The sequence below is a fragment of the Chaetodon auriga genome, chromosome 10, assembly GCF_051107435.1.
Source record: "Chaetodon auriga isolate fChaAug3 chromosome 10, fChaAug3.hap1, whole genome shotgun sequence".
Classification (NCBI taxonomy): domain Eukaryota; kingdom Metazoa; phylum Chordata; class Actinopteri; order Chaetodontiformes; family Chaetodontidae; genus Chaetodon; species Chaetodon auriga.
Genome location: NC_135083.1, coordinates 21808303 through 22385018, shown reverse-complemented (window position 1 = coordinate 22385018; position 576716 = coordinate 21808303). Strand labels below are relative to the sequence as shown.

At 41.9% G+C, this 576716-nt stretch overlaps 6 protein-coding genes and 1 non-coding gene across 15 annotated transcripts; 2 read left to right on the top strand and 5 right to left on the bottom strand.

The window, feature by feature from the left end:
* Positions 1–104428: 104428 nt before the first annotated feature.
* LOC143326616 (plexin-A1-like) lies at positions 104429–354126 on the bottom strand. 2 transcript variants are annotated; one of them, XM_076740331.1, is made up of 33 exons: positions 353949–354126; positions 316744–318154; positions 294464–294646; positions 234285–234416; positions 221488–221588; positions 219619–219742; positions 219163–219316; positions 217461–217560; positions 209179–209293; positions 194030–194230; positions 182764–182860; positions 178129–178352; positions 167825–167976; positions 166512–166632; positions 165760–165896; positions 162636–162803; positions 155299–155392; positions 153451–153687; positions 149279–149422; positions 142566–142800; positions 136057–136199; positions 128817–128914; positions 127931–128089; positions 127379–127445; positions 122471–122617; positions 121686–121845; positions 121259–121362; positions 121071–121167; positions 118630–118820; positions 116094–116263; positions 114844–115056; positions 112097–112247; positions 104429–110168 (listed from the first exon to the last, which is right to left on the bottom strand). In XM_076740331.1, exons 2-33 carry the CDS (start codon positions 317917–317919, stop codon positions 110073–110075), a joined length of 5691 nt encoding a protein of 1896 aa, XP_076596446.1. In that variant the 5' UTR covers positions 317920–318154; positions 353949–354126; the 3' UTR covers positions 104429–110072. The 2 variants fall into 2 exon arrangements, with proteins under 2 accessions (XP_076596446.1, XP_076596447.1); XM_076740332.1 differs by having other exon boundaries at positions 121686–121764.
* Positions 354127–386953: 32827 nt separating this feature from the next.
* LOC143327707 (U1 spliceosomal RNA) lies at positions 386954–387112 on the bottom strand. The gene has a single exon (XR_013077751.1). It is a non-coding gene; the product is annotated as a U1 spliceosomal RNA (small nuclear RNA).
* Positions 387113–409635: 22523 nt separating this feature from the next.
* Positions 409636–486470, bottom strand: LOC143326520 (MICOS complex subunit mic25a-like). 2 transcript variants are annotated; one of them, XM_076740098.1, is made up of 9 exons: positions 486224–486470; positions 483877–483967; positions 481162–481252; positions 480258–480402; positions 464122–464145; positions 460306–460389; positions 445993–446063; positions 432310–432445; positions 409636–410266 (listed from the first exon to the last, which is right to left on the bottom strand). In XM_076740098.1, the coding sequence occupies exons 1-9, from the start codon at positions 486305–486307 to the stop codon at positions 410243–410245; spliced, it is 750 nt and encodes a 249-aa protein (XP_076596213.1). In that variant the 5' UTR covers positions 486308–486470; the 3' UTR covers positions 409636–410242. The 2 variants fall into 2 exon arrangements, with proteins under 2 accessions (XP_076596213.1, XP_076596215.1); XM_076740100.1 differs by lacking the exon at positions 464122–464145 and having other exon boundaries at positions 486224–486438.
* A 459-nt stretch (positions 486471–486929) lies between these two features.
* On the bottom strand, positions 486930–491173 carry LOC143327398 (E3 ubiquitin/ISG15 ligase TRIM25). Its single transcript, XM_076741698.1, has 4 exons — positions 490379–491173; positions 489476–489615; positions 488153–488320; positions 486930–487866 (listed from the first exon to the last, which is right to left on the bottom strand). The coding sequence occupies exons 1-4, from the start codon at positions 491003–491005 to the stop codon at positions 487158–487160; spliced, it is 1644 nt and encodes a 547-aa protein (XP_076597813.1). The 5' UTR covers positions 491006–491173; the 3' UTR covers positions 486930–487157.
* An 8092-nt stretch (positions 491174–499265) lies between these two features.
* LOC143327471 (uncharacterized) lies at positions 499266–506701 on the top strand. Its single transcript, XM_076741824.1, has 5 exons — positions 499266–499461; positions 499933–499993; positions 500198–500229; positions 500777–500930; positions 506573–506701. The coding sequence occupies exons 1-5, from the start codon at positions 499443–499445 to the stop codon at positions 506616–506618; spliced, it is 312 nt and encodes a 103-aa protein (XP_076597939.1). The 5' UTR covers positions 499266–499442; the 3' UTR covers positions 506619–506701.
* A 3183-nt stretch (positions 506702–509884) lies between these two features.
* Positions 509885–514871, top strand: LOC143327667 (twist-related protein 2-like). 4 transcript variants are annotated; one of them, XR_013077746.1, is made up of 2 exons: positions 509885–511612; positions 513321–514867. XR_013077746.1 is itself a non-coding variant. In XM_076742137.1 (2 exons), exon 1 carries the CDS (start codon positions 510255–510257, stop codon positions 510954–510956), a length of 702 nt encoding a protein of 233 aa, XP_076598252.1. In that variant the 5' UTR covers positions 510114–510254; the 3' UTR covers positions 510957–510973; positions 513321–513882. The 4 variants fall into 4 exon arrangements, 1 of the variants encoding a protein (XP_076598252.1); XR_013077747.1 differs by having other exon boundaries at positions 510109–511376; positions 513321–514871; XR_013077745.1 differs by having other exon boundaries at positions 510114–512182; positions 513321–513878.
* Positions 514872–516253: 1382 nt separating this feature from the next.
* Positions 516254–575745, bottom strand: hdac7a (histone deacetylase 7a). Of its 4 annotated transcripts, none has more exons than XM_076741720.1 (26): positions 575593–575745; positions 559471–559539; positions 538380–538570; positions 538130–538220; positions 537389–537509; positions 537053–537153; positions 536447–536569; positions 536187–536296; positions 535318–535419; positions 534557–534728; positions 533783–533988; positions 531847–532050; positions 530513–530738; positions 529170–529303; positions 528787–528907; positions 528274–528323; positions 527507–527614; positions 526128–526183; positions 525469–525556; positions 525170–525289; positions 524944–525041; positions 519591–519709; positions 519029–519162; positions 518712–518793; positions 518472–518610; positions 516254–518335 (listed from the first exon to the last, which is right to left on the bottom strand). In XM_076741720.1, the coding sequence occupies exons 1-26, from the start codon at positions 575609–575611 to the stop codon at positions 518293–518295; spliced, it is 3027 nt and encodes a 1008-aa protein (XP_076597835.1). In that variant the 5' UTR covers positions 575612–575745; the 3' UTR covers positions 516254–518292. The 4 variants fall into 4 exon arrangements, with proteins under 4 accessions (XP_076597835.1, XP_076597836.1, XP_076597838.1 ...); XM_076741721.1 differs by lacking the exon at positions 575593–575745 and adding an exon at positions 560670–560796; XM_076741723.1 differs by lacking the exon at positions 575593–575745 and adding an exon at positions 560616–560658.
* Between the last annotated feature and the right edge of the window lie 971 nt (positions 575746–576716).

The following is a 576716-nucleotide window of genomic DNA, read 5'->3' as shown; positions in this document are numbered from 1 at the left end:
TCAAGGCTGGGTATTAAACCTCAGCATTTTTTTGGTATGGCTTTGACAAATACCGAAAGTACAGAGACTGGGAAGGGTTTTCATACAGCTGCTTGTGTTCATGCAAAACTCTTGCATGGATTATGTGAATTGTTCAAATTAATTCAAACACAACCAACGCAGATTAATCCTCAAACACTGTAAAAGTGACGTGTTGCTGTTCATTTCGCCTCCGTGGCCTCACAGAGTGACAAGCTAACAGGTGACTTTGGATTTGTTGTCATGGTAATGTTGCTGCAAGGCTGTTGCATTATTAAAAGGCAAAAAACAGCCTTAACTTTATCATAGCGTTTTCCATCCATGCTGCTGAACCTGAAATATTTCTCTAATGGTTTGGTGTCATGATTATTCTTTCAGCAAGGTTTGCTATTTTCCTCCATTTTGAGGGAACAAAGGGAATAACAATGGCCTATTTACTGGTGGGGTGACAGGGCACGCAGCAGAGATCAGAGTTGCGGTGCATGTTATCAAAGGCCTGACTGGAGTACAAGGCTTTGACCCTTTATGCTTTTAAATTTGTTCACATTTTTTCTCCAGTTAAAATTTTGAATGAAAGGCACCCAGCCTTTATCGTGCCATAAATTAATGACACTGCTGCATTCCTCTGACAAATTTCCTTAGCAAGATGCATCATTGGAAAAAAATCCATACCATTAACAAACACTTCGCAGTCACACATGAAGCTGCAGTGAGACATGCTGTAGGATACACTCTGGTATGCTTTATGGCTCAAATAAAAACTGTCCAGTGTTCAACTATCCTGTCCAAAATGATCTGAGCAGCTGACAAAAAGCACTGGATATTTCATTAGATAATTAAGATTTTGAAGCATAATTTGGTCATAGCTCATCGTAGCTACTCGCTGCAGAGGGTTCACCACGTCACTGCTAACTCATTTTTATACTGCTGTAAAACTTCTCCTCAGAGGTGTGACTGAAGAGAGGCTCCGACTTCTAAATCACACCCACTTGATGAGGTGGGGATTATGCATCATCTGAACACTAGCTAATGGTATAACACTCTCTCTGTCCTTATAAAGCCATCACAACAGCAAGTATATCTATCTTGGAAATGCATATTTATAGCTATTATCAGTAATGCAGCAGGAGGATTTCTTGTAAATGGATAATATTAGAAGTAAAGCCAAGCTTTTATTCACAGTACTTATTATGTCATTTTGCTTTAATTCTATGACAAATAACTGTGTGTGATGATCAGTCATCACTCTGATTCAACAGTGAGAGAAAATAACTGGCTGGCAGAAGATTTATATACTTTTTTGCATCGCTGCGCTGTGGAGTTACTCTCACATGGCAGACCTCAAATGTTTGATGCTCTGAATATTTGATAGTGAAATAAATCCCTTGGTGCTGCCCGTGATCGGTGGTTTTTGTCTGCTGAGCAATTGTGTGTGTGTGTGTGTGTGTGTGTGTGTGTGTGTGTGTAGTGAAAGCACACACTGGTACAGCAGTAGGTGTCTTTTTTTGGTCTCGATGTGAAGCGGCTCTGATCACACACAGAGACACACACAGTTGGCAGTAGACAGCTTGCTAGTGCGACAGCTGTAGCATGAGGCTCCAGATCCATCTAAAGCCAACAGGATCAGAGCAGCAGGCCCGCGTTCTCTCTCGTGACAAGGCACACACACTCAGAGGGACTGTGAGCAATACCTTTAGCTGCTGCACTGTTGGGTCGCCGCAGGTTCATGCATGAGATATCGACACAGGCCACGGGGGGAAGAAGACACACAGAGTCAAGCAGGCACCGAGTTAAGAGCGGGGTCCGTGATTGCAACATGGTGCTCCCGTTTTAAGCTCCCACCCACTGCAGTTTCTAGTGGGGTCAAAAGTGGTGATGGATCCATGAACCCACAGGTGGAGGGGGCCCTCAAATCTTCCAGTGGGAGGTAATGAGGAAGTTAACCTCAGAACAGACTTTCAGATTATTGAAACTGCAAAATCTAGACACCTGAACCATGTTTGTCTCGTCACAACACGTCACAACACAAAGGGGTATTCATCAAAAACAGTTGATCTTGCCAATTTATGTGGTAACTTGCACTGAAAGAAACAGGAAAAATGTGGTTTTAGTGGGGCTCTGCACTAAAACTTGAATATAAAATAATACCCGCTCACGCAACAATTTACTCGTGACTGACAGATTTTTTAAAGTTATCAACTTTCAATTCAGATAGCCAGAGGCAGATACATGGTACTGATCCAATACTATTGCTTTTGTTTTTCTTCTTTTTTTTAAATCAAATCTATTAACCTCTTTGTACTTGAGACACGCATGTTAATGTATGTATGTTAAAAAGACACAACGTGTAAATAAACCAGCACTGAACTTACTGGGAGTCACTTTCCTTCGTTTTGGGTAGAAGCTAACCATTTCCACACATCTCCTTACTAAGCACACATGTTCAGGTCCAGCATCAGTCTCTCCACTGAATGCAGAGACAAAACTGATCAAAAATCAAGCAAGTCAATCCCGCAAAGCACCGAAGTAGGCTAAAGGATTAGTAACTGTAACATAATTACAAAATTTCAACATTGTAATCCCTTACACTGCTCGTTATTGGCAAAAGTAGTCACATTACTGTGATATATTACTAAGTTATATGTTACTGCCCACTGAAATATCATTGGTAGCTTTATGCAAGGTAGCTTACTGCTGCGAATTAACAGAATGGAACAAGAGACCGTATTTAATGTGGATGGGTGACGATTGACCAACACTCGTACTGCTTCAGGTTAGTAGCCCATACTGGCACAACAGATCTGAATGAAGCTGATTCCAGTGAGGAAAATGACACATTTAAAAAAACCTTAATGGAGATGAATGATGATCAGACGCTAAATGGAGAGAATCATTCCGTTACCTGGAACCCACCCAAGTCAGTAGAAACACACACAACTAAACCTTTTGAAAGCATACATAAACAGGCCTGGATTGTGTCTTGAGTTTGCTTTTAAAACAGAAAATGTGTATTCTTTAATCTTCTTGCCTGAGTAGAACATTAAATTGCATTTCTTTTCATGTTCAGCCACCATACCTCACACATAATGATAGCACATGTGATCGCAAAGTATGATTAGACAAGAGGGATAGCACACATATTGATGTGCAAGGCACTGAATTGCCTGGAGGCTAATAGAACCTTGTACTAAACAGTTACCATTGATTAAGTCTTAGCCTCTAAATGAGTTGTTGTAATAAGATCAATCTTAATTTTATCTGGAGACACTGGCCCCCTGCACCTTGATCGGCGTGAGCTTGGTGTGGTAATTTTCTGTTAGAACAAATTTGAGACATTGAGAATTGAACGTTTTACGTCCAACTGAACAGAACAAATGAAATGCTTTAAATTTACATAATTTAACCTCTCTAAGTCTAAAAAAAAAAGGAACCCCTCACGTTCTCACTCTGTGTGATTTTTTTAGTCTCTAAATTTACTGTTTTTACCTTTACGTTTGTTAAATGATATTCAAACTAACATAAATCAGATGCTCAGATAAATAAATTAAATGAGAGTGTCACAGGAAGACTAGATTATTGGATTTCTAATACTTGTTGAATTGTGTTACTGAATTACATATGACTGAATGATATCTAACAAAGAAACCCAATACCTAAGTCAAGGAGATCATCGGTGTGCTGCACTGCAATGATGGTCCTAAAGATAATGTATGTATGGAAAAAACTAAATAACCATAAGAGACAAACACATACATACTTAGTTTCAACTTTTTCACTATTTCTTTTAAAAGTTAAGGGTGAAACTGCAGTCTGGCCTTGGCTGTGGACTGAATAGCCTGCTTGTTGAAAGCTGAGATGTTGAGTGTTTTTTTCGCAGTAAATATGGCATGTCACAGGGGTTAAATACCACCTTAAGGAACAATGGAATTGAAAGTGAAGGCAATTAGCAAATCAATAGCTGTTTAGAGCTGGCAGTTTCTAGGGAGGTTAAACATCATCATTCTAGAAGTCGACTTGGCAACGCTGCTTTTTTCCCCTCTCTTCATTCTGAAACTTTTTTCTTTTTCTTTGCTACTGCTAATTAGCAATAAAATGCAACCCTCCAAAAGCACTTCAGTGGAAAATGGAACATTGATTTTATTTATGTTTGTATCAAGGCACTTTATAAAATATTGAGGTGTGGAAAAAAAATGCTGTGAATTGATTTAGGCAAACAGGGAGGAAGCGGTTTGACAATCTAAATTATAAAGAAAAGGTTGCTCCTCCTAAAACTTTTACATAAATGCCATTAATCCCTTTAAATGCATCAAAGCTGAGAATTCTCACGGAGAGCATTGATTTTCTGTGTAGTTACTCATCTTTCAATTCGTGGAAAAGTAAGCTTGTGCAGAGAGCACTCAAAACATTTTGGCGGTGACAAATGTTGACATTAAGAGGTGTGCAACATATTGGGGAGTTTTATATACAGCGTACTTCATCAGCCGATACACTCGCAGTGTTAAATAGACTTTATCAGATTAAAGCAGCAACAGACAACCTAATAGCTGTGCCACTGCAGCCGTTTAACTTCAATTCAATGTCAAAACTCACATCGCAAGTGCAAGGTTGTTTATACCACTGTGGCTCGGTTGTGATATTCAGCCTGTGCAATTCTCTTCAGACGACCGGAGCAGTGTTGTGTACTTTTAAGCAAAGGGACTACGGTGTATAGCTGTCACCAGACTTGGTCGGACATGACAAGCCGGTGGGATGCTGGCCGTTGGTGCTGCTCTGTGAGGACGCCATTGGGTCGATGTTGGGCCGACACCTCATCCATCTCAGCCTCCAAGAGCCACCTGAGTCTGCCCCTAACAAGCAGCTGGGGGAATCAGGAGATGGGAGGCGGTGTAGGGAATGTGTGGAGGGGAAAGGGGTGAAGGGGAGAGCAGGAGAGGACATAAGGAGAATGGAGGTCAAGAGTAAGTGAGAAAGCCCAGAGGAGGAGAAGACAAGTGTTCCTCAAAATAAAAAATAAAAAAAAAAAATAAAAAAAATATGGGGGGGTGGGGGGTAGAAATGTGAAGGGGGCGGGGGATAAAAAATGGAGAGGGAGAACAATTCCCTGGTCAGCATACCTGCTTGAGGGCTTGTCATTATATCATAGCTCCCCAAGGCAGTTTACCTTCAGACATGGCAAGGTGACTGATTGTGCTCAGGCAATGGAACAAACCAACTGTCAATTAGTGTTATCACCCACTAGTGGCCTTAGCAAGTTGAGCTGATGGGGCCACCATGGTCACCTTTTTCTTTGAACATGATGTCAGATGTCTCCTCTGTTGTCACTCCATGAAATCCGGAGATGAGCCTAGGTTTACACGTAGGATCCAAAGGTCTCTGATCACATCTTTTATGATGGGAAAAAATAGTTTAATCTCAAAACAATCCACTTCCATTTTCGGGCATATTGGAACATAGATGGTTTATCTGAATTAAATCAAATGCAAACAGCTGCATTTAAAAGCATAGATGGAGAGCGATTAAGGGTTTTCTCTGTCCAGTTGTCCTTGATGATAATATGTATCATGGTCCCGGGATGGCTGTCGCTGTGGCTTGAACACTTCAGGGACTTACAAAATTGAATACGGAAAGAATACTAAGACTTCAGTGGATGGGTTCGCCTGTGAGAAAGCACCAGGTCCTGTTGGCTTTGCATTTGAATCTACCACTGCAGAATTGCTCCAGTGCTACTGGAAATGTTCAGATAACAAGAGGTGGTCTTCCTTACTTCTGTCAATGTGGGGTAAAGTTAATATTATCAAGATAAATGTTCTTCTGAAGTTTAATTATATTTGACAGTCCCTCCCAATGGTCATTACCTCCAGAAAGCACCACCTTGGTTTCATACGAGGAATATCTATATTAAACGGTACCTCTGGGTAATAGCTTTACTGTATCACTTCCTATTTCTCTTATAACTCATCCCATCTTCTCCCACTTTAAATGTGTGAGGAAAACAGTTGGCCACATACTCCAGTTTAAACCTTCTCTGAATTCAAATTCCTGTATTTGGTGGAACCCAGAACTACGCATACAACACGTGAGATTACTGACCTGACTTATTATACATTTATTTCCCTTTTTAAATATCATTTCCCAAGGTCCGTTTTTCCCTTACTGCAAGGTTTCCTGGTATACATGCACATGTCTACTTGAAAAGACATGTTGGAAAACACTACGCAATGTACTATGCTCTACTATACATTAAGACACTGTGGACCTATGCTTTACACAGGGCCTTTCTGTTGTGCATGCCTGCATACAAAAAGGGCTACTTCTATTTTGAGTAGGCTTTGTCCTCTAAGAGCTGTTGCAATTTGGTTTATCCCAATCTGCCACTGCCACTGTGCATAGTTCTTCTCTCAGGTCATCATTTACAGTATATAACATCGTTGGGACATGATCTCTGCTCCCAAATTTTCTTCAGCATCAAGCTGTCAATGGTATATTATGAAGAAGTCTTTCCACATGCTGACAATCAGACATGTGTTGGAATGCGTGTGTCCCAGCAACTGGTTCACTTCCATTGACCTTAGAGATGGGTATTTCCACATTCTCAGACTCCTAAAATTACTGCATTTCTCCTTCAAAGGAGTACAATACCAGTGCAGTCAACTACCATTCGGCTATTATTTGGTTCTTCACACTTTGTATGGAAATGCTGCTGGAGCCATTATGCAGGAAAGGGATCAGGGTTTTGTACTACTTTGACAACCTGATCCTTATGCCCCCCTCTCAGGAGAAGCTGCACTCTACACTGGAAACACCGGAAATGCATAGAGCATCTGCAAACACTGAGTTTTGCTATAAACTGGCAAAAGAGTTCCCCACTTCCCATCCAGTCCTTAATTCACTCTGCTGTTACACATCACGCCCCACAGAGTGGTGATGGTGCTGTCAGCAATGCATGTTAATGTGAGCAAGCCATGGAGAACCCTTAGGGTTGCTACACATGAGAAAAATCCAGAGGTCATTTGGCATCTGTGTCCAAAGTTGAAAGTTGGCGATCCCTCCCTCACTGTAGTTAGACCTGTACATCCAGGGGGTACAGGACTGTGGTGTCTCTCCCACAAGAAGTAGAAACTGAGCACCATTCTGGGTCAGATGTTGTGGGATGGGTTCAGGCAGGCGAAGGGGGATCTGTTCACCTTACAAGAGAAAGCACAGTGTGCGCTGTGGTTCTCCATGAATACACAAGACCGTCCTCAACTGGGACTGGATGCCCTCTCTCACCTTGATGCATTTCACCCAGGTCCTCTGATTCTTCACTTCTTATGTAGGCATTCAGCAGGAGAATCTAAAGGTAATTCTGGTGGCACCAGAATGCACAAATGCATCTTGGTTCCTGGCCATGGTGTAGCTGCTGGCTGGGAAACCAAAGCAGCTTCCTTGGAGCAATGATCCACTGTTACAAGTGGATGGCACAATTCTCCACCTTCCGGTGATAAAACCAACAGCTGTGGACCTGGTCACTGAACAGGAAAGGTTAAAACTGGCCTGTGCAGTGGTGTGCACTGTGCAGGGCATGAGAGCCCCCTCTACTATACTGCAGTGTATTGGGTAGATGGTCTGCTTTCCAGTGCTGGTGTACTGAGAGAGACTCAGATCTATGTCCTCTGCCTCATGTGTTAACCTACCTTCCAGAGTTGGTTGATAACAGTTTCCAGCTATTTCATCCTGCAACAAAAAAATATCGGATTTCATGCACCCTTTGGTGGTTTAAGGGGAGTCAGATGACAGAAACCTGCTGCATGCTCTCCAGCGCAAGAGCAGGATTTACCTGTGCTGCTGCACACTCTGGGTGGCTCCCCCTTTGAACTGATAGTCCAAATCTCTCTCAAGATGCTATCCATTCAAACAGAGCTCCTCCTAGCTCTGACATCAACTAAGAGAGAGAGAGAGAGAGTGACCTGTGCTGTCAGTTTCACCATCCTGCCTCTCTATTAGAGAGGATGAAAGTGCAGCAACTTTACAGCCAAATCCCTCATTTACATCTCAAGCCCTAACAAACTCCTTTCAGACCAGAATTATTTCCCTTGAGGGGTTCTTGCCCCACCTAACAGAAATGAGACAGAGAAGAGTCTCATCAATTTTGCCCAGTGTGCCCTTTGTCTCAGTATGTTTTACGCACAGCAAAGATCAGACAGACACAGCAGCTGTTCGTTCATTACAGAGGGCACTCACAGGGCATGACTTTATCTAAACAGCATCTGTCTCACTGGCTGTGTGATGCCATCACCCAAGCCTAGAGTGCAGTGGGGGTGGAGCCTCTACATGGGTCTGGGCACCCTCCATGAGAGTCTTATCCTTACCCACGGCCCTCCGAAGAGCGAAGACAGTGTTAGATACCGTCCAATGTTGCCGTGGATGGATTTACATTGGAGTTAGTAGAAAGCCTGGTGTGTCTCAAAGAGATGCTAAATGGTACCTTGTGTGTCTGTATGAGATGCTGAGGGGCATGACAAAGCAGCAGTATTTGATGCTCTGGGAATGAGACCTGGTTGTCTGTAGAGACGGGGAGACACACACATTTATTGTTATCATTGTTGTTTTTTTTCTCTTTTCTTCCAGGTCCTTCCGTTGGGGTGGTGGGTAAGCGGGAGGATTTTGGACATTGTGTTGGGGAATGGGTAAGGGAAACATTCTGCAGTATGGTCAAGGCCATGATGTAATACAGTGCTTCAACATGTTTAAGTGTTATATTTAGTAAACCACCATGCATCATGTGTGGATGGACTCATGTGTAAAGTCAATTAAGAAATAAATTTAACTACACCAGATTCAAGGTTTTATGGGATAGAAAATTCATTGTATAAATGCAATGACTTCACTTTCATGCGTTAGTTCACTTGTACCCGGAACTGTTAACTTTTAAGAACCTGTGAAGTGTTGGTGCAATGTTCTGCCTGATATATGTACATAGAACTTGCATTTAGTATCACCTCCTCTGCTGAAATTTTGTTCCAGAAACACATGACAATGGCTACACGTTAAGATTCTGTGGTTGAAAAGATAGATAGAAAATTTATTTCATACCAAAGAAATTCAATTATTATGACTTTGTGTTATACCATTTTACCCAACACAATGATGTAGGTCAAAACCATGTTGGTACTTTATTTGAATGGATCATTACGTGTCATCCAACCCTCCATCATAATCCTCCTCTCTGTGATGACTTCAGAATCCTTTTTCATGGTATGAGAAAGAGATGTGCATTGTTTTTCCATCTAAAACACCTTCACACTTGGCTTTTTTTTTATCTTCTCTCCTGTACATGTATCAACATCCCCACACCACCACAGACACGTTGTACAACTACATATCTACAAAGTGAGCCTGTAAAAGTAAACCAAAGCACATCATGATAAATCATTAAGCATCCTCTCCAGCTCCAGGGCCAAACTGATTCCACTCCAGCACTGCCTCTGTGTGATTTTACTCCAGAGAGTCCACTATTCTCAAGAATCTTGTCTCTGCTCTCCTTTAAAACACTCTCCCCAAAACCAGAGTCACTAAAAAGCCCTTCCACTATCATTAATTAATGCAGAGTTGATTAGTTTTCCTCACTTGCTGCTTCAGAGCCCGGTTGACTTTTTCTACATGCTTATTAAATAGAGAGAAGTAGCGATGCGGTGTTGAAATGTGGTCGATCACTGCTGGAAATTAAAGTCCAATGACAAGCGGACTGAGTGGGGTTCAGTGGTGCGTGGAGTAGAGAGGCCTGAAAGATGTGTATGTGTGTGTTGTAGGAGAAATAAAAGAAAAACAAGACGAGATGTGTATTAACACAGAAAGTATCTACATAGAGAGGAGGGATGCAATAAAAGCAACATCTGTACAGTGTAATACAGTGAAATAGCTGAGCGAGGAGATTATAATGCTGTGTTTTTGTTGTGACTATCAGACAGGTGTGGAATCCACTCTGCTCTCACTTTTTCAAAGGATAGTCTTTGGTATTGGTCTGGATAAAAAATGATTGGAAAGCATCACAAAGGTTTGGATAACATTATATTGCATAGGTGTTGCCCTTATTATGTTTAAAACCTGCAGATATCTCTTGTCTGTGAATTGTGCTTTTGCATTCATGTGTCTCTCTGAACACCGTGCACACGCATGTGCGAGACTTTGAGGGAAAGACCAAGCAGGTGAGAAATGAGGGAGAGAACGGGAGATGGAGGGAGAGAGATCTCATAGTAAACACACAGCCTGGAGCTCATTAAAAGTGTCTCTCGGAGGGCTTCAGAGGCGGCAGCAGAGTTGGACTCAGAGTCTAGCCCTTGTCCTCCCGGCTCCATACTAAACAGCCTAATTAGACTTAGATTCTCCTGAGCTCCCTAATGATAGCGCTTCACAAAGACAACATAAGGAAATACAGCACATTGGGAGCCTTAATCTGATGCTCATGCTCTGGTTATGCTCGCTCTCTCTCCCTCACTCACATCAATAATGTCAGTTTATTCACTTGTTTCTTTTGCCGCGGTGGAATTGAGATTGCGTTCAGGGGATTGAGCAGTTCAACTGTTAACGCTTGTTGTTTTATGCTGTTTTAATACTCGGCAAATTGCCTACACAGCTACTGAAAAAGCAGCCTTTTTTTCTTTTGGAACATGATGACATTACAAATAACTTGGAGCTCAATGATAATTTGAAACATTTTCAAACTAATAAAGGCTCTGCACACTCCATCCTGATAGTGCTCGGCTGTTTGTGCTTGATGTTCATCCTCTTTTATTTATAAGCTTATGGCATATTAGCTGCACGTCTTAGACATGTATTCCAAATGTTATTTTTTCAGGATAATTTAGGCTATTCAGAAATGCCTTCAGATATCATGTGAGTGGCATTGTACATGTTCTGTGACACAGATGAAAAAAACTAAGCCATCTGCACTTACTTGAATTTTGTCCATGGATGTTTGCACACATATGTGTCGTTATGTGAATAGCAGCGTGTCAGTGTTTCAGTGTTGACTTTCTCAACCTTGTTATTGTAAAAAAATAATGTATTGGTATTGTGCAATGAAAAATAGCAGCTCATTTCCATGGATGTCACTCTTGTGATTTTACTTTTATCCTTTCCTTTTGGGATGTAAATGATTTCAGTTTTGGACTACTCCTCGCATTATGCTGTGGGTGATGCAAAAATGAAGCATAATGCTGTCATGCTGTGTGCAAAATCCTCCCTTTTTTACTATAAAGTGCACTATAATGTTCATCTGAGTGTCCAAATGTTCAGTGAGAAACATTTGAATTGTGTAGCACCTCCAACAAATCCAACAATATGAAGACCGATGTTACATTTTATGACTACAGTTGTCACTGATGACACAAAATGACGATAAGAGAGTGTCTGAAATCTCAATGTAATGCTCACTATATAACTAACTATAAACATAGAATGGCTGTTACAGGGTTATTTTATATAGGAAGTAGTAAGTGAATGTGGGAATGCTTTTGGACGTGGAGTGAGTTAAGGCCCAAGTATGCTTTAAACAAAGAGCTTGTTGTATCATCTAATAGTGAGTGAAACCCTGTTCCAGAGGCCAGTTGGGACGACTGCCTTGGACATCTTGTATGTCTTTTCAAAACAACAATCATAACTACTTAACGCAGCAACTGGCCTGGTGAGCGGAGGTGAGAAAGAAGGCAGGGTTTGAACTCTCTTAAGCTCTTTCTTTGCATTCCCCACACATTTGTGCCTTTTTGTCTGAGTACGACAGTGTGCAACACCACGCATGCCTTTGAGGAGAGACCATCCAAAATCCTGTTCTGCTATCCCCATTTGCATGAGCCACTGGGTGTCACCCCCCTGCATGACAGCAGGCTTTTTTGCCAAAGAGCTATAAACACTTTTATACGATACGTTACTTCCTTTTTAAGATTTTGGTGAATTGAAACATTGGAAAGTAAGGGGTTTGGACTGTGGCAGACAATCAACTGCATTAGTTTTGATTTTCAGGAAACTAAAACTGAAGTCATAAGGAGCCTGTTTCTACGAGAATTTTAATCTGAATGACCATCAGTGGAAATTGCAATTACAATTAGTCATTTGGCAGACGCTGTTACATATGAATTCACACATCGATGGCACAGCATCAGGGGCAGTTCTGGGGTTCAGTATCTTGCCCAAGGATAGGCATGTGGATTACCGAGGCCAGGGATCGAACCACCGACCTCCCGATCAGGAGGTCATAGCTGCCCAATTAGCACTGATTCCAGCAGTGTGATAATATATCTGTGTACTCCAGACTGAGTTTTGACTTGGGTTGCAAGTAACGTCATTATTTCCTTGATTAAACGAGGTATTGTTTATTCTATAATTAAATTATTCTATATCACAACATCTGAACTTCTCACAAGGTTTCAGCTTTAAATGTCTTGGTTTGCTCAACTATAAGTTCTAATCCCAAAGATATAGAAGTATGAAAAAGTAATGCAGCAAGCCTTCTTATTAGAAAAGCTTTCTAATTATTTCTAATTCTAATTATTTATTATTATTATCTATTTTCTCACTGCTTTGGCTTGAACAATGACTGAAACAATTTGTGTCTTATCTACTTTTTTCAATCGACCTATTGATCCACTAATCAAATGAGAAGGCAAGAGATTTGTGACATAAAAGGTGTAAATCCGGTGTTAAGGATTAGTTTGCCTGCAGTCTTACATCTGACTGTTCATATACATAAATTATGTCAGCAGGGGCTTAACATGATCTGCATTTTTTAATCTCAGGTGAGTGCCATTGTGTATCGACACTGCACCTGACAAAAATCACTTGCAAATGATTCTGTCCATAAATACGACTTTTATCTTTGAATAGAGGGTCATCACCCCTCCTGCAGGGTCATCCCTATGTTCCCACATACACAGGACCCTGGGAACATACAGTACACACTCTCCCTCCTCTGCTAACTATCTAGTGCATTTATTTTTGTCCATAAGCATTCATATGAAAATGTCAAATGTGCCTCTCTATGTTCTAATTACTGTTCCTGAGATGAACCACTCATACTACCCATGCCATGGAGACAGAGCACGAGTGCAGTATGGAAAAAAAAGGAACAAATAATGCAGGCGGAGGGAGTGAATTATTTACAATAAGCCAACTAGAAGAAGGCAGCAAAAACATTTTCAATATTTGTCCTTTATGCTTATCAGACTAGCAGTTACGCTCTTTCATTCGTCTCTTTATGCTCCGCAGCAGTGAGGAAGAGCTGAAACACGAGCTGAGATAGACAGGGAGAGGAGATGAGGAGGAGAGCTGGGCAGGGCGGGTGAGGAGGAGAGCAGAAAACTGAACGATCAGCTAACAGGCTATGTTGAAACAAAAATGCTGGGGGCCATCAAAGGCAATGGGCAAGGGGGGGGCGCTGATCATGGGGGGGCACAAACAGACAATAAACACTGTATCCCCAGAGGGAAAAACTAGAAAATCAGGATGTGACAAGAGTTCTGATACCTTGGCCTTACTTTCCAGTTATCATGTAGTTTCAGTGAAGCCGCAGCATGCTCTCATATCTGCCACACAAACACACACACACACACAGTTTACATTTATGTAACATAATGTACATGGAAACACACGTGTATTGGTATCAGCCCAGACACACTATCATACAGGGGCCCGTGCGGCACTGCTCCTCTGCAGGCTCTCTCTGACATGCAGGATTACAGTGATTTGCTGTGATTAAGCAGCCGCCAGTTAAGTTCAAGCAGGTTTTTGTAATAGTTTAATTCATGGGCAAGGAGACGGGCTTAAATGAGATTGTAGAGTGTGGTCGATTAAGCTCATTAGGCGTTTTGAAGAGGGCAGCCTTTCTTGCATCCCTCTTTTCCTGCAATCAGATCCGGGATGAAAATGGGAATTAATTAGGAAGAGAGGCTTCTGCTGTCCTGTCCCAATGCGTTAGACTGTGTGTGTGTGTGTGTGTGTGTGTGTGTGTGTGTGTGTGTGTGTGTGTGTGTGTGTGTGTGTGTGTGGGTGGTCTTAAGGCTCACTGCTTTATCAGTCTCAGGCCAATCTAAAAAACTAAATCCTCATTTATTCCTTGGGTCTGCAAAACACTATGTTATAGCAAAACTATGTAACTTTTAAATGTTAAAAAAGTAGATTATTTCCCCTAAAAACTAAACTTGGATTCCTAAGCAACAAAAATAATGTACCACAGCCAACCTAACTTCTCTTTAGCCCATTACAGTGCATTTTTCTAAAGTACTACAACAAGGAAATGCAACAGCCATCATAACATAGCTTCTCTCATTGGCTTCTGCTGCATTAGTTATGATGGTGAAGTGGAGATGCATGTGGGAATTACATCTTTCTTTTATTACTGTAGCGTGAGTCAGTGTTCTAACTTTAGGAGGGTGACTGTTACAAAGTAAACTAATGTTAGAGGTAGGTCTTAGTCTAGCATTATCAGGCAGACACGCAAGCATTTGCTTTTATTAATATGCCAACCCTCTGGACTTTAATTATCAGGCAATAAGGTCATGACAGCACATTACAGTCCATTAATAAATAAGGAACATCCAATGACCTTGCAGATCAAACTTGCATTAAAGAAAGTGAAATCAGAATTTCATCACTGCAGAAATTGACCTGAAACTTTGCGGCTGCGTGTTGGCACACTTGGCTGGGCTCTGGCTCCACGAGGCCAAAGGTGAACCGGTTCAGGCCCACATGTGGATTGCTAGATTTGGCCAGGTCTTCAAGGTGCAAGACCTGGGCTGAATTGGGATGTGAATCAGCTGCAGTTAGTTGACCTCCAGCCACCTTTCAGCCACTGGACCAGTGTGCCTGGGCCTGTTCTGCAGCATAATTCATCAGGAGTCAGCTACGATTCTGGCTACCAGCTGTGCCAGATTTAGGCTGCTGTTGGGAGACGCCATTTTTAGCTACCTGGGAAATAGCCTAGCACTTTGCAGCTGTGGCACTGGTATTGTGGCCTCTTAAAAGCCTGTCGGAAAACTGCGCTGCCCCAACCTCTCACTTGCATTCAAGTCCAGGAGAATGTGGGATGCCTCTATATGTATAATAATATTCACAGTTTTGGATTTTCCTTTTTGCTTGAATAATTCAAAGCAAAGTTAAACATTCAACAAGAGATAGAAGAATTGGGGGGAGACATTCCCCTTTATTTGTCACACACGCGAACACTGCACACGAGGTGAAATTTGACTTCCGCCTTTAACCCATCCTGGTCGTCCCTCCTCCGCGGCAGACCAGGAGCGGTGGGCAGCCAGACCGGCGCCCGGGGACCCATCTTCGCCTGTCACCATTGGTCAGGTGGTGATCTTCTTGCATGTTTTTAGTGGGGGTATATTTTTACGGAGGATACCCCAGGTGAACACGGACATGCAAACTCCACACAGAAAGGCCCTCCTCGAGCAGCAGGCACCGAAGGCATGGTGGAGGACACACCCGGTTCCCGCAGCGAGAATCGAACCTGGGACCTTCTTGCTGGCACGGCACTGTTGCCACCGTGCCACCGTGCCACCCAGATGAGAGGATCAACAACACATACATATCTGTCCATCAAATAGTTGCTGTTAGGTGACAGCCAGCATAAACAGTTAGCTTACCTGGGCACAAAGACTGGAAAAAGAGGGGAAACAGTTAGAATGGCTAAGTCAAATGGTATCAAATCTACCTACCAGCACCTCAAAAGCTCACTAACACATTATGTCTTGTTTGTTAATATGAAAACTGAAGTGTAAAAATGACATTATTTATGTGCTAGACTTCTCTGCGGGGGAAAGCCGCATATTTCACAAAATGTCAAATTATTCCTAAAGCAGCCATGCAGTCAAAGAAGCTGTTTTATGTACAGTGTTTAGTGTTTTAAACACACAAACATGAAAATTTCCCTCCTACACATACAGTCCACTATACCAGGAATTACACTAATACCGGCTAATTCCTGACCTCAAGATTTGGCAATGTTTAGTGGCATTTTCTGGGGGGGCAATAGCATGTTCACAATGATGACATCATTTTGTTACTTTCTTCCAGTTACCTGTCAAAAATAAGCATTTCTTGATCAGTATTAGTGATGATCAGTAATCATATCAGGATTATTGTACATACACATTCTTTTGCCTGCTGCTTATTATATGCAGTGTGTTATGTCAAATTCTCTACTGCATGAATAAAACCGGAAAACTGCCAAATTCTAGACTTAGACAGCTTTTATTGTTGTGCAGTAGACAGCAAGTGTACACCAAACAAAATCTCGTTTGCAACAAGCTCAGCATCTTTTTAAAAAGTATATATATATATATATATATATATATATATATATATATATGTGTGTGTGTGTCTGTGTGTGTGTGTGTGAGTGTGTGTGTGTACAATAACAATGGTGCATACTCATTTAGAGTTCAGCAGTCTGATGGCCTGGGGGAAAAAGCTGTTGCAGAACCTGGAGGTCCTGCACCGAATGCTGCAGAACCTCTTTCCAGAGGCCAGCAGGGAGAGCAGACCATGGTGGGGGTGTGAGGGGTCCCTGATGATGTTCCTGACACGGGACATGCAGCATTTGGGTGCAATGTCCTGAATGGAGGGGAGAGAAGTCCCAATGATTTTCTCCACTCTCCTCACATTCTTCCAGTCAGCAGCACTGCAGCCTCCACACCACACAGAGATGCAGCTGGTCAAGATGCTCTCTATGGTGCTTCTGTAGAATGAAGGTTGTCCGTGAAGTGCACCCCCCAGGAACTTGGTGCTGCTGACCACCTCCACCGCCGTGTTGTTGCCGTGTTGTTGCCATGTTGTTGAGGAGAAGTGGAGCGTGGCTGGGCTGGTGCTTCCTGAAATCGACAATGAGCTCTTTTGTTTTATCCACGTTCAGGATCAGGTTATTGTCTTTGCACCAGCCCACCAGCTGCTCCACCTCTTCTCTGTAGGCCAGGTCGTTGTCGTCCTTGATGAGGCCCACCACTGTTGTGTCATCGGCAAACTTCACAAAGTGGTTGGTGGCAGCCTTGGGGATGCAGTCACGTGTCATCAGGGTGAACAGCAGAGGGCTCAGGACACAGCCCCGAGGGGAGCCTGTGCTGAGGGTGATGACACGGGGGGTGTTCTGTCTGACCCGCACCGACTGAGGTCTTTGAGTAAGGAAGTCAAGCAGCCAGTTACACAGGGGGGTACTGAACCCCAGGGGTCCCAGTTTGTCTACCAGATGCTGTGGAATGATGGTGTTGAATGCTGAACTGAAGTCCAGAAACAGCATCCACACGAGTGTTTTTTGGCTCCAGGTGAGCGAGGCTCAGGTGGAGAGCGGAGGAGATGGCGTCCTCGGTGGAGCGGTTAGGCCGGTAGGCAAACTGGAAGGGGTCAGTTATTCTACATAGTGAATCAAGTATTTCTCTGTGTACATGTGTTTCATTTCAGCAAAGACTGGTTGCCTTCAAAAGGGAGTGTTTTATTTGGTGCTGTCAATCGCTTTAGAAAAAGCAAATATCGGTCTTTCAGGAATTAGTCATCGTGGAAAGAAACTCAGGAAGGGTTATTTTTTTTAGTGTTATTTGAAACTGTCATTGCAACTAATCTCACAGCAGTAGTTTAAAAACTGTGCATGTAGCATCACTTCGTTAAACATTAAGAGATTTGGTATTCCCTTTGTCTTTGACTGGCCTGCCACGGGCACTTTTATGTGGTTTAATGTTTACATTTATAACCCTCTGAGAGTTTCCCAGATGAAGACAAATGATATTCATCCCTGTTAATTATTCAATGTGAATTCATAAAGGATAGTTTAGTGTGATAAATAAATAATTTAAGGACAGGCAATCTCTTTGAGAAGCCTCTTTTCAGAGGATTGTAGCAAGCATTTTTACGTCAGTGCATGGTCCCTGCAGATTGACAGGAGCAATGACAACATCGCAAGCACTTGGTATTCCTCTCTGTCCATTGAACCACAGTGGACAGACTTTCTATTTGAATCCTCCGGAGGCTTTTTTCTGTCTGATTTTTTTCTCTCTCTCTCTCTCTCTTTTTTTTTTTTTTGAAGTTAGCTTTTTGAAGCTCAGTTAGTTAGTTTTAACCCCAGCAGAGCTCCTTGTAGTCAACAGAGGAGCTTTTATGGAGAATCAGTTCCATATGACGGCAACTGTTACTGTTCTGGGACAGTGATGTTACATTCGCGAATGATCCGATTCTTTTTAATGGCTCTTTGCTATGACTGAAGCAAACTGAGTCGTACTTGCTTGCCCTGAATCTAGTCGCTTTACTTAACCATGACTAGCTCCACTTGGACACACACCTCGTGTTACCCCTGAAGTCTGAAGTGTTACGATGTAGTCCGTCATGCACGGATTCCACCACTGGATGACGTGTTTGTAAAAAGCTTACTTTTACTCACTACTTACTACCAAACTTGAAAGTGCTTGCAGCATTTGGATGCACTTCACCAATAAAAGCAATGATAAAGCGGACTGCTATATTTACAAATCCAAAACATCATCTAAAGCAGGGTCAACAAATCTTTACAGCCACTTAAAAACACAGCATCCAACAGGGCAGGTGACTAAGGCCAGACCACAACATGATAATGATGACCAAGATAACGACGGTCCCAGTGTTAGTGCTGAAAGCACCACCACATCATATACAAGTCAGCCGTCCACTGTCACTCACACTCATGCATCTACCGCTGAAACCAACACCAGGGCTTCATCATTGCCTGTCCAGGCATCTAGCTCTCACAGAAGCACTGGCACAAGACCTAAAACAAGACAGACATCTTTCCATGATTATGCAGCACCTGCCATAGCCCCATTGAGAGGGGGGAAGACGGATGAAGAGCATGCAAAAATGATTGTAACTGACTTCCTGCCATGCAAATTGTGGAAGGCAAGGGACTCAAGTGATACGGCGATGCTCTCAACCCTTCCAAGATTCTCCCATCAAGGAAGACATTATCTCAGACAGGATCAAACATTTATTAGAGTGAAGCAGCATGGCTGAAGGAAAGGGTGTCTGAGCTTGTTTAACCACAGACCTTTGGACATCAAGAGCTCCAACCTCATTTTTGGCAGTTACATGCCACCGCATTGAAGATTTATCATGTCCTCCTGCCTATTGCACTGTTTTGAATTTAGGAAAGAGGAAAATGAAGTGGTTTGCTGAATAACTGACAATGCTGTGCACATGAGGAAGACTATACAAATCTCAAAAAAGCATCCGATTTGGGAACTCTGTATGTGCAGACATGGCAGGTAGATGGATGTTGAATAACAAAATACCTTGTATCTCTTCCAAAGATCTACGCCGAAGAAAGTTCAACATAGCCAGGCTTTTATGCTGGCTCGAAAAAAATCGAAAACCCCAGACATTATAATGATCATGATGCTGGTTATCAGCTTTCTTTGTTAACACAGATTTTTCACCCATAAAAAAGGACTGTACATCATTTGGATCAATGTCCGCTCTAAATGGACCAATCCCATGCTTCAGTAGGGAGAAACAGGTCGAGATATGAAGAATATAAAGAGTGATTACAGCCAAAAGCAACATTGTTGCTGGAAATAAGGCAAGAGACAGACAGGAAATTGCTCCATCATGTCAACTTCATAAACAGTATGTATTTCACCATCAGTGCACACTCGGTGCCTCAGGTTCATTTCTAACATGACGACTGCACATTGTAGAGCTCTTCATTAAACTTGAAGCAGCTTATTTAAACATTGTGCTCAGGAACTGCGTTCACGTCTGACATAATGGAGGAGACGAGGAATCACTTGAGTTTCTTTGATTGAATATCATCTGTGATAAATACCAATAGACTAATCAATGTTCTGATCGGTGCTTTCGAAGCTGCAGTACCAGCAGTGTAAAACAGACCAGGCAGCAAATCAGGACCAAACATAAAAGCATCATCTAAGGTGGTCTGCAGTGTCTCTGCCTTCTGTCTTTGACTGTTTGGATGATCTGCTGTGTGAAACTCAAAGAGTTAATATTACCTGAAGCAGACAGAGAAAAAAATGATTTCCTGCATCTCCAGCTGAATGTGTGTAGGTTCCAGTGGCAAAAAGCCACAATGTAAAGCAAACAGTTTGCTCTGCTGTAATTACACGCTTTCGTTCAGTGAAATTACCAACGGACGGATCAGCGAGTTTAACGTGTTCCCTCAGCTGACAATCTGTATTGCTTGAAGGGACGGTGTTTTTTGTTCTGTTTTTTTTTTTTTTTTTTTTTAATACAGCCAATTAACATCTGAAACTCTGAATTTAACCTCAGAGCAGGTTAGCCGTGCAGCATAAGTTACCATGGTAACCTAGCCAGGCTAAAAGAGCCACTTTCATGACACTGTAAATACTGAAAGCATTAATCTCACTTGGCAGAACACCTCCTTCAGGTGCTAGATAAACAGTAACATGGGATGTCTGCTTTAAAATGTTAACCTAGTAAAACCCTTCAGGTGACTTATGGTTGAAAGGTAAATAAACAGCTGGTACTTTATAAGTGACACATTTTAACGTGAGTGAAAATAGATTGCTTTTCTCTGCCTCACATTTCAGGGCTGTTGTTGGAGTCTTGTGCACACATTATGTTTTTCTTAATAAGAAAGTGTGCTTTGTTTGAGCCTTTTGTCAAAGCCGCTCGGCTGAGGAGGATAGTTCGTTTGTCTGGGTTTTATAATACAACACACAAAATTGTATTATTTTGATAAGTTACTTTATTATCTGTTCTAAAAAGAAATTCAGGTGAAATGTTTTTTTCAGATAATCGTTTATCTATCTGATTTTCACTGAAACCTGTTTTGCATAAAAATTCATTACACTGGGTTTTTAATTGTCCAATTAAAGGTTATTTAATATTAAGTGTTGCATGAAGGCAGTCAAGGCAAGGAAACATCATTTATATAACACATTTCATACAGAGGCTGAATTCAAAGTAGTAAATTCACTGACAACGTGGAGGGATATGGCGTCACCTTGTGTAAAGTTTACGATGAAGGTCATTGACATTAGGTCTGGCAATAGGAATAATTTAGTGCTGCTAAACCTCCTCCACACATGCAAACTGAGATTAAATTGGGGGGAAGTTTGAATCTTATCAAATCTTAACTTCTCATTATCCTAATAATTCTTTCATAGACAAACCTGGTAACCCCCAGCCCCGAAAAACAAAAGAAAACAGAACACTGAGCCTTAATTCCCATCACTATTATGGGATATTCTTCAATAGTGAAGTTTGAATGAATAGTGTGGTCATTTCAACTAAAGCATTAGTAATGGTTTATTTATATTTTTGAGGTTTTATGGTTTACCGCTTCAGAAGCAGGTTCCCGCTGGTGGGTCAGTCATGACTTAGTCATGCTGTGCAGCCAAAACTATTAAATCCCAAAGTTTCCAAAGATACCAAATGCTTCAGACTGGATTTAAGAAAACCATGTACAAAACAAGTATGCCTGAGACATCTGGACCACTTGATGAATTGGTGGTGCAATAAAAATGTGTTAACATCGTATAGCTTCAGCTGGGAAAAGCCCATACAGAATATATTAGATACTGACAGGCAGTGGGGACATTGATTATAACAACATTAAAGCTAGGTAAGGGGAGACAAAAAAAGGAAAACTGGACATAAAGGGGGGTTGGAAAAGGTGATAGTAAATAGTAATGGTGAAGTAATAATGGTCAGAGCCATAATACACATAAACGCCTCCAGCAGTTTGTACTGCTGTTGAACATTTGCTCATTGTTCATTCATTCATTAAATGTGAGGCAATGTTAGTTTGCTTCCAGTCAAATTACCTTTTCCCTACAGAAAATGGAACAGAATAAAGTACTCAAAATACAATAATATAAGCTAAAAACAGCAAAATAATACCCAATTCGGCAAGATGATAATGATATACATCCTTGTAAATCTGTGCAGACACAGAGCCAGTGAAATCAGTGACGCAGAAGTAACATTTGCCATGTGTAATTTCAGCCTAAGACTACAAAGATCCATTAGATAATTGTAGTCCTGATGTCAGACAAATCATCAAAGCCGCAAAATAACTTCTACTACGTACAATATTAGCACACCTGCAACCACCCATTCGACTAAAATATGAAAGCACTATCCAAAAATCAACCACTTTCCAAACCAGTTGTTTGCCACAAGATATCCACCTAATAGAACTCATGAGCTTGATCTACTGTTGCACCTTTTTACAGTACTGATCCAAAGAGATATTTATTTAACACTTGATTAAAGTCAATTCCCTCAGCTCTGCCTGTCACCTTGCCTAGCAACAACTGTGCCTAACGACGCTGCAGCCTCAGATGGCTTATTACTAAATTTACACTCATCATCAAAAGTAATGCCTCCACATTCCTAAGATAAACCTTTGTATAAGCACTTTGTGTCAGCACGTCTTCGGGAACATCTTGTGTTTACTGCGCTGCTTCCGTTCCACAGCTGTGCAACACAGAGCCCGCTTTAATGTTACATTACCTCGATGCTGTGAATTTATTAGAACATTTATCACTGGTAATGAACGAAAATAATCAAGGTAACTGACAGTCTTGATCGTTCTATCGTTCAGTTGTCATCAAACAGGAATTATTGGCCTAAATAGCTCTGCTGATCCGGAGAGATGTTTCACAAGTGTTTAAAGTGCATCAATCATAGACAAGCCTCTCCTTTTCATCCTGCTTTTGAAGTCAATCCCCCTGTTTTTCCTTCTTAGTCCTCTTTCTGGTGACTCCACCCTCTGTGCTGCTGAGCCAGATGTTAGGAGGAGTCACGGAGCAGCAAGGGGTAAATGTATACACACATACACACACATTTAATCAGGTTTAGTCGTTTCCATGACCAAATCCACAAAATAATATGACAAATTAGGTCATTTTTCAGTGCCAGCCAACAGTAGGATTTTTCATCTTCACTGCCTCCAGATGATTGTTGTTCTGTATACACTATTAATTTATTGTAATACCTGTTTTAACATGTTTCATCAGGCCAGGAACTTGCTCTGACAAATAAATGAGCAATTTAAATGAGCAGATAAATGTTTAAGTTGCGTCTTTGTCTGTGCTCTGTGCCCTCTCGGCCGTTCAGATGTGCATCAGAGAAAACTAGGTACCAACATAACACAGTGCTCTCAGTCTTTCTGATTCACCATCAATGGATGAGATAAATCATTCAGTGTTAGATTTGGGTTAGAAGGAAAATTTAAGACAGTCGCTCTTCAAAGGAGAGTTGTTAGAAACTTCAGCAGTTCATTACTTATGAATGCTGATGTTTGTAATATATTATTTATTCAGCAAACCCATTTCAAATGCAGCGCTGTTTACAGTATTTCTTTACAAGTGGTTCAGAAGTATAAAGACGTGCTTCAGGCTAGTAAAAGCATTTCATCATGGCATGCATGTTTTCTCTCAACAGTAAGAAGCAATTCAGACATAAGAGCTTCAGTGAGCTGGTGCTGTGGTTACCTGGCATTCTTTGATTCGAGAATGAGGAAACCAATTCTGGCTTTAGACCAGACACGAGTCTTTGAACGAGGTTTGCCCTCAATCCTCCATCACTTCATAGGATGCTCCATCACTTCCGTTGCTTTTTTTGGTAGTTGACACATCCTTTCCGCTATAATTGGACTTTTTGTCTAAGGTAATAGTGAGAAAAATGTTGCCATTTCTTTTCATCCTCTCTGCACCTTGTATGTAGAAAATGTAAATGCAGAAGAGAGTTAATAATAAAAACAATACATTTTATTTGTATTGCACCTATCATACGGGAATTCGCACCTCCAAGTGCTTTAAGAGAAAGAAATCACATGTACCAAGTGAATGCTTTACATAAAAAGACAGAATGCAGGCCAGCTTTAAATTCTTCGTAGCCAAGCAGCCCAGGTGAACACCGCAGCGCCTGTGTCAGCTAGCAACCAGCCTGCTAGCCCCCAGCTAGTTCCTGTTCCTGACTGGGTTAGTTTCCAACCTGATTCCACCTCCCAGGATTTCCAGGGGTCTCCTTTCTGGAGGACCTGGCTTGCTATTAAGACGGCCCCCTCAAGAAAGCAAGGCTCCTGATGACGTTGTAGCTGGCTGTCATGCAGCTCCCTTTCATCCAGCTCCCTGGTCTCTTTTTTTGCTGTACCTTGCTCTAGAGCCTCTACAGACTCTGGATTCCTGGCCACCAGCCAGTTGACTAGCGTTAAACCAGCCCTTTTTTTGCCTGATCCTGTCCTGGAGCCACCTTGTGGGAAACCCTCAAGAAGGAAGTGCAGTTCCCACCAATGATGCGTCCACTCATCCTCACCGCCACCCAGCACCTTGGAGGTCCCGGTGCTCAGTGCCCCCGCTGATGTCTCCCCAGTTCCTGAGTCTGACATCTCTTCAATCCTTGGGTAGGCAGTTCCTTCACCATCTGTATTTTTTATGTTTTATGCGAATAAAATCACTGAACTGCACTAGTTCTTCCTCTGGTGCATACATGATACCCATTCCGCATGTTCCTTGTTTCCCTGCTTTCACTAACGTGACAGCTACAGTCTTGTCTGTGTTTACCACATAAATAAAATGAGCTAGTAACAGATAAAAATAACAAATTAAGGTTTGAAATTAAGTTTTAATTTGTCGGTTTATTGGTATGAAGTATTAAGTTGTTCCTTTTTATACTCTATATCGATACAGCTTTGCCGTATTTTTATTGGTGTGTTCAGTTACATAACTTTGATAGGTCTGATAACCTTTCATTGCCCTTTGATGGCTTCTGGCTTCATAAATCTAAACTTAACCTAAAAGACAAATTCTGCACGAAAAAGGCTTCTGAAAGAACTACTTTACTACTTTACATTCAGTGTTCCTACCAAAGCACATTGTGTGTATCCTTGAGGCTTAATCATGTTCAATGCATTTCCTTCCTCATTATAAAACAGTTTCGAAGTTGCGACATTTTGACATATTTTGAGACCTCTGCTGTTTACGTCCATGTTTGCTAACTTTCGGTCTTCTTGCCTTTGTTGGCTCCTTGGTGCCTCACCACCACCACCTGCTGATCTGTGGAATAGCTTGAAACTGTGTTTAAAGAATGTCTCATTGCCTGCATGTTTGTTTGTGTGCGCCCTTGTGCATTCTTTCACAGTAAATACCAGCCTCTGTTTGTGGTAAGATCTGTGGGACATGACCTTGAAATTGCACATTCACCAACAGACTCAGTCCTCATGTCCATGTGAGGTCCTCCCTGTCCAATTTAAGTTGCTGATCTTCCTTACAGAGCTATCCTGCTTTACCACAATGCAAAGATAATTGGTTCAAAGACCTGAAATGAACATGCTGGAATATTTTAATCACACCATAGTGTGCCAAAATTACTAAAATAAGTATTGGAAATAAGAATGGGCCCAAGTCATAGTGAATGATGATGGACAGACACACTGTAGTCCCACTAAATGAAGAGTTTCCTTTTATCTGTCTCCCTCTTTCTCTCCCACTCCTCCCCTAACTCTCCTTCTTTTTCCTTCTTCCTTTGCTCTCGATTGCCCAGCAGCAATCTGACTCTCTCTGGCATCCTTGGCGCACTCAAGGGTCAGCATGATGTGGGTTGTTGTACCATGAAGAGATACCTTATAAAAGATGCAAAAAAGCAGAACATCATCTCTTGCCTCTCAAGCTACAGCTGCTGCAACGGAGCGAGGCAGAGCTGGCGGTGGATACGGTCGCGTTGTAATTACCTCTAATTACCTCGTCTAAAACAGGCACACATCACACATCCACACGAGCAGATTCATATTCTACCGCATGTAATCACACTGCAAACATCATGGGTTTTTGGTGTAAGCCCCTCCCCCCCAACACACACACACACACAAAACTTAGATCTACTGCAAGACTTGTGAGACTTGTTATGTGTTTTGAACAGCACAATTCCATATTGAGGTGGTGGGGTATGATGTAAAATGACTGTCTCACTCCTTGTGTGTGCTTGTGTGGAGGGGAAGGCAGGCATCAAGTGCAACTCTCTTTTTCTCTCTGTCTCTCTTCTTATTCCTGTTCCTTTCACTCACATAAACACACTTAGGCAGACACTGCTAGAAAACGCACACTGATGAAAACTCCAGTACACACATTGGTGCACATGTCCACACGCTTGAGCATACTCTGCCAATGGCATTGTTAAACCACCCTATTTGCACATGCTAATACTGTTCTGCCTTTTGCCACATTAGAACTTCCTCCAGGCTGTAGATTTTACTACTGGCACTATTGACTTTATTTACCATAAAGGCTGCTAGCAGTGAGGCTATAATTCTATACTGCCACTGCCTGAACCAAAAAAAATCATAATAAATTACAAAAAAAAAAAGTATGTGCCCATCCTGTACAGATGAATGTAGCTATGGGAGTAAACACATGACAAGTGAAGAATATACCCAAGCATGCATTAACGAAGAGTAGAAACACGCACGCACGCACGCACGCACCTTGCAAGTGGAATCAAAACAAGGAAATCAAACCGGAGTTTTGAAGTCATCTTAACCTGGGGCTGTTGCCCTGGCAACCTTGTCTTTGAGGAAGAAAATTCCTGCCAAGGATCCAGAAACAGGATGGGAAATCACTCGGAGCAAAATCAATGGAACATCTATGGTGCTGCATTAAAACAATACTATGATACAGGAAAACATTTCCGGAATGTTTCTCTGGCTGTGTGAAATTAGTGCTGTGAAGTGGGGAAATAACTGACATCCTGATGGCTCAGCAGTCTGGAGAGAGTGTCTTCATGGTGAGTTTTCACATTTTAACTTGAAAATTAAAAAATATCAATGATATTGGTCGATAAACTCAACACTGCAGTGGCTGTCAAGGGCAAATAAAGATGGTTTTATGGGTTCTTTACGGTGGCCCTGAAGTGCAAAACGCTAACGCAAAAGAGAAAACACGAACGCAAAAAAGAAAACACAAACGCAAAAGAGAAAACACGAACACAAATGAGAAAACACGAACGCAAAAGAGGAAACACGAACGCAAAAAAGAAAACACAAACGCAAAAGAGAAAACACAAACACAAATGAGAAAACACGAACGCAAAAGAGGAAACACGAACGCAAAAGAGAAAACACAAACGCAAAAGAGGAAACACAAACGCAAATGAGAAAACACGAACACAAAAGAGAAAACACGAACGCAAAAGAGAAAACACGAACGCAAATGAGAAAACACAACAACATTAACTCTAACGGAAGAGGTAGGTACCTTCGGGTGGCATGACTTGACGCTGATTGGACGACGTCTCCTGAACAATCCAGCTTCCTTTAAACGACTCTTCAGTGTACGCAAACTTATTTTAATGTTGTGAAAAGTTGACAGCATATCTAGTATGACGTCATATGTATGCCCGGCATCAAAGTACTCTTTGATAATACCAACTAAGTCTGAATCACCAATCGCGCTCATGTTTTGAAACCGATGCGTTGAGGTAGGTTTACTTCCTGGTAAAGAGACGGGCAGTGACGTCGTCCAATCAGCGTCAAGTCATGCCACCCGAAGGTACCTACCTCTTCCGTTAGAGTTAATGTTGTTGTGTTTTCTCATTTGCGTTCGTGTTTTCTCTTTTGCGTTCGTGTTTCCTCTTTTGCGTTCGTGTTTTCTCATTTGTGTTTGTGTTTTCTCTTTTGCGTTCGTGTTTCCTCTTTTGCGTTCGTGTTTTCTCAGTTGTGTTCGTGTTTTTTCTTTTGCGTTTGTGTTTTCTTTTTTGCGTTCGTGTTTCCTCTTTTGCGTTCGTGTTTTCTCATTTGTGTTCGTGTTTTCTCTTTTGCGTTTGTGTTTTCTTTTTTGCGTTCGTGTTTTCTCTTTTGCGTTAGCGTTTTGCACTTCAGGGCCACCGTAGTTCTTGACTAGCTGACAGTAAAAAACAAATGGTTTTACCCAAAAGAGTTTTGGTGCTAGAACGCTCATAACTTGATGGCTCTGCTCTAAATTTCCCAGAGATCACAGTCTGTGTGTGTCTGTGTCTGTCTGTGTGTGTGTGTGTGTGTGTGTGTGTGTGTGTGTGTGTGTGTGTGTGTGTGTGTGTGCATGCGTGCACATCAACTTTCTGGTGAGTCATGTCAGGGAGGTATGACATCACAAATTAGGATGGGACCAAAGCAAGCAGCAGGCTCAAAATTGAAATACTAAACTGCAGCACAACAAAGCTGTTTTTACTTTTTGTCATGACACACTGTTTCAGTAACGCTGACATTATATCACACAGAACACAGATGAATAAAGCTTAAAAAAAAAAAAAAAAAAAAAAAAATCCACAGTTTAATCCCTCATTAAAGCAAGCAGCAGGAGTTATTTGTCAGCATTTCAGAGTTAAAAACAGAATTAAACATCATCATAATTCAGGTGCACAGCTGTTCTAAAAAAAAGTTCAAAACAAAATACAGAGCAAAAAGGAATAATTCAAAATGAATGAAAATAAATAACTAAATTGAATGAATACATGCTGTTTGATACAACGGAAGCATCAAATGTATAATGAACGTTATTCCACTGCCTGCAGTCTTCTGATGCAAAATGAATACTGGCGCATACAGTACATGGGCTGACACTGAGGATATTTAAGTCACTTTAAGACTTCTGCTGATAATGATGTCCTGTGTATAAGGAGACACTTTATTTGGGGTTTCAAATATAAATCTACATTTCTGGAAATATTTAGTTCATTGAGGCTTTTGTTATTTTATTCTAACGGTTGCACTGGCTTGACCTAAAACCTCTGTGTCAACAACTGGCTGGTGACATTTGGACCACCACTGTCACCACTATGACATGAAATAAACTATGCGTTCAATCTTTCATAGATTTTTCTAACAAGCTAGAAATACCAATTTGACATCACCTTTATGGGAAATATATGCAATATAAATATTGACGAGTTACTATCACAAGATGCAGGCGTGACAGAGACCACAAACTGGAATGATTGCAAGCTTCAGGGGAGTTGTTTTTATGCTATAAAATGCACAAAACACAGAAGTAATGGCTGGAAAATATTCAATATGCCAAGAAGGAAAGCTGCCCTTTAGCTCAGGGTGCAGAATCTGCTATTTGCATGCAGTGATCTGGTTGGAGCCATGTTTATCTAATGAGGTTGTGAATAGCTTGCTCAGACATACATTACACTTGTTTCAAGGTAAGACGGCATTAACTGTTAATGTGTTCATGCTTGTTAAAATAATAATGTGGTTTGCATATGGGGACAACGGCCACATTTTCAGACAGTCTCCCCTGGAAGACATTCATTGTAGCTGACTTTGTGTCGTCTTAGGCTGAGCTTGCATCCCACCATAACCTAAAATTTACACTAATTATGATGTCAAATTGAGTATGTAGTGTGTTTCATATTTACAGCTTTCTCAAAATTGATGGCGAATTGAAAATGTGCTCCGACATTGTCATTGTTGGGAAGCTCCATAAGCAACATTCACAAATTCCATGTTAGCTTGCTAGAGCTGACAGATGCATCTATATCAATCATTCATCTATGTCTATATTCACTCCCCTTACAGCTCTGTGTTGGTCTCCACCAGCTCCTGGGGGAAATATCTGGCTCCTTAGCTGCTAAATGTTCCACGACAATCACCAGCTAGTTGCCAACTTTAAGAGAATTTGGGGTACGGGGACTGGAACAATTAGCTAAAAGATGCTTAAAGGCTCCATAGCACTCAAGGGAAGTGCAGAACTGTTAATTCTCATTACCTGACCATTTATTCTTTCATGTTCCCCTCATCACTCATCTCTGATAAGTCAAATCCACATACTTTAGTGGTGAGTTCCATAGTGAGTGTGTATAATAGTGTATAATAACAGTGTTATGAGAGATGAGAGAAAACTAGAGTACGAGGAAATAGAGTGTTGTGGGAGTTACCTGCCTGTGCCTTGTTCTGATGGATGGCCTTGCCTGCAGCCCTACCACTTTTAACACTCTACTTTAAAGAGCTGGTGTCTTGCATGAACACACACACATGCACACACCCACACCCACAGTCAGCTTGTCTTCTATATTGTTCCTGCACTCTCCTTTGATATTGTGGCATTCAGAGGTAATATGACAGCCTGAGTGCCTGTTCCTCAATATTCATCACACCGGGGGCTCCACACACAGCAGCACAAGGCAGAAGGCCTCTCACCGTAAAAGCTGTATTTTTGCATCAGTATTAAGCCCTGAATTATTGTCAGCACTCCTTTTGCGTGACTGCATTTCCCTTTTCATATCATTGTGCTGGGAGCTTGTACTAAAGCTGCCACTGAGTCCCGACTCAGTACTGGAAATGCAGGCATTTTTAATACAGGTGGTCCCATTGGGAATGTAAGTCTTAACACTGGCACACTACTCACCCTAATAGAAAAAAAGAAAAGGGAGGGTGAACAAAAAGGAGTTTTTTTTTTTCCTGTCTCCTGCTCTCCCTCCTGGAAATTTCGGCTGTGCTTCAGCAGGGAAATCCTTATGCCGACACAACAGATGGCAGCGAATGCCTTTTCTTATTTCCCACCCAAACCATGAGCTCGGTGTGTTTGTCTGTGTGTAAGTCTGTTTACACGTGGGTGAAACATGGGGATGGAGGGCAGGAAAAAGGTGGCATCACATCCCATGAGGGACTGTGGCAAGGCACCGTGGACCGCAACACGGGGCCCTCCCTCCAGTCTGTCCGTCTAGCACCCCACCTGCCTTGTCCGAGCGTCCATCTGCCCATCGCACATAAGCCCACTCCATCCAGCACAACAGCTTTAACAATAGATTACACTGTTTTAGCTCACTGATTAGCACTTTGGAGCCACAATATTCCATTTTACACAAGGAAAGGCTGGTTTGGAGGCCAGACAATTACAACTGAAATTGAAATTCACCCCAAATGAAGAGGTGTTATTGGCTCCCACCTGTCAAGGTATTGTACAACGCCAAATGACATCAACTTAAACAGGCAAGTGACAAGTTTTTTGCTTCAAAATATCATTATGAAGTAAATGTTGATTGCACAATGTAATGACTACAGACTACAGACTAATGACAGCATTAGACAGATAAGCCTCACAGTCACATCGCAGTTCTGTTTGCCACCGGGTATGATCTCCAGGGAAAATGACAAAGTCAGGCTGATTGGATGGATCTACTGTGCTTGTTCATATGAAAATCAACATACAGAAAATATGCGAACATGGTCTCCATTGTGCTGTTTCTTTCATTTTGCACAAACATAAAATAAGATGATATTAACCCAGTTCACGTTTTTCTCCACACATACTAAAGAATTTCTGTGTGTTCATGGATCCATTACGGATCAAATGAATGAATGAACTCAGGCTTTTTCTCTGAATGTTTTCTTCGACTCTTTCCTCCACCCAGACATCAACTGCTGCTGCTGCTACTTGTTTGCATAAAGCAATACTCAAACTATGTTATTACTCCATAGAAAATTTGGAAAATTTCACTTCTCTCTTCGGTGAATGCTTCTGTCTTCTCTCCCTGCTACGTGCTTGAGAGCTCCCTCAAAGAAAATCTTACTGTTTAAGCATTTGCTGTAAATGGTCAACCACTGACACAACACTGAAATATGTATTTTTGAGTTAATATTTGTGCATATGCCCACATTAAGATATGACTTAAACTCGCCTCTTGGCTTAAAAATGTACAGAAATACAGTTGCTGTATCTATATAGCGCTCTTCTAGTCTGACGACCACTCAAAGCACTTTTACAACACAAGTCTGGATCACCCTTTCACACACTTTCGTACGACGGTAGCTTGGCCGCCTCCTCATTACGTGCTTTTAACCACACACACACATACTCACACACCGATGGCACATTATTGGGAGCAATCTGGTGTTCAGCATCTTGCCCAAGGATACTTCGACATGTAGACTACTGAGGCCAGGGATCAAACCACCGACCTTCTGACAAGTGGATGACCGCTCTACCGACCGAGCGGAGATCATTTTGAAAAAATCTCTCCATTAAATCACATAACATCACATTACCAGAGAGCACCGACAACTTCCAGTCTGCTGTGTTCACACTAACTAACCAGAAGCTGAACATGATGTTATATGAACTTACACGTTAGGTTGGATAGTTTTTGTGATGTCATTGTCATCACTACTTTTTTAGTCAAGACTGCAACTGGACCTTCTTTATTTCACAGTGACGAACGGGTAGAACTGGAGAAAAAAATAAGTGTTCTGCACTGTGTTATTACAGGAGGAGCATCACAAAGCAGAGCAAAAAAAAAAAAAAAAAAAAAAAAAAAACAATAAAATGTGCTAAAAACCAGAGTTCACTTGATCTGACCCAAACAGGTTAGTGGTGAAAACACCCTAATCAGAAAACAAGATATGAAAACTGGCAAAAAAAAATAAATAAATAAATAAAAAATAAAAAATGTATTCTCTTCAAATCTCTGAAATTATAAATAACAATATCATTCTTATTTATTTGAACATATGTTGGCTCAGTGAATGGTGGCCATGGACCATGTTGCAGTATTTCGAGTTTTTTAAGTGATGATGTCTTTTTAAAGTAAACTCTGCTTTTTCAGCAGCAGATGGAAAACGTTGGCACCGGGTTTAAAAGAAGTTCTGCAGCGAACAAAGACTCATTATATGAACACATTTTGTTCAAAATGATAATCTCACGCACTTCACACATGAACAGACTTACTGTATTGTACCACACAGAATAAATAATATATTTTTTCAAAAATTGTGCTGCTTTAAAATTCATGGAGGGATATTAATTTACATTGCACTACGAGACCGAACTGTAGAGTTTAGTTTCGGACAAACTGGCACTGAAAATCTGGCTCAGATACTTAAATATCTTTTCAGAATTGTTCAGGGTAAAACTTTCACTCTGTACAGCGGTTAGGCAGTACACACTTGCAGTACTGTACACACTTTGAAATTCATGTTGTAATAATGTGAAATACCAATACTGATTAGGCTGTAAGGGCCTTCGGGTCCAAGAGGTTAGACAGACACTTTTCTGAGTAATCTATGCATACTCCACATCAGCCCGATGCACTAACCTTGTCAACTGATGATAGCGGTGGGCGGATGCCTCGGGAGTCTTGCTTGCACCAGGAAAGTGCCTCATGTTGTCTCCAATCAGATACAGTAAAGAACACAGAAAGTCTCCAGGCGATCGAAGCTGTCACACTTCATAAATGAGATGTTGAGTAAAAACAACAGACGAGGAAAAAAAAGTTTTTTGTCAAGTGGAAGAGTAGCCTCTACACTGACTTCAACCGTCGCAGTATTGAACGGTGTATAAATATCCTCCAAACTTTCCCCACTAACTAAACTAATACATACACTAAACTGCAGTCTGTGTCGCTCAGGTTCACGTTCTCACTGTGGCTGAAAAAAAAAAAACTTTTACAAAGTGTTATAATATGTGGGCGGAACAACAATTTGTGTTTTTGACCCGTTTTAACATTTCAACAGAAACTTTGTAGACTTCATAGTTAACAAGAAACTCACATAATTGCAAAAACAGATCCATAAACTACTTGACTGTCGTGAAAACAATACAGGGTTTCCTGAATCAATTACGCATCTGATCGCCACACAAATAAATGGGTGCTCCTTTTGGACAGTATTTTGAATATTACAGTTCACAAGTACAACAATTAGCATGTATCTATTCTCAAAGAGCAGCTAATTGTGCCAGTGCAGCTGCAGCCTCGTTCTGGCTGGATTTATTTCTCTCGGGGAGCCGGGGTGATTCTAACATTACCTGAGCTGGTCAGTGATTTTAATCCCATCCGGAGCACTTATGTGAGTAATTTTTCACTCCCACTCCAGTAATGATTACAGCAGCAATTACCGACTGTTTTTCTGTGAACTGGTTGGTCCTCCTGTAATTTAACTCCCCTCCAGACCCATGTTCTTGTTTTTTAAAGTTTTTTTTCCATGCGAAGAGCTGCTTATCTTTTTTTTTCTTTTTTTTTTTCTTAATCATTTAGTGAGAAATTTGACTTTTGTGTGGAAATGGAGGACATTAAAATGTTTTGGCTAGTCTGATGGAAACAAGCTAACACCAACATATGGGCTTATTTGGGATCCAATATGAAGGGAGGAAAAATTGAAGCCATCAGGAGAGCAGGACCAAGAAAATACCATAAAATGTGCTGTTGTAATGTCAGCCACAGGAAAAGTACTAATATTATTCTTTAGCCCAATTTTGGGGGTCTATATTTGTTGGTGCCACAAAACTATGGCAAATTAGCTATTAGCGGTTCCTGCTTGCAACAGGAAACTAGCACTGGATTACTTTGCTTGTGAAGAAAAATGTGAAAATACTCAGGCGAAGTCTGAAGTTTGACTTTGTCTTTTGGCTTTGTTCTGCTGAATATCCATGCCTACTACACACCACATCCTATAATTTCCTGACAGTTAAAATGCTGTCCAGAGCCATGAGTGAAATTACAGAGGAGCACAGTGAATATTTCAGTCCCCACCCCCAGCTGGAATGTTAATCCCATCCAAATCGGGCTATAGCCAAAAGTTTATGATATTCCATTTGTACCAGATATCGAGTTACATTTTTCAAAGCTCAAACTTTATTTCCAAGTTGACTTAGTCACTCTTTACTTTATTCCATAATCTTTTCACTCCTGAAAATACAACAGTTCCAGAAATACATGAATGTTACCTCCAAAATCTCTCAAAAACTTTTTCTTTTAAGAATTTTGCCTTTTCTCTTCTTTTCTTTGAGCCAGTGAAGCTCTCCTCGGAGGAGATCGAGATAGTTAATGCTCCAGGATGTGAATCAGATGGGCAGGGATACGTGTCAAACCACCGTAATCTTTCTATATTTACATTCGCTGCTCCCATTTCTCTCACTGTGTGATTACCTTGGCAGCGGCTGTTCTCGGATCAGCTCTGTGTTGCCTTGGCCTCTGCCCTTTCCCTCTACTCTGCCCACTCAGGTTGCATTCCTGCCTGCTGCCAGCCAAACAGGCCTGTACCAGTGGCAGAGAGGAAGGGAGAGAGACAGAAAGAGGGATGCATGGAGAGGGAGGGCAAAGACAGCAGAAGGCAAGGAACATCGGGGAAGGAAAGTTTCCTCGTCGGTTTGAGGAAAGCTTTGGATATGAGCTGAAGTTATTGGCCGACTGCACAGAAGAAGCACGGTTTACCCAACTGGAGTTACTGTCATGCCAAGTTTAGACAAACTTTTACAGACACACAAAAATTAAAATGGAATTGTACTGTATCTATCAATGACCACACAATGACAAAGGGCTGACAATAAAGGTCCCTCAGTGGACTCTGAGCTGGGCCACTGCAGTGAGGTGGAGAGAAATTTTGTCCTAATGGGACACCATACAGTACATCTCCTTGGACACTGTTGTTTCAGCTAGTAATGTTTGGCAAACCTGCCTGCAACCCATTCTGCACATCTCATAATGAATGATATTTATCAGGTTTACTGTATCTAGGTGGCAGCTTGCAGATGAACTGTGTCAGTTCCAATTTTATGTATGAAATCTAATTATATTAAGTTACATTGTAGAATGAAGCATTCATCGGTGAAAAACATCTATAAATACAGTATTTCTTTAAAGACTAAAGAGATTAAAACTCAACTGAAATGAAAGGGACAATGATTTGAGTTACAAATATTCAGTGTTCGGCAGGACTGCAAGGGTTCGTCAACACTGGACACTAAGGCTCGTGTCCTGTCCTGAGATTTTTAGCATTTGGAGCAGGGTCCAACAGGAAAATAATTCGCCAAGGATCTATGCCATTGCTGGCTTTCAAGCAGCTGTTTCTGATGATTATCTATCCACATGTATCTGTAAGTATTGAGTCATTGTTCTTGACCCAGTCAGACGTTTGTCTCCAAGACGCACTGAATGTCTTTTTGCATATCAACTTGTTTGTTGTTTTGGGCCATTTCATCTATGAGCTAAACAAGCGTGCCAGTGTTTGCCTCATTGTGCGAGGACAGGCACAGGTGGAGCAGAGCGAGTCTCAGACAGTAGAGGAGATGAAGTAACATTGCTCGGGAAGACTCGTCTGGAAAAAAATCATTTAAACTTAATAATCTTTTTTGCCTGATTGGCCAATTGGCTGATTGTATTTACTGGCCTGACATTACTTTTTACTCGTTCTGGGTCATATTGTTGAACCCTGTTTGAGGGCAGTATGTTGAAAATTTTTGATTCTGACATGGCGCGGTGGTAGCATCCAAAAAGACAGAGGGATAATGCACTGACAAAACAATGGCAATTATCTTTCATGGTTTGTCATTAGGATTATTGATTTTGCCCAAATATTTTGGCCCAAACCCAAAAGAACGAGAAATATATGACCCGCAACCAAACTGAACCAATCTATCATTTGAAAGCTGAGACCTGGACCCATGCAAAACCAAAAAATGTCAGACCCAAACCCGATGGCCACTGATGCCACAGCTGATAGCAATTAGTTGTTTGAAACTTGGCAAACTCCCTCATTATTTCATCTTCAACTACTTGCTGTCACGGTGATGGATGACGAATGCAACTCGATTCAAATCAGCTTTGTACTTTTGTTGCACCTAGCATCATAAAGATAACCTCTAGAAAGAACTACAGTTCTTTTGAACTATAATAACGATGGATGTTAAAATTAGCACTGCTAATTTGCGATCGTCTAAGCTCTCCGAGATGATTCTGTTGAAGCCACATTTTCTCATCCTAATGTTAAAATGTTGCAAATTACAACACAAACATAAACACACAAGTTTTTCCAGTAAATAAAAGTAGCCTTGTGTCCTTGATTCCGACTGACACTAAGGTTAAGCTAATGATAGCTAGTTAGCTCGCTGGAGAACTGAAAGCAACATCAGTTAATGGAGCAGTTTTCCTGGATGGATCATGCAGAGCTTCAGTATCTGAGTCTAATGACAACTCTGTGATTGAAAGAAAGTCAGGAAGTGTTTAAGGATTGCACTCAAGTGAAAAAACTTGGCCAAGCCAGCCCCCACTTGGATTTTGGGGCCTGTCTAAGAAATTATGGTACAGTGTGAAAACAGGCTCTTAGTAACACTTACGTGAAGGAAACTTGAGTAAATCACAGGCAAAGCTATTATGAGGGTATGGGAGGGCGAGTCTGGTCATGAAAATATACTGAAGCTTTTTGTGGACTTCTTTGTGCTAATTGTTACTTGTATGCAGTAGCTAACATGTTTTTTTTTGGTGAGAGAGCCAGCAAGCAAGAAAGATGGCCAAGAGTTCAAACAGGAGGGACAGCTATACTGATTAGAAATATTGAAAAATTTAATTAAATATGGGAAAATAAAAACAAACAATCAGAAACAACTATATCTCACTTATTTTTTAATTTCAAGCCCAGGTCTCATAGAGTTCAGTAACTTTACAGTGAGCTTACATTAAAATCACGGTAATATTTAACATTTAACTTTTTTTTTGATAATAACTTTAATCTCTGTCATTCGTGACTTCATTGAGCTCTGTTTTAATCTATCATAGTAACCTACACAGGCCTGTTTCATAGTGAACTCATGATTTTCTCTGTATAACACAATGTGTCAGTCTGTCGTGTCATCGAGGCTCTGCTCAAGAGATTTGTTTGTCAGTTTTCTTTCACAGTGTACTGTTAAAGCTCAACAGTACAAAAGAAAAAAACAGGAAATAAAAATCTAATGTCCTTTAAGTTCTACATTTTTTTAATCTATGCCCAGTCGTGTGGATTTGGTTCACTGTGCAGTGTTGTTAGCTGTCATGCTGCTGGCCTATGTAACTTTTTCTTCTGTATTAGGCCAATATATTGTACTAAGGAATTTTGGTTTGTGTATTCAGTTTAAAATATACATGCAAAGCTTAATTTGACAGGTGACCTTTAACCAGCGTGGTGAAAGGCCTGCAGTGCGCAGGAGTAGCTGCCCTTGAACAAAGGTAAAGCAGAATGTAATCAACAAAAACATTGAGATACAAGTCTGTTTTTATATAATTCTTGAGCATTTTCAATACACTTGGACATACGAAGATGAACAGGATGTACTGTACATGTATGTCCTCAGATATGTTATGCATTCAATGCACATTAATGTCCTTGAAATATTTGGCCCCTCTCATTGTCTGATATTGTCTGTTTTTGTGTATCTTTATGTGCTACACTGAATGGCAAATATATATATACAGATTAGTGAGGTTCTTTTTTTTCTTTTCTTTTTTAAACTTGGGCAGAGACAGGCCTGTATTTCTACTACGCTCTGTTTTATAAGTATTTGGTTCATATTTTAGTATGAAGCCTCAGGAGGTAGAGCAGTCGTCCACTAATCAAAAAGGTCAGTGGTCCGATTCCTGCCCGCTGCAGTCCTCATGTCGAAGTATCCTTAGGAAATATTCTAAAGCCAAAATTGTTCCCAATAGCTGTGAGTGCGAATGGTTATCACTCCTGATGAGCAGGGGGCACCTTGCATGGAAGCCTCTGCCACCATTGTGTGAATGTGTGTGTGTGAATGTTGGCTTGTGTTGTAAAGCGCTTTGAGTGGTTGGTCAGACCAGACAAGTATGCACTGGTATGTAAATGCAAATGCAGTCCATTTACCATTCTTTTGCTAATCTGTTCCTCTTTCTGATATATTTCCCCTGAGCACGACGCAACATGTTTTTGTGGATCACAGGACATGAAAAAGTCTCAAAACTGCAAACACAAACAAAAGCCAATCCTCAGGAGTCGGTGTCCGTGCACATAGATTCAACATTCTGAACTGAACTGAACTGCATCAATAATATACAAAGTTAAATTAGCATCTGACAGTGTGAACAAAAACGGAACATTCTAAACTTCATGAAGATATCATTTATGAGAGAGCCATTGTATTGGATTGCATTGGAATGTCTCTACCTAATTAAGTGGCCACTGATTGTACAGGCCTGTGTTTCAACCTGTAGAGTCATGATAGCAGCGTTGATCATCTATTCCAATTGAAGAAGGAAATAAAGTCAGTGGCCAGATTACAGGGTCCACATTGCTAAAACAAGTGCAATCTAATGCAACAGCCCTGCAATAAATCTGAGCTTCACCTTTTATTGAACCTGTTTTACAGAGCATGTAGTGCGTGGCACTTTTGAATTTGATCGCATTACACCGACAGGAATTTCTATTATTGTATCCACTCTGTTGTATCAGTGAGGATAGTCTAAATAACAGCAACACCTCTCTGTATCATGATCGTAGTTACCATCAAAGGTGACTTGATGTCTATGTATTAAATAGCTGAACTGGCCCACAAGGTGGCTGAATCAGTTCATTTTGGTTGTGTTGCTCCTATCAGCCTGTTCCTGGTCATTTTTCTGGTTGTTTTCTCGATATGCAAATGTGGGCTTCATGTAGACTATGATACATCAGCAGGAAGTTGGCACCAGTTATTGAAAATCTTCAAGATAATCCATGTCCAATCTTCAGATTGATGATGGGATTATTAGAGAGCTTGCCGCTGCTGTTGAGTGTGTCTCAAATCCAATGGGTGAAGCTTTAGGAAAGAAATGTTGAAGAAATGCTACAGCCTTTAAGGGAAAACTATAAAATAAACAACATTGCTGTGATGTTGCTGTATCTTTGGACTGTTTCAAGCAGCTTCTGAAAAACCATTTTTAAAGCCTTTTTACAGATCTGCATTCAGGGCTTTGTCTTTCATTGTTTTTCTTGTCTGGTCTGTCTCTTTGTGCTGTGTGTTACATTCTATTGTATTATTACCTTATTTGTTTATTCATGTCTTTTTCTGTGAAGCACTTTTTAATTATGTGTTTTAAAAGTGCAATATAAATACAGCTCTAGTTACTTTCTTTCCCCTATTACAAAGCACATGTCAACTCTGCAGAGAAGAGCAACAGTAGCTGCTGTGGAGAAATAAAGAGGTGTATTCTGTGTGGAGGCCTTGCCCACAGAGCGTGTGTCTCCACTGATGAATTAACTCAACGAAATCAAGAATCAAGATGGGAAATACTCTGCCGCGAGCAGAGCTCAGGTTGTTTTGTATTATATTATTGTTATAAATCTAAAACATACATAAAGGAAGCTAAATTATTCGAAATACTCCAAAGATCTTCAAGTCAGCAGGGCCATCAACTGACAGCAGGACTATCAACTACTCTAAATGATGCAGGCTTATTTTAGCATTTCTTTCATTTACTCCTGTACTTTAAAGGACCAGTGCAATGAGCTCCTCTGTTTCTCTTCCTATGCTGTTTGGAGGACCAGACGTTTTAACCTTGACTCAGCACTTCCTGTATTTGTCAATGAATAGAGTGATAGATTGAAGAAACACTTTCACTTCACAGAGGAGTTCAGGCTTCAGTATTTGAGTTCAACAAATGAGATCTGAGACAAAAGCACTTTGAGAGTGATTCTCTTTCAAAGTGAGGCCTTGATCGCTCTTTTTCCCAATCGATCGAGATATGGAGGACACACTGACAGTCTCCCTCAGGCCTTCAACCCAATGCTGAGATAATGCATCATTGGCCACATGTGGCTGATTGACTAGTTAATTGATTGATTTTATTGATGGATTATCAGACCCAGAAAAAACTAAAATGTTAAAGTGAAAACACTTATTTCATGTTTGTTTGTTATTTGTGTGTGTGTTCAGCTTTAAAAACTGTTAAAAAAAAAAACAAAAAAACAAATGGATTCACAAATTATCTTTAATTTGCTCATATTATCCGACCGGCACTCCTGAACCCAAAGATACTCAGTTCATTTTCATAAAACTGAAAACTGAAAAATAAATGAAACAACGAATCAGCTAATCAAATAACTATTGAATCATCGCCGCTAATAAACATGGTTAAACATGCCAAACACTCTCTGAGTATTGCAGGAATAGAACAATGAAAAGTGCTGACAGTGCAGAGCGTTGCAGCATTAAAAGACACACTTGGCAGTGTTCATTATTGTTGCTATTGTCATTAAATGTCACGTTCAGATCCAAACCAAGAACGTGTCAATCCATCTCAGCTCCAAGCCCATTGGTTCCTAATGAAGACAAGACTCTTTCTACTTCACAAATCTCACAAATCTCACAAAAGTTTATTCATAGTTTAAAACAGATGGTCACCATAGTTTTTTATCAAACCAGTTGGAGGAAACAGTACATTTGCTGGGGACTATTTTCAGTGAGGGATTAATCCACATTTGGTCCTCTAGTGAGTATTTCTGGCAGCAGGGTGACTGTGGCGTGGGATTGAGTCAAAATAAACTACAGTGTGTGTGATCATGGTAAAGAAAGAACATGTCACGTAGTACAACAGTGTGGCTCATTGATGTGTTTCTAAAAGGTTTTGGACAAAAATGGAGCTCTGCGGCACAGAGAAAGAAGATATTTCAGGCTTTGATACACACACTATAGTAAATGTCTAAATGTCATCTGGGTGGCATTGCATTGCTCTACAGTGTTATGGGAAATAGTTGTATACAAAAACTGCTGGATTGTATCAGAAGAATTGAGAAGGTTACACCTGCAGGTACTTGTCTGGCTGGTGGTTCATCTTCAGAGAAATACTTCAAATAATCAGTGTGTGTCCTTTGGCAGCAGTAATCTTAAAAGTATACCTGCCTCCTTGGAGGTTTAAAAGGCCCTGAAAACCTAATTTCCCAATTAGCTTTTACTATGAGCGATGTAGTCTTACATGAATAAATTTTCTGCTTATTTCACTTGAGAGATTCCTCTTTGCTCTTTTAGTCTGAGCTCTTCTCGCTGGTTTAAAGTGTGCACTGCTCAGTTGGAAAAAAAAAAAAAAAAGGTAATGTCACATGCGTACATACTTCTGAGCCTCAATCAGGACTTTGCAATACTTGAATGAGAATCTGGTGAGAGTTGGTGGGTAATCTGTGGGCCACTGTCAGTCAAATCTGATGAAATCACATCCACACAGTCCTGGTTAAACACATCAGATAAGCTCTGACTGCTCAGCTCTTAGTCATTAACCGAAGATGTTTTTTGTCCAGACTTTGACTTTGCTTTTTTCTGTGTATTCGGTCTTTTTTGCTGTGTTTTTTGTGCTTTGTGAGCTCAAGGACTGTGACCAGGTCAAGGATTGGTATGGTCCACACGGAGGATCACAAAAGAAGAGGTAATAATAACTGAAGGAGTAGAGGTACTCTGGAACAGTCAGACTTTGGCTGGTTATGGGCATAATCTATCTCTGGATTTGAGCTACCCATCCAGCCTGCAGCATACCTTCCAGGTCTTTCAAAACTCTCTCTGAGTCTGGAGGGGCAGAGGCTGTCAAGAGTCCACAGATGTTTGACTAGTGTAGATCTGGTTAAGGCTCTGGTAACTGGTAACTAAAATGACATCTTTTCAACATTTGTTGTCACTGGCTGACATATACACTGATACTGGTGTGTCTGCATTAAGGTTGTGGCAGTCGATTCATTGTTGCAGTTGCTCAGTAACAGATAGGTGATATAAAGCTGAAATGGAATATGATTCACACACTGCGGCATTCACTTGAACAATGTAATTTCAGTATATTTTACATTAGATTAATGTGTCAGTTATGTTTGAGCTACCAGAAGATTATATTGGGCCTATGTAATATAAATATGTTAAGGTTTTACAAGATCTCCTTCTATCAACTTAACATAGTTAAATTTTGCTTTGGGAAAATCACATCGGTTCAGAGCAAAGTTTGACTTGGAGGGATAACAAGCTGGTTTATTATTGGATAGCTAAGTTTGATTTTAGGGAATCATATTGGTTCAATATCACTGTGATAACTCCAATAGAAACAATGTGATGTGATTATAAGACAGCTATATTCCTGTGATCATTTTACACAGAAATTTGCCACATGATTAAAATACATCCAGCTGATGTGTCCTAAAAAAACTGCATCCATGGATGTGAATGTTTTGTACAGAATTGTTACGTCGGCAGCAAAAACGACCAGTTTTACAACCCTTTTAAATGACATTTTTTGATGTCTTAGTCTGTCTCTGTATTGCTGTCCATGATGGCTGCCTCTAAATGGATGCTACCTCTCTCTCTCTCTCTCTCTCTCTCTCACACACACACACACACACACACACACAGAGCACATCAGCAGTGATGGCACCAGGATATGCAGCATTCTCATATTCATAAGAATGAAATATGAATGAGTGCTGCACACATGAAGACTATGGCACAGTTACACACTCATATAAATTAAACATTCATATTTACATTTACAACAAAGTGGCTACTGCGGTTCTGCTAATGCTGAATATTGTATAAAGGGCTTTTTTGTTCAGGCACACACCGATTCTGTTTGAGGATGCAGTGTTTCGAACAAAGGCTGTGACATCTCGGACACTTCAAAATGCTGAGAATGTGAGAATGGATAGGAAGTTGCAACCCCGGTGTGAAGCAAATGACCCGCACCTCCACCAACACATGCCAACCGTGTGTGTCCAACCACATGCTGCACACCATCTTTCTTTGCTGAAATCTGCCCCTCATCATTTTCAGGATAGATGCTGCCTGCAGCACACGTCCAACATATTCCTCACCTCGTGGTAACTTGGTAACTTCCAGTTATTCTTTTCACTGAACCAGGGTCTGTGAAAGTTATTGGCATACTACAGTTTTGTTTTTTTTGTCCCCCCCCCCCCCCTTTTCTTAGAGACTTTGGGGAAAAAATGATGTGGAACACAGCCTGTCTCACATCTTCCTTCTACTATTCCGAGATGGCAGGATGACCTGACAGTAGCATAACCTACAGTCACACACAGCCTCCAGTGACTTCAAGTTCCGAGTGCACCAGACCAAGAACAAGACGCCACTCCTCTGTGTCCTTTGACCAGAAAAAGTCAAGATAACATTGCAGCACATGGTTAGCAATCAAATTACAGAGGAGGTGGTTCAGGCAGCTGAGGTGCTCTATATCTGATTATAAGTAAGAAAATTGTTTAGTGAGTTAGTTTGTGTTCGTTTCAAATCTAAGAATCTGAAAGGATGTTGTTTAAAACTTCAAAATTGTACAGCCATGGAGTAAACAAAGTCCTCCAGGTTCTGCTTGTTGTTTTTACACAAACTGAAGGACAATCTGAAACACCAATTTCTGGGTACAAGTGCTCTGTGTCCCCAGACCACTGCTGAAGCACATCAGCCCATCTCTGTACCTGTTGACATTTGTTCAAAAGCAACGACACCTTTCATTTATTACCACTTCCCCAACATCTTTGCATACTACTTTTTTTCTGCACATTTTGCTCTTTTATCTTTTTGTGGCAAAACTTTTTGTGCCCTCCTCCCAGACTTGTGGCATGGAGTGAACTGCACAGGCTTTAAAAGTCTCTGTCTGTGCACTGACGCAAGTTGATCTGTTACTCCTGGTTTGTGGATCATTTTTCACAAAGTATATTTGCTCATTCAATTATTGATATGGGGAGCCACGGAAAGGAAAGCTTGTATGCTACTGGTGAATACAAAATTAATGCGATATTAAGAGTTTCATACGAAACGAAGTTGTGCCGGATAAGTTAAACCAATGTGAAATATCACGGTAATTACTGAAGTCAGCATTTATCTTCAGAGGATAGGATGTAAACATGAAAACAGATTTTAATGTTGCTGAAGTTAGATAAACATGTGTGGACAGAATTTTCAATGGTGTTTACAACACATATACACATATTTGGGCTGATGTCTATTCATTATTCAGGGTATTATTGTGTTGTGGAGTCCAACCCGCAGAGGTGAACTTTTCTCCCCTAAAACACACTGCTGCTCTGTCCTCCTGCACTATTCAAAGGATTAAAGGGTCATTTCACCTAAAATACTTCTAAAATTTTCTGAATAATTTCTCTCAGCATTTGTTAGTTTAAAGTTGACACCCCTGACATTATTTACTGTAAAAAAAGCTACCACCAGAAAAACTGCTGTGGGTGGCTGACATTAATGGGACATTTTACAGGGTTTTACTCACTTCCAGTGACCATTAATAGGCTGTGAATTGCTAATATTAATTGCTAATGCTAGTCACAACTGCTAAGGCTGCTTGCATAGTACTAGTACTAGTAGTAATTCATAGTACTTTATGCAACCCAAACAAATGCCTTTAGTGTTTAACAGAGTATATAACACCGTACTTTGTCATTGCAACTGTTGACAGTAGTCAGGAGCAGCGTTCATATCAACATTTGGTGTCAACTCAACATGCATCAGCCACGCTACACCTTGGAAAATGAAGGGTAAGGAACTCCTGAAAAGTTTCAGTTGTTACATGAAGTTGAAATATTGCTGAAAAGGTGTACATATCCCGTGGACAAAAATGCAACAATTATCAGGCTCAAGACATGAGCAGGAGCTGTCAGACTACAACTTTCAGAGTGAGTCCAAAGATTAACACCTGTCTTTGAAACAGAGGCAGTTAATATCAGCTGGGGCCAAGGACTGACATTGATTGAATCAAAATTACACATCCATCGCAGATTGGCAGTGCATTAGATTGCAAATGAGGCTTTCAAAATTTCTTTTTCGTTGCGGTGAGTGGCAGCAATTCTGCCTTGACATCATCTCAATATTTTTCCTCCTCTAGTGGCTTCTAATGGTTCTACTTAAATAAGACCTTGTGCTGCTTTATCATACTGAGTTTTGCAGTGCTGGCTGACAAGAAAGGGCATTTCTATTGTCGCTGTCAGCCATCACTGCTGATAGCATCCTGTCATGTGGAGAAGTACAGTATATGTGCACAACGCATGCAAACCAGGCTTTTCGCCAGCATTGGATTTTTTTTGACTTAGTGGCCAAGTATCATCGGAATGTGGCCGTTATTCTTATTCCTGAGCCCACTTGAGTGCTCCATTTGAATTATGAAGCAAGAGCTGTCCGCTGTATCCAGTGTGAACGTATGCGAGCGGTCTGAATCACAGACAGGATGTCATCACTTTGTTTGGAGGAAACAACATTCTGACACCTCGGAGAAGAGTGGCGGCATGCTGTTGGTCTCTGGAGAGACATTTTCTTGGCAAACGAGGATACTGTCAAAATGCATGCACGTGCACACGCAGATAAACAAGATGGCAGACAATTTGTGCAAGCAGACAGGCTGGGAGACAAAACTTATCCCCACACACACACACACAGATACACACACGATTTAACAGTAAGGCAAGATTGCAGGGACCAGGCAGCATTTTCACACCTCTCTGTCTTCCTCATTCCTTTCGTGATGACAGGGCCAAATGGGAGAGTTGTGTGAAGGACAGGAGAGAGGGATGCTGTTAATGTATGAGTCCATGAGTCTGGGAAGTGCATGTGTGTAGAAACAGGGGCAATTTGAGAATTCAGTTATATTTTATGATGATTAAGTCTTATTTATTGTTATCCAAAGTAAACAATCTTGTCAAGCACCACTTATATTAGATTACTAAGATATTAAAGTTGTTTCAAGGTAACTGATCTGTTTCAGAAGTGCAGCTGACGAGAAACAAGTCTTAAAAGTTGACTGCATGGTCGTCATATTCATGTCTCAAGTATTCATTGAGAGAAAAGGTTCAAGATTATCTCCTGGCTCTGAAGAATTGCCAGACAACCAGCAGAGACTATCCCTGGTCCCAGCCATGAAATAGTCTCACACTGTAAAATGACACATTGTTTCTGAACTTTTTCTTAGTTTTTTTTTAATGGTACAAGCAATCAAGATATATCATGTTGGTTGGCAAGCTTCATTGGTGCTGGTAAGTGCACTAGCCATGCTAGCTGTCTCCAGTCTTTGAGCTAAGGTAAGCCCACTAGCTACTGGCTGTAGCTACAGTATATTTAAGGGATAGACATTTTAGATATGTCAATCTAACTCTCTGCCAGAAAACACATAAACATATTTTCCAAAATGTTGAACCACTGCATTTGTCACGGCCATGCCATGTCCCACTTTCTTCTGTTGTGTTTCCAACTTCATTAAGTCTCAGGTGCTTCTCGGTCTCTCTGTCGTGGACATGGCAAGCCCTCTCTCACTCTCCAAACACACCTGCTGAACCTGCCTGCATCATTCATCATTTTTCCAACCCACATGGTCTAAAGACCATACATAGTTGTGCTGCTCCAGGTGATTATCGAGTAGTGTGTTCTAACCTGTTTTTCTCCGTGTGCCTCAGGATCACTTCTAGTCTGCCTGCACCTCTCCAGCCAGCCACGGTGCACTGCACCCACATTTCTTGGTACTGGAAAATGATCGGTTGTACTTCGCCATACCTCTGTGTCTGTGTCATGCGTTTGGGTCAAACTCTGCAACCATGACTCGCCTAGAAATGGACCCAGTGGACATCAGCTTCCCACCAGAGGATCTGGAGGAGGTGAGATCTGCCACCTTTGAAATAGCAATCAACACAAAGCCCAGGTTTTAGGAAACTCCAGGGATGGCTGAATTGCTATTTGGGACTGATAATCTTAGAAAGACCACGCTGACCTGAGTCAGCTAGCCTCAGTCTGCTGGCTTTTAGCCTGTTAGCCTCCAGTCTGCATACTCAGTCTGCTAGCCTTCAGCCTGTTAGCCTCCAGTCTGCATACTCAGTCTGCTAGCCCTCAGCAAAGTAGCTCCCATCTGGCTCCAGCCAGCCTGTTAGCATCCTGCCAGTTCCAGCTCTAGTCTCTCTGCCACCACCAAGTTTGCTCCTGGTTCCCAGCTAGTGGTCCAGCTGACACCAGCTCCTCGTTCCTCGTTGGTGGTCCAGTCAACTTCTACTCCTGGTGGCCCATTGGTGGCCTGGCTGACACCTCCACCTGGTCCAAGTCAGTAGTCAAGGTGACATCACCTTTCCTCCTGAGGGGTTCCGCCTTCACTACTAGTCTCCTGTTAAACCTCCACAGGCAGTTTTGCCTTCACCACTCGCCTCCAGCCCAACCTCCTGGAGGGTCTTTGTCTTTGCCAGTATTCCAATTTCACATGTCAAAGTTCACCAAAGTTAAATTTGATGCCGAGGATTTGGGAATATTTACCTGCCCCTGCAAGTGAATCTGTTGAGTGCAGCAATTCCATTGAAACTATGTGAGCAGACTCTGATGAATTCTGATGTGTCTAGGCCTTTACAGGACAGTAGTTTTGGCAAAGTGCGCCTTACAAACTGGCAACTGAGTTTACACCTTGGGAAGCAAGACAATGTTATATCAGTGAAAAGAAAAATGACAGAGTACTGTTGAAATATGTGTAAGTGAGACTTATTTGAGACAGCACAGCTTGAATACAATTCATTTATTATTTCAAGGTATTAACTTGTGGAGACGATCTAGCTTCAAACACCTTTATCTTGAATTTCTGAAGTCAAATTGGTTATATCAGGTCTTCTTATTAGCTCGATACGTTCCCTTCAAGTCACACAGTGTTTCACACTGACTTGATTTTAAAGGAGTTTCATTTTAAGTCGTTTTTGCTCACACCATTGGAAGATTTTGCTTGTGTGTGTGTGTATAGTTTGTGGATGTGGTCACAAATTCAAGTGCACTCACACATTTGTACTGTGTTTGCAACTACATGGTTGTTTGGCAGGTACCGGCAGTTTAGCATTTAACACCTGTATGCCAGCGTCACCTCGGAGCCTCTCTGCTGCTCTCTGCCTCCACAAGACGCCACTTTCTTCAACAGGCTGAAAATGGAGTTGACTCCAGCTGAGTCCCCACGAGAGTATACACCACAGGTCTGCGGGGAGTATATTTCCACACTCCACATGAATAATAGCAGCACTTTGTACTGAGGGAAATATTTTTTCTACTCGCCCCCCTCTTTGGCTCTCCAGAGACCTTGGCAGCTCACCGCACGAGGACATTTCTTTAAAGTAAAGATGTTGACCTTTACAAATAGAGGTGGACCACGGCCAAGAGTGCTGCTCACTATCTGTGTATCACCATATGGGAAAGTTGCATTTATGCCACAGAAAGCTCGGGAGGCAGACTACGTGGGTTCACATCCTTCTTGTGTTTTGTCATCATCTTCTGTTTTCCAGCTGTTTTCTGAAAAGCGGTGGAAATTGCAGAAGAACATTTGATGACACAGGCTCAAACTTTTCATAACGTAAACACTCAATGATGAAAAACACTTGAGTTGTGCTTGAATTTATAAAACGCCTGCTACAGAGTGTGAAACTGAATAGCTTTGGTAAATATCTGCCTGAGACCAAAGCTGCTGCTCAACATCAATACAACATTGCCAAGGTTTTCAAAGTGGGAAATTTCAAAGACAGCTCACAATTACGCATACAGTTTGGCTGGTTATTATATTTGATTGATATTAACTATTAAGTTATTGAAAGTGTATTAACAACCACCAATAACCCATTTTTATTCCTGTTTCTGTGTGTGGGACTGAAAGCAATGAAGTTGCTGAGGTCAGGCATTAACTATACTGTCTTTGTTTTCAATTGAGTGGAGTCAAAAAATGATTAACTAATAATACTTAGTGTTTGTCTGTATAAATATAGAAATAGTAATGGAAATATATTATATAAAGATGTATAGTACAATAATTTTACTATATTCCAAAGACCAGAATAACAAATATAATATAGCAAAGTGTGTTATACTAAAATATAATAAATAAGAATATATAAATTTGAAGTCTTAACCACAGAAATACGCTTAAAGGCATTATCGATTGTAAGTAGAGTTCAAAATAGGCCTTTCTCAATACAGTATGCAAAGTTTGAGCTTCCGTCCCCATGAGTATCAACTTGGTAAACTCGTAAATCTGAACTCCTGAGAACAGGAGGACCCAGTGTGTCCTCAATTTAGTATTGGGAGAGCAGCATGCTTAGTGACATAACCAACTTATCCTCTATGGACCATAAACATCCATAACAAATTTCATGAAAATCCTGCCATTGGTTTTTATGATAGCTTTTCAAGGAGCAAAGAGTCGGTGAAGGGGAAACTGTGACCTGACAGTGGTGTGAAACGAAAGGTCAGCTGATGACCACAAACATTAGGAGTCATTCTTTCGGGATCATAAATATGCTGCTCCGGAGCACTCATCTGTTGGACGAACCCTGACTGAACAAGCAACTGAGCCCAGAGACCAGTGGAGCAACATTAAACTACTGAAGTATATGGAATACATGAAAGAAATGCAAATTTAGTTTCATTGTCACCGTGGTTATCTGAGTGAAGAGACCATCTATCCAGCATTTCAGCCATTCACACACAAGTTCCACATCATCAGTAATGCCACAGCACTGTAGGTGCTCTCCAGTCAAACCATAAGGTGTGGCCTTATGGGAGAACTTCACACACTGTAAGAATCTGGATTCTTATCTTCAATAATTCTCAGATGATTCACATCAGTTGTTGTATGTTGTTAATACCATTATATACATGGAACATAAAAGGTGGAACTCAGTCATAAGTGCAGCACGTGAACAAGGTGCAGCATTTGAGTTATTTTGTAATCCTCTTCAAAGAAAGGCAACCAACACACACTACAGCACACACACTACTTCCTTTCATAAAACCTGTGTTGTAAAGCGGAAAAGCTGACGGACGTTGCAGCAGAGACAGTATCCTCCATTTCTGCAGACAGAATGTAAGAACATGACATTGACCCTTTACTACCGAACATAACAGCCTGTTATACAACAGATATTTAGGTATGTTGGACAGTAAATGACACTTTGAGGTAATTATTCATACAGACAGGAGACTGCACGTTTTCAAACACTTTTCTCTGGTTTTCATATTGCAATTTAGTGGACCCAGGACACGAATGAATGGTTTGGCACACAGTGCACTGGGTTAAGCACCTAAAAGTATTATTAGCACTAACCCTGTTTTATGTAATTCTTATGAATCAAGAATTAGTGAAGTGCAGACAGACTTGATACACTTCCTGATGTGATCTTTGACATTTGTCAGCTAAATGTGTGACTTTCAGAGCAGCAATGCTTGCACACTGCATCTTCTGTTGATGTCACATTCCGATCGGTTTGACTATTTCTCATAATTCAAGGCTCCAAACCCACAGGGCACAGCGGAGCTGCAAAGTAAATATTTACAAACCTGCACTTGAAAATACAGTAGAGGTATCATTTTAGAAGCACTGAATATTTAATAAAACTGTTTTCTCAAGTAACAGGTGCAGTGATCTGTCAACCGTCAACACTCTCACCTGAAATAATCTGCACTGAATTGAAAAGAATGACACTGCATGTCACTTCTTCATATTCTTTTACATGTAAACAACAAAAGGGGATTTAATGTGATACTAAATGGCTTTTGAAAACAGGATAACGCAGTGCAAAGTGTGTGAGAGAAAGTTTTTCTCTATTTATTTTCTTTTTCTAACCCCTCCCCCACGCACAAGCAGAAACTGGTGCTGGTTCTTTGCCAACCAGCCTGCAGTCGGTGCCGTTTTTAGGTATGGTAATATCCAGACAATAAGCAGAGGAGAAGAGGAGCGAGGAGACAAACAGCTCACATCAGCCTACTTCACTTCCTTTGACCTCTCTTTTATCTGCATGTGTGCAATTTTTTTCTTTTCTGCTTCAACGTCACACTTTTCCTTCATATCAGACACTCAACATTCGCTTATTCACCCCTTTTGATCCCTGTGCATACACTTCACACTATTCTCAACCTAATGCAAGGGTTTAATTCTAAATCAATATTTTCCTTCCCCCTCTCCTCTTCACTGTATCCTTATGAGGAAAGTGAGTTGCCAGAAACCAAAGAACGCACATACACACTCAGTGATCCGCTCTTTCTCTCAGGAGAAGGACGGATGGAAGATAGCGGGCGCCTCTCCAGGGTGTCCTCTGGATTTGGTTGAACCACCTGGGCTTGTAGCACTTCACAGGTGACAGACACACGCATGCAGACCTACACAAAGTAGGAGGAATAGGCCAGCTGGTGTGTGTCTGTTTATGTGTGTGAGTTATGAGATATGCAGAGCTACTCATGCCATTCCCTGTTGGTTTCCTATCACAATACATTACACACTTTCTACCTCTCACCTCCTCCTAAATCCATCTCTCTTAGACTCTTTCTCACACGCACAGATACACTCCTAAATGTACACACACTTCACTGCAGAGGAGACCGAGACCGAACACACACACACACACACACACACACACACACACACACAGTCTGTGCTGTCCAGCTGTATTCTGCTATACAGCTGAGTAACAGAGACAGAGTGCAGTGGGAGGTTTGGATGCTGTCCCAGTGTTTATTGGGAAGGAGGCCAGTGGTGGAGTGATGCTGAGAGCCTGAGTGGACCCACTCTACCTCCCACATGACATCCTCTTAATGTTGTACACACAGAGTGGGAAAGCTCTGTGGTTATACCTTAATGCAGTCAATGGCTACTTAAGAGTGTTGCTCTGAATACATATTAATTTGAAAAAAACAAAAGCATTGACCTGAAGTTCACGGGCGGGAGAATAATTCAGTATTAGCCTTATGACTCATTCACAATGACAAGATGATGTTTTATAGAATTTGCTCGTGCAAATGATTGATTGCGAACTGAAAATCAAAACTGAACAAAATGATTTTCTGAAGTGTATGTTTTACACATGACGAGTTCATTGCATTGAACTAGAGTTAAACCAACACTGTGGCTGGCTGATACATTGACCAATATTTTGGTATTTTCTATATATATTTGATGGCCCTTTGTTTTAAGCAGACCGGTCCAATGAAGAGACACCAATGTGCTGTCAGCATCATTTCAAGTAAGGGAGGACCGCGTCTGCAGTACCGTGATGGGGAATTTAATAATACTGGCAAATGCTAAAAGGCACTGCCAAACAAGCAAGAAAAAAAAAAAAAAAACTATTCAACATGTGTTTATATGTGAGACCTGTCAAACATGACAGACAGTTCCAAAACTAACCAGAAATGTCTCCTTTCCATCACCATGTGGGTGTTTCACAATCACATCTATCACACCCTCTGTGGGTTGTGTGAGCCCTGCTAGCCACCATAGCTGTCATCCTAATATAATGGATTTTGATGAAATGCCTCCCACAAGATTAGGAAGAGGTACTGGAGCTGTCAAGGGTCATACACTGTGGACGTCCATCTGAATTATGTGATGCCTTCACTCTACTTCGCTCCAACTGGCATTAAAACTGTTTTAAAAATTCAAATTTATGTTGATGAATCTTGCAGGCACCCTCTGAAGTAGCCAAATGGTGGCACGCACGAACCACTCGTCACCCCATCACCCTGCCTCTATTCCAGCAGCTCACTCCAGGCTTGCCCCATACAGAGCGGGACAGCAGGGGCTTTGGTTGGTGCTGAGGAGAGTCACCTCGCTTGAGGGCAGATCTTAGGGTTAACATGAGGATCCCAACTCTGACAGGGTGTCAATACAAAGCAATTTACGGGACCCCATGAAGAATCGACCCCCTAGATAACAGGCAATTTCTCTGCTCTGCTGGTCACCACTGCCCGCAGAAGACCAAATCAGAGCCGAGAGAACGAAGCAGACACACAGAGAGAGGGAGAGATTGGAAGAAAGAAGTGAGGGGATGTGATTAGGACCATATACTATAGACCATCAACACATGCCCACAGTGATGGCCTGTGTACATTTACACGTACACTCATACACTCAAACACAGTACATGCACACAGAAACCACACACACTTGCAGGCACACATGCACACATTAGGTTTTCATCACTTTTGGGGACATTACGTAGACTTACATTTCCTGGAGACTTACCCATTACTTACTTACCCACACGAACCATAACCACTACTTGCCAAACCTTACCTTAAACCTAAACCTAACCTTACCCTAAACTTAAACTTACCCTAACCTTAACCCTAAAATTTCAAGATTTATATTATAGGGACCTGTATTTTGTCCCCACAAGTACGGCAAGTCCCAACAAAGTGACTGTGTAAATAGATTTAAGTCCTCGCAATGTGAGTAATACATGGGCACACACACACACACACACACACACATACACACACACACAGCTGATATGGATGCAGCTCAGCAGAGGGACGATGTGAAAGCAGTGTTTGGCTGTGGATAAGAGGCAGAACCAAACAGAGAAGAAGAGAAAATTAAACAGAGACTCCTAGCAGTAAGAGAATCACGCTGAAATGAAATGGATTCTGAAAATGAGTGAAAAAGTTATTCAAAGCAAAGCCCAATATTTTAAACACATTCAATATGATTCATTCAGCTGTGATCAGGTCTGGATATTTTTACTTTTCAATAATAATAGTGTGATCAAATATTTATACAGGTTCCCTGTTCATTTATTTCAAATACTGAATCAGATATGCACTCACAATGATATCACAATCAGCAGAAAATATGCAGGTTGCAGAACTTTAACTAGTCCCTAAAGCGGATGGATTTTTCTCTATAATTCTGCAGGCTGGTTAACTGGTGAACTGCTGGGTCAGTGTTATCCTTTTGAATTTGAATTTATAATGATGCTGTATGGCACACGTCCCTGTATATAATACAGCACGTCTTCAGTAACAGGAGGAGTTGGGCCCAGTTAAAAGCAGCATTAGCTGCTAAAGCTGCCATTACTTGCCTTGGGTCGACTTCTCCTGACGATAGCTAAGATACAGGGCTGGGTATTGGGAACCGGCGGGCTACAAATTGGTGCTGGTTGCTGACTGGTCATGAATGAGGCATGAATAAGATTATGAACAAACGGTGCTGCTATTGGTTTTTATGTAACATTAATACATTCTAACATAGCTGGCATTGTCATATTTCTAACTGTCCCCCAAAGATGATGAAGCTGATGGCCTCAGCATCACATCATGTTACCTTTGACGTTGCGTAACTGCGTGTTTCCATTCGATGCTCTCCAGTCACAGAGCTGGAGCTCCTCTGTGCAGCCTATCGGTTCTGATGCTGATGGGACTTGCTAAATTAAAATGCGAGTGTCTTGACTCTGTCAAGTCAATGTTTCTCGTTATCATTATAAAAATACATCCAATCCCAGAGACAACGTTGGTCAAGCAGCAGCTATAGCTATATACCTATAAGTCCAAGCAAATTCCTGGAGCCGGGTTCAAAATCTGGTGAAAACTCTTCTCCAAAGAACTGAGGCTTTTATAGCAGCATAAAAATATTCATAGTTTGGGAATGAGAACAATCACATGAGAAGTAATGTTCAATGTCCACATACTTTTGGCCATATGATGTATATATACTGATATAGTGGAGAAACAATCTTTTTATTTTTTTGAGGACTGCAGAGCATGAAAGAAAAGTCAAGACTGACACTGAGATGACACAGTGAGGGAGAGAGAGTCAAAAAATATGGGATAGACTAGAAGAAGACGATGACGGGTGATGGAGAGAGAGAGAGAGAGAGAGAGAGAGAGAGAGAGAGAGAGAGAGAGAGAGAGAGAGGGAGAGAGAGAGAGAGAGAGACTTAAGCAGAGAGCGAGTCAGAGGGAGAAAAAAGATTTAAAGAACACAGCCCTTGAAGCAATGTCTCTTCTGACATCATCAAATGCTGCCTGAAACGGTGCCAGGAATATGAAATGAAGTGCAAAGAATTCTGGGTAAAATCATAAGTTCGGCTGCTGCCAAGGGTGAATCTCTGAACTCAGCCTGTGAGGTGAAGGAAAGCCAGCAAAGCTCCTCCAATCAAGAACCGGTCTGTCAAGTCGTGAGTAATGGTGAACGACATCGCTAACCTCCCCCAGTCATTTCTAACGTTTTATTATTTCTTCCTCAGAAAGGCACACATGCCCTGTGTTTGTCATTTTCCCACTTAAAGAAATGTGATTCTGAATTTCTGCGCTCTTATATGTCCAACACAGCATTCATCTTACCGGGGAAGGGGATTTTTTTTTTCTTATTTACAGCCATGCTAGCAGCTCTGTGAAGCTGCACTTGAGTACAGTAGTGCTAAATGCTAACATTGTTTGGATAGATCCTAACCTCAGAGGTCAGTCCTGGGACGGGACAATAATCTGTGGTGTTTTGGATCTTCTGAGCAAAACTGCTGCTGTGCTGACTTCAGGGCGGCCTGTCCACTCCCCCCCAGCTCAAACATTGAAAAAAGGCTCAGACGCCAAGAACAATGTGACAAGGGGACCTCAAGTCAACGTAACACCCGTTTTCGGATAGAACAACCGCATAGTTTTGGGTTTGAGAGAGCAACACTGCCGTCATCAGTGTAAACACTAATGTTAATGTTTATGAGCAGCAGCTTGCTGATGGTTCCCCTGCAGCATCACGGTCTGTCTCCCTGTCCCTCCTCCTCAGCCAGTTTTCCCAGACTGCTCCACGGTGCCTTTTTTCCTTCTGTCCACCAGATGCCCTCAGACTTTCCCTTCTTTCCTCATCACCTGATTTCCCCACCCATTCACACACCTGTTCCCACCTCTCATTAGCCGTGCAGTTACCTGACCTACTCGAATTAGCCTTCACTACACATACCAGTTCCCTCTATTTGTTCCTGTCAGTTCATACTGGTTCCTTTTTGGTTTTTGTATTGTGACCCATGTTTACCGACCTGCCTGCCTAAGTGCTACCTGTCAACCTACCTTCGAGTCTGCCTACCAGTGCCTTTTCATCCTCATCAAACCACAGAAATCAAGCTGCTGTCTCGACCGTCTGGAGTGTGACATGCAGTCAAATCAAATTGAAGCTACTCCCTGCTCTTAAGTACATGCTGAGCATTTTCAGACGCTTCCATAAGACTGATGCGTGACCTGTTTTTGAATCAGCTACATTTGCACATACATCGAGGTCACTGCTCTTAACATGTGAACCGCCGTCTGGAGGAAAAGGCAATGGAGAAAACTAGTCACATGTCTAGAAACACACACACACACACACACACACACACACACACACACACACACACACACACACACACACACACACACACACACACACACACCTTCCTCCTCCAGGTGAACTGCACTTAAGATGCAATGGTCACAACTTCAAATGTATGGATATAATCATATATAATTTTATGGATATTATCTCAAGAAAACCATTCATCGGGTTTGGCGTGTGCGGTCCATATCAACAACACTATTTCCATCAGAAACTTTAAGCCTTGGTTCTCCATTTGTCTTTGACTGTGTTGTTTCAGCCTTTCCCTCCCTTCTGCTTCTTGTCCCGCCAACGCAGCCCATTTTGGATCAGGCAGGCAAGGTGATTCAGAGGCTGGATGTCTTTAGTGTTGACAGGTAAGCAGGCAGAGAGGCTGAATGACAGAGGAAGACAGACAAATGTGTATATTCCCCAGGCACACACATAACTACTTTACTATACAAGGGATGACCTTCAATTGGCTGCATTTATTCACCTTCCGCTTTACCTCAGGAGCGGCAATCATTAAATTCCTTGCAATTTTTTATTTTCTCTCCATCCTTTTAGAGTTTCTACACTACGAGTCCCAGTATAATTCTTCTCATGTATCTTCAGTCTTCACCCTCGACCCAGATCGTCCCATAAACACCTTTCAATGATGAGGACACATTAAACATCCATCGAAAGCTGTGAAAAGTTTATAGGCATGTAAGCTCACACACACACACACACACACACACACACACACACACACACACACACACACAGACGGGAGGAGGTAGAGCTCACTGTCACTATGCACGAGCTATTACTGAAAACGTGACTGACTGCTGTTCATTGTTCTATCACTATGTGTCTGACCTTTAGCCTACTGAACTTGTGAATGTTTTACAAAGGAGCTCCAAAAACGCATCTGAGCCTTGATTTCTGAGGCATCTCAAAGAAGGAAATCGGTCCTGACTGGCTAAACATTCAGCGCTGCATTCTTTTGTTATTGTTTTTGTTTTCCCTACTTTTAGGACTCAAAGTAAAAGCATTCATCAACTGTACTAACTTTAGAAATGACTTATCTATGCTTATATTTAAGAGCGCTCCAGAGGTATTGTGATGTGCGAGGAGGTGGCATTCGAGTATGAACTATGCAGCACATTCCCATGGGAGGCGTTTGATGTCACTGAACTCGGTAAAAAAAGAATCATTCATTCATCCATCATTTGTTACTGACCCGGTGCGGGAGTCAAGGCGGCAGCACTGATCTGACTGTGGCTGTCATCCTGCATCATCAGTCCTACATGGACCGACATGGTGTTACATTATTTTACTGGTAGTAGCATTATTATAGGTGGACTGCAAATCGACCACGTTATGAATAATGGCCGACCAGTAGAGGCGGGATGAAAAAGTAATGTCTTGTGCAGGGATGTTGTCAATGTGAGGTCTCATACATTTGTTGATTAACTGCCGCAGTCCATGAAAGAGGATAGAGGCACAATACAACACACAAACTGCTTTTACATGTCTGATTGCTGAGAGAAAATAGCTGGATGTCCTGATGCCTATATGTGTCACCACATGTTGGTTGTATTGAAACCTCTGGCTTCTTCTAATATTTCTCCTGAACAGTTCACAATCAGCTGATGGATTAGTGGTTCGGCTATTGACATCGTACTAAAATCATGAGTCTATCTTTACAAAATGCTGTGTTTGGCCTGTTTTCTTTCAGTCTACTCCAAGGCTCAGTTCAGTTGTTTGTGTGCTCCACAGTGTGACTGACCACATTCACACCAGCCCCAACAAAACACACTAAACAGGCGAATGCACCAGAGTTCGATCGAACCAAAGAGGTTTGGTGAGAAAACAGCTCCTTAGAGGCAACTTTGTAATGCAAAAGTGATGATTTGTGACTATCACAAGCAAACAGTTTGGCAGCAATGAGTCAATCTTTGATCGCTCAAACAAACAGATTTATTAATTGTCACTAACTGTTTTCATGCAAATCCTGCTTTAATCAATGTATGGACTGACTTCAATGTACTGATGGCAGGACTATACAGCGTATCTCCCAACACATGGTGACATTATAGACATACAATATATACAAAGTACATCAGGGCACAGAAGCTGGACATTTCTGACATGAAGTGCTCTTCTTAAACTCTTATGTTGGGGGTTTTGACTGCTTGGTGTCAGGACAGCATTCAGTTCTGCCTGTAGCAAAGAAAGCTTCCCGTGCTGCGCTCGACATTGTTCCTTGTTGTTGTGTGTAAGCGTGCGTTACTGCTGAAATATATCTATCCATATCAATACAGAAAACACTCTTGTTCTTCTTCCTGCGCATAATTGCCTATAATGATGTGGTGACCTACCATCTACACTGTAAGAAGTATTACAGTGAGCTATTATCTCTCAACTAAATTACAGAGATTATACAGCTTTAAAAAGGATGCAGACTGGAGGGAAAGTGATAATCAAATACTTAATTTAGTCTGCTATTTTCATCACTTCACGGTGATTTAACGCATTCTGATTACAGCACTGTGCTTTAATTGTTGCCATCAAAAACCCATATCATGTCAAAGAAAATTATTTTCACGCATATGAATGTGATTATATACATTTCTTGTAAACTTGTATTCAACTGTGCAACACATGAGGCCTAAAGCAGCAGTGTGTTTCGAACAAACGGAAGAAAAACACATTTTAATTAATGTCCCTGTGGTGAAAATGGCTGTTTTATCAGACATTAGGGATTCATTCTCATTTATACAAGTGAGGTGGACAAAGTAATAGAAACACCTGCAGTATGATGTAATACAGTTAAAAATCACCTCCAAAATGAGCATGAAGATGAATCATAACCGCTTTCATCATTGCAGGACTGTTGTGTGAGCTTGGTGTTGCTTTTTTGGGCTAGGTGTACATAATAACCTGACAACTGAGCGTTTAGCCTGTACAGTACATAGAAGTACACATAAAAAGCGGTGCTACATCCTGCTAGCTGTCCCTTCTGTGTGTGGCATGGACCGAGCCACATAACACTCTTCCAACCAATCAGCAACAGGTGGCGTTTGAGTGCGTGCAATGGAAGAGGGGAAGGGAAGGGGGAAGGAGACGGGGGGAGAGGGGCAGTGTAAGTGAGAGGGACGGTAAATCTGGCCCATGCTAATGTGTAATCAGATTACACATTAGCATGGGCCAGATTTTTCTTGACAATGCGATTACAGTAATCGCATTGTCAAGAAGGAGAGATGACTGAGAAATAACCAAAGAGGAGAAGGTCAGAAGAGCAAAGGTTTAAAAAGCAGTTTTATGATCAGGCAAAGAGCCGGCAAGGCTTTAAAACGGCGGAGAGTTGAGAGGCATGAAGACTGATGTGGAGGCTGCTCTGTTTCTGCTTGACAGGTGGACAATGAGCACTGAAATGTTTCACAGAACCAATAGGTCATTGCTGTTTTGTCCAGTTTGCTTATGTTTGTCATTTGTGTATCAAGTCATGTTTAATTAACTGCCCACAGCTATTCAGATGACTCTCTACTACCAAATTATGGTTATTACTAACCACGATTGTCGGAAAACAGCAATACATCATGATAATTTAGAATCTGTGGTTGGAAGTGTCTTAAAGCAGTGATATGTCACTCTCTCCAAGGAGCAGTCCTTCTCGTTGCTCAGAGTGTAGGAAGTTTCATAAATAACCCTCAAAAGTCCGACTCTGATGTAGGAGTGTTTTTAATCCTAAATTAACTTTCAGCACAATTCCTAGGAGTGATTCTGAAATGCTTGATAAAATGGGCCCAGAGCTGTATGCTGCTGTCTCCTAACATGACTCATACTCTCAAAATATGACTTTGTCAAAATACGATGACAATTCTGGAAGTCCTACATCCAAATCTGGCGAGTATCTCTCCATCGCTCTTCCTCCTCTGTGGCTCTCCCATTTGTTTTCTCCTGCTTCTCCTCCCCTTCCCGCCATCCATCTCTTTGCCTCCTGTTTCCTAAAATCTCTCGCAGTTGGTATTTGCAGTCTAATCCAGTCTTGACATATGGCTCATTAATAAGGTGAGGTAAAGATATTGGATTAAGAGCAGATTAAAGATGATTAATGCTGCATAATGAGGACTAATCTGGCGCTCCTCTGTTCCACTCTGTGTTTTAATGTGTGTTTTGCTCTGCCCCTCCTCGCTTGCTGAGTCATCTGCCTCTAGGTACAGCTGCTGAAATATACATAAGATGTTGGTTTACCGAAATAAAGAAGATCTGTTAGAAAAGAGGAGCAGGAGCTGTTTAAACAAGGTTTGTGTCTCCTAAATCCAGCGGGGGGTAAATTATTAGCACTTCACACATGCACAAATACACACATTACACACACAAAAACACAATGCACAGATTCAGTTTAACGCTGCCGTACCACACTGTAATGTTGAAGTGCTTTAAAGGCACACACATTCAGGCACACACACACACACTCAGTCTATGCCCTTGAACAGTGCAAGGAGAGGGGGAAGGTCACAGACAATCATCCCATGGTCCTCTGAGGCCTCCCAGCATCCAGGACGCCACCTTAGGGAGTCCTACTTTTTCTCCACTGCTCCTTTCTCCCCCTCTTTTCAGCCATGTGGTAAAATGCATGGGGCTGCCTCGGATGGGGGGTGTTTGAGGGACTGGTGAAATGATACAATCGACCAAGTCCAGTTGGTAAGTAACAGATCGATGAGTTTGAGGACTTATCAGGTGCTGAAACACTGCACAAAGGTTAATAATATATTACTGACGGATTTTTAATTTCTGGAGAATGATCACAGCAGCAGTCATTTCATCCCGCGTCAGACGACCCTGCGTATTATTGCTGGAGCTCCCTGCGTTAGCTGCATTAACAGGATGGTGCCAATCAAATGAACAAGGAGGCTGTAGTTTTCACGCAGTGGTGTTGTTTTTCAGAACATTGCATTAGACTGTTCACTTTTACCCAGAAGACCGTGGGTTGTACCACATCTCCTGGAAATGATGGCTGCCATTAACAACAAAGGGGATTTGAGTACTTTTAGTAACCAAACCTTGACACTCAGTGGCAAAACAAAAAAAACGTTTTTGGAATCATCATGCGGCCTGTTTTGAAATAAACTGAAAAATGTCTTACTGATTTGTTTTCGGTATAAAGAATTGCTGCAGTTTGTTTGTGATGGTATTATGCATACATTTTCTATTAACCTTGTTAAATATGGATGTAGATGGACGTATAGATGTAGTAAATGGTGACACAGTAAAGGTGTCAGTTTGAACAAAGTGCTTGTCTCATAGCCTCTGAAACCAGAATTGCCAGAATTGTTGTGCCAGTGCAGCAATTAGCCAGTTATGCCAAGGCATGAAATTATAACTTCTCTCCTGAGCCCTCTCTCTCCATTCTTTGCACATTTTTGTGAATTGTGTCTCACCCCTATCAACGATGGGAAGCTTTTTGCGCCTTGCTTCTTCTGATCGAGTTTGTTTGATGCACACTGACACCTTTAACTGTATTGACTCTTGTGTGTGCAAATACCCAGTTAGTTAGCTAACAAGCCAACAAGAAACAGAAAATCAATCAGACATATCAGTCATGTCCAATCAATTCTGTCAAAAACACAATCAGCTGCTCCCAAACAACTGTTGTTCAGCAGCTGAAGCCTTTTGACCCAGCGTCTTGAGGGTCTGATGTGCCACCAAAACATCTTGTGGTGGTTGTTAAATGTGAATCGTCCTTGAAGCCATGTGTGTCATTATGTAGTTTGGAAGTTGGCAGCAATGAATGTGTTGCTGCTGAAAGACAGAAAAAGCATCCCTCCAGCAATGAAACCCATTGACTGTGCTGTGTTGAAGCCTGTTATTAGAAGAAATGTGTCATGGCATGTTGTGACCAGGTTCTCTTTCCTTAAAAAGAAGTGAAAGTACAGGTTTAGTGTGATGATTTCAAATAATGGTTCTGGTCAACAGAGAGAGACACTTTTTGCTTCTTTCAAGGACTGTTCTGCTATTTGCTGGAGGCAGAGCTCCCTGCCAAGAACTTTGAAAAATGTACTTGTCTTTCCTCACAGCGTATAATTGTGAGTTTTTGCTGCACCCGAGCATTAATTTGCCCTTTTCATTCGTCCTCTTCTACCTTTTCTGCCCTACCATCCTCCAGCTTGTCGTTTTCTCCCTCCTCCACCTCCACTTCATACTCTCTGAGTCCCAATTCCCCATTTCCCTTCCAATCACAGACTCCCCTGAGGATTTGAGGCCCTCGCTAGTCACCCCCCTCCCCATGAGACGGACACATAAGATCCTCACACACACACACACACACACACACACACACACGTAGGCACAGACAGCTCTATACATTCACACAAAAACACCAATCTCTCTGCCTCATCCCTTTATCCTCTATCAGCATCCCTTTCCCAGATGTGCCCTATCCCAAGAGAGAATCGGCCCTGTGCCCCAAAATAATAAAATAAAATCTCGCCACGGATCTCTCCAGCCCCTTTCTGAGGAGGGGAGGACGAGCTGATGAATGTGGTGGGGCAGATGTGGATGAGAGGAGAGCAATTAAAATCTTCTCTGCTCTCCTTTTCTCTTCAGATCCAGAGGGAAAACGGGGAGACAGAGATTGTGTCTGGCATGAAAAAAGAAAACACCAAAATCTATCTCATCTCAATCATAGAAATCTATTTTGAAGGCTGAATAAAGACAAAGGAACCAGTAGCTTTATGGGACCTCTCACATGCAGAATCAAGGACAGTCAGGCCTTTTGAGGACAAAACGCTGGCGCAGAGAAAATGGAGCACATGCTGAAAATCTGATCTGAAATTCAGGGGGCAGCTATGGTGCCATCGTCATGTGGAAAGATTCTATCTCTGTCACTTTTAAACATAGTTCAGACATCTAATAAAAATATTAAAAGCCATTTAAATTCCACTAAAAATAGGATGAATTTGCCATCTGATAATCAATATCCCCATGTGGAGAGCAGACTCATACTGTGCTTTGTTCTGTGCAATGCAATGCATGAGGCTCTTTAGCAGAAGGCACGCACTGACGTAACTTTTTCACATGAAACCACTGCTCCCACTCCTGCTGAGCAGCAAATAAATTCACGATGCCTGCACTGAATGGGTGAGGCTGGAACATAGAGAAGAAAACAAAGGAATAAAGCAAACTAACTAACAAAGGAAAAGGCCACGGAATCGACAATGATCCATAAAACACACTGGACTGGTCAGTGGTGTTTATGTGGTATATGTAGCTGGTGAACTTACCAAAGCCTGGTCAAATATCATGAGGAAGTTTGTAAAGATATTTTTCAGAAATGTGTGCTTGATTCATGCTTTAGAGAGCATTGCTTCCCTTGTCATAAACTCATACCGTGGACAGCTCCTGGTGCTGAAAATGAAATGAACTAGACGTACTAAATGAATAACTGACGAAAAATAAAACGACAAAACACGACTCCTTAATACAAACACGAATTTAAAAAGTGAGCAGGATTCAACCAAAAGAGATTTACATCTCATAAACAAAGAACAGAATGACAGTATGATTAAACAGCGGCATGGTAAACACCATTCTTTCACATTTCTGAGAGACAGCTATAGAATTGCTGGATTTACATGCAGCCGAGCAGACCAGACTTACCAAATGATTTAAGAGCCAGTGAAATGCATTTTCAAAGTTCTCTCCCTGTGTCCTTGCTTCAGTTATCCCGTTATCTATTGGCACATGTGAAATATGCATCCATAAATACATTTTTCAGTGTTTACGCTAGCGTTCAAAAGTCTGGAATCACCTGCCATAAAAGCTTGGTTCAGTACAGTCAGATGGCTGAGTGGACTACTCTATATCTATATTCTGTAGAAATAGATGTACTTTATATGAAGTTTTTGCAAAATAATAATAATAATAATAATAATAATAATAATAATAATAATAACAATAATAATAATAATAATAATAATAATAATGTTTTGTAGATGGAGAACAAATTGCTGTTGAGTGGTTCAACCAGACTGACAAATGAAATGGCAAAAAGGAAAAAGATACCTCTGAGCAGCAGTTTAATAAGAATAGAAGAAATCAAATCAAATTGAATTTGACCTGCCAAGCTAACCACTCCATCATAATTCACTGTTCGTGGGTGGGTCATACTGTTGCGGCTGGTGGAGCAGTATCATGGGTTGGAGATGCATATTTGAATATCAGATGGCAGAAATGTTTCCATTTACAAAGCAGCCCGGCTGAGCTTTCGTCTATTCATTTCTCCCTCTGTCCCCTCCTCCAGATCTACCATCATTAAACAACTGGCAGCGATTTGTTCTGCATCGCCTGTGTGCAGAACAGTGCACACGATACAAACAGAGCAGGGACCTGCCTATGAACCCACTGCTCCTTAGCACCACTAACGGTCAACAACTCCACAGGGTACCTTTTGTTTGGTATTCCACAGAGTCTACAAGAACTTAAACGTCAACCAAAGCAGTTTTTGAAATCCTGACCACTGCAGGAAAGGGTTAACAGCGGGGGCAGGAGTTAAGATGCCGACCGATCAAGCCCAACTTTGGTTGCATCTCTCTCTCTGTCTCCTTCCCTGTCCAACCTCCACCACTGTCTGTAATACAGGCATCCAAATGCCCTGAATAATACTTAAAAACACCTCACACCCCTAACAGTTCGTAAAGCACGAGACATCAGGGAATAGGAAACCACATATCTCAACTGTACAGAGGAGAGCAGCACTCCATCACTAGGCCCTTAGTTGAGATGAGGCTTATTGAGGAGACAAAATTCACACATCCAAACTGTGACATCCATGTGTGTGTCGGAGAAAATGAGCTACTATTTTAAGGGAGATGCCTTGATTCGGTATCCTTGCATCATAACAAGGTGTTTTGTGAAAGTTTCCTGGGAGATCACAGACTGGAAGGTGAAACAGGCAGATTTTCTCACGCAGTAAATAAGAGAAAGTCAGAAGTGGATGAAGTAACTTTGTCATTTGCCTTTTTCTATTCAAAAAAACCCATCAAGGTTTGCTCTGAACAATCACTTGGTGTATCGTTTTGTAAGTGGAATAGCTACTATACAAATGCTGAAAGCATATGAGATAAACAAACTACTTGTTCTGGGATTTCCATGAAAAGCTGTTTTTTTTTTTCATAGCAGTAAGTTCAGCCCTTTCTCTGAGAATGCTTATCTGGCCCCCATCCCATCATCCCTTCATCTTCAAACTCTCCAATCAGTGCAATCAGTCAAGACCAGTGCAATCACCATGCCCAACAAATTGAGCTAAAATGATTGGTTTAGATTGTCAGTGTCCTACAGAGATGCTATATCTCCAGGAAAAAAAAAACGAAAAAAAAAACCAGCCCCTGAGTACCGCTTGATTTTTATCCAACTGACAAAGGCAAGTTTCAAGGAAATTAATGGTATGTCGGAGATGGACAGTGCATTCTGTTTCAGAGTTTCTAAGTTTTGGTTCTTTCGGGGATTCTGGTTGTTTGTTCTTGTCCTTTTACGTTAAAACTCCCCAACCAGTGCAGTCACGCCAGGCTGGGATCACAGTTTTTCTTTTTTCTTTGGATAGTTTTTATGGTGGCTGAGTGGACAAACAACTTTCACACTGTGACCAATTAGTCTCCCAAGCCTTGATATATAAGCACATGTGTCAGGTCCAAACCATTAAGAAAATGGTAAGAAGTTAAAATTTGAACTTTTTCTACACTATCTAGACCTAAACTTCATTGCTGAGTCCACTGGGGCTTCAGTGGCTTCAGCTGTGAAGTTGTTCCAGATGAACAGCTTTGGGTGATAATGAATAAACCCAAGACACCAAGAATAAGAAAATAACTTCTGTATGATCAGCGCAAACATTTGAAGGAATCCTTTCAAAATCAACCAGTTATGAAACCACCACATCTATAAAATGAGCAAAACGTGTTGAAAATATGAAATATCAAAATAACATGGAAGTTATAATACAAGCTATAAAACCAATATTTTTTCCCTATCAACATAAAACAAACACTTCTGTACCAGAAGTGAAAAAAAAAAAACTTGCTCAAAACAAGTTTGATATTTGTAATAATGCTAATTACTAAAAATCCAGCCCAACAGAATGACCCCGCTCAATGCTATGTCATGCTGTTCACTCCTTTCATCTGGATGAGGATGGTAATTTCAAAAAAAAAAAAAAAAAAAGGAAAAAAAACAACTGTGTAATATCATTGTTTATTAATTCAGTTTTTAGTTGTCTTTGAGGATCAACACAGCTCTTTTGTACAAACATTGAATATTGAGGAGCCTAGCTTAGCATAAAGACTGGAAGCAGCCACCCTGGCTCTGTCTAAAGGTCTGAGATGTGTCTGCTTATCCTTCTTATTCTCAATAATTAACGCATAATACCTTGTTTGTTTAATCCATAGACAAACAAAAATGTAACATTCCTAAGAGCCTACACCCATGTTTGCAGTTCTGTGAGGGTATAATTAGACACACCGGTGTCTTGGTGTAATGTTTACCATGTTCACCATCCTAATTTAGTACGCTGATGTTTGCTAATTAGCAATAAACACAAAGCATAGCAAAGGCTGATGGAAGTGTCATTAGTTTTGCAGATATTCAATCATAAACCAAACTATTGGACACATTCAGATTTTGACCTGATGATGGAGCTGCTGGACAAGTCAGGGGACCACAAAGTTATTACAATTCATGCTGAGGGAGACATCATGTGACATTAACTCACTTGGCAGCGCCTCTGGCCATACTAAATTATTGAACACATATATCACACTAAACTCTGCGATGGCTGCTCCTCTTTGGTGAGGCGTCAGATGGTAGTGATGATGATGCTACCCGCAGTTGCTTTTCCAGGTTCGGGTCAGTCAGTCTTGAGTAGAACCGAATCTTTACTAGAATCAGCTCTGACAGTTTCTACTATTGCATGTTATTTTCTTTATCGCTGAAAAAGAAGAAACGGTTTAGCGGGCTGCATACAGCCCGGCGGTTCCCCAACCCTGTGGTAGACTGACAGATTGAGCGATCCATTGTGGGTTTACATGAAGTAACGTGTTGTAACTTGGTTTATCTTGGTAAACAGCAGTTCAGTGTCTTCCGGTTGTCTTTCTGTAACTGTGAGGTTGCTAGGGAACAGCAGATATTTATCTTAAAACATGGACAGTAAACCCTCGGAACATGTTTCAATTTTTCAGAGTACTGATGAAATAAACTCTCAATGAGCGATTGCACTGAGTTACAGAAGCGAGTGAAACATTGGCTACCCTATGTATGAAGTTTCGGACTTTGCCTCACTCTGTAATCCCTGAAATTGGCTTCTGCATCTTTTTGTCCATGTAAATCACTCGTGACTAAGTTTGCCCCTCTTTCTCTTGTTGTCCAGACATAGTTGTACTTAGCAGCACTCATGCTGAAGGTCCCATTGTTCTGGAGGTGTAAAGGACGCCCTGTCCTACACTGTGTAGCATACCACGCTCTTTCTCCCCTCTGTCTCCCCTTCTCCCCCCCCCCCCCCCCCCAAAACAACCCCACCTCCCTCCCAGCGGGGGACTGGTGCCATGTGGTGATGAATAGTCAGATCTGAGGCAGGAGGACGCACAATGTAGGTCGAGCTCCAGGGGTTGTCGTCTACTGGTGTGCGTATGTGTATTTATATGTGTGTGTGTGTGTGTGTGTGTGTGTGTGCACGTCCAGGAGCTTGGGGGCTGAGGGGGAGGCTGCTGGGTACCTACATGATGCTCTCCAGTGAGTGGTGGTGCTGTTGGGGGGGGAGGGGGGTGAGATGGGAGTGTTGGAGAGTGCATATACCTGCTGCAGTATGATATATGGCGTGTCCGTACCCCTTTATACACCTGTTCCCGTTGCCTATTCTGTCTCTGCCTTCCACACAATACTAAACACACACTCACACACACACACTCAAGCACACACACCACCCCTGCACCCCCACCCAGAGACAAGGTGTGGATAATCAGCTCATTTGTTATGGTGCCGTTAGATTAGTGTTTGAACATATGCATGATGATGAACTGCACTGCACCAGAGCGACAACCTTGTTCTGCGGGACCACAAAGTCGCACACGTAGAGAAGGATGGGCTAATAAACGAAAGCGAACTGAACTTCAATGACTTTGGGGTCAGAGGAAGCTGGGGTGCAGTGGTGAGTGGGAGGCTGGGATATGAAGAAGGTCATGCAAGCTTTCTTTTTTTCCTCAGGCTTAAGGACTGTAGGTTGCTTGTGCTTGATGTCACAGCTCCCAATCCTGGAACCTGTGGTGACTTTTTTTTCTGCATCTCTGCAGGTGCATTTATTTTGAATAGCCTAAATTTGGGCAAAAGGGAGCACTGGTACCAGATGGGTACTTGTAGGCAGATATCCTGGAGTTAAGGGACAGAGAACATCAGACCAGTGCATGTCTTCTTATAAGTTAAATGTGATGCACAATGTAATGGCAACACTATTTTTAAATGACACCAAAATAAAATTCACTATCATGACTACGGTGGTTTTCACCCTGAGTATATGCAAATAAAATGCTGTTGAAACAAGACAACCACAGGCAGGAAGTGCTGTGCCCTCTGCCTTGCTCTAAAGAGGGAAAACTGAACAATCTTCAAGTGCAGGTCTCGTCGCTGTGTGTTTAATCCCAGATCATCTCTGCTTCACAGAGTGGCATGACCTGCACAAAGCCTGAGGACCGTAGAATGAATTTCAGCCACGGCAGGCACATGTTGTAAATAACTGTAAATAGCTGCAAAGTCACAAAAGGACAATACTGCTTTATATCGTGGTTTGGAGAGGTCTGGATATACTTTGGATATGTTTGTAGATGCATACAGTACCTGCATATCTACCCTTCCAGGTATGTCAAAGTGGAATTCAAAACTGAAAAACTGACTCAACAACACAAAGTAAATCGACATACTGTACATACTGTACGGCACACTTGATAAAAATGTAAGGCTTGGAGAAATGTGCCACAGGATTCGCACTTCTCTATTACTTCTATTCTTTTCGTAACAAGATGATGCGCGAACAAACATGCTCGCAATTGGTATCGCAGGCCTGTTAGCAAAATGCTTGCAGAAACTGCCCGAAGCACAAGAAGCATCAACCCCATGAGACTTTTGTCCCTTTAGCAGCCACAAGCACCTGTCAGTGGTTGAGTGGAGTTGATTGTCTGAGGACATGTTCCGGTGGAGCACAGCGTCACCCTGATGTACTAAATCCACGCTCAAACAAAGCCAGATCGTCTTGTAGACCTGGATGTTCTCTTGGCATACAATTCCAGACTTTTTTTTTTATTATTGTTCCTTTTCTCAGATTTCACTCAGATCAACAAAATTACCTCCTACACATTCACTTTGCTTTTTCTCATTCTTTCACTTTTTCATGTTTAGCTCTATACAAACCACTACTTTTGGTCTGAAAATTTTAGAGTGTTTTTTCTCACTTTTTCTGCTCTTCCCCTTCCCTTCTATCTCCTCTCTCTTCTTCCTATCTCCTTCTTCTTAGTCCAACACTGTATTGAAGCAGCAGGGAGGCATCCCCTCCATGCCTTTTCATCTCTTCTCAGTTTCTCTCTCTCATCTGCCTCTCTAGTGTAACGACCTCAATCTGTCTGTCTCTGTTAGCTAGCGTCTGCGACAATAATTCTGTAATACGCTCAAGTGGGAAAACCTTCAAGTGGCGTCTTTCCTCTGCTCTCTCATTCAATCCACTAACTTTATTAGCAGGACTGTTTATCAGAAACAATATTACCAAAGCCGAATCCAAAATAAGCAGCAGAAGCAAGTGTGTAACAGAGTACAAACACATCATACATTGTATGCTCTAGCATCCATGTATATATATATATATATATATGTGTGTGTGTGTGTGTGTGTGTGTGAGCAAATGTGTGTGTGTCTGCATGCTGCCTCTGCAGAACCATTCTGGCGACTCTCAGCAACTCTGTGTGTGTGTGTGTGTGTGTGTGTGTGTGTGTGTGTGTGGTCACCACAGTATCTGTGCCTGTGCCGGCCTGGTAGCAGAACAAAACGAAACAAAACAGAGCAGAGCAGATCTGCACTATCATCCCCAGGCAGGCCGCCGCTCTCTGTCTCCGTGCTCCGTTACCTGTTGGTCCTCATATAATTACAGCGGCCACACTCATCCATCACAGTATTGTTGTGGCGTATGCCGGGCCCATTCTTTCTCTGGCTCAGCAGTGTTACATAAAGAAACAATAACAGAGTCTAAACAAGGACCATCCACCGGGGGTTGCAACAGAGAGAAGGACAAAGTGCAACACAAACGCAAAGGATTATTGCAGTATAGTACGAAGTTTGTAATGACAACTGATACCGATACTGCGAGCTAGAGAATGAAATATTAGGCACACCTGCTCTTTCTCTGCAATAGGTTTGATCCCTGACAGAATTCACTTTTAAATCAGTTTAACCTGTGAAGGGCAGATCTGCTGTGGTTGAAAGAAGAGGGATTTTTACTGCTGCCGACAGCTGAAGGAAGATCTGTGCAACAGACATTTCACAAATCATGCAAAGAACAAAATGAAATGGAATCAATTAATTTGATATATGGTCAGCCCCAGAAGAATGTAATAATCAATGTGGATGGCTTTTTGCTTATGGCTCCATGATTTAAATAGAAACATATCTAAATCTGTGACATAATCTATTAAGTATGTATTTACAGTTGTTTCTTCATATAACACAAATGGTGTAAGCATTGTTCAATAAGCAAAATATTTCTTTCATTGATGCAAAGAGAAATAATTATTTTCTAGAGTGCATTAACTACTCTCAAAATGTCATCAGGACTAAAATAACATCACAGTCAACAAACCAATACCAAAAAATAATGGACCAAGTTTGGCCCATTTAGACAAGGCTGAACAGCCCAGCACTGACCTACTGCTCTATGGATGACATGCTGGATTAATGTTTAGCAGTTTATCCAACAGTATGTGCAAAACCTTAAGAGTAAAGGTCCTTTCAAACACAATGCAACAATGAAACTGCTCTAAAACCCATTATTTCCAATGGCTATAGTCATTTGGCCAATGACTGTAGCTTTTCACTACATCGAGCAAAGCGGCGTGCTGCTGTGCAAACTGCTGAACCATCAGCTCCTACTATTACATACATCTAGATGCTAACATCTTCAGTCACTTGCTTATGACTGCAGCTTTCAGCCAGGATAAGGTGTCATCAGGTGGCGTCCAACTTTTCTCAGACGTTTCGAACCTCAAACCACAACGTTCTCCAGTTGGCAGGTCAGCAGTGATGGGCAGTCACTGCCCATCTTTTCCTGGATTCCAGCTTAAGTCCTCCCACCTGTTCCAGAGCCAACAGGAGGGTCTTTCCACTGCATCCCCAACTTGCAAGCAAATGCTTTCCCCTCTCCTTTTATTATTCCCAGAGCCATGAGCATCTTCCACACAGACTGCACCAGAAAACCCCTGCAGCCAACCTCAACAGGAAATAGCCAGGTCCTGGTACTTTTCTCTTCTTGTGTTTGCTCTTCTCTCCAAAGTCTCGTCCCAAAAGACCGTCGGTGCACTCATCTCAAATGATTGTGTCACCTATGGGGAGGCTTTCTTGATCTCCCAATACCCAGAGAAGCCTGGGATGCCATCCTTCTGGACTGATGTATCAACATACTTGATCCTCACCATGTAGGCAGTCATCCTTTTGGCCAAGAAAGAGAAGAAGTGGTCTGGATCTGGCTAAGCTCAGAGGAGTCTGTCTCCTTCGGTACCAAACGGCCTTCTGCACTGTTGCAAGATGATGGGAAGATGCCTTTTGTCCACACTCTCAAAGTTTCCATAGCCTGAAAAAGTAGCATGGCAAATCTCTTGTATACATTATAAGGTACAGCATTTGGTCCTGGAGCAGATGCTGACTGGGCTTGGGATAACATAAAATATACAGAGCTCTGAGGAGACTCCAGTTTGTACATGACTGTGTCATTTTGTGATCTCACACTGAGTGATTCCTTGGCTTCTACTGTACATTAATTAAAAAAAAGGGAAAAAAAAAAAAACATGAGAAATGTTTGTGCCCTGGGATCTACCCCACTTTAGACTAGACATTAATAACATCCTTTTTTTTTTCCTTGTCAACATAGATGGTGTAATTAAAAGCAGCTGATGTACTCTGACTGAGCTGAGGGTGGCCATAACAATGCAGGCGAAAAATGGGACTGACGAGTGGGAGAAAGAGGGAAAGAGACAAAGAGAGAAAGCATTAATTGAGAAAATGCTCCTTTTGACTTGTCATACTGATACTTGGTGATGATGATTAAATGTTTGAGTATCTTAATCCCACTTCAAGCTAATCCACTCTTTAAATTACCATCCTTAGTTAATGTTTTTTAAAGTGTAATATGCATTATTGTTATTGAAAGAAACGGCATGCACCAGATGGGTTTTTCCACGTCCAGAGCAGAAATACTGTACAAGCTACCCACAGCGGGACAACAGCATCCTGTATGGGCACCCCAGAGGGCCTAAAACCACACTGCCTGCAAAACTTTTGAGATTCAAAGTTTCTTTCCCTCTCCTGACTAAATTGTCCATCACATGAAAAGCCAGGATTGACTCAATCTTGCGCACTCACGTTTGAAAAGAAAAGTAATTATCATAAAGGCAACGGGAAAACTTCTAGCCCTTTTCTTTTCAGACAGTTATTTTGCAGTAGAACAAAAGCATCGAGAACATTCAGAATTCGCCTTGGTCAGGTCGTCTTATCATTAGCACAGTGAATGACGGCGTGTTCCCACTGTGTGCATGTATTCAAAATGTCAGCAGAACAAATGCCTCACACTATAAAATCTTCACTCAGCTGCTGGCTAATGGACTGGCTTTGAGTTAAGAAGTAACTGAGTGACAGTGAATAATAATATATAAAGATGGAGAGAGACACAGAGACCCCAGTCTGCATGCATGAGTTTATGTGAGTTCAAATAGATGTTATATGAATTGTGGGAGTCGAACAAATGTGCAAAAGAAGCAAATAAAAGTGAATTGGATGGCAGCAGAAAGACCTATGTCAATTGTCACTCCTCTTTATGTGATATTTTCTCATGTCTCACAGACGTGAGTCTGTGTTTTACAGGTGTTCAGGAGAGATTTTCACTTTGAGTGAACAAGAAACTGATTTCAGATACAGCCATAAAGTATAGTGGAGGCTGTTGGGAACATCATTCATTTTACAGGCAGGGTTTTTAGCAGGAGACACCCCACGTTATCTAAAATTAAGAGCGCTGACACTTATATTCACAAACGTAAGGCTACTTAAGCTCAACCAACGGCTGTGGTCAGATGGGTGGGGGGAGACTGGCAGCACTTACCACCTCCACAGACAAAATCCCTGGGGGACATCTTGGCAAGTATTTTGTTATAAATCAAATTATTTGAGAAATTATAACTTTGACCCAATTGTCACTGTCGGTTAGTGACTCTACAAAAAGTCTGGGCATCAAACAATCTTGACAGACCTTGAATGGGCCACATTTCAACTTCCAACTGCACTTAAAATCACAAGTGTCAACCTGCTAGTGGCACTAGATGAAAAGTCAGAGACCAAATGTAATGGCAATTCATTCAACCGTCGCTGTGATATTTCACTCCAAACCAAAAATGTCAACCATGTGGTGGCATTATGGTAAAGACTTGGTGTTAAAACAGCCTCCCATGGAGAAGGAACATGCTTTGATGAACCAACCGTCACACTGCTTCCACGTCTGCCTCAGCTGCACTGCAGGCCAAGCAGTAATTATTCACAAAGCCATTTGACATGTTCCAATCTTGTACTGCATGTGTTTTAACCTTTCTGTGGCCATTTTTATGTACAAAGAGTCTGCCATCACACACCAGGCTGCACGCTTTCTATCCAATTAACTCTGTAACCTATTTACCATGCTGTGTGCGACATGAACCTCTACAACGTGTGCTACGTCTCCAATATAACAAGAAGCTAATCAACAACTCGTTGGACGTGGAGAGTTCGCTGCAGTCGATGTAAGCAAACAGCTCGCTCTTTCTTTTTCAAAACCCATCATTCATTCCCCTGGAGAGAAAACAGGTATGTACATGTTGGTTACTGATAGTACACCGGTATGCTTAGGCTACGCTAATGTGCATCCTGAACATCAAATGTAATGACAGAAGTGTCCCGGCCAGTGCACGTCCGAGATGGGAGTGTTGACAGCTTGATTGCAGAAGTTTCTCTAGCCTTGGCCTTTACAATTGCTGCACACCATCATTTCAGTCTGCCTGGAAAGAAAGCTGCTCTGAAGAGGTGAATACAGATCAGCCTTGACTTGATGTGATTATGGAAATGCCAAACAGAGCAGAAAAAATTATATAGTGATAAACGATAAGCGATAAACATCTTTGTAATTGCTCAACGCCTCGTGTCGGGGAGTGAAAATAGGTACTTGGCGATGTCCTGGATGTCTTCACAACGCATCTAATTTCTCCTTTTTATGTGCTACAAGGGAAATAAAAATTGTGTCATTATAGCTGTAAGAATGTATTTGCTTAATTTACAATTTGACCTATACAAGTTCCACATTACCTGGAGCTGTGTAAGAGCCACTGTTGAATCCTAACAGGACACGGTCATAATTTTATAAACCACAATAGGGTGTATTCATTTTCAGACGAATCTCTTTGATGTCGAGATCAGGCTGCTAAAGTGCAGCGCGCTCTCATATATTCGCACCCTAATATCACTGCATGCTCAATTGAATTTCTGAGCTTGTGATGTTTGTGCGATCATTCTTCATCTTCTCTGTCTCAGTTCTCTTCAGTCAAACAACGCTTCATAATTGGGCTCACACAGATTCATCTTCTTGTTTGTTGTATTAGTCAGTGAATCTCAGTGGTTTTTATTCACCCCATTTCGACTGAAATACCTATGATAATTGGCTGATTATAGCTATTTAAAGACTTGCAACTGCAGTTATTCTGTTGAATTAACTGGATTTCGGATTCAGCTGTTGTATTGCTCCTGTGGGTGTATAATAAAGATTCACAGGTAAGTGGTGAAATGTAGAACAAAATGAACTATGATAGAAAAAACTATTATCAGTTGAAGAGGTAAAAAGGATGCTATTAGGTTGCCCCTTAGGTTTTATCTCATAAGAGATTATTCATCATACTTAGTCAACTACTGTGAGCTCTTAGTGATTTTCTGTATGAGTATCTGCACATGGTGCTCTTTGTACAGCCACATTAGATATTCCTGGTCATGCCAACAACCCAGTTCTTCTATTCATTCATAAAACATGTACTTTTTGGGGGGAAAACCTTATCTAATTGAGGCTGTTTTTCATGGTCTGGGCTAGACCCCTGAGTTCCAATTAACGGAAATCTTCAGGGGTTGGTATGCTTCAGACGGAGTGCTTTTTAGGATTGCCAGACGGCATCTTCAGCCTTTTCTCTCAAGCCTTCTGTTTTTGTTCTTCACATATCTACTTGCTCTTATGTGCAAAAAGCAAGGTCCATGAAGAAAAGTTTTTTCCCATTTTGAACCCTGACCTCAACATCCTAAACAATCTAACCAATCTTCACAAACTTCTTTGGGGGATGCAGACCTTTGGCGCAGCAGGCTGACATGGTGTCATATCCAACACAAGTGTAACTCCAAACTTACATCATGTCTACATTCCCTGCAGGTGCCTGTTGATCATGCACGCTGGCTTTCTGGCTACTGACAAACTTAAACTGAATGAGGCCATCACTAATCTCATTAGTTTTACCAAGATTATCAAAACAGATTATATTTCTGTTAACACAGAATAAGAGTTAGGGGATATACGTATGTCAGCTTCCAAAATTAGAGGACCTGTTTACTTCATTAATGCCTTGTTTGATCCAAGAGCAGTGAACTAAAACTAAAACACTAGGTGTGATTTTCATTCATGTAAATAAGTGTAAAACCTAAATAAACTGAAACGATATCAAGTAATCATCTACAATAAAATAAGAATGTATGAATGAGTCCTTAGTTTTAGTCTGTCAGTCAATTTGTTTAAATTTGCCAACACAAGCTTTAGGAGGAATTGCTGCATATGTTTATTGACATGTTTGTCTGCATGAGTCAACTGTCTTCACATAGTCTTGTGTTTGTATTGTAATACCTGTAACTTCTCAAATCTTGCCCTTGATAAATACACCCCATATTATAACAAGGGTTAAAATAAAGTTAGAGCTGTTCCAGTGTGATTTAACCATCTCAGCAGTTGTTTGGTGTCCAGCCCAGCAAACTTTTGTTGATAACTATGTGTGAGATGTCAGCCTGCGAGGGACAGCTTTTTACCAGAGGTTATTTTTACTGGGCATTACACAGGAAGAGAAAGAGGCCGGGAGTTGTACTGGCACATCCAAACAGTGTAAAGAAGTCTGACAGATTTGGACATGACTACAAGGTCCAGCATGTTCTGGTTATTATTACATTCCCCCCATTCCCCCTGTAAAAACCAATCCCATCCCAGTTTTCTCTTCCTCTGTCTTTTTTCTTTCTCTGTGCAATGTGAACCTATCCAGAGACTAATTACTGAGAGGAGCTGTTGAGTATCGTTGATGACATACTGCTCTGAAAAAAATAGTGTTCTTCTTGGTGTGTGTGTGTGTGTGTGTGTGTGTGTGTGTGTGTGTGTGTGTGTGTGTGTGGTGCATGGTTTGGGAGTAATGCTTAATAACCCACTTTCTGCTCTCAGACAAAAACACAGCATACATCCTGACTGACTGACACACAAGCATTGCTCATACAGTACATTCGCAGAAGTGACCACACACACACACACAGACACAGATACACACGTCTACCATATCACATCTATAATAGCAGCCACCTTTGTTCCATAATACATAGACAGTATTTTCTATTTTCCCTCCACATGCACTATACATTACAGCGGAGGATAGCTGATGAGGGAATAGTTACAGGATTATTCCAAGGTTGCAGTCTCACATTGGTTGTCTCTGCCTGGCTTGTACTGATCTACACAGCAGGGAGCCCCTCTGTATCTACACTACTGTACAGTCTGTACAGTGCGGAGGGGCAGCAGACGCCCGCTGAATGAAGAAAGAGAAAAATAAAGTTGAAACGGGAACAGAGAGAGAACATGATAGCAGGCTGATGTCGGTGGTCAATACCACAGGCTTAATTATAACAGATGGACAAAATATCACTGAAATTGAATTTCATAAATCATGGAAGAAGTGCTTACACTCTCATTAATTTAAAGTGATACAGGTAAATATCCTTTTGTATTTGAAACAGGGCCCTGTGTATTGATTCCCTGTCACTGTGCGGCCTATGGCTTATGCCGTGCCATCATTTATAGAGCAGGTGCTCAGCTTATCACGCCCTGAAGCCACTATTACATTCAAGATTAGACTATGAATGATTAAAATGAACCAAGGTTGGGCTATTGATTGAAATCAGGAAACTCCAAATACTCTGCGTTCGCTTCAGATGCGTTTATAGATTTTGCTTTGTTTTGCCCCATAGGCTGTACACTTGGTGAGCACTTGAGCAGGTTCACACAAAACCCAGGCAGGATTGAAAGGCAGAAGGCGGGATAAAAAATTACAGAATGCAAAGCATGATAAAATGGCAGCGGCGCTCATTAACCAGTCGCCAAAAAACACCTTGACTGTGCTGAAATTGCTAGCAGCAGCAGTGGTTGATAAAAGATTATTATAATTAAGGCAAAGCAAACCAGCCACGTAGACGACAAATCATTTAAGAAAGACAAGAAGTGTGATGAGGAAACATTATATTGCATCAAAAATCCCCAGAATGGCATGTCACAGGGAGGAAGATTTGATAGAACAGTCTTTCAAATTGCCAATCAAGGGGAGCAATTTAGCTGGGTGTCATTTGAGCGGAAATTGGGGTATGTGTTGACATGTCGAGTAACGGGTGCAGGATCGACACGATGTAAATGTTTAGAATGACAGCCGTGATGGTTGCAATGAAAGAAAATACATTTCACTGCCTGACAGAATGTGGCGTGGATGAAGATGTGAGCTCATTTGCTCCAGTCTGCAGCTAAACCAGAGTCAGACTATTCCAACTTTGTGTTTTCCTCTGATAGGTCAGCCAGTTCAGGGCCACGGGGGAAAGCAAGAGAGATGGATGGAGGAGAGGAGAGAGTCAGGGAAGGCAGGAAAACATCAGTTCACACATACAAACCAGACAGACACCGGAACACCCAGCAGCCACACACAGGGGAGTATTGAGCTGTGTACATTAAGTTTAGCCACCAGCTACCCAGGCTGGCTTGGTGGACGTCCGGCTGAGAGGGTCAGGCTGAGTGAAACTTAACTGATGTGAAATAACCTCATTTTTAGTTAGCATTTATGTGGCTGGTACACAGTCTACACCCACAGCTTATTAATACTGATTAGCTTTACCTTCTCATTCAGTTACTGCCAACTAGACCACCTATGAGTTACCGACCTGTGCGCTGCACAGTTGGTGGAATTACTTCTCAGTCAAACATGCTGTGTGTGCAACTGCCCTTGAATTGTTGCTACATTAATGGATCACTTTAAATATTAGGCAGGTTTCATATATTAATGTGCTAATTTAAAGTTTCGCGTTAGAAAAGGTTGATGGTAGTTGGATGGTTGAAGTTCAAAAAAGCTTGCTGAATGTCACAGAAGTTTTTCTAGAAGAAGAAGAGGAAGAAGCTGTTTCCACAGAGATCTGATGTAACCTCCCTCACATCAAAACATAAAACAAACAGGGAGATCATATTTCCAGCAAGTTTTCTACACTTTTTTCCCCAACAGCTTGAAGATCGACTGACGTTCCTTTAATTGCGTCATCTTGTTGCACCCCCCTCTTCTGCAGTGGTATAATAATTTTTCAACTGGAGAATTGGCGCCACCTACTGCTTATCCCAATGAACCAGCTCCATGTAATAGGACAACGGTAGTGGATGCAAACAAGCATTCATTCTGTTAAAATTTGTGCTAAAAACCAGGATACGACTTTTTTCATTTCACTCTGCTGGCATCAATTTGAGTCCACCTGACTTGAAAGGAGACGTGCGTTTCTTTCCATGCATGTTATGTGCACCTGTGTGTGTGTGTGTGTGTGTGTGTACATTGTTAGTACACCTGTGTGCTGGTAGTGCATGTGCTGGAGGAGAGAGGCTGAGAGGACCACCGCCAGCGACTGTCTGACTTAACAGAGATAAGAGGTAGGGTCAGCCAGAACACCCGCGCTCCAGTAGGGAGGGGAAATGGCTGCTGGGCAGTCCCTGACCCTGGATCAGAGTTGGGGAGCTGGGAAGAAATGAGACGTGACTAATGGAGACACTGCAGGCTGACCCATGATCAGTGCAGGGAGAGACAGGGGTCAGGGAGGACGGGGTGGAGAGGGAGGGGGGTCGGGAGGAGGAAAGGCTGTGCGCTGAAAGAGGTGAGGCACGTTGGTTTGTGTGTGTTTGCACATGTGAAACACGTCACATGCGACTATTGAAGAGATAAGGACCTGAGACAATGTTTGTTCACAAGTGTGTTTCCAGAGAGTTAAGTGCGTCCCAGGTGTGTCTGAGTCCTTGCAGTGAGTTTACATTCACCGACACAGAAGATGAAGACAAAAAGATAATGGCAGCACAGCACAAAGGAGGGTTAACATGCCAGCAAGGTACACAATAACGCCCTGCAAATCACACCTCACTGGGGCACATTATTGGGGCCTGCAAGGTCCCAAAGTAAAAACAACATTTAATCAGTCATATCTGCACACCACAATTCCATTTTTCACAAGAAAGTCAGAAACTACACGCTCCAAAGTTTGCTGATTAGTCTGGCTCCCAGCTGCTGAGGCTCAATTGATACATGGATGCTTTCCACACAAAAAACCTGAAATTGAAAATTAAGCACACAGGATACGTGGATAACAGAGTGCACCTTCTTCTAAATTTCCAGTTTGACACTTTTGGAAAAGAAATCTTTCACTGGTCAAGCATATGAAACAGGCACATAAAGGTGAGAAAAGTGTACATTCTGGTCATAGTTGTCATAAAAGAAATCCGAAGTGCTGACAGCGCTGTCACAGTGGCGCTAACACTGGAAAGCAGTAGAGGAAGCAGTGCCGGTGTCTGGTCCACCGGTAGTTTGATAACTTTAGTAGCATTCAGCACCAGAGCTGAGATTACTGGAGCAGCAGGCAGAAATTAGGGAGAAACAGGGTACACATCGCACTACTCTCTGTTAGGTTTGGTATATCCTGCCATGTTGTCATGCTGTGTTCCTCAGTGTGCAATGATGCAGCTAAAATGAAAAAAAAAAAAAAAAAAAGTCCAATAATTCGACTGACAAAATGAGATTCGACTCTGGGGGCTTCTGGACAGATGATCCGGTTCATCATCGCTTAGGGGGAGCCCTGCTGTTTACTAACCTCTCCTGTCAAATCATACATGTCATCCTGCTCCTGGCTTGTGCTCCTCAGTGTGTTCCTGCCTCAGCCCATCACCTGACTCATTACCCCGTAGTGTACAGCACTGTACCAGTCAGCTAGCTTTCATTTCTTACCGGATCGTCTTGTTGCTCAGTTGTTTGAGCGTTCCAGCCCTCGCTGTGTTCTGCCTGCCCTTGTACTGTTGACCTACTGCCTACTATTCAACACCTGCTTGTCTGCCTTTGGAGACATCTGAACCGGTCTCCTACACAACTACAGAATGTTTTAGCCTTTCTTTTTGTCTGCTGGGTCTGCTTTGGTTTTCAGACGTTCTGTTAAATTGTTACGGAGAAGACGAAAGATGCTAAACTAAACTATTTAAGAGTGGTACAATATAACGCAGCATGTTGCGCAACAAAGCTCATCAAAACACAACATAATATAATGCTATGCAACAATGAGAAAAAAAACTATCCAAGAAGCTAGCCAAGAAATATTTAAAGGAACATTTAGTAAAAACAACACAATGCAAGCTTCAGATTCAATCAGAACCAGCACAACGCTCACTTTTGGTGGAAAGTTTTCAATTCAGTACGAAAAGTTATAATTCGCTAAAGAGGGATTTGAAAGAGTACCTTGGTTTACTTACAGTATGTGCAAGTTATTTCTGTATTTTCTGTTCTTCATGACCAAACCCTTTTTGCCTGTCCAGCTCACACAAAAGTACCATCTGACACGTTCAACAGTGACCAACTGAGGTTTCAAAATAACCAAAAGTTGGTTCCCCTGAACTTTGAGTTGACAGTTACACAGCTGGGACACACTGTTTCTACTCTGTATGACACACAGCTTCACTGAAGCTGCTTTTTCCCCTCTACTTTTCAATCTACTTTCCACAGATTCTACTCAGCAGCACATCTCCCCCTCACTGCCAGAGCCTGACGGTTCTGACTGACCCCATACCAGTCCTGCGGCTGGACAAAGTTTCACGGCACAGAACTGACTTCCATCAAACGTTTAGACCTATGATGCAAGCTGGGTGATCGAGCTGATCTCACACCACCGTCATGTGATGAATAGGTTGTCTGTAATCATTACATAATGGATTGCAGGATTCAGCACAATTTGGTACAGTACATTCGTGCAACAAAGGGGCAGCCGTCTCTCTGAGCTGTTTCAAATGAATTTTTGAAAAACAATTGCATCCTTGGAGAACATGGCAAACCTCCAGGAGCACAGCAGGAGCTTCCGAGTTTGCCAAATATCAGTGTGTTTCAGACTTTTCATTGGCAATCATCAAAAGCTATAATAACATCGGAGACATTAACCTTGATATCCCCACAGATACTTGCAGCACTATTACAGACTGAGTGGAGGTAGTGCTCACTTTGCAGCACGTCTCAAGTTCAGTTTGATGGTGTGTGGGACACATCTAGCTTCAAGGCATTTTATCTTGTTCTTTGGTTTGTAAGCACTGATGTCTTTTATACTGCCAATTTCTCAACTGTAATAGCACTGCAATACTTGAATGCTGTAAGATAGTGAGAACCTGGTCTTTATCAGCAACCAGAAGCACAAAGTTTGACAATGAAACGATAAAAAGTGCAGACTGCAGTTTACATTCAGTGTGTCTTTGTTTGCTAAGAAATCAGTATGTCTTTCTTGTGTAAATATTTAGTCAACAAAAATATAGTTCTTAATATCAGATGGCCACACAGACCCACAGGAGGGGTGCTGTCAGGGATTTTAGGACTCCACGACTGTATGCTTCCCATCAGCACATCTGGACCCATCAAAGAGACACAGTGAACAATAACTAGTCCCCCTCCTTTCTGTAATGTTGGATGGACAAAGAGGACACCAATGAGTCAGCAGGTGTTGAAAACAAGAAGAAGAATTATTGCTAGTGTCATCAAGCTAGGCTAACCATGTTCTGACTGCAAAATAAACTTAATGTAGCAGAGTTTAACAGTCCGCTGGTCATTTCTTATCATTACTGCTACTTAAAATTCTTATTAGTCACTGCTATATTTTACAATTGTGCTTTTCATGACTTTATTTAACCAATGAGAGAGAGAGTACACAGCTGCAACATTAACAGCACAATCGTTCTTCCCAAATCACTGTAATAAAGAGACAGATCTCTGCCTCTGAAATGTGTGAGATGATACATAACCAACACCATGTCAGCTTGTTGAAAAGGGGGTGTGGGGGGCATCTCATATCATTGTTTGTAGACTATAGAGGGCTGTAGTGTGCTCCAGTCAGGAGTGCACCACAGAAGCTGACTGCACATCTCCTGCCAAGTGTCTGTCAACCACCGCTGTGGGAAACACAATCCACGGGCTTACAGCTTAGAGGCCATTTCCACAAATGTCTAAAAATGTTCAATTGGAAAATATGCACAATAGATGCATTATCATCATATTTTGTGGTGAAAATAGTCTCTGACGTTGGCTTTAAACAACACTAAAGTAGTGTCTTTCTTTTCAATTACAGGCCCACAATAAGTTTGAAGACATGTGTCCTTGTTGAAAACAACCCACCTTGTTCTCAAACCCTCTTTAAGAGACAATCGCCATTATTTCCACTAATGCCATTAAACACATTTTCCTAATGATTATGACAATCATTAAGAAAATATGTTTCTTGAATGAAAACCCTGAACTTCCCACAACTCCTCACTAGATCTTTTCCTGAGCATGGTGCCACTCCTATTGTACACTCGCTGTACTTGTCTGAGAGCTACAACCAAAAGAGAAGGAGCAGACTTCAACATGGTTACATTTTTAGTTTGGAAACTCAGCCTTGACAGTTAAATGAAGTCACTGTCAAAAGGAACAGGATCACAAGCCAGCAGGGACACACTTTAACCTGCAATAATACTTCAGTGTCAATGAAGCTCTATGTATGAGGATGACAGGTCATCTGTATGCAGCGGTGCAAAGACAGAACACGTCGTTTATCCTTTAGAGGGTCGCGGGGCTGAAGCCAATCCCGGCTGACATTGGGCGAGAGGCGGGGCACACCACGGACAGGTCGCCAGTCAATCACAGGGCTGACAGAGACGGACAACCATTCAAGCTCAGATTCACACCTACAGGCAATTTAGAGTCACCAATTAACCTGCGTGTCTTCAGACTGTGGGAGGAATCCAGAGAAAACCCACCACCAAAAGCATCTCTCAAACAAATATTTGAAAAAGCACCACACTGACTTTATTGCTACTTTTTCATTTCGTTAGTTAAGTTTTGCTGTTCTTTCAAAGACACTCGTGCAAGAATTCATGGTCTCTTATTGACTTCAATCTGAGCGTGTTCTATAGCGCTGTTACCTGGATACAGTGGTCCCCAGTGTGGGCTGAGTTACAAAGTGGAGATGTGGTCAAGGCTGAATATGAGAGCTGAGTTTGGTGTTGCACTGCTAGAAAAGGATGGAGATTGTTAAGCAAACAACTAACCAGCCCTGACTGCTCCAAAAAGCATAAATACAGGGACAAAATATGAAGGCTCGAGGCACACTCGGCTCTCTTTTGCTGCTTTGATTAATAACTACAAAGCTAACATACAGTGGGATCAATCAAACAATCACTGCGTTGAGGTAGTGAGGGTACCGACTGGGGACAATAACAGTATTTTAGATCTCTGGTTTTTGTAGTGTACAGAACTACAATGTGAATGCCACTGCAAAAATGTTGACACTATAACTGCAATACATTTCAGCTGATGTGGACAGACATACAGTCAGACGCCGCACAGAGACAGAGCTGTAGCTCTGTGTTCTGGTTTCAAATAATTATCAGATCACAGTCAGTGATGTAAACAGACCTGCTTTACTGATGCTAGTAAGCTGTTCAGCAACCAATGTTAAAGTAACTTCAAATCAGGCCGATATATATATATATACATGTAGACAGTACATGTTCTAAAGGTTCACAACAACAAATATATGTGACTGACTGCACAGTTAGCCTCGACTCCCCCTTGCTGCTGTGCAGTCATAATGCAAATGTGTCACCAATACTTGAAAATACTGTGATATGACAAGTTTTAATCTCAGTAAGATTTATTCTGGTGTAACGCCCGTCACATGTCGCTAGATACGCCAAAATAAACCATTGCAGGCCCATGCTCAGGAGCATGGTGACCAAAAACAGGTGGCTGCTTCACTTCGGAGTCAAGCTACAAATGAAATAGCACGTGCACTGGTTAATTGTTACTCACAGACCATGAACAGCCTCCTAGTGCCGACACAAAGGTCGTGCAGAAAAAAGTTGACCGAAGCTCAACTTTTGCTGAAACAGAATGCATCGTCATCCAGCTTGGCACTGTGTCAGCCAATCTAATACATTCAAGATTTCTTGTAGAATACTTTGTCACATTACCAACATTATTTGATGTTTACCAGGTAATCATCACATCAGTTGTAAAATCTTGTCTATGCAGTGTTTTGGTGTCTGATCAGCCTTCAGACTCATGGAACCACCAAGAAAGCCAATTTTGAATGCCCAGTAATGCATAAAAAATATTTTAATTGAATAAAACAATCATGATTTCCTCTGTTGATAGTAGTATCATCTTCTTAAGACATCTTTACAATTTTGCAAAACTAGGAAACCCTAACCCTCACCCAGAAATCAAGGAAATAATTGTTATGTTAAGGTTCTTTCCAAAATAACTTCCTCCCAAATGAATAGTTACATCTGTACTCCCATCCAGGAAGTTATTCAGTAAATCGTTGACCTGGAAAACAAAGTGGCAGCACCAACATCCAGCGGACAAGACAACAAAATAATCGCACTGTGCAATAAATCAAACCAGGCTCAACAAGCAACTGATGCTAAAAGTAAACAATAATGTCCTGGTAATGTGGGTGCAGCAGTGCATTGAGAGGCAAACAATAAACACTGTCCTCATAACGAACTAATTATCCTGGGACTGAATTAGGCCTTAATATGCTGTTGGACATTTGTTAACAGATTTATTGAACGGACTGAGTTTGTCCTCAGCATGTCGCCATGACCAACGCTGTGGATGACAATAACAAGCCAGCTTCAGGCTTACGGGGAGGGCTTTAAAATGAAGGCTAATCCATTTGATATGACTGATTACCTGCATGCTGCTGCAGTCAGTAATTCAGTGTACCACCACTCAGTAATGGAGTCCTATCTCTTTTTTTGTTTCACAATTACTTTGCCACAGAAATCAACGTTGAAGAGATAATGAATTTCAATATGATTGTGTGAGTTGAGTGAGTTGTAATCGATATCTGTATCAGTATCTGTAATCTGATTCTTTTGGAATCAGATAACTGTAAAACATTGCATGAACAGTCCCATGTTACACTTAGACAAAGCAGGAACAAAGTAGCTAGGCTTTGATAACTTGACAGCCATTAACCAAGAACTAACTGGATCATTTTACAGTGAGGAGGACAATGAACTGCATCTCCCAGTCAGCCGTGTCCTGGAAGATTTCAATGTCCTTGACAAATGGCGGAAACTCCAGTCTAATATTATCTGTGTTTATGGCTCTAATTTCTCATGTGTTTGTGTCTAATTGACTAATGGAGACAACAATTTTTGAAACTGGTCCAGTATTGAGCAACAACGCTGCAGTCAGCAGCTGCAAAATGGAGTGCAACGTAATCCCTCCAGGCGTTTGTGCACCTTCAACATACGCCCATTAAAAAGGTTTGTTTTTGTCACCGACACAATCAGATTGTTATTTTAAGTCTCTGAAAACATTTTGGAAAAGATAAACCTTTTTTGTTAAAGAGTTAGATCCTTTTCCTTTAACTGGAAACAGCTGCTATGTTGCTCTCACCAAAGCCACCAGACTCTAGTCTCCAAATCAGTAATTTTATCATCGTACAACACACTTCTTTCAAACTCAACAGAAACAAAGTGAAACTCACCAAAACCGTCCTGGTTTGTCTTTCCATCGTTCCAACAATGACCAGTCAGCACTGATGAAGTAACAGGTACATGGCTAGCTTGACTTTGAGCTCATTCTTCTTCTCAATGTGTTTTTCAGTGCAGTTAATCACAGTAGCTCTTTGAATCCCTCACCATCTACCACACTGATTGGCAGCATGTGGGTCTCAACCATTGGGCACACCAACTGTGTGATGGCCTCACACCGGAGTGTATCACACTGTGTGTGTGTGTGTGTGTGTGTGTGTGTGTGTGTGTGTGTGTGTGTGTGTGTGTATGCAAATTACCCTACAGACCAACATGCTTAACCAGTCAAAGATATTCTCCCTATGGGATGTCAACCGAGACATCCCCAGATAATAGCTGCAACTAGCAGCTATAATCGATAAGATAAAGGCAGAATGACATGCTTTCAGGAGCTTCTTTCTAGATTCATTCACCTTCATTTTCCACTTTCTTTTATCCACCTCAGTGTCTTTCTGCTCTCACCGTCTTCTCAGAATGAAATGCCATTCTGAATTAGGGAGTGAATTGGTGAGACTGATGGTTTTTGAGGGTTTCGGGAGATAGCTTAGTTGAGAGTGAAAGAATGTGTGATGGTGCGTACTCCATTCTGTTTATGTGTGTGTGCGTGTGTGTGTGTGTGTGTAAGAGGGAGAGAGAGAGAGAACCTGCAAAGGTGAGAGGCGATGAGGAGAGAAAGTGAGAGAGAGAGAGCTTGTCAGCCAACACGGGTCATGAAAAATGCATGGAGGTTGTGGTGTCAGTTTGCTGGAGCGAAAGCTGCAGAGAAAGAGCACAGACAGGGTTTTCTGAACTCTGCAGCTCTCGCTGTCTGCACTCTCACTCACCCGGCCAGCCCGTGCCTTTCATACGCTACAGCTCACTTCATTAGTCCTGCTCGCACCACAGCCTGCTGTACTTAACATGCTGTGGGCTATTGGTGCTGATTGTAAATATACTTTTCTCTCCCACCAGCAGATTTTTATGGTGGGGTCCCCCTACATGCTCTGTGACACACTGATAAAACAAGGCTATTTGGTAGGTGTGGGGACAAAGCTACCCAGTGTCCATATTGGTATGGATGCAAGTTTAAACTCTTGGCCAACACAGACACAAAACGTCCAGTTTGAAGGATTAGTGGCTACTGGTGAGGCTGCAGATCGCAACAAACTGAACACTCTTTGCAAGTTGCTTTCTAGAGTCAGTGTTTGTTTTGTACTTTCTGGGCTACTGTAGAAACACGGCGGTACAACATGGTGGGATCCAACCTGTTTCCTCTTTCCTCTGCAACAAATGGCCCATCTGATGATGATGTGCACTGCAAAGATGAGCACATCTTCAGCAGTTTAGTCACATTTTCATCTAAATCCTAATTGAACAAAAAGCATATAATATGTTTGCCTGTTCAGAGTTGTATGCAGCCTTCTTGGGGTTGGGGATGTCAGTGTAAGACAGGGTAAGTCAAGTCACTGGACAGCAGTGCAGCAGCTCCGGAGCAGGGAGCACATTAGGCCCAGATTCACGAAAAGTTTGTGCTTAGAAGAGCAACAGCCGACCACCCGGCAGGCCGTGGCAGAATATACTGTTGTTTACTTTTTTTAACACAAGACTTACAGTTATGTTCACATTCATCTGACCACAAACTGTTTCAAGATACAATCACAACTAGAGGCACAATTAACGCCAACATCAGACAAACAACCATTTTCAAAACTGACGCAACATTGAGGCCACTCACCGATTATGTCTCTCAGTGGTCCACAGATCGATAAGACTCCCACAAAAACAGTCTGGTGACACTGACAAAGGTGAAGATGATCCACTGCAGTCAAAACATTTAGTCCAAAACATGACAATAATCCACAGAAAGATGTTTTTTCTCTTTCAGATTAGCAGGTGCTTGGCTACCACTTGCCTTCACAGTTACAGCTCCACTTCCTGTGTGGAGTCAAATGACACATCACTGACCAATCACAATCTGCCAAGTGAAGCTTACAAACAAGAGTGGCCAATAACAGTCTGAGTTGAACAGAAGGGCCTCCTTCTCTTCTTCTGTTTGAATATTGAGCTAATCGCAACTGATTTTGCAGATGACTGACACTTTGAATGGCCAATGAAATTCTGAACACACCAATATAGCACTTAAATCAGTCATTAAAGAAAACTTGTAAACATTCAGTTTCTGTGGTATTGTTATCAGTTTTTATTGAAGTTGGGTGAGGCTTCATGCTGTCATAAAGAAGTCCCAGATATAATCATCTGCAAGCATCTATTTGGAAAAAATGAAATAAAAATAAAATAAAATAATATACTCAGCAGGAAATAAAAACTCTTCTACTTCAGTGTGTTGAACGCCAGGAGCACTTACAGTGCTGGTGATAAAAGTCCAGAGTGTTACCGTTCAAAAGAGACCAAATGCATGCATGTACTCCAAATGGTTCAAGAACAGCTTTCAGTTTTCTTTGGGTATGTCTGTGATAGGTGTTTCAGGCTACTAGAATGGTATGAGGTTCAAACACTTTGAAACACCAGTGGCCCACATACACACCCTGCAGACATGGAGCACCATTAGCATTCATTTGGAGTCATGTAAGTCCAATATTCAATCTTCTGTGCTTATCGCTCTGTTTTGGTATCCACCTATTTCAGGAGAAAGTCTGGCTCTTAAGCTGCTGTGTTCACATGCTTGACAGGTACACTGGCTTTATCTGAGCTTTTTCAAAACAGCTGCCTGCTGCTGGAAAGGAGGCTGACCAGAGCAGTGAGACTGAATCAGGGCCACAGCAGCCAAAGAGGACACTCAGCTGTGTCCTCTCTAGTTTAACATTGTGTTGGAAGAGATTGCTTTCTCCATCATGAAGATTTAGAAGGTGGATTCTGGTATTTTTAGAGCAAATATCTATCAATCTCACCAATTTTAGGGCAATCTTACAACAATAAAACATATTAAAGATTATATACTGACTGTGTGGAGAGGCTTTGAAAAAACATTACCAGTCAAAATTAGATTTGATCATTGTATCTCAGGTAGGGGGGTTAATGCAACAAAATTCTAATTGCAGTAAAATACAAATGAGAAAAAAAAAATCTAACTTCACTTTTTCGCTTTCAAAAATCCTGGTTATGACGATAAGTCTGTGGGTTCATCACGATGGCGACACCTTTCACATTACACATTAGAGCCACTGTTAATATAAAAATATAGATTGATCATGAACAAATGCTTGGATCTTATCTAGAACTGGTTCCAATTAAAACTGGACTTCCCTGCTGATAACAATAAGAAAAAAATAATCAAAATGCTTTCTCTTTTCTCTTTTAGCCATGTCACTGCAGTCAATCAGACATCTGACCTTGTTTTGCTGCAAATTACACTCTTAAGAAGTTTTCCTTTAAACACTGCAACATACAGTCAACTAAGGTTGCAGTCACCTCCTGCTCCTGGCCATAAAGAAGGAGATGAGAAAGAAAAACAACACGCTGTTTCTGTATTTGTCGACTCAGTATACATTAAGATGGCTTTTACACGCTTGTTGAGACAGCCTTGCTTAATGGACTTTGTGTGTAAAACATCATCAATGAACGGTGCTGCGCAATGAATAATTAACCGCAGTGCTGTTGAATACACAGTGTGCTTTCATTTATTCAACCCTTTTCACATACAATAAGCCCGTACTTCCTGAAAGCCAAAGCTAAAATCTCAGTCTCTCCATGGAGATCTGGCAAGAGGAATTACTCGAAGTATGCTTTGCATCATTAGAGAACCATTAGCCGTAAAAGCTAGCCTCAGCATCCCACCACCGGTTGAATCTTTACTGGCTGCCAGTCTCATCTGTCCGACCTTTGGCAGCAGAGCAGTACGATAGAGAAGCAACATATCATGACATACAGCAGCAGTAGATGTGTTTGATTCCCACTCCGCTCTGTTTTTGTAATGAATGCTGCTAGCATAAAATATTTGGCTGCAAGCAAGAGAGGAGCCCAACAATGACTCAGCGCCTCTCCATATGCACTGCGTGTGTCACAGGGAAGGCTTTGTGCTTTATACATATGCATATCCTGTGTGCTCGCTGCTCAAACACCTTTATTTTTAGATATTACTTCAAACTGTGGTGTGGGTTGTTCCTTTGCTATGTATACGCTCAACTGACTGATGAATTCATAAGAAAGTCGAGTTGACTGTGTGGTTCCTGCCCTACTTCAATAAAATGTTTTACATATTCTGTCACTTTGGAGTCAGTGATGAACCCTCCCAAAAAGATTTTTAAAAAGATTCAAGCTTTATTTTTCTTTTGTGGTTGTTTTAACGTTAATCCATTATTCATGTATTGATGTGAAGCAGGTCATACCAAGGGCAAAAAGAAGGAACAAAGAAAGAAATCATGGTGTGGTTATTTTGACAGATATGGTGATTGTGACATGGGTCATGATTTGAGTGAGGATGGCAGTGTCTGCTCTTCATTTTGTTGATGATATGCTTTTTACTGGGGTCTGTACCAAACAAATATGTTTGATTTGTAGGCCGAGGCCTCTCTGTGGCACCACAGTGCTTCATTTATAATGGTATGTTGTGACACATTTTACTTTTATCAAAAAATTGCAGCTTTGGCGATTTGGATGTTGCACTTGGCCATAATGCAATTTCTCTGATATTTTGATTAATTTTTCAGCTCTGGTCATAACTACACACTGAATTCTACTCATTTAAACGCTTTTGTTTAGCTGACCTTGAACATAACAAAAACTCAGCTGTTTGTGACGAGCGTTAAGACAGCCCACACCCCTGACACACAATCTTCAGAGAGCGGCGTGCTCAGCCTGCAGGTCATCAGTGAGATCGTTTGGAATCAGCGCTCAAGCTGAATCACTATCAGGTGCAGAGGTGCTGCTCTTTGTGCTTGACCTATGACCTCCCTGCTGAGGAGAGCAGTGGAAAGGAGACTGGGATCGACAAATGTATTATCCTTTGTCTCAATATGTTTTCTTTAAAGTAAATAAACTGCTAAATATATTTCATGTACAGTGACACTGATATCTTCTACGTTGCGAACATGCTGCAGTCCACAAAAGTAGTGGATTTATGTAGTCCAGTGAGTTAAAAGCAGTGTCTCTGCTCATGCAACACTTCTCTTCTCCCGTCCAGACTCTTCTAACACTTCCCTCTTTCTTCACACACCACAGTCTAAACGCTCTCTCTTAATGCCTGGCTAACCCATCTTATTATCTCCAGCCCTCCAAGGCAATTTCCAAACAATGTGTCGTTTATTCCTTTTCTATATGTCAGTACTGTGCAGTCTGCCATCTACCTACCTGTCAGCCTGACTGTCGGCAGGTTTTTATCCTCTCTCTCTGTCTGCCTGCCTACCTCCTTGTCTGCACTTTCCTCATTGTGAGAAAGAATTGTCTGCTTGTCCTATGTTTAGTTTGCCTGGCTTGCATTGTGCCTGTCAGACTCACTGTCTTTACCCATAGTATTTGACAGCCACACCTGTCTGCTAAGTACTAAGCAGTGTTTCTGCTGTCTGTCTCTATTTGTGTGGTTTGTAGTCTACGACTCTGTTAGGCTGGCTGACTGTGCCATTGCACCGCGTGTCTGATAATCAATGCGACACATACAGACCCTTGGTGCCTTGACCTTGTCTGGTGCAGTGAAATCATCTCCAACAACAGTCTCCTTTGCCCTGCCTCCGCCTGCACGGCTCTGCTGGGCGTATTTGTGAATGCGTATGCTCTTCTTTGAAGAAAAGGGAGCTGAGACAGAAATTCAAGGTTTCCAAAGCATTTACGGACTGCTTTATTTCAGCTGTGAAGCCTTAAAATGCAGGTCCTAATGTCCTTCAAGAGAACAGGAGGAGAACCAAATTCAAAGAGAGTGGAATAATTTGTTTTCATCTCGACATGTTGCCAAAATCCTCGCTGGCTACAACAGAAGACCAAACTCTGTCCAGTACATTCCTACTTGTGAAGTCTGTTAGAGAATGATTAAACTGGCAAAGACAAGTTTTTTGCTTTAACTTATTATCAATGAAATGTAAAATCATGAAACCATCTGTGTTTAGATTGGTTCCCTATAAGCCTTGCTTTAACTACGCAGTTCTGTCTGCCACAAGGTGCCATCTCCCGAAGCAGTGAAGGCTCGATTCATAGCACAAAGAAAGTGTGTCCACCATAGTCGAGCAATCCAAACATATAACAATCAACAGACAGAAAATGTTATCACAGTCTCCGTTAAGCAGTTTCTTTCAATTTGTAAAAACATACATTAACCCAGGAAACATTTCAATGTTGGAAAAAGCTGTAAGGGTGTACAGCTAAGTCGTTTCGACTGCAGTCTGCAACATCTCCACAACATCAGGTCACAACGTCGCCTCAGTGTGCAGTCTTCAACTTTTAAAAATGATTTCATTTTTATATATCCTGACATGTTTTGTGAATAAATGTCTGGCAAGAATTTCACCACTGCTTATGGTGACATCAGGGCGAAGCACAACCACTTAATATTCAAGAATTCCTGTTCAGATTCACTGTTAAATGTAAACTAATCATTGACAATAGAGTAATTATGATACATTAATACATATTAATTGCATATATACACACGTACACACACACACACATATACATGAAATATATGTAACTACATATAAATCATGTGCTCTTTGTGCTGTCTGAGTCACCATGCAACAAAGATGCAACATGACTGAAATTCGGAACAATAATTGTATGTAACTATATCACTTATTTTGCAAACAAAACTTTCAGGCTGCATGGAAAGGTTCTCTTTAACATTGTTAGGGTATGCATTTTCACTCACCAAGTTTTACATTTTGTGTAAGTCTGGTTGTTCTGTGGTGTAGGTTCAACCTGCACATCATTTCAAATCATTTCACATGAGAGGTCATGCCATGGACTTGCTCTCAGCCCTCAGGTTGATGAAATGTTTGCAGGGATGATGCCAACACAGTTCACTTTTCTCAACACATACTAAAGAATTTCTACCTGCTTTCATGTCTCCATTATAGATTAGATGAATAGATGAATGAAAGAGCTCACACTGTTTCTCCTAATGTTTTCTTCTGCTACACCAACTGCTGGTGTGCTTACTTGTTTGCCTCCTCAGTGAACATGCATGTGAATTTGGAAACAAATGCAGTGTGTCCTGTGCTGTTTGTAGTTGCTGGGCTCTGAGGAAAATGAAAGTGATCAGCAATTTAAATTAACTTGGGTTTTATACAGGTCACAGCACAGAAATGACCTGCAGCAATGCTAGTCATTTCCCCACGTTTCCTGTGTGTATGCTAAGCTAAGCTAAGCTAAATGGCTGCTGGCTATAGCTTCATACTGACTGGATAGCTGAAATCTTTGAGTCTTACTCTCAGGAAGAAAATGAATGAGCATATTTCCCAAAATGTCAAACCATTCTTTTAAGACAAAATGTCCCTTTTCAATAATGTATCAGCTCTTAAGCTGCCATTTTGTGCTTGCGAGTGAGGGGAAATAAAATAGTTTCCACACAAGTCCCACAAATAATGTATTATTTTTATTCTACCGCTGAGTGGATTTCTGTGGAAAATGTGTTCTCACTTATCTTTTCAGATGTCAGAAGCTGTAAGTAATGCAGCAAGGCAATGGCAGCAAGTTGTAGGAAAGACAATATGATTCATTTCTGGCCTACCAGCTTCAAGAAAGAAAAAGCTGTGACAGCTTAGTGTGGCACTCTTCATGCAGCCTCTTCAACACGGCTGATGCCTGTACTGCAGAGGTTTCATCACCCTTTCTTTCAGCCAAGATTTTTAAAATACTAAAAAGGACGCTCCCCAAGGATCCCTGTCTGCCATTGGGCTCAGGGGGAACTAAGAGCTCACAGATGTAATTTGGTGCTAGTCTATCACAAGCCTCAGAACTAATCTGCAAAATCATTTCTAAAATCACCCAGTGCAGACAGGCTAAAATAGAGCAAACAAGGACACGTTTCCTAGAATTAGTTCACAACCAGATTTGATTGAATATCGCCCAGATTTACACTTGCAACTACAAACATAAGGTTGAAGATGAGTGATGAAATTATTCAGTTCTGCCTTTAATCATAGATTTACTGTAAGTTTATTGCTGTAAGTCAAACAGATCTTTCAGCAGAGTGAATAACCTATTTTACATGGAAACATACAGTTGCCTAGCGCTGAGTCGCCTGAATATGAGACATTATATCAAGGATGGAAATGTTTCCTAAAGTCAAAGCAAGGAGATAGAGATAAATGAGGAACCTAGAGTCGAACTTAGAGTGACATTACAATGCAGCATATTGTAAATATTAAGGAAGGTCCCATATTACCACTAAAAAGAGCAGTTGTTATTTAGCATTTGTTTAAAGTGGCTTAGAAAAAGATATATTATGACAGAGCCTCCGTTAGCAGCGTATGTCATACGAGACTTAAAAGAAGAGCAGCCTCAGTGTTTTGGGTTGCAATAACAGAAATTTCCCAGAAATGCTGTTATTATTGAAAAAGTGGCTGCTAGCTCTACAATGAAGGCTGGAAAGGACAAGATGAGATACTTGTCCCTCCACATGACCATGGTAGCAGCACCATGATTTTTTAACAGCTTTGGCTATGAAGTACTTGAGAGTGGTGGTAAAACAGAGAGAGGCTTGCACGAGATCAACAGCACAATTTAACTAGAGAGCACAACAGAGATAACATCTACAGTGTTCATGGAGTCACTGGGCGATCTGGCTAAAAATCCATGGATAGCTAACATTTGGCACACGAGATGACTGGCCTACACTCACTGCTAAAATCACAATGATCCCAATGATAAATTAACCCACATGGTTTCAGAGAGCACACTGCTGGTCACAGCACTTTTTATGACTGATCACGTAATATTTGATAATCAGTGATTACCTTATCTAGATTACATTAATACTACATCTCACAATAAGATGTAGGGCTACTCAGTCACAAAGACTGTCCACACACTTTGACATAACATAGTGAAACACTGACAAACTCAACATGCCCTTAGTACAACTTACTAATGAGTGTAAAGCCACCATTCAGAGAGGTGAAGTTGTGCTGCATCATATTTTATCAGTAAATATCCTAATTCAGGTATGAGAATCTGATCAAATCTGACAAAAAGTGGATGGTCCATCTCTACCTGCAAGTCAAACACTGTCTGTCGAGGAGAACAGACTGATTTGGCCAAAATGTAGCAAGTAGTATGCAGAAAAATCTGCAGTACACCAAAACTGTCCAAATGTCTCACTGATATGGCAAACATCTCTAGTATGCATTGCTGGAGCCAGGTCAACAACAGTGGATCTGGAATGCTGACGTGTACGATCACCAAACCACCTTTAAAGCTCCAATTAACAGTCATTTACGTCAGTCTGTTGAGTACTTTTTATTTAATCATTTAATGTATAACTAACTAAGAAAAGCAGCTACACATCTGAGATGCTGGAAACAACAAATGTTTTGCTTTGCTGGCTGATTAATTAATTTTGAATAAATCTATACATTTTCAAAAGTGTTGCTGATCCATTTTCTGCTGATGAACTCATTCCTGAACAATATATACATCGTTTCAGTACTAAACTAGAGTAGGCTATATACACCTCTAAACAGATGAACAGATTCGTTGAACTTTACTTTTTTGTCTTCCATACTCTTTTTTTCATCAATTAAGCATTCCCATTCAAATGACTTCAGCCTCTTAGCATTCATACTCTATAGTGCCACTTTAATTAGAGTGGATGGAAGTTTGGCATGACCTACAGCACAGCAAGCCGTCACTTGGTGCAGGCTGTTGAAAGCTACCACCTGACAGTAGTTGAGTTAGCCAATGCACTTAAGGAAAGATTGTTCAATTCCACATAATTATTATGTGCAGGGTTGATAATTGAGCATCTAGGATGTGACCTTGTCACCCTTTACAATGACAACCCAAGTTCCAGGAAGAAAAGGAAAGATTGGGGAGTGACAATAAGAACTTTGTCTTACTGCCTGTGGATGCCGGGGTGGAAGTGGGCCTTATGAAATGCAATACAAGTAACAGCAGTAAGTAATTGCAGCAGTGGGCATGGTGGAGCAAAACAGTGAGTGGGGCATGACAGCTTAGATACACCACCCTTCTGGAATGGGTGCGTTGGATATACGCTGCAGGGGGTGGACTATGTTATGTGGGTGTAACACCACTTGTGTTGTGTGCTATAACTACAGCTTCCAGGCTTCATTGTTGGCGAGCTTTTGGAGTGTCACAAGAGATAAAATGTGAATTCTGTCAGTGGATTTGGAAGAAATAAAAGCCCTCTGAGAAGAACAAACCAATGCAAAAAAAAAACACAGATTATGCACCAATAAAGCAGATAATATTGATATTTGATAGCAAACAATGGAACACTGCTGTACAAAACTGTCACATCTAAATATAAATCATAAAATAATATTTGATTAAATTTATAAAGCAAAAATATAATTATGTTGATGTATTTTCACTATTTAGCCAGCATCTTGCCTGTCTGAGTCTATTTATATGGGGTGTTGAAGTGTTTGCATTGTAATCACACTGACATAAACAGTCTGAGTGGCTTGACCTTATCTGAAGCAACTAAATCAGCTCTTTATGCAGAGAAAGTTGCTCTCACCAGCCGTCTGCTGCCCTCAGCTCCATATGGCTCCTAAAACTGTATTACCTGTGAAAATGTCCCACAGACTCCTTCTTAATAGCAGAGAACAACAGTTAAAGTAGTCTTGATGATGCTGGATCTTTTCAGGGGCCCGAACGTAAAAATCTAATTATGCTAATTACAGTGACACATAATGCTCTGCAGTTTCCTGACCTTGACTCTCAGCAGCCTGTGCTGTGGGCAGAGATGAGGCAAACCTCAGCACACATTACACTTTCTTGGTGAAATGTCTGTAAAGTGAAAGAAGATGCTGGTGTGACCTTATGTATCAGAGGAGACACCATCCTCAGGCAACAGGAGGTTGGCAGAACATTTTGAAAGTTCCAGCCACTGTTTCATATTAATGTGAGTGTTTGGGACTGCAGTCCAAGAGCTACAACAATACAGGAGAGAGGACCATACTTCCACTTTCTGCTAGTTTGCTTTCCACACTTCTCTCTCAACTAAGGTAAAAGTTCATTTGATAAAGAGCTTAATGGCGAGCATGTACAGTAGATAGATCGAACTTCTCAGCAGTCAAACCCAGAACAGGATAACACAATGAGCACTCAGTTCATTTGGTCCACCTCGCTAAAACTAGTGCAGCCAAAGACAATGGCTCTGCAGTGAATTTCATATTTTATATCAAAATAATAGAAACATCTTTTAGTATGATGCATTGCAATTCAACAGCATCATAAACTGCAGCCTCCAATATTACCATAAAGTGGAATCAACACAAAATAGTTCAGTAAACACTGAACATTAAAACCATCATGAAAGTGGGATTTTTTGCAGGGCTGTTGTATTTAGCCCTCTTTAGTTTAAGCTAGGTGTACCTAATAAACTGGCAACTGACTGGATTGCACAGACAAAGAAACACAAGAGGGCAAAAAGAGCAATAATAGCAATAAGTGGCTCAGACGTAACAGGCCTGCATATGTTGTCACATTTAGTCTAAGCTACCTGGCAACACCAAAACATAGACCATCAGAACAACTAAAGACCCACAACAGAGAGCACAGGAAGACTTCCATTTAACAGCTTACATTCTCTGGGCTTAAAAGCATCTTTTCAGCTCAAAAAGTAAACAGTTAACTTTGGCACCATATCCATTAGTAAGAGGAACAATTTCAAAAGAACAAGTCCTTCAAATTTAACAACAAAATATGTCTAGAATGACACACAGAAGCGTTTTCTGATCAACAAGATGACATCATTTGCCTGTGCCTTCCAAACCGTTTACAAATCACTGTTGAGGAGTACATCAGTTTCATGATGTGACAGATCTAAAAAGAGTGATGTTGAGGCTTTAGCAAGGGGCTTCGGGAGACTCTCCAGGGACCACTGTGGTTCTAACAGCTCAGTGTTACCAGCTTTGGATTCAAAAGCATGACTCAGACAGGCAGGTAAGGTTAAAAGTTCATTTTTACTTGTGCTCAAAAACAGGCAAATGCCAATACCACACAAGCGTGGAAAGTAAGGCATCTTTATCCAGTTAGGGATCAGGCAAAGGTCCAGAGGTGCAAAAAGCAGGCAGGTGTTCATGCAGGCACATACTGGCAGGTAGAGATGATGCTGGGTTCAGACTGCATGATATTTTTGTATGTTAAGATGGTTACATAAATTCTTCTTGTGACTTGAATGGCAGACATGACAGACTACAAGCTGGTCCCAGCCTCATTATAGCTTGCTTTCTTTAATGTGTGTCAGTGGGAAGGAAGTGCTCGGGACCAATTTTCAGAAGGAAGAATGTAAACAAATAATGGCATCCACCGACATGTATGACACAACAATGGTTTGTCGTGAGGTGTCCTGGATGCGCTGGCAGTTGTCATACACTATATGGAATAAAACAATCAATTGTCATGCCCAAAGCCGATTTTTGTTCCCAATGCTCTACGCCTGTCGGGTCGGGCTGTTATCAGGCTGATAGCAGGTCGCGTCAGCCCAGCAGATGATGAAAACACATTGGACAATCCGGCGAAGAATGGATGGACTTGTATGTACACTGTGAGGCTGATGGGGAAGTGGGAACAGGTGTGCAGGTGGGTGGAGGAGGTCAGGTGATGGGGACTGGCGGGAAGGAGAGTCAGTATGTGGCTAAATCAGGATAATGTGACAGTGTTAATGCTTTAAAAAAAACAGTTTAGAGGTCTGTTTAGAGTCTCTTGCAAGGCCCATGAGAATTCCAAATGTCAAATCTTCACAATAATAACAATAATCCTTAAATTTTCTTAGATCACATTTTAGTCAGCTCAGTCGTCTGAACCCCGCTGACTCGAGGTGTCCGAGGTCAAGTTCTCAGCTTTACTGCTCTATCATCTCATACTCTTTGTGAACCTTTCTAGCCCAAAGTGCTAAGATGCTTTTCGGAAGCTGGGCTTAGCTCTGCTTAGTACCAGATGACTCCTCAAGGCCCATGCTGTTTCTAATGCCACAGCACTGCCTGCAGCCAAACCATCAGTGATACAGAGAGAGAAAGCAGGAGGATGGGGAGAGGGTGGACGACAAGAGAGGAAGGGGGTAGATGAGAGGTCAGAAGAGATAAAAGGATGACAGGAAAGTGGAAGAATGGCAGAGGAGGATGGAGGGGCGAGAGAGTGAGGAGGGGTTGTGGTGGTCTACGATGACTAGTTTGTCTAGTCAGGTTTGTTCTCCTCTGTCAGCTCTCCCAAGCATCCGTCCATCCTGCTGAGGCAGAGAGATGAAAGTGTGAGGATAGCTCGACGGCTGGTGAGAGGAAAGGTGAAGTGAGCCCCTGCAGGGCTGCTGAGAAGCAAGGCAGGCGGGGGGTCAGGGTTGGTGAAAATAGCCCGAGCTGAACTACAAGCTGAATTCCTAATGCCACATTTGCTTTTCATTGGCTCCAGTGGTCTGTCATTCGCCGCTTGCCAGAGAAGCACTTACAATCAGACCTCAAGTATTATAGGAACTCCCTTATGGGTGCTATTCTGGAATTCATTGATCTTGCCTGGTGCAATGAAAGTCAATTTTAACAGGGCTCAGTCTCAGAAAAGAGCTCCCCTCCCCAATTCTGCTCAGACAGTCACTAGAAGAGTCCTTTGGTAAAACTGCATTTGCGTCAGTCTGCAAGAGGTCCCATTAAGAAAAAGAAATACACAATTAAACTACTTAATGAGGAGAGTATATGAGGCTACGGGTGTAACAGTAACCACAAACAATAAACTCCAAGACTATGTTTAGTCCCATGGTCAGCCAACAGTAGCTCTGTGGATGACCAGGCAAACATTTACCACCTAGAACCCCAAAGTCAGTAGTGACAGTGAAATCCAGTCAAACAGGAACAAGACTAAGGGCGTGCAGCATGCCAGCAGCTCTGTGAAAATGGACTTAGGCACATTGGTACTTTAAGCTAAATGCCAACATCTGCATCCTAACATGCTCATGACAATGTCACTGTGTTGATGTTTAGCAGGTCTAATGTTTACCATGTTCACCACCTTAGTTTTGCATGTCATTATGCTTACAAGTGCTAATTAGTACTCAACAGAGTACAGCTGAGGTAGATGGGATCACACAGATATTTGGACATAAACCAAAGTATTGGATAAGGCTTTTTGAAGCCAGCTCAGGCTTTCCCTTTATGCCTTTTGGAAATCAGTGCATCTTCTAATTACTCAGCAAGTCACAGCAACAAAAATTTTGTAAGGGTTGTAAATGTTTGCATTGAAAGTTTGCATTTGGACATTCAGAGGAGTTTTCCACTGAATTCAATAAAATCAGAAGTGCAGCATCAAAAGGTACCTTCACACTGGCTTCCACACTCACATCTTGATCTGAGATGTCAGGCCTCGCTCAAAGCCTTTCCTCCATCAGTTCCAAACACACCAGGACTGTATAATCCCATTGCTTCCCTTTCACCTGGCAGACCTGTGGGACATCAAGGGACACAGCAAACATAGGTTGAATAACTATTACATCATCTGGATCACTTTGAATTATGCAAATTCACTTCTATTTTGCTTGTTCTCAAGTGCATCCAGACGTGCACCCACACAGTCACAATTTAGCACTGCGTGTAATTCGGCTGTGACAGAGAGGAGGCAGCCCTGATTCTGCACTATCATCTTATTTCCCCTGCTGCTTGTCATTTATTGGGGCTTCATAAAAACAAAACGGGCGAGATCTCAGCCGGGCAGTATGAACCGCCCGCCTCCTCTGAGACAGCCACAGTCAACTCTCTCTCTCTCTCTCTCTCCTGCTTTCCCTGTCTACACTTCTCCCCTCTCCGTCTCTGCTCTTCTTACCTGTTGTGGCTTTTTTCTCTTACTCTTTTTTCCTCTCTCTCCTCTGATATTCTCCTCTCCTCTCTGGAGAAACACAGGAGTCTTATCGCAGTTTAATCTCCAGCTGAGAGTCGACCGTGTGGGTCCAAGCCGATGCGACTGTCGTTTATTCTGTGTCGGGGCATCATAGAGGACGGCTGAGTATTTGTGTTGAGAGTGGTCGGGTGATTGAGTTGCCAGAAAAGCCTCCAGGCACAAAAAAAAAAAAAGAGAAGAGGAAAATAAAAGAGGGAGAGTGATTTTTCACAACAAGCACAATTCAAACATGGTAATCTGATGCCCTGAGATATTTGAACACATTGCCAGACGGAGGGGCTGCAGGCGATGGGAGGTGGAGTCTGCTGTCAGTGAGAGTGTGTGCAACCCATAGTTTTATCTAAGCACTGCTGTGCTCTATCTTCTGTGACAAGTGCTACAGCAGGGAATCCAAATAATATGCAAGAGGAAAATTAAAGGATGGGATGGAGAGGAGAAGGGGAGCGGGAAAGAAACTCCTGAGGAAACTCACTTCAGGCTGCCTCTCTGAAGGACCACGGTCGGCAGAGGAAGGGAGAGAGATCTTCAGAGATATTAAAGAGAAGGAAAAAGAAGCAGGGTGGAACACAAATAATTACAAACGCTGCAATCTGCCGTCCATCCATCCCCAGCTTGAAGCCTCACCATGCAGAGAAAGAAATAAGAGCTGGCGTCTGAAATGGCCCCACAGGTGGAGGGAAGAATGAAAAAAGCACTTAGGATAATAAAGAGAGGTCAATCCCATTCAGAACAAAGACGAGGTGTCTGTGATATCCAGGTCAGACTCCCTCTGGAGGTCTGAATCTCTCCTCTTTATGTTTTCGTAATGGGCTTTTTAATTTGATTGATGGGTTGTCTGTCAAATCCTCTTGTTCCTGAGGCAGGGGCCCGACACATTTTAAAAGTTAGGTTTTCCAGCTCGTAATGGACAGTCGGTGAGACGTGAGGAGAGAGTGACGACATCAATGACAAGACCGAAGGACTGTCTGAAACCGTAATATACAGCCATTTACTCTGCAGTAAGCAGGATGCAGACACTTTGGACACTTAGGAATTGTCGTTGTGCGTCAGCACTCGTTTTCGCATTTGTTCGCCTTTTCGCTGTTGAAGCAGAAAAAAGTGTACATGCAAGTTTTCATTGTGTTGTTGGAGTTTTTGAGGGCACTGTATAGCGCCTGAAGTTCACACTCAAAGTCTGGACCCTTACCCTAACCCTAGATAAAGCCAAGGTTAAATGTCATACACTACATAGTGAATGTGTTGTGATTTTGGACACAGCCTTATGGCGCATTCACATTATATGGGATAGATCGTAGAGATGGGAAAGACTCATGTTATCAACTTGCTAAAGTTCATGTCATCTGACAACTCATAATTACGATAACTCTGATGTGACGTGGCATAAGAATCTCCAAACAAACTAGCGGCTGTGTGAGGCTGTGCACAGCAGTGCTTTGAGCTACATGCTAGCTGCTAACTTCTGCATGTTGATATTTACTGTTCACCACTTTAGGCTAGCATGCAAACATTTGTTAATTTGCACTAAATGAATCAGGAAGCACAGATAAACTTCTTTCACGACCCATCTATGCTATACCTTACTGTTTGTTTTGTGGACATTTTCTCCACTCAGTGACATCTTGTATATTTCAGATCTATGATGATCTCTCTAGTTTTGAAAGATTTACAGTGTAAGCCAAATCGGATGGACTGATCTCCAAAAAAGCTGCAACACAGGGATGTTGAAGCACATTTTCTATCACATCATTACGGTGATGTAGCACTCGTATCTGAAGGATTCACTGGTCTGGCACTCCCTGGGACAGTTTCACTCTTTTCACATGGTTGGAGAAGTGAGTGGATGTGGATGATGATTGCGCTCTTGAAACTGAGCTCTGCATCTTCCTGGCTCGCTTCAGGAAGGGATTTCTGACAGCAGAGACTGTAAAGTGAAGGCTTTTTATCATTTTCTTTCTCATCCTTGTCAATGTCCTCATCAATAGAGCTGTGAAAAAACAGAGGGGAAATCAAACAGAAGCAGCAGTATTTGCTTGAACAGACTGCATAGAGTACAATAACATTTAAGTCTCATATGTGCTGCTTTGATCTTTCAAGTTCTCTCGTGGTGACGTGAACTTGAGATAAACCTAAAACTTGTTACAACTTTCAAATCCACAACTTTGAGGGTATATAGGGACGGGGACGGGGAATGAAAACATCAGACAAGCCCGATTTAGCGAAAAACATGTTTAATCTCTCCTTGATGCGTGTCTATTTACACGTAATAAATCTGCAAAATAGGAAAGAGCAGGATATTTACACGGGCGTGAAACAGCCAAAACCTGTCACAGCAGCTTCAAGTCTGAAACTCTTAAAAAGGTATCAGAATTCATAAAGTATTAAAACTCTTTAAGGTATTTTTTTTTCTTTCTACCTCTCTCCTCTTTAATCTGTGTGTGAAGGTATTTTACGTCCCATGCTCCTTCTCTGAAATGTTCTTTAATCAAAGTGAACACAGCAGGTGAGGAAGCTGGAGAGAACCGGAGGGATGAGAAACTTCTGAGTGTTGCTGTTCGGAGGGATCAAAAATGGCAGATGAGGGAAATATTAAGGTTGTGCGGTGGTGAGGAGGTGTCATGTTGGAGGGTGCTGCCCATACTGAAAAATAAGTACATTTGACATACACTTCAGAATAGATTTACAGATGGCTTTCAGGAAATATGAAAAACATAGTGTGGGTTTTTGAAAGCATTTCTCAGGAAATGACCTTATTCACTTTATGGCTGAGAGCAAGTAAAGGCGAAAGGATCACCACTCACACGTCTGTAAGCTAAAGCTAGAGCCAGGGCAGTTAGCTTAGCTTGGTTTAGCAGAAAGACAAGATGTTCATTGGTTTCTTTCTGTACTCTTTATGATAACCTCAGCTGACCAGCTCCTGGTCCGGCTTCACAAACAAGAAGTGAGCTTTTTCACTTTATTTTCAAGGCTGAGATGATAATATTATTCATGTGCCAGTACATTAGGTACACAGCTGGAGTCAGGAGGGGGTTAGCTTAGCTCAGGTTAGCAAGACTGAAAGCAGGGGCGAAGCAAAGGGAAAAGATCAACATGCCAACAACCTGAAATGTACAACCGTGTTTGTGTTGTTTAATCCGTTGCATGAACAATAAAGAGGATGGAAAAATGGTTATTTATGAGTTTTTTCTTTCTTCACTGTGTACTGCAGACTGTAGTTCAAGCATGTTACTCTCCAAGAAATCACCACATTTCTCTCAATGTAAGGTCAAATAATTGGCATACAATTTTTTACTGAGCCACCTTTAGAGGTGTCAGCAGGCGCTTTACCATGGCTTTCTCATGCTAAGCTAGGCTAAATGTGTCCTGACTCCAGCCCTGTGTTCAACACACAGACATGGGATTGGTACCAGTCTTCTCATCTCACTCTCACAAAGAAAGCAAATGAGCACTTTTCCTCAAATATTGCACTGTTCTTCAAGTACATGATAGTTGTCAAAATGCATATTTACATTAATTTCTTTGTCCATTTTTTTGAGTGTATGCAAATAAACGTGATTTTCAGTATGGGAAGAGGCTGACAAGGCACAGTGAACAGCTCTGCGTCAGTCAATCGCCGAGAGAATCTCTCCCTCCACCTCTTCCCTTCTCTCGCTCCACCCTCCTCCTCCCTCCTTCATCACTGTCTTTTTCTGTGTGGAAGTCGAACGCCACAGATACAACGGAATGGAAAATGAAGCGATACCATGGTCTTCAAAGCGCTTCCTCTGCCTTGCCCAAGTCTTTTCATCTTTCACCCCAACAAGTGGTGAAGCAGAAAACAAGAAGCAAAACCAAGAAACAAAAGCACCAGAGACAAAGTGGGCCTTATCTTGCCATCTTGCTGAACTTTTTTTTTTTTTCTTTTTTACTCCTTACAAAGTGATCCTTGGGGTTACTGACTAAGCCTCATTACTCTTTCCACATCACTAAAATCAACTTTACACGTCTTCATCAAAAGAACAATTGAGCAAGTGAATAGCAGTCAAACATCAATGCAGTGGTCCACATCCGCAGACTGTTTCAGTTATTAATTCAAATTGAATGGTGTTAATGAGTGCCTCTTCATGGAAGGATCATCGCCTCAATTTCACCATTCATCAAGCATAAAGACAAACACAACACCTTCAATGAGGGGGTGTTTAAATAGCTATAATGAGCACTAAAATCATTTTGTGGAGGAACTGAAGAGCAGATGGATCAAAGATAATTTCTTGTCACGGAGTTGTTCTCCTGATGTGGATGAATATAGCTTTGGTCAGCTGCCCTGTATGTTGTTTTACCCTGTGTAGATCAGCGGTTCAAGTATTGAAGCACATACAGTACATTTCATTCAGTCCACACACATATTTCTGCTGTCAGAGAAAAACACGGCCTCTCAGTGGGAACAGTAGGCCAACATCTGAAGATCAGTACATACTTTTTTAAAGGGTTTCATTAAACATCAAGGGCAATGTATTTTTGTTGGGCTCGAGAGTTTTCACTTGACAGCAGCAACCTGCGATGGTTTGGTGGCATAAGAGTTGGTACAGGTATATTTGAAAAACTAGTTTTAACACCTGGACAAAGTAAAAGGATATGGACAAAGGAGAGGGCTGAACAATGGACTGAGTCAAAGTTACAAAGTCTAAGTTCGCCATATATTCATTTTCCCTAGAAAGTGAAGCTTGGGCAACAACAGAATGCTAATTTTGCCAACAGTAAGGAATACATGGAGTTCACTTCAATGTGAATTTAGCCGAGAAATATCCTTCGATTAACTAAACATTCTGACTGATTTTTAGACGAGCATGTTCTCTAGTTCATCACCTCATGTGCAGCAGCTAACATCAGCAAAGAGCTATTATTTTATTATTTGCCTTTTTTTTTTTAAATCATATGTCTTAACATTGGGATTGCTGCTCATAGGCACAATCCAAAGGGGCAGAGGCACAAATTCACCACAACGTCACCAATCGCACCAAATGCAATAGTGACACTTTGATTTCTTACAGGAAAACAGCCAAGACTGAACAAATCTGACTGGATATGTCAGTTAGCGGTCCGTCTGGTTGCTCACACTTTCAGTCTCCCAGCTGACGTCTGTGTTTGCCCTTTTGGAACAAACACAAGAATTTGATTGTGTGAATGACAAAATGGGATGTGGAAAGGTCTAATAGTTTTACCGGGCTTGAAAGTATTTTAGGGATTTCCCTTTGGCCCACTGGATTGTACTGAAGAGCAGCTCTCCCTGCAATCACAACGATCCATCACGGAGATAGAAAAACCCAGAAAGTAAGACTTACTTAGAAATTCTGCAATCTTTTAGTTTCCTCTCTGAAACTGCAGCTCACGCTGTCTTAGCACAGACTCTCAAACAACCAAGAAGATAACTCAGAGGATTTGAAGGACACCTACTGGACCTTTCATGGCAGCCCAGGACTGTAAGGTTCCTGATGCACCTGCAAAGCTCCACGCCATCTGCGCTGGACTGAAACAGAGCACTCCAGTATGAGCTGGTTAGACTCTTTCACACGGAAAACAAATCTGAGGGAAGCGCTGCTGAAGAGGAAGAAACAGAAAATGATTTTGAGGCATCGGTAACTGTTGTCCTGTGGTACTGTTCTGAAAAGTGCATTGGATGCTTTTTAAGCCTGCTTTTCTTCTATTTACTGTCAAAACAAACAGGGATGAGAGGAGTGTTTTCCTCGACCTCTGATCCATCTGATCTGGTTGTTAATATGTCTGGTCTGATGCTCTACATTTCATAACAAGCTCTTTCAGGATGGACCACCACATATAGTATATAGTACCCTGGTTTGTTGAACTTTTTTTCTGTATATTCTAGCCTTTGTTATTAGCCTTGTACCTTTTTTACACTCAGGAAAAAGGAATGTCTTGTTCATGAATGCATGTTTTTTGAAGCACTGCGAGTAAATGTGGAGCAGCACGAACTGGAAGGAAAACATTTTAACTTTTTTCTTCTTTTTTTTTTTACCCCTATAAAACCACAAAACGCTAAAAGAGAAAGGCCTTCAACTGGTACGAAAAACACTTACATAAATCAAGCTACATTTCATTATCTTTTTCAGAAACCACATTCACATTTCAAAAATCGAACCTTTAGCTGTGCCACCCTCACTGCAGACTAGAAAACAAGCCAAAAATTAAACAATACTGTTTCACCTTCTTCTGCACACCAAACTGGCCTTGATTTTTGGATGGCACACCTTAATTACTTTTTTTCAGACAAAGAGGAGAAGTCTAGAAAACAAGACCAGGGACCAAGACCAGGGTTCAACTTAAACAACTGCCTAGTGTCTCTACAGCTGTCTGCTACCACAGCGTGAGGCTGGCCTCCACAGAAATGACTTTTGTCTCATCCAAATCAGCTGACCAGGCCTCCATGTATTTGGTTTCTCTAAAACAAACACAAAAGCACTGTAGGTCAGGCGGCTTGCAGGCGACTTCCAAACATCATTTGTCTTTTGACTGCCTTTAGAGCCAAACATGTAGCACATATCGGCCCCAAGACCTCATGACATACAGAAAGTGTCTGTAATATATATATATGTATATATATATATATATATATATATTTGCCATTTACCTATTTTTAAACTCTCACTTTCGGTCACTAAGCATGACAACATTTTCATCATAGCACATTTCATCTAACAAAAAGAAGTCTCTTTGCACTAAACAACATTCAAAGTAAAACATGGCACAGGACGACTTTTTCCTTGTGTTTTCAGAATTTTCTCCATCTTGGAAATATCAAATCAAACTTCTATCTTTTATACATTACAATGAAAAAACATTTTTTTCAATTTTCCACTTGTTTTAAAAACAAAAGGGTTGTATTTATATATCTATATATATATATATATATTCATATATCTTCTTCTCTCTTTTGATTTAGCTTTGTTGTGCAAATTCAGCAGTAACACAAGTGGCACAGCACTGGGGAGAGTAGGCAGTTTGGAGGGAAAATGAAATCAAATGCAATATTAAATCAAATGCAGAGTTATGAAACTGAAAACATCCTTTGTTAGACTACAACGGAGTTCCTGTTGATAAGGAGTGGGAGAGTCAGTACTGGAGGACGAGTTTCCCTGCAAAGTCCTTCCTCCTGGTTGCCCTGCAGTGGCAGCAGCCTCTGTGTTGTCAAGCATCCACCCTGATGAAGTGTCTTTGAGCAACACACTGAATCTCTTCCAGCTTCATGGCTGCTGCTCTGTAGCTGTCCCTGACCTCTGACCTCCCTTTGGAGGAGGGCATCAAAGCAGGGATCAAGTATCACATTAATATATCCTGGATTTTTATTGGCTCACAGTCTGAACCGTAGCCTTGGCTGTGGAAAGCTACTCATTGGCAGCTTGTACTTTTCCCGAAGCATTTCAGCTCTGTGTTCAGCTAGATGACTTTATGGTCACTGTGCATGTACTGGTCCTGATTGTGGCCAAAGTACCCAACTGCTTCTCCTGTACTACTCTAGCTGTGATGAGGGCCTTGATGAAAATAAATGCTCTCCTGAGCTGAGGTCCATATCATCTGAGGGTGCGCTTGATTTGGTTGTTTGGGGCTGGGTTGGTGGCTCAGAGAGAGAGAGAGAAAAAAGAAGCCAACCCGGCCGGCGGGGCCTTAGTTCCAAACGCCGCTGTCTCTCCAGTGTCCTGCTGCTGCTGGGTGCTTGTGTCCTTGCAGTCTTTTCCGCTGCTGCTCTTTGCTGTTCGTGAGGGTGATAATGACAGACTTCAAACGTCGAGGGTCAAAATGTCACAAAGGTTGTCAGGGAAGGCGTGTTGGTTGGCCAGTTCTCCGCTAGCCAAGGCGCGTGACTGGCCGGTCCTCAGCTAGCAAGGGCCATGGTGTCGATGACCTGCTCCAGCTTGCCGCGGAGCCGCTGTCTGCGCGACTGTTCATCCTTCTGTAACGCCGACAGGATCTGCGCGCAAACATGGAGGAAAGATTACAGCACTTCATCAGATCCTAATCAATTATTTCAATGCTGTAGCATGAGGCAAATCACTGAGTGACTATGTTACTTCACGTGTTGGTGCTCAGATACAGCAGCTCTTCAGCAGAGAGCGTTCTGGGGCTAATTTCAGTTCCTTGTTAGTGATTACATTTTAAACTGATGCTGACAACATGGACATGGTTAGTGGGGCAGATGTGAGGGTCAGTGGGATGTCTATAATGGCATGTTAATGGCCACTGGGAGTGTGTACAGGAGTGTGTGTGTGTGTGTGTGTGTGTGGGTGTGTGTTGGTGTCTTATTAAGTGTACCATAAACAAGGGAGGGAGGAGGTGCTGCAGCACAGCGCAGAAAGATGCTGTATTTATGTGTGCATTTGTCCTTGTGGTGCCGTGTTGTGGTGAATGTGCCGATGTGCATTAGCACGTGTATGTGAGTGTGTTAAGGACATCTGTGTACATTGATGCCTCTGTGTGTTTTTGTGTGTGAACGTGCGTGTAAGGTCAAGGCATGTGTTAGAGGCGATGGGACGGTGCAGCTGCCTACATCTGGATAATAGGCTGTAATGAAGGGGAGCAGTTGGTTTGAATGGAGCCAGCTGCAGGCAGCCAGCCTAACTACAGTAATACTGGTGCGATGGAGGGATGGAGAGGAGGAAGGAGGAAAGGGGAAGAGGCTGAGGCGACTTATCTTCTACCACTTATTTATGGCAGCAGAAAATAAAGGGATGGAAGGGTAATAACCAGCACCTCCAAAGCTCATGAACTAACGTGATATCTTGTGTAAAAAAAAAAAGTGTAAAAACAACATTATATGTACATGTATGTGGTCACCTGCCTTTCTTGGCTCCCAGCTCAAGTCAGTGATCCCGGCCAAGAAAATTAAAACCACAAATTGCTGTTTTTACAGGCTGGTTTTATCAGGACAGATATGAAAGTGATATCGATCTCCTCACCTAACTCTCAATAAGAAAGCCAACCAAAAATTCAAACTATTGATTGTTCCTGTGGATGAAGCTGGCTAACTGCCCGCATGTGTGTTTCTGAATCACAATCAGCTTTAATGGTGAAGTATGTGTACGCATACAAGGGATTTCTCTCCTACTCTCAATATACTTACACAGAAAGATGAAGAGCTAACAACCAGGACAACAAAAGTGAACAAATAAAGGTAAAGAATAGACAGGACAATTATGTAAACAAGTATGTGGAAAAATAGGTGTATATATGATAAAAGAACCAATCACCAATACCATAAATAAAGAGTTCTTGTAAGTTTTGAACAATACAATAAATGCAAAGAACGTATATGGGACGTGGTAGTTCTGAATGTGTGTGACACAGAAAATGTCCTGGATAGTTCGACACAGTTTATTTTGTCATGCTCATATGTACTTCCTGGAGTCTCTGCTGGTTGCCTGGCAACCTTGCGGCGATGGCAAGACTCTGCTGGCTGTAGCATCATATTCAGTGTGTATAGAGCAGAGTGGTATTGATCTTCTCATCTTACTCTCAGCAAGAAAGCAAATGAGCCCAAAATATCGAACTATTCCTTTAACATATGCAACACACGTGCATACACATACACACACACACTCCTGGCTTGTACAGAATACTGTACATGTAGGTCTTTGGGGGAGAAAAAATCACGTAAATTTAATGAAGCTCCATTAGCTTCATAATGTGTTAAGCTAACGCCTTAATGTGCATCCTAATGGTGATAGTGCCTTCTAGCCTGTACCGATGTGGACTGGTTATCAGTGTAATTGAATTAAAATGACCTCATGGTATTAGTCAACACAAGTAATGGGACAATGTCACAGCACACACTGCTACCCAGTAATTACAACACTCTTGCCCATTCTATTTGATTCTACTGCACATCCAGTGGGAGCTCACCTCGTCTTTGTATTTGGTGATGTAGGAGTAGATCTCGTGCAGAGCAGACATGCTGTTGAACTGGCTGAGGTGCAGGCGGGACTGCTCTGCCAGGTAGGCACTCATGTCCTGATCGCTGATGGCCGGCATACGGGAGATATCGGAGTAATACCTGGAGGAAAGGTCGGGAAAAAGAGTTTGGCACATATTTGTATTCCATCCCAAACTTGACTTACAGGCTGGATTTGGCGGTTGTTAAATATTCTGAATGCAAGCAGTGGCAGCTGGTGACCAGTCTTCTCACTGGAGGATTGATCCAGTTCCATGTTAATTCTTTAGCGGATGTGTCACTTCTGTGCTCAAGGACACTTTAACAGGACAAATGGATATGTGAGGGGCGGACAGGATATCATTCAATAGCACGTACAGGTTTAAGATTTTCTGCTTGAAAACTTAGGGACTGAAGGAAAATTATTAGGCAGGAAGAGAGGAGTGGGGGGCTGTTATGTATTTGTTCTCGTGGGGAGGTTTCTTTTGACTTTGTATCATCACAGATTTAGATGTGATTTCCCTGATAAGCTTTATTATTCAGCCGTCACTGCCTTAGTCATCCCTTAGTCATCGTGTAATATAATTCAGGGTGGGGTGAAGACACTGGGCTCAAGTCCATCAGCAGTGTCAGAGCTGCTACATGTGTCCACTCCAATCATCCACTGGCTTTACAAATTGTGCATTTAGCAGATCTTAACTCAAAATTAGATGTATTCGTTGTGGTCGTGGCTGCGCCTTTCACTCATTCCTAGTGTTTTTCTCTCCTTCGTTTCCTTCCAGCTGCCAATCTACCTGCACTCAACAAGCCCAAGCGGCACATATAACCCCGATCTTCACTCCAGCCTTCGCCAGATTGTTCAGTTTATATGTGGTACTAACGCTAAGGCCAAGCTCTCGCCCTCGTCAATATCTTCCTCTTGTTTACCTGAACCCAGATTTACTTTGTTTCCTTGTGCCTCAGGTTCATTATGCTCGAGTGACCTCTCCCCGCCTGCCTCGCTCAGCGCATCACCAGTCCGCCTTCCAGCCGACAGTGAAGCCCTCGCTGGCTGCCCCGCTCCACCGTCAACCCTGGCCCAGCTCTGCAAACCCCATTTCACCAACTTCCTGATAAAATTGCCTTTGAACTGTTTCAAGCCTCTTGTCTGAGGTTTGCCTTTGGGTCCTAAATCAACACAACCTCACAATATCATTTTGAGATTTTGGGCAAACAGATTTGTAGTTACTTTTGCTGTCAAGGGGAGGATAAAAAAAGATCAACATTAATGCTGAAGAGAGCCTTTTAAATAAATGAATACATATAAATGATAATGAGATGTATCTTAAAATTCAGCCTCCTTCCCCATCCCGATCATTTTCATTCAGTCCCTAATGAGGTCCATCCTGTCAGAGCAACCAACAACCTTCACATTATCGACTCAGTGTTGTTGGCTGCATCCAAGGAGCAAGCAGCCCATTGAAAGTGAGAAAGGCAGAAAACACACTGAGCGAACAATGCAGCGTATTAAGAATATATCCCACAATTGAGCTGCACCGAGACCTGTTTGCAGAATCCATATCTCAACTATCTCCAGGTTTACTGCAGCAGGGCAGGCCGGGGTGGGAGTGCAGGTTTGGAGGCATAATAGAAACAAGGTTTAACTGTGCCCAATTAACCATCACCTATAAATCCTTATCTCATACTGCCTCCAAATACTCTCTGCAAGCCTTAGGACGTACTGTAGCACATTCAAGTATGTTGCTCGAAATGAAGGAATGGACCATCTACCAGGGCAACTTTCTGCTCTTCTGTTTTTAGCTCCTGAGTGCTGCAGCAGCCGAAGAGAGAGAAGAATGCATCTAATTTACTTTTTAACACAGTCTAATCAAATGATTTATTTTTATTTTTTGGTCTAAGGATGAATTAATTACCATCATCAGTTGTTACTCTCTGTTCTGTAAACATGATATCTTGGCAATCTGGATAAAAATCCCAACTCTTCCATCATCAATGCATACTGTGGGAGGAGCTGTTGTGCACGCTGCCAAACAAAGCTACTTAAAGAATACTGGACTCTTCCCCAAAAGTGGAAACGACTGTGGCAAGCGTCGCTGGAGCATAACTTATCTCGAGTTTAGTTAAACATTCTGCAGCTGAATAAAAGATGAAGGGTGAACCAGAGGACATTTTTCAGGCAGCCTGCATTTGCAGAGCGATGGCAAACAGTTGCTACAAACCTGTCTCTCACCTGCGTGTTTTCTTACATCATTTGCTTCTTTACAGTTGAAGTGGATTTGAAAATAAAAGGGAATTTTTGTCTTGGACCTGAATTCACATGGCGAGTTTAAAATGTTCCAGACAGAGCTGGTATTACCCAACTGTGTTTCCTACTTATAGGCCAAGAACCAGGTTGCTGTAATTGCATTACATGATTTCTTTGCACTAATTTAATCCAGTTATGTGCTCTGACTCAGTTGAAGGCTTTAAATGCTAGTACCAGATAAAGCTCAACCTGTTATGTTCTTATAATTGTACAGTTGTTTTAGCTTAGTACTTAACTTTGATCTCACCACCTCATTTTTGAAGACACATTTGCTGTTTAGTCAGCCCTTCCAGCTTCCAACAACTCATATCGAACTTTTTCACTTAGCATTTCCAGCTGTGAATATATTGATTTACTTCTGATTTAATGTAGTTGATTTGAATGTCAGTTTGCCTGAGTTCAACTTGGACTTACCTCTCCACCCAGTTCTTGTAGTTGGGTATGTCTTTAGCGTAGAGAAGCTTATTTGAAGGTGAGTCTTTTCCTAGTTTGTGTTCTGACGTAGAACAGGAGTCCATGAAGGTCTGGGCCACCACAGACAGACAGGCATCCGTGATGCTGTTCTTATGGATGTCAAATACAAACTGGGGGTTCTTGATGACGTTCACCCAGAACCGCAGAGGAAGACTGGAGAGAAGGAAACATGTAACCATACATAATTAAATGTGACATGGCAATGTCCTGTATGACCATGCACCCTGTCTTATACACCACCATTCCATGAGACTGAGTGCTTTCCTTCAGGTTGATTATGTTACTATTATTAATATTACACTGCATGATTTCCAGCTCTGATTGGTGCATCGTATGCATTAAAACTTGTTTTTCTCATGGTTTACATTCTCAGTAGGTTTCACCATGTTCAGGCAATGCAGCAGCTGACTGATAGAAAAAACGGGTCAGAACTTCATTAAAAGTTCAACTAAATGCTGTGCAAATAAAGTAAAATCCGTTAATGAAATAGATGTGAATAAATAATTTCTAGAACATATATTTCAATGCTAATCTGAAAATGTAATTCATTCATCTTTGACTTTGACTTTGGTATGCAGTGTTGGTCACCAAGATATTTACTTTCCAACCATTTGCATATGGTCATATAACATTACCATTAACACAATGTCCCAGTACGTATTTGGTCCAATATAGGGGTGCAAATGAGTATGTTTAGGTAGGTTTAACTCTTGAGTATTTTCTGGAACAATCAATTGCTTGTTTGGTCATTAAAATGTTAAAAAAGTGGCCATTAAATTTTCCTAAAGTCCAGAGTGATGTCATCAAATTGCTTGTTTTGGGTGACCAACACTCCAAAACCCAAAGACATTCAGTTTACAAGACAAAGCAAGGCAACCAATCCTCTCATCTGAGAGACTGGAACCTGGCAATGTTTGGTTAAAAAATAACTGTAACTACTTAAATTTATATTTAAATCAACATATTATTCTAGTATCACTATTACGGTGGGCAGTCAGCTCAGCTCAGCCAGCAAGAGACTCTACTGCAAATGTCACAAGCGCTTGAAGTGAAGATGCCTGAAGATCTCTGTGTGCTGGAAGAGAAATTCTAAATGGGGTGCCGTCTTGGAACACTGTATTCAGTTCCCATGACACTGTGATCCATTTTTCAGTAGGCATGTTTGAAAAGAGAGCAGCTCCCTCACTTACCAGTTGCTCTTCCAGGTATGTCGAACGTCGTAGTCTGTGATGGAGTGTTTGTCAGCCTGCTCGTCCAGGAAGTCGAACATGTACTTGATGGCCAGCGGCAGCGCGCTTCCTCTGTGGGCTGTGCTGAAGATGGTCTCAAACAAGTCGTCCACAAATTTCTGTAACGTACCCTAAAGGACGAGGACAAAGAGTAAGGATTCTGCTTTTATGCTGCTGTTAGGATGATTGTTTCAACCGTAACCTGTAATGGTTTTAAAATGGAATTGAGTTTAGTGGACACATTAGTGGTTTAAAGTGGCTTAGACATTAGACGTTAAGGTTTCAAATTATTATATAGAACTGTGAGCTGTGAATCCCTGTCTTTTCGGGGTAGTCTGTCACTGATTTATTTTGACATTTTAAAACAGGTGATATTGCCTTCGTTTTTAGAGAGTTTTTGTTTGTTTTTTATTACTTGTATTGATTTTGGTCATTCACAAGGAGCATTTCTGTGCTACTACTCATGATCAATCCACTCACCCGGAGGAGATGAACATCTTCTGAACATTCAGAGAGAAGGTAGAGGATGACAATAAATATAGTTTCAGTGTGTTGTGAAAGAGAACACAGTGTATAACCTCCTCTCACTTGTATCCACAGCACCGGAATGGACCATAAGTGTGTACATTTTTAGTATGAATGGCACCACTGGGAATCACAGTGATAACTCTGGCTCTGTGACTGTGGCAGAATCACAAACAGGAACCTCAGCTCTTAGATTGGGATGGCTCTTTCCTCCAATGACAATGCTTCAATATTACATCAAATGTAGCTAAATGAATTTCCCTAACAACACATTTGTTTCCCAGACTTCTCCATCTGGCAGAATCTATTACGGCGGAAATGTTTGGGGATTGTATTTAGTCAGCCGTTGCGAAATGGAACAGGAATGAATTTTGTCCCAGTCGCGGATCAAAGGACTGAGATCTGCATAGACAAGACGCCCAGGCAGACAGACACAGAAAGACAGCCATGGAGAGACAAGGACAAGATGAGCTTCTCAATTGCATTTGCCTGTTTTTTTCATCATGCATGGCCAAATCTTCCATTCCTCAACAAATTACCCCTCTCCCCATACCTCCTGTATCTGCGTCCCTGTACTCTGCACCACATGAGTCCACCTGTTATTAATCTGTTTTTTTCTTATTACCAGTGGAAATTGAAATGCTGGTTCTCTTGTAACTGCTGCCCACTGCAATATCCCCCTCCCCCTTTTACACTAAGAAGGCTCAGGTTACTCCACTGCTGAAAAAGCCCACGCTGAACCCATTTCAAGAAAACAGAACTACAGGCTGGTCTACTACCTTTCCTATGCAAGGCTGTCTCTGATTTCCTCTCTCAAACCAAACCAGTATGATTTCAAGTCTGTCAAGCTCATCGCACTCAAACTGCACTGCTGTCTGTCACAGAGCAACCATTCAGCATGAGAAGGACAAGAAGCCAAGGTGCTCGGTGCTCCTCCTCTCTCAACCTCTACCACCACCCTTGGTCTGGCTATCTGCTCAGTTTGTCTTACCATAGCTATGCTACAGATACCCAGTTCTATCTGTCCTTGCTGTCATATGACCCCACTCTTGTACCATGTTGGCGTGGATCTCAAATCTGGGCATAATGATTGATGAACTTTAACTAAGCATATATTGTCTGCCACTGAATCATAGTGCTTCACATAAATAACATCAGAAAGACGAGGTCTTATCTGACTGAATTTGCTGCTCAGCTCCTTGTACAAGCACTGGTTATCTCTCACCATGTGGCTGGAAGTCTGGTCTTCAGTTCGGTTCACTGTTCATTGGCCTCCACTGCCTCCCTCCTGCTGCTCGCTTTAAGTTCAAGTGCTTATCTACAGACTGGCCACTTGCATGTCACCTGACTACCTGAACTCCATTCAGGTTTGTGAGACTTCTCATTCACCATGATCTGCAAGTGAACCACAACTAGTTCTACCATCACTGTGAGGCAAGATATCTCAACCCAAACTCTTCTCCTATGTTAGAATGACTTAGCAAACTCAATTTGAGAGCACTCTTCTGAGAGCAACTACTCACCTAATGAAACCTCTCTATCTCTCTGTCAAGAAAAAAAACCTTTCTATTTATTTGCTGTATACTTATGTGTTACTTCATGCTACTTGGCCTCTCCTTGAGTTACTGTGGCTTGAAATGTGCCTCTTCTGGACGGCACTTGGGACACAAGCATCAAATGAAGGACTGTAAATGTAAAATGTGTATACATTTGCCTGATTTAGGAATGCTTTGAATTTTGATGATGTGATTTAATACATCGACGACCTGCATATTTCCACTACCATTAAATAGGTGAGGTGGATCACTCAGCTTTAAATAGCTGATAATGTTGAAAAGATTCCATTAGTCTGAGTTTCATTGGTGAGTTTTACTGTCCCCCAATGGTCCTGAGTGCTGTTCGAGAGTTTTTACATCCTGATTTGAATCAACTTTTAAAACACTGGTGTGTAGTTTACTCCTCTTTGCCTTACTTTTGTAGCTAGCAGCCTGGTCAGGTATATCTCAGAGACCATCTTGCTGCCTCGGTCACCCTCCCTCTGGTCCGAGTGGTCGTGGTTCTTCACCAGATGCCACAGTTTGGTTCCACTCTCCAGGTCAGGGGTGATCATGGGTGTTCGGGATCGTAGACTGTCTGGACTACTGGCTGTCCTCAGCATACTTTCTATAACCAGAAACACAAGACAGAATTATTGGAAGGAATAAGTCTGATTGCTCTGTGATTCAGTGAACAAGAAAAAAGAGTGATTTCCCTTTTCTTTTTTTTTGTTTGTTTTTAGAAACCAGCAATTATTGCAGCCCATTACTCTCCTCCTGGATCCATGCAGATTCACAGGAACGTCAACGAATAAACCAATAATCACCAAAAAATCAGAGTATTTCTTTAATTTTTCTCTCTCAGACTGTGACTCACACTCCCCCTCCCCCCCCCCATTCTCTGTCATCTATGTCTGTTTCATTATTCATGGCGTGAGTGTCAAAGTTGATTAGAGCGAAGCAAGGAGATGCATATCTACGACTGTTCCATTTAGGATGGAGAGGGGGAGAGCAACCAGGGAGGTGAGGTGCACAGGAGGGAGAGGACTATCTGCAGAGGAGCTGTTCCTCCTGGGGGAAGAAGGATGGATAGAAGAGGTGGAGAGATAAAAGAGAGAGCTGCTGATGCATGTTGCAATTCCTTTATGTTTGGTGAAAGGGTGGAGTGGGGAGAAGAGAGGAGAGATGACAGGAAAAGGGGGTGGGTGGGCGAAATGGAGAGAGAGACAAAAAGGTCAGGAGAGAGGGGTGAAATGGAGAGTAATGGGAGAGCACGGGATAGAGGAGTGAAAGAGGCTGAGTGGGGTTGTTGTTGCTTTTGCCGGCAGGGTGCTGAGTGGCTTTGATTCCAAACTCATCATGGCCACTGGTGGTCAACATTTACCCATGTTCAAAAAACACGCCCTTCGACACACATACGCACGCACACACACACACACACATCCATGCACAAGCACACACCCACATGTTCACAATCAAGCTATAAAGCAAGCATGAACACGCAAACACGCACTGTTTTTGATGTATTTCTTGTTAAGTAAGTCGCTGCAGCTGTGACTTTTAGCATGGTGAGATGACTCATGAAAACGAACCCTTTGATTTCAGAAATGTAATTTCCTCAATTACATTTCCACTTCACTAATTCAATACAGTGTATGTGTTGTGTGATGCACTGATTCAAAAGTTTCCACTCTTATGCAATTAGAGATGCCTCCACATAGATCAACTTCGGAATCAAAGCTATTTGCTGTGAGATAGGACTTAGAATGGCTATAATCAATCAATCATATGACTGCTCGTGGCTGCTTGAATCCACGGAGAATTATCACTCGACTGCAGTTCTCCTCATGTCCACAAAGGTTTTTAGTGTCTTTCAGTTGATTGTTTTGGTATCTGGCTGACACCAAACAGCAGACAGACAAGAAACGTCTTTTCTCATCAGTTGGTGGAGAGCAAAACAGAGCTAAAAAGAGAGATAATATTTATTATCAGGTGGCAAGACACCCAAGTCAACGTCCATGCCTTATGGGGAGTGGTGAAAATAGTCACACACTGTCATTGTCCTGACCTCTCTGGTGAGTCGAATAGTGATGAAAATAGAATATTACCCATTTTGCTGAAGACCACCACTTCGCTATTTGATGACTGTGTTAGAGCAAAAAGCAGAGGTCTCACTCTCCTACTATTTTCAGGTACCACTATGGTCTTCAGAATCTGCCCTCGCTGGATAAAAGCGCACAACATACAACTGAAACATGATTCCAAACGTGCACAATGGAGTGATGTTATGTTAAAGTGTTATATTACATATATTCCACGTGCACTCCAACCTAAAATTGCTGTGTGTAGTTTCAGAAAAGCTCCAGGTTGCTGTGAATCTACAGCAGATCAGTCGCAGCGGTAACAGCTGTGCATACCTGAGGCTCACCGCCCACTTTGTGTCAGAGGGTCCAGTTTTTCACTACAGAGTAATTTATCCTCTACATAGTTTAATTTACCACTGAAGTAAACCATATTGATGCCAGGCCTCCATCTATTGCTGACTGCCAGGTGTCCTCTCTCTTTCTCTCTCTCACTCTGTCAGCTGGGGATCAAGGTGTCTGCTTTAATGCCTGTCATTTATAGACTGCTTGGAAATAGCCGTGGAATGGCCTTGGCCTGGGCTGATAGCAATGGATAAAAAGGATTGCTACTCACAAGGAGTGAGGTGAACCACCCCCCCACCCCCAAACCAATGGAGCCCAATCATGGCCACAATAAACAAAGAGAAAGAGAGAATGAAAGAGTTCGAGGTTGTGGGGGGAGGTAGGCAGTTGGAGAGATTGAACCATCGACAGAAGGCTTTAAATAGCATCCAAGAGGAGAATGGGAATCGTACCGTATCTGCTGAGGCTCTTGGTGAAGGTGGAGGAGTTGGAGATGTTATACGCAGAGTTCTGCTTTGGCACCAGGGCGATCACTGAGCCATCTGTTACCTGCACATCAAAACACACATCAAAACACTCAGCGTATGAATCCGCCTTTGCTGTCGACTCTCGCTTGCACCTGTTTCCTGCCCTCCTGTACCTGATAGTGAGCCAGCGTGTTGAGTCTTTTCCAGTCGTTGTCGATCTTCGTTGTCACATCTTCATCCTGCAGAATGATTCTGGCCATGCGACCTTGACGCCATTCTTCAGAAAGAGGGGAGGGGAAGAGGGGACAAGTGTGTTTGATTTAGTCTTTTGGAACATCTTGCAGGGAGGTCAGATATAATTTTATTTGTTTCTGAATGCTAAGGTTTGTCTTTCACTTTTCAGTGTTCAAGTGCTATCGTGATCCCTGGAAAAACCCACCTTTGCTCAGGTTACTGTACAAGAAAATAGCAAAAACTTGAACTGTACACAAGTCGCAGTGTTTCTGTAGAGATGTGGTTGGCTGAGCTCTCTTGACAACTGTGCATGTCTGATCCAGTTATCAAACAGAATATGCAAGCACGTACAGTACTGTGTCTTACCCAGGTCCATATCAGACGCTTTGGGCCTCTGTGAATAGGGGCTGCCCTTGTAAACAGCATCGAGCAGCTTCTCTTTGACCTGAGTGATGGTGTCACAGTTCAGACACTTGACCGTCACCTCGGGGGCATTCTCATTCTCTGGGTTTACACAGTGCAAAGTCTGGCAGAAAAACAGGTGGACACAAAGGGAAATGGAAACAGACAACAGAAATCAGGCTTAAGCAGGGACACTGCAAGAACACCGCCAACTAGATTAGAGATGTTTGGACGATTGTCTGGATCATTGTTTAGGTGCATTTGACTGTACCCGACAGCATTTTCACATCTAGTTTGTTTGCAGCAGCTATTTTAAAACTTGGACATTTTCCTAGCCCTTTCAGTTTGGGGCTGTAATAACTCAGCACTTGCACTTAGGTGCAAAACAACTGAAGTAGATCCTGTGGACATGTAGGTCTGTCTGTATGTTTCCAATCCAACCCTGAAGTGCTTTGTTTGGAGAGAGAATGTGATTAACACTGGGCAGTAGTTGGGCCGGTTCACGGCCAGATCACGTTCTCCCTCCAAACACGAGTGATGCTGAAGCTCCGTGCTCACCCTGGAAGAAATCCTTCCCCACAGCAGACTCCTGACCAATTAAGCAAACGGCGGCTGCCACATTTCAGCTAATGATTAGTTAGAGCTTGCTTTAAAATTTGCATCATTGTCAAATGTGACTAAAGCTTAACGACCCACCAAGAGATTGAGAGCAAAGCAGACAAGCCTCAAGACACGATAAATTTACTGACCAGTGTTTTGTAGTCAATCTGCTGCCTGATGAGCTTGTCCTCGCTGAGGGAGTAGCGGGCTTCTCCTGTGATGGCGTCTATGGGTCCCTTCTCCATCTGCTGCTTGATGGCACAGTAAAGCATGAACAGCGGCTCCCCAGCACACTCCTGATGAGGAAGAACACAGGAAGAGAGGAGTTGCCAGCAGTTCAACCAAAACCTGATTCTCCTTTTTCACAGTCTTTCATTTAAATAATTGTTAGAGGGAAAATCGCCCCATAATTCACAACAAAAAGAAAAAATTTAAGAAAATCCAGCAAAAATGTAGAATGTTTTTTTTTCCCTTTGAATCCCATGAATCGTCTCATACCATTCAATCTTGCGGTTTTAGCTTTCTGGTTGGGGAAAATACAGTAAAAATGTGCTTAATAGCAGTACACCGCAATATATCCACATGATAACTCAGTGATTTGACTTAAAGCCAGTTCATGAAAACATCTATATCTGCTCGACTGACAACTCTTTAAGGCTGTTGCAAATCAAAATGAACGTCTCCACAATTGTTTGAGCCTGGAAGTTACTTCGACTACCAGCATAAATAAGCCCATCCACAGTTTATCTGATCTGCACGTAGTGTCCTTAAATAAGGTCAAATTACGAGCGGGTTTGGCATGTCCAGAAAACCATGAAGAGCAGAGAACTTAAGTGTTTCTGCTGCTGAATGTTATGATCTTGCAGACTTGTCTGTTCTGTGTAGATTTTGTCTGTCTGTCTAGTTGGGTGTGTCGCTACACCTGGCCAGCTCTGCCTTCTCAGGAGCGCAAATTAGGCACAGGTTGAAAGGGGAGAGCTCTCTCCTACCTGTTGCTGGATTGTTCCTGAATCTTTTCTCCTGAGTCCTGATTCCTGACTCCTGGCGTGATCGTGTGTTCCATTATTTTGCCTGCCTGCCGTGTCAGCGTGTGCCTTGCCTCAGACCCGTCGCAACGGAGCTCCCTTAGTTTTTTTTCCACTCCTTTTAAGTGCGCCTTTTGTTCTACATTATTTATTGTTAAAAAATTGTGTTCTTTTTCTAACCTTCTCTCTGGTCTGCATCTTTGGGTCCAACCAAAAACATATGGTGAAAACAGTAACACTGAACTTGGGATATTGGTGGAAGAGAAAACATTTTTGGAACTGCAAGTGTGCATTTATCCCACAAGAGGAACGCTGCACCAAACAGCCTGACGTTTTCAGCTCAACATCAATGACTGAATTACTTTGACTAGATTATTGCTTACTTAAAGTATTACTGCTGCTTCAATCATATCGCACTGAGCTGTAGTGAAGCATTAAAAGTCAGTAAAATAAGCAGGAGGCCACTGCGGTAAAAATCATGTGGAACATGACATGTAGAAAGCTCAGCACAACACATGCGACATATTTTTCTCTCACTCACTGTAGTCTCTCACCCTCCTTATGTGTCAGTATAACACAGATTTTACACCTCTTTTTCCCAGACATGACGTTTCAGATCAAACTTTCTCCGCAGCAGTCGTCAGTTTCCGGGTGTTGCAGCTTTCTGTATTAATTCCCTTGCCCTCCTCCCACATTTTGCGGCTCTAAAAACGCCTTTAAATACACGTTGCATGAGACCAGACTGTGCCGCTTTTCCTCCGTTTTACTGGCATAAAAACTCAGTGTGGTCTTTTAGTAAATAAGGATAAATGCAATTTGACTGTTAAGCGCCTGAAAAAGGGCCACAAACCCTGAGCAAATATCCCCATCTGTGTCTAGTGGCAGAAATTTTCCACTTTAGTTAAACTATTCAGGACATTCTTTAACAAATGCAGGCTGTTTCTGAGGCCATATGTGAAATGTGTGTAAAATGTAGGTTGACATGCCAAGATTCTCCTCTCTCTCTCTCTCTCGGCATGCAAAAAAACCAAACCCCAGAGCAGTAGATCTCTAATGTGGATTTTAGGTCCATAAGTAAGCAGGTTTCCTTTCCAATCAAACACAGCACCATCCGCATATGCAGGCACGTGAGTGACGTGAATTGAGTTAAGTCGTGGCAGTCTGAAACCAGCCTGGATGATGCAGATGCTTCGATACAGCTACTGAATTTTTAGAAATCAGATGTAAAAATCACGACTGGCGCATGAACCCTAAGTGATCTCTTTCTTTCTCTTTCTGTCTCGAGGACAGACTCAAAGCAATGTTACATAAACCTCTGAAGTTGTCTCCCATCGTTTACACGTCAGAGGTTATGCGACCGGACACAGATGTTATAAATATGTTTCCCACTCACCCCTCTATCAAAGGCACTTGTCAATCAATAGTGTCATTAGTCATCACTCGGGCCCAAAGAAAACACTCCTGACTGAAGCAGCAGCAGCAGTTTAGAGGGGAGAGAGAGGACACATCACGGCCAATACTCATCCTGACGAGAGCTTAATGATCGGTCGTGCGGTGCTCAGGGAGATACTTCAGACAGTGTGTCTGTGTGTGTGTGTGTGTGTTTGCTGGAGATTCATGAGGTCCTGATGAGAACAGGGGAAGTACTAATTCATCTGTCTCACCTTCATGCACACTTCTCAACTCGCCTTTTCTTTCTAACACACTTTTTTCCCCTTCTGTCTGCCTGTAATACCATTCCTCGACCTCTTACTGTTATTTCATCGTCCTCTCTCTCAAATTCACACAGTAAGTGTGTTTTTCTTGTAGCAACTTTTGATTCTGTATATGATGCTAATCTATTGAGGTTAATGAGCTTTACCAGGTTAAGGCCGTGAATTATACGTCACATCAGATGTTGGGATAGTAGCTACCAGTTGTGGTCATCATTCTCAACCCAACTGTATTTCTCCTCGACATTATGAAAATTCTTTTTTGGGACAAGTCTGCCTGTGTTTGTCTTCATGCCGCATGCTCAACTCATATTCACGCGAGGACAGACACAGGCAGGGCAAAGTGAAGTGAGCCTTAGCGACAAGCAAGGAAATATCTGCAAAATTATTTAGAAGACATGCTTTTTTGTTTTGTTTTGTTTGCTTTTCCGAGCACTTGCCTAATTGGGCAGCGTGGTGATTGTTTTTACTGGCTCCAGGCCATTGGACAGTTCTTCTCGTTGGACCTTACTCTATTCCCTCCTTCACCTCTTCCACTCATCTCACCATTTGAGCAGAGCTGAGCGACCACATGTGTGCTACTTACAAGCTAATGTTCCCAATGTTCTGGACAGAATGACAAAAACAACATCTGATGAATTTGTGCTAGAAAACGTGGATGAATGACGATTTGTCCTTTTTAGGTTGTCCCTCACTGTCCCTTTCTACCTTCCTGCTAACAATATATGTCCTTGTCTTAATTTATTTCACCCTTTCTTTATTACATGAATTCCCTCCGCTCCTCCTCCTTTTTCTCTCCTCTTTTTACATCGCTTACACTACGATGCCTTTTGTCCTTTATCTCCTACCTCCTTCCTGCCTCTCCTCCCCTTTCCCTCTTCATCCTTTTCCTTTACTCTTCTGAACTCATAATTGTCATGTCCCCCTAATCTTCTCCCCTCTCCCCAACACCTCTGATACCCACCTCTAACCCCTTTCTCCTCCTCCTTCCCACCTCTTCTGCCAACCATTCCCCTCTCTCTTGCTTTCCTCGTTCCGCCACCACACGCTTTAAGAACCTCGTTAGCATCTGGGCCAATTAGGTGGGCAGCTGCTAACGAGACGGAGTGAGCATACATCACACCGTTGTGCTTTCGCTTCAGCCTTCGCCTTCCTCGCTCAGCCGCTGCATGCTTGTCTACAGAATTTGCCTTTACTCCATATAGTGGCTTCATTAAGGCTCCCTAATTGTAATGTGACATTTACATTTTAGAAATATAATGATGGCTCTTGCTGTACAGAGAAAATAGGCTTAGATTCCTAAATCACTAACAATCAGAAACTATAAATCAGCAATGCACAAGTCAGGGATGTTTTACATTCATTATTTTCTCTGTAAATAAATAGAAAAGCAGAAAGGATCCAAGTCTCAGTTTTGGTGTACTTCGATACATTGTGAGCACATTATAAATGAATGCATTATAATTATGCTATGTATACAATTACAACCAATTTAATGCCATCTTCTGTGCAGATTCTCCTAAAAGTACTCAACTCCCGACATTTTTTTGCTTACCATGTGACTTTAATAATTACCACATTGCACTCATGTGATTAGGGCTATAATGGCATATGATGACAACTTCAGGTCTTACAGTTTGCAATTAGAGCGTGAGGAGGGGAAGAGAAGCTCGAAGAAGAGCCAGAGAAACATCAGAAAACATTTTCTGACTGGACTCACTCTCTTTACACAGGCTCTGTGAAAGTGAGAGACGGGAAGAGGGGACGAGGGACCGCGAGCATGAAGGAAAAGGGAGGGGGGCGCGTGAGGACATCGCACCCCCTGGTGAGGCAAATGACCTTAAGGCAAAGAGCAGACTGACAGCGGAATAATGACAACAGAAACCACACCACATGATGAAAGAGAGATCAGAGGAAGAGAAGATGTGAGCTAAGAGAACGACATAAGGATCAGTGAAGAGGACGCGTCGGCTACAACAATGAAATTATCAGAGTGGAGAGGATCTGTGGACTAAAAAAAGGACATTCAAACAGTCGAGACGTGCTGCTGGGAGGCTTTGATGATTTACTGTACATATACTGCACTGGCAAGGCAAGAAAATATGTGGCTGAAACAGGAAAACCCTTTTAATAACCACAGTGAGATAAATGCAATGGGGAAATAATACAAGCCAGAGGCATTTCATAAAACTCTAACACACAGCCAGTATAAAGCATTTAAAACAGCGCACAGGATAAATCCACTTCAGATGATTGCTATTAATCAGTGTTTAAAAGATATAAGGATACTATATCATCATGCCTTGTTGTTGGGGCTTACCTTGAGGAACTTATACAAGAGGAATGTAAACCAGTTGGTCAGCATCTTCTCAGCGACAGACTCCGTTCTGACACACAGAGGAAAAACAACACAACGTTCAAAAAGGGACATTACAAAAGCTCAAAGCAGTTTATGGAGCAACACCTTTATGAAAACAATTCGCTTGGACATTTCAGGGAACATCGTTTCTGAGTAAGTTCCTTGGATGATCTCCACCATTTTGTATTGATTATAGGTAGTTTTAGCTGGTGGGACCACCAACTTATTTATGTGATATCTTTGTGTTTGGCTGGTTTATTTCATCCTAATGGCATCTCTCATGTCTTTTTCGCCTCTGCGCTCATCTATTAGTCCTTCTTCACTGTAAAACACTTTAAGAAAAACCAGAGTTCCCCTGCTGCCTTAAACGTACGAGTTTAGAGAACTTGAGAAACAAACTAAGAGATCCAATTCAATCAACGACCGTTTCTAAGTTCTGAAATATGACGATAAAAGCTGATTCCTGCATGATGTTGTCTCTGGCTGTGCAACATCTCTCCACATCTTCCTCACCTCCTGAGCAGCAGCTTGGGATGATTTTTGCTCTCCAGGTTTCTGTCTATCAGGTCTGACAGCAGCTGTTTCAGGACTCCGGTGGCGTACTCCATCTCCCCCTGCAGGGCCGTCATGATCAGAGACGCTACGTTGCCTCGGTCGCGCATTGAAAATGACCTGGAAATACACATAAACTCGACAATAAGGCTCAACATAAATATTTCACAAACGATATCCCCAGTTTTTGTTGAGTCACTGTTCCTCAAAATGCATGTGCACCATTAACCTCCTAACTGTTCATCTAAAATATTAATGCAATCTTAATCAAACTCTGTTTTGCCATAAACCATTTGGCTAAGTGCTTTACGGCAATTTTGGAGCTGCTAAAAACTTATTCTGTTTATCAGTTTGCCTTTCCTATTGTAATCCAGCACAGCCTTTGGTGTCACATTTGTCAAATTAAATAGGTAATAAAAGCACGCTTTCATGAAGACAAATAATTCCCCAAGAGAACTTTCTGTTGTCTGAAACCTATTATCCAAAAATGTAATTACAATATTTATTCCTAACAAAAGGCAGCATTACGCCCACAGCATAGCGCAATGAGTGCACCATAGATTCCACAGGGGAACTTTGATAGCTTTAAGTAGTTGTCAACCTGAAATAAACGAGCAGTCTCTCATCTCTCGTCTCATCTCTGCTATCGTGAAGACCTTCCTGCTTTTACTGGAACCCGTTCCCATTGATGGCAGGCTCTTGAATGATATTACATAATTTCATTTTGCTCTTTAGTTATTTCAAAAATGGTCGACACTGTTTTTATAGTGGAAATCCCTTTTGTACTCATATACTACAAAACAAAAACATACGCTCGAGCAGTAAGTGACTAAAGAAAGACAGACACCTCTGAGCCTCCAGGGTGCGTATGAACGTCAGGAGGAAGTGCTTCTTCGTCAGCAGCTGGCCAAACAGCGTCAGTGCCTTCTCAACATTCGCCTGAACCTGAAGGAAGACACAGCGACAGAAAAAAGATTAACGGCACTCAAAAGCAATTTTCTACATATAAGGACAAGAAACTCCATGTTGTTCAAATGAGCAGTGACTCGTCTGTGTTTTGCTTATTATCATTTATATGTTTGGCCTTCACTATGCAGAATGATGAGCAAACAGTTTGACAATTGAAGGCTGTTTTCACATTCATCTTCTAAAGGAGGAACGTTTCTCTGAGCTGATGTTAAATCTCAATCATTGCTGTAAAATTAGCCTAAAACGGCGATCTAAGGCATACCTGCACTAAACTGAAAACTGTTCTTGAACCATTTGGAGTACATGCATGATTTTGGTCTCTTTGCACAATAGCAGTCAGAATCACTGTAAGTGCTCCTGGCATCGAGTAATAGAGGTTTGAACACACTGAAGTAGAAGGTCTTCATTTCAGCCTGAATATTTTTTTGCAAATAGATGCCTGCAGATGACTGTATGTGTGACTTTATCTATTTATCTATTATCTGGAAAACACAACAGGACACAGCATGAAGTCTTACACTCATCTCAGTTCATTAAAATCTAATAACAATACAGAAAAACAGATAAATATCTGTATTTATACTCACGCCATGTTCACATTTTGCCTATTGATACTTATATTTATGCTATAAATGGCTATTCTTGGCTGTGGATAGGACATGGAAGATATTATTTAATGGACAATTGGTCAAGTGAGGTGTCAATCAAAAGGTAAGACATCAGCTATGCATATATGCTTACTGGAGTTATAACAGAGAAAATGTGGAGGATTAGCGTGTCGTGATTAAAAAAAATCACAATCCTTCAGTTTGAAGGATCAAATAAAAATTGCAATTAACATACAGGCTATATATATATATATATATATATATATATATATATATATATATATATAAAAAAGTAGATTCTGATTCTGCAGTCATGGCACTCATTCTGTACTCAGACATTTTTTTTTCCACTCTCTATGATGAGCTGAGATTGGCTTGTAAACAGCAAGGTAAGACTGATTGGCTACTCTCTCTCTCTCTCTCTCCCGCTGCACCGCTGTGTGCTGCTGTCTAAGTGATTCTCAGCTGTTGCTCTACAGATGATTTTAGCAGACAATTTGACATAATTGCCTTCTTGACATCAGGGGGTGGATGGGTCAAAGCATCCTCCAGTTGAATATCGATGAGACGAGAATGTTAATCACCGTTCCTGACCCACTCATGTACTCATGAACAAGTTGTCTTTGTCTGGGGATTTAAGTTTTAATCTTATTGTTTATTAGACTGACTACTAGACTAGACTTCTGTAATACACTAATGTATGTACATTTATTTTGATCGCTCAGACCTTTTCCAGTAACATTCACCACTCACTATCAGTTCTATTAATTGAAAGCCCTTAACTGAATCTTTTAATAACACTTCAACAACTCTGGCTTTATATCTGCTGAAGGAACTTTCTAAAAAATGTCTAAAGCCTAATCGGACGGGCATGAAACAGCCAAACATGAGAGAGATTCTCCTGTCACACAGAAAAGGAGAGGAAGGAAGAAGCGTCGGGTCATAGCAGGATTGTATGTGTGTGTCAGGGTTGGTGACAGAGGTGCACCCTGCTTGTTCCACTGGCTGGCACCTGTCACTACTCATCAACAACACACTAAACCCCCTGAAGACACCTCTCTGTCGCTCACTTGCTCCGTCTTCCTCGCCGCTCTAATTCTCTCCCTCGCACTTATTGTTTACTGTTTCACATCATTGGTTTTTTCCCCCCCATTTTAATTTCTCCTGCTCTTAGTGTTTGTGTGTCTCTCACAACGACACATACATCATTTCCACCTCTCTCCTTCTCTCTCATCATGCTTTTGGACCACTGTTACATCTATTCTTTCTCTCCTCCAATGTGCTATAATAAAGTGTCTGGGCCTCTCGCTAAAGTGCTAAATGAGATTCTCGGGCCTCCAGGGTGGATACTGAGTGTCGTCCATGTGTTTGAAAAGAAAGAGCGAGAGCAAAAGAGCACGAGAAAGAGAGACAGATGGAGATGCATGTAGATACTGCACACGCTGAAATCTTTACTGTATTTCAAGGAGATAGAAAAGGTATATTAAGTTATCTGCAAGACTGTTCATGTGTACTGCATGTCGTGTGTGTGTGTGTGTGTGTGTGTGTGTGTGTGTGTGTAAGCGTCAGTAGTGTGTAGTGTGGCTGTCTAGCTTAGGGCTGAGAGCAGTCACACAGAGCAATAAAGCTAGGAGCATTGGTTTACACAGGCCATTGGATTACAACGGCAACCCCTGGGGGAAATACAGAGGGAAGGGGAAGGAAGTCTAGACATAACTATAAAAAACGTAAGATCCCTTTCCCTCTCTGCCTCCCTGATGCCTCAAATTAAAGGTGGACTCCACTTTTGGGAATTTCCATCAGGGGACATTTTACCCACCTTGTCGTGTCTCTAGTCCTTATTTCGATTAGGTAAAAAAAAAAAAAAGCCAAAAACTTTTGATGTTTGTTGATATTGATGTTTTATGACCTTGTAGTCTGACTGGTTGATAACTGACATAATAAAACTTGAAAAACGCCAATGACTCAAAACCAAGCAAGTTTCCAATACTAGTCCTTGTACCTTGTGCATGACAAAGATGTAAGGCTTTAGAATAACAGTCCAGGGCAGGCCTGGGTTCTGATAGGCAGCTTATGTCCGGTTCCCAGATATCAGAACTGCCTATCTTTAAGGAGCAGTGTGCAGGATTTAAGGGCATCCAGTGGTAAAGTTGCAGACTGCAACCAACTGAATAACCCTCGCCTCACCCTCTCCTTCCATGTGTGTAGGAGAACCTGTGGTTGGAAAAACAGTGTTTGGTTTGTCCATTCTCAGCTACTGTTGAAACACAGAGGTGCAACATGGCGGCCTCTGTGGAGGGGGACCTGCTGCCTCTGTCGATATAAAAAGCTCATTTGAAACCACGTTTCTTATTTCCAGGTGATCATTCACTAATGAAAACATACCTTTAATCATGGTTTTAAACTGACCTAATTGTGGTTGTTTTAGTTAATCTTGGTAAAAATTTGAATGCCTGTTGTGTTTTAAAGTGTGCACAGTACAAAAACTAAAACAGTTTTTCTCAAAGTCAGTGTTTGGATGCAGGACTTCAAGCATTAGTTAACCACTTGAATGGGTCAAATAATGACTGTGGGACCAGTTTAATGAAGAAGTTTTGGGTGATGGTGTGTTTCCATTAAGAATTTTATGAATAAATGAAAACTAATGCCTGTCATGTCTTACTGTTGGAGATGCACACCCAACCCTTTCATAAAGGTGCCACGATGAGCAGAGTAACTGTCACCAGTAATGAAAGTTAGGGCGGATGATGAACTGAATCTAGTGGTTTAAGAGGCGAGTCTATACATTACATCACCATATCGCGACAGACAAGAAGATGGCCTCAATTATCTGCTTCTTACCAAGCAGAAGAAAATTAGCTCTATCCCCACAAATATCCAGTTTCTTGCCCGACAAGTTTGCTGACAAGTGTGTCAATGTGAAATTTTAAAGTGACTTCTTAACTTTGTGGTTCAAGGTTCAATATTGTGCCTTGAACATGGTGCTTCAATATTGACAGTCATAAAAATAGAGAAGGATGATTTCCCAAAATCATCCTCTGCTGTATGAAGCAGGTAGTCCTGAAACCATTTACAAGACTTAGAGTCAAAAGCAATATCACATAGCCTCTGGGGCATAGTCTGATCAATAGTATCAAATGCTCTTCTTGTTAAATCTAGAGAGAGGGCAGATTTCCCTTTTTTCAACAGCACATACAGCATCATTTGTAAAGTAACAGCAGTTACAGTACCATGTAGCTTGTTGTGGATTTAACACTGATTTCATGAGAGGAATCATTTGAGCTGATTATTAATTAATCACTCCGGGACTGAACAAGACAGTTTGGAAATTGGCCGACAGTCGTTAAAATCATTTCTTCTGTCACCACCATTATGCAGTGGGTCAAGATGTGCAGGTTTCCAGACCTGAGGGATCACTCCGGTAGAATGGAGAGATTAAACAGATATGTGATTTGTTCAGCAATGAATGGAGCACAGGGCTTTAAAAGTAAGGGTCTAGTTTATCCTCCCCAGTTGCTTTCCTGCAATCGATAGCTTGAAGCGCCTCCCGAACAGCAGAGGAAGTGAATGCCTGTAGGGTGAACTGAGAGGTACGCTTTAAGGAGGGCACACAGGCCAACGGCTGACTGTTAAGAGCAGATCCAGGAGACATCGTATCAAACTGATTCCCAGCAGCAACAAAATATGTGCTGACAGAATTGCAAATCTCTGATTACTTATGTATTAAGCAGTCATTAACTATGACATGAGAAGGAATATATATAGAGCACTTGTTTATATTTAATTTAATGCTTTCCAAAATGTTGACAGGTTCGTTAGAGAGCTAAAGATGAATTCTATGTGATAATTGGCCTTTGCTTTGCTCAAGGAGGACGCACATTTATTTCGGAGTTGTCTTAAGGTCAGCCAGCGGGCTGCTTCGCCAGAGCGCCTCGCCGGAGCCCAGGCTTTGTCCCCGCCTTGAGCATCACTGACAAATCTGTGGAGAACCAGGGGCTTGATCTATCTTTAACCCTGAGCTATTTAATAAGTGCATATCTATCAATGATAGCAAGTAATACATTTGGGGAATATTCCAATGTTAATTCTACATCTGGTATTTCAGAAGTGTGATGTATATTACTGTCAGCAAGGTTACTGAGAAAACCTGTTCATTAAAATTTGTTTGGAGTTTCTTTTGATAGCACTTCTAGAGCTTGATCTTTCCTGTCTGCTACTTCTAAGGCAGGCTAGAGGGCAGTGGTCACCAAGGCCAAGCACAAAACTTAAGAGGCAGTGATTCTGCCCCTTCTATAAAACAGAATCCAATCTATCAGTGTTGGTTTTGAAGGATCCCTAAAATTAGCTCTGGTTGGCTCATCAATCAGCTGTGACAGATTGAGATTGTCATACATCTGTGTTAGATTATTTGAATCATTTGTCAACCATTTTATCTTAAAGTCACCTCATCACAAAAACACCAAAGTGTCCTTGATAATTCAATAATATGATAGGTTAATGTGTTGGCCCTCAGTTTTAATTATTCCTCCTGGATACCAGAAGGCTACATTGCCCATGATCCTTAGCCACCATTACTATGAAAAAAAAAAAAAGCATGCGCGCACACACACACACACACACACACACACACACACACACACACACACACATATGCACAATGATGATTTCATATTAAATATCCTCAGCCACATTTTTGGAAATAAAAAATAAATGAGCAACTTCCCATTTTACAATTGCAGGCGCCTTTTGTTAACAGAGACAGTGGTGTCTGGATTCAGATTGCGGCCAATCGGTAAAACAGAATGAAGCCCGCCCACGGCTGTCAGTATTCAGAACAAGTAGCTCATGAAAAGTAAGATACAGTATGAAAAGTAGGCTGTTGCTAATGCCCCTCATCTCATTTTCAGGCTGTATCTACAGGTTGTGAACATTCATTTGGCAACAAGTGAAGGCTGTCGTGTTTCTGGTGTCTCATACAATAAAATGTGATTTAAGAACTGAATTAAATGTTTGAACTTGAGTTATTCATAACTTTATAAATACTGAAAGCTAAACCGAACTCTTCAAGCAGTTAGATATGATAAGCGGATTCTCGGCTAGATTTGTATTCCATGAAATGCCTCTGCTCTCCAGGCCCAGAATGAATTATGTCACAAAGCTTGAAGTGAGTCAGCAAAAGCAGAAACACAAAAAAGAAGGAAGGGCAGTACGGAGTTTAAGTGGATGTACGTCTGACTACATTCCTGCTGGTCAAAACTCTTTAATTACTTCGTATTCTTTCAAATTTTGCGTTACCAGTAATCTTAAGGTATATCTTAATAGTCTCTGCTGGACAACAAAATAGGCCTTTTTCTATATCCAAAGATAATTCTGCCACATTTATGTAATCACCACCGTTCCTTCTTGCCAAAAATAATTAAGGCTGTATCACCAAGAAAGAATCAAAAAAAAGGCAGAAATGGCAGCTATGAGACCACCTACAGGGTTTTTTCTTCTGTAGGAATATAAATCCACTTTCTGGATTGGAACGATTAAATGAAGCTGTAAAAGGTCAAACAAATTATTCCTCGACTCCAAAAAGTCAGTGCTCCAATCAAAGCCAATGGAGCAGCACCAGATTCTACATCTTAATGATAGTGCTGATTACAAACTTGGCTCTCTGGGTTCTAGCTTTGGGGGAGAGTAGTTTATGTTGACATACTATTAATTCTACTTCCCTTGGTCTCAGGGGTAAAATGTCTTTATAAATCGAGTGCACTATCTCCATTCGGCAGTGCTGGCAAGGTGGTTGCATATACTAGCTTAATTAATAACTTAACAGTGATGTATAATGCAAGTAACAATCCTAATAACCCTGAATCTTATTTCTCCCTCTAATCCTCTTTACCTTCATCTCCTGCTTCATCTGTGCTATGCACTCTTTTTCACGTCTCTTTATCTTCTGGTATCTCTTGCATAACCTTTCTTTTTAGTCAATTTCCAGCAATCCTCACTTTAAAACTCCACTTCCCGACATCAAGAGAATACGGTGAGCATCTGTCCCCCATGAGATCAAACTAATGACGATGCTCAGGCTCTTGAAAAGTCATTTGCATTCATTGAGACAAGCTGACTACATTAACTCAAAGTAGGTAAAATATAGGTTATGTGATTGCTTTAAGGTGAAACATGACTGGAGTTCCTCTTGGCTCACATCTCAGACTTTTGGAGAGGCCTGTCTTTGAAAACCTGTCATGGGATAATGACTACAAAGGCATTTAGCAGCAAAAGCCAGAAGGACATTTTCATGCCATTAAATCCAACTTTCAGAATACATCTGAGAAACACTTCTCTGAACATCTTGCAGAGATGTGAACTACTTGTAAAACTAGTTAGCATAAGCAGCTACTGTTTCTACCTCTAATGTGAGTTTATTAGTGCGAAAGCTTAGTTCTTGATTCTTCAAAAAGCGATTACTTATGGTTAGTCTGTTTCAGTTTCAAGCTTCGATGGTGGTGTACTGACCAGTACCTCCATCTCCTTGAGCACAGGGTGGTCCTCAATGCCTGGGAACAGGACCCTCATTGCATAAGTGCGGTAGTCCAGGAAGGGGATCCCAGCTCCGTCCAGCTCCTGGGTCAGCTCATGGATGTCTGTCTGAAGCTCGGCAAAAGCTATGAAAAAAGATGCAAATGAACAAAAAGAGATGGGATGGTGAATAATCATGTTGAATGGCACAGTTTTTTTTTTTAAAACAGTAGGAACAAAATATGCAAATGTAACTGCAATGTGCAAGTGACAATCATTTGTGAGTCACGACCATTTGCAATCTGTGAGTAAGCAGCTCTTACAAATCTCTTTTGTGAATCCGGCCCCGGTATTGCAAACCAGGATATGGCCTAGGCCTTAGAAAGCAGTGCCCAGAGCCTACATTAGAGAGTGACAAGTTCTTCCAATTTGATGCTATCAGCCTGCAAAAGGTCAGGTAGTAAATCAGTTATTGTATGATGCCCAGACATTATGCTAAACCCATGGCAACAATTACAAAGACTGACAGTGTATATAACAATCACACCACAAGATTTTGGATGACACTGAGACCACAGCACTGGACACACAATATATGGGTCAGATGAGGAGCCTGCCGGAGACAAAGAGGGGAGGGAAATGCAGACAGACAGAAAGACAGTGCAAACAGTGCATAATTTCAGGTAGAGCGTCTGGGTCTTATAAAAAGGGCTGGAGAGAGAAGACGCTGAGAGGTAAAGGTCAGGTGAGATAAGGAAAGAGGCCCACAAAGGCAATAAATAAATAAATAAACATAGAAAAGACAGAAGCATGCAAGACCATTTGATCTGGTCTGAAAGGCAAGACTAGAAACGAAGAATAAAAAATCTTGGAACAGCAATTACTTTTTTCTACAATAAAATAAAATAGCAGACAAACACATTCTTCTGAGTGGTCCCCGAATGCAACAAGTGCGTGTTGGTTATGCTCCATGGTGACTGTCAAGAATAGTAGGTGGGGAATGTCGTGCTTTCCAAGAGAAATGAACAAATATTGCTTCTTTTTGTTGAAGGCAAGCCAGTGTGCCTAGTCTGTGGGGATGAGCTTGCAGTGATGAAAAAGGCCAATCACGAGCATCATTACAGCTCTAAAACATGCTAAACTGGATGAGCTGTGAGGACAATGTGCTTTGATAAAGTTCACACTCTTCTGCTCTTCAGTTTGGGATCCCAACAAGCAGCTTTCAGACCACATTCTGACAGAGACAGTGTTATGAGGGCAAGTTCTGTGGTGAGCTGAAACCTCATTCAGAAGGAGAATTAGTGAAGGAGAGCCTTGTTGCTGCTGTGGAGCTGCTAGAGCCAGACAGAGTAAAATTGTTCCAAAATGATGCTTTGTCTCAAAGAATTCATGCAGCTGAAAGTAAAACTGGACGTGGAAACTCAGTGATAGCAAGTGTGTGATTTGGCCTTCATGGTGGACATCACCAATAAGCTCTCAGAGCTGAACCTCAAGCTCCAGCAGCTTCTCAGCTCTCTGCTTTCAAATGAGAAATCATTTGAAGTGAAAGTTCAGCTGGAAAGAGGAAACACTGCATGTTTCTACTCTGCAAGAACAAAAAGCTGCTGTGACATCTGAACATGCTGGTGAGAGTGAAAACTCCTTCAGGCGTTTGGTGAGAGGTTTCAGGACATGAACGATAAACAGAAGCGACTGAACGTATTAGCTGTTTAATGTGGAGGCAGCTGATGAGCCTGACAACCTGCAGCATGAAGTCATTGAACTGCAAAGCAGCGATGAGCTCAAAGCTGCAGGTACAACAACCTCCCTCTGCTGGAGGTCTATGAACTGTGTGCGCCTCCTGTGGATGTCCCCATTCTGAGGAGACGTGCAGTGAAGTCTGCATTTGTGTTTGAGACAATTCTTCTCAAAACTGACTCTCAAAAAGACTCAGTTCAACTTCAGACTGACTGACCCAAACCTGTTAACCAGCATCATCATCATCATCATCATCATCATCATCATCATCATCACTACCATGTGACATCAGACGCCTCACAGCAGAGTTCCAGCCATCACAGCAGAGGTTAGTGTGATATGTGTGTCCAATAATTTAGTATGGCCCTCAAAGGATGTTATAAAAATTTAAACACTGGCCCTTGATAGGAAAAGGCTCCCCACCCCTGCATTAAAGCATGATAACAGATCCAGAATCAGTAATTCAGTTACTTTCAGTAACAGTTGTTATTATGTACTGCTGAAAGAGCATGCAATTTCCCTACAATTTATTGTCTAGATTAGAAACATTCTAGGTGCACATTAATCCTGATATCAGAATCCAAATAAATAACTAAATGAAAAAATAAAGATAAAAATTGAAAAAAATCCACATTTCATTGAAAGACAGAGCTGAGAAAAAAAAAATGTAGTTAACTTCCTTGGTGTCTTAGTCCTGACAAACTCAACCTTTCCTTGTCAAAAAAAGACTCAAATGCAATTAAATAAAAAGGAAAGCTAGCTCAGGGTGAGAAAAGCAGAAGCAGGAGACAGAAAACAAAGTTCCTGGAAAGGAAAGTCAATTAATTGCATGAGTGGATAATTATTAAGAGAGCGACGGATGAGTTTTCATGCATAATTTCTCCCAGCTGTTATTGGACTGTTTGGTCCACAAGAGAGATGGAGAGGAGAGGGAGCAAGGAAGATAAAGGATAGAAAGAAAGAAGACAGGAGAGAGGGAGAAGAATGGAAGATGAGACGGTAAAGAAATGAGGATGGTGAGAGGAAAGAAAAGTCAGAGGACAAACAGTAAGTGACGAGGACCAAGGAAAGTTCAGCAGGTCGGAGCTGAGAGGAGGTGGAAAGTAGAGGGGGAGATGTAGACAAAGGACAGAGTGAGGAAGGAAGGAAGGAAGGAAGAAGAGAGGGGAGAGAAAGGAAAATGACTCAAATACAGACACTGTCAACTAAACTCTCGTCTCCTCTTCGACACATTAATCAAGCTCTTATTTATCACTCAAATGGTAATCTGTTCTGCTTAAAAAGGAACCCAGCCACTTCCTCCCAACAACCAAAAAATGATGTCTGCAGACAATATTCTTCTGACCGGCAGGCAAGTCTGTGAAAATAATACATCAAGATATGTCTAACATAGTTTCGCTGAACTCCAGCCACTGTGGCCACAAGCAGTTCAAAGATACTGAATGGAGCTACTTTGGTTTCTGAACATTCTTCTGAGCAAGCTGCAAAGACATCATCATCACATGATATGAGCAACAAGAAAAAAGAAACATTCCTCCTGGTCAGGGTTTTTACTTGTGAGAGGAAAACACTGAAGTTTATTCATCACATGCTAAACGTAGTGTAACAGTAGCACACGAGTCAGACAGTGACTCAATTAAACACGCTGTCTGTAGCGTGTCACCAGCTGTCTTTCACTGGTTAAACTTCAGAAAAAGGCACAATGCAGCCTTTGATATAGCTTTTTGAGTGATTACCTATTTTCAGATCATGAAAATGCACTATGCAAGCATGTTTTCACTAAAAATACCCTCATGATTGTTTTCAAAAATCCCCTTTCCAGCTTCACAAAGACACTGTGCCCCACAGTTTGAAGACAGACATAGCTTCGTAGCTTCGGTCCTCTTGCCAACTGGAGAGCTCAGGATGTTTCACTTGAAAAACGGGGAGAATATTTTTTCTTAAATAACATCACACTAATACCGTGATATATTATGATCCCTGTCTACAGCAATCAGAAATACCTACAGTGTACAGAGCCAACAACCCAGGGAAGACAGAGAAGCACACAGCCATCTAATGCGTCTGATGAAATGATGTGCTCCAGCCGAGACTTCCCCAAATATTTGAAATACACTGACTGATGATACAGGTTTTTTTTTTTTTTTTCACATACTTTAATGTCTCCCTATCACCTGCTGCTGTAGTATGACTTTGGCTGCATTAAACAGTGTCTGGCAGGTCTTTGCTGGGAAAATCCTCACGCGTTTCTGATTTGAGTACACAAAGAAAAGACCTCAATCAACACAATCTGGGCAGTGAAGCCACAGTGATGAGGGTGCTTACATTAGCATGTAAACACTGCTTCGTCCAGGAATTTGTTTGAAAGGCCATTTGCATTTTGTTTGCTTTCACGCAGTCATATAGCATTTGAGAAACATCCACATTACCTCTCCTGAACTAAAAAGTGACATTTGCCAGTCAGCACTTGTCACTTCTAATGTGTTGCTAATTACCCGTGGCTGCTAATACGCTAGTTTGGATGATAGTGTACACTGCGATGACTGCTTCTCACGGATGACTGAAACAAGCGTCCCCTGTCTCTTCCCCTCAAGACTCTCAGCAAAGCCGACCTCAAGCACATACGCTTCCATTTGCTATCTCACACACACACACACACACACACACACACACACAGCAGGCCGCCCACTTCATCTGTTCCTCCGCCCACACACACTGCCTCGTCCCTATAGGCCAGCTGGGAGTACAGCAGGCGTGGCGGGCTGCTTTACTTTGAAGACGGGGTGGGAATAAGGCCGTGCTTCACTTCCTGGAAAACTGAGCGCTTTTATTTCTATTGAGTCGATTACCATCTGATCTGGAAGAACATGGCCTTTCTAGTCGTGACATCTTAAAATGAGGCACTATAACAAGCTGAGAACACATTTAATGAGAATGTCGGAAAAGATGCCCTGACACTGTCGCACTTTAAATCAAAAGCTGCTGCTCTTTTATTGTTTGACAAGCGATCCTGGCTAAGCTCTGTGTCCTGTCATCATATCATGACCAGTCAGCGATTTGTTCATTCTAACAGTGGGGATGACCCAATGGACGCCCGTCCCTGTACACCTCCCAAGCTTGGTCTGGGGGTGTATTTTCTGAATACAGTATACAAGCCACAATATAGAAGTGAGTATTTATAGTATGTGCATACAGCAGTTTAGAAAATTTCGTAGATCCAATATGAAACTGACAGAAGGTCGGGCCTGGGCCAAAAAGGCACAATTACAAATCCGTCTGCTACTTCAGCCTCACGGAGAGCGCCATGGATTTATCACAGCATGGTTAGACTGCTGATATTTCAGAGCCATGCTCGGGGCCATGGATTCTAACTTGCACAGACCTCGGCCAGATAAAGGATCAATAAGTCAGGCAGACTAGACTAAACATATTCAATTAAACAACCCCTCTGCCCCTGGACTCTCTCAGCTACTGGGGGGGCGGAGAGCCGGGATGGCAGGTTAACAGGGGGGATGCGTTCTGAGCATTTTGCTAACAAGAGGCCCGTGAGTGAAAACACATAGAGGTGGACACGTCACACTGTACCATTTGGCTTGCCTCCTGACTGTATTCCTGTGACGTGATGATGGTGATAAAACTGTAACAACTGGCCGTGCCTTCCTCCTGTTATGTATTATTTTACATCAGCCCTGTATTTTCTTGAATAAAACTGCTTTTTATTTGCTGTGACTCAGCTCTGACAGTTATGCATTTACCTCAGTAAACATACCCTGCAGTAACCCTTTTGTCAGTGATGACGGCAGCATCCAACTGCAATTGACTGCATCTCTGTCTGCAGTTTCATTCACAGTTCTAACCACTTATCTCTCTCTCTGTCTCTCGACATGATTTCTTTGGCTATAACAGGCCCCTCCGGCAGTCAAGTCTATAGAAATGTCCCCTAGCATTTTTTATTCTGCACATTCATACCATGAAACCTCGACTGACTTCCTCATCTTGTATAGTTGTGTACTCAGTCTACATAGCAGACTCACGCAGCCCAATCAATGTCATTGCCAGCGGCTGATCTCGTTTCCTCAGGCAGTACTGTATCTAGGTACTATTAGATGTGTAATTTATTACATCTGGGACTTCTGTGTTATCTGGATGAGAAACTAACGTACACTATCTAAAATCTAAAATCTTAATGTTTAAGAAACAGCCAAAAGCACGTTAGCTTAGCTTGAAAAAAGACTGGAAACAGGAGGCTGTTAGCCTCGCTCCTCTAAAGAGACGCAGGGAAGTCACTGTGCCTGGCCAAGAAATTGTTTAGAAACATCTACTGTATATTCAGTGAAAATAAAATGCTTATGTAAATCCCACTGAATATGACCTTGTCACATAAATGAAACAGTCCGCTGCTGAGTGTGTAAGGATAACTTATTAATTACATCTCTAGTCTTGCTGTAAGTTCTGCTCTCTGACACAATCCTAAAACAAACAGCTTTGTAATTCAGTTTTATTTATAAATGAATTACAAGAAATGAACAATCAAAACGCAGGCATTAGCTGCCCAGATGCTGGCTCTACCTTCATATTAACAGAACTAAGTGAGTGGCATCAATCTTCTCATCCAGCCCGAACTCTGAAGGTTTCTTTAACACTTCAATTCGTCTACAACTGTTAATTACAAACATGGATGTTTTATTAAGTTCGTTTGTCTTTTTTTTTTAAATGATGAATACATCATTTTGAACAAAGCTGTGGATAAAAGTTCAACATCTTCATCTTCTTACCTTCTTTACATTCCAGGGCCACTCTGGACTCCAGGTTGTCCATCTGGAGCTGCAGACGTTTCAAGGTGCGGTCGGCGTCCCTGGACTTTCTCTTATAGGCAATCAGCACAGCGATGATGACCAACAGAAGCAGGCCACCACCCCCTCCGATGCCGATAATGGCAGGGAGCGTCAGCAGGCTGTCCGAGTAGATGTGAAGAGTCCCGGGGGAGTACTCGAACCCGCCAGCACGGATCTAAAACCACACACACACACACAGAAACACACACAGACACAACAGATTTTTAATGATCAAGGGAGAAAATAAGCACATTTGTTACCCGGGAAAAGTTATTTCTTTGTAAGCAACTCTGCTTTATTCATCGCAATCGATATCTCCTCTCTCTTCTACCAGTCGCCAATGAGCAGCTGCATTATCTGAGCTGAGGGTTCAGTTCATCGCTCAAAGGCAGCTAGACCGCGCCCGTTAAGGGAGAGGAAATTTCTACTTATTTACTTTCCCCTGCCAGATTCTGTTCTGCTAGTCTGGAGATCTGCACTATCGCCTTCCAGAGAGACATAAAAATCCAGGAGGCGGTCACTGCTCTCGCAGCAGATGGTTTGAGGATAGATGAGGTGGTCTGAAGAGATCGAAAGTTGGTGGTCTGATGAAAGAGAAGTTGGTTGACCCAATTTCTACCACAAGGATCATTAAATTTTGATCTGTTCTGTACTCACACTAAACAGGCCTCTCTGTTACAGCCTTACATCACCTTGACTGCTGTGAACACTTCTTGTAGGAGCAGTTTTCAATTCTTGCCTGCAGGCGTGCAGCTTCAGAGGGTTTCCCTGATGAAGATCTCACGAGCGAACTTGCTCAGCCCTTTGAATGACTCACCATCAGCACCGTGTGCACATATTTCGGCTCTTATTTGGGTTTTAAGGTAGATATTTTGTCGTTAATGTCCTCGTTCATCACTGTCAACTTTAACAAACTGATTCAGCTCGGAAAGTGAACACTGCAGACGCAGAAAGTGCTGAAGCCACGTACACACAGAGACACACACAAAACACTAAAGACACCCAGAACACGCATATATCCACATACTCACACACACTATAAGCAATCAAACAAAGTAATCACCAGCATTTGAATCTCTCCCCAAGGAGTCTTGGTAATTATGGGAAGTCAAACACATGTAATGTTATTTTTTGTGACTAAATACATTAACATAAGCGCAGTGTGTCTCAGAAAAAAAAAAAAAAAAAAAAACCTCACTGCAGTGGAATGCATCAAATCAAGCTATCCACCAGGGGGGTTGATAACCGATTAAAATGAGGTGTGATTATGCACTTCGAAGCTCTTGTAAGTGCACTTTCATGTTGACATGATCAAAGTCTGATTAAAAGAAATAAAATAGAGAAGTTGTTATATCAATATCAATGTAGTCAATAGCGACAAATGAAATTTGCAATAGTAGAGACAATTAGACTGGCTTGCATAAGATTAAGTGGCCAATTAGCTGTGCGGACATGATGAGGTTGCAGAGAAGTTGCCTCACAAAAGAGATTGAACCAAATGAACTGAGTTTGGTTGAGTGCGGTTGCATTCAAGCTGATGACTTAAAAGAGTGAGTCTGAAGATATCAGTGAAGTTTGATGCAGCTTCATGTCACAGATACAAGAGGTTTCTTGTACTTAACAGTACATGATAGTACATGATGTCCGATAGTGGATTTTTAAAGGCAGATAAAATAACAATAGCTTGGAGTAGGAAAAAGCCTTTAGCCGATTAACTGGCTGCGCAGCTATCGACCACTATGGGAGGCAAGTTCCACAGATAACAACAGTTTGTAAAGCGTCCTATCAGCTGTCGATAAAGCAGCCAAACAAATTAATCAGTTTATCTACATTCACTTTGTAATGGGAGAGTGTCCAGAGGCTCCAAGTGATGATGGTAAGTCTTCACACATTTGAACCTATGTCTTCTAGCTGCTTTCATATTTTTTTTATATTCACAAGGCTTTGTGTAGTGCTCATAGTGACACGGAGAATTATTACTCAATGCTATCGTTGCCCTGTACTCATTTTGGTTTGACAACCCACAACTTTAATGTTTGGGTTGGACAGACAAAGTAAGCAACTCGCTGGTGAACACAGAGGAGCATTTAGCAGTTCAAGAGGCAGATATTTCTGATATATTTCCATAAAGAGAGCGAGTATTGGACTTCTGTGAAGTCAAAGGTGGTTTTTTGTTTTGTTTTTTTTTTTTGCTTGTGCAAGTTTTTGCAAGAGCCAAAAGTCAATTACTGCAGGTTTCTTGATTATCTTTAATGTGCAATTAATGGCTCTTACACATGAGTTCATGTTTGACAGATAATCAACTCAGACTCAAATAAAATGTACAACAAGCAAAAGTAGAGCATATGATTATAGGTTGTCTGTGCTGCCATGAGATGGGATTTGGTGGCAATGAAGGCACCAAAAGTCTCCTGACGTTTTGAAAAATGAGTTCACAGTGGAAACTGGAGGCCAGATAGACCTTTTTTTTCACTGAAGACATTTCCCAGAAGGAAGAGCATAGCTGTAAATAATGAAATGAATGATGGCTGAATTCCATTTAGTTGCTTCAGTTTCAGGACATATTGTATATGGCTTATTGGGACACTTGAATAAAACTCAGCTATCATTCATGTTATTAGTAACACAGCTGTGTTTTTCCCACAAGGAAAAGTCAAACAGTCTGCTGTGAAAAAACAGTCAAGCAAAGTCAGGAAACATACATTTTCAAGAGCGGTTTGACTTGTTTCCACATGAACCAAAGTACTGGGAAGGCCCAACTGAATATTCATGGAACAAATTTGTAGTCCAGCTTTCTGTATGTTGTCACTCAAACTAAGGAGTTAGTTCAGGACTTTTGGCATCGGACAGTTTGGTTGGACCACCCCAAACTCAATGCTCACATGTTGGATATACAGCAGAACTTGAATGCAAAACAAATCTTCAAAAGAAAGGTTGCTAGAATTGTGAAATTTCCAGATATTGGGTTGCTTTGTTACCCCACATGTCGCCAGTTGGTAATTATAATCTCATCTGAGGTCACTGGTGTAACTGATACAATTACCCAGGGGAAAACATATCCTCAGATGACATGAGTGCAGCATAAGTATAAGCACTATTAAGTTGGAAACACATTTTCGAGGCATTTGTCTATTTTTATTCTCCTGACAGACTGAAGGACTGATGGAGGAACTTAAAAAGCTGAAGGCCAAAACAAAAAACAAGTTTCTTCGAAAACTCAAGGGAGGCACACAGCTGCCAACACACAGCTGAGCATCTGAAGGGACACACAAAGACACAGTGACACACGCATACAGCAGTTCTTTCTGTACACCCACGCATGCACACAAAAACACACACAAGCCAAGTATGTCTGGACACCCATTGGGGTCCCTTGTATGTAGGTCATTCTACATGGGGAATATTACTGCGCTACAGCTGTGTCCTTCTCTGCAGCACCGTGCGCAACACGCGCAAAGACACGCACGTGCACATGAATAAAATCGTATGCGCACTCACGCGTGCGCGGGAGACGAGCCACAAACATGGTACATGTGCTAACACACACGCACGCAGCAGAAGAGATAGGAGCAGACAGCTCTATTTTTTCTTCAGCTATTGTCAGACGAAGGACTAACTCCACCATCCCCCCAACACACTGCATCGCTCCCATATTCAACATGACATTTCCTTCAAAAAAAAAAAAAAGACGGGAAAAAAAGAAAAAGAAACGAGAGTTCCACCTTGGAACTAGCTGGTTCTGTTGAGTGCTATCATATTGAATTACACGGATGCGCTGTCAGTGGCTTTCTAGGTATATTGGCTTTAGCTAGCGGGGAGTAAATGTCATAATGATATAGTGAAATGACTGTGAAAGGACATTGGTGACAAGTTTAACAGGGGCAAGAGGTGGGGGAGAGTTGAGTGGGTGTACTGGCGGGATATTCAGACAAACATCCAAATATATTTAGAGCGAGTGCTGCGTCGCCTGGCTGATGTTTGACCTTCCTCAATGCAGATGATCCAGGAGCTGCGCGCTGATTTTGAAAGTCTGCTCCAGTCAGAGCGAATCAGGGATGTCAGTGTGCAGTCTGCTGACAGCTCAACGCTCTAGACAAGTAAAGCCGAACGCTTGCCGTGGGACGCACGTTGTGACTTTTTTCTGCACTATTTCCTGCCGTATCATAATTGCAGAACATATGAAACAGTATAAATGAAAGTGACATCAACAGCATTGATACGGTGGGTGGTGATAAAAAAAAAAAAAGGTGCAGCTCGTGACACACAGGAAACAGGAAGCCTAACTCGCCAACGATATGGCAATGACTTTCAAAAATGCAACTTTAGCTTGGATTTGGTAAGCGTTGGACAAAATTTGCACATCAGAAAGGTTTATACAGTGAACGAGGTTCCTGGATTAGAGCTTAGAGACGAGCTTAGCGTCTGCATATCAGTGGCATCCTGGAGAAACAATTCTATTCTTAATACCACCTTTTATGTTTTTGCATCACTCGAGGACAGAGCCCCACTGTTGACAGTGCCTTGTCATGGACATAAACTGGAGCAAAAACGAACGCTCGCATGCTTTTCTTATCTCTTACTACGTGTCATACATAATTCAGCTCTCTGTCTGCCCACATTTAGCACTAGTTTATTTTCTAGTCTTATGAATAAAGTTTTTTCGTGGATCAGGTATCCCTTTATTAGCCTGTTAATTTGTTTTATATATGCTGTATCACCTTGTGCTAATAGAAAAAAATCAACTTGCCATCTAAGCACAGGCAAAATGGAAGTTTTACTACCAAAAAGGAGCTCTACGTTTCCCTTTAATTGACAGAGTGTGCAGCTATCAGCACTCAGGAATCAGGCCGGCAAACTCGAGTGAGATGAAAAAGGTGATGGAAACCGAGCCCCTGTAGGAGAGGGGGCATGCCGGGGGGCAATTTCAACATATAAAAGAAGAATTCCGGTGCACTCTGAGGTGAAAATATGGGAAAATAAACAGGTTTTCTGCTGTGGGTAGCTTGCAAAGGCCTCAAAAACATCTTGACTGTAGCACAATCCCTGCTAACCTGCTCCTTATTGCACAGACAGAGACCATGAAATTCACTTCAACAGCAGAATGTTTAGTGCTGAAATCATGAATCAAACAGCCAGTCGACAGAAAATTAATCGACAGCAATTCTGGTCATCAATTATTGACGTGACATATCTTTAACTTTGGGACTGTTGGTACAACAAAACATTTGAAGATGTCAGCTTTAACAATGGGAAATGAACTGACATTTTAGAGACTGACAGGTTAATTGAGACTAAAAGTGTTAATTGAAGCCTCAAACTTCAGTCAATCTTTCTTCCTCGCCCACATCTGTCCTTCACTAGAATGGCTCAAGTGATGCTGGCAGTGAGAAACACCTGTGATTGCTGTGTGATGCAGTATAAATGTTCGGTTTACCTCCACAGGATTTCTTTTTCCAAACAAGTTTATTTTCTTGTTTCGTGGAACCTTGCAAACTGCTTCATCTGGCACGGACGATATTAATCAGATATGCCAGAAGAAGAGTATTCTCGTCTTTGTTTGCCGTGGCAAGCTTAACATCAGTCTCAGAACAACACTAAATGTAGGGAGAGGTGTGCAGAGCAGTGGTGATGAGCATAGCTTCCATTAGAGTGGAGGGTGTGTGGCGGATTTTCTGAGGTTGGGCACGTTATATTTTGTGTATTATTAAAAGTCTACATCATCAAAGCAGAAGCTAATAAAAATACATGAAAAATGGAGATGGCACTGAGGGACTTAAAAACTTCTCAAATCTAAAACCAGCAGCACCTGCAGCAAAGAATTGCTGACGCCTGCACAGCTGTTGATGTGGATACGCTTCAGCGGATAGAAAGAAACACGGTCTTCAATCTGCAGACACGTCTGGAGGTTCACTGTGGTCATGTTGAGCGTATTATAGGAACAAGTGAATGATTTCCCAGTGACTTGCGGCATTTTCAAACACTGAATGGATCTAGCTGAACATTAACGGCACTGAAATGGTGCAAAATGTGCAGATCTGTGCTTTGTTTTTTGAAGGTACATGTCATATATATTTATCAGGGTTCTGGTTCATGTGACTAAGCTAAACTTCCACTGCAGGCTCGCTGAAGGCCAATGAAGATCATCATGTTAATTAAGCATTACATATTTAACAGCAGCCTTGGTGTGCACCCTCAATGGAGCGTATCCTGTATCTGTCAGAGGAAATTGTTTGGAAAAGATATGAGGGGTTATTCATATAACTCAACAACAAGGTTAGAGTGGCATTATGGGCTGAGATTGTTCGGCTGAAATGCTTTCATATTCATAAAAACAAATGACTGGGTCAGTGTGGATATACCAAGTAGTGGTACTTTTATAAATTGTTTTTGGAATAAATTCTGAAAACTGACCCAGTTCTTTAATGAATAAGGAAGATAAGAAATACAAAAATTACATTAAGCAGTAAGTCTACCATGAAGGTCTCAGCCCATAATATCGAGCCAGTTCTATTTCAGATAATCTATGCCGTGCATGCTGGTACAAAATGGGTCACAAAAGTGCAACATTTTAGAAAGTCAAAGTCACGTTAGACCAAAGTGCCGCTGATGGAGACAGAGATGAAGAGACAGAGGAGGCAGAGTCGTGATCTGACCGTGACTTTGTGTTGTCCGGTGAGGTTGGGCCATTCACACAGCAGCTGGCTCTCAGACAGGGTGAGGACGCAGGGAGTTTCTCCAATCAGCACCGTGTAGTTGAGGCGACTGTTACCCGGAGCCGCTGGGATCAGGTTGCGACCCTGAACACACACACACACAGAGACATGTGGTGAGGAGAGGCATTCGGCTCATTTATTTTCACACCGGCCTGATCAAATTGTAGGAAACACTTGTTAAATATTTCACTTAAAGCCAGTGAAATACCATCCTTTCCTTGATTTTCAACTTAACAAAGAGCTATGTTCACAATGACTCTGGTGGCATGCTTCTTTGATGACAGTCGCACTTGTTTCTCTAAATGAATGCAGAGAAATGAGTCAGTGACAATACCATTGCTCATTTAGAAACCCTCTTGTTAGCAAATCCCACTAAACACAGGTCACATGTATAACTACACAGCTGTTTTTTTTTTTTAGGCTCAGTTACTTCCTCAAACAGCTGGGACTGTAGTTTTTAGCAACAGGAGTAAATAGTACCTTTGTTTTCAGCACACTTTTTCAGAGTATAGGAACAACAATGGAGCTCTGTGGCGCAGAGGAAGAAAATATATCAGGCTTTGGATACACAGATAATACCTGTCATTAAGATCAATTCATAGTTGGTTTTGGTATTTTCATTGGATTTTTTGTTGACAATAAAATATATAGACATAAAACAAGATTTATCACTTCAGCTTAAACAGCTTGTTTACTCATTTTCAAGCATCAATTGTTTGCTAACAACTCTAGAATTGCTGATGTGCATTTCTTATTCATCTGCTTGTTGTTTTACGCTATGAAATGTGCTTTTCTGCGATGGAATATTCACATTTTGTATTCAGTATTGAAATATTTCAGTAAATTAAGCCAAAAACCGGAGAAAATAAATAAGACAAGAAGATTAAGGTGAGGAAGAGAGCAAAGAGCACTGCTGCGTACTGTATATACTGTGTAGAGGCAGATGGGAGGCCAACACACTCTCACCCACAGACCGTTTTGTCCACTAAATCGGATTCCACACATAAAGCGTGTGTAAATTCTAACATTTGTCAGTTTCAGCTCCAGTTTTTCATTTCTATATCAAGTGCACTGGTTCCAATTTGACACACACTTTGCCTGTGATGGAAGGGGGGCAGTTAGCGGTGTGAAAAGAAAGACCCTGCATAACATCAGGAAAACAAAAAGCAACAGGGGGAAAGATGAATACAAAGAAAACAAGACAGATAGGAAACGTGGCAGGAAAGCATCAGGAGAGCAGGCACGAGGAGCGGAGAGAGCAGAGACAAGTTTATGAGAGGGGTAGAAAAAGATGAAAGGGATATACTCTAAAGTGAGAGAGAAGAAGGGATTGAGCTGAAAACAGAGCCGGCGAGCGAGCGAGATAGACAGAGTGAGGGAGAGAGAGAGGAGATAGCTGCCGTGTCTCCCGCTGGCTTAGCAGTGGGTCGCAGAGACAGACTCCGTTTTCCAATCCCATCGTCTCTGCAGGCCGCCACCCGGCCCCGCTCTGCAACCCTGTAAACATGCATCCCATTCCACCTCGCAAACATACACACACACACACACACACACACACACAGCCTGCTCGCCACACACACACACGCAGAGATCAAGCCACACATGCACTCAAGTCGAAGCCACACATGGAGCTGTTGCCACACACGCACACTACAGGCAAGAAGCATCGTGCAGGGATACGATCTCGGAAAACACAAACACACACACAGGAAAGCACTCACGAAACACCGAGACCAGATAAATGTTTTTTTTCTTGCTGACACACCTCAGTAAAAACACACCCGACACTTCAGATGAGAAATTAATTGCGTGGCGAGCGCAGTGCACGCATCTCTGAGAAATGCAGCCCCCACATCCCACCCCGCCAAATTGCATTTTTGTCCATCTCATCAGTGCTTCCAATGGGTAGGCAGTTCCTCCAACAAGCCAAGCAGGAGATTTGGCAATTACTGAGAGGCTCTTTGCTAATAAATTATCATTTAAGAAATAAATTACGACGGTTACGCTGCTTTCAATCTCTTCATGGAAATGAACAGCGTAACACCCTCTCTGTGATAACATAAGAGATAGTCGAGGCAAAGTCTGGCAGAAGATAAAAGCACTGAAGACTGGATTCAATGCAGATATAACACTCCGATGTGACACTGATCTGAAAGAAATGATTATATTGTCCCTTTATTGTGCCAAGTGTAGACTCTCATGACAGATGAAGTAAAACCATTTTACGCTACTTGGAGTCAGTAGTTAAGAAATTGCATTTTCACCTCTTTCCAGTCACTGATCTGCTGGCTATTTCTCTTATTTTGGCATTAGTAATAGCACTTTTACCTGTATATTCCCTCCCACTCTAATTCCTCTCTAGCCACTCTTTGACTAAATATTTCAGGTGAGCTCCATGAGATAACACTCTGACACATACACACAACTCAGAAATTGGCAATTAATTTCATATACTTATGTCCAATCACTGTTAATGAAAATGAAAACCAATATAATCCAAATCCCCTGGACTGCGGGCCTGTGTGCTTCCACGCTGCCCTTCCAGCACTCGAAATTAATTACACAAATTGAAAGGACTGTTATTTCAGAGGGCTCGAGGCTGCAGAGGAGGATGGCAGTCAAAGAAGTTGCTCTTAGTTACTGAAGGACAGAAATTGGCCTTGGAAGGTGTGGATGTTTGCTTTCAGCTTTCAATTATGAATTTGTGAGATTTTTTTTCTTTCCCCTCTGAGAGACCTTGTAAACACATTTGTGAGCTTTTCTCTTGCTTGTGTGGAAAAAAGATGTCAGTGAATGTGTGTTGGTGTGTGTGGGCTTTGCCATTATTAATACAAGATAGGTTCAATATGTTTGAGACTCTTGCAGTCAACCTGAAAGTAGAAAAAACCTTGGGAGAAAAACATCTACTGCTACTTGAGACCTAGGCTCAAATAAAATATTTAGAATGTGTGTACAAGTCTACATATACGTTCTGCATGTGAACACTCTTTTTTGTGGGGCTGCTCAGCATCAATACTCTGTTAAAAATCAATAATAGTTAAAAAAAAAAAAAAAACCCTGAAAACTTAGTATCTTGTATACAGTATCCATATTATTGTTGGCTAAATCTACCTTTACCTCCGTTTGCACTTAAAAAACAGCATCCAGTGTTTTGCACTGCAAGGCGATACAGGCACTGACCATCTGCTAAACCCCTTCCCCAAACTGTGGTTGTCGAATCATAGCAACTGTCACAAAGTGCGGCAGATCTGTCAAGCTTGGGATTTCTCCACATGGTGAAGCAGTGTGCATGTGAGTTGCAGTCAGGATGATAATGGTGCCTGCCGAGGTTGAGCAGAGAGCGCAAACTAAATACAGAGGTAATCTATCTTAACGTTACTTCCAAGGCCAAAGAGCACATCATTGGTTTGCGGGAATATGGGCTGTTAGAGCACATTTACTGTGTAGTATCTGGTGCTGTGTGGACACCAATCCTGGATGCTGTTAGAATTTAAGGAACTTTTAGCTGCTCTGTCCTGATTTTTATTTGTGCAATATCATTCCGGTAGCCATCATGTGAATATACCAACTATAACATACATCATAACAAAATGCTCACCTAAAACGACGAGCTGTAAACTTTTAAGATTCACTCAGAAACAGGGTTTTGAACAAACTCAAAGGTTAACGTTGGTGTAATTGACGAGCTAGCTACAGCTGACAAAATCTGCCACTGACAGTTGTCATTAGCAAACAGAATCTATTGTGGCTGAAAAGAAATCAAAAGCTTTTGTCCACCTTTGTCTGAAATCAAGGACCAATTGTTTCAAAAATGACTAAGACTTTGGGGTGGCATCTGCTGTTATCATTGTGAACTGCCTATGTGTCATGCAAGAACAGAAAGTTTGACAGGAACAGTAACTGAGGGGAAGCTTGGTGAAAGGTCTGTTCATACGATTCCCAATCGAATCTGACCTGATGGTTCAATATAAGGTGCAGGGATGCTCTGCAGATTCATCCATCATTAAAGTACACATCAGCCAACATATGGTAAAACTCGGATCACAAATAAACTGAAATGCACAGGCAGGCCGAGAAAAGTCTCTCAAATATAACACTTCTGCCCCTCTGACCTTGAGTATGAGCGGTGATGTGGGTTTGAGCTCCAGTATTCCCGTGGGACTCAGCGGTTCAAATACAGGGTCGGGGTAATAGCTGAACGTCTCGTTGACCACCACCAGAGCATTCACGTTGTCCATGTAGAACCCGATCTCATCCGGCCCGGTGCCGGTCTCAGAAAAACCCAGCTCTGAATCTGCCACCGATGGAGCCAGGCACATCATGACTGAGTTGTTATACACTGTGCAGTTCTGAAAACAAGACAAGAACAAGAGAATTTATGGCTTACGTCTTAGTCAGTGGGTGAATCTGCTATAAATGAGTCAGGAAAACTCCTTATGTCTGTTTGTATGAAGCTATAAACAAAGCAATCTGATTGCTTCTGATAATAATCTAGTTAGTATTTTGTTTAAAAGAGAATATCAGGTATAAAAGCTTCCTTTTCAAATACTGAATATAATCTGCTGGCTATAATTGTCTTTTAAAGGAGACCTGTGGGGTGTAACATTGTTTTGTAAGCCAATGCGCTGTAAAACTACAATGCTGTTTACCCTTTGGAAATGTAAATTGGTTGCAAATTTATCAATTGTTAACAATGGGCAATGTGCTGGGCCTTTGCTCATACCTTCTCATTATCCACATATTCAATATCATTGCCTTGGAGAATACATGAAGACATGATGACATGGCCATGTTTGGTTCAATTTATAGAACTGCTTGGAGGGCCAAACTATAGTTTTCAAACCATTTACTACACATGTATTTTACATTGATAGTAAGAAGAAGAAAATGTAAGAATCAAATAAACAAAACAAGATGCTTCTTGTTTGCCTCCATGTTTTTTTTTATCTTTCTGACAACATACTTTGCGGCTGCATTGCTATTCTGTCAAGGCAAGTCTTGCTTGGAAGACATGATGATTTTCATTGTGATGAAATACTTATCTCAAGCAAGTCAAGGCAAGCTGGCTGTCATTGAATAAGAAAGGCTGTCAGGATGAAAAACCTATTGAAAAATGTAAAACTCTATAGTGTGTTTTGGAAAATGGCTGTCAGTTAAGTATTCATGATTTGTAATAAATGGGCGACAACATTAAAAAACATCAGCATGGTCCTTTAAGTGTGAAGTAGCACTTTGATGAAGGATTGTGTGGGATGCATCGTGTAGGCCGTTCGCCTCAATAAACGACGGCTTTATCAGCAGGTTGAAGTGCCTTAGTATTGTTTGAAGTTCAGTTCTTAACCCCGACAACTAAAGAGCTTGAACTCACACTGACAATCACCAAAGTGCTTTGTGAGCCTCTTCTATAGAATTGATAAAACGCCTCAACTCTTCAAATGGAACTTCAGGTTTTGCATGGACTTTTTTCTTCCGTCTTCATCCCCCCAAAAAACAATCTCTGTCTCTCTTTCTTTCACTCACACACACAGTCTCTCATTTTGTCTCTTTCTTTTTGTGACACAAACACTCATGCGGTGCGGTGACGTTTGAAAAGCTATGTGGCCTGAGGTAGCGTCAGATGTCTGAAGCTGTAGCTCTAGAGAGAGGAGACGTGAGCAACACACAGAGACAGACTGTCTGCCACCTTCAGTGGCTCTATAAAAGTTGTCTGCAGATGTGTGGAGGGGTATATCTGAATAAATCAGTTAATGTATGTACTGCATGTGTGTGTAAATCTGAATAACGTAGACCGCATATACTTTATATTCACATATATACACACATAAATATGCATATGAGCTTGTGTATGCCACTGTGTGTCTGCACTGGCTGCAGTGTTTGTCCGTGTGCTTGTGCTGTGTGTGTTTATATGTGTGTGTCTGTGTTTATGTGGTGTGTGTGTCATTCACATCAATACTCACATGAAAGGACTCTGCCTGCCCGTACTTGGCCCTGATTTTTGGTTCTTTGATGGTTGCGAGGTTGGTCCCGCTCACTGTCAGCAGGGTCCCACCACTGCAGGGACACAGAGGAAGAGAGTAAGAGAAGAAGACGAAGAAATGTCCAGTGGGCTAACAAATCTCAGCCAGATTCAGAGGTATTTCTGATTGGTCGTGGCAAAATTTACATGCAAAATGTACATTACTGCAGCTTGCATCTGCAGGAAGCAGTGTGACAAACATCCTCAAAGAAAGTCTGTTCATATAACGCTCATAATAAGAGTTTATTGCAAATAACATTGTGAGACAGTCACAACTTGCAGCCAGCATAACATTTGCTATTTTGCCAAAAAACAGATGAAATACATCAGCAACAGTTTACTGACTTCTCCAGTATCAATACAGTTTTTGCAAATTGTCTGTACATTAATAATTTCCAAATTATGTTAAGAAAAGAAAAAGCTGAATAACATGAAATAGAATAAATAATAGAAGACAGGATGTGTGAAACTGTGTAGTTCAGCTCTCCATTAGTGCACCTGTTCAGAAAAGTATAGGCTGACCACTTTGCAGGAAAGAAAGGAAAGAAAGTTTGGCTCCAAGTGTATAGTGGAGTGCCCTGGGCATCAGGTAGGACTTAGACACGAACCCTTTGTAATGGAGTTTACAGAGAGAAAGTAGAGAATGAGAACACAAGGGAGCATCTGTGTGAGTCAAAGTCAAAGAGAAAGAGAGAGTAAGAGGCAGAGTGAGAAATCTGAGAGAGTGGGAACGGTCCACAGAGATACTCTACATACTCTAATCACAACTCTATACACAGTAAATATGTGTTTGCCTTGAGTTGGTGAAGGTCACTGGACTGAATCCAGTAAATAATGATGCCAGAACTTGGTTCAAGCCCCAAGTTTAATTTCGTTGGTGACTAGGGTGTGAAGGCAGACTCACACCCACTTGGTGTAGAAATGTCTATTTGGTTGGATCAATTCTTCAAAGATTTCACTCTTTTCTCAATGACTGCAAATGCATGTAGATTTGAAACAACAGCTGACTGGTTTGCAAATCCCACCAGTCAAATTGGAGTTTGTGATGCAAGTCTTGGGAAAATCCTAAGTATGCTTCAGTGGTTTTCCATGTTGGTCTAAACGGAAATGATTGGTGGACTTGTTTCCTTTGATGACCTCCCACAATGCAGGATTACAAGTGCTGGGATCATGAAGTGCACAGAAAAATCTTTGTCATAGGGGGACTCACTTTAAAAGACAATGGAGTTATTTTGTCCTTTTCACTGCTACCCTTAAATGAAAAATGAAAGATGTCACACTTTTTCGATACCTACCTTGTTTTACAGTGGCAGCACCCACCTCTGAGTACTCTACTCTGCTTCCTGCTAGGACATCATTGCTGTCTACACTATCTGTGCTTCTGAAAAATATACTGTGTAAGATTCCATATTGTGTGTCTTTCTGCAGGTTTCTCGCTGCCTGGGGGAGATGTACTGTAGTCTTTCACAACAGCTGTCTGAAATAAAAGGCTTCACATCAAACCTTGTGTCACAGACAGTGTGTACCTCCCTTACGGCACACTGGACACCAAAGCATTTTTGAAACATTCAGTGGGCATTCAATGGGTATTTTGGGCGCTGGTAAAGATTTTAGTTCAAACACCCACTGCCAACATCCACAGTTATGATATTTCACTTAAAAAGGAATCTCGTCTCTCCACAGACATCTTACATGCTGGATGTGGAGACTAATGCACCTCATTGTGGAGCATAACCCCAAAGTGTTATTTCAAACATCTGAAAACCAGACATCTTGGTATACCTTAACCAATCATCTCTGCTGACCTGTACACTCTGGAGTCCCCCATATATCGACGGGAGCCGGCCCTATAAAATGGCAGTATACTGTCCATGTTCTTAATCTCTTTGTCTCTATTCCTTATCAAGCATTTTCTAAGGATTCATAATAACTTGGGTGGCTTTGAGTAATCCATAAAGTCTGTATTGCCTCTATGTGAGAGTGATGGACCTGTCGCATAAAGTATCCCTCGGACTTTCTGCCATTTGACACAAACATCAGGAGTACGTATTTTCACCACTTTTACCTTTTGCAGATGCAAGTGGAAAAATGGTGACTGCATCAATTACCCATTACTTCTGAATTGTAGGGATCACGATGTGATGGCAAGAGCTGACAACCTTTTCTATCTTTACACCAGTCAAACTCAAGATAGGGCAAGGTATGTCGAGTTCTACTTCCCTGACAAGGGAGGCATTACTTCCCTGTGGTAGTCTCAGTTGTAGCTAAATCAGCAGAAGTTCTAGCACTCCCTGCAAGATCAGATAATTGATCTCAGCAAACATGTCTGAAGGCTATTACAGGGATCATACAGGCAGGATTTAAGACAATGAATGAGCATCATGCCACTCACTGAGGCATTGGGCACACCTTTGTCCCTGGCTTGGCTTGCAGTTCAGTAAATATCCTCTCCAACTCTCCACCACAAAAAGATAACAAGGTACATTCCTTCTGGTGGGTTTCCATGTATTACCACTGATTTTTGTAATATGCAGGTGTCTTTTCATTATAGACATTCATTTGACACATCCACAATGACTTAGTGTACAAGCACCAGCAACAGTGATATGAAGACATGAAGCAGAAAGCAAAGCCTCAAATATCTTGGGTAGCCTGGCTGGCTAACGCTAGACTCACTCTGATCTGAGAAGACTTAAAAGTTCAGTAAACTGTAAAGATAGGGAGGGAAGGGGAGTAAGCGATAAAGGTAGATGTACCATCTCTGGTGTTTTGGCAGACAAAAGTATGCGAGTCTGGCTATTCTATTCAGTTAGAGATTTTTTTTTCTTCTTCTTTTGGCAGGTTGCATCTTACTGGCTAAGGAGAAACAGTGCCATTCATCCTCTTTGGATAACAGCACAATGTGTAAAATGTGATTGCAAATGTTTTGACAGCTGACGTAGGTGTACAGTATTTCTCTTGTTTGCTTCACTTTTTCTGATACTGTATTCTTGTCATTTCTACTACAGCACTGTAATCTCTTCAAGAGCCTCAGCTTAAGCAACTGGTAGTGAGACACTTCAATTCACTGTGGCTGAGTGCCACCCTGAAACTCTGCCATGATGTGGTGAAATGAATTTTGTACAAATCAAGTCTGTTCTGTTGAGCAGAGTCTAATTAATGTTAAGAAGTTTAGGTTGTAATAAGATGTATTGTAACTTTCATCTAAACTGCTCTAATGATTTTTTAATCTCATCCCACTTTGAATACCAATTAGCTTTCTGACTGTCACAGTAAGATAATGTACTCTTGGATTAGATTGGACTGTTGCCATGATTTATTTATATTTCAATAGTCAATATATTACATGTTTATCTTAAGTTCTCATGATTGTGAGACAAAGCACCATCTTAATTCACGTCTTGACCACAAATTGTTGCATGGGCAGTACTCCCATTCCAATACCTGTTACATCCTGTAAACTGTGTTTGCACATGTACTTCATGAGATGACAACAAAGGAAAAAAATGACCTAGCATTTTATTACTGTGCTCTTTATAAGGCAGCTGATTAACACTGAAGCAATGGAGCAGGGGCCACATTCAATTGAACAGATTTTTAAGAAGATATTGACACCATTGCCACAAATGCATCATGGGACAAGACACACTCCAGTTACAACACTGCTCCTCCTCCCCTTCCTTTCCCCCTCCTCCTCAGCTTGATGTATATTTGTGCTGAGTCCCTCTGTCCCCGTTGCTCCTCTCTTTGTCTAAGTGAGTCTCTTTAGCTCAGGTACATGCTTCAGGGAACAGACAACAAGACAATCAGAATAAACTCGCAGGGATAGCTGGGGAAATCCAACCACTGCTGTTAGTATTTTTCTCTGTCTGCTCTCCTTCTCTTACCATCCCTGTCCAGTCTTTCTGTTTTACTGCCCCCTCTGTTTTCCTATTTCCCATCCTCTCTTCGTTCTAGTCCTCCTCTCACTGACTGTCAAATATTTCTCATACATTTTTTCTACAGCTGATGCTTAAAAGCTTCCCTGAAAGTCACACTGCCTCGAGTGAAAACACAGATTTTGATTAAATCAAAAGGGAGAAGATTAGCTCGACATTATAAATTCAAACAGAAATAATAAGACTTGGTCACATCAGCATTACAAAGGGCAACATTTAGTAGTTAAATCAGTTCATTGAAATGGAATTCACTGAATTCACTTGTGGGGGTGAAATTTGCATGAATCTTTTACTTCAAGTCAATTTTTGATGAACTTTGCCACTTAAGTTTGTGGCATTCACAAATAGGCAGTCCAAAATGGAGGAAGCTATCACAGCTATCATAATGTAGCTGTGTTGAACTGTTAGATTCAAGTAAACCTAATTTGGGGTATACAATGTCCTAGAAAACAGGCATGATTTGTTGAAAGTTATGTAACAAATGGTGAATGTATGAATATAAAGAATCTTTTCAATGAACTATGAACTGAATGTCCTTTAGCAATAAAGCTAATGAGCTCACAAACTGATGCCAGTTAACTGACTGACTTTTTCCCTCTTCAGCAAGTCTTTATGGAATGAAATGATGGACAATCCTGGGAACAAAGTCCGTAAAAAACACAGTATAGAGATTATAGAAAATAAATTTGGAGGCCTACTACTGACTGACTAATGCTAGCATGTTCTCAGCTTGCTGTAATGTCAGTCATTAGCTCAACAACATGATTTCACCAGCTCTCCCTGCCTCCATGCCACCAAGTATGTGCCTAGTTTGTGAACACATGTGGATAAACTTTGTTGTGAAACTTTCCAGTGTGTCAACAGTACACCCACTTTTGTTATGGTTACCATTAAGCACCTGCACTGGAGTAGTAGGGGTATTCAGTGCCTTGCTTAGGGGCACCTGGGCAGTACTTGCTAAAAGAGTGGCAGGTCCCATACCCATCTACTTTATACACCCAGCTAGTTTGGGAGAAGATTTGAATATTTAGAAATTGGTTTTCTAACCTCTGTTACTGCCCAAATAACTTTCCTCAGTATCCCAGATGAGCACTCCTCATTGATTTGTTTTTGAAGTGCTCTGTCTTCCTCCTAAATGGAATATCATCAGCCAAGCACAATGATAATGCCTCCTCCCCTTCTCTCTTCTCACCATCTTTTATCTCTCTTGCTCTCATCACCCAAGCACGATGATAATGCTCTGCAGGCGTGCATGTATTCGCACAAAGTGTCTGCCTTTGTGAGTCAGACATGAACCAATATGATATCACATCTGACTGGTTCGCTACACTTTCTACCTGAGCCAACATGTGATACCGTGAGAGAGGGCACTGGCTGAAACACATCAGCTAAATGAAAGCTTCCTCTAGCTGGAAGCAACACACACGCTTTGTCTAGAACAGTTTTCTCGCTGTTTGTGAGGTGTGTGTGTTGTTTGGTGGTTTTTCTCAGCCAGATGGAGGACGAATCTGGGGCCAAGCACTGCAGACTCTGGGAATCAGTGGGGTGTGCGTCTCTGTGTGTGTGTGTGTGTGTGTGTGTGTGTGTGTGTGTGTGTGTGTGTGTGTGTGTGCGTGCGTGCGTGCGTGCGTGCGTGCGTGTGTGTGTGTGTGTCTCTCTCTCTCTGTGTGTGTCTTCTTTTGTGCAGGACCGTTACCCCTGGGTGAGCTTCCTGAAGTAGAGCCCCAGTTTAGAACTCCACACACACATACAAAAACAACCTCATAGTGGGTGTGCAGGGCAGCGATTGGGCCTCAGCTGTTGCTTGGCCAGTCCTACTGGGCAAAAGGAACAGGGCAGGATTCATCAACACTCTTTTCTAACAAGCGCCGCATCTATCTGCTACCATCTACTGATGAGTCACCACAGGGAAGAAAACAACACAGAGAAGGACAGAAAGGAGCAAGGGGGAGGAGGTAAAATGAAGGGAAGTAGGACAAGATAGCTGCATGTGTCAATATCTTGAAATAAATTAAGAGGACAAGGAATTAAAGAAAATGCAGAATAACAGAGAGAATATAGAGAGGAAATGTATACAAACAGGTGAGACAGAGTCTTAGTCACTGCAACATCACAGGAGTTTGTAATAGACAAAAATATTTTACAGGAAAATCTTGACCTTCATCAACAGCTGGCATCCAGCTCTTAGAGATACACTTGAACATCCAGAGGACCGACAGATGCCAATGATCAGAGGGTGTTTGCGATTGCAATTAATACCAGGGTAGTGGGAGGGAAATCAAACACATATGCTCCTCAGTAGGATTAAAATGACTGATTAGTCCAAGCAATATTAAACTCATCAAACTTCCCAAAGTATATACATACATATATAAACAGAATCCAGGCTGAATGGGGCTTCAGAAAAGCCAAGGAGGTAATGGCTAGGTTCTTCACAACTGAACTAAGTCTCCATCATGAACACATAGCGTGTGTGTGTGTGTGTGTGTGTGTGTGTGTGTGTGTGTGTGTGTGGCCTCCCTGCCTGTAAATTGACTTTAATTTGAAAGTCTTTGCTTGTGTGTGTGATCTCTGGTGGCACTCCTGTCATGTTTAATGGTCAGCAGTGGAGGGTCTTTATTCATTTAGCTGAGGATATATAGTACTGCACGACAGGCTGTGGAAAGCTGAGTATCAAACTTGGTGAGTTGCATTAGTTCAGGCAGAGAACTTCAGTCTCACACAACATCGGCTGATCAGTATTAGCTTAACATTCAAAAAAGTAATGGGCTGTATAATATGACAAGCTCATGCTCTCCATTTTCCGATCACCCACACTGCTGCTATAATGATTTCCTCCACTAAAAAATGTCTTGCTTGAGCCAGATGAAAAATCTGAAGGCACCGTCAATTTACCTCTATCCAAACCTGCTGTTAGAGCTCTCGCATAGCATTGCAGTATGCTGAACTGTTTTAAGAACACTTTCTCTAATTTGTCCTGCTCATGCTGCTATAGTGGTTTAAACACCAAGGTCCAAACCTGGCACTCAAGCCACTAGCCTTTCAAAATATCCACAATGCATTCATTTTTGGGTCGGCGCATTTATTGAGCTCCCCGCAGGAACTCTCCAATGCTGTTTGGACCCATTTTAGGAACAACAGCCATTTGTTGCTGTAAGTAGTCAGATTTCCTCTCTCAACCAAACGCTGTTATTTGGTCAGATGGTAAGTTGCCCGAACACAAGATATTGCGTCATGCCAGTCTGTCTAAAAGCTCTGGTGGGGATACAAATGGGCGCTGTGAACATAATGGATTAAATACAGGAAATGAATTAAACTAAAGTAAACCAGAGGGGCTTACCTGGCAATGCTCCAGTCAGGTTCAATCCTCAGGACTGTGGGGTCGTCAGTGTAGTTAAACTTGACCTCTGGGTTTCTGAGCTCAGCGTCGTCGATGTCCACCAACACTGACGCGCTGCCCGGTGCTATTCCAGCTGGTGTAACGCACACTATCTCACGGGCATTCCTCCTGGATGAACAGATGACAGAAAAGTTTGACAAAGGTGATTCTACACCCATGCACAGACAGATGACTGGAGGGTGGACAAAATTAACTAACAGAGTGTAAAGCTAAAATCCAAACAATGACTTGTCACAAGAAGCTGTTGTGACCTGGTGTTTGAAAGATATTGAGGCTCTTCCTTCTCATGGAAAATTCTAGTAAACAGATCTAAGACAGAAAACACAGAACACAGAATGCAGAGAAAAAAACCAGTGAAGGGAAATTATTTTGGAGAAAAAGACAATTGATACTTCAACAGAGAGACCAACAGAGGGAGGCCCTCGACGATATCCCGAAAAGAAGCTGTCTGGTGGAGCGAGATCACTCGAAAGACAGAATTATAATAATAGAGAGGCAATGATTACTTTTTCGTGCCAGGGCATTCCTTAAATACTGAGGGTCCAAGCTGAAGCATTGACATATTTAATGACTTGCTCATTGTGCTTGTAATTACCAGTGTCCAGCCTGGGAAGCCAATTAGTCTCATTCTCTTAAAACCATATTGTAACTCGCTAATTTGATTAGATAATTCCACTTGTGGCCAAAGTACTTGAGTCAGTGAGTCAGTCAAACCCTGCAAAATGAACACTCTCCTGGTCTGCTGGATCACTGCTTGTGACTACAGCGGTGTGAGCCATTAGCAACAATGTATACTGTGTGTGCGTTGTACTGGCTGTGGCCACATTTATAGCTGACATGTATGGTAACATGTGATCTATATTGGCTCTGCTGCATGGGCATACGCATTCACACCCAGTATCAATAACTGTTCCCTTTATCTCATATCTGCCTGCAATATGATTGGTTAAGCTGGCCTGGAAGAAATGCCATGTTCCAGGTGAATGGAAGCGATGTCATGGATGGGTATCACTCATTTTTAAATCCCTTTTATTGCAAGAGAAAACTTGCTAGCCGCTCTACAATGTGTTTGACTTAGTGGCAGCTAGTGGTGAGGTTGTAGACTGCGACAAAGTGTGTAGTAGAACCCATGGAGGCCACAAAAAGCATGAAAAACACGCAAGGTCTTCTCTGCAGTCACTGGTTTGTCCGTTCTGGGCCACTGTGGAAATATGGTGGTGCAACATGACAGACTCTGTGGAAGAGGACCTGCCCCATCTGAAGATATAATAAGCTCATTCTAAGATAATGAAAACACAATGATTCTTATTTTCAGGCGATTATACACTAATTATGAATATTATATTCCATTTCTGCCAATATATCTCTCTAAATCCTACCCACTGGACCTTAAAGTGACCTTTCGACTTGTTGGGTAGATTTTTTTCTTAAAAACGTGGTCACGCTCTAAGGATTGCATTTACACCTGGCTGAGATCCAATCATAATGTGAGCCAAACCACTGAAGGTGGTGTGAATCAGATCACATGGTGTAAATGAGGTCTGTATGTAAGGTTGTGTTGGATATATATCCAGCGAAAAATCTTGTTTCATTTAAAATCCAATTTATAAAAGCACAAAGAAAATACAGAAAAATCAACAAAGTGAAAAGTAAAATTGGAAAGTGGAATTATTTCACCTCAAAAAATGTCAAAACTTAAGTTGTTAAGATGACATTTTTGTAGTATTTGTCCACATTTGCAAAGGATGCGATATAATAACACTGTATATCATGACAGTATTTCTTTTATCTGAAAATTGATGTGTTTATTTTAGGGAGGATGAGAAAAATAGAGAAGTGAAGTCATGTTTAACAAAGTTTATACTGTACCTGCTATGATATGACAGGGCACACTGCTCACAAATACTGGGAGAGGGACGGAAAAACTTTGTATGTGCATGTATGTGCGTGTAATTTTGTCTGTGTGTGTGTGTGTGTGTGTGTGTGTGTGTGTGTGTGTGTGTGAGTGTGTGTGTCCATGCTTGCATTTCCCATAGGCAAAATAATATTTTCAATTGCAGTCTTCAGTGCAGTCCCCAGTAGCTACATTATCTAATATGTATTTAGCACAGTTGAGTGGTGGCTGCTTTTCTGGGCCATGACTTCACAGGAGCAATGTGTGTGTGTGTGTGTGTGTGTGTGTGTATATGCACTTTAATGTAGTGTTGCACATTCTATTGCCGCTATATACCATGGAAGTCAGAGAGACAGAAAGAGAGAGAGAAACGGAGAATCTACAATATCCCCACTCCCAAGTCCCTTGGCCTGTAACCATAGCAACCCCATTCACAAAGAACACATTGCCCTAGCAACCTTCACAAGATGCCACAAACACAGTCGCACAGTTAGGGTGTGACAGATAAAGACAGTCGAGGTGAGCGAACAGTTGTGGTGAAGAGGAATCTGTTGGATTACTGTGAGGAGGCTGCAGCAAAGCAGTGACTGCTGTGACATCAAAGCTAGCACACTGTTGCTTCAATAGAGATTAGCTATGAGAGGCTAATCCATGCATTTGACATGTGAGCAACTGTGGTGATAGTTTGGATTTCTTCATGCACCAGATTAGGGAGCGCCTGTGTGAGCGTGGACAAATAGATGCTGCGTGTCTGCAAGCGACAAGCGTAATATGCACGTACACGCATGTACCCACATGCACACACACATGCATGTATATTCATTCATGATCCCACACACACAAACAAACATCCTAACCTTACACATTGATTACATGCTTACATGTGCATGTAATATCTTTATGATAATGACATATTTTGTCATGCACACAAACACATCTTTAAACAGAGCATGTTTACTTATGCACATATTTTCTTTATCTTTATTCGTTCATTCCCTGTATTATCTACACAACCTTAAGTCATAATTATGAATTTGCTTTACTATCTTAAGTACTCATTTTTTGTCTTATTCTTATCTAAATCCTATTCTCCTCTGCTGCAATCAGTCCAATTACGCCACAAGGATAATTACCCTTTCATTTTGATTGAAAAACAAAATTGTTCCTTACTTTTTGAAGTAGCAGGGCTGCGGTCCAATGCTGACAGACACATAGCTTCCTGCATTGAGGTAGCTGCCCTCGATGGTGACCCGGGTGCCACCAGAAATGGGCCCCTGAGATGGCTGGATACGTGTGAAGTACGGAGTCTGGAGAAGAGAGAGCAAAAAAACAAGTTATTTCAGCCAATACACACAGCGTTTGAGAGGCATCATTCTCTTCAACGTAATGAGAAAAATCAAAGATATCGAGGAACAGCATTTAAATAAAAAACTAACCATCACTTACAAATTTAATCAAGATTCAAGCAATTACAGACCATAACCTACGTGACCTTGTTACGGTCTGTAATTGCAATATACCCATTGGACCACTGGAATTTTGAAAACAACAAAGCAGTGATGAGACGCCTCATGCAAAAACTATACAATTTGCAACACAATGAAGATTTATGCATAAATGAGATGAGGTTAAAAAAAAGTTATTTTAAGAGGTAATACTGGCAAAGTCACTGGGGCAATGCAAACATGTCAAAGTCTTGAAAACTAAATTCTGAGTGAAAACTGAAGAAATGTGAGGAAACCAAATTCATGAAATAAATAGTTACAAAACACTGGAAATTAGCTCTTTAGAGACAAAGTTTGACCATTCTTCATTAATAGCGTTCACAGATTGAACTCTTTCCTCAGTCATGTTTCATTCATCATCATTCATATAGAACAACCTGTCTACCCAATGACCCCTTGTTCAACTTTGGTCCTTACCACAAAGGTGAATGGCCTCGGCGACAGGGCTCTGTAGTCGTTGATGCAGTCTCTCACACACACCTCAACCTGAGCTTCTTGGACTCTGTAGCTGGTAGCGTCGTTCAGCAGACACACGATTCTGTAGATGGAAAGTTGATGGGATTAACGGAGAAAGAGGACAGACTGAGAGGGAAGGGCTATGTTGCTGTTGTTGTCCTGATCTCTGATTTACTTTTAATTTAACTTTTATCTTCAGTAACAGTCAGAGGGATACGCTAATGCAAACCAAAGTTTTAACATGCACAAAATAACTGACATCTTTTAAAATGTGGCTTCCAATTGATTCAGTGTACCTCAAATTCACAGTACAAGTTTATTAATAGGCTTGTAAAATTACAAAACAATACAATAAATTCAACAGCAACAGCAAACACACACAAAGCACCATCGCATCCACATGTCAGCATTTGTGTTCCTGATGAAGTCAACTGTAGGGTAACACAGTTTTCACCTGCAGACCATTTGCATTGTACGCTGCACCAGAATAAGTGACACAATAGATCTGAATGTATGCTTCAGGAGGGGTGACATAAAGAGTAAAGAAAACAGGAAGACTAGGAAGGAGGGGAGGAAATATTAAAAAAAACAACAACAACAACAACAACAACAAAAAACCATCCTAGACATGTTTGAAGTGGCGCAGGCCTGTCAGGAATAATGTGGAAAATAACTCGTGTGTGTAATATTTGAATAGAGATGCCCTCTATCTCAACATGCATCATTTCCCAACTAACTGCACTACAGAGAGATTGTTTGATCTGCGTGAACTCAATTCCTCAGCCGTGTAGGACCCTGCAGAGGAGTAAATGTCAGGATGGAGGGATGAGAAAAATAAAGGAAAGAGCATATGTAGGGAGTAATGGAGGGGAACAACAGATGGAATTTACAGACACGTACACAAAAAAACCCTGATGTCACTATCTTTTCAGCTGCTGGATGCGGCTGCATGGGCAACTACACACACACACACACACACACACCAAAGTGTTCTGGTTGACATTTTTTTCTGTCCTTTGATTGGTCGGGATGAGAGAGGCGCTGGTTGCTGCAGTCTTTGGTGTGTGTGTCCTCAGATCTGTGAGTGTGTGTGTGAGAGAGAGAGTGTGTGTGTCTGCAAATGCATTCATCTGTGTTTCTGTGCTGTGTGAGCAAACATAGCTCTGCACCATTTTCACAGTTTGTGAATGGCTTTTTGTGCATGTGGGTGTGTGTTAGAGCGTTGGTGTGTGTGCTTGCATGTGTATGGGTGAGTCCTCCAGTCCTTAACTTACCTCTCTGCACTCACATACTCCTCTTCAACAGGCACACAGGGCACCTTGCCCAGCCTGACGCCCATCTGGATGTCTCTGAACTGCAGACCAAGGTTCTCCCCCAGGATGGTCACCCTGGTTCCCCCTTGACGAGGCCCCGTCTCAGGGAACAACTGGTCCAACAAGAGGATGGAGGATGGAGGTCAGAATGGATGGAGGAGGAGAGGAAGAGACAGAAGAAGGGGGGGAGAGTGTACAGAAATGAAAGAAAAGAACAGGAAGATGAAGGAAAAAGACAATAAAGAATCAATATTTTGTACCTCTTTGACAAGACATATATTCACACATGCATAAAAACACACACTAAGGACACACAGTGTAACCATGTATGCATCAACATTTCATACTTTCGATTTAACTAGTTTAAGGTCCAAAAATAGTTCCCAAACATGACATAGCATGGACACACACACACCCATACACACATAGACAGGCATACACATGCATTAAAACACACACTCAGCCACTGACAGACACAAACATGCACACTCACATCATACAGAGTTACCCAGATCAGGTGATTCAAGTTTTAATGAAGAAAAATCACCCTCTTGGCATAAAAAAACAATAAAAATTAGAAAAAGAGAGAGTGAAAAAACAACTCGCGCTGACATACAGGACCGAGCCGGCATCATTTCGGCTGTTTAATTGAAACTTATTACGCTGGCTTGGCTTCGTCGGCGGGGCTGTGGCAGTGTAACGCTCAGTCGCGCCGCCAAACCATAATGTGATTTATCTAGCCAGATTATGGCGCATAACGGGGACAGGTGTGGTGTGACAAAACAAATATGGTGACTGATGGACGGTGGCTGTCACAAACACGCACACATATGCACACGACAGCACAGACATGCACACACAAACCTAATCCCTACCAAGCATCACAAGGTAATTATGTGTAATCTGTCCATTGCCCTGTTCGCCTGCAGTGCTTGGCTGAGCAGATAGCGCAGTGTGGAAATGCAAACTCAGGCGGGCGACGGTATGGAGGCATAGCACAATTATTACACCACAGACAGTACCAAACAACAGACCTTGACAAATGGTGATTTCAACAGGGTGGACTAGTTTGGGGAATGAACAATTAGTCTTGTCAGACACGTGAGATTTCAAATTTTATGCAGAGAAAGTCAGCTGAGATGCAAACCCTTTTCTGCAGCCTGCCTCAGAGCTGAAGGCGATACTGTTGAGCAGTTGGAGGTTAAATGCCTTGCTCAAGGGTACCTCATCTATAATCACTGACAAAGGGAAGAGCAATACTCCACTAAAAGATAACCAGATGGCCCAGGGTCTTACACTGAACCTTAGTGGAATGTACTGCCCAAACATATGGAGTATAATTTCACCCAGAAATACAATTAAAAGGGAAAGTGGACTAAAACAGAAAATTGGAATGGAAAAGTGGAAAATAGAAAAGTCTAAATGAAACAATCAAATTGAAAGCCTAGAGATTAAATTGAAAGTGGCAATGGAAAGAGATAAAGGAAAACATATGCAATAAAAATAAATGGAAAATGATGAAAACCGAAAAGCTTAAATATAAATATACAATTAAAAACTCTGGCTAAAAGCCAGCAGTGTCATATCAAAGATTAAAAAGCTGAAGCCTCTATGAGCAGAATTTGAATGTGTCTGACTGCCGGCTGAGATTTTAACCAGGATCATCTCATATTTCCACAAATAACAACATATGCCATCAGAAGACTTTGATAAAATATTGTACATCAAAATATTTGATAAATAAAAATAATCATAACCACAGAAAAAATATTTTAAAAGATTCTTTTAAATTAGCTAAAAATTTATCTTATCAGCAGGCTACCAAATAGTAGTATGACAGACTGCCAGACAAACCATATTTTGGAAGCATTCTAGGAGTAAAAACACAGTACCTTTGGCAGCATGACGCTACTACAGATATTACGTAAACAGAGACAGACCTTCACTAACAGCCATACAGCTCTAAGCAGGCACATCAGCTGCTGTATGTGTTCAAGAGAAAGAGTTTGAACCGTAATGTACAGATCACAATGCATGAAGCGTTATGTGTTCGGGTTTGAAAACTTATACCTGACATGTCGCTATAGAAAACAATCTGCAAAACAAAACAGAAACTGGAGTGAACTGAATTAAGAGAGGGAGACAGAGCGAGACAAGTCTGGCCGGGGATAATGCTGCCTAGTATTTGGAAGCAGACTCACATTGGAACCTCAGGCGCCAGTGGAGCCTCAGCATTTTTGGTTCCACAAACACAATAGCTGGTAAACACTGACCAGAGCGAGTAGCCATCAAGCTCTAGGGTACGATATGGACAACAGATGTCAGGGTGTGGAAATGGGACTTCAGATGGTTTTGGAAGAATGGAGCTATGATACCACAAAACACAATATCAGCTAGCCACCAAGCCCTGGGATATAAACACTGGCAGAGCCACAGACAGACAGGCAACAGAGAAAGAGAGAGAAGAGTGCTGTTAAAGGGGATTACCACCATCAGCTGAGGGGGGCACTGAAAAAGGGGCCAATGAAGACTATGGGAACATACACTATCACACCATAAACACACACAACAGTCACCAGGCTGTGGAAAAAAATTCTCAGGGCATGTTAAGCTTATCCTACACATACTTTACATTGGCACAGTTTTGATGCTGAATTATTTTGACTACTAATGTGGAGTACATTTCGGAGAGAATGGTAGATTCCCTTGTATGCATGGGGAGCTTAAAATACATATTATCATGCTGGCCAGCATACAATCCTGTATGCAACTGGACTTTTAACTGGGAATGTTTTTCCAGTATTTGCTTGGTTTGAATTGACATGTTTAAGGTTGCATTTACCTACACCTTTCACTACTGAAGTATGGACTAATAACCTTTTGGGGCTAGAGATAAAGCCAATTGCAGCAACGGCCCATTTAGCTTGTGTCCCAATTCTAAACAACAAAAAACAGCACATCTGTGGTTCATAGAGGGCGGGTAATGACACAGACAAAGAGACAGACCACACCAGTGTACAAATGTTGTTCTGTGCTTTCACATACAGTTCTGTAACTTCATTAGTTGGCCAGGGCATTGACAGGGTTTGACGATACAATACCACATATAAAAAAAATATGGTTTCCTGTTCCTGTGTAATATTTTAAACAAAACCTTTACTAGTTGTTGACATTAAATTCTTTGAGTAGTGATACCACAACCTAAACTAGCCTTGGTGCTTGCGGTGGCTCTGACCATCTGTCAGTCCTCATCCATATTGGTGAGGAGACAGGTGAGGCTGTGATAGGGTATATCCTCCTGTCACCTCATGCATTCAGCAGTACTATCATGATGGACCCCAAAGTGGAACAGGAAATATCAACGTGCCTCAAAAACCTTTGAGGGGGGAAGCACTGATGAGAAAATAAAAGTGCTGGTTGCAACTTGGCTCACTCAACGCAGATGCCTTACATTCTTCATGGAACAAGGAGACTTAAGTAAGCAATAACATCGCCTCTAATAAACCCCATGATGATCTCCAGCTATGCATTAGAAATATGATCATTGTGGTATAGATGATGGAGCCAGACCACAACACCTCCTAGCTAAAGGAATGTAATGGTTGAGTATCATCATATTATTTCTGTGAAATCTGAGAGTGGATTTCCATTGGAACCTCAAAAACTCTTGAAGTATAAAAGTATGGCACCACATAACAAGATAACCAGTGCTCACTGAGCCTGTGGGCATGCAGGCAGACGCCACAGTGTGGAAATGGGACCTCAAGCAGCTTTGGACTCATGTTGCAGTGATTTGACACAACACTACTACATTGGAGCACATAACCACTGCTCTCTGGGGAATGTAAAGTACAGACGCCCTGAAGCTGGAAACAGTCCTCGGGCAGTTTTGGGAGGATAGTGGTCCGATACAATACGACCCAACACATTCTCACTCCCAACTCGTCACATATAGATTCTTAGTGAAGACCCCTTGGCATCACTTTATAAGGCACTGGGCAACTCTTTAATGTTTTTTTTTTTTTTTTTTTTTTTTTTTCTCCAATGTGCAGGGCTCCACGATGTTTGCAAAAAAAAATAAAAAAAAAATAAACAATTTTAAATTTCAAAATAAAATTTGATGAGAACAATAATAAACATATGGTCAATGTTGTGATACAGTTGCACTTAGGTTAGGTTTAAGCACCAAAACTACTTAGCTAGGTTTAGGAATAGATCACGGTTTGACTTACAATAAGTACATTAGCTACGTATGTTACGTTACATTACCTCACTTACAATAATCAACCTTCACTTTTGGTTTTACATGGGACAGGAACACTGGTCTCCTGGGTGAATGTCTTTTAAAAGATCTATATACCTATACGTTACAAAATAGACAAATCAAATAATGCCCTGTACCATGTTGTTGAATTATTCCCTTGTTTTCAATCAATGAAAGAGTTTCCAGTTTGTGCCAGTTCACGTGCCCTGGAAGATTTTAATGTCCAACAAATGGGAGGAATTCCGGTTGCTTATTATCTGATTATGGACACTGTTTCCCCATGTTTTTGTGTACAAGTGACTAACGGGGTTGAAGTTTTTCCAGTAGTCAGAGCATATACAGCTGGCATCCACAAAAAGAAGAAGACAGGATCTCTACAAAGGCAGACCTTAAGTTATAGAGTAAGACCCTTTTTGTTTAAACACAAACAGTTGTTATATCGTTCTCACCAAAGCCACCAGACTCCATTCACAGACACAGTAACTGCATCATCGTAAAACACGCTTCATTGAAGCTCGACAAAAACAAAATAAAACTCACCAAAACCTTCTGTGTTCATCTTTTCACTGTTCCAATAGTCTTCACTAATTCTGGATTGGGTGAAATAATCTCAGATTTTCCCAGCTACTGGCCACAAACCACCAAACCCTGGAGCTAATCAGCTAAAAGCCTGATATTCAGACTGAATGGCAATTTTTGTGAATACTTCTTTATTCAGTCTGACACTGTGTTCCTTGTTAGCTTTTTTTTTTTTTTTTTTTGCTCTAACCAATCATTAATGACATACTATGTGTATCTGGCTGCAAGGCCATTTCCTATAAACACTGAGGCTAAATTAGCCAGCACAGTTTCTCTTGCAGAGAACCGCAGTTGAAATTGTGATGAAAAAGAGGTGCTCCTTTCACTAATTTCATTATTCTCCAATTTTAAGACACCTCAAAGCTGGAGAAGAGTCTGGCTATATATTAATCTATTCTACTGGAGCTCCCAGCTTTGGAAGCAGCAATAATTAATGTTTTCATCCTTGATATAATTTTTTCTTCCTGTGTTTGGTCAGTTCTTCTGAATACCACTGACCAGGAATCTACTGGAGGTAAAGTACTGTGGCGTCGCTCTGTGGTGGTGTGGCCGTCATATTACAGTCCAAACCACGTAGTAGCCACATCAAATCATCAATATTATAGCAGTGGTTTCCTAGTAGTCTGTGATCGAGCCTGTACACACATTGCATGTGTGCGTATGTGTGTTCTGTAACACAGTCATCTTAGTGTGGTGTGAATGGTAACCAATGGCGCGCGAGCCATGGAAGACCAGCAGCTGTTAAAAACTGGGAAAGTTGTTTATGTGGTCAGAAAATAGTTTGGGAATTCTGCTAACGCTTTCTAAGAGTTCTGGAAATTCAATTTGCAAATGGCTCTTTTTCTTTCTCTGGAATACTGCCTCAAACAAATGATCTCACTGTAGTTACTGTGTTAAATTATTTGATAAACCTGGGAATACTGAATTGGGAATATCTTATTCTCAACAGTGGATTGGAGACTGTAATGTTAATAAAGGATTCTTGGTTTCAATAGGATCAGCTTGGCTCACTCTGAGACCCAGCTGCTGGTATTATCTTGCTTTCCATTTGGGGTTATTGCCAGTAGTGGTGAAATGTGAAACGAAGTACATTTACTCCAGTATTGCACTTCAGTGGAAATTCGAGGTGCCTGTACCTTATTTTATGTAACTTTATACTTCTATTTAACTACATATTAGAGGCAAATACTGTAATTTCTACTCCACTAATTTTGTGTGACATCTTTAGCAACTAGTTACTTTTCAGATTACAATTTTTCATACCCTTCTTTCCCTGTGAAAACCTCCAATTTTGATGACTCTGAATTTGAATGTTCGTGATGAACTAAAGAGTTAAGTGTTCCTTCATGTGCTGAGAAAAATCTCTTCTTAAGTTGAATAAACTATTTAAAAACCCTTTTGGATTAGCTGGATTAAATGAATTCTCACAAAGCTGGAATCAGGGCTGTATTTCTGACCTCATGAAAATTTGTGTGGGGATGCAGTACCTGGTTTTCACAGGACAGCGATGCTGCAAATACATGATGATCTTATAGAATATGATGCCTGAAACCACACATACACATTAATGCAGCAGGGAGATCAATCTAAAAACATTACATATGAAGTAAAACACTAATGGACAATATTAGTACTTTTATACTTGAAGTACATTTTGCGTGTTAATACTTAAGACGATTTACTTAACTAAGGTTTACTTACAGGACTTTTACTTGTAGTGGATCTGAACACTTCTTCCACCACTGCCAGTAATATCATGATGTGATTAACAAGAACATCTATGGCATACTGGGCACAGTACGTATCGGGTGAGTGAACAGTAAAATGTCACAGTCAGTGTTACTAGAGAGACTAATAAACCTGGTTCATCCCACATAACAACCCTAACCCTCCTCTTAATGAAGTAACTTAACCTTTCATGGTGTAACATGCAATTGTTGCTCGATGTCCAATCTGTGGTTTGTTCACATAGTCACAATTTTACATGATCAGAATTGGATGGTTACCTACTGAAATAAGTGATGTACTTAATTGTACAATAATTGTTTGAATTTGCCTTTTTATAGTTTGTGTATTGGCACTGAATCCAAAATGGGTGGTAAGTGAATACATGATATCCATAATACTTGCATTTGTAACTCTTTCAACAGTTATTGCTACACTCTGTCAACTTGTACTATTATCATAATATAAAAAAACACAGAACTCTTACTTTCCGTTCTCCTTCTCATGCCCTTGTGTTCGCACAGAAACACACACCCAGACACATGCTCAAACAAAGATAAAGAGGTAAGCACTCCTTTCTTTTCAGCTTGTGAACACATATTTACATGGATGGTCACAGCACTATGTATCAGCCACAGGGGGGGGGGGAAACAGATGCATATTTTAGCAGGTTTTTGGGGTGTCGGGAAACATCAGAGACTGTTACTATCAAAAAATAAAAAGAAATGTGGTGAGGGAATCAAACCAGAAGAACTGAAGAAAAACCTTTTTGTGTCTGCCGTCTCTATTATCACATTACCATTTCTATCATTCTCTCATCCTCCCACACATTAGCCATTGAGATAACTCTTTTATCCAGACCAACATGTAATAAAGGCTTTTACATTACATCATGTCAGAGGCATTACCAGTTCTGAAAGGTCAAGAGTGTAATTACACGACCATGATCCAGCAGTATTGTCTGAACCAATTGTGTGATTTAAAATGATGATTTGATGATGATCAAGAGAAAAAATACTGAGATATGGTCAAAAAAAAAAAAAGTCTACTTTCTCATGACATTTAGCTAGTAAGTGTAAATTAGTCAACTGAAAGACAAAAAATTGTGCATCTTGAGTAATCTGATCAAGAACCGAAGCTTTAATGAGACTTAATGGTCTTAAAAAATGAGAATAGATAAGACCAAGTGGGAATATCCTGAAGTGACACAGATTACTCCATTAATATCAAGATAATCATCTGATTCATTAAATGTTCATTTGCGGTGGAATCAAGCAGCTTTTGTACCTGCTGAGGAAGAAATTTGATTCCACTGCCTTACTGTTGGAAAATAATTTTTTTCTGTTTCAGACTTTACAACTGTGCACAGAAAAAGGCTTTTTTCTTCCTTCTTCGACCATAACCCACTGACAGTCAAGACAGCAAGGCAGGAAGGAAAAAGATCCACAAATAAAGCATAAAGAAAGGAAACAAACATGAAAGAGTCTGAAAATCTATCTAACCAATGCTGGATTTTGACCCTTACAGCTTCCCAAATACATCAACACACAGAGCCAGACAGAAATGAACACACCTAAAAGACAGTTAAAAAAAAAAAAAAAGAAATCAAAACCAAACAAACCTCTCCATGCCTCTGTCGCTACGTGCCTCTGTACCAGTTTGATGTAACAGTGAGTAATAATACCATTTCTGTGCCAAGGGCAGGCACAAGGTCCCAACATGGGAACACATTAAAATAGAGCAGCTTTCATTCTCGGTTCAGGACACGTAGGGTTTTCGTGACCACAGGGGCTTCAAGAAAGAGAGCTGACGCAATGGCCTATCAAGGTTTACCAGCCTTGGATCTCCGCAGGTGACTTTACACTCTTCACGAGTTGACAAGATTATGATGTGGTGCTCAAAGAAGCCGCGCTGCTTTTCTTTGCAGGTGATTTTAGGACTGTAACATTGGGGGGAGTTTTTATTTGAAGAGTTTCTTTTGGTTGTTGCTGACTGTGGATGTTTTGTTTTTTTTTTCTCACCAGTGGTGACGCTTCTCTTGAGTAAAACTTAAGAATTAGGTTGGCTTCACTTCATATCTAGTAATCATAATACACACACACATATATACATATATATATGGATTCAGTTCCAACACACACACACACACACACACACACACACACACACACACACTATAATTTCAATGGTGAACTATATTTTAAAAAATCTCACACATTTCATTTAGCTGAAATCATTAAAATTCTAAACTTAGCTTCTGCTTTTTCATAAATAGATCTTCATTAAGAACAGAGAATGGAAAAGCATGGACATATGCATTAATAATTGAATAATTTGGCATCATCTTTTTGGTTTTCAACACCATGATAAGTCAAAAATTGGTAAAAAATCTATTTTGTTGTCAAGATTTGCATGTGAAATCTGTAGAAATATGAAAGCTGTTTTCAGGAGACTTTAGACAGTAGCAGTATTTTTCCCAGAGAAGGTTTTGATTTCGAGTTGTTTGTCAGCAGTTCATGCAGAAGATATTTCCTTGTTGTGCCTTCAGTGTTTTAGTTGGAACCACACTCACTTACAGGTTTAAGTTCCAGGTATGTTAATGCAGGCAAAGCTGAAAGTCCATGTGGCTGAGGTTTGCGTTGCTGTTTTTCACTTGAGCATGACAAAGAGGTCAGAGCCCACGCTGGGTTTTGTGGCATCAGACTCCAATGCTTCGAACGCTGGCTCAAGACAAATGCTGCCTGCATCATGTGATTCCCTGTACAAACTTTTCTGTGATTTGGAACACACTCTTTCTGTCTGTAATGAAGCCAGTATCTTTCTGTCTAACTGGCAACTGTTCCCCATTAACCAGTGGAACAGGCGGTGAGTAAGTGTGTGTGTAAGCTATTTGTCTGGTTATGTGTATTTGTGTGGGAGAGACTTAAAAAAGGACCTTTAGAGGACCAGTGTGTAAGATGTAGGGAGACCTATTGGAAGAAAAAGAATATAATATTTCTAATTATGTTTGTTTTCATTAGTGAAAAATCACCAGAAAATAAGAATCGCTGTGTTTTTGTCACTGAGAATTAATCCCTTTATATCTACAGAGTGAGTGGGTCCTCATGCTGTACCACCATGTTTCTGCAGTAGCCCAAAACAGACAAACCAAACATTGACTCTAGAGAACACCTTTCGCATTTTTAGCAGTTACCATAGTTAAGGGTAAGGCCAAGAGTATTCAGTTAGTTGCAATCTGCAACCTCACGGCTAGATGCCACAAAATCCCTCCACGGTGGACTGTTAAATGTTCGTGTGCATACAGTCCAATGCAAATGATTTGTCTGTGAAAACCTACTTAAACCTGATACAGATTCTATGAAAGCACAGACTAGCTCAGAAAAGCATATCAGAGTAATGAATAACGTAATGTCATGATATGACATTCATGCTTGTATGCATTCACATATAACATATATACGATATGACTCAAGTGACAACCTCTGAGGCTGAAAAATGAAAGGAACACCCATGTACCCCCAATGTTCCTCAAAAGGCCACTTGAGGCTTTGGAGCGAGTCAATCTACTACTTCACAATGGCTCTTCAGAAATCACACAAAGACTCCACGTCCATGTTTTATAAGGTCTGTGGTACGACTCCATAAGCACAGCCATGACACAATACTACTAATAACACATACACACACACTCACTTACCTTAGTGATCTTGGGGTGGGTGCAGCGGCTGTTTCCAGAGGTAGCATGCATCCACCCTCCGCCTTCAGTAAGCTGCAGCGGGAGGTGGGAATTTCCTCCACTGGTACACTCCTGTCTGAGGGAGCACTTCTTATCCTGGACGCACCAGCCACATTCGAACCTGGGGTCAGCCTTCAGGCACATCCCACAGCTGTCTCGCAACGCTCTGCACTTGTACAGGTGGGCTGGCCGCGAGACAGAGAGAGAGTGGGACAGAGACAGATTTGATATGACTTGAGTCCTGGGGGAACAGCAGCTTTTCACAGCGCACGTTATCTAACTTTCAAACTTAAATGTCGAGGGTTCACGTTGAGTCTGGTCAGTACATGAGTGAGCACAGATGGCAGAGAAAGTGCGGCCGTGGCATTTATGATGTTAGAAGATTAGCATGGAAGCTAACAAGCTTACCAAAACAGGAAACTTGGGAGCCAGGCTAGAAAACTAGCTAACTAACATGGCTAATTTAGCATGACTGGTTTTTCAACCCATGTAAACACCATACTTCCATTATGGTAATGCAATTAAACTCATAATTAGTTTAAGCTTAATCACATTAAGATACCTGGAGTACTGCGATTTCACTCGCATTATGAAGGCATGTTTACATCTTAATTGCATTTCTTTCCCTCTGATCACATTGCGCATGTACAGGAAGTGACATGCATTATAAACATCATGTGAAAGATGGCGGCCAGGGACATGGACATAATGTGTTTCCTTGATGGGCGAAACCATCGCAATGGAGATATTTTGAAAGCCGTTTGCAGCAAAGTTGAGAGAGGGTGGCTACTGGTCTTCTTCGCTAACTAATCGTACCCACGATTCCATACAAATGACATATAACTACAAGTAGCATGTAAGCAGGATTTCAAAGAATGGCCAATCACATTATTGACCATAATTGCATTATTAGTGTCCATGTAAACATAGCCAGTGTTAGGGTTTTCTGGCCACAGTCAAAGGTAAATTCAAATATAGGCAAATGTGACTGCTCTACTGTACTACCTTCATTTGTTGGCAGCTTGTTTGAAACAATGGGGAACCTGTTTTTCTCTGTTTTTCCAGTCTTTATGCTGAGCTAATCTAAGCTAAGATATCTAGCTGCTGGCTGTTTCAGACATGACATAGATCTCATTTAGGCTAACTCTCAGGAGGCTTACAAGGCTATAAGCATGTTTACCAAAATGTTGAAGAATTGTAAGTGCAGTTGCACATTAGTCACATTACTGCACGGAAAATCTGGATCAAGTTTCAACTTTTGAGAAAAACTGGATTAGGCCTAGCGTACGTGTTTAACTTGCAATGAACTTCACATAATTTAAATGCACAAACCATGCTTGCTTTAAATTTGGAACCCCTTTTTGTACTGTTTGAGACATATTTCTGATAAACAGAAAGTTCTGTAAGTTGTTAATTTGAATGAAAGCAACAGTGGCAAGAAAAAAGTAATCAGGAGTATATGTGCCTGTTAGCCTGAGAGAGAGAGCAGGAACAGCATAAATGAATGTTAATCACCCGCGTAACACCGAAAACCTTTGGTAGGTGATTATTACCACTCGGAGACTGTGACGATGAGAAAATAACTGTTTCCACAGATAAATAGAGGGAAAAAAACGAACAAGCGACCTACAGGGATATTACAGAAATTAATTCGACAGGTAATGTCTGCCTACGCCAATAGGGAGTTGATAATTTGTTGTGTAAAAAAACCATTCCCCAAACTCTGCAGACTGGAAAAAGTCATTAAAAGTAAAAAATGAATAAATAAATAGATAAATAAATAATTAAAACCTCAAACACCTGAGAAGAGAGAGGAGAGGGAGATGAAAGGAAGCGGGGAGGAGGGGGAGGATAAATTTGAGCTGCACTTGTTAACAAAACAGCAACAAGAATTGTTATGAATTTAAAGATGAGGAGGCCCCTCGAGAACGACAGAATCGGAGAAACGAATAGAGCCAGAGAGAGAGAGAGAGAGAGAGAGAGAGAATAAGAGAGCGAGCAAAGACAAACAGAGGAGAGAAAGTCATGCAAACAAGAGAGAAATAAGCACCTCTGAGTGGATAGGTTTTTTGATTTTTGTTTTGTTACCATTTGTCACCTGTTAATCTCCCTCCTAATTATCTATCACTGATACTACAGTGACACAACCTGCTGGCACGTTTGTTTGCTGTCACACCAGTTAAACAGATTTGAAATGAACTTGAGTGGAAAAAAGAGCGGGGGAAAAAAAAAGCAACAGAGCATGGAGGAATCTCCTCCCTCCTCCAACTCCTCGGCAGACAGACGGCGGCCGGACTTCAAAGCGAGCTTCTCTCCTATCCATCTGCCCGCCTCGGCCCTCCGCTCGGCCTAATCTGATTAGCCACGGCTCAGCTTAAAAGTAGCGCGACGCTAATTAATCTGAACCAAATGAATGATTTAATTAACATTAACATCTCCACTTTACACCGGGGCAAAGCTGGGCCAGGGCCGAGCGGCTGTGCTACAGACGGATAATACAGCTTCAATTCAAAAAGAAAAAGACGGGGATGGAGCAAGGAGGGATTAATGGAGGATGGAGAGAAAAAAGGAGGAGAAAAGGAGGAGAAGGTCTTTATGAGATTTGTATGAGTGAGGACGGTTTTATAATGCCTGTTTTTAAAGAGTTTTAGACCTTTAACACTAAGCATTGCATTGAACCCATAATCCTAATAGGTTTTCTGTGAGGCTTTAGCTCAATAAGCATAATATATCTTCGGTGGGTTGATAGGGTTGTTGATTCATTACTCATCCATAACGTAGCCACATGTTTCACAAGTCTGTCTTGTCGTGATGAATACACCACTGGCCTTGGATGCTGCCTGCATAAATTCTCTGCCACCTAGAAAGTCAAGTAGCAGGCACTGCTTACTCATAGTCATAACAACAGGAACATACTTGTCAAGTTCGTCGGCGCACACACACACACACACACACACACACACACACACACTGCCTCTAAGATCATTGAATTTCACACTCCCAAACTCTTAGAGCTCAACGCCACTGCTGTCACATGGAAAGCAGTCACTGTGGCGCACACCACTCGTGCCTGTTTCAAGAGTTAGCTGGATAGCTCTGCTGTCTAAATTGATACAATTTCCAGTAGTAGTGGTGCTTTTGAATGAAAGTCAGTCATAACAGGGCTTTTAACATCAGTCCACGCTCCAGATATGAGCTTTCATACAGCAGAGTATCCTAGCTAACTCTTGAAACAGGCCCTGTGGATCAGGATGCTTGCCACAGTGAGCGCTCTGCATGTGACAGCGATGGTGCAGAGCTCATTTTACCAAGAGCTGTTGTATTAAAGGGACTAAATAGTATATTTGCTCGTGTTTCACAAATGTAAGCTAAGCTAAAATGCTCCACTAAACACAGAAATATTAGATTGCAATGTGCAGTATTACTTGACTCCCTAAATCAATGCTGATACTAGTACTGAGTGGATTATTCGTCAAATATAGTATTGCTCAGTTGAGTACTTATCTGATTAGGAAAAGTCATCAAATCCTTAGTTTGAAATTGCAGAATAGGTTCCATCTACTTGATTGCACAGAAATGTGATTATTAATCTTGTCTATACTTCTCAGCACATGCTAAACTCAGGATGTTTAATCCCCAGAAAGGATCTTTCAGCACAGACAGACTGAAACCCTAAAGGAGCATATTTTAAACAAAATAACACAGGCAGAAAAATTAGGTCATGACCGATAAGCAACTAATTTCCAAGCAATCTGCAAAATGAACTACATGTCTGACATTTATCAAAATGAGGTCAGATGGAACACAAAGGAAGTGAGATTAAAACGTGCATGTGTGTCATCTAAAGACTGAAGTGAATAGTGAATAGGAGAGAACAGAGTAGGAAAGGTTAGTTAATCTGACTCAAGACATGAACATTTTTTTTTTGCAAAACACTGTATGACATACTTGAGAGCAAGACTTACATTATCTTGTGTAATGGGACGTCTAAAATCATTAGCCTCCCCAACCCAATATATTACACTTGATAAAGAATTTAGAATTGGTAATAGTTTTCTACTTCATGCACAAATAGCGATTAAAAATAATAAATGCCATCCCTCCATGTCGCTTTCTGTTTTTCTTTATCAATCCCCTTTACTCTCATCTAGCCCTGCCATTACATGGTGCATTTATCAACCTGTCATCCCCCCATCCTTCTTCCCCTACATCCTTTCTTCTGCCTGTTGGTTTGGCCATTTGTTTATCTTCCTCTCGAACATCCATCCCTATTAATTTCTGTGTTGGATGTTTGTTTGTTATCATCGCCATCCATCAATCACTCCCTCTGCCCCTCTTTTTATCCCTGAGACAAGAATAGTGTTTTTCCAAGCGGATACACTTTCACCTTTCTCCCTGATGGCTGTCAAAAAATGAAATTACAGATTTCTTATGTTGGGGAAAAGAGTGCACACGGCATTGTTGCCTCACAGAAAATCATTACCAACAGATAAACAACCAGGACTGATTCAAATTTTTGGAAAGCCACAATGCCCTGCCAAAATGAGAGTGGAGAATAGGGAGGGTTACACGGAGAAAAAAAAAAAAAAGTTGTACCTTGGATGTTGAACGGGTTGTCAATGACAAAGATTCCATTCCACACCACGGAGAGGTCGACCGGTAGGTCACTGATGTCACTGCCCTCGTAGTCATACTGAGACAGACAGAGAAACAGAAAGACAAGGAGCGTGTGAGAAATTGTTGATTTATAATGGAGTCAATGCAAATTGGGAATTGTATGAGATATTGTTTAATTTGCATTGTGATTCGGCCTGGCTTGTTCATCGCAGACAGCGATACAGCCCGAGCATGCACACATGCATAAATTCATATTTACCAAAACAGACATATTTCATAAATACACACAGAGAAATAACAGATGGGGTTACAGTTGAATGGGCATGGAAGAATGGAGACGGAGGGGAAGGGAGGAGAGGAGATGAGGTAGGACAAACGGAAAGGGACAAGACGGGTGATGAGAGGAAAATGGAGGTGAAGGATGAAGAGAAGAAGACGGGGAGGAGGAGGAGAAGTGGTCAGAGAGGTGAAAGCAGCCTGACGTCGGACACTGGTAGATGTGCAACAGGACCATATTCATTTACGCATGAGCTAAATGGTGGGATGAGGGTAAGGGAGAGATAAGATGCGGAGCAGTGTAAAGTGAAATTGGCATTTCCAATTTGCTCCCTGACACACTGGATTTGATAGACGGGATTCGACCATCCCAATGGGCAATGGGGCCTGAGACACACACACATGCATGCATGCACACACACACACACACACACACACACACACACACACACACACACACACACACGCACTAATGATACAGTGAAAACTTTTCCTCACTCTTCTCTTATTCACCAGCATGGCTCAAATACCACACATATCCCTGGAGTGAATAAAGACGCTCATGCTTGATGGGGCTGTCCTGTGTGTACATACATTCAAAATCTGAAGTTGAAGTTGTTATTTTCCCACTAACAGTCAAAGTTAACAAGCCTAGTATGTTTACAGAAATGCACTCCTTTGCTTTGACGTAAATGACATTGTTTCCTGGATTTTATTTTGTAAATCTAATGCATGTGTATTCTCGGAGACAACGGTCATTATTTGCATGGCCACAAGGGGTCACAGCAGTGTTGTGACTGCAATTCCATTACTTTTAGTGGCAGCTATACTAATAGCAACTAAACACTTTTTCAAATTAAATCACTGAATATTGAAAACTGAAATCTCCAGCATCATGTGGGTCTCCCATCAAATCCTACTGCTTAACCAAGACAATGAAAGTGTAGCTTACAGGTAGGAACGCTAGTCGCCCTCTAAAGGTTAGAGGTATTAATGACGACTATTGTTACAGTGACAATGGGTACAATGATAGCTGCCTTGATCCACAGTGTGTTACAGCAGCTCTGAAATAATACATCCATTTCTGCAGCAATACCAGAAACGAAGCAGACTGGTTGGAGAAATATTGTGGTTTTGATCAACTATCAAATTTTTAGTTTTTACAAATAATAATTCATAATGGCCAAGATTCGTAGATACTTTACATTATCTGGTTTACTTTTAGTCATTCAAGGCCATCCTGAAGGGCTGACAGAAAACAGGCAGGAGACAAGAGGAAAGAGAGGAGCATGATGCGCATCAAAGGTCCACAGCTGGAATCAAAGTGATCAGCCACCTGGCACACACCTCAACCAACCATGAGGACACCCTGGTAACATTAATCTTTAGCAGTTCTTTTGAGAAGCTGTAACACAGATTTGTAGACATGGAATCTGTAGAGCTGGTGCTAACAGACTAAAAGGGTGGGGCTACTTAAATATAATGAGCTGCATGGGTTGTCTGTACAGCAGCAAAGAAGATATTAAGCTTCTGATATACGTGTAAAACCTTTTTCAAAACAAAACACGGTGTTACAGTAGTGATTTTGGTTCAGCCTACAGCCTGCACAAGACGGAGATGTGAAGAAGAGGAAAAGAAGAACCTAAACAAGAGGAAAACAAAAGGAGACATTGCAAGCATGCAGCCACATTGCACCTCAAGCACACAAATGCCTCTATTGAGACAGTTCAGAAGCTGAGAGGAACACAGGCCAACGAAACCACAGGATTCCGGGAGGTCAGCAGCTCCAGAGCAGAGGGATTCAACCCAAACACTCTTTTGCCACAAAGTAAATGCTGATTGGTCTTTCTCCCGTCCCACTAGTTCAGTGTGACCCTGATCCATCACAGGCTGCTGACTTTATTAGCATCACCATTATGTCCCACTGTTTAAAGGCCTGTGTATGGCAGCCTCCAGCCTCCGTGAAACCACAGGACGCACACACACACACACACGCCCACATGCTACCCCACTCTCTGTGGCGTGGCCCCCATTAAACTTTAAGGGTTTCAACTTGTCTGCCGTCACCAAAACACTGGGTGAGCTTGTTCTCTTGTCAGTCCCTGCCCACCCTGCTGCCCGCCACATCATGCTTTATTCATACTGTCACATGGTTTAAAACGCCGACACAAACCACACTGTGACACCACCCAGTCACACTGAGCATCACCCACTGTCGAACTCTCTTCCCGGGGGACACTTTGGTGTAAAAGATAAGATTTAAGCTGATTTAAAAACTGAACAGCAGCAGGAGGAGAAATATGAAGCAGAAGAGAGATTTAAGTTAAGCTAAAAACCACTTCAGAACTAAACTACCACTTAAACCACAGGTGTCACAGGGAATTTGCAAGGAAGATACGAATTTCATCTTGTAGCTTTTGTCATTATTAAAGAAACATAAGTGAACAAGACTAAGTGTCTCCAGCCATGCTAACGGCTATGTGAACCTTTTCTGTGAGCACACTGGTGCTATTAGCTAAATGCTAACATCAGTATGCTAGCATGCTTACAATGACAATGTTTACCTTCACAGTGTTGTGCGTTAGCATGCTAAAATTCGCTAAATGAGCATTAAACTCAAAACATAGCTGAGACTGTATTTGTTCATAAAGTATATCACAAACTGACATTTTAGGCTGATGATGGAGCTTGAAGAGGATCACCACAGTTACTACAATCCATCATAAGGGAGCATGAATTTATGTACCAAATGTTCTGGCAGTAAGTCCGACAGTAGTCAAGACATTTCACTCAAAAGCACAAATGTCAACGTCATGGCGGCGCTAAAGAAAAAGGGGATCACCAAAGTCAAGAGACTTTATCTTCTGGGGACCATGAATGTCTATATCAAAACTGCATGGCAATGCATCCAGTCATTGTTGAGATATTTTAATGTGGACCAAACTGGTGGACAAACCAAACCTGTCATCCATAGAGCCATGCCACCAGCACGGCTAAAATTTAGCAGAAAAAATAATAGAGGCACATCAGGGGAGCATTCAGTTTGGGTGACACTTTAATAATTTATCACACTGGTCTTGTCAGTCATCAGTTATTACTCCACGCCGACCTCTGAAATTTAAAATTCTCCTCTAATGAGATTTAGAAGCATGGGTGGCACCTGATATTTAAGGCAGGCAATTTTCCACAACTTATATTTCACTTTAGGAAAATCTATCTACTTCTCCACAAAACGTCCTGGAGGTTCTTCTCAACAATGCAGTGGCATTTAGTCAAAAATCACTGTCACAGTCTCTTATTTTCTCTTCTCAATGGAAGCTCGCTTTTTTTTCCTTTTTTTTTTTTTGGATGGACAGAAGTCAAACTGAGACAGAGATGCAGAGCTTTATTCCAAAATTAGACAGTCACCTTTTGAAAATCACCAATACCCTGACATCATGATTATAACTGTGGCATGAAAGTACATGTAATTATGGAACACCGCTGAAGCCATTACCTCTACTTGAACCTTTCTTCACAAAATGGCAATTTAACATTTTAAAGGATCTGTGTTTCAATATCGAGTGATGGCTATCGAGTTGTGGATATGCTGAAGCCAAAGTGTTTTAATACGTTTAATACAGAAAACCGATGGCTAAAATAAGACCACTACTAAAAATCCTACCTTGTTTCAAGACTTAAAGTGCTACAGAGAGGACAGGGTGATCTCCCCACGGTAAGGCTTCACTTGTTTGACTGTTTGCAGCTTGTTTCAAATTCCTTGTCACCATGCAACCTTTTCCAGTATGCATAATACTGTGAATGATGTGGTGATGAGGTACAATACGAGTTCGAGTAAATGCCACAATTTTTCAACGCTAAAGTCTTCACCGTACGTCTCACACAGCAGATCATGTTTACTGTTCCTTCTCAGCCTTTTACTCTGAGAAGCTCTCTGGCTCTGTGTGAATGTAATGTAATTACATGTACTGTACATCCTGTATTGCTGGAGCTCCAGAAGGAAACAGAGTTCAACCAATATGCAGACATGCAATGGACTGCAGTCTGACTGGAGCTAATGAGCTTGTATTTCAAATGTCTGACCAATCTGAACCGCTTTAACTCACAGGATGAAAGCAACTTTACCTTAAATGATCTGTATTTTAAAAGCTTTTGGCTTACTGAAAAACCGTTGCTGTCTTTTATGTTTGTGATTTATTATCCATGCTCATGGTTTCCACATTTCCTGCATTTAATTATGTTTTTCTCTCTCAGCCATCCCGCTCTGGGATACCTCTTTGGCTTCCATGTCGGATTTCTTCCATACTAGGCATTCCCGTGGTCTACTGGTGATTGGATGTTTGTCCTGCTGGGCTACAGCTTGTTTGAATAATTGATGACAGCTATGAATATATACAGTATATGGTCAGGTTTGGCTTTGTCCTCCAGAAAACTGACGCCTTCTAGTTGAAATATTGGGTACTTACTGAACTTTACTTATTGAATTGAACAGCTATTGACCATAGGCATGTCACTGACTCTTGGTACAGCTTTGATCTAGAAGTGGCACCAGCGCAGTTAAAAGCTCTGTATTGGTGGAACCCTGTAGCTAAAAGTTGCTCTCCCCATACTGAGCGGCCTCTCTGCTGGCCTGCCATCCTGACTTCCCTCCCCTAAGTGCCCGGAGCTGCTGGAGATGAGTAATCAGACTCATTACTGAAGCCTCTGGCCAGCTTCTCCATGTCATTGCATGTAATTAATCTACCTGAGCCAACTCATAGTGTATTCCCCCTGGGGAAGAGAGAAGGGAGGATGGGAGGGGAGAGGAGAACAGGAAGTTAGGTGTAGGGAATGGTAGGAGAAAGAGAAATGGTAGAGAAAAGTTGGATGGATGCAAGTGGAGGACAGCTGAAGAGCAGATAAGGGCAAAGTGAGAGGAGTGGAATTAAGGGAAGGAGGAGAGCAGATTAGAAGCAATGGATGGCAAAGAGGGAAAAGAGGAGAGGCAGTGGGAGCTGGTAAGGGATGACAACAAGAGGAGAGGAGGAACATGAGAAAGAGGGAGAGGAGAGCAAATGAGACATAAAAGAGTGGAGGACAGAAGAAGGAAAGTGAGTTTACACAAGGAGGAGATAAAAAAGAGGAGAGGTACAGAGACGAGGAGGGGCAATGAGAGGGGACAAGGGAGAGAGGGAGGAGAGGTGACAAGAGGAGAAAAAAGGGAGAGGGAGGGGAGGAGGTGTAAAAACTACAAGGTGAGCACAAAGCCGTCCCTGGCCTCATTACAGTAACACACCAGCCTGGCGCGGGTTCATTCGTTATCTGCTCCTGCACTCGTTTATTCTCTCGCTACATGAATCGTCTCCATGGATTGCATGTCTCCACGGATTGTATGAATAGATACGGCTGGTGTCTGCGTGTGTGTGTGTGCGCACGTACATGCTTGAGCGTATGAAGGACTGAAAACTGCCGATGTTAACAAAACAGAGCAGCTGGCTGGTGAGGGAGAGAAGGTAGGAAAACGGAGAGGTGTGTGTATATGTGTGCGCGTCCATGTGCAGGTCACCCTCATGTAATTAGTCATGTTGAAGGATACCTGAGCGAGTGTTAAAAATACACCGCAAGCGCACACATACACACACAAGTCCCCCACTTCAGTTCAGTTCAAGTCATCGGCTTCATTAAACAAACAATTTTGCATGTGTCTGTTCAATTCTATGTTTTTATTTTTGCACTCAAACCCAACTGTAAATAATAAGGTCTCACACTTCACCCAACATTTTCCTCCAACAGTATCTGTGCATGGCAACTAAAGCATGATTGATGATGAAGGATTTTAATGGTTTATGTTAAGGCAACTCAGAGTGCTTGGTTTAGGTACGAGAAAGCATTATGTAAGTGTTGACAAAGTCTACGCTACCTGGAAGCATGCAGTGCACGTCGATCTTTTCAATATTTAACCAAAATAATCCATTTTTCACCGACCACAACTCAGTGCTGTGTATTAGCCAACGCCTAACAACAGACCACAGGCCCTGCTCTGTGGTGTCGAAGTCCAACATCCCCCCTACTTCTGTGCAGTATAAAGGTGCATTTAAATAGAAAGCAAAGCAAATTATCACCTCTAGTCATTCCTGTGAATTTGACCAGAGGGAACATTTATGCAGGCTGTGCTGATTTTCCCCAAACAGCCAATGTACTAAAACTTATATGTTAGCTCTTAGCTAGCTTGCTCGTGAGAAATAGTTGCTGCACCAGGTGATTTGTCAGATAATTGTGCCCAGTGTGCGCATCTTTAAATCTAACTTCACGTGCAATCGTACAGCCTCTAAAATCCCTCTTCTATTAGATTGTCAATCCTCATGGACATTTTTAAAAAAATGTGGTCTCTGAACCCACAGTAGGCTTGGAACTAATTACCTTTGTGTCAAAATGTATTAGGCATAGCACATTAGTGGTATATGAATGCATTTTGTAAGAGGCAGGAGGTTGTGTAGTAGAAGTGTGGAGGTACTGTGTGTGTTAAACGGTGTGTGTACTTTATGTAGCATGTTAGCGAAAGGTAGGAAAAGTCTAGACTTCAGCAATGTCTAGACCAATTTGTGGGCTGTGAAAACACAAACACAAACAGTCTGTCATCCTGCTAAAATTGACTATGCTGCTCACAACAGTGCCAGATGCATGGACTTACAGTGGGAAGTTCATACACACAGACACACACACACAGTGTTTGATAGCCTATGTGCCTCAGTGTAATAAATCATGTAAAGCAGGTTGCTGGTTGTTGCTGATGCTACAGTCTCCGTCTGCTCCACATGATTAGGAAGAGGATCATGTGGAGAATCTCCATATGTCTGCTTCACATTGGGTTTCCAAACCCCTGGGGAGGATGCTTGTGTGTGTGTCCACGTATACGTGTGTGTGTTTGCGTGTGTTATCCATGAACCAGTAGATATCCACGCAGCTTGCATGCATCCTATCTGTGTGTGCCCCCGAGTGTGTGTGCTCACCAGTGTGTGTTTTCCTGTGAACAGCCCAGAGTGCATCCATGCATACTTTGGATCCCTGGTGTATTTGAGTATGCAAGTTCAATGTTTCCATGTTTGGCGCGGGGCTAAATAATGCACAAAGAGACAGTAAGATTGAATGGATGAGTGTACATCTACTGCTGGCTAATTTTCTCTGTGATTTATTACTCTACTGTACCAGTCATAGCCAGCTGCGATACATATACACACACACCTCCCTTCTGAGACTACTGAATACAATGGTGGCAAGTACACAGGTTCTCAATCACAGATGGATCTTCTGTGTGTACTGATCCCCTGTATTAACTCTTTCATTCTCATTTTTCCTATTAACACATAGAACATAGTTACTTGCACAACAACATTACACCTGGGCTAGAGGACCATATACCAGTGCATTTTAAAATTTGTATCTTCTTAAAGCTGCACTAATCAATATTTCAGTATTAAAAATGTCTCAGATGACTATGTGTAATATACAAGGAGGCATTAGCAGTGACGAACCCACAGAAAATTATGTTATTATGACCCAACTGTGGAGCTCTAATCACGAAGGAACGTTTTAGCTTCTTACAGCTCATTGTTTTGGTTTTAAGACTCGTAACTTTACTGTTTTTGGCCCACTTCTATTGTGCTCATCAGTGTCTTCTCCAGATGTAGGCAGCTTTTTTCAGGAAAAATCCATTATACACTACATACCCCTACAGGAATTAGGAGAAGAAAAAAAACTGAATTAAGTAGCTTTAAAAGCATACTTTTAAAGAGTGATTTAGTGTTGCGCATCCATAAAGCTGGGAGACTCATGAGACGCTTTAAGATTAAAAAAAAAAAAAAAAAAAATTGGAATCCAAGACGCCCTGACTTTTAGTCCCTTATATATTCAAGCTCCAAAAACACTACATCCTACAATTCCCACAATGCAGCTTGATACAGTGTTAAATCAGATGCTGTGTGTTTCTTCCTCCACACTTCTACTTTCGTACTGTAGGCTTTCCGTTAAAAACTTTCCAGCTCTGAGCCCAAGCCCTGATGATGTAATCAGGGTTATTTTTCAGACTTTAGACAGTTCCCTCGAGCACCAGAGAAGACATTATACAACCGTTTCACATGCTAAGTAGTTCTCATCATAGTGAATTACAGTAACTGAACTTTGCAGAATGCCTCTTTTCTGCATGGTATGAAATTCATACAGCAGACTTGAAACTTGCTTGATTTGTGTCATCCATCACAGTGAACATCAAGTCTGCATTCGTTTCTATCAAAGTTGCGCAGGTAATGCAATGTAGATGTTTCAAATTAATCTGCACTCAAACTGCATTACCATACAACAATAAGAACACTGACAGACTGTGAATTTGGTTTGTTCCATGTGATTAATACCACAACTCAAGCTTGCACAGTGTGCCAACAGTTCGTCCTGTATGAGAAAACACAACGCAACATTAACGCTGGTCTGCTTTTCTAAGTGCCTTGCTCAAAGGCACGTTGAACAGGAATTGTTGGGTGGAAAAGCAGGTGCCTTGTTTGCTTTGTCCAAACATATTTCCCCAACATGTCCTACAATGTGACACATAATTCCATTACTGACTTGCCTGACTCCTGTGCTGTACAGGTGAACGCTGCACGGCTGAACGGCTCTGTAACCAGTCCACGCTGCCCCAACTGTCCTTCCACCCTCTGCCGTTCTCGTTAATCTCAGCAGTTCCACTTTTGCACGGCTCATGATTTTCTTTTCTTTCGGCATCACTTTCTCAAACATGCACATCTTTTATATTCCACATACATTTCTCTCCATCTGTTTCTCCCTCATTTGTTTGTTTCCTCCAGTCTGCTTACTGAGCTTAGTCTTTCCTCCCCTCTGTCTTTCTTCATTCTTCTCATTCTCGTTACCTCTTTCTACCTCCTCTATCACACTCTCTGTTGCGTCGTCATTGTCCTAATTCCCCCACCCCCTCTTTGGCTCGCTCTTCTTTGTCTTTTTGCTTCTTCCCTCTTTTCTGTTTTAGCGGTTTGCCACGCTGGTGTGTGTGTGTGTGTGTGTGTCTGTGCCTGTGCTTGCGCTTGTGTGTGTTTGTGTCCATCAGTCTACCACGCTGCTGCAATTCATCATCATTTTATCTACAGCTCCCTTAATTGGATCCTATCACAGTCCCACCTGACGAGCAAAGAGGCGGGGTGTGGGGAGAAGGAGGCCCATCACCACATGGGTTTGCACACACACATACAGTGGTACACACACACAGAGACCCACACACACACACACACTTCAGTCCCCTCTGTCTAGCCTTATAAACAGTCGTGTTTATGCTGGTATAGTTACTATTTTTCCTGCCTCCTACAGAAAGAACATCAGGATTTAACAAAACATTAAAGTGCACTGAGGAATGAAGAAGTGAACGTGTATCTGCGTGTGTGTGTGTGTGTGTGTGCATCCATTCAGTTTGTCAGTGCGTCACAGATTTGCTGAGGAAGGTCTCTGTCCTCCAGCATCAGCAACTATGTGCAGTCGTACTGGTGTAGTAATGAATGTGAGTCTCTCTAACACTGGGGATGCAAACTGCACGCCATTTTTTGGAGTGAGTGCTGGTGTTTGGTGGCATGGGAGGCTTTCAGAAGACCCAAAATGAGAGAGAGAGAACAAAACATAACCAACATACAGCTGTGGGGTTCAAGCTATACGTTTTTTTTAAACGCACCGGTTATAATGGCAATGATGAAGTTAGGAGTGAACTTCTAAGAAAGAGTCTCAGTGTGCCGAAGGTATATGGAGTAATTCGATAATAAAAGCCAGAATACCTTTGGGAAAAGAACTGTGCATCAGACTTTGACCAATTTACTCAAATATTCAACTTGATGCACAGCAATTACTGTATTTGAAGCTAAGTTTTACACTGTGCAATAGGCTTTAAAGTAGTCAGGTCACTCAGGACAACAACCTTAAGAGTCAAATCTCAAAGAACACTCACACTTGCATGAAGCAATTACAGAAACACGCAGAACCAAATATGCACAAATTACCTTTCCAAAACATAAAAGAAGTGTAGGAGCAATCATCACAATCTGGAAATCTACTTCAATAATGTGCCCTTGAACTATTTTATGTGTCACCATCCAACATCAGCGACAGACTGACTTCCAGGATCACAACGCTGGAGCCCATTCGTTTCCCTTTGTAGGGAGAAAGTGGGCGAACGGGTAGAGTTCAAAAACAGCAAGTGGCCTCAAATCAGTGATGTGTTCTGAGCCCCCGAGCCCAGTGGTAATGCGGCAGCCGGCTTAATGACCCGGAGGCCCTGACAAGCGTATGACAGGCTGAAGAAAAGGTGTTCGGTGAAGCTGCCAAAGCCACACACTGGCTCCTGTTGCCTTTTAACTGCGAGGACTCGCTGCTGGACCAATCACTGTGAACGAGTGCCGTGGTGTGCTGCTCGCATGTTAATCATATGTCTTGTTAAGTAAGTCATAATTGGTGTCGTTAAAATGTCTCCCCTCTGCCTCATGCCCTGATTGGAGCTGAGGAAATTAACATTGCTGAAATGGTCGCTCCCTATTAGCACTGACAGTTTGACTGAGGGCTAAGAGGCAGGAATGAGGAGTGGGAATGAAGAGAGAGTGGCTTTGCGACAGTCAGTCCCTCTGGCCATACACTTCAGTTTCAAGTCTTTGCCACACTGGTCTATTACTGCTGTCTCACACCGCGGCTAACCAGCTGTGAAGCCTCCAAATGGTTAAACCAGTATGGCTGTCCTGAATGGAGCTCCAGCTGACAGATCAAACAGCTACGGTTGGTCAGAGCAGTGAGACTGTTGATCAGGATTGTCTGAGATGGTAATCAGTCAATAACAATCACCTTGGCCAATACGTAAACTCACATCTATCGGGTGGGCAGATCTTACAGGAGATTTCACATCTGTAAACTGCTGTAATTCCGCTGCAAAGCTTTGTAATATCTTGTTCCTTACCGTGGTCTTCTGACACTGTATGCTGGTGCTGTTGAACCTCAGAGCCGGCACACTGTGCGTGTTGCCTTGGATGTGGAAGATACACTCGTAGTTCTTCTGTCCAGACTGCGGCTGAGGCAGATTCTGGGCCAGCAGGGTGATCGGCCTCATAACTCCTGCAGGGATATAGATCTGGGTGGAGGGCAGGATCTGAGGACACTCCTGGAGATGAGAAAAATAAGAATAAAGAAACTGAGACGTGACTGGAAAAGAAAACAGACAATCTCAGCGGGATGCAGATTTGGGTGGACAGAATGTTGCGGACGTGCTGCTGGACAGACGAGGTAACGAAAACTGACATAAAAAATACAGATCAGGCTTTATAGCCTAATTGACAAGTAATGATTGCACATTGAATGGCACTGTGGCATTACAGAACTCCCTTATGTCCACAATTAAATTGAAATCTTTTCTTTTTCCTCATAACAGCATCCAGGCACATCATTCCAGATGCATTCCAGCATCCTTTGTTCTCATGGTGGAGGATGTTTGAACAATCAGGCAGCCTAAAACCTCCACTTACAAATTATCAACACTCTTGAGGATCAACCCTTGTCCTATTTATGAACCATTGAACATTGAATGTGGCAGTTACTTGTCAAAATGAGTATTTGCCACTTTGGAATCAAACCCTTCCCAGTATTAATGAGGCTGTTATGGATATTAGCTGTGTTTTTCCCTAAATGAATGCACCAAAAGGATATTTTAATTCTTTCTGCATGGACAAAAATGAGAGCCCGAGGCAGTGTCTCTTAGGAACGCGGACAGTGTTAATTCTACCACGCTGCACTGTAAAACAGCTACAGTCTAACGGATTACAGAGGGAGATGACTGAGGGGTCAGTGCTTCCATTCAGCGGTTTCTTGCTGCTCTTCAGTCAATAAAAAATTGGCCAGAACAGTAGCTTTGCACCACATTAATTGAAGAAAAATAACTGAAATCTCTAAGCGCCCCAAGTAAATCAAAAGACTACATTCAGCTGTCAGCAAGAATCCATGCCACATCACTGCTCATGCTCTGGAGTTAATTTTGTATTTCAAACAGTGATTTTAACTGGTTCAACAAAAGAGATTTCATTCAGCATGTTCATGTGTTGCATTGATACTACAGTATTTAAGAGATTTAATGGCAGTGTCTTATTATTGATAATATAGGAGTCATTTGCCTTGTTAATCTATGTTCCAGCATGCTTAAGTTATTGTTTGTGGGGAGGTTATATTAAGCCTAACCAACAGGCTCTGACTTGTTAAGGCATGTTATGCAGTGTTAAGTGGATAAAAAGCGCCATTGCAATATCACGCAGGCTGTAATTACCTCTGAACAAGTTTTATCCACTAATGTGTCTTTGGTATTCATCTGGAGATGCGGTAAACAATCATAAAGACCATACAAATAGCAAACTGGAATTAATAAATTAAGCCATATTCTGCTTTAAGTGCCATTAGGCAAACTATCATTTTCCTATTAGGATGGCAAACGTTTATATCTGCGATGATAAATCAGTGGGAAGTGTATTCGGTTTAATCAGGAAAAAATACCTAAAGTCAAACCACACCTGCAGCAGCCTCATACTCTCAGTATGAGTTTGCTGTGTGCAAAGTTACTGTCTAATGGAGCATTGTTAATGACTTGCAGATTGGCCTGGGAATGTCAGAGAGGGTGGGGAAGGGAGAGAGAGGTTTGGACATAATGGCGCCAAGAGACTCCTCTGCTCTCTTCACTTCCACAGCCAGACAGCACTGACACCATATGGGAAGGTGAGGGGTGGAAAAGATTTGGAGATCATCTCACACAGGAAGCTTTCAGATCATCTACAATTAAATATCTTTGCAGATCAAAAAGGATACAAAGGAAACACGGAGAGAGTGGATAAAACAGAGAAGAACAAGAACAAACAGACACTTTATGATACAGAAAATAAGATAAAGGGGAAAGCCATTTCATCATGAGACGCTGAAATGCTTCCATCCAAGAAAATTCAAAAATCATCGTATTTGTTATGAATAAATTCCTTCACAGCTGCACTAATGGATACTTGGTGGACTGACAATGGTGCAAATGACTATGTGTCATGTGAAACTTGGAGGGACAAACCGACACAAAACAGTCATCCAACAGGCTGCGCAGAGCTTTTAGCTTCTTTGAGCTAATCGTGTTCGTTTTTGGGCCTGCAAGCTCCACTCTGGTCAATCTCGTCTGAAGCTGCAGATAAAACATCTGTGCACTCACCGAACCCCAAATGAGAGAAGGCGATAATTAGGAGATAATATGTAAATGTTTTTGTTTCAGTTTGTTCTGCTGCCCCCAAGTGACCAAAACAAGAGAAACAGAAAAGAGAAATTATTAATGCAGTTAAAACTATCCATACATTACATCTATCTTTTTTTTTTTTTTCTAGGAAGAGACTATGAGCGTCATTATGACTGTTAATTTTTTTGACACCAACTTTACAGGTAGGTTTGCCAACTGTCCTGGTCCACGTTATGACACAGTTGGACAATGTGACCGCTCCTACTCTTTATTTAATTATCAGCAGGAGGCTGAGGTGAACAGGTTTTTTCCCATATCGACAGAGAATCTAGCATGGTATGAACGTAGGCATGCGGTGGTAAGAGAGAAGGAGGAGGAAGAGAAATAAGGAAAGAGAGACAGAGAAGAGATCAAATCAATGCCAGTGAGCCCAGTGAAGCAGATTGTCAATTAGTGAGGCTGACAGTCAAAGTTTAAAGTATTCACAGATGGCGACAGGCCGCTAATGAACTGCTTCTTGCCTCTAATAAAATGGAAAACACGACTAAAGAAGCCTAGATGGGAAAAAGGAAAATGTCTATGTGAGTCTGTGTGTGTGTGTGTGTGTGTGTGTGTGTGTGTGTGTGTGTGACACGATACTCTGACTAGATAGAAGAGCATCTAGTCTGAAGTAGCAGTCATTGTTAATGTTGATGTTACTAGGCTTAAGCATCTGCTCCAATTGTGGCATGGAAATCCTGTCCGGATGCCACACACCTACACACACCTACACACCTACACACACACACACACGCACACACACGCACACACACTGAGACCAGACCACTTCACATCTGTGCCTTTCTGTTGCATGTTCTGGGTCGCTGTTGCTTCAACCACACACACAAACACACACACACACACACACACACACACACTCTCTCTCTCTCTCTCTCTCTCTCTCTCTCTCTCTCTCTCTCTCTCTCTCTCTCTCTCTCTCTCTCTCAGTCAGGGTAAAAAGCACAGCATCACATTCATCTGAGCAACATGATAACGCATATGCATAAACACACACACACACAAAGGCATTACCCACATAGAACCCACACATACAGTACAAAGACTCACAACTGTGTGAACACATAAAGGGAAAGGAGAGGGTCACACACAAAGGCGGGAGGGAGTGAACAAAAGATTTGGGAGCAGAGGATTGTGGGAGATGTTTCATTAGGAGTGGTGACAGGTGTCAGAGCTGAGTCTGCATCAGATAGCAGAGCAGTTCTACACAATGAGACACAACAATCTCTTTACCTGGGGGATTCCTTTAATCCCTCGCTTTCACTCCACTCTTTCTCTTTCTTCCTCTCACTCACACTTGATCTTTTCTCAGTATCTTCCCTCTCTTTTTCCCTCTCACTGTCGCCTTGTTTTCCAACCTTGATTCTAACCAGGGATAAGAGTTAATGAAGCGGCATCCTCTCTTCCAGAAACAACTTTCCTCTGATTCATTCGGCTCCATACTCTCCCAGTTATGGCCACTGGAACCTTCCCAGCACAACTGCCAGCGCACGCCTCAGAAATGCCTTGTTGGGATTCAAAATTTACTGCAGTGTAAGTCAGGGATGAACAGTGATGCAGAGGATGAGCAGAGACACAGCAAACCTTGGGATGAGAAAGGGTGAGGAGAGGTGAAGCGAGAAGAGAAAGAAGGGAGGAGACGAGGAGGTGAGGTGAGGTCTTGGGAGCCATACACTCGTTTATTAAAGTGGGGGATGAGAGTCTAGGAGGTCAAGTTCCCAGCAGAGCGAGGCAGGGGTGGAGCGCAGCAACATGGGAGTCATACACACCGCTTATATAGATCCAAACTATTTCCCCGATGGGCAATATGTGCACGCACGCGCGCGCGCGCACACACACACACACACACACACACACACACACACACACACACAGTGTTACATTTAGATATACCCAAAATGCACATATTGCAAAGGAACTAAACACATACACATTTATCCTCTCACACTACTAACACTAACTACTAAACACACACCGATCAAAGGCTAAATCTTGCCCCCTGGCTCTGTGCAGTAAGCCAGCACAGTCTGAGGCCTGTGGAGTGTTTTACAGTAGCCTTGGGGCCAAATACACAGACACTGTGATCAAAGGCAGGAAGGTAAGCCTTCAGAAAAAAAAAAAATGTCTTCCACACTTCCAATGAAAAATCTCTATTAAGACTCTGTCATCTGCCTCTAGCATCTGTAACCCTTTACACTGTGCAGAAGCCCCAGGCTACATTATTGGGAACTGACTGATATATTCCCGGAGTGTTTATTTATATGGTGGCCATTTTGATCTGAAAAACTGGAAAAATGTGCACTATGTGAGCATTAACCAACAGTATAATGATTCTTGACCATGCAGTTTGATCACACTGGAGGAATAGCAATCCTAGACTTGCTATATGCACACTGAGATGCCAAGTGTGGCATTGATGGGCATTTCTGTGCCATGTAAGGCCCTTTTCACAGAAGACATTTTCACATGTCATACAAGGAGAAGCACAGCTGTAATTAATAACAATAATGATGTATCAGTGCAACCTGGTCTCAGCATCAAATACCACTGCCTTGTCATGCCCCTCTGGGTCTCATCCAGATGCACAAGCTACCCCTAAGTGTCCGTATGAGATGCACAGAGCTTTCAACTAACTCCACTGTAAACCCATCTGTGGCAATAATAGATGTGCATAACAACTACACCAGCCAGCCGAGGTGTTCTCATCCCAGCGACGCACAAAGCCTTCCCACCAGGAAGTCTGTCTAACTCTTGGTTAATGTGAAACAGTCCAAGTTTAGTCAGATCTAGGCAGCAAAACATCTTGGTAAGGTATTTTAGCTTTGCTCTTTTTAGCAGGTTGGTTTGTTAGAGGACTTTGAGCAGGCTGTCAGAACAAACAGAGGTCAGTGAGACAGAGTGAAAGAATGAAAAACACACATTCTTTACATGTGGAGGCAGCAGTGTGTCTACAGATAACAAACATGACATTTACTGAATGTATATCTAGCTCTGACACACCTTAAGTCATCATATCATCTAGTTTCTTCCTTTCTCACACTTCTAATTAATTTCTACCAAGATGGAGACATCACATTTATCGTAGTGTCAGAGATGAGGCTAGAGCTCCGATTGGCTGCAGGCTGTCACCCATGAGGCCACCTCCATGAGGCGCTGACAACCCCCGAGTATGATGGATGAGGGAGTCTGTGTGTGTGTTTGTCTCTGTGTGTGAGTGTCAGGGGGGTCAGCACAGTGTAGAGCGTCCCCATGGATTAGCGTTACAGTCCAATGAACCATTTCAGAAAGGAGGGGGCGAGACCCCATCGACCAGTACTGTTACACACACACACACACACACACACACACACAGACACACACACACCAGAAAGAAAGAAAAAGGGCCTGATATGATGACCACATCTCCCAGGAGAGAAAGAGTAAGAGTCATCTGTTGAGCAATGTCTCAGTTTTAGACACTAATATTGTTATACCCTTAGAGGATAATTCTAAGAGAAAGAAGCACACATACACACACGCACGCACACCTGAGAATACCACAATAACGTGCAATGGGTCACACCAGTAATCCCTATAAATGTCTCAATTCAAACCACCCACAGACAGGTCATGAGGCTGTATCTATATACTGTAGATCTCCTCAAACTGTTTTTCCTATTTGGACACATCTTCCCTTCTCGGTCTATTTCTACCACTCTACATTAATAACTTTTTCTTCATCTCCCAGCGTCTGTCTCTTATAACCCCATAGGAAACAGTGCAAGACAGGTCAAAATGGAGAGGGCTTTATCAACCCACTGTATACATCGTGACATTCTGCTATATTCAGAGCACATACTATACAATAAGACACCCTCCCCTGTGGCTGCCTCTGCACTAAATGCTATGGATCTTTTCATGTAAAGAGGTCAAACAAAGGCCAGATATAAACTGGTATCCATCAGCACAGCAGCCACATTGAGCTATGATACTCTTGTGTGTGCAGAATAATAACATTTGATATGTGGATTGTGTACAGCTCACAGACTGGTTTACGATGTACACGAGTATGTCCTGCACTGTTTCTACTTTGTCAGCAATGTCGGACCTGTTGGCCTTTTTCAGCTCTATGACCAAGGCTAACTGAATAAAACTCTCTTGTCCAGACGTTGATTAAATAGTAAGGCTCTTAGAGGATCTACAGCGTGGGTGAGATTTTTTTGATGTATCTTTGACTGTAAATAGTCACTGCTATGGTGAAGAAATTCTCCACTGTTTTTCAAGAACTGTATTGACTTGAAAACAAGTTGTCCAAGTCATCAAGCTGTCCAAGTCATCGTTGTCCAAGTCCTAGTACACTACTTAGCAAACAGTTGCTTATTTACACTTCCAGTAGTTATGTTCATTTGGAGCCATGTTTTGGGCAAATATAGGTCCAATATTCACCTCCGTTTTTTCAGCCCTGTTTTTGGTCTCCACCATCTCCTGAGGGAAAGATCTGGTTCTTTAGCTGCTTAATGCTTCACTATGTTCACCAGACTATTGCTAATTGTGTCAGTTTGGTGTTGAGAAGCTGGCATAGCATCAGTTTTTAAGGATTTTTTGGCTGAAAACAGCTGTCTGATGAGCTGTCCTATGAGAGCAGTAAGAGTGAACCTAAACAGTGAAGCTGTGGACTGGACTGATCAGGGCTTGACAAAATCCAACCATCTGTCAGCTTCAAAAAGGCAAATTAATAAATATATATATATATATATATATAAAAATAGACATAGACATATGCCAAAGCTATTTAAGACAGTTCAACTTTGTAGTAAGCTATCAAGCTACAGGAACGATACTGTGCCAGGGAGGGAATAGACCCCCGATCCACTGACTCTCCGGAGCTCTTCATCACACATGTCTCCATTAGAATAGCATTGCCCTGTGTGCTATCTCCAATGACCAAACCTGATTGTGTGTCTATCTGGATGCTATCAGGTCTGGATGGTCAAAGTGGAGGATGTAGCTGATAAGCATCAGCTGGTGGATCGATAGGATCCTCTAAAAATACACAATCTGTTTGAGAGTGTGTGTGTGTGTATTTCTGAGGGTGACATAGTAGATACATGACAGATAATGACAAACTATTCAGGATGGCCTCACTAAATACAGCCCTGTGTTCTCCTTTTTTTCCGCCGGCAGGATCAAAATTTGATGAATTTTGTTTCTTCTCGTGAGAGGAAAACGACACACTGCTCCTTGTCATGTGGGAACCAACCAAAAACAGACTCGCAACCCATTTTAGACCATGACCCAGTGAATAATAGAGATTTCTGTGACCCACCTAAGTACCAGCCAACCTTTCAAGGTCAGTCTAAAAGCCCATGAGAATTGTACTTCATCATCTTCCTTCATGTATATTGGTTTACTTCCTGGGTAAGTGAATGAGTTTGTTGGTCCCAAGGGTCGAAAAATATGAGCAAATCACAACACATCCAACTTCATAACAAAAGATATTGCAGTATCTAGTACGCAAATTCACTGGGGCCAAGAACTTTTGAAAGCGATCGCTTCTCTTTGCGAGACCTGTTTCATCTCTTATTCTGCATTTGTGACTCATCCCCTGTGCTTCATTTCAACGAAAAAACATTTCATCTATTTTGCTCAAATGACCCGACTTCCTCAGTCGTAGTCTCAGGTGGAGGGAGTGCTGGCACCCCGTCGCACCAAACTAGGAGCTCTTCTGTTCAATAAAAGTCTCTTTGAACTGTGTTAGAAGCCTTTTGGAGTGTCCACCCACTCTTCGCAGCCCTTTACTGTAGGGGAAATGGAGCGAAGCGGGTGATGCGGTACAGATAAAACACAGAAAGAGTTCCCACTGTTATGAACTGAGAATAAACAATGACTTGACTTTATTACGGCTTTATAATAGCAATTTGACCTAATGTACCTTGGAAAACTTGACCACTTGGATTGTACCACCCTGGTCATTTTTATCATCGCAACTTCTCTTGTGTCACCAACTCAAAGGAATTTACACTGCTTGGCAACATAATAGCCTAGGCAGCTAGGCAGCTTTAATAGAAAAAAGAAGGGAAAACACACCTGTACATGCCATATTGTCAACCCTCACAACCCTTTCCCTACACATTTGGTCCTTAATGAAGGCATTTAAAGAATTATAAAAAGAAACAAAACAAATTGAGTCCTTTGCTTTGCATGTGGTTGATACAGCCTGTTAGGAAAGAACAATGGACTGAAGAGCATTGATACACCCGTTAATTCCCCTGTCCCTCCTCCTCAGTGCTCCATTCAACAGTTTGATGGCCATTAAATTTATCCACTGAGACAGTAAGCACCATCAAAACTCTTTCAAAACTAATTTCCCTCATATGATTACTCGTGTGCCTTCAGAGCAACAGTGGAGTGACGTTTATTAAGCCTTTACTGGCAAAGACAATTGGGCTCGGACGAGAAACAACGCAGGACAGTGTCATTTGGACAGAAAATCACCCCAAGTGATACAAGTTGTCATAGACTGTTCACACTTAATATTTCAATATATTCCTCAGAAACAGTTTATTACACAAAAAAAATACAAACTCTGCCTCGCTGTGTATGTATATAAGAGAAGTCATGAATGGAAGCCAGAAACAAGGCAATGAACAACTGTGTAAAAGAGACTTTGAATCCTCTGTGCCTTAATCATCAGTGACATTTCAATATTTCCGATTTGTGCTCCACAGACAAACGAAAGTTGTGTAATCTTAAAGACAAACATACGATGCAATTAAATGATTTTCAGCAGCTGTGCTTCCAGGAGGGGAAAAAAAAAACTAGGGCAGATAGCATTAACTAAATGACATGGAATTATTAAGTAGATGCTAAGGAGATATGAAGCACGGGTGGTGTCACGATCCTCAACTACCCTTTCATCTCCTGAATGGTTAAACATCTGTCAAATCCTCCTCCCACGCCTCCATCCTTCTCCTCCTTTCATCAACTTCCTCGCTCCATCCTTTCCTTCAGTCTCCTGTTGATGTTGCTCCGTCTGACTCTGATGTCTCTCTCTTATCCTGAATTCTTCTTACCTTAGCAGCCTCGCTCTTCCTCGCCTTCCTCCTGCCTTTGTGTATCCCATTCCTCCCATATCATATCTTTTTCTCCCTTATCTTATCATTTCTCTAATATCCCAATTTTCAAAATCTTTTTCCAAAGCCTCCTCAAAGAACACCGACCAGAAACACGTTTGATCGATCGTTGACAAATTGGCCTTAAGCAATTTGGACAAATGCAAAGTCCAATCTGCTATTTTACTGTGACTTCTTCCTCTAGAGAGAGCTAACATTTATAACACATCAAACCATTTCTATTCTACTTATTAAACCAAAGCTTCTGGGATATTTTAAGACAAAATCAAGAGGCTTTATCAGAGGTAGTATCAGTGTATTTAATTTAAACGGATTTAATTAGCCGTGTGTTGTTAATTGTGGAACTGAAGGAGCCAGATGTGAGACAAATTTGTTAAAAGGAAAACCTGCATGTTGCATAGTGTACTCATACATTTATGAGTCGTTATTTTTTGCAGACAGCACTTTTTCTAATTATTTATGTGAAGCGTGCACATGGTTTCATAAATGAAGCCCCTGGTTGTTTCAGCAAGCTTGCTTGTTCTCTAACAACTAGGCCACTGCAACACTCCTCCCTTACTTTTTATTGTGGATGCTCCACCTTTCGCTTCTCATCTCATCTGTCTCTCTCCATTAAACACGGCAACGATCAGAGAGGCATCTGGAGATGCATCTTTAAGCTTTAATACAGTTTGAATAATTAACACATGGGCGTGTGCGCACACACACACACACACACACACACACACACACACACACACAGCTGAGTCTATCAGTGGCAGGCAGCTTCCCCAGCCAGAGAGACCCAGAGGGAGATGGGAAGCTTACTCTGTGCCAGCCCCACAGCCTCCGAGCTGGGCAACTCAGAGCTGTGAACCAGCCTGAGCTCCAGCAACCAGCGACAATGGAAAGACAGCTGCAACTCTGACACCCTCAGCTGAGGGACAAAAAAGAGGGTGTCTGGCTCCTGCTAATTGACATGTTTAAGGAATAAGGGAGTGACTGAACAAGAGGGAAGAGCTCACAGGGCTGGAGATCAAAAAGGGAAACCCGTATGGAGATGGCTGGTGAGGTGCATGGCATGCTTTGAGTAGTGATACTATGGTAGTGTGTAGAAAGGTTGGCTTGTGGCTCACAATGCAAACATGCATTCCTGTTCGCCTGCGTTTCTGTTTCCTGCAGCAGCGAGGTGACTTGACAGACACATATGAGCATCTAACCAAGTCACTCGTCATGGTGATTCATCCCCTAATTAGCAGCACGAAGGCTAACGCTGATCCACATATCTATATTCACCTTCTGTTCATCTGGAGCCTAACACAGCCTGCTAATGATTATCAATGAGGCTAGGCTACAAAGCCATCGGTTCAATCCCCTGTGCAGCAGCAATGCATCATGGACCTGCTGTATTTCACAGAGTGTAAGGAGGTCAGGCCTGTAGGAAAGGGGGGAGCGTGGAACGAAGGAGGAGGGGAAGAAACACCAGATAATGGATGAACGGGGCACAATGGAAGATAGGGGGAGGACTTAGAAGAGGAAGAAGTCAAGGGAAGAAAGAAAGATGGATATATGAAGAAAGGAGGTAAAAAAATCTAAAAGAAGAAGGGGAAGAAGGAAAGCAGGGGAAAAAGGAGGGGAAATATGAAGAAAGAAACACAGAAATAAAGATCACACTGAGAACAGTCAGAGCTGGCGAGTTGCAGATCCACATACTGAAAAGGTCAGTGCCTCGATAGTTAAATAAACTGTTTCAGAACGGCTGATGCAGAACAAGTACGGGCTCATAATGAGCACTTCTTTCGACAGCTTCAGATGACTTCACTCAGGCACTATCTTCATGAGCACGGTGCATCATCCTGAAACAAAAACCCACTAGAAGCTACACTTTCTGAAACTTTCTGTATCAGGGTGTGGAGGTCGGGATGGAGGATGGGTTTGGAGCATGCGCTGCTTTCATGCAGGTGACTGAAGTTTGTGTCATGTCATAGACCTGCAAGCAAGCCAAATGTAACAACAAAGTTTCCATAACCTTAAGCTGTCTAACCCTACCCATGTACTAATAGTTTGTTTTCCATAATTGCTATCTTTCCCATGGTTGCCATGTGCATATGCATTGTAGAAAGCAGGAATTTTAAAAATGTTGGCATCAGATTTAAAAAACATCTCCACTGAAGGAAATCTGGAGAATAGAGTTGGGGAAACAGTAAAACTGTGACCTTCATGTTAAAAATGATGTATCAGGGATCTGTGCTTCTGTGAGTCTGACCAGTGGGTGGCTTACTGGATGAAACTGTATTGTGCCACACATTGTGTTGTGTTTGCCAGAGCCCTCTGTCCCCTTTCATGCTGCAACTCAGTACTCTGTGGAATGAATGGGAGGGTGTGTTTTTTCATGCAGCCTTATGTATTGACTACACTACCCTAATACACACATTTATATCTCATTTAGGCCTGGTATTAAGATGGGATCTGTATCCAGATACATTATCTGGATAATAAATCATCTCATCGTGCCTTTGTGTTTAGACCTGCTAATTTGAATGCCTTCTCATTATCCTCATTGAGATCAGATCTCTGTCCTCCGGAGCAAAACCTCAGTGTGAGTAATTTGTGGTGGCGGCAACTCAGCCCCAGACTCCCTGAAAAAAATCAGAGGTTTGTGACTTGTGGAGGGGAAACTTTAGAAACTTTGTGAAACACTGTCTACAACAAATTCTTGATTATTCGTTCTCTCTTGTAAATTTGGCAAATGTAACCAATAAATAGTCTGATTCTGATTGCTTTCTTTGCATAAAAAAATGCTGTCAGTGTGTCCTGGTGTGTTGCAGCACTGACATGAAGGCAATACAAGGACATGATCAGGAGCCAGAGCTCAGGTCAAGACCGAACTGTTCAAAAAAACCAATAAGTTACTTCCTGTCAAAGCTCCCATCTGGCGCTATTACTTGGCAGCCATTTTGTTTCTGCTGTCAATCATGAACTGCATTAATTCATTTGTGGGACATGAAATATCCCGAGCAAAAAGCAACCCCATGCAAAATGAATGAACGGCTTAATTAAGGAGCGAGCGAACTGCAGTCAATAAATGAGTAAGCAGGCGGGCTTGAGGACAGAAAGTAAATCCAAACAAACCGGTTTTTCTTTCACTTTTTCTGTTGGTTTTTATTATTGTCTTATTTTTTCCCATTTGAAGTCATTTGGTGCAACCCCTGGGCCCAGCGTCGGCCCGGTCGGCTCCACCAGCCCAATGCTGGGATTCATTGGAGCAGAGCAAATTTGTTTGTCTCTGTGTTTGTTTGTCCTGGTGTTTGTTTTTCTCATTGTTTGTGTTTATGCACATTTCTGTTCATGGCCTTCTCAAGTGTTTCTCCAGCTCTGGCAATTTTCTGCCTGGTCGCCCCTAATATGCCTCTCTGTTTATATGCTGTCACAACACAGCTGATTTATATATATTTACATATCCTGGAAGTGACAACGGAGAATTATATTTACTTTAAGAGGGCAAAAATTATACATTAGTGGTTATCTGTTTACAGAGGGAAAAGTCTGTTTTTGTGATGCACCTGTGGAACACATTCACAGATGCGTTGAATTTTATCAGATATGAAGTGAAGTCAACCTCAAGAAATATGACAAATGCCTTTGGGAAGATAAGCAGTGTAGTGTGAATTCAATCACTTTGGCAACCTACTGCTAATGACACAGGGGGAAACTTTTTCAGGCAGTGGAGATGGGCAATATTGCTTTCAGCAGGAGCTACGAACTGGCAAATTGGAACAAAATCAAGGCTAGAGGAGATAAATGTGTGACGACAAACATACTGCTGTTGGCCCAAGTGCGCATATGCATAGCTTCAAAACGTTACCTATCAGTGACGCGGAGTGTGAGCACGGACACGTCCGAACGCATGCACCCGTCACAGAGGCCCAAAGCTGCCACTTCATTGTCTGCTGTGTTAATAACAATAAAACATGTAAGGAGGTGGTGATGGCCCTGATGTGTCTGAGTGTGATCAAAATTCAGCAAAACCCCCCTGACATTCAAAGTGTCTTGGTAACCATGGCAACGCCTGCACCAAAAAGACAGAGTGCATCAGAAGAAGAAGAAAAAAAAAAAAAAAAAGAAGGGAAGGAACACAAAATAAAAGGCTGAATTGGTGCGGCTCTCCAAACAAGATGAGGATGGATGTCGGCCTGGTGTGTTTACAGGACGGGTAACGTGATGACAGGGTGCGTGGAGTCAAGTGTTATTCCCACTCCCTCTCTTTTTTTTCCCTCTCGACCCACACACACACACACACACACACACACACACACACACACACACACTCACTCACACTCTCTCTCATAGTCATGTTTCCATCACTTCAGAGGATATTACATTGACTTACATTCACTTCCTGGAGACTTACCCTAACCATAACCACTACTTGCCTAACCCAAACTCTTAGCCTATCCTTACACCAAGTCTTCACCCTAAAATTTAATGATTTATGTTATGAGGACTTGCTGTTTGTTGCCAAAAGGAAGGAAGGCGCGTCCCCACACTGTAACTGAGTGTGTAAACAGATTTATGTCCCCACAACGCGAGAAATACATGTCTACAAGATGCCTTGAAATTGCAGTCCCATTTGTATACACATATGCACATATACCTCACTCCCTTCACATATTTAATAGCACCCACGCACGCGCGCGCACACGCATGCATGCACGCACCAAAGTCTGGGTGCCTCTGGTCAAAATTCCTGTTATGGGGGAATAGCTAAGCATGTATACATACATACTTGCATCTACACCACCTTCATGCCCACCCACATTGAGCACTCTGAGCTATATGTTTCTGTTTCAGCATTGCAGGTTTTCTGCAAACAGAAATGGAGTGACAGACTGAGAAAGTGAAAGGAAAGTGCAGGCAACAAAAGGGTGGGTGAGAGAAGAAAAAGAGGGACAGCTTGCATTTCTGTGCAACACGTAACATATTAATCTGATAGGATGAAATCAGGTTTTTCCCCAATGTGCAGTCAGAAGACAGAGAAGGAATGAAAAATAAGGAGAAGAAAAATGGAGAATGTCTGAAACAGTCTCCTACCACCTTGCACACACGACAAAGTGATATTAAATTTCTGCCTCGGATACAGACAGAGCTCAAGTGGAAGTGGCTGGGTATTAAGTGCAACTTCCTGAAAGCAAAAGCTAATTTGTGTTTGTCAGTGTGAATTTCTGTTTGTGCGAGAGACAGCGAGAATTAGAAACTTACACGGGGACAGGGGGACTGTGGAAGCGAGTCGGCTCGTGGATAGAGGAGGGTTTACATGCAAATATAACATTTGGGATGGTAGCGTGTGCTGCCATTTGCATACTCATTCACCCCGACTTGTTTATAAGTGAATAAATCCAGCGCTGCTTGGAGTATAACAGCTGCTGCTGGGCCGCTCAGAGCACCATTCATTCATACACGTACGTACACACACTCAAATGGTGTACAGGTCCCAGCTGCACTCTTGGCATTACTACGCCGCTATCAATACTTGTGTGTGAGCGTGTGCACGTGCTTTAATACTCATAAATGTATTCCTGCGTTGCTTTGTGCTTCTGAATCTGAGTGTGTTTGTGTGCGAGTGTTTGTGAGAGCATGTTTGACTACATGTGCTACATGGAGGTTTGTGTGTGCTCCTGCATGTGTTGTGTACGTGCACACTCCAACCCTCACCTCCGAGGTATTGACTCGTCCCTCCTGGAAGGAGCAGTCGCTGGCATCCTGCGTGCACATGTGGCGATATTTGCACCAGTGACAGGGGAAGTTTCCATTGACACAGGATAGGCACCTGGAGCAGGACGGAGGAGAGGAAGCAAGAGGAGTTAATGTTTTTGAAGCAATGATCATCAAATTTAATCTCCATTTATTAGACCTATAAATTGACCAGGCCAATATCATGTTATTGCAGATACGTATCTGAATCTGTTTATATGCCAAGCAGTAAATAGCAAGAAACTGTTGTACAATACCAAATTAAAGGCTGGAGGTAATTTAGAAACAGTGTCATCCAGTTTGTCCCATCCCTTGACACAATGTGGTCACGTTTAAAAACTAAAAGTGAAAAAGGATATTATCAACCAATCGTTGCATCGTTGTCAGATTTCTTTAAACTTCTAACTACTTGTATCAGTATTGGCCTCAAAAAGTATTTAAAAATCCCATTTTAGCTGTAATTTTGGTCGGTTTACTCCAAAGCAAATAATTTAACACGTTCCCTCATCACAGCATGAGGCGGCATCAGAAAACACCCACGACAAAGACATTATCAGGAAGACTTTTGTTTAACAAAAGCTTTTAATCAAACGTTGATGTAAAGTTTAGCACATTCTATGGAAAATTGATATTTCATTCACAACTACTAAACTGCTCATTACAATCAGCATGAAAATACACTGACAGAAACTCAGCTACTATGACCTGAATTCATCATAGATTAGGTACAATACGCTCCGGCAGGACTGTTGCCAAGTGAAATACAGGAAGAGTGGAAACACAGATCAAAAGGAAAGCTTCAACAGGGGATGCGTATCACACACTGACAGGCTGAGCGTGGACACGCATCAACGCAGTCGCGCAACATTAAATGTTTATGGCTAAATCTCCCCAAATCACGTTGGAATAATAAGTGTAACTGTGGCCTTGTGCATTAAGACTTTATTCCAGCTGTCAGCGAGGCCAAGGCAGACGCTGAAGACAGCTGAGAGAGCAGGAGAGAATCCTTGGCGATCCACTCCTCCCTTCTTATTCTCCATGCTTGGAGGCTTACAGTGAACTAAGCTGGCAGACCAAGATAAGCCTGTTTTTATATAACACTTGTTTTTTTTTTCTTCTTCTTCCTCTTCTTCAGAGTTGAGGAAGCAAAATGAATATATGCACATTCAAACATGGATTACCATACAAAAACAAGGCTATCATGGCTCCCAGAAAACAATGGAGGGGAAGGTTGCACAAAAAAAAAGGTTAGTTCAGGTATTTACTTTAACGTTTAACTGAAGAAGCTAAATGAAAAGTTGCTCAATAATTCAGCAAAGCTTTGTTTTCACGATGAAAAAGGAGAAAGAAATCTCAGCAATGGCATCAGCGATTCCTCAACATCTTCAGCAGGAAAGTAACCCAACTTGTTTTATTCAAAGTCTTTACTTGATCAGAAGTGTTTTGATATCTATGCTGCATTCAATTACACTCTGTCAATCTCACACCCACAGGAACAAAGAGGAGGGCTCCACTTCCTGGTCTTTATTTTCATGGTCTTGTCTTTTGCTGGCTGAGAAACCACATCATTTTGAGATGTAAAGTTTGCTGCAAAATTGATGAAAAAATGTTTAACGTAGACAAAAAAAGGACAGAATCAAACAGAGGTTGATCTTCAGTGGGTGTAAAAAGTGCTGATTTCCTCTTTCAACTCCACAAGTCCTAGTTTTCTAGTCTTTACTCCTGAACTAAATTTCACTTAACTGGCTTAAGAAAAGTGAGCTCTAATTACAGGTTACACCCGTCTTCTCTCCCAAACGCTGTCTCCGACAACCTCACGGACAATTCGGGGAGTTTTTAAGCTTTTTTTTTTTTTTTTTTTTATTAGCTTGTTTTTGGTTTTATGGCACGTTACACCGTGGCTTTCCAGCAAAAAGACAAAGTCAGTTTATTAACCTTCTTTCGTGAGTTGGTGGAGAACAAACAGCTAAAAAGAAAGTGAATTTTAGACGTGAATTCATCAGGTGGTAAATGAATGCTAATGTTGTTCCATTTCTGCTGGTTGTGTAATTAGGCAGTTGTTAGCTAGCATTAACCATAACCAATTTAAGACAACATGGCTGTGTGTTTCAATTTTACTGTCCCCTAAATGATCTTTATCAAGTTTATCTCAAAATTAGCATTCTATAAAAATCCAGCTATGCCGACCACGTCATAATACAGCCCAGTGTCACAGCAAAGCGTGCAACAGACCTGTTGATCCACTAGAGGACAGCATGTGGTGGACCACGCACATGACCGGAGACCTGGGTTTGCTTCCCATGTGAAACCAACGTTGATTGCTTTTAGGAAGTAGTTATTTTAAGCCAAAGCATGATCTCGTCCTGAACCTAAGTAAGTAGCGTTGCTGTCAAAACCTAAACAAAGTGGAACCATCGGCTGAACTGTTTCTCAGTAAGCTTTATTTTGAAACAGGACGTTTTGTACAATACAACACAATCATGAAGCTACTTTTCTTTGTCTGTCCCACTGTTCTATTCAGCTGCTATCTGGCCTTTGCTTGGGTAAGGAAAGAGTGGTTTTGTCTCAGAAGATTTCTAACGAAATAAATGCAAATGTTTTTTTCGCAGCCGAGTCAAAAGAAAAATAAATCACAATACTACCTTCACCGTTTGACTGACAAGTGATCTCTGACAAGCCTAGTGCAAAAACACCACAGTAATGAGCCACCGAGGGGGTTTAAAACTGGGTCCTCCAAACTGAAGGACAATTGTTCAGCTCACAATGCCACCCTGCTGTCAGAAAGACTGACTTTAAATTGGATTTCAGTTTAATCCTTGTTCTGTTTTTGTCCATCTGTCCTTGGTTTATTCAGAATTTCGAGGGTTAACTCCTAAATCGCCTGTACTGGAGGGACAGAGTGAGAGGGGTTTCATATAGCCGGCGATAAGCTAGTGAGACTAGACTGAACTGCAGTGTGAGGTTTATAATCAATGCCAGTGGATTTCCATGGGGAAAGGGGTGGACTAAGGTTATGCTAACAGTCTGATGTTTGTTAGTAGAGCTGGTGAGCCAGTTCCTCCTCACTATTAACCCCAGGGTTCATCGATTTCTTGTTGCAGGGAATTGGGCGCACTCATTCACACATTTGTGTGTGTGTGTGTGTGTATGCACGCCAACGATTGCAATAACACACACTCAGAGACTGACACACACTTATACACACAAAGCTGTCGCCCATGTTGACATCATAGCATTCCTCTGTGTCACCTGGGCAGTGGAGACTTGTCCTACAGTAGAGCTGTCAATGCCTGGACAACTGGCTCGGGTAAGTGGCTGCGCTGCTGCAATGTAGTCAATAAAATCCCCTGCTATTTAACAAGGCCCAGCAACAGAGCCGGGTCAAACGCCTTTTCATCTTCTCCGAGCTTTTGTTCTAGCGAGGCTGGATCGATGGAACAAAGCTGTTGATATTCGAGCAATGGCCCTGCACAAACATGTATGAAGGGAGCGAACAATCATATGCTCATTTAATTCTGGTCAATGTGGAGAAAGTCGCACATAACGTTGCGATTCTTTCCAAATTAGAAGGTTAGTCTGTTACTGAAAGCTCACCAAAACATGTCAACATGCTCCGAACCTGATGAAGCAGGCCAGTGGCCCATTTTGATGGAATAAAAGCTTTAATAATCAGTACTTGGAGCAACTACATGCCGATTTGTTGTACATCTTATTTCGCAGATATCTTTCATGTGGATAGTGTTTAGAGGACAGATAACAGGCTGTGCGATGTGATCTATAAATAGGCCTCTTTGTGTTTTATCCAATAAAGCTCCAAAGTGAGCGGCAATAAAACGATGCATACATCATTAAGTTACAAAGCACAGGAACCAAATGAGAAGTTTAGATTCTCAACAGGGGACTCAGACTCATTATAAGATATTATTGCATCTTGTCACGGTGATGTCCAAAAGCAGTAAGTCTGAGAGTCTCAACCCTCAGTTTAATTAAATCGGGTCACACTTATTGGACACTGGACCGACTATGGCCACAAAAAGCAACATCAACTAATGGTGGAAAGTTTCACTCTAAATTATTTCCAACAAGACGACTCTGAAAGTTGCCAGTGGATACTGCAGCTGCGATATGCGGCTGGTCTCTGGGCAGGAGGCGAAAGCGAACGGCCCGCCTGCATGAGAGCCCTTCCTAGGGGCCAAAGCGTGGGCTGGTCCCCTCCCTTGAGTGCTTCTTTTCACTGCATAGATTTTCAGCCCTTTCATATTGTAATGGTCATGGTGGCCTGAGGCTGAGGCGCTAACCTTTTAGCTGTGTGGGACGCATTATTCCTGACACAATGGGCACAATCTCTGTCTCGTTTGCTAACACTCTGCTTTATATCTCTCTTTCCCTCTTCATGCCTCCTTCTCAGTTGTCTTTTCCCTCACCAGCTCTCAGGGAGTGTGAGTTTTCTCCCTTGTCCCACTCTTGCCTCCAGCGCACCCCCTCCCATTTGTTTCTCTTCCTCTCTTTAAAGATGCATTATTCCTCCTCCCGCATGCTCAATTAAACTATTCCAAACCTCTTTTTTAATGCAAATTTCTAATATTGTAACAGAGTATGTAAATAGCTTGCAGCGTAATTTGCTGTTCCAAGTCTGCGCCGTCTGTGTCTGCGTGCTCCTCCCGACTGTGCGTGCACCTGTTTATGTGTGTCCGTATGAGAATGTGTAAGGCTGGCGCATCCACCTTTGAGCATGTTGAGCGAGGCTGTGTGAAGTTGAACATGAGCCCGTCTGGGTGCTTGCCTGCAGGCTACTCTGCTTGTGCATCTGTGCTGATACTGTACATCTGTGCGCTTGCTGCTGTGAGTATCTGCTATACTTTCACCTGCCCGCCGCCCACAAGGAGGAACTCCATTATCTGCCGCTGAACGCCGCAGCTCCAGCACCGTCTGACAGGCGGGGTCAAAGGTTCAGAGGCGAAAGGTGACAGTGGAGGGGGAGTGGTGTATAATATGTGGGTTTATGTTACAGCTGCTGTGGTAATAACTGCACTGTAGTTTTACAGTCCTGCAGAGTCCTGAGGGGGGCCAGCGAAGCCAACATCAAAGGCTTAAACAGCAGCACGCCTGTTTATGCAGCAACGAGAGGAGGGCTAGGTGGGCTGGTTAATCAGAGGTACGAAGCATGAGCACACACACACGCGCGCACACGCAGACGCACGCTTACACACACAAATGAGAAAACTCTTCCTGTCTGTACACAAATATGCATGAATAAACACGACAGTGCAGTTACTTTGACACATCCTGCTCGCTGTTTAACTCATAAAGAACAAACAGAAAAGTCCACACACACACACACACACACACACACGCACACACACGAACGCACACACACACACACATTCACAAAATGAATCAAAGCCATTGAACTAGGCCTGGAGGCCCTGAGAAGTGGCCCAGGTGAGCTCTGTCTCCAAGCCCACTCCATTATGACAATCTCCACACAGGCAACCCGACTCAAGCTAATTAACGGCCTATTACTATGCAGATATATGCGGGGCCAAGAGCAGAGCACAGGCAATAAATGGGCTTGATGAACGAGAGAGGGGCAAGAAAAGGGAGGCTGGGGGTGGGGTAAAGGAGAGGGATGGGAGAAGAGAAAGTAATAGGCAGACAAGAGGAAGGTGGGAAGCCAGGAAAGTAAAAGAGAGCCTGGGGGAGAGGGAGAGAGTCAGGGAAGGATGGTGGCATAAAGGAGAATGAAAGCAGGACAAGTGCACTTTACACTCCTCATTACTAGTTGCTTGTACGGCCTGTGATTCAGGAATTAAAGGTTATTGACATAATTTGTACTTCTGAGTTTTTAACTCTTTTCAGTGTTTTGGCCCAGGAACTAAATTTAGCTCCTTGGGCACAGCATTCTTTGTTCTTCTTTATGACCTGATATAGCCATTTCCCGTCTTTTATTTCACAATAACAAAAAAATAATGTAAAAAAAAAAAAAGAAAAACGAAAAACGGAAAAGGATGGAGCAAATATTTTAAATGATGTAAACATTAGCGGTGGAAGTAATGCTGTCATCAATCTCCGCTTGGCAAGAGAAAGAGAAATCCACTTTGAGTATGCCACAGATGCATTTTCATTTCAGGTGTATTGACACAAAGTGCAGGTAGCTAAATGTGGGATGTGAGTCTGTGCCAGACGGAGGAGACAGAGAGAGTGAGAGTGTGTGCAACTCTGAGCAGTGAATCCCACTCAGCGACTTCAGAGGAGCAGCCAAGAGTCATTTAGGGAATGACATTTTATTTATTTTCATTTAACCTTTATTTAACAAGGCAGGTCAATTAAGAACACATTCCTCATTCATTATCAGGCCGATCTCACTGCTGCTCTGCCCCTCCTCGTCTCTCCCTCTCCTCTCTTTGAAGTTCAACTCAAAATCTTCACTGGAAATTTCAATTTTACTGTAAGAAAACGACTAATTGATTTTGATATTTTTTCAGAGTGTAATTCCCATTTAAACTCCAGGTCTGTATCTTATCATGGTCTACATGGCATGAAACCAGATACATTTTAATCCAGCAGAATCACAAATGTATGTTGTTTCTATATGAAAAGATGATAAAATGATGTTTTTTTTGTTGTTGAGGTCCTGCAGGGTTTTTTACTTCAAACCAGTGCGAGAAGCTGACTTCTAAGTAATGTAATCTTCTAATTATACTCATTTATTCAATATAAATGTACCAAGGAGCTACATAGTTACATAAATGTTAACAAGGTGAACCGTGCACTTCAGAAGTGACTTTTAATAATCAACCTACCTTTTCAAGTTTTGATACCTGACAGAGACACTCTTGGTGGCTCTGCCCATTTGCTGCTTGAACAAATATTAGCAATGTTGTCAAGTTATGTTGTCACAAGATTTGTCAACTTTTAAGACCCCTTTTGTTTTAGAGACAAGCAACAAATTCGTGACTTTTTGGGCAATACATGAGTCTCTTTAAAACTGTGACCAATATTTCAAAATGTCTGTTGCTTCAAAGAAAAGACTGTTTTGTAGTTCTGAATCCAAGAGGTCCCACATCAGCATTGTCAGATTATAAGCTAAAACAATGATATGACATGCTAAACAAAGCAGCATCTGTGTGCTACCCGCCAGCTGTTGGTACTTAAAAACTACCCTGCTAGCTGCTAACGTTCCTCACCACAGTTCACTCCAACTTTTCCAAAATCAAAACAACACAGAGTGACGTTACAAAAATGAAAAAACAAAAACATCTTTGGCAGATGAAAAATAAATGGAACAGCACCAGCATGCAGAGAACAGATAACAGCAGTTTCAGTCGGTAGTTTGGCCACCTCACGTCATTAAGCATAATTAGCCACAGCTGAAAGTTGTCCGTACAGCCAACAACACTGAAGGTCAACAACTGAAACAACTTTCCCCTCTACAGCTCCTTAAGTTATCAAGTTTTATTAAAATTGTGGCTCTTGGAGTTTGAAAATTGCAGTCTCACGTAGTGCAGTTTCAATAGAAAACGATCTATTGTTCAGCTCTACAAACTGTAGTACAAATAATCTTTCATCAACTGGAGTAACACTGTAGATGTTACAAAAAGCTATAGACTATGATTAAGTACCATTCATAACAATTTCAATGAACAGCCCTCGTCATCAAATCACAGTAGCGAAAATAAAGACTGTGAAGTCTCCTCAGTCCCTCTTTCTTTCAACATATTGAAACACAAAAACTGCTCTACGACGAGTGCTGAAGAGCCAATCAGTATTCCTATACTTAGATTCGGTATAATTCATTTCAAAGAAACACAACTGACGTGTTTTAGCCTCCTAAGCTTGGCTGCCCTTCTGGGTCTTGCATGGTTAGGAATCGATTTATTATTTCACTCACCAGTAGTCGCTTCATTGCTTGAGATTTAATTAACTAATTGATTTGTAAAAAAGTTGAATACATTGAATAATGAATTAGCAGAGGTCGCATGCTGTTCCCTCCATTCTCCATTTTAGCAGTTATTTGCAGGCCAATATTTTAGCATTATTGCTTTTGCAAAGGAACCACAGTCACCTTTGTATTGATCAGTACTTTCCACCAGTCTGCATCTTTCTGGATGTGTGATATCATTGTATACTGGAAATAGCATTCAGGTTATTTAAAAAAGGTTTTCTCGCTCCTTTCTTCTACTTCTAATTCCACTCTATTCACACATCAACAAACTCGATTTTGAATGTTGATAAACACTTACGATTGGTGGACGCTGCAGTTGTAGAAGACCAAGTCCACGCTGGCAAACTTCTTCCCCGTCTCCTTCGACTTCAGATACAACTTTATTACACGCTGGTCACCTACAAGGAGTCACAAAACACCAGATTACTGGAGTAGTGCTCTTTCCTTTCAGCAGTATTAGTATATTTCTGTAGTGTACTTTCGGTGTTGCTTGGCTTTTTGGAGCCACAGTGTTTGTGCTGGAAGGTGAGCAGAGCCTGGAGCAGAATCAATACAAGCAGTAAAGACATTCCTCAGTGTGGGAAACAGTTCAGCTGTTCTTATACATTTCTGGGTTTTGTGCACTAAGTTTGTGAATCAGCAGTTTTGTCTTCTTTCCTTTGATAAATGCAAAGAAATGGGTGCAGTTAAAGAGCAGAGTAATTCATATTTCCCACAGTTGAATGAACAGGCTGAATGAAGCAAAAAATTAAAAATAAATAAATGTTTGTGCAACGTCAAACAAAACAGCTCGACCAGCCGTGATGAAGACATTTCTCTAAAAACAAAAAAAAAAACAACAAAAAAAAAAAACAAAGGTTTAAGAGCACAAGATGTCAGCAAACTTCTTTTATTATTTTTCCTTTTTTTCAGAAAGAGTAAACATAAAATACATAAATAAATTAAATAGTCTCATAAATAAATCATTTTGACAGTGGTGCTGTCACCGCCCGCTCACCTTTCAGCTAATCACATGCTGCCTGCCTGAAGCAAACTAAGCTGCTACCAGATTTAGCCAAATAGCTCCTGTTAGCTTGAAAACAACAACAAAGTAATTGTGAATAAATTATAAGCTGCTACTGTGACTGAACACTGAAATGGAATTAACATCTTATCACTGGTTTGTTTATCTAGCTTAACAACGCTGCCTATGCTACCTACCTAGCCGGCTAGCTAGCTGGTTTAGATACGAGGCGTTCTTCTCTGTACTTGTGTTCTTGTGTACTTGAGAAACGTCATCAGTCTCAGTCCAAGTACTGTTAAGAAGAATAAGAATTGTTGTGTTTTCGTTGCCTTAGAATGAGCTCTTTACATCTACAGAGTGAGCAGGTCCACCATGTTGCATCACCATTTTTCTACAGTAGCCCAGAATGGACATACCAGACACTGACACTAGAGGGGGCATTTTGTGTTTTTCACCTTTTTAATGGTCACCATAGACTACATGCTTGGTAAGGGAGAGGTGAGGGGAGGGGGTACTCAGTTGCAATCTGCAACCTCACCACCAGATGCCACTCAACTTTACACACTGGACCTTGGGGAGACACAGGGGGCATGTGATTGGCTGAAGGGTGAGTGGGCAGTGACCACTGACACCTGACCACTGACATGGAATTAAAGTGTCACTGGAAAAACAAAATGGCAATATAAAATAAAAACTTCTGGAAAAAGAGCATTTTGAAATGCAAATATTATGATGAAATGAAAATTGGATTCGATATAATTCTGTTATTATGAAATTGAAAAATGGTGAGTAATGAGCTCACCATAGTAACTGTTAGCTCACGTGATTTTCCAAAATGTGTTCCTACATTCTTTATCTTTATAGAATGAACATTTTCATTCGGGTAGCCCCCAGGAAGCAAAATTGAAAGAAGAATTCAAGTCTTTCTGGAAACATCCATGATTCCAAACCTTTCATACACCCTGTATTTTTGAAATGCTAGGATATTTATTTTTACCTTGGTCTCTCGTGATGGGGGCAACCTCTTTCGTAGATGGGGAAAGGCAGAAGATCCGTCCCCCGTAGATGCGTCCTTCTGTCTCTACATAGTCATCAAACGAACAATTCACTCCAGCAGAGAGACTTGGCACATTCTGCGCCTGAAGAACCAACTAGGAGAAGGAAGGAAAGCCAAAAGGTGAGGGACAACACACATTTAAAATCTACCTTTAGTTTTGCAATCGGCAACGTTTCTACTGTCCCACAGTAGAAACTGCTCCTCAGATATGTGTCTCAAAACTCCTTTTTCAGCTCATACTCAGAATCATGGACACATGAAGACACAAGAACAAGCTTTATCTGTCTTGCTAATATTTGATTTACTTTTTTCCATGTCTTCTGATCACATAAATATGCACACAAACAATACACACACATCTAAGCATGCATACACTGACACACCAACACACTGTACCTGCACTTCTGACATGGTGACAGAGACGGTGTCAGGTTGGACGGAGAGTCGGACGCACTGCTCCACTCTGGTGGTGAAACGCTGAGGCTCCTCTGCTCGATCGCACCGATCTTTCCTCGAACATCTAAAGCAGGAAGATACACTTCAGTTGCATCTCCAGTCAAAAACCTTGACAAGATTGTATACAGATTTATTTTGCGTTGAATGCATGCAGCTGTTTGCAGTTTATCTTGTTGAGGTAAAGCACATTTTGTCTGCTGGGTTTCAGGCAGAGTGTCTGTTTATTAGTGGCTGCATATGAACAAATTGTACAGTTACATGGCTAACACAGTGGTGACTGGAGTATCTGGAATATAGTGTTGACATGAATTCAGCACGAGGTCATTGGCACTGTGAAAGACTGAGAGGGCTGAAGAGAGACAGAATCATCGTCTGGTTCATAGGATCTCAGAAAATTTGGTATCCTGACAACAATATGTATGAGGATTTGTAAAGTACATAACTAAGGGCTGCGTTCATCAAAGTGAATATATGGTTTACCTTGGTTTAAGAGCAGTTATAACCATTATAAGACTGTCTATCATTATGAGACAAAAACAAACATTGAGCCCAATACACAATCAGAGTGAAAAAGAAATGGGGCGTAGCGTTCGTTCCGGCAGAGCTCTGAAGCCGCACTTGCATTAGCTGATTGGCACCAGCTGCTCATTCATGCTTCACCATCAGTGACTCATTCATCAGCTGCTTTGGCTATCAGCACAGATGTACATGCTGGCCTTTAAAGGCTGACACTCCTTCCTATTACTCTGATGACATGTGCATCTCTGATTCTTTGAGAGCTCGCTCACAGAGCAGGACCTTTTCCACCATATCTAACTGCATGATTTGCTACAAATGGTCAAATCCTTAACACAGGTGTCTCTGACTGAATCAGCAGAGCAGGTTTATGGAACGCAGTTGACTGAGCAGAAAAAACAAACAAACAAACAAACAAAAAAATTCCTGAGCATGGATTACATCATGAGGAAATCTGAAATGGCCAACGTCATGCTGATTGGACTGTAAAGTGTCAGATTGGGAAACATCTGAAGCCCCCTGCGCCCACATTTTTCCACCGTGAAATTCAGCAGGCAAGATGACTTCACACAGTGATTAGCCACATGCAGTGGAGGTTTGAAGCTCTCTCCAGCTTTTCTGTCCTTCACAGAACTTATATTCCATCACTTTCCACATGCACAAACGAGTGCAACACCATCAACTGTCCAAACAGGCTGTCCAAATGTCTGCGGCGTTCTCACATCGAACTCCTCTCTATGACTGTTAGCCCTGCTAGAAATACAGCTAGAAATACTTTTTCCTTTAGTTATGGCTGGACGACAAGTTGTTCATTTTGAGCATACACGGGCCAGAAGTCTAAGCAACAAGTCACGGGCCAGTCGTACAAGTGGACAAAGCAAAGTGACACAGTGATGCACCTGCAGTAAAACTTCACCTCCCATAGATGTATGATGAAAAAAAAACATTTATCAGTGACCATATTTGTAAAAGTATGATCACAGAGGAGCTTCAGAGCTTAACAGCTTTTATGTAGCCATTCAAAAATCTCACTATTGACACAAATAATACACGAGAGGAAATATATACATTGGCAACATGCATTTTCATCTTTGTGCAATGCAATGCCACACATGTCTATATGATACTGGTTACAATGAACAAATTTGTGACTAACAAAAATGGCATTTATACAATTTCCACGATTCTGTCCATCAAAGTCAAATATTATAATTAACTGCGGGACACCCACTGCAATGCAACCACTCAGCATTACTGCATGAATACGATGTAGTGAGCAGGATATGCACTTACACATTATGTAGCACACACCAGCCACAGTGAGGGTCTCCTGATCCCAGACAGGCTCCACAGGAGGTGTACTGCTCACAGCTCTCCACTGGTACACGGGTGACCTGAAAATAAAACACACACACGCAGGAACACACACCTGGTTAATATTGCACACAAACACTGTGTACAACACCTTCAAACAGCTTAGACCATATAGGCTGGATGTATACAGGATCTACCGGAGGTGTCCTGTGCCTGGAACATGAGATTAAAGGAACAAGCCCACTGTGACTATCAGAGATAAACAGCTCTGGAGGTTCTGCTTACAACTCCACACTGCTGCATACAAGGCTAGCTAGAGGGGGAGAAGTAGAGGTTTAAACACATGTAAACACACAGATGGGTTAAGATTACACCCTCTTGACAAACAGCTCTCTGTAATATATTGTGTGCCGCCCACAGTTCTCCTGTGGATCAGAAAGTACTGATGCAAGCACGCAGTTTACTTCAAGAGACACTAAACAGAACCTAGAAAAAGTAAACTGCTCACAACTGTCCACTGGAGCTGGAAACTAAAATGTCTGACAATGTCCTTTCAAATTAAAACATACTGGGCCTTCTGGTCACTTATTTACGTTCCATCATCTACAAATTGTTATATGACGGGATTCCAGATTACCAGGTGCACATACTTCTGCTGTATTATCTTGTTTTTCCAGGATGTGCATTGATAATTTTCCCATTGCATGTTGAAGAATTTTTAATCACCTCTTTCACACGTAGTATGAAAACTGGATTACATTCATGGTGCCCAGAGGATACAGCTGGATGAATTCAGTGATCACAGTGATCCTCTAACACCACCATGAGGTTGACATATGTGGTTTGGAGTGAAATGTTTTGACTATTGGATGGATTGCCATTACATTTAGAACAGACGTTATTGTTCCCCAAAGGATGACTAACAGAACTCATGACATTCCCATCAGCCTCAGCTGTACTTTGTGTTTAGTGCTAACGAGCAAAGGTAAAGTAAACATTATATCTGTTGAGCACTGTCATTGTGAGCAGATTATCATGCTGATGTCAGCATTTAGCTCAAAGTCACACTACAGCCTCACAGAGCCGCTATCATGAAGACTTCTGTGAATTGAAAGTCTTACAAATGAAGGAGGAGTTTGAAACCATTTACCAGGCAGGTAAATGAGGATGTAACACAAAAAAAGAGAACACTGAGGTGCATTATGGGAGCTGTAGGATCCAGCATTTTTGGAGCTTAACCCATGTGGATTAAAAGTTAGGATATCTCTGCCTCTTCTGCAGATGTGTGATTAAAAAATTGCCAGAGTATCCCTTTAAGGCCCTTTATGCTGCAATGAACCTTTTCGTGGCGCTGTTTTGCCTTGACTTCACAAGGACACATTCTGACACATGACATCATCAAACCACAGTTTTATTTGTTTAACTGTTTTTTTGTTTGTTTGTTTGTTTGTTTATTTTAAAACACATAACATTTATAGAACCTTCTGGCTGTCATGAACTACAATGCTTCAAAATCTATCAGAATGGGAGCATTATCTCATTCAAATGAAATCTGAGCATAAGGGAAACACTTGACCTTCATTCAATTGTTTTTTTAGTGTGAATCTTACACATGGCAGACAGATTTCTGCATGAGCCCTCATCAGAACATAAGACCAAATTTGCTCAATGCCTGTGAATTCCTTCCAAAGAATATGCTATTGTACTTAACGCCATTGAGATAAACATCGAGGATTACTCCTTTTGTCCGCTAAATCTCTACCGGCTGCCATCTGTGTGTCTGCATGACAAAGATAAAATGGAACTTTAATGATCTCTTTGGGGAAATTGGAGAACTTGGGTATTAACAAGGACATCAAACAATGCTATCCACATTTACCTGCCTCTTAAACTGCAACCAAAGACGTACCCGAACATCAGAGGAGAGAGTGAGACGGGGAGGAATCATTTAAGAAGTCCATTTCCACAGATAGTTGTCTTTGCAGTTATCATTAAACAGACATGTTTTCTGCTGCTGCCTGCATTTTCACCATCCACCATCTGTCTGCACGATTATCAGGAGGAGTTACCTTGAATCTCACCGAGGTTGTATACTCTAAAGTCAAGGAATTATCCTTTAAGAAGGTATTTTGAAATGCTTTAATCATACCTGTGCACACTCAGGTCTACTCTGTTCTCTCTTAAATCTCCAAAATCACCAGTATATCTGCATCCATGTGTTGTATCTGAAATTGCTGGATGCAGTTTGCCAGTGACAGGCGGACTGGCAGACAGGAAGCCGCCTCAGGCAAACACACACACAGATGCACACACACACACACACACACACACACACTGCTGAGAAAGTTAGCATTTGGACCAAACTGAGAGTCTGAGACAAGTTTTCTGGGGCAGTTGTTAAATACTTAAATACATCGCTGACCACCCAAGACACGCTCGCAAGCATGGGCACATGCACGCACACACACCTCCAGCTGCCTCAGTCAGGTGCAGGACGACAGCACTAACACTGCAAAGGCAGGGGGCACACCAGGTGAGCTGGAAGGTGGTGAGGGTGAATTCTAATGGCAGCTGCAGGCACAGCAGCGGAGAAACCTTCAAAGAGGAAACTCTACCTTTATGTACGTTTTTTCTATCCCTCTTCCTTCAAACAGTAAATCAGGCTCTTTTCATGTCTTTTACATGAACAACTGCGGCATGATTAAACAGACACAAACGTATATTTTAGTTTTCATGTCACTGTACTTTCAAAATGTCCATTCTGCATGCTGTCCCATTTCTCATTTCTCATCCAATCAGTGCATTAGTTTTGAACTGAACATCACAGCCTTTTTTAATTTGAAAATTCATCTCCCTTATTCTCTCTGTCGCTCCACTAGGACCTGCTCCAGTCGTGACTCGTGTAGGCAAAGTAGTCTCTGAATCTGCATCAAAACTTAACATTCATGACAGCACTCTGCACTCAATATGTGGGGCGGTGAGACAGGTTGGTTAGTTTGTTGGGGTGCCGGTCCAGTTTCTCTCCTGACATGTATGATACAGTAGTTTTAGGATTGAAAGGAGTGGAGTGAAAATTCAGTATCAGTTCCTGTGTGCGACACCAGATCACAAATTCTAAGAAATACAGAGCACACAATATTTGCAAACCAATAAACTGTATCAATGTATAATTAACTGGTGTATGAATGTAAGAGTATAATATGAAAATCAGTTGTTTTACTCGATTCTTCAACCTCTAAGTGAAGTATCTCAACAGACTGCCATGAAATTTGGTACATTCATGGCCCCCAGAGGGTGACTTCAGTGATCACCTGACTTTTGCTCTAATCCTCCCAGTGATGTTGAAATGTGTCAGCAACTATAGGATGGACGGCCATATACGTGTACTCTACCCAGATGTGGCCCCAGACTTATCATCTCATGCCACCGGCAGCTCAAATCTCCCTTATCCAGTGAAATCTCATGAGTTTCAGCTGTTGTCCTAATTAGCAAATGTTAGCATGCTATCATGAAAAAGCTAAAACAGTGAACGTGGTAGATATTATACCCTCTAAACATCCTTGCCTTGTCATTGCTTTAGCATTTAGCTCATAGCATCACTGTGTGGAAATACAGCCTTACAGACCCCCAAGGCAAACACTTTCACTGGCTGTAAGCTCTGCCATATTTGTAAAGTCATTCCAAAACAAATAAATGTAAAAAAAATCCCTTTTTCTTCTGCCCTTTGTCATCGGGATATACATATTTCTAATATGATGTTATTTACAAAGTTGCATCCCTGCACAGCTCTCATAACTACACATCCCTAATCTAGAAGCCAGCAATCCCTCCATTTCATCCTCAGACTGTACATTTCCTCCTTTTGTGTCACTCTGATATACAGTTGGACACAATAGCTTATGGCAGATTCATTGCATGATAATAGTAACCTGTGTCTGATAACTATTATAATGCTGCCATTACCAGGCACAGGCCTCTTACAGGACACCAAATAGCAGCAAATTGCAGTCATTACTTGTGCCTGGACAAATACCACGCTAGTAATACAGCCTGTCTGATAGAGGGAGGAGGAAAAAAAACATGTCGCGCTCAAGCACAACAGCCAGAGAGAGAAGTTTATTCAATGGGGCTTTGTGGTAGTGGGGCGGATGATGTATTCGAATGGAACAGTTCAATTATTGAGTTTTAGAAAACAGATAATGGGGTGGGAAACGGGAGATGCTCGGCCAAAGACTCTTTGTCTTACTGAGGTGGCTAGGGAGCGTGTGTGTGTGTGTGTGTGTGTTTGTGTGTGTGTGTGTGTGTGTGTGTGTGTGTGTGTGTTTTTGTGTGTGTGTGACAGTAAGTAAGTGAGAGCCACCTATTTATATTAAATATGGCATTTTCATCCCTGGCCTATTTGCTGCTGCTGAGGGAAACACATTCATCTGTGGACAGTGGAGGGAGGCGGGGGGGGAGGACAGGAGAATTAGGAGACGAGGTAGAGGACGGCAGAAAGAATGAGATCACAATGGAAAAATGTCCATTTTAACCATTCATTTCAGTCTTCCAACTGATAATGGACAGTGCTTGTGACAAAAAAAAAGAAAACATCCAATGGGGTCACATGCTTTTTTTTTGGTCATGTTTCCAGAGTGAAGGAAAGAAGAAGAGCAGAGGAGGTGGGGGAGGGGTTGAGGGGTATTACAAATAAATAACGGCGTCGGGGTCATGATAGAGAGGCTCTTAATTTGCTAATTTGCCTAGTGGCAGATGAGAAGAGGGGGGTAGAAAATGGAAGGAGGGGTCGGGGATGAGGGATGCAGGGAAGGATGGATGAGAAACACATACAAATGTAATTGCAACTGATGTTTCATTCCACATAAGGAGCCCGTGCGGTCCCAGGCTGCCGCAGCTATAGGCCCGGCGGTAATTGTCCCATCTGTATAATATTGGCTGAGAATATAAGGCGCTATCACGACACAATAGGCTGATGGATGGCTTATTCTGTCCAGCCAGACAGACTTTACGACTGCCGTATGAACACACATGTAACCAGCGACACAGTGCACGCAGATATGCAATCTGTGGCATGCACATTCTGACGTTTTGCACATAAAGGTCGTCTTCATGTGTGAGTTAATAAACTTCGCCTCCAACATGTGAACGTGAATTACAAGTCAATTAAAACAAGGGAGTTTCAAAACACACAGAGTGCAGATACACACACTCTAGATAGAAGACCTGCAGTATGAATATCAATACAAACAGGTGTATAACAAGTGTAGGCAGAATGTAAAATAAACACTTTTTTTTCTTTCCTGTTACTTTTCTCATGTATTTATTTATTTATTTACTTCTCTGTCCAATTTCCTTGCTTTTTCTTTCTCTCTCCGTCCCTTTGTCTCCCTGTTATGCTCTCATCTGTCATGAATTTGGCTGGACACACCGAAAAACACAGCTAATGAGGCCATAGATCACAAGTAGACACCGACAAACACAACCTTGGAGGAAACAGACACAGAGAAGACAAAAAGAGGAAGACTACAGAGCCCGGTAAGGAGTGGATCTCTCTATCATCCTTTAAAAATATATTCTTGTTTTCTTAAGCTGTCTAATCACTAGCAGGTATCAGCCATTTCTCAACAATAAGCAGTTTCATGCCCAGAGGCTGTGGAGACCCTACATGCCTTTGACAGCGCATATGAAAAGAAAAACCTATCCAACCTGCTTCGCAACCTCATGGTGACAATAAGACCAGTTTTTTGACGGATTAAACAAAAAAGATTCAGCGGGATAATTAGTGCATTTTACAGGTGCTAGCATGCGGTCTCTGTTCACTTTGGACAAAGCCAGGCTCGCTGTTTCTCCCCGTCCACTCATTTGTGCTAAGCTAACCATGAGTGGCATGAATCTAAGTATCATCTAAGTCTTGGCAGGGAAGTGAATAAGCACATTTCCCCAAATTATATCCCAAAACTGTTCCATTCCAGTGACATATAAAATTGTCCTTGTTCATGGTGCTCGGCTCCAAAAATCCAAATCAAATTCGAACGTGCAAATTTATGTACATGAAAGCCTTGAAGATCTGATCCAAACCAAGCCCTCTACTCTCTTTATCACACACACATGCTCTCAGACACTCAGTTTAGTTCCTTCACAAATGAGCATCAGCCAATTTCCTTGTTCAGACCCAAGTCACGCCGTCCCTCTCAACCACATTAAGACATCTCTCTCTCTCTCTCTCTCTCTCTCGCTGTCTGTCTTTTTGACCGTCTCACAAATCACATTCTGATCAGCCGATCACTCATCTCTCTGCCTTGACAGACTGCTGACAGCTGGGGTGCGTGTGTGTGGGGGTAGTTGTGTGTAAGTAAGGAATGATTTTAGCAGATATCATGCCATCCAAAAATATGCTAGTGCAATGCTAAATTTCCTCAGGAACATCACACCATTGTTAGAAGACAGCACCCTGCAAATATGAGATTAATGCAATAAAAATGGAAGGCAATTAAACATGACATTTAAAAAGCCATTAAGATTTAGCTTAAGTTATTAGCCGTCTTAATTTTGCAATGTTAGGGTATATAATAAAATGTGTTATATATCTTTGACATAACAATAAAATATATATATTAATGGTTTGGATATTCCGCACTGATTGTCTGAACTGCACTTTAAATTGCCGAGTACCACCGCGAGGAAACAAGACCTACGTCCAACTAGTGAACAATCACAAGAAAACCCCACAACACATCCAAAGGGCCCCACACAGAATTTTAATGAGCACAGAGGGAACTGCCATTAACACTTCCAGCAGCACTTCTTCAACTGTTGTCAACTTAAACATGCTTTTCCGTACCACACGAAAAGCCGGGCACAGCGCTTTCCTTCCCAGAGTGACTGTTTGCATCTGCTTAGGAGCCCCCATGCATTTTTGATTCTGCAAAAAAAATACTATATATATTTTTATTAATGCCATTTGTACTCCTTGTGGATTGAACTACACTGTGTTCACTGGTCAGTGAAACTGAGGTGTTAAACTTGAGCTTTAGACAGCAGCAGCCCTGAAGAACTTCAGTGTCTTGCTCGGAGACTTCAGAAGTGATATTCACAGTTGTCTTCTGCTTGAAATGACTACGTCTTTAAGCAATGGTCTTAACCACCCTGTCACCAATTTCGACTTGCCCACGCAAAACTACTGCTAAGACATGCCGTTCCAAAACTCAACTCCCCAATTAGCTGACAGGGCCAAGGGCACTTCCAGTGGATTCCTGTATCCTCTCCTCATTATTCTCCCTGTCCCTGTCTTCACTAATATTTTTTAGCAACTTAAAAGTTGGACAAACACCAAAGAAACTGCTTTAAAACGGAGTGCACAGCAGTCTTTTCTCCCTGACCTCCAAGTGCAGTAAATGCTGAGTGAATTGAATATGAACCCTGTCTGATGTGGTGCCAGGGGTAGGGTTTCTCCACTGCACAGTACAGTACAGCTAAGTACATTTCTGTACTGTAGCTAAATCGATACAGGGAGGTACATCGTCAGACCATTATGCCACTGTCTGAGCAGTCTCGCGGAGGCAGGAGCGAAGGCATTTTCTGCCAACAGGTCACCTTACGAAGCTGTTTTACAAGCGGAGAGGCTGGACCTTGCCCTGCGAGTTCAGTCGTGGAAATGTGATGATGATGTTACGGCAAAGGAGAGATTGGGCTTGGCCTCATAGGTGTACTTAAATACAATAAGTAGATTACAAATTTCAAAAATAAATGAAAATAAATACGGGTCCTCAGGCTCTATTAGTCTGAAATATTTCAGAATATTTCTTTATAATGGAAAAAAAAAGGTGAATAGAAAGCTTCACCTCTTAGCTGCATAGTAGAAGAGAGACTGGTAATTATATGATAAGTGATTTGGTTCAAAGGTACAGTAGAAATCAATAGATGAGCTATAATCCACTTAGTCATTTACTTTAAAGCAATTATGTGATGTCATCCATAGGGACAGACAGGACACAAGAAATATTTCTGTCTCAGTGACATCCACAACAGAGGCTGATGACAGGATGAAAAATCTCTCTTACCCTGCTGTTTTTATTAGCTCAGGACAATTTGACCATGTAACGAGGAAACAACGGCAATGATAAAATTGATTTAGTGCCATTGTTCATTTTTATGAGCACCAAAATGATGTGATACGACCGAACAGAAAGAGAGACAGACCAAAAGCCAGAGGCACGCAAAAACACACAGTGAAAGGACATAGAGAGCCTCTCTCTGTGGGTGTGTGAAGAAGAGACACAAAGAGAGCCATGTATAAATCCATCGCTCGCTAATCGAAAAACTCTCCTCTCACCGCGAATCGGACAGTTTTATGTTTTCACACTCCGTGTGTGTGTACATGCTTATATGCGAGTCAGTGCTGCTATACAGATACGCAGTCTATACGCTGCAGTCCAATCCACCACTTTTAATTATGTGTGTGAGTGAATATGGGAAAAGGTAAATTGCTCTGTCAACCTGGGAAATGGGCTTTTTGATGTTTGAGGTCTCATCACTTGGCATTTCTATTATTCAACAAGGAGAGAGGAATGGAGGGATAAAGAGGAGGAGGAGAGGAGAAGAAGAGGACAAACAGGCTGAAGGTATACCTCTCTCCAGAAAGTGAACAGCAAAGAGTGTCTGTGTATAACAGGCTTTTAAGCTACATGGTGAGAAGAGTGCTAATACAGAGCTCACCGAGGACCCCGGGTCCATGCATCACTTACCTCTGCAGACGCTGTTTTGGTTTTATGGCTTGGAACTTTGCTGTTTTGGTTCAAACAAGAAAAAATGTCCTACTAAACCCACTGCACACTGTGTAGGTACCCAGCAAGAAACAGCAGTCTGACACTGTTAGCAACCAGCTGAACACAGTGGAGCATTTCACAGCTAAAGGTGAGGTGTGTGCCATTTTCCGTGTATACTGGAATAAATATCCCACAGTGCAATGCAGCACTGACAACAATGGTCAAACACATGATCACATTAAAGCAACCTTTACCATTAAATTTTACACAAGCTAGGTGTTACATATTAAAAACCGTTGAGGTAACCTTAGTTGCTTACCCCACAACGAGTTCATCTGTGGCTCGCATTTCTTCTTAGATACCTTCTTAATGCATGCATATCAAGGATGTATTATATGCTCATCGTTAGTATGATTATATAAAGGTTTAGGGGTAGGGGATTATTGCAAATGCTGGGAGAGGTGAGGTTGGTTAGCATGGGTTACCACGGTAATGAGGCTCCAAGGAGGCTCTCCGAAAGTGGCGTGTGCGTCACTTCTGCAATGTCGAGTATGTTTGAGATGACACATACCACTGTTGGTTTACACAAAGTGTGCTGAACGATAATGAGCAAAAGAGAGCTGGGTTCACAGTTGGAGCCTCTTGGACGGGGCACACCTTCTGTCTCAACACAGCTCATCAAATGCGGTCAAACTCTATTTCTGATCATTGCTTGTGTGTCTTTATTAGATTGGGGCTGTAAATGTAACTAAACAAGTCCAGTGAAAGCAGCTACAGTTTTTCTTCTGGATTCTTTTTTTTTTTGGCTAGAAAACAGCAGAAGTTTATACACCTCTGGGCTTGGCCAGCGACCTTAAACTACAATACATTATCTCTAGTCCAGACAGCCTCTGGCTAGGAAGACGTGCCTCATCAGTAGGCCACGGAGGCTGTCTGGACACACTCTGGTCCTGTACTGCCTGGTACACAAGTTCACATTCTGCAGCAGAGGGAAGCTCCTTATTCTATTCTATGCTGTCTGAAGCCGCTACTGGGAGAGCAGTTACTCCACAAACCCACTCCATCTGAGAGAGACAGAAGTGAGGACCCCTAAGAATATTGAAAAGATGAGGCAGGAAGAGTCGCAGAAAGGAATGGACCATATCCTGCAAACCAATTATATTTTCCCACCTCCTCAGCTCTCACCAGCTCTCTCTCCTTTTCCATTTCACTCTCTGACTGGACTGTGAATTCGGTCAGTGTTGAAGCTCTGTAAGTAAAAGAGCATTACTGCTTTAAAATAAGAGGTCGTCATCCCATCCCCTCTACTCTGTACATTGGTACCATTCATTCCGATATGACAGAAGCAAAATTACACAAATTAATGAGACAAAACGTGCCAACGCTGCACAGATCTGAGGCAATAATAATAAAATCACTATTACAAGAGTAGCCATCATATAAATCTACCAACTCACTTGCTTTTTTGCATGAGAGGCAATTAGCTTAGCTTAGCATAAAGACTGGAAGCATAGGGAAAGAGCTAGCCTGGCTCTGTCCAAAGCAGAAATTAAAAAATCTGCCCGAAAGCACTTCAACAGCTGGAAACATGTTCTGGAGTCTTGCAGTCACCCTGAGGCTGCTGGGTAACCCCTGAAACTCCAGGAAGTCGCTGCATCCGGCCAGAGAAAATAGTTACAGCACACAAATCTACAACAACCTACAGCAAGGTAGCTGCTTCCTCCTACTTCAGCTAATCCTGCTGGCTGCAGCTTCTTATTCAGCTGACAGACATGAGAGAGGTTATTGATCTTTTCATCAAACACTGCAAAAAGTGAATAAGCTTGTTTCTCAGAATGCTGAATTATCCAACCGTTGACCCGGATCTACTCTCCGGCTTTTAGAATTCCAGAAAACCATACATGTACAGTATGTCTGCACTTCTGTACTGCCTAGACTTTTTAAATCTAACAATATCACCTTGAATCATCTGAAAGAGGAAGCTTTGGGGTTCCTACAAGGTTCCTGTCACTGCATCTCCCTGAAGTTGCTGCACTACCATGCACATACATATAATGGACGTATCCGTGCTCATCAAAAATAAACCACTGGCTTTAATAATTGAGAAAGACTTTCTGGTGGCAACAGCAGGAATCTTTAATGCTGATGATGTGAAAATCTCCCAGCATGGACCTTTAGTTGTAAACATACATTATTCTCAAGCTTTCTCTCATTTCTCTTATCTGCAAAGAGTTTTGTTGAGTCATTTGGCTGAGACTTTTCACCTTGTTGCCACTGTTTTTTGTAATGCTGATAGCCTTATTATCTGCTGTGAATCTAGGATCTCACACATGTTCTACTACTTCTAATCTTGTTAATGTTGCAGTTTAACCACAATGTAAAGAATGAAATCCCGTTCCATTTATGTGTATATGATTCTGTGTTTCAATTGGTGTGTTTCCAAAATCAGTGTGCACATGTTTATGTAGGTGGATTCCCTCTGCTTGAATGTCGCCCCTTGTCCTTACAAAGGAGCCTACAGTATTTATGCATCTGGCCGTGTGGTACATTTCAGCTTCCTGGGCTGCTGTGATCAAATGGCCTTATTTCCCCTGTCACATCAACACAGACGTCGTCCACTGGTATCAATTACACTCCACTTTCACTCTACAGTCATTCAGACACATGGAAGTCAATTATGTCTAATTGCTGGTAAATTACACAGCACTCAGATGGTGGTTACTGTCTATGTACCTGGGAAGTCTTGTTGAAGGTTATCACATCGCAGTCATTAACTGTTATGAGATAAGAGTTGTGCTGGTAAACGGCGGAGAACAGGCCATGCAGATGAACTACGTGAACTGTAATATCAAACTCTTCTGAATGACATCATTTCAAGATAACGCCTATATGCCAGACTGCTGGATTATATTGTACATATGTGCAGGCGAGGTCACTGGGAAATGAGAAGTCAATCAAACAAAGCAATTAAAAATGAAAAACAGGCTAAATAATAATAATACTGAGCATCAGTTGCTACTGCTACTAAAAAAATTGAATAGCAATGCAATGGTTTTCTTGAAATGACTCTAGAAGCTTGGTGATGTATGTATGAGCCTACTCATAAGGCTAGGTGGTGAACAGCTGTAGCTGGCAAACTAACCACTAACACTATGGCCAGCTGGGCCAAGCTTTTTTATATTTATCCTGTACTATGCTGGGTTATAGAATACAAAGTCTCCATGCTAACTGGCAGTACAATTAGCACTAGGATCTTCCAAACTTATTTTGTTGTTCTTGTGTATATTTAGAAATACACCTTTCTCACATCAATTAATATGCAAAGGTTGCATGTATACCGTATCCCTGATGAAATGCTGGTATAAGGCTTCATCCTATATATGACACATTTTAATATTCCTGATTTAAATTAGCACTTATAACTCTGTGTGTGTGCATGCATGTCTGATATTCCTTGAATGTGTCCGTGCGCTGTATCTGGTACTGTATGTGTGTTTGTAACTGCTCACCAGTGTATGATTTGAAAACGTACTTCCTCATAATGTCTTGATGGCGCTCTTCCACTGTCTATATTTTTGAACCTAAACTCTATTGTCAGTAGTGAGGAGATGTGTGTTTATGTGAGTGCATGTGTGTAAGTGTGTTTTTGCACACACACACACACACACACACACACACACACACACATTACTTGGATCTAGTAATGTATATTTATGGAAGTGTGCGTGACAGTGTCTGAACGCCTGTGTGGAAGCAGTGTGTGTATCATTGCAAACACACACACTTAAAAACACTCACACTGAGCTAGGTGCATGTATCTGTATGCCATAGGCTGTCACGTATCACTAGATCCATCCCTGAAATCACCAGACAGATAAATGACTATTGATATTTAGCCATCATTTCCTCAGGGTTGTCAACGACAACTGCAGGCTGCATTATGGGCTGTACTGCTAACCTTGCCTGGCTGTGGATCATTGTATTCTGAGTGTTCATCTGTGCTTCTCATACCTGTTTATCGGTGAGGGCATATAAGTACTGATGATCCGGGCTGAAGAGCATGTCTCTCAGGATGGGGCTCCCATTGCTCACCACCACATTCTCATACAGCAAGGCCGGCTGGACCACGGAGTTCACCAGGATCTGGAAGAGGACAGAGGACAACGGCAAAACCCTGATTACAATCCAACATTTCTTTAATTATTGTTGAACAGATTAGTCGAATAACATTTCTTTGTTATTATCCTCAGACATCAAGTATTGGACGCCGAGAACAATGACAAATTCTTGCTGAAAAGTGAGCAAGACTCATTCCGTCTTCACTGTGAAAAGTCTCTTCTAACGTCCAGCAGTTCTGCTCAGGAAAATTATGTGTCCACCTCTTGTAAAAGCAGCCAATTCCCCTTTCATCTAGTGTAGCACTTAAAAATGTACTTTAAACGTTGCCGTCAGCTGAAAACAGCTGCTGAAGTGACAGATGACAATGTCAGCACTTTCATCTGGTTCTCAATTTATTCTGTAACTCAGAATCACAGGAGTTGGTTATGGTGCTGCAATGTGGAGGGTGTAACTACTGTACGCAGGCAAATGATATTCTTTTGTTGGAGTTTACAGTGTTAAGTCTACTGACAAAATTACAGACTTATGAGGATCACTCCCTGTGTACCAGCAAGTCAATTGTTTTCTCCTTCCCTCTGTACTTTTTGTCTGGATCTTTCTCTTTCTAATTTCCCGACCTCCATCTGCTCATCCATCACCTGACAGCAGTTTAGTCTGCTACAACTTCTGTGTTTTTCTGTCGCCTAAACTCACTCTGTCATCTCTCCTTTTCCTCCCCTTCGTCTCAACAGTCTCTGCGGTTATTATCTGCCAAATCACGACCAAAGATTCCTTCGTCTTTCTCTCCGAACAGAAAGTTCATTAGCAGAGAGGCTGTCGTCACTCTGTGCTCTTTTGTTGCTTAAGAGGAGGAAGCCCGTTTTGGTTAAAAGTCAAGTGCTCCGACAAATCAGCTTTGAGTGGTTTCTTACTGAGATAGAGAGTCTAAAACCTCTGAATTTTCCACGAAAAGGTCACATGTGAGGTATGTTTACAGCAGAAAGAGCAAAACCTGATATAATGCAGAGACTACTTGTATCTAATTTTATATAAACTTGAACAGTTTATCACATCCAGACATTTCTGTTTGTGTCAGAAAAGTTGCAAATTACTGAACTTTCAAAGTCTGTGCATGTGTGTGTGCTCGCTCGTGCATGTATGTGTGTGTGAGTGTGGGTGAGGAAGGTGTATCCCGGTTGTTACTGTCCAAAGGTCATTTGTTTTAGCAGTCCCTTATGTTGTTCCCACATGAACACAAACACACACGCTGAAACTTTTATTGATGCGAGTCTGACCTTTTGTCCCACTGAGCTTCCACTCACACACTGACTCACACACATAAACTAAAAGGAAAGAAAAAACACTTTATTCTAAAACTGCTACATGCCCTGGGTCGCCGTATCACTTGTGATGAGTGAAGGATTGTGGCAGAGTGAGGGGGGATAGGAGCAGGGGGTGCGCACTGCCCTACAGCTCGGGGCAGAGGGCAGTTGGAGTGGGATTCAGGTCAGCTGGCACAGAGGGGACGGCAGACTGGAGCAGGTGACTGTAGATTCTCATCGAGTCTACTAGCCTGCAGGTTTCTGCTCTCCTTCTGCGACCTCTGCACTCTGGAACTTAGTGTGTCCAAACAGACTTCTCACTGAGGAAGTGGCAGCACTTAAGAGTGAGAAACTTTGATTAACCCTCAAATAATCCATTTTTTCCTTTGGCTTTTCTTAGAATCTATACATTTATTCAATGTGTAATACCTAAACAAACCAACGCAGCAACCGACAGCATCATATTGTCAGACTTTCAGATAAATATCGTGTGCTTAGCGAGCTGAAATTCCTGCAGGAACCAGCTTCATGAATTCCACATCTCTCTGTGTCGTCTCTGCTCACTAAATTTAAAGCTGTAAAAGTGAAAAATGCCAACAGCGGGGCATCTGGAACTTTTTTATGTTTCCATTTGTCCAGTTTCTCAGTCTCTGGAACTTATTAACAGAGAGCCGAGGCTATAAGATGAAAGGGACTCAGCTACAAAAGCAGCGTCTACCTGTTCTAAAAGGCGCTTATTAACTATGCTTTTATAGCTGCTCCCAGGATGATTAGACCAAAAAAATAATAACATGACGGTCCCCTCTTTGATGTTACTGACAGCTGATAAGTCATTAAATTATTCTGTTCTTTTTTTTTTTTTTTTTTTTTTTTTTACTGATTAGCTTACCTCTTTGGAACGAGACAATCATACGTACATTTATCTTGCTCAGCAGTGCTACTCTCCGATGAGTGCACTGAACATTAATTGCAGCCATTTGCATTCAAATGATCCAACAATCAATTAGTTTCAAAACACAATGTTTATTTGTAATATAAGCAGGCTAAAATGACATATCAATTCCACAGAAGATGAAGTGTCGTGCAGAGCGGAGATGCTGAGCTGTGTGTGATTACTGGATTCTCCATTTATATTCCAGGCGTTTAAGCTAACGCTCTTTTCAGGGGCGATGTACACCGAGGAGGCATGAATAGGTTGCATGTCTTGCTTAAGGACAGGGCAATAAGACATGCATCGTGTCTTTGACCTTTCAGTTGAAGTGCAGTCTCTCTAGGCCTTGAGTCAAGCAGTTCTATGGTGACAACGCAGTAGAGAAAGTTGGGATCAGGAAGAAAGTTAAAGGTGACTTCTCCTAATGAGTTTGCAGCCCATGCTCTGACTTTGGAGTTACATCCCCTCTTTTTTCCCCTTCTTTACCATCCTGTGTGTCCCTCCCTCAGACCTCTCTGTCTCCTCTGTCCTCCTGGGATTAGGCTCATTACCAAACCAACGCTGATATTACCAAGGACACTACAACCCTTACACACACACACTCACACACACACTGAACTCCAAGTGTAGACAAAAATGCATTGCTAAGAACACAAACTCTGACAGTTATACATGTGCACACAAATGTGCCAACAAGTCCTCTAAACTAAACAAAAAACGCTTTGTGAAGTAACATTGTTAGGTTTTTGGCAGTTTTTAGTCAAATATAAACTAGCGAGCTTTCATGCAGGATTGGTTTGCAACAGATGCGATGAAGTTGGGTCGGGATGAAGGCAAAAGTTGATAGTGATGGTGGAGACAGATGAAGTGGGGTGAAGGTGGGAGGTGTGGTGGAGGAGAGAGAGGGACGCTAAGTGTCTGTGCACAGAAGTGTGTCGGGAGGGTGTAGAGGAGGACAAGGTAATAAAAGTGAACAAAGGGGAGTAATGAGCTTTGGCTGGAGTGCTGCAGTGATTAATGCCACGCTGGGTTCAACCGCCGGTCACACCTTTGGGTCAGGTAAACTGGGAGGACACGACCACGTTCTCTGAACATTTTCATCTTTTTCTCTGAACCATCTTTCATTTTTTTTTTAAAAACTGTCCTTCATTCTTTTTTTTTTCCAGTGGCTTTTGTTTGCAGCCATATTTCATCACTTTTCTCTCGTTTCTCTCCCTGTTCTCACCTGCCCTTTCCTTCATTTACGTCTTTCCTCTTTCTAGTCATTTCCTCCTTAATGTCGTCACTTCATTTTGTCCCCATATCTCCTCTTCACCCCGTTTCCCCTTCTTTCCCTTCCCTTCCCTCTTGAGATTTCTCCCTTCCGTCCTCCTTTCCTCCTCTGTCCGCTTCAAGACTCCCCCTTGTCCTTTTTCTTCCCTCTCAGACACAGACCTCTTTCTCCCACTGAGTGTGTGTGTCTGCATGTGCGTGTGTGTCCAGACACAGCAGTGCCCTGTCCAACCTCAGCTGTTAAACATCTAGTTAATTACACGGCTGGACAAAGGGAGGGAAAGAGAAGAGAAGGAGGGAAGGACGCAGAGGGAAAAAAGAGAGGAAGATCCAAGCAGGTTGTTAACCTTGTTAGCATTTTTCACTGAAACCAATGTTATAAATGTGCAGTGAGGACGAGTAATGAACCAGGGTGCTAAATGTTCAAGTAGCTCTTTGATGACGGAGGGAACAGAGGGAGGGAAAAAGGCATTTCCTTAATGAAATCTATGGTGGTGTGTGTGTGTGTGTGTGTGTGTGTGTGAGAGAGAGAGAGTGTGTGAGTGTGTGTGTGTGTGTGGATGTGTGTGTGTGTGTTAACAGCTCCTCATTGTATTCATGATCCCTAATGAAATTGATTTCGCTCTCATCTGCTGAGAGGCAGTGCACGCACACACATGCACGCACACACATGCACGCATGCACGCACGCACACACACACACACACACACACACACACACACACACACACACACACACACACCTTCAATCAAGTTGTCACCATAGAATTTAATGATTTATGTTGTGAGGACTTGTGTTTTGTCCCCAAAAGAAAAGTGAGTCCCCACAACATGAGTAATACATGGAAGACAAAAACACACACACACACACAGTGCTAATAACTTTGACAGCAGGATTCTGTTTGCAAAAGGAATTTCAATTTAATACCAACAGTTAGTAAAAAAAATGAACTATTAAACATGCAAGTAGTCATATGATCCAAAACAGGGAGAGAGAGAAGGGGGGGGGGGGGGGGAGAGACAGAGAGAGAGAGTTCAATGGGAGTTGTTCGGGTGGGATTTATAAGGGATCTCATCCTCTCAATGAATGTGTATGTGAGTGTGTGCGTCTGACCCTGACTGGAGGGCATCCAGGGTATCATAGCACACCTGCTGACTGCACAGTCTACAGCTCTCTCTCTCTCACACAAACACACACACTGTTTGGTAGAGCCACATCAGCGAGACAGGTTACTCGGAGTGAAATTAATCATCGTTCTTTTGTCGCACCGCTGCTCTCACAACAGGAGGCCGGCCCCAGGTGACACACACACACATATGCACACATACACACACAAAAGAGTGACAGGCAGACAGCTGGCCGGTGACAGCATGCCACTACGAAGCTGTTTCTTAACAGCTAACAATAGATGGCTTTGGTTAAAAGAGAGTGGCAGTGCCAAGGTGTGGTCAGGTGTATGTACAGTACACACCAGCACTGTTCAGGTCAGATGGACTTTTTGGATATATCTTTAGGACCTGATCAAATTGATCAATTGTGGTTAGATAAGAATGCTTTGACATGAGGACCGAAACATTTATTGCTGCTGCATTAGCATTAGCAACACATAGATGATCCTGTTGTTGCTTCTAGACTTAAGATCAGCTCCCTGCAAAGTGTCAAAGAAGCCAAATCGGTACACACCAAGTTCACTTGTTTCTTTGGCTTTTTCATGATCTTACAACTTTATGTTTTGTGGTTTGTCCACTTAATGTCCAAGTTTTGCCATTGTCTCTGATTTTTCCTCCTTCATTTCTCCCATCCGCTTTACTATTTTGAAATGTGGTATAAAAGTCAAGTTTAAAAAATGAAAAACATTGTACTCAAAGTCATTGCTGAGACCTGGGAATGGAATGACGAAGATTAATAAATTAGTGTGCACAGCATTTTTTTTAAATGAAATTTGTTTTTAACTTAAAGTGCTTCTGCTGATATCACTGATGGGCTAAAGTGTGGCCTTGATGTGACTGGACTTTGGGTCCAGCGTGTTTCTTAACCACTGAAAACCATCGTTGTCAGTTTCCCTTTTTGCTACTGTCAGTTCCTGAAACGGGAAAACCAAAATGCCACACATCAGCTCTAAAAGTCAATGGAGCATGTTGTAAATTCTAAGTTGTAAAAAGTTGTAAAAAAAAAAAAAAAAAAAAAAAAAAAAGCGAGCACAATGCAACCACTTGGAAAATTAGTGCTGTGTTTGGAGCGGCTGACATGTTAGCCTTCCAGTAGCCGCTGTTTTGAGCAGCTATGTAGCATTTTCACATGCAATTGCCTCTGTGACAAGGGTGGCTGAAGGAGCAACAGCAGTTTGTTACTCTCACATTAAAACTTCTCAAAGGTATAAACTTGACAGCAGCTTGAATTATTCTGTTATTTTAATTCCCCAGACCCCTGGCCTGCTTTATTAGCACTATTAGCACTGTTAGGAGATCTCACTGAAACAGCAGGGCACTGGGAGCGTCAAAATGTCACTGCATCCCTTTCACTTGCATCCCTGCTGGGGAGTATGTGCTATAAAATGACACTTTATAACCAGAAGACACTCAAAGAAGACGTCTCTTTCTATTCAAGTCAGGAGCACAAAGATAAGCACACGCGCTCACACAACTCTGCTCACCAGAGCTGCATCTGTACACCCTTCTTGTCAGATAGGAAGACATGGCACAGTGCTTTTTCTGCTGTCAGCCAGGCTGGGCTGGCATGGCCGTGTGTGTGTGTGTGTTTGCGGGTGTAAGGCCTCTTTAATCTTTCACAAGCGTGATGGACTTGAGTTTCCCCTCAGCGGCGCTCTCACAAGCCTTCTTCAAGTAGACACACACACACAGACACACACGCAGACACACAGCTCGGCTCCCCTGCCTGCTGCTATCATAACCGCAAGCTGTAAGCAGTCCCTGGAACGATCGCTTCTTCGTTCTTCATTCTCTTTACTTCTTCGCTCTCCATCTCTTTCATCCCTCTCTCACTCCTCTCATCTTCTTTTCTGCCCCTCTTGTTAACTTCATCTCTATATCTCTCTCATATTTTTCTTGCCATCTTCTTCGTTCCCATCCTCCCTCCCTCCTTCCCTCTTTCATCCCTCACATCCATCTTTCTGCCCTCTGTCCCTGCACTGGAAAAAGATGTCTCATTCTTAGTCATTTAGGCCGAGCCTTATTTCCTTTAAAATAAGTGAATAACTGCCACTGGGGGTCCATAAATGAGCCCTTAATTCAATGGTGTCCCATTGTCATGAAACAAGGTGGAATAATGCGGATCACTCAGCTGGTATCAAAAAATGACAACTTGAGTTGATTTGCATTGAACTCGAGTGGAATCATCTCTGCCCATTGGCAGTTTAAGATTAGATGAAATGTTAGGCAGGTTTTGCGAGGTTCCTCTCCCCTCCTCTCCTCCGCTCCCACTGTGCCAGGCCACACCTGAGAACAGTTCTGACATAACTAGGTCTGTCTGCGTGCTAAAACAGCAGCCCCACATTCTTCCCTGAGGCAGCCCCTGCAGGCTGAGGCCAAACTGAAGCTAATAGCATCCACACGCTAATGCGGAATGCCTTGTAATGGTGTGGTTGTTGGTTTGAAACCCAGGACCAGCTGGAGAATGTGAGTAGACTGTAATTAATAGCAGGCAAGTCTAAGTGTGTGTATGTCTATAATTTTAAAATCAAATAATGCTTGGAAAGAAATGCGTGTTCTCTGTTATCTAGTAAAATTGGCTCAAATCCATCAATAAAAAAAGAAATAATCAAACCACTTTTCTACATCATCATCAGTTGGTAGCAGTTATTCCTGCTGAAGTGACCATGAGCAAGAAAGGTGGTATCTTTACACATCAGAGCACATGTGACCTCCCCGTGGAACACGATGAGGAAAATGAAAGAATTTCTCTACAGGGAGTGGTGTCGGGCAGTGAACTTGTTACTCAGGCACACGTGTGGAGGGTGTGTGAAGTCAGCATCGTTCAGTGTGAGGACGGGACTTCTGGAGCTAATGGCTGAGATGTTGAGAGCAGTGAAAGCTGCAGAGGATGGGTTGGTTGAGCTTTAAGTCTGGCATTTTCTTGCTTTCTTTGTCATGTGTGTCCGGTCATGACTGTCTGGGGCTACCTGATAGAAACAAACACTCTGCCAGCAGCATCTCTGGAGGAGAAGTCTAGGTCCACTTAAAAGCTAGTAAGCCACTACTCTCAAATGATAATTCAACAAATAACTTTCATGCTTGACTTATGAGCCAACATGTTATGCAACATACAAAAGTGCTGTAGTTAAATCAAAATAGCGACTGAGCTTTAATGTCAAGAGATCCCTTTCTATGATGTGGTTGAAAGCTCAAGAAAAAGCTAGTTTTAAGAACTGTTTTATCAAGTGTTCAGTTAATGTAGTATATACTCCACCTGATGCCGCTTCTACTGCAGTAGTACCACTGTACTGTTGAGCCACACAATGTAGTAGCAATAATACTGTAGCAGTAATGTTACTGATGTGCTGGTGCAAGTGCTCTTGTAGCTCAGAAGTATTTTAATAATAATTCTGTGTCATTTATTATTATACAGTAGTAGAATACCAATTTGACAACAACCGTCAAAGTGGAACAGCTCTGTCAGATCCAAACAGTCAATAGTAATGAGGTGGGAGTGTCAAACTATCTTTACGGCCTTTGTCAGATAGAAGGAATCAGCGTCCTGGTGTGTGGAATGGTGCAGTGGTCCTGATGAACAGATTTTCTGCAAAATGCAGTGACTTCCCCGTGTTTGGGGATGCCCTGTGTAGCATGAGAGGCAGAGGATTTCAAGGTGAAACACGGAGCCTTGGTCAATGAGAGAGCGATCAGGACGGAGGATGCATTTCTGCACCCAAATATAACTGCTGGCCCTGAGCTATTGTTTTCACACTCCCACGATAATATTTTTATCTTGACAGCTCTGAGATGACGACAAGTGAGGACAAATCTTCATCTCCCTAGCTCTATCAGTGATACGCGAGTGTGTGTGTGTGTGTGTGTCTGTGTATTTGCATCTGCACAGCGTTTCACTTCCCTCGCAGTATCTGATCTGGCGCCACCACCCCTCGCTCGCTCCTCTGAGCTTTGGAAACAATTGCATTTCTCTTTTGTTTTCCTCTCCCTCTTTCTATCCATCTGTCCCTCTCTCATCCCGCTCTCTCTTCAGCTTGTCACACTCCCTCTCTTTTGCATTTTTTTCCCTTGATGTACCAGCTCAGCTGACACACATGAGCAGCCAAGCAGAACACACTTGTATACAGCGCAGCCTAGCAGGGTGTGTAGGTGTGAGTGTACGTGTGTGTGTGTGTGTTTTTTTGCCCTGCAGTGAGTAGTGAAACTACTGCTAAACTAGCTCAATTTGTCAAGAGCAGAGAGGTGTGGACCTTGAGGGCCGCTGTACCGCTGTCTTCAAGGTAAACAGAGAAGTATGGATTTAAAAGAAAAGGAATTTCAAGGATAAAATTCCAATAGATGCTACGCACAAACTTTGTATGTTCACACACACACACACACAGACACACACACACACAGACACACACACACACACACACACACACACACACACACACAGTTATATTCCGTCGGATCAGCCTGAGTGCAGCAAACACCAGGAGGAAACAATACTTCATCACTGCCACTCCTTCAGTGTGTACGTGTGTGTGTGTGCGTGCTGACTTTGACAAAGAGCGGTCAAGACCTCAATGTTGACTGAGCATTTTATATGTGTGTGGGTGTGTGGGTGTGCGTGTGTGCGCGCCTGGCCCACCTCGAGAAGGCGACGACTCATTATTGAAAGGGTAGTGCGTATAAATTATCAGCTGCTGCCCTGAATGAACTAAATAAAGAAAACAATGTCACGGTGCGGTCACAGGGTGAGCGTCTACTGAAACGAATGATAAATGTCTCTCTCTTTCTTTCTCTTTGCTCTCCTCCTCTGGCCTGTTGCCACGGCGATTAATTCTGGGATGCAGAGAGAGAGACAGGAGGGAGAGAGAGAGCAATGAGAGTGACACATTTTGGACAGCCTTGTTTCAAAGGCCACAAGCTTATCACAGTTACACACACACTCACACACACTCTCTCTCACACACACACACACACACACACACACACACACACACACACACACACACACACACGCAGTCTGGTTTCCATCACTTCAGAGGGAATTACATTGACTTACATTCATTTCCTGGAGACGTACCCTAAGCACAGCCATAGCCATGACTTGCCTAACCCTAATCTTAACCCAAGTCTTCTCCCGAAAATTCAATGATTTCAGTTACGGGAACTTGTGTCCTTAAAGGAGTATCACACACACACAAACACACACACACACACACACACACACACACACACATATATATATGAATCCATATACAGCCACATGCAAAATTCTAAGTGAGTAAAGAGCCTCAGGAATTGCTTCTTTGTGTGTGTGTGTGTGTGTGTGTGTGTGTGTGTGTGTGTGTGTGTGTGTGCGTGTGTGTGTTTGTATTAGCAGTTTATCATTTAGTTTAATACTTGTTTTACGCTGGCTTGTTTGTGAGGTGATTGTACATTATAAAAAGCAATTAAAGAGACAGAAGAGGAGTAAATTACTAATTTGAGCTGGTAAGATAATAAGAATTGCAGAAGTACGAACAAAAAGCAAATCTCTATCTAACACGGTGGCTTTCACACCCGAGCTTTCATTCCGGTCTCCCTTCCAACCCCTCCTCTTCTTCATCCTCCTCCTCCCTCCTTGTTCAGAGTTACTGAGGACACAGACTCATCAAAGTTACTTAAGCTGGCCTTGCATAACATTAAAAGATATTGAAAAGCAGCAGTGACACACAGATCATCAGTGATCGCTTGTGTGGCCATTGGGAGAACTGACTTAATGAGACTTCAATGACCGACAGACAGAAACGTTCAACATAGTTTCACTGACATTCTGCAGGTTTTTGCCCCCCCCCCCCTTTTTCTTCCCTTTGTTCCTTAATGCATCATAGGCATCTTTTTTTTATTCAGGCTTTAAATGCAACAAAGGATTCATATTGAATAGTTCAATATGCAGGTTTACATGTTAAAAGACTACCGTGAAAGCATGTGCTTATTTAATGTAGATTTTAATTTTACAATTCGGTTCTGTCAATATGAATTAATTGCGAGCCCACAGCCTATTGTTTATAAGAATGGTGCACAATACTAAAGTCCTGTAGTTTCACCCAACTATTAAACTCACAAATCACACACAAACAGTCTGAGCCTATAATCAGTTATGAGTGCAAAACAAAGGCTCTAAAACAGCAACACTGTGACCTTTGCATCAGCACCATGGACAGCACTGTACAAGATCAGGGCAGCTTGCAGCTCAGGGGACATTTTATTCTATTCTCGTGTATCTATTACTCGATATTGGCAAACATGCACTGGAAAAAAAGCCAATATTTTTAACCACTTTAAAGCTGGAAGACAATTCAGCAAAACAACTTGCATAAATGATAAATATAGTATGATTGTAGTCTACTTAGACCTCACTGGCTCAGGTTGGGTCTCATAAAGCTGCTGCCAGCACTGCCCAGATGAACAGAATCTCCTCAGTAAACTGTCTGTCTGGCATTTCTTGGTCAGGTCCTTCACTAAAGGAAGATGAATTAAATGAGTTTTCCAGAGGTGTGACATGTTTCTTCGGTGCAAACATGTTTTTCAAAGTCAAAGAAGACTTCTCACAGTCTTTAAGTTTAAATGCTAATTCAGCTGATGCATGAGCCCTAAACTGTCTACAAGGGAAACGGTACGCCTCTCACAGAGTACTCAAGGGATCTGTTTTGGTAACATTCACTGGGAAAGTGCATTTCCCTTTTGAGTAGCCAGAGTGGAAAACTATCCAGGTGTACCCGTTTGAGTTTATCCACCCCAAGGTCATCTGAAATTAAACTGTTTAATACTCCAAGATGAGGTTAGGAGAAGGTACCTGCCACCTGGTTCTGAGAGTGACCCAGACCCTGGAAGTGGTGGAGAGGAGAGGAGAAGGCACGATAGGAGGCATGGTGGTGGCAGCACTTGGTGCTAACGTCAGCGCTAGTTCCTCTTTCATTACAGGAATCTACAAAACTGCTCGCAGTAGCTGAATGAATGGATGGACCTGGGTATTATGCACGGTCTGAATATCCAGCTACTATTAAGTAGAAAAAAATCTTTATCTACACTAATAAACTGCCAGCTAATAGTATAATACTATGGCTATAAAAATAGCACAAAGAATTAACAACTAAAAAATACAATGAATAAAACAAGTATAACAAGACTGGAGTTTGGACTGGATTAGCAATGATCAGATCGATCGGAATTTAAAGCGTTCACATGCTATGTTCGAGGTAGCTCCTCTCGGGGGGACAGCTGCAACATGATTTCATTGTTGTCTTTCTCTTGTGCTCTGCATTTTCTCCCTCCTCGTCATCGCTACTTTCTTGTCTTGGCAACAGAAAGAGCAGAGGACAGTCAGATTAATGACCTCGGCCTCTAACGCGCTCTGTCTTCCTCTTTACGTCTATCTGCTGCTGTATAAGAGCCTCATGACTGCACTGGGATGAGACACGGGGGGAGAGCTCTGGCAAAGAAAAGCAGCACTTATATTTTCGGACTGTCTGTTCTCTTGCTGTGCTGTCATTCATCTTCATTTTTGCATATTTGTCACAGCTGTTGACACAAAAAATAAAAGTCACTTCCTTTAGCAAACAGGCAGGAAGTCAGGCTGGCAGAGACGCTTTAACGTTGGTATGAGCACAGGTGATAAACACCAATAAATGTGCATGTAGATGCTGATAAATGCACGCCTCTCCTATGTCTGTGCATCTGGCTGCACTCGTGTCTGCTTATATGTGTGTCTGTCGCCCTACTCGGATGTGTAATTACAAAGGAGAGATGATAAGCCAGTTTTTTTCCTCTCCTGAGGGAGCTCACGGCTAATTATAGAGCCAGCGGAGCTTCAAATTGCCATTTAAAACAGCCATACGGTGGGAGACAATAACACACTCCCCTGGTGGTGTCACCACCGTGCAGTAAGTGTGTCTGCATGGAGGTATCACAGCAGAAGGGAAAACAAGAGAAGCAGCAACAGTGGGGAGAAAAAAGTACCCTGCAGCCCTGTTAGCCAAAATGACTGATTCCCCGAACAGGAAGCCATATTTTAGCAGCTAAAACGTCTGTGAATTTTACAGTGTGTAGACAGCTGTCGGGGCAGGGCCGATTAGGAAGAGGGGACTCGTGCTGATGTGAGAGGTTAACGGCTGGAGTAAGTCTTTAGGTCTACATCATTTCACAGGTTTCTTGAAAGCGTGTGGGTTCTTTTATTAATTTAATGTCGTCAAATAATTCTAACTCCTCTATAACCAAACACAGACTGATTTAAGCTCTTTACTGAACTGTCCTCTGCCAAGAGAAACTCTCAGTCACTCTGCTGTGTTTGAATCCACGGGGACGAATTTCCACCTTTTAGACAGATCACAGAATGTGAGAGGAACAAAAAAAAAAAAAAAAAAAAAAGAGAGGACACTGAAGGGAAAGAAGAAAGATGTGGAGGGTTGGAGGAAGGATGAGAAAGAAAGATGGAGGGAGAGATAAGAGAGAATAAACAGAAAGAAAGAGTGAGGAAGGCTAGAGAGAGGACACAGAGGGATTTTGTGGTCTGTGGTGGAATGTGCTTTGAGGGAACGATCACTGCCAACACACACACACACACACACACACACACACACACACACACATGCACACACACACGCACGTACACACACACAAATGAAACAATCTTTCTCTGCCTCTGGCCGTCCTTTACTCACACAGGAATCCCACCGTACTCTTGTTCTCTTTCTCTCAGTCTCTCTCTCTCTCTCTCACACACACACACACACACACATACAGACACGCTCCAACCACACATAAATAAAGAGATCTTGAAATAATACACACATTCCTTATTATCCATAGCGTTACATGGTATAGCTTGCGTGCATAATATCTAAATTCTCCAGAAGTGACACACACTCATGGATACACTTAACTTTGCTCCCACGTACAGCACATGAACACACACACACACACACACACACACACACACACACACACACACACACACATGCATGCACAGATGGATAAAATAGCTTCAGGAAGTACTGTAGCAGGATAAGATGAAAAACCAACAGCAGTGACTCATCACTCAATTTATGTTCATTATGAACACTCTTACAAGTTTGTGTGTGTGTAATTGGAGAGGAGATGTAGAAGCTCTGTGCGTATGTACATGTGATCAGGGCTCATTTCAGACACGTTTGTGTACTGTACGTGTGTGCGTGCACTCTTTATTGGTGTGTTTCCAGATAACACTCCCTTGGGTTTACATGGGCCGTAACTCATGTGTCGATTAATTACCAGCGTGGGGATGTGTGTGTGTGTGTGTGTGTGTGTGTGTATGTGTGTGTGCGCGTGTGTGAGATAGAGTTACAGTCCATCAGTGTAATGAGTGTAAGAGGAGCTGTAACCAGACACTGGTCCTATCTGTAACTAACACCAGGTTTGATATAGTCAGGTATCAGTATATCAGTGGCAGCGTCATGTTAGGTCTACAATCCCTCTCCATGTACGCAGTCACTGGCACACTGTCAAAGCATCATGGGAGTTGAAGTTCACATTAAAGACAAACAAATTTTACTCTTACAATATAGAAATCTGTCTTTATTAGAATATAGGCTGACAAAAAGCCACTGAATTATATTTCCTCCCAATTGTTGCACAAGTTTTCAGCGAACTACCAGTGAACGTGATCTACTTCTCTGCCAGTATTCTCTGGAGAACTGGACGAGATTTTTGGCATTTTCACACAGCTTTTTTATGCCCAAATTTAAAATACAAATAAAACTGGTGGGTGAAAACTGCTCATCTACTTTGTATTTTATTCTTGAATTCATGAGCTGGTACAGTGATGCTTCCAGTTTGTTTGGGACACATGACATGGTGAGCAGAGATTTCCACCGTGATTGAACAGACAATAACAGCACCGGCTACACAAAATAAAACTTCAGCCCACAAAACCAACCAAATAAAACAACAAAAGTAAGAATTCATTGTGATGACTGAGGGAGGACGAACCCTGTTACAGAGCTAAATGCTAATGTCAGCATGCTAATGTTCTCACACTGACAATCCTACTACGTTCATGCCAATTAGCACTAAACTACAGCTAAGGCTCATGGCACCGTCATTAGTTTTGCAGGTATTTGGGGTACATTTTTGGCATTGGACCAATCAATCTTTTGACCTGATGGTGGTGCAAAAGGAAAAGTCAAAGCATCATCAAATAGGTGCTGAGATTTCACTCAAATCGACCTGGGAGAGGAAAAGTCGGGGGTCGACAAAGTCAGTAGTGGCCATGTGAATGTCTGCAAAATTTCATAGCAATTCATCTGACAGTTGTTAAGGTGTGCAAGTTGGACTAAGTGATGGACCTACCACCTGACACACTGACACTACAATCCACAGTCTGTGCTAGCGTGGTTGGAACAAGCCCTCAGAACCAAAGAGTGAACCAACCATTATTTTTGCTGTGTAAGCTGCTACCACAGGTTCAACAGGCTTCACATGCAAATTCTACACACAGAGCACTGCTCGTTTCATGCGAACACACACCACCATCACCATACACCTGCAGAGCTTTTCCCGTGACCGGTAATCTCGTTACAGTGCCAGGCAGAGACATGTACTCACACATGCACATACAAAAGCCACTGACCTTTTTTACATCCCACCCACAAGTGTTTCAGGGGTTCTTATGCTATCAACTTCACCAACAACCCGACAGTCTCCAACTCTATCTGATACAACGTTCAAAGGTTTTATGGTGTCAAACAACAAATGGGACTCCAGCCACATCGCGGGATCTGGAGTGTAAACTCAACCCTAAACTCAAACAACCCTTTTTTTATGAGTGCAGAATGGTGTTTACCAATCTTTAACAACTTTTCCAAGAGGATAAAAATCTTTATGATGTGAATTCATAGTGTACATTACAGTGAATAGCATCAAACTGGACCAAGTTATTGGAGGATGGATTTGTTTAAGGTCCAATATAAATCAGTGCTATTGCGCAAATGTAATTGATTTCTGTGTATACTGCTGCCTCATGTCTGGGGGTCATACATTACTTTACTCACCTTTTTCATTTACCACAGCATCACTGCAGATAAAGCCTGGCTGCAAACTGCAGCTCCGGTAGACAGAGACCTGCATGACTCGAGGCCATGAGAGGCTTCACCCCTCCCATTATTGCTGCAAATGTATTTATGGATACAGGGTTTTTCTTCTATACCCGGCTAAATTCACAGTAAAGCTAAGCCTTGCATTCCACAAACAGCCACCCACCCAGCCAGCGCACACCAGTTACAAAACCAAACACACCCCCAGGCACAGATTTGAATAGGATTCCAAACATAAGCAAGTGCAGGGTTGTTTTTTTTTTTCTTTTTAAATTCAGCTATCTTTTCCAGCAAATTTCTCTTTCCTGCCATAACTTCCTCATTTTTTCCCAGATGGCAACCTGTCATTCTGCTCATTTTCTTTCACCAACCATTCTCATTGGTTATAGCCTTGCCTGTCTCTCTTTACTTGTGTGTTTATTCAAATGGAAAAGAAGCACAATTGCCAAGAAAAGCAGGGATGAGGTTATGACAGACAGAAGGAGGCAATGAGGAGAGAACAGGTAGTGTGAGGTGTGTGTGTGTGTGTGTGTGTGTCCAAGAGGCTGCGTGGTATCCTCTGCCAATCAGTCGGTGGAATACATTTCTATCCACCAATTACAGAGGTGGTGACAGCATCAATTTAATCTTCCATTATGTACTAATGAGATTTGGATGAATACATGCATGACAGATGCAACAAAGGAAGGGGGTGGGGGGTGGGAGGGCATTCCCAACAAATAACTAAACAACTGTGTAAATTACTCAATAGAACTGTTTTCTCACATGATGCTCACGCTCTAATCCCAAACACAGCATGACCGACTGACCACCAGAAGCACTGAGGAACTTACTGAAATGTATTCTTCAGCACAACATGACTCATATTGTCAGCTTGTATTATATACAGTCCAGTCTACATATCGTATACAGCTCGACAGTATGTCATGGTCACCTGCTTCAGCGCAGTTAAACTTGTCCATAATGACATTTATGGGCCACATTCCCATTAAAGGCGCAATAAATTGCAACAGTCAAACTGTTAACTAGCTACAAAGTCATGTTTTCATAGAAATAGGAATTATGGCTGAACCCTATGAAGATATTTTACAGCAACATCTGCACAGAAAACAGTACACTTTTTACAACACCACTGGAATAAGGCGATTTGGTTTGTATTTGTTTTTCTCATTTAACTTATAGATGCATTGTCCTTGATTGATCCTTAAAATCTATGTAATAACAATAGTAGTAATATAACAAGGTAGAGCTTCCAACAGTAATACTATCAGTAGTAAAGCTGTAGCAGTTGCAGAAAGTAGCAGCATCTTAATTTAAAAGACAGACAGAGAGACGGATGAGAGAAAGCATGAGTGGTGAGTGAAGATGAGCAGAAAAGAGGGGAATAAATTCGGACAGGAAAGTTGTGTCACCGAATTTGATATTCTCCTCAGGCTGCGCTCTGCCACTCCAAAACCTTCCACCACCTCCACCATGACAGAGCCAGGGTGCTGTCTGAGTCCCGCCTGCTGACGGAGCACTATCCCGGGGCTGATCTTCTGTCACTTGCCCAAAAAACCTCCAACTCCTCGCAGCTCATGGTTTGTGAATAAAATGGCATCAGCTCGAATGCTGGCTGCTGCAGAAGTGACAGTGTCGTCATTTGAATGTGACCTAAGGGGCCCAAAAGGCTGTACGAGTGAGCTGGAATGTGTGTGAGAGAGACAAAACTGTCATCTTAAAATGTGGTCTTTTGTCAATATTCATTTGTGTGTTTGTGGGAGTATGTGTGTATGTTGCCTTATCTCTGTGTAAAGTAGCCAGCCATGAATATGCTGCCTTTCCACTGACTTTGACAGGTTTAACCTTACTTTGAACCAACATGTCCAATCCATTTATCAATCTCCTAATTCCTAAGCCTGGTACAATAGTGGGAGTGCTGTGGTCAAAACAGACAAACTGTATCTGCAGAGGACAGTTTTGTTAATACATCTACAATGAAGCAAAGCCTATTCGCACACTCCTTTCACTGCAACATATATCCAATGCATCCTCAGTTAATCACAGTGGTGTATCAGTGCTCTGCTCACTCTTTCACTGTCATGCTTGCTGCCACAGTGCACACCTGAAAAAGCTCCACCTCCAGCCCATCATCCACCTGTGGGCTCTGCGCCTATGTTCCCTGGTGGGGGAAGTTGGATGTGGACACAGGATGATGAAGTCTGTTTAGATGAGATTGGGAGCCTGCATAGGTGTCCATGTGGACCCTCACAACCAAACAGAAAGTATAAATTAAGCTTTTCATGGTAAAATCCTCCAGTGAGTCGACCATGAAACATTGTACCGTTCATAAGGATGTTTAGTAATGATTTCAAGGACTCCCTATCCAATTGAGCTATCTATAGCTATATAATTTTATATAATCTATATGTTTTTTTAACCAACATGATGGCCCATATGCCACCCTTTACATTTTTAGAATAGCAAAAATTGTCTTTGTTTTTATCCATTCCGATATTTTTGCATTACTGGAGTGATGAAGGGATGATTATACTTTTAGCTTGAGCTTGCCTTTACCTCTTCCATGGGTTACTATTAGAGAAATATTAGAAAAATGTTTCATACTCTGTTTAATATTCAGAAATTTGTCAGTGAGTGACTGGTTTTAAAAAGCCATTACATATGCTTGACAGCATCTTTACACAGGGTGATGCAGGGAAAATAACACGTTCGTATGTGTGCATGCACAAGAGTAAGTGTGATTCCTGCGTATGCCAGTCTCAGTTGTGTGTGTGTGGTAAGCTTGGGAGGAATGTGGGCATGTGTTGATTCCCTTTTTGCTGTGGGTGGGCCTCGGCGAGTGCTGTGCCAGGCAGTAAAAGACACCAGCCCAGCTCTGAGTGCCCTAATCCCACCATCCCTCCGTCATTTCTTTTTCAGCAGGCCTTTCATTTTTCTGTCTCTCATTTCGTCTGTTCACTTGAAAGATATTCCCTTTTGCCTTGGCAGACCACACGGTTCCAGAGAAAAGGACATAGCGAGAAGGTAGAAACAGAAAAAGGAAGAAATACAGAAAATTTAAAGTGTGCAGATGCAGGACGCTTTGCCCTACTGAGACAGGAAGTTCAGCGTCAGTAGAGATGAATGCGGAGACAGAGGGAGGGCAGAAGACAGAGCGAGGAGAGATGGAAACAGCCCAGTGGAAACCATGATGTCATGATTAGCGAGGTGCGACCATCCTGCAGTCGCATTGGCACCACATGGACGCCATGGAAAGCACACACACACACACACACACACACCCACATACACAAAATCTGTCTGTGTCTGCCTCTAACCGATCACAGCTGCTGCAAGAAACAATGTGGCCATTGTCACTCTTAACCTCCATCATGTGCATGATAAAAACACACATGCGCACACACACCCACACCCACCCACACACACACACACACACACACACACATATACAAACACTCACCACACACACAGATTAGTGTTAAAACATTCTAATGCTTTGAGTCCTGTTGAAGTTTGAGGCTGGTTGACAAAATCATTTAAAGCTGCAGTGAAGAAAAGTGCAGACAGGTTATTTTATCCAGATCATTGCATTTCCACCAGTAATCCTTCACGTTCATGTTAATATCAGCTCTTCCTAATCACATCATGCATCGACCTCACAGCGACAGAACAACTGACTAAATGTTGAATTGTGGGTATCAGGAAAGAAGTTTCTGAGTAAAAATGTTGCATGTGAGAGAAATAATAAATAGTTTCTTTCTCAGCATGAATACATCTTCCTGCATCTGACTCTCTGCCTGTAACAGATTAAATAAAAGCCTGAGTAAAGTTTCTGTTTCTTTCCTTTCTATTAATAGAAAACACACACACACACACACACACACACGCAGTGATTAAAACCAAAACTGGCAGCTCTGAATGAGGTTGTTTCTCAGCCTCATGGGACTCCTGAGAAAAGAGAAAACAAGCTAACTGGGTGGGAAGACTAAAACTCAAGCTAACAGACTGATGTTTGTAACTGTAGAAAGACAAGTTAGCTTATTAAAGATCAATTAAGGAGTGACAGAGCTGACAGAGCAATATATAGACCAAGACGCACACCGTTCCCATGGCATATGAGGGTGTGTGTGTATGTGTGTTTGAGTGTGAGGCCAGACTACCAAACAGCACCACGTCCTACAGAAATGTATCTCACTCACAATGAGTCTGCAAACATTCTGCAAAGGAAACAGACCAAGGGAAATCAGCAGGAGGGAAAACCCCGGAAAAAGGAAATGGGGGATGGACATAAAGGGGGGGAGAGAGGAGGAGGAGGAGGAGGAGGAGGAAGGACAGAGGGATAAAAAGAAAAAAGAAACTGATGGAAAGCATTCTACAAGCAAACGCTAAAGACACTGACTTCTCAATGCAGCTTCTATCAGTTTATACATTCAGTGAACACAAATAGAACACATTACACAATACACAGCGGTCCCTCGTCATTCATAATCACTATGAGGGTCAACACTGCGTAAATTTCACTGCTGCTCATGTTTTGCGAGCGCCCTCTCAAAATGTATGACTGCAGACTGAACACACGCACAAGTGCAGCATCTGCACAGGAGCCAGAAAATCAAAATGGACATGAATGGATTCCTGCTCATGTTGTCATGGTCACCATTTTGCAAGTCCCCAGAATTAAAATTCAACAAAGTACACTGTTAGAGAAGGAGAAGACGCATTTTCTGATCTGACACCCCTATCACCATGATGACAGTATACCGTCCATATTAAAAAACTGAGCCCAATTCCTATTGGCTTTTCTGAGTTACATGCAAATGAGCCTCCAGTCCAGAGGGTGCTGGTAAAGGACCAAAAGCTGTTCAATACCTCCCAGAATGGCCAGAATAAGAACAACTTGTGCACTTCAGTAGCTAACAAAAACATCTAGCTATCCAAGAGCTGTCCATAACCTAACACAGCCACACAGATGAATCTCAGGTATGGACTTCTAACAAGGCTAAAGATTTACTGTCTTCACAGGCTCTTACTTACCCCACTCTCTCATCCATACAGATCAATGCTCTCTCACCCCACAGTTACACTGTGTCAGGAGTAAAGATTATGGAGATGTCTTGGTGAGATAGATTCCTTTGCAACTTTCCAACATCTGGCTACAACATCTTGAATGTGTCTTGGATGCATTTACATTAAGTGACTGAGTAAATAGAGTCAAAAACGGATTGTTTTTGGGCATATGCTGAATAATATAATTACTTTTAGGCGGACAGTTTCCTATCTAAATTCCGAAACACGTTTGGAAAATGTCTGTTTATGAAGATACCCAGTGAAATGTAGTAAGGAAAGCCACTGCTGTCCAGTCTAAAAGTATATTGGGGCCCGGGGCAAAACAATTCTTGAACTTTAATACATTTTGTTAAAAGCATTCACCCTCAAACAATTAAATAAAAGCAACAAAGGGAACTGCAGCACATTTGCATCACATTTGCTTTTTTCGTGAAAAAACCTTCTCATTTTCTAACGTGCAATGTCAGTGAGTAGTTTTTCAAATGATTGTACAAATGCACATTTTTTAGCAGCTAATGATTCCTTTGTCTTTTTGAAAGTAGATAACTCATGCAACTGCTTTTTATCTTGGTTCTAAAGGTGAAAAAAAAAACATCAATGAATTTGCATTGCATTTGCCTTTCATTAAAACAATTAATGTTTCCATTTCATCCCTTTAAAACAAGCTTTTCTTAATAAAACAGAGCACTGCATCCATTAGATGCTACTTAGCTTGACATGTACTGTGAAGCTGCATTATGAAGATTGATGTCAGCCTCAAAAGTTGGGTAAACTGAATAGCAGAGCAAAAGGTGTGTAAACAGGTCGTGGATCACTGGTGCTCCTCACAACAGCACGCTCATTAAGACGGAAAACAGAGACAGAAACAGCAGAGCGGAAAACTGGACTGACCTTCCATCCAGAGAAACACACCAAATCAGGCACAACAGGTAACCTGAGGAAAACAAGCTGCTTTGCAATTACTGCTGATTAAATCAAAATACAAAACAAGAGCCCAGTCCTAAAAAGCTCCTGCGATAAGAATAACCAGCGCGCAGTTCTTGTGTGAACTGAAGGGAAATGGAGGCGTAAGGGACGTAGTAATCTTTATGGTTTTGATGTGTTGCTCTCTAATGACTGCAATTTCTTTTTTGTCACAGTCTGTGTCAGCACTGTATGGAGTCGCAGCGTCACGCCAATAAAGCACCCAGTGAATTAATGTGAACTCAGAGGGATGAGGTAGAGACGGTCTTTGTATTTTTTCATTATTCTGAAGATGAAAAAGCTGCAGCAGAGAGCGAGCGAGCTGTCCGGCACTGCTGGCACTCCTCACAGGAACACGCTCATTAATACAGGAAGCTTGGAAGAGCTGAAACCTCCTGCTACTTCCTGCTAACAAACAGGAGAATCAACAGAACACCTGCTTCATATTCTCCTCTGAATAATGAGAAACACTGGCACGCACACACATCCAACTCTGAACACGCTCTCCGTATCTCTCTCTGGTCATTCGATTCAATCAGCGTGCTGAGAGAGACAGATGAGATCAGAGCTTTGACCTCTACTCATGAGCGGTCGTCTCGCAAAACACACATACGCACACTCCAAGACAAGGTGCCTATTTGAGGAAATGACATCATCATCAGCCGCGGTGTCGCCAGGGTCAAGGCTGGCTGGAAAGCTGTCCCATCACAGCGAAGATTACCCCGGCGAATGGTTATTACACACCTTATGAGGGATTGCTACGATGAGGACGACTACAGATACACCCCTCAGACAGCTCCCCTCCACTCCTCCTCCCACACCTGCTGGATTGATAGTGCAGCCCATTACTGATAGATTGATGGAGCAGATTATGGGACGCTCCATTAGTGTCACTTCATATAGGTGGGCGAGTTGTGTGTGTCTGCAGCGGAGATAGTTGCACAGGAGAAGGGGAAAGGTGTCTGGAACAGCCTGGCACTCGTCGCTGATTGTAGTGGTGGCAGTACGGGACTTAAAGGTTACCTACCGTCTGTGGAACGAGAGCAATCAAAATGGGGATGTAGTCTGATTGTTAATGTGTACTGACAATTTCAACATATTGACATGCATATTTCGTGCAATCTGGAGACTATAGCCCAAATTGCACACCTCCTGTAGTACCTTGTCATATGGCTGCACATCTTGTTATAGAAATTCTTGCAGGGAAAATATTGACTATCATATGAACTATGCATAGAAATGTGTATTTTAGTAGACTGGGACAAAGAATAGTTTTATTCTAAGATCAGATAAGATGTTGTTAAAAGGTGACACTGGTGAGAAGTGCAGAAATACCACAGCAATACCACACGTAGAACAAATACAGTCTTCAAGTGTTAAATTCAGTGTGAAATGAGCTAAAGTTACGTGCACACACAGGTGTCTGAAACACACCACAATCAGCAGAAGCGAATCGCTGTCAGAGACTTCTGCTTTAACTTAAAAAAACATTTCCTGCTTTGTTTCAGGGTGAGCAGTGATTGGCTAGTCACATCCCTGCAATGCAACATAGAAAATAACCAAGAGCCTACAGTCAAGCTGGCGGCTCTGTGAGGATGCAGGCTTCTACTGACAAGGCACAGTCGTGCCTTGAGCTAATTGCTAATGTCATCATGCTTGACATTGTTGTCCCTAGAGCCTGATCACAATGTAACTGAAAACTGACCAGCATGCATGGACACCGTATGCTTGATTGTTTGTCCTATTTATTCATTTATCAATTAAATGTCTCATGTTTTTCCTTTGATATGTTCTATTTTTGTGCCACTTTCATTTGTTGGTGAGCTTTCCCCTTGGAGACAATGAGACTGATTATTATAAAGATGCTTTTGGGGAGCTAACTATATAGATAAAACTGATTTGACTTGTATGGTGTCCCCACAGCGGAATGGACATCCAGTGGGTGGACTTCATTTACTGCCTGGCTGCTCCCCAGTGTCACTCCCACCGACGAGACAACACGCGTGAACACATACGCAGAGCACATACCACATGTGTGCAGTGAAATGATGCATGCACAGGCGCTTAATATACTCCAGAGAGAGGGACCATGACTCCTGCGTGTCTGCCTGCTTCATTACAAGCTGCCACCACACCCATTTACCTTGACCTGAAGCCCATACTGGTACAGCACAGAAGGTCCCTCTCTTTTCCCCCTTCCCTCCCTCTCTACCTCATTCCCTAGATGAGAGTGTTATTAACCCCTATGGAGCCAGTGGGAAGGTGATCCACCTCAGTTAAGATAATGTCGCCCGTCCTCACCTCATCTCTTGGCTAATGGAGCCTGGAGGGCTCCTGAGGTAGAGTACAGGGGATATTTAATCTTGGGACAAAGATTACTCTGCATCATTAGATGTAATAGAATAGAAGCTGGATATCTCCAGGTTCAAGAGAGACTTTCCATGCCCAGTTTAATAAAGCAAAGGATGCATGTTGTCCTGCTGATGCGTCACTGGATTAATGCAATAGAATATATGCATAAAGACAAAATCCCATTCCAGTGTGAATTCACACTTCTAGTTCATAAATGTACTTTATATGCTACCTGTATTTGAATATTCAGTATAATTAAGTTCATTTTATGACTCGAGGTTGGCCCTGTTGTTCGGTGAGGCCCTAAATGGATTGTGGGAGTTGGAGTTTGCTGGCAGGGTGAGCACTGGGTCCTTTTAGCCTGCGGTGACCTGTGATCGATGGAGACCTGGCAGAGTTTTAGCCGCTAACGCTGCTGTTATAAAGCTGCTAGCATCGACCACCACTCTGCTCTCTTCTCCGCTGCACTTGTATTAACTAAAGGTCTCCTCTCCCTCTCATGACTCTACTTCCTTTCTATGCTTCCCTCTTCCTTTCTTCCTTCCTCTTTACTTTTCTCCTTTCCGTCTCCCTCTGTCAAATTTCTCATCTGCTCCTAGCTCCAGCATCCACCACCTCTTTTCCTCTCCTCACTCCCCCTGGCCTTGCTTCCTGTCTCTGTCTCATCCATCTCTCTGCTTTTAATCTCTCCCTTTCTCCTTGTCTCCCTCTCTCTCTCTCCTCCATTTTCACTTTCATCCCTCTCTCTTGCTTGGCGCTGCTGAGTGACAGTACAGTTAAACTGTTATTGGCTTCTGCAGGGGAAGGAAAGCGGCAGTACTGTGGCTTGGCAGCACAAAAGGCGGAGAGTGTGTTTGTGTGTGTATTGTGGCAGAGTCAAATATAAAAGTATATGATTCAAATGAATTGTTCCAACTGTTGAAAAAGTTACATGACTGTAGTAGGAAGGGTGGTGGGGGTGGGAGAATGTAGGAAAAATATGAGGGTGGAACAATATCATAATATTTCAAGGCAGTCCAAAGAAAACAGTGCACACCCCCATTTGGTGCAATCTCTTATAACCTCTCATAACATCACTGACTTGCACACCAGAGAACACACATATATGTGCACTCTCTCAGTACAAAGTCCCGCACTGCGGCTTCGGAAACACTCTGTAGGTTACTGAATCTAGGTCATGAAATGTGAGTAAAGGAATCATTCATAGATTTTAATTTCAGCATTTAGTTTCACTCATAATGAAATGGAAATCAGTGGGTTTGGTGCCAAGAAGTGATGTGTACAGTGGCTTGTGTAGGCTCCTTCACTGCAAAGTAATGAAACCTTTATACAAGCAGTATATAAGTATTGTTTTATAGTATAGAAAGTAGTATCTAATTATCAGTAAGTATAAATTTCACACAGATTACATTATTAATGAAGTGTACTGTGTTCACATGCCCTCCAGACATTCCTTTACACCTTCCAAAACAGTTTCATTGTTACTTCAATGCAACGACAAAGTAACTGATTTATGGAAATGAGACTCTTGACTGAAGTTCACTCTCTTTCGACTTGTCAAATTGTGTCTCTGTCCTCTTTGGCTGTAACAATGATCACAAAGCAGCTTGCAAGATTAGATGATTTCACAGCTGTTAAAATTGCTAAGAAGAAGACGGCATCACAGTTGCGACTATTTGGCCAGACTGTAGCTGTTGCATCTCGAGTCCAATGACGTTTTTGAGTCACTAAGCCACAAGAGATCCAGCAAGAGCAGCTGCTCAGACCCTGATTCTACCAACACTGATTTATTATGTGAGCATGCAAACCTTTGATGCATCTTTAGAATAATCCTCCGAAACTGTTGGTTCCATTAGCTTCTAGCATGCTAACACTGGCCCTTATCTCCAGTGAACTGTCATCTGTTTTCATTTCAGTATTTAGTCTAGCTGCTTCTTCTTGCAGTTTTTTGTTCTTTTGCATCAGTGACTGACGCAGAAGCTGAAGAAACAGTCGCCAGGAACAGCTCATTTGAGAGTTGTTATTTCTGCAATTTAACTTGACAACTTGTCGAGCTGTGTCTAGCTCACGCAGGCTTGTTGTCACTTAGGCTAGGTCACACAAGCACTTAAAACGGCAAAATGAATGAATTCCAATTGAATCACAGCTATTAATGGATTTGCTTACAGGGGTGAAGTAAATCTGCACAGATTTTCACATCAAGTTCAAAAGCAGCATGTTTGTGCTGTTGACCAGTAGCAAGCCGTCTTGACAGTGCTGAGCTTCAAGGGTACAGAGAAACGGACAGTTCAAAATGAAGCTGCCTATAGTTTATTAGCTTATCCTTCCACTGATTTAACCTTCTCTGCTCGAGTACAAACAGCTGTACAGACAGCTGATGGTACGAATATGTTTACATATGTGATCTTACGGCGCCATTCGTGATCGAGCTAACGAACATACTGAGAGCCAATCAGAAGCAGTTAGAAAGCTTGTTAGCTTGTTTTTTCTCCTCTCCTTAATAAAATGTTTTATTGGATGAATTGATGAAAAGGCAAAAAACTGAGAAAGTAGAAAAAGGGTTGGGGAGCTATTGTGAGCAATTATCTCACCAGCAACTCGCCCTGTGAGTAGGAGTCGTGGAGACGGCGGAATGATCTCGCTGTGCCACTTTCTGGCGCCACTAGTCCATTTTTATGGCTCTCAGTTATTTTTCAAGAGAAACACCAGAGTTATTCGAATTGCTGACATAAAATTACAGATGCGGAGCCGCACCGGGCTAGGTCCCGGTCCCTCTGAGGGATGTCCAGTCCTACTGAGGTCGACAGCGCCATCTGGCTGTGAGCTGACCTCACACGCATGAGAGGTCGAGTCTGGGCAGCTATGACAGATGAAGCAGTAAAATAATGGTCATTTCTCTGATCATCAACTTTAAAGACCTAATCCCATCTGTGCTTCATTAAAAGGAGCATCCCAAACAGACACATTAAAGGCTGTTTGCATGCATTCATGGCTTCAAGAGTCTCCAATGATGTCTGTCCAAATGACAATGAAGGCCTGAATCTGGTGTCAATATTTGTGGACCTTGATGACTGGGTTTCAGCCACTACATGGATTCAATCGTGAGGAAGTTTATCACACAGCTTTACTTCGCTCTTGACCGAAACAACATGGACCACACATTCAAACAAGCGCTCTATCCAATCCACTTAGATTAAAACTGCCTGAATGTTCTCTCTCTTTCACCCCTATTACAAGTATTCGTACAATGTGACAGATTTACTTTCCATGTGTGTGTCTGCCCTCATGTAGATATGTGTGTGAGTGTGTATACCCTTGCACACGGCAGGACACTTCCACCATCTCGCTTCGTCACAAATTACCTCATTAAATTTCATTGCATTAAAGCCACTTTTATGAATTTAGCGTAGTCCCAGGCCCATTGTTCGCCTGCAAATGAGATTAAAGCAACATTTGCCTTTCTCCCCACTTTCAATTATATTTCTGGAAGGACAGCTCGGGCACAGCGCCTTAATGAGGAGAGAGGAAAAATAAGAGAAAAATGGGGCATTCGAAGCACTTTGGACAGCTTTCTGAATTAAGACAACTTAGTAACACATTTGGGAAATTCAGACTTTCAGTCCACAAAGTACTGTCGTTGCTTTTAAGGTTTATTATTGCATATTTCTTGAGTCAAAGCTGCAAGATCATCACTGATTTCTTCGTGAAGTTTTTCTAAAATCTTGGGTTTGTTTTTGTCATTACTGGTGGTTTTACACTCCCATTCTAATTAATAATTTATGTTTTCTATGTGAGTGTTTTCTGTAATCATCAGTGTCTGTCATCATGTGCCCCTATAGGGACAAAGTGCAACAAAACAGAGTGAACAAAGCTCAAGGTTGCCTTCACACAATGCTGATAATAACAACTGACAACATAAGCACGCGTGCGCGCACACACACACACACACACACACACACACACACACACACACACACACACACGAGATGAGCTAATGGTAACTGAGATGATGTTGCTAGGCTACAGATACAACTCCTGCCAATAAGATGCAAGCTTTTGGTGCTGCTGAAGAACCTTTGCTCCAGGAAGTAAAACATAAAATGCTGGAGGTTTGAACGCAATATAAAAGTCTAAAGTCGCTAAAGTCTCGACTCCCTCGGCTACCAGGATATTTTCCATTCAGACAGAACAAATTAAGTATTAGATTTGTAATGATCTGTCACTGCGTACAAAGTTGTGTCTTGTATTCCAGCAGGGACTTTTTGTAAGATGCACTGTCACTCTTATCTAACGCCCTGCTGCCCTCACAAATTTGGTTATTGTTGTTATTTTCATTGAAACAAAATGGAGGAAACGAGCAAGCTACGCTGAACGGATAACATGACAGCAAACCATGTGAGTGTGGAACCATTTGGCAGGTGACACCAAAGGTGGAGAGCTCTCAGGTAACAGTGAAGGGGATTGCTGACTTTTAAAAATGCCTTAAAAAGCAGGAGGGGCTACACCACTAGAGCTCAAACAACTAATCTATTAATTGATTAATAACTATTTGATTCATGCTAAACGTTATTCATCAAATAAGTTTCCAAAATGTGATAGATGTCTGCTTCTCTCTTTTATCTTCTTGAAAACTGAATATTTCTGGGTTTTGGACTAATTGAAGAGGTCACCCTGGACTCTGGAAACTGATGATGGACATTTTTCACTATTTTTCCACATTTCATAGTCTAAATCCATCAGTCCAATCAGTTAATCACGAAATGAATCATAAAATCAACTGGCGAGGACATAATCGTTATTTACAGCCTTAATTACCACAACACCAACTCTGAAATCATCAGTTCTTACATCTTTGCCCTCAAATCAACAGAAAATGCACATCAACACGTCTTTTAAGGAAAATAGAAAGTCAGCACTGAAAAAACTTCCATGGATGTTTCTTCACAGCTTGGACTCAACCAGAATAAACAGGACCCTCAAGCCGTCAGCCGAGTCAACAGTCACGGCAGCCAGTGAACATTGTATCTGCTGAAAGGAGCTGGTGGCCAGTCAGCCAGCGACACTGGACAAGTGGGTTTTGTCGGGAAGTTGAAGGCTATAGCTGGTCCATGTGAAAGCCTGTGTGAAGAGGCTTATGTGGCTGATCTGCATGTGAAAAACAAGGGGGCCTCACACACACACATACACACTATACAAGGCTTTGACCCTCTCAAAGAAATGGATACACGCACATGTACACACACATACACACACGCTCGGACAACAAACAAGAGGCGAGGGAGGGGATGGAGGGAAGGAGATGGATAGCACACTGCAAAAAAACACAAGGTTTGATTTCTTGGGGATTTGGTAACAATCAAACGCTGTGCTGAGTCATTTTCATCATGGAATTGAAAATGTTTTTAGTGTAAAAAAGAATTAAATCCAATGAATATGTGCAGAATCATTACTTCATTTTAAGACTTTTGCAGTGCAGGCGGGTTAAAAAAAAATAAAGCAGACCAACAAGTACCAACAACAACTACAATAAACTGCGACGGAGACTTGTGCGACCGCGGAATCCCAATTTGTTCCCGTTGTTGCACCCGTCAGAACGCCATTGACGGAGACTACCTTTACTGTTATCGTTTTTTTTTTTTTTTTTTAAACAGAACGGCAACGGTCCTTTCTGTCCTTTCTACATCTGTGAATTCAAACTCATCTGTATTCATCTAGGCTCCGGCATCAATCGCAGCCAAATCCTTCTCCTATGGCGTTTCTCTTAACGCCCTCCAGCTCTTTTCCCCAATAAATAAATCTGAGAAAAAAAAAAAAAAAAAAAGAAAAACAGAAAAACAGAAAAAAGGAAAAACACCTCCCTTCCTCTTTTAACTCCTGTTCTAAAGGCTCAGTTCGTTCCTTTTTCTGCTGGTTTTATTTCAAGGCCTGCGATCCCTTTCTCCATGCTTCCTCTTCTTTCTTTTCAGAAACTCCTCCTTCCTTGCTTATTTCCCTCTTCACTCTCACTCTCTGAGATCTCCTCATTTCTTTCTATTTTCAAGTAACGCCTTTTCCTTATAGCATCTATTGAGTCGCATGACTGCACTTCAGCCTCTTTGATGCGCAAATACATCTGAGTGTGTGTATATGTGTTTCAGAGTATGGTTGTGTGTGTGTGCACGACGGTGGAGAGGGTACGTGTTTCACTGCACATGTATGTGGGAGACAATATGTGTGCTGGTTTTGAGCCTGCACATTGAGAAGTGTGTAACAGAATGCATGTAGGGGTGGGGGAGTCTGTGTGTGTGAGTGTGTTGTTGACTGTTGACACAAATGTTTTATGCCCTTCCTTGTGTGCATGTGTAAAATGTGTATGTGTGATTTTACACTTAGCAGCATGTGTGTTTCCAAGAGCATGCATTTATGTCCACATCAACGTGTGTGTGTGTGTGTGTGTGTGTGTGTGTGTGTGTGTGTGTGTCTACATCTGCATGCATACGTGTATGTGTGTGTTTGATAAGGTGGGAGGCTGGCAGATATGACACACCTCATCTTCCTTTCCGTAGGCCTCTATTTTAATCTGGCAAAACAGGCTGTGCGTGTAATGACCTTTAGAAAGGGTGAAGATAAGTAGATGAGGCTGACTGTGAGGAGTGTTGAGTTACTGTATAGAGGAGCCAGTGCTGAAATAAGGGGGTGGATGACAGAGGGCGGAAGATAAATGGATGAGAGGATGGGATAAAGTGGAGCATTTAGGGAGATATATGCAGACAGAAGGCAGAGAACATGGGGGATGATGCTGAATTTCAAACCAGGGGGATCCGAACCTTTAGTCTTACACCCTCATGCATTTCCTTACAGAAAAGTCCTCTCCATCGCCACTTCATCCACTATGTTCACATCTCTGTGCTACCATCTCATGGTCCACGACAACCTTGTTACTCTGAGCACCTGGCTGACATGCTTTGTGCCACTATTACACAGTTATACTTCAGTAAAACCAGAACTTGCAGTTGCTGTTCACATACTGCTGGAATTAGTCCAGTGTTAGTGGTTCCTATGATGTTAACTAAGGATAAATGTCCACAAATGCATTCGAAAATCCACTCCACATGGCTTCAAATCTCATGTGCAGACTTTCCTTCAGAGTCCAGTTAATCAGTTGATGGCTTACTGTATAACCATGGTACAGTACAAGCATGAAACTGCTAGCAGCTAATGGCTACATGACATTCCACAGTACAGATCCAACAAACTGTAATATTTACACTGTAGAATATAATATTGTCCAACTTCAGCTTAAGAAATGGGGCTCTGGTGTAGCACAACCAACTCACTGTCTCTGTGGTAACATTACACTAAAATTCCTATTTTTATTTTCTGTTATACACCATCAATACTTATTTTGTCAGCACTACAGCACAGAATGGTTCTTCTTATATTCCTGGAACACTGTCATACTGTCCTTTCCTTTATATGTAGATATTTGCTGTGCATGGAAAAAAAAAATAATAAAAATATCATGCTAATCACATGTATTATAGTGTGAGTAAAGGCAAATGGTGGCATTTTTGAGAAAATACAGTAAGGATGTACAGTAAGGTCATCTATGACATGAGCATGGAAGTAAAGGAATGAGCAAAAACAGCCCAGGGTTCAAAGGGTTAATCGTCCCCGCTGTGGAGTGCAAATTAATCACATGAAGCCTGAGCCAGCAGAAATTTGTATGCAGCTCTGTTTGTCTGCGTTTCTATTTTGGTTGTGGCTGTTGTTAGGATATCGGCGCTTTCAAACCTCCACACCTTGAATCTGTAGTGCAGCTCTACGCCCTGATACCTTCCTCCCGCTAAATTGCTTTTCCAGGCACCGCTCTCATGTGGTCGGTCAGTGTTCACAGGGATATCTGACTTTTTTGACACAGCTGGGACGTCTAAACTTTGATGCTCAGTATCTCAGAGCTGCACTCCACCCGGGTGGGAGCTTGTAATTCCAAGCTGCTGAGCTAAATGCCTACAATGTAGAAGGTAATGATAAGGATAAGTGTAAGAGGATGAGGTCAGGGGGGTGAATAAGAGTGCGGGATGAGAATGAGGAATTGAGCGGCGGTAAAGAGCGGAGGGAAGGATAGAGCGATAAGGGGGTGAGGGAGGCTGAGGGGAAGGAGGGATGAGGAGGTGGATGGAGGGCAGAGCAGCAGAGGGATGATGGGATAAGGAGGTGAAACGCAGTGGGGAGCTGGGAGGGGGTCCTCAAAAGCCCCTGATTATACTAATCCTGGTGGACCCCCCTCATAGCAGATTAGCGCCTGTTCAAATGCACACACACACAAATGGAGAGACACACACCTTCTGTTGCCCCAGCACATGTTGATTTGCCCCACTCTCTGGCACCCCGTGGCCACATCCAAATCCTTCACAGGCTGAGCAAGAGAACAGCCAAGACAGGGAGGGATGGTGGTGAAGTCACGATTCCCATCAAACACGACTCGCTTCAGTTCAGACTGAACTTCAATCCGTCAAACTAGAACTTCTTTGACCACTTCAGACAGTTCAACGTCTTACTTCAATACCATCAAGGTCTATAAAAGTTCATTTTTATTACAGCATTGAAAATTTACATTTTGACAGAAAGTCTTTACTCCACTACTCCACGAGAAGAGCATCTGACAGCCCTCATCAGAGAAGTCTGCTCAGTCGACGTGGACGTAGCTCAGTTGTTATCACATGATGTAAGCATGGCACTTCAGTTCCAGTGTAAGAGGTTGTACAGGGCGGGGTAGCGAATGTCACATTATTATGTAACCAGGAATCCATACTTATATCACCTGATGACGACTGAGCCATTTCCATGACAACTGAGCAAATTCCTACAATTCCTATCTCCTCACATATGATAAGTATTTTGAATTGGTCCCATTCTTCCTACCTGCAGGGACCAATGGGATGCCCTATGATGGGGTCCTGGTGGGTGAAAAGGGTAGTGTTGCTGGGGGGCATTAGAACCTCTGCTTTACTGAGAGCTGTCCTTTATTTTTATTTGCAAAATACTGTACAAATTAATTTTCTTTTGTGCTTTTGGACCTATGGTCCTGTACAGAACAGTTTAATTTCTAAGGTCAAAATGAACTTTGCATCCAAATTCTACTGTTCTTCCAAAGGCAAAGGCTCAGATACTCTGGACAAACCAAACAACAAGCTACTGCATTGGCTGCGTAGTGGCTGGCATTAGTAATTGTGGCATTACTGAGCAGGTTCAGATGTGTTCAACATGGAACTACATGGAAGCAAAGCAGAAGGATGTCGCAAAGATCGTGTGCTCAGCAAATGTTTCCTGGATGAATAGCTTTAATAAAGAATGCAGGAGACAGATTGTGTCACAGTGAGCGTAAGCTACTAGTCAAGGAGGTAAAGAAGAGGGCTGAATGGCAGGATATGCTTAACGTCAGCCAGACTGCACAGTGCAGCACTTCTCACTGCAAATGACACCAAAAGGATGAAGAGGGATTAGAGAACACAGCACGCCGTATGCTCGGGCTAACCGAAGCAGTCTTCTAAAAGTCACGAATTTACAGCAGTGATACACAGCAGCCTTTAAACACATCTACAAATCGTGCTCTTTGTCAGGCACGTTTCCCCTGAAAATGTCACAACATTTGAACAACAGTTGAACCATTTTCCCTCCCCATGGACATTTAACTTTAACCTTTCTCTATGAGTGGGACTACGAGTAGATACACACATGTCACCGCACGCTGTGTTCTGTTTGCTTCTGTCTCAGTTTCACAAATGAGCTGGACACACACAGACCCAACTGTGTTTCCCTTTCACAGGTCACCCAATACTCCCTCTGCAAATATTACATCAGGTTTACAATCCACTGGGGGAGGAGGAGGTGGCAACAGAAAAGAGGAGCGAGCTAAAGTGTTTTGCTGTTTTTTTTTTTTCTTTTGTCTTTGGTGTTGATGATAAGCACCTTTTCACTTCACCCAAAAGACGGTGAATCCAGTGTTTGAGACATCATTTTCTTGGCATTTAAGGAAGTTTGAGCTTACCTAACACCAGCAGCTCAATCACTGCTCTTGCACACTGCACTCTGCTTTTCATGAGTCTGCAAGAGTCCCAACTTTTTCAGATACCTGTCCTGGAGTATGTGCAGTTCTAAATCCCTCACCAGATGAGTACCGTTAGACATATTTGCACTTTACTCCTGCACACAGCATCAGGTTCTGTTTGAAATTCTTTTTTAAACAGCTGAAGAACTGTGCCTCAAACATGTCATGGCATGTGTTCCATCTTTCCCTCACATCCCTGTCACACCCACAGCAACAGGACACTGATTTTGAACTTAAGTAGGTCATCCATACGGGAGGTAATTACTCCATCATCACCCACCACAGCTACTCCATCTGCATAATATTAAAACTGTCAACATTAAACTATCCGTGGTGCCAAAAAAGTAGGGAGCTCTTGGCCAGCAAAGCGGAGGCACTGCGGCCTGAGACACGACAGAGCTTTTTCATGTCAATTCTGAGGTTGAGGAGACATTAATGCGAAATTCCACAGATTATTACCTCAATTGCAGCTTAACTGACATGTAATTTTTGTTGCTGCTCCATGTAAACATTCACTGACAATCCAAAGCAGGCTTTGCCAATGCAGAGCAGCTAATCGAACTGAATTTGATTTAAAAGTGGCAAATTGAATAAAGAAAGAAAGTAAAAAAAAAGATAGAATAAATCGATCAGTGTGACACTGCATGAGAAGGAGGGATAGCAAAGCACTGCAGATGTGTGACATCACTGCAATCCCCACTGTAAACCACTACAATACACTGCCTCTAATATGCCCGTGTTGTTATCAAAGCATGCCAGCTGAAAACGCCTCTGGTAGCGAGGTGCATGTGGATTAAAAAGTGAACTACTAAGAAAACTGAAAGTCTCCTGTAAACTCTGTCATGAATACCACACACTTTCATAGCGATACTGAAGAGGATGCCGTAGAAGTCCCTGTAGGAATATCCTGAAACCATTTCAAAGATTTTTCCTTTCTTCATTTGATCCAAAGGAAATATCTCAAGCCATTTGAAATTACGTTTACGACGGGTTCCCTTAATACTAGGGTCATTAAAATGACCCATAATCTAAAAAAAAAAAAAGAATAAAGGAAATGTAGTCTGTAGTCCCTCAAGCCTCCCAAACACTGCCACTGCAGCTCTCAGATGCTGGCCCTCTCGCAGCCATTCCGCTCGGTGACTTTCCATGGCTGATTGAATTAATGTTGCATCTGCTAGTGTTGACATGGGAACCCTGCAGTGATATTTTGGTGCTGTCTGTTTCTGTTGGGTCTCCAAGCCAGGACACTTGGAGTAACAGGCAGTGTGGCCTTGCCTGGTGTGTGTGTGTGTGTGTGTGTGTGTGTGTGTGTGTGTGTGTGTGTGTGTGTAGATCTGGACGTGTGTGTAACTCCTAGGCCACATGGCTAGAGGCTAATCATGTTAGCGACAGGGTTGATAAGTTCACGTCCGCCAAACACAAACACACACTCACAAACACACATAAACAATGCTGTAGCCAAATAGCCTTCTTTCCCTAACTGTTCACTCATCTGAACTTCCTTAAATGGATTTAATAGGAAATGTTCTGAGAAAGATTTATGCATCGCCTCCAAGTAAAAGCTCCATCAAATTAGATTTGCAGCGGAGGAAGATACAAGCTTTGGATATGTGGTATGTGACAAAAACACACAAATAGAACCTTTTTTTTGGGGGGGGGGGATTGGAATAATGGAATAAAAGTTACTAAATACTGTAATAAATACTACAATATGCAAATTATCACAGTGAAATTATCATTAAGGGAACATGTCTGGTAAATTTTTTCTGAAATTACTCAGAAAGCCCAATAATGTCACACTCAATCACGATTTTAGAGATAGGTCATCATCGTGAGGTCATTTACAACCTCAAGCAAGCATGTTTTTTTTTATCATTATTTAGTATATTTTCACATTTATTGGTGCTGTTGACTCTAACAATACTGCTGTCAGTGTGTATCCAGCGTATCGAATATTAATTCATCAAGCAAACACAATGCAAAGACTCTGAAAACATTCATCACTGCATGTGCTTCAGGAGGCAGTAAGCATACAGAGTGAAGGAGAGAGACGTCAGGAGAGTCAATAAGTCGACAGCATGTTTCACCAGGGACAAATCTGTCACATGTGGTACTTTGTTCTGCTAACTGTCAAATCCATACAAAATTGCATTTCTCATATTTGCTGGCAGTGGAAACGTCATTTCTTTTGTTTTGAAACAGCTGAACATATTATTACGCCCCAAGAGACGGTGAAACTACTTCTGAGGGCGGTCTCCAGCAGTGATGGCTGGCTCCAGTGGATGTTTAAGCCCCATCTCTCTGATAAGCTCCCATCACACCAAGCTGACCCCAAAGAACTTGTGCTGACAAAAGCTGACCGATCAAATGTTCTGCACCGCCTCACATCTTCTGTTAAAGGTAAAAATGTAAAAGATATGGCTACCTGTAGAAGGCCACTGCAAACAAATAGGAGGCAGCATATCCCCAGAGTAACTAGAGCCATTAGCTAGTTAGCTCAGTTAGCCGTGCAGCTAGTGGCCATACTAGCTGATAACCAGCAAACCGATGATTTTTTCACACCTGCATGAGGGGAAATACACCTGATCGCCAATAGTATGTGGACACCCCTGGTCTTTTTTTGGACCTTTGTCCTTAGGGTGCGTTCACACTGCACCTTCCCTCACAAGTTATATATAGTCACCTTGCCTAAGTCATTTTTTGACATTTTTTTTTTTTTTTTTTGCCTAAATCAACTCCTTATGATGCTGCCCACCTCTGGTAAAAGTTTTCTGAAAAACTTGAAAAAATGATTTAGGTGATTACTTTAATAAGGTGATGATACGCATGACATGTTTATGACCATGCATTATATGAAGGGTTAAATACAGTTCTCTCTGTTTTATTTCTTTTCTTTTTTTTTTTTTTTAATTAATTCTGCACTCCAGAGAATATCAGTCAAACTGTTTGAATGATTAAAAAAAGGTTGTTGTGGAACTCAAAATAAACTGTATTAGTCTGTGCTCATCAGATAATTACTAACATTAATTGTGAAATAAGAAACCAAAGCATATCAATATGTGATACTGTAATTCTCCCATCGACATGGTTTTCACCTCGTCTATCTATGACAGCAGCATAATAGAATTCCTGAAATTCAGTTATGGTTTTTGGTTTTAGTGTGTCACCCCAAGACTTTCAGTGGCTCCATCTGGTCACCTCTATGAAAAATTCATGTGGGCACCACTAGCTCATACTGATTTTACATAAATACATACATGGCTTATACAGATTACTCCTTTTATTTGACAGTTCACAGGTCAGAAGATTGAATTAACAGCAGTTAGGCTTTGGGATTCATGCTAATGTCTCACATCTACTCTCAAAAATTCCTGTGGTTGGTCTGCTTTGCTTTCAAACCACAGTCAGTGTCTGCTGTAAAGTAGACTGAGGCCCACCTTTTCAGCTGATCTCTGCCTGGTTGTTTCATCGACACTAGAGTTTGATTGACAGCCTTCACACCAGCCCAAATGAACCAAAACAAACAAACACACTTGAGCTAATCTGAACCAAACAGAGCACTGTAAGCGTGAAATAATGAATTCTGATTAAATTAAAACTTGAATTCTACAGCAATTAATGATATTTCAGACATTGTGGTGCTTTCAACTTCGTGCCAACAGTTTGGTGAAAGCCTTTTCCTGTTTCAGCATGACAGTGGCCCCAGGCACTAAACAAGACAGAAGAAGAAATTTTCTGACTTTGGTGTAGAAGAACTTAACTAGGCGACCTCAACCCCGTCAAACACTTTTGGGATAAATTGGAACTCCAACAGTGAGCCAGGCCTTATCACCCAACATGAATATCGGACTTCAATAATGCTCTTGTGGCTGAATGAGAGCAAATTCCTGCAAACAGGCTCCAAAATGTGTTGGAAAGTCTAAAACCAGAAATGTGGAGGCGATAACTGCAGCAGGTTAATGGCCATGGTTCTTGAATGAGATGCTCAACAACCACATGTGGGTGGGATGTTAGGCTGTCCACATACTTTTGGCTATTTATCAGAAGGAGTCGGCAGTCTGCACGCTGAAAAACATGCACCCTGGAAAGCCAGCTAAAACAAAAAAGCCTGTTTTGATGCCATTGTTGATCTGTCTCATTGTATGCTCGGAATTCAAATTGAGAGTGTGTCTAACAAAAACATGCAGTAGACACTGTGAAGTTTAGCTTTGATGTGCATCAGTGTTGTCAGGCCGTGGTGTTGAGCTTGTCGAAGAAAATCTAGGCAAAATAGGCGAAGTCAGTGATTTGTGATCACAGTGCTCTCTCTAACTGACATGGCCGATTCGACATCCTCAATGAGCAAAATGGCCAGGACGCCTCAAAAACTGCAGGTGACGCTCGGCCACGGTGCCTGACAGCAGCTGACGGCCAGCTCGGTGTGCCCTTACAAACACACAGACCCACAGACATTTTATGGCATATGGTGCTGGCAAATGCCCAAAACATTGGGCATCAAAACAAAATACAGTACAACAACTGAATTACAATGGAGACCTTTGTCTCCCTGGAGAGGATGTTGACAACAGCTCTCTCTCTAAAACGTTCTCTCTGTCTGCCTGCATCTGCTCTGGCCTCTCTTCCTGTATTCTCTATCCTTCTGTCTATCTTATGCATTCATATTCTTCTCTTGCCCTTGTTTCGGCATTGTGCTTTTTATGTGTGCTTGTCAATAAAGTTTCACATCTTTTTTTTTTTTTTCAGCCTAAGCTGTCCCGCATGTGAAGTCAGTAAGTTCTTCCAAACGGTTTTGAAATGGAAATAAAACCAAGTAAATCATTAGCTGTAAACAAAACGGACGAGTACTTGAAGCGTCTTTCAGCAAAAGAGGATCGCTGAGAAAGAGATGAACTCCTCTGCCAGCAAACTCATTTTTGACAACAGCGCTGCCAACTGAGTTGACACGACAGACTTCAACAGATGAGTTTTTGTTTCTCCAGAGAAAGAGCGACCATGGCCATGTCTGTCTAGACAGACTTGCCTTAGAGTCGTGCTGGGGGCATCACGTACACACCCGTGCGTGTGCACAAGAGCTTTGGGGAAAGAAAGCCGGCGAGCATCCCAGCTGTAATTAGCTAATGCTGCTAGCAGGCTCACTGTGATGCTCACTGAATGAGAATCAAGTTCACCGCAAGGTCACGAGTTCACAAAGTGGCTACAACACACACACATGCACATACGTGTAGTATACAGATATACACATTCACACACTGATAATACACATTTGGTGAGACGCACATGCATGTAGCACACATTCTCACAGATAGTTATGGCGTCTGGTCAGTGTCACTGCGGTCGAGTGGAAACACTGATAGCTCTGTTAGCTCCCTGGCCAGCTAAAGGCCTCTGTTTCACAAACTGATTTCACGATTTTGGTTAGGATCCCATTTTATCAAACCACTATCCACTTACTGAATACAAATACAAATCTAGGACCCCATTCAGATAAGCCGATATAACAAAGCCAAGCTCAATGCAACCAAGAAGCATTCAAGGCGGAGTGAAGCAGCTGATTTCAATAGCTATTTGCAGATGTTTCCCTGTCTGAAGAGGGAAAAGAGCTCCAGTAATTTCAAAATGTGCAATCACACAGAAGATGTAATCTGCTTCTGTAACTTTAACTCAACACACAATAAGAGCACACTATGGTGTTTCTCTGATCCCTGAACAGTTTGTCTATTGCATGATCTGTATCAGTGAGAGAGCGATGCGGGCCTGCAAAGGCGATAAAACTTTAGTCTCACTTGTGGTCCATGGATGTGATTTATCCATGTTTATGTTTATGGATGGTTGTTGGGAAGCTAGGTTTCATTGGTAATTGTTCATTGTTGGAACTAAAGCGTGCAGAGGTTCTTCTTCTTCCAGTGTTTTTGGCAGTTACTAAACAGCCTCAAATGCATTACTACCAGCCTCTGGAGTGTTGTTGTGCTGACCCTGATTTGCACATTGCCTGAGAAAACAAAGACAAACTGTAATCAGATTCATGATCTGGCTAACAGAGATACATTTGTGTGGTTAAGTGAAAATGAAAGTGAATTAAATCGCATGTGAATTTCATTCAGGGTCACCTGCAATGACAAATGTCAATGGGTCACATGGTTCCATCATTTGTAAGTAACTAAATTGATATCTGCTATCACCTTTTGCTGGATGAGAGGGCGGAAACACTAGAAACACTACAGCATCCTAATTAATGTCCACAACATGTAGGTGCATCCTGAAAATGTGACGAACTGCATACGCAGATATGAAGAGCTACTTGATCCAAATACTGGAGGTTCTGTTTAAGAACTACTGGGTTCATAAGCATCAATTATCAAAATGATATGGATGAAAGTGTTCCTGGGTGATTCCTGAAATTGATGTGAAACAATCAGCTTTATAGTTTCATTAAAGAAGACTCAGTACTCTGTTGGTCTTGTTGAACGGCAGAAAACACATTCAACTTGCAATCACACAGCGGTGTTAGAGAATGATGTTCCTTTTGCTAACAAATGATCTTTGGCTGAGGACCGACAAGCTTCACTTTGGCCTTTCGTCAAGTTTTTTAATGGAATTAACGTTTATTAGCCACTGCTGATATAATTTGCCACTGTTGACGTTTATCTTTTCCACTGGCCAAAGAGACAGTCGATGCCGGCTATAAATGACATTGCTCTTTGCTCATAAAAAAAGAAGAATTAAAAACTCCAGTAAGAGATTTGTCAGCCTTAATGAATCCAGGCATTTTGCCAACTCAGACCTGGATGCAGAAGTTTGGGTAAAATTTCAAAATAAAAGTGCAAAGGTATTACTCATTCTTTTATTAGAGGTATTGTTAACTAATTCCTCTTCCCACAGCCGGCATGCACTACAAACCCCTGCACAGAGGTAGAGCCAGCAGCTCCATGTGTTTTCATCCAGACAGCTAACAAGGTCGAAGACAACAGCAACAAAAAATTGATGAAGACAAAGAAAGACGGAGGGGGAGTGACGGCTCAATGCATTCTTCAACATCCTTCTGCTCTGCAGCCATCACTTCTTACCATCTCTATAAACATTATGCAAATGTTGATGCCGCCGTGCAGTGCGCTATAATGTGATGTTGGCGGTAACAGTAAGCAGTAATCATGTTTAAGGAGTATGGGTGGAGAAATCAAACAAGGGTATTTATTATCCAGCGATCCTTAATCCGATAAGCTGTCATCACTTCACTCTGCAGCAATGCCTTCAAAAAAAAAAAGGAAAAAAAAAACAAACTCCTTGCTGCAAAGGAATGAGGGAGAGGAGACACAGAGTGAGAGAGAGATTCAGTCTGACTAAATTGCTCTCTGTCTCTCTCTCTCTCTCGGGCACAGACAAATCTGGATTTAGCACTGTTATTGTGTCTGTCTAGTTGTGGGTAATTAAATGTAGCTGATAATTTGATCTTTTTGTCTTCTGTCTTTTTGTTCCTTTCTCACAGCCGCTGTGGGAGACTACACTGTGCTGTATGTGTGTGTGTGTGTGTGTGTGTGTGTGTGTGTGTGTGTGAGAGAGATCAGACTTGTGATGCTATAAAAGACTGTGCGCTCCTTCTAGACGTCTTCCAATTAGAAGGTTAAACAAAGGAATGTGTTGAAAAGCCGCTTTACCCCAGAGGAGACAGAAAGAGAAAAGGAGGAGACATAGGTTGACCCAAACACACACACACACACACACACACACACACACACACACACACACACACACACACACACAGTAATAGTAACTGCATTGTCCGATTTGACCTTTCCCAGTTCTGAATGATTTTATTGCTATGTATTCTGAATTTTACGACTCTTTCAGGTTATTATAGATATTGGTGATTATATACTGCCGTGTAGTAAATGTTTTAAAGCCGAATAACTTATCAGCTCAGCGTGGTCTTACTGTTACAACTGTTGTCTGTTGTCTCTATATTTTATTCACTGCTATGGCAACGTAGCTTCTGATAAACAAGCATTTAAGCCACTGAAGTGGACAGAGTAGCCATGCAGTAGAAAGGGATGAGAGAATGGAGAGAGCAGACCAGAGCACAGACAGGAAACAATCAATCAAGCACCCCCTCCACCCCCCCCATCTCGTCCTCCCTTTTCTTTCTTTATTAAACTTCCTCTTCGCCGACCTTTGACCCCGCCGTTCCCAGCTCCCGACGAGTTCCAAAAGTGAAGCTTTTTGCCTTTTGAACCCAGTCTACAGGCTTTCGCCCTGAGGCTGACTGACGATTTAAAAATGTTTCACAGTGCTTCTTTTTTTTCCACAGAAGTAAACAACGCACAATGGCCGACCTGGGAGCAACACTGCAGATTGCTGGTTCAAACCGAATAAACAATAAAGGGTAGAAAAAACAATATATATATATATATATAAACACACTGCTGTCCCCCATGGGCTCCAGTCCCGCTTGATGCCAAGCAGTCGAAGCAACATTTCCTCTGTTGTTGTGCTAAGCTGTCTAAGATAATAAAACACTTAGAGAGAAGGGGAGGGGGTGTTTAATATAGAATGTGTTATCCTTAAGCAATTTTGAATCATAATGGGACTGCAGTGTAATGCACACACAGTATATGCAAACCCAAGCACACGCAGCAGTGGCCGGCATCATGAAGTCCAACTTCATCCGGCTCGCATGAAGCTGGTTATCAGCTGGCTCAGTCTGGACTTTACAGTCCAGCCATGACAGTTCATGCGAAAGACGCAGAGCTCCAATTGACATCATCACAATCACAAGTGCAGTCCTTAATAGGACATGAAATTAAATGTTGTTAATTAGCTTATGTGATTTTCAGCAACGTGAATTAATCACATAATAATTAGTTATATCCAAGTATAGTCAGACAGATGTTAGAAATAAGTGAGGTAATCACTACATATAGAGAACTTTATTTTATTCTTTATTAGTTTGGTTAGTTCTTGGACTAGTGCGTTGTCGACTCACTTTATGTCTGATGACACTGGTGTTCCTGTCGATTAGAAGTTACTTCACGTTTCTTATATTCATTCTGTGCCATCACACCACATATATCTGGGGAAGAATGCATCACATTTGCACCTGAAAAACTGCCACAATCTGTGATTTTCTTGTAGTAGGGCAATAATTCTATCCAGATTTCTCCAAATCTTGTAATCAGCATATCTGGTCTGAAATCAGCTGTGTAGTTTGTACACTCTCATGTCAACATGACAACAGCATGTGACAGAAAATGTCTGGTGGTGCGAACAGCTGACACAGCAGTACAAAGTAAGAGGCATAAAGACATGATTTTCTCTTTTTGGTGTGGAAAAACGTGACTGTTCTGTACGGTGTGGAAGATCTCAACCCCACCAGGCGCCTTTGGGATGAAGTGGGATGCAGACTTCGCCCAACATCAGCGCCTGACCTCACTAATGCTATTATGGCTAATGGAAGCTAATCTCTGCAGCCAGGTACCGCAATCTTCCCTGAAGAGTGTGTGCACCTTGCTTTAGGATCACATATGGGTGTAATGCATGGGTGTGCACATATTTCTGGCCATGAATTGTACCTAAAAGCTCATTCTGTATTCACATCCATGCACACAAATACACATAAGCACAGAGGCCATCTCCAAAAGTTATCACACACATGCTGTCCAAGAATCTGTTTTCCCTCCATCTCCCTGTATCTCTTTTTCTTAATCCCTCTCTCCACATTCTGTCATGTGTCTGGCAGAGAGAGGAAGACAGTAAAAAAAAAAAAGAGGATGAGGGAGAAAGAGAGAGACAGAGGCAGACAGGGAGACTCTTGGCTGGCGTGCAGGCTGTTTGGACTGATACAGGAGAATGTGGAGAGCCCTCTCATCTCTAATCTCTCCCCTTTCTCTCGCCCATCTCCCCTCCCTCCTCTACCTCTCTCACTCAGTTTATCAGTCTGTTCATCTGACTCAGCCTCACTCGTTCGGTTCCTTATTTGCTATGTTTTCCACACTGAGGAACACTGTTTGTAAGATGTGCCTTTTTCAGGCAACTACAAAGTAACATAGACAGGAGCCTTTTCATGTAATCATACAATTCAACTCATATATTATTAAGAAAATAATTTCAAGTTCAAGTGATAGAGGAAGTACTGGGATCTTTTACTTATGTAAATGTACTACTACCACATTGTAAAAATACCCTTTTTGGACAACACCTTGATATATCATGAGAGAAAACATATGAAAATATTCAGTTTCTGTGGTACTGTTATCGGTTTTTATTGAACTTCGGACTAGGGTAACTTCATGCTGTGGTCCCATTGTGTTTCCCAGATAATAAGTCCCAAAGCTAACAGCAGGCATCTAATTGCAAAAAAAACAAAAAACAAAACAATATTCAGGTGGAAAAAAAAAAACTTTTACTTCAATGTGTTCAGACTTCTATTAATCGATGCCAGTAGCACAGTGATTCTGACTGCTGGGGATATGTCTTGGACAGGTGTTTTAGGCTAATTTGTACTGGACTGGTATGTGCAAGTATCTAAGTATGATCTGGAAAATTTTAAGCATTAAAAGTAAAAGTGCTCATGCAGAAAAACCTTCCATGTAACTGTTACACTATTATATATGATGGCATTAGGTTGCTATTACTCATTCATTAACGTAAAGCAGGATTGTGCTGTGCTGATTGTTGTGTCAAGGTGAGACTCATTTTTAATGATTTTTGCATGAGACTGCAGGTAATGACGATTTTCATTATGGATTAATCTGGTGATTATTTTCTCAGTATTTTAGAAATAGTGTTTCTTGTGTCTTGACAAGCCAAATGTCCTTTCATTAGACGCCTGTGAATACTGTGCTTATCTGATTACACTGACATATTCTCCAGTCCAGTGGTCTTCCAACTGGGTCCTTGCATGAGCACTAGTGAGGCCCTGAGGGAAATGTGGAATAGTGTAAGTGTACCATTGTTTAATTAGCCATAAATTGCCTTAATGTTGTTCCCTAAGGGCAGTCTCTGCTCCAAGACACCAGCTAGACAAACTCTGTAGTCTTAATGAGGAACAATAAGATACTCAACAGCGACGTGATTGTATGACAGGGAGTTTGTTGTGCTATTATTACCATATCACACACTTCCACTTACTTTTAACCAATGTCCATGTCTCTTCTATCAGCGTGAGGAAGTCATGTGTCGTGGTGTTCAGATGCAGGCGGCTGTGTGGTCCACTGACCTGCTCTCCAAAGGTCTCATGGTTCCATTTACCACCAGCGTGACCGGCTCATGGATTAAATGTCACGACACTGGGTTAGAGTGGAGAATGTCAGCACTCACTTGCAGTTTCAATGAGACTGCCCTCACAAGGAAAACAACAGTGTTTGTCATTTGCTCAAATGCCCAAAAAGATAGCTATGCTTATATTTTGCTTTAAACATTAACAATAAAGATAACCACATTATGGCTAGCCAAGTAGTCTTTCTTTAAACCATGACAGTTAGAAATATATATACACAGTATATATAGCCATTTCATTTTTACTCACTGACCTCTGTCATGTCACAAAGAGCAACAACTGATCAAACAACACAACCCACTCAATATGTTTTTATATTTCTGATATGAAAACATTTGACCCAATGCTTACAGGATAAGTCCATATCAGCCGAACAAGTGCAAACACCCATCCCTTTATCTATCCTTGATGCTTAAACTTCTATCACTCTCCACCATCCATTCATCCATTATTCTATCCCTCATCTCTCTGCTATAATCTCCCATTCAGATATCCCCGGTGCATTGTAATCTGCTGTAATCTGATGGATTAACCTCACTGCTCTTTCTCATCAGTGGATGGTTCTGGTTCAGTGCTGTGGCTTTAAACACAGCTGCTCATTTTTGCTCCTTGCCTGTATGTGCACGTGTGCACGTTTTCTCTGTGCTAATGAAAAATACGGCAAATGAAAGAGAGAAGGGAGGCCAGCAGCGATTAAATGACCAGAAAGAGAGATGAGAGGTGTGCATATCAACCATAAAACAGCCAAAACAAATAAAAAGTAAGAAATACAGTTAGAGCCTAAAGCATGAAACGATGACAAAAAGAAAAAATATATAATTGTTGTGCTACATATAGCTAAAATAAAATGATTTTTTGTGTGCATTTTGTACTGCTGCCTCTGCTCTATTTTCATCTAAGATTGCATGTGAAGCACAAAGAAACATGTCATTATATGGTGAAAATATAACACCTCTAACAACCGGATTCAAGAGTTTAAAGGATTTAAATTTAGACAGCGGTTTGTTGTGTAAGGGACAAGAGGAAAGAAGGGAAAACACAGCAGCTGTCAACACACACACGCATGCACGCACACACACTCTACAGTTCAGCTAAAACGTGTGTTGCTGAATTGCTCGTGCCTGGCTCAGAAGGTGATCAGGAGCACGAGATCAAATCCTACACACAAGCACACACACTTCAGAGGGCAACAAGCCTGACTGGATTTTACCTTCTCATTTTGGAGATGCAGTGTTAGTTCGTGTGTGTATGTGTGTGCGTGTGCGTGAGACAGGTAACATCTGGGATGCCACATGAAAGGGCAACTTGTGCACAGAGGCACCAAATCATATCCTGCCAACACTGACAATGCACACAATAATAATATAAAAAAAATCACACACAAAAATACCTGTTATGTAACACAAAAAATGAAGAGGCTTTCAAACTGTGAGGCGTGGCACCCCAGGAGTGACAGAAATGGGGCAAAGATACTGTGTGAAGTGAACGTTACAGGTGCTCTGAAAACAGAGGCCCGCTCACCAACACAGTCAACAGCTGGAGCTGCAGCAGTGGATGTCACACAAAGCTCATGGCTCAATTAAGGCACTTTCAAACACTTAACACCCCATTGTCACAATTTGCGTAACCTCCCTCCTTCCCCTTAAACTCACAGACACACATATTTTTAGACTGAGTGCGACTTACACCTTCCGAGGGTAAAATAATCTCAGAGGTCCATCGCAAATAAACAAGCATACATCTTCTTAGAAATCTGAGACAACAGAACTTGCCTGAGAATCATCACGGTTTTAAGTTTTCTTCAGTCTCAAAGTAATACAGTGACAGTTGTCTGTACATCCATGGGTACATTACAAAGAGGAACTGCTCATAGCTATTTCGGCATATTTGAAATGAGATGCAGGTCACATTGATTTTGTCTGATGCATGCTTATTCCATTTAGCTTTAATAAAAAGGCTAAAAGGAATGTCCTCATCAAATATATTTCTGAGCCATTTGGAAAGATGACTCCACAAATATGAAATAATAGGAGAAATGTAATATTGTTGCATTATGATCCATTTGGGAAAGACTAACCACATTAGTTCTGTTGTTACTGTCCAATTCTCTCCATCATCAGCTCATCCCCATTCGCGTCTTCCCCCATCCTTTCTTTTCTTTTTCCTCTCTTTTTCTCTCCCATCAACTCATCCAGTCCTGCCCCTTTTCTTTCCACTCCGTGTCTCTTCTTCTATTGTCCCCCCATATGACTCTGTGACATCAGGCAGCCTGCCAGCTCACTGTACACTTCAATTAGAAGAGAGACCTCAGCACACACACAAATGGACACACACACACACACACGCACACACACAACGTAACGGTCGCCTGTCTTTCAGCTGAGTGCTCTGTATGCTTCCCAATGAAAACCAAATGGCTGCAGAGGAGTGTGCGTGCATGCATGCGTGCGTGTGTGTGTGTGTGTGTGTGTGTGCGTGTGTGTATGCAGGGCTGGCACTTGGAGCATGTCCTAGAGTGTGACTTTGATATCAGTCTTGGTAATCTAAGTCATTCGCTCCGCTGTATCTAGATACAATAGAAGCAGCACGCACACACACACACGCACACAAACACACATAGACCAGATGGCTGAGCAAGCCCAGCTCTGGTTGGTTGGTTCTTTGTCCTCCTCCATTCTCTCGCTATCAGCCTGTATATATATGGTATCTGTTTGTCTGTCTTTCTTGCTGTATGTTTATCTGTTGGTCTCTTTCCTCCCTGAGAAAAACTCAAAGTTACTCCCAAAGTTTAGAAGAAAAAAAAAAATCTCTGAAGCCGCTGAGCAGGCATACAGCAAAGCAATTCCACAGAACATAATCTGGATTTTTGCCTGTGTATCAGATCAGTTACAGTACAGGACAGCAGAGTAAGGGGAGAAAAGAGTTGAAAAGGATCAGAAAAGGTGCATTAAGAGACGCTGCCAGTGCTGTCACAGTGCAGGTGCCAGTGTAATACACTGGACTTTGATGATGTTATCTAAACATAATAATTTGATAATAACAGACGATCCAGTGAAGATGTCACAGCACTGAATGCAGTACGCAATCTATGAAACCACAGATGCAGCCAGAAAAAAGGGGAAAAAACAAAATGCTGCACATTAGAACTTTTTGTATGCAAGTGCAGGTAAGTGTGTGTGTGTGTGAGTGAGAGAGAGAGAGAGAGAGAGAGTGTGTGAGAGAGAGTTTACATGGAGTGAAGGGTCATTGTCCTTGATTGCAAAGCCCACTCGAGACATTAGATGTCCTCGTTGCAATCACAACGTTCGCAAATGTCCAAATCAGAAATCAGGAGGCTCCTGGAGAGCAGGCCAATCAATATCATAAACATCATCAAGGACAATGCTGTGACTCTCTGACACACACTCTCTGTCTCTCTCTCTCAACCTTCTTATTTTCTATTTCATTATATCCCCTTGACCTACCGACTCTCTGTCTCTGCCATTAACATGTGTGTGCTGAGCCATGGCCGGACATCCCTGTGTCTGGCTCGAGAGCTGGCTTTGAGTTGGACTAAAACACACAGAGATAAACCAAGGTTACGACAATGAGCGGGGAAAAACCCCCACGGGATCAAACAAGAGCTCACAATTTACAGAACGCGGCACAGAGTGGGGGAGATTTTAACCACAGAGGGTAAAATTGTGGTTTTCTTTAGATCTGTACAGGGGGTGGCAATACAGAAGGTCAGGCAAAATTCCCATTTTTCCACAGTTGAACCATTGTCCAAGGGTTTCACAGCACATTAGAAGGCAGATAAGACTGAAGTCCACCTCATCTGAAGTACTTGTCAGTCTTTGGTTGAGCACTGGGGGGGCCGAGTGCAGCCATTTCTGTAACATTCCCAGACTGACTGTTATTGGCTGCAGTTCAACACTATGAATGGTTTCCAGGAGAGACTGTCTGAAAATATGCTGTTATTCCCTAAATGATGAGGGATGTTAAACCAGTGCTCTACACCATCAGCAGCAAAACACCAAATGAGAGAATATGTTTTGGATGAACGGCACTCATCCTTCCACTGGATTTCCAGGGACTTGTGGAGTCTATGACAAGGAGGTGCGGAGCTGTTCTGAAGGCTTCAGATGAGACAACGCCCTAGTATGACGCTTTCTGATGGCTTTTCCTTTCATTTGTCACCCATCTGGAGATGACCAATGATGTTCACTTCATGGATGATGAATTAAGCATGCAATACAGCTGCTTCTACTCTAATTGTACCGTGCCATTAAACAGAAATGCCATGAATGGTGTTTCATGGTGTCGCACAAAATTGACACACATTTTCCTCATATAAGACATCAGAGAATACAGATAATTGTCGTGACAGACCCCATTGAGTGTGATACGCCATGTGTGTCTGATAAGACGACAGAAGGACAGTGTGTATGCATTAGTGTATGTGTGTGTTTGAGTGTGTATTAATGGACAGACAGATGGGGCAGTCTAGAAGAACAGTTGATGAAGGCTTTACACTGCAGCTGGCCCTTTCTCCTCCCCTCTGCAGAAAACACACACTCAGATACAAAAAAAGGTGGACTGGCACTGTTGTGTGTGTGTGTGTGTGTGTGTGTGTGTGTGTGTGTGTGTGTGTGTGTGTGTGTGTGTGTACGGGGGCTGTCAGTGTGGCAGCTGCCCTGGCATCAGGTGGGCAGCTCCCATGCTACATGAAGAAAGCACAGCTGCTGTAAATGTAAACACACACTGTTTCCTACACTAAACACAACACAAACATATGAAGATGAGCCCTCATACACATGGAGGGAGTGTGAGATTCTCTTTAATCTACAGATCTCACAGAGAGCAATACACACATTTGCACATGTGCACACAAACAAATGGAAAATTGACCCTCTGCAGTCCCTTTACACACACACACACACACACAGTCTGTATCCTTTCCTGCATGTGCCCTCTAATCAAATGCACACATATACACATATACACAAAGAGACACACAAAACACACACTCATGCAGGCTGCATCTTTCCTTGATGTGAAAGAGATTAACATAACAGGCACAAACACACACTGAAATGTTTCCTCTCCCCTCTAATCAGACATAAACACACACCCACACAGGCAGCATCTTTCCCTTGATGTTAATACTGAAGATTGTCAGACACACACACACACACACACACACACACACACACACATACACACACAGAGTGAGGTGCATCTTTCCCTAGTACAATGTGTCAAACAAACCTGCATAGACACACACTCCCATCAATCCCCCCTCCCCCCCCAACATGCCAGTTGCTCTCCAGATGCATGCCAGATACAGAGACACATGTCCACCCATCACCTCCCGTATCTGTGCAGACACATGTTGTGATGGGAGGAGGTTAGCCAGCTTGAATCAGGCCACTGGCACCTGACACCGGTCATCAGCACAACAGCTGTCAGAACACATCGCTGGCTGCTGCTGAACGTCTGCATATGTGTCTGTGTCTGTTGTTTGTCTGGACTTGTGGCTGTACATGCCCTAACAGTAGGACATTCTGACTCAGTGCCGGGGTGGGATGTCTGCAGTGACATAGGGGCCTGGATTTCTGGAGTTACAGGGTCAACACTGCATTATTTCTCCCAGCACAACTTTCACTCTCAATCACTATATGCACACTATACTGGGGACATATGTGAATAACGTCATGGGGGGTAAGCCCTTCCTGGAAGACAGAGCAGCAGATTGGAACAGTGGAACATGGTTGCATTGACTGTCAACGCTAACGGCATTTATCCTATGGGGTGTTGCTGTTGATTCATTTAAAGGTTAGCAACTAGCTGGTGAAAAGAGCGGTGCATTTAGCAACAAGCCAGATATGTTTTGCCCTCAGGAGATGGTGGAGACAAAAACAGAGTTAAAAGGAGACAGAATATTGGACTCTGATTCATCAAATTGCCAGAAATAATTGCAAAACCCTTGTGTAAAATTGTTGTGTGTCTGCCAGCTAACATGAATGTATCACTATGGCAACTGAAAGCTGCTTCACAGAGAACTGTCAGCCCCAAGTTCAACAATTTGCATGAAGAAGTTAAAACCGATGTCAATACGGTGTGATCTTATATTAACATGAGCAAAAAAAAGTTGACATAGGTCTGTCCAAAAACGGTGGACCTTTTTGTTTTAGTTAGTCTCCATAATGTCAATACCAAAGACAGACGCTGCGATGGATTTGAGTGAATTAAAGCCATCTCACAGTTGATAGGTTTAGCTGTGATCTTTCCTTTTGTCTCTTGACACTTACAGAGCCTTCCCACTTATCAAAGATTCATTAGCTCACTAATCCATCCATCTAGCTCTCCATGCACATCGTCCGTCCATTAACACTGTGCCATATTCCTCCAGAGGGACTGCTGAGATAATGCCCTGCTCAAGGACACAGGGGGTAATACATATGAAGTGATAGCCCACCGGGGAATTGAACCCACAACCACAATGGCACATTAGCAGTGGCTGCCTCTAATAAGTGATGCAGAACAGTATCACATCAGCCTCCGTCCCGGAGGTGGCAGAGATCATGCTGTTGTAATTCAGATCACTCTGTGAGCGCTAAAGGACTATTTCTGTATCACTCCATCCTCATCTGATGCAGTGCTGACTTTAACAAAAAAAAAAAAAAAAAGGGTTCTGGTCTTTTTTTTCCCTACATACTGTCCATTTGTCTGCTCCTATGATAAGTAACAGCTGGGGAATTCAAACTGCGGATGAGGACAGAGGAGACGTTCTAACATGTGGAAGGTGTCCTCCCATTAATTCATTTTCGCACTCATACACTGGCTTTCTGCGTGGAATCATTTTGGCAGTCATAAAGAAAGAAAGAAAGAAAGAAAGAAATACTGCGAGTTCCTTGAATGAAAACCATTTTGCATGTACTTCAGATGAAGACGTTTTTCAAATCCCATTTTTCCACACACATACTGTATATATATGCTGATATATGATATTTTGAATGCAAGAATCCCCTCTTCGACAAACTTCCGGACAAACACATGCATTAAGTTGTATGCAGATGCACGATACGATCGTTTACAACTTGGTGTACCGTATCACTTTTGGATCTGCCCGACATGTCTTCATATCTGTTCATCTAGCTCTCTCCCTCTGTGTGTGACTCTCTCTCTCATGAAAGGCTTGACAGAGATAGCACATTTTTCAGGGCTGACGTACACTAATGTACTAATGGATAGAGGAGATAAGGACAATGAGGGAGAGGAGAGGGAATGAGGAGTGGAGCAGAGGACAGTACGCCCCACACACACACACACACACACACACACACACACACACACACACAGATGAAGCGGGAAATTCTCGAGGGAGGCAGATTTTGCGGGCATGTAGCCCACCTCAGTTGGGAGAGAGAGAGAGAGCTGAAGGTGACATACGAGTGAGGGGGAGTGGGGGGGGGGGAGAGGGACGTTGTGGACAGGAAAACTACAAGACCTGAAGAGAGGCAGCATAGAGAAGTAGCAGCGGAGAAAATAGGATGATAATTCACTCAAACACTAGGACCGCTTACAGCAGTAATATTATCTCTGCAAGATTTACACACTAGTCTTCAACAGGAACTTAGAACGGCTACACACACACACACTTTGTCACACATTCATTTACGGAGGATCACACACAAGAACAAAAACATCCCCTCACTGACACATTAATATATATATACGATATCACACACAGTGCATTTCAAGCTACAGCTTCAGAAACTCTCTGATCACACTTTTGAGCATGTGCGTACACTGACTGTGTGCATGTACATGGGCAGTGTAAGTGTATGTGTAGTGCAGAAGATCAAGCTATGAATGATACCACTAACACACACACACACACACACACACACACACACACACACGCACACACACACACACATGCACACACCAAGCAAGGCTTCACAAAAGCCTGTTGTGTATTCCGAGAAACCAATAGGACATTATTCCACTAACTTCTAGTTAATGGGATAAAGATGGAATTAGTGTGTTCAGGTGTTGCACTCATCTGCTCATTATGAGTTTGCATTGGAGAGAAGAGAAACTGGAGTCCGCACACACTCACACACAAACAGGGAAACAGACAGCAGCCCGACCCGAGATTATCAATCATCTCTACCAGCCTGGTGTTTTTGCCATTTAACCAGGCTGAGCAGCCGATGCACCGCTTCAATCATCGTCTGCCAGTCTAAATGCTAGTGCTAATTAGCATTCGCATGCTAAATTACCTCCCATCCCATGTTTTCTGATTAGGCTTAATCATTCTGACAGCTAGTTTTACTGCTAAGCTTGCAGAGCCAATACATGCATAGCCACCTCGAACTCTAGGAAGAGATCCAAGGCACTCTCATTCACTGGATACTGAGGTTTTGAAGAGCTCGTATCCTGCATGATAAACTGCTGAGACCAGTGGTTCCCAGTCAGAGTGCGGTACCTGTGCAGTGGGTCACAAGATAAATCTGAACGGTTATAAGATGATTAACAGGCTCTACAAATACTGGTAGTTTTTACTGACTCTTTTCTAACAATTTATTTGTAAAATGTTGGAAAGTTTTGCCTCCTCAGGCCTCTAAAAGTTATTCAAATAACATATTCTGGGAAAGAAAGTTAGGAAAATCACTTTGCTGGGAACTCCTCAGTGGTGGAAGAAGTACTCAGATCCTTTACTTCAGTAACAAAATCACTACAGCAATGTAAAAATACTCTATTACAAGTCACAGTTGTACATTTAAAATCCAACTTCAGTTTCAGTATTAAAACTAATAGTGCTTGTTCTGCAGAAAAATGGCCTCAGTGATTAATATATTCTTGTAAATAACATTGTTAAATCTGATCTATCAATATGTGAGCAGCATGTTTCTGTTATAGCTGGTCGGGTGGAGGTAGTTTATCAAATTCAGATACAGTTAGGCAGCTTATTCCATCGGTTAGAACCTGGGGATCGGGCCCCTGCAAAAGGTCACCAGATAAATCTGAGGGGTCATGAAATGATTAAAGGATGAGGAAAAGAGAGAACAAAGCTCTTCTCTAAAGATTTGTGTTCATTATCTGGACATTTCTCTAATCTTTGCCTTTTTTTTTCTTTTTTTTCTTTTTTTGGCTCCAAACAGTTTCTTAAATACAATTGCAATCTGAAAAGTAACAGTAATTGTAGCTGTCAAATTGTAAAAAGTACAATATTTCATCTGTCAGTATAAGTAGAAAGCAGAACGCTTTCGTAATAAGGCAATACTTAAATAAAGCACGAGCACGTCAAAATTGTACAGTACTTCAGCAAATGCACTGATACGCAAACTGCAAGGGGGAGGACGCAGGTAGGCGTTAATGCTTGATTTGAAGTTGGAATTCGCTGGTGGTATAGTGGTCGATATACAGTACCACTTAGGAAGGTGGGCAGATCATGAGTCAATTCACAGAATATATACAGCTTATTATCCTTGCTCATGGGCTGATATCATTCAGGGGGTGGGCTACTGTTAACAGGGAGAGTGAGAGTGAGGGAGGCAGATAGGATGGGGTAACGCATGTCACAGCTGTCACACAGAAGATGAGGAGAACGCAGGAAGCATCTTGCCAAAGAACGAATTAGATCATCTCTGAGTGGGAGGGATGTACCATCGAAGGAGCGGGGCCGGCGAACTTCTGGTCCACCTCACTGGCTCTGAGATGCCCTGAAGCCTAACCAGTCTCACTCATCTCCATGTCTCGAGGCAGCGAAGTGGCAGCGTTATGTCAATCAAGCAGTTGGCACAGTTACCTCAGTAGCGCTGCTCCAATCGGTCCTGTCACTCAGGCTATCTTCCAAGATAGAAAGGAAAGGGAAAAGTAATTGGATTTGCTGCTAGCAGGGAAATGATGAAATGACATGAAACCACCCCCCTTCACCCACCACACACACATGCACGTGCACACACCTATACACCGCTCTGAGTAAATCTCCCCTTCTCTCTGCCTGTCTTGCTTGCCTGTTTTTGTTTCTGAAGTCTGGAAATACTTCAGGCTGTTGAGAGTTTCTTTTCATCTCGCCTGATGTGGCAAGAGTGCTTTGTTCTCCCAGGTAGACAAAAGAGGAGATGAAATGAGGGGAATGAAAGGATTTCCAGGTTTTTACTGAGATGTGGGTGGGGGGTGAGGGGGGGTTGAGGGGGGTGGTTAGGATGTTTCTGGCAAACGGCACAGAAGGAAGCCCATAGTACAATTTCATGATGTTAAAAGCTATTGGTAGCCCACCTACACCTTGTCTCCCTACAAAAGGATGTACTGTTTAAAAGAGAAATGTCATCATGTCCCACTTTGATGTACTGAGCAAAGAAAACAATATATAATGCATATACATGCTGCTGCTGACCGGCTGCCATGAGACTGGTGGCATTTGGCTGGGAGGACCAGGAGAGAGGCAGCTGTTTTGTCTTCATGCTGTGGCTGCAAGGCTGTATCCGACATCCAAATATTCCCTACACTCCACACTCATCCCGTATGCCCTATATCCGTCGTCCTACTGTACATCTTTCATCACACATTAGAGACCCTCTGCATTCTAGAATGTCCTTCAGCCTTAAACACCCCCCTAATCCTTTATCTTTTGCCTTGGATTCTGCACTCTGCATCCAACAATGAATGGCGCCTCCATGAAAACAATGTTAAAGAGCTAATTTGGTGAAGACACACTGGTGATGTTTTTGATCTAAGTGATTTTTTTTTTATTTTGACAAAAATGGCACCATATATAACAGAAAACACTGAGCTTTTTGGAATACAATTTCAAATCAAGATCCACCGATTAGTAACTTTAGGAGCTGGATCTGATGGTCATCCTCAGTTGTCCATAAGTGCTCAGAAAAAAGATAGCTGGTGGAGCTTGAGTTAAGATTTTTACTGTGTCCAAGGTCAAAGAAGAACTCACATGCTCAGTGCATGATGACTCTTTATTGTTTTCTAATCATGCTACTGTTTCACAGTGTTTTAGCATTAGCCCATGACTGTCACATGTGACCACAGTGGCCTCTGTTCAGCAAACATTACACAGTCCCCCTTCAAACCAGCAGTCTTCCACAAACTACATCAACAGTAATACATGGCCTATGGAAAAGTTTAGGGTTGCAACTGACTTTTTTTTTTTTTGAAAAATGTTGATTAATTCCAAAATGATCTATTTAGTAATCAAAAAAGTATCAATTTCTTGTATCCAAGGTGAGATCTTCAAATTACTGTCTAACAGTCCAAAAGTGAGATGATGAATCAATTATTGTACTACTGTATTACAAAATGATAGATTTATTTTCATTTCTGTTCATATTCTACATCCACATCCTGCAGTGTGTCCTACACTGTCATCCTCTGCTTTTTTTTTTGTTATTGGTCACTCTATGTAATAGCTTACACAAACAAAGGCCCTACTGCATTAAACCACAAAATGAGCCTCTATTCTGACACACTGTTAATCAGCTGTTCTCCACTGTGCAAACAATGATTCCAAAAAAATTACCAAGAGAACTGCAGATTTGCAGTCTACAAGGGCAACTAAGACAACGGTTCGTCCTTACATTAACATTCAAAACCTGTATAGAAAGAAAGCAATTAACTCAACAGTAAGGGAGATGTTAGGAGGGTGTCCTGCACATACATGCTGTGCTTACTCACTGAAGGCTTTCTGATTAGTCATGCTGATGTAAGGCAGCGCTGATTTACCCTGGCTTACGTCACAGCTCTCTCACTCTCTCTCTCACACACACACACACACAAAAAGACACCATCACTTATCCAATGGACTGCCTATGCTTAAGATTTTACACTAGTGATTATATATTCATAGATCAATCAATACAGGGAGTCTAGCGGCTGAGACACGTCCACGCAGACAAACACACATTCAGCAGCAACCATATTGCAGGAATCCAATGAGCGTGCGCGTGTGTAGACATCAATACGCTGCAGCTTTACATTTCATTAGGCCAAGGAGCACAGTTTAACTCCCAATGAATAGCAATAAAACCACACAGCCTGTAACCATCTCTCTCCATCTGCCTCAGCCTCACTCTCCTTTCCTCCCTCTTTCTGATCTCAGCTCTATTCCCTCTTCCTCCCTACAAATTCTGTTACATACAAATCTAGTTCAGCCATTTATTAACTGTTGTCCTCCAATTTATTTGGAAAGACCTCATTTGAAGCTAAAGCTAATAGCCTCCTGTGTCAGACATACCAGGCACCAGTGTGCAAACCTCACAAACTGGCTATAGCTGCCATCGCTGCTGATTTATTGTAACTGGTGTCCTGTCTCGCCATCCCTCTGCTCATACGCTCATAGACTACATGTTACTGCAGCATCTGCATTGATCTGTGTGAGGACACTGGCAGCCTCCACCTCCATATTCACCTTCCTCCCTCCATGCCCGAGCACAGGAAGACACGCCGGCTGAGGGGAAATGGGATTCCGATCAGCGGGATATCATCCAGGATCTGCTGACCCCACACACTCAACACAGACACACACACACACACACACACACACACACACACAGAACAGGGGTCAGGCACAAGGACTAGTGGGCTAGGTTTCAGTCGACTTAGCAAAACACCAGAGACAGGAAGCTGTGTAAGGAGGCGTGTGTGTGTGTGTGTGTGTGTGTGTGTGTGTGTGTGCGTGTGTGTGTGTGTGTGTGTGCACCAGTGTGTGTTATGCACATTATCATAGCCTATATAAAAGCAGTTGACAGCAGCATTACTGCAACAGATATTCCACCGTCTACAGAAACACACAGGTCTAATGCTGAAACTGTCAAACTCATATCAAAAACTGTAGCAACCGAATGTTTCAAATGCATTCTGGTTGGCTTTAATAGAATATGACAGAAAGTATGATGTAAACACAAAGACGTCCGAACAAAGACATCACTGTGTGAGCACCTACAAAATGATAGATGACTTTAAAGTATTGTGCTCCTCAGAAAAATAAATAAATAAATAAATAAATAAAACTCTCGGGAACATTCTCTAAAACTTTTCAAAGTTAAATGCTGCTGACAGTGAAATGTGGATGTTCCTTCTTTCTTTATTTTGTTTTGTGTATGTATTTATGCAATTATTTTTATCCCCAGGTAACTGTTTTATTCAGTCTCCAGAGTATTGGTGACACGGACACACTCATACGGAGATGTCCTGCTGAGGGGGAAAGTGAAAAAAGAGAAGAAAAAAACAGAAGCGGCTCAGTCGGATCTCAGATGAAGGAGCAGCTGATTGGCATACACACTGTGCGGTCTACTCAACATGGGTACTTGAGGAGCACACACACACACACACACACACGCACATACACGCACACATACTGTAAACCCGCAGGCACACACTCAAAAGGGACTGCATGCTGTGTGTATGCTGCACATGATGGAAAATTACTGCTTGCCCATGATTGAGGACAGCACACAACAAATACACAGAACTACACACACACACACACAAAACAGGGGGCTTTCACACCAGCACGACTCAGCAGACACCTAAGAAATCATCTTTACCCACCTTATAGCCACTCAGAAACACTCCCTGGCTGTTGACAACACTGTGACTAGACCACCAAACAACACTCAGCAAGATAAAACCCACACAGCTCGGGTGTGTCGAACAGCATGAGCTCCACACATCACCCAAAGAGACACACACACACGCACACTACCTCGCTCTGTAGGACAGGATGTGCATCTCCAGAGCTGCTGCCTCACTTTTCTCTTCAGATGTATATGTGTCTTATTTGTTATGTCTTAATAGCATTCAATGACAAAGCAGTGAGAAGCCATCTAAAGACAAAACACAAAAATATGACACGATAGACGCACACACATACACACAGATACACAAAGACACACACACACACATTCACAGCTGATGCCTGCAATGAGATTTCTGATGACAAAACCATTTGTCAGCGATGCCAAAACCAATGACCATTGAAAATACATCACAAAATGACACAAAATTGCTTCAAAGTGAAAACGGTTTTCTGTAGAGCATGAAAAAACACACACTCTCTCTCTCTCTCTCTCTCACACACACACACACACACACACACTCACTCACACACATACACACTCACATTATTCTACTCCAGCAGGAGCGTTTGAATCCCCATTTTAGTCACATTTTATTAGTTTCATGTCAGTTATTGCTGTAATTTATGTCTCACATCGCTCACAATGTAGAAGAAACAGCCAATGGCAAAAAGCAGAAAATACACTGGATAACATCACAGTAACTGTCAGGTGAAAATCTTTGGTCTGCAAAACAGCATTGTTCCTTTTCCAGATAATTCTGTCACAATTTACACATTTACTGCAGGTTTGTATCTTTGACTTTTGCCTGCTTGAAGAGTTTCTGGTACTTTACCTCAAGCTAATACATTTGAAAGAAGTGGAGTTATGAGGTTTTCACACCACAACAGAAATACAGCTTCGGCCTTAAAGAGCAATATAGACACAGACACAGACACAGACACACAGACACACACACACACACTCCAGCATGCCTACCTTCTTCATGCGTCCACTGCGGGTGCCAGTGAATGCCACAGTGTGCCCGCGGTAGTCATAGGCCGCCACAGAGGTCATGCCATCGTCCTTGTCCACATAAAGCGGGATGCCCTCGATGGCGGTGGTGCCCCCTAGAGGCTGGTTGAAGTCCTGGCCGCAGAAGTTGTCATCTATCTGCAGCGGCTGGGGTTTCGGGGGGATAGAGGGAGAGGAAGCCATTAACTCAACCATTAACACTTTTTAAATCCCTTCTCTCCTTAAACTAACATTAATTCTTAAAGAAGGAGGAGGCTTTCGATCTCCCTGGCACTTAGCGCACGTTTTATGGTGCTGGAGTGAAGCCAAGTCGGTGCAGATTTAGGGAGAAATGGTAAGAAATTAACGGCCATTACTGGAAAAATGAACTTCAGTTTCATCAACTCCCAACAGCTTTATTTATTTTTATTTTTTTGAAAACTGATCGACAAGCCAGTGACATTTGTCTTTCATTGAAGACAAAAAGCACAGTAACATGCAGCAAAGGCCTCTGTGCCACTGATGCCCTCCCCTCCACTACAGCATTTGATTATTTCATAGGACATGATGTCAAACCAAGCAATTAAGCGTCTCAGCATGGTTCAGACGGATGAACAGTTGTTCGCTAATGTTTTAAATATTGATTTCTTTGTGTACAGCTTTGCCAATGTAGCTCCTAATAAGACACAAGCCAATACAGCGAGTGAGTCAACTGTAGCTGGAAAAATGGAGGCGAGAGTGAAAACATGAGCAGGACACCGGAGGAGATCACAGAGAAATGACAGGAAGTAAATTATAGGTCAGATTAGCATATCATAATCAAAGTGTCTCATACAGACACATCGCCTCAGTGATATGCTGATATGTCACGCCTGATTTATGAACGTGTGTGTGTGTGTGTGTGTGCGTGCGTGTGTAATTGGCATATCATTAAAAGCATGCGATAGCTATGTACGCATCAGGAGGTTCCCCTTACTCTGACATGTGTAACAGAGATAATCAACAGCGACTGAGTTACTTTGAAGGCCTTACACACACGCATCAAGTGTGTGTAGGAAATACACACGTCTGGGGCCTCATTTCTAAAACAGACTTATGATCTTATGCATGATTTCAGCAGAAAACCACATATAAGCAGTTATTTACGCGTCACTTACGCGTCCAAGCCTGTGGTGAACTTTGCATGAGCTTTGTAAACAATGTGATTATTATCAATTAACCACGCTTTTATTCCTTTCTAGTTTAAGGTCAGACCATTTCTTTTTAATATCAGCCACAGTTCTGTCTTCCTGGTCCACCTTGTTGCTGCAGGTTTTGGCTTTATTTATCAACCCACTATTCAGTCCACAGAATATGCCTGGCTTCAATCTCCTCTGCTGTCACCATGAAGATGATCTCGTCTTCCAAAAGCTTGCTGTTCTCTTGTACTCCTGACTGAACCCTTATTTGTGCTGGCATTACATGAGGGGACACAGCAAGGCAGGTGCCATCATTTTAACTTGATTTTAGTTTACAGATCACAGGTGTGGAAGTTACACATGGGGTTTAAGCAAGGTTTTTTTATGCTCAGCGTCGTTCATGAATCAAATGTGAGCACAGCGTCGGAAATGATCGTAAAGACAAGTTTAGGTATGAAGCCCCATGTCCACACAGTTCTGAAAGGAGATTTAACAGATGCACACGCATACACGCAACATACTTACTAAATAACATAAAGCTTTCACCCAAATGCAGAGCAAATTTAAACAGAATTGTCAGGAAATCAGCATAAGGAAATGCTAATTAAATGCGTGTTTCCGTCCACTTATGTGAATATCGAGACAAACAGTTTGTGGCACTAACTCTCCAGTCTGATACCATTAAACTATTACAGAAGAGTGCAGGACGAGATGATGTGATTAAAGGAGCGCCAGGCAAACCTCAAACGAATGAAGACATGATGGAAATATGCCATTTATGGCTGTTTCCGGTGTTCATTTGAGGAAGGTTACAGTGTCACACATTCAATGCTTTCATCTGATGCTATTTTTAGTCTCTCCAGGCATTCACATGCTCCATGTTCATCATGATGTATTCGCTATGTTTGGTTCCATTGCACTTTGTCACAGTTGTATTCTCTCAATACAGCAACTTCACTTCAGCCAAGCTTGAAAAAAACCTTGCAATATCCACTTTTTTTTACGAGCCAAATGAAAACGTGCATAAAAACAGATGGATGGAAGCCGCTTACTATGGGAACTCACATGCGGACACAAACACAAAATAAGGAGCTAAAAATATACATTAACTTTCACTTGAACAAATATGCAGGATCACATAAACATTCATGTAAAGACGGGAACAAAGTGCATGCACGCACACACACACACACACACACACAGAAGCAAGATTGAGCCACCCACACAACACAAATTAACATGCCAGCTTTCTCTTGTTCATTACAAGATGCATCGTCTCCATAGAGACTAATCAATCACCCCATCCCCCCAAAACAGCTGAGTTGTCAGTGAACATGTGTATTATTGCACATTTGTGTGTGTGTGTGTGTGTGTTGCAGGTTAAAAAAGGGTTGAGAAAAAGTCTGTGGCAGACGTCAGAGGCACCCATACACACGGCAACAAAGAGACAACGTGAGAAAGTGATGGAGAGAGATGTATACACAATGCTTCAGCTTTTGTGTGATTTACATACACATGTTCTCAATTTTGGAACTTTTTTGTGAGTAATTTGAGAGGAAGGACAAAGGGAGAAAATCAAGAGTAGACATGAAGTGATGCAGGGCAGATGGAGACAGATATGAAAAGGAGGGAATAAAAGACAGGAAGGAGGAAGACGATGGGAAGGAGTATGGAGAAGAGAGAGAGAAAGAGAGCGGGGGGGGGGGTGGCTCAGTGACAGTATGAACCCTAGCCTTGGCTTCCTGCCATGCAGTTCCCCTTGTTTCCTCTGATAAAGACAACAGAACCTCCACTCATTTCCTCTCTCTTTCGCTCTGCTCTTTCCTTCCATCCCTCTCTTTCCTCCTCCTGCTGCAAATCCTCTTCTTCACTCTTTTCTCTTTTACCATCTCTGTGTCCACATATTTCTCTTGTCCCTTTCCTCTTTTTTTTTTTTCTTTCACGGTTCACAAGGACTGGCCAGTGGGAAAATCATGTCCGTCCCTAAATGGTCGCTCTTTTTCTCATTGCTTTCACATGCCCGCAGCTCTCGGAGAACGTCTTTTTTAACTTCCTTCCTCCCTTCAAGAACATTATCAGGATGTTGATCCCGGGCTTCGAGCATTTACAGGTCACATGATTGCTGAGATAAATAACTATGTGTAGTTGCAGAGGTCTTTCCACCATGCTGAGAGTAACTCAAAGGGCATAAAATAAAGACTTCTGTTGCATGATGATCAAAAGCATTGTTACTGTGTGGTAGAACAACACATCTGAATCAAAACCACAAGTGTTCTGCTCCCCTAACAACCTGGCCCGCTATCCTCTTTGTGTCCAAAGCAAAACTTTTTAAGAACATGACCGCAGTAAAAATGGTTTATTATAGTAGCTTGTAATAACATAACTTAGCCTGGATTTATTTATGCCGGGCGCCTCATACTTGTAAACTAATCTGCATTCCCAGTGTCTGCCGAGCTCGCACACACAGAAGTGAGATCGCCATCTTCCCAGCGCTGTTGAAGACATGCTGAGGACGCTAATGGTTTGTTATGTTTAGCCTGACTTGCATCATTACCATAGAGTCAACAGCTGAGATTGAGGCACAGTGGAGCGTTCAGTCGACGTGTTTTCACTGCAGACAAATGTGGCCTCACACAGACCTGACATCTGCTAGCTGTTGTGCGCCTTGTAGACATGTAATTCCTACAGTGTGCCTACTCGATCATTCCTCTGCAGCAACTCACTGAGGAGACGCTTTTTCTGCCACCAATCCGGACGTGACTGAAGAACCCAATTTAAAAACAGACTTTCATCATTTGAGCCCCTTCTCTTTATTTAAATGTCAAGTCTACAAATAGGTCATTATTGAAGCCAAAAACTAAAAATCCTGACAAACATATAATAACTATCCTGATTTTTTCTTTCATTCATGTTTTATTCATGCATTTCCAAACACTCACCACACACATTGTATGCGATCCATGTACACTGAGAAACTGGCATGCATCTTGGGCAGATCGGATAGCTATCCAAGCTCAAAAAAAAATTATGTGTAAATGCATCCAAGACAAATTTGAGACCAGATTGAAACCAGTAGATGCATTCGAGCCAGATGTTGAAAAGGTGTAAAGGCATCTGTCTCCTCAAGGCCCACTCATGAGCATTTCTCCTCCCATAGTTCAACCAAGTGAGTCAACGATCTCAGCTTAAGTTACCCTGACGTGATGCTCCCGGTGCTTGTGACAGAGAAAAAAGCAGCTCCAGCAATTTCAGCGTATGCATACAATCTATCTGATCCCTGATCAGTTCAACCGCTGAATGATCTGTGAGAGAGTGACTCTGTGTGGGTGAGGCAGCAATGTGAATGAATGATGATAAATGCAATTCATCCATGTGTTTATGGGTAGTTGTTAGCTATTTATCTGTTACTGCTAACTGTTAATTTTCTGCAAATCAACTGTTCATGTGCATAAATGTTGATTATTCTGGCAGTTTGGTGATTTACAGGTAAATCACCACTACTCTCTGGACGGGAATAGAGATTTCCCAGAGCTGCATGATGCCCAGCAAAATCAAAACGAATCAGCTTTGTGGTCTGACAGATGCAGATGCACACATGTGACTACATGTAAACAAAAGTGTATCCAAAAAGCATTCTATGCAGACAAAGACACATAAAAAAGGGCCCCGTTTGGAGGCCATATGTATGTCTGAGACTTTAGAAGTTAAATATCTGGATGTCCGATCAAGATGTAAAGTCATGATTAAGACCATGACTGAATGTCTGTGGACTTTCAGGACATCCAGTCCAAACCAATTGTTAATATAATACTTCTGTCTCACCTTGGAGCAGTACACTTTCTTTCATCCAACACAAGAAAAAAACTTCTCAAATGGTAAACTTTGTCTAAACACAAATAATCATACAGGAACGAACTTACAGGTGCAGTTCTAAATTGTCAAAACTGACTCGATTCAGTAAGCAATGAGGAAAGAACGTATGAATCTGAGCAAGAATTCCAGTTTCCAGATTCAAGCTTTGATGCATTTCGGTCGGTACCGATAAAGTATTGATAGTGATTAACCAGCCTAACTGTAGACTGAGCTCTCATTGGCTGTTGGCCATTAGTTCTCTCACAGGTCACTCTAGATACCCCATCAAAAATATCAAATATGGTATGTGTCGCAGCATTGGGACGTGAGTGGTTACATTAATCATACTTCAATCATCAGCCGCATGTTTCTTGGTTATTTTCCAAACAACCAGTTTACTTTACAGTCTGCTTTCTGCCACTGCAGTTAAAGTACTGTCCTCCACTTTTGTGTTGGGTTTGGAAAGGTTATAATGTACATTGTCTGATGCAGACAGCAGTGGTATTCAGATCTTTTACTAAAGTAAAAAGTATGAATACCACACTGTAAAAATACTCCTCTACATGTAAAAGTCCTGTATTCAAATCTGTACTAAAGAAGCTAAGTATTATCAGCAAAGTTGACTTAAAGTTTTAAAAGTTGAAGCACTGCCACTGCAGAAAAATTGCCTGTCAGTGTTTTACTCTGATGTTTGTGGAAGAATGTTGCTGCTGCATTAATGTGTATGCTTGCATGTCAATGCTGCAGATGTGTAAGGCTGAGCTTATCTGCACTACTTTATACACTGTTGCGTAGTTTAATCTCCAGCAATGCATCATATTCTATAAAATCAGATGTTTGCGTCACTGTCCCGTGAGAACCACGTATCTCTACTCAGCTTTTCATGAGCTCAGAAAAACAGCCTCCTCTCAGCTTTGTGACTATGCATTTTCCAGCTAATCCAAGAGCGGCTTTAAATAGTTTATTTAGCTGAGGAGGAGGAGAATGTTCTCAGGTCATGAAGGAACACTTAATCCTTCAGTTTATAAAACAGAAGTTTTAAATTCAAATTCAAAATCACCAAATGTAGAGATATAGCACAGTACATGAGTAAATTTACTTAGTTACATTCCACAACTGAGTATTAATCAGTGCAATAATCCTTTACTGCGTCTGTAACATAAGGTGACCTGCAGTAGTCTGTTATTAGTGCTTTCATACAGTGAGCTGTATGCAGTTTGTCCCTGTTGGCTTACTGGACCTCTGACCGTGCTATTATTATTACTAGCTATAGCTCATACAGGACATTGTACATAGCATTATCACACACACACACACACACACACACGCACACACACACACCTTTGTTCTATTTCCAGGGGGTTAGACAAGGACAGAGTCCCCTGTGTTGTCCTTGCCGAAGACCTCTGCTGTACACAGGCACAGGCTGGCCCCTGGCAACACACACACACACACACACACACACACACACACACACACACACACACACACACACCCCTGCCAAACTCATGCTGGGTGAGTGATGATGGGGTGATGAGGGAAAGAGTGGGGCAAGTGAGATGAAGAGAAAGGAGAGGAGATGGGGAGAGAAAACAGGAAAAAGAAGAGGGGAGATAGGGAGCAGATACATAGGGGAAGGCTAAGGGTCAACAGCGCTCTTGTCGCCACTAATGAGCCTCAACCCAGGAAGAGAGAGAGCGAGCGAGAGACAGAGCGACAGAGTGAGGTTGGATTCAGTTCTGCGAATTGGCCATTAACCATGCAAGTTTAAGAGCTGCTGTGACCATACTGTGGTTTAGAAGATGTGGCACTGGGAAGAACACATTACCAACATTACCACAGAAACACACACACCCACACACACACACACATCCATCCATTGTAAACTATAGTTACTGAAACCTTCCACGTCTTTGTGCCTTCATTTTTCTTACTTTGCACTGAAAACTACTTGCAGAGTGTATTTGCATTTTGCTTTGTGTGTTTCAAAAGACTTTTTTCCATTTCAAATGCATACAATGCGTGTGCATTGAATTCATTATAGATGATTCCCCAGTGTACATTGAACACTGAGTTGATTTTATCACAATAGGCAGAACTTCATCTATAGCATTTATCAAACATTACACATGAGGGCTAGTGAGCATTAGTCTGTATTTCCGTGGTAATGACAGTGCAAGAAAAATAGTGAAATAGTGAACTTAAATGAATTAAATTGAAGTAAGCTTTGAAACACTGTCAAATCTATGGTGCACATTAAGCTACACAACAGGATTTGCTGATTAGGTCACTTCATCCTTCAAATCAGACCAAAACAATTGATTTCAAAAAAGCATTTATATTATGTTTAACAGCTCTGGCCTCACCTGACCCAGCACTGGAGATGGAGCAGGTCTCATAAGTCTCGGTCTCAAAGCAAGACATTTGATGGCATCACTTAAAGGAGATTGTAATGGGCAATTTTCACTATTTTTTCTGACACTATTTTGACCAAAGGATGACTCCATTTAACTGAGAAAAGAAGCAGCCCTGCAGCCCAACTTTAAAGCATTGGAGAAGAGCTTCTTTTGTGAGGCTTGACAATGAATCTTAGGACATGCACTGCTTCTTTTTTCCAGTGAGCTGGTTCGCTAATTAGTGGAGCATCATGCTGCTGCGACTTTCAGAGCTCTATCCCCTGGTCTGTGTGGGTCAACTGCATTTTGGATCTGGTCTAACTATCCTCAAATCAATTTCAGACCAGTCCATTTAAGATCAGGTCTCAGAGTTTGGATCTGTGAAGAGCTTTCCTCTTGTTCTCGCACAATTGATGCATTACTATGTGTGTATGTGGACTTCCCTCCCTCTCTCTCTCTCTCTCTCTAGCTTTCTCTGTAATTTATTGGAAAAGAAAAATCTGATCTGTCTAATCAGCTGAAATTGTCAGCAAATTTTTTGGTTTCTTCAAATCTTGATTCATGCAAGAGAGCACTGAAAAATCACATCACATAGAGAGGGAGGGAGGGAGGGAGGGAAAGAGAGCGAGTTCGAGGCAGTGATTGAGGTAAACAGAGAGTGAGACAGAGAGAGGGATGTTGTCAACATGCTCTCCAGAGAGCCAAATGTCTCAAGCATCTCCTCATCCAACACTGGCATAAACACATTGCTCCAATCCCATGGAGAATGAGCGGGTGTGTGCGTGAGTTGCTGCGAGTGTGTACGTGTTAAACATAGCTTGCGCATCATTCCCATGTGAAAAAGATAATGTCGAAGCGAGAGTTGTACTACTGAGACACGCTGGCTGATGCAATGAACAACAAGACTTGCAGAGTGGAAAAATGCATTTAATTATGTGAGGGTTAGTGAGTGTGTGTGTCTTTTTCTAATAAAGAAAGGAGATGAGATTGGACTGCCAAACTTGGGAAGTAGAAGGAAAGAACACACACGCAAACACACACATGCATACACACAAACGCACACTCTCCTGGCCTGCATCCAGGTATTTGTTGTGACTTGGCGTTGGAAGCGGAAAACAGCACTGGTTGGCCTTTAGTTTCCCCCAGTGAGCCAATATCTGCTCTCTAATTGGTTGTTAATGAGTGTGTGTGTCTGTGTGTGCATGTTTGTTTTTCAGTGTATAAAAGAAAATCTGAGTGTGTTTGCCTGTGTGCGTGTGTGTGTGTGTGTGTGTGTGTGTGTGTGTGTGTGTGTGTGACAGGGTAGGGGTGCAGCTCGAACATCTGTCTAACAGACCAGGACTCTTGAAGCTTTGACCTGCTTCCACACAAACACACACACACACTAACAAACACAAGCATGCATGCATACACATCCCACTGTTGTTTAATGCCCATTTGTGTGCATGTGGGTGAGAAAGTGAGTGCGTGTGTGTTGGGGAAGAGGAAAGTGTACAGACAGCCGCTGAAAGTTATGCACACACACAGACTGGACTTTGTGCAGACATCTGGCAGCACAGTCTGCTCTAATGGCAGCAGAACTACGAGCATCTGCATCTCACACCCACACACACACACACACACACACACATACGTGCATGCTGTCACGTGCACTCACACACAGTGCCCGCCCTCTATTACCGCAGTTGGTTTATTAAGTATTATAACAGGATAAGCACAGGATGCAAAATACACAATTTGTCACAAATTTCAAATAAGGTAGCTTGGACACTGATGCTGAATCTTGATAATGTTAGCATGGACTGTCAATCACCACCGATGGTTATGACAAGAGCTATATGGAGCACAGGACCAATCACAATGAATATCTGATTTCTGTCTCCTGTCATCACTTAAGGGTACCTTGCAGAGTTTTTGGTTGTGCCGTGAAGCAACGTTGTATCTTGAGCTGTAGTTGTATGCACGTAAGGTTGTCAAATGTAAACACTTGAGGTGATATGATACACATCCCACTTGTTTGAAGCTTATCTACGATGGCAGCGGTAATGTACCAAGACACGTAGTAACGTGCCAGGTGTCCTGGCAAATGTCAGTGAAGAGTTTAAAATATATTTCTCAATCTGCTTGACAGTTGTTTGAATGCATTCAGCATGTTTTTTAATTCCTCAAGGAAACAAAAAAAAAAGCATCCAAATCATGTCCAGGTCAGTCTTAACCAGTGGTGGAATGTAACCTTCCTATAACACTACTCTGATTTCATGCAAATGTCTACTTGTACAATTCCGATTGCAAAAAAGCTGGAATAATCCTTTCCAACATATACTCAATTGAAAACAGTACAAACATATTTAATGTTTGACCTCATCAAGTTCATTGTTTTATGTAAATATCTGTTTATTCTGAATTTAAATTTCAAACAAGTTTGGACAGGAGCAACTAAAGACTGGGAAAGTTGAGGAATGCTCCAAAGACCCCCATTTGCCTACATCTCAGAGGCAAATATTGAACTTTTTACTACACTACATTTGTTTGTTTGACAGCTTTATTTCCAAGTTACTATCAAGATTATAGTTTTCATCCCCTTCCTGTCCATGAAAACCATGTATCTCCAATGTGCTGATTTTGAATGCAAATTTTTAAACTAAAGGATTAAGTGTTCCTTCACAAACAGAGAAGCGCTGCTTCTTCAGCTAAATAAACTCTTTAAAAAGCCTGTTGGATCACAAAGCTGAGAGCAGGGTGCTTTTCTCATGAGAAGCTGACTTTTTTGAGATATGCGGTGCTAACGGGACAGCAATGCTGCAAACACATGATGATCTTATAGAACATAATGCACTGCTGTTCATTAACTACCCAAGAGTACATGACGTAGCTAAAATGAGCTAAACACTAAACATCAACAGCAGCAAAATACAGCAACACACACATTTATGGAGCAGTACTATTAATCCAAAAACATCAGATATAACAGTACACTGACAGAGACCATTGTCCTGCACAATGAGTGCTTTCACTATTCATACTTTGAGTAAATCTTGATAATAATGCTTACACAGTGTTTTCACAGTGTGGTATTTCTTCTTCCACCACTGGTTTTAACTGTGCTCCCCTCACACTGTAATACATCCTGCAAAACTGGTGAAAATCTGGCTGCCTTGGCTGAACAGCCATCACTGATTTTATTTTGGTTAGCAAAAGACCACTAAAACTATTTGGTACCATTTCATTTCTTAATCACGGACATGGAGGAAGCATGGAGATAACTGTCTGGTCTGGATTATTGCATAAACTACAAGCCTTCGTCGGTCTGACGTTGGTTTTTTTTTTGTGGTCTTTTTTTTTTTTTTTTTTACTTTTCTGTGAGTTCATGGGTGGAGGGAAGGCACTTCGACATTTCAACATCTGTTGTTTTGGCTTGGGTGAAATGAGGAGTATTAAGTTGGAGATGGAGGGAGAGCCTGGCAGCAAGGAGATGTGCTCTGGTGGAACGAAAAGCTGCAGGCGAAAGAGAGAGAGAGAGAGACTTGAGCCCCGTAGGTCAGAGTCAGAGGAATAGCTGGGATGCCAAGAGATCAACATTTATTTTGCAGCTAGATTCATTCCACACAGTTTCCTTGCTCTGTCGGTTTTATCACTCTCTACCCATGCTTATATCTTCTTTGCTTTCATTCTTTCGTTCTTTTCCCTCCCATTCTTTTCTTTTATCTGAGTTTCTTTTTCTCCATTTCCTTTTCTCCCCCTCCCTGATTGAAAACAGATGTGCCAATGTGAGGAGCTGAAACATTTTAAATGAAAAACATACAAACCCTGACTGACCTGCAACCATGAAGTGTGGACGTATGTGTGTGTGTGTGTGTGTGTGTGTGTGTGTGTGTGTGTGTGTGTGTGTGTAAAATACTTGAGCACAATACCAATGAAAGAATTTTGGTTGTTTTTTCTCCCTTTTCTCTTTCTCTTTTCTTTTCTCCTCTCCTCCCCTGAATATCTGGATTTGCACTACACAAGCAAGCGAAAAAAAAGAGATAAAATTATCTGTCAAGGCCTGGCAATAATCATGTTATTTCTCAGTTGTCTAACTTCCTCTCTAAAGTCATCCCCTCTTCCATCCTCCATCACTCAAGGCGGGGATCGGTGCACGCAGGAGGCCTCATCAGCTCCAATATTTGTCACACTCAATATACTTTAAAACACCTTGAAACGCTCTTTTGGCATAATTGGTCTAATTTCAGAGTTTAAACGAGGAGGCTGAATCATGAACGCCAGCCTGTTGCTTTAAGTACCACGCTGGTGAATTTAAAAACAAGGTGTAGTGGATTTAAAATCCCTGCCAGTATCTGCGTTTGTCAAGACTGAATCCCAGTGGGAAACTTTTCTGGGTCATAATTTCATGAAGGTGTGCAGAAAAACAAAACGCACAAAGTGGAGGAGTCCCACAGAGACTGAGCTCTGTGGGAAGAGAGGGCTCGGCTCTAACGCTCCAGTGTCAGTCGGCCACACAGGTTAATGTGGCACAGTGGGACAGCAGCTTGCTTTACCCCAGATAGCCTCGGTCATCAACTGAGCTAATTCCACATGGAAAGCTCCAGTCTGGCATGTCGCTTTTCTGGCACGGTTGACATTTGTTGACAGCAGTGATGCACACTGAACACTTTGCTTGCTGTATATTTCCTTCTTTATGTTTGATTTCAAACTGGAATTGTGAGGTTCCATATATCCACAATCCTTAAAAGTCTTAAATGTTCGTCTGGATGTCTTCATTTCAACATCGATGATGAGACACATCTCCAGAGATTTAGATTCAGATTTACAGATGTCCTGAGCAAGTACAAGGATCGTGGATATTTTAATGGTTAGGATTCAGCCAAAACAATCTCTGTCAAATGTCAAACCTTTCTCAACTATACTGTCGAGTCTAATTCAGCCTGCCATGACACATCTGCTACTTTTGGCCTATATTTACCAAATGTAGGCAAACATCACAGCTGCACATTTGCCAAAATGCTCTTTCTAAGTGACACAAACCAGATGATGCTCTTTAAACCATGCTGTCCATCTGAGCACTGCAGACCATAATCTGTGTAATCTGAACTAAAGCCTTTCCTGACAGCTTTAATCCAATTATCACAGACCACGGCAGGGATTCACCCAAATACGGAGGTCTGTAAAATACTGTATTGTAACGCTGTGTGCTGAAAGCAGTCGGCACAGGCTGACACATAGGAGGGTCCAGGAACACATTCACATGACATGACAGGCACATAACAGGACACTCATGCTGAAATGGAAACAGAATTACGAGTGACTGCGAGGCTTTTGTTTTGGGCTGACTCACAAAACTGATATATCGTAGCTAGGTTTATTATTATTAATGATATGCATCCTATGGTTATGTAAACATGTTCTATTGTACTTACAGACATGTTGCAACAGTGCTGTGCCAGTGCTGAACAAAAGTCTGGCTGAACCCATTATCATTCTGGTAGAGGGGAGAGAATGCTCTGCCCTGTTTGTATTTCCTTAAACTAATCACATTCACCCTGGACTGCACAGCTCAGGACGCAGCAAAGGCTAAAAAATAGTTACATCTGAAATAAAATGGTAACAGCTGCTAGCTTGTTTCCGTTTGTACAGTTTGAGACCAGGTTAGGGTTACGTTAATTTCCAACTTGTAGATCGATAGCCTGGAGGTCGTTGTTGTTGTTTCCCATAGCAACGCCATTTTGAAAATGTAAAAGCACATAGCTGGGCAGGAGGAGAAGGCCGACTGAAACAGGCAGCCAATGGCAGGCGCACAGTCCAGTGAGTCAGACTAGTTCAATCCAAATGTACACTTTGCATTGTTTTTAATATTAACTGTTTTCTGTGTGTGTGTTTGTGTGTGTGCATGTGTATGTTCGCACATCTCCACACCCACACACACCCAAAAGATGTCTTGAGGCTTTATCTCATCTCATGGCACCTGGTGAGCAGCTAGCAGGAAAGCCCTAAACCAGCTGGGACAGACTGCCTTAGACACACACACATACACCTAGAAATATGTGCACCTCCTGCATTCCCACACACACACACACACACATTTACACACACACACACATATGAATAATTAAAGCGACACAGACACATCAATGAACATGTGTTTGCGCAAACACACATGCAAACAGTCATGTCTGTCATGAACCCACACAAATACACATACATACAAACACAGCATAAATGCCCATCAATAAATAATTACACTGTTCAACAGATGCTGCAGGTCCACAGTCTGTGAGCTCCTGGACGACCAGCACAGGTTTGTGTAAAGGAAAAAAGTCACTGGCTCTTTGACCCAGTCAACCAGCTGTTGAAGATCCAGTATGAATGAGACGTTCTGTCCCTCTGAGCAGATCGTTTGGTGAACTCATACATGATATCTGACACAGAGACAAGCAAAGTTTAGGTTTCATCAATTGTTGCACCACTTAACCACGTCTAACTCTCGTCTTTCTTGACAGATAAGAGCTGCTCTATTAAAAATTCTCATATTGAGGTGTTTAAACTGAAGCATCGCTGTTGATATACTGCAAAATCTCTTTCAGGCTACTGGTGAGTTTCTGAGATAAAAGGTGACTTTAGGTCCAGCTTTACAGCTAAGCAGCCACACGCTGTGAAACACTCCAAATCCATAACAAGCTGACACTCTCATGAGCCCATAGTAGCCATTAATCCATTTTGTCATGTGCTAGGGTTAACAATGAACACCACTGTGCAGTAAATTTAGTTCACAGGCACCATTCATACTGTAGTTGGATCTGAGAAATTCCCCTGTCGCGAATTGACTATAAATTAGGAAGTTTTCACAGCATGGCGTTACACCACGTGATTCAGCCGGAGGCGAAAAATAAGACAGAAACATATGGGGAAGTGTTACAGCTCAAGTCATTAAAATGCTCGAAGTATGTGATATTTTGCTGTGTCATGCATAGAAACGTCTCCAGAGACTAGAGAGAAAACTGCACCTCATCAGAAAGTGTTTCCCCTAATGGGCTGTATTCTAGACAGCATTTGACAGCAATTCACCTCAGCACGGCGTGTATTTATCACTGCACTGCCAAAAAAAATCATCTTTACAAGTCACTTAGTCTCCCACTGAGTCATAAAAACTTGAGCTCTTTAAAACAAGGGGGGATTCTACCTGTTGCCTGAGATAACACCATCTGTTTTCAGACCTGTTCTTCAAACAACGTGAATATCTGGCAAAATATGAGGGAGTGTTAGCTCCTGAGACAGAGATGAAGCACAGCGCCGCTCATTCTGTATTATCTTATCAGGCTCCATTCTTGTAGTGGCCCAAATTGTAATCCAGTAATGCCAAGTAGTTGCAATTAGGCAGGAAGATTTAGGATATAAACCCGCTCATCATTCTTGGCTTTAGAATTATTTGCTCACATTTCTCTGTCCTGTAAGTTTACCACCTTAAATTCCCATTTGAAAGCATCTTTTTATTGATTATGTCCTCTGTGTTCCTAATTACAGAGACACAGAAGTCTCCTGGAAGATGTAAAGCTTCACTGATTCATATTCTGATATTAACAATGGCTTAAATGCGTCCGTGACAGCGAACAGCAAACTTCAACATCATCATCCTGCCTGTCAAAGCGGCCAGTTACACAGTCAACAACAGGGAACCAATGCATGAGAACTGGAGGAGATGAAGACGAAGAGACGGTGCCTGGGCTCGGCCTACAGATGTGACCCATGACCAGTTCATCACAGTAAAATCAAATGCAGCACAGTGAGGATACAGACATTTCATAGAGGAGACTAGTGTGCATGACCTGGCTCTATCTGTCGGCTCGTCAGTATAACAGAGACTCCAGTCTGCAGTGTAGTTCACACACTTCACTGATAAACCACAGAACTGTACAGTAACATTAAAATTTTATATCACGTCCACACTTCTGTTCATATCCCCCCACTTCCTCTCTCTCTGCTGCGAGGCTGTATCACTCTTTTCCATCCACTGATGCCTTCTGTAATGTCTGGTTTTTCGGGGTGCTGCAGCCCCTTCAGCAACCCTTACTTGCTGTGTGCGTGATCATGCTCATCCAAGTCAACTGGAAGTGCTCCAGCTGCAAGTCACAAAACATTGTATTCGCTAAAAATGAATGAGACTTTTACTTCTGGTATCCTGAATGTCTGACATAGCTTCTCCCACTCTGCCACTCTATAAAATACCCATAATTCTGCAAAAGACCGAGCACTGACATACAGGAATATCCTGGTCAATTTCACCTACCTAATTTCTATTAGCTATGACAAGAGGTTATCCAGGTCAATGTAAAGCAGTCACCTCATGAACAGACAACTTTGCTATAACAAATATTAAGAAAATAGCAATGTGCATGATGTAAGTGCAGCCAATAGAGCCTTGACATTCTCCTGCCAGCAGGCCCAAAGCCTGATGCAATGTGGGTGATCCATCCACTGAGGCACCAGCTAACGGTAATGAGACTGAAGATACAATAGACAGATAGAGAGAGAATGAAACAGTGAGCGGGGACAGAAACACATACAAACACACACACACACACACACACACACACACACACACACACACACACACCAGTCACCAGCCGCCTGGAAGACAGAATACAAAATGCCACAGAAATAGACTATAATCCTGGCCAGCAGTGATCAGCACTGATAAATATTAATAAACACTATTATGCTCAGAGAAAAACAGAGACAGAGTGAGCAAGAGAGGGAGAGAAAAGAAAGAGAGAGAGGGGCAGAGAGAGGTAGAGTCAGATAGAGAGAGAGGGCAATAACAATAGAAGAGAGTCTTCTTGCTCTGTTATTGCAGGCAATTTTCCCTGTGACGTCCACCTTGTAGTTCTGCAGACAATATGGACTCGTGCACACACACACGCGCGCACGCACGCATGCATGCTCACACACACACGCGCGCACACACACACACACACACACACACACACACACACACACGTACTTCTTATTATCAGCCCATTTTCCTCTGTTTGTTTTCGCTGTTGTTTTGTCCCTCTTTGGAGGCCAGGATAAGAGGGGGGCACACACACACGCACACACACTCGGAGAAGTAGAAAGAGAGGAAGGGATGCAAAAAAGGGAGATAAAGTGAGTCCTAAACAAACAACATACACACAGAGGATAGTATCTGCCTCCCTCTGTCTGAATCAGTCTCATTAGTCATGCTGAGGCTGTAGCGTTGCTGGGTCGGCCTGCTTACAGAGCTATAGAGCTGGACAGCAGCCCACAGCCAGCGAAGGTCACCCACCACTCAGTTTAACTCCCACAGGACCAACACTGGCCCCTTCCTGATAATGAGTGGACAGAAAGATGCACAGGGAGAGCCCTGCAGTTTGAGCCACACCCGTCATGGTGTGTGCCTGTAGGCGAATGTGCCCACCCAGACTCAAAAGGACAGAAACGCAAACCCAGCGTCACGATGAATCTCGAATGATGTGACAGTGAGATCTACTGAGGAGTCTAGGGAGAAAAGGAGAAATTGCATAATCTTGCTCCACGGTGATATTGACAGAAAAGTTTAACAAAAGGTTTGAACGCAGCAGTAGCAACCCAAAATAGTGCATTGTAAGACACTTAACCTGACGGGTGATTTTGAGTTTTGTTGACCAAAGACAGCAGGAAAATTCTGACCGTCAGAAATTTAGGACTAAATTCTCACATGCTGCTACGACCCTCATCTACAAACTGACCAATCAGAATAAAACATGAAATAATGTAGAATACACTTGCCAGCCTGAGATTTGTTTTGCATTAAGTCTAGACTGAAAAACATGCAAGTAAACACAAACCAGAACAATGGAGGCAAAACAAGGAAGGAGTTTGTGGGAAACTCTGCCACAGAAGAAAAGTTTGCAGAGCGGTGGCGGTTTCTGATGCACCGGAGCGTCAGCACTGTGCCTCTGCTCTCGTGGACGTTTTCTATTTACATTGTAGCACTGTGATTCACAGCACATCTTACATGCCTCAAACTGATATCGTATTTTCTGACAGAGCGGGCGACCAAGGTTTTCTCCGATCCATCTTGCACAGTGTGACATGAATGAAACGTACCGCATGTGACTGTTGCTGTAGCACAGCCTAAAGGCGTCTTTCACCACAACACAACTCTTTCGGTCTTTGTCATTTCTTTTCCTGCTACCCTAATAAGCACATTTAAGAAAAGTGAGCCTTTGAGGGTGTCAGAGGTGCATTTGTCTGCATTAACCTCAACTTGCTCCTGACGGTCAGAGCAACACGCTGCACCATCAGTGCCTGAGTGTGTGTGTAAAAGGGTGAAAACCCTGTAAAGCACTTTGGATAAAAGCGTTTGATAAATGCAGCCCTTTACTATTTCAATTAGATGGTTATGAGGCCTGAGGATATAAGGAGCACCTTCTTTATATCACTTCTATCACTGGAAAAATTAAGTCACAAGTCCCAACAGCATGTGTATGATGTACATGTATTCCCATTTCAATAAGTTATGACTCGGAGAAGATGAGGTGCGGTAATAGACAGACTGCACCAATAGCGTTCTTAGGGTTAACAGCCACTTCCATGCTGTTTAACGTTAACCAGGCCTCACAGATCATGAACGAAGGAATGTTTTCTTGGTTACAGCCGGACTATTGTCTATCTGTATGGTCACATTTCTGTCCATTTGTCTTGCATTATCCCATTTCTCTGTATTTCACATCAATCACATCTTCCCCCGTGTAATCAGTTCATCCTGCCAATACTGACTAAAAAGCAAGCATGCAAACCAAGCAAACAGACCTCTCAAATGTGACAGGACACTGTAGCATGATAAATACGATATAGCAGGATAAAGTTGCCTTCTTACTATGTAGTTGTCCTAAATATACTCAGTGCTTAAAAAGAAGTGCTTAAGCTCAGCTAAAATCGTGGATGGCACTGTAGAGACCGTCAAGGACTGAAACATCATACAAATGACCTTTTCTCCTGTATATGAACGATACAACCTCAGCCATAAGGAAAACTGGACTTGGACTGAATTCAAGTCAATTTTAAACAGGGTGTGTAATTGTGACTATAAAGTTCCTGGTTTTAGTAGCTATAATCCTGATACAGGTGGCCGATGATAATCCACTGCTATAGGAATGTGAGAGTTGTATAATAATTTGCAATGAAGATGAAAAGATTAACTTGCTGTACATCGTGATACACTTTGATAGCTTCCAGGTACAGAGGAGTGTTGACTGACTGACCCGACCTTGTCTCTTGAAATGAGGCGGTATGAAAGTTTCGAGTCACTGTCATGTTCCACATGACACTAGCACAGAGGAACGAGCTGTCAGGAACCACTGAACGTGCCTGTACGAGGAGTTGATAAATTCGTCACAGCAGCATCCCAGAGCGAGCCGTGCTGACACGACCTTGATCGATCGCAGGCAGAACGACAGATGGCCATAAAGGACAATCATGTAACCATACGCTCATTAGCATAATTACATGCACATACAGTACACTTTTTACAAGGCCACACGGCACTTGCACAGCACCGGTGGGCTTGTGACAGAGATGTAATGTTGTTATTGTCTTGCATGAGCCGTGATACTTTTTAAAAGAAAATGGAATTAGCAAACATAGCAAGAACATGCTGAATGTATTCATTTTTTTGTCAGTGTCCACTTGAACACAGACAACGACTTTCTTCCATTTAGCAAGAAATGATGGCCAATTTCTCCTCTAATATATTTCTTCTGCAGTGCAATACAAGTGGGAGGTTGAAGGTTGCTGAAGCATATATGTGACAATACCACTATAAATGGCAGCGGGGCAGACAAGTGATTAAAGGGGTCTATTAATGGAATAGCCACAGGTTCAATCTATACAGCCGCCATGAGGCCAGTCAAAGCACAAAAATGAAGCTGCTAGCTCATTCTAACTCCCTGAAGCCTCATCACACGTGGACCACATTGCATATATTGTAAAATGGTAAAACTAGAGGAGCTGGAATTCTGCCTGTCAGCAGTGTTTTTCTTATTCATTTTAGCTGATCGGCAACTACCTTTCAATCAACTGTCTATCAACTAGGGGGTCTATTGCCACACAAGAGCCATGCCTATAGGCTCTGTGAAGCAGCTTTACAGTGTCACAAAGACAATGTTTACATGCTGATGATGAGAGGGTACAACGTTAACCATGTTAACAATTTTAGCTTAGCAGGTTGAACATCCCAACACTTAGCGCACTGCATAAAAAAACAGTTGAGGCTATCGTAAAGAAAAAAACAAAAATACCTGGTGATTGCACTAGATGGAAATTCAGAGAATCACCATGGTATTACTCTTATTAATCATCCTGAATGGCACTAAATGTGTGATGTGTGGGCTAAATTGATGGTAATCCATCCAATAGTTGTCAGGACATTTCACTCAAAACCACAAATGTTAACCTCATGGTGGAGCTAGAAGAAAAGTCAAGGGATCGAAGTTATTACACAGCAAAACCTCAGCTCTCAGAAACAAGAAAAACAGCAATGAAATGGGGGAAATACTATTTCAACCCAAAAAAACCCCCCACAGCTATCTTAAAAGCAGGGCAGTCAGACTAAAAGCAAGTTATGATTTGTCTGGATACAAAGAAATTCTGACTTTGACAAAGCAGCTTTTTACTTGTCAGTGTCAATAAACAGATTTATAATTCTGGCAGTTCTAGTTTCAAGCATTATATGACCAAGAACAGAGATATCTGTCCAACATTTTATGCCAATGCATCCAGTGGTTTCTGAGAGATTTCACTGGTTGAGGAAAAGCTTTGACCTGCTGGTAGTGCTGGAGGAGAAGTCAGAGCATCCTCAAAGCCTGCAGACTTCATCATCTTCGACTGACATCGCCATCACCAGAGCAAGGCCACTAGCATTCAGTCCATGATTCCCCCATCCTCTTCCTCCCTTTTCCTCTCTCTCTGTTCAGCTTGCCCGTTTGTTTCCACCTTTCCCGATCCTTTCCGCTGGCTTTCTAATTTAAGATTTTCTTGTTCCTTCTCTTCTCCCATCCCCTCTTCCTGCCTCAAATAATCTTCTGTCTGTCTACCTTCCCACTCTTTCCTTCCTTCTGTCCTTTTCCTTTCAATTTCTTCCTCAACCCTGCCCTCTATCTACATCCTCCCTTCCCTCCAATCCATGCCCCTCCTCCCGCAAAACCAATGATTCCAACTTTTTTTTTTTTACATTCCCTATGACTCTGCTCCCCTCTTTCACTGCATCATCTGTTCCCTCCACATTGTATTTTCAGATCACATCCAGGCGCTGGCTTTACACACTAAGTCACTCTATACCTCATCGCTGAGTGGAAAGTCAAGGAGAGGGCAGAGAGAGACGGTGAAAGAGCAAAGGCTTGAGAGAGGGGGGGCAAGACAGAAGAAGCAGAAGAGGAGCAAAAAGAGCAAGAGTGCAAAATGAGGCAGGTTAAAGGTTAAAAATTAAAGACAAAGAAAAGAAGTCAGGAAGAGCAGTTGGGGGAGGGAGACAGAGTGAGGCCAAGCAAGCAAAAAGAAGATAAAAGGAGCAGAGGGAGAATGGGGTTAGCAAAATGAAATAAATCTTTATGCAAATGATGGGACTAGAGTGAAAGACATGGAAGAGAAAGAGAAGATGAGATAGCGGCGAGAGAAAGAGGAGATGGAGACAGAGAGGTGGAGAGTAGTCCAGAGATTTATGGCAGGTTGTTATGGAGCACCGACTGAATAACAGAAGGTGAGACCAGGTGAATTATTCATGAGGATACATGGCGGTGTGTGTGTCTCACCCACATGTCACACACACACACACACACACACACACACACACACACACACGTCTCTCAGGCACTCTTAGGCCACCTCATATATGAAGTAAAGGGAAGACAAGCCACCCACAACTTGTGGACAGTCTGAGTTATTCCTAAAAAACAGACAGGAGCTCAGACACAGCTGCCCTGTCCTCACACTGAATGAGTAGTCTTACTCGACCGCCGAGGCATGTTAATAATTTTATATTATTTTAAAAGATTTATTCAATGTGACACAAAGCGAGCAGTCCCACCTACATGTTGGTTGCTTTGGCCCAAACTCGAATGGAAAATATTACTTTGTTGCATTTCTGAATTTATTGAGATTCATACTTTCCACCTATGGGTTAATTAGGAAAATTGATGAACAAGCGGCTTGAAGTTTCGGTAACCTGCCATCCTGCCAGGGTGGACATTTTGACTTTGGCGGTGAGAGTACGGGGGAAAGGTATTACATTTCGGGAAATTTCAGTTTAACATTAGGCTAACGTTGGAATTCACCCCAAACACTGCCTTTAGGGGGTTTTCCCATATAGTTTGGCTTCGATTCTGTTCTCACAACTAAGAAATTGCCCAGCAGTTATCTAACATGAAGTCTTCTTTATTTTCAGGCCCCACAGTGCAATTATTTGAAGCCTCCTCATAGCAGATTTCTCACCTACTTAGAAAAACAAACCAAATTAATGGAATAAATGCTTTGGAGCTGGACAGAATGTTTCCAGACTTAACTTGTGCTTAATTTGAACACACCCTGAAACCCATGACCACTAAAATGCTTCTGGCAAGGTTGAAGGTAAAGACAAGCTGTCCAACCCGACCTTATTCCGGGAACAAGAAACTGTACTTGAAACTTACTGTAAAGTGATGTGAACTAGCCTATTCTGTCTTTGCAATTATTAACACATGTACACACACAACCACAAACCAAATTCCTGCAACAATCAACAACAACATAATTTTCATGACTACTGATGATCATAAAAACACATCTGGGAGCTACTGTCTGAAACACTCACCGAATTGATGCAGGCCAGCTCCTTGTTGAGCAGCCAGGGCAGGGAGAGTTTCCCCTCTCCTCTGTAGCACGACTGAATCCTCTCTTTAATCTTCTCCTTTATCCGTCTCATTGTGAACAGACACAAAGCCGACTCCTTGGGTGGCTTGGCTCTGTTCTTCTGACCCTGGGCAAATACAGTAAACAGAACCTCCTCGTGCTCTTGAATACCAAGCGAACGTGCCAGACGGGTCCCTGGTCTGGCCAAGTAAGCATCCTGAACCAAGCGGTACTCCACTCCGTCCTTGGTGCAGCCAATGGGGAACTCAACATAGGAGTAGAACTTAGGATCATCAACACATAGGCGGACGATTTTAGAGGTGAAGAACTGTTCGCTGCTTGCATCTGGTGAGGTGAGCTGGGTGTCAAGCTGTAAGGTAAGATAATACACAAACTGCTCACTGTTGAAGCCGTAGATGTAGTAGATGTCAAATGCAGGGAACTTGGAGAGTGTATCTGAGGGAATCTTCAGCTGCGAGGAGACAAACTCATCCTGGTAGACGAAGCTGAACATGTCAGCATTCTCCTCGTTGGACATTAACTTGCGGCTCGACAGTGTTGGGAAGTATTCAGATTTTCCATCAATGGGAGTGCCGACAAAGAGTTTCCCACCTCCGCCGAAAAGATCCGGAGAGATCACGACACCTGACATGGTACCTGCCTCAGCAACACTGGATAGATAATGCTCTTTACGGTGGTGGGGCTCACCGAGCTTGAACAAATCATCCAGACGCAGGAACTGGCATATTCCCTGGGAAGTACTCCCACAGGCAATTAAGCGGTTGTGGGCAGCATCAAGTAACAGAAGTTTATTGACATTAGAGGTCTGCACCAGCTCATGGGGACAGGACTGAACACCGGGTGGAGGGTAACAGCGAGGGTTGTCTGTCACTGGGCCAGTAACGTGGCTTCGGAGCTTGGTCAGGTTGCTCGACAGCTTGTAGATCCAGTTGACGGCTCCCAGGTAGACCTCACCCGTTTTGTTGTGGACCACCAAATGTGTGAGACCTCCTTCTGGTGGAGAGAAGGAGAGGAGGGAGGAGGAGGAGGAAGGAGTGAAGGTGGAGGGCATGGACGGGGAGAGGAGAAGGAAGAGGATGGGGAGGATGAGGAGAGGTGGGTTGAGGTGGGAGGACATGGTGGTGAGGGAAGGGGAGGTGTGAGCGAGTGGGTGTAAGAGAGTATTTTTGAGTGTGTAATCCTCTACGGGGTCAGTCAGTGCCTTATAGGACTGCAATAGGACTGTAGGGTATGACGATACAAAAGAAGAGTTTCCGAGCAATGGACGTCCTTTTTCTTTTCTTCCTCCTTTCTCCTTCTCTGTTAGTTTTATAACCTCATCCCCTGATCCTCAGCCTCGTCCACCACCAGCCCTGAGAAAGACAAACAGAGCAAAATCTTAACAAACACAGATGTCAATATATTCATGGACTTGTGTTTTGCACTACCAGAGGTCTGACAAAAAGGATTTATGTGTTTGTATTGAAATGACAAGACACTAAATATTCGCCCACAGACCCAGACTCTGAGGCCTCCATGCTGAAGTCCAAAAAAACAAATGAGGGCACTATCAGCTTTGTTTTATTGACTTCTCGACTCTTGGCTCGCACCACTCTGTGGAGTGCATCTTTTAAAAGAAGACAGGGCCAAACATTGCTCCTCTGCGTATTGATTGTCTGGAGGTATTAAAGGATCCAGCCGACAAAGTGTGCATTTTGCACAGAAAATGCACACATGGAATACACACAAAAATGCAACTTGTGATACAAGGGTGTATGAAAGAAAATGTGCACGACACACATAAAAAAAAAGAGGCCTACACACACATTCAAAATCACACACAGGATGCGCCACTGATGTGCAGCATTGTGATAGCAAGTAAACATCCATAAATTACAAGCAGGGCTGCAGGGAGAATCCTATAGCATATTTACTACAGAGCAGCAGAGCAGAGAAATACAGGCACCCTGCTTAGAGAGAGCTGGTCCAACACGATAAAAGAGGAGAGACAGTGAGAGGGAGAGAGAAGTGAAAGCTATGTGGCTTCATACGGGTTCAAGAGAAAGGTGGTGGAGAAGGTGGGAAAGATCCCTATAAGTGCAAAGTGAGAAAAAAGAAAAAGGGAGACAGAGCATCCACCCATTTCTACATTTTCTACTTTCAGGGTTGCCACATGCTCAATCATCCACACCGTTGTTGATATTATTATCATTATCTTGTGATGAAAATGATAGATGTGACTGAAGTTTTTAATTGGTTGAGAGAGAGAGAGATGGTGACTAAAGAGCATGCAAAATGTAGGAGAAACATTTTTATCCAACATTTGCCACCTCTACAGTCAAAAGTAGAGTTGTCTTACTGAAACACAAAATTCACATCATTTGCTGACGTCAGGACACTTTTGAGTCTTCTAACCAGATGTGATCATTCTGTAAACCTGTTCACCATCCGCGGCCACATCTTACTCTAACTGACAAACCACACGAAATGTAAGCAAGCAATATGCACTGCAAGGCATGTTGAAAAATGAAATGAATGCACATAGAACACAAAGGGGATGCAAACCAGAAAGGGAAACATACTCTTGAAGCATGTGCCTGGTGAGTAATTTTCATTGGAATGAACGGACACCATGCTGGAACAGGGGTATCCAGTTCTCACAGCACATCCACAGGGTCAACCACGAGAAAACACATCAAATTTGCTGATGGCTCCTTCAATTATATGTGAAGCCTGTCACTCAAACAATCATTTATCACTGGCACAGAAACAACGGTGGTTCAAAAGGCTACTATCATTTGGAAGTGTTTTCAAGCAACCACATACCCACACACTGTCCAACGTTCTTTTCATTAGTTCATTGGTTTGCGCTCGGCTTAATGCAGGGCACAAGGCAGAGGCTTGTTTCATGATGGAGTTTGGTCAGCAAACTATTCTCCGTCTCTTATTTCTGCTGCTGTTTCCCATCCCTCCCTTTCATTACATTCCTCTCTCTCCCTCTCTTCATTTCTTGTCAATAGTGCCTTTCATCTCCAGCCCAGCCATGATTACAGTGGCCCAGATGACGATGCTGTTGCCTGTCCCATCAGGACAATGCAGCCACTGTTAACGTCTTAGACACACGCACAAAATGCAACATGCAACACACACGAACCGCATCAAGTGCATTTTTACACACGATTCAAGATCCTACTGACTTCACCACGTCTCAACACACTCACTCACAGACATAACTCACATAAAACAGATGTGCCCACACGCACTCATGCACCACCCATGCACTTGTCCTCCACATCAACACAGGAATGTACACACTCTTGAACAGACAAGAGAAGTGTTAGAAAAGAAGAGTTAAACTTACTATACTAAGTGACATGTAAAGGTGGCTATTTTTGCATGATTTTCATCTCAGCCTCTCTGATGTATTTTATAAATTCTATAAATAAGTCAAAACTAAGCAGCATATGTGGACTCAGCAGCCATATAGCCAGTCGAGCTGAGAGCTGATGATTGCTGAGATGTTTGAGTAAACTGGGACATAGGGATAAGACAGAAGAGGATGTCTGTGACTTGAAAAACAAGCTTTTGTTTCAAAAGTGTCTCTTTAATGTCTGAATTAGATCACAAGAAACAAAGGACGAGTTTACAGATGAAGAAATCGGTTAGAAAAGTGAGTGTGTGTGGGCGCGAACAAGGATGTAAGGAAAAAAGAGGGATTGATCAAACTTTATTCCTGCTGAGGTGCACACACTCCTCATGCAAACAGCCCAACAGGGTTATAATTGTGTGGTCATTAAATTGTGTATTCTTACCAAAATTCCTCCATTTACATTATGCGTGGTAAAATCAAATATAGCTAATGCATTCAATTACATTACTGCTACAATATATTTTGGTAAAAAAAAAACCTTCTATACCAATATCAAAGTCATTTAAAACACTATCTTTCTCAATTTCTCGCTGAAACATCATCCATCCATCAAATGTGTCAAAACGTTATACATCATGAAATGTTCCTCAAGCTGATCAGCATCTTATCTGATCAAAGAAAACCTTGAATTAGCTGGGCCTTCACTTCTGTGAGTGTGTGTGTGACTCTCTGTTTGTGTGTGTGTGTACGTGTGTGTGCATGTCAGGTCCATCGTGAAGCCCACCTGCCACATCAGATGAAGCTGTAGAGGCGTTCAGGTCTATCCCGTGCTGATTTATTGCTGTTGGCACATCGATTGCACACACAGCCACAGACCTTGGCCAAACACTTAGGCAAATTTATGCACACCACTTCTTTAGCATGGAGCTCACATCCATGCCTGCTGGCCTCACTCCGTGTGAGTCTGTGTGTTTGTCTCCCCTGCATCTGTTCAATCTTATTTACTACTAAAACACACACAGACAGACGTCCAAACACATGGGCCTATGCACAAAATGTTTGTATACAAAGCATATATAATGGCAGCCTAACTGTATGAACCACAGGCAAAGTATAAATTACATTTATATACCCTCTCAATTTTAAATGCATTTTTTTTTTTCTTTATAAAGTGTAGTGGAGAGAGACATTGTGGGCGACCACAGCTGGAATTGAACCACTGGGTACCTTCGTCTGCCTTTTTGACCCAACCGATAGAAGCAAGTGAACCTAGAGGTTTGGGTTCCTACATATAATTAGCAACGTAATCACTTGGCCACGACTTAAAGCAGTGATGATGCAAAACCTCGCAGCAGCAGTACCTCAGGCTTTGTAACACATTTTAAACCTCATGCTAAGAGTTCAAGCTATTTCACAGCTTGTGCTGAAAGTTCAAGTTATTTGAACTTTAACCTTGTTTGCTGTCACATTTTCAAAGTGTGTGCAGTGCACAACCTATCAAGAACCTCAAATAATGAGATATCCTGTCAGCGCTGCAGAGAGAGGCTGGTATAAAAAAACAAAACAAAAAAAAAACATGTATTGACTTTTCTGCAGCCTTGAGCTTGGTTCTCAAGACTGAGTTTGCATCCAACCCAACACTGAGTGCCACTCAGACTCCTGATCCAACACAGTTTTTCTGACACTAAGCACAACTTTCAAACTACTGTATTTTAAATTGAAGTGTTTGTGGAACCTGCATGTCTCACGTCCACCATTGTTTCCATTCTGTGGTCAAGTTATCGAGTTAGCATCCAGTTAGACTTCCAAAATAAAGTTTGCTGAGGAAACATTTCAGGTGATGGCTGCAGTTCGGTCAGGGTCAGGTAACAAAACAACTTGGGTAGGTTTAGGAAAAGATATGGTCTGGGTTAAAATAACTACTTCCTTAAAACAATCAAAGATCACTACAGTCGCTCTTTATACTATATTCATCATAAAGTTGTGCTGAGTGTCACAAAACACTTTTGTGTCCATGTACATAAGTTTATGAAGCACACTCTATGTCTCTTTCAGGAATTGCCCTAATACTGGGCTGACTGATCATGTGAAGACAGCCCCATAGGCTTTGCACATGATCATGTGAAGACAGCTCTATAGGCTTTGCACATGATCAGTGGTATGAACAGTGTTGCCTGCAAGCGAGCCACGGAGCACAGTGCATATTACACATAGCATAGCACAGCGGCGAGGTGTAAAATCTAAAAGGCATGCAATGCCCGGGGTAGCGCTGCTGCGGTGTTCAGCAGCTTCACTCTCTGACCGTGTTGAGAGAGCCTTAGGTACATGAGTCAACAAACACTGCTGGTTCAAATCCCTGGAATACCTGGCAGGTGCTTTTTGTGCTCTAGCAAGCAGCAACATCTTCTTTATTGAGAGTATCACATCACACATTTCCACAATGTTCATCAATCAAGCCACAATATCTTCAGATACTGGGACAAATCTGTCACAATGACTACAGGAACATCCCTTGATTCAAGAAGTCTGCGCTTGAAAATGTGGCTTTTTATCATCCCCACTCACATTGTTTTTCTGTTGTTTTGGTTTTTCTCAGGTTTACCCATACGGTTGCAGATATATTAAGGATGATTAGAAAACCTCTGATATTTTTTCAAATAATGGTGGGCACAGTAGTGTGTAAGTAATTGGTGTCAACAGCCAGGAAGCAGCAAATTTAAAGCTGCAACGGGGTCAAAGACACAATGTTACAATAAGCTGTTTATTTCAATAGAAATGCATTAGTTTTATCTCTGAATCCTCTTCATCTTGTTTTTACAGATCACATTTCACTACTTAAAAGTGCCCTGTGCTGTTTTTGACCTGTAGTAGCGCTCCACAGCTGTTCTTTCTATGAGTGGGTGCTTGTTTTGTTTATCTCCTGCAGGCACACATGATCTACAGGTGGCAGTAACCACCAAGGTGTGCTGCTATGTGCCAACAATGGAAGAGAAGAAGAAGACTGCTCACAAGTCAATACAGATGTAAACAACTCAGGAGCTCAAACAGAAATTTGATTTAAAAATTGGCTCTGTTAACGTTTTGTTTGTTTACAAGAAAACTCCACATGATACCTTTAATGCCATAAGAGATCCATGGCTGCTAGCAAATACAGCTGAGATTAAAGCATTAGTGGTCATAGTGCAGGGAATAGAAAGCTGCCTTAAAATGATTTCTCAACTATGAAATAAAGGTAATAAAAAGTTAAGTTGCATAACTTAACGTGATTCATCCTAAAATCTGGGAGGACTGATGCACTTGTTCCGACAATATCGAAAAATCGATAAAAAAGTTCAGCTGGAGGTACAAATGGGGATTTTACTCCCGCGAAAGTTTCACATCTGAGACTAAATTAATTGCTCAGATGCAGCAAAACAGGCATCTCCAAGTATGCATACAGAATTTGATCTGATCAAGTCACTTTTTAACTGCCGGCTTCCTGCAACAGATGGTAGCAAAGTTAAAGTTGCGGCGCAGGTCAGATGAGGACAGTAGAGAAGCAGATATGAGAACAGGGGCAGGAGGCGGACACACACTTGAACGTGAGGAGATTTCTATTTGGAATCCATTTTCTGAAAGGCGTAATATTGACAAGTGCTAATACTGCAGACTGTAGTCATCTCACACCCTCCTCTCTTGGCTTTTAGCAGACACAGAGATAAGAAAAGACAAGAAGGTAGGGCGAGGAGAGGAACTTGATTCTGGGCTGGATCATCCCATGGGCATTCTGGGCACGAGCCCAGTGGCCCACATGCACTTAAGGCCTGAGTGCAAAAAAATAATTCATATATATAATAATTCAGACATGTTTTCTTAAATTTCAGGTCATGATACTTCATATAACCAAACAGTACACGTGAAAAAATATGCTCATGTTTGTTTTCTTATCTAAAAAGAGCAACATAAGTGGTAGAGAAACGAGAAAAAGAGGAGAGGGAGGCGTCACTATTCAGAAATGTTCAGCAAGATGACATGCAAGCTAATCCGGAGGCTACAGTCAATGCTTGCAGCAGCCCACCTCAAGGCATCTGCCCTGGTGTTGGGGAAATAAGCGCAGTGCTTATCGGTCGAGGGCCTGCTGCCTTTCACAAGAAGCAAATATCCAACCTTGACCTGTGATGGGGGCCTGGGAGGTGAAGTACACTCCCATGCCCATGGTCTAATGAGGGAGGAGGAGATCGTCACTAGACACTGAGACAGCCACTGAAGAGCAGAGAGCAGGAGAGACACAACAACAGGTGTGTGTGACCTACATTAAACACAGTAGTATAATTATGAAAAAGCAAAAAAGCCTTTTAGTCAAGCTGTATTGTGACAGCTACCTTCAATGCTTACTTTTCTTTTTCCAGTGAGGTACAGTCTCTCTCCATGATGAACTATTCCGTATGTGCCCTGTATGCTATGACTGATTTACTGAAGAAAGAAACAAAGCCTTAGCACTAAACCAACGCCTGACTTCATGTAAAAGAAAGAATACACAGAAAGTTCTACAAATATCCTGTTTAAAAAAAAAAAAAAAAAAGACCTCGAACTAACATCCTATTTATAGGTACAGTAAGCTGCCAGTAAGCTGAACAACTTGGTCCCAATTATACCCTTCTATGACACAATTGTCATTTTCTTAATACTTAGGGAGGTTGTCAGCTCTAATCTGCTTTGTTTCAAGTTTCATATCTCGCAAAGAAAAGAAGATTTAGATACTTAACAAAAGGCTTTCATGTAGTGTTAACACGCTCTCTAGATGTAATCAACTCTGAGCAATTTGACATGATGAAGCCAGTCATGACGGATGCTTCTAAATGAGACCTGACTGCTTGCTAAAATGTGCCCATTTTTGCTCATTGAAAAACAGTTTAGTGAGCATGGACTCGAAAGCACCACAGATCTGTTTTTATATTTGTTTCGCTCAGTATTTCAATATATTGAGAGATACTGCTGTGACAGACAGAGCACTGACAGAGCCTGCCCTTTAATTCTTTGGATTTTTGAGTTCATTGAAAACCCATACCAGGTTTACTCACTCAACTGGCACAGGCTGATGTATTCTAATTGCATTTGGTCATGTTTTATCTTCATGCAAAAATAATTGGATGACACTGATGACAACGTGCCATGCCATCTAAACTAATTGGACCCTCGACTTGTGTGGGAATCGAATGAAATAAAGTGCTTCGTGCGAGGCTCAAGGAATAAGAAGAATGTTGGCTGGAGTGTGTGTGTGTGTGTATGTGTGTGTGTGTTTGTGCACATGTGGGCTGCTGCACCATGCAGTGGGGACACAGTGGTTTTATTTACAGTCGCATTCCACAAGTGACACATAGGCAGCTGCTTGCAAACACAGTGGTAGGCATACCAGCGGAGCACTCGGCTGTAACATCAGTCCTGCAAATAAACCACATGCGTGTGCACACACACACACACACACACACAGTGTTTACATCATAACCATAACCACTACTTGCCTAATCCAAACCCTTAGTCTATCCTTACACCAAGTCTTCACACTAATATTTAATGATTTACATCATGGGGACTCACATTTTGTCCCCATATGAATGGAAAGTCCCCAGAATGTGACTGTGTGAACAGATATATGTCCTCTCAACGTAAGGCATTCATGGCCACACGCACACACGCGTGCACACACACTGTTTTTAAAGTAAAAGGGATGAACAGGAAGAAGCAGATGACACAATGACTTCATTCAGAAAAAAATATTCAAACACATACACACACATACCGGAAAACGGATGCTTACATACTGGAGGGACACACATGTATGCAAATACATTCATGCAAATGTTTGTAAACACAGAGGCTTGTACACACACAAGATACACATCAAATGCAAATGCAAACACTTCCATCAACAGGCCCAGATGCAGAGAGGCTGTACAAACTCATGCATGTGCACCCACAGATACAGAGACTCACTTACACAGTTACTTTGCAAGCTGACAGGTGCAGCTCAGCCATCACTCTTTCAGACAGTGCAGTAAAAATCTGCACTGAACAGACCTGAGTGGTTGAGCCTTAATCATTCTTAATCTGACTGAGCCTCCTCTACAATGCATTCACTGTCTCCAAGCTCTCCAGAGTGGAGGGATTTAAGGATTCTTCAGATAAAGTAAAATCCTGACAACTTCACTACGCTTGTTTTTGCACTCTGTAACAGACGAATCACCCCAGCTACAATTACATGTGTAACAACCAATGACACTGTTGGCCACTGACAGCACGTCAGCCCTTTTCCTATAAAACTAAAAGGTGACTCTTTGTGCCACCAAACCAGGTTTACAAAAATGAAACACTGTATTGGGTTGGATATAAGAAAAGAAAAAGCGTTTTTCTGGGGTAATTCAGCAGTGAAGTTTAATTCTTTTTTTCAATCTGTCTCATCTGTGTGTGGATTGGTGCTCTCACTGAGCCAGTAAACTTCCCATTAAAGGAAACGCTTGCTATTAATTTCATATATCTAGGTGGAGAGGGAGATAATGACTGCAGCGATGTAGAGAGAGTTTTCCCAATCAAGAGGAAAAGTGAGCCACATCTCTCACTCTAAACACCTATTATAAGGCTGTAAGTGTGCAAATCGGTATGTGTGCTTTTATAATGGTTTTGTGAATGTCAGAGCAACCTGGAGACTCAAAGAAGACTTTGCTCTTTGCCTTTAAAAACAGTTTATTTTTTAGACTGATTTAATCTCTATTTCAGTAGTTTGGTAGATGAGTGAACTTGAAATGGCAACAAGTAACAAAAACACATACAGTATGAGCACTGATTTCCTTTCTTATGAAGTTACATCTGTTTGTATTGTGTTGTTTTTGTGTGTGTGCATCTTTGTCTCACTGTCTCTCTATCATGTCATACAGCAGAAGAGCACAACAAAAAGAAACACTACAATCTACTCCACCACAACAACATATAAATCACATTTTATCAGAGTTGTTGAAAAGTTGATGCTTTTGTTTGGATTCTTTATCTACAGAAATGTCAACAGCAACTTTTGTCCATAGAAGTCACGAGTGTGCCGCCACCTCTTTGTTGCAACCAATATTTAGATCCATCACCTGGTACCTGATGTGTGTGTGAGTGCTTTCCCCACTTCTTTTCTAGTATTTTCTCCTCAATAAAGGTGGAGGGTCGAGTCAGAGCAGCTGTTCACACGGCTCTCACAAAAGTAGAAACAAACACAACAACAGAATGGATGCTGGAGTTAGAGTTTTTGTCTTTCATAGCTCCTGCAGGTTGGGGGGGGGGGGGGGGGGGGGGGGCATTGTGCTCTTCAGGTGTAGCTGGTCTCAGGCAGGTTTAGATAAGCTGCTGTTCAACTCGTGTATCAGAGGAAGCACATGTCCGCTTACTGTCACCTGAAGATCGTGGTGAAGTTAGCTGTGACATGTAGAAAGAACTGAACATTCCAAACTGGGCGAGATGATGTTTCTATCTGACTCCTGTGGTTAAAGGTATAGCTCAGCATCTCTTGCCTTGAGTGAAATTAGAAGACTGATACTGCGCTAAGGTGTGTTTGGTAAATATGAACCTGGAGCCAGGAGACGGGGGGAGGGGGGGGGGGGTGAGGTATTTTACTATGTTAGACTTTGTAAACGCTTCCATCCATCAAAAACTTCAGTCTCCTTTATATAAACACACAAACGTCTCCACTCCTAAACTCAGAAACTATTCTTTAAACGCCTGGACATGCACACATGCAACACACACGAATTGTCCCACAGCATGTTAGCAGATGCTGTCAGCGTGTGTTTGTGTGTGTGTGGAGAGAGAGAGAGAGAGAGAAAGAGATTTGCATGTGCTGACAAACCTTAAAAAAGAGAAATTGCTCTGCAGTTGGATCATTCCCATGATGGGTGTTGAACTCACCGCAATGGATTGTGTGTGTGTGTGTGTGTGTGTGTGTGTGTGTGTGTGTGTGAGATCTCCAAAGAGGGGACCCTGCAGCTAAAGCCATTTAGAGGGGCTTTAAGTGCTTGAATAGGCCTCGAAACACAGTTCTTTATCAGGGAATTTGGCGTAGATAATCGAAGCTGGCTTCTAACCGCAGAACGGCAATAAATGAGAGGAGGGAGCAATGAAGGATGGAGAGATGGAGAGAAGGAGAAAACAAACAAAAAAAAGAACCCCCCACAGTCCATTCATTCCAAGTCTGGAAGATGAAAATTGCTGTATTGGAATCAGCGTGTTTGTGTGTAGATGCAGATGGAAAAAAAAAAAAAAAAAAACACATTACAAAAACAGTGACACAGGGACAAAAGAGGGAAGAGAGACTTCCCTACTGTTGCTGATAGGTCTGTGTGGAGACAGATGGGAAACTAAGTGCATACTGTAGTTTCATATCTGGAGGCGAGAGGAATATCACCATCTATCTTGCTTGAGAGACTTTATACTCCAGCTGCAATAGAAACCTGTTTTATTGTCACGGAGGTGCTGTAACGCTGGCTATAAACTGGGGCTGTTAGTACAAATGTTCAGTCGCCATTAGGAGGGCAGGTACACAAACACAGTGGCATACCAGCATGAGACTGAGAGGAGCTGGATTAATAATAAAATGATTTTTAATTAGAATCTATTGAATTCATGAAGCTGACTGGAAAGAAGAAGTTTTTACATGTGCATAAGTCCTGGAGGCTTTCGTTTCCTCCTGTAGGTGCCTGGATGGGTGATTGACAGGACGCATAGTGTAACATGATGCAGCACAGATAGAAAAACACTCAACACAGCCACAATGAAATGAGGATCAAACACAGACTGTAAACTAAGCCAAAAGATGCCTTTGTGCTTATTGTCATGGATTATCCTGCTCTATGGAAACACGATCATTGTCTAAGTCAACGTCTTGCGCTCTGGTTTCAACTTGGCAGTCACTGTGCTTAGTCAGGGCCACGCGGATTTCACTCTTTCCCAACAGCCAAAACCAAAATCCCGCTGCTTAAGAGTTAAACTCACTGATGTACCTGGCTGTGTTTGCTGAGTGCAAATGCCGTTTTCTTTTAAGCTGCTGCGATTTGATCATTCACAGACCTCTGACCTCCGCTGCACATCGGCTGCGACCACAGAGATGCTTTATGGAACTTTTTTTATGCTGTGTGTTCTGCACAGGCTCGTTTACTGCAGCGTCAAACTCACAGTGGCGTTTCTGTCTGCGCTGCTGATCTTTCTGAGAGCTGTGCCATTCGGCCTTATTGACAGCTTTCCAGGTTTACAATTGAAGACATCCCTGCAGATTAAAGAGGTGATTTCTCCAATGAGCTTTAATTAAACTCTGTAAACTCTGTAATGTTATGTCATGCATTCAGTCTTGCTGCACTCCCAGCATGCATGGTCGTTAACTGCTGAGCATGCACAGCTATTCAGTTTAATTTTGAACATTTTCATAGCGTTTTGGTAAATGCTTGAAATGGAAAACCCGGGGATATCAACTATCCATCTGGCAAATGATACCATCATTTTGCAGTGAATTATAATGGTGACACTTTATTCTAAGTCCCTCCACTTTAGCATTTCTAAGCAGTAAATGTAATACGTTGCTTATAACATACTATAATGTAGTTGTAAGCAGATACAAGTGTTTCATAATGTATTTGCTGAAAATACTCTAATAAGCACTTAAAAATATCAGCATTGCTTCTTACAGCTCTGCAATCAGCTGACTGTGGAAAAGATGCATCCTCTGAATGTTAATGTTCACTGGCGGAGTGTCAGGGGTTTAAGGGATGGACAGGACTTGGTGAACAGTCTCAAAACTCCACAACAATGGAGAAACATTAAGGATGAGGTTAGCATTATTGTATCTCGGCACAGGTACAAACAAAAAGGTTGCATGTACCTAAATTAATCACTTGTTTAATACACCACCTGGCAAGCATGCTAAGTGACCCAAATCGAACACACCCACCATGTCGGGTGGCCAACAGCTGCATCCTCGGTCTGACTGGAATTAATGCTCGTGGTGGATCCATCGACGTTCACTTAGGAACTTCTAGCTTCAGTGAGGTGTGCATGGCCTTTCTGCTGTTTGTCACATTCACTGTTAGAGCTGTGATACTGAGCGTGGATTCAGTCCCATTTCTGACAAGTGGACTGATTATATTTTCAGCCTGTCCTCACCAGAAAAAAAGGGCCCTATAGGTCAACTGTGCAAGCAGGTTATTATGACCCATATTTACGTTTATATTTAGGCCGCAACCTCTGGTGGCCATAGCATTTATTGCAGAAGCAAAAGAGGAAGTCAGGTGATGTAGTGTAACAAATAATTTTACTTTGAAAAATGTGCCAGCACTCATTGCATCCCTGCTGGTTTGCACTGTACATGCCGTGTGGGATTGGAGAGCAATGCGTATATTTTCAAAGCTGAGATATTTTCTCCTTGAAGTTTAACACGTAGCTCAAAAGCTTTTAGTTAATAACATACTAAACTATCTATTTTAGTAAATTACAATGAATTTGACCTCCACTGCAGACACTAATTATTTAACTGACATTTTGTCCATAAGTGGCTTTCTTTGAACTTATCTATGGGTGCTGTCATAATGTAATGGTCAATTGAACTAGCGGGTCCACTCTGCTGTCAGTGCTGCTCTGAACACCGTCAGCCTGTTTCAATCATTTAAAGAGGTAATAAGAGGTTAAAATAACTCCTGCTGCAGATAATGACGATGAAAGCCTTTTGGCTGTAAAGTATAACAAGAGTGAAAAATTAACAGCAGCCAGGAGCCAAATGCTGGTAAATTTTGGTAATTGCCTACTCCATCAGCCACTCTGGCAGGTCACCAACCATCATTTGAAGGTCCTTTATGGTTTGAAAACCAAGCTGCTTGGTAAAATTGTTGAAACGGTAAGCAGATTTTTGAGATGCATCAGCTGCTTGTTCCCTGCAGACTGAAGAGGAACTTTTCATGCTGTGGAAACATCCTGGTTTATAGCAGGGGTTTACAAAATCACACACTGTGGGCCCCCCATTAGACAATATAGAGACAGCGGCCCATCAAAGCAGACAAAGAAATGCAGATAATATTACCATTATTGTAATATATTTACGAGGTATTGTCACAAGGACCCTGTATTAATACAGCATAGATGCACACTAAGGAGACGCACTTATACACCCACACACGTAGGTAGGCAAGAAAAAGTATGATCCTAATGGTACAGTGTGTCAATTACCTGCTGATAATGCAGAATGTTGTTTTATTTCATTTTACATGGAGAGCCATGAGCAGTACCTCTTGATCACATAAGAGTGCTCTCACATGCATGCACATCTAGAAAACACAGAGCGGTTATTTACAGGTATATATTTATGTACTCTCACTGTTGTTTATGTCGCTATTTCTGCGCCTAATCCTCTCTTGAAAGCCTTTATGTGTTAAATGCTAGATTTCTTTGGCACTAGCAGGAGTCCTACTTTGACGGCATTCTGTTTTTCATCTGATGGTATGATCCAATGCTGTACATGTCTAAGAAAAAACAACAACATGGTACCACAAAAACAAAAAAAAAAACCCTATGTGCACAACACACACACACACACACACACACACACACACACACACACACACGTGCACAGGAAATAATGTATCTGTTCTTTCTGCTGCCTACATTGCAGATGCAAAGCTTACAAAGGAGGAATATCACACTTGATTAAACACTGCCACTTGAATCAGCCACTTACACACCTACACACACACACTCAAATACATGCACACATAAAGACATATGCATACCTCAGGGCAAGAGGAGGCATCTAAACACACACTTCCACTTGCAAACACAGCCAAAGCTTTCTCTTCATGTGCATCTGAGAGTGTGCCACATGTGTCCGTGTTGCATGCATGTGTGTGTGTGTGACTACCAGGATGTCTGCAAATACTGAGTGTGTGTGTGTGTGTGTGTGTGTGTGTGTGTGTGTGTGTGTGTGTGTGTGTGTCATCTATGCATATGTCATCTCTCCTCTGATGTGACCTTTACACACAGATATTTTCTTCCCGCCCTGCCAGCAACACTGCTAACACAATTACACTGGGCTAATGAACAGAGGACCCTGATAAAGTGGTAAACACACATACATACACACGCACACGCGCGCACACACACACACACAGACAGACACATGGGCACACACACACACACACACACACACACACACACACACATGGGCACACATGCATGTTTCCCCCATGCATATCAATCTCCCTGTAAAGGCTACATTTGCATCTTTAATATAAATGAAAGTGCTTATTAAAGTGCACACAGCAGTTCAGATCAGATGGAGGAAGAGCTCGTCTAAATCCGGAGCATTTAACCCCTCGTGCTCCTCCTTGCTTCTATTAAAACCAACCTTCTTTTCTCCTCTTCCAATCTGCCCACAAGGGTCAAACTAGTACATTATCTTGCTCATATGGTGCTTTTGTTAAAATTGAACCCAAGGTCACGTCTTAAAATTGCTTGTTTCGTCAGTCAGTGACCCAAAATTACTCAATTTGTAATCATGTGAAACTGAGAAAAGTAGCAAATCCTCACATCTGAAAATATGGAACCAGCCATTGTTTGGCATTTTTCAACTGAAAAATTATCAAAACTGTTCTGTTCTTGATTAATCCTTGCAAACACTAAATATTATCCTGTCAGTCAAGTATCCAGTACTCTTCAGTAAATATTATCTTAGAAGCTTTTGGAGTAAATCTTCGGGGTGAAAATGATCACATAGAGACAAAGAATATCAGCACCAGCCTTCAGTTTTTGAGTATAAAGACTAATATTGTATCGGTCACAGTCTGCCAGCTCCTTACCTGCTGCCATTGTCTCTCTCATCTGCTCACCTGTTCAGCCAGCACCCCTTCATGACTCAGCCACGGCCACCTGCCCAATCACCTGAGCGCACACCTGAGACTCGTTACTAATCAGTGCAGTACTTAAGCTGCTCTCCCACTCTCACCCTTACCACCTTGTTCTTCGCAACATGCGAGACTCTCCTGCAATTACTATTGGACTGCCTTCTCAGCATCAACCCTGCCTGCCTTTGACTTCATCTGCTCTCCTGGCCCCTGGTTATTACCTCGGCCTTCTGTACCTGAGTACGTTTCTTACCTTGCCCGTCCTGGATTTGTTGGATTGGAACTGTCAAGTGTTTGGCTTGCCAAACGTTTCCTGAAGCTGTCATTCACTCCGGACAGAGCATCAAGCCTGCCTTATCTAAGACTCTAAGAGACGTCCGTGTTCAGGTCGTGCTGCAATTGAGTCCTAAACGTACCTGTTACAGTACCAGTAGAACCCTACAATATTTCCACATGTGGAAAGCTTTAACAGCAATTAGTTTATAATGATAATGCGGCAAGGAACCAGCTCACATACACTGATTTCCTCGTTGAGACTGAGAAGCTCTTAACCTAAAACGATCCCCGTGTGACATTTTGATTCAATTTCACACCAGTATGAATTGTTTCATTTGTATTAGCGCTAATATTTAGAAAATGCTCTCAGAGGGCTTTTCCACAGCAATAGAAGAGGAAAACTATTCACAGGTTGGTTGTCAGCCTTTTTTTTTTTTTTTTTTTTTGCAGGGAGAACAATTTGAGGATTCATGGGAGCCAAAGTATGATAATGAGCCATTAAAACATAGGCACATTTCTTTGCAACAAGAAAACCAATTCTGCATACAAATCAATTGTTTTAGAGTCATGATAGAGCTTTCATTGCACACATGTTGAGCAGGCCTGATGTTAGGTGTATATTTGCATGCGAAGCTCCTCCGTGTTCCAACTTTTTCAACACCGCTCATTGAGAGTTCACAACCAACAGAGAAATCCCTTTGCTTCTCTCAAAAGAATGTTAAAACATAAAAATTTCTCTGCTCTTGTATGATCAATGTCCACAGAGAACATTTCTAACCCACCCTCACTTCCTGCCATAATATATTCTAAAGTGGTGGTTGTCAAGGTGATCCCTATAAGCCCTAGGTGTCCCTTAGGGGGGATGCAGGGGCTCTGCCACAGAATGGAGAAAAACTTGATTATACTATAATTGAATTCTTTGGAAATGTTTCCAGTTAGAAAACGGATGATGTCTTTTCCCATTTACATTTTGGACAGATACACAATTCACTTCAGTCCCATTTGACACTAAATCAACAACAGACCTGTATTCCTTAAGAGATCCCCGGGATGAAATCTTATCAAATGGGGGTCTGGAGCCTAATTTGTCTTTACTCAGGGGCCCGTGACATAAAAACATTGAAGAAACTCTGCTCTAATTCCACTGCTAATCAAATCTGGATCTACATTCTTGACATGAGGTTACAGTCACAGAGGAAGAGAGGCAAGATCTTGAGGCGTTGCATTGGCCTGATTGCTATTGGAAGGGATCCTGGGTTGCCGCGTCTGGTTCTGATTATCACGTCTAAGAACTGACAGCATTCCAGCACTGCTGCAAGGCCACAGCTTCACAGGGGGAGGGATTAACCACTGCGCACGTGTTCTCTTCATCGAATAGCACTTTATTTGATGGAATAAAGGGAAACTGATGCTCGTGTGTAAAGGATGGATTAGCCTTCTACTAGATGATCCAACTTAAAGACCCTGATACAGGCTACCATCAGCTCTGCTGAAGAGTCTGTGAGTACGGGGCTGAACCCCTACCAGCTCCAGGGCTGCTGCTCTGCAGCTGAACCTGGCCTCTGACCTCCATGGTGCCGAGTGAAAAGATAACTTCCCTACAAGGAGTAATAAAGTATCACATTGGTGTTATTGCAGTCTAATGACATGTAGGACAGCCAAACAAATGACAGACACTGAGATCTGGTTCATGAGCAGTTCGAGATTTATACGTAGAAGTATGGAAAGTTCAAACTGGTACACACCCTAAGGATTATTATAACCTTCATTTAATCAGGCAGTCCCACTTGTTTCTAGTGCAGATCAGCCTGTCAGAAGAATTATCTTACACCCAGTGTTATCATCCTGATATCAGTGGATAATCTGTCTGGGTTTTAAGTATGAGTTGAAAGAATGTTTGAAGTATTTCAAGATAAAATGTGGAAATGAGAAATAAGTGGAATTATCTAGGACTATTGAAGTAAAATAACACAGTAAGTGACTTCATGAGAATGTATTTAGTCAACTTAGGTAAGAATCCAAGTAACAGGGAGCAAACAGGCAATAAAACTACTGGGAGGAGACCACCAGTTCACCTTTGACCTACAGTAATAATCACATAATGGTACACAAACAGACATTCATACATTGCTCCAAACACACCCACACACACCCACCCACACACACACACACACACACACACACACACACATATTTAAATAACGTTATTATACAGCAGCATATGGACTTTGCACAGAGCTTGGCGCAAACTAATCACCAAGTTCCACTGACACACATTTCATTTCTGAACACAGTCTTACGCTGACGCTGCTCTTGTTAACATAACATCTTAACCCAGACCCTGCAGCCACGCTCTCTGCCGGCATGTGTTTATCTCAGGCATGAGGACTCAAGGGCCAGCCCACAGCTACTTGCTTTTCTATAGCACAGCGATAGATATTCATGATTTGCTCTTGTTAACCTAAAAGCAATATTTCAGTTGGTTGCAGCACTGTGGTGTAGATTTTGGCAGGCATGCACCCATGGGGGTTCATAAATAATCAGCTGCATATGTTTGCTGTCCTGGTTGAGAGTGGTGATGTACTGGAACTTGCTTTGTTTTGCTTTTCTTTCAGTGTGGAAATCATAACTGAAGTGGATGCAAAAAAAAGTAATTCCAACCAAATTATAGGTTTTAGTTGTTGTTAAAGTTATTATTGTTGCTTGCCCTCTTTAACAATGATAAGTTTTCTCCATAAAGCAGTGACAGTATGAACACAGCCTCATACAAGAGGAGAGAGAGAAATAAAATATACAAAATGAATAAAAAGAATAAAATAAAGAGTAAAATTTTCTATATAAGGCTGAAAAGGAGAACAGAGGACAAACACTCAAGTAAGAACAGCTTTCTAAAGGTGTTTTCAGAAGTAATTCTAGCTGCTTGAGAGTATTGGTAAAGAGGGTCGGGGGGGAAACACACACTCCAGGCCCTAATAATGTAATAAAAAGGAAAATACTGCTCCACAGTGCAATATCAGTCTCGCTCATCTCATCCATCCACAGCCGGAGACCTGCTGCTGCTGAATAAATATTCAGTCAGACTATGTTACAGCTAGAGTCCTCCTGATACTGCTGTTAAACCATTTTTCCTTCAGGCATGTGGACGGGACACCCCTGGGCCTGGGGGTCAGAGAGGGCGTGAGAGCACAGACAGGCATGGCTGGGAGAGAGACAGAGGGACAGAGACTGAGACTGAACGGATCATGTCTCTGTGGATGAGCTCCAAGGCAGCAATCCAATACTGTAAACTTGCTGTCTCCTTAACCTGGGAGACATGACCCCAGAGGACGCTGAGAGAGGGTCTTCAGAGGAGTTCACAAGGTTATCAGCAGCAGAGTCCATCTTGACAAGTCTCATACTTGGTCATAAAATGTTAATTTTCTGAAGCTGTTAAAAATCTCCTCCCTCACTTAAAAATCCCCAAACACTGCTACTTCCTGGAAAATGGTGCACGTTCAGCGGTGACCTCACGCTGCACCAGTCCAACCAATGAAGTCATCCCAAATTTCTCAACAATCACAAGACGCCACTGTGGCAAAAGGGCCAAGACAGCGACTCGCTCCCTTGCTTTCTTGTCATCTCTGCTGGCATTATCTCATAAAGACATGAAATATGCTAAATAATAATAATCTAAAAATACAAGCTTGGCTTTTCGGGTGATTCATCAAACTGCTTTTCTCTGCAGAATTGACAGGCCAGTAATTTGTCCATTCTGTCTAAATTCCCATCCGGTCATACTGTTTGAACAGGAAATACATCACATTGAGAGAGCAATCATAGTATTCCCTGGGGCATTTGAGTGAAAATATGCAGCCACAGAGTCTTGCGTAGCCTCAGTGGCTGCTGCAAAGCTACTTTTCAATGACGTTTAATAAGAACACACACGTATAAAACCTTTTGACATGTGAATCTGCACAAGTCATGTGATCTTAATGTCTTATGTTTTGTCCGTTTTGAGGCAAGAAACTCATTCAGTTTGACTGTTTGTTCATTCCCTAGAGTTGTTTATTTGGGACACGGATCAACAACCGAGGTTGAGACAAGAAGACCATTTAAATGACACTGTTTCAAAAAGAAGTCCATTTTCACCGAATACATGAAATGATCAAATCCCTCTAATATGATCTTCATAGAAAGACTGCAGCATGATCCTACAAGTCTAAAACTATGTAATAAGCAGCACTTCCTGAGTGTAACTCACCCAGTCAGGCAGTATCCTAACTGCATAAAGCCAATAATATGACTCATCACTTTATACAAGCAGCAGATTGGCAGCAGATTTTAGTCAAGCAAAGACTGATTTTTGTTGTAAAAGAAGCAGAAATATTGTTTTGCTGAGCTAAAACTGCTACAACAACTTTTCTGGCTGTGACGTGAGACCATGGTAATGACGAGGAGCAGCTCATAAAGTAATTATCAGTTGTCAAGGTGCGTTCCTGATCTTCCAAGTTCAAATTAAAGCCATAAACCTGAGGTTATTGGAGAGGAGCATGTTCACTAACCTGCTGCCTTGATCATGAAAAATACATCATTTCCATTTTTATATTCAAACCAAACTCAGGCTCAGAGCAAACATCTCAGGTTTGACTTTAGAGCAGCTCTGCCTTTGACAAATGAAACCACCAATCTGAAAACGAGCCTTAGATTTATTTGCCAGGGCTTCTTGGCACAGAATGAGGGGCCGTATTCAGTTTTTTGTGAACATATATTTATTGCTGTTGCCAGTGTTAGAGAAGTGATAGCTTCAATCAAAAGCCTTGCATCCCAATTTTCAAGTTATTTGGAACATTTTCAATTAGCTCATGTTACACTTTTCAGTTCCTGGAACGTGGTAATGGCCAACTATCTTCTCACAGGCACCATTTGTTTATTTGTTTTTGCCAGGCTCCATAAGCTTTTTGAACATTTTTGTCACAGAGCGCTGGAAAACTATTAACACGTTCAATTGCACTTTTTTTTTTTTTTAATTCTAGTATGGTTCTTCTTCCACCTAAATGCAGTCCTGTCAGATAGCCAGGCCAGTTTTCAGCTTGAAGAAAAAAGAAAAAGTAGAAGGAAAAGCAGAAATAATGGGAAGCAGGATATGTCACAGAAAGTGTGGTCACACACAGCAGCATAGGACTGTGTGAAGGCTTCAGCTGCTTCGCTGAGAACTCTTATCACAAAGACAAGAAAAAAAAAAAATACAGAATAAAACATCTCATTCTGTAGACTTTCACAGGCTTGTGCAGGGAGGAAAGACATGGAGATGAACTTCAATGAGTAATATAACAGCACTGAATGAAGCAAAATTTCATATCCACAGTACATCTCAATATAAGCAAACGAAATATGAGACGTGTGGTGAGTAAAGCCAGATATCTGTGACCTTTCTTGAAGTCAGAAAGGTGTAACACACCAAATGCTGTAACATCTGTCTAAAAAGATCTCTCCTTAAACAGTGAGAGGCCCTGAAAAGAGAGAGACACTCAACGCTCATGCGCTGCATACTAATTACGTCTGCGTGACTGTGTGTGTGTTTGTGTGTGAAAAAGAGCAGGAGAGCTCCAAAGATTGTGAAAACAAGTTCCATTTGTGGTGATAAAATCTGTTAATCTGGCTGTGCTGGGCCCTCTCAGTATATCAGCCCCATTCATTTCCCTAAAGGACCTCTGGAGTGGGGTAACACACTCAGCTCTAGGACTCACTCACGCTCGCAGAGAGGACCAGATGTTTGGACAGAGTTGATATACTCGTCGCATTCGAGTAGTAATCCCCTTCGCCGTGTCATTGTAGCTGACATAGTCCTTCGCCAGCAGGCACACATTTCAAGTAAACAAGACATCGGCAGCCATAAGTGTAAAGACATAATCAACACACAAATGTCAACCATCCGGCTGCCTGGAAAGCAACAGTGTCGACTTCTGATTGGGTTGCAGATGAAACTGTGACTAAAACTCATTTAGTGTATGCAGAAACATAGAAGAAGAAGAAGAAGAAGAAGAAGAAGAAGAAGAAGAAGAAGAAGAAATTGACAGAAGGCATCACTGAATTAGTATGCAGAGAGGTCAACCCAGGTCACAGGTTTGAATGGAAATGTGTGTCTCTGCATGCATGTGTGTGTGTGTGTGTGTGTGTGTGTGTGTGTGTGTGTGTGTGTGTGTCTAGGGGGATAAAGCCCTTGCTCTGGCCCTGTAGCCTCTTTTTCCAGCCTGCAAAATGTGGAAAAAATGCAGTGTGTCTCCAAGCGTGAAGCAAAGTGCCAGAAACACTGAACCAGGACAAACACATAAAAATCCATGGCTCCATTAGCCATGTTCAAGCTTAGCCTGGCACGGCTCGGTTTGGTTCACTTTGGCAGTGGGAAATGGATTTCAGAGCAACAGCTGCACATAAAACTAATTCCAAATCCACTCTTCTTCAACAAAGACAGACATGTAGTTGTGGTTCTAGTTTCTGGTGGGTCCCCTTCATAATGACACACAAAATCTTTCACTCTCTTATGCAGTAATACCTCCTGTTCTTCACTGCCGATGATGTACATTGTGCATAAGGATTCAGTGACTCAGTATGACATCACCCAAGCATGTTCTTGAAACGTGCACTCACACAGCTGTGACAGTTTACAGTGTAACAGTGTGAAGAGTGGATCTAATCAGAGAGGATGGAATGCGACCTCTGACCCCCTACCCATGACCCTCTGCGGTCGCTGTAGCAGCCTTATCTGATTGCTCTGTCTGGCACGGTAATCATTTCCAGAACCCAAAATGGGCTGCTAAAAAAGCCCTTCTGCTTTCAAAAAAGGAGCTGTCTGAAAGCACAAGAAAACAGTGTTTTCATGCTAATAAAGTACTGACATTATAAACAGCAGATGGTGTAATTTAAAGGCTGATGGACAAATCACCTCAGAACAGATCAGGATAGAGGAGAAGGTTCCTTATGTTATTCACTGTGAACAAAAACAAAGTCCTTTTTACACTCAGCGTTTCTCACCAAAATGCACTGTGTGTATCCTTGGGGATGTAATAAACATGTTGAGTGCATGTCGGCACACTTTTACGCTTCTTCACCTTAGTACCACCCAACTATTGATTGGTGGAATAGTGTGAGGCTGACAGCAGGAATGAACGTTGTACATCCCACACGTTTGCACATGTGTGTCCTGGAACACACGTGTGAAACAACAAAACCGGGACCCACCCATAAGTGCTACTACTGGTTCTTGTCTACCTCTGTCTGACTTCTGGCTCATGAGTGCCACAGCATTTAGAGCCATCTGTCATACCAAACTGAAAAATAAAACAACTTGAAACAGTTAGAACTGCCAGCCATAATATAAACCTGCAATATCATCAAATCATCTGGGGACTCTGGTGTTTACTGATGAAGATATCGTTCAAAGAACATTTTCAAATTGGTCAAAATACTCTCAGAACCAGAGACTTCTAACTCTATACGCTTTCTTTTCCAAGAAAAAGCAACAAGGTTCATGGGAAATGGGGTTTCCTTTTTGAAGAGGCAGCCACTGGCTTCCTTTTTTTATCGTAATCCTAACAAGGTGTCAAGTTAATTTGACGACGGCATGCTGATGTGCAAAAAGACAACGTGCAGCAAGCTGCAAGAAATCACAGACATATGGAGAAATATACTTTTGTCAAGAAATAACATAAGACAGAAAACAAGTTGTTCATCTCTACAAATCTCTGTGTTCCAGCCAGTGTTAGTGCGGTGAACTTAAGTGGGATATCTAAACCTTTAATTTATGATCAGAGGGAATTTATTCTGCCTGTTTTCTCATGTAGCATTAAACTTCACCGGGTATGGAGCTCTGATGACAAACTGAGGTGCTGCACTGTATTCCTGCAGTATGTTACCAGTGAAATAGCCACTAAGTCACTCTTAAACAGCACCAAGAGCAGCAATTGCTCACTCCCTCTGTCTCTAGCTCTCCCACATGCACACAAACACACACTCGCTCTCCTCCGTATTTCTCTCCATGCAACATTTTTTTTCCCCCCGGTCCTGAGCATCAGCATGCAGAGAAAAACCCATCAGTAATCCCCTGCTGCTCAGCTCTGGAACTGCCTGGCTGCCCCATGGTAGTTATAGGTCAGTCACACACACATTCACACAAACATCTTCAAAAACACATACACGCACACACATCCGCAAGCACAAACGCACACACGTACACATCTACAAGCATGACAATGTTGTTAGTGTAGATCATGGTAGTATGGTGCATCTTTCTCTCTCGCACACACACACACACACACATACACAGCAGCAATCACACAGCAAAGTGTGTGACAGAGAAATGCCAGCCTTTATCGCGCCCTGCAGTTTAACCCCTTCTAATCCCTTCAGAGTGGCAGAGCTTTGTGGTCAATTCACACTCTTTCATGCTTTTTATTCTCTCCCTCTCTGTCGCCTCAAGAATAATCCCCACTGCAGCTGGGGCACAACATCAGACATGTGTGGAATAGACTCATCACACACAGTGACAGTGACACGGATATAACACACATACACGGATACACTGCGCAGTCACACGATACGGGTGGTAATGTGCTAATTCAATGTGAGTGTGAGGTGACTGATCTCTGCTGCATACAGCTTGTCTTTCTTTTCAGATTCTTCCAGTGACTTTTCCCATCAAGGCAAAGCTTTAAACCGCTCCAGGATTAATGTGGATACAAAATATTTTTCTCTTTTGTCAATTAAAGTTTAATACAGTTTGTTTTTTGATTTTTTTCCCAGTTAGAATAAACTAAAACCAGGAGAAGCAGCAAATCATCTCATCTGAGAAGCAGGAACCAGTGAATATTAGCCATTTTTGCTTGAAAAATAACCTAAACAATTAATCTTCTATCACAATAGCTGCCAATTCATTTTCTGGAAATCACCTACAATTGGTTGATCAACTCTTTCAACTTGATTAAATTTACTGTTAAGTGTTATTGAACTCTAAAATATCAAATCAGACACACAAGAATATGAGACAATATATTGTGTTCATATTTTGATGCCTTTCCAGTGTCAGTACCAGTGCTGGCCTCAAACATCCGGCACATGTGGAGCTCTCATAACGAGCCAAACACTGGCCACAGACACTGCAGTAACACTCAGCTAGATTGAGGGCAGCTGATGGTAAATTGTGATGCAGGTGTTTTAAGATAATAACAAACTAAAATATCACGTCAGCAGCCAGCAATGATGTGCGAGTCAAATATGAGAAAGATGTTTCAGTGTGATTATGTAGTGTCTGACACCCTCTGTGTAGACTAATCACTGTTCACAATGATAATACAGTAAAGTATATTTTGTTAATAAAAGACGGCAAAAGTTGTATTGTATTGTAGGCATACATCTGATTTGTACATGTTCTTTCTCCTACCACTTATTGTGTGAAACACGTGATTTTGTTCATTACAGTGGTGAAAATCAATGAATCGAGCACTTCACTGGCATATTCGTCAAGAGTTTTGATAATTAATCACAGGTTTCACCTTCTTAAATATGAGCATCTGCTGCTGCTAACTGTAGTATGTGTTCAATATCCATTTTTGGCACGTATCAAGATGTATTGACAAGCGAATACCTTTGGATTTTGGGCTGCTAATCGATCAGAACTTGAGGATGTCAGCTTAGGTTGTGATGGGTGCTTTTCACAATTAGACTAAATGATTAATAAATTAATCAGAAAAGCAGAAAACGGAAAATAACTTATAGTTTCAGGCATACGCAGGGGTTTTATGGAAAAAGAGACCAAAAAAGACTTGACTGAACCTTTGTCAAACCCGTGTCAAACACACACACACAGACACACAGGTGCAGGCATGCACGAAGTGTGTTGATAATATAGCTCCACAGAAGAAGAAGCATGGAGTTGAATTCCTCCAGGAGTACACAGGGAAGCCAGTCAACTACATCAGCACACAGTGGGAAAATGAAATGTTGTGTTCGACAGCCACATAAACTGTTCAGTTTCCTCGGTTTCACAAGAGGAAAGAATTTGAAATAGTGTGGAGAGGCGAGGCACGAAACACACACACACCCGCACACACATGCACATACACATAAATGCTCAAAAACAAACCCCATAGCTACATACAAAAACACGCTGACTCAAACGCGCGCACAAAATATTTCACACAACCAATTTCACAAAACCACATACATAAACACTCAAACACTCTCACCGCACACACACACTGCTAAGAACACACACGTGCAACCACACACACAAGCGCGGAGCGTGGAAGTGTATGTATGCAGCGAATGGCTCCATTTCTCTCATTAGGGAGAAGGAGCTGCCTGCAGCAAAGCCTCCTCTAGTCAGTCTGCTGAGATCTCTAAAACCAACAGTACTAGTCAGACAGAGAGAGAGAGAGAGAGAGAGAGAGAGAGGAATAAAACACTCATACACTGCACCTACACTGAAAAATTAGATGAAGAGACTGAATGGAAGAGAAAGGGGAATCAGAAGGAGAATGAAAGGGATGGTAGAAACATGGGGAGTTTCCTCAGTTTCACTGATTTGACTTTTCAACCATGAATGTTCAACCTGGAATTTAGTGCTCGGCCAAAACTGAAAACCAAAACTATGGTTTGAGATTGTGAATCAATAAAGAGTACAGCAAAAAAAAGTTAAGCAACATGACCAAAGAGGCAAAAAAACAGACTTTATAATGTCTTTGATATCTGTAGTACACAGACACTGGTAGCCTGATTTGAAAGCTAGTTTCTGTGTTTCCCTATCTAGCAATGCCGCTTGCACTGCTGTGGCTTCGTCCCTGCAAGTGACAAGACACGTAGCTTTACACTGAAACTGGGCACAATTATGTTGAAAAATGAGGGTTTTTTAAATGTCTTGGTAATGCAACTGTTGTTTCAACAGCTATGATGTTTCAATACGTAGCGGGCTGTTCAGGATCTCCTGAACGCATCTATCAAAAGGAAGGGCTGTAATTGAGACCATGTGAGTCAAGGCTGAGAAAAGTCAAAGTGTTACCAGTTTGAAGACTGAGTCGAGATCAAGCCTTGTTTGTATTGAGAGACAACTGTGATTTAACTTAAATCATTAGAGTCCGTTGTGTTCAGAAAGGTCTGACGTGATAGGAACAGGAAACAGAAACACAGAAATTTGTCATTGTCTGAAATCATGAAAAAAAGTGATTTTAGAAACAGGCTGGTAATGAAAGTCTGATATTTTTCCAGACACATGTGCATCAATCCAAATGTCTAAAATGACTGTGCTTGGTTGTTAAGTGGCAAAAACACAATGGAAACTAGACATTACCTCCATGTGTAAATGACGATGTAGAACAGTGTGTGTGACACGAAAGAATTTCTCTGTGGGGTACAGCAGGGCAACCTCTGCAGTCGGAAATAAGAGCAGCCAGTGACACTGCACAAGAAAAAAAAACAGACAAAACAACTGTACTCCACTGAGACCGAAGACCGAGACCAAGTCTGAATGAAAACACCCATGAGGCAAAGACAGTCCACGTTAATATAAACTAGACTCTGGGTTTATGGCCATGCTAGCAGCGAGGCTGCACAGGCACAGCAGTGCTTTGAACTAAATGTACGCTAACAAGCTAACATAAAGCAAAGAACTAGACAACTTGAAATTTTGATCTAATGATGGCGCTACATGAAAAGTTAAGGGATCACAAAAAGACATTCAAATTCATATTGAGAGGACTTGTACGTCTGTACCAAATTTCCTGGCAATCCACCCAAAAGTTGCTGAGATATTTCGGTGTGGAACAAAGTGGTGGACTGGCTGAGACCAACAGACCGATTCATAGACGAGTATGATTGAAAACACTCACGAGACAGAGACAAAAAACATCTTGAGATCGGACTCGATATCCGCAGCGCCAGCAAAAGCTGCCCAAAACATTCAGAGTACAATCCTTCACAAACAGAACAACATGATCACATGGGTTTCCAAGTCAGATGTGAGGAACAGTCGCTTGTTTACATCTGCCTGCAACTCTAATAGGTCCATAGAACAGTACTGTATCTCAGTGCAACATGATGTGCATCAACCTGGTCACAGTGCGTGGGCTTCCATACCATAGAAAATAATGGCCGAGGGTGTTTTCATGTCAACATACAGCACAGTGTGTGTTCCCCTGAACTGTGTGAAATCAGGCAGAATGTCAGCTGTGTCAGTATCTCTGGTCTGAATTGATGAAAAAGTGGACAAAAGCACATGCTGTTGTGATAAAAACATGATCTTAAATAACTTACATTTAAATACACAGAAATCTTTTAGTTTTTATCATGAGAATCCTGAAGGACGATGAGAGAGAGAGAAAGTGAGGCAGAGACGAAATAAAGTGACAGGGAAAGAATAACACACCACATAATAGCACACAATAGCTAAGCTGTGGAGGAAGAGAGAGAAATAGAGATAGGCACAAAAACAGAAAAAAATAGACAGCCCCATTAGGCAGAGGTTACTGAGTAAATTCATCTCACTAGACAAAAGCTTCTCCCATGGTTGTGTCACTGCTGCTTCCACCAAAACTCAACACTCTCTCTCCAATTTTGGTCCATTTGCAACCCCCCGCGTCTGTTAAAAGCCAAATTGCCCGTCTGCATTGCCTTAAAATGGTTTCCCATGCATCACCACCCTATAAAGGTAGCGATACGCGGGGCAATTTCAACGGCCCGAGCACTGCCGCTTTCAAACAGGAAACCTCAAGGTGCCTTAAATGGATTTCAACATGTTTTTGACCCTGTGGTTTACTTTGTTGTGGGGGAGTGGAAGCATTTACTATCAACACTACACCGTTTCTGTGACTCATCAGCCATATCCTTCTTTCAGACAGAACGCAGGGGAATTTAAAGCTGGCAGGATCGCATGCGAAAACAAAAGGAGGAAGGGAAACAGGGCTGATTTGGCAGAACCTCACTCGAGGAGGCTTAAAGTGAGCAGAGAAAGTTCATTTCTCAACCTGAGCAAGAAGTTCATCTGTCACAACAAAGCGAAAGCCAGTTACCTTCAAGCAGGAGTCAGACGCTTGTACGCTGTACTTCTTCCTCTTACAATTTAGAGCAAGATGAATGTCCAGTGGAGGTGTTGGACTACTAGCACTGGTGCCTGCACCTGAAGCACGGCTCCACAGGGAGACGTTACCCGTGCCGCTGCCCAATTTGGTGCAAAATCAATTAAAGAATCAAAATCCAAACCAATCAAACTTTTTAAGTGCTTGCTTATGGGATTATGTAAGGATGCAAAAATACCTGCTGGGGTGTCCTTGAGCAAAACGCTGAACCTGGAAGCTGCACTCCTCATGATGAGAGCCAAGAGACACATGAGAGGACACATCACATATGGCTCTCTGATCCCGTTTCTCAAAGACATCCTCTGGCAGAAACATTAGGCCGACCCTGCCTCACACGTGCAGGTTTGTGTGGGACTAAGCACTCAACAAAATGAGATGAGCCCCTGTGTGTGTGTGTGTGTGTGTGTGTGTTTGTGTGTATGTGTGATGATGGGGGCAGTTTCATTGTGCTCACTGACTCAGCATCTCACCACTGACTGTCATTCCTGTCATTTCACCGCAGTTTCCTCACAGCAGGGCCAAGTGGGACCTGCCAGGATCCCTCTTAAAATGTTTAAAACACAAGATCGATGGCACTGTCTGTTTACCTTATATGCTTCCCCAGCTGGCAAATTGTTTCTTTTGGCAGCACAATGAAATACTAATCATACAGATGTTTTTTGTTTCTTCTGGTCTGTGTCTTTTTTTCCTTTCTTTCTTTTTTGTTTTTTTTTGACTGGACTCCTGGAGAGCTTGGTTTTGTCCCACAGTGTGGGGAATGACTGAACTCTGGATTGTTATATTTTTCACAGCAGGAGAAACCAAACAGTTGAGTAAGCCAGAGCTCTGTATTGTACAATATAATCCTTTATCTAAACTTGAAAATGAAAGTGAAGTTACACTTAAAGAACAGAATATGCTTCACACTGTTTCTTGGGAACTTCTCTCAAACAACAAACAACAATTCTTTTAACCAGTAGTCACTGAAAATCCCACTGTTGAACAAAAACACGTGATTTGCATTTAAGACAAGCTGCTGCACATATTGGCAAAAAATGTGTAGTATGGGGTCCTTATAACATTGGAAATCACTGAGTCCCCAGTCATGAAAACACCATAGCATTTCTGTCTCTGTAAGTCTGCTCCAAACTCAACTGCTGCAACCGATCAATGCAGACAAAATTCTGTGGGATATGCTACAAATTTTATAGATAATCATTAGAGATATTTCGAGCCAACCTTAAGGAGCGTGTCCTCAGCCAAAGATCATTAGCGAGGGAAGAGACTCCACTGCACATTCACATTTTATTAACCCAACCTCTCCCCTGAGCATCCCGCACCCTACAGGGCTGAAGTGAAAACTCCACCTGCTGCCGTACGGTGAATCAACAAAATACTGTCAGGAGGAAAATCATGACCTTTGGACTGATTCTGACTATACAGACTACGGTCTAAGCCGAGTCATCGAAAAATCAGCAGAACACAGCAAAGCTCTGTTTTCATCTCTCCACGTCTCCTTTCACATCTTTCTTTTTAACTTTCTCTCCCCATTTCTTGAAATTCCTAATCACTTTCTCAAAGACCACAATTTCAAAATGCGCAACCTCAACCTCAGTGCCTCTGTTTCCATCCATGCCATCCTCCTCCTCTGAGTCCTCTCATCTGAGTCACCTTGGCTGGAACACCGTCACTCTCTCTTTGCCTCACTGCTTCCAGCTCCGTTTCTTCCTCTCTCATTTTCTTCATGACATTATTCTCTTGGTGTTCTGGTGCTTTCTCTTGTGTTTGTTTTTTTCTTCCTTCCCTTATATTCTTCTCTACATAGGCTAGGGCAAAAACATCCCTAACTAGGTTTCCATGTATTTCAAGAGTTTGTTTGATTTGATTATATGGTGGGTTAATATATAGCTGCATATATTTGTTCATCTTCAGACAGCATGATGTATGGCTAACATTAGACTACACTAAAGAACAAAAACACTTTGCCTGCTAGTTTCTGAAAGAGTCTCCATTGTCTTGACAATATTTCCTGATCTTCTCTACTTTTGCTCGGGAAGCTCATTTTACTGGTTTTAATTTACATTTTCACCTTTTACCTGAAAACTACCTGAAAGTTGGATATGAATCCGTCATTATGTTCCCATTTGACCTCCTCATCCCTCCAATTTCTTCAGCCTCTTTATCATTATCCCTCTTCATCCCTTTCTCTCTATCAGTTTTCCTTCTTTGTGACTCCCTCTCCTCCACATGTCTCAGTCAAGTAAGACGCTTTCATAGTTGTGCATCTTGACAGCCTGCAACACAAAAGTCGTTCCCATCCCTGCATACCTGCAACAGATTACCTCTCTATGCTAACACACAAGGCGTAAGCCAGGTTAACTTGAAAAGAAAAATGCAAACTACTTCATAAGCACCACTGTGCTCCACGAGGAGAAAGCCGGACTCGCCGGTGTTGGATCTTTGGCTTCTCTTGTCCCTTTGGTGTCATTTGGTGCAAACCAACAGACATCAGCTTGGTTGTTGAAGATAAGCCTGCAGTGTGCACGTGTGAATTCTGAGTACTGACTTCCAAGCATTCTGCTTCCTCTCTGAGAGGCTGCAAAAGAGTATACTTTCACCTCAAAGTGCTTTACATGGGCTCGCCTGGGGGAGAATTCCAGATGAACAAGAGTTCAAACCTATCCCTCTCAGAAACCAGCTCAATGCAGTATTTTTTATGTTTGTTTGTTTGTTTGTTTCTGCTTGAATCATGGTAGAACCCTTTCTCATGCCATAAGGCCTATTTGAGAATTGTTAGCAAAAGGCAGCAGCTGGCATTTTTCTTCAAATTAAGCTGTCCACATTCCCCTTTACCCCCTTTTTGCATTTCCTCCTCATGGCTTGGGGAAAGTCTGACCACCACTACAGATAACAGAAGACAGCACTCTAACTTTGACCTTGGCACAGCGTTACACAAGGAGAGAAGGAGCGTAAAGGGAGGATGTCCGAGTGCCTGTCTGTGCATGTGAGAAATACAGGGACGTGCTGATTGGACTCGTGTCGAAGAAGCACAGGAAACACAGACAAGTTCAGCAATGTGGGCTTGTTCGGCTACACACACGCTCACACACACACACACACGCACTATTCTGCTGCCTCAACTGTTCAGACAGCACAGAACATAAGGCAGAAATTGGTCATTTGGGACAACAAACACAAGCTGTATGGTCTGCAGCAGCAGAGGAAAATGGGTTGCTGAAATTCTTTTAATTGCTGACAAAACAACGGCAGAATTATCCTTGTTCACACTAGGATAGGAAATAACACCCCCACCCACCCACACGCCAATCATCTCACTTGAAGATACCGAACACGGATGCTAACAACAATCAAAAAGCTCCTCGCAAGTCCTATTTTGAACCTGGGAAGCGAGTGTTTGCAATCAGGCGGTGTGTAAAAGTGGCTGCCACCTCCGTCTTGCGGTTACCTGTCACATCTGTGCAGCGTCGGAACGTCTCTTCCCCTTACAAGAGAAACTATTTCAATCTGCCTGCCCCGTTTGATCTGCCTTGGCCTTTCACGGCAGAGGCTGCATCAAAAAGATGTCGGGTACTTAAAAGCTCCACCGCTTCATCTCTCTCTCCACATCTCTCTCTTTTGCTCTCATCCACTTTTTTTTTCCAATCTCGTCCTCTGTCTATTTTGTTCAGACAGAAATTGGGAGTTGCAAACACTTTGTCACTGGCTCATCAGGAAAAGAAGCAAAAACAAGACAAGCTGGCTCATCTGCTATCATGTAACCTATACTCTTGCTGGAGTCAACGCAACATAAGAGTATGAAATCCTGTTATTGAAGGCACTGACGGGATTACATTTCGCTCTGATTGTACCTTATATGATGACAAATAAACTTGATTGATTGATTGACTGAAGATTGGACAGGCGATGCTTGATACTGTCTGTTAAACACAGACTACATGACGTGAAGGGGCTCCATATTAAATACAGATGTTGGATGTTCCTCTATTCATAAAACATGAAGCTCTGGCTCAAGTTCAACAGGGAACCTTTTTTTTCCTCACGTTTTTCTCTTGTTCCTTGACTGCTGAACTCCTCTCCATCACTTCCACTTTCCGTCCTGTCACAGTTCGTCTCATTCACACATTCTGACATGATCCAGTCTCGTCTTTCTGCCCACATTCCTTGAGCTGATTGGTTGTCGGATGCTGCTCTTTAAATGTCATTGCGGCATCCTGACTTTCAGACCTGCTACTGAGCAACCCACCGCTTCCCCCATCACCAGCATGCTCTTCAGATTGCCCTGGCATATTCACCTGAGAGGTTTTCACCTGCTGGCTTTACTCCACACCACCAGCAGCTACACTCTCAGGGAGTCCTGTCCCATCTGCATTTAATGAGGGTGCTTTCTGAAAGGTGGACTGTTGCTATTCCAGTAAATGTTGGTATCATTTTAAAATGATCTCTCCATTCTGAAATGACTGACAGAGACAAGCTGTAGCCAGTAGATGGAGAGGAGAGCCTCTCAACACATGATGCCTTTTGGTTATAATAGAGAACGTAACCTAGTGGTAATGTCTCACTGATAAACCTTACTTGGTGCTTACATATCACATCTGTCAAATTTTCATTTCAAGTAGTGGCTCTTTTATGTGATCTACATGCCGGTCTGAGCTGATCAGATAAATTGCCATCCAGAAGCAGTTAAAACATCTTGTTGTAGGTGGGATTCAAACTGGTATTTTGCCATGTAATAGCAGCTTACTTGGCAGTCTAGTCATCAACAGCTCAATAGGCGAGAGCATGGCTCTAACACTGCTGGATCAGTGCTTCGGCTCCCGCTGGGGCCGCCGATACAGCATTTAAATGTAGACTCTAAAGGCACTCGGAATGAAAACCCTCAGCTAAATGCCATTTTCATTACATCCTACGGACATGTTATGATAACACACCTTTCCTCTGGGTGTTTCACAAACAGACTGACTTAAAACTGTTTTATCAATCTGCTTTATTGTCACTCTATTGCCATTTCTCCTCCTTGGTTTATTTATTACAGGCATTTGAGGTATGAGGCAGCTCGATGCAGACGGACCGCGGGGTGCATTGTTGATCGTCTGTAGCTCTCAGCTCAACTGGGGTCTGAGCCACTGAGGGCTGAGAGCACTGACACACCCCCACCCCCACACCCACCTGGACACCCCCGACACACACACACATACACACCCTGTGGCGGTTGGCATTTTCACCGAAACACAACAGTTTTCCTGCAAGGCAAGGTGGTGAGCCCACAGAGTCCATTCTCACTTAAAATAGGGCTCATAAAACTCACTGTCACGGAAGCTCCAGGAGGAACAGACTTCAGCCAGCAGTAAGGAAGTTGCTTCCATTAACACAGAATGAGGCTGTTCATCTAAATATTGCTTTATAAAAATTAACTGTGTAGGTAATTTTTCATCAATTACTCTTGACTGGATAGAGTAGTTTCAATAGTGACAGCAAAGCTTTGGAACATTGTAAAACTGCCATAAAATGCCAAACTACCTACTGTACCTCCAGCCACAGTATGATACCACATCAGTTATCACTGCTGGGTACCGCAAACACACTTCAGTTCCTTTATAAATATTACATGCAGTCAAATTCATTGGAGATTTTTTTTAAAAAACTGCAACAAAGTATGATGTGGCTGTTTTAAATATGCAATTAAGCAGCACAGATGCTGGTGTCACATGGGAAGTGTTATCCTAGAATTTCTTTTAAATATGACTGAACGCTGGTTACAGCACCCACAGAAGTATACATAGAAAGGTGGATACATAGAGAGCAGGAAGAAAGGATGATCTCGTCTAAGAACAAATTAATAATAAAAGACTCCAAGAATAAACTAGGTAATTAGGTTACAGGCAGCTCAAAGCATATGCGGTGCCGCTGTCGCCGGAGTCTGATTCTGACTCATTTCAGGCTAAAACCTCTGTAAACAGTGTGTGTCAGCGGGTGTAACAGGAACTAATATGTTCCACAGTCATTATGTCACTGGAGCCATGCATGCAGTCACTTTGGATGTCATGCCTCAGCCCCAAAGTGGAGGTGATGCTCAGGCTTTCTGCCTTATCAACGCGTCCCAGCACAGGCACAGCATGACACACACGCACACTTAAGAGAGAGGGGGAGATGTCTTTCTTCCCCATACATCTCTTTGCATCTCCTCCACAACTCCCACATCGTCTCTCTCTCTCACACACGCACATCCTCACAAGTTCACCCTGGAGAGAGATGAGAAGGGAGAGAGTAGGAGATGAGAGGAGATTCAGAACATGCAAAGAGAAGACTCTCTCTCCTCTCTCTCTGTCTCGCTCTCTCTCTCTCACACACACACACACACACACACACACACACACACACACACACAACTTAGAGGGTTTTTTTCTGTGCTTGGCAGCCAAACTGGTGGCTTGGCGCCCGTAGTCTCTCAAAATCAGTCCGTCTGCCTCACCTACGCATTTCAAGTCAAAAATTCATAAGGTGACACAAAACTGTCAGAGCATGTTGATGCGACTCCAAAATGATGATGCTGTTTTGTTTGTGTGTGTGTGTGTGTGTGTGTGTGGGTGTGTGTGTGGGTGGGTGGGTAGGTGGGTGGGTGAGGGGCACACACATCCCTAACCAAAAACACACACTCAAGCCTTCAGACTCACAGGTCAAACACTAGGCTCACTTACACACACTTAGAAGCACAAATAGGCACAGTGCTCCACACATGTACAACTTGCACGCGCACACGCACACACTGCATGTGTACACTCATACATGCTCACATGCACAGTGAACGCAAAGAGTGTTTTCAAGTTCAATTCGTGTCTTGAGCGCAGGTGCAAACATGTTCATATTTATGCCACTAAACTCCAATTATATTCTTACAGGGGCTTGTGTGCCTGTGGCGCGCTCAGCAGAGGGCTTACAGCGACCATAAGACACCAGCTAGTTTAACTGCCTCACTATAACATTGCGACAACATTCCTATAATACCCCTGCGATCTGAAATGTACCATAAAACATTAAAGCTCAAGCATGTGGGAGATAAAAAACACCCCCGTGGAGCTCAAACACTCACACCCTATTCATGCTGCCACTTTGCATCCAAAATCCGCAGTTCGCTGCCAGTGAGGTACGGCAATCCTTCACCTTCAACAACTTGACAAATTCCACCCGAAAAAAAAGGGTACAGTCATTTCGGATGCAGTTCATCCGCAACCGCGGCGTGCGTCTGGCTGCTTCCCCCTGTGTGCGCAAAGCAAGCCATGCGATGTTTCGAAGCGCAAAGATGAATCAACAGAGAGCCCGATTTCTCCCGCTGCGCAAGCTGGTCCATGTGTGCAGACGAAGACGGGAGAGAGACATTGGCGAAAGGTATGAAGGAGGACACGGAGAGGAGAGGGGAAGGGAAGGGTCGGAGGGAAGGATAGGGAATGTCACCAATATTTCGGATGTAGAAAAAAGCTCCAAGACAAGTGGGGAGATGATGAACAACCGAAAAAAGTTTGGCTGTACTTACTGATCAAACCGGCCTTTGCGTTCGTCCTGCTTGGCATGGTTTTTAGGATGTCAGAGTTGCAACAGAAGACATTCCCATTCCCGGCGGGCTTGTCAGGCAGCAGCAGCAGCAGCAGCACCGGTTCCAAAGCTCAGCTCTGCGGTTCCGTGCGCACAGGAGAGCAGCGCTCAGCATGAATGAGAGGAGAGCTGCGGTTTGACTCCGGCATCCCCTGGAAGAGAGAGAGAGAGAGAGAGAGAGAGAGAGAGAGAGAGAGAGAGAGAGAGAGAGAGAGAGAGGGAGAGAGAGAGAGAGAGAGTGGTTAGTTAGAGAGGGGTTAGTGACGTGAGTGCGCCCCCTGGCTGCCTAACTGCGTTACAGCGGAATACCAAACGCACATCTCCATGGAGCGCATAGGTGGCAGCATTGGACCCGGTAGAGGCTGCGGTACCGTGTGCTCTCATGCTCCTTGTCGTCTGATTGAGGCTCATAAACGACACGATAAAGGTTCCTTTACTGCAATCAGATTCTTTGATATATTCCTGATAAAAGGCTGATCCTGCTCAGCTTGATTGATTGCTCATGTCATCTTATAATACATGCAGAGTGGCACTGCTCTGTTTACATGGCTCCCTGCTGCTCACAGTGTGTGTGTGTGTGTGTGTGTGTGTGTGTGTGTGTGTGTGTGTGTGTCTTTCATGTATCTCATTTTGTTGTCAAGTTTCTTTCATGTCAGTGTATGCATGTATGTAAAAATGTGCATGTGTTAGCTGCATGAGTGCATATCTGTAGTGCGTGTGTGCCTGGGTGTTTGTGTCCACGGGTATTACTATCTTTGTGGGGACATAGGTTAAGTCCCATAAATCATAAATAAATCATCATAAGACTTGTGTTAAGGGTAGGGTTAGGTAAGTAGTGGTTATGGTCATTGTTAGGGTAAGACTCCAGGAAATTAGTCAATGTAATGTCCCCGAAAGTGATGGAAACACAAGTACGTGTGTGTGTGTGTGTATGTGTGTGTGTCCGTGTGTGTGTGTGTTTGTGTGTATGTGTGTATATTCAATAGCATTCACTGCTGAAGGTCAGCTCCCTTGAAACTTGACAAATCATGTCTATTGGCTGTGTTGGCCTTGTTACTTCACCAAAGACCACAGCCTGCTGGCTCTGTGCAGATTTTCACTCTGAAACATCATCGACAACTTTTTCTATTCAGATAAAACAGCTGCCTGAATACTTCAATACTAAAATTTCAAAAAACTGTAACATTGAATTAACTTGCTGTTTCAAAGGTAGATTCTGAACGGACACTGTCGCATTTATCAAACCTCAGTCACGGCTCCCCAGACTCTGGTGATGATGATGTTGTGACCCTTGTATGGTTTCTAACCTCTCTGTGTTCATTGTTTTGGATTTACAGCACATTTACTGTACGGCTTCAGTCTCACTGCTTGCATCGGCGCTGGTTCCAGGCGCAGCAGGTGGCAGATTTCAGTGAAAAAAAAAAAAAAAAAAAATGCTTACATAAATCCTCTACATGCTGCCTAGCCAGTACCAAAGAGCAGGCAGTTAGCGTTTAGCAACAAAGTGGAGCATTTAGTTGCTAAATGGCCAAATATTTTTCCCAGGAATTTGTGGAGAGCTAAAAAGGAGAGTGAGTATTGGATCTACAATTGTCAGGTGGCCAGAAACAGGACTCCTACTGGATGTGTCGGTAGATCTGTTTGCTTGCACGTTATCCATAGTAACTATTGACTTTGTTCAGTAATCTGGATTTAATATTGGTTCTGCATGTTTTCAGTCAACTACAAATCAACATGCACCTGACATTAATGTAAACCATTTACCTTTTTAAATATCACGACTTTTCAGGAAGATTTAAGCCACTCCAGGCAGCCTTTGGAAATGCTGTTGAAAGAAGAGGCTGTTTAGAAAACTCTCCTTTTGAGCACATTCAAGGAAGATTCGAGAGTCGGCTGCTGCACAGCAACATTTTAATGCGAGTAGCAACTAATTTCGTCTCGTCCTTTCGCCACAGCCATGTCTGCTTGCCTGCGCCTTTGATTAAAGTCTGTAATGCTTTTTGGCAGCTGATAGGCCTTTTTAAAGGAAGATATTTTGTCACAGTAGGAAATGCACAGGTGCAAATGATAAAAATTTATGATGGCTGAATTCCATTAAGCTGCAGCGGTTTCATGGTCCTGGTATTGTGCATTCTGGCTCACTGTCACACTTGAAAGAATGAAGCCACAATGAATGTTATTTGTGACATCTGTGCTTATCCTACTACAATGAGTCCCAATACAGTGACTGTTAGGAGAAGGCTTATTGTCAGTGTTCATATGTCAGACCATTCTTAATTGCATTATCAAGGAGATTTCTGAAAATGTCCCTTGCCTGCAGCTGTAGTAATAATGATGATAATGGGACATTGCCACAAAAAAGGAGACAAATTGTTCAAATTAAGAATTACAACCGTTTGCAAGTAAATTTTTATGGTCTGCAGAACTGAACTAAAATTAACCAATGACTTGAAGATAGAAAAACAATGTTTGAAGATGGTACACATTGGAAAGTGGTTGTCAGAAATGTAAAATATTATATAATGCTGTATTAAGTGATGAGAGAAAACGCACAACTTCTGGCTGCATTATTATTCAGTTATTGTGCTGGAGTGGTGTAAGTAAAATTTTCCCATCATGACTTCCACCACAACCCTTTAAACACAAAGATGGATTTGAGGAGCACACACAAGTGAATTTGTACCATGAAGGAAAATGCATTGCTGGTGTGTGTTCCTCATTTCCATTCATCTGCAAAAATGTGTGTAGTTTTTCTTCATCCTGGGCCCCTGCTACGACCTTTGTGGTCCCCTTGTGCATATTAAATGTTGATATTCCTGCCCATATTAGTGATGACTAGGGAGTTTTCATATAGGGCAATGAGGTGTCAGGTTCCTCCTCTCCACACTGAGGCAGAGGATGTGGTTACACAGATGATATTCTGCTGCTCAGATTACTGTATATGTGCACGTGCATGTGCATGCGTGTGTTTGTGTGAACATCCTAACATCCGCTAACTCCCATGGTCTTACGTGGCTCAGTGTGGCACCGCCGGTCGCAGAGTTCACGCCTCATCCGAAAAACCTCTGACTCATCCACATCTGCCCTGTTCTGCTTGTACAGCTGGAACCTTTATCAATTAGAATCTGCAATATATTAAATGTTTAGTTGCAGACCTGCGCTTTTGGTGTTTGAAAAGCCGAGGATTCAGTTGGAAGTTAAAATTGCCTGATTGGTTGCAGAGGATTTACCACTTATTTAGGCTACAGTGAATCATAGACTCATTTGTTGTGATTTCTGAAAAAAAACTGATGAATGTCTGTATTGTCTTATCATGATCATTGACTGTCAGGTACGCTACGTCTATATATTTACAGTTACATGACTGAATAACAGTGAAAGTTGAATTAACATTGCTGAAAATGTCAGGCAACACCTCCAACTTCTCTCTGAAACTGACACCAGCAGACAGACAGCAGAGCAGGAAGTACAGCTTCTTCCAGTAAACACCTGCTAGCCTTCAGGGCACAATGGCAAAAAAGGAAAGCATTATGTACCATACCTTGGGGACATTTTATAAAAAAAGAAATCGTACCAATGAAGTGGTAAGAACAGTTATTTCATATGCTTCAGTTTAAAGTTGCTTTTAGCTTCTTTTTTTTTTTTTTTTTTTTAATCTATATTACATTTCCATTGTGTTTCTGTCTATCTGACAAATATAAGTCCAATATTCACTCTATTCATCTCTGTTTTGGTCTCCAACAACACCTGAGGAAAATACAGTCGCTCCACCCTGCTCAGGAGCAGCTTTTTTGTCCCGTTTTTTCACTGAAAACAGCTGCCTGCTTTTCAGGGTATCAAGTTAAAAACAATGGGCTGAAAGACACTAAAAAGCCCCACAGAGCTCAGGGGAACTGCAGAGCTGGGTGATAATTCGCTGCGGGTCCATCACTATGCATGACACCTTTCACATTACACACAGTCATTTGATCCATTGTTAATGGAAAGGTACAGAGTACTGAAACTTTAATGTCTGTAGTTCTCAATTTTACAGAAAAAGGCATGTTAACTGATGTTAAAAATGTATTTCTACATACAAAATGTCATCTTACATTTCAGTTTAATTCTTAGTGTCGCTGTATGTCCTTGGATTTTCTTTTGAAATGCTAGTTGCAGCTATTTTCTATGCCATGTTCACTCAAAGTCACCATCGCACATAAAAGCTGGAACATGCATGAGCACGTGTTTGGAGAAGCTCTTAAGGTTGGATGTTTTTTTTATACTTGTTCTGAACGTGAACATTTTTTTTTTCTTTTTCCTTTTGAATCCACTTGTCCACTGGAGCTTGGATTAGCCAATCAGCTTGTTTGACGTGCAGGGCTGCACATGTGCACGTTGGCTCCTCTGTGATTTACCATCACACCCTTCTCTGGTTAGATCTGTTGGGGCAATATTTTGTATATTTGCAGAACTTTATCCCAGCCTAATGCTGACTAAACAGCACTATTTTTTTTTATATCATGTTTATTTCCAACAAACTAAAAACAGAAGACACATCACTTCCTGTGCATCAAAGGACGGAAGAGAAAAACATTCGGCGCTTAGAACTGCAAATGGAAAAGCTTTCAATAGCTGAATTATTACATCAACTGATAACAGAAAGCAGCAAAACAGACATTTCTATAGAAATGTTGTGCCTTTTGACTTTTTAAGTGCAAATTTGAAGCAAGCAAAAGGGCTTTGCTTCCGACAGGGGTCTTAGTGTGCGTGGCTTGTCAGCGTGTAGCTAAGCATGTTGTGAATGAAAATGTGTTTGATCAGCTCCACAATCTCTCTCTCCCTCTCTCTCTCTCCCTCATTTTCTGCTTCGCTTCTATCTCCCTCCATCTCTACCACCTTCCAACAGAGCCTTGATCAACGACGTCCATTTCATCCCATAAACGCCGGCTGTTGCCAAATCATAATTAAAATCTCCACAGAGAGCCGCCTGAAAAAGAAGCTAATTAGGCATTAAAAAAAAAAAAAAAAAAAACTGCGTGTGTTTTTGTCCCTTTTTTCTTGCTTTTAGACACAAATCAAATTAAGTCTCTTAACTTTTGTACTTAAGAGTTGAGGTCTCTGCGCGTTTGTTGAGATCAGGCAAATTTTCTTCTTCTTCTTCTTCTTTTTTTTTCTTTTTTGGTGCTGAAGTTGTTTTGTTTCATTTACCTGATTCTTTCTGGGTCTTTTTGTTTGTTTTTGATCAGTGACAAAATCAGAGCCATCCTTGTTATGTTAGACTCAACTGCAGCAGCAATTAGGGAGAGAAAGAGAAGAGGAGGAGACGGGAAAAGAGACATGTGAGCAGGAGGGGAGAGTGAGAAAGAAAAAAGACGCCGGCAATGAGAGACACAGAGAAAGAGAGGAGGAGAGAGTGGGCGGAGGGGGACTCTTCTAGTGCAGCCGCTCAAAGGACGACCAGGCGTCTTTGCACTTGTTTTGTCCGTGCTTGATCTCTCTCACACACGATGCACACCTACGCACACTGCACAGGTGTAACACACACACACAGACACACACACACAGGGCTAACAGGCTTCTTCCGAGCATCCTCCTTTTGTGTCTTCTGGATGCATCTGTAATTACAGCTCGGCCGGTGATGAACAGCAGGGGAGGCTGCTAATGCTACGGCTAACTAGGAGCTTTCGAGTGTAAGCGAGAGCGGCATTGAATAACAGCCAGAGAGTGAGCAAGGTGACTAGCTATTGTTCACATTGTTTGCTAGTCCACAGAGAGACAGAGCCGGGCTAAAGATGCCGTTCATTTGCCGCATTCAGCTTCTGTTTGCCGCGCTCATTGTTTCCGCTCCACTCTAATCCCACGTGTTGTTCAGTGCAGTGCTCTCACATTCATTCATTCAGACACTGACATTATGTCAAATTTACCTAGATGGAATATGGCTGCTCGCTGCCAAGAAATTAAGCCTCAAAATTACTTTTTTTTTTTGCGATAACACAATTTCTTGACTTATTTAGAAGATGTTGCTCATTAAAGACTTCAGGAGAAATTAGTTTCTATGAAGTTATGATAAATTTGACAGCATAACAGTGCAAAGTGTCTCAATCCTCATCACATTCAGTAAAATGGGTTTTTGCTATAATGGACCATTGACAGGGTTTCATCTCACACTGGCATGTTCATGTTTAGTTTCTTCTTTGTCTTGTCTAAACTATAATGAGTCGCTCATCATTACCTTCAGCAGTGATGTGTAGTCGTGTGTATGCCGCTGTGCTAAATTACAAGCAGGGTATTATAAATCCCTTTAATATTCTATGTGGATTTTGAGCAGACAGATTTTGAAGGTATATACTAACACTTCAAGTGTTTCCTATTCTTTAAATATATGTTGATGGAGTAGATCCTTTTTCATATAGAATTTGTATACTATGTAAAAGATGAATTGTTTTTAACAGGAAAGTGCAGCATAATTACTATTAGTTTACAGCTGCACTTCTGCTACCTTTACTCTGGGCTCTATATATGTGCTGTTAATTTACATTAAATGTTACCTGTAGGATGAAATTACTTGTCTCTGCAAAAATTGCCAAAATATTTTCTGGTCTAAGATTAAGGTTTGGTAAGGGTTAGAGAAAGATCATGGTTTGGATTCAACTAAATATTTTATTAAGGTTAGGGAAACATTGTGGTTTGGAATAATAATACAAAAAAGATGTTTCTGTTAATGTTGCAGGGCCTTCGTGGTCCTGGTGTTTAAGTCTGACATTTTACCAATCTCTGCGGACTTTGAGGACTCATAACATCCTCATCTCTCCTCCTCCTCTTCTCCTGACAGACATAATTCACCGGGGGGCTTTGTCACTCAAAGGTAAACATATGTAGTTTTTGTTCATTTGCTGATACTACTGATGTGTTCAGTCCTCTCACACTGTGCCCACCGCACTACTATTAGACTCATAGTAATGTCATCGTAATGTCATCGTCATGTCATCTAACTAATGTGTTCATTGTACTTATGCATTATTGTTCCTTTATGAAATGCACACGTATCAATAGCAGTTCCTCAGCGTCTGTCTTCATATTGTCATTTTTCTTTCAGTTGGCACATAAAGGCATCAATACCAAATAAATTGGACCTGAGATAAGGTGTATCATCAAGATCTGTTTTTGTTGAGTATTAACATGTCAACAAATCCTCACCAAAGTCTCACCAGGACGAAAAAAAAATGCTTAAGATAACCCCCTCAGAAAAAGCAAATAGTGCATTTGGAATTCTCCCAACATTTTATCATCCAGGATAAAACAGCAGGTACTGTGACAGTACTTGCACTGAAATATTGCTTTTGGAGTAGGAACACATCTCATTCTTTTGCTCACCAAGTGTAAACGACACCGCTGAGCCTCCGCGAAGGTCTAAAACGTTTTCTCTACATTTATTCCAATTACATGCTTTGGTGCATGTAAACACAAACTTCATCAGATCACTTGATTTGTGTTCAGACAGAGTTCATTTGGAAACTTTAGCTGGCAGGAATTTATTCAGTGATAGAAATGTAAGTGTAGCTGACATACTGACAGATGCTGTTTGCGTTGCACCTGTCCACGTTTGTCCAGTATATGTAAGCAAAGAGCAGACAGAACAGTGGTTGCAGTCTGTATCAGTAAATATTATACCCATGAACGGTCTGACACAATGTGGATTCCACACATACACCAGCAGGAAACAAGATAAAGCTTCAGTTTCATTTTTCTAAGTGTCATTACTCACACGGTTACGGCTCCTTGGCTTTGAGTGTTGGTGGAACAGTTGTCGTGATATTATAATACAACTCATTTTGGCGTAACTCTGGGGCTGGGCGAAGGAAGGATTGTGGGGCAAAATAAATGTGTGGATGACACAGCGGGGGACGACAAAATGAAAGTGTAATGGAAAAAATGCTGTTGATCATAATTGCCAGTGGTGAAATTGCTGGTCTGTATCTCCCCTAAAATTTTGCTGTGTGTCACTGACCGCAGGGGCTCCAATGTCTGCAATTATTTTTCCAGGAAGGATTCAGCTTGAACTTGAGTATCACCTCCTCTTCTTCCCCCTGTCCTATTCCTCCTCCCCCCCTCCTTCCTTCTCCCTCTCCTCCACTCTTTATCCCCCTCCTTCTGCTCCGGACCAATTTGGGGTGGCGAGGCGATGGTTATCTAAATGCAAAGTGATGCTGTAATAGCACTCACGGAGGAGGCGTAAACGGCGAGCAAGACCCGGAGACGGAGGGATGGAGACAGGAGGAGGAGGGGGGTATCAGTAAGAGAGATATACAATAGAGAGGTGGAGGAACAGGTTGTATGACGAGGAGAATGAGAGCAACAGAGAGGGAGAAGAGCAGCGCTCTTACGGCAAACCTCTTAGGGAGAACTTAGAAACAAATTGTTTGAAAAGCACATGATTCTGACATGGGAGATCACATTTCAGCTCCTGCTTCAGTCCCTGTTGGTATCTTTTAACAAAGGTTAGAGAACCCAGAAGTTGCTATAATCAGTATTTCTTTAATTAACTGTGGATTAAATAAACCAAATGTCAATACCTGCTCACACCAAACAACAGATGAACAAAGTTAGCAACTCGCTAGTGAATAACGTGGAGCATTTAGCAGCTGAAGAGCCAGATATTGCCTGACATAGATCCTAATGTTAGCTAGCTGACACCTATTAGCCAAGGTTAGCATTTGTTCCTTTGGACCTCTGCCAGACCAGCATCATGGTAGGCAAACCTAGGGTTGCCTAACATGATGCTACATTTTCCCTTAAGTGTACCACACGTTCATGTACGCCACATGTACGTGCTTATGCACCACAGGGATTTTCATCATGATGGGGGACAATTATTTCAGCGTTCAGCACAACCAGCGAGCTCACCTTTTAACCACAGACACCATGAATGCTGCATTTTCTTTGCCAGGTACTTTACAAAGGAAGGAATAAGCTTCCTGTCTGAAATAGCTACAGTCACAACCCGTGACCAGTTAACATACTTGCACCTGGAACTCCAAGTCAATTCGTGGAAGCTATTGCTGTATGCTAAGCCTGTGGTCATGTCAGGCTGCAGAGTGGACCGTTCAGGAAGAATGACATTCTCCTTAGATTATATGGAAATCATAACCTCCTTGCCCCATTGCCTCAAACCCCTCCTCTCCACAATAAAGGGATGACAGAGAATTGAAACCGAAAACCACTGTCACTGGGGAAAAAAAAAACAAAAAAAAAACTATGGATTAAAAAAAGAAAAAGAAGGTTGTTACTAAAAAACACATCAGAATCCAAACAAGACAAAATGAAATTTAATGCCTGTGTTTTATTTTTCAGAGGAACTTTTCAGTGCCAATTCTTGTTTCATTACCTGTCCAACTTTTACCAATTTGAGTGCTTCCTTTTTCAGTTCAGGTTTTGTTTTCAATGCCAAAAAAAAGTGTTTTGTTTTTGTTTTTTGTTTTTTGTTTTTTTTAAGTCAAAAAAGTCCTGGCTCCACAAATTTCTCACATTGGGTCCTCCAGCTGCGATTTCTACACTTGCTACATTGCTTGTGAACGTCTTCCTTCAGTGAGGTGTGTGAGGCCTTTCTGTTACAGTTGTGACTGCAGAGCGTCTTTCAGCTGCAGGAGTACAGTCGGACGGAGAGGTGGAGAGGACTTGTTACAACATGCACTGAGAACGATCAAGCAAAGAAATTCAACGCAGAGCAGACTGTTGAAGATTTCACGGTGCACAACATCCACTGTACAGAGAGGGACATCAACAACTACTGCGTTGCCTCGCAACACAGTGGTGTGTGCGTGTGCTACGTGGTGTGTGACACCTATGCAGCTCTCTTTGCTTTTATATGTGTTTATATTGTCACATTTGTGTTATCTGCTTTAGTGATGTCTTCTGCTGTTAAAGTGGCACTTAGTTCATTTCTGTGCCCTAATATTACTTGTTGCATCCACAGTTCTTTTAATTACTACTGGTCAATTTTGTTGAATTATCCACATTTTCCCCCTTTTCTGGTTACTTACAGTGAGGCGGTACAGAGGAAGGTGGTTGTATATTTGTAACTTCCATTCAAAGGGCTACAGAGCAGGAATTTATTGTTTCATTTGATATTAGTCATACATTTCTAATATGACTATACTTTCTACTTCCATCAGTGGCACAGTGTCTTTGCTCTGAAGCAGAATTGAAATGAAATGACAGTGAAGAGCTGGAGAGAAAGAGAACCAGCCTCAACCATTCTAGAGTCACACAATCAGAAAAAAATCCACCAAAATCCTATAAGCAACATTATGTTACTTGTGTCATGCTTGAAAGCAATTTACATGGAAAAGTAATGAGAGGAAGAACAACAATATGGATATGGAGAGGTAAAGGGGGCTGAAGATGGAAAAGAAGAAAGAGATGAGACAGTTTTGTGTGTACGCATGTGTGTGTGTGTGTGTGTGCATGTTTGAGTGTGAGAATGTGCATGTAAGGTGGCGAAAGGTAGAGAGCAGTACCAATATCCTCTGTCAATCAATGGACAAGATGAAGAGGATGAAAAGAAGAAGGAAGAGACGTCAATCAATTCTTCTGTGCAATATTTATCCTGTACGTATATCACCCTCCAAAATATCTCTACATGACTGTTGCCATGGCAAAGCCAATATCCAGAGGAAGGCGTGCCAGCCACAGTGCAAAAACACACACTCGGATCAGTCCGTCTTTCTTTCTGGCCCACAGCTTTCCATATGAAGGAGTCATCCCTTGGTCTCTGCTAACAGGCCAGTTTGTCTGTCTGTGTCCTGGCCAAAGTGTTAGCATTTAGCTCATTGATTTCTCCCAGTCAGCCACTGTGATTAATACAAGACAGGCGCCCTGCCCTGCATTCTTATTAGCACGTCTTCCACTGCAGGGGGGCAAACAGTCTTAGACAGCATCCACTCATTAGAGACATCCACACATTTTTCTTGATCTGACATATTGTGTTTGTCTGTACTTGTTGACAACATAGACGACTAAATTTCTAGTTTCAAATACGGCAAATTATGCTTTTCTGTCTTATCATATATACATTTGTTGCATTTGAACCATATTTATGAACTATGCAATGTCCTTTTGCAGAAAAGCAGGTATTGATTTCCACTCGCGTAGAAAAGAAAGATGCTTGAACAGAAAGCAAAACACTTTCCTGCATTCTCTCTTTGGCAGGGAGCAGCACTTCATAATAGAAATTCTCGAGTTAAATACAGAGGTTTAGATGGTGGTGATCAGTGGATATAAATATGTGAATGTGCCCATGGAAATGTTAGGAGCAGAAGCTCCATCATAGAAGAAACTTCTATGTTGTCAGTGCTGAGTTTAACTTTATGTTCCCATGTTCATTTGTCAGAGTAGGTGTAACATTTTTGAAGCCATCTGTCATTGTAAGATATGAAGCTCGTCAATCATAAAGGAGTGCACACACTGATTTTACAGACACTACCTTCTCCATCTTCTGCTGTCTTTTTTCCTTCTTTCCTCCAATTCTTCTTTTCTGTCTATTTTTTCGCATCCCTCTTTTACTGTGACCTGTGTTTTAGAGACTGTCAGCCCAAGAACACTGCAATTTGCTGGACTAGCTTTAAAGCTAAACTACTCATAAGGGCTAGAAACAATTTTGTGGCCATGAAGCACAAATGAAGGTGACAGCGAGGATGCATAAACACCAAGAGAGGTATACTTCCTAAATGCTAAATGCTGGACCATCCAAACTGTTGCAAAGACATTGAGTCTGGTTTAAATCAATTTATTTGCTGGGTGTTTTTGTAATATTTTATTCTCTTCTCTTTTTTCTTTGCTTTCCTGTTAACATTCGGTGGAGCTTGGTCTCTAAATGTGTTACGTTACAATAAACGTGTACATAGTATAAAAGTCGGAAACAAACTTTGAAAACCTGTCAAGTGTTGGTCCCTGGATTTGCCCATTGAGCTACACCACAGATTACTTTCTTTCACATATTCTTTTACAGCTTTTCAAACCATTTTCAGATGATATTCAGCCAACAAGGTCTCAGAACGAGAACGAGAATTTTCCTGAATATAAAGGGCCAAGGTTGCACAGACAGAGCTAAGGCCTTAACTTTTGCACAGCTTTTCTATGCGGTGGTGTACTCCTTTCAGAACCCTTTCACTTCCTACTATAGATGTTCACAATGATGTGGCTTCACTTATAATGCCAGTCTTTACAAAGGAGAGGAGTCATTCAATTGAGATGGCATTCACAATCTCTGAATGTGTGTGTGTAGGTGAGTGAGTGTACATGAAACAAGTGCTCTGGCGAGCGGGAGAATGTCAGGGTAAAACTGACAAAAAGATTTGTTTTCTGAGAGAAACTGACAAAAAAAAAAACAAAAAAACTCATGAATTACTGTGCATTAAAAATTGTCATTGAGAGCGAGGTTACAGACCCTCTCACCTGTTCTCATCAACTTTATTTTAACCCTTCAGCCCAAAAACATCAATCAGTTTGGGAAATGAAAACATAAAAGACAGATACACAGGAAAACAAGGGGAACTACTGCTAAAGGAAAATAAATACTAGCAGGCACAGTACTTAGTATCAAAAAGGCCAGTGAAAATTATTCAATCCGTCCAAATCTGTTTAAATTATGTTTTACAAACTTTTTCTGCTCTGTTCTTCTGTTGCTAGTTAAAAGCACAGGAATACTCTCCCCACCTTCACCCAGCATATTAAATGCCACAGCAGAGACAATACAACAATGGACTTACTGTGTGCAAACACTAAGGATTCATACATCGCCCTTCTCCCACTCGGCCAATCTGATTACAACCTGGTTCATCTGCTCCCTGCAAACATTCCTTTGGTGAATATACAACCACCAACCATAAGGCAGGTGAGAAGATGGTCAGAGGAGTCCAGTATGGCACTGTGGGACTGCTTTGAAACCACTGACTGGGAAGTGTTGTGCAGTCCACGTGGTGAGGACACTGACAGTTTGACAACCTGCATTATCAACGACATCAACTTCTGTGTGGAAAACACTCTGCCTACCAGGGAGGTACAGTGTTTCCCAACCAACAAACCCTGAGTGTCCTCGGAACTGAAAACCAGACTGAGTGAGACCAGGGGACAGAGATGAGCTGAGGAGGGTGCAGAGGGAGGTGAAAAGGGAGATATGGAGAAGCAAAGACAGCTAGGAAGGAAGCTGGAGGAGCACCTTCAGAGGAACAACACCAGAGAGGTCTGGAGAGGCATGAAAACCATCTCAGGCCACCGCAGTGACAGTGGGAGGGACCCAGAATCTGGAGATCATGAATAGGCAAATGAGCTGAATCTGTTTTTCAACAGATTTGATTCTACCTCCATTCCTCCCCGACCCACCAGAGCCCAGACCTGACACTGCTTCTTCTCCACCGCCCCACCCATGCAGCACCCTCTTCACACCACTTAACCTCCCTCCAGTCCACATCACAGACTACTTTCCACTCTCCCCACCTCACTCAACAGTAGCCACCCCCCGAGTCCATGTCCGTTATCTTCCCACCTGATGAAGACGATGGAGAGGATCATACTGAACCACCTCCATCACAGAGTGAGTAGCAAGCTGGACCCCTGACAGTTTGCATTCCGACCAGGCTTCAGTGTGGAGGACACACTCATCTACCTGCTTCACAGATCGTTTTCACACCTGGAGAATAGTGGGGGCTTGGTGAGGGTCCTGTTTTTTGACTTTCAACACAATCCAACCATCACTGCTCAGGGGGAAGCTGTAAGTAGCTGAAGTAAACTCTCACCTGGCTGCGTGGACCATCGACTACCTCACCAACACACCACCGTATGTGAGGCTTTGTGACTGCATGTCTGATGTGGTGGTTTGCTACACAGAGGCTCCGCAGGAGACAGTGCGCTCTCCTTTCCTCTTCACCCTCTACACGTCAGACTTCAGACACAACATCAACAGCTGTCACATCCAGAAGTTCTCTGATGATACAGCCATTGTTGGACGTGTATCACAGGGGAATGTCATCACCAACTTTGTTGACTGGTGTGGACGAAGCAGGACAAAGGAGATGTTGATAGACTTCCGCAGAAAGGTGCCACAGACTACATTGGTGAACATCCAGGGTTTGGACATTGAGATTGTGGATGTCTACAAATACTTGGGTGTTTAGCTCAACCACAAACTGGACTGGACTAACAACACAGATGTCCTGTACAGGAGGGGCCAAAGTCGTCTCCATCTGCTAAGAAGACTGAGTTGATTTGGAGTATGAAGGACACTGTTAAAAACTTTTTATGACTCTGTGATAGCATCTGCAGTTTTCTACACAGTGGTCTGCTGGGGCTGCGGAAGCTCAGAGAGGGACAGAATAAGACTTAACATGGTTAGGAGAGCTGGTTCTGTCCTGGACTCCCCTCTGGACACCATCAAGGAGGTGGGGGAGAGGAGGATAGCCAAGCTGACATCCATCATGGACAACCCATCCCACCCCCTGCAAGAGACAGTGGGGGGGCTTTAGCAGCTCACTTCAGTGACAGACTGCTACATCCAATGTGTAAGAAAGAACGCTACCACAGGTCCTTCATCCCAACAACTGTCAGACTGTTTAATGCAGGATCATGTGATGTAGCACTGTGTTGATGCTGTGTTTTTCCTAATTCTACATCATAAACCTACTGTTTTTCTCTTTTTTTTTTTTTGCACTACTGTTATCCATGCTAATACATGCTCACATTATCCATTACATCTTGAGCAAAATTTAAGTTGTTGTATATTTCTTTTCAACTGAGCAATAACACTGTATTTATTATCCATATTGGCAACAGTATTTTCATTAACTGTACATGTTGTACATACATAGACCCGTGCAATTCAATGTTCTTTTTATGCAACAGCTTTTCTCCAGTGCAATTCAACATATGGTACTGGTTTCCTCATAAGAATACTGCCAATAGTACTTTTATGGGCAGTGGTATATTTATGGCAATTAATTAATAAGTATTTTTATAATCTGTACATAATACACAAATGCATAGTTGATTTTCATTCTTTACCCCGTATCCTCCTTGTCTTGACCCATCTATGCCACTGTTTCTGCTGTTTTGCTTTTTAATACTTGCTGACTGTAACAACTTAATTTCCCCAGCGTGGGATCAAGAAAGTAAAGTTTTATTTTATCTTGTCTTATCTTATCTTAAAACGGAGTGAAGACTTTTGCTGAAGCTGCTTTGATTCCTGCTGATTGTGTATAGATGCTGATAGTTGGATATTGTTGCTGCCTATGACAAAAAGGTCAAATATCCTAACACACAGGACGTCCATCCACGGAACCACAAACTAGAAACTTGGGTCTTGCGGAATTTGCAATGAAGTTTTAGTCCTGGTTGTGTTCAAGGCCAACCTGTGCCTCAGACATCATGTAGCCTCTACCAGTTCACTGATCATCTCAGTGTGCTTTCCCACATTCATGCTGAGCATTTTAAACCATGTACCATTCAAAAAACCTGGGACCAGATGTATGCACAATGAATGGGCACAGACACATACATATGCCATATGCCACGTGTAATCTGATATTTGTAAGAGGAGAAAACACAGTGAAAAAGTGTGCACTTCACCCTTGTTTCAGACTACACATAAAACAGCGATGTATAGAGCGAACTGTGTGGGATGTAATGAGGTGAGATGAAAGTGTGAGAAAGAATCCAACATGTATAATTCTTTCACATTGTTCTTTTAGGTTGCAAATTCACTGAGCATGTATGAATTTATGCAGGCAGCATACCTAGTTAGAACAATTGAAGGCAGTCTGAGATGAGGTGAACTACTGCACTGCCTACACGACTTCAGCTGTGTTCCTTTGCCGTCTCTGTTCAGAACTTGACAAAGTATAAGGCTGCCAGGACAACTATTAATCCAGTTTACAATCAACACAAGACAGGAATGCTACATAAGAACTGTAAGAATATTTGACATTTCTGAAAAACACCACATTAAGTCCAGTGACAGTGTTTTTTGAATTTCATGGCTACCATTACCACTCTACTTACAATATCTAGTAATATAAACACAGTTTACAGTCTCCTGCATGAACATGAGACGCGCACACTCATCCACCATCCCAACCTCCACACCTTCACTTTCTGCCTCCCTACATGAAGGACACACTACTAAAGAGACATGGATCTGCTCACACAACACTGCACTGGACTTCACTGTTTGGAAGACTATTACCAGCAAAAACTACTCAACAAGCAGGACTTAATGTTTGGCTCACAGGACATGTCCATATATGGCTAATGAGGTTGAATCTTTGACGAAGTAAAAAAAGCCAACTGACGCCATTAGGACATAACTTGACATTACTTTGAAGATGGAGTCCAACAGGATGACACTTTCAGTCAGATACAATAGGGTTTGCCTTGCTATTAACTCAAGTTTCCATGTAAAGGATATGACAAAAACCAAGGGTGTACAACTTTGAAGAGAGCGGACAAAGGAAGCCCTACTCAAATCTGGTGGTACAGTTCCTTTGATGGGCTTATAACCACAATTATGCATGCTTCAAAATCTTGACTTTCAGATGCACATGTTTCTTTCGTGCTCACTCAATAGTCGTGTTGTATATAAATACCCACACGTGCTTTGGATACTCAACCATACACCTGAGCCACTGTGCAGCATGGGAACTGACATTTTTCCTGGATTGGAAAGAAACGTGGCCAGTGAATGTAATCCAGGCAGCAAATACTAAATGTTTCATCCAAAATCTAGCAGGGCAAAGTTGCAGGATATAAACTAGTAATATTTTGTAGGGGGTAGAGTTTAAAATAGAGACAACAAAATAATAAAGAAAAGAGCAGAAATATTGAACAATCTGAGGAATCTGACCTGTCATTCACTTTGGAGCCTGGAGATGGCTGTGGCTGGATAAGTACTTTCCCCGCATTACCTGCCTATTTAAAGCTTGATGAAGGAAAAAAGTTAATGAACCTGGAAAGTCTCTCTCTCTCTCTCTCTCTCTCTCTCTCTCTCTCTCTCTCTCTCTCCCTCTCTCTCTCTGCTATTCCATCCTCTCTCCTCTCTCTATGTTGTCTGCAATAAATGAAAGTGAGTGGAGAGATTTTGGCCATTACAAAATCTCTCAGGAATTAAAAAAAAAGAAAAACCCTCCCGGCCAGCCTCCTGAATTGTTGCACAAATTAATCCTCTTTCCCAATTCCATCATTCGCCCCCAGCTCCCCTTTCAGAATTATCCCTTTTCAATTATTTCTCCCTCCTTTTCTAATTTCTAGTCACCATTGGAAATATCAATGGTGATGAGAGTGGAGAGGAGTGGAGTGAATGCTTTATTAATTGCTCTGATGTGGATTAGATGTGAGCATCGTGGTCACCCCTCCACCCCCCTATCCTCCAATCACATTTCAATTAATAACAGTCAGTCAGGCTTTGCCTCAAGATATGCTCGCAAGATGATTGGCCTGTCAGTCAGAGCTGCTAGGGAGCATTTGCAATTTGTCACCAGTTTCCTCTTTCTTCCTCTCTTTTCGCAATCGCTCACTCTTGTTTCTATCTCATAATCTTTTTCTCTTGCACCCCCTCTCCCTTTCTCTTGCTCCTCTCATCTGCCTCTTCAGCCAGGTATTTTTTTTTTTTCAATCTTCAAAATCGTTCCACATTTCATCCATTTATTCATTTTTCCCATGATAGCTTGGTCAGCGTTGAAAAGGACTGTCTGGATGTGTGTGTGTGTGTGTGTGTGTGTGTGTGTGTGTGTGTCTATCTGCACACACGGATCTGCTAAGAGGTTTTCCCCTGCCCTAGATGGCATGCAACTTTAAAAACTGTCGTCCTGGACCACATTTCAAATGAGATGGGAGACAACACAGCCATTTTCTATTAAGGCCTGCATGCTCTCATGATAACCTGCTACCCAGGAGTAGCTTGCACTGAAGTACACACAAACACTCACACACTTCAGTCATTTCTCTTCTACATCCCCACCTCTTATACTGTAGCTATATTCTTTTGTCACCGGCTCCTGTGTGTGTTACAGGAAAAAGGAAGCCTACGAGGACTGACTGACTGCTCTTTGTTTTTCACTTTTCTGTTTTCATTTCCCCCGTGTATTCATTGACAGCCTTCTTCCAAGTACGAACAATCCATGATACTTACAGTACGACATACTATGCTCTGTTGGTAAAAGACTAAAGAGCGTCAGGAAACGATTAGGATCTCTGTTCATCCATCTAGCTCTTTATGTTTCCTTTTTTTTTTTTTTAAATAATAAATGTTTCACCTCCACAGCAGAAAGATCACGTAATTACGTTACTTTACTATTACTCACCAGCAAAAGTTACATAACCCGTTAGCCTAACGTAGCTCATTCATGTTCCTTCCAACAACTCCAAAGGCTCCACACCTAAACTTAACATTGTGTGTAGCTTATTTCAGACATGTAGGAACAGAAAAAGAGACTTGTAGTTTTACAAGCAGCCATGCTTTAGCGATACTGGCCATCAACAGCCGCACACTGCTCAGCCCCTGTAGCAAACTCACATCTCCCTAACAAGAGTCTCCACAGAGACAGAGAAAACAGAGACAAGAGTAATATCAACTTCATGTAAGATACATTAGCAAACAAGCCAAACACCAATTTTTCAAAGTGACGAGTGTTCCTGGGTTAACTGCAATGTAATTACTGAATTACAAATTTATAATCCCATGCACTACTCATTCAAATGTATTCAAATTACTGTAACATGATGCTTCACTGCCCGACACCACTCCAAACCTGCAACAAGATGGATCACAAATGTATAATAATAATAAAGTATTTATATGGAAATGTTGCAAATCAGAGGTAGACAGGTAGTGTTGACAGATGCCTTTAGCCAAGCGCCACAGGAAGATTGTGTTAGTCTTTGTCCATTTATTCTCTGTCTGGTTTTCTTTTTTCTGTCTCTCTCATTCATTGTTTTTTCTCTACATTCATTTCTTCCCTTTCTTCCCACAAAGTATGCTTCATCTCAACAGAGTAATTCCCCTACTCTTCCATCTATGATGTTTAATGCAAAGTGATTGGACACAATCTCTAAAAGAGCTTTCAGCAATCATTCTTGGTCTATGTGTGTATATGTGTGTTCTTCTGACAGGAGGTAAATTATTTTCCTGCCAGAAGAATCATGCTTGCGCTTGTTATTGAGTCTCCACAGATGGTTGGGAAAGCCTCCAAATCATTTTATTAAATACTATATCTTCTCCTGTGGTGCTTTGTTTTGTTTGTGTCTCATTTGATGTTCAAGGGCAGATCCTGCAGGAATAACAGCAGACTAAGCTTGTTCTTCTTGACCGGCATGTCAGAGGCCATTCAGAACTGTGGCACAGTGAGCTCAGGTCAGATGTGTTAAGGAAATCAACACTGGGTCAGTTAACGGGGGCAGAGGTCAATGCCATTTTTATTTAGACTCCCATTTCAGCTACACTTTTGACTGGTTTCCATTTCCAGTGGAGAAACAGGGCTCTCAGAGCGCTGACTCCGTTTGCTTGTTCAGAGAGGGCAAATTGTTTCTCAGCTCTAACATGATAAATCAGGATCATCTTTTATCAAAATGCATGTAAACTGAAATCACTGAGCTCCTTGAACTGCTGGCATTTTCTCAAATGTCTGAGAAAGTTTTCTTATGATTTTTCAAGGCAATCAGTACTTCAGAGGTTTGCTTTGTCATTGAAATTGCATCTGCACTTACACAAGCTTGCTGCACTCAGCTTTTCTCCTGTAGTACTACAACCACAGTCAGCGGCAGCATCCGGAGCCCGTGAACATTTTTGACATGTAGTTATCCCACTAGACACGGTTGGGAAATTGATTTTTCACAGATCTCAGAAAGGAAATGACAAGGAGACAAATCAATTTTTTGTTTTTGTTTATTGAAACAATTGTCTCCATTTTCAGTTGTGACTACCTGCAGGCATGAAGAAGGCACACAGCATCTGTCACGAGACTATTCACAAAACTCGTGCCTTTATAAATTTACTACCAAGCTGTAGAAGCACAAACCAAACCAATCTCAAAGGAAAATGAAATCTCAAAAAAAACAAAAAAAACAAAAAAAAAACAGTGAAGTCAAAGTCACACTTGATAACTTAGTTGCATTCAAGTTTTTGAAGCGGTGCCTCTTATGTGCACCTCGGTAACAAGCAGCTGATGCTGAATAGCTTGAAGTGGTAATCTACAATATCCTAATTCGTTTGTGTTTCTGCACCTTCGTTGCTAAGCGCTGCTTCCTGTCGAGCTTTTGCAGTAGGGATTACAGTAATGTCATCACCTGCAAAGAGGTGTTCAGGGCACGAATAAATGAACAATTAAACAAGCTGTACTGATTATATCAAACCATCGGTGTTACTGACCAAATAGGTAGGTTTCTGCGTCAGAGCTCCCATCACTCACAGGACTCAAGCTACAGAAATAAAACATGATGTGATAACCGTGTTGCAGGTGGGTATGTGCTGAGCTACTGATCCACAAACAGTTCTTATGTAGGTCTAGTTTTTGAACTCAACTGAACAAAAACTTTCAAACCAGTAACAACCACCTGAAGACAGTCAGAAACAACTCAGTCATGACACAGGGTTCTGTATGGTGATTCAGTTTTCTGCATGTGGGTACCGATGCACATTGGAATGGCAATGCTTTCGCCTAGCTGAAAAAAAATTCAGCTACACCAACAATTAGAAGTCTTTAAAGTGAAGTGAACAAAACTATTGGAATTATGAAGTGACTCATAATTTCCACTCGACTACTGTGAGAGTTTCTGAAGGTGACACAGTTTTCTGTGACTGTTTAGTAGTGCTGGCCATCACTACTCATGCCAACTACAAAGCTAATACTGCATGCAAACAAACCAGAACTGTGCAGCTAGAATGCAATTGGATGTAAGTTGACTGCATAATGTGCAATATCAGTAACAATGAGTGAAAGAAGCAAAGAAGGCACTGACTGCTATAAAATGTCAATGTGACTGATTTTGTCTCAGAATAAGAGACAGGGAGAGAGGAAATGAATGTGAGAGCCAGTTTTTGAAATGGCTGAACACTCAGCCTTATCTTGAAAAGGTGTGGAAATGCTCTGATTGACAAGCCAGATGTCCCCCTCCAGCTCCCCCATGGAACACCAAGCACACAGCTGAGCTTAAGGAAGCAAGAATGTGAGGAGAAATGAGCAAATCCTCGGCTTCTTCTTTTGGCCGAGTGGCTCCGCACCGCACTTCTCTCTCTCTCTATTAAAAAGAAACACATGTAGTGTCGGGGCGTCCAAGTATGAAATTCAATTCTCATCCCCAAACTGTGTTTTTATTAAAGCTGCTACTATCACGGCAAGCAGGCGGGCCTGGCCAGCTCAGCTTGGCTCGGCTCGGCTGTGTGTGTACATACTGTACAAGGAGGGAGGGGACAGAGAGTATTAGGGAAAGAGAGTGCAGCAAAGAGGACGAGAGACAGAGAGCGGTTGTGAGAAAGAGAGAGAGGGAGGATACAGTGTGAATGAGGCAGCGAAGGATTGGGGCAAGCGGCAGCAGGGCGACAGAGGGGCTTAATTTGCCCAAAAGGCTGCTCAGCCTCTTATGCAATTTAACCAGGATGTGCTTGACTTCAGCTCAGGTTACCACCCCAACACGGCCCGGCGCACAGAATCAATTGCACATTGGACATGCAGAGAATTACACTGCAGTCTTGTTGGCACTGTGTATATTATTTTTCATCACTGTGATAGCATTGTCCTCAATTATGACATAACAGCCGTAAAGCCATCATCAGAAGCTGTGTTCTCATTTAAAGAAAGTTTTCTGGCATCAAGTAAGAAAAGCAAGAAAATATTCATTCTGTACTGCTGAAATGCATTTAGTTAACCACGTCTGAATGTGTCAAACGCTCATGCAGTCCACCACTTTCACACACAACAAAAATCAGCTCTGATGTGTCTGTAGCCTTACTGTGCTGTGTATTGAAAATCTGTGACACTGTCCGTGGTGCAGACGTAGTAGACGGATTTGAAAGCCGTTCACATGTTCATGAGTCGGTTTGTTAGTGGCAGGTTAATGAAAAGTACTGGGTTACTTAAAAGAAGCAGTCTTCTCATCACTGGCAGGCTCCCATTGGGCCATCCGCCCTATTAAAAATTAACAAATTGCCTACTGTGTGTAGACACTGACGGAGGACTCAGCTGCTGCTTTGCTAACATGCTGGTTTCACTGTGCAGTTTGTGAAGATGTGTGTTAGATGATCTACCTTGATAGAAAAACGAACAGTGCAAAACTGGGCATTTTTTAGGTGCCAAGTTTCAGTTCACGTGTGACATTTCTCTGTTCAAATCCAGCAGACCAAACGTGCCCGAATGGATTTTAGAACTCTGCACCCAGACTACGTAGGACAATTCAGCTGAACATGCTCTGATTGAAGAATTGCATTAGAATACTAAAATACTGGCTTAACACACCTCTCCATCACTTCTGTGATATGGATTTGGTAGAATCTTTTTTTAGCACAAGTGGTACTTTTGTACTTGGCACATCAATGTCCAGGATTTCCATTCAAATTCAGTTCAATACTCTTTTTATCAATTCAATCAATTATATCAATTTCATCAGCATGTTTATTTTGATGTCCATCTGTGTAATTTCATTACTGCATTACAGCTTGAACGGTTGTGTTTTGAGGAAATAGAAATCAGAATTGTCAAACACTCAGCCACTGTTAGATCTTTCTGCTATGAATCTCCCCCTTCTCCTTCCCAACAGTAAATACACAGTCAGGGTCAGTTGACCCTGTCTATGCCTCAGAGAAAACAACGCATTGTAGCTAAACTATTCTGACAGGCCTGCCCTTTTTACACATGAGGAAGATGAAGAAGGGAAGGGAGAATGGGGCGCTGAGTTGGTGGGTTGGTGATGGAGGAGGGGTCATCGGGGAACAATGCAAACAAGTGAGGGGTATGGGAGGGAGGACAGGATGGAGAGGAGAGACAGCGGTGGAGGTCATAGTGGGACTCAGGAAAACAAGTGGCAGCGTGACTGCGAGGCTGGCTGTGCGGCTGCTTGGCTGGCTGATTCGGAGGGAGGCTGTGCCATTGGCTGGCCGAATTTGATGCTTGCAGGATGCATGGGTGACAGACTGTATTTCTGACCAACAGGCTTGCTTGTTGATTTGGTGGCCAGCTACATGGCGGGCCGACTGGCTGCTGGGTGCTTGACGGGTGTAAAGGTTGGCTGGCTGTCTCTGTGGATGGCTAGTTGGCTGTCTTTGCATTCATTATTCATCCCCTGTATCTGATGATGTGGGTCAAGCTCAGTTCTAGCCAGCTGGGGCTGCAGACAGGCAGAGAGGCTCTGCAGTAGGCAAGGCCCTTAAGCTACAGCCTGCAGCAATACAGCACAGGCTGCAGCATCAGCAGAATCCCAATATACTGTAGTTTACAGTGTTTCACTCTTTGTTTGTTTCAACCCGGGACATAAAGGCTATGCTTAATGTGTGCTGCCAAACTTTACTGTCGTTTCAGCCCCTAACTTGCTGTCTTACCAAGAGTTAGATGCCAAGATTGATGTCTCTCACTCTCTATTCACACTCTCACATCTGAACAGTAAACACGAAGCTACTGATACCTGATACCTATCAGCTATCCTGACTCAGTGTAAAGGTAACAAAATCCACCTACCATCACGTCGAGAACTCATTAATTAACAAATGATACGTTATGTCATTTGTTTAATCCCTACAAAAACCTCAAATAGTAAAAAAGTAATAAATAAAACAAGTCACCTTTTTATGGTGGTTTATGTGCTGGACAGTCTTGGCAGGGACCAGTGACTTTCTGGAGTCTCCTCCTGGCAACTTGTTCCTGTCAAGAAATAGACATTTTCAGACATTGTTTTTTTGTGTAGACTAAACAAACAAGATATAAGATGTTAATTTGTGAGCTTTAAAGGTACTAGTAGGAGGATTTCGACACCTTTGGACAGTCAGGCCAAACTGTTTGCCTTTGTTTCCGGTCTTAAGCTAAGATTAACTATGAGCTGCTGGTGGTAGCTTCATATTTACCATACAGACATGAGAGTGGTACCAAGTCAGTCTTCTAATCTGATATACATTCATTCTCAGGCAAAAGAGCAAATCCAAAAACAATCCCTTTACGAGTTACATGTCATAGGCCATCTCTTTATAAAGTGCATGGCCTGAGAACACAAATAACATAATAAAAGCAAAACAGAAAACACATGAAGATACTAAACAATCAAACTGAAACACCTCTCAGTTTACGAGACTGCAGTATGTGGCCATAGAATAATATTTCTGAGGCATGATGAAGCAGAATTCTAAACACAGAACTTTGATTGAGACTTGTCCATCCAAATCAACTTTGACGAGTTATGTCATCCTTACATAACAGTTTTGACCCAAGGAAGCAGTCTGCCCTTGTCTCCCTCTTCTTTCCTCTATCATTGTCTGACTCTTGGTCTCTCTTTCTTTCTGGAATCAGAATTCGAAACATCATAGCTGCGCTAAATAAAGACATCAGGGCAGCATCGACTCAGTGTGCGGCCACTTCTGCAAACGCAGCCGATACATATTGTAATGTACATACGCCATTACTTAGCTGCAAACCCATTTTCAGCTACATTCCGATGTAGATATCAGTGATGGTAAAAGAAGAGGAGATACAGAGTCCATTTCATTTTCTACAATCTACAGGGAGCTTCTTACTACTTGCAGAACCTGATATTTGACAACTGCATTTCGGTTACTCTAACGACTTCCCATGTAGCCGACACAATATGACTGGCTGATTCCATAACTACACATTGAATTCCTTCACAGATGTCACCATTGCCACAATATGGGCCCCATAGGATACTCACACACAGCAATGCAGGCCAGCCAACAATAAGCTGCAAGGCAGAGAAAAAAAGAGACAGTAATGAAGGAACAAATGGAGACACCCCCAAAGAGAACAAGTAGCTTCAGAAAACTGATAACTTCACAACTGAAAGCTGCATTTGTCTGTGTCTTCTTACAATACATTTCAGGGAAGGTGCCTGTGTGTAGCTGCCAGCCAGAAACACAAGGATTTAGAGTCTACACCACAGCCACTTATTTTCCACCAAATATGGCTCCTTTGAAGGGAGCATTGTAATTGTCACCAAGGTAAGACAAATGTACTTCTCAGAGAGACATCACTGCAGTTATCACAGGCTCTGCAAACAAGATGGTGGCCGGACTTGTTCCCCACTGAAAAAAATAAAATAAAAAAATCAAGCACAAGGCAGCTACACAGCCATATGGAGAGGAAAATTATACTGGGGTGGCTGTGGCTCAGGAGGTAGAGTGCCTTGACCATTGATTGCAAGGTTGGTTGGATTCCATGCTCCTCCTGTGCACATGTCAGTGTGTCCTTCAATATGACACTGACGTCCAGTGGGCAGGTCAGTACCTTGCCTGACAGCTTGGCTGCCACAGGTGTGTGAATGACCAAATGAGAGGCAAAGTTAAAAAGCTCCATTCATTTACAATTTTCATCTCATGAGAAATGGACATGGAGCATGGACATTTGGAGACATTCATTTTTCTTATTTACGGATGATATCTACAATTGAATATACTTTCCTGGGTAGAACCCTTACTGTAGCGTTTCAATGGTATAAGATTTTCACAGTATGATAACTGTGGAACTCAGGAAATATCACAGTTTCACGGTATCATGGTTTACGGATTACACAATTACTATTATTGTTATCAGTTACAATTATGCTTAAAGAGATGACAACTTAATATAAACTTGAAATATTTTTTAATAAAACCAACACACTAGAATTCAATACTGTGGAGAAGCATATATACTGGGTATGATAATGTCAAATCTCATGCTGCAGTATACCATCAGACCAGTGTAACAGCTGCAGTATAACTGCAACCCCTCCTCACTGATTTGGTTTTCACTCATATTCTCTTCACCTTGTGAGTTTTTGAATTTAGTTATTCATGGCCATCTTTGTGGCCTATTCTCTTGTAGCCATCATTGCCTGTGGTGATGATACATAAATCCACAACCTAGATAATTTCATAGAAGCGAAAGGTTCAATGAGAGAACTCCTCGGAGAAAACTGAGCTATTCTCTTGGCTGGGTCCAGGCTGTAACCCTGAAAAATATTCCTTCCTGATCCTGATCTACCTCAACCATCCTTTTTACTACATTTATCTGCCTTTCTTCTACTTACTATTTTCATCTTCCTGTTTTTCACTTATTCAGCCCTTCCTTCACACCAAAATACAAGAAATAAAGAGCTTCATGTGCACACCATATGTCATGGGTCCTGAACTACATTTGTCCAAAATCTTTCTTAATTGACAATGAAATAAAAAATAAAAATGACATTTATTTAGGCCTAATTAACTTATTATTGTTTACTATTTGCACTTCTTTACAATCTTATTTTCATGTTTATTAGCATATATCAGTGTGAACACATTGCTAAAAAAAAGATAATGACAACTAGATATTCAACTAGAAACTGCTCTCAGACCTCTGCAAAGTAGTCAGTGCTCAATACAAAACTCATAGTTCAACTACCAATTAATGAGTCCTTACCTCAGCAAAAACTCTTTGGCATCTCAGGGAACAAACAAAAATATTCAGTTTGAGACTCAGTACAACAGTTGCCAATGAAAACAAACCCAAGTAGTCTTGCATCTAATAGACAAGCTTAGTGATTCTCCATCGACTCCAACTTTTCAGCTCATTGCAAAGGGTTGGCCAGCTAATGGATAACTGCTCTCAACTTCGTCTTTGAAGTTGAGAAATCTTTGATTGTAGTGTTACATGAGCACATTTCCTGAATTTGTTAATATCTCGCCCACAGGTGTGAGTTGATGATTACTGCCGTATGTGATCAGATAATACAATATTTTCCTCAGTGTCCTGAATGAGTGATTTTTTCCACTGATCCCTATTAAATCTGTATGTAAATATGGAATGTAAATAATTTATTTACTTCTTCCTCTCTGTATCATCTCCAAGTGACCTGACTGTCCATTCATGGCAACTCAGAATCTCTTATCCTTCTCTGACATCCTGCATTAATTCCAGATGAAGTGAGGAGTAGTGATGGAGATTTCCCCCGTGGCGAGAAGGAGATGCTGTGATTAACACCAGAGAGACGGTGGGCTGGAAAGAGGAAAACACAGGAGAGGAGGATGGGATGGAAATAGAGCAGTAAAGTCAGAGATGAAGGGGGAAAATGGGAGGGAACTACATGAGAAGAGAAGATGTAGGGTAAGTCGGTGAACATGAAAGGTATAGAGGAGATGACCATGTGGGTTTTTGAATAAAAGGTGGAATACTGCCACTTAAACTTCTCAATGGAACAATACTTTTCAAAATTACCACCGAAACACATATAAGAAAAAGTTAAATTAACCATTGAGACACTAATTACATGAGGAAAATAAGAAAGACTATGAGGACTCTCTGAGTGGGACTTGTTTTTAGCCATGCTAGCTGTTGGGTCATTCAGTTCACCACTCTCAGCAACCATAAGATGGATTCCCATGAGCTTTTGTCCAGACATCGAAGATCCTCAGAGGATGAGTCCAGGCAGCAAAAGTTTTCTCTTATCCTGTGAAATATCTTAATTACTGCATGGAAATATTTTACGGATATTCTATGTTCCCCACAGGATGAATTCATGGAACGTTGTCTTATTTCACACAGACTGAAGCTGTGCTTACATTGTTTGATTATCATCAGCTGTTTCTATGCCTCGCAGTGATTTGCTCATTTACAGCTCTGTGGCAAGAAACATCCAGTCATACTTATGTCTTTGTAACGGACGAACACTATAACCTGACACTTATCACTTCTTGCTCTGCTGATCAAGCTCTTGCAAATGCTAACATAACTCCCTCCACCACCACAACTGCCTCCTTGTGTGGTACTTTGTATTGCTGATTTAACAGAGATTAATGTTTAAATATGTTTATTGAAGGGATTAACTCTCTTGGCAGTATTCTTGTTGCTGCCCAGATTCTTTGAGAAATCCCTCAAAAACAGAGCTTTTTCAGCTTCTCTGACTGCAGTTTGTGTTGAGTGCTAATACGCAAATGTTAGCATGCTAAGACAGCAAACTGAGATGGTGAATGCAGTCAACAGTATGTGCTAAACATAAGCATGTTAGCATGCATTTATCTTAAAACACCACCACAGCCTTACAGTACTTCTAGTGTGGCTGTAGACTTTAATCCAGCATGTAGCATTGAGAGGAACTGCTTCTCAAGTCTCTTCCATGGTGATGGTTTGTACAGAAAGACGGATGGAATTTCAAGACCTGAGACAACTCAATTGCAAAATTCAGAACAATCAAAAAGAGTTTTGGCTTCATACTGTCAAGCAAGTTACCTCCCTAGCTTAGTCAATCTTTAGATGAAGAGACAGCCGTAGTTTATACTTTTGTTATCTACAAGAATGTTTTCTACTGGTCAGCGGTGTCCAGCCCCACGCCATCAACCAGCCTGCAGGCTTTTCTTTTCCTTAGATGATTTCACACAACTTCAACAATTTGGCCTAGTGTGAATGAAAATCAGCATATTCTCTGACACAGGCAAATTCTGGACACCAGTTGGTTCGAGAGAAGATTGAATTTTGCTATAATTGTTTCCCAGCAGCATTAGATCCACAGGATTTTTACGGCCACTGGTTTCCTTGATATGACTGTGTCATAAGTGAGGCTCTGGACCTGCCTGTCAGAGCGAGAGTGCTCTGTCTCCCCTGCCTCCAATCCAGCTCCAGGAAAATGCCAGGTTGAGTTTTCAGCCTGAGTGCATGGGATGTGCACGGTGCAACCATCAGTGTCAGCAGAGTACAGTACCTGGAGCAGCCCCAGTCAAATCGCTGACAGGCTGGAGAGATGGGAGATGAGAAGAGGAATCAACCTGTAGTCTAGCCGGCCAGTCAGTCAGCGGACAGTAAGTGCACATAAATTACATTAAAACATTTTTGTGACGACATTTTTTCAATATTTATTTCCATCAGCTGTTTGATTGGGAGATGTGAGCTAGGGTATCAGCTAAGCTTTGCTTTTTGACCAGGGACTAAAATGTAATTTTATTGTAGCTCTGTTTGTTGAGCAGATCTCAACAAACAGAGCTAATTTTGGCAGCTGAATTTAGGGAGTGGAGATTTAGTTAGATCACACACATACACACACACTGCCTACTTTGCTTTGCAGTAATACAACCCCGATTCCAAAAAAGTTTGGATGCTGTGTAAAACAGAATGTGATCATTTGCTAATCCTCCTTGACACATACTCTACTCAATATCAATATCTTTGTTGATTTACCTCATCATCTCAAAGGACCAATGTATAGCATGTAGGGGGATTTATTGGTAGACTTGGAATATAATATTCATATTTATATTTTCATTAGTGTACAATGACCTGAAAATAAGAATTGTGTGTTCTTTACCTTACAATGAGCTGGCTCTCCGCCACAGAGCAGCAAAAGAATATCGGAAACATTCAAAAGCACTTGCTATCCTATTGCTGGAGATGAACTGCTGCAACACCAAACAAGATCAAAACGGTAATATTCCTCAGTAAACATGTAGGGGAAGATTTAGGGTTGACAGCCTACATCAAACTTGAAAAAGTTCCTTCTGATAACCTATAAATTATCCAACTAAAAGTAATGTTAACTCTACAGCTTTTGATAGTGTTAAGCTGCCTTTTACAAACGTCTGCGTGCTGACCTGCATGTTTTTGTGGTTTGCCCACCTGTTTTATTGCTGCTGCTTCTCCATTTTCAGTGGGATTTAATCTATAAATATGTTGCTGTTCTTTTCCAGTGAACCACTAACGTTAGCTAACATTATTGGCAGAGACCTACTTTTTCTGATATGGAAGACGTTACTTTTTAGTGCAACAGATCAAACAGCTAAATCGTTTTTCTTTTAAGAATGAGATTTTTTGGCAGCACGTGACACTATCTTAGAGATATGGTGCACGCAATGTGTGATTCCAGAATGCATGTTGTGTAATAAAAATGTTGAGGAAGTCTTCATAGTTTTGCTGACAACATTTAAACAGGGTGGAGGCTTTAGTTTCATTGTCCTAGACATGTGAACTAAGGCGTCTATTGTAATTTTACATATCTCTACAGTTCAATCATTTTTTTTTTTTTTATCTTATACCTTCAGAGTAAGTAAAATCATTGGCTTGTGAATTAAAATGCAGCAAATTAGTGCACAATTCTGTTTTTTGTTTTTTTTGTTTTTTACATCTAGCAGTTTTCTTAGGGGCATATATACATTTTTGGAAAATGTGTGGTTATACCCTCTGCCCATATCCTGTGCACTTTAAATTCACCTCTTTCAAGTCAGTGCTTTAAAACTAGTACTCTGTCAAAAAATGAATGAAAAGACAACTTTACTTCACTACTGCCATGTGACAGAATACTGCTATAGTTCACAGAGTTGTATCAGTGTAGTGTGATGGAATTGTCCGGTCCATCAGGCTATTTTTGAGCAGGCACACAAGACTATTGTTTCTCGTAAGAATGATGGCAGGATCCAGTGTCTCTGAGTAGACTTCATGTTCTTGTCTGTCTGACTGTGTGTCTGTCTACGGCCGTCTGCTGCTCAAGAGGAGATAACTGAGCTTTTTCCTCAGGTTTCTCATCCCAGTTTTGCTTTTGGAAAAAGCACATCTAAGCACTTTTTCCTCCTCCCCATTAAAACCTGCGTCCAATGGCAGTTTCTGCAGATGCAGTGATTTTCTATCCCTCTGCTGTTACTCATCTTTGTCCTTCCCTCCAAATCATTAAAGATTTGCCTGGACTTTCACACTGTCTTTAAACACATTTTCTATTTTACTTCCCTCTCTGCTTTTTCTCTCTGTCTTTCCCACTTTATATCCTCCTCATTTCCTTCTTTACTCTACTTTTCCTCTCAGAACTCAGTCTCCTTCTCCCAAAACAATAATAACAAGCTTAGTGATGCAGCTCGCTGACCGGCTCATACTCCAGAAGGAACTGAATCCCACAGCTCAACACCAACAGATAATCCTCTCTGCAAAGCCAGCCTTCCCCTTCTGGAACAATGCTCTCATTTACAGCAGAGTGACCCTCAAATTGATGCAGGAAAAGGCTGAAAGGAGGGAACGATGGAAAGAAAGACATACAGACAGACTGTAGGAAGTTCAGCGCTAAAGTCTGAGAAAATGACAACAACAAAAAAAAGTTTGACTTTTTTGGTCATAAATACTGGCATGTTCCTCCATGCTTTAAAACAACAAAGAAAGGCCAATTTCTAAGCCTTAGCTGCCAGACTCTTGTGCCAACCCCATCACCAACCACGTGATGCAGGGACATTGGAGACCCCGCCTTTCAACAAAAACACAACAGCAGCTGTGAGGCCCAAACAAGAGGATACATTATTAGAGTGTTCTTCAAAGCTGTAACCATCAGCTGGGTTAGGAAACCCCAGGAAACACACACTCACGCAGGGCACAGACAATCCTATGAGTGAGACATGGACCACTGAGTCACCTGTACTTACTTGCTCTATACACTTCGTGCCAGTAAGTCATGCTTAACATTAGTTCAGGCAGGACAGCTACACATATACTATGCACATTAAACGGATCGATAAATGCTCAAAAAAAAAGCAAACATTTTCAGCTGCAAGCAGAACTGTCCGTGTGCTCATTTATTCTTACAGTTTCTACCCATTTCACACTGCTGTTTTGGTGGATTCTCACCTTCTGTCTCAGCCTGAAGAGATCCTCCTCTGAGTCAGGTGAAGGATTTTCTCTCCTCACTTCAATCCAAACCCGCTATCAGAACTGTTGTCTGGTAAATAAAAGATGGCTGCTGTGCTTCCACTGCCTCTGGAAGGCAGCATGAAAGAAATTAGTTTACTCTCACTGTTGCTGTTCTGCTTCTTCCTCAAATTTTGATCCCAGATGGCTTTAGTAATGTATCAGTTCATTGCATTATGAGCTGTAACTCTGGTCTTTACCCTGGCAGAATGTGGATTATTAAAGGGTACATGAATATTGAACCACACAGACTACACAATTGCTGCTACACTGTTGTCTATGGGTTCAAACTTTCAGTCCTGGGAGTGTTTTCACTTGATAGTTGATTGGAAACACCTGCTGTGACAACACTGATTAGGGTATGCAGCCTACAAACAGCAACACTTTCACTACATTTACACGTAGCCAGCTACTTTCATAAACGGACATTTCACCCTCCCCGTTTTCAAAAATAACTTTGTGCACGTGTCCATTTTCAGAAAAAATTTCGTTTACACTATCCCGTGTATGTATGCCGTCGATGCTGGCGGTGACGTGGACTGGCTCTTCGTGTTGGAAGGGGGAGAAGTTGTTGCAACAGTGCTGACCTCCAAGCACTCATTTGTCTCTGCTCCTCGATATAAGTAGCTGTATTTACAAATGCAAACATACGAAACGGGTTTGCACCAACATAAATGCGACTGCTACTCTGAATGCATCCATGATCACCATAGCCAAATGAAAATGTAAACATAGGTCGCACTTATGGTGCAGGTGCAAGTTCTGGTGTATAATGTGACGTCGGCTACCTAAAACTCTGTTTTTCTCAGTTTTTCTCACTTTACAAACGTGCAACCGAAGTTTTCCAAAGTCCTTCCTCTGTGGCAGACCAGGAGCGGTGGGCTGCCAGCAGACAGCGGCACCTGGGGACCCACTTCCTTCTTGTCACCATTGGTCAGGTGGTGATCTTCTTGCATTTTTTTAGTGGGGTTTTTTATGGAGGATACCCCAGGTGCACACGGGGAGAACATGCAAACTCCACACGGAAAGGCCCCTTTCCTTGAGGAGCAGGCACCGAAGGCATAGTGGAGGACATGCCCCCAGCGCCCCCAGCGCCCCCAGCGCCCCAGGCAGGAATCGAACCCGGGACCTTCTAGCTGTGAGGTGATGTGATTCCCACATTTGGGGAATTCGCAGGGGTCAGCACAGCCGAAGTGCAATGGCTAAGCCTCGCCCTTGGTGAACCACCTTCTTGATCATGGTATCTCCCCTGCCAGGTAAGCATGATTGTTTATTAGTCACATTAAGTGACTAATATCTCCTCTAAACAGCACGAACATGTCATTGTATGTTAATTTAAGGGTATTTTAGACACATGCTGCATTCAAAAAAAAAAAAAAAAGACACATGCTGCATTCACATTCACATGAAAAACATGTTACTCTTGCTCATTCATTATTCCAACATGGTTCATCCCACTGGTATGGGATCTGGGATTTTCAGCAGGAGTAAATCAGTACTGCTGAGAAGGCCAGTTTAGTGAGGGAAGATGAGATGACTTGCTATCAAACACAAGAGCTCAACTAAACTTGTTAGGCAGCATGTTGGATTCAAGAAAGGAGATGTGAAAAAAATTTCAAATATAATATCCAAAAACGTTGGGACTGTTGCTGTTGTTGCAACCTGCAGAGCAGTACAACAAATATGTACCAACGCATGGAGATTTGTATAATATATGCATTGTGAATAAGCAAATGAAGTTTGTAAAGACTGAGGCCAAAGTCAAGCAAGTAAACCTTAATTCCAATGAGATATGAGATCGAATTGCAGAATATGCTGCATGCTTAGGTTGCTTTATTATGAGCTGCAATAAAGTAGCTGATATTGTTTTCTTTTTCTGAGTCTGTCTGTCTGTTTGTGTGTGACATCGTGGCAAAATGGGAGCCTGAAGACACCTACTGTAGCAGGAACTACCACTTAGGTGATTTTCAGTACTTTGGCAGGTGTTTATATGTCTGCTTGTCTGTCTGTCTGTCAGTGGACAGATATTGTCAATGCAATTGTGTCACAACTGCTCAGAATGCAGTCAAAAAACTTTACAGATCTGTGGTTGAGATCAAAATGAAAGACAAAGGCCAAGTTTGAATGTGGTTATGGTCCAATCCATGGGTACTGAGTACTCATGTAATGTTGTAATCACTACTGAATACTCATGGGTTGGAACTTCTACATTAACCAATTCCATTGGTCAAGTTTTTTTGTATTAGACCTTTCATCAAGACCATCTACGTTATTACAGCTGTGATGAACCACAGATACTCATTAGTTTACAAAAAGTTGGACAAACAGGAAATCATTTCTTTGTAAATTATAGTTGAGCTCATTTTGCAGGCATTTAAATGATTAGTGGTGAGCCAATACTCATATTTTTACTTATTCTTTCAATGAAGAACAAGAGTGGCAGCTAGTTCTGACCATTTCTTTGTTTTAGTGTTTTGTTTTGTTTTGTTTTTTTGTACTTTCTCATGTTTCTTCCATCACAAGTCTCAGTCAATTGTGCGTACTTACGGATGTACAGCTGGTGAGACTAGGGATTTGCTTTTTCTTACTCTTTTATGGACTATTCAAAACAACATTGGGAGATCCTTTCAGCCACAGCTCCATTGTTTACACTTATGAACAGCTGTTAGCACTGTGCAAGACAAAGGTACTCCCAGTGGAAAATAAAGGAGAAGGAAGAGGGGATGCAGAGCTGGAGCTAAGTGCTGTGACAAGAAAATATGGTACAATCCATCCATGCTATCTCTGATTATTATAATGTGAGATCTCTCTCTAATAAAATGGACGAGCTAACGGCGCTAACCAGACAGCAGAGGGAGTGCCGGAAGTGAAGCATCATGCGCTTCACAGAGATGTGGCTAAATGAACTCATGCTGGCCATTTTATCTCCTGAGGGAGTTCTCACGTCATTGTGATAACGGTATATATCCCCCCCATCAGCCGATGCTGCAGTTGCATGCAAGCTCCTACACACTGTAGTTTCATAGCTGCAGACATCACACCCCCAGGCCCTCCCCCTCATGTCTGGAGACTTCAGTTATGCTTCTCTGTCTTCCACTCTCCCCAACTTCACCCTGTATGTGAAATGCCACGCCAGAGACAGTAGAATATTGAACTGACTGTACGCAAATACAAAGGACACTTACAATTCTTTACCCCTCCCCCTGCTGGGCCGCTCTGATCACAATCTGGTTCATCTGCTCCCTGCCTACATACCTTTGGTGAATAAACAACTGCCAACCATAGGGCATGTGAGAAGATGGTCAGAGGAGTCTAATATGGCACTTGGGGACTTAGATGTCAACATTTAGCATCACAGTGCTGAAAGTTTGCTGGTCAGTTAATCCACAGGACAATAAAAGCTACGCACCCTTGCAAAAACAAAACAACAGTCATCCCAGAGCACCTTGGTACTGCATTCATGGACCCAACCGCTAACAAAAAAGTTGCTTGCCTCCATACTTTTGTCTGCTTTCATTTGTTTTAGTAGAGCGATGACTGAATGAGCAGGTATTTGGTTATATCTACTGCCTGAGTAGCAGGCAAAACTGAAAAATCTTTCCTCTTCATAATGTAAGGGTCACATCCACCATATGTTCTAATTTTCTAATTTTTCTGTTTTAATTTCATAAAAACTAGCCCAGTAAGAACTTTCTTTCGTCTCATCCAATGCAATTTTCACTTCTGGGACTCTGAATTTAACGTCACGTGACTGCAAACAACCTTTTATCCATACCTTACCATGTGCAATTTAAAACATTTTCCATCAGCAATAGAATTTTTTATACAACTGCAACTACAACTTGTATGTATATATAGTTAATTTTTTTTTTTTTTTTTTGTTATTCCTGCTACTATTGCTTGTTGTCTGTAGGACTTTAATTTCCCCAGCGGGGGATTAATAAAGTGGCATCTCATCTCTATCTAACAACTACTGAACCTCACTTAATTTACACATCCTCAAAGAGATGGAGACAAGAAAACCAATCCAGGCTGCTTGTGGTTGCAGGGTTGACCCAAATGCAGAACATAGACACTGAGGTAAGGTGAAGTAAAGCTGGTCATTATCCAATCCTTGGGAATGTGGGTGAAGTCGAGTGTAGCTGGCTGGGGAGGTGCAGGGATAGCAGCCAGGCATGCAGGCAGATGAGAGGCGACGCACTGTGGTTGCAGCCATGATGCCACAAGGAGTGGGAGTGGAGCCGGGATTGAAATTCAGCCAGGTTGATGAGCTGATGGACAGCAGGTGGGCAGGTTCAGCAGGTGTACCTCATCAATAGGGATCCAGGAGCGGGACAGAGAGGGACTGCCACGCCCACATCAAAGACTCACAGGCAGTCCTTGTGCTTGAAATCGCATACTAATGTACTTTTCATACTAAGTGTGACATCAGAGAAGTAGTAAATGAAGTAAACAAGATTAAGAGTATGTGGCCTGAGCTTACTGGACACACTGCATGGCAGTCCAACATGATCAGATGCCCTTTGTATATGTTGTTTTGGAGGAACTGAAGGGACCTTGAACGGGTGTGAGCACTGAGGGTTTGATACCATGGAGGTGATGGAGCAACGACTCTCTATAACCACACCAAACCTTATTTCCTCATCTATGACGCCAAGCCCTGCAGCGGCAACCTCTCCTCCACAGCAGGAAGTGAGCACTCCCAATAGCTCCAAGAAGAAACGTGAGTCGGACTGGCTCACATTTCTTAGAGAGTTCCAGGAGAGAGATGAGAGAGAAAGCAGTGAGAGGAAGAAACGGAGGAGAGGAGAGAGACAGAGAGAGGCACTCGAGAGAGAGAAGAGAAGAAAGAGAGAGAGAAAGGAGAGAGGAAGAGAAGGCACAATGAGAGGAGGAACAGAGAGTGGAGAGAGTGGATGGACAACAGAGCCAAGGAGAAACAGCGACAAAGAGAGGAGAGGGAGGGTTGAGCCACGGAGGGCAGAAGAAAAATAAAGGAAATACGTTTTAGAGTGTTTCTTCTGTAATTATTAGGTAGTGTTTATTCTGATGAAAAGAACAGAATGACAGTAATGACACAATAGTGAAATAAAATGAGGAGATGTACATGTGTATACATGACACCAATAGGTGATGTGGTCTGATGCTTGAACACATCAACCCCCATACTCATTTTAATCACTAGAAGTGATGAAGATAGCTCCATGCCATGTTAAAAGCAATACAATTAATAGCAAAAGAATTATTAGGCTGCCATGTAAATATTTATGTGAAGAGTTAAGCTGCTCCTCACACCACCTGGTGCAATTAAGGCAAACTGCAACCTTGAATGAGAGGGTTTCATCGCACCAGATGGAGAATACTAACATGATAGGACCGAAGTCTCTGAAAGGCAAAGGATATGTTTCAGACGAGATCAAGGTCAAGGCTATTAAAAAAAAAATGTCTTGGCAACTGGGATTGTTGCAAGGGTTCATGAAAATGAAGTACACAAACCGTGCAACTCAGGATGACTCAGGATGAGGAAGTTAAGGTATAGTTAAGAAAGGAAAGGAAAAATGTGTGATATTGGGTAATTCATTTTGCCTTAAAATAATACTGGAAAATATTGCTGTCCAGAGTAAATGTCTACCTGTTTGAAATCTGTGTGAATTTACAACAAAGTGCATGAGACTGCCATGTGAAATATACAGAGCACCCTACACAACTCCCTCCATTATTCCTCAGCTGATGTTCCCATGTGCTCTCTTCTCCACCTGCTTCCACTGACTCCATTAGTTAAAGGGCTGAATATACACACACACAAGCACGCACACACGCGCGTGCACGCACACGCACACGCACACGCACACGCACACACACACACACACACACACACACAGACTTACATTCATTTCTTGGAGAATTACCCTAGCCATAACCATAACCACTACTTGCCTAACTTGCCTAAAAATCACCCTAAGATTTAATGATTATATACATTATGGGGACTTGCATTTTGTTCCCATAAAGAGGGCAAATCCCCGACAAAGTGTGAACAGATTTATGTCCCCACAGTGTGAGAAATACACATCCACACTCACACAAACATCTCTGGAAGAGTGTGTCACAGCGATTGTCTGTGTGTCCCTACCTGTCAATCAAGCCTCCATTAGTAGCTACTTGGCTGGGTGGCTCGGGGTCCACTGCTGTAGATGTGGATGGGAGATGACAGCATTGCGTTTCCTCCTCAATATACACATGTTCCATCTGTGTGCGTAGTGTTGTGTGTGTGTGTGTGTGTGTGTGTGTGTGTGTGTGTGTGTGTGTGCGTGTGCGTGTGTATTAAACCTTGCCATAGCCATGCCAATGGAACACCCTCAAAGACACAAAGCGACAAAGACACGCAAGCCTTAAACACACCTGTGCATGTGTAACGATCTTTGATTTACACAAGGAAAACAAGAATGAGACATTTCTCTCATCAGTCGTGTGTGTGTGTGTGTGTGTGTGTGTGTGTGCGCGCGCGTAGGTGTGCATGGCCACATAACTTTACCCCGAGCGATGTTGGATTTCTGCAGGATTTCAATTTTATGTAAAATTCTCATCTCATTTTGTGGACTCTAAGCATTAAAGTGTTTGTGAGTGCGTGTGTGTCCCTTGTGCCCCCCCTGGAGGCAGGTCGTCATGAATCATGTCAGAGCAAATCTGCTGTTTAAAGGAGCCCTCTGTACTGAATGGAAAGTCACACACACACACACACACACACACACACACACACACACGCATGGTGGCCAGTGGCTGGTTTGTATCCAGCAGCAGTGAATCACAGCGGTCATCACTAGGTGTTTCATATGCGGAGCATGACAGACACAGATGAGTGGAGGACTGCTGTAGCTTGCATCTTCTCCGCTCTCCTCTGCACCTCCTCTTTTCACGTTTACATTTACACATTCTTCCCTCTCTCATCTCATTTTTGCACCTCCTTCCCTTCCTTCTGCACACCTCTCACTTTCTTCTGCACCTCCTGCTGTGCATACACCTGCATTATTTTCTTTTGTTCCTCCTTTCCTCTCTGCCCTGTTTTCCTCTTTTCTCCCCTTCTCTCTTTTTGCCCATATTTCCTGTTTTGCTTTTGTCTATGCACCTTTTTGTTCTGCACCTCCTGCTCTCTTTTGCACTTACATCCCTTACTCTGCACCTCCGTCTCTCTTTTTAAAACATCCTCCACAATGTCAGCTGCACCTCCGTCATTCCTTTCTTACTACCTTTCCTGCCATTCTTCCATTTTTGACCCTGCTTTCCTACATTTGATGCATCTGGACTCATTTACACATACTTTCTTCTTTTCTGCTCCTTCTGTCGGTTCACCTGTACCTCCTCCCTTCTCCTCTGCACTTCCATTTTCTTCTGCACCTCATTTCCTCTCCTTTAACCTCTCCTTCTTCTTCTCACTTATTTAAAATGTCCCTGCTCTTCACTTCCACATCTTTCTGCTGTCCCCCTTTCTGTCTCTGCCACTATTTCTTTCTCTATCTCCTCCATTACTTCTTCCCCTCCCCTGCTCCTTCCTCACCTCGGCCTACGGCACCATACCAGTGCCTGTTAGGCCAATATGAATGATGTGTGGCACAATGGCAGATTGGTAATAAGTGATGTAATCAGATGCCGTAACACAGAGATGATGCAGGACGAAAAGCAGCACCAAAGGTGGTCAGTCAAGCTGAAAAATCCTGCAAAACAAAAACAAACAACCATGCCTGCTTGGTCAAAAATAAAAATTTAAAACAGAATTGATTCTTGTTCAAGTCAATGTTTAATTCTAAGTCATTTCTTCATGAATTCAACCTTGTGTGATTAATCATCTGCCTGGTGCCTCCAGGTTGCCTCTTAGTTGTTGGCAGTGCATGTCTTAGTAGTTTGGAATGGATAATAACTTCTGTTAATCAGCTTTGAATGAATCCTCATTATTGTCTTGAGGTTAAATTCTTCATTTCCTTTTCAAAATCCCCCCCCCCCCCCCTTCTCTGTCTCTGTCTCTGTCTCTGTTTATTTGAACATGTTATGAATGTGAATGTTTCAGGTATAAAATAAAATAAGAGCTTTATAAAAGAAACATAGCTGCTCAGTGAGCATTATACCATAAGACATGGCATGAGGTTTGTGTGTGTAAACTGAAAGCAAGGCTGCCATCTATCGTCCCTACATTATGTCACCATGTATGCGTGCATCGAGGTGCTTTCCAGTGTGGAGCCACACAGGGATTCATTCATGTTATTCAGTTTTCCCTTAAAAATGTCTCTCATCAGATCCTCTGTGACTGATGTTTAGGTCAGGTACAGTGTGTGTGGTTCCAAAAGTGCCGTCACTTTTTGATTCTGAGCTATTTACACTAAAACTTGACTTTTGCTGTCAATGTTTTTACACTGTTAAAACATTTTCTTTCACCTGTTTTTTTCCTTTTTTGTTTCATTTTTAAATGGCTTCAGGGATACAAATTATAGCAAATGCTTTGATATCGATTTCCACCATTTTCCACTATTTACAAATCCCTCTCTAGGCTGCCTTCATACCTTCATGACAGCAGTGGATCTAATGGGTGAAAGCAGTAATGATTGGAGATTTCAATGGATGCACCTCATAAACTGAATATGCCTGAATATACTGCATACCTCAAGAAACGTTCAATAACTCAATAGAGGACCGGACAAAGGACGTTCATGCACAATTAATACCAGTTATTTTTTGGCTATGGGCCAATCCACTGTGAACAAATATATGGAGCAAAAGTTTGTACTGTTATTGCTCAGGTTTTCTTTAAAGCTCTGCAGTGAAGTTGTTTGCCTAAAGATCCGATATGTGCTGCAAGATCTAACCACAAAGTGCAATATGATGTTTGGCAAGTCTGAGCCTCTGAGTCAAAAACCAATATATTTCTTTACTTCTGACTCAATAAAGTTCTCCAGGAGAAAATTGCATTCCTCCAACGTGTGTTGAAGCTAAAAAATTATCTGGTTAGTTTTGCTTCAATTTTGCTGGATTATGTGATGGGCTTAGTTGTGAGAAGTTGCAGCAGACGAACGGAAGAGTTCTTTGGAAATATATGTTTTCAGCTTTAAAGTGAAAATCTGCCAGCGTGGAGGCAATTATTCTGTTGACATACAGTTTTCTTATCATCACAGTCATTGTGGTTGACGTCGCTCTGTGTTTAAACATTGCTTTTGTTGTTTGAACAGGATGTCCACATGCCGTTTTCACAATAAAGGCGATATAAACTTATACATGATGCATTGTGAGTGTTGTTTTACTTATGGGCACTCTCATTGCTAAAGGTGAGATGAACAGATTAATATATAATAATAAATGTGCTTTCGAGCTTTGACATTTTTCACACAGACCGTCTGAGTTGTGATTTCTATAATATGCTTTTCACATGTAAACAAGAAAAACTTGGATGCTTGTTAACTGGTTTTGGAAGTCTGGTGTCTCCAGTTTGTAAGATATTTTATTATTTCTCCAATGGTGTTTTAGACCTCTGTTATCGACTGGCACGTTGCCATAGCAACCTCTAGTTAGGCTAGAAAAATACTACAAGGTTCTGATAAGACTTAGCCCCAATTAAGGCAGCCCACACAAATTTAGAAGGCCAGAGTGGAAATCACAGGGCCATTCTTCCCAGAGGGCTTTTTATTCCACAAATCTAATTTTGCATATTTGTCTGAAATGGGACTTTAACAAAGTAAAGCTTTACATGATTAGCTGTTTGACTAGATCAAGGCAAAATCTGAAATATTTATCCATACCTAGAGCATCGTGAGTGTGTTTGTCTGTGTATGTTGTAAGCCTTTCATCAGCGCAAACACCTACGGCAAGAGAGAACATATAAATCTTAAACACACACACTCATACTCTCCCAACAACTTACATGCTATTACAAGCAAGCCTTCTTTCAACCCACAAACACACATATACAGAGGAAAACCGTGGGAAAACAAAACATAAACCTGACCAAAAAATAAAAAGAACTAGGAATGGACTGGAAAAGACGAGCAGGAGTGTTTTTCCTCTTGGTGTTGTGTCAAGTGTTTGTCTGCCAATCAGAGGCAAACCAGACACTCTGTCATACACCATTAAATAGGGCTTGGTTCGAAAGCTGTGGATATAGCAATATAAAAAATGCAGTATTGCTATAATTGGGTAAATAATGACATGTCCAGGGGGCAGTTGGAGGGAACATGAGACTGGCTGGTAGCAAATAAATAGATGTTTTGGCTCCTGGTTCCTTGTTAATAATGGATTTTTCAGGGTTCAGGTAAGCTAAGACTATATTCCACTATCCTCTTGTTAAATTTGACCCAGCTGTTCAATTTATCATATATAATAAGGAGGGTCGTTGTGATAATAAAAGTTCTATACAGGACTTCTCAAGTTAATGAGGCTGCATGCTGCAGTTTAATAACACTAAAATCATTTACATATATACATGTACAATTGTGAGATGTCATTACATGTAGTGTTACATGTTGCACATAGGAGAAACTGAATGGATCTATATACTTTAAAGCTTCACCAATCAATCTTTTTGCATATTGTTTTTATATTTAAGATTTTGTAAATAACTAATTTGATTTATTTTGGCAAATCATTATGTGCACTATGTTTACTGTCCACTACAGCAGCTGCTGTTGAGGACTTAACATGTTAAAGTCAACAGGAATTCATTTGTGAGCATAAAAAGCAGCACGACAGCACAGGTAATGTCATTAATGTCATCCATATCCACAATATGGATGATATGTATCTTTTAATTCATTCATTCATCTTCATTTTTTTTTCTTAATTATTGTCTTCATCTTTTACCGTTGAGAAAGTCTGTCATCACTGGCCGAAGTTTTAGCTTTTAAAGTCTTTTTAGAGTGATTTTCTTTCTTCCAGTCCAGAACCATGTCAGCTCTATGTAAGGTGATATTTTTAATATTAATTAATATTTTTATGTGGCTGAGTATTCTTATTGTGTATTCATGTCATTAATGTTACTCTTTTTTTAATATTAATGTTGTTTTCCTGTACCCTGTACTTGATGTGTGTTAAATGTATTGTATGGTGGCTCACAAGGACAAATGTGCTGCAACAGCCCAAACCATTTCCATTAGGAGAAACATGCTGCTGCGACAGAAAAATGTCAATTCAAAACACACATGAAAATGCAAAACAAATACAACACTGAAAACATGCTGCAAATGAAAAAAAAAGTGCTGCAGAAAGCCGAAAGAAATACAATAACAACAAACCCACCGCAAATTCAGAAATATTACTAAAAAGAGAACTTTTGAGGCTGTAAATCCACTGTTGAAAAATGAACATTGTCATTGTTGGGAAGCTCCATAAGCACCTGTGGGGGTAGCTGCAGGAGCTAACCAGCCGGCCAGCCGCATCCACAGACCCCTCTTAGCCCACAGTCACACAGACCACTGCAGACAACACATGGAATATATATTGTTTCAGTGTGCTTCAGTGTGAACGGTCTGTTGGTAACGGCATCCCGAAGTGTTCACTTAGTCAGCAGTATGCAGCAGACTGATTGAGCATGTGGTAGGCAGTACATCAGCATGTGAATGAACACAGCTAATGTTTTTACAGTGTTTGTCAGTGTTTGGGACTGGTGATTGGGATTATTATGCATATGCGATGGAGGGGACTCACTTGGCAGGCAGCAATTATAGCAGGGTGGCCTCGCCCCCCCGTCCCCCCTTGGCAGCGCCTCTGGCCATACTAAATTATTGAACACATAATCACACTAACCTCTGCAATAGCTGGAACTGCTTCTCTGTCAGCGTCTGATGTCAGATGATAGTGATGATAGTGATGATGGTGATGACGATGCTACACACAGCTTGTTTTCCAGGTTTGGGTCAGTCAGTGTTGAGCAGGATTGACTCTTAACAAGTTTTGAAAAGAGCTGCTCACAGCAGAATGTTTTTGTTTTGCAGCTCAACGGTTTGTTGATGCAGGTTGTGTGGCACATCAGCTGGTTCCACATTAAACATTTGAAAACAGAGAGCTTAGAAGCTGCTGGAGCTTGAGGTTCAGCTCTGAGAACTACTTGGTGACGTCCGCCATGAAGGCCAAATCACACACTTGCTATCACTGAGTTTCCATGTCTGGTTTTACTTTCATCTGTGTGAATTATTCTAAACAAACTGACACTTTAGAGCAGTTGTCTGGTTCTAGCAGCTCCACAGCAGCAACAAGGCTCTCCTTCACAAATTTTCCTTCTGAATGAGGTTTCAGCATCTTAGCTATTAGCTCGCTCTCCACAAAACTTGCCTTCACAACACTGTCTCTGTCAGAATGTGGTCTGAAAGCTGCTGTTGAGCATCCGAACTCCACTGCACCTTATCAAAGCACATTTGTCCTCGTAGCTCATCCAGGTTAGCTTGTTTGTCGCTGTAATGACTCTTGAGATTGGCCTTTCTTTTTGTCTTGACTGCAACAAAAAAAAAAAACATTACCATTTCTTTTGAAAAGTGTGACGCTCTGCATCTGCTTAGGTTTTGTTGACAATTGCCATGATGCATTGAAGTGATACTGGCCATTACGTGTATGTTGCATTCATGAAAAATGTTTATTCTACAATTTTATGTTATTTATTTTGTGTTATTTTCCTCATCGCTGAAAAAAAAATTAAAAATTAAAGCATGATTTTTTTTTGTATTTATGAATTGCCTCACCACCCGGATCAGAGAGGCTCGTGGGCTGTATCTGGCTGGAGGCTGGAGCTTCCCCACCCCGACTGTAAACTATAAATCCCCTTTCCAATTAAGTTTATTTGGTGCATTTAAGAATAAGTGTAACCTTCTGTTTGCTATGGACATGTTAGCAGCTTGTGATTGTAAAGACATGCGTTAACTTTCATTAACATTATATCACTGAGATTTCAGGAAGGCTTCAAGAGTATTTGTCCGACGTCGATCATCTATTTAACAGTGAATCACACCAGACGCAAAAGCTCTAATGCAGTAACTGTCGGAGCACCATTAAATAAAGATGAATTAATGACATTTAAGCACCTTCCATTAGTACAACCGAATACACATGATATGAAAAAGTACAGTCAAATACTGGGTAGATGGAATATACCGCATGTCTGTTTCAGCTATCCCGAACTGTTCATCCTCCCACCTTCACCACTTTTCAAAAGAATTCATGATTGGAAATGTCAAGAGTTATGGTCGCAACTTAATACATCTATGTGGTTGCTGTTAGCAACAGGTATGACATCACACTTTTTTTTTTTTTCACTTGGCACCTTCTGCTGGCTGAAAAACATCAGGAAATGTATTAAATTAGTCCCTAATAGCTCTGCACAGGTAATAAGCAACATCTTGGCCACAGTTAGTTATAGGTTTTAAACACTAACACGTTTATCAGTGCTCTCATTAAAAAGAAGGGCAGGAGACGGTAAGCCATGTTTTAAGATCAAAGGTAAAATCATTAATGAAGGCATCAAACCTCAGATCCTGCATTCATAATGAGAGTCGTATCTACCCTCATTTTCTACTTGGATTTGTTTCTGAAGCAATAATATAGTTTTTCGGTCTATCCTAAACAGAGTCTTCATTATCAAACCCATATTCATTCTCTGTCTTTTCATGTTACACCTGCTTTTCACCTCATCCCCTCTTCTCACTTCTCTTCTCACTTTTCTTTCACCTTCTGTTCTTTTTCAAAGATGTTGCCATCCTCAAAGGCCTTTTTTATCCTCATTCAAGACAAGACTTAGCCATCTGCCATTTGGAGATACTTCCACAGTGTTGCTTGTATCGAAGTGCTAATAGAAATAAAGGTGACACCCAAGAGCTTACGACATCTCTGAGGTCATCAATATCACTGCAAGATTTTGTTTTTCTAAACATGTTTCAGTTCAGACAGTCCAAACAGCCCTGGAGAGTTGTAGCCGAATCATCAGACCATGTCTGAACATCTTTAGGAGAGAGCAGCTCACAAGGATAAAGTGCATACAGTTGTGATCAGCTGTCCTCAGTGGATGCAGGGTCACAGATTCACAGCATGAGCCTCTCTGACAGAAAAATTGCACCAGTCAAGGATTTTGCTGCGCTTAGCGGGGCGAGACATACAATGATGAAAATTTCTAAGGGTATTTGACATTGAGCATTTGTTAGTCTCCATAATGGGGATCAGACATATGGATTGTGTTGTCCGCATTACCTTGAAAAATATATCTGCTGCAAGCGTCATAAAGCATCAGAACAAATAACAGGAACTCCTGAGGCATATCTGCAGGGCACGAAGACAGCGGCGCTACATCTTTGGTCCAATCTGATCAGGCCTCTATCAGGAGAGTGCCAGCGTTTTAACACCTTCATTTATGTCAAGACAAGACCCGTCTTCTATCGATCTGCCAGCAATTCATGTGTCACAGCGCATGAGTAAAGGTGTGCTGAATCTTTCACTTATTACATCTGATTCCAAGTCCTTCTCGGCCAAGCATACGGTGTCTCTGTGATTGCTTCGATGAAATGCTTTGTGCATTTGTAATTATTGTGCACATGCGTCTTTTGTTATTTTTCTCTCATCTCGCCTTTTCCTGATCTCCATCCTGCATGCACTGCTTCCCAGTTTGCTGAAAAATCCAGCTGAAAAGGGAGCTTTAAGAATGACAGCAGTGAAATTACACCAATTTTTAATAGACTAGATTTGGCATGATTGATAAAGTTGAGTTTTAATAATTGATTGAATCCTTCCACAAAGCATTGGTTAAATAATGTATATGATTATTAATTTCAGATTGTTTTATGTTGCATACCCACACTGCTGGTTTAAGTTATTCTGATTAGACCGAGGCTGGACTTACGTGAGGTCAACACATTCAATGTACCAGTAAAGATAAAGGCATGGGTTGTCCTGCCTGAACAAGCGCAACAGAAAAGTGAGGGAGCTGCCAATCAAGCACAGTCTGTACACATCGGCGCAGTCCAGAACTCAGGCAGTCCAACCTCCCAAGAGTGGGAGGACACAGTACGCTCAAGACCACTTTTCTGGCATCACCAGCTCAGCGAGGCGTAACTGTCTATATTTGTTGTGTGACAAAATATCCACTCCACGGTCCACAAACACTCCTTTTTCAGGAAAAAAACTATACAATTCTTGGAGATTTTAACTGTGTTGACCTTGAGACGCAATTAGCAGATACAGCTGAGACTAAAATGGATCTTCCAAAAGTTATTATATCTGTGTTCATGATGCTACAGTGACATCAGTGACATCAGTAAATTACCAAAGGCTGCAAGGAACATCTGAAGAAAATTGGTGAGGCTTTGGCTGACAGTTATGAATCTGCTGCAAATCCTCCATCATGGCCGCTGGTACATGCAAACTGCATGCTACGATACATGTCTGCAACAGATTCGTGTACCTCAGCTCCCACAGAATCCTGTGGTTGAGGGTGTGATGGAGGAGCTGATTTCTGCTGGAGAAAAAATGTCCAAAAGAAGATTTTGATCAATGCTGATCGATCAGACAGTTAGGTTTAGCTGGTTACATGTAACAGTATTTCCCCTGTGGTGTCCCTTTGTTCATGGCCATGATCATATCATATTCCTGGTGCATTTACAATCTTTAATCTTCAGGCCAACACCAGCACTTATACATGAAACCAGCCCCACTGGGTCACCTGGGTCAGCCTTCAATTAAAGGATGGACTGTTAATGAACACGTATAACAGACTGTATTTACAACTTGACCTGTTCTTTTCTTTCTTTAGTGACAAGGCGTTGAATCTCTCTTTCACACATGTCCACTGCTACACCCACATGCACACACATATAATTACGTGATGAAATGCAAAGAAAGAGCTTGTTCTATAATGAGGTTTGTATGGGTCATCATAGCAGACATGAACCCAAATCATTTCCCACGAGCATTATCACCTTCCATCAGTGCTCCTCCCCCATGTTATCTGAAGAAGATCATAGCGGATTTCATTTTTTAGAAAAATGCTTTTTAAGGGATCCAAATCACGGGGCAGATACATGATTTTTTACTTTTGTAAAACATTGTAAAACATTTTGCCATGGCAGAATAAATAAAATACATCTTAAAATCCAGTAGATGGTAGTAAAAATTAGCAGTGGTAAAACAGAGCCAACTTTAGAAATACGACGATATCGGTGGTCCTCTGGAGCAGCCTACACATGCGGTTACTCAAAGTTGATAGAGAACTGGTACAGTACAGTACAGACAGCTGGGACCCGGACCCATGCAGAACCGAGAAATGCCCGACTCAAACCCTGCCAGGAGGCACAGAGCCTATTGCCAACGATTTCACAGCTGATTTCTATTTACAAACAAATGTTAATTTACAAGTTTTCAAAGCAAAACTTTGTGTCTTACCTAATGTAAATTTAGAAGCCTTCTCCTCTGTGTCTGGCCATGAAGCATAATCCATCCTCTTTGCCAAGGAAGTTGGTAAAATACATCCAGGTAATAATAATGATTGCTCATTTGATGCAAGGGCTGCTAATGTTAGTATTGCTATTTTGCTATCTACTGTGCTCTCCGAGTTCAGTCTGTTGTGGCTCTTGTGGTTGTTGCAAGTGACAACACACACACACACACACACACACACACACACACACACACAGCACTTCCATCATGATCAGCCCTCAATCCAGATTTTTGAGTCTTGGATTCAGTCTGAAAGGTGTGGAAAGCTCCTTTCCGGCATGTCACCTGTTCCTAAACTTTACAGAAAGCGACTTAAAAAGGTTTGTACTTGTCTTTCCTGATGTGGCGGATATGCAGCACAAAACCTGATTCACTGAACGTTTATGAGCCTTAATAGATGACTGTGTGGTATAATTTAGAGCAACAGTGAAATGTCATTAGAATGGTATAAAATAAGGCAAGTTAAAAGCAGTGTCTGAGACTGCTCTTAGTTTGGCTGCCTTAACAAATGTCAAGTTGTGACTAAAAGCTCCACTAAATGGACCAGATTTTTGGAGAATTTCCTATTCATGTATTTATTACCTCAATGTGAAAATTGTAGCACATAACATCCGTCTGAAGCACTCTTCACTGTCTCCTAGTAGATCTCATTATCTGTTGCAACACTTTCCATTGCTATTAATGAGTAAATCAATAAGAATAGAAACAGAACTCATAAACTGTATTTCTATTCCTTGTACTTCTTTACCCCACAAAACCTGTGCTCCTGTTAATGAACTTTAGTTATAGAGTTGGCTGAACTGCATCCACTATATAAAAGAACCTGTTATGCCACACGGAGCCCCAGTGGGAATCATCCCTTCACCCAGAAATCCTCAGCAGAGAGGGATTTGTCCAGTTTTAACAAGGCTGGTGGACAGTACATTTGTCATTTTCCCCTTCCCTTCCTTCCTAAAAAAAAAATACATTTAATAAGCAGGCAGCAAGTCAGAATTTTTTTGCCTAACAAGGTGGATGCCATTTAATGTGAGCCACCTGACAGTGGCTCTGAGTGCAAACAGGTGAGTGGTAGTCAGTTTGTTCAAATTTAACAAGGATGGTGGACTGAGGATCGGTCTCCGTTCCTTCGTTTGTCTGTCTGTCACACGTCATCTCTCTGTTGATCAAATTCTGACAGCCTTGAGGGAAGGATGTGTGCCACTGGTATCCAGGATTTCCAAAAATTACACCGCCCAGGAGGTGAGCTACAATTACAGGTCAAACCAAAGTGGCATATTTGTCCCTGATGGCCCACTTGGTCCAGGTTTAAGTATTTGCTGTAGCCTTGTTTTCTCTGCTTTTTCTTTATAGTCTTGAAAGCAGTACTTCAACATTCTGAAAAATACATACTCACTTGTTTCCAAAGGATGAGATGAGAGAATTTACAGCAACTTCATGTCTGTGTGTTAAGACTAAAAGTCATGCTCTCAAGGCTCTGTGAAGCTCGACTAAGGCACATCTGTGCTTAGGTCTTAACACTGCTTTCAGCACGCTAAAGCGTTCACAATAACAAGGCTAACTGCACTGATGTTTAGCAACATGTTTCCCATGTTCACCTTTGCATGCTAACATTTGCTCATTCGCACTAAACACAAAGTACAGCTGAGGTTGATAGGAATGTCTAGTCTGCGGGAAATGAAAACTTTGACCTGATGATGGTGCTACATGAAAAGTCAGTGGCTCACCAAAGTTATTACAAGTCACCCTGAGGAGAAAATGAATGCCTGTACCAAATTTCAGGGCAATCCATCCCAGAGCTGTTGAGAGAGTTCAGTTAAAATCACAAAAATGAACTTCATTGATGCGCTAAAGGGAAAGTAAATAGATCACCAAAGTCTGCAATCATTGTCAAGGGACCATGAATGTCTGGATTGTGGCAATTCATTCAACAGTTGTTGACATATTTCAGTACGGTAGACGGAAGAATCGACATTACCATCCCTAGAGCCTCCCTGGCTAAATAAAATGGAGCTGAAGTCAGGATGTATTTGGCCTAGCTTAAAGATAGTGACCTGCTTCTGTCCACAGCTCAAGAATATGCCTCCAACTCTTAGAAAGTTGAATTATTTATACATTCAGTCTTGTTGTTTTTAAGCCTTTACATAAACAGAAATGTTAAAATGTCAATTTGTGATTTAGCTGCGTGCAGTGACACTGTGCAGCTTCCAAACTTCAGATTGCCTGGTTTTGCATTGTGTCTGTACTGAAACCTTCACCAAAACCTGTGCTTGTTGACTCCATCTGTTCACCATCCTGACTCTAACTGAAGACGCTGCACAGAAACACAAAGTGTTGATATACATTTCTGTTTAGGATGTGGTGAGCAAAGCAAAGCAGGGGAAAATTTCTAGCCTGACCCTGTGAATTACATACACGTTGGCAAAGGGTCAGCTTTGGACAGGGTCAGGCTAGCTGTCCTTTGCTTGCAGTCTTTATGCTAAGCTAGGCCAAACATCCTGACTCTAGCTCGGACATGCACAGACATGGCATTGATATATACGTATCTTCTCATCCCACTGACAAATCAAGCGAATAAGCACATTTCACAAAATGCTGAGTTATCCTTTTAAAGTGTCAGTCTTCTTTTCTTTTTCTTTTTTCTTCTCTCTCTCTCTTTTTTTTCCCTCTCTGCTCATGGAGTTAGTTATTACTCATTTTGTCAGTACCAGTTTTGGCCCACAGAAGCTTCAATATAGGAGAATGAGTAATGACAATAGGCAGATAAAGGGAAATCGCCACATTAAACAGCATTAAGCCACTCAGTACCAGACACATTACCAAGAGAGAAACAGGGACTGAAGAAAGGGATGAGAGGGGAGAGAAAATGGCAGCGAGGGCCAGAAAAAAAAGAGCGAGGCAGTGATAAATCAGAGGACTAATCCAGGCTACTACAGGAGGATTAAATCGTTCTCTCGCTGCATGTTTGCCTGCTCCATCAGACAGCAGAGGTTAAGCAGACTGTTCTCGCCCTGCCCTGTTTTTCTTCTTTTCGCTCATTCCCTCGACCACCTCCTGTCCTTTCCTTATCCTTCTAATGGCATTAGAGAGGTGGAAGTCTTTAATCGGTGCAGCAATGTAGTGAGGAAGGACTCTACAGACACACACACACACACTCAGACATGAGTGTTGAGTAGATGGAGTGTTTGGCTAATAGATGTCAGTGTTTCTGATAATCTGATGGAGGGGAGAGATAACAGAAAGAGTCATAGATTTCCCTTGTGGCAGGTGTGTTAAAGTGTGTGTGGATGTATGTGCATGATGGTGGGATAGTACAGAATGTGTTACATGGGATGTACAGGCTTCATTTATTTACTCTGCAACACAGGGTTGCACAAGGAGTGTAAGATGTAGTCCCTTTATGCTACTCACAAAACCAGAATTACATAAAAGAATAAATAATAAATCATATTCATGAAATAAACTACTACTTAGGGTGAAGTGTGAAGGATGCATTGAGTGTAAGCCAGTAGTGTATATTCAAAGGATAAGACTGGTTTACTGTGTTATGAGTTAACTATGGGCCTTTTCACGCCAAACCAAAATACGTCCCAAAGAAAATAATGGAAAAGTGTCGGAATGTTTGTAATGTTTTCACTCTTTATGAATTTGTCAGACCAAATGTCAGTTAAACGTCACTTCTCTTCCCATGTCCTGCCGCGGCTCGTTTTGTTTTGCTGTTGTTTTTCCTACTTCCAGTTCTGATGATAGCCTGCCAGAGCCTTCTGTAACTGGTCCCTTTAACATGATCAGCATTGTCTGATTACAGGCGGGTCGTCTTGCATCCACACGGGTGTTAAACATAATGTTAAACAACCCCAACCCTCCCAATGGCAGCAAGCTACCATGCGAGGTACTAGAGCAGCTTCGGGTTCAGTGTCTCGCTCAAGGACACTCAGCTCTTACGGATAGGAGGAGCCTTGGTTTGAACCACTGGCCTGCTCCATCTGCTGAGCCTCAGGTTGTTTGTCGTCATTTAATTCATTGCAATTTTTTGTTAACATGGCATAAAGCACGAGAGCACATTAGAAACTGAAGCGATAGGGGTCACTGGGGCAAAAAACTCTTATACATTATTACTGTACAATGCACACACACACACAGAAGATACTTGTCCCAACATTATATAGTACAGGGTCTAATGTATGTAAAGCAGAATCTGTAGTCCACACACATCCCACATACTCTTACATTTCACAGAGAGCTGGAATCTTCACCTGTCTCACACACGTTTCTCTTGAAGCTGCAGATAAGAAAGATTTTTGCCACAACCTTCCCCTTCTAAACGTGTGATGACAGGCGTGGGTGTTTACCTCGGCAAATGCACGTGCTGCATCTCTCTGAAGGGTTCAAGCAGACACCAGAATACTCCGCTTTGGCGTTCTGTATTCTCTGTACAACCCCCACCCCCAGCCCCCTGCATCCCCTCGCTCCGTGCTCCCTCCTTCCCCTCGCTGCAGTGGTAATTGGGTATGACACGGGATCAACAAGGAGAGAGCGAGGAAGCATTTGAATGCGCTGAATGTCGTCTTCCTTTTCTAACCTGCTGCCTTCCAGCTCCCAGCCCTCTCTCAGCGCTGTTACCGTAGCAACATCTGTGACCACATCCTCCACCCTCCCTTGTCCACCCCCGTGTCATTTCTTTTATTAAGATTGGCCCCTAGTGCCATGTATGTATGTGTGTTTGCGTGTGTGTCGTGTGTGTGAGGTGCATAGCAGCAGAGCGTTGTCAGCCTAAGTCCGTGCTCCAAGCCAATTACCTCAGCCTCACTACAGAATTGAAAGCTACAACTCAGGAAGAATTACCTCGAGCCGAGAAAATGTAGCCACTTGAGTCGAACTTGTTACATTAAGTCAATCAAGTACATTATTGCACACCTGGGTACACCTCAGTGTTCCTCAAAGAGGACGTCGCCTGCTGTGCTGTCACACAACTGCCAGGATAAAGTCCACACAGCCTTGGAAAAAACAACCCTTCCTCATATTTCTTCTCTCCCTTTCAAAAGAAAAAACAAAAAACATTTTTTTTACAGGTGCAATGTGCAGGATTTAGTGGTATCTAGTGGTGAGGCTGCAGATTACAACCAGCTGAATACCCCACGTCTCACCTTTCCTTTCCAAGCATGTAGATGAACCTGCAATGCAAAATTCCCGAAAACCGAGACAGGCTTCCTGGAGTCAGTGTTGGGTTTGTCCATTCTGGGCTACTGCAGACACATGGTGGACTCTGTGGAAGAGGACCTGTTCCCTCTGCAGATAGAAAGAGCTCAATCTAAGTAATGAAAACACAGTTCTAATTTGTAGGTGATTATACACAAACAAAAATATGAATATTAATATTATACTCCATTTCTGCCAATAGATCAGCCTAAATCCTACACAGTGGTCCTTTAAAAGAAGGTGAATTACAGTATGTTGAAACAATCCTTTTCTGTTCTCTCTTCAGTCTCACTAAAATCTTTATTTTTTTATTGTAATTCCAGTTCATGCCTTAGGGCAGCGGTCTTCTCTTTCCTCCTAATTAATGCTATTTTAGTTATTTTAGTTCCCACAGGCTGAGGGAGAGGACAGCTGTTTCTAAAATGGAAGCATTTATTTAAATATGAATTTTAATACAAAGTCTGGACTTTTAAAGGTCCAGTGTGCAGGATTTACTGGAATGTAGCCATGAGGTCGCAGATTGCAACCAACTGAATACTCCTCGCCCCACTCTCCTCTTCCAAATGTGTAGAAGAACCAATGGTGGCCACTAAAAATGCAGAAGGTCCTTTCTATAGCCAGTGTTTGGTTTGTCCATTTTGGGCAACTGTACTTGAAACAAAGACAACCCACTCCCTAAATAAACAAAGAACTCAAGATAACAAAAACACAACAATTCTCATTCTCAGGTGATTATACACTAATGAAAACATCCTCATGAGTATTTGATTCCATTCCTGCCAATAGAGGCCCCCTAAATCCTACACACTGGTCCTTTAAAGAGTGCAGGTCAGCTATGTGTTGCACTGCCCAACCAAACCTAACCTCGGATAACCACTACAAACCATAAAGAACAGTATTCCAAACGATGTATTTATACAATACACAATTTAAAATTATACTTCAGAGTTCAGTGCCGGTTGATTTGGAGACAACCATGGTTACTGGTGGTAAAAGCAATTGTGGTTTTATGCAACTGGTGTCAGAATTCTGGGATCTGTCAGTCTGTTTATGCAGCAGCAGACCCGCCTTGAGCAGCTACTTTATGAGAAATAGAACAGAACAGCAACTAGTGTATCTGTTTATAGTGCAGCCAAACAAACTCATGTTTTCATAAAGAAGTTGGTCAATAATTTGATTTTATACTGAACAGGGGGCCATAGTTTTCCACAGTAAAAGGAGCTGGTTAGCTTGCTGAGGAGCTGGAGGTGTACAGAATGTTGCCTTCCAGCTCTTCATCTAACAGCTCTGTATGGCCGCTCCTTCTTGTTCCATTACCCCTGCAATAATTGAAACTGGTCCACTGACAGAAAATGCTGAAATGTTGTTTTGTAGATGCTTTTCCAATCAACGATTGCTGACAGCACTAATTGCAGTTCCTTTGACTGTTTCACAATGAAAGTCACCCTGTGTTTCGCCAGTTGAAATCATTTAATGTGAACTAGCAGTAATATGATTTTGGTTTGCATGAGCAGTAACTTTGCTCCGGTTGATATCAATAAAATGAAATTACAAACAGCAGTGCTGGATTACATGCGTGCATTGTTCCCTGCAAGTCCCCTGAGTGTGTGAAGGCGACTTGAATCCAGAATGGCAGAGTGTGCCATTAACAACAAAAACACCTACAAAGAGAGAATGTAAAAATGCTGAATGAGTTTTGCAGAAACATGCTGACCTTAAGTTGTATCAAAAAGTTTCAGTTTAATTTTATGAAAGAAAAAAAAAAAAGCTGTGTCAGTATATTATTTTTGTGACATTCATCATTGGGAGAGTCAGCTGACGGAATCAGAAAAGGCCGTCATTCATATGCTCTATGAACCTAAAGAGCCAGAAGAGCTGGAATCAAACATTTTAAGTTCAGTCTGAAGTGGCTAGCTGAGGAACACACATGAGGATTCAATGCCAGTCTCTAACTAACTAACCAAGGTTTCCTCTCATTTTATTATTGAAAGAAATCATGCATTTCTATAAGGAATCGATAAACCTCTCAGTTCAAGTGGAAGATACTTAACTTTAAAATTAAGAGAATGAATTAAATACGCATATAAAGCGGTCGAGTCCGGAAGGACGACAAGAAAGAAAGAAAAAACACAAAGAAGACTGTCACAGGATATGAATGGTTTAATAAAATCATATAATATATCACAGGTTGATGAATTAAAGTCATGGCCAGGATTACCTGAGCTTATTCCTGCGTTGTTAAAAAAAATTAAAAACCACAAAACTCAATCAGTTCTTCTTTCAGTCAGACTTCAAAACAAGGACGGTCCCTATGCACTCCATTTATCTCAGGCCTGAAATGCTTTTCTTTTTTTTTTCCATCCCTACAAAAGCTGCAGCGGTTTGGACGTAAAGTGAATCTCACATTCAGATGGAGGAGGAATGACCCTGAATGGATCTTTACAACTCAATCTCAGAAATACTTTCTGCTGATGTTGTAAATGACTGAATTCAAAGTGTACTGACTCAGACCATGAATCTAATACACACACACAAACACACACACACAAGCCTCTCTATAGCTGCGCAGAATGAAAGAGCAACTTTACTGGATGATACCAAGGATAAATAGCATAATAAGAAAGTTTTAAAAACAAGGCATGCTAACAGCAAATCAACTCATGTTTCAAAACAGGAAGGCGACAGACACCGCCTTTAGTGCCATAATAAAAGCCTTCGTTAAATAACTGCTTTACACTTTTCTTTCCTCTCTTCATCCGTGGTTGACCAGCAGGTTCTAAAAGAAAGAGAGAAAAAATAATGGAGAGTTAGTCCATTTTCACTCCTGCTACGCCCTCTGACCTTTGACAAGATGCTCTTAGCTGTAAGGACTGTCCACGTTTTTAGCATACAGTTACAGCTTTAATTCACCTCAACTGAAAGGTCAGACCTTGTAATAATGGAGATTATCCTGGAAATGGAGAGAAATGTACTTGTTGATAGATGTTACTCAGCCCAACATCGCTACTCCAGAGGCTCTTTCATGTTGCAACGGAGTGCAACTACAGGAGGCAGACAAGATAAGCAAGACAACCTGATGCAGTGTTTGGCATTCGTTGTCCAAATTTCATAGGACTGTTCGCTTTTACATAGTAAATAATTTGGCAGGTTTTTGACCAATGCACTTGATGTTTGGGCATGGACGTTTTTATAAATCTGTCATCCATTTCATGCTATTTTGCAAACAATTGCATGCAGGAAGGTGCAGAGATGTCAGGTTTAAATACAGTCCGATGTTACATGGAGGTACTTGAAACCCTGAGAGAACACAACAGGCCTGACACCATGATTCCATGGTGCAGTGTGAGACCTTGTCTTAAACACCATGAGACGGTGTCACATAGATCGTGTGCTCTCCCAGTTGGCACACAATCTACCATCAGTTAAAACCTTGAAATTGTGGAAAAAGGATCTTGAGAGAATCACAGCCTATCAAGCAAAGGTGATAAGTAGTCAGTTTGAATGGAGCTTTGCCACCATGGACATGGTGAGATGGCTGCAACAGGACATATTGAATTATAGAGTATGAAGGGGATGCTCAAGGTGTTTAATAGTAGGTGATTGGCCTTCTATTTGAGGGTCAATAAACTGTTTCAAACCTTATTAGTTATTACTTATGCTTTCCAAGAGAGACAATATACAACAAGATGGCTCCTAGCTATGATTATATACACTGATTATTACAGGAAAGATTGACCCTGACTACTTGATCTTCCACACAGAACCACAATAAAGGGAGATCCAGCTATAGTAAGGCTTTCACTCCTGCTTTTCTGGTGACGTATTCAACTCCAGACACATGCTGTGTATTTAGAGCTGCACAAGGCTGGAGACGCTATTGCTAATTAGCGCTGAACAAAAAGACCAGCCGAGGCTGATAGGAATGTTATTAGTTTTGCAAGTATTTAATCAGAAACTGTCATATCGGACAAAATCAATTTTCACCTAATGATGGCACGATAGGTTAAGTCAAGGTATCAACTTATTCCAATTCATGTGGCAGGGCCTTGAATATCTATGCTACAGTTCAAGGCAATCCATCCAATAGTTGTTAAGACATTTCGCTCAAAACCACATAGGTCACCTTGTGGTGTCACTGGAGGAAAGGTCAGGGGATCACTAAAGTCATTTGGTTATATCATCTTGTAGCCATTAATTTCTGTACAAAACCAACCTCACAGGATAAGTGCAAACTTTTGACTTGCACTGACCAGTTGTTCTGACATTTCACTAAAAAGAAAAAATTCCAGCGTACAATGACTGACAATGCCACCTTTAGAGCTAAACCACATGTACCCAGCAGTACATAAAGTTATAGAATAATTGGTCTATATATAACTAAAAACAGATGATCAATGGACACAATATCTGATTGCTTTGCATTAAAAATGAACAGGGAGAGTCTTGCAGCTCATAAACTTGAATTTGAACTTGACATTCAAGAAACTGAAATCACTAGAGGCTTCAACTGCACTCTCCTTTCTTTAGATAAGAGATTAACAGTGAGTGCATCTTCCTCACTTTTCTAGTGAGGTATCAGCTCTATCAACTTCACCTGCTGCGGTCTGAGCAGCTGGACCTGCTGCTCCTTTCCAATCTCTCTTCCATCACAAGTTTCAGTGACTTGTGTATATTTTGTGCATTTTGTGTGTCCTGCAATGTCACTCCATCTCTTTTTCATTTCCCAGAAAATTTGCTTGACTCTCATTGCATTAGACTATAAGATTGTAATGTTAGAACTTTTTCGGTGAAAGTTTTTTTTCAAGCAGAGTTGAAGTGTAGCAGTAATAAATGTTAGTGAGTTTTGGAATCAAGATCAATATGTTATCTCTTTTCTGAGCTTGCTGATGTCAGACAAAACCCAGTACTGAATATAAAGGGCTAGCAAATGGGCTCTAGGGGTACCAATGTCAAGTGGTTGACCACTTTGGAACAGACTGATATATCTAAAAAATACTGGATGGATTACCATAAAAGTTTGTAGACATTCATGGTCCCTATATTGTACCGTATTGTGTAATTGAGGATTAATTATATTTTCTCACCCAAAAACAGTTGTGCTTCATTTATTTTCTAATTATTGCTTATCCACTGATAAATAAAAGAGTTACATGTATTATTAATCCAAGGTTCCTTGTCATAAAATCAGGCTCACACCAGCATCTGTTGTAAATGTATTTTGGTTTCCCAGTCAGACACAGACCAGGCTCAGCCCTGCTTGGCCTCAGAGGCTGGGCAGCAGCTGAGAGGATGGTTGTTTCAGAATGACTACTGGTCCCTCTGAAGTCCTGTTGCTTCAGTAGCCCATGTGGAACGATGCAATGAGCAACAGTGACTGAAGGCTAGGGGTGCATTGATCTGAAGCCAGCTGGTAGAGAGACGGACTGTATGTGCATGTATGTTTGTAGACAGGGCCTGGTATCTGTTCTAAGCACCACAGAGTTTGCTCCAGCTGTGAAACTCACACCATTAAAACCACAAAGAGACTCACAGAGTACTGTGATCAATATGGCTGCCCACCTGTGATCGCATCCTTCTGTTTCCCTCTCCTCACCTTCCATTCTCTTTCCATTCTTCTGCTCCCTTCTCCTATCTGCTCCACTTGGTCATCTCCTCTCCTCTCAGTTATTCAACTATGCTATATCTTATATAGTAGGTGTGTATGTTCTGCAGTGAGGCTGCTCTTGACTGCTCAAAGGAAAAGGGAAAGAGCGAACATGAGTTTCGTGCATACAAAATCACAAACACTGAAGGACAGGAATTGGTGATCTTTGACCTTTACAATCACAATTTACCACGTCAAAACAATATCTCTGATAAGCCACTGTGGACCTAAATGTGTCAGTGAGTGAAGTGAGAAAGAAATCTCCATTTCAAAAGCATGCCTGATATAAAAATGGCCCTTGCTGCAAAATGTGCTAATATGTTATTTCCACAGTCAAGAACAAACTTTGATGTTTTGATCAGCTGTGAAGCCAGCGTCGACAAGAAGTCCTTAAAGGAAAATGAAAATTTGAACATTCACAATTCTCCATGTGATATTCAAATCTGTGATACTGTATGAGCTATTCAAATGCAGCTCCACCAGTGCTACATGTTGAATTTGTCAAGTTTAAGTACAGTATAGGGCAGGGGGTTGTCTATACATAGTACATTTCTTAATACTTTCTGACTTCCCTTCCCTGTTTGTTGCACTCAGCTCGAACCCAACTGGTTCCAAGTGAAGATGTAACAAAGATCTTGCTTCTTTTTTGTTCAATAATTTCTTTAAACAGCTGGGGACATCAAGTGATATTCAAACAAGACAAAATAGTACTTTCCTTGGGGCCTTTTTTCCATTATATGTGGATTAAAGCACAATCTGTCTTCTCTAAAGAATATTTCTGACAACAGGGATTCACTCAAAATACACAACAGTGGGTACATTCATGGTAATGAAGTTGCATGTCACCCAGTGCTACAGTGTAGCTCGCTGATGTGTTTCAAATAGATTTTGGACAACAATAGAGCTCTAAGACACAAATGAATAAACTATATCAGGCATTGGAAACAGACACCTCCTTAGTCGAACGATTAATTCAGCATTGATCCTTCTAGTTTTGGTAATTGGATTTGTTGAAAAATACAGAATATCACCAGACATACCTTTAATGACCTCCTCAGGCAATATGTATGTATCCACAAGGTGACATAGTGTTTTTAACAGGGGTGTAACAATCCATCGATTCCACCATCAACAATCAATGATCCTGTATCATTGATGCAAAATGAAAACACTGATCACATCATTTTCAAGATTTATTTTGAAATTCCCACTACACACCAAGTACACCTCCTTCCTAAACATTCAAACAGCACATACACAGTAATGTATGTACTGACAGATGCCTGGTTATGTTTCAAAATTGCAGAGCAAACTTTGAAAAACACCTTAAATACAGAGTTTTATACACCCTTATACTGCTGTGCTGTATTTTAACTTCTAGTTTGTCATTCATAAAACAAGTTAAGAGTCACTGGTATAAGTTACAGCTTCTGGTAGGGCTGTGCTGCTGCTGGGACTGAGCAACAGCTCATCCTGGACACAACAAGAAAACTCTGTTGTTAAAGTCTCACAGCAGGGACTAAGCGTGACTCAGAAAAAACATAATAACTTTATTGTCTGCCTTGTTTGAAGGGAGGCAGCGATCAACCAGGCAGCGAGAGAGTGAGGGATGATTTTCTGTTTCACACAGACAGCCCTGTTGGACTGCTGACTACTACCATTCAAATCCTGTTACTAACTGCTCACAAATATCAAACAGTCATATATGTCATATATATATGACTATTTTGTATATATCAATGCCATTTAATGAAGAAGATGGTAAAATGATGGCAATGAGGAGAACATGTACTGCAAAGATTGTCTTCATAAGTTCATTTCAGGCTACCGTGACAATGAGCTTCTTCCACTTCCACCAAAAATACAGAGCTAGGAGGGCAACGAACAAAATTTTCATTATCAAATAATCAGTTCATTATTTTTTTAATTGGTCAATTACTTCAAATCCCAAAGATAATGAATTTATGATAATATAGAACTGAAAAAAGTAGCAAATCTTCACATTTCAGAAGCAGGAAACCTGTTTGGAATTTGTGCTTGAAAAATGACTTGAACAATTAATCAATTAATTATCCAATGAGTGGTCAATTTCACCCCGGGAAGAATAGCTTCTGTTTTTATGAAACCAATGGGCGCCCTAATTAATGAGATATATGAAATGAAAAATGCTTTTCTACCACAAGCTGTGCATTATGTTTCAGTAAGACTACTGTATGACTAAAAGTAACTAGCAGATACAGTGATACTGTTTAATAGTGTACCACTGACCATGGCATGAACAGCTACAGTAATTAGTACTCCGAAAATGGTATCTGTGAACTCCTACTCAATTATAAAAAACTGTTAACACCTCACAACTCACCCACTAACAAACAAATGGATTTCTCACCTGTTGCTCTAATGGAAGATCCATCCTGAGCTTAAGTAGTCACTGACTAGGAAGACTTGCTGGGGTTACATCACATTGCCTCCCAAACAACGCATTGGTATGTGGGTTTTTATAACAAGCCTATTTTCAATTCGTGTGGCTCCGGCCAGCAGATCAGAGACAGAGTGAGGGAAGTGGAGAGAGAAGAAGAGGGACTGGGGCCGAACACAGTAGGAGATCGAAAGAGAAAAACAAATAACAAACAGAAAGTCAGGAGAGGTAGAAGAGCAGAGCAGAGAAGTCTGCCTGTTCACCATTCTGCCTGACCTAGCCTGGGAGCCTTGACTCAATTGGAAATCCATTTTATCTGATGACTGGCAGGCAATTGGGGCTCCCAGGTGATAGGCTGAGGTGCTGTGGTTGATAGGCCTGACCACTCCACTGCTGAGGGATGGAGGAATGGAGATGGATGAGAATGTGGAGTAGAACACATATTGCAAAGATTGTCTCCACTAACGAAGTTTATTTCAGGCTACCTAGATAATTCTGTCAAAAATACAGAATTTACGAGGGCAGCTAATGATTATTTTATTATCAATTAACCATTTAATTAGTTTTTCATATACATTAGTCTGAAACCAGCTATTTACAATGACATAAAAGTGTGCAAAGCAGATGCTCACATTTGAGATTTTTTTGAGATTAACCATCTCACAGTGTAATCAGTGGTCAGTCACCTCCTTCCCCCTGAACATCTGGCTAGTCTAGTTGCGGATTGTGATGGTCTATGCATGTGTTATTGTTACTTGCCTTATGCAGAGAAGGTAGAGAAGGGCAAGTATTGACCTTTTTCCAGCCCTTTAAGTCACCTCCCCAGTTCGAAAAATAATCACTAAATCAGAGCTTTGTAGGTGTGAATCAAGAAAAAGGGCAAGGTTGTGCTTGAACAGAACTAATTTACAAGACGTGGTAATCAATCAGGAATCAAAAGTCTTAAATTGACTTTACTTATATCGCGCATTTCCAGTCTGACGACCACTCAAAGCGCTTTTACAACAAAAGCCTGCATTCACCCATTCACACAATGGTTGCTAGGCCACCTGCTCATTACAAGTATCAAGACTCACACACAGATGCTCAGCATCAGGAGCAATTTGGGATTCAGTATCTTGCCCAAGAATACTTTGACATATAGACTGCTGAGGCCAGGGACTGAACCACCGACCATCTGACAAGTGGACAACTGCTCTTCCTCCTGAGCCACAGCTGCCCCTTTACTGTTGTTCCAAATGCAAACACTCAAAAAGGAGTGAAAAACCCACCATCATACATAGACCATGGACTCCTAAAGAGGGTTGTGTAGTTGCTGCTATAATCAGTTTATATCAGAAGTGGAGAGTACTTGATCATTGAAAGATGAGAAAAGAACAGCACTGAAGGCTTTTATTGAAAGATGTTTCCGCTCTTCTCCCGACTGGCTTTAGCTTTGAGTCCCTCTACAACATCATATGGTTCGTTGATCTAATTGGTTGAAGTCAGCATGTGATAGACAGTGATAGACAGATGGCTCATCCAATCACCTGCCAAGTATTTTTTGAAAGCGCCTGCCCTTTTCAAAACGACTTCCCAGATGGTTCTGTGTAACAAACCATCTGGCGTGTCAGGTTAGAATACCCACCCTTCCAAAATGAAATTGGCAAACCTGAACACAATACAAGACTGAACGCTAAAGCGAACAAAATGGCAAAGTATCTTACTGCCTTGATTTTGATTCATATAGCACTGCGAAAACAAAACGGAAATCCCACAACTTCTTACTAGAACTTAAAGATTGCGTGACCCCCTGTGTGTTGTGTAATCGACTGAGACACCAGGTGATGTAGAACAGAAACACCAAGTGAACTGACATACAGTATATTAGAGCACTTCTAGTCATGATACTGACGTGGCTCGGGGCGGCAATGTAGGTTGGCTGGTCAACCATGTTTGTCCAGACTGAAATATCTCAACACCAGATTGATGGATTGCCATTGAATTTTGTACAAACTTTCATGGTTCCAAGAGGATGAATTGAACAGACTTTAGTGATCCCTTAAGTTTTCTGTCACAAAAAATTTCACTTATCCAGTGAAATATTCCAACATCTACTGGATGGCATGAAATTTTGTACAGATGTTTATGATTTCCACATGAATATTTATGACCTTAGTGATCACCTGATTTTTCCTTTTGCACCAACATGTGGCTTTTAGTGAAGTTCTGACTCTTGTTATATTACTAAGAATTTCCCTCTTCTTGGAGAACAGGAGAGTTTTGACAGACAGACATTTATCCTACCGCTTCAAGCACTGAGAAGAAGCGTAACCTTAGCCTCTGGCCACTAAATACACTATACAGCAGTAGGGGAAGTTAGTGTAAACAGATAACTGAAAATAATACAGCTGATACTAACCGCAGGCTAATTGTAGGGCAACACTTTTAATTACATTAATTGGAAGCACAGATGAAGATATGAGATTTTACTGGCATCACAAGCGAGTAGTTCATCAGTAATAATTTTAGTACAATACAAATAAGCAGCTGCCTTTGGAACACTTGCTAGGCAAATAATTGTAAATAACTGCAGCACAACTTATAAAAACGCAATTTCAAAGTTTCACATGAAAGTGAACTTGTCAACACAGCTCTGGGAGCAAACAATAACACAATGGTATTTATTTATTTACAAAAAGGCCAGAGAAGAAAAAAAAAATCAATCTCTTTGGGAGTACAGGGTGTGAATTGGAGAGCAATCACAAAGGAGAGGCAGGCCTCAACTCATAAAGAGAAAGAGGAGGTGGAGAGACAGACGGATTGAGTGACAACGGGACACAAAAGAGAGGCTGGTACAAAGTGGACTGTTCCGATAATGTTGCGGCTGTTTCGAAGCAACAAAAGCCAGTGAAAAACCCACCTAAAAGTCCTGCTGTTGTCCTCTCTTATCCCAGCTGGTGGTCTTGGTTCCACAAAACCTCTCGCTAAGTGTGCTAGAGAGGGGGCGATAAAATGCTGACCAGAATATTGGTGTGAAATGCACCCAGAAAAAAACAACTGAGCATGTCAATTTCTTATGCAGTCGAGGTGGCTTTCAAAGGAACACAATACAAGGCTGTGTTGAATTATTATCGGGACCCCCATCAGAGAACGCAGAAAGACAGAGAGAGTAGGGGGTCTAGTGGCACGAGCCGACAGGCGTGGTGGCGCTCAGAAAGGTCAGGGTACAGAGAGCGAGGGGTACAAAAGCTGGTGAAAATGCCTCCCTCAGGAGGCAATTGTGAGTACCCTCAACTCTACCCCCTCCCTCCATGTCTCCACACCCCCCCGACTCTCAAACTCGTTTGAAAGCTTTGAGGCGTCTGAGTGCCACCGGGGGCCACGAGGCAGATGAAAGAGGAAAGAGAGGCTCTAGATTTGGCTTGATGTGCCGTTCGATCGAACACTGCAGTGCAACAAAAGACAATGAAAGGGAAATACAGGAGAGGGAGCGAGAGGAAGTAAGGATGGGGACAGAAAGAGATCGAGCAAGCGTTATGTATCTCCAAGAGAAAGTAGGAGAAAGTTCCAAGTGTAACACACCAGTGGTGAAGAGTGGTGGAGTTCCGTACATTCAAAGTTGCTGAGAAACACACGCACATGCATGGAAAGCAAAAGTTACATTCTCTTTTTTTTTTTTTTTTGTAATGACAAAAGTAAGGCTCTGATAATTTCTTCTGAAAATTTTCTGATGCACTTTTCCTTAACGCATTTCACACCACTGACGAGGTATTCCAGCTGTGCGTGTTTTCACTGCTGAACAGTAGGGGGTGCTGTTATGGATCTTGTGAATTAATACAGCGCTTTCAGGTCCAAAAACAAGCCATGAAGACGATCCGCTAGGAAATGGAAAGACAGGATAGCGTTTTTACGCACAAGTAACGTTGGTGCCAAAGACCCAGGCGCATGTGAGCCACACCAGCCAAACAATGAAAAACGCTGGCGCCCATTAAAAGGTGTACAGCTGCCCAGGCCTGCTGAATCTGACTTAGCTGAAGCAGCGACACAATGACAGTGACACACACAGACACGACAATCACAGAGGTGAGGGAGACAACAGTGTTGACAGGGAAATTTCCTATCCATACCGCAGACGTGCCGGGGTTAGATGAAGACAGATAACCCGTGGATGAAGAAGAAGAAGAAGAAGAAGAAGAAGAGGGCAAAGAAAGAGAAGAAAAAAGAAATGTAAAGGTGAGGTCAGCATTGTGCTTGAAAATGGCTGACAAAAAAAGTTTTACAAATTTTACCCAGCTTTTGTCCAAAATATGTTTCATTTTTTTGGTTGAAAATAAGCAATATTCAAGTGTTTGTAAAAAAAAAAAAAAGATTGCATATCTGAATGCACAAGTCCTCCCAACAAGCAGAGCAACAGAAAGTACGTCTCAGTATTGGAAAGGCTGTGGTCCCCCCCCCCCCCCCCACACACACACACACCACACACACTACTGCTTAACAAGATTTTTGATTTTTATTATTATCATTATTATTTTGCTTGTGTTTTTGTCCATGTTTCCACATGGAAGTGTGAATAAATATGTGAACATAAAATCAATTTCCTGCTTAAAAAGGAACATTTTATTTGCTGAAAACCATTCAAGTGTTGATGAAAAAAAAAGACAGAATGAAGCGAGAACACAATGTTTTTTGTGTATAAACACAGAAGCTCTGTTCTTCTCTCAGTTTAACATATTCACTGGTTACATATTTTTGAAGAAAATGTTCTTGGGGTCCTGAAAGATTAATGAATTTGATCAAAAATGTTGCCGGTGGCTAGCATCTTAAAAATAATACTGCGGCAGTGAAAGTGTTAAAAGCCCTCAGCTTTCCATCTGAGTGAGCTATTTTTCACAACACTTAAGAGTCTGAGGGGGAAAAAAGAAAAAAAGAATTCTCTACCTAAATGCCTAAATGTACTGAGTTGTGTGCTGAATTGCTAGATTAAAAAATATAACCCACAGAGCACACAATACAAGACAGACGAACAACAAAAGAGAACGAGCGGGAGCAGATAATGACGCTCCGTGGTGATTGGTTGTGATCGGCTGTACAATGATCAATGCTGGCTTGAAAGGAGGCAGCGCTGATGGTTTATGACGGAGGGAACAACTGCCAACAGTATGAAAATGAAATCAATAAGTCAACTGCGAAGCAGCGAGTGAGAAATGAAGGAAGCGGCTGGGAAAAAAAGAAGAGGAGGGCTTCGAAAGAGAGGAACAGATAAGAGAAGGCGGAATGAAAGAGCAGAGACAAAGAAAGTGGAGTAGACGCAGAGGAAGGGAAAGAAAGAGTTGCAGACAGACGTAGAAGCCAGATGAAAGGTGTTGGTTTAAAGAAAGCAGCGGCAGAAAAACAAAATTGACAGATGAAGGAAGATTCATTAAAGATAGATAAAAAAGAGGCTACAGCAAAAACAAACTGACGAACAATCAGATAAACCCACTGACAAAAACTTTTCACCAGACCCTCAGCGCTGATGTAAGTACGTGTAATGTAAGCAAGCATAGAATGAACCTCCATCACCACGGGCACGCGGAAACAGCCTGTCCTGCTACACAGAGCAATTACTTAAGACGTAAAAGTATTCACATTGAAATATTTGACAGAGACACATCTCATAGTATTTAAGCTTCGAGGTAAATTTGACTTCACACACACACTTCACTTCACTTGCATCGTCTTTTTTTGGTGGGATCCACCGGACCTTGTCGAACGAACGCCCCAATCAAAGGAAAACAAACACTCACATTACGGTTACAAAGCCAATGAAACACTGAGCGCTTCACTCTCCACTGTCTCTGTGCTAAACGCCCGCCGGCTGCCAGCAGCCTTCATTATGCTTTGAGACAACGCTCAGCTTTTAAGAATCAAGCACGGTTGAAATAAATCATGGCGGCTCTGACTCCATCGTACGACCACGCTTCCTCAACGCTTCCGCATGACCGCATCACCTGCGCACACCCTCCGCGGCGAGTGCCCCAAATGAGCGACGCAATCCACCTTAAACTCTTGTTGTTTGACATCACCTGAACCACCTTTGCTGAAGGGCGTGCACTGGATCAAATACGCTAATTATGTTGATTTTTTTTGGGTATCTCGGCTGGCCATCGGTGTGTAAAAGAGAGCTGAGAATGTTCATGCGTACACAAAGGGTCTGTAAATTCACATGGAAAATCAAACTTTTGGACCTTCGTCACTGCGCTACGCGTTCTACCGCTGTGTTCTGGCGAGTCATAATCAACTTTTCTTCAACGCTGTGAGCTGGGGAGAAAAAAAAAAAAAGCTCAAGGATTCCTTAAAGCTGTTTTTCTTTTTTTTTTTCTCCTTGTCTGGAGGCAGTCAAAGCTAATGAGGCACAAACATACCTTCCACTGAGAGCAGGAGGGAAACAAGAACTTGACAAAAATGTGCTCCAAATGATTGTCACCTTTTTAAAGCCATTCAACACCTTTTGCGAAAGCGGCGGAAAAGTACTACTGAACAATTTGTTAAGATTTAAGACTGTTTTACTTAAGTTTTATTCCCTTTTTCCTTCAGTGGGCAGGAAATCACATTGGTTAAAGCACAGTCACAAATAGAGTGTCAAAGGATAAAAAGTGCTATCTGCTCCATGGTACATCAACTTTGTAGAAAAGTTCTGCACTTTGAAAGAGGATATAAAGACACCGCAAGACTTTAGCCCCAATTAAAGCAAGCTACACTTATTTAGAGGCTTGGTGTGAAACTCCAGCGCCTAAGTTTTTAATTTGAGACGTTTTCTCTGAGAACAAATATAAAAAATGAGAGAAACTCTGTTCCTTAATTAGGCCTAGTTAAAAGAAAGCTACCAGACACTTTGTAATATTTATTCACGCATAGCAATGAGGTGAATGTGGAGTTCGGCTTCTTGTTCGCTTCATAAATTCTGTGTCAAAAATGGAGGAGTGCATAGTAAAGTGAGAGTGTGTGTGAAACTTCGTGTGTGTGGGGGAGGGTCAGTAGCAGGTCCAGGAAGCAGCAGAAGCCCCTCATTCTTCTTCATTAGTGTTGACTGCTGAGGGGCCTGCCATCTCTTTCTCGCTCTCTGCATCTTTTCACTCAGTGTTCCTCTCTAACCCTTCCTCCATAACCACTTATCTCCTCATGGTATACACCCATCTTTCCGTTTCTCGCCGCCCCCGCCTTCTCCACCCTTGCCTCTTTTTCTCCTCGCCGCCATCTGCCCGAGCCTTCCTTCTCCATCTTTCTCTCTCACCAGCGCTCCTAACCCGTCTCCCATCATCCGCCGTCTGCCTCCGCCTCTGTTCTTCGGCTGTACACCTCCTCCTCTTCATCATTTTCTCCTCACTTGTGTCTTTCCCCATTTGCTCACTCTTTTTCTTCCCCTGGCTACTTTAACTTTCTCTAGATTTGTATTCTCTTTTTGTCCTCATTCATTTCTGTGGTTTATTTTCTTGTGAAGTCTTTCTATGAGTCCTCATCACAGCTTCTCTTTTTCTCAACTCTTCCGCATTTTTCCTCTTTCATGCTGCCTTAAGTATATATTTGTTTCACTTAAAGCGTTCTGTAGCTTCTACCTGTCAACATTAAACCTCAGCTTTCACTACAGGCCCAATTGTTTCTTCCTCCACTGTGCTCTCTTGTCACTCTTCAGCACTCTCCTCCTCTTTTCTCTTGCTACTTTTCTTTTTCTATGTCCAGTGTTTTGGGGGGCCTTTCCGTTTACTTCTAATTGGCCTTTCACCCCCCCATCAAACAGTCTGCAGATCACAGCGTGTGTTCTTCATTCTTCAACACGACTCTTTGTCCTCAGCCTTCTCTTTGTATTTTTCCTCAGTTTGTTTGTCTGCATTGTTATCTGCCAGCAGAGTACCTGAGCTGCTGTGATCTTTGTACCGGCATGAGTCCTGTTCAATCAACAATAAAACTGAAGGTAAAAGAAAAAAGAAATCAATATTAGGTTTTATACCGCTGTGATCCACTGGCTCTGCGAAGTCTGTGTGCATTCAGATTGGCAACAGATACCGATTTATTATCAGCATATCAGTATTGTCAACAGGGCTTTTCTTTGAGAATGGACTTATCAAAACTTGATGAAACTATTTTCTCTGTCTCCTTATCTACTGGTGTACCATCCACCGGGAGTCAGACTTGCACACTAAGCATGCCTCAGGAACAGCAAACAGACTCTGGCATTATGAAGCAGGGCCATTTTGAATCAGAACAGTGTTTCTAAAAATCCTATACCATCCCTCTGTGGGTCTATCGAAGGCTCCCCCATCCAACATGAATGGAGGGGCAGAATATTGCAAACACTGCTGTATAAAGCAGTATGACATATATCTCTCTCACACACACACACACACACACACACACACACACACACACACATATATACAGTGTTTAACAAAGTTATTAGACCACCACCCAAAGTAAGGTTTATGCCACAGCTGCGCTAAATTAGCAGCACTGGTAATTACCAAAATCATGTTTTATGTTTCTGTAATGGTTAATACACCAATCTGTAGAAGCTCTTTCACCGAAATTCATTCATTCATTCATCTTCTATACCCGCGCATCCCATTTCGGGGCTGCGGGGGGCTGGAGCCTATCCCAGCTAGCAATGGGCGAGAGGCGGGGTACACCGGTCGCCAGCCGATCGCAGGGCTACATACACAGACACACAGACAGACAACTCACACTCACACCTACGGACAATTTAGAGACCAATTAACCTAATGAGCATGTTTTTGGTCTGTGGGAGGAAGCCGGAGTGCCCGGAGAGAACCCACGCATGCACGGGAAGAACATGCAAACTTCACACAGAAAGGCCCTGCCCGACCCCGGGCTCAAACCAGCAACCTTCTTGCTGTGAGGCACGCGCACTACCTGCTGCGCCACCGTGCCACCCCTCTTTCACCGAAATGATATTTTTAATGCTAAAATATAACTATTATTGTTAGAGTTATTACCTAATTTTCAAATTTACTGATTCACGAAAAAACTGAAAAAAACAGTAAAGCACATTATTATTTCTTAATATGTCAAATTATAGTTATTTACTTGCATTCCTGAATAGAAAAATTAGTTTTAGTGGTTGAACGTTATGCTTGATTAATTTCTGACTTCTCAGAGAAGCCCAGTGAGCCGGCTCAAATTTGGGTAGAAAAAGGTGAATTCAGTTTGAAACTCCTCATTCCTGTTCAAAATGGTGAGATGACTGAAAATGAAAGATTCTGCATTAAAGCACGTTCATGATGCTGGATGGTCTCTGAGACAAACAGGGAAAGACATAAAGTGTTCTCACAGTGTGGTCAAGTATGCTTTGGAGTCAATCGCCGAGACTGGTGCTTACAAAATGCGCCGAGGAAGAGGCAGGAAACGAAAGTTAACTGAAGCAGATGTCAGACACCTCAAGACTTTAAGTACTAGAGACAGAAGGAAGACCACTGCTGATCTTCAGGCAGAGATGAATGCTTCTAGATCAGAGTCTGAGAAAGTCTCCAGGGTTAAAGGGAAGAATGGCTGCTAAGAAGCCATTATTGAGGCCTGCAAACATCCAGAAACACATCAGATTTGCCAGGGAGCACAAACACTGGACTCCTGATGACTAAAAGAAGGTACTCTGGACGGACGAGTCCAAGTTTGAACTCTTCGGTCAGCATTGTTGTGTTTATCTCTGCAGAAAAGCTGGAGAACGTTTTGATGCCAGATGCACTGCAGCCACAGTGAAACACGGTGGAGATTCCATTATGGTATGGGGTTTCCATTTGTGGAAACGGCGTGGGCAAATTAGTGAAAATCAACAGTATCATGAACAAGACCGTCTACCACAACATCTCAGTGCATCATGGAGTCCCTTCTTGACTGAATCTGATTGGGCGTGGGTTCACACACCACCAAGACAATGACCCCAAGCATACTTCAAAGCTGTGCAGAGACTATTTGACCAAGAAAAAGAAAAAGCAATCATTTTTAGATTTTGAAAGATTTCTAAAATATTTATGTTTCCTCGTTTTTATGACAGGTGGTCTAATAAATTTGTTAAGCACTGTATATACATAAACACATAAAGTTACAGAATACGGAGGTCAATGTTTTAAAATCTCTAAAAACAGTAAAATAAAGAAAAAAATCGGGCCCTGCATCAGTCAATCATCAGTAAAACCCTGCTATTGGTTACATGACTACTTAAAAAATTCAAGCTGGGTAAATTTTTAATGTGAGGGATTCATGTGCAAATTCTGTCACTCTAAGAAAAGCCTCGTCTCAACACAGCACTTACTAACCTGTAAAGTGGCCTATGATGGACAGCAGAGACATGTCTTCAGTCAAACCTCCTGCCCACGACTGTACCGACCTGTAGGCCTGGATGGCACAGCTGTCAACGGCTGAATGGCCCAACAAGCTTAATTATTAGCTCGGCACAAGAAAGGGAATTAAGAGCGCAAATGAATGTCCCTCGCACAGGAGACGGACAGTCAATCTTAATGCACTGGGTAATTTTGCTGAATGACAAATCTGACATCTCATCAGCAAGTCCTCCTACCCTTCACTCCCTCCCTTGGCTTCCTGGGACTGAGGAGTTCAACACCTTGAAGAGCTAACCAAGAACATCTGAATAACAAGATTACAAAAATGACACGTAGTTATAATTGGTAAGACAGATCATTTCTGTGCAATTTATTGGTGAGCTATGTGGGAAGAACAGGGATATTCAGTCTTCTTTTGTCTTGATAATTATCCAATCAAATTGCTGTAAAGCTATTTAGGCTATTGTGCCAACAGTCATGTTTTTCTCTCCTGTACTGCGAAGGCTTAACCTCACTGCCTCTGGTTGGATGGCTTTCACTGTAATGCACAGCATGACCACCCACTGAGCACAATATTCACAATTCATATGGATGTTGAAAGACTTATTGGTCTCTGTAATGCAATATAGTCCCTACAGCTACTGTATATGTGAATCAGAGAGTGCAAACAGGAGTCAACAAACCTACATGTGACAGAAAAGAGATATTCTTCCAGCATGGCGGCGAGGAAACAAAGTCCAGAGAAACACAAAGAACATTTTGTGCTGCAAAGAATCATTTTGGCTAACTGTGGAAGATGAGCTTTGATTGAAACGTAATGCATCAATCAGAACCGATCCTTCGTGAGTTCATTTCAAATTGTGTTTCAAATCAAATCACGGCAACAAAATGATGATAGCATGAAATGGAAAACATGGGCATGGAGAGACGGTATACATCTATCAAGACAGAGGAAAACCTCCTGGAACACACAAGTGTTTCCAAATCTCTTTCCAAATCACTGCGCTGCGTCTCAGCACTCTAAACCTTTTTGCTTTCGGTTTTGCTGCACTCTCTGATTCCACCTCTGTTTGGTTCTGTTTGACTCTCTCTCTCCAGTCTGACAGGCAGCTTTTAACTTTAGGAGGGACTCCCTGGGTATTAGACCCAAAGCCTGCCATGTCTGTACGCCACAGGAGGGCCCCGGACACATACGTGTGAATGTGTGTGCGCCTCAGTAGCTTGCCTTGCTGAAGGGGAAAATAACAGCATTTAAAGTTTCAGAGGTCTCAACTTCAAGCCGGCCACATCCCAACCTCGTTGTATCTCCCTGTGCATCTGTGATTGGACACGCTGCTACAGCAGCCTTCACTCCATGCTTTTCCTAAGTCTCTTTTGCTGTTTTAATTCTATCTTTATCCTTCGCCTGCTTCGTCCTCTTTATTCAGGTATTTCCACCCTTCACACTTTTCCAAATGTCTTTTGTGCCTCTCTCACACTGTCCCTCGTTTCTCGCTCCCTCTCTTTCTCTGCTCCCTCCACTGTGCGCCGAGCCTCTCACATTGATCAGCATCAGAGCCAGGCTCTCTCTGAGACTGCCACTAAATGACTTCAGAATCCCACCGGGAATATAGACAGTGCATGTGTTTGCGTGTGTGTGTGTGTGTGTGTTGTGTATGTATTTGCATCTGAGAGCACAGATAAATGACTCGAGAATCCCACCGAGTGTCTGGACAGTGTGCATGTGGCACATGTAGCAGTAGCCATGTCAGGCTCAGCCTCCCAGAGGATAATGACTCGAGGTTATCTGCTCCGTCTCTGCGGGCTCTGTGGGATCCTCCCCTCATTTGCCACCAGACGCACACGCATGCACACACGCACACATAAGGATGGCAGCATAACCCAGCGGGAGGATGTCTGTGTTATGGAGGCCTGTCCGCTGACCCGCTGTGACACTGATCAAAACACATCACAGTTGCTTCTGTGAGTCTGGAAAGACAAAACAAAAACTGGAACAAATTCAGCCGCAGTGAAGTCCTCTTTCACTCATTTAAAAGATCAGGAAGGGAGAGACGTCGTCTGCTTGCCGTCTCCCCTCAGATGCTTTCTCATATCATTTCATTCGTAGCTTTGATTAACTGAATAAGCTGTCGTCTCTCTTCTAGTCCACTCCAAAAAGTTTGAAAGGATTAAAACTTACAGAAGACAGCAATCATCAACTGTGCTTAAAAATAAGATGAAAACAGACTTTCTCCAGGCTCACAGCACACTGACTCTCCTGAGGATGCAGTCATTTAACACGCATTACAAAGACGAGACGGAAACAGTGTTGGGCTTATATAAAACACACACAGTAGAATTATCACAGTTGAAAAAATAAATAAAAACCTGAATAAAAAATATTTTGAAAGTTCTATCGCATTGATCAGATGCTGTAAACTTAACAGAAGAAAAAGCCAACATTTTACCTAAATGTTAAGTTAATCTTCACACTAATGTCAAGATGTCTTCTTTTCCATGGAATCAATATCTGTTTAAACAGCAAATCAGCACTGAGGAGAGTGACACTAATGTTATTAGACTTGACATTTTGGCTGTTATCTGTCAGTGTTGAACTAGCTCTGCTGCTTGGTGTGAAATGTTGCGCTTGGTCACAGACAGTTTCCTGGAATCAAACCTGGCACTCTGAGTGTCTGCTCTGCGTGGGACCTTACAGCACTAAGAGCTAGTTAGCGATTTATTAAATCTTTAGCTGAGCACATCACATGATTATCTTAAATTTGTCATCTTAATAGCCCTGAATCTCAACCTCTAGAGCACGCTGGGATTCGCTGTAGTTAGTCGTGTCAGCCTATAACATTAGCTACCTTAGCATTAGCTACCGCAGGGACCGAAATGGAAACGGAGCGATCCACACTATTAGATATCTTCAGCATTGTGACACTGTTGGATATGATTTAATTACAGGTAGTCAATGCTACCATAATTAGAAAACCATAATTGCTTCTAATTATGTCCCGACACATTAATGTTTAAAAAGTATACATCATCATGCCAACGTAGTCTGAAAATCTTCTGATTTTAGCAATCTGCAGGGGTAAATGGGCCCAGAAAACACAGACATAACACTACAGTATTAATCAGCACTGATCACTCAAGACTAATTCCATGGGAAAAGGTTATTTTCTCTGTAAGCATGGTGGTATGTTCAACACGATCAACTGCAATGTTTTTTTTGTTTGTTTGTTTTTTTTCCGACAGTGTGTTAGTACATTTAGTACATTTGCAGCCTACGCAGTGTCTACTCCACAAGAAAAAAGTTATCAGCGCTAACCAAACTAACAGTGACAGCTTTAAAAGACACAAAACGGAGGAAGAACTTTATAAACTTTCAAATTGACAGGGTGAAAGTCAGGGAGATGCCTCAGGGGCTAATCAAGAGGCAAGACCTTGATGTGTAAGTTAAAGCAGACTGCAATGTAGCAAGCTATTCATGCACCACACACACACACACGCGCACACACACACACACACACACACACACACACATTGTGTATGATCTGCTGTGCTCTTTTAAAGACAGTCTTCAAAGAGCCTTCACTTCACTCCTTGTTATCTCACACCGGCTAATATGAGGAAGAAACTTTTTACATGCACACCAGCACACACACACACACATGCACAAACACACCATGCCACACTAATCCTCGTGAGGAGATCTGGATCTCATAAGTGTGGAAACGCAAGAACACAAACACAGGTTTAGCTGTGTGTGTATATAAAAGAGTTTGTGTCTGCATGGGTTTCATGCGAGATAGACACAAAGCTACGGATGCTATTGAAAGCACACACATGAACAGGCAGGCACACACGCACACACGCACGTGCATGCACTACATCAGTACAGGAGCAGAGGAATCAAGTTGCAGTGAGCTGATTATCACATGCTGTATTACTGTATGCCAGGGGAAGCCTCAGTGGCCCTGAGCAACGCGGAGGAGATGTGAGCAGAGAGCAGTATGAGGCACGTTGTTCGGGTGCATGATGAGCAGCTACACCTTCAAATGCCTCTACTGTACAAACTTTGGAAGGGCAAGCTTCCAGTATTCTGTCCTCCAACTTCCCCTCCTCCTCCTCCTCCTCCTCCTCATATTTTCTCTCTAACTTTCTATGAATTTGTAACTTAAAACTGCTGCAGTGATGCAGACTTGAGGAGAGGAACGTGTCTTTGCTTTTGAATAATACAGCTGTGGATCCGGGTGAGGAATGTGGAAAGCCTGGAACAAAATGACACAGGCTAAATTTCACCTAGTGCATGCCAGGGTCTCCGTTATCCAGTAATTAACTTTTTTTTTCTCTTTTTTTCTTTTTACCAGGAAAATCTGTTAAATGCGACATAATGTAAATCTCTCCGGTCATAAAGCGAAAATAATTCCAGAGTTTGATGTGAAAATATTCTGACTCTTCATGTTGTTTTCCCCCGCTGCTTCTCTCTCTCGCTCCGCTTCCGATACTTTCACAATTAACTCGGTGAATTAGAGGCTTATTTCAACCAAACCAGGGTTGATGACTGTTGGTGGAACAGTGAAAGACCAACCAAGAAGGTTTTGGTTATTTTTTTCTTTTAATTTGTTTTACCTTGACTTCACAAAAGTTAAATTCTATTACATTAAACTTTATTTATTTTACTTTTATTTGGAAGGGATCGGAAAATAAAACATTTAAACATTTCATTTTAATTGATTTTACAAGTTATTGGAGGATAAATGAAAAGTATAAAGCTTTATATTTCTTTTCACAGCTTTTAAACCCCTCAGCATTGGTACCATCGCTGGCAAAGAGAAATAATCGCTATTCATTTTCCTCTGAGCTCAGCAACTACCGAAAACACAAGATTCAATGCAATGTTTCCATATTTCATGAAGAAACGATCAGCATCAAGTGAAACTGTCTTAACTTCATATGGAGTAATAACATAGTTTGAGAGACAGCTTGAATTCATTCATTCAATCAATAATGGAGAATGACTGGACTGGATCGCTTGTCAGGCTTCATTTTCCGGGGAGATCGTAGTCGGTGTCAGACAGACTTGCGAGAAAGCGAGGATTACAGTGAACCAATCTATACGTCGATGATGTCATTACTCTATAGCCATTACGACATTTACTTCATAATGATTCGTCAAAGAAAAAAACTCGTCTTTTGCCAGTTTAAATATAATACTTCTAAATGCATCTGGCTACGTTTTCTGACAAGCTTTTACTGCCTTTTCTCAGTTTCGGGGCTTCATATTTGCCAGCATTAGTTCATATTTATCAGCCTTAGCTAACTCACACAGGTAAATGTAAAGAGCACAACATAAAGTAGTAGATAATTAGTCTTCAGTGTCACATCACTCTCTAGTGCTATTTACAAGGTGACACACTTCACAGCAAAAATAACACCAGAGATCAAGTAAGAAGTGTGTAAATTAAAAAATACGCTCGAGATCAGCATCATACACAGTGCGTCCTCCTCTCTGCTGTGATGAGGGACTTGGTTAAAGGATTTCAAACATAAAAAAATCTAATGCACAAAAACAGGAAAAGAAGATTGTATAATCCTATTTACAGCCTAGAGTACAAGAATTCTGCTCATACTCTCCCAGACTTCTCGTGATGAGACTGCAGACATTACTGCTGCCTCTGACTGGACGGCCCAGGCTTGTTCACTTCACTTTTATTCAATTCACAAGTTCATAAAACTCAGTGGCAATGTTAAGTGCTTCTGTGCTCATTCAGAAAATGTCTCACTGCTTCATGACAACCTGCGTTATTTTCTTTCCACCTCTTACTTTAAATGATTTTGCGCCTGTAAACTACCTAAAATTAGAACCAAAAACGGTGAAGGCTGCACTGACAAGCTGAACTGCCACTGAAGACTTATTTCATAGTGTTTGCCTTTGAAAATGTGTCATTTTCAGTATTGGTAGGAAAACAAGTTTGGTAGCGCCGGAGAAGTTGGATTTCATACTTTTACATCAGACGTTCACTCAGAAAGCTGCCTCTAATGACAAGACTTTTCTCTGTGTAAAAACCTAAAGTGACAGCACTCAAAATCCTATCAATCACATTTTTCTGGTCCTTAACTACCAGAGAATAATCTGGAGGACATGAAAAAAAACAAAGAAAAAAAAACCGAATTTCTTTCTTTTACATCAGACAGAGTGCTGCTCCGAAAATAACAACACATCTCTCCATGGAAAACTTCAAAAGCCACCACTCAGACTGGAGCTTTATGTCACTAACTCCACCAAATCGTTGCTTCTTTGAGGGCCATGTGAAGCACAATATGACATGAACGACTGGACACAATAGTTACAATTTATTTATTTATAATGCTTTTTTTTTCCAGATATATCAACTCTTCGGCTCTTCCCCGATATTCAAAAACCCATCTTTTCCAGATTCGAAAAAAGCCCTCACCTTCTTTGCAGCGTTGATGCACTGCATGTATTCTTTGGCCAGGTCTGAACACCTTAGGGTCTGGTCCCTGTTCTCCCTGTAACAGGATAAAATCTGAGCCTGCAGTCCAGGACACACTGGGTCTGTATTGCGGGACCTGCAAAAGACGGACAATGTAAATTTTTGCCCGTAGAAAAATAATGCAGCCTGAGAAATCAGAATCACTCTAAAACATTAATGAAATTAAACAACCATGAGAATCAGCATCTTGAGCATGAATACTGAACCAGAAGTGTCAAATCCACTGATTCTGAATCTACTGCAGATGAAAGAAAGGAGGCAGGCAAGGAAGGAAGGAAGGAAGGAAGGAAGGAAGGAATACACACAGAGCAGAGCAATTAAGCCTGGGCCATATTTTTCAGATAGTGAGTCAGTATCTAGATCTATATATTCATATATATATGTATGTTAATGCATAATCAATCAATATTTATGCTTGGCCTAAAAATTAGCATAAACTTAAACTTTGCTCACGGTGGAAAGTCAGACGTCTATTTAAAGTAGTTTTAATCTGTTTTTATATAAACACTGGGCAACATACTTGTGAGAGGCTGCAAGAAAGTCACTAGAAGTGAACCCACAGAGAATTATCTGCAACTGTGCAGTTCCTCCTCAGCTTTCAGGTCATTCTTTTCTTCAATTTCACTCTTTCGGTTCACGCTAACTGCCCTCATGGAGTCTTTCACAGCTCTAAAAAACCAACTGTGTACTACCGGCTCAGCACCAAACAGACAAGGTTAGCGACAAGCTGAACAGAGTGGAGCTAAACAGCCAGATATTGCCCTTAAGAGATGGTGGAGACCAGAGACCAGAGACCAAGCTGAAATGCGGGTGAATATTAGACTGAGATTCCAGCAGCCACATAATCCACAGCATATTGGAGCTTCTTCATTTTGCTGTTAGTGTATATATGGTGTATATCACCCAGTCCTAGTAAAATGTAAGTGTCTTTTCTCTTGTTTCTCTTACAGGAAATTCGACAACAGCCACTGAAATATGTATGTAAAAGGTTTGTCTTGCTGGTACAGTTCACTTCATGCATGCGTTAGCCACAACAGAACAAAAGAAAAACATAAGAAGAAAGAAGAGATTCATGAGAAGAAGTGGTCTGATGAAATGAGGCAAGACAAAAATGAAAAACAATTAACAACCTCACCCTCTGCAACCTGTTTAACAACCTATGGTGAGTGCAGTACGTGCCTCATTGCAAATCATGCAATTAATGCTAAATCACATTTAATTGAGTGGGTAGGATCATTTTGATCAAATACAGCAGAAAAGTGTGCTTTGAGAGATTGAATCAGCGGTGCTTAATTTGATATGTGGGCTGTATTATAATTGGTCTTTGCCTGTCTATCTGTGCGATTGTTAACTATGACAGGCTCGCTGCCTGGGCGCCTCACTGTAATGGATTCTGACTGATTGAAGCAGAGACAAGCGAGTTATGTACACCCACGCAGGTATAGAAAGGCACATGCACAAATGTACACACCCACACACACTTTGTAGTACACCGTAAACATGAAAGCATGATGAGCGTGTGTGCGCGCGCACACACACTTCCTCCCAACGCGTCGATCTCCTCCACACTGTGCCCCTGCATACACACTTTCTCTGTGAGGAGCATTTAACACCAGAATTAATTGAAAGGCAAATTAAAGGCTCTTTTTGGCTTTGATTCACGCAGGAGAGCTGACCCCAGCGTTTCAATTACAGCGTATCCATATCCACACAGGCACACAGACACTTTATCAACAGTATCATGGACGCCATGACTGAGTCTATCTGAGCATGGGTGATAGAGGTTAAAGAGGAAAATGAACAGAGATGGAGAGAAAAACATATAAAGGAAGGAAGTGAGATAAAAAGATGAAAGGGAAGGAATGAAGCATCCATTGCTGTCCTCTCACAAGGCCATTTTAAAAAGATGGCAGCCTATCAGATTCCCCCACAACACCTCCAATGCTTTATCTTGTCTGTTTAATCTGTCTTCATCCACTTTTTTTTGTCTCTTTCTCTCTCCTTTCTAGTGTCTCCCTCCCTCACCCCCTCCTTTTTCTCTCGTCACATTAACAACATAGCGAGAATGACACCAAGGCGCGCCATCTTTATCTCTCTCTCCGTTTGAGGCCGCTGAAGATAAGGAACTCTCCTTTAATTTGAAATAAATGGCCTTCATCAGGGAAGCCAAAGCCTCCTGATAGCGCTGCGTGGTTTATTAAAGGCGCTTGAAGCAGAAAATTGGTTCAGCCGCAGCAAAAGCTAAAGCTCTGTCCACATGCTACACCAAATTGAAGGTGAGGTATTAAATCAACAATATTAACTGAGCCGCTTACAAAAATAAATAAATGAAAAAAGAGAGGGAGGGGGAGGCCTCGGTTTTTTTTAGCTGCGACGAGGTAAAGCAGCGTCCCTGACAGCCCATCGAGCCATGTATGGGTTTGTTGTTGTTATTGTTCGTGTGTGTGAGCGCGCGTGCTGCGAAGCCATTTTAATATGTGTGGGTGCAGTCATTTTTGGGGGAGCTTCTACGCATCTGTGAGCGGTAAATATGAGAAAACATAAACAGTTAGATTAGTTGCTTAATTAATGGTGCTGCCCATTATTTTTAATCTCCGGCAGCGAAGGCGGAGGCGGACGGAACACAGAGGCCTCAGACTTCTGGACCACGCAAACCAGCTTACCGAGACAAAGAGAGGGAGAGAAATGAAAGGGGAGAAATTGGAAAATGGAAAAGACACAAAACACACCAGCAACTACAAAAGCCTCTGGCAAAGCTACGAGACTGATAAGGAAGATGCTTTTATCGTCTCTAAACCATGCTTCTCTCAGAGTTAAAGTGATGTTTTTGTGTCCTCTTTAATGGCCTTGGCTGTACATATGAAGCATTGTTTGTCCTACATGCCATTTTATTTCTATCCTGTCAACTACAAAGTATTGGTATCTCTACTGTGTTTCAGGCAACTAATTAGAAAATCTTGTTAACATCTCACAAGAAGCAGCGCCCAAGGAGGAGAAATGAGAATCCAATATTGTGACTGACTTCAGGGCTACAACACAGTTTCCCTGCAAGTCGGCAACATCTTGCTTGCGTGCAGACACACTGGGCATGTTGGTATGACGGGTTTTGACATGTTATGAATATAATGTCATTTTTTATAATGCATGGCTCTGGCTGTATATTCCAAAGTCAACTTGAAACAACGGCATGTTTCAATGCCAGACTGTTTGAACATCAGGGGTGGTAAAAAATTGTTGCTGCACAAAACTCCCTAATCGCAATTCAAATAGCTCCCCAAGTGGCAGCCAAATAGCTGACTCCCTGCATCATTCTGGCAGCCAACTATAAAGTGGTAAAGTCACATTTTGAGGGGAGAGGGGGTGATTCGAACAAAGAAACAAGGTTATTGACTCAGTTTTTAACTTTTGTTGTTTCTTGTTGAAACAGAGCTCGTCTTGTGACTCAAGACAATGTTCTTCCAACTGGATTAACAACTGCTCCTTAATGTAAACCAGTTCAATTAACCAATATTGAGTAATAGGCTATGCATTTTACCAAACACACATGTTTATTCTCCTAACTTACAGTCTAAGATTGTAAGTAACGCTATGTTTGCAACGATATCATGATAAATTTACAACATTTGCAACACTGCGGTCCAAGATCCAAAGATCCAAATCGTTACTATCAGACTGAGCTGTTGGAATGCCTTATTGTGCAAGTTGTTGGTAACCAAAGTCATATCTGGGTCAGACCTTGCAATTTATGCAAAATTTTAAACTCTGATTGAACCACATTTGTCTGCCAAGATGAACCACCTGGAGTTCTGCTGAGTGCGGCTAGTTTTAATATTCACACTGAATATCAAATTTATGGGTGCATCTAAAATGTGAGAGCAATGAAAAAAGTAAAAAGTCCTGCAAGAAATGTCTTAATATCCAGGTACTCCACCTTTCTCAGGCCAGGCGCCACGCTCAAATCACCGACCATTAAATGTAGGAACTTTGTCTATCTTTGTCTATACTCTGTTCCTGGAGTCTAATCGTTCTCGCCCCGAACAACTTGCGCCTACACTGTCAGGATTAACATCATGTTTGATATTCTGTTAAACACTCCTCTACCTCTCCCCCTGCAACTCTTATGGATTCTTGGCTGAACCTTCCTGTCAATGAGGCTGCTCTTGTTGTTGCTGCTACACTTCTAGCTACCTGGTATATGTAATATATGGCATACATGTGCCAAGTCACAGGTGACTTTGACAATAGAAATACTTGACTTGTGTTCATATTTATATGTCCAGCTGAAAAGGTCTGACAGACACAATCAAATTCAACTGTATTTGATGATCCCAGATCATAGGAGGCAGTTAACTTGTTCAACATTTTAGGAAAAAGGCTTATTTGCATTCTTGCTGACAGTAAGACGAGACGGTCGATATCACTCTCATATCTACACATTAAATATGTAGCCAGTAGGGGATTAATTTAACTTAGTATAAGACTGCAAGTGGGGGGAAAGAGCTAGCCTGGTTCTATTCAAATCTAACAAGAATCTGCCTACTAGCATCTCTAAATCTCTCTAATTAGCATGCTGTACCCTAGCTAGCTGTTCACTCCTTTTTCCAGTCTTTATGCTAAGCTAAGCTAATCACCGAACAACTATAATTGCCTGGCTATAGCTTCATATTTAGTGTACCGACATTAGAGTGGTATCAGTCTTCTCATCTAACTCTCTGCAAGAATGTGAATGTATTTCATGAAATTCCAAACTACTTCTTTAAAGTCTTCCAATTAGCTTGAATCCTGCTCATAGAAATGCACATTTCCAGAATTGTTCTGCAATATTCCAATAATTTGCTTAAAATTGGATAGGACCTTTGATGTTTAATCCTGTGTAGAGAAAAACAAGAACGACTCTCATTCTCCCTGAAGAACTTTGACGCTCAGTAGAAAGAAGGAAACAGTGTGAGGTAAACACGTCCATCGTTATCTATTGAGGCAGGAGATGGCATCTGATGTGTCAGAGGGTCAGAATTCCTTAACAGACTGCTTTACCATTACCAGCTTGATTAATACTGGTGCAGTGGTGAAGTGAAGAGAAAAAAATAGATGATAACAAGGGAAAAAGAGGGCAAGAGAGGTGAAGAGGAAAACAGCTAGAGAGACAGAGTTGCCTCTTATCTCTTGCTTGTAGCTTGTATGCACCTGCACCCTGACAGCTTTTCAATTGACTGAGGGCACACACCCTCTTCTCCCCTATCTTGTATCTCCACACTCCTTCACTTGTCCTCTCCCATCTCGCCATTCCTATCACAACGGTAACCAGGGAGAAAGGGTCCTCTCCATACTGGTATTCAGACTTCACTTAGTCTCTCATAAAACACTGAAGTGGAGGTAGAGAACTTCATGTCTCTCAACGCTTCTCACATTTGCTACTCCTCTGTCAATGCTGTATTGGTAGATATATATATTTTAGGTTTCCACAGTGGTTCCAATGAATATGTATGGCTTCTACAAGTCGGAACAGTTCAATGACCTTAAAAAGTTTTTTGTTCCTTTATGTTGTTTTGCTGCTTAGAAATGTAGTTAGGTGGTAAACAGCCTGATTTCCACCACAGTGTGACAATAAAATACTGCAGAGTATGATACTTCCTTGCATTTCCATACATGAAATATTCATATACTGCAAATCAGATCTTAAATACTTCATATTATCACATTTCATTTGATGTCCATGATTCTACATCCACCTATCTTCTAGTTTTCAATATTACATATATGCGTTAGAAATATATTAATTTTTCTTGATTTCCTGCATACTTTTCATTCTCAAACTGTACTGACACCTTTTGCTCAACCAACCACTTCTACATTGTACTGTAAATTGCTCCTGTTCTTCACTCCATTAAGGGAATCCATCTCTACATCCACACCTGCATGCCACTATTGATACCTCTTTTTTTGTCCTTAACCTTTCCAGAGTTTGAGCTTAGTGCACGACTGCAACAATGACTCACTTTCAACATGAAACATGCCATCATTGCCTTCATATTTATAGACTTATAAGCTGTATCATCATTTAATTCATCGATTAGCCAAACTACAAAATGAAACTCTTAGTTGTAATATTATTTTGGAGCAAGGTTTTACAGTTTTCATTGTATTGTTTACATCCCCCTTGGATTGGACTGTAACCCCCTTGAAGCTACTACAGGACCTACATGCCTTCCTCCTAGACAATCCTTGCTTAAACACTGCCTATACTTTGGCTCTTTGAACAATGGCGTCAGTAAACTTTAAGTCACAGAATTTGAAAAATTACGACTCCCATGACCTCCCTGTGGTAAATGGACTGCATTCACGTTTGTCTAGTCTTTCAGTCCGACCACATAAAGCACTTCTCAACACAAGCCAGCATTCACCTGTGAATACACACATTTCTACATGGGTGGCAGAAGGTCCAATGCAAGGTGCCACCTGCTCATCAGGAGCGATAACCATTCAAACTCCCATTCAGGACATTCGGGAGCAGTTTGAGATTCAGTTGACTGCAAGGGCCAGGGATCGAATTTCATTTGCGCTATTGCAAAAAGACTCCATGCACTGAAGTGAGAGACATTCATTCATTTTCTTACATAATCTGCAGATGGAGCTGCATAAAGGTTAAAGGGACAGGCTTGTGACAGGAAAGCTGGTGGTTCAATCGTGTGCAGTCCAATTGCACTCCAACTGAGAACAGTACAGGGTGGAGGTTATACTGCATACTGGCCTGGGGCCTGACGGTGGTACTGAGATGAACTGCGTTGCAGAAAAGCACTATTCATGCTTAATGTATGTAGAAACAAATGATTTTTTGTAAACATAGTTTAGTGACAAATTGACTAAGAGACTGAAATTGACTGTATATCTAGTGTGAAATTTATCTGACTGCAAATTACCCAGTGGTAATGACAATACATGCTTTTATGTTGCATTCGATAGTGATAATTCCTACAGTGTTTGTATCCTGTTGCCTCCATGTAGCAATATTCATTTTGGTACATTAACTTCCTCCTATATCTATTTTATGAGAGAGGCTAGAACAAATTTGCCATATCAGATTCACGAAATGCTTCAAAGAGACAAAACATGTCACTGGACAAGTTGTGCAGGTCCATTTGGAGGTGCTGTGGAACTAACTTCACCACTTGAGTCCACTTGATAACCTCACTGAAATAGCTGTTTTAACACTTTTTTTTCCTTACCATCCAAGTCAGGTTGCTATAAAACTGCTCTCCTCAAACAGCCATTTGAACATTCAGTGCCACGAATTGAACCCATTTGAAATTTACTGGTGTGATGGAACTCACAACATGATTCTGGTTGGCTTTTCTCTTACAGCACAATAATAATTGCCACATAGTCTGCTCTTTTACTTGGACTCTGGCCTTGTCAATGTTTCCAGCCTTATTGTAGAGTGATCTCTGTAGGCTGGTATCCTCTGACACAGGATGGGAAGATCTGACAGGTTGGCTATTAAGGCTAGTTCGACCACTACTGTAACAGACAGTGGGCCTTGTTAAAACGCCTCGGATACTGACCTGAGCAGTTTGACGTGGGTATCTAGTCTTGTCTGTCTCTGTCTCGCTCTCATTCTATTACTTTCAACTCTCAAAGAGGAGGCTGTCTACCTCACTCTCTCACACAAAAAACATATCTAGACTAAAAAGACAACTGTTTCCATCCTCTTTCAATGTATATATTGTTCATTGCTGCATCGCTCTTTGTATATATTTGTTTATTTTGTATTTTTGTCGTTCTGTCCTTGTTGAGCTGTATGTCCTCTTTCCAATCCAAGCACATTGACTGCAGTGTGTGAGTGGAGTCAAATTCCTTGTATGTGCACACGTACTTGCCTGTCAAGTCTGCATATGCATTGTGCTTCTGTTAAGTAGTCACGACTCCTCCTTTTTGTGGCAGCCAACAGATCGAGGACACACATGTGGTTCCCCAACAGTCATTAAGCCAAGTCGCTGTGATGAGCTTTTGCAGAAATCCTGCTTTAGTTTGTTCCAGAGTTAATAACTGACTCTCGCCTCCTGACTCTCGATGCCTGTGAGACGAGAGGACTAACAGACTGTGCAATGGTATTGATGGAGATGGGACACCTGGAGTGGACATAAAGGGGAGCATGGAGACAGGAGGGTGCTGGAATGAGGTGCGGGATCAACCAGAAGTATTTGTTTGATTTGCTTATTGTTTTCTTGCTTTGGAGGACAAAGTACACAATTCCATTATGTGTGTCAAAATATCACTCCAATAAGTGAAAGTTGTGTCAGGAGGAGTAGTTCACTGTGATTGTTTTTTCTCCAGTGATCCACACAGTGGATGGCCTATCATATCTAATAAAATAAAACTGGTCCACCGAATTAAAAGCCATGCTTCAAAGTAATGGGTAATGCGAAGCTACATAAAAATGAGGTGGGATCAAAAGTGCAATATTGTGTTTACAATATATGCGGATCAAAAGGAGATCCTTTTTTTAAGTTAATTGGATTTATGAAGTCTGATATCACAAATCACAATGAAGGTACTTTTTCAATCTGTACAGTTTATGAGAGAATTTGCTGATTTTTGTGCATTTTAATTGATAGTTTCACTAATTTTAGTCTTTTTTAACATCAATTATTCTCCTTGCCTCCTCTGTGTTTTGGTGCATCTTCAACTGATGTGCCATTGTAATCATTGTGAGTTTGCATCATTTGTTTGTCATGTGACTGAGATGTATTTATAACGGCACCTGTAATAAAGTTGGCGGTGTGATCCACTACAAAACAAAGAAAGAAGTTTTAGAGCGGGGAACTTTTACAGTGTGGGAAAAAATAAATCTGTGCTCACAAATTTTAAGGTTTGGACAAAGAAAACAGGGAGACAGAGGGAGAGAGAGAGAGAGAGAGAGAGAGAGAGAGAGAGAGAGAGAGAGAGAGAGAGTTATTGAGGCTTGTTTTATCATGCTCCATTGAGTTTGGCATTTCACAGTGCTACAGGTTTCAGTCTTTCTTGCTCTTTCCATCTTTCTTTTGCACACACATACACATACACTCACACTCACTCACACACACACACACACACACACACACACACACACACACACACACACACACACACACACACACACAGAACAGTGACAAACTGGCCATATGCACAACCTCAGAGTGTGGGCAACTAAAGCTCCCTTTTTGCTTCAAGGATTAAACTGTGGATTACACACATCACACACATATAGGCATGTACACATGCATACTTAATCAGAACACAGAAAGAAACAGACAGTGGAGCCGGGGGGGGTTGGAGTCACCCACATCATATTTTACAGTAGCTTTGTTCTACAGCTCTGCACTGAGAGAAAACTTCACTCCAACAGCTGATAAAACCAGAGTCTGTCAGAAGTTTCCTATAGATGACTAGTTCTGGCATCTGAAAATGTTGAACATGTCACTGTTCATTTTTCAAACACATGAATGATTCAAAGTGTATGTCAGTGTCCAGACTCTGCCTCTTGATTACTAACACTACATCAGGCTCTCTGCATACTGAACTGTATTAATTCAAGACTATTCACACTGCAATGGACGCAGCAGAAGCCCAATCTGCACACGTTTTCATTGTTTCAAGGAAAACAAAGATCTAGGAGTATTTCCAACGCAGCAGGATATCTGCTACAACCGACTATTTAGCCTGATTCACTGGCTACACGTACTTTGAATGGCTTGAATTATGGTCCCAGTGACATTGCAACATCCTCCATCAGCTAAGTCATAGCTGTTTACATTTACTCATTGGGCACATGTTTTTGTCCAGATGTTTTCCACTGCATTGTACATACTAAGAAATAAAAATAGTGATCTGGGGATTGATTGGAGAGAAATGTTTTGTGCTTTTGGAGGGCTGCTATGCCAGCTGTCGGGATAGCACAAAGAAATAAAGAACAAATGCTCAATTTCAAACAGCAAATGCCATGTTTAAACTGATCATGAGACGAGATGCGTCAAGATCTGGGGCCTTAAGTTTCCTGGGACAAATCGTGTAAAGCATAGGACCGTGGACTTTTCTTACACAGCTTTGGGTAGAGGAGGACAGATGGCTAAAGGCTATTAACTGCCAATAAAATCAAAATCTCACTTATCTAAAAAGTATGTGACCTAGAGTAGGTCAATAAGCCTTGGGCCAGTTTGCTGAATAGTGCAGGAGCCACACAACGAAGACAGAGATGCATTCAGTTCAACTATCTAAGGACAGGATGTTCAAATCTGTTCAATTTGTTAAAATAAATGAAATTCAAGGACTGAAACTCACACCCCCACTACAAACACGCTGGTCTATTTGTCTATTTTAATTCTAACCTGTGCAACTAACAGGAAGTGTAAAGGTGTGTTCTGAAACTGGATGTTATGCAGTTCTGATTTTTGTCACACATGCATCCTTGTTCTCCAGTAATGTGCACCCCTGAGTATAGACCTTTTTCACAGCAAACATTTCGGCTCATCATAGCCGGAAACGCACACCTGTTATTAATGTCTACATCGAATAGATCCCATTTTGACACCTTACACACAAGCACACTTATCCTCACACCTTAATCTACTCATTAAAGTGACACTAGTGAATTCCCCGGAGGTTAGGGATAGACTAGATTACAGAATGAATGAGAGTCTAATCCACTTTCCTGTAAAAACCGTATATAATTGACCATAAAGGTAGTGCTATACAGGAAGCTTGGATCGTTTTATCTTGTCTGATAAAACACTGATGGATTTAGAGTACCCTCCTTCCCCCTCAACACACACACACACAAAAACACACACATACACACAACATCCCAACGAGCAGAGGATTAGCGGTATTACTGTACACTATTCCCCTGAGGTAAGATCACCTGGTCTTCAGCATCCGCAAAGATCAAACACATGTTGGCATTGCTTTAAATCCCACCTGGAATGGGGTCTCATATTTCTAAGCTGCTGATAACAGCGTTCAGTCACTCCAGATTACCATGCAGAGGGTGTAATAACTACAGGGCTGGCACACAATGAGTGTGGGGGGCCCAAAACTGTTATCGTCAGACTTAAAACTGATGTGCAAAGCCTAGGTGTGTATGTGTAGTCAGCAGGTGATCCTCTATCCGAGGGGTCCTCAAACTTATTACTCAAAGGTCCACATCTGATTTGTATCTTCATTTAAGGTTTTTGTTAAAATGGTGAACTATGAGTTATATACTTTTTGGCTTGTTGCGAGGTAATTTACAGTCTCTCTCATCCTGGTGAGTAATGTTAGATGAGTACATTTCATATCCTGTAGGACTGATGCCAATTAATGATCTATGTACCATATATGTTCCATTTTCTTGTTTTTATTGTTTTTTTTCTTGAGTCATCCTGGTAGAATTGACTCCCCACACATCTTCTTAACCAGTAATGCTGTGTAATGCTTTCTCATATTTGCTTCCTACAGGCTACTGGTAGCCACTGGGAGCATCCTGGTACCCTAACGGTACTGTACTTGTGGCACCTGGTCTTCTTAAAAGGAGCAGTTAGAACTAACTCATGAGTTATAGACTTAGGAAAGTACAACAGAAGTACATTCATTCATTGCCTTTCTCATTTGCTCATCTTATCCAACCTCCTGACACTCAATTTATTATACATGATGGCATTTTTTAATTTTGGCTATTCACAAGTTGGCTGGTATTTTGCAATTTTGCCCATCATTTGAATATAGTTATAAAAACAATGTACTCGCCAAAGTAATTACTGAGATGTGGGAATATGACGCTGGAAAGAAGTCTGATGAGCCAAGAATGACAAACTGTCAGACAGTATGACAGGTTGTACACAAGCCAACAGTTTTGGGCAGGTTGTCTGAACCCCTTTATTTTATTTGAGAAAAACATGCTCAAGAATTTTTTTTGGTTTCCTTCAAGAGTTAGAGTATAATGAGATAAAAGAGAGACAGGAAGATTGGCACAGTATCAGCAGTAACAGTTGCACTTAATTTAGCAGTCTGTCTTAGTTCACCAAAATCTTCGAGTGGTGAATAAGATCGCAGCTACAAGTGGCACAAATGAGCTTCCTTCACTGGGTGTCTTGGAGACAGGGTAAAGACACATCTGAAAGGAGCTCAGAGGTTAAACGCTGCTCCTTCACACTCAAAGAAGCTGGATGTGCAGAGTGCTGAGAGTTAACCAAACCAGGAAAACTGTGGGGTGTAAAACCAAAACGGTGAGTTGAAAGCTGCTAAAATGCTCTGCAGAGCTGAGGGGAACTTAAGTGCCCCGTTCTTTGTGGGTTCATCACTACAAGCGATGCCTTTCACATTACACATGCAGTCATATGATCCTTTTATAGCAAAACATTGATTTGTGATGCTTTAAAGGTTTTCGGAGGATGTCCAACTGGAAGAAGACCCAGGGCTGGACACAGAACACACTGGAACATCCTGTTTGACCTGCGACTGTCTTGGGATCCCTCAGGAGGAGAGGGAGGACACGGATGGGGAGAAGGGCCTAAAGGCTACCTCACTTAGCCTGCTGACACCGCAAAATGATCCAACACATCTGTAATAATCCCTAACAGCAAACAACTGCAGGAGTGCCAGTCGGTCAAAGCTTAACTATGAAGTCTGTCTTGATAATGTGATGGACCGTCACAATGGACAGCTTCAGTAATAGGAGTTAGAATTAAACGAATCATTTGAAACTGAAATGTGTTAATATAAGACAAAGTGCACCACAAAAAGCTGGTCACAACCTAAAGCCTGTCAGTAACAAAAAGGACACACTGAAGGACACGAGTGTTAATGTTATTTTGTCTGCACCCGTGAATACTTTCAGTTAGCTATACTGATGACCCGTCACTGGAAAGCACTGTTACCGGTGTGACATAAAATCTAACAGCAAGTCAAAGCCTGGACTCTAATAAGAATTTCAGCTGGGTGTTTTACAAACTGCAGTGGCAATAATTAGCTACCTTTTCCCTGGCTATGGCTCATTACAAGCCCACAGTGAGACGCAAGGACGGCAAAATCGGGTATTGTTAAATTCGGCTTAATTAAAGCAGCCAATTAAAACACTTATCACATTAGTCAGGTATGCTCTAGAGAATGTATGCACGTAAGTGGTTAAAAAAAAAATGAGGAAAAGAGCAGATCACTATCTATAGCTGCTTATTAGTGTGCTGTGTGTGCATGTTCACGTGTGAGTTGGTGGGTGTTAGTGTGTGTCAGAGGCTCCAGGGAATAATATCTCCTCACTTTTGGAACTGCAAATTAGCTTGTGACTGTGTGTGTGTGTGTGTGTGTGTGTGTGTGTGTGTGTGTGTGTGTGTGTGTGTGTGTTCGCGTATATGCGTGCCCATGTATTACTCACATTATGGGGACATAAATCTGTTTACATGGTCACATTGCGGGGGCTCGCCTTCCTCATGGAAACAAAACTCAAGTCCCTATAATGTCAATAATTAAATTTTGGGGTGACGACTTGGCTAAGGTTAGTGTAAGATTAGGTTAAGGTTAAACTTAGGCTAAGGTTTAGGGTTAGGCAAGCAGTGGTTATGGCTATGCAAGTGTCCCCAAAAGTGATGAAAACCTAACAACGTGTGTATGTCTCACCTCACGTTTCCTTCTGTCACGGCGGCAGCTTGGTGGAACTGCTCCTTGCTCTGTTTGTATCTTTCCAAATTCTAAAGGCACACAAGAAGACATAAACAAAAAGCATTAGTTGAGCCCTTCATGTAGATAAATATTTTAATGCATCATTAAAAGAACAATTTAAAGGAATACTTTGACAATTTAGGAAATACCCGTATTTACTTGGAAACAGGTAGCATGGCTCTGTGTGTAGGTGATAAAATGCTGCCCAGCCCCGGTTAAACCACAATTTGCCTTTTTTATACTTATTAATTCATCTTTGACAGCATATCTTTGATGGAACCTTTATTGCACACCATAAACACACATGCAGCATACTAACTCATCATTTGTAGCATCTTCCTTTTCTCCCTTGACTTTCCATTTCATGCCTTCCAGACTTTACAGCATAAGCCCCTTTGTGATTTATTAACTCTGACTTTCACCTGTGTTTTTTTTTTTTTTTTTTTTTTTTTTTAAACCAGAGCATTACTTTACTGGAACCACAAAGGAAACCCCAGGCCCAAACTCACTCACATTCTTTAAACACAGAACATAAGAGTGTGGAGGAGAAGTCTATAGGAAGGTTTTGCCATTCCAGACTCTGCTAGTGAAACAAAAGCTCAGCAGTAATGACTTGCGTTACTCACATTTTTTAAGAAATCGTGATTTCTGACTTTGCAGCTTGCCCGGTGAGCACCAAACCCAAACCAAGCAGGCAGGAGTATTATGATAAAACAAGCAGCTAATCCACAACAACTGCAGTCTTTCCTCTGCTGATCCTCCTTAGGCCTTCCAGCGCCAAGTATCCCTCCCAAATATTTAACCAGCAAACTGCACCAGCTGGGGATGGAAGGATGTCGGGGGAAGAAAAAAACAGAAAAAGCCAGAGGGCACGTGAGAGAAGAATAAAGAAAAAGAGGCAGCAGAAGGCATGAAGGTAAGAGGCGAGAGAATAGAGAGTGGAAAGAGAAGGAAGAGGGAGAGAGATTTGTGAACTGGGATTTTTTTTGGGTAAAGCAATTTGCCCCGACTACTTAGGGTTGGATTGGGCTCTGTATAAAATAAGTCTGCTGATGTGTGCATATAAGAAGGAGTGCAAAGTACAAAAGGAGTCCTGCCTGTGACTGATGTACACTGTCGCTCATACAGGGGCTGTTAAAGGGACTACACACAAGCTATGTATGGCTTATGATGGCTGGAAGAACATTTACATGTTACAAAATGTTCCTCTCAGGGGCAAAGCAGTGGGTGCTGGTGAGGGGCCACGACTGGCAAGTGACAGGCCACAGCAGCGGTCTTGGTCATGCCAAGTGACGGTCTGACACACAGAGTTGTGTTAGATGCCACGACCAACACTGAACCGCGATATTGTTTGCAACTGTGCAGCTAATAATAAAAATGGGATGGCTACCAACATGAATTCATTTCGACAGATGGGGCTTTAAGCCATTCAGTCCAAATACTGTAAGAGCGCATGAAAAAAAAGAGTTGCACTTCAATAAGAACAAATTAATGAACACTTTTAAAGAGCACTGACACTAAGGGCTCCATTTTAATTGGCTATCACAAAGCGCTAGGTATTATGTTCTGCATAAACAGGCAGACAACCGAGCTACAACAGTTTGTGTGTGGAGAGCAGCACATCTCCAATCAGAGGCTGGAGATTGATCAACTTATCTGGCCTGCTGTCTTCAGATGGCTGCAGGGATTAAACAAACTGAAGGAGAAGCTTTTCATACAGACGAGAGCAGCTGTAGACAACAGATATTGCAAGAATCACTTATTTCTGCTTTATGTGTGATTCTTTCACATAAAACGTTCCTGCGTTAACCACATTAAAGGTTCGTTGCAATGCTGATTTATTCAGTTTGATGTCATTTGACAGACTGACAGCACATCATATTTCCATGAAAATAAGAATGAAAAGAAAGAGCTGCCTTGTCTGAAGGAACCTCCCATCCGTGGCACGGGCAAAGACAAGTTCAAGGTGAAGAAAATACGAGGTCTGAGCGCTGCTTGGCTGGTCATTGTGACACCATGAAAACAGCCTTAGCCTTATCAACTCTCCCTAAGCCATAGGGAAGGAGAGTGGAAGAACTGACTCAGGAAATAAAGCATCAGACTTTTGAAACAGTGTCTCAGTGTACCCTCATTAGTGCTTCTTCAGTGTGAAAACTTTACCTTTAGTGCCCATATGAAATGGAAAAAAAATCTGTGCAGGTGCATGGCGACAACTCCTCATGTGCAGAGACAGAAATACCTTAAGTATATACATGCACAGTTTACCATAAATGAACACAGACATGCCTTTAATCACACATCTGCTAATGAATACGTCTGGCTGCTCTGCCGACTCATTAGACCTGTCAGTGAAAAGAAGGGCAAAGATGTAGCGCAATTTCACCGTTTGTTTTGTAATTATAGCCCACACTTATGCACATCTGTGGCTGTTTACAACAACCACATTGTTAATTCATCGCCTCTTCCTGTACCTGCGGTTTCTCAATCACCACCATTAAACGTCAGGGAGGTAATGAATAATTGACGTCATAGTGCTGCATCAAAAACGATCAAAGCCATCATTGACACACACTCTGACAACTAAACCATAAGAAATAAATGAATAAAAATGGATAGTGATAGGAGTAATTAATCCAAATTAAATGTGTTTTTGCCTTTGATCACACAGGTCACACCATGAGTGAAACTGGCAGACAAAAAATGTTGTAATATTTAGATTGCACCTCACCTTAACTTACCACCCTAAGTTCCATCTGGAAGCCATGAGTTTGGTCTGAGGTGCAGTGCGCATCTTATTTTAATAAATACTAGTTTATGTGTGGTGGGATGCATGTTGTTGATCCTCCATATTGTTTATCCAGAACATCTAGCCTCAGGAGTACTTATGAATATTTTGCAGGAAAGGCCAGAAAAAGATAAATCATGGAGACCGACCGACAGTGAAGGAAAGCAAACGTTGCTCGCTGAGAACATTTTATGGACACATTCTACTACTGTTATACAAGAACATCACTGGCATCAGTGTTGGCTTTGTTATTTTTTTTTTTCTAGATATGAGCAGGTTTTTGTAAATCTGGCTTCTTAGCCCAGGATTGCCCGCACACCTAATTCCAGTATGTGCATTTAAAGCAGCTAAGTATTTAGCTAAGCGTCTTAAATAAAATGTGAAGCCCAGAAATGTCAATGTCAAATGTCATTTTCACTTTAGAATGAATTATCCTTTTACCTTATTCAAAGGGACAAAGGAAGATGTGAGGCATCACTGGTTGCCGTGGTGATACTAATGAATTAAGGGGTGTTTGCTTGGTTTCTGATCCAGCAGCTGGCATCTGCAGTGTATCTCATTTTTCACAACTATTACCACCCCCCCCCCCCCCTCACTACTGCTCAACATGTTTCCTCCACTCTTCATTTCTGCTCCTTAAAAGCTTCTTCACCTCTATATGCAGAACATACACTGTGCCCTCACAGGCAGTCATTTTCCATCAGTCACCGCTCCTTCGTTATCCTCTGTGATAATCAAACACTCATATTATATTGGAACTATATTTTCCACAGAATGAAGATTACACTGATTTGCTGCAAAATAAGTAAAAAAAAAATGCTCTGAAAAAAAATCTGTTCAAAATAAAATTAAAAGATATCAGCAAAAATATTGTTATTTGCCACCACTCCCATCATTTTGTTGAATTCTTAATCTTTGTCATCTCAGTACCCCATTCGTCCAGTCCATACCTGCAGTAATACAATGGCCTTTGAGAAGTCTTAATTCTAATTGGCTGGCAGGATTAACTTGTAGCAGTGATTCCTCTACATTCATTTAGGAGCTGCGGGCCGCCATTCCTAAATCCTAGCCGCTGCTCCTTCAAATTTCTTTTTTATACACCACCGCCGCATGTCTCCAGCTTCACAGCAGAGTCCGACGTTAATTACTCGCGAGAGCGCGGCCTTGAAAGTGACATCACGTCAAGCACCCAGGCCCCAGGTCAGAGAGTCAGAGGAGTGTCGTCTAGGAAAGTAGGGCAGCAACTTACCAGAGAAAAGGTAGACTAATTAGCTTAACATAACTCATTATAGATTTTACAATTTAAATAGTCATTTACAAAATATTGATGGCCAGCTAACGTTACGTAACATATCGGTAGCTTAAGTTAATTGGGCCCGGAGCCAACTCAGTGTCGCTAACGTGAGTAAACTAATTGATAGCATTAAGCTAATATCTACACGCCATGATGACTGACTGCCTGATGACTGACTGACTGCATTTTCAGATGAGCTTGTTCAAATATTTCTCTAAGAAGAGAAAGACAGCTGATGAAGATGACGCTAGTCAGGTATCATTAGCCTTTTACTGACTCAGAAATGATGATGGTTAGGTAAAAAATCGTGTCCACACTTGTAATCAGAGGTGATGTGAGTGTAAATTATGTAACATTAATGTTGTCTGTAATCATATAAGACAAGTAACATCAGACAGGGAGGAGCAGTGGAACAAAGTGAAGGAGAGCAGAGTACAGCAGGGGGAGAGCCGAGTGAAGGAGCAGCCTCTGAGCCTGAGAGCTCTTCTATAAAAAAACCCAGAAAAATTCATTGTTCTGAGCCTGGGTGCTGACAATTAACCATTTTAAGTTGAAATTGTGATTTGGAAGAACTGAAAGAATTTAAAATCTCAGGAGCTGCATTTTCAGTTGTGACTAACAGAATTAAGAGCCCTAACAAGCTGTAGCGAGTGTAGTTTAACTTGGCAACTGTTAATTTCATTAGCTATAAGAAACACAGCAGCTGCGACATTTACTCAGCTGTAATGACTTCATGTTGATTCTGGAAGTTGGAAAAACAACGTCATTTACTGTGGAGGACCCAAACAACAGAGGCTGACATTTCTCTACTCTTACATAGCCAGCTACCTCTGAACTGGGCTACAGTGTACCCATCAAATCATCCTGTGAGTCAGACTAACATGTCTCTGATTTAATGCTTAAAACAGAGAGAGAGAGAGAGAGAGAGAGAGAGAGAGAGAGAGAGAGAGAGAGAGAGAGATAGAGAGAGAGAGAGAGAAAGAGAGAGGTTATTATTTTTATGTAATTCTATCACACAAGGCACAGGTTAAGGTTGTGATAATGCTTAGGTTTATTTTTGGGTTAGGTATTAATTATGTATTTTAGGTATTTCACAACAAAGAAAGACGGAGGCAACGTGGAATTGCAGCTTGGCAGGTGCTGTGGATCTACATATCCTATTACACCAAGGAGACCATAAATCAACAACATTTGAACCATTCTGCACAACTGCACAATTCTTCATGGTGTGCTTTTCACACCAAAAGAAATTATACATAATTAGACCTAATATTTACTAATTGATTCACAATTTGATTACTGGCTCATCAGGTCTTAAATTTTCTCTGAGTGCAAGAAAACTGACTAAAACCAGAATCAAAAATAAAGAAACAACTAAGACAAATGTTTCTTATTACATACTCTGTGCATCTTCTGATGATATGGAGTGTGGCTGTAACACATTCACCTGCAGAACTAACTCTATAAGCAAAAAGATTTACTGTGAGGTTCTCCCAAAAAAATGGGAGAATAAAAGGAATCTACACAGGCTTAATGAAAATCTGTAGAAAATGATGAAGATTAGAGATTCAGCATTAAGGAGATGCAGAAGAGACAAAAGATATGCTGATTTGTAAAGGCCTGAGGAACAAGAAGTGAGATAAAGTCTCTACAGCTCCTTTTTATCTGCAGGTAATGTAAGAGGCAGAAGGTAATAGTAAATTAATCTGGATAAATATTAATACTCTGACAACGAGGGACCCACATTTTCAATCCATCTTCAGCTCAAGGCGCAGAAAGATGAATTGAAGACAATACTCTTGTTTTCTTGATTTTGTTCTAGAGTTAATTAAAACTTTACAAATTGGGAACTGGCTGTTGTTCCTATAGATGCTGAAGGTCAGGTTTCTGATCTGGTTGCGGCCAATGAGACACAGGTGAACAAATCAGAATTTCGTTAGAAGCTCTAAATGTACAGATGTTTCCCAACATGATGCCATGCTTATTAAATTTACCAAAGACATTTTAACTCCACACATACCTGGCACATATATATATACTACAGTAGTCCCTAAAGACAGGAAACATGGCATTGTCACTCCTACAAACCACTAAAAAGTCAGCAATGCTAGACCCACAAGCATCCTGGCAGTACTGTCAACAGTTGCTGAGAAAGCTGTCATTGAACAACTGACTCAACACAAGCAATTTTGGTTCACATCACATGCAGTTTAGCTTTACAACAAATCATTCCACCGAAACAGCTACCTTACACGTAACAGAGCAATGAAAGCAGTTTCTCATCAAGGGTGAAAAGACTGACTTAATTACTGAATTTCAATATCCTGTCGTAATAATGGATCAAAATTTTTTTGGAAATCTTGTAAATTTTAGACAAATTAAAAAATGCCTTTCTATGAGTGCAGAATTTTATGCACACTCTTTCCTTTCCTTTTCCACATGTCCAATTTTCTTACATGTTGGGGACAGGCTACAGAAACAGTCCTTGGACACAAACCTTAAATATTCTGAATAAAAGCCAGTTCAGTATCATCACTAAAGAAACATCATCTTCTGAACTTTAAGCATTTTATGTTACATTCAAATGTGTGTCTTGCCTATCACACTCTAAATGGCTTGGCTAATTCTCCATGATGTGACTTTGTTTTCTTTCATTTGGAAAACTCTATAAAATCATTAAGAATATCGACTGTAAGAGGCTGTACTGCATCATTTCACTTCAGTGCATGTGGAGAGTCAGCATTCTCTGTGAAAGCCACAACTCAGTGGAACACCCAACCAGATGACATCGAGTTGAAAGTTCTTTCACCAGCTTTCAAATCAAATTAAAAGGTCTGCTAAAAGCAACTCAACTACGTCACCACTGACTGTGCATTTTAATTTATCTAACCTAAATTTGTTGCTGTCATGGTGTGTGTTTGTGTGTGATGGACTAATGTGTGTATGTTTTAAGTGTGACCTGCCAAGGGACTGGACGTAAAACCTACCTTTGACTATGTGACTAAGCTTGGTATGATACATCAACTGGTAATGCTCATGTTTAATAGCATACAAGTTCCCTTACATGAAATCAACAGCTGTGCAGTGAGAATCATGCAAAAAAATCTTTCTGATATTTGCATTAATCTGAACATCCAAAACCACCAACTCATGGCAGGAGGAAAAAGACGACCAACTACCAATGAATCAGTCCTTATCTCAACAAAATCTCCTCTTCAGGATCCCAGGAACAAACTAAATTTCTCGGTTTGAGACTCAATACAAAAGTTTGCAGACAAAAATGAACCCAAGGGACGCCTTTTGTTTCCAACAGACAAGCTTTGTGATTCTCTGACGGCTCTGGAGTTACCTCACGTGTCTGGCCAGTGCCCTGGTGTCAGCTCCAGGGAATGGTCAGCAGTTTGATGGTGGGTCCACAAATAGAGAGGGTGGAGTTGGAGTTTCAGCCTTTTTTTGTCAACCCTGCTCAGTTTCTCTAGCCTTGAGCCAGAGTAGGAGTTCCCAACATGCCTGGCTCTGTATTTCCTCATGCTTTACATCTAAATACGTGGGCAATGAGTACTGGACCAGGGCTAGAAATAAAAGCGAGGAGAAAAATAAAAAAAAAACAATGATGTCTAAGAAAACCACGGAAAACCACTGCTCATTACTTTTAAAGACAGTCATTGGACCTTGCAAAATATCAACACAATTGCACAGGACAGGAAAAAAATGGCCAGGAGTGTCATCAAGCTTAGCTGTGAAAAGGTGGTAACAGCTTTACTTTACAGTCATCACGGCCATCAATAGTCAAACTGATTTCTGCTTCCCTGCAGATGACTGCAGACATTCTCCCCACACCTATCTACACGTTTACAGCTACCCGTTAGACCTGATGTCAAGCTCAAAAGTAATTAGGTAGATTTATTTTGACTGTTTATTTCCGTTGCTGTTGGCTCATTACAGCAATGCAACTTTGTTACTGCTGAACTGGAAAAAACATAATTTGCAAGCTATCATATCAGGATAAACAGCCTCTCAGCCAGGCTACAACTGGTCAGAGAGGAGCATTGATAAGGTTGGTCTCTTGTGGCTAAAAGTTATTCACTTATTTGTCAAAGCAGCAAAAGGCCTAATTTTTGCAGACATCACAAACATTGGTCCACATGTGGGTGGCAAAAAAAAAAAAAAAATCCCTCACACACACACACACACACACACACACAGGGTGCTCTTTGATCCAACTGTAAAAGGAGAAGTCTTTTAACCCACACACACTCCCACTTCATCTAACCTTTTGGTCTGACCTGATGGTGGCAGTGGCATTCACTGAACAACACAAAAGATGGGGTCACACTATTGACCCTGGACTCTGTGTAGACTTGTGTGTGTGTACACTCTGTGTGAGCTGTGAGAGATCTGTCTGTGTGTCATATTCTATGTCCTACATGCTGTATGCATGTATGTATATTTGTATGGACTTCCATCTACTTAAGCATCATTCTTATGTCTGAATGTCTTGTATTTTGCTGCACTGTCGCCATTGAGGGGTCACAGAAGTCACTAATGGAACGCCTAGTCAGCTAATCGTTCTGACTAATAAGTGTTAACATTAGCTGGAACCCTACAGCGCACACAGACGACAGACTTATCCATGTTGAAATCCACTCTTTAATGCTAACAGACCTGCATCAAATTCCAGCAGGACTTAGCTTGTTGCGATGTGAGAGAGGAAGGACTGGGACAGAATGTTGTTGTTTCTTTCAGCAGACAGAGGAATTACAATGTAGAACTATAATTTGAAACAATAATTTGACATTTTTTTTGGAAATATGTTTATTTTCTTTCTTCCTGAGACTGATACCACTCTCATATGTGTCTGTTAAATGCAAAGCTACAGCAAGCAGCTGTTTCCCTTAGCATAAGCTAGCATAAGTAAAAACTAGCATGCATTTATCATAAGCTAACCAGCTAGCCTGGTTAGCATCTGCCTGCCTTGAAAGCTCACTAATATGTTAGCTTTCAATTGTACAAAAAACCTAAAAATGACAACTTGTAGTGTTCCTGGGCGTTATATGGTAGAATGTCTCTTGTCTGGATCTAGTGATGTTCTGGAATCTCTGCACGGTGACAACAGGACTTCAGTTATTGCGCCAAGGTTTTACACTTCTGTAAATGTAAGATAAAGTATAAAACATGCATTGTACAACCAAGAAGTGATATGTGTTTGAGTCAAAATAAAAGCAATTCAGCGACATGTATGCCGACACCTTTAGAAGTTTTGTGTCACAGCTAATCATCACATTTTTCTGTTTCACAGTGCCTTCCGATGGACACTTTGTACTTAAATTCCAGTGAATGTAGCTGGTTGTTGCTGAGTGTTTACCACTGTTGAAGAATATACACAAGCACTTTTTTTTTTTTGCTCAGGCAAAATAATGAGGCAACTGGAATGTAAGCCACAACTCTGCAATGTTTGGTAATGTTAACTTATTATGAAATTCATATCTTCATCTCCAGATGGGTGCAGCCTCAGTGGAAATATTGCTAACAAGCTAAACTAATAAGCAGATTCGAAGCCCTCGCTGCAGCATATTGAGCAGATAACTTTCCACAGGATGAAAGCGTTAAACTTTGACTCGGTCTACATAGGGCCCAGAGTGCATGCATTTCCATAAGAAAGTGCAACACAGCAGAAAAGTGAAGTTTTTAATACAGCATTTAAAAAAAAAACACTCACATACACACAGAGTGTAGTGTCTGTGTGTATATATATGTCATAGGGTGTGTGTGTGTGTGTGTGTGTGTGTGTGTGTGTGTGTGTGTGTGTGTGTGTGTGTGTGTGTGTTTGCTTGCACGCCATCTTAAATAAGTCCTCTGTGTCTCTGTTTGACCAAGGAAAAAAGGTAGTGCCATTGGCATTATTTGGAGTAAAGCAGTGTGTGTGTGTGTGTGTGTGCCTCTGTGTGCGTGTGTGTGTTCAGTGTGCAGATATTTCTGGTGCACTACGTCGAGGCCCCTGCTGACAGCGTGTCAAGCAACCTGTCAGACTTGGAGGAGGATTATTATCTCCTTCTGTACGCTCTATTTCCACCAGCTTCAAACTATACTATGACAAGAGTGTGTGAGAGGGAGAGCGGAAAAAGACAAAGGAAGAATTGGGTAAAAGGTGCATGTGAAACTAACAAAAGCTATTTGCCCACATCAAATAAATGTTACCACTGCTTTCCTTGTGCTGACATTTTGCAAGAAGTGGAAAGACGGAGATTATCCAACACGAAGACTTCTGGATTGTCAAAACAGTAGAAAAGGGTAACTGAATAGAGCCGGACAGTGTTTCAGGTCCTCTGCGTCAGCTGAACCACATATTTCATGTTTTCTCAATACAAAAACACTCAGGAATATCACCCACTCATCAAATGCATTTCCATACACTTTATATTACAAAACTCGGCATCTCACCCTCTTAAAAATCTGGTTAATTGCAAACCTTTCTTTTCATTTCCCAATGTATTTTTGTCAAACACCTAATGTCAGGAGTTTTTGTTCCATCCCACTCATGTCAATGCAAAGGGTGAGAAACCATCATCATCATCATCATCAGCCCAGCTCACTTCGACTTGACTCATCTTGGTTCAGTTCAGCAGAGCCGTTTGACAAAACTAAACCTCAAGCACTGAGAACATTTTGAGCAGTCAAACAGACCAAAACCAAGGCATTACATGGCTTCTGGTGCAAACACACATAGAAATTCCTGCATTTACATATACAGTACACATGCACCTGAGTATACTGTATGCATGCAAAACTCATCTTTCTCTCTGTGTCTGTCTGTCTCTTTGCACACACGTACACATACCCACACAGAGGTCTGTCTACAAACATCCTAAGCCCAGCAGCAAACACAGCTTGTGCCACCCGTATGTCAGCCTGCCAGTCTTCGACTCCCTCTGCAAACCCAACCTGTTCCTAATGAGACTAACACAAATAGCCAGGCATCTGACACCAAGACCTGTGTGTGTGTATGTGTTTCCAATGAGTGGAGAGACTACTCATAGAGGTAATAAATGTTTATTTAGGCTGACTGCATGGTAATTAGAATACAGATTTTGTGTTATAGCGATGTAAGCTCGTCTGTCTGTCATTTAAACTGGACAGCTAAGAATCAGGGATGGATGGAGGGAAGGAACTGTGGAAAGAAAGACTTCTTGCTTCTCTTCTCTTCAGCAGACAGGATTGAACACACCATGCCTAAAAAGCCCAAACTTCAGATTTAACCAAACAGAAAAAAAGCCTATTGCTCGAGTCAGTGGCCACCAAGAACTCTATCCGCTTATGGTAGCTTATGGCAGACACTAAACATAACCTCTACTCACATGCACGCTCTCACTCATGAACACATTTCTTTCACCCACTGTGTCACTCATCAGAGATTTATTCCAAACTTGGATTGAGCTTTTTTTCCTCCTTTACATTTTCCAACGGCAGTCACAAATAAGCAAAAGACTGACGACATTTAAATGAACACAAAAGCGAATAAATTAAAGTCCAGCTGAGTGTGAACAACTGGAACACTGCAGTGCTGGCACTCCAAAGTTACCGTTTCCCCACGAGACTCCAACTGCTCCCGCCGCTCTCTTATTGCTGAACAGGCTTGAATTATCCACAGTAAACAGAATATAATGCTTAGATTTTACACATAATTTCCTGTAAAGGTCTTCCCCATCTAAGAACTAGATAACAGCTCCCCCCAGAGAGCTTGTGTAAAGGTCCTTCTGTGTGGCGCTTGCTGAGACTGAGACTTAACTCAAGACCAACAGCTTCCATACCTTTTCTGCCTGGTAAATGTCAGACAGATGAAAGGGAAGGAAAAAGCTTGTAAGGGCTCTCTGGAGATGCTCAGGCGGGCTAAAATCCCCTTGAATCACATTTACAGACAAGCCTTGAGCACTGCTAATACCTCCGATTTTATGTGTACTGCAGTGCAAGTCGTGGATTTCCTCATTTAAAACTACATGCAGCAAATACGCAGCACATAAACAAACTCATGTGTCCCATTGTCTCCGCCATCACGCTGGACATTAACAGTAGTGCAAGACTTCTCCCACTCCATAAACATTAACAGCTAACTTGCTAGCTAACAATTAACATTACGTGATAAGCACAAGCAGCTAAACACCATACGGTATAAGCATTAATACAGGCGTGTTTGACAGTTTGTAAGCATATTGCTGAATAGTGTTAGCTAACCACATACAACAGGAATGTGTTTCTGCGGACACGTAAAGAAGTGTTAATTTGTCAGAATTCTTTATGGAGTTTGGCATGATATTTTCTGCTGCGAGCGCAGGGAGCTTCCGCTTAATTCCCGCCACAGAAAGACGAGGGAACTGCTAAAGTACAGTAAGGTTGTCTGACATTCATTGACTGTGGTTAGCTGTTGGTTTGGTTAATGTTTTACTGTCCAATAATGTGAGTTTTTGATTACTGATCAGGCAAATTTTCAGCGAATTGTACTCAGTTTCTAACGGCAGTATTCCCTTCGTGTACATGTTTTTAAAGTACTTTCCAAAACATCGTGTGTGTGATGGTGTTATTATGCAGCCGCTTGATGAAACTTAAAAGCTGAGCATTGTCATTGCCCTTTTTTTTAGCTTCCATTTTATACGTAACTATAATTTATTTACCTAGAAACAGCTGATATTTCTCTGTGTGACATGACCTCCTCTTTGTGAAAACTGCTGCTGCTCCATTTTGTCTTCATAATACTTAACTATCACTCATTGTTACTGCACCATTGACCACTGAATTCCAGGCCTGGTGCTGGACTTACTATCATATTCTGCTGTAGCAGCTAATTGAAATTCACCTTAGACACGTTTGCACATTCAAATGTAAAAGAATGTGGCTGAACATGGTCCCCACTGCATTGGCACTGTACAAAAAAATCCTCAAGGGTAGTATTGCTGTAATGCAACGGTATTAAGACCAAAAAAGTGTCCAATTTGAAACGGTTTCAGTGTGAAGTGTGATCGTCTCTGTCATACCACCTATGAGTGTTAGAGCTTTGTTTTTACAGCAGGTGCATTGGACCACACAGAGTCGGCTTGTGCCATTCTGTTGCAAAATTTCCATTATGAGAGTTACAACACAGACCATTTATGTCCATTCACTTTCTGCCATTGCGCAGCAGCTGAGAGACTTTGCATAAAATCATGAGGATAATTACGGTGTGTGCATGTTGAAATGTCTCTGCGCCTGCATTTGTGTCACTACGTTATACTGCGTGCGTGTGTGTTTGACTGAGGGTGTTTTTACACACACACGACCCATCTAAAGTTTGAAGCTTGATTCAGTATAGTCAGAGAGGACCACTCTATATTCTTGAATGGTCTGTCATGCTTTTAGGCTGTAGGAAGTCCTCTTTACAAACAGATGATATTTTGTATGAAGGGTTTGCAGAGAAAGTGAGGTTTTGTACACAGACAGCAAAACGTTGGTTCCACCAGGCTGATAACTGAAAGGGCAGAAAGAGACAAAATACCTACGAGCAACAGCTAACAAGAATGTAAGAAATCACCAGCCAAAGAAACCAGAAGCTCAGCATCAAACTGTGCAGAATGAAACAGGAGCAAGTTCCTGTTTCAGTGTCAAGTGCACAATAATGTCTATAAGAAGCTGGAATCAACAGGCGGGTTTCTGTAGCAAAGCTAAACTCAAAACTTCAAAATAGAAATAAAAACTGGAGGTTAACATGAGTGGAATCAGATCACTGAAAATCAGCTGAACATGGAGTGAAAACTCAGTGGACTGCAGAGGGCCCAAAGAAAAACAAGCTCTTAAATATTTCGAGCCCAGTTACACCAGCGTGGTTCTGCAAGGATCCAGGGTCACCTCTGCTTCTCTGGACTGGAGAACAAATTCTAAATCAAAGAGTATTTGGAGGAAAAAAACGTTTTCTCCCATCATGCAACACCGTGGGAACACGAACTAAATGGAAGTTTGAATTATCTAATTGTTCCTCGTTTGGGGCCGAGCTATTTCAAATGTAAATGATACATTTGGTGTCTGAATCGTAGTTTTTATCTATGTAATAAGTAAAGGAAAGAAGAAAAAACATCAATATTCAGTAACTGACAATTCCAAACTTTTGTGAAAGCCTCTAATGAAGTCTAAACGCCTGTGTATGTGAGTGTTTGTGTAAATGTTGTACCCTCTCCTCCAGTTGTGCCAGCTGCTCCTTGTAGAAGGCATCCAACGCTTTCAGCTGTAAATCTTTCTTCTGTAGCTGCTGAGCCTGCAAGAGGGCGCACGCACACACACACACACACACACACACACACACACACACACACACACACACACACACACACAACGGAGGGGATTAAACACAGAGTAAAGCTGTGTTGTGAAGCTGTAAAGCCAACTTTTGGTTCACTTTTGTTTTCTTTGATGATTTGTAATTAGATTCCTTGAAATTTCAATGACAGTATTCTGCTTTAGTTCTACAGGATGATGCAGTTTGACAGTGGTTCCCATCTGGAGGTCGAGACCCTCGGAAGTGGGCACAAATTGTGACAGGCTGCTGGTTCTGGAAGCGTCTATCCTTCTGTATTTCCATTTCTATTTTTTCTTTAATCCATAGACCTCAAAGTCACTGAAAAGCAGAAACACTGGATTCTCCCACATCACGTAATAATTCTCTTCTCTGTTTATGTTCTGGTGATATTTCATGTTATGATGTTTTTACCGGTTTTAGTTATTTCAACTCTCTGAGAAATCATGTTTTGCCAAGCTTGGCATGGCAGACAGCTCTAAATACTACAGCACTCATGAGCCTTGACCACCGTTGCTGCCGAGCAGAAGCCAGATCCTCGTTGAACAAAATGTGGCGCCATGAATCTAAAATCAACCCAGAATCCAAAAGTGAATCGATTTAACCTCCGATCGATCGATACATCAGTGTTCTCAACAACGCATTCTTTAGCTTTCACAAGTGAATTTGAAAGCCTGTGATTGGATGTCTCTTGTCGATATGCACCTCAGGAGTATGCAGGGATGTACCTTCAGCTTTTTAATAAAACATGTTGTCTAATACGGCTGTTTCACGTCCATCCGAGCTGTAGAAATACTCTGACTGTGAGTCACGTAACACTGTCAGTTGGGAAATAATGAATTTCATTTTTACTTCCAGAAGCAGGGGTCCCTCAAAACTCTGTTTGTGCTACACAAAATAACGTCTTCAAATACTGTGTTCAGCCTTTCCGCTAATCTTAGCCTTTTTCTTATGGGATCAGTACGTATTTTAAAAAAAGAGAGCCAGGAAATAATCAGGCAGCGCTGCAGTACTGTGCACACCGTCACCGCACTCTTCTACTGCTTTGATTTAATCCAGCCAAAGGATGTCAACAACCCCGGTGATTTGAACAAATATATTTTTGGGTCATTTGTCGGAGCTGGTTGGCCTAATGGCAAAACAGATCCTTTTTGGCTCTTTTTGTTTAATTTTAACAAAGGAGAACAGCTCTGACAGAAAGGTTTATTTCCTGCAGGAGTAATTTCAGATGGCAGGTACGGAAGAAATGAGAGATGACTCCATATCAGACACATTATTCACACACACACACACACACACACACACACACACACACACCACTTCTGACGCTTGTTTCTGTCCAAGGTTTAAATGTAAAATAAGCTGCCTTTGGCCTTCAAAACGTCTGGTTTCATACCATGGAAAACTGAAGGGACTGGTCTGCGCTGTAGTCCTTTTTAATCCCTGTAATCATAACACATGCTCACACATGTGTTATGATTACTTTGACTTCCTGCCATCTATACTACCTTGACATTAACATGGCATACAGTAGACGGATCCATTTATTAAAGAATGAATGAAGCCAGTGCGGATCAGGAGAACAGCTAATTGATTTCTGGCAGACTGCATAGAAAAGATACATACACAACACACACACACACACACACACACACACACACCACTATGAAATACACCCAGTACAGATCTGTGTTAGAATGACTTAATTAAAGCAGTGCTGGAAGAACATGCAACATATTCAACACGTATGAAAGTACTGAAGAGTTTATGAGTAATACAGCAAGTTCAAAGTGAAAGCTGTGTTTAGGGCCTGGAGGCACCTGCACATTCATATACATACACATACCACCATGATACCCAAAGACATCCAAACAACTGGGCCAAAACACACAAACTCTTTTCTGACTGTGCTGTGGTAACTCCAGCAGGAAGACACCTTACAGCGTAAAAAAAACTCCACAAACAGCGAGCCACAACCCTCAAATTACATCTCTTTGAAAATCTTCCCTTTCCATCTGCCTCTCGCTACGCACCCACCCATCTACCCGTCCCTCTCCATCCACCCATTGTGCCAGAGTTTGCGCTGGCACAGAGAATCGTGCCACACACACCGTGTCACCACAGATCATATGTTATTTTCAAGTAGTTATGAAGCACTGAAGGTGACAAGCTTACACATGTTCACACAAACAAGCGAATGCACAGGTGTGAGAAAGCGGACTGACAGACTCGTACGCACACAGGCAAGCTCATCTTCACACTGACTGAGTGATAGGAGGAAAAACTGAAAACCGAGGGGACTACACAGAAGAAAGAGATGAAAAAGAGGAGAGGAAACAAAACAGAAGAAAGCAGAAAGAAATGAAGAGAAAGAGGCAAAGTGGAATTGAAACTTTGTCTTTTAGTTAGCATTTTCACTCCGTAAGCTCATTCAAACAGGTAATCAGTTCTTTGTTAAATACAGTCCACAGCTGGAGACTGCTCGTGGCAAAATAAAATTTCAATTCAATAAGTGTGATCAGTGGCAACTCGCAGAAAAATGACTAATCGCAAGCCATCTTAACAGCGCTGAACTCTGGGGGAACAAAGAGTCAGGAAGTCGAAAACGGAGGAGGCGATGACAGCTTATTGGCCGTGCTGCACCACCCACTTTGATGTAGCCTCCTCTGTTGAAGTACAAACTGCTCCACACAAGAGGAGTTGATGGTACAAATACTTCTGAATAAACGATGTGAACTTAATGTCCCACAAGTGACTGAGCTATCGAGCTTGCTAACAACCAGTTAGTGAGCTTCCCAGCTTGGAGAGCTTTCTCCCCCTTTTCAGTGACTTTTTATTGAACGAAATGATGTACAGCCCCTACAACGTAATGCCCAGGCAGAGTTAACGGCACAGCACAGGGAAGAATAGAAAAAGCTTGGAGAGTTACTGTGACTACAGCTGGTGCAATATGTTCCCTGCCAGCTAGCGCGTTAGCAGTTAGCCCTCTAGTCCTGCAAGTAATCCCTGAGTCACAAAGCTTCTACAACCACATATTGTACAAAGACGTGCAGGTGATTTTCACTGTGTCGCTGTTTCTGCTGCAACTGATTGCATTTTTTTTTAATATTAAAATGTGTTTTTTGTACTGTCTTTGTGTCAATCCTAAAAATACTGTCTTACGCTGCACTATTCACATCATTTTGTTGCAACCTTCTTCTCTTTCTTCTTCTTGCAAAAAAGGAAAGTTTTATTTTCAGTGATTTATAAATACTGGCTCTGCAGACAATTCAGACAGTATGGAAATATGTAGGATAGAGAGAGATGAAAGGACAGAGTAAGATGGACTGATGGAGGAATGAGGAATGGGTAAACAAATGGGAGGAAGGGATGGAACTATTTGGATGGATGAGGAGCAAAGAGCATGGAAGCAGGAGACGCTGAGGACTGAGAGCGGAAAGAAGAAAATAAATGTGAAGAGGAAGGGAGCAGGGACGGGTTTACTTTACACACATTTTCTTGTTTCCCTTGTAAAGGATTTCATTTAAAGAGAAATTATTGGGAGTAATCAGCATGGTGTTTGTGGTTTCACCCTTTTTAGGTGACATTCAACAAGAGGACAGTGGTGAAAGAAAACACTGTGAGGGATCGACAGCAGTGGGATGGATGGACGGATGGATGGAGGGAGGGTGTGAGGGTTATGACGAAGCTTACCATTACTTGCATCTCATCTGCTGACTAGAGAAGTCGGGAAACAGAAAATAGAAAGAAAAAGAATAGGTAGACAAAGAGAAGAAAGAGAGGAGGAGGAGGAGGAGGGAGAGAAGCACAAAGAGTAAGAAAATATAGCTCAACACAAGACACAGTGCTTGGCTGAGGGCTGTTACATGATTCATAATTTACTTTACTTTACTGCCATCAATTCCAATTAATCACCTTATTGATCAGATGAAACTCTAAGAGAAAATTAAAAAAAAGCACAAAGTCCACCGGCAGGTTTCAACATGTCTGAACCTGCTTCAGCTCACACTTAACAATTAGAGAACATATTTATGTATTTCATCTACAAGACCATTGAGAGGTCTATGTCCAAACGGATTATATGGAAATGATGTTGCATTGAAAACTTATTTCAGATGAACTTCTTCAACCACACACCCAGTGGCAGAACACATCTCCATATTCATGAAGTTTGTCAAACTTAGAGAAATGGCGTTTCAATTCCAGCAGCAATCCACAAGTTTGCAAAGAAGCCAAATATGCCACGCAGCATCTTCAGGGAGCGTGTATGAACGGGTGCATGATATTTATATACATGGCATGTTTGGTTTGGATATTCCACTTACTGTCAGCATCACAGAGCTTCAATAGGGTGTGTGAAAGAGCAAATAATATGTTCTAGTGTGAAACAGTGTAAGGTGTGTTGGAAGTGTTGGACAGTATTGTGTAGAATGTTAAAGATTCCCTCCAGACAGCAAAATACTCTGCTTTGAATAATAATAAGTATCTGACACAATTTCTTTCCACCCAAAAAGTTAAATTACCTTGTTAGAAATTCTCAGAATTACATCTTCCTCTGCTACCTTGTTGAAAAATTCAGAATGTATGAATATGCAAATATTTTTCATTTCGAAAGTTGAACTGCTGAATAAGATGAGTCCTTCTCCACTGAACAGTCCATTCTCCATGCGTGCCCCGGAGATTTCAATGTTTCTGCATCACACTGGTGTAAATTGCATATACTAGACCAAGATTGGCTTCCGAACTGGTTGTGATATCCCACATTCTGGCTCGTACATGCACGTCTTATATTCAGGTTTAGAGTGAGCACAGAGAAACTTTCCCCCTTCAGGAGATGAATGTGAAGACAGCCTTCCAGTGTCAAGCTCTGCACATGCATCTGTCCGCACAGTGAAGCTCAGACAAACAGATGAAGCAATAAGCAAAACGCACTTTGACATTGTCAGTCTCATGTGTGACCTCAGAGACACAACCACAACAGCACAGAGCGGACCTGAACAGACTAACACTTACAACAAGTTCTATTCTCATTTTTCAACTCAATATAAAATCTTGGTAAGCTAAAGACTTCATATTCACAGAAGTGAAATATGAATTTGCCAGCACAAAGAAAAAAAAGCTTTCAACTTTGGCCTACACTAAAAAAAAACATGATAACACAAACAACCGCATCGACCGCTTTTATTTTCTTCATCTCAAATGTACCCACACTTCTCTTATGTTTGCGCCGTCCAGATGCAACCAAGGCGACGGGTTAATAGATTTTTTTGACTCAATCCTCATTGGTCAAACACGGCTGTTGATAGACTCTCAGAAACAACTCATTTGGAATAAGTTAAACAATCAAAGCGCAGCAGCTGCGCGTGCTAACAGAATAGCATTCAGCCTGTATAAACAAGGCTCCTCTTGTTGCTTGCCAGTAAACACAAAGATGAGCATTTTGGCACTGTCACATCAAGGGATGATTCCGCAGATTAGGATCTTAAACTATGCCAAAACTTATGGCATCGAAATGTATCGTTATAATGAGAACTTTTGACGTTTGATTGGAAAAGTCAAGCAGAAATATTAACTGCAAGTATCTCTGAGACTGGCAGCCAGTCAGACCTTTTGAACTACTCTACCATGCTACATTTTACACATCTGCTACACCCCGCAAATTAATGCCAATCAGCATTTTTAAAGCACTATTGTCCCAGGCGTGAATAACAGCACTGTGGCACTAAAAAGCAGCATGAGTGCAGGAAGGTGAAGAGAGTCTACACGCACACATGCACACACGCACGCACACACGCAGAGGGCGGAAGATTCATCATAATTATCAGGGCTGCTGAACGCCAAATCAAATCAGAGCAGATCATCTGTGTTTCATAAACAGACCTTAACTGAGCAGAGACAAAAGCGAAAGGGCTTCTGATGAGAGAGATGGTTCCACTGTCGGCTGAAAGGTACAGCTGGTGCATGTTAATGCAGGTGAAAAGAGGGGATGAAACTGTTCGTGTCCTAATTTTATATGTTAGACCAGAATCTGTTTGGCGGGGATTAAGCGGGAAACAGAATGGATTTAATTAAAAAACACAGCTCTCCTTCCTATCTGTGTCTCTCTGTGTTGGTCCTGTTTTCATTTGCAGGCAGAGAAGAAACTGCGAGTGAATCAGATGACTCCTCTGGTGTCCCTCCAGGGACCTGAGAGTCTATGGTAGATAACAGCCAGCCAGGCGTGACTTTACGCACGACACACCACACCAGAGACACACACACACACTCACTAAGACAGACACACACACATTGGATGGCTGAGGCTTACATGCTAATGTTTGTTTAGTCGGCATCTCTGTCAGGACACCTGGCATTGTCTACTTGTGTACATCATTCATTTTTTCGTTTAGTCCTATTTTGTCTCTCCTAATGTACGCCAGTGAGTCCATCTGTAATTCTGCTTTGCTGATTTAAACCGTCTTTAGATCGAAATTAGCAACAGCAACAGCATCCTGCACGCGGTGCTGGCCACTCAAATACATGCCAGAAAACTCAGTAGATCACTTTGTTGCATGAATAGATGGTTCTACTGTTCACCTTGTTGAGACAGAACCAATGTCGTCATAACCTTAGAGAGCTGTAAAGTAATTCCTCTAAACGACCAATGCTGCATTGATTAAAACTTGATTTTAAGGAATATAAAGATTTTCTACAAAACTCTTTTTTAGTCATTCTACAGGCATGTCCCCAGGGATGGCAATGTCGGTCAGTCCACCTCTTTGGTCCAGACATGAAGCCTTCTAACTTCAATGATCCCTTCAGCCTCACCCATACATTGTGTTTAGAGCTACTTGGCTAATGTTAGCATGCAAACACGCTAAACTTGTAAAAGATGTTAAAAAAGGTATGTGCTTAGCATCAGCACATCTGCTTTGTCACTGTTAGCGTGTTTGCATGCTGATGTTAGCATGTAGCTCAAGTAAGTGCCTGCCAAAGTGCAGCCTCACAGCACGGCTGCAGAACAGAAGGCAAAACTCTAAACATATGAAGTAAAAACATTCAGCCTATAATAGATTATGGCATGTATCAGAAAGTATAAACCAGTTAAAGAATAAGGAAAGAACAGAACAAATTTCAGCAAGTATTCATTGCCAGCTTTTGGTTCTTGCCTGTTGTATTCACAGCAGGTTGGTACCAGAATAGCACTAATGTCCAATACCTGAGGTGACTTGTAGCCAAGAATTATGTTAAAAAAAAAAAAAAATGTGAAGAAGAAAAAGTAAATTCAAAAATGAAGTCGGCTCATGGTGCAGCAGAAGCACAGTTCTGGTGGGGTTAGACAGAAGAATGATGAACAAGCCTCGCAAACACACCATAATCCTCTCAGGACTATCACCATTAGGTCATTATCAATCTAACACCTACACTGAGTGTGAGAGCTGTGCATTTGTTCATTTTGTAATGCCTTTTTTTTTTTTTTTTTTAATCCTGCACAGTATCACAGTCACCATCGGCTTATTATTATTACCAAATGAGCCTGCGCACAAAAGAAATTCAATTTGATGTGATGCTCAATCACGAAGCAGTGTGAAATTTCAGGGATATCAAGCACTGTGCTTTCAGACATACCATAAAAAATAGCATTGCTGTCACTAAAAAAGGTGGTTTTTTTTACTCCGTTCTTGAGTTTAGATGGATATAACGCAGCTTTAAAAGCAGCATTAAGATCAAAATAGACATACCAGAATACAAATGGGTTCAGGGCTCACATACATACTTTGCACAGCCTATTATAATAGGCTGCTTGCATTTAAGAAGAGACTTATAATGTTTATTTTATTTACTTTACAACTGCTGTTTGCCATACAGGTTATCCAATTAATTCTTCTGTGGCACTTCTAAAAATGATCTGGTTGAGAAGGTGAAAAGAGAAGAAAAGAGAGAGGCAAGAGGAAGACCAAATACATAACAAATGTAAACAAAAATAACTTCAGTTATTAAGACGGTGCATAATTGAATAAGGCAGCTGCTAGCCACGAGCTAAACAGGAGATTAGCTTACAAACGTATTATCGTACGCTCTTCCTGCTCCAGGCACCCTCTGCATATGAATCAATTCCATACACAGCTAGAGGTGTGAAGCATCTATTTAGGAGCTCCAGACAGAGGACAAAATGTGTAAATGTGTTAGAGAGAGAGAGAGAAAGCAAGTGGAAGCAAGAGGAGGAAAGATGAGCTGAAAAGGAGAAGGAAAAAGGAGAGACAGGTTGAACAGTTAGCATCCATGAAACAAAACGCGACGAAGTCAGACAAAACCAAACGACAGCGAGAATGATTGAGCAAGCAGGAACAAGAGATGAGAGCCGCTGTTGTGGAGACATTGCAGAGAGGTTTGGGGAGTTCCTATTGTGTGCAAGGAAATTTTGCTTGTTAAGTGGAGTGACATTTTTTTTCCTCCATTAGCACAGCCGTGAAGTTTAACATGCGCACCAAATGGATCAAATGGGTCTGAGGAACACTGGCAAAACACAGACCAGCAGACAGCGCCGTCGCTGCCAAATATGAAAAAAAAATCGGAAATTTCACCAGACACATGCAGTGTATGGTATGACGTGTAGCATGACGCGTGTGACATCATGAATTCACGTATCAGGAAATGTTCCCAATTCACAGTAAAATCATTTTGTCATGATCTTTCTGTGTCAGTGGAGCAGCATCAGGATCAATTCTCAACACTGTCAGCACACCATCTGTCTGCTGATTCAAATGTTCCAGCTGTACTACATTACAGCACATGTAAATTCTCATTCCATCATCAAAAATAGATCCCAAGCTTCCGCCTAAAGTAAGGCATGGCTATTTTAAGACACTGATGACTCACTGTGTATTGAAATATGTTATTAAAATGATGTGAGAGACGTCAGTGAGAAGTTTCATAATGCTTCAATGCTGCTTTGGCTATTCCTTGTTGCATCTGTCCCACTGCCAACTGTATCTTGGCATGGACCAAGCAGCCATACTTCTGCTTCGGTCAGTCCACCGCCAAGAGAACTCTGATGCGGTTCACTTTTGGTAAGAAGACACCCCGCACTGTCCACAGGATTATGTGAAAAAGCTATGTTGCGCTTGTGGGAACTCAAAAGCTAATCAAATTTGCCGATGTCCCCCATCATCTTCTGGTAGGACATGCCGTCTGGCTCCTGTTTCTAGAGGCCTGTCATGATTTAGAACAGAGGGAATCTAGTTGGAGTCGACACTCCTGTTCATATCCAAACTATTTTTTTATAAACTTTGCTGATCTGACCACCAGAGACGATACATAGAGCCTTTGATAATAGTCGAGTGCAGCATAACCTGCTGTCGAGCCCCGTGAATGAACCTTGTTTTGATTTTCCCTGATTTGTCTGTGTAGCACTGATGCCACAGGTCAATGGATGTATGATAAGAACTGGACACCAAACTTCAAGAATGCACCCATTCACCTGAATTAAAATCGCACACCTTGATTTCAGTCAGAGGTGTCTCGTCAATAGTTTTAAAGACATCTCGTTTGTAATGGTGGTCTATGGGGATCGTGCATTCTGGCCTGCAGGGCACTGGTGGCAACTGGCAGCCGTGTCCAGCAACCAATGTCAAATGTCTGGTCAGGTTCATAATTTTGCGTACCTCTTCTTTGATCAGATCTCATTTCAATGAGAAATTTGATCATCTTAAGACATTTTATTCAGGCAAAGTTCTTGTACGGCTGCTCAACATCTGACATTTGAGAAGCTTCTTTTCTATTGTATACTCACTAGTGCTGACAAACTTTTGAAACCCCAATGAACAGAGCCAAACCAAACCAAACATACAAATATCACAAATCAAAATCCTCCACTACTCAAACTCAATTACAGAAAACCTTTTTTTTTTTTTTTTTTATTACAGTGCCTCTGCTCTGCTCTGCAGCAGCCACACTGTACTGTAGGTTTTGAGGCTAAGCTGTAGGGACAACAGATGGCGGCTGGCTGAGCTGTTAGTCAGTGTGTCTGCTGGGTAGACATCACAGTGATATCAGTTATGGAGGGCCAACTCGCTGATCCAGTACAGAAGGAACACATGAAGAGAGCATCTGAGGGCAGCGCACCAATGTTAACAGTCCAATGGATCATCAACACAACACATGGGCACGGAACACAAGTGTTTGGGCTTGCAAGCGTGTCTGGGACAGACACGTATAAATATACACTCATGCATCTCACTCTTTCCCTGTGGGCAGCGTGTGTGCTGTGTTGCCATCTGATAGCAGCAGCAGTCTGTTCTCCTTCTTTCTCCTCCTCTCTTTATTTACTCCGCTGCGTTTACTTAACACATAGCTCCCAGCGAGGTAATAAATTAGCACTCAATAATAATCCGACTGATAATTACAGGCAGGCAGCTATGCAGAGGAAGGAGTGGGACAATATGGGCCACTGGCCCTTCTCCTCCTCTTTCCTGCTGATCCTCCGCTCCTCCATTGACGGCGTCATTCCTTTTAGCCTGGCTGCTCCCTCTTTCACGTCACTTTAATGTTTTAATTTGATGGTATACAGTATTTGCTACATAATTATGAGGTTTGGTCAAATGTAGTTCAGTGGGGTCAAGCAAATCAGGAATATTGAAAAGATGGAGTTCATTCTGACTGGAAACATATCTGCTAAAAAATGCACAACATTTTATTTTCTTTTTTCTTCTTTTTTTTTTTTTTAGTATACCAGGAAGAGTTCTTAAACATTACAGTTGCTGGTTTTGTAAGAGACACAGGTGGATCTCCAGAGCGATCAGACCACTCCTCTTTGGTTTGATGTGTGTTGATGTTTCTATGATATTGGTATGATGTTCTGGAATCATGACTGCAGAAGTTTCAGCCCCCACCTCATCTTCACATTTGGCCCGTTTGCATCGCATTTGCTTGGTAATTTTGCCAGATTCCAGCATTTTACGCAGTGCGTAAGGAAACTGTGTCTGCACCGGAAGTTGCAAGAATGATTTAACTTGTCCTAGTTAAGATTTTGTGTGGCTTCATTTGAATTGCTAATCCAAACCCACGATTGACTGAAATGTGAAATGCACTAAAAACACATTTTTGTGACTCACCAAAGTAAGAGATGTGATCTAAAATTGCATTGCATGAACAATGTTTGGATCTCCAGCTGTGATGATGACAAGATTTGACAACTTGTCATAGTAGAAAAAACACAGGTGTTTCTAATATCATTAAAGATCACTCTGTTCTATTCAAGTGCCACAGTGGGCCATGACAGTGTGACAGTGAGTCAGCATGCACAATACCAGGATCCTGAAACTGGAATGGAATTCAGCCATCATTCATTTGATTATTTATACCTGTTTTTCCGACTGTGACGTCAATAATGTCTTCTATATTCAGCTGCAGTTTAATACAATGCTATTTAACATAATCAATCTGACAGGATTTGATATTTTTACTTGCTCCTGATTCATGATGTTCACTCTCAAAATAAGATGTTACGCCATGTGTAGCTACATCTCTTTCTGCCAGCAGACGTATTGTTAATACCCTGTGTTGGACAGGTCTTTGATCCCGATGGAAATAAAACGTTTTAAAAATGAAAGTGCGTTTCTTTTTTTGTGGTCAGGCGGTGACCTGCAGTTTTATGAGGAACACAGCGGGTAAAGAACCATACAGAGAGGTGAATTATCACTACACCAAGCTGTAAATCTGCCCTTCCTCCTCTTCTTCTTGTCTGCTTCCGACTGATGTTCAAGATCAGGCCAAGTCGCTGTTAGTTTTGGGGGAGAGTTTCAAGGCGCAGTCAGATAATCATCTTTGTCAGTGACGATTACAGAGTTCAGGATGCATGCTTCAAGATGCTTAGACATGGGCCTTGAGTTCAAGTTAGCCAGGAAGTGTTAAGAACACTGATTTGCAATGATAACATGTGCGTCCTGGTCTAGTGGGGAACACTGTGACACCTTTAAATTCTCCAAGCTAGACTACATTATTACAGTTTAAAAGCTACATTTACCATGATGACACAGCATTACCCATTAACTGCTTCAGTGAGCTACAGCGTACTCATCTGTTAAATGTAAAAGTGACTTTTTGTCAATTACAGCCCACTGTCACTCTGCCAGAGACTAGCCCATTTTGCAGCAACACTGTCGCCAATAAACGTAGATAAAAAGCCATCTACTCTGATGCCCGTTCTTCTCTCAGCATGTCCTGCTTTTCAGAGTACCAAGATTACCTGGACGGGTCTGTCTGCCCGCTCACTCGGCTCATCTCAGCTGACTATCTGACAGTGCAGTGAGGGAGGCTGGCCTCTGAGCCCGCAGTCAGCCTAATAGCTTTACATGCAGAAGCATGTCAGTTGCTGCAGATTACAATTACTGATACAACTATGGGCTTATCTGTACCCCACCTTCACTCACCTCTTTCCTTCCATTTCCTTCAGTGCCACTCCTGCCATCTTCCTATCTCGTCTGTACTCTCATTTCCCAGTATTCTCTCTCCTTCTTTCTCCTTTCCGGTCTTCCTTTTCTTTTCACCCCTCTCCTGCATTGCATCTTCTGTTTTCCCCTTCACTCTCACTTCCTTCCCATTTACTGTTCTTAGGCTTTCTTCCTCCTCATTTTTTTCCTTCCCAAACGCTGGGACAAGCTCTGTGATTAACTGTGTGCGACTTCATATGTCATGAATAAAAGCACTTGTACGGTACATGTATCCACACAAAATGAAAGCAAACAGCTCGAAGCATGTAAATATACTGAGATTCAAGACAAAACCTGTGCAGAACAAAGCAACTCATTTAACCTGTTTTTCACTCATCTAAATAGCATAATAGCAGCATATTACCATATGTCTGGCTAAATAAGCAGTCAGAGGAGTACATGGTAAAACATCAAGCTACTCACCAGCTCATATGTACTGCTATAATGAAGCATGTCCCCATCTGCCTCTGTCTGAGTGTGCATGAACACAGCTGCTTCTCTCACACCCATAAAAAGTCTAAAGTCTGAATGAGTTTCCTGAGTGTGCAGGAGACAACACCGTCGCTCCATCAGCAGAGAATCTCCAGCTGATTACATGGGTTTAGGTATAAACAAGAGAGGCAGGTTTATCAAATCAGTGCCAACATCTGGCTCATTCCAGCAGGGCTGCTTGACAAACAGGACGACAGACTAGAGGGATCCCAGCACTATCTTGCTCTGGAGTGGTGCTGCCGCCTAACAAAAGCCCCTCGGAATAAAACGCGTGGAATTTCGCGTGACGTTTGGCCCTTGCTGTAAAACAGCGGTGGTGTTGTTAAGGGGAATGTTTGAGACGTGATGAGTATTCTGTGCTAGTGCTTAAGATGTGCAGTGCTTCAGTGACAATTGCATCAATATAGCAGTTATCACAAAAAACAAGGCTGTAACACATTTTTAACAATATGATCAGGTTATGTGAAAGTTTAGAGGGAAGATGTGAAAATACGTAACAGCACCTCAGAACTTTTTAGCAAATCTTAATTTTTTTAACCTCTTAAACTCTGAAAGATCCACTGGGGGGAAACATCAAATGTTAAAACTAAGTCACTGGACTGGACTTGTGCCACTCAGACCATGTACTGATGATTGATGGGATGATCAATGACTGGTTTTTCCTGCACTGATATTTAGGTGATTTTAATTAACTGACTTATCAGAACAAAACTGTTCTCTAGAATGGAGACTCTGCTGTGCATTTCAAGATGTATCTGGTGGAGTGGCATGTCTGCCCGCTGAGCCCTGTTCATCAGCATGAGTGAATAACCACGATTGGACAAGAAGAAAATGAAATGAACATGATAAAATAGCCCTGATAACTCACTGTGATCATCAAAGATATCTTGGCTTCATCTTACAATTGTTTAAACCATCTTCTAGTTACTAATAAGTGAAGAAATGTCAGGATCCACCTGATCCAGCTCAGGACTGAACTGGACTTGTATCACCTTTGAAAGGCTCAGTCGTTCTCAAGTAAGGATGGAGTGAGGGTCACCACTTTGTGAACACATGACTGTATAAAGGATATAACTAGATGGGCTCAGGAACACTTCATAAAACTGTTGTCTGTAAACACGACTTGTCTGCAAATAACTGCATTCTGCTGGGATTTAGAATCAGAGTTGTAAAATGAGATTTAGCTACTGACCTGAAAAGTGTAGGTGTGCAGTATTTCCTTCACTCTTTAACGCTAGACACACGCTGTAGGACGGGCTCCATTTGAGTGGGTTTTTCTAAATGGTTTTGGCGTTTCTCAGCTTCTGTCTCATGTGCATTTAACGGAAGAGCTACACTTCTATTTTAATAAATTCATCTGTCTACACAAGCTGCTTAACGGCTCACCTTATACTCAGGCTGCGAACGCTGCCAAACCTCAGGTCACCTACACTCACTGCAGTGCCTGAACGAACAAACAGATTTATGTTTGTGGCCTTTCGGGTCTTCCCAGCAGCTCCAGAAAGAGTTATTATGCACACAGGTGAGGACAGTCACAGGTAGCGCTGGCAGTGACTGAAAAACTCACTCTGAAGCTAATTACTTCCTGAGGAGCAATACCACGATGCCAACTACCCTCAAGATTAAAATAATTTGAACATCACAATAAAATGTCCCCTATCACTGTGCCACTCCACATTCAATTCTGAAGTAATAAAAACAACAGAAGAGACGAAAGGTCTTTGTCCAGAGAAAGATCAGGTGGATTAGATTAATACAGGGAAACTCTGCAATAACATCTGTGACTGGCTTTCCAATGAGAGAATTTCATATTTGAATTTTAACTTAATATTCTGCATGATGGGCAGAGAGACAAAGCAACAGACAGAATGAGAGAGAAATTAAAAAAGACATGCTTCCACCTTCATGCAAAAATCACTGAAACACTGAACAGGCTTTTGCTGCCATCTGGTGTCACTTGGAGGAACTGCTAATCTTTCATTTTCAACTGATGTGTTAGTGAGTAAACACGCAGAAACAAATCATTTTTACTGACACTGAACTGAACCTTTGTTCTTGTAAATCAACACGATGCCCCTGTGGTTGACATGACAACTCTGATTTCAGTACCTAGGAGAGTATCACTCGCTTATAAGCTTGTAAATTGTGCACCCGGCGGAGATTCAACAATTTAAATGCAACTGGCTGCTGGAGGTGAAATTCACGCCGTCAAGTTCACTTCAAAAAGCCTGAGCTCCTGCAGAGTCACAGAAGACATTCTACAATTGTTTTCACAGGCTGAATCCTACACCTCAGGACGAGTAACTCTTAAGTGTTGGACCGACAAAGAACTACCACCCAAATCTGCAGCCTGCCTCGGCTCTGAGGAGCATTAGAGCAACATTCAGCTTGTTGTCTCTGTATTCAGCTTGCGACTTTACTGCTTTAGCTCACTCTAAGTGGTCTCATGGCGTCGTTTTCGGCTGCGTCGCGCGGCTGATTTCAGCAAAAGACTCTAAAAAAAAAACAACTGCAATCTAAAACTCGTGCTGTTAGAATAACATGGCACATCACGTCCTGGTGAGATGCAACTGATTCAGGTGTTAAAGGCGTGTTCAAAGAATTAAGAAAGCACGGATGGTATTTCGTATTAGCCGAAGCTCCATCAGAGGAAGTTAAAGGGCAGCTAATAAAATAGGATTCCTAATTGTTCTGCAAGAACAGAGAGAGAGAGAGAGAAATGTACCATATGCTAATGTGACTTATAATCTTTTTTTTTTTTTTTTTGCTTTCAACAGGAACCAAAAGGCCATTAATACATTTTAAAAAGAGAAAATCCCTTTTAGCTCTTTAGTTGGACTTCTTTTCTTCCCATTCTCCCGTTCCCCTCTCTCATTCTGAAATTAATCTGTGGAAGATTTGCTATTAACAAAGACCATTCACCGAGCGTGGCGCAGTGGGTGAGGGCCTTGGCTGAAAGATGAAGAAAGAGCCGGCGGGATCAGGCGGTTCGCTGGGAAGAGGACAAAGGACAGGAGGAAATGAGTGAGGGAGTGAAAGGCAGAGAAAAGAAAGACGCAACTAAATAGCAGATGCCGGACATCATTGTCTGACGCTCTCGGACTTGTGACTCAGTGCTGCGCCCACGCGCGCACAGGTCAGGAAGCACTTAGTCACCTGTCTCCCTTCTCCTCACGCCTTTGTTCCACACTCAGGGCTAAACTCTGCACCATGTCCCTGTCTGCTCCTCACCCGACAGTCATTCTTTACAAAGTGATGGGCTGCAAACGCTCTCCTGCATCTCCCGCTTCCCTTCCCCTTTATCATAATTCTGCAGGTCATCCTGTGCCACCTGTTTATCATCATAAGTCTCTGTCCCTGTTTGCCACCACAGGAACTCTGTCAATCATCTCGCTCTCCCTCTCATCCTCTTATTTCAAGGTTAAACTGAGACATGTATATTACTCTTTTGTCTCCTACCTATAGGAATGCGGAGGTATCTGCCTTCATTTTTCTCTTTCCTTCTATCCTTTCCTTCTTTCCCTTCCATCTTAAGCACCATAATTGATCGTTTCTGTCAACCACACTTTTTCACCCCCGTCCTACCTCTCCCCCCTTCCTTAGTCCTCTTAATTGTGCAAAATGTCTAGTCATTTTGTAAACTTCTTTTAAATCTGATTCCCCTCCTTCGTCTCTAATTCATCCTCCGAAAAGCATCAAAGAAACGTTAGTAATAGTCACTCCTTCTCGTTCTCCCACTGTTGCTCTACTCTTCCACCTCCTCATGATCCTCCAGGAAATGTTAAATCACTTGTGAAGGCTTCCTTTTCGCCCTCTGGTTCATTCCCTCCTCTTCAGCTTAATTCTACAGGAAACGCGTGTCATCTTCTCTTTCACTCCCATTCATTCTCATCTCCTCGTCATTCTTCATCCCAGCCCCTTCACAAAATGTTCAGTCACTTCTTTTTCATCCTCACATCCTCCTCCCAATTACTTAGTCAATGCTTAATCAGCTGTCACCTCTTACTTCTCATCTTCTCATATGTTCAGCCTTTCTCATCCATTTTCTCCAGGCAATATTGCAGAACTTCAAACTTCAAAGGGTGTTAAATTAACACGGGCCATCTGCCAAATGTGACTTGGTTCTGACCATGGCACCCCACTAACTTTGTGGAGACACCACCAGCCATGCTGACACACACTCTAATTTGAGGGCTCTATTAGGAAAATCCAAATGCACATTACCATGTTGAATGTGAAATGACTGGCTTGTAGTGATGGACCCACAGAGAGCTGTCACCCAACAGTTATTTAGACCAAAACAGAGCAAAATGGAGACTTGATATTCGATCTACATTCAACAGGTGGTCCAAAACACTTCTCTAAATGAACCTTAAGGTTGTTCCATGTCTGCTGGATGTGTATGGACGACTGTTGGCCAACGTCAACTTTAGAAGGGTGAGTTATATCAGAACCACACAATGTTCTGATTTTTGCATTTGTCGGTGCACCAAAAAAAAACAAAAGCAAAAAAGATGTGCTGTTTTAAAGCAGTGGTTGAAGAAATAAATTAATTCCTCTTCTGATAAATATAAAGTTGAATTAGCAATTAAATGCGCTGCTGCTCAATTTTGCTGCTCAGTTTTTGCTGCTACAGCATTATTTGGTGTATAGTTCAACGACGTTAGCAAACTTTTGAGAAATATTGCTTTGTCAATCTGCACACTTGCAACTCTTCTCTACTTGTGTGTTGTTACACTATGTTTAAAACAGTATTTTTCCCTTACGGTCCTGGTGGGTAAGCATGTTGCATTTAGCATTTCCCCACTTGGGCTAGTGGTTAACTGTTAGCCTCACTCCAATTAACATGGGCTTTTTATAGCACTTACCCACAGTTGTGGCATTTTAGAAGCACTTGATATCACAGCTCATAAAGAACAATATATAACAAGATATGTAATATCTTGGCAATAACATTTGGGAAATACCATGACAATGAAGAGGTAATAACATCTTAGTAACATTAGGGTTTAATTGCTGTATTAAGGTAATAATGGGCTGAAAATAGCAAGGAAATAACACAGATGAACTTCTCAGTAACAACATGTGAATAATGCATGAATAATAATCCCTTTAAGATGGGGCAATACTTTAGTGAAAAAGAGGGTAACAGTTGGGCAATAATGGACTAATATGCCAATAACATCTTCAATTAATACACAAATCATGCTCCCATCTCCATTTTGAACATTTCCTCTTTTGTTTAACGGAGCTATTGTCAACAGTGAAATTCAGACGCATTTATTTCTAGATAATATCCTAATAATTAATTTTGGGGTGAAATGAGTCTCAAAAAATGACTTTAAACTCAGTAGCATCCTAACTTTAGCGATGAGAAGCTGGAGGTGATGAGAGGCCAACACCACACTCCACAACATACTTTGGTCATTTCTTGGCACATTATCTGCAAGGTACTGTATGAAGTGACTAAACAACACTGAGGAGCAACACACTCTCCGCTGAGACTCTAAGGCTGTAGAATCGTTCTACTTACTGGACTACACGGTGATTTTGCATTCGACAAAGAGGTGTAGCTGATGGCTGATAATGCCCTGTGATTCCACAACAGGGAAATATTTGAGTTAAGAATGTGAGCAAATCTGCCCACTTTCCATGTGTATGTGCGTATATGTATTCATAGCACAAGAAACAGTAATTACAAGGAGCCCTCAGCATCAGGAGGTCCGGTCCCGCTCGACCAGCCATTCTGCTCACGACGTCCATCCAGCGGCTTTCTATTAGCGGTGTGGGAGTGTGTTGGAGTGGAGATAAGAAAGCAAGTCTCAACGCGGGGGGGGGGGGGGGGAGGGAGAGGAAAAGTCACGTGAAACAGGCACCGGCTGGTGTGTAAAACAAGCTCTCCCCTTTCAACGACTAATGCTCAAACCCTGTACCTCTCCTATCTTCAGCTCCAGGAAACTCTCAGGGTGCAATTTACCGCTTGCACTGCACTGATAATACTGTCTCCAGGGCAGAAAGGAGAGAGTGATGGGCTGGGATAGAAAAGAGAGGAAGACAGAGGGTGGGGGTGGGCGAGAGGACAGACAGAGAGACAGCAAGGAGAAGAGGGAGAGGGGGAAGAGAGGGGCAGACAGAGCGAAAGGAGGAAGAGAGAGTATCACCATGGAAATTACAAATGCAATCCCAAGACCCACTTCATGTCAGCGTGAAATATTCCAACACGTGATTGAACCAGACAAGCCTCATGGGACTGAAACATGACTTCACCCGATACCAACTTATCTCCAGCTACTGGGAGACACTCAAATTAATCTGCTTTTACAGCTTTATCACTGAACTCACCGCACGTAAAAACACAAAGGTCTTCAAAAAGGTACAGTGTCATTACACACGGGCGACAACGGCTCCGCCAACAGGTCACAGGTGGCGTTACAGCGGGAATACAATTCATACAATTCTGTCTCCTCGCAGAGCAGAAGGACAAACGATGGGACTACAGATTTTATTTTCTTTATTGAACACAACAATTACAACTAGTCTGTTGTGGAGAATAAATGCGCAGACCCTGAATTCTGGTATGATTCATCTTCTTTGACCTGTGAACGACCATCTTATAGCTGCTGCAGGAGAACAAAGGCCTAAAACATCATCAACTGAGGATAATAATACAAATAAAAACCATTTGAACAGGTACTGTATTTTGAATTTGCTGCTGGTTTGTAGACATGGGAGAGCAATGTCAACATGCAATTTCATGTCAGACGAATATGGCAGAAAAAACAGTTGAAACTAACTGACTAACTATGCATTCATGGGTCTGTGTGTGTGTGTGTGTGTGTGTGTGTGTGTGTGTGTGTGTGTGTGTACCAGTTGTCTGGTCTTCTCGGCTTCCTGCCGTGTGTGTAGTCGTTCCCGGCTCATGGCTTTGGTCATCTCCTCCCTCCCTGCATCGCTCTCTCTCTGTGCCATCTTGGCCAATTCCTCCTTCAGTATTTTCTGCTGGTGTTCATACCTGAAGCACACATACACACACTCAGTGTCTGCTTTCTCAAAGTCCTCTGCTCACACTCAAAATGCTTTCAACATATATGTCCACAAGGGGGCAGCATATACCAAATTTCATCAGACACGTCCATGATATGAAGTACTTGAAGTTGAGCTCTTGGAGTGTTAGAAAAAACTTTAAAAAAAACACAAGTTTTCTCTGTCAGTTTGACCAAAGTTCTACATTTTTAAGTCAAGAAGGTCTTTTGTGCTGATGGATGCAATAAAATGTCACTGATCAGTCTGATGTAGACCTTAGTGAAAGGAGGATATATCTGAGTGAAGACAACATACACATACCTCCCCAGTTTAACCTCCATCTCTCAAATGTCAATCTGCGCTCCCCCAGTGTTTGACCCAAAAGACTGACTCTCAAAATGTATCGGCAAACTTTGGTTTGCCGTAAACCAGCAGTGAACAACACCTGTTCTGCAGCACATGCTGCTGGTAAACTGGCATTTCCTGGGATTTAGCTAATAAACTGGTCTGGACTCTGTGTGTACTCATGTATATAAATGGTGACAATGATGTTCTAGAGCAGAAAAGAGGCCCTGTCAGTTACTATCAACAACGTGAATTTTCAACACTTACAGCATCATGTGGTAATTTTTGCACATCAATATTCAAAGCGACTTCTTTCATCAAATGTTTACGAAACATGAATCAGCTTGAACGTTCGTCGACCAGTCATAATCTGTACTTCCATGCCACGTTTCCTCTAACCCACCTTCTCTGTTCTTCCTTAGCGTAGGAGGCTGGTTTGCTCCTGTTGGCCTGCTGCTGAGGGCTCTGCTGGGATCTGCTGCTGCCAGAGGGACCTGGACGAAGACAGAGTGGATATCAAAGTGCGATACTCCGGCAGAAGGCAAGCTGTTATGATTCTGGCAGGTTGGTGACCTACAGTAAAATAAGCCTTCATATAGATGGAAGCAGAATACAGTGTAATCAAATAACTGGTGTCCAAAAACCTGCACCTGATTATTTCACCTGAAACTGTTTTTCTTTGCTGTTTTCTGAAAATCACGGTTCAAAAACTGTGGGTTGATGTATGTTTGAGGACCAGGCAATAGGGCCAGCATATTCACAACATCAGGTACTGTTCAGGATGAGAGTGTAACACTGACTCCTACAGAGAATCAGCTGATTGTAGGCTTGATGTTGTGAGACAAGTGAGCATCTCACGTCTGTTTTTTGTGTGTCTGTTAGTTTGTCAGCCTTCGAAGTGTTTAGTTAGCCCAGTTTAACTTGTACAAGGTGTATCAGTGGGTATCTGTCCCACACGGCTCAGTGCTGAACACTCAGCTCAGTATGAGACTTCCCTGGGTCGATACGCTCTGTCACCCAAACACTTACTGTCAAAAGGCATTCGTGTTGAATACAACCCTGATTCCCAAAGTTGGGATGCTGTGTAAAAGATGAATAAAACAGAATGTGATAACTTCTAACAAATACTCAACTGAAAACAATACAAAGAAAATACCTTCAGCTTTTTACTTCATCAACTTTATTGGTTTTTGTAAACATATGCTTATTGTGAATTCATAATAATAAGAAGAACAGCAATAAACTTTATTTGTGTAGCACCTTTCATACAGGAATTGCCGCTCAAAGTTCTTTACAACAAAGAAATCCCACGCACCAAGTGAGTGCTTCACATAGAAAAAAGACAGAATGGACATTAAAACAGCGATAAAAGTTCATATAAAATAAGATGGAAAATAAAACCCACCTGACAACGAGAGTAAAAGTAAGATCAAATTAGGGTGAAAATAAAAATAAAGACAATGCATAACATGAGATGAACAATTTGAAAGAAGCACAGCAAGGCTTGAGTTTAAGATTCAGGTCTGTATCAGGAGGTCACAGCTAGTTAAAGGCTAAAGTGAGGAGAGAAGTTTTTAGTTCTCTTTTAAAAGCATTGAGTGAGCTGGCTTCCCTGATATCTGCAGGTCGTGTGTTTCCTTTTAAATAACAGGAGCAACTAAAGACTGGGAAAGATGTGGAATGCTCCAAAAACACCTGTCTGGATCATTCCACAGGTAAACAGGTTGAATGGTAACAGGTGATAGTATCATGATTGGGTATGAAAGGGGCATCCTGGAAAGACTCAGTGTTCACAGCAAGGATGGAGCGAGGTTCACCACTTTGTGAGCACATGATTGTATAAAGGAGATTACGACATTGGTTCAGAACGCTTCATTGCATTCTGTTTCTATTTATGTTTTACACAGCGTCCCAACTTTTTTGGAATCGGAGGAATACTCACACGCATAAAGATTCTTGAGCAGCAGTTTTACAGGAATGTTTTGGCAGCGCGTGAGTTGCTGTCTGTCAGCTGTATTGGCTTAGACTGGTTAGCCAGGTCAGTCCAGCTCATGCAGTGTTGCTGTCATCCTAACAGCAAACACAAATGGGACTCCAGGGTTAGAAGATCCTCGCATGACATTTAGACCCTCTGTGTGGGAGCAATACGGTTTCCTGGTTAGTTAAAACCAAAGTGGACGACTCAGTGTTGGACTGCGTGCTGACATTGTTCAACTGAGGTCGGGAGTGAACAAGCAAAGAACTACTGCAATACTGTTTGTCTTTGTGGACCATACTCGGTCATAGAGAATACAGGATTTAAGCACATGGTCAAAGTGCTTGATCCCCACTACAACGTCCCCTCACGTTTGCATTTCAGTCCGCCGTTGTGCTGCCTGAACAAACGAGCAGGAGCTGCAGCTGGTCAGGAATTATCTACAGGTCCGAGTCTTAGCACTGAGCCTCAGTGACATTTGCGTCATTTATGTTTTCTTATAGACAATACCTTTGTATCCGAGTGCCTCAACTGTTACAGTAAGAATTATGAACAGTGAGCCGCTGTTGAATGCTGTGAAAATAAATGGCAAAATTTCCGCAGGTCCACCTGAGACCTGGAAGATTTCAAGGAGGAATTCTGGTCACATATTATCTGATTATGGACTCTGTTTTTCCATGTTTTTTTGCATCCATGGGACTAATGGAGACAGCAACTTGTGAAGTTCTTTCAGTATCTAACGAGAGGACAGCAGCCATGAATGCAGTGCAACTGAATCCCTCCTGGTGTTTCCACACCGTCAGTGTGCATCTGCTAAAAGGGTTTGTTTGTGCCACTGATAGTCTCAGGCTGTTATATCAAGTGTCTGACAATATTATGGAAAGGATCCCTATAGAGATACATTTTTGTTAAAGAGTAAGATCTGTTTTTCATAACATTAAAAACAAACATTATGTCGCCAAAACCAGTGATTTCATCATCATAAAACACACTTCATTCAAGAGAGACTAGAAGTTTATATAATGTACTTTCAGGTCACACACTGCGTACACATGTACAGTACCTGTATGTGCTCTTGGCAGTACACTACGAGTTTTCTGAGGGAAACCTGTTGTGATGGAAATACTGCAAGGTGCATGATACCTGAGACTTTCTGAGGGACTGAGGTTGATGATGCGCGTTCTGGAGCAATGTTGGCTACTCCTCTCATCCTCTGGAGAACATCTTCTGACAGCTGGCCAGACACACAAAAAAACACAGACTGTTAGGCTAGAGACACAGGATCAACACAGAGCTGAGAATCTAGGATTGCTTGAACATCTTTCATGTTGGCTTTCTTTACAACAGAAACAATGAGAGGCCTTTCTGCAAGTTAATACAAACTTAACAACACTTCACTGTAAAGTGAAGTAAAGCGAGTATAAAGCACACCTTGCACACCATGTGGTATCATCTTTATGCAAATATCCTTTTATCTTTTTTAATGCTCTGGGAGGGACAGACTAACACTGGCCCAAGTCAAAACACATGAACCTGCAAAGAGTGCCAGAAAACAGTGGCTGTGTGTGTATGTGTGTGTGTCCAAGGAAATGGTTAATCATAGTTGCACCAAAAACCACAGTAGGCAGGACTCATTGACTCACTGTTTCTGTGACTCACACCATTTGAATGTACAGGCAGGGCTGGTAAATAGGATTATCTGTAAGACTGGTCATTTTCCATTTTCATGGACATTTTTAGAAACATTATTATCATTATGATGCACGGACGTACCAGAACTATAAACTCTGAACTTGCTTGAACTGGATACGTTCTCTGAGATCTTTTATATTCCACTGGCTGTTGTACATGACTTAACTTGAGAATAGCTCCGCCTGAAGGTGCATTCAAACCCCACGGGAAATTTAGAAATTATATATCCAACAAGTTCTCATACATCTCACAAAGTAGAGACGTGCTCCAGCTGCAGGCACACTACAGGCATTCATACATTTTTCTGTGTGTCTGCATCTGACTTTAACTACATCTAATGTAACCACGCTCAATGGGCTGTGAAAGTCAGAGTACACTTCTACATCTCAACAGCAAGGTGAGACCCTACACCACTAGAGGCCAGCAAAGAAAAGAGAGCAACACTTACACTGGTTTACAGCTTTTTATCAGTTCAAAAGAAACCTCCATTACTAAACCACTGAGGATTTTGGCTATGAAAGCCTTGACAGTGTGCATGGGAAATCCTTGAAATTACATTCCATTATCTAATCATGTTGTGAGGGCCATCTGATGGGGCTGACGATGCAAAGCTGACAAAGGCTCAAAGGCTGTGCATGTGTATTCTCGGAAAGTAGGCATATTCATATACACTGTTCAAAACATTTTACTGTATCATTTTTGTGAATCTTTTTCTTTCAGTGTTACACACAGTCTCATTGTTTCGACTGTACCTGCCTGTGCAAAGGTCTTCACGTGTTGACATGAAGTCTTGTCTTCTGTTAATGCAGTTTAGGATTAGGAGCACTTGCTTTTATGCAACAAATCTCTACTAATGCACAAGCAACAGAATCATTGTCATGTTGTCATATGGGTGCATGGCGGTGTCAATTAAAGTCTCTGTTATATTGTGATGAACTGTGCAGCCGCCGGTGCATACAAGCCATGATTTCAGGCATCGCTACTAACTGCATGTAAAATGTTGTGACACAGAGTATTTTCGCGTTTTTGCCTACATGTACAGTTGTGTTACCACTTCTTTGTTCATGACATGCACTGCGCAAAATCCCGACATTTACAACGGCCAGGAAGGCAACAGTCAAGAGGTAGAGGACAGCTCGCCAAACTTCATTCGAAATATGCCAATTTAGCCATGATTAAGGAAAAATGTCTATATACAATAGCTACAACAATATTTGACCCTATTAAAATATCAGTGGGAATCTCTCCTTCATTTAGCATACATCCACCGTGCAACTGACATGTTCCAAAAAAAAAAACTGCGAATGTTAACGACCGGTTCATCTCCTCTGTTACATGCTAGCGAGTTATCTTTAACGATGTTAGCAAACGCTGACAGTAGCTGGTGACTCGTGAAAACTGTGGTATTTTTACTGAATTTTGTGATGCTATGTGGATAATGTGTATGCCGAATTTACAAGAAGATTCTGAGGGTTTATAGTAGATGTTGGTCATCTGTCACATTTAATTCCTGTGCCAATAAGCAAGACACTATTCTGCCTGCCGATTATTAAGACTGAAGTTTGGCGTAACAAACATGGGCATGCTCCAGGTCGTAAAACATGACCCAACCCTTGCATCCCTTGACACCCTCCTCACCTCAGCAGTCGCTTTACAGGTTGTAGACTTCACGTTAGCTCAATTCAGAATAAACTGATACGTGACTTTGCGGTGCAGCAGCATGCTAACGGCTAGCGCCGGGCGTAACATTGAAGTAACGTTCGCGTGGCTTATGAAATGCTAGCTAAATTAGCATTACCTTGACTCCACGGAGAATCCTGACTCTGTCTTCATCATCGACCCCGAAAGACACTTTTCTGGTCGTACTCCCTCCCGAACCCATGGCTTCTGGTGTTCAGTGACAGCTTTGCTAATGGCCTGGAGTAGAATAACGTTACGAACATGAAATAATGTTGGTAATGTCCTGCCCAATGACAGAGTAAGTGACAGATGGGATCTGGGTTGCCAGACTCTTCTTACACCATCCCTCTCTCCCAGATCTGTGTAAAACCCGGAGCGTAGTTTCCTGTAAATGTAATGATGAGATTAATAACTTCTCCTATTTTTGTGTGTCATCATCTGTTAATTTAGGGTAAATGAAACGGATGGATCGCCGTTTGTTCCGTATTTAGAGCACAACTTGGCAATCATCATAAATAAAACCATGCTTGAATGAACTGCCAAGAACCAAACATACTGTCATAACAGCATACAACTAGACAGACACACAGACATTTTTCCAGCAGAGACACACACTCCTTATCATCATGGTTTATTTGTACCATAAACACAAGCATGTCTCATATTTGTCTTAAATGTCAATGTTCACGTATATTAATGTTTATTGTACAGAAAGAAAATAAAAGACAAACACAAAACATTGAACGGAGATTCAATTACCTTTCAATAAACAGGCAATGCTTAATGTAAAAAAAAAAAAAAAAAAAAAAAAAATCCCCCAAATTTCATTTTGTATTGATAGGATTTTCCACTTTCCACCAATTTTCCACCACAGAATCACAGATGAATGCACCACTATGGCAGAATTGTGCCATTTTTTTTTTTTTACTGTATTTCCATGTCGACTTTTGAAAGAAAGCAGCAAATGCAAAGAACACAAAGAAAACTCTGTTAGCTTAGCATACTACTTGAACACCTAAATAAGCTCTATACATGGGAAATAGAAGTTGTGTTCACATCCCACTCTGCAGTGTGATCCAGGACTCTGGTGTGTTTGAATGGATACTGAACGCTGGGTAAACCGGCTCCCTAAACACAGCCCTGAATGTGTGGAGGTGTGCCCTACGACCTCTGGTGTTGTGGAACATTAATGTCCCCGCCTCATAGTCCAGCGCTATCTCAATCTTCAGTGGCTGATAAGTCATTTCCCCCAGGGCCACATTACAGGAGGACTGGCACACTGTCAGCTTGCCATTTTTCCACTGCAGGCGCCACGACACAGAGTTGTGTCCAAGACGACTGTGGTCACCACGACGAGGGATGCTCTTGTAACACACACCCAGTGACCACATGGTGTTGGGGCCCACTTCTACCACCCAAACGTGCTCACCACCAGAGAACCCCTGGCTGCACAGAACTTGGGGTGCGCTTATAAAACGCTCTGGGTGCTCCACATACGCTTGCTTGGAAGGGGTATACTTGACGGTGTGCAGATCATTGGAGACTATCAGGTTGGGGTGGGCAGTACAGACATTGAAGGTGAGGTCCAGAGGGTTGAGGAGGATATGGAGGAAATCCAGGAGGCGCGTCATTTCTGAGCGGAAGTCTTGGGTTTTGAGGCCTTCCTGGAGACGTTTGGTGTTGAATGGAGCCTTTGAGGGGATCTTGGAGGGAATGGCGCCTGTGACAGCCTCTCTCAGCTTCTGTTCAATCAACACAAACCTGGAGAGAGAAGAATTTCCTCAGTTGATCTCAATTGTTTTACCATGTGCTCTGCTTTTACTCCTTGGCATCAATGCATGTGGCTAATCTGCACATACTGTATATGAAAAACCCTTCTTTATTGTATAAGTGCTAATTGCTAATAAGCACATGTTTTAATTTTTACTACCATATGTATATTACCTCAGTCTGTAAAGGGTGTTTTTTTTGTTCACAGGACTTAAGTCAGAAGTTTTACGTTACTTGATGTTTTTAGTCATATAAGCATTCTAGATTTCTGTGGTACCTGTGTATGAACATGCACGTGTCTGTCTCCTGTAGGACCTGTGTGGCACTGTGCTGGGCCTCCAGTAACTGGTGCTGTTGCTCTTCCAGTGCATTCAGTCCAAGCTGCCAGCTTTTTCTGCGCTGGCCTCTCTCCTCCTCCAACAGCAGATGCAGGCGCTCCCTGTGCCTGAACGCAACACAACAGCAGTACATCAAAAGGAGTCAGCAAACATCATCATAATGATTTTCCACTGAGGCGGTAAATAGAATTTTACTTCCCCTATTATTACTAGAATTACTTCTATACTACTTATGAGAGATAGACTAACATGTGGACTAATATCTGCTTCACATATATCTACATTTATCCAGATATATCACTTTAGCTTTATCATACACCAATTCCTATGAGCCACAGGCTGGTTGTAGGCGTGCCATCACAGCTCGGACAGAGAGGAAACTTGTGGAACTTTTGGGAGTTTTATGGATATGGATTTATCCAATAAATGAGATAAATTAAAAAATAAAAAGAAGAAGAAAAATTTTAGAGCTATTCCTGAACAGTCTGTGACAATTGAACACTAATCCCTTTATGAAAAGATTTTGCAGGCAGTCTAAATGCTTATCACATGACATCATATCAAATGATCAGAACAAAGACTTTTGGCATCCATTTTTATCTGACAAAGTCACTGCCTGATCCTGTTCTTCAAGCCTGACGCAGGAAGTGCTGCTGTTAATCTGATGCACATACTATAAATTGTACCATCACTGACTTAATAGATAACCTGTGATTTACAACACAGGGAGGGTCCTCCAAGAAAGGCCAGTTAAACCATCACATAAACAAGAGGTGACCCATCTTCTTTTAAATCTTGCACAATACATTTTCTTCCTAATTGCTGAGATTGTGTTTTTCTCAGGATTGCTGTCCAGTTATACATTTACTGTCCTCTTAAAACCACTTAAAACATGGCTTAAAAACTTCAAACATTAAATATTTAATTCAAGATTTAAAAAAAAAACATCCTTAGATATTTTTTATTAAGATATTAACAGTCAAAAACTCAGAAAATCTGCTTCATCAGGACTGTGGGTGTGGATTCATCAGACAACAACAGTTCAGATTAACATGTAGTTAAATCCTGATTGGTGCATGCAAGTATGTGGCATTGCCTTTGTCCAACTAAGCCCTGCCCTCTCCCCACCACTGACTTTGCTCATTGTGACACATGATTGAGAAAATATTTTGCACCTTTTAAGACATCCCTGAATCTGCTTTAGGGCACCGCATGTTGCTTTTAAAGGCATTATCACTACCAGCACACGTGCAGTGTATTACCTGTCCACTAGTGCAGCCATACTGTCCATGAGAGTGACTGCCTTGTTGACCAGTTTGTCTCCTATAGCCTCAGAGGCTCCTTGCTCCTCTGCTGTCTTCTGTAGGAGACTCTCTGTCATCTGCAGCCGACAGGAAACCACCTGCAAACAGATTTAATGCGTTTCAGAAAATCTGACTTGATGTACATTTCTTGTAACAAGCCGTTTAAAAGGAACTCAAATGTGGGCTAATTCAAGTACTTGAATCATACACCTGGAACAGAGAACTCTCTTTGACCCTGTCAAAAGTCATTACACTTGTCTCGTCAGTCAGATCATTTTTGCACTAATATCATTCACCAGTTCCAAAGCACAAAAGCAGTGTGCCAAATATCTGCAAGCCTCTCATTCAAACCTGGAATGTTTTCCCTGTTGTTTCTCACGAGCATTAATGCCTGTCATTATTGCTCGACCATCTGCACGCTTTAAAACGCTCTACGTGGCAACAATATTTTTCACAGGTCCGTAATTTCTGAATATATTTCCTGAGAACAATAATTAATTTAATGCTAATTAAAGTCAAAGAAGGAATTTTCTCGAAAGAACAGTTTGATAAAACAGAAGTAAACCATTCATTCATTATTCAACTATTACTGCAAATGTCTCTACAAGGAGACTAACATATGAGTTACTAGTTCCATAGGATCCTAATTGAATGTTCATTGTCTCTAATCCCATAATACATTTCAAATTTTCAATGAAACATAATCAAAATTATTCAAAAATCTGGCTTCATTACCCGGTGCTTTACAAAAGCACCAATTTCTCATTTTGTAGCAGTTAGCTGTAGCTGTCATGCTACAATATAACTGTTAGACAACTATTTGTGGAAGTCTGCTTAATCAAACTGCAACAACAAAACTACCTTGCTCCGGCTCTCCAGTGCTCGCCTCATCTCTTCTTCAGCTACGCTGAAGGTAAGAACATCGTGTTTGTGGTGATGGCCTTCTATGAAGCATGTGGCGCACAGCAACGCCATGTCGTTGGAACAAAAGTACTCAAGGGGACGGCGGTGAGTGGCACAGCCCTTCATCCCCAGTTCATTCAGGGGCTCCACCATAGTGTGTGTCCTGAATGACTCCTTCTCTTGGTGCCTCTGAAAGTGCCTGGGACACAGCGACACCTCACACTTCACGCAGGTCTTCACAGCGAGTGACTGCTCATCAATACAGTGGTCACAGAAAACCTCCATCCTCTCAGGCTCAGTCTCAGGCTGCCTGTCCAGCTGCAGTGCCGTGGCTTGGAAACCCTCGACGATGCTGCAGAGTTTGAAGTTCCTCTGCAGGGAATCAATACCCTGATACTCCTCTCGACACTCTGGGCAACGTGGAAGTGTTTTGTCATTCTTGCTGGCAGTATCGACAGTCTTCCAGATACAGGCTCGACAGTAGTTGTGGCCACAGGGGAGAACTACCGGATCAAAATACAACTGAAGGCAGATGGGGCAGCTCAGTTCATGGGCAAGCTGCTCCACTGGTTTGGACAGAGACATGATGAGAGGAGGTGAGGTCGGTAGGTTCTTTTGTCACTTGTTGGTTAATCTCTTCTCTTGTCGGTCTTGTTGTCAGAGCCCCATCTTACTTCACCGCAACCTTTTGTCCTAAAACTATGTCTTGTTTCCTCTCCTCTTCTTCTGTCTCTTCCTCGCACTACAGGTGAATCTACAATCACAGCAGGTATACAGAGCAAACAAGGAAGTCAGCAGCTGTTTAATATTTACCAGTAGGTGTATCCGTAAATGTGTGCAGGGCAGCATTCCTTTCCAAGAGACTCTGTTGTCAGTGCTACCTGGAATTTACACCGCTGTAGGGGTTGCTGTTGACAGTAAAAATATATGCTGCACCTGACCTTATAACACACATGCCCTCAGAACACATTCTGGAAATTAGAAAGGAAGTGTCAGGACCCTTCTTTACTGGAAACCACACAGCACAGATCTAACTCTAGGCAAGAGCACGCTGTACATGCACATCTTATTCCAAAAAAAGAAAAAAAAAAAAGTTTTTACAGAACATAAGAAATGCGTCTGAAAAGAGAGTCAGGCTTTATCCAACAGAAACATTGTTTGGTTCTTCAGGTGTAGGTCAAATAAGTCTTTAGGTGTGTGTTTCTGCATGTGCTTGGATGGACAGTAAATGGAGGAACCTGGTATCATACACACAGTAAAATCACATGCGCTGAAGTCTCCTGTTGACTGTACACACTGCAGGGGGATACGGTCATTGCCTCCATCTCCTCCACTGTTTCAGTGTTTTAATAAAGAATCCAGAGGAACTTTTCATTTGAAGAATGACAACAAGGTACTACCAGAAGTCAAGTGAAAAAGAAAGAAGAAACATTCTAGTGAAAAGAGCGTTCTCTAAAATTCGTATTAGTGCAGTTGTTTCCATAATAACTGACAACAGCAGGCTCTGTGTCCTAAGTGCCTGTTTGACTAAAACATAAAACATAGGACCTCATGGCAATATTAAAGCATAGACAAAGTTCCCAAAACATATATAGGAGGAGGAGAAAAGCAGCTGGTCCATAATAGGTTCCTCACGGAGCAGCTAGCATGGCTGAATAGTCTTCGTCTTGTCTTTCATGGTGATTTAGTTTCTTTCATTCACCTTTAATAGGAATGTATTAGATGCAACAGTAACTGCCTCAGCTGAGTTTTTAGAAATGGGACAAAAAAGGACAAAAAACAAACAAAAACAAAGTTATTCAAGGTCAAAGCACTGAAGATTTCCATTTGGGAAAGACAATGTCCCTGTTAGTCACGATAATCCACACAACTTGCAAATGCAGCTTGAGGGTCTCCACAGTCCACCATTGTTGAATTATTACATTACTGTACAATAATTCTTTGATATCCTTTTTTTTTTTTTTTTTTTTTTTTTTTTTCCATTTTTACAGTAATCATTTGATAAAATACAGTTTATGAGATCAGATCAGATTACTGTAACATCATTAAAGACACTCTGATTATGTTACAGCCTTTCATTCATTTGCTGTCAGGTTGGGATACAGACAAATACGCAACTTGAAAAAAATCACAAGAGGACAATACTGTTAAAACAATTGCAGACTGTGTGAGTGATTTAAGATCATCATCTTGAATTGTCCAGGAGGAGTGAGGGTGTCGATCTAATTCTGTGTGTTTGGTGTATAAAAATAAGCCAAACAGGCTGGCAAGCAGCTTCCAGAGTAATCCATGTCACTTTGAATGCTAACATTTCTATAGTTTGTTAGTCATATTTGATATTATGTAATCAGCTCAGCAGTCATAATGTGTCCCCTCACCATTAGAGAGACATGGTCTTACATTTTACAGCCAATTCTTAAAAGACTGACTATGCAATGACTAAAAAGTGCAAATACAACCATAGATGCAGGAATTTTTTTTTTTAATTTACTTTATGTATTTTATTTCTGTCCTGATTTTTCTGAACCCTTCTTTTCTGATTTGAAGTCCTCTACTTCTTCCAATTCTTGAATCCCAAAAATTGTGTGTTGTCTCTGGGAGCTTCTCATCAGTGGATTCTGCCTCCTCTGTGGACTCGAGGGGGACTTGAGCCTCTTTCAGGTGTGTGATGACAGGTGTATTCGAAGGAGGGAATATGAGGGACCTTTGCATCTTCCATGGCTCACCCTCAGGCGTTTCTTCATGCCTGGCCTTCTTTAGGGGAGGTCGACCGTCCTCTCGCTCAGCCTCAACCTTGGTGGAAAGCTGAAGGTTGAGGGAGATCTGATCGTTGAGCTGAGTTTTCAGCTCCTCCAGTTCTCTCCCAACATTTTGCTGCAAGGTGCTCTTCTTCTCCTCCGCCATCTTTTGACGAGGGGTGTCCTGCTCAGCCCTCAAGGTATTGATCACGCGCCAGCCTTCTGACACCGTGTCCGAGTGAGACTGAAGTGTGTCAGCCTGCTGTCTTGCAGTGATCAGATCAGTCTCATATCTTTGGCTGATCTTCTGGTCCATTTTGGTCCTTTCCAGTTCTTCTTGAAGAAGCTTGTGAATTATGAATTGATGTCACTAGGCTATATCGACTCAGTTTTTGTCCTATTTTTTTGTCAGAAAAAATCAGTAGTGTGTGTAAATGAGATCAGTGGCGGTTATAGATAGACTTTACTAGGAGGGCCAAGAAGGAGCCAGTGTTTAACCAGAGGGCCACATTAAAAATGGCAACAAATGATTTTTAAAGATTATCAACTTTATTTTACTTTAAAATCATATAAACATTTATTTTGTCCAAGAGTGAGTGCAGGTGCAAGAGAGGTAGGGCCATAAAAAAATGAAAAATACAGTACAGGGTACAAATACAGGGTGTCAATTCAAAAAAACTCCAGGCTACAACAATGTGCCATTTCCTATTCATGGAAGCCCCACTACAGTGGACAGTTGAGTCCACACTTGAGCTCAAAGAAAACTTCCCTGTATGGCTCAATAAAACAAACCAGCTCAGCTGTACTGCATGTTTTTTTAACTTCACCACTCTGTGTTTTTCTGTCCAAAACTCTCTTAAATTGATGGAGCTCATGCCCTTAATCATCAATGTCTGCATTATACAAACGGCCAAATGAAAAAAACATTGCTCTCCTTTAAAAAGGCATCACTCTGGGGGTTGAGAGACTGTATGCTTCTCATGAGCTCACAGCTGGTATTGGAGAAATGTCTGTTGAACTCATTGAGCGTGCTGTCAATTACAGGATAGAAAAATGACGTGCGAAACATATCTTTGTCTCGTTCTACCTCCCTCTGACCATCAGTGCTTAGTGTGCAGTAGCCACTGAGTGTAGAGCTCAGCCTTTCCTGACGTTTCGCCACTGACGTTGTTGCAGAATCACACAGCTCACAAATATTCAATGCTTCATCCCACAACTTATCAAATAAAGACTCCTGCTGGTGGTCTTTCAGTAGCTTTGTCTCCCCAAACAACTTACGCAGAGTAACAAGATGCACAACAATTTCTAGGTCAATTTGAGCCAGAAGAGCTCGGGTCTCAACAGTTTTTTCACCATGACGTTCTTGAGCAATCTCTTGCAGTAGTCGTTTAAGGGCAGGTAGAGTGTCCAGAATATTACGCAGGGCAGGAAATCAGCATGCCCCACGTGTGTCGCTTAAACGTTGCTGAATGAGCTGATGTTCGGCTCCCACTTGAGGTCCTGGGAAATGATAGTTCCCAGGAAGCGGAAAGACTCCACAGTGTCAATAGTGGAGTCACAGAGGGTGATGGGGGCAGGTGAGGCTGAGTTCTTCCTGTAGTCCACAACCATCTCCACTATCTTTAGAGCGTTGAGCTCCAGGTTGTTCTGGTTGCACCAGGTCACCAGATGGTCAACCTCCCACCTGTAGGCGGACGCGTCGCCATCAGAGATGAGTTCGATGAGTCAACATTTTCATATTTTGTGATTAAGCATCATGTGGTCTGTGTGGCCAAACACATGAGCAACAACAACAATTATTTCATTCAGATCAAACATAAATCAAAGACATTTGTGTGGAATATTTAGTATTTCTCACAATGTATAAATTGAACTGTAACAGTGGGAGTTTTGTTTTGTTATTCTGTGTCTACTGTTTGCTACATTTCTAGATTATACTTTTATAAGATTTTATCATTTTATACTCTTCATCCAAAAAAAGAAAAAAACTGTCTTCCTCCAGAGTCGTTCAGTTTTTTAACCTTTTGGTTGTTTTCTCAATGGCCACCAGATGGCGCTTAAATGTTCCACTGCATTATGGTCGAAGCCTCAGTCACTTCATGTGCATCATATTCTGTTTGGCTGTTCAGGTCTGCTTGTCCTCCTTTCTCTTACTCTGCTCTTACAGCACTTGAAAGAGCTTCTTGTTTTTAACAATGCAAATTCTAATTAAAAAAATTAATATCCTCAAGATGAATGTCCAGGAGTAATTCATTTCTAGAAATAAAAAGAAAACTGATACCAATAAATACATCAATTTGATATTAAAGATATACTACAACAAAGACAGAAGGAATAAGATATGCAATAAATAGTATAAGAAGATACTACAGAGGAAGATGCAATTATGCAGTCTCCAGAAGGTTGTTATAAAACGATCACTGACTGTACACAGAACAATATTTCCCATTTGACAGGAACAAATTCACACACATCAAACATCTGCCAAAATATATAATTAATGAAACAGAAGCTCTTAATACACCATATGATCCAAATGATCAACATATCAGCAAGGGTGAGCCAAAGCAAAGAAAATCAGTCAGAGTTTCTGATTAACACCTTGCAAAAACTTTATAACATCACACTAAGGCCACAGCTCAAACAAATACAAATCAAAAGTAAAAGCACTTGGTGAAGTCTAAATTGGCCACACCTGGTCGAGGAATGTGTGGGTGTAATCTGTGGGTGGAGGGCATGTTCACGAGAGCACCATCATGGAGCAAAAGAAACCAAAGAGACAGTGTCTGTGCAGTTAGAAACATGTTCAAAATGAGCCTAATGGACATAAGTCTGTGTGGTCGAGCTTCTCCTGAGAGCACCAACTCCACACTTTGACTGTAGTGCTAAACTATGGTGTGACAAATACAGCATGGGGGACATTTCCAGAGCTTCTGGCCAGTCTAAACATTATAAGTACACTTGCTGTTGACAGTGAAGTTGTTGTGTTTACTGCAGGTGTTTTACATGCACAGCTGGTGAGATATGTGCCAGTTCATAGCTTCTCTTCAATCATTTGGAATAATACAGCATCCACCCTCTGGAATTCTTTGGTCAACCAAAGCTGTTGTGACATTTTTTATTCAAAGTCCTCCTCCACTCAACAACATGTTCTGCTCATAGTTTCAAGGATGGGATCTAAACACAGACAGGGCAGATTTAAGTGATTTCAATGATTATTTGATTCAGAAGGCTCATAGGCAGGTGCAGACAGGCAGACAGGCAGGCAGGCAGGTCCAGGTCCAGGTCCAGATCTAGGTGCAGGTGTAGGTTACAGAGGCTCCAAAGCAAATGGGATGAACTGACAGAGGAGCAAAGGATGTGGGCCAGTGTACATATAGAGAGCGCCTGATGAGGTAATTGCAGGGCAGATGGGAGTGGCAGGCTCTGGGATGGAAGGAGAAAGGTCTGGAAGCAGGAATATCCAACTTACACAAGTTTGATGTGGAAACTTAAAGGCTCCAGTGCACAGACACAGAGGATGGACTTTTCAGTGAAGTCATTGTGTGTCAGATGGATACATGCTAGATCTGGTTACTCCAAACATTTTTTTGTTGTGTCAAGGGGAATATTAATATGAGATGACAATTGTAATGACCCAGATAAATAATAAGGCAAGTGACAAATAATGTTCCAACCAGCTGATGACAATCATAACAGTTTTTGGAAATTACAACCTGTTATCCAGTCAGCTACCAGCAACAATCCCAGAAGATGTCCTCCTGGGGCTTCCAAGTGAGGTCCCAATGAAAGGTGCTCCAATGACACTTGTCAATGTCAGATGTTGATTTAATCTCAAATGTGTTCGATAGTTGCATGAGTCTGGACGTCAAAATCACCTTGTAGTTGGAAGAAGAAAGAGATGGCTTTTAAAAATGTCAACTGTAGTGAGGCTGAGAGTGTGTCTGATGGACAGCTGCAGGGAGTGATGACAGGAGAGGACCAAACCTGCACAGACAATAGAGATGTGGAGACGTCGCATGTGAGGTACAGGAAGAGTAAGAAACTGAGAGAGAGAGAGTGAGGATGCAACACTGGTGTGAGTCTGTGAAAGAGGAACAGAGAGAGAGAGAGGGAGAGAGAGAGAGAGAGAGAGAGAGAGAGAGAGAGAGAGAGAGAGAGAGAGAGAGAGCATTATGTAACATTATTTCTGCTGGAAACATAGAAAAGGGGGATCCCAGAAAGCACAGCAGTGACTACGCTCACTGGCCCACCACTGCATTACATTTTGTTGTCAGTTTTTCAGCAAAATACTGTGCAGTTGGCAGGTAAAGTTCATGACCATTTGGAAAAAACTTTTTTCACATCACAGACTGTGAATAGTGTTTGAAAGTTGGTAGTGAGAGAGAGGGAGAGGCACATTAGAATAAAAACGTTCATTTCCAAACACAATTCTTCACGGCCAAAAAAACTACAAAATAATATGTAGATCTGTTCAAAGGGTGACTCACTGCACCCTGGTGCGTTTGAATAGACTGCAGCTCGAACTGATATCAAGATGTTGGTGAGTGTGACTCCTTCATTGGGAACACCAGTCCTTTTCATTTGTTCAGCTATGTCTCTACATATAGGGTCTTTGTCCAGTAGGATATTTCTACGATGTGTTGATTTTGACCTTCCATTCATTTCAGCATCGGACATCTGTGTGAGGTCAAGTTAATGTGGTGTAAATTCCTAAAAAAGATATTATTTTTCTAGAAAACAGTTGAAGTATGATGTTCTCCATATGTCACACTTGTGTGTGCCAGCCATCCCAGACTCAGCAGAACAAGGAGCAGACTTGGTGGTGATTGACCCACAAACTGGAGCGACGTTTGCCAGGGTACTGTGCAGCAGTGAGGACGAGGAGCTCTGCAGCTGAGAGACACAATGTCAGCAGGAGCCATGCTTCTTTCTGGGGGGCTTCCCAGAAGGTGCCTTCAGGACTGGGTCTGACTCAGTAGTTTTCATTTGTGTCCAACCCCTTGTTTTGGTGTTCCCAATGAAAGAGTCACACTCACCAACATCTTGATCTCTGTTCGAGCTACAGTTTTTACTGTTTAAAAAACACAAAGCAATTAACAAAAGGCTTTCGAAATAGTCAGGTAGGCAAAGGTCGAATCCAAAGAAATGAGTCCAAACAGGCAAACAAATCCAAAAAGACAGCAGGAATCCAAAAAGAAGAGAGATCCAGGGAAAAGACAAAGCAATAGTGCCAAGAAAGAAAACATGGAAACACAGGAAAACACTGGGAAACATTGGGAAACATTAAGAAATAATGGGAAACATTGGGATACATTAGGAAGGGCTGGGACTCCTGACAAACAAGGTAAAAGGATGAACTGGCACAGACTGAAGGAAAAGACTGGCTTAAATACTCTGAGGAGGGAGGAGCAATGAAGGAACAGGTGAAACAAATCAATTACAAAGGCAGGAAAACACAGGAAGCAAAGCAACAGATGACACATGAGGAAAACTTTGAACATAAAACAAGAAATAACAAAAATAACACCCAAAACCATGACATCATAATTCATGGTACGATCGTGTTCATTTTTTTTTTTTTTTCTTCTATCGTGATCCCAAATCCCTCTTTTGTCTTCCCTGTAAATTTCAGCCTCTGGGTGTTGCTTACTGGAAGCTATATCTTCTGTGACAGCCCAGTCCCTGATCAACAAACTCAGAACCTGATCATCAACATTCCTCACTGGGCCAGCAGACACTTACTGTAAATATGACAAGTGTAAAGCTGCCTTGCATTGTGAGCCCTAACGTGATTTATGTTTCTGCCTCTTTCAAGTCCCAGTTTATGAATTTTATTCCTAATTAAAATCCTTATTAGGCAGTCTTTTTGAATAGTTTAAAATGACATATTCAGTGATACTTAACTTTCCTCAGTGAACTGTTTTAGTTCAGTAAGTTAGCTCTTTCGGACAGTTGAAACCTATGAACCTGCAAAATGCAGCATGAAGTGTTTCATGATTCTGATTGACTGTTGCCTTTGTTGATCAGAGCTGAGGAATGTTACTGTGACAGAAAGCTGAAGTTCCAGTTTTGCATCGGGCTCATCACAACACCTCCTACAGTATCGAGCTCCTTCATATCGTATCTGAGGAGTCAAAAACAGTATCAAGTGAGGGGATTTCTTTGTGATTGATCACACCCGAGTGGTATCAGAGAATTTCAAGGAACTACAGCTGGAAGATCTGAGAAGAAAAGGAATGAAAGAATAACTTTTGCTGTCATTGTGAGCTGCTTCACAAAAAATGGACCCGTCTGACGGTGGTGAGCTGAATTCAAGTCTCAACACACTGCTGAGATTAGTCAGGTGCAGTTTTTGCTTGCTGTAAACATTCATCCTTTTCATGCTGATCCTTTAGAGACCCTCTCCTTGTGACCTGTGGATTTTGTCCCCCATCATTTGCATTGGAAGCAGATTCGGAGGGGATCTCTTACTGACCAATCTGAACAGTACGAATGATTACAGTTGGCAAAAAGGGCTGCAATGTTCATATAAGTATTGTTTTAAGATGGAAATGAAACATTGTGAGCCTATTTTATAGTGCTGCTAGTTTGATAGAAATGTAGATATAACACAGTGAAGTTTCATTTTCCCAGCTGCCATCATTAGTGAATTGGAAATCATCTGATCCGTATCTTAAAAGTATTTTGTGGAGATTAACAACGTGGATTATTGGCAGAACATTAATCAATGTAAATGTCTCTTCATCTGTATGAATGTGTCTCATTTTTCAGAATCAGATCAGCGGAACCTTCAGATGGCTCCTGTTACAGAGGACAACACCAGGGTCAACAGGTGAACCTAAGACACCTGATGCTCAGTTTAAATTGTTACTAAATAAAAGTCCGTCCTTCAGCACTGGTCTTTATCTTAGATTTCAGTAACAGGTAACACAATATCGATGGTGGTCACAGTCCGACATTTCTTTGAATTTAAAGAAGTCATGTTTTCTTCCACATTGCTTCAACCTTGATAACATTATTTCATTGTTTTTTACAGACATATCACACTGCCAACCTGTGTTTCCTCTGGTAAGCTTTGTGTGTATTCTTAATAAAAATAATGGTACTCAAAGGTGGGACAAAGTCATTGTTTGTAGGTCACAAGTAAGTCTGTAGTAAGTTTGTGAATGAAATCCCAATTCAGGTCCCAAGTCAAGCCCATGTCCTAAACATGGTGTGTTGAGTCCTAAACAGGCCAATATACACTCTTAGAATTTAAAGCATTTGTTTTATCAAACAGAGTAACAGCACAGTGATTTTTAAGATTTGCATGGTTTATGTTATTTATCAACATAATGAGGAGATAAGTATTTGGCAAGTCAAGGAAAGTTGACACCGAATGTAACAGTTAAGGGTTTCAGATGTTCCCTGTGTATTTCACTCGATTCATGTAAACCTCACTCCTGAATCACAAAATCCACTCGTAGCAGTTAGAGTCAAAGTGGAGTTGCAAGTGTTTTTTGATTAAGTCAAAGCTGAAACTCACATGACTTGAGTCCACACCTGCTGTACAGGGTTGGTGGTACACACTGTGACCTGTCCTCTATACTACTAATGAGAATCAAATTGTCTTCAGGTTTGGCATCAGTCATCTCCATCTTTTGTGTTGGACTGCTGTCGGGAGGTGCAGGTGGTCTTCTGCTGGGAGCGACAGCAGTCGTCGCGCTTCAGTCGCTGGAGCTTCTGGCTGACAACAGCCTGCTCATGGACCAGTTAGACAAACATGTTAGGTACAATTCTTATTATTTTGGAAATAATGATCAAATGCATGGAATTCAAATGTCCATCTTTGCAGAGATGTTTGGTGTTTTTTCCTCAACCTTGTCATTAGCTGTAGGTATCTATATTGGATTAGCAACTTACTCACTGGGGATTAAAAGATCTGGTGAAGCAGCGATGGGAAAGGCCCTGGCTGTCGCTGGGCCAGTGTGTCTCATGGCTGTCACTATAACCGGATACATTCTGGGTATAGCTTTAGAAAGTTTTCTATCCATTACTTTAAATGTTACTGTTTTGCAGCGTTTTTTCATTCCAATAGTAGTAGTATGTACATTTACAGTCCTCTCTCTCTTCTGGTTTAACCCACAATTTTATCATTGTTTTATCATCGTTCCTTCAATTTTTTACTGTGCAGTATATTTATTTGTCATGTTTTTGATGGGTTTTATGTTTAATATTAGGTTAATACTTGTAGTTGTTTTGATCCCTCTGATTATAGCTACAAGAGAACTTGAAAAATCACGTTCCCTCAAACTAACCACTGTAACCGTGCCATTGATGTTGAACATATATGATGTATATAACGCTTCAGGGCAGCTGATTGTTTCCTTACATTCACCAACATCCACAAACACATGCAGGGTTGTACTGGAGGCCATTTTTCCTGCAGTTTTAATATCTCTGCTGTTGACAGTTACTGTAGGAATGTCATTATTTGTGTCTTGGCAAAAGGGTGGAGCAGGTAAAATCTGTTTTACTGCAGCAGGTTCTGGTACAGCAGTTTTAGGTGCCATAAAGTTGGCTCTCCCTGTGCTGGGTCCAGGTCCCACTATAGGAGCTCTAACGGGGGTGGCGGGGGCAATAGGAGTATCTCTTTCTGCAGCAGAGGCTGCAACAGACCAGTATGGACAAGGGGTAGACCGCTCTGGATTTGTTGGAAGGTTGGGGGTGACAGTGGGTGCAGCTGCTGGAGCTTTTGTATCCTCATGTGCCCACAGCGGGCTGTCAGGGGTGTTCATTGGTCTGTGTGCAGCTACAATTCCTGCTGATACCTTTCTTAAACTGTTTTTATTTCACGCATCACAGTGGTTGTTTGGGTGTTTGTACGTGTGCATGTATATAGTTATAGTCCTTAGAATATTTACCCACAATGTTTGGTTGTTTCATGTTCTATATAAGTTTCCTCTAGCTTTTATGTATGTGATATTTTATCTCTGCTTTCTGGTCTGATGGATAGACAGACAAACATTTCATGCGCCACTTTTGCTCACAAAAAAACCCCAAAAAACATCGGCACGCATTTGAGTCTGGGTCAGCTGGGGTTTGCTTTAACCAGAACTTGCAGGGGTTTATCTGGACCTGATTGCTCTGCTAAAATGAGCACAGGTTCAGCTCTAAAGATCAGAGTAATACAGACCTTTCCATAATCAATCTTACTGGCTGACTGTAGAAATTTGACCCTGTTTTGTTCATTGCTCTCAATATACTTCCACAACAATAGACATGACAGCTGAGACCAAGGATAAATAAAGCTTAATAAATAAAGGTAAAGAACAGACAGAACTATTATTTTGGCAAATATGTGGTAAAATAAGTGTGTATATAAATGTATATAAAGAAACAGCCCCAGTGACCAAGAAGATAAATAAAATGTCACATCCAATCAAGTGTTTGTCTAAGTTGTAAACAATACAATTAGTACAAAGACGCGAACATTGAACTGATATACATGGATGATTGTACAATATATGCATGTCTACATGTCTTCATACAGCGAGCACGATACATATAGACAGTGACAGTGCATGATGATATGTACACGTTGAAAATGGATCATTTAAACTGTAAGAACACAATCTGTAGTAGAAGTGGTTTTGGTTTTCGTGTGAGAGGGTTATTGACCGATTTAACTGCTCACCGGAGTGATGGCCTGTGGGAAAAATCTGTTCTTGTGTGTGGGTGTTTTGGCATACAGAGCTCTGTAGCACCTCCCAGAGGGGAGAAGTTGGAACAGGTAGCATCCAGGATGAGATGGATCTCAAATGATGTTTCCTGAATGTATCCAGACTCTGAACTCGTCTAAGTCCGGACCGGCGGGCTGGATGGTACGAATGATTTCTTGTAGAGTAGCTCAAGAGAGCAGCTCCGAGGCTGCCATCCACAGCACCATTTTGCTTTATAGGAAATATAAGAAAATCATATTTGCAATATGTTCAAGTTAAACTTCAGATATGATGTCCTTGAGTTGGGTTGAAGTCATTTCTGCAAGACAACAGCAACTGGGTTTAGAGTTAAAAACAGGTGCAGTTTTATCTCGACCTCAGAGGACACAGTGGGGTTGAGGAGACCATGTGATTTTTTTTCTGATGACACAGATTGAAACCCATCCTGAACCTTAAACTGCAGCCAAGTTAATGACAGAGCAACAGCCCCATGGTCTACATGAACATGTGCACATAGAAATTAAGTATCATTCACAGAGGACAACTTTGTGCAACTTTTGATTTTAGAGCTTTTACTTTATTTCAACTTGAAAACAAAATGTTCTTGTTCAGAATAAAGAACCCCAAAGAACATTTCTGAGTCCTGTAATTTCACCATGCTTCATTTTAACAGTTACAGGAACAGTTCAAAGCTCTTTCTCACTCTCTGCCAAAAGTGAGCACTCCAGCACTGCTATGTCCTATGTTCTCTGCAGAACAACTCGTAACTATTTTAAGCGGCAACTTCAAGGTATGAACTAAATATTGCTCAGTGTAATGGCTATAAAATAATGACAGCATCTGCATTTAGATTGGTTCCCTATAAGCTTTGCTTCCACTTCGCAATTTCATCTCCCGGTGATGGTGATCCAGTCCTGCTGGCACTGTTTCTTTCTGCTTTCATGTCTCCATTATGAACTAAATGATGAATAAACTTGTGCTTTTTCTCCTAATGTTCTCCTCTATTCCCCCCTCCACCCTGATGCCAGCCCCTGCTGTAGTTACGTGTTTGTACAAAGGAATTCTCAAATGTTATTAGTCCATATAAAATTATGACAGTTTCACTTTATGTCTTCGGTGAACATGCGTCTTTCTCCTCTTTCATTTCTTAAGTGGTGTTGACCGTTTCTTCACGGAAACTTGGAAACAAATGAAGTGGATCCTGTGTTTTTGGTAGTTGCTGGGCACTGGGCTGGTGTACGACAGCGGTGCCAAAAGTAATACTGCATGGAGACACTGGGGAGGTTGAAAAGTTGTCTATTTTCACTTTAATAAAGTATTGCACCAGTTTTGGCACTGCTGGACTTACAATGGAAAAATGATTCAAATCAATGCAGCAGAAAGACAGATGATGTCTTTTTAATTCCCCACAAGCTTATTCTTTGTCAAAACCTGGTGCTTACTGCTTACTTTTACACACTAATAACTAAATGCACAAGGTCAACACCCAACACAAGGTCCCAGGCTGAGAGGCAGGCGGACCAGCAGTCCCCACACCAGAAGCCTCTTCGGATGCAGACACAGGAGCTTTTAAGCGCTTTAGTCACAGGTCAGGTGCACCTCATTCAGCAATCAGATTTAGCACACCTGGGCAGAGTTAGAGAGGACAGGAGAGGAAAAGGGACAAACAGCACAGGGAACACGCATAGCCATAACACAGCATCATCCACCCTGCAACTTATATTATCAGTTATCAGACATCACATAGCTCCATCTGGAGACACAAAAAGCTTTATACAACTTTTTTCACATATGCTGTAATACTCCCCTGGGTTATTCATCATTTGGATAGCTCTGGAAGAGATTTTCCTCTCAGACTTTCTCACACTTTCAATCACAAAATACTCTCTTCAGCTCAGTAAGCACTCCCTGTTATGTTCTGTAAAGCATTTACTGTTTGTGTTGTAAAGTACAGACGGACTGATGTTCGAATGCTACACGTTCATGTTCTGGCAGTGTGGTCATGTTGATTTTGATAACAGCTTTTAAGGTTACATACTTAGTAATACTTATCAAACAACGCTCATTGAGCTTTTTTTAGTTTTGGTCACTACTTTTATAGCTTGAAATTTTCTTTGTGCACAATTGAAATTGAACAATTGACAACTGGTGAAAGTGCAGCATGAAGTGTTCAGTGTTTTGATTGAAAGTGGCCTTTGTTGATCATAGCTGAGGAGTGTTCCTGTTACAGAATGAAGATCCAGTTTATTTTGGGGTCATATACAAAATCATTCTGCAGTATTGAGCTTTACCGTATCTGAGGAGTAAAAACAGTATGAAGTGAAGGATTTGCATTGACCACATTTGAATGGTATCACAGAATTTGAATGAAAAGTGGGAAGATACAAGAGCAAAAGCAGTCGAATGCTAACTTTTGTTGTCATCTGTGATCTGCCTCATAAACGATGAACAGACGTGACACTGGTGAGCTTCTTTACGTTTTAACATGCTGCTGAAATTTGGGTCTCAACTAAAGGAAAACTCAAGTTTATTTTAATTTTCCTCATTCCCATAAATGTGGCCATATTGGCTCTATGGGTTGAGCTAATTTTGCCCAGGCAGGGAGAGGAGGGCTCACACAAAAGCTTTCCAAATAAAAATGGTTTATCATTTCAAATGCTCATCTCTGAGATAGACTGAAAACATGAAGCAACATTAGCATTCACATGGAGTCATGCTCCTGATGAATCTAAGTTAAATATTAATTCTCCTTTTAGCTCTGATTTGGTCTCCTCCAACTCCTAAGCAACATATTTCCTCTACATTGAACATACTGAAGTTCAACACATTGTGACTAACTTCATCTGCTCCTTAGTGTTGTTTATCAGAGCTTTACCTCTGAAAAACAGCTGCCTCCTGCACCTGGTAATAGAGTCAATGGGAGCAGTGATACTAAAGAGTGCCTCGTGCATCTGTATGAAACGCTGAGGAGCGCGACAAAGCAGCACTGGTATTTTCTGACCTGGGATGAGAATATCTTCAAAATGTGCAAGATATTTTCCACATTAGAAAAAAAGTTGTGTATACTGACGACCAGCTCTGTCAAATCCAAACCAAACCTTGCAACAAATACTAACTCTGTGAACTGTGGCTACATTTTGGATTTTAAATCTACCATTGTTCAAATGCATCACAATCATAGTTGTTATGCAGAAAATGAGCTACACTCTTATTAAATGACAAACAAACATTTTACCAGGTAATGTTCCTAACATCCTTTAATCGACTTGTTTATATAATGGATCCTCTTTTTTTGTGTGTGCCTGTGTAGGGGCGCGCCACATTGTAAACCCATGAATTTTCAAGTAAGCGTGTGTGCCATGTGTGTTTATATATAAGCTCCACATGTGATAACATTCTCCCATTTCTCTTGGTGGAAATATTTATGCTAAGTCCTCATTTAAGCATGCAGTTCAAACAGACAGGGTCGGGTGTTCTTTCCTCTTTTTCCACACACAGTCAGCCTCCGGGGGGCCTTCCCATACAAGACGAAGCATTGTGATCGTGGCGTGCCGCTCCCCTCTCCCCCGCCCCAGTATATGTGTGTTTATACCAGGACCTGATATCCATTTTCCATCACTCACTCCTGTAGCTTGGAGGTATTTATTTTTAGCTTGCAAGGAGTAGTTTCAAGGGAACTGTGATATGTAAATACTTGTGATGCACCACAGGTGTCCCATCGCCCACAGAGAGGATGCACAGTCTGATGATGTTTAAAGAGAAGATGAAAAGGAGTCAGCCAGGTTGGCAGTGGTCTGTGTACAGGAGTGTTCATGGAGACTCATTTCCACAACGACTCGATGGACTCTACGAGAGCAGGATTATTACTTTAACTCAGGCTTTCTGATGTTAATATTTCTAGTCATTCAACACCAGACTGGTTGCATTAATACTGGTGTGATCATTGTGTGAACTCATGCCTTGTTTGTCATGTAAAGCTTGAGAAAGTGAAAGTCACACATTCTCTTCAAACCTGATATTTTCCAAAATGATTTCAGCTGCACTCCATAATATCTTTTATATGAATTATTGATCATATTGATATTCATTACAAATAATGATGTGAAATGTGAAAGATGTTGCTCTGCCTTGTTTTTAGTCTCTTTATCCACTTGAGTTTGTGGAAACTACAACAGAGCTAAAAGGAATCCATCAGGCCAGAGATATGAATCCACATCAATGTTAATTTTGCTCTGTGTTTACTCCATTGCTTGCGAACATGTTCACCATAAACAACCTTTGCAAGACAACAATCTGGCAGATGCAGTAATTTTTGTTTAATTCTCTGTGGCCGAAGCATCAGTGAATGAGAAAAGACTCGTTGTGTGTATCCTTAAGGTCCATCAAGCTGTTGAATGCATTTCTGCCCCCATAACACATCCACTAGCCAAATCTTGAAATCCTTGTGTTACATGCAGAACAACCAAAACATGGAAACACTTTCACAAGCATTGCTCCATAGTGCTACAAGTGCTCAAAAACTCCACAGGATGCTTTTGAGTTTATACCTAACTCCCTGTGGGGAAATTTTTATACTGTGCATTTTACACATCCTAACTGTTAAGAGGCAATGGGCAGCCCCAGCATAAAACCCAGGCACCAGCTGCAGTTAAGAACAGTGCCGTGGTCTTAGGAGGAAATCACCATTTCATCTCAACACTTCATACCTTACTATAGTGGTCTAGAATTAGAAAGAAAATAAAATAACAATATATTAACTCCCTCACCATGAACTGGCTGGCTCCCAGAGGGTCTGAGGTCAGCCCAATATGCCAAGCTGGGAATGACTTGCAACAGACCAGCTCCCTCCTGAAAGTCTGGTGTTGACTCAAAGCAATCGCACGCATGAGAGAACAATAAGAAATCTAAATTTAATTAAACAAAAGGAAAAAACAACATATCAAAACAAGAAAAAAAAAAAAGAGCGTGCACTCTGTTAACCGTCTCCAGTCACCTCCTTCCCGGGCTGCACTGAACCCCCACAAAGCCCAACTAGCCGACACTTGCGTATTTTCATTTAATTTTTTAATATTTATTTCATTAACTTATTTCTCAACATTATCATTTTTATTCATTTACATATTTTTTTTTATTTATCTCTCCTCCATGCACATACGTGCACTCTCCTCTAGTCAGTTAGGCATATATAAATATACATTACATACATTTACACAACACACTTCCATGCATGCAGACATGTGCCAAACTCCAACTCCAACAAAGACGACATCATATTCAAATCAAAATGTTAGGTTGATACACAATGAGTAAATGTCTGTCTAATTTGTTACCTGTTTCTACTGGTGTGCTTGTGGTTTCACAGATATGTGCAGTCTGCCCACAATGAGCAGACATAAAGTTTAAGGCAAAGTTTTATAGTAATAAGCTCATCTATTCTCATCTTTTCTGTGTGAGCCATATGCTATGTTCATTGCCCTGACCTGCCATTGGGATAGGTCAGCTTCACTGTATTATGGACACGCCTGGGCACTGGTTGGAAGCTTGTCCCATCGGATTCGTATAGACTATAGATGAAGAGGAAGATGGAGATGACCAAGAAGAAGAAGATAACTCTGGATTACAGGAGCCTCAGAAAGCTCCAGCAACTTTATAGACATGGGGTTTGCACAGTATATTACACACATAATAGTGTAAACATTGATGTGACCACAAAAACATACACCGTCATGACAAAAGTATCGTCTGTGGTCAGACAATAGAGGTTTCTCCATTTGTTGTGGGTCTGAGCCATCTTTGAGTTGATCCAATGAAAAGACTTTTCCAGTTCCAGTACGCTAACAATAGACTATTCTCTGGTGGGGGTGTGGCTGTGGGCCATGCTGGAGGCTCATCCAGAAGTTTGGAGAGCAAAGTCCGTGTTGGACCTGGACGGAGGCTTGTTCTAGATATAGCTCTGCATGAAAGCAACAAAATGTCCCGCAGGACTCCCCTTGATTCACTGAACTCACTGTTTCCGTAATGCTGTGATTGAACCTCGGTGCTGCAGAGCTGACTGAATGCCAGCTCTTTCCTCCCTCCAGGTTTGTGCTTAGAAACTACAGCCAAGTCACTGGCAGTAAAATAAAACAGACCATCTCTGTTGTTTCACAAACAAGAAGAACCAGAAGAATAACTACTCAAGAGATCTTGATTTTGTACAGTCATAGAACACCAAAAATGATTTTTGTTTTGGTCATTTGTGAAATGAAGAAGTCTAGATTAACTGGTAAAAGGATACGCTATCCAATTTCCATATTTGTGTTCATTTATCGTTTATGAAGTATTGTATCCAGTAATTTTTTTTGTCTTCTATCTTCATCTTCAGCCTCTAACAATGGCAGACCTGCCACAGTTGTAACAATATATATTTTTCTACCCAACAAAAAAATGAACAACGACAGAATGATTACCTAAGTTTGTAACCATTACTGCATCTTCCTGGAATGTTATGTGTTCAAAAAATTATCACATTTCATTATTTGTAAAGCAGACAGAGCTACAATGTAGCAGCAAAATGCTGATGAACTTTGTCCAACTTTCAAACCAGAAATGAAAACATTTGTGAGGCTTCTTTTAGTTTTTTTTAGTTTTTTTCTTTTTCTCTGAGTTATATTGAAAGCAACCGATGATGGTGCTGAGTTGTGGAGAGGGGAGGCAGGGGGAGTGGGGGGAAGAACCAGGCAGCAAGAGGGGGGATGGTAGCGACTTGCTGTCGAGAAAATCTGGAACCTATAAACTTGGGCAACTTCTATGACAAGAACCAAACGTCACAACGGTTTGATTTGGTTGGCTGTACGACACACCTTTGTCTCCGCCTAGTACCTTTGATTGGACCAATCGCTTAAGACTCATTCTTCCTGTTGTTTTGAGCTCAGCTGTCCAGAAAAAGTCCTGCGGACCAATAAGTGAGCTAGATGGGTGGGCAGCTGAAAGTTTCATGGTTCCCTCCCTTTAAAAAGTCAGATTCTGGTTGCTGTTGTTTCACATGCAGCTACAGGAGGGGGACATGAGAGCAGTCTGGTTTGCCAATGCACTGCATACTCACAGAGAGTGGGAAGAGATCATTGGCAGGTCTCCACATATGTGGATGAAGAAGCACTGTGGCAATCTAAAACTGAGTACTGATTACTCACACATTTTGGCCGGGCATGTTTGGATGTGACAAAGTGTAAAGCTGATAACTGTTGGAGAAGAGGAACAACACAGCAGAAGGCCGGAGAAACGCACAACGTAACAGAGGGAGTTCCTGAAGACGAACAGAAGAGAGGAAAACTGCACGAAAAAAGCAGAAGGGGAGTGGAGAGAGGCAGACTGAAGGAAAGGGAGAAGCACAGGAAATATTCAGAGGAGTGAATGATAGAGAGTCACGTAAAAGAGAGTGAAGACTGTAGAAAAACGTGGCCAAGCATGAGAGAGGAGGAGCAGTCTAATGATGACCATCCTGAGGGAGGGGTGCTTTCCAGCGAGGAGAACACGGGACGACCACCTTCTAACGCCTGTCCCGTCGTTGTAGCAACACCGCGGGGCACCGGGAATAAACGACAGACATACTCACACACGGAGGATCAGGTTACCGTAGTTACTCCAACCACATCAGCAGACGATGGCAAGGTCAAGTCAGGGGATGGCATCCAGATCAACACCCCGACTGGACCCAAAAGACTCAAGAGAAGTCCTCAACATCGGCCACCTTCCTCAGGCCCATCCCTGTCTCCTGTCCCCCGTCCTAGTCCGGGAGGTCTCTCAGCCCTTGAGGATACACATGGCCAGCGGGTGATCGCCAACATCCGGGAGCGCCAAAGGACACAATCTCTGAACGAAGCTTTCGCCTCATTGCGTAAGATAATCCCAACGCTCCCCTCTGACAAACTGAGCAAGATTCAGACCCTTAAGCTGGCGTCGCGTTACATTGACTTTCTGTACCAGGTTCTGCAGAGCGATGACATAGACACTAAGCTGGCTGGATGTAATTACCTGGCCCATGAGAGACTGAGTTATGCCTTCTCTGTCTGGAGGATGGAGGGGGCCTGGTCGACCATGTCTGCCGGACACTAGCCCCACCTGACTGTAAGGTTTGTGTTTTGACTGTCGCCCTGAAACGTATGATCAACTCCTCATGACAGGGAATATTTTTACTTGGCTCAGAGGCTTGAGGAGATAAACTGTGTGCGCTCACCAGTGGACTCACACTATTTAAGACCTCAACTTAGATAAACTATTTGCCTCCGTGATGATGGAAAGACTGCGATGAGAGGGTTTTATGTGAGCATTTGGACGGAGCTGATTTTTAAGCCACTACCCCTTCCTGAATATTGTAGTTGTGATTGTTGTCAAGAAACATATCAGAAGTAACTATGGATTCTTGTGATTCCCTTGCTTTGCTTCCCAAAAGCAGCTATTACTGCCCACGAGTGCCAACGGTAGTGAAAGGTATCACAACAGGGACATTGTGCTCTATGTAAGGATCCGGGACAGGTGAGAGAAAAACAGCCAGACATCACTCAATTTTCATTTAATTCAACAACTTGATGGTGAAGGACGCCCCCTGCTAAATGTTGCCTCCACGTGACAGCATGGCTCATTCTGCTGAAGCCCTCTGACCCATCGTCTCTGAAGCGTGACCTCTGGTTTGATCCTCTTCATCACCCTTGATTTTGTCACCATAACTGCCATCAGTACTATCATCGTTATTCATATTGTCATCATCATAGGTATGCACACTTTGAGCCACTCCATTTCAGATTTTTATTTAACTTTATTTCTGCCTCGGCTAAGCAAGTGTGCAGGTTTTGTATAATATATAAAGAGCAACAACTAGAGAATGCAGAGGAGGGATTAGAAGAAAGTCAGAGCTGGAAAGACAAAAATGGATGTTTCAAGAGAGATTGGCCCTTTGACTTTTCCGTACCCTTTCAATTCGTACTTTTCCAAGACTCTGACATATTATGAATCCCTGACCACCTCTGAACCCAAGCAATGGTGGAAAAAGTAGCCGTGGGCAGCCGTCATCCTGACTTAAGTTTCTCCTCTTTCTACCCAAACCAAGCCCCTTTGTTTCTTCGAGTGCCAAAAAAACTCTCCTCTTGAAATTCTTTCCTCTCATTCTGGCTGAAATTTGCTTGCGCTGCACGAAACCGTGATGCAGCTACAGCAAACTGACGAGGAGGCGTAATGAAAACAAACGGTCTCTAAAAGCCATGAATCATGTGTGTCACCATCAAAGGGGAGGCTGATGTGGCTCCCTGCTGGGCTCCCATAAACCACTGGAAGTGATGGAGGAGGTGAGAGCTGATTTATACACACACAGATGTACACACATGTATAGGAGTAGCTGTGCACACACATCCATGCACAGAAACACACACCTCCCCCACGTCTTGGGCTTTAAAAAGATCCTGAGTGCCATTTTCTTTAAAAGTCAACATCCATAATTACCAAATTATATACATGCAATGAAGCAACAAAGAGCCACGTTTGTGTTATTATACCACTGAGTTTTGTCTAAAGTGAGAACTAAAGTGAAGAAAAATGAACATCACCTGCAAGGTTTAGCTTTCATTTCATATAAACAACCAAACTCCAAATAGATGGGGTTTGACACGTTGTTACTATTTGATATTTATCCATGACAAACAACTTTTTCCCTCATTGCCAATATGCATGAAGCCCAGCAGCCTATCATTAGGGTGTCCCAGGGAGGTAGCTAATGTTTCCAGCTCCTGTGAGAACTTCTAAAAGTCTTTTACTGAGCCTAACAGTCAGCACAGTGTGGTCTCTGAAGGCTAACCTTCGCTGACATGCTAGAAGACACTTGACATTTAAAAAGAATTCGGTTTGGGGCCAAAAGAGAAAAGCAGCCCCTGTGTATTTTGTGTATAAAATCCGAGTGGTTGGACGTGACAATCAGGGAGATGACTTTTGACTGCATGTTCGTTTCCTACAGCATTCGTCGAATTACTGAGACAGTTTGATGACTACTTACTGGTATCAATCTTCTTTTCACCAACTGAAATTTGGCAATGAAGGATGAAAAAAAAAAATGACCCAAAGTGCATTTGATAACCCCCATATATGTCAATACCAATCTTATTTGAATGCAGATGCATCCCCTTGCATTATTTTAAATTAGGTTATATTCTGACTTGATATATTGATGCGAGGATGCCTTGAATTGAAAATGTGATATTTATTTCCGTGTTATTTTTCCACTGATGAAATGAATCAAAAGTGTTCCATCTTCCTCTTGTGGCACCCTGGATATGAAATGACATCTTGTTGATGGCCGGTGCCCCATGTTGTCCTTGTTATTTGGGAGCAGTTTGTCCCACATCCAAAGACAAATAGGTTAAAATGTGACCCCTCCAAAAAATGAACGTAGATGGTTACCATAGTAACATGTCTGCCTTTTTGTCTTTCCAGCTGCTGAATAAAGTGACTGTGATCCTTGTACATCTCTGCTCCATGCTACATTTCTGCGATTCTATTCATGGACTTTGATGCAAATGGAACTCTTTAGGTACCTCGCTTTTGGAAAAAAGGACTATTTAAGAACATTAAAAGGCATCTTTATCAGGAAACAGCCTGACATGGGGGGAGAAGACTTTCCTCTGAACCAACTAAACCAACAAAGAGCTGTCATTTATCAAGAAGAAGCTGACAAAACAGGTCCGGCTGGACCAGTACTTGTGTTCAGTTTTTATGTTTCAAACTATTTTTCCTGCAGTTAAAGCAAGACTTCAGTCTAGGGGAGTGATTATTGCATTTGTCTGCTTTACACCAGTCTACCGACAGAGTGATGCTCTGGTTTGACCATTTACTTGAAGTATATGTGGTGCTTTACAAGAAATGACTGATACAGCATGTTTTGTGATTTAAACAACAACCAGCAGCAGAAAGATAATAACTTAGAGTTAGATGTGGTGATACATGTAGCACATGCGTCATTATTTGTCTGAAAAGTAAAACTCCTCAATCCTCAAACTATTCATGAGATTCTTGTTGTTTTGGTAGAACTGGATGATGAACGGTGCAGAGATTTATACTGGCACCACACCCTCTTTGTCTCCTGTCTCTCTTGTTAAACTGTCTCTCTTGTTTTCCTTTACTTCCTCCTTCCCTCGGTCTTTTTTTTTAATGAGGTCTCTGTGCCTCTGCCTGGTCAGTCAGGAACAGTTAATTCCTCCAGAAAGAACACGTTAATGTGCAATTAAGGGCTCTGGGAGTATTTATAGCCTGTTTGGACTTTAATTTTAAGTTGTAGCTTGATCTTTCCAATTATGCTACATGGCTTGCAGGTTTACTGTTGCGTATCCTGAGACTTTAACAACAGTTTAATTGTTAAATCTTTCACACGAAGTATGAGTAACACTGAAACAGGAACACAGATACAGTTTGGTATAGCTACATTGATCAGTTTTGGTATAAACTGTTGGCCCTATTTTTAATGATGTCAAAGGATGAGAAGAAATGCACTTAAACATAAACAGAAATCACCTGATAGCCACACAGCTAATATGCGACCTCATGCATGGGAACAACAATAGTCTGCTGACAAAGCTCTGTGGTAATGTTTTTTTTATCAAGGCTGTGAGATTGCCAGAGACAAATTAGTGCTAGTCTCAGATACAATTCGATGTATCTGACAGATTCAGATTTGCTGTGGATTTACAGAAAAATATGCTTAGCTGTAATTTTACATTGATTTTAACGTGCTCTCTGAGTTTTCAGTAAATCAGTAAAAACATGCAACAACACTGAAGAACTGGCAGTTAAAAGCTCTGCCTACACAACCACCTGTGCTCTAATAATCACCGTCAACCACACCAGGTTTGTATCGACTCAGTATCTCTGCTGTTTTATTAGGAACGGTGATTAAAAATGATCTGTGCTGAGGTGCTGTTGTATGGCCCAAAGTTTCAATGAAATCATCCCTTGCCAGACATGCTAATAAAATGTTGTTTAAGTACAATGAAGCTTTTTCTGCCTCTTTGCCAGTAAACCTCTGTCAAAGCTCAGCTTTTATCTCAGATGAGTTGGACGCAGACTAATCACTGATAAACGGACGTTGCTATCTTGATTTACGCACCTTATATGCAAACACCAGCTTTTATATTATAATGGTTGGACAAAAAGGCAAAAGTGGAAATGATTTTTTTTTTTTAATCAAGAGGAAAAGACAAAAATAACAGTACAAAATAGACATCTTTCTATACATACACATGGTAGGAAATGTGAAGGAAAAATAACACATATAGGTAAATAATAAAGAATAGCATGAAACAAAGATTTCAATGTCATGTTTATAGATACAGAGTTACTGTAAGTCCAGTTAGTTAAGAGTTACCCATACACATACTACTGAATGCATCAAGGCACGTGTGTGTCATGTGTATTTTGGTCTTGGAGTTTCTATTTACAGTGTCTTTCTTTAAGAAGAAGGTACAAATGACATCAGTAATAAAGGGAATTAAGAGTTGAGGCAATACTGGCCTCTACATAAGACAAAAAACAAACAAACAAACAAAAAACACTGGGAATATAATACAGGAGAGGTCATTTACAGTATTTGACGGACAAACACACACACACACACGCTAACACTTGCAAATGCATGCACAAAATACATGACAGAAGTCTACATATGTACTATTGATCATGCAATCACCAACGCTCTCTCTCACACTCACACATACAGCAAACACTCATCGACAAATCAGACAACATTTACTTCATAGACACATGCACCTGCTAGACATGCTGTATAAGAGAGACACAGCATCCTGTTTAAATGCCATCACTTGCTGTTAAGAATACTAAGAACATCATTATTTCAGTTGCACCCATTACAGAACACCAATCCTCCATGCAACCTTTTCCGAATGATTCATACTAGGACGGAGCAGTAGTGCAACAGCAGTGGGACTTCTGCACTTTGGGTTTCCGCTGTCCTCTTGTTTAATATAAAAGCTCTGAGGCCTTCTGTTGGGCAGACGATGCCCAGGGTCTGACAAAAGCAAACTGAACACTTAGAAAGTTTCCTACCTGGATGCTAAACTGAGAAAACTTTATTCAGCCAGTCAAATTAACTTGCTGTGCAGATTGTTTCAATTTCAAATAGATTTGCCGTAAGCTGCATTTACACACACACAACAAGTCAAGTCTCTCTTGATCAAATCTTTGCCAACAAGAGCTGAAAATCTGATTGTGCTGTTTTAAATCCAATCACGGATGTAAAAACTCAAAGCGAAGCTCAAAAGCAACAATTTTCGGGCAAAGCCATGTTGGGAGCAGCTAACCAGTCAGCTTCGAATATCATTAGTCTCAGTTTCATTCAGCAATTTTTGTGTAGACAGTTTTTATCTAACCACAAATTTTGTTAAATCTAATCATTTACACTATCTGCAGCTCTAATCTAAAAACATTAGTACTGGTCATCAAAAGCCCACACAAGGTCAAACCTAGTGTGCATGTAAAACACACATCAACTAGCTTTATTTTGCTACACTTTGGAACTAAGAAACACGATCTTGTTGTTTTTACTGCTGGAATGCAGAGCCCTTACATGCCTGTGTAGCAGGGCAGTCAGGAAATTCTTTAAACGAATGAGCAACATGACCTCTACTTCAAGCATCCGATTAAATGATGGGCTGACGGGTTCAGCATGGCATCATCCACTTTGATTGTAACATGTCAAGAAGAGCTACTACCAAGCACAGTTGCGAAGAAGTGTCTCATACGGAAAAACATGTTCACAAAACACAATACATTAGTTTCCTTAATTAGACTGCGATAAAGCCTGGAACTCCAAAACTGATTTTTTAAGACAATGAAGATAGCAAACCAGGTCACTGTACTCATCATCAAAACAAACAGTAAACAAAAGTCTGCATATTTGATGTTCACCTAAATCCACAGGTTCAAACGTTGTCTTTTAAAAAGTAGAGTCACTGTAAGAGCAGTATCCATACTGGTCCCTTGTGTTGCTTCCATACAGTGCCGTTGCCAAGTGCAGGCTATTTTAAGGCAGTTTTCTTTGGGTGATGTCCATTAAGTGCATTAACATTATTGCTACTATAGAACAATACAATGGTCCTCAGTGGTGCCACGGTGGAATGAACGTTCCTTTAGTCTCAAATATAAACAATAATATACAGTATTCAATACTAGTGGTACATCAATAGTTCATCGTTGCTTTGTACATGTGTGTGCAGGTATGTATATGTGTATGTGTGTGCATCTAAGACACTGAACAGCAGTGAAATCTCATCCTGCTCTTAAAATCTTGCCTACTTTTCAGATTAACTTCATAGGAAATACAACAGTATTTCAGCCAATACAATGTCCTTGGAGTGAGTCAGCGACTTCATAAGACATCTCAGATGAAGAGTGGGAAAAGCATAGCAAACACCAGTTCATCCAAATCTTCAAAAAACTATAAAATAACCTACAGAGAGAAGCTGTTTTTTTTCCCAGAGCTTTGGAATTTCTTATGGTTCACATTACGGAATGAACAGTGCAATAAAACAAGGACATTTGCCTCTTCTTTGTTTCGACAAAACCACAGTTGTCCATTTTGTGTCTTCATTTTCTCTCTTTTCCTCGAGTTCTTTGTTGTCTTCTTTTAGTGGTTAAACTGCATGTAATGACATTATTAAAACAGTCTCCGTCTTTTTTTCCCATATTCTTTTTTGTGAGGTGGCCATGTCTTTTTGTTGATATTTTTGTATCTTATCCATCAGGTGAATGCGTATGTGCTTTCACTTAATGTCACAGGTTCATTCTTCCATTGGTCATCGATTTTGCATCCTGTCTGTCTGCATTTGCTTCAACTCCGATGTGGGAAGCAAAGTGGCAGAAGAGACAGGAATTTATAATCCAAAATGTCCTTCTGAAACCTGATGTTGGTCCTTATGTTAAGGCAAAGTTAAGGCAACAAAACAGCTGCTGGTACATAGTGCTTCAAGAAGAATCCGAGCTGGACTCTGCATCTCAAATCTGTCTGTTCTTCTAAGGTTTGTGGTCACAGAGCTGTAGTTCTGGACCTCTGAACACACATGCAAAATCCAATGTCAGTCAGGAGACATGAAAAGTCTATCAAAAATGATCTGGTATTGCTCTTTGGTGAGGTTTCAGAAGGTTTTCCCAGTTGCATGCAGTGCTCCTGGTTTCAGCTGAGTGGTTACCAGTATCGAGGTGCTCATACGGCAGGTCTGTAGAGGTTCAGCACTGTTTGTTGGTGGATGTGCATGTGTGTGAATAAGGCAGATCGGTGGGGCTCAGTGGCATTAAAACACGTCCCCTTCGTGGTCATGTGACAGCGCGGGAGATCCGAGGCTACAGGCGGAGCCAAACTCCTGAAAGTGAGTTCTGTGAGGTGATTGGTCGCATTCTTCTACATGGAGTCACTGTCATGCTCCATTGGCTCATCGGGGAGGCTGGAAGAGAGGGTGAAGAACAGATGTGAGTGGAGAGCTGGGAGAGTGCCAACATGAAGTGTGAAAATGTGTACTTTTGTCTTTGCTTGGTTGCCATATATGACCATATGTGTTTGTGTGAATGTGTGTGACGTACCTCTTGTTGGAAAGGACTCCGACAGAGAGTGAAGCGAGGGCATTGACAGCATCTGTTTCCTCACAGTCTCTTCTCTGAGCAGCCAGGTAGGACAGACCCAATGATCCACTGTAAGCCTTCACACTCTGCCAGTACTGACCTGCAGCACACACACACACACACACATACAGGTTACTGTTACTGTCATCATGCAGACACCACACTAAAAATAACATTGGATAAAGAGTTTGTGCTGCTCACTTTGTATCTGTATGACAGTCTGCAGGGAGTGGACGGCGTTAGCGTTAGGCTTCTGGAGTAAGACTTCTTCTGCAAGCGGGTCCTACAGAATAGACAGACAGCCATGAACACAATCAAATTACTTTCAGTCTGTCATCTTTTCAACAGCTAACTACTTGGTTAAGATGTGACTGATGAGATGTAGCAGAAAGTGTTCAGCACTATATTATCAGGACCAAATGTATACCTGTAGCAAAACAACAACAACAAAAACTACTAACATACATGCTTGTAAAGCAGACAGCTAAAAAAGAACTCCATTACCCAGCATGCCTTACCTGTATACCCAGGAGTGCACTGACACAGGCTTCAGATGCGTCACAGATAGCTGTAAGGTCATGACCTCCCTCAAGGGCCAAAACCAGACGACCTCCTGCTAGAGACATCAGCTGGCGGGTCAGGAAGCTGAAGCCTGTGGTCCACAAACACACACAGAAATGTTAACATGTACTATAAACAATGAAAATAAAGCTTGGCAGGTGAGCTGCGTTCACCAGACTGCTTACTGTAAGACTTCACAAATGAGCTTTGCTCTAATTTCCAATATACTATGAAAACAAACTATATTTTTACCTTGTGGATCCTCCCACAGTAGCATACTAACTACTAATTACTATAATTACTGTAACGTCAGTAAAGCAGGGATGTACAGTCCAAGGCAAAACTGCTGCTCTTTGGTCCACGCTAGACAGCGATATTAATAGAGTATTACAGTACAGCTCCTAAGTACCCACAGGACCGTAAAGAAAAGTTCTTGCTGGCATCCCTTGGTAAAACTCAGACCTTGAGGTGGAGACTGAGAGACAGACTGTGCAGTCTGTGGTGCAGCACCATGCTTACATTTGGCGGAGACCTTGTATCCTCCCAGTGGAGCAGGGTTCCCCTCAGCAGCATCAAACCCAGCCGAAACCAGAACGACGTCCGGAGAGAACTCCTGGGCGATGGGCATCACCACAGACCTGCAGGGACACAAGCACACAGGCCACGGTGACTTCAAGGGACTGGGAAGAGAGGTCTGTGTTGTTGCAGTTCCTACTGGTGGCCAATAGAGGTTGATGCAAGTCATATATTACACAACACTCTTTAAAGGATGACTCAAGTGTGTAATTTTGTTTTTCCTTTTTACCACTACTTCCAATGAAACGTCTGCTGTGTTTTGTCATGTAGTGTCTGTTCTACTGCAGGTTTGTGTGATCTCCTGGCTGTAACATACACGCACTGTTTTGTAATAACACATTAAAGAGGTCAGAAACACACTGCTGCGTAAACAAAATCCAACAACTGTGTGTTCTAGTTTGTTTTTTGTGCACATTTGAGCCTTAATTATATGGTCCAACACAGAGAACTGAAGGAGAGGAAACCAGTCATTTAGTCACAAGAAGGGAGAGTTCCTATACAAGCCTTGATGATAACTCATGAAATCCGGACTGAGATTCTAAAAATCAACACTATACCAGATTCTGCCCGTTCATACTCCAGAGAGGTCTAACACACAGCTCTGTCCAACTGTTTAAAAGCCATTAAAGTGCACAAACTCTCCAGTTAACACTTGTCAACTTGCAACAAATATCAAAAAATAGTGCTTACTACTGTAACACCAAAAAAAGTACTGTTAACATTGCTGTGCTGACATCACCAGTGAGAAGAATTGCTTCTGACATTTAACAACTCATAAGGTGTTAAAACAGCAAAGATAAATCAGTGTTGATATGGCAACATGCAGTTGTGTTGAATAGGAGAGAAAAGAACAAGAGTCTACACATCAGAAGAGTCAAATCTGGACCTGACTGAAGCTCACTGACCAAAAAATGATGTTGTATGTTGTCCTGCTGCCCCCCACATCACAGCTGATTCGAAGGTTGTAAGACTCCTACACAGACCTGAACTTGGGTTCATTTAATCAGTTTGTTCATGACGACCGTACAGAATAGTCAGCGAAATGTAACCGTTTCAAATCAATTTCCAAACTGGGCAGTCTCCTGGAGATGACACACATTCATGATCAAATCTAAAAAAGTCATGAACATGACAAGTGAAACCAAGGCTTGGCTGATCCCACACGCAGCAGCTCAAACAGAGCTGACAAAGGACTATTGTTTCTCTGATGGAGAAGCTGCGCAGCCTCCAGGAAGACAAGTCTGCCTGACAAAGTCATATTGTTTTGTCAGCTCTTCGAGCTGCTCTGTGTTGTGTGCGGACTTCAAACAGATGAAGAGCTCCTTAAAGCCATTGTTGTTAGGAAGAGAGCAGCATTGTCCCAAGGCAGAGAGAGGCTCAACACTGCAGCTCGATGATGTCGGCGAAGTTCAAAGCTGGACTGTGTGAGTCTGTTTCCCATTAGAGGCTTGTCACTCTCCTCACGTCATTGACAACACAGAGAAAAGAAGAAAAACAGTCCATCTGGGATCCATTTACCTTCATTATTCTGCCTGGGGACGTTGGAGACCTCCCTCCCCTTTGTACACACACACACACACACATCAACACACATCAACACACATACTCAAGCACACACGCACATATCCAAACACATACTGCTGTCATGACTGCATGCAGATGGACAACATGAGCTCATGGACAAAAATGAGGACACACAGAGATAAAACACACAAAACACATTCCAGCATGAGCATATACACGTAAATACACAACACAGCCACATACACAACACAACCACACACACAACACACAGGTGAATTTCCACAAGCATACAGATGCAAGCGCATGCAGCAGAATGGATCGTCCTGTGTCATCCTGCTGGTGGTATATTTGGATTCATTAAATAATTTCAATCCAAAAAACAAAACTTTATCATGTGTGTATGAAGCAGAGCATGCACACACGCTTCACTCATCCCCACACATATACACACCTAACCACAAAACCCAACCCCACCTCCTCTGTAGACCCATTAAAGCTGCCACGCTCCCCCCAGAGAGAGCAACTACAGACAAACTCATGGAAATATGGAGGGAGGGAGGGAGGGTGGAGGAGCAGAGGGGACGCTTATTAAAGATCAATCAAGAGAGGAGAGGAAGGAGAACGTGTGTGTGTGTGTGTATGTGTATGTGTGTGTGTGTGTGTGTGGGGGGGGGGGTGATGGAAAAGAAGGGGGTTGAGGGTGAAGGATAAGGTGCAAATACAACAAAGCTCCCCTCTGAAGTGGTTTATACACTTCATTTCATTTGTTTTCCACAAACCTTTCAACATTTGCAACTTTATTAATAAAGGGGATGCTTGGTGGGAGGAAGGTGTGGGGGCTTTCAGATTTGATGTCCATAGATTGTTAAGTGCCTCCCCATTAGAGCCTAAAAGGGATAATGAGGACCTACAGGCTACTCAAAGTATTAGCAGCTCTTCCTTTTCTTTTCGTTTTCATACAGTTATTTACTTTTTGTGCAACTTTGCTCTTAATCATTGTGTCATGATAATTTGACAGCTCTGCATTAAAGAGGCTTGATTAAAAAAAAAAAAGATCTGTTTATTTTCACTGCACTTTGTGAATGTCACACAGATACATGAATGTCACTTTGTCTCCTGGTCTCCTTACAGCTTGGTCTGGGTTAATCACCACTGATGTGTTGGGTTTGTTAAGTTCACTAACAAACTTGTTGTGTGTGATACTGGGCTATACAGTTGAACTGAAGTGGTACGCTTCTGGTGTCAGTTTAAGATGCGGACCATGTAATCATTCAAGTCCACCTGTTACATGTCATCCCTCCTGTCACACATCTCGCTCTATGCCAGCTAGACGGACAAGAGTGACCCAAAAACAGACTTATGTCAATTTCTTTCTCCATCATCCATATAAAAAAGCACAAATTCTGTTTTTCTATTTAACTACATTGGCAGAAATGTGAGTTACGATAGTGGACAGTTTCACCTGGAGTCCGTGATCACAACTCTGATCACAGCTTTAAATTGGTATTATTCTCTGTAACTGAGCAGACAATGATGTGAACAGTTTTGATGTGGTGAACTGTCACCATCTGGGGCTCCAGGCTCATCGAAACAAACAGAGATTGACTTAGAACTTCTATTAGATCCAGATCTGAAGTCTGGGCCATACGATTGGCATTATGTAGTAAAAATGATACTTTGAATCGGTTTTGTTGTTCCTGCTGAACTTCAGGAGGCCCGTCCCTCTCAGCTTCCCTGGATCTGATGACTTTTGGAGAATGGAGAATTGGAGACGACTGAGTTCGACTCATGAAATACTTTTCAAAGCATGCTGTTCTCAAAACACATTCTGTTTTACATTTGAAAAAAAGATTTTTTTCTCCAAATTTTGCCATGATATCAAGCTCTGGACGGTACAATCCTCACTCTACTTGGACAACACACAATCTCCACAACGTCCAAAACTCTACAGAGGTCCCTCGCCATGAAAACAAAACACTGTTGCCAGCATTACCTCGTTCAGTTCTGAAGTTAAGGAACAAACTGGGAGGGACAGATTTTTAAACTCTCTCTAAATGTCTCACAAAGCTGCATTAAATGCTTTACTTGTGATTCTTAGATACTGGATACAACCAGATACTGGATTTCAGATAAATCCTGAATCTGGTTGTAAAACTGCTTTCCTCCTTCCACTGACGCGGTTCAGGATTTTGTCATCACCAGCTAGATAAATATTGCACTTTCTTATTGTATACCAAATGCTTACGACCCCAGGATGTAATTTAATCTAACCACTCGTGCTCAGCTTGTACGTAAATTCTGAGTGTTGGCAAAATTGGACATTTTACTCCAATGGACGTCAGCTGTTCCTCCTCAGAAACACTGGGTGCACAGCCCCCCCGCTTTACATTATTCTCACAGGAAAATCTGTCTTTCTGCTGCTGTGCTCTGCAGAAAGGTCAGAGGTCAGAGGGTCAGCTACAAAGAGGCAGTGCTGAAGCTGGCAGGGCATCAGTGTTTGGCTCTAGAACACTCCAGAAGGTAGGACAGCCTTCTTAAGCATCGTGGCCTCTGCCTTTAGATATCTACAACTCGTCAAATGAGCAGTATTATGTTTGAATACATCTCGCCTTAGTATAAGTGTTGAACTGAGGGCACTGAGACACATCGTGGCTGAAGGTCTTTTTATGATTTATTAAGCCTTTGGATCATGGTCCACTCACCTAATGGGCCTATGTGTGTGAGTGAGTGTTTGAACTGCTCACATACTGAACACAAACATGCATGCTTGTGTGTATAACCACAGCCCACCTCCCGCTTATGTCTGCGACTTTGCCACTGTTCCCCTTTTCCAGTTAACCGTGTGGTTGCCACAGTTTCCTCAGGGTTGGCGGCACCACATAACCAAAAAAGCCCACACTATTGAAACTTTATTGGTGCCAAACACCCACCAATGACAATTACGCATCCCACAAGCAGGAAGTAATGGTCCACAATCTGTCAAACACAAGACCTGGAGACCATTTACTGTAAAGCATCTGAAGTTATTGGAAACAGGGCGCGCCAGACACATGCTCTCCAAATGACGAGGATTATTAATTACGCAAGAAGTACGTCAGAGGCAATGTTTAACTGATCAGAGGCTCAGCTTAAGTGTGTTTGTTGTGGCTCAGTGTAAAGGAAATGACAGAAACTGTCTGATTACAGCTCCACTGAATATCCTTATCCTGATCAATTAAAAATGGAACATCTGTCTTTTGCCTAATCTACAACATTTCACATCCGAGACACTTACTGAAGAATCCGAATCTGCTTTCAATATGGATTGGGCTAAAAAATCTAGTTAAGCTCACATTCTCTACATTTTCAATATTGTTACGCTGGAGTAACATTAGGAATAATTGACAGGACATGACAACATGAAAAAAACAAACAAAAAAAACCAAAACAAAAACCAAGGCATGATTCAACCATTCCACACGTCATTTTGTCTATCACTGACACAACCCGGATTTCCATGTTTCCGTTAATCTCCTGTTTAAAAAGCTTTTCTTGTGTACTGAATCTGAGAGCCAGCAGTGTACTCCAGTCTCTACAACTACGTCAAGCACGGGAGAACCACAGAACACAAACAGGTGACAAACGAAAGAGCAACCTTCGAAGCACTGAAGCTGTTCTGGAGGGTCGCGGTAGAACGCCTCAGACCCTGAATATTGGATTTTAATATGTTTCTGTCTCTCTTCTTGACTTGTAAGCATGTGTTGCAGTGTTTAAACACAGTAGTTGGTCATACCTGAATGCAGCCAGGTACTCAGCATCTCCCATGGGTGGGTCCAGTCCTCCTGTCCACGCCACATTCACATTGAAGCCCTCACCTGCTCCAGAACCAACCTACACCCAAAAATACATTGTGTTGTATTTCTTTCAGTCGGTCGGGAAAAAAATCTGCCATTTATAAGTCACGTCAGGCTCTATAATCATGTATACACAATATGCCACAATGTTCAATGTTCACCCACCTCAGCCGGCGACCCGCTGCCAGGGAAGAAGTTTCCGTCATCGTAGCGATGAAGGGAGATGTAGAGGACGCTGGGGTCACTGTAGAACACTTCCTGGGTGCCGTTGCCATGGTGAACATCCTAGCAATGGGATGAGGGAAGACAATAATATTATGCACAGCAATACCACGGAAGAGAAATTCACTATTGATTATTATTTGAAGTGTACATACGAGCATTACAGGATTATCACAGAAGCTTTTCAACCATACAAACAGTGCAAATACCAGCATGAGGCCACAGATAACAAGCTGTCTTACCCAGTCAACAATGAGGATCTTGCTGACGCTGAGCTTGTGCTGGAGCTGCTTGGCAGCTATGGCCACAGAATTGAAGTAACAGAAGCCCCTAATAGACCCAGATAGAGAGGATGAAACAGGAGTTCAAAGACAGCTCTGAGGAAAGTGAAGACTTTGATTGAGAAGGAAAAACAGTGAATGTCTCCTTTAGCTCTAATTTCTTTTACTCAGTTATAGAATGAGTGATGCACAGTTGGGCATGTTGGTAAGGCTCTTTGGAGTTTTGGCTGTGGTGTCTGTTTGTTTTCACGTGGCACTCGCCTGTTCTTGATGAGAGCACCCGCTACTATATATGTCAAAAATGTGAAATGGTAAACAGTACAGTAGCTGTTCAGGATTGTACTCAGGACAAATGAGAGGAAGATGAGCAGTCTAAGCATCAATAAAACAAACAAAAGAAAAACACAAAGACGTATTAATCTTGCTTAGTTTGTCTTCTCTGTATCGCTTCATAAATATCCTCCACAGAAGCTGCTGACAGTGCAGCAAGAACAGGAAAACTGACTGTGGTCAGACTGAGCATATGGATGACACACACACACACACACACACACACACACACACACACACACACACACACACACACACACACACACACACACCAAACCAAACTCACTTACATTGGATTGGAGGGGTCTGCATGATGCCCTGGTGGTCTGACCACAGCAAAGCCGTTCTGTGCAGAGGAAGCAGAGGATGCTGTTATTAATACTGTTAACAAACTAAGTCCTGTGTATTCTATTGGCCTTCATAATGTACAGGAATATACAATTTGGACACACAGAATTTTCCTGCAGGCACAATCAAAACAAGCCTTTTAGAAATGGATTGACAGGTTTCAGTCACAACATAAAAACGAGATGATTGTTGACAACTGTTTCCTGGTTTGAGTCAGATTTACAGTAAAGTAGGTTTCAATTATTGTCACATGCCTCAAGTATATAACTGCCATTGAGGGTACACATGATATTGACTTGACTTAGTATAAATCCTGTGGATGTAAGAGCTTCTCTCCTTTTCAAAAGACAGTGAAGTGAATTTGAGTCGAGAATAAAAAACATCTCACGAGTACACAACATCAAATGTATGAGCTCCGGCAATGTAAAGACAATGGAGGCATTCAAGGTACTTATTATGTTGTCTAAATTAGAATATATAGTGTACGAACATTCCCTATGATATGTATAGCTCAAAAACAGCAACACAGCGGTTGTACTGTGGTTGTAGTATAGTGTCGTGGTGGTGTCTATCGCTGCTCCGTTGCTCATTGTTGTTCGTTCTCCGCCTGCCTGCCTGCCTTGTCTTACACCATCTTTCTGTTTGGTTTGGTTTTGTGCTGGAACTGTGTGGACTGAAGCTGCCTGCTATAAATACTTTTATGCCAATTTTATTTTTACATTTGACCATTTAGAAAACAAAAAAAAAAAAATCTTCATGTTTATCCCAGACTTTAAATCATTGTGAAGAGGAAAAGGAAGAGGATTTAGGCCATGATGTGACAGGAAAACACTTTCTGAAACTCAGTCGTCTTTGAAGTGGTGAGGAGCTCTTAAGGCACGCTTCTGTGCCGGATGCTTTTCTAAGATGATGTGTCTTTCTGACCCTTGCAGCTGAAATGCACAAACAAAACACTGCCGGCTATGGATACAAACTTCACAATTACTTCAGCATAACTTTGACTGTGTTCAGGGGTATATAACGTTTAAACTGTCATTGTTGTCTCAGCCAAAAAAAACTACTGCTTTTCCCTGATAAACCTGCAGTCAGTCAGTCAGGTTTGGAGTTGGAGGGTTCCCGCTTGTGTTTGTCATTATTACATCATTATTGAATTGTTGAATTACATTATTACTGAATTGTGCCCCCCCCCCGCCTCCATTTCATCCATAATGCTCCGATATGAGGACACTTCTTTTTGTGTTATTGCTTGCATATTGTTTTGTGATAATCGTCTACAGAGGAGCTGACAGACTGATATCTGGCTCCCATCTGAGTGTCTCACCTTCAGCTCTCCTTTGGCCACTCTGAAGGCCAGCTCCACAACGCTGCCTGCTGCCATGCGTGACGCCGTAGAGGTGTGCGACTCATTCCAGGTGGTATCATTATCAACCTGCAGAGAAATGGTGGAGGCTATTGCATGACAGAATAATCAAACAGCAACTAGTGTTGTAGTGTTGAATATCTGTTGTATGAAGCCCGTTTGTGTCAGAAATCCCTCTGGAACAATACTAGGAAAGTGAAGACTCTCTCTGGGGTACGGATGACCAAACTTTCAGCTGTGGCTTAAAAGTAAAGATGTCTTAAAAGTAAAGATGTCAGTTTCACTCTAGCATTTTGAGCCCAGATCCATATTGCTGGTAATTTTCCTTTCTACTCTGCTTTTACTCCCTCTGTTTGTTCACAAACTGGCATTACTGTCCATCTGGCTCGGACAATGAAATCCGAGGCATTTCTTTTATCCTCGGTCATGAACATGTTGTTCTCATTAGTCTGAGTTGTCATGGTCCGACACGCACTGTCAGGCAAATCTTAGCGTTGGGCAAAGCCAACTCTCTTTTCCTCTTTAATATCCTGACTTTGTTGTAATTTTCTCTCGCTTGACTTTGCTGCTTTTCTTTGAAACACTATCGACTTTCATCAAGGCAGTGATTGGTTTGTATTGTATCTCTTTCATTAAGAGCTTAGGAGACTTACAGTATGATCAAAAAATAGAGCTGTGCGTGTGTGTGTGTGTGTGTGTGTGTGTGTGTGTGTGTGTGTTTCTCTTACCCCTACACCCCCACATGGTAACATCACAAACATCCTTTGAGAGAGGATCCCTGAGGAAGCAAAACATAAAAATGACTGTATATTTATACATTTGTTCAATTATATTTCAGTGTCTTAAACACTTCAACATGATTTTTTTATGAGAGGACGGCTAATGAAAGGAAAACCATAAGCTGACCTGGCACAATCCACCCATTTAAGAGTGTTCATGGCATGAGAACAATATTTGTGATGAGGCCATGTACCACCATCACATGTTTGTCATTTCTTTTTAACTTCATTAACATAGTTCAAGGACAAATATATGAACACAGTTTTTGTCGGAATTGTAAAACAAACTTTGTAATACCACTCTGGCTGTTATTGAGAAGAAGTGGACATCTGGAAGACTGCTCAGTGCTGATGTTCCTTATCACATTGGAGTCTTTCATGTTCACTATTAAATCACTTGAAAGTTTGGGTTGGACTTTAGAATACAGATGTACAACTCTATCAGTCTGAGGTGTGGCATACCGGCCAGTTTGCGGTTATCCAGTTTGAGTCTGTTGAGCGGGTTGGTGCCGTAGAGCAACACGTGGCGCTCTGTATGGACCGACTGCAGCTCCTCCAGAGTGGCTTTGCGACCTCGAATACTCTGTGTGAACAAAATCTTTTCTTTACTCTGATGCTGTGGAAAGAGCCAGTACACCTCCGTTTTGTAGGACCAAGAACATCACATTCCATATGGAATCATATCCACATAGATAATGTGGAATATGTAATGAATAACACTGTTAAACAGACAGAATCTCTTGTACCCGTAAACCCAACCTTTCCATTTTCAAAAAGACAAATAGAATCACATTTTTGTACGTTTGATCAGGATGATTTGCGTGTGAGTGTGTCTGGTGTCATACCTCACACTGTCCCCTCAGGCCTCTCTCCTGTAGTCGGGACCAGATGCTCTGTATCCTCCCAGCATGCTCTGGGTGACTGCTGTTGTCTCCACATGTACACTGGTGCTTCAGCATCTGAGAATCATACACCAGGCCTGCATACACAAATACACACATATATTTATAATTACACATGTTTGTGGCATCAAGCGAAAGTCTTCTCAGAGTTTATTGCCACTTCAACTTTTTTATTACTTTCCAAGGCAATCAGAAATATTACTTTCATTTGTTACATTAAGCTAGTTTTCACTGCACTAGGGACACCACTATTTTAGTTTTCTTCACACTTAAAGTTTTATTAAGTTGTGACAGAACAACATATCCGCATCAGCACAAAAAAAAACAAAAAAAAACACCCAAAAACAAATATACAAACAAAATTCACCAACAAATAAAAATAACATTAACGTCGTCCGGAAAAATTTCAGTATTCATAGATATCTATTTTGATTGGATGTTATTCTAGTCGGTGTCAAGGCTCATATATATGTTCCATTTTTCCCAGATCTTTTCAAATGCCTCTTTTGGACTCTCAAAAGATATGTCAACTTTTCCACAACAAAAATGTCTTTGGACAATTCCCAACCACTGTTCCTGTTTTGGAGTGTGTACTGTGAGCCAATTTCTGGTAACAGCTTTCCTACTTGCTGCAAGTAGACACCACCATTTTAAACATGTTTTCCACTAACACCCACAGAGGTCTCTGAGTCTTTATGTCCTTCTGATCCCAAGGGCAATAGAGTTTTGACTGATGCATAATCTGAGTCAAACAAGTCAAATCAGCTGTTCCTTTAAAACACTAAACTCTCAAAAAAAACCACACTACAGTGTCGGTCAAGTTTTGAAATTATACTGCAAAGTTTCCCTTTTGTTTAGTTTTCTTTCATCTCTTCTCATTTTTTATTCACATTTGCTCTTCATGTCGGTTTGATCGTGAGTGGGACCTCCTGGGGACAGACACTCAGTTTTGATTTTTCGTCATGTGGAACTGCTGAACACTTCACCTCTGCTGGTCAGTGCATGGTGCTAGATGTTGCCAAATATATGAAATATTGTTTTTGGCTTCTTTATTATTATTAATGGGGGCATGTGATGCCTTTTTTAAATAGTGGAGACATGACTGAACATTCGGGAGAGAGGTGGGCAACGACATGTAACTGAGGCTGGAGTCAAATGGAGGATATTGCAGTTATATGGTCAGCGTCTTAAACCCTAAACCACAGGAGCAGCCTGTATTTACAATACCATTAAAAAAATTGATGATAAATGCCTATTTCAATAGTGCATGAGCATGTCTGACTCACCAGTGGTGAAGCGTGGTTTGCTGCTCGTATCCTGTCCGGTCAGGCTCAGGGGTTTCTCGGGCAGAGTGAGAGAGGTGGAGGCTGGGGATGACTGCGTACGTGACAGGGGGCGATGGACACCCAACCCACTGCCGACCCCGCCACTGCCACGTAACATGGGCACTGCCAGGGTCTCCATCTGCCGATGCAGCTGCTGCAGCTGCTTCTGTTGTTCCCATAGCAACGACTGCAGAATGTAAATATCGTAAACACAAAAGAAGACAAAGTGTGAGACGGCAAAGTGCAGAGCAGAAACTGGACCAAGACAGGGTCTTTTTTGAATATTGGTGCTCATAACATTCTGCTACGCATATGGTATGCAGCTGTACATCCCTCTAAAACTCCCTGAGTGATTTGTATTCAAAGCTGATATTAAGTGCTGGAAGTCACAGAACTTCCTCCAGCTTAATGTCAGTAAATATGAGATTTGGCCCCTTTGATCTGACCTGTACCATCAAGAGCAGTCGGGGTGTGTCAGTATCAAGAATACTGCTGTGAATCTGGAAGTCATTTTTCACTCTGATCTCTTCATTAAAAATCAGGTCGCTAAGTCCATTCAATGCTGTTTCCTACAGCTGACACTGAAAACATCACTGACACCTTTGTTTTTTCAATATTAGACCGATTGGATGAATTTGTGTTTTTGTGAAGTGCTCCTCCTGTCAGACCTTCTAGCACAGTCTGTAAGACAGACTCCCGACTATGTGGTTTGTCTGATCAGCGACGGGCAGATTCTCTGAAAGAGTAACGGCTCAGCTTACAGTCCATGCACTCTGTCATCATATATTGAAATAACCTCTTTAATGTAATGAGTAGTTGTCAAACCACAAAACAGAATCGAACCCCGAACAAGCGCAAATGTTAGGACGCCATCTACAGGGCCGTTGAAAGAAGAACAGGTGTGTGGTTTTATTCCATCCATCTATCTGCTTTCTGTCGGTGCATCTGTGTGTGTGCATGTGTGTGACCATGTATTCCTCATGTTGTGGGGACATAAATCTATTTGGACAGTCACATTGTGGGGACTCGCCTTCCTTATGGGGACAGAACGCAGGTCCCTGTAATGTAAATCATTCAATTTTAGGGTGAAGACTTGGGTTAAGGTTAGCGTTAGGCAAGTAGTGGTTATGGTTATGTTAGGGTAGGTCTCCAGGAAGTTACTGTAAGTCTATGTAATGTCCCCAGAAATGATGGAAACATGGCTGTGTGTTTGTGTGTGTGTGTGTGTGTGTGTGTGTGTGTGTGTGTGTGTGTGTGTGTGTGTGTATCTCATGTGTGAAAAAATACTGTCCAACCTGGTTCAATATGAGTGCATGTTGCAGGTTCATTTGCTCTTCCTGGCTCTTGGATGCTGTTGGCTCTGCCTCCCTCAGAGACTCCGCCCTCACTCTGCTCTGATAGGTTGGCTCTGTGGGCGATGTCCCGCCGCCATCCTCTGAGTCCATATCCTCAGAGGGGATCTGATGGAGTCTGGGCTTCTCGCTGGACTTTGACATCAGCTGCAAGTGCACATAATCACACATTTAAGTAGGCCAAAATACACACACAGAAAAATATGTTTGTTTTCACTTATTCATTCAAAAGGAGCTTCTCATGATGGCGTGAGATAGCAGACTTAAAAATGCAAACAAACAAAATAAGGCACCAGCACACACAGAAATGCTGCTGGAGTGTAGATGTAGTCTGTTGGTGTTTTCCATCAGCTGTTAACAGCCACCTGCCACCTCTGAAATGTTGATGAAAACCACAAGACAAACCTCATCTAACCATCCTAAAGTGTATTTAACAGGTGAGGGGACTACGACTGTAAATATGAGGTGCTGAGTGGAAAAGAATGCCAGGTGCCTTCTGGAAATGTGGAATTTTTGGAGGGCTCCAAAATCAACAAATTTGGGATCACAAAAATCAACACAAGCTGCATAAACTTCTTGTGAAGTTTGCTGTTGAAGTAAGACATCTCAGGGCTACAATTTACAGGTGCTGAAACATTCAAACTGTAATGTCCACATCCAAGACTGCAGCCTTGAGATATGCGTGCGCCACATGATTCTCAAGAAAGGCCTTCATATCGTCAGGTAATCTCATATTCAGCTGTTACATTCTGAAAGACTTATATCTCAGCAAAGGAAGCCAACCACAATGAATCCCCTTCCATATTTACCTCCTCTGTTTTCAAGAATGCAGCTTTAAGTCTGACCTGCTCTGCAAACGTGGCATGAGGCAGCAAAAATGTCATTACAGCCGAAGACATTTTATCTGTCAATTCAAATGACCAAGAAGGAAGAAGATTTTCTGTTATCACTGACTACATCAAGTTCTGTGTTACCACCACCATGCCCACAAGAACGTCCAAAGAATATTCAAACTCCAAACCCTGGATCGCCTCCCATACTGAGCACAGAGAGGTCTGGGAGCCTTCAAACAATCAACAGACAGATCACGAATGACAAGAGCAAGGCCAAACTATACGAGAACAGATTGGAACAGGAGATTAGGAAATCAACTGGTTGTGAATCAAGACAAGTTCATTCCACAGACCCCTTCATATACATACATATCCCCCCTTCACACTGGAGGATGTCTGACAGCTGCTGAGCAGGTGCAACTCCTGTGCCATGGAGCTCTGTCCCACCCTCCACTCTACGTTGTTGGAACCCTACAGGACAGCATCAATACCCATCCTGTGGAAAGCGTACACCATCTGCCAGCAGCCAGGATAACCCCACCCTTCAGAGCCCAACCCCTACCAACCAGTCACACTCACTCAAATTGACTTAAAATGCCAAACAAATGGATTCTGACCACCATCCTGCCAGCCATCACACCACAGCTGGACCCCCACCAGTTAGCTTATAGTAGCAGTATAGTATAGATGGACAGAGGATGCTACTGGAATAACGGAGCAACCTCACTTCAGTCCTTTTTGTCGACTTCACCTCCCCCATCAACACCATCCAACATCACCAGACAATCAAGAAACTCCATCTTCTCAACACTGTTCGCCCCCACCTCCTGTTGTTAAACCCACCCTGCTGTCCTGTTCCTCCTGCTGCTTTACCTTTACCCTCTCCGACAAAACCAAATGTATCAGCGTCGGTGACAGAGCCGTCACACTCATAACAGCAGAAGACACTGATGGCCCCTTCAATCCACCCTTCACACGACTACCATCCGTCACAGCTGTTTCTTTTTTATGAATACACATGAGCGTGTGTCTTCACTTCTTCGTACCTTGCCCAGGTGGGTCTGCTGTTTGAGCCTCTCCAGTAGTTGTGTGTTGTGCTGCTGCTGGAGGAGATGTGAGTGAAGGGTCCGGGGGCTCTGGGGGAGGGGCTCTGAGCGTGTTCTGCTCAGGGGCTTGTGGGGCTGAGCGCCTCCAGGAGCCAGGTGGTCTAACTGCGGGGCAAACTGTAGCGGGACCTGGTCTAGACCTGGAACTGGGCAGAGACAGAGAGACAAAGGAGCAGAAAAGTAATTACTTTCATGCATGGACACAATTTATGAAACACAAATAAACGCGTAGCTACTACACTGTCAGCCTTGCTCCTGCTGCTTTGTAAACAGACTGAATAATACTTTCTTTTCATCATTTCTTTTATGTTTTTGTTATGGGTTGTTATAGTAGTAAAGCCACTGCATTGAGAGAAAAAGAAGGTGGATGCAGAATAGTTGAAATATAAAATTGTCCAAGCAGTTGACATAAAATATGATTTTCAATGTAACCACTGGGTGGTGCTCTTACATTTCAGAAACTACAAATCTAAAGATCTTTGTGAGGCCACTTCTTCCTTTGAACTGATGAACATTTGTGGCTATTTGGTAACATCTTGGTTGTGTGTATCCTACACTGGACTGAGATGTAAATCAGTTACAGAGCTTAAATGTAAGTAATCTCTTATCAGCGTTTAAACATCCTGTTTGAGCGGAGCTGGAGTTTTTGGCCCTTCGTGTGTATATGCATGCACACGTCTACACGATATGCTTCAGTGTGTGTGTGTGTCTCACCAGTGAGTAGTGGAGTGTGTACCAATCCAGAGGGCTCCAGGATGATGACAGGCAGGTGAGGGTTCAGCTGCCCAGCCTGATCCTCCCTGCTCATGGGGAGGAAGACGGACGAGCCCCCGGCTGTGACCACCGGCACCCGGCCGACTTTCAGAGAGGACAGCTCTCCTTCAGCCTGCACGCAGACAGTCAGTCAGCTTCACAGCTACAGATAACACGCTATCTGACATTTTATGACAGTTTTGATTTACAACACAGAATAAGGTGAATATATTCCAGTATGTTGACGCAAGTTTGGTCCAGGTGATGGACAGCAGTACTCAGAACTGCCAATGTCATAGTGAAACAGCATTTTAAGAGCACTAAGCTCATTTCTTTGATGTACTTTTCTGCTTCAAAAAGGATACTGGGGACAGTAGATTTCATTCATTCACTCGTTTCATTGAGATTTTCAGGTCATGGGATGTCATGTGAGCTTTGCAAGTTAACTTTTACACTGGACAGACTGTAATCATTATACAGCCTGGCACCGTGTCTGTAAAAGCTCAAAGCATTTGTGAGTGGAATGAGATTCCTTTAAACCTGAAGGCCATTTCAAAAGTGGCTTTACTGACATTTTCAGCAGACTAAAGCAGTGATCTGCTTCATTTGACCACAAACCATTGTTCAAAAGCTGAACACCTATTTCACTTGTTTTATGGAAATACATGATTCAAGAACAGATGAGTTGTTATGATAGGCAGCTGCTGCGGCTCAGTGTTTACCCTGGCGTTGGCGGGTAGTCCCAGTGTGATGGTGGGCAGAGTGGAGGGACTCTGGATGGTGAAGTTAGCTAGAGTGCCATCTCTGAGAAGCAGCTTCTGGGCCTGAAAATGGCAAACAGTAAACATAATAACTGTTCAAAAACATTTACATTTCCATCTGAATTGAGTCGTGTTCATAATAATCCACTCTTTTAACCTGCAATCATTAAAACTGCAGTTTTTATGAGAGATAAAGAAGTTACATTTAACATGTTAGACCAGTGTTGGTGATGTATCCCATAATGCACCTCTGCTTTGCTACTGACATGCAGTTTGTCTTTGTTATGGTCTCTTAGTATTTTCTGCTGCTGTGACCAAATGTTGGTGTTTGCCAAATGTAAATCTGCAGTAAACTAAACCAATGTAGCCTAATTAAAGCTAAGCAGACGTCCACAGCAGGTGTGACAGAGGCTGACTTTCTCTGATTAAATTAATTATGTATAAACAGCTGACAAACACTAAGTGCTCCCATACTCTTGTGTCGTTGCTTTAAACATGTCATTACTCAGCATGTGGGCAGAGCTCATGCACATGAAACAACAACTTGTGCTTCCTTGTTGAAAAAGATGCACAAGTTCTTCCATCTCTGCCTGTCTGAACGGCTGAAAAGGAAACATTAGCTTTTATCTTTAGTCTTTTACACATTTCTCTGTAACTATTCAAATTCATTATGGCCACTGATTTGGTGTAAAAACTTTGCTTAGTTTCACTTCATCTTGAGCAAAGATTGTTCAGTCAACTGATGTTTTTGTTCATTTTACTTTATTCATTTTCTGAAAGGACTCATAATGTGTGTGTCTGTGAGAGTGCGTGTGTTTGTCTTCGCTAACCTCATGCGAGAGGCCGCCTGCAGATGGCAGTAGCCCATTCTCATTGGGCAGACTGTCGTTAGGAGAACTGCAGCCAGAGACTGGAGTGCTGCTGCTGCTGGGGGACGAGTCTGGTGAGAGACGAGCGGAGTGTGAGCTGAATATTATCAATGATTAAATTATTTCAGAGAAATCAATCCCGTTCATCATGATAAGAAAGACTAAAAACACTGTTTGACTCACTGAAATCATGGCACATTAAACAGTTTTAGTGTAGTTACCCAGTGTGTCAGGTACTCTGTGTTTGACAGTAGGCGGGGCGCTCTCTTTGCGAGTGAGCGGGCTCTTACGGGTGTTTAGGTGTTTCTTCAGCTTGTGCTTCACCTTCAGATTGGGCTCAGACGCTGACAAATTAAAGCAACATGGGGAATGTTACTTAATGTGATTATGTGCAAACAGTTCACTACACTCCTTTGCTGACTGTAAATACCACAACAATGATTCAACCTATTTCCAGTTAACAAAATCTGATGAATCAACCACATTAAATCAGAGTTAAAGTGAGCAAAATACATGACTGGCCATGATTATGAAAGCAAAAGGTATCAGTTTATTCAGTGTGATTCATCAAAGTATGATCGCTGTAGCCTGAAGCAGTGAGTGGGACAAAGAGCTAAACAGTCAAACAGCTGCTCTGCACTGTGGAGAAAGAAGTCAGTGTTGAAAGATTCATATTTGTCATTTGAATGAATCTTTCACACCATTTCATTTGTCACTTGATCTTGAATTGACAATTTCATCATAAGCATCCTGAGCATGCAGATGATGCTGCCTCAGGCCCTGCCTCTGGACACAGTCAAAGTGTGACAGTGGACCAGGTGTTTCACCTGCTCTGCGGAGCGGCGTCCCTTCTGAACACTCAGACGAAGGCTGTGAGGGAGATGAGACCAGAGGCTGGGAGGATAAACTCGGGTCCGGGCCCAGCTTTCTGGGAAAACACAGCACAAAAATACAAATAGACACACAACCATAAGGGTAAATAGCCACACCACATATGGTAGGGAACCAAAGGGTTATGTAACGAATTACTATGAACTGTGAACAGTAAATGTAGGCGTTTAGTATAGTAAATATGCATCCTGATGCATATTTAGTGTCTTGATACTTTGCTTTCTTGCTTTGTGTGTATGTGTGTGTGTGTGTGTGTGTGTATTTTGTGTCACCTGTAAGCTACAGGAGGTGCGGTCAGAGTGTTGGAGTTTGTTCTTTCCAGCGCCGCCTGTTTCTGCTTCTTAAGAATCACCTCCTGGAGTTTCTGTTTCACCAGGGAACTGGCCACCGCACCTGTCAATCAATAACGAACAACCAATCAAAAACGGAAAAGGACTGACCAAACGCTTCATCATAAGAGGAGGAGCGAGGGAGGCCAAAAGCAGAGTGTGTTCGTTTGACCCATGTGGTGATAACGAAATCTATGACAAAGACCATCGGAACAACACTGTGGGGAGTTTTGGCAAATACGTATATGCCATTTATGCGTGCATGGTCCAGAGTATGAAAGTATGTTGACTGCTGTGTCTGTGTGTGTGCATGTGTAAGACAATGTGTGCACACAGAGGTGACAGGTGTTACGAGTGTTCAAGTCAATATTGACCCTGTGACTTCATGTGACCAGACCCAAAGCTATATTTAACTCGGCTGTTGCAGCTCCGCTTGTCAGGTTATATTTAGCTCTAATTTCCAAGCAAACAGCTTCGAAGGCAGCTTGAGTGACACTGTTCAATAAAGATGAATAAGATCTCTCACAAAGCCTTTTCTCTGGCCACCATTAGCTGTTTTTAAAGACGTCGAAACAGCTTTATATACAGCCCAGTGAGAAAAAAATTAATGAACCTCAAATGTGAACTGAAACTTGTAGTAACGTGTGTCGTTGAAGTTTAATGTGTGAGTGTGAATGCACTCACTCTGTTGACTCTTGTCTTTATGTTTTAGCTGCTGCAGCTCCTGTTGTTTCTCGTGGTGCTCCTGCTCTCGCCTCCGCTGTTCCATGTTGAACTTAACCCCACACACACACACACACACATCAATATTACAGCAACACGTATGAAGCAAACAGTTACACAAGATTTCATCATTTCAGGAAGCTAGCCTAAGTCTAAGTTAAATATTATATACAAAGAAGATCAGCCTTTCTCTATGTTTGATGTCCTTTACCCGGATGTGCTGGTGCAGTTGCTGTTGGGAGAAGGAGGTGCGGGGCTGAGGGGAGAACGGGGTGAGGAGTAAAGGCGGGTGCAGCGGGGTGAGGAGCGCCGTGTCCGAACCAGGGCGCATCCCCCGCTCTCCCACCCTGAGGTCCATGGGAAACAGGGCCACGCACGACACCGGCACTGCCACAGAGGAATCTGGGAAAAGAGAGGGGTGAGGGTAGGGAGGGGAGAGAGGCGTCAATGTGCTTCATCCCCACTAAGAACAGTTGATTTACACAATACTCTGAGGGGAAACCCTACCTGAACAACAATGAGCACATGTAAACAGAGGCTAAATGAACCAGTGTTTGGAGAAAACATGTGACCAGAATTATGGTTTACAGACATAACAGCTAGTTTGCTGTTGCAAAACTCGCAGCAAAAAACTTCTTCAAATATTTTGGGAGAACGGACATGATACAAACAGGCCGGACAAACAGGGCTAACTAAAAATACTGCTGCGTTAATGCTGCACATCAATTCAGAAACATTCAACGTCAGATAAATGAACTCACACGGTCACATACCGTGACACAGCAAACTTCAGTCAGGACGAGACAGTTTACTGTGTAAACTCTCTTTAATCTACATCATAATAACCCTCAATTGTAGCCTTGGAGTCAGTTGAGGTGAACAAACACTTACTTTTTTAGCTTGCAGCAACTACTGTAACCTTGACAATAAATTACATTCAGAAAACTATCACTGCATGAAACTATGAAACCAGGCTGCCATCCACTGCTAGCTATTCGCTACTCCTTTCTGAGCCAGTCTCTGATAGAAAATGTAAAATCTTTCATTATTTTATTTCATTCTATTTTATTATTGCAGCTAAAACATGAGATGAATGATTATCTACAACTGTGCTGAATGTACTGTCAAATTTGAGCTGCTCATCTGTCAGCATTCAAGGTTGGCATATCCCATGAGTCTCAGCCACTGGTGCCCAGGCAAAGCCTCATGGGAGCTGCAGTTGAGGTTTAAAGACTAACAAAGTCTTTAAGCTTTGTTGAAGTTATTAAATGTTGAAAGTTTTCTCATGCAGTACACTTGTCGATACTGATTAGGCTCAGAATGTTAACAGAAAACCACAGTATCATTGTGGGGCTTCAGGCATAATGAGAAGCCATAGTGTTTGCTGACTACAAGTCAACCACACTTAAAACTGACAAATTAGTCCAGTTCTATAGTTAAAGGAAGGCAGAAATGGATCATTGTAAATAGCCACGGGTCATTTCTGTATCTTCTATTTGCATGTAGGCCTACAAAATGTATGCATTTACGTCTGAAGCCCTCATGACATCAGACCTTACATTATTCCACCAGACTGAACTGTTACAGTTGCCTTTTGCAGTTTATTAAGTGGTTTATCGCACAGTTAAAAAAGCGTGTGTGATGAGAAGTTTTGTATCCCAACAGAGCGAGTTTGGTTGGGTAAAAATGATGAGTTACGTCAGCTCTCCAGTGACCACCCCGAACAGATGTCCCGTGCTGCTCCAGAGGAAATGCTTAAAAACTGCCGTTCAAAAGGTGAACAAAGGTTTTTCTTGTACAAAAAAAGAAATAAAAAAGTAAGTGGGTCTGTTTAATATGCACACACTGGAAGAAAATAATACAACTCTTAGTGCATATTAATCAACTGTGTCTCCCTTAACTAATATCTAAACTCTTGAAACACACACGCAGAGACAAAGTAATAAGTCTTCCGTCTTCTTGTTTTCTTTGAGTGTTACACATAAACTCACACTATCGCTCACTCTCTCCGACTGTCTATCTGTGTGTGTATCTGTCTGTCTCTTCACACACACACACACACACACACACACACACACACACACGAATTTCCATGCTCTTTGCATGCTGTTGGGGTTATTTGCATTGCATGGCTGAGTCAATGGGAAAGATTGCCTCATCCGGCGCTAAAAACAGGATCCAGGAAGGGAACAGCTTGGGAAAAGGCTGGGGGTGGTTTCTGTCTATGAGACACAAACACGCACATATTTGCACACACACACTCACTCACAGATGCACACCAAAAGAATGCACACTGCTCACACACTAATACAGAAACACAGATGTAAACACTTCAAATGCGTTCAAATGTGTCCTACCATACACTTACACCAACACGTTGTGGATAATACGAGAGCAAGTGACGCACACTCAGCTGTAGCTGTGCTGTATATACATTTATTCATACACATAAATACACCCCCCCACACACACACACGCACACACAAACCTTTCAGAACACATACACACATCCGCGTGTGGCACACTCATACACAGCTGCACACACAAGATGGGCTTGAGCAAACACCTATTGCACAAACCTGCCTTGACGCTTAAACCAAAACTTTAAACACACACAAACACACACACACACACACAAAGAGAGCCTTGAAATAACTTGGTGTGACATCATCTCCGTGCTGCTGTGCCTGGTGCTCACATGTCAGGCTGCAGTGTGTGAAGTAAATGTCACTCATAGAGAGATTTGGCCGGATGCCAGCAGCAGCACTGGAAAATGGTCAAGGGGAAAAGAAAAGAAAAGAAAAGAAAAGAAAAGAAAAGAAAAGAAAAGAAAAGAAAAGAAAAAAGAAGTGAAAAGAAAAAAGAAAAGAAAAAAGAAGAGAAAAGAAAAGAAAAGAAAAGAAAAAAGAAATACGGATGTATCACTGCTGTTGTTTCTCACACTAACACGCACACATACACAAACACACACACATACAGACACAGCAAGCTTGGGTTACCCTGGTTTCATTAGCATCATGCTTTGGGTTAATGTGATAGAGCAGTGTGTGTGTGTTTGTGTGAGCAGTGTCAGTACTCCTCCTCCATATTAGGAGGTACGAATGCAGAGAGACAGTCTGAATGCCGACCGTTGCTGGAATAACAGAAATCCCTTGACAAACACACACACACACACACACACACACACACACACACACACACAGCTATGTACACGTATTCTCTGTAATGACAGTAAGGAGTAACAAGGCTACTATTCTGAAGAAAAGGAGAGGAGAACATGCTTATACAAGGAAACAAAGGCTGCTACAGTATATGTACACACTCACACACACTCACACACACGCACACACACACACACAGTCACAAACACCAGTGTCTCTCTTTCCCTGCCTCCCTTGGGTTATAAATAGCAAAACACACAGTGGTCCAACATTTACCTACACAGGGCTTTTTGTTTCTACAGGGAAACCACACACACACACACACACACACACACACACACACACACACACACACACACTCAAAGATTCATACACAGACTTGCACACGTTGACTTACCCTCACCATAACCACTACTTGCCTAACCCTAACCCTAACCCTAACCCTGAAAATGAGTTGCTTTCCACTTGGGGACAGGCAATGTCCCAAATTGGACAAGTCTTCCCCAGTTAGTCTGAAATTTGTCCCTGAAAGTAGCATGTGTCAGAAACACACACGCACACACACACAGAGTGATGTCACCTCCAGTTGTTGGTACAATGAAAAGAAATAAATGTAAATGAAAGCGTTAGAAAAAGCAAAGGGATTCTGGAAAATGCTGATGACAGAAAGAGCTGGCTGAGAGCGAAGACAGCGTAACCACTTCTTCACTGTGTTATTCAGACCATTATCACTAAGCAATTATCAGTTTCAAAAAATCCTCAGTATTGCAAAATGTTGCAAAACTCACTTGTGTTGATAAAAAAAAATGACAGTATCTAGATATTGAATCACTTGGCAGCACAAATCACATGATAAACTACGCTGTTGGCTTGATACGATCAGTCTGAGGATTGGTCGATGTTCACTGGATAACCATGTAAAATGTCCTATTGACTTCGAACTCTCTGTCTGCCTGCCTGCCTGTCTGTCTGTCTGTCTGCACAGTGATCACATTGTTAGAGACATTTCCCTGTTTAGCTCATGGGTCACACCTCTGGAGAGCGTGTTACGTGTTACTAAGTATGTAAAGCATGCAAACCGGGGTGAAAGGGTCAGTTATTGACTCAACACTGGAAAAGACAAGGCATGATGAAAAACTTCCATGCTGTAATGAATATTTCCCTCTACTTTTCTAAGTCTATTTTAAGGATATCTGAAGCCCTTATTTATCATCAGTGTACAGCACTCGTCATCATGATTGAGTTTGCAGTGGTTTGTTGTAGTGATATTTGATTTTGTTTTAATAGTTAAAGTGGAAACAGACAACTTTTCAACCTCCCCGGCATTTCCAAGCAGTATTACTGTTGGCGCAGCTGTCGCAAAGACAAGCTGATTGCTTTCATTTTCCTCTGAGCCCAGCAACTACCAAAAACACAGGACACACTGCATTTGTTTCCAAATTTCCGTGAAGAAACCATCAACACCAGTTTAGAAATACGAGAGGAGAAAGATGCATGTTTGCTGAAGAGGTAAAGTGAAACTGTCATAATTTTATATGGAGTAATAACATAGTTTGAGTAACTGCAGCAGCGGTTGGTGTCGGGGTGGAGGGGGGAGTACACGAAAACATTGGGAGAAAAAGCGTGAGTTCTTTCATTCAATCCATCTATAATGGAGACATGAAAGTAGATAAAAAATGGTGCCAGGAGGACTGGATCACCAGCCAGCCTTCATATCTGGTGGAAGCCAGAAATGTACAGTGAAAGCGAGGTTCATAATGAACCAATCTAAACGATGATAGTCATTAATCTACATCCGTTACACTGTGCGATCAACATTTAACCGCTGATCGCACTGCGTTCACAGTTTAACTGTCATTGTATTTTTAAGGCTGACTTCATCAAAGGCAGGTTTAGGTCATGTCTTTGCTGCATTTACTGTGTGTTGTCGCATGAAACCCTTCAGTCCTTCAGTTGAGGAGTAATCTCTTTGAGCACTTAGCCGCCCGGCTAGCCAGTGAGTGGATACATGATGTCTTTTAGAATTGTAAAATAACTGATAATAACACAGTTCCCATGTAGCCAACATGACTCTTAAGCCTAGAAACCGTGTAGCGGTTTGGACCTCTGCAACCACATTTAATCCCATTTAATCTTTCTCTCCAGATAATATGAGGTTCTAATGTTTTTAGTTCTCTTAAAGAATGATATTATGTTGCAGTTCATTACATCTGTGTGTCGAACTCAGAGAAGAATAACACATTTTGACCCTGTGGTTGTGATTCTGTGTTGATTTTATCTAAATAGCATGGTTTTTCTGTGCAAATCGAGCTGAGAAGGCATGCACTAGAATAACACACAAAGCATGAACACACATGTAGACACATACATTTAAGCAGGTCCATGTGAGAGCGTGAGGTAATATGATACGCTCGCCTTGAAAAAGCCTAAAACTGTCAGGACAGTCAAATAATTGGAAACACAAATGCAGTGCTTACACTGTGCGAGTGCTGACGTGAGGAGGATTTACAGCAGTGTCGTTTTCCTCCTGCTCCAGTTCACAAGGAGCAGGACTTCACTGCACTCAAAACAATCTGAATCGCTCCGGAGAAGTTCCAAACTTTGCCTCAGCTGCTGCAGCCATCACTTTGAGAGTTTCATCAACTGGGTTTTAAAACTGTATTGTATTTTAGGTCGAGGTGTGTCAGGACGCCTGAGGAATTGTTGGAAGTGCAGTCTTTGATTTAAAAAAGTCAAATAATTAAAAACACACACAGATGAACTGCCCAGTCCTGGTCATATTTCTTTGTTTTGTTTCACACTAACTATGCCCTTAAAGTTATTCTCCTTTAATCCTTTTAAACATTTTCATTTTATCAGCCTCTTTCATAGCCAATCAATGTTTTGCATTCTGTAAGTGTGTCTCTATATTCAGATTTCATTGTTATTGATGGAGTCTGCCAAATTATGTAACCATGAACAAGAGATTAGCATGGGAGGAATGCATGCACGCACGACGCAATGCGTAACACAGAGGACAACATGATCATGAGTTCAGTATTACAGTGTTATTGGAAGGTATTGTTGATACTTGTCTTCACTGAAACAAAGCGATGCCCACAGCTGACTGGAGAGACTGTACGAGGGTTGTTGGTCCTCTGTTGTATTTGGGGTGGAACAGCTGCTCAGGGTGTGTAATTTTGGATGGGTTTGTGTTATTAAAACGCAATTGTTGTTACCAGCAGCAACCGCAGGTGTTGCCAAATCAACCAGGGCTGAAGTCTTGAGGATTACAGATGTATCTGACAACACAATGTTTTCGTAGTTGCATTTAATGACACAGAATCAACAATTTACAGTACAGTGAGCTCCTCTGAAAACGATACTCAGTGAAGCTGAACTGATAAATGTACTTTGTGTGTGTGTGTGTGTGTGTGTGTGGGAATGTCAGCGTGTCATTATGGAAATCACCAACGACGCAGTATGATACGGCTTGTCTGGATGACCGTTGGGATTGTGTCATTTATTTTAAGATTGGGAAGATAAGGCTCATGCAGTCCATAGCAGACAGCATGAAATACTTTGTGCATGTACGTGTGTGTGTGCACATGCGTGTGACTGACAGAGATATAGAGAGAGTCTATCCCATGGCCTGGCATTTAGGTAATCCCTCCCCGCTGATTCCTCTCCTTTCTATTCTTTCATTCTGAACTTGTGTTCTGCTTAGTCAGGACTGGTTCTACAGGTAAGACAGGGATATACAAAGGTCTCTCTCTCTCTCTCTCTCTCTCTCTCTCTCTCATGGTGTAGATGGATGTTGACAGAGTGAAAAGATAAGGAGAGAACTAGCCACATGGTGCGCGAGAGCAGGGGCAATAAAAACAGAAACGCAGAAAGATGAAAAGAAAACAACGGAAAAAAAAACGACAGACGAGACAAAATCGGAGCAGAGAAGTCAAGAGACAAGAAAGGCCAGTTGGTCAGCAATCTTTGACAAGCTGCACATAAATCTAGTCACCCTCTGCACACCGAGGGAGAGCTGACAGCCAGCATAGTGCCACAAGTGATACTGCACTGCTGCACAAAGTCAACAACCACCTGAACAGACGCCACCACTTTGTGTCTTGTCACACATCCACAGATAGCTGCAGCGCGTTCTTGTTTTGACTGTGCTGTGTGCATGACTGTGGTTAAATCACAATACAGCTTTCAGATGCAACAGCTTCTGTCAGTCGATAAAGATGTCATTACCTCAGGGTATCTGTGAAGCTGTTGGCACAAAAAAAGACTTTGATGCAAATGAAGGTAGTGGGGGGGGCTCACACACAGGGTTATTAGATGTTTGAGAAAGAGGAAAGAGTCAGAGAGGAGGGGCAGGTGAGGAAAAGAACGTGAGTGGAGATAAAGGGAATGTGGAGTGGGAGACAGAGTAAAGGTCAGAGCAGAAGGACTGACAGGACAACCTGACACTGCTGAGAAAGTCAAGCGTCCTCCTCTGGACTCCATGACTCCCTTCATCCTGTTCTCCTCAAGCCTGGACTGGCATGCATGTTATTATAATGTCTACGTGTGTGTGCATGTGTTGAACAGGTTCTTTGCATGGTATAACCTGCAACTGCAAGCTGTCGCTTCTTATGTTTTCTTCATGCCCCTGCAATAAAACACATGATGCACATGTTTCCTGCTATGATTGCACATACTTGGAACACGTTACGCGTGTGTTTATGTGAGCGTGCAGGAGTATTCGTTCCAGTGAATTACTGATCTAAGTTTACAGCATGTCTTTCAGCTCTTTGCCAAAGAAAACAGTTTCCACTTCATCTAAAGCAAAAAAAAAAAAAAAAAACGCAGAACGCAGGGTCAAAGCTGCAGGTTTAAGTCTGGCTTTTCTTCATCGAGTGGAGATGGCTGATAATGTGCAAAAACAAAATTAGCACACAGCAGCAGGATGGATTTGAAATGGGCAGCTCCTGGAGTCACTTTTTAACATGCACAGAAAATGGTTTGAGCGAAGAAGTTAATATTTATCTGGCAAACCAGAGTATTGATATTGAGGTCTTGTATTATATATGATAGAAAAATTCCAGTCCAACATGTCTTAGACTATTATTGCAACTAATTATTATTTCCATGAGTGATTTATTTGTTAATTATTTTTTGACCCAGAAAATGTCAGAAGCTAAAACACTCATCACAATTTCCTCATTTTAACCAGCGATGGAGCAAATGTTTGGAATTTCTGCTCAATAAATCACTCTTTATCATCATTATCAAGCTTGTTGATGATTAATCTTCTGTTGATTGCCTAATTGACTGATTCACAGCTAATTATTACCCTGTTGGGCATAAAATGTACATTGAAGACAATAGGCTACTGATAGAATTAACTGGTCCCAAATCGTACAGTTTTATATTGTCAAGATCTATTCCTCACTTCCTGATTTAGAAAAGCTAATGCTGATCTTTGTGCTGAAAGTGCATTTTTAACCTTCCTCTATATTGTTGACTCAAATACTGCCTCGAATACCTCAAATACATTTGTTTGGGCAGTTTAAGTCAAGTCTAAAAACATGATTTGTCAGTGGTGTTCATTTGATTTAATACAACATTTTTAAAATTGTGGTGCCCATTTTCAAAACATCTGTCTAGGAATGACATCTACCGTGCAAACAGATCTAGACTGGACAGCTTCTTTCCCATAGGAACAAACCTGTGGGACACTAAACGAACCCAAAATAGCAGCGATAACTGTGCACGCAGACAGATACCAGTGGACGTTCTTCTTCACATTAAAGGTGCATTTCGAGTCATCGACTGGATATGTGGTGTGTGTGCATTTGTGAGTGTGCATGCAGGCATGAGAGACAGAAAAGACTCCAAGTTTGTGTGTGTGTGTGTGTGAGTGTGTGTGTGTGTGTGTGTGTGTGTGTGTGTGTGTGTGTGTGTGTGTGTGTGTGTATGGGAGGGTGACAGTAACAGAGGAAGGTTGATGTATAATGCAGCATGGGTCCAGTTTCCTAAGTCCTCTCTGAGTTTCCATAAACATCCAGGACTGCTGTCTGTTAGGTCAGCAAGCTCTTTCTCTCTCCCTCTATCACACATACACACAAACACACACGTACACAAACACAAGCTGAACATCTCTTGCATGGTGCTCCTGCTGTTAAAGCAAGTGTAGCAGCAATAGCAGCACAAGACGAGTGTCAGACAACGCGTGAGATGCACACGGGAGAATTAATTCACACCAGAAAGATCTCCCTCTTTCACTCTCTATCCCTCTGTGTCTTCTCCCTCTCTCTGGCAGCTGCGAGCTCGGCTGCTGAGGCTCGATCATCAGAGTTTGTCACACTCACGAACACACACCACAGCAGGCTTCTAGCGCGCAGTACGCTTCAAGAAGTTTGACACAACAGGTTTCACCTCCGATTCACCAGATATAAACAACAAAGTACACACACACAGTACATGCAGACACATGGAGTAAATGATAAAGTCGAAGGCACATACCCGTGTTTCTCTTGTAAATATCCGGCTATGTGAAAACCCCAGTAGCACTTCTGCCTCAGCCAGCTCACAGCAGGATCTATAATTAGACAGAGAGCTCCACTCCCCTCCAGTCATCTTTTACTGTCGGCCACATCCTCTTTTCTTTAACTCCTTCTCTTTCTTCTCTTTCCTCCCTCACTCTGTCTCTATTTTTTGACGCCAAACTGTTGATTTCATCATTTCATTCACACAGCAGAAGCACCTTGCCCGGAAGCAAAGGGTAATTTTCAGGGTATCCACAGATTCCAGGCAGAAGAGGCTTTTTAAAGAGTTTTTCAACTCCTTTTAAACGCTGCCTGGAACTAAATTGAAGACAGACTGAATGCGAAGTTAAGAGACCTAAAAATCAGCCTGAAACTCTAAATGTGCAGACCAAGAAAAAGGTTAGCAAGAAGTGAGTGAAGGGTGAAGCATCAAGATCTCTACTAACACCACAGGAAGCCCTTCAAGCCTTCACACTTAAAGGACCCTGTTGAACAAAAAGGACACTTCAGCTTCTCTTCCACTACAAATGCTCTAATTGTCACACTTTGGCCACCGACGACCATCAGCTCTTGCTACTGCAGGATCTTAACAATCCATCCCATAAACAACAGGGATTGTAACCATGGTAACGGGGGCAGTCGGGCCGACAGGAAGTTGAGTCTATAAAAACACAACAATGAGAGAACCAGGGTGGCTTCCTGTTTAAGAGCTGAGTTTAGACTCCCATTTCCTCCCCCACCCCCCCGCTGTTGTTGTGACGCTGCTGCCGCAGTGCCTTTGAGCCTTCGGGAGTTGTGTCCCACTGGAACACATCAAACAGTAAAACCAAAACAACCATGGCTCCTCTGACACCAACGCCCCTTTCTCACATACACTCCCAAATCACTGTTCCCGTTCCTCTCAATGTATGGCTTTAGTGAAAAGCTGAGGGCTTTGACATCCATTAACGACTCAGATTAATGACTAACAGTGGCCCTGAAGGCAACACACTAATGTTGCCACTGAACACACAATAACTCACAAACACACCCATTACTGGAACATGGAAAACTACTAAGTAAACTATTGACAATCCGGTTAAATTGTCTTTCATCTGTTTCAATTGTTTGTGGAACTGAATCAGCTTGAGTGAATCTTGTCCAACTTCAGTCAGTTAGATCCAAGAATACCTCCGTATAACTCTGATAAACATGGAGGAACCTGAGTTGTGAGTAGATAACTTATAACACAGAGAAACCAAGAACATTACTCTTTTGCATCGTAAGTTATGTATACAAACAGTATTTAAGGAAGAACATGACATTTTTGGGAAATACACTTATTTGCCTTTTCTTGCTGAGAGTTAGATCAATACCACTCTCGAGTCTGTACACTAAATATGAAGCTGCAGACAGGAGACGTTTATCTTAGCTTAGCATAAAGAGTGGAAACTGGGAAACAACTTATAGCTCATTTGCTTAAGCCATACAAAGATCAGAGTGTAAGAATGAGTTGGATAACTTCTTGGCTTCCTTGACTTCCTGGAGTCTTGCTGTCAACGTGAAGTTGACAAGCAACATGGAGACCCCAGGAAGTTACTGCACCCAGCCAAAAAATAGTCACTTAACGCCCCATAAAACCAGAACTTGTGCCGTATTTGACACTTTTTCATCTTTGAACATGGAGGCTAGCTGTTCGTCCCTGCTTCCAGGCTTTGTGCTGAGCTAAGCTTTTTTTGCCAAAAACATAGCAGGTTGCAGACACACAGTGTCTGTGGTTGGTTAGAGAAAACGTCCCAGCCTGGGTCATTTCAGCTGACTGTTAGTGCTTCTGCAATGCTACATTATGCTTACTTTTGGGGAAGTGGAGTGGTGTGGTGTTTCTGCAGAGGTCACCTGCAGATCAAACTGGTTGCAGCAATGTGACACCCCAGGACCATCTCTTTGATTACATTTGACTTTCTGTAGGTGGTGCTGTTTGTTGTCTCTGTCTGCTCCACCATGGTTGGTGTTGCAGCCCATGATAATACCCAGTTCTTCCTCTATTTGTTCAAAACCAAGATCTGTTCTTCTGGACTTCTAAAATTTCCTGCAAACCAAAGCATTTTCCCCGGAAACGCCAAAACGACATCTAAAGTTTAGAGCCTCCATTTTGAATATTATTGATATAGCCTCACTCACTGTTGTTTAACGATCAGTGCTAAGTGTAGCAAAGAAGCGATTATTGCTCAAATAGAGTAAAAGGTGCAGGAGGTGAGGGTGTATTCACTACAAAAAATCTACAGTTGCTAAATCAGCCTTGTGCAACACAGGATCTCTATGAATAGCCTGGTCCTGACAGTTAGGATCACATGCTCTTTACTCTGGGAGCTCTCTGTCTCATCAAACCTCTTCCCCCTAAACACTTCAGTATCAAGTAGCGTGGAATGCTTGGTCAGATTCTTCAGTAAGTCTTATATCAGACACTTAATAGTAATTCTATGCGTAATATAAGACGTTCAAGTACTTAAGTTAAAGGAAACGGAGATTTCTGTACACAAATACTGTCAGCGAAGTGATGAAAAGTACAACTGTTGTATCTGTGCTTACTGAATGTTCAGGTTTCAGGTTCTGTACTTTGTTACGTTTATTTCAATCTGCTTTATTACATGAAAAAAAAAATCAAGCTAATGTGTCTAAATCTGGTTGCGGAGAAAAGGAATCATTAAATCATATCATTAGCGAATAAACAGTAAGTGTTTACTCCTACTTTCATTCCTCCTTGTCTCTCTTTCTTTGCCATTGAGGCTCTGGCTCTCTCTCCACCTCTTGCTCTCACTGACACACACACACTCATTCCTTCTCCAACTAATCTCCTTCTCTCACTTGCTCTTTCTATCTCCTATCTCTCATACTCCCTCCTTCATCCTGAGGAATCCACAGCTGTCACTCCCATTCAAACCCCCTCGTCTTCCCCTAGCAGCTGGCCAGACTGTGGTTTGTGTGTGTATGTGTGTGTGCGTGTGTGTTTGCGTGCGCGCAGGCCTGCACGCCTATAACTGTCGCCAAACTATTTCTATATTTATGGTGTTGCTCTGTTGGTGCATACTTGAGTGTTCAAGTGTAAATGCTGGTGTGTGTGTGTAGCTGTCGACAAGTTTCAGACCTTTGCTCTGCTGTGTGTGTGTGCGTGCGTGTGTGTGCGCGCGTGTGCATTATAGGGATAGAAAGATGAGGACGACCCTCTTAAGTACGAACATTTTGCTGGTGCTAACATCTATAGAGGGTTAAATGAGGACACCAGAGGCACCTAAATCATCCACGTGTCTCTGGTAGACCTCTGGCTCCAGGCCTTCTTGGGAGCCTTCTTTGAAGGAGGGAAGGTTTTATACACTCATGTACAGAAAAGATCCACACTCCTCGCACTCATCTGTCATGTTCAATATATAAGTAATACATTCATCAGGTGTTCTCCACACTTTCTTTATACTTTGACTGCTGTTACCGACATTTCTCAGAATGCCTTTTGACAGCCCCCCATACAGTGGGTGTTAACCTGTTGCATTCAGGTAAAAAGGGGCTAAATGTATTGATTACCTGAAGAGTAACTTTTTAGAACCACTATGAACAACATGCAACAGCAGCACTGCTACGTGTGCTGGTTTTTCAGAGTTTCTGAAGAATAACAGCAACAGCTGCCACTGAAAAAACAGCAGCGTACAGTCACGCTAGTGGCTTTGAGAGGATGCACTTGGTCACAGCAGTGCTTTGAGCTAAATGCTAATGTCAGCATGCTGGCCTCTTTTCGTCATCTGGAATGATTTTTTTTTTTTTTACCTGGTTCGACTGCTTAATGTCAGATTCTGGGGAAACAGTCAACGTGCCAAAAATAACATTTAGTTTGTTGTTGACATCTTTGTTCGGAACAAGAAAAATGCAGCTGTTGAAATAAAATAGGCGCAAATTGTCATTCTTGGGGAGTTTGCAGTTTAGGGTCATGGTAAACATCTGGACAAAATGAATGTTTGACACTCAGTGGATCACAACAATGTTGCTTTCATAAAACTGGCGGCTTCTTCTTCTTCTTCTTCTTAAAGGGATGAATCAACGTCGTGCAAACTCGAAAAGAGGAACCTAAATAATCAATTACATCCAGTTGTGCTTCAGCTAAACAGGTGCCTAAGGATTCCACTAGGTCTGCATGCCAATAATAAACACACTTACATAACACACACACACACAGACACAGACACACACACACTACATAAACATTCCATGAGTCCTTGTCATCTTTGGCTCGACTTAGTGTTGCAATTCGCCTGAAGCTGGAAACTTTAGAACAATTCATTCATTACACCCACGCACACCCAGCCACACACACCCACCCCCCCCGACCCACACACGCCTGTCTGTCAGAGAGGAGACGGCAGGTGTGCCATCCAGTTTGACAAATGACAGTGAATCCTTTCTGCTGCAGACATCAGAGGCTAAGCTAAGAGTGCCTCTCAGGATCTCACTGACATCCTCGTCTCTGTTTTCATGCAGTCTGCTGTGTGCTGCTAAACACAACACAACAGAAGCTTGGGTCAAACTTCACACATAAACCTCATTGTACTGAGGTGTGATTCAGCCTTGTTCATCCATGATTCTTCTTTTTCTGTTCTTAACGCTGTCGGGTACATTTGTCCTTGGAACAATCCTCTGGCATAGAGAAAAGTGAAGTGGTTTGAAATAAACTGAAGACGTGGGTAGTGATAGCTGCCACGACTGACTGACAAGTCATCTATTGGATCTTAACTCGCCGTGCATCATCTCTCTTTCTGTGCATTATAGCACAGACGAGGGGGAAGTGTTTCTTTACGTGGTACAACAGTCTCATCACTACTAAAAAAAAAAAAAACACTAAACTTCTTTGAAAACCAAATTCCTTTTAAGTCATGCCTTCAATCAGCTGCTGATCTGCAAACATCTTTATTGCACGCTGTGGGTGAATTATTTTTCTTTTCCTAGTGCCGTCCTCCACGAGCAGGTCAGAGGTCAAGACCAGTAACAAACAGACGTCCCGAGGCTGGAAGGCATTCTCTGCTTTGCCTGTGGACACTTCAGCAGTGAGGTCATGGTGCCTACAGGGAAGCTGCTTTAGTATCTAATCATTTTGATGAATGTTCAAACTTTTTTATTTCTCCACATCTGCCCAAGCTCTCTCTCTCCCTCCCTGTCTCACTCACACACACTCACACACACTCACACATATGCACACAAACTCCTGCTCTCCTTAACATCAAACACATTCCCCACATTTCCCAACACAGATAAAGCCATTCAACACCGCAGCTCACTCAAAGGGATCTCCCCCTTTATCTTTAATAACAAACACACACACACACACACACACACACACACACACACACACACACACACACACACACAGAGTCAGTGCCAGTCCGCTTCTATCATCACAGCCCACAGCACACTCACACGTCACACTCACACTTCTTAGAAGCACAATGCTGCATCACGCAAACAAACACTAAAGCCACACAACTCAAGTGTGTCACATCTCGCATCAAATCTTGTCTCACAAACATTCTGCAATGCTGTGAAGAATTTTTTCTCAAATGTACTAAATGATCTTGTTGGTTATCAGCGGTGAAAACAGTGAGTCATGAACACAGTGGTGACTGATACACTGATAGCCTGGTAGCGGTGGAGAGATTGGTAGGCAGCTACAAAAGAAGTACCATCTGCAGTGAAGGCTTTTCTGCTGATAAGAATGGGAGCAAGATATCTGCTCGTCCCGCTGAAGTCCGAGTCAACGCTTCAGGCACGAGACAAACTCCTGTCACAACAGAGTTCATTTGATTTTGTTTTCTAGACAGGCTCCTAAAAGAGCGTTTAATGAATGCCAGAGTCAGCCCTGTGAGTGCAGACGAGGGTCTTCACTTCCCCCAGCAAAGATCGTCAGCACGGAAATACTGCAAGAATTTAGACGTCTTGTATGAAAGTTAAGAGAAAAATCTGAAAGTTGGGCGAGAAAAGTGTTCATTTGTTGAATATTTTGAGATGTTTTGCTGGGCTGCAGGTCCTGCTCATGAAGATATTTCACAGTGATGATCTGGAGCTGGCTGACAGCAACATAGAAAAACAACTATGGACTCGGACTTCTGTCTCCGTCTCTTCATGTTCTTATTTTGATGCATCTTTCCACCCCCTATCTTTCAATTTCTACATGTTATTTTTTTTTTTTTTATCTACGTTCTTTTCTTGGTAAAAGTTAACGTGTTCCAGGAAGGCAGCTTCATGAATATGCACAGTCACACTCGGCTGTCTGCACGGACAACAAAGGAAGAAGACATTAACATTCCTGCACATGCTCTGCACTCTGGTCAGGAATGAACATGCACGCACACGCATGCACACGCGCACAGGCCCAAAAAAAAAGAATCCATACATAAACACAGTCATGGACAAACCTTGATATGTTGACACTGACACACAAAGACACTTGAAGATGTGCGTTGCTAAGGAGCAGAAACATCAAGGCATGACAGAACATTTTCAGCTTTCAGAAATGTGTGAAAACAATCATTACTATTTGTTACACATGAATTTGTAAAAGATACCTTTGAACATTTTTTCAGCCACAGGTTGGTAAAGAACTGACAGCTCTTGTTTGCTGTTGAAATTAATCAATTAGTCGATCGACGGAAAATTAAGCAGCGACTATTTGATAGTGGAATCATAATTTTCTTCAGGAAATCAGCAAATATTCCCTGGTTCCAGCTTCTTAAATGTAAATATTTGCTGGGTTTCTTTGTGTTTGTGATGGTAAACTCACTATCTTTTGGATTTTGGGACAAAACCAGCACTGTGAACATGCCACTTTAAATAGAACAAGCTATTAATCAATAAAAGAAAGAACAAATTCATTGATAATGACACTAATTGTTACTTGCTCTTAACACAAAGGGATCAAGGGAGAAATGGCAGGCAGCAGCAGAAATAACAATAACCCAGACTGCACAACACAGCTGACTGGTTTCTAACGAGTCTCAGACCACAAACAGCACAAATTATTCAGAGCATTTGAATTTTGGCAGACAGCAGTCAGTTATATGCCAGGCATTGAAATAACATAAGTTCATTGTCTAATAGCAACTTCTGGCTGTGTGAATACAGGATTTAATATGTAAGACTACTGATGAGTGATGGGAAACATGAAGGCAGACTCACATTAGTGAGTCTGATAAAGAAGGCCTGTTAGAAATCACTGCATGAATATCATTATGCTTCTAGTGCACCTCCCCCTCATTATATTGGACATATTCCACTAAGCACACATGTGATTTGCACAGTTTACTGCTCAGCATTTCTAACTACTCCCCAACCGTTCTCACCTCCACTCTCTGCTCTTCCCCCACGTCAGTTCAGTAAGTGTGTAAACGGCACTGGAGACCATTCATCACACACACTCACAGTCAGATGTAAAGTCAGGAGTCCATGGGAGATGGGAGGAGATCCTGTTACAACAACAGGCTATCTGATCCTAGGTCAGTGTCAGTCACCTCGGTGATCTGGAGTGAATGTGAGCTGTCCATTACTCTCTGCTGCGCTTCAGGTCAGACAATATCGACACACGGCGAGGAGTCTAGTTTGGAAATCATGAGATGAGGGCTAGACTGACACATGGGGCCTTTTATCAGATTTCACATGTCAGGCTGTCACATCATGAGTTGATGTTGAGCATTCCTGACAGAGCCACACATGAAACGCAAAGTTTCATCCAATAGCTGTTCGTACAATTGTTTCATGAAGGATATTCTCAAGAATATTCTTATCGCTACTAACCACTTTAAAGTTTGTGTAGTTTAAAAGATTTGATTGAATGTGTGCAGAAATATCCATTATCAATGGTCTCAGTATGAATTACACACATACAAGCTTTTTGATAGAACACAAATCACCAGAGGCTCAAAAATGCTATTCAGTTCCAAGGTTTTCTGGTCTGCAGCAGTGGGTGGGACTGAGGTGAAAAGGGTTTTTTTTTTTCCTCCCACATGCCACAGGAAAAAAAATCCTTTGAAAAATAATTCCATGGATTTGAGTAAATTTCAATGGGATTAAGTGTGTTTACATGTATGTGCTTGTGTATATGGAAGACAAAGAGAGAGAGAGAGAGAGAGAGACGTCCAGAGGGGGACACAGACTGCAGCTGGAGACCAATAACAGACCAATTACCCAGCTGACCACAGCAAGGAGCCTTTAGCTCAAAGGTTAGTGCAACATGAATTGATTTGACACACTAATAAAACATTAAAGACAATGTTACCTCGGGCAACACCACACTTACACACAGACCGTCTGCCCCATTTACACCAAATATGCTCAGGCTGATGAAAAGAAGAAGACTGCACATACACACTTACACACTCACAGTGCTATGAGGCCCCTTGGAGAGTATTATATAACATTGCCCCTGACATATCAAGTGATTTCACGCACCTAGAGGCAGGACAATCGAGCCATTTGTTCAGCAGGTCAAAAATAGCCACCTCCTTCATTGCCGTCTACTATTACTACCATTACTACCACGACTACTGTGTCTGCACAAGGCTTTAAGGGGCCCCACAGCTCACAATGACCATAACATATCTGCAGGGGTTAATATGCTTGTTGATCAGTACAAATAAGGCAATCAATTTTGGGGAGCAGCTGCTGGGATTTAATGACTTCAAACTGTTTTGGAACAAAAACGCGACACACGGGAAATTCAAGATGGAGAACAATTTAGTGCTGAATAAATAGTGCAGTAGCTGCAGCAGTATTACCATTCCAGTATGTTGTTTAGTGATATATTACCGCTGTCCTCAATGAACTCTAAACCTGTTGATTAAATGTTAAAGTGAGGTCAGGTTACTCCAATGTATAAAGAAGTGAGGGAGATTAGTGGCAAAAAACATTACGTTAAACCACAGGAGGGCTGAACAGGAGCTCATTCACACATTCTAACTGCTTTATTGATGCCATCACAAAAAAACATATAAAACATATACAAACATAGTGTGTGTGTGTGTGTGTGTGTGTGTGTGTGTGTGTATATATATATATATATACACAAAATTTATCAGCAACTTTTCTTAAAATAGATTTTATGTTGTTTTATTTTAGTTGTTTTAAGCAAAAATGTCAAAGAATTCACTGGTTCTAGCTTTGAAAAGGCGAACATTTGCTGGCTTTCTTATCCCTTTCTGACATTTAACTGAATATCTTTGGTTTTTGGTCTGTTGGTTGGACAAAGCGACTGAACATGTGAACACTTCACGGACCAAATGTTAATCAAATAACTGACTCTTCCCCCATCAACTCTCCCATTCAGCACTGGTAAAAAGAAGCACAACGTGCACAGATCAGCTGACCCGAGAGTCTAGAAACCAGGACCAGGAAGAGGATACGAGATCTCCGCTGCAGCTATTACAATCGTGCCTGTTGTTATGTGGCCCTGAAGTGTCTCCCTACTCCGTTTAGTGAACCAGAGAGGACAGAATGAAAGAAACATTTAGAGAGCAAAATGACAGATAGAAAGAAGAAAGAGAGTGGACTGTATGTGTGCACAGTGCATGAAAAAAGTCCTGCAGTCCTCTTTTTCTATGCACAAGAGGAAATCTGCTGCAGTGAGGCAGTTGGCTCCAAGAAATTTATCATATTATACTGTTTTTATTTTGGAGGCTATTATAGTGGTGGCTGGACTTTCCACGTAACATCTGCTGATTCAAACAGCTCATAGTGCAAACAAAAGCAACTTTCTCAGCCTGTTAGAAGAATCTATTCACTTACTTGACTCCTAAGGAGTGTGTAACTTGTCTGCATCATGCATATGGCCTGTACGTGGGCTCCCTTCAGGTGATTACTACAGGAGATACCAAAGCTGAGCTTCAGGTGGGCACTGTTTCTACCTGTTGATTTTTGCTTTTGTGTGTGTGCAAAATTAGTTGGAAGGTTACAACAGAAGAACCACAAAGAACACACTGCAGTGTAAATGGGAAGTAATCCTGGTGGCCTGAAGGTCTATTAGAGCAGCCGTGTGTAGTTTAAAGCCCTGTTTGAGCTCCAGAGGCTTTTAAAATGGTGGTTTCACGTGTTATGCACATCTGGCGCAGCGTGCTGCCACCTTAGACGATAACCAGCCTCCAACTTAAGAAATGCTTGGCATCGTGGCATTCAACAGTGAAAATGGCTTAATGTGTGTGTGTGTGTGTGTGTGTGTGTGTGTGTGTGGGAGAGAGTGAGTAAGGAGATGGAGATTAGAGAGGAAGACAAAGGAGAGAGAGCCAGTGTCAGTTGCCCTGTGTGGACAACACACATGTAACCAGACCCTACAGCCATGACCATGACCTCACCAGGTTTTTTCCACAGACGTGCACACACACACATACACACACACACACAGCGGGTCCTTGGTTCGCATACAGTCAGTGGAGCCTGGCACAGCGAGAGCCAGCTTCCATTCAGAGAGTCATGCATTGTAATCCTACTCAGTGTGATCACACAGGCATGCCTCACAGTGGAGAATGCTAATCTAAAGCAAAAGGCAGGACACAAAGAAACAGCCGGGTGACCCGGTTCTGATGGGTGGAGCAGTGGCTTGAATACAGTTTGATCTCAAGTTTCCCACGTGAGTCAACACCGACCGAGCTGAGTCGTGGTGAGTTTTTCTTAAGTTCCTTACATCGTGAGAGGAAGCAGAATGAAGAGGAGTTTGCCATAAAGTCACACAACCGCTGCTGTCATGATGGAAACTGGTGGTTATTATTAACATGCCCGTGGCAGGCATCAACTCTTCTTCAGCTGGAGTGAGATAAGCCTGTAAGAGCTAGCTTCGCGTCCAGCATCACACAGGCAATCAGCCCTGACATTTTCATTGTCTAACCATGACCACATTCACAATGAAAGCGCAGCAATTATGCGACAAATGAAAAAGAGTTGCAACTGAAAATTTGTCGGAAAATATCTGGAGGAAATAAATTTGGATAATTCCAGATGTTTGTTTCAATTGAGTCAGAGTGTCAAATTACTCCACTACTGAGCAGAAATGACACAATTATGGAAGTGAAATTGAAAAAAAGTGAAGTAAATCCTACAACTGGCCAGTACTTCACCAGGGGCAGATTTCTACAGTCCTTTCAAGACGGATTAGAACTCCAACTGGACGTTTTTCACAGCGGTAGTCAAAGAAAACATCGAGGATCTTAGCAAAGTTAAATTTAACTTTCACACATTTTCTTTCTAACATAATAAACCGCACTTCTGCATGACCTGCAGCAATCCCACACATGAAAAAGACAGCGGGCCGAGTACGCTTTTCCAACTAGGCCAGCACCTGTTCTGTACTTTACTGCACTTCTCTGAGAATCAAACAGCTTAGATCATCCTGCACTGGAAAAACTGCTGTCACCCAAGCTGTGTAATGTGTGCACGCTGTAAAAATAAATGGTGTAAAGAGGACGAGATGTAGTCCTGAGAGAGCTGGCGGCATTTTTCCACATGAATGTTTCAGCGCTGACGGCTGTGACCTAAACTTTACAGGTTTAAGTGAAATCTCGCTGACCCACAGCACAACTAGTTACAAGTCACAGCTGCTATTTAGACAATTGTCCTTAGAGGTTAAAAGTTCTACCTGCCGCTGTGTGAAATACGTTGTCCTGTCTGTCTGTCTTTACGATGTTAGCAGAGGTGCTGATTCCATCTGTGGAGACAAACAGAAAAAAATACATGAGTGAAACGCAGCTCACATCCAGAAAACAGCAAGAAATGGTTCGAGCTAGACAGCTCATGTGCTCTGAACTGGATCAAAACGCTGCTTATGTAAGTTTTTCCTTTTTATATAGAAAATGTCACCTGCGAGCCGCCATTAACTGTCCCAGAGACAATGCAATTCCTGCGAGCAGCCAACAGAGGCAGATATAAAAGTCATACATGACTTAATGCTCCTTGAAGGTTTGCATTAGCAGACTGGGCCACCTGATGGGTGCGGCTGGGCACAGTCTGCTCTTGTGATGTAAGCCCCACCCGTCATGTCTAATATTTGCCCCAGATCTGGATAGAAAGATCACATAATGTGTATGGCAGTGCAGCAGAAATGACACACACACACACACACACACACACACACACAAATAAAAAAAAACATATGCACTACTTGCCTACTTTTTTTATATATGTGTGTCATTTGTGTGTGTGTGTGTTTGTGTGTGTGTGTGTGTGTGTGTGTGTGTGTGTGTGTGGTAGACCTGTTGCTGCTGAACTATGATGCTGGTTAACATCTGTTCAGCGGCATAAAACCGATCAGGGGCACAAACACACGACCACAAGAGCATAATGTGTGATTTCAGACATGATTGATCTGAATTTCCAGGTTTGTAACTCACACACCACAAACGGTTTCAAGCAAACATTGATCTGTTTAGGAAGACAACCAGAAATGACGATCTTCCTACAGGGATTTACGGCGTATTTACCGCATTCTGTAGTCGAGCGACTTTATCCCACTTCATCACACTTTTATCTGCAGGCTTACTTCTATAAACCCCCTGTAGGAACACTGTCTGCGCTCCATAAGGACTGAACAGCGGCTTTATGGCAGTGCAGTATCCGTCAGTTACAGTATAGAGTTTTCAGTCCCTCACGCGCTTCACTTCAGAGCGCTCGCGAGCAATTAAAACAGCGCAAAACACCTGCGCAGGTAACAACCGTCTATCTTTTCTTAGCAACGCAAAACTCCGACATGAAGAACGGCGCGTTGAACAGGTAAAGCGCATTTACCGAACTTCCAGCTGTTCCCACATCAGCCCTTATGCCTCCGCCGGCGTTTCCTACCTTGTGAGACAGAGCCCGTTAACACCTGACAGCCCCTTTAAAGCAGCCCAAACACCTGAAGGTAATCCAGCTCAACAAATCCTTGTGCATCCAAGAGAGCGAAAGCCCGACGGGAGGTGATGTTGTCAGTAGACAGAAGAGAGAAGGAGGAGGAGGAGCAGGAGAAGAAAAGAGACTTATCGGAGGCAAGTTACAGAGAAGAAAGTCCGGCCCCTCCAGTCCTGCCCCCTCCCCTCCGCTCTCCTGCTGACAGAAATAGCGCACGAGGCGGGTCCCACCAAAAATAGCCTTGACTTCACACGGACCTTTAGGACTATTGTTTTCCCGCACCGGCTGACTCCTATTGGACGCGCGCTGCAGCCAATCCGCGCTTGGCTCCTGATAACACGGTCAACAGTCCTAACTTTGTGGGGACTTGTGTCAATTAAATTAATGGCCCCTACACTGTGGCTCCATCTGCTGTCAAAACCTCCAAAGGTTCCAGTGCTGTTATGGCACTGAGGGCTGTGCTTCAGGGGGTCCTCAAAAGTCCCCAGAAGATCCCCCAGAAAAGTGTGAGCAGGTTTGATTTCACTTTTCATCCTTTTAATGACTTTTAATTTCACTTCCCATGCTTTGCACCGGACTCTCCAAAATGTGCGTGTCCACATTTTACATTTAGACATTTTCATGAGTAAATGTTTCCAAAAATGACAAGCAGCCTGCTCAGTGCTTTCCTCGGTATGTTGTTTTGGTCAGGGTGAAGCAGCATTCAGGCCAACATGTGACACTGAGAGATGAAGCGCATGATAGTCAGTCTGCGCGAAAGCCATGGGTCCTCCAGCATGGACAGCGCTGACATGCAGTGCTCCGGTTTGTAATGTACCAACTGAGCTGATGTCTAATGAAAGCATCACAGCATGAAATAAATTATTGTTTTGATTAGGGTGCACCTTGAAAATGGTTTACTGTACAATAAAAGGTTCTGCACAAACCTATGTCTATAGGCTACAAATAAAAATAAAAAAAACAGCTCTTGAACTTATTTTGGTTTCCTTTTTTATTTTGGTTTTCTGCCAGTGAACATGTTTTGGTGCCGATGACTGCAGCTTTCTCTTACTCCAAAAACTTAATTTGTCTAAATATACGAATAATTCACAGAATAACTGAAGGCTTTAACTAAACCACTGAAGTGCAAAATGGATGCTTTTAACACACCCTGTTGACTCGGAACATATGTTACACTGGTTAAGTTTCATGCTGAAAGTCGTTTCATGAGAGCTTTAACATTTGATTTCACCATTTTGGATCTCCTTCAGAACATTTACCGCCACTGAAATATTCTTTTTAATAATAGAAAACCTTTCCGTTTTCTTAAGAATCACCTCATAACACACTCCTCAACATTGTTTTCACTCCCCCTCCAGCAGGAGAACAAAGCCTGTTGAAAGGGCCGTCATGAGGAAATGTTTGGAATAGTTTCTGTGGGCCTAATAACAATGTCATATATTGTTGAGCGGATGGTACAAACGGCTTTACCCTCTACTGTACGTTTCATTCACTCCAAGGCCTAAACCAAACCACAGCAGATTTGTAATCTATGAGATTCAAACTGTAACTAATTTGTTCATAATGTTGTAGGATTGAAAAAAAAAAATAAAAATCAAGGCTAATTCAAGTCAGTCACCCTTGTACTGTAATATTGTTAGTAACCTGTTTAGACAACAAAAGATGGACATTCTTTGCAGCATATGCTCAGCAGATCGGTTTCAAATATGGCCACGGGGGAAGGGTGGAAGAACATGTCATTTAAGGTGAACAACGCCTTTTATTGTGCTGTTCATCTGGAAAACCAGATCTGATCACGGTCGCTGGCAGCTTGAAGGGGATAATACTTCCATGCTGTATCCTGTTCAACTACTAATAAAAAATGATAGTCAAGGAATTGGCTTTCTACAGTAATTTAATGACACTTCTGGGGGGGGGGGGGGAGTGTTAAAATAAATAATAAAATTGTATTCTTTTTCAATAGTAAAGTACTTTGTAAATTTACAGCATTACAGGAATTACAGTCATTTAATTTACACCAATAGTATCATACAAATGATTATGATGAAATAAAAAAATTGTAATTCATTATTTAGAGTTACAGATATAATAATACCACTGTAACTATGAGTGCAGTAAACCTACACTAAATGTTTTTACAGTGAATGACTTATCAGGGGCTGCCAGTTAATATGCTACTATGGAAAACAGAAGACTTCTTACAGTGGAATACATGCAAGAATTTAACACGCCGTAGTTAATGTGTGCACATAAAAGAACATCCTCCGTGAGCGCCCTGAAGAGACCCTCGCTCTAAATGACTGAGAATCCTCACAGACATTATGTTCGGAGGAAGCTTTGAGGTAATATGGTTGAGAAGATTTGCTAACAGTTGCTGTAGCTGTGGGGATGTGGTGGAAGGCAAAGCACCGCATTTGAATGCTGATATAATCCTGAACATGAAGGAGGCATTGTACACAGTCAGTGAAAAAAGGAAGAGCTGAATTATTATAATTCATTTCATCATTGGTTGTATTGATGTTTTGAACACTTTGTAATTCACACCTGTTGTATTTTTTAAGGGCAATGAAAGCAGTTTATGTTCCTCTGTTTTCTGACGGTGCAGCTCCAAATCATTCCCTGCAAATATCAGACCACCTCGAGCAGGACATCCCGAGCCCATGGAGGGAGGAAGTAGAGAATCCTGTCTGTCTAAGCCACGGCGTTCAAACCACACATACACACACATACACACACACTGCAGTGCACGTGTTACTGTGGCAGCTGACGTTTGACGGACCGTCGTCAGTTTTTCTGGTCCAGTTTTCCTGAAGTCAAGAGTCACTCACGCTGTGTCACGTACATCCTTCAAACGTCATGTGAGGTGTGGTCAGCATGAGAGACCTCAGGCCTTTCTCTGTTTCAGCACGAGCTGTGTGACATCTTAAACATCGACACACATCCTGCAACCCAAAACCAAATCGCAAAACTTTTGTGAATGCAGATTTTGACTCCGAAATGAAAATGTTACAATTGGAGGAAATAAATGAAATAAACAGCTGTAGTAATTCGTCATGGCCACTGTCTTAAACATAAGTCCCGATGGAATAGCTCAGTATATCTGTATTCTAGTACCACAGTACTTCCCTGTTTTCTTACTTTTTCTAAAATTAACTCTATCAGCATAGTACAGTTTCTGAACTCTCTGAGACAGAAACTGACATTCATTATGAGTTTCACAAGCACATCTCAGTGTTTTCCCCACTTTCAACCGTCCGTTTGTTTCCACAGAGCACTAGTGTGTGCGTGTGTGTGTGTGTGTGTATATGTGTATATGTGTTTTATCCTTTTTTCCGATCTCAGCGTCAGCCAGGTCAACAACTGATGTTTCAGATCAATATTGAAACCAAGAAGCGTGCGTCTGTCTACTGCTGGTGGTGCTTCATCGTCCGCTCACTCACCCTCGGGTGCCTCTGTGAACAGGGGGAACCCAGCACCGTTCCCAGAAACCCTCATTGTGTGGGCGTACAGAGCTATATAACTGTGTGTATGTGTGTGTGTGTGTGTGTGTGTGTGTTTGCATGTGTCTATGGGCATTGACATCAAATGTGTGTGCAAGTGCATATGTGTGTGTGTCTATGTACACATGTGTGTATGTGGTTAGTCCTTTCAATTACACAATCTACCATGCAGTCTGAATCACATCCGGTTTCGAGCTGAAAATAACAAAACCACAGGGTGACAGAAAAGCAGCACAGCAGGCAACCGCCCACAGTGAGAGAGGAATACACACACACACACACACCTATATCCACACACACACACTCACACAGTGCAGCACTGGTCAGTTAGTATTTTCCACAAACAACGACTTTTTTTTAATCTCTTTATCTAAAAAGAACTTTCCTTTAGAGAGCTGATGCCTATTTGCTTGTTTCATCGTTGGATCACTTGAATTTTAAACTAACAAAACGCGTGTCAGAAGATTGGAAAAGCGTCCATGCAGTGGATGCAACTACACCACGTATCTGCAGAATTCAGTTATCTTTAAATATAAAGTTTATGAAAAATCTAACGTCTGCCAGTCCGTCCACTCTGCTGCAAATACAGACCAAATCCCGGCTAATTCAACGCTGTTGCAGCTGTGGTCATTATAGAACACGAACATCTCACACTTTCAGCTCAAAAATGTTGGAATCAATATCAGTTTTCACTGACATGACGAGTCAAACGTTAATGTAAATTACACTGAAATGAAAATGACACAGTTAAAAACTGCCACTGTGACGTATGTCGTGTTTTTGTCAGTACTACATGGGGCAGGATGTGGTCAACTGTGTGCTACATACTTGCCTCCCACCTTCAGAGACGAGCTCCTGCTACAGCGCAACATCTAACACAAGAAGCGATCTTTGACTATAATACAAAAGCGTATGCGAAGCGTGAAAAGTGACATCCTCACAGAGTAATGGTCAGAGGACTGTATGAGGGAAAACGCTTTTATTTCCACATTATCGCCATAAAAAGCCTATTTTCAAATGATACCCAGGCCCACCCATGACACATATAGACACACATTCATTCCTGATATCAGCTTGAGATCATCGGCTCATACATGCAGCCTTACTCTCCTTTCCTTTCCTCTATTTCATTCCACATCAGGCTAAAGCAGGTGGCCTCTAGCTTTCATTTACACTCTCTGTGAGTTGTTTCAATTCTTCTTAGTGGTGCAGTATCTCTGTGTGTAACATAATGAGGTAATGAAAACAGGAATCTGAACACAATTTAGGATCATCTAGAGGAAATTTAGTGTCAAACGAAACTTACATTTGAATATTGAAGTTCATTTATGATCTGTTCAAATACACGCAGTCACGAGGGCAGAAGCATACGCATTTAAACATACTCAGAATCAATCACCCGCCCAGTAAGGAAAACTGTCGGCCTTTGTGAGTGTGAGTGTGTGCTGTGCGTTTCCTGTGAACATTTGTGCGTCTGATACTCTATCTCCCATGTGCGGACAGTGTGTCGTTGTTAAAAAACACAGCACATGCTCTTGTGTAAACATGAATGAGCCTGTTTTACGTAACAGAGAAGGGTATGACCCTTATTTCCACTAATTATGAAACACAGCGGTTTCAGTAAGCTCTTTTAACAGTTACAGTACAAGCACACAGCCATTGTCTGTTCAATGGAATAGGGGAGATGGAGGTTTTAGAGAGAAGAAATGAGGGAGCGAAAGAACAAGGGAAGAGATTAGAAAGACGAAGCGAGTGAGGAGGAATAGGAGAAAGTCGGAAAAGCGGTAAGAGAGGTAGAAACAAAAAGACAGAGGGAGAGGAGGGGAGATAGGATGAGAGAAACAGAGTGAGAGGCTGAGGGAACTGTAATAATGTTTGGCCTTGGTCTGCCAGCGGGGTCCTTCCCCCTAAGAAGCCAGCAGGAATGCCAGGAATGCTGCATGAGAAGAAAAAGAAGGAAGGAGCGGAGGAGAGGGGGAGAAACAGAGATGATGATGTGAAAGAAAGAAAAGCCAAGAAGGAGAAGGAGGAGGAGGAGGAGGGAGAAGAGCGGGGGAATCCAGAGCAAGATGAAGATAGAAAGAGGGAGACAGGAAGATGAAGGCAGACAGAAATATGAGTTGGGGGGGTGGGGGGGTAGACACTGAGGAAAAGACTTATTATCTATTATCTTTAGTGAGCTGAGTAAACACAAGAACAAAGACCATGAAAATAATAAGGCTGGAAAATATCTGGGAGGAAAAACGTGGGCTCTGTTTGTGTGTTTTTATTTTGGTGCATGCAGATATTCATGTGTGCACACATCCATGTGTTTGTGCGTATTTACATACTTGTACTTGTGTGTGTGTGTGTGTGTGTGTGTGTGTGTAGGGGAGAGAGTATCAGGGTGTGGTCAGCGACAGAGCTGAACGACACACAGGAGTTTTCTAAATGCAGCCGGCTCTCCTTTCAAACTTTCTCTTTGTCAGTAATCTCAGTGGCACAAATTTCACACCTGCAGTACTGAGCAGAAAAGATTGTCTCTTTCGGTAAAAGCTGCTTCAGTCTTGCGGCGGTCAGTTGACAATCATGAGACGCAGTCAGACAGAGACTTTGCACATCAGCACGTACACGCTCAAATCTTGTGTGACCCTCCCGCTTTCCATGCAGGAATATGGAGGCTACAGGGTTATTTAAGGCAGCGAATATGCAGAATTGTAGAAAATTACACATTTGGCCTCCAGAGACTGAAGACTTATTTACAGAACTGCCCTACAACACCAAAACACAGTAACTACCAATTGAGTTAGGACCAGAAGCTGACTTCTTGGCATACGTTTTACTATTTAAAACATTATTATGCCACAGGACTGTCTTTCCAGCTTAAATGAGTAGCAGTAATTGACATCTCTGCTTTTACTATAACTTTATTGGAATTCACACTCGATGCGTTCAGTATACATTTCAACTACGTAGTAAATTCATGAAACTGTAGATCATTATGTCTATTTCAATATAATCATTACACCGAACAGAGATGATTAATGTTACCTTCACTCAATGTTGTCTGAAGAGCAGGAAAAGCTCCACTTATTCCAGTATGGTTAACCCCATTGCTAGCCTTGTAGTCGCATCACCTAAGGAGCCCAGACTGTTTACTTTTGCTGTGCTGCTGTATTTGAAACAGTTCGTTAACAAGTGAAACCAGATACAAAGTGTGTAAAGCACCTTTTAAATTAGATGAATTGATTGTATTGGTGTTCGTGTTGGATTTAATTGTAATTTAACAGTTACCTCCCACCAGCTGAGACCAGCAGCTCCTGCTACAACACATTAAGTGATCCCCGACAGACACAAAGCTGTTTGTGAAATTCAACTGAAATCCTGACCGTGGCAGTCAGAAGAATAGATGAAGCTTCACAGAGGGCAAAGGCAGGAGGAGAGGAAAAAATGGGTTTTTAGAAAAACTGAAAGACCAGGTATTGAAAAACTGCAAAAGCTGGCATGAACATTTGGTTAAATTTATAAACTTGCTTTAATCCTTACTCTATTCTTGTGAATCTTAATTTTTAAACAGTTACAGTTTGAGAACTTTAGCTTCTTTTGTTCAATAAAGAAGATTTAGTTGAAAGAGCTGCCGTCTCTGCTCTGGTGAGCTCAAATGAAATTCATGAGCTTAATGAGAAGTTAAAGCATCCATATTTTAGCATTAGTCTGACAGTAGACATGTCCTGGAAATATATTTTTAATAATTTTTTTTCTTTAAAAATATGTTGATATATTTCAATGAGTATCTTTAAATGAGGTTTTGACTACTTCTACTGAATCAATAAATAAGATAATTATATACACAAGTCTCCCACAATTACATTCTATTATATATATTGAGCAGACATAAATGGAAACAAGGTACAATCACACATTCCCTTACAGGCTCTTTAAAAACACACAAGCATGTACCAAATGTTTCCATGGTACGTTTGTGTGTGAAAAGAGACGGCACATCGAAAGCCTTGGTGACATGTGCTGTCCTCAGGAGCACAATGGATTGCTGACAGACATTTTCCACAACAGAGCAACGGTGTCCCCAGTGCAGTCATCACGAACCGACGCTGAGAGGTGAAGTAAAGAAGACGGGTGACTTTTTTCCAGGGCCGCGATGAATAACTGTAGATATTAAGATGAGGCTGAATTTAAATCCAGGTAAGTGATGCCACAAAATAAACGGTCTGACTGACAGACGTCTCTGGGAGGTGTGATGCAAAGATGGAGATTAAGAAAAAAAGTAAAGATGGTTGTTTGGACATTTGATCTGGTTAAACTGAAAGTGAACTGAGGTCAGCGACAGCGCGGGCAAAGAGTACGACGGAGGCCTGAGGATCCTTTACAACCATAAGGATGTTTGGAGTTAAGGCAAGTTGTTCAAAACACAGCAAGAAACCTTAGCAACCACAGGAAAATCCCAGGGATATCAACAGCACACACACACACAAGTGCACACACACACACACACACACACACACACATTCATCCACATATGAACCCTCAAAACACAGAGCCAAATCAAATCAAGACTCACCCTTTTGACACCCACCATTCTGAACAACAACAAGCCTGAGAAGCGTGAGTGTGTGTGTAGGAAAACACCCAGACAGGCCAAAAATAGCTTCACACTCTCGTTCCCCATCTCTTGCTTTCAATCCCTCGCTCTTTCTCTCTCTTTCTCTCTCTCGCTTGTGTCACTATAAGCCATCGGTAGGAAAAAAAAAAAAAGAAGTTAATGTTCCCATACGGAAAATATCACCCACTTAAGAGCACACTCGAATGTGAGAATATCGGACTGAGTGTGTGATTAAGTGTATGGAGAGAGTAATGACTATTTAGGCATAACTGTTGCACAAGGGGAAACAGACAGCTTCTCGCATGGGGGAAACATTAGTAGGCTGAAATTCGCCTGTTTGTCTGATGCGTCGAGTGGATGAGCGAGGTCAGGAAGTCCTTTAGAATATCGTGGAAAATGCTAAAATGTTGTTGAGTAAACGTTAAAGGTTGCTCAGGAGGAAATAAATAACAGCTGGCGTGCTTCAGCCGCACAGATCTTCATCGTTCTCCTGCATCTTGTTCACATTTTTAGGGTGCCGTCACACCCACAGATATTTTGCTTTGGTCCAAACCATGGTGGCAACTTTGTCAGTTTGTTTAGCTTCGGGATAGCCAATTACAAGTGAAGCAGGGCTTGTAAACAAAAGGCACATGGACTCACAAGTAGCATGTTTACTGGACACTTTTAGCAACCCGTCATCCTGCAAGGTTAGGGATTTTTAAACAAATGTAATTGCAGTCTTTGTTAAATAAGCAAAGCATGTTGGTGCAGATTTCGTCAACCTGAGCTGTATGAAGCCAACTGAGTGTGTGCTTAAAGGATAATTCTGATCTATTATAAACTGCCCCTTATTTTCAATCATATCTTTTGGCCACAATAACTCACTCAAGTAAGAGCTGAGATGTGGGACTGTATCGGCCCACAGCAGGTCTGATGGAGCGAGACAGGTTGTAAACAAGCCACCAGGTTCATCAGATTACCTAAAACACTTTTTGGAGGTGCAACACAGCTATGGCAGTGTATGGAAGGTCAAAGTTATACATAATGTCATACGTTTACCGTTAAATATTTTCTCAAGTAGATGAGTTTGACTAAGCTGGAAGTTTGTTTACAACCTGTGTGATCATCTGACTGCTCGCGTTTCCTGTCCTGCCTGATTTCTTTTTAGCGACGTAGCTAATGTTGGTGAGTAGAAATGACTGTATTATTAAGCCTTGATCACACTGCCATTTAAAACAGCTAAACCCTGAAGCAGATTCAGCTTAGTGGAATGGAAACGCTGCGATCAGTGGATTCTCGCTGGCTGGCTGACTGTTAGCGAGCTTGTTAGCTCTGAGAACTTTGTTTTCCCTGTTCAATAACTGTTCATTGAATGAAATGCTGTACAATGGGAGCAAAATCCAAGAGAGGGTAAGCAGAAATTAGAGGGAAAATATCAAGAAGCTGCAGGAGCTCTGTGAGTACTGACTCAGTTTTGCTTCATCTGTTTGTTTCATGTGATAATTTTGATATTTATTGAAGGAGATTGTGTTGTTTTTGGTGTCATCTTTATGTTTCCGATGGGACTCGGTGTCTGAGGTCTGCTTTGGGTCTCAGAAAGGCTCACACCAGAACCCTGCGCAGCATGGTGTTCACATCAACACGTGACAGAGACGGTGGCTGTCAGATGTCTGCAGCTTTGAAACAACAAACCCCAAATCTCGTGCTTTGGGTTGTTTCCTGTGATTAGACAAGATCGTTCTCTGTCCTTACAGACCACAGCACAGGTTTCTCATAAGAGCCTCAGGATTTCTGCTGTCGTAGTGTAAACGTTTGGTGACGCTTGAGTTTGAATGTTATTGTGCTCACGGGGTCAAATGAAGGGGAAAGCTAAAGGACATTCTTGTGGCCTTAGACACCCCGTCAGAGGACACCCTCTTTACCCCTCTTAGCACATAATGAGGGGAGACTCTGTCCATCTCTGTGTCGTTCCTCCACAGGTAGGCTCGGCCATAGTGCGTTAAATAGCACTTTACTCAAAGACACAAGGACAGCAGAGCAGGACATGAAGGAGAGGGGCTTACACGGCAAGCTCTGAATCCTTTAGGCAACCTTCAAACCCGAGCCTGAACCACACTAAACACCACTTTAGGATAATCCAATTGTAGCATTTAATATCTCACATAAGGGATTCAATTTTCAATACCACAACTGGATGGCAGTATTTTTCCAGGGTCCAGCATTCTGATATTAGTGTTGAGCCTGAGTGTATTTGAAATAGAAGGGGGGGATGTTTCATCATGTTCACACTCTGTCTGTCTGGCTAAGATAAGATACAGTAAGACAAACTTTATTGTCCCCACAGGGAAATTTGTCTTGGCCATTGTAGGCCGTGCAGTGAGCGGACGAAAACAGCAACAAACACCAGCGCAGGACGGAAACATCACACACTTAACATCGCACACCATAAAACACTTCATACACTCAGGTCGAGACACATCAGGCGTGCGTTTCTTCAATCTGTCTCTGTCACGGATGATTGATGTAGGAGAAGCTTCTGTGTCGGGAACTCGTGTTTTCTCTGGTGTTTGCAGAGAAAGGTTACACCTCTGCTCTCCGCTGTGCCCTCTGTGGGAATTTAAGACGCAGAACGAGAGAGGGACAGAGAGACAGATGGGCTTTCCTCGCAGGATATCCTGTTCTAAGTAGAGCTGCTGGGCCCACTCTGACCTCCTCACCCCTCTTGACCCCTGACCCGCTCAGAGTTTAGGCTCACATCTCCAACATTTCCTAATCGCCCAAATCTCTTGGTATTCTCTCGGTTTTGCTTTCTCTCCTTCCTCACTCCTCTGTCACACTCACAGGTGTCACTTTAATTTCCTTCCTTTTCCTCTTTGTTCCTTTGTCAGCTCCCTCTCAATCTACTGCCAGCCTTCCCCCTCCTCATATCCTCCATATTATTTTCTCCTTTTAAAGCATTCGCCCCATCAGCAGTAGCCTGTACAGTCACAGCAATGATGCTTTACTAAATGAATGACTCATTCGAGACGTTCAGCCATCACTACGAAACCACAGGTAATACATGTAGCAATAACCGTTACTTAACGTGCACACCCTATGTGCTGTGTACTGAAGTCCACTTCCTCTGAAAAAGGAAAAAATCTTTACTTATCTTAACTTTTCAACTTGACAATCAATTAATTGTTTAAGCAGATTTTATCAAGTAAAAAGGCTAAATGTTTGATAGGTCCACCCCAACATGCTTTTCCATGTCTTAACAATATAAATCAAATTTATTTGGATTTTACACTTTTGGTTGGACAAAAGAAAACATCTGATGAAATCATCTTGGGCTTTGAGAAGTTATGACTGGCATTTTTCACTGTTTTCTCATGTTTTATAAACCAAACAGTCACTTTAAAAAATAATCACCAGATTAATGGATTATGAAAATAGTTGCAGCCGTACATCTGTTGCAGTTTGACTGGACTAGTTGGACTTCACTATAGTAGCATGTTAAAATAATGGTATTTGATTTGATTTAAAAAAGACAAAGTGAACATATCTGTACTGGAAACAAAACATTTATCTCATCCCATAAGTTAAAAAAAATCATATTGTTATTGATATCTTGGCTGACTTATGTATTAAAAACAAAACTGTGTGTATGTACTGCAAGACCAGCCTGTCCTAAATGACTTAGTGGCCTTTTATTGCAATGTGTTAACACACAGCTCGGTTAGAATCTGGAAAGTGTAGATCATTAATCACACTCATATAGATGAACTGTACAAGCTATATTCTCTGGACTTTAGATTTATATGAATTTATTTTCACGTGTTTTGATCTATTTTCTTGTCTCTGACTCCTCTCCCACCATAGAGGGGCATGAAAAAGACAGGAAAAGAAGTGTGTTTAGCAAAACGTAGATCCTCTGTCTTACTGTGCTCGCAGCCGTGTTCCTTCTTGTTCTCTTTGACTCTCAAAGTTCCCGCTTTTCAGCCTTCTTTTCTAAATCCCTCTGGTTTAAACAATAATCCATCCACCATAATTCTGCTTGTTTTTCTGAACATGGTGCAGTCCATGTGCGTCATGCACTGAAAATGAATACCCTCTTAATACTATCTTGGAACAAGTGAAAAAAATCTGTCAGTGAGCCTGAAATTGTTGCTTGGCAAAAATTTACCTGCATAAAGTGCAGTTTTCTCTGTGCTTCTGGTGTGTTCTGCCATATTTTGCCTTGTTTCTCAACAGAACATATCTTTAACAGCAAATTTTTCAAAGACGTGATGATGTCACTGCTTTGGCAGTACAAACCTGAAAACCACACACAAGGAAAGCACCGCCACAATTATAAAAATCTTAATTCGACTACAAACAGGAGTAAGGCTCTCGCTTAGACAAAAATCCTGCCCTCAAACACCCTCTTCTTTATCTCCCCCACTTTCTCTTTATGTCAGCGGCCCTCCCTCTCTCTCTCTCTCTGTCTCACACCCAGGCCTCCCACCCTGCAGTATAACTGGAATCCATTAGCTGATGAATGGCTGTTTGTGTTTTTTTAAGCTCAACAGCGCCACCTCCGGCCTGTGTGGCCAAAGAGGGAGATAACAAAACATTTGCTGTGATTAGAGGAATAATTAGCCAATCATCCTCTGACCTGCAAGCCAACCCTGAGGTCAGAGAGACACAGAGTGGGCTGCTTCCCAGGTGGTTTCCCATGAAAACCATCAGGCAGCAAAGATATAATGAAGTCATTGTCTGTAGACAGGTGACACACACACACACACACACACACACACACACACACACACACACACACACACACACAAACAGAGAGCACATGCATTTCTTTGCCTGCACTTCACTGCATGTATGCATGTCCGGGAGCGTGTGTAACTTGCAATTGAGTGTGTGTGCATGCGTGTAAAGCAATGAGGATCCAAGTGGACCAAGAGCAGAGTCGGCCCAGAGAGCCTGCCTTGGAAATCAACACTTCCTGCTTCCTGTGGCAAGAGGAAGTGCTACCGTCGCTGTCCCCTTATCGCTGGATACACAGGCAGCGTGGAGGGAGGAAGGCAGGGGGAGAGAAGGAGATGGAGGGTGGTCAAGCAGGCTAGACAAAGGGAGAGGACTAAAGAGGCAGGTATAGCTGTGTCTGCCAGTTTTTTTTTTTATTTAACCATTATTTAGTCAGGAAAACATCACTGGGGGGAAACCTCTGTTTTGCAGAAACGTCCTGATCATATTTGCACCATTAAACACGCTGCCCAGTACAACCACAGTCTCACCTGCTGGTGATAATGAGGGAGGGACAACCCTAGTTTTTCCACTCTCCCCACCCAAATATATTGCTGTGGTCCAGGGGATTGTTTGTTCCGGTCACAATCTCACCTCTAAACTTTACAGCACTCCTGTCCCTAATACTAAGAAAGCGGTAAAAGATGATAGAGAGAGGTTAATATTAGCCACTGGACCGCAAGGAAACATTAGACATGCGTATGTAGAAGCCTCTCTTCTTACAACATACAGTCCATGCAAACCACAGAGGACTTTACTCCCAATGTGTCACATCATCAGCTTCTCAGTAGGAGTGTTTAAATGACAGAAATATGCAGAATTCATTTGCATTATGTTGCAGGTCATGTAGAAATAACTAAATTGTGGACACAAAAGATGATGAAAATGAAAATACGCAGCATGTGTCTGTCCAAAGAAAACATGCAACATGCTGGATGTATTTTGCACATTTAAACCAAAATGTATGCCCACTTACTGTAAAGAAGCAACAGAGAGACAATGAAAAAGACAGAGGAGGAGAGGGGGGAAAGAGATGTTTGGGATCAGGGTGGGGAAGCTTTCAGCACTTGGGACGGTCCCAGATGGACACAAGCCGCTCCCTCCCTTTATAAACACCCTCTGGCTTCTACCTCTCCATCAATCTCTTCTCTCTTCTTTCTTTAATGCCTGCCGTACGTAACTCAGCTCCCACTTTTTAGCAGGGACCCTCGGCAAAAAATATGAACAAACTGCCTCTTTCTGTCGGTTCCTCTTTTCTCCTGACATTGTCATCTGTCCCCAAGCACCAGCACCCCCCATCCCTGCCATTTCCAAAGTCAACACACCACTAAATGCCGGACTGACTCACTTCCACTGTGGGTGGTTCTGTTTCCAATTTTCTCACCACCTCAGCCACCCCACCACCTCTGAAGAAAAGAGAAAACTTTTGTCCAGAAAACAAAACAAAAAAAAAAAAAAGTTGCCAACCAGACATGCAAAAGACACATTTTTCCAAGTTGCTTAGTGTTAAAGGGACAAAAGCGTGCATGTGGATGCTGAGAGGAGACATGGGGCAAAACCAAGCATGCTCCTCTCACTTCTTTTGTGGCTCTGAAATGGTTATAGTTGTTTTCCTTCCTTTCTTTCTCTTCGGGAGAGCGTGGGAGCGCCCTCAGAGTGCTGCATAGAAACCACGGGGCTCATAACAACAGGAGGAAGCCGGTAACTTGAGTAACTTGGGCCGGGTGGAGAGGGGGGATAAGAGGAAGAAGTGGAACGGGGAGCGGAGGAAAGGAGAAAGACAGCGAGGGACAGGGAAGACTTTCAGATTCTACATGTCTCCATATCTTGGAAATGTGAAATCTGAGCTCACACAGATAAAGAAAACCCCACAAATTCAAATGACCTGTTGCATTTCAGACAAGCATTTCCCACACACACGTACAAAGTGGCGTTTTCACACACGGTCACCCCTCTGCAACCCCAAACACACTCAGCATGAAATTAGACAACTTTGCCAATCAGAGCTCAGCCTTACCAGTCTGCAGTGTGAACATTCAGCATGAGGACCTGTGTTAGAAAGTCCCGTCAGTCATGTTCATGTACAGTTCAGTCCAGAGAGATCGAGAGTGGTGAGGACAACCAAACTACAATCACACACACACACACATGCACACACACACACATAGGCACAGTATCAGTTCCCTCTGTCCAAGTGTTGAGAAAGTGAGGGGCCGCAACAAAAGGCATAGAGGGAGGGAGGGAGAGAGAGAGAGAGAGAGAGAGAGAGAGAGGGAGAGAGAGAGAGAGAGAGAGAGAGAGATTAACCCCTCTGAACTGACTGGTGGACTCCCTCCCTCCCTCACACACAGACACACACACACACAGTTGGTTTGCCGTATCACTGACTTCTTGTGTTTTCTCTCAAGTGCCAAGAGGAGGAAGGGAGAGCAGAGGGAGACCGGAGAGTATGTGTGTGTGTGTGTGTGTGTGTGTGTGTGTGTGTGTGTGTGTGTGTGTGTTCATGGTCAGAGATGTGTGTACTGTAGTGTGTGTGTGTATGTGTGTGTGTGTGTGTGTGTGTATTTTAAGGTAGGAGGGACCAGCTGGCTCAAGTCCAGAGTCAGCCAGCCTGGTAGAAAGAGACAATAGCAGGAAACACTATATCAGGAGGAGGCAAAATACCAGCACAAAAATAATTAACAGACAGTGAAAAACAATGACATCCACAGTGGAAAACACAGCCTGCAGTCTGCGCCAAACAATGATAGTGGAAACAGCGAGCAGAAAAGGCTTTTTTTGTTGTTGTTGTTGTTACCACAGGATATAAAAACCCCAAATCCAGAAAGATCTGAGGGTTAGTGGCGATGAATGTCAGAAATGTTGGTGTTATTTTTGAATGTGCGAAAGCTTTGAGCTTTTTTGGCATTCATCACCATCGCAAAGTTTTTAGAAATCGCTCTCATGCTCACTTGTGCGCGATCGCAAGCATGTAGACGCACATTCCCCATGAAATCAGTCAGCCATGACTCCCACACAAAATCTCTCCACCACCCACCCACACATACACACACACACACACACACACACACACACTCACACACATACATTCCCCTGGCTGTAATCATATCTAGTGATAAGGGCAGCTTCCCCCAGCGGTCG

What these genes read in the sequence shown, in the direction of transcription:
- LOC143326616 (XM_076740331.1), bottom strand. Translation starts at nt 317,919, where the DNA reads ATGTCCTCCCACCTCAACCCACCTCTCCTCATCCTCCCCATCCTCTTC. An exon ending in AACTGCAGCGTCCACCAATC is followed by an intron (nt 209,294 to 217,460) that starts GTAAGTGTTTAT and finishes GTCCTGCTCCAG; the next exon opens with GTGCCTATCCTGTGTCAATG. An exon ending in CCTGACTGGAGCATTGCCAG is followed by an intron (nt 155,393 to 162,635) that starts GTAAGCCCCTCT and finishes GTGTCCCTGCAG; the next exon opens with TGGTGGGACCCTGCTGACAG.
- LOC143326520 (XM_076740098.1), bottom strand. Translation starts at nt 486,307, where the DNA reads ATGGGTTCGGGAGGGAGTACGACCAGAAAAGTGTCTTTCGGGGTCGAT. An exon ending in CAGATGAGATGCAAGTAATG is followed by an intron (nt 460,390 to 464,121) that starts GTAAGCTTCGTC and finishes GCCCTCTTGCAG; the next exon opens with GCTCAGCAGCTACAGAAGAA. An exon ending in TGGCACAACTGGAGGAGAGG is followed by an intron (nt 446,064 to 460,305) that starts GTACAACATTTA and finishes GTGTGCCTTTAG; the next exon opens with AATTTGGAAAGATACAAACA.
- LOC143327398 (XM_076741698.1), bottom strand. Translation starts at nt 491,005, where the DNA reads ATGTCTCTGTCCAAACCAGTGGAGCAGCTTGCCCATGAACTGAGCTGC. An exon ending in ATGGCTGCACTAGTGGACAG is followed by an intron (nt 488,321 to 489,475) that starts GTAATACACTGC and finishes TGTTGCGTTCAG; the next exon opens with GCACAGGGAGCGCCTGCATC. An exon ending in ACGTGCATGTTCATACACAG is followed by an intron (nt 487,867 to 488,152) that starts GTACCACAGAAA and finishes TTCTCTCTCCAG; the next exon opens with GTTTGTGTTGATTGAACAGA.
- LOC143327471 (XM_076741824.1), top strand. An exon ending in GACAACACCAGGGTCAACAG is followed by an intron (nt 499,994 to 500,197) that starts GTGAACCTAAGA and finishes TGTTTTTTACAG; the next exon opens with ACATATCACACTGCCAACCT. An exon ending in GCCAACCTGTGTTTCCTCTG is followed by an intron (nt 500,230 to 500,776) that starts GTAAGCTTTGTG and finishes AATTGTCTTCAG; the next exon opens with GTTTGGCATCAGTCATCTCC.
- LOC143327667 (XM_076742137.1), top strand. Translation starts at nt 510,255, where the DNA reads ATGATAGAGAGTCACGTAAAAGAGAGTGAAGACTGTAGAAAAACGTGG.
- hdac7a (XM_076741720.1), bottom strand. An exon ending in GCAGACCCCTCCAATCCAAT is followed by an intron (nt 525,557 to 526,127) that starts GTAAGTGAGTTT and finishes TGGGTCTATTAG; the next exon opens with GGGCTTCTGTTACTTCAATT. An exon ending in GGAGTCCTTTCCAACAAGAG is followed by an intron (nt 518,336 to 518,471) that starts GTACGTCACACA and finishes CCTCTCTTCCAG; the next exon opens with CCTCCCCGATGAGCCAATGG.